This window comes from Epinephelus fuscoguttatus, linkage group LG8, assembly GCF_011397635.1.
Source record: "Epinephelus fuscoguttatus linkage group LG8, E.fuscoguttatus.final_Chr_v1".
NCBI classification, from domain to species: Eukaryota; Metazoa; Chordata; class Actinopteri; order Perciformes; family Serranidae; genus Epinephelus; species Epinephelus fuscoguttatus.
In genome coordinates this window covers 26,605,532-27,054,496 of record NC_064759.1, presented here as the reverse complement: position 1 = coordinate 27,054,496, position 448,965 = coordinate 26,605,532, and the positions used below count along the sequence as shown (strand labels likewise).

At 40.7% G+C, this 448,965-nt stretch overlaps 11 protein-coding genes across 20 annotated transcripts; 6 read left to right on the top strand and 5 right to left on the bottom strand.

Annotated features, from left to right (window-relative positions):
- Positions 1-1,133: 1,133 nt before the first annotated feature.
- colec10 (collectin sub-family member 10 (C-type lectin)) lies at positions 1,134-16,214 on the bottom strand. The gene is made up of 7 exons (XM_049584277.1): positions 15,928-16,214; positions 13,776-13,847; positions 7,734-7,805; positions 5,863-5,916; positions 4,896-4,991; positions 3,594-3,805; positions 1,134-3,362 (listed from the first exon to the last, which is right to left on the bottom strand). Exons 1-7 carry the CDS (start codon positions 16,025-16,027, stop codon positions 3,102-3,104), a joined length of 867 nt encoding a protein of 288 aa, XP_049440234.1. The 5' UTR covers positions 16,028-16,214; the 3' UTR covers positions 1,134-3,101.
- A 74,896-nt stretch (positions 16,215-91,110) lies between these two features.
- LOC125893544 (tumor necrosis factor receptor superfamily member 11B-like) lies at positions 91,111-116,377 on the top strand. The gene is made up of 6 exons (XM_049584275.1): positions 91,111-91,323; positions 101,206-101,433; positions 102,017-102,161; positions 109,424-109,639; positions 114,296-114,520; positions 114,612-116,377. The coding sequence occupies exons 1-6, from the start codon at positions 91,276-91,278 to the stop codon at positions 115,004-115,006; spliced, it is 1,257 nt and encodes a 418-aa protein (XP_049440232.1). The 5' UTR covers positions 91,111-91,275; the 3' UTR covers positions 115,007-116,377.
- A 5,242-nt stretch (positions 116,378-121,619) lies between these two features.
- On the top strand, positions 121,620-124,706 carry LOC125893545 (tumor necrosis factor receptor superfamily member 6B-like). Its single transcript, XM_049584276.1, has 5 exons — positions 121,620-122,220; positions 122,903-123,281; positions 123,586-123,765; positions 123,877-123,958; positions 124,054-124,706. The coding sequence occupies exons 1-5, from the start codon at positions 122,203-122,205 to the stop codon at positions 124,271-124,273; spliced, it is 879 nt and encodes a 292-aa protein (XP_049440233.1). The 5' UTR covers positions 121,620-122,202; the 3' UTR covers positions 124,274-124,706.
- Positions 124,707-133,591: 8,885 nt separating this feature from the next.
- On the top strand, positions 133,592-222,126 carry LOC125893543 (F-actin-uncapping protein LRRC16A-like). 5 transcript variants are annotated; one of them, XR_007449897.1, is made up of 40 exons: positions 133,592-134,046; positions 140,171-140,268; positions 168,535-168,585; positions 177,783-177,842; positions 180,107-180,228; positions 181,770-181,867; positions 182,147-182,217; positions 182,555-182,628; positions 182,898-182,973; positions 190,263-190,351; positions 192,068-192,162; positions 192,692-192,778; positions 194,211-194,314; positions 195,720-195,797; positions 196,472-196,548; positions 197,510-197,614; positions 197,950-198,019; positions 199,667-199,748; positions 200,303-200,402; positions 201,266-201,320; positions 206,676-206,848; positions 207,361-207,429; positions 210,852-210,945; positions 211,092-211,190; positions 212,332-212,460; positions 212,592-212,723; positions 213,159-213,334; positions 213,499-213,586; positions 213,875-214,015; positions 215,440-215,506; positions 216,015-216,241; positions 216,402-216,511; positions 216,621-216,872; positions 216,979-217,189; positions 219,540-219,576; positions 219,678-219,950; positions 220,059-220,196; positions 221,443-221,621; positions 221,718-221,800; positions 221,999-222,126. XR_007449897.1 is itself a non-coding variant. In XM_049584272.1 (39 exons), the coding sequence occupies exons 1-38, from the start codon at positions 134,007-134,009 to the stop codon at positions 221,619-221,621; spliced, it is 4,227 nt and encodes a 1,408-aa protein (XP_049440229.1). In that variant the 5' UTR covers positions 133,592-134,006; the 3' UTR covers positions 221,718-222,126. The 5 variants fall into 5 exon arrangements, 3 of the variants coding, with proteins under 3 accessions (XP_049440229.1, XP_049440231.1, XP_049440228.1); XR_007449896.1 differs by having other exon boundaries at positions 221,443-221,800; XM_049584272.1 differs by having other exon boundaries at positions 221,718-222,126.
- Positions 222,127-226,040: 3,914 nt separating this feature from the next.
- scgn (secretagogin, EF-hand calcium binding protein) lies at positions 226,041-241,346 on the top strand. Its single transcript, XM_049584278.1, has 11 exons — positions 226,041-226,208; positions 226,646-226,716; positions 229,716-229,808; positions 233,012-233,101; positions 235,047-235,103; positions 235,410-235,487; positions 236,298-236,353; positions 236,885-236,930; positions 238,229-238,288; positions 239,412-239,480; positions 240,671-241,346. Exons 1-11 carry the CDS (start codon positions 226,139-226,141, stop codon positions 240,800-240,802), a joined length of 822 nt encoding a protein of 273 aa, XP_049440235.1. The 5' UTR covers positions 226,041-226,138; the 3' UTR covers positions 240,803-241,346.
- Positions 241,347-255,614: 14,268 nt separating this feature from the next.
- LOC125893194 (CCN family member 3-like) lies at positions 255,615-259,001 on the top strand. The gene is made up of 5 exons (XM_049583746.1): positions 255,615-255,808; positions 256,120-256,348; positions 256,485-256,739; positions 257,119-257,348; positions 257,559-259,001. Exons 1-5 carry the CDS (start codon positions 255,761-255,763, stop codon positions 257,850-257,852), a joined length of 1,056 nt encoding a protein of 351 aa, XP_049439703.1. The 5' UTR covers positions 255,615-255,760; the 3' UTR covers positions 257,853-259,001.
- Positions 259,002-264,324: 5,323 nt separating this feature from the next.
- On the bottom strand, positions 264,325-266,584 carry LOC125893185 (E3 ubiquitin/ISG15 ligase TRIM25-like). The gene is made up of 2 exons (XM_049583732.1): positions 266,511-266,584; positions 264,325-266,146 (listed from the first exon to the last, which is right to left on the bottom strand). The coding sequence occupies exon 2, from the start codon at positions 266,142-266,144 to the stop codon at positions 264,918-264,920; it is 1,227 nt and encodes a 408-aa protein (XP_049439689.1). The 5' UTR covers positions 266,145-266,146; positions 266,511-266,584; the 3' UTR covers positions 264,325-264,917.
- A 9,868-nt stretch (positions 266,585-276,452) lies between these two features.
- Positions 276,453-337,587, top strand: sntb1 (syntrophin, basic 1). Its single transcript, XM_049583422.1, has 8 exons — positions 276,453-277,210; positions 296,383-296,635; positions 308,927-309,044; positions 309,197-309,286; positions 312,258-312,394; positions 314,712-314,908; positions 327,801-328,030; positions 333,235-337,587. Exons 1-8 carry the CDS (start codon positions 276,664-276,666, stop codon positions 333,325-333,327), a joined length of 1,665 nt encoding a protein of 554 aa, XP_049439379.1. The 5' UTR covers positions 276,453-276,663; the 3' UTR covers positions 333,328-337,587.
- A 17,149-nt stretch (positions 337,588-354,736) lies between these two features.
- On the bottom strand, positions 354,737-398,280 carry LOC125893850 (MDM2 binding protein). Its single transcript, XM_049584784.1, has 23 exons — positions 398,094-398,280; positions 397,558-397,641; positions 397,390-397,463; positions 395,902-396,050; positions 395,694-395,752; positions 394,651-394,795; positions 393,620-393,734; positions 384,775-384,891; positions 375,768-375,862; positions 375,417-375,483; positions 375,048-375,165; positions 374,302-374,481; positions 371,840-371,953; positions 368,024-368,188; positions 364,511-364,604; positions 364,267-364,425; positions 362,859-362,954; positions 362,422-362,685; positions 362,143-362,261; positions 360,699-360,811; positions 357,822-357,935; positions 355,519-355,584; positions 354,737-355,432 (listed from the first exon to the last, which is right to left on the bottom strand). The coding sequence occupies exons 1-23, from the start codon at positions 398,158-398,160 to the stop codon at positions 355,394-355,396; spliced, it is 2,613 nt and encodes an 870-aa protein (XP_049440741.1). The 5' UTR covers positions 398,161-398,280; the 3' UTR covers positions 354,737-355,393.
- A 1,589-nt stretch (positions 398,281-399,869) lies between these two features.
- On the bottom strand, positions 399,870-414,208 carry LOC125893615 (zinc finger protein ZFAT-like). Of its 5 annotated transcripts, none has more exons than XM_049584374.1 (24): positions 414,046-414,208; positions 412,102-412,260; positions 411,431-411,598; positions 411,154-411,285; positions 410,811-410,924; positions 410,556-410,678; positions 410,395-410,468; positions 409,797-409,885; positions 409,497-409,580; positions 408,971-409,119; positions 407,391-407,482; positions 407,112-407,260; positions 406,150-407,035; positions 405,079-405,205; positions 404,718-404,950; positions 404,444-404,525; positions 404,096-404,215; positions 402,918-403,091; positions 402,693-402,781; positions 401,907-402,045; positions 400,854-400,960; positions 400,569-400,656; positions 400,387-400,484; positions 399,870-400,309 (listed from the first exon to the last, which is right to left on the bottom strand). In XM_049584374.1, exons 1-24 carry the CDS (start codon positions 414,062-414,064, stop codon positions 400,109-400,111), a joined length of 3,696 nt encoding a protein of 1,231 aa, XP_049440331.1. In that variant the 5' UTR covers positions 414,065-414,208; the 3' UTR covers positions 399,870-400,108. The 5 variants fall into 5 exon arrangements, with proteins under 5 accessions (XP_049440331.1, XP_049440333.1, XP_049440332.1 ...); XM_049584376.1 differs by having other exon boundaries at positions 399,870-400,303; XM_049584375.1 differs by having other exon boundaries at positions 409,797-409,882.
- A 14,935-nt stretch (positions 414,209-429,143) lies between these two features.
- Positions 429,144-444,858, bottom strand: LOC125893800 (uncharacterized). 2 transcript variants are annotated; one of them, XM_049584719.1, is made up of 10 exons: positions 444,828-444,858; positions 443,325-443,389; positions 442,826-443,108; positions 442,434-442,597; positions 442,015-442,297; positions 441,624-441,787; positions 441,205-441,487; positions 431,235-431,398; positions 430,816-431,098; positions 429,144-429,594 (listed from the first exon to the last, which is right to left on the bottom strand). In XM_049584719.1, the coding sequence occupies exons 2-10, from the start codon at positions 443,386-443,388 to the stop codon at positions 429,420-429,422; spliced, it is 1,863 nt and encodes a 620-aa protein (XP_049440676.1). In that variant the 5' UTR covers position 443,389; positions 444,828-444,858; the 3' UTR covers positions 429,144-429,419. The 2 variants fall into 2 exon arrangements, with proteins under 2 accessions (XP_049440676.1, XP_049440675.1); XM_049584718.1 differs by lacking the exon at positions 444,828-444,858 and adding an exon at positions 444,734-444,827.
- Between the last annotated feature and the right edge of the window lie 4,107 nt (positions 444,859-448,965).

Below are 448,965 nucleotides of genomic sequence, written 5' to 3'. Positions count from 1 at the left end.
GAGTAACATTGGAAGTACTTTTAAAGTAATTGAGTTACTTTACTCAGGGAGTAATGCAGTAAAGTAACTGGTTACTTTTTAAAAAAGTAACGCAGTAACGTACTTTGATTACTTTTAAAGTAACCCTTACCCAATGCTGGTTATGGGGTGTATTTGCATTTTTTTTTTATTTTTTTTTTTAAATTGTTTAGTTTCTCTGTGTAGTCATTTTGTGTATCTTTTTAGTGCCTTTGCATCTCTTTGTAGTCGTTTTGTGTCTCCTTCAAGTCATTTTGTGTCACTTTGGGGTATATCTGTGGGGTTTTTTAAGTCGTTTGTTGTCTCTTTTGGTCCATCTTTGAAGTCATTTTGTTTCTCTTCGAGGTGTCTTTGTTTCTTTTTTGGTTGTTTTGTTTCTCTTTGTAGTCATTACATCTCTTTGTAGTTCCTTTGCATGTCTTTGTTGTCATTTTGTGCCCCTTCAAAGGTCAATTTGTGTCTCTCAGTTGAGTCCATTTTGCTTGTTTTGTCTCTGTTTGTAGTTCATTTACCTCTCTTTGTAGTTATTTTGAGACTCTTCCTTGTTGATACATGTTGACTTGTGTGACATTTTACAGGTGAAGGCCACTTTAGGTCCCTGGGCCTGTGTCCGGTAGGCCCTTTCAGCAATCCTGCCATGTGTTTAAGACAGAAGCTGCTGGCAACCTAAATGTACCTGGGAGATGTACCTGAAGGTGCCATCATATGGGTCAATGATGTTCATTGTTATAACTTTGTCCAAATACCTTTGCTTGACCACCATAGAAGGCACAAGTAACACAGCGTGATCCCCACAAAATGTTGCCCTTGTCCCAAAATTTTAACATGGTGTGACATCAACTTCTCATTTTATATCAAGACTACATAGGTCAGCAAAATTGCAATTCTTTAAAAATGATTATTTATGAAAATCAGATATTGGCTAATTGGCACAGCGCTGGTAAATTAGAGCAATTTCTTGTCTGCTGCTCTTCAAAGGTGATGTCCGGGGTGAAGCAGCAGTCATATTTGGAGATGTTCAGTTTAAAACAGTTTAAAATCCAACCATAACAGTCTAAAATTAATATGATAAAAAATCACCATTACAGTAAAAAGCAAAAACAGATCACTGACACAAATTCATGATTTCGATTGTCCCAATTTTATCTTTAATTTCACATGTGTAGGTTACAATTTGCCATCACATTTTTTGAGGTGTAATTGTCATTGTGGGTCATTCTTGTTTGCAGGAAAATTATCACATTTTTTCATTTCCATACATGAAGAAGAAAACTTTTTTGCTGATTTTCATTTGTGTAATACCAAAGTCAGATTACACGCACAAAGATGGCATATTAGCCGGGATTTCTTTTGTCTTCTGCTTCTCATTTGAAAATAACATTTATAAAAGTATACATCCATTTGAAAAAACAAAACAGAAATTCTACTTTATCTGTTTTCCATAACAGTTAAACTGTGTTATTTTACAGACACATGTACCACAGTAAAACTTCACCATTCTCAAAACTGCATTTCTTATCACTGACAGACTTATACAGTTGAATTTGGCATTTTCCCATGAGGTTATCTTTGCCATTCAGACCCCCATCTTCATCCCAGACCTCAATCTCCAGGATGTCACTTTGGGCATTCTCGAAGGTAAACCACTGTTGAAACACTGTGGTCTGCTGTGGTCTACAGTTGTCCTCGTCACTTTGCCAATGGTCACCTACATTGAATTTTAAAGTAGATACAAGATGGACACACATATGCATGTGAAACAAACTATTTCACATTCAGTGCTGCACTCATTTCCCCATGATTGTATTTCAAGGTCATTTCTCAAGTTTTTGTTGCAAGAAACTGATCATTTTGAATTGTCAAATCACTTTTTAGACCTTGTAAAATATTAAATATATTATTGCTTTCACTTGGCCATTGTCACCTTTAATTATCACCTGCAATTACAGTACATCTACATACACACTTTCTCACTTATGTAAAGAAATGGTGATGACCTACCTAAATATATGTTTCTGGAGAGGAGAACATATCCCCACCATGTAGAAAGGAGTGGCTCGGATACACATTCACTGATTTCCCTTTGCATCCACCGAATCTATCGGTGGCTTCGGGGTGAGACAGTACCATCAACAGCAACAAAGGAACAAGAGCTGCGCACTTCATCCTCACTCTTCACTTCACCTGTGTGTGGGAGACAGTGAGCAGTAGAGCTGTGCAGACAGGCAGAAGCTCCTGGATGAGATGTGTGACAGACTCCAAATGTCATCTGCCAAAGAGATGGAGGGTTGGAGTACCAGGTTGGACTCCCTTTTTCATTCAGTACTGCCGTAATTCTTCATGGCGTAGATTCAAGAGGTTATTGAAAACATTCTTAAGAGATTTTGCTCCATATTGACATAGTAGTGTCAAAAAGTTGTTGCAGATATGTTGGCTGCACATGGCGGCCATTGGACTACAGTGAACTCAATGTTATGTTCATGAAACCAGTTTGAGAGGATTTGAGCTTTGTGACATAGTGCGTTATCCTGCTGGAAGCAGCCATCAGAAGATGGGTACACAAAGGTCATAGAAAACTGTTGCCTTTCTATCATCCTGAACCAGTCTGGCCATTAACCTCTGACCTCTGGTATCAACAAGGCATTTTCCCCCAGAGAACTGCCCCTCACTGGATCTTTTCTCTTTTTCAGACCATCCTCTGTAAACCCTAGAGATGGTTGTGGGTGAAAATCCCAGTAGATCATCAGTTTCTGAAACACTCAGACCATGCCAAGTTCAAAGCCCTTTAATTCACCTTCTTCCCCATTCTGATGCTCAGTTTGAACTTCAGCAGGTCGTCTTGACCATGTCTACATGCCTAAATGCATTGAATTGCTGCCATGTGATTGACCGATTAGCTATTTGCGTTAATGAGCAGTTGGCCATTACTTCATCCTTTAATAAAAAGCAACCTTATCTGATGATGCAGGCACATTTCTTTTTCATGTCAGTTATTTTTATTATATAAATTGCCAATTCTACAAAACAATATCTCTATGTCTATTAACATCTCTTTGGCATGCAAGTCTGAACATCTGATTGACTCATGATGATGCTGGGGCAGGGGTCCCTCTTGCTCCTGCTCCTCCTCCTCCTCCTCCTCCTCTTCTCCTGCTCTTCGGGAACTCACAGATGAAAAACATGGTGGCTTCACACTCCACATGACTCCATGTCCCAGTGCTGAGCAGCTCCACGCAGCTTGAGTTTGTGGTGGGAGATACACTGGAACTGAGATCATCTTGACTCCAGGCTGCAAACCCCTGCAGAGGGCTGGAGTCTGCATAAACATGACTGCTCGTTCCATCCTGATGACAAAAACACAGAAGAGGAAAAATGAGAAATACAGTAACAACAGGGAGCACTCTCGAAACGTAGTTACTCATTATTTAACCAGCAGGAGAACTTAGCCCCAGACACTCATCCTCCAGTTGACAGTACAGATACTCATCCTTCTTTAGAAAACAGAGGCAAACATGGACAAACAGACCAAAAACTGAAACTCCACTTGCTGCAGTCTGTGTGTCAGGACCACTTACTGTGTCCTTGCTCTGAACCTGCACTCCGATATAAACTCTTGTCAGTCCTGCCTGACTGACATATTCTGCCATTAGACGGTTGGTGTTGCTGGTTTTTGGCATGGCCAGTGTGCCTCCTCTCAGCTTGCAGTTCATTGAAGCCTCTCTGAACCTCTTGGGCTCCTTCACCAGCAGGTAGTACCTCTCTTCTGTTTCCTTCAGCCCTAAGATGACTGCACAGGACAGGGTTTAGAGTTAATTTCATTGACTGTGAGCATGTCTCAGTGACTTTGGGCTGCCTCTAACTCTGCATTCATGTGGTACTGGAACAATTGGAAAAACAATTGACTGGGAAAATTCACATGAATACAATAACTCAGAAATGCAGTAAAAAAAGGTCCTAGGAGGTTAGGTTGCTTTCCATGACGCTCTTCATATAACATAACAAAACATACATATTTTTTGCATCATGTTCAACCACATGACGGTTAGGACACTGACATGGCATTATCAATAAAAAATAAGGCTGTCTTTTATGGCAACCCCTCTATGGATATTAGATCAAAGGTCACAGGAAAAGAGACAAAAAAATGGAGAGAGCAATAGCTTGTGTGTCTTCGTCGAAATTAATCAAATTTCATGCCACGAGTAAGCAAAGCCACGAAGAACCTCAATACTCAAGTCATTTTTATAAATGACCAAAATGCATTTTACATTGAAAATAACATCAACGTCGTAAGGGAGGGTAATATAAAAAACAGGAATTAAGTGACAAAACAAAATAAAGACTAAATTTTAACCAAACCATGGCTTATTAATTCATAAATTCAATATTAACTCCATATATTTTCTCACTCTATATATTATCTTTAGAGATGCATGCCATGATTTTCACACTTTTGAGGATGTTCAGCTGGCTTACTGTCACTTCACTTACTGCAGTGTATGCTAAACCAGTGGTTCCCAACTGGTAGGTAGTGGTCCAACAGTGGGTCATGGGTCCATTCTGAATGGACCGCAAGCGCCTTGCAAACATGCCATTTGTTAAAAAAAAAAAAAAAAAAAAGTGCAGTGGATTTCAAACGCGCAACTTCTATTCTGAAGAGCTGTTTCCTGCTGTTGAGCGAGGGACTAATGGACAGCTACCTAACAGAGACAGCAAACTAGCTCAAAGACTTGGCCAAACTGAAGTATTAAACTGTGTGGACCCTGAACTAAGGACTGCTAAGGACTGAGGAGAACACAGGGAGGACCCTGTGGCTGGACCAGTTGGGAACCAATGTGCTAAACCATAAGTATCATACAGTACTATTCAGCACTCACCATTCTTCACAAACTTGACAGCATTCCTCAGCTTGCCCACATTGATGTCCAGCTGTCCAACCACCTTCCTGTACCTGCCGCAGTCACATGTCGTGCCTGATGGATTAAACAAAGGCCAGCACATGATTTGAGTGTGTACGGGATTTAATAGCACAGAATCACCATCCTGCACTGTGACTGTGACAAACTGTATCACAGTATATGACTGTAAGACCTTACAGCAGAACACCACTGTGCTTTCTTGTGTGATATGAATGCCATTTAAGAGCCAAGTCCTCAGTCACTAGATGAAGACAAGTCCTGCTGCATGGCAAATACCTGTTCCACCCTAGCCTTGGGGTATTTAAATTGATATCTAAGAAAATCAATATTTGCAATGCCACTCCATTGTGCAGGCGTACACACCCAATAAAAACACTGTCCTGATATTATCTGACAGCTGAGTTGTATTTAACGCTGCCCTGCTGTATTCCTGCAGTAGAAACATCCTCAAGAATGTTTAGAGTCATTTTATAGGGACCAGCCACAAATAAAAGTTTGTTTTATTTAATGAACTGAGTGACACCAATATAGTTTGCCCAACTCTATGTTTACCAATTCAAACCCACTTACAAAACTGACTGTTGAAATGTCAGTAGATGTGGTTACATGGATATAACTCACCTGTTTATGAGGCTCATCCTGGTTATGATCATATTTGGGATATGGTGTTTACATAAGCACAGAGAAATCATTCATATACTGTACCTAGCACACATCCCGATTTCTTTCCAGCTCGGGTTTCTCATGAACAGAATATGGTGTTTAAATCAAACACATCAACCAGATACTCCAAAAATTTGATCATAAATGGGATATTTATGTCCACGTAACCACACTCACTAGGCTGTTTATTAGTAAATGAAAATAGCTGTAACATCATGTTGGTCTGAGAGGAGCAGAATGATGGGTATCTTCACATACTCACCTGGTTTCCCTTTTAATCCAGAGGGACCATCCAAACCTGTATCACCTTTGTTACCTGCAGAGGGGTAGAAATTTAATGTGAGACATGTCTTACAATTCCGACATCTGTGATCCTGGCTGTTCACTTTTTAATGTTTTCAATAGCTTTGAATATGAATAAATAATACAGTACTATGACTGACAATCTACGGATAATTCAATATACTGACAGCTTCTTGGGTTATTTGATTGCATTGTGATGTAGTTGCAACATATCACCACCAGATGGCTGTATCATACATGAAACATTTTGAATATGGCCACACACAGATGCAGATATACACAGGTCAAATTCTGACCTTTGTAGCCCAGATTTAATTGTTTCTAATATATGTATACATAACATAACAGGACAAACATTTCTGAACTATAGAGATGTGGGTAAATAGTAAGCTTGTGCGTAAATGTAATCCAGAACATATTCACTTGTATGTGAGCTCCACTGAGGTAACTGACAGTTGCACATTTTGGGGAAGTGGGCTGCAGTACAAACAGCACAATAGGCTGTTTTTGTGTGAGGACATATTGTACCCGTACAATCTGATCAGCCTGAGTAAGTCCTGTGATTAAATACAGTTACAGTTTGAGCACCCTGACGAAATGAAAAGTCAACATTTCCGACTTAAAACTTGTTGTCTTGTTGCCAGTATAGAAGCTCTGTGAGTTATGAGGATAAAAATGCAACTAGATGTGCAGTGCAGTGTCACCCCTGCATGGGAACATATAGTTCAATTCACCCCAAACAGTCCGGCTGTTTAATAGTGTTATAGCTTTAGATAGTTGTTCTTTTGCCCGAGCTAAATGTAAGTCCTGTAAACACTCTAATAATAAGCCGACATATGCACTGAATTATAGCAGAAACAAGGCATACATTCTCATGTATCGTAATAATCTTATCTTGAATGAACTCCAATTTTGTAAACGTAGACATGCAGCTATTTTCTGTGAGTGAGCCTGTAACAGGATCAAACTTCTGTAAAAGAGTAGCTGAATTTTTGCAGATTCCGCTAAAGCCGACACTGCTCTGAAAATGCGTTTTCTTTCCAGGTGTTTTATGAGCTGCAGGCGGTCAGGATCAAGGAAAATCCAAACCTGTGACCTCACTCCTTTTGCCCCAAGATGGCTGATGCACAGCCACTTTCCTGTAAGTGTATTAAACCTAATGAATACTGAGAAAAAAAGAGTGGATGCCTAGAAAGGCACGGGAACATGAATGCTCATAAAAATAAAAATAAAGATAGAAATTGTTTCAGCCACCCTGGCAAAGCGGCCACATGACATCATACTGTAGGATTATGTTTTTTTCTATCTTTGGATGTGATAATTTAAAACATAAAAGAAATAGGAAAAATTTCTCCCTCTGTGTATTAGTCTTGGGACTAATTTAGTTTGCTGATTTGTGTAGAAATGTCCGTTCTACTTATTTTAATGTTTTGAGTCTATGACTATGGAGCTGCAGTCCAAGCCGAGGAGGAGTCCAGGAAACTGTATTTCTTCTTTTAGGCAATTATAAAGTCATTAAAATCATGTAGAAACCTCACAGCTACATTTTTGGCATTTTTGCAGTGTGCTCTGGGCAGGTTAAAAAAGTGGAAGCAAGACAAATTCACACAGAGTTGAGGGTTATAAAGTCCATAATTCTTCCTTTCATTTTTTTTTTGGTGCTCTCTCTTGTTTGATTTATTGTGTACAGCCAGTTTGATTTCCTAATGCTAATGAATCCTCTAGGTATATCTAGTTTGGGGTTAACGATAAAGAAAAAGAGAAAATGATAGAGAAGGAAAAACAAAAGATATGGTTTACATTCGATGAGAAATGACTTATTTGTTGTACCATTATCTCCAATAGGCCCCATCTTCCCTGTGTGTCCCGCCTCTCCCTCAAGCCCCGTCTCTCCTGTCAGTCCTGGGGATGAAAAGAAAGAAAGATTGAGGATGAGAGGAAGGGAGAAAGGAGGAGTTGTTCATGGAGACAATGTAGGGCCTTTGAGACACAGCAAAAGAGCCTCATCATCTCGGCCTGAGATTCTGACTTTCCAGCACAAAATGCACAACACACAGAAAAAGCTAGCATACACAAGCCGCACCAGAACCCCACTTTTGATCTCAAAGTATTACTGCTAACTCGCTTCATCATATTTTTTTCAAAGATCCCTTATTCTGTCGTTCAGGCTTGTCATATTCTTACAATTAAGACTTGGCGTTTCGTGGCTTTCATCATTTTTCTTTTGTTTTTTGATTATTTTGTTGTTCTCGAGCCTAATCAATATAATTGCGTTCTCCCAGAGATTGCCTGCCCTGAGGCTTTTTTCCAACAATCGCTGCATAGCTCGGTTCCTAAATTGATGCTGTTATTGCTATTATTATTTTGCCAGTAAATAAATTAGAGGGGAAAAATGCTGATTTATTTCGGGCACTAACTGGAGGCTGTTTGTGGAGCGAAGTCTGTGAGAAAGTGGCGTGAGGTTGTTTCGACGGGCCCCGGTGCACGCTATATGATGGACTCGAGCACACGCTATTGTGCACGTATTGTCTTGTCACATGATCAAACAGGGACTTGACACTGGACATTAACACATACAGTACCCAGCAATCATCATTAGATATCTGTATATGACAGAAAATTATGAAATGAATTTGATTTAATATTTTTTATTGTTTATTTATAATTTAAGGAGAAGAAGTTTTGTCGAGGGCATATATGGCAAATCACAACATTTTTAATTTAATGAAAGTTCTTCTTTGAACACAGGCATATTTCCAATCGACCATAAGGGCCCATTCTCCACCCAACACGTTGTTGGAGGGCCTACTCTCTATATGAGCCCCCCACCAGTACACTGCACTCTCTATATTTACGCCCCTGCAAAGTATGCATTGTTGCCGGTTTAGCTGATTTAGTCAAAATGGAAGTTCACCTTTAAAATGTAATAAACAAATAAAGTAAATAATAAAGTAAATGCATGTACTTACTATTTATTACCTGCAGAGTGTGTAAAGTTCTGTTACTTACGTCAACTGTCACTTCACAATCATATTAAGGCTGTTACAGTTCGGTGTCAAAGAGATACTGAGAGGGGTGCATGGTTTTGGATGTTACAGTGAAAGTGTAGGACAGAGAATATCAGAGTGTGTGTGTGTGAGAGAGATCGTGTGCATGTGTGTGTGTCCGTGTCCGTGTGTGTGTGTGTGTGTGTGTGTGTGTGTGTGTGTGTGTGTGTGTGTGTATGGGAAAACTACAGAGCAGACTGGAGGCTTTCTGCCAGCATTTGAACGAGTATTTCCTCAGGAAACTATTCAGCTGGAAATTGATGGCGTATGAAATACTAAGTGACACATTAGAGAGGCCTATTGCTTTTAGAGGGATTCGCCACACACACATACATACATACGCACACACGCACACACACACGCACACACACACACACACACACACACATATAGCCAGCTATTCACTACTATTTCCCATTTCCCACTTCCTCATGTTGATTTTCTACTTGATGATTTGTGAGAAGTGTTGGCGGAGGGTGTGAGGTCTTATGGATTGTGTGAGGTCTGGTAGACATCGAAAAGCTGTGGCTTATGGGAAACTGCAGTATTTCACCATGATCTGTGTGCTATTTTTGCATAATTTTCACTATGCATGCCTGAGGGAATACTTTAACGATGCTGTCCTGAGAAGCGATTGTGTCCCGTGATTATAGGTGTTTGTTTTTCGCTATAAGAAGATATTTAATCTGCTGGTCTCTTGTTATTCCTTCTGTGTCTATAAAAGCTGATTAATGTTGTTTTCCCAGTGCTTATGCTTGCCAGTTAAACCGTCTATCTAAACTTCCAGATAACAGTCCTCCCTATCACTGCAGTCGCTCTTTATAATGGCCAACCCCTCCAACTGGTTTAACGTCTGGATTCTCCAGCTGCTGGAGGATAAATGAGGTGAAGGCCACATTTTTCATTCTAATCACAGAGCCTGAGACAACCTTAAGCTATTTCAGAAGGGCTTAACAGACTAGACATTTTTGAGGCTTGATATAACAAAAATACAAGAGATTAAAATGCTAAGCAGGCCTCAGATCAGATCGTTCACTGCACAGTGTTTGCTCACATATAATGAGCAAATATGAATACTGGTATTTCTGCTTTTCAGAGTTCAGTCGACAGAGAAAAGAGAGCTGTGTCACATGAAACAAAGGCCTTCAGCCAGGTTTTCCATTTGCAGTACATATGGTTCATGCAAGCTATCCCAACAGGTTCTTCCCAAAAATTAAAAACCTTATGTAACACCTAACTCCGCAGTCTGTACCACTGACATTTCCCACCTAAACTCCACCAGCAGCTTTACAGTAAATGTCGCACAATTAACAAACACAGAAATCCAGCACAACGGTTTGTTGACATTAATAAGCTTGGAGCAACAAATTGTTTTTGTTGCCCTCCGGAGCATTCACAGTCATGTATTCCCTTTTAACATTCCAAAATTAAGCAACTGCTTCCTGTAAAACGGCCTAACTTAAGACAAGGAATACATGCGTCATCTGTTGAGCTGCTGACATACTGCAGTCATAAATTCATCATAGGAACCTGCGTTCATTCCTACAGCGAGCGTACGCACAGTAAAAACCATAATGATTGGGTTTGCTATTCTGTTGAAAAATATGTGCAAAGTTGAAAAAGGGTTCACATGTATAGATATATATGTATGCTTTGTTTCTCTTAACAGTTTTGGAAAACACTCGGTCAGTCCTGGCATGTGTCTCTCACACGGTCTGATGAGTGAAGTGTGTCTGGTGTTGTGGAGTGTGTGCATGTATGTGCTTGTGTGTGAGGACGTCTGGGTGAATAAAACAAACATCTGTGGGGAGCAAGAGGGCAGCCAGGAACCAGTGCTTTTATACCGTCTGTGTGTATACACAATTATGTATTGTGTGTTTGTACATCCACCTCCTTGTGTCTATATGCTTGCATGCCTTGTGTGCATATAGTATATTGTGTCTGAGTGTGTGTGTGTATGGGGAGACATCTGTATATATCATATGGCTGGTTTGTTGGCCAGCTAGTCTACCAGCCCATTTCAAACACATGGTGAAGCAGGATGCCGCTGCTTTCCTCAGCAGCAATTAACACGTCTGCTTCCGCCACAGAAACACAGTAGTCTTGGTCTGTCTGTCCATATGTCTGTCTGTCTGTCACAGAGCAAAGGAAAGCAGGCTGTACAGAGCAGGAAAAAGCAAAACCTGCTGCCAGGGTGAACTCATGCAGGCTGTCTGGAAACTCACTGTATAGAAACTAAGACATGATAGTTTGTCCATATCACAGCAGCAATGTAAATGATTTGTGTTACAGACGGCTGAAGTCAGACTTTAAGCTTCTGTGCAAACATAAGAGAGACGTGAGGCATTCCCGCCCATTACTTTCGCTGTTTTTATTCCACTTTCAGTTGTCTGTACACATGTACACATGTTGCAACCATGCCAATGAAGACAGAAGAGCAGGATTTTTCAGCAACACCAGGAAAAGCACAGGTGTAAATGATAAAATGCACCACACACTACTACCGCACACTGTCATGGCTTACTGGGACACTGGAATTACACAGAGCCATCGTTAATCGCACGTGCATAGGCTGTATAATGGAATGGACATAATAAAAATGGGCGACATGACAGCTCCCCAAAAGTGAAGCCAAAACATCTTGATCGCCCCCTGGTGGGTGGTGTTCATGGGGTGAGATTATTCCACCACATTTCAATACTAATGATTTTTTTCAGGATTTTTCATTATAAAAAAAAAAGAGTTTAATTTTCTAAATAGAAATGGGGCAACCATTGTTCTAGTCTTCCAAACTTTGCAAAGTATAGTTCAATCATCACCAAGCAATACACAGTGACCTACAACTGGCCTATGTCACTGTTAGTCAACCACATGTTTTCAAGTTCCAGGTTTCTTCTGCTCGAGGGATTTTCAAGTTGATTCTACTGTGACTCATGGAGTAATTTAGCCAGTGTGGGTGCCATTTAAACAGACCAGGAGTCACTGTGATTATGGTAATACTTGTCCACTGCATCATCTTCAACCACAGTCTGATAACAAACCAAAATGTTATTTTATTTGGACTGTAATGCTGGCTTTAAAGGGGAATTTTACAGATCAAAGTCTGTGTAGGGGTCTTGGGGAGTATTACTACATAATATAAAAAGCATTTAGTGGCTCTCTCTGGAGTGATGTCAAGTGTAGCTGCTCATCTCTGCTTGAGGCTAGTGGCTCAAGGCTACATTAGCCGCCACTAGCATATGCACACAGTCCTCCATCTGAGCTGTCTGCAGTTAAGATGCGTTATGGGTAATGTATGCATCAGGTTTTAACAAGGAGGAAGAATGCATGGAATCAACAGGACTAATTGGGCTGTATTCAAAACCTCTTCTCTACTCACAGCATTTACTGATCTGGCCAAAATGTAGGACGTAGTATGCAAACAAAAGCAAATTCTGCAGTATGGCAAAAACACCCGGATGTTGAGTATGCATTGGACCAATCTACCTTATCTACTGTGTCACATAATGCAAAGCACTGGAATGGTCACAGCAGCCGGTCATGGTTAAAATGGCAGTCATTCGCCTTCTGCTATCTTCATTATGTCACATTATGACCATATAACCATGTGCAGATTATGGGACAATGCCCCCCTGGGCACAGATATGCAAAAGGCCCCACCGGCTCTCCAACATAGCGGCAATTCACACTGACCTTTTGGCTGTACCTCTTTTTTGCTGTTGTTTTGCATCTCTTTGTAGATGTTTTGTGTCTCTTTGGGGTCTTTTTGAGTCTCTTCCTGGTTGGTATGTGTTCATTTAAGTGACATTTTACAAATGAAGTATGTCGTAGGAGGTTCTACTGCATTGATTTTATTCTTGGTGCAGTAATAATTTATCAGGGACGTTCCTTGTATTGTTTTGTTCCCATTTCTTCTTTACAATAGCCAGTTAGGGGAGACTGGGGTAAGTTGAGCCAAAGGGTAAGTTGATAGCCTGGTTCCGGACCATAGACCCCGCCCACTCAACTGAGTAGGCTTGCATCTCTGGTCTGGCATACTTCAATGAATTTGCGACATATCTCGTCCAAACGATGGACGGACCAGTGAATGCGGGGGGTCTAGCGATTAGCCAATCAGCGCCACGCTGATGTCAAGCTGTACGCCGGTGGGTAACTGGTGAGGATAGCAACAATGGCGACCGCTACAGATCCTACAGACCACATTAACGATGCTATCGAGGTATTTCGCCACTACTCGCGTTAATGGAGGACCAAATTAAGGAAGCTGCTAAACTGGATTTAACGGCGATGCAGCTGGGCGTGCACGACGACGGAGACATTTTAAACGGGTAATGCTCGCTTGTTTTCGGCACCCCCGAGGCATGGATACTAATGACATCGGATTCTGGGTGAGTCGTTGATCTCTACTGATTGGTTAGGGAAAAAATCAAATTCCCTCCCCCTTGTAAATTGCTTTCAATGGAAGCCATGTCAGACTGAAGGTTCTGGGAGCTAGGGTTAGGGTTAGGGGAGGAGGGAAGAGGGAGATGGCTCAACTTACCCCACTCCTATGCTCAACTTACCCCAGACACGGGGTAAGTTGTGCCACGAGACCACTTTTTTTGGACATGCTATATTATCAAAAACAGTTATGTTTACACTCATTCTGTTTGTTTGTAGGGGTGCACAACATCCTGAAATATATGCACATATATTAGTTAGCAACAAAACTATAATAGCCTTGATGTAGTGATCCTGAATATGAAAAGTGGCTCATCTTACCCCAGTCTCCCCTATGACAAAATAAATACGCTCTTCCCCTCCATATACAGCATATGCTCCATACCTGGAAGTCCTGGTGGTCCATTCTTTCCCAGTTTTCCCTGATCTCCCTCCTCTCCAATCTCACCTTGGTCCCCTGGATTATAAAGGAAAGACAGTAAAGAGGAGTTCAAAAGCATAAGGAGAACTTGTTTCCTGTTATGTTTCATGCACAGTTCAGGTCAGAAGGGGCCTCTCAGAGATCATTTCCAAGGTAGCTTACTTTCCTGTTGAGGCAGGGATTAAATCTGTATATTCCCACTCACTGCTGGCATGGATGAAATATTGAAGCCATCACAGGATGATGATACATTATCAAAACTCAAGGCTGGCCAAGAACTACTACAGCACAGTGCCCGGGACAGTGAGTGTTTGTGTACAGGATTCTGAGCAGGCCCACTTGTGGGTTCGGGTGCAAGTCCTACTGTAAGGTTAAGTTTGAATGAACTTTGGATGTTTATAAAAGTCTTTTGACTCTTCATATTCCATTTTAATCTACACTCATCTGAGCCAATATCATTTTCAAAAGCATTTACTTGTTTTAAGTATTAGTGACACCACATAGTTTGCAGAGTTGAAAGCACAAACGAGATGTAGGAGAAATATCTCTGGTGGGTCCGCTGTTCAAAGAGCTCTTGGCAAGAAATCTTGAGAGGTTTCATCTGAGTGTCTATTAAAGCTGTAATTCTGCCCCAGTTGTTGATGCCAACAGCTCTTTATATCTTGTTAAGTGCTGGGCTTTTGAAATGAAGGACTGTAACAAACCCCCTCCATTAGACTGGAGGAGTACTTAGGAAAATTGATTATTCAGTTCTGCAGGCTGTGTAGACATTTTCAAGTAACCTAAATCACTGTAATTTATAAATGTTTCTGCCTGCATGAAATGATTTCCTTTTGTGCACTACTGAACTGAAACCATGTACAATTACATTACTAACATGCCTCACTTGTGTGATTAAGATGTCAAATCAAAGAGAGGTTTTCTGTGTCAAAAATATTCTGGCACTGATTGAAGCAGCGGGATCCCTTTATGTGACATAAGTGAGTAAATTCAAAGTTTGTCAGCAAACTTTTCTCAAAGAAACCAAAGTGTTTTGACATACTGATGTGTCAATGACAAAATAATATGCCAGTAAATCTACAGCTGAGGTCAAAGTACCCGTAAACGTAATAAAAGCATATTTGTTGGAAAAAGTTAAAATAAATAAGAACAGTTGTGTGGACATTTTTTCGGGGTATGTAACGTTGAAAAATGCACGTCCAGCACCCACTCAAATACGCAGCCATGAGAATACACACTCCCAGAGACCGCCTGTGGTCAGCAGTATCTGAGATGAGTCTTATCCAAATAATCAGTTCAGTTTATTGGCAGCTGTATAAATACACGCTGCCACAATGGGACTTTTTTACCGGTATAGAAGAATCAGTGGAAAGCTGACAAAATGTGCACTCACTTCCGAGCGAAAGTGTACGTGATGTTACTGTTGCCTTTCACTTTCCTGATAAACACCACTTCATAGTTCAGTAACTACTTTGATAAAATATTTGTCCACAAGAATGAAGCTAGTTAACATTTTTCTGTGTTCCAGAACTTAAAGCCAATTTTTTGCAGTAGCCTGAATGGAGCTGAAAAACAGTTGCTTTGCTTAAGTGTGTATTTTATTGGGTCTGTCTGTCTGAATCAGCGGGGGAACAAGCTACTGGATGTCGTAAAATAGAAAGCACACACAGGGAGGCATTCCCTCCAAAAGACTATGGGGTAACAGACTGCTGGCTATAAACTGCAGGACATTACATGCTTGCTACCTTCATCACCAGGTCTATAAACCCTGAAGCACATTAGGGGTGTTTCCCTCAGAATTTTCCATTTGACACCTATAGGTACTAACATTTACATTGTAAGGACATTCAACTAACTCTCCTATACATTTATTGTAAGGTCATAAACTTGTATAGTTTCACCTCCAACAGTGTGAAGAGACAATAAGACTGCAAGCACCCAAGAACCCAAACAGTCTATTTGAGATTTGTTAGTGCTGTTGTTGAATTACTGCATCACACAGATTTGTGTATTCAATAAGACATTTGACTAAAATGTTTAGGTACCATATAGTCAGGTATAAAAACAAACACACCTACACAGGCAAGCTCAAAGCAAATTCTGGGACTTGCATTACCTTTAGCTCCAGGTAGAAGGGTGTTGGTACAGACTTCTGTCGAGGCAGAGATGTAGTTCAACACGGCTGCAAACACACAGAGCACCAACACTCCCATCATCTCCCAGTCATCACTGACCACTGAAGAAGATCCTGATTTTCAGTAAAGTGTCTCATACGCCAGTGTGCACCGAATGATAGTTTTAACCACAAGACCAGAGGATCAGTGCAGCACTAATGAGCAACACGCTGCAGAGAGGGTCAGAACAGAGCTGTGCTGTTTAGAGAGCACACACACACACACACACACACACACACTTGTTTATAGAGTCTTATCAGTTACTTGTCATAATATCAAACAACACTTAACAGATCACTGCATTCCTGTACATCTTGCCCCTTGGAACTGACCCTTTGCTAAGTCCCGCCCCTGGACGCAGACTGGCCAATCATAACGTAGCATCAGGCCGGCTCAGACCAGTGTCTGACATCAACACAGCTGTGCTCCATTGACTCTGATGCAATCGTTTCAGATTTTCTTCATTTTCAGGCTGGTTTAGTGGATTTGGAGCTAAATGTTGTGCCTGGGACACGTCTTGTATTAATGATACTCGTTACCTGGAGAGGTTGGAAAAAGATATACATTTCTTCTCTGTTCCAAAACCAAAATCAAACCCTGAAAAGTGTAGGGTTAGCTAGCTAGCTACTGAAGATATAGCCTACTGAATGTATACACATGCTGCTTTTGCTTTTTAATGATTTTAACAGTGAATAAAGACCGACCCTGCTGTACAGGAACCAGTGAAGGGAAGCAGGGAAACTTTGCTGATATTCAACCAGCTGTGTGTCATCGCAGTGTGCACAGATGAATGTTGTTTGACTTCTCCTAGAGATCTCTGCCCATCCAGGTGCTGGTGTTCATCTGCACACACTGCGATGCCACACAGCTGGTTCAATATCAGCAAAGTTTCCCTTTATATTCATTGTCATCTGTGGCGATCAGCAGTGATGTGATGGTTCACTTTTACACTGTGATCTGTAGCCTATAGTTCGGCTTTAGCTTCTAACTATCTTTGTCTTTTTAACCTGTTGTTGCTGCTGAGTCAGTTTGACATCCTGGATATATCCTTCAAACACAGACAGTAGACCCCTCTGTCTGCTTCTCTCTGGAATCACTGTTTCATTTTTCTAAAAAAAATGATAATATTTCTTCAGGGAGTGCAGTTAGTTACAGTGTGGGCTCCATGCTTACTCTGACAGCTTGTCGGACTACCACAAAGGGGCGGGGCTTAGCGAATGGTCACTTTGACATTGTATTATTACAAATGCAGTTCATAACATAATTTAACACTGAGAGATCAATAGATGAACAACAGTAGCCTTAGGTATAATACGATGTGGTGCAATTATTTCTTTATGTTTACCAACTTTCAAGGTAAACCGTACTATTACGAATCACAGAGGCTGGGTGTGAAACCACTTTCTATTTGCTACCTAGAGCACTTTTTACACCTGTCGCCATTTCATTTAAGTGTGCATCTGATGGATGTTAAATTGACAGTTACGTAACAACACACAGATAACCGACTGTTCCATAGATACATTACAGTGGTGTTTAAAATATAAGGCAACAATATAATGCAATTTATCAACGTGAAAATAAGTAAATAGTGTCAGTTGACAATGAATTAACTGTGATGTGCTGGAAATTTTTGATGAACCATCTGAAATATAATGTAAACATTTAGGCTCCATGGAGAGTGCACAGTGTGTAATGTTAAACATGCCTGAGTCAGAAGCGACTGGAATGTTTTCTTATCAACGACAAGGGAGTAGCACCTCTGGGCCTGCACATTTTTTCCTCTCTTCTCTTCTTCTTTTTACTCTTCCTCCCACCCTTCAGACCACAAACCATTTAGTGGGAGAGGTTTCACGCTTACACACGCACGCACACACATAGAAACAAACACACAGATGTATATTACGAACGCGCACACATATACACGCCCACGAACACAAAGACAAGACAAAAAAAGTGTCCGTGCACAAAAAAAAAAAAAAAAAAAAGCATGCACACACACAGATTCTTGCATAATTGCATCCTCTGGTTTGTCACTATGTGAAGAAAACATACAGGGATTAGAGGGTTTGCAGGCCTCAGAGGGGCAGAAGGAAGGGGGGGTGGTTGGCATAAACAGAGAAAAGAGACAGAGAAGAAATAATGAGAACAAATGAGACATAATTAGAGAAGAGCACACAGAGAGACAAGAGACAGAGCAAAGAACAAAGTAAAGAAGAGAGTGTGGTCAGAGCCACATGTCTTGGCACAAAGCGCAATTTCCTTATTCCAGAGCTATACTTCCTGGGATGTCTTAAGCTCTCCATCACTGAGGCAAGTCATCAGGGGCGTTAGTGCGCTCAGTCCTTTGAAGTTCAGGGAGGGGTTGATCTTATTGAGACTATTAATTGGAAGGAGAAGAAAACAGGCAGATTCATCTTAATCAGACACGGGCTGTTGCTCCCTGAGGGACCGAGCTGGCTCATGATCACTTTGAAAAGCAGCCGAAGAATTGAATGGTTCGCTGCTTGTATTGTTGTTGGCGTCTTATCATGTTATTTGTATTTACATCCTTAGAATACACCCAGTATTGGCTGGGAAATGGCAACACATTTTTCTGCTTACTGTCAAGTTACAACTTATTTCAACTGTTGTTAATGCTGCGCTCTTCAAACAAAATAATATAGGCCTGTTACACAATTGGGCAAGTTGCAGTCATTAATCAAATCTTGCTGCTGATTGTAATGTTTGTTTTGGGTTATCTTTGAAAAACATTTTGAACCACATACACACACACATACAGAGGCTTGAAAATATTTCAGGCCTCACACACTCGATATCAGGGAGTCTGACAAGAGTTTTTTTTGGCTTTTACCACTGTTTGCTCCAAGCTTCGAAGTCTATATCATTTCTGCTGAGGAATTTGTCGATGTTGAGAGCTGTGTATTTTGGTACGAGGGCTCTTTAATGGCTCTGGCATTTGGTGTCGCTGACAAAAACTGGCGAGCTGGCGCGGCTTTTTTAATGACAGTTCAAAAGAAACGACCAATGCCAGCAGCACGCATTTGTGTGGCCAACGTCGTAAAATAGAAGTCATACGTGGCGGCTAACAGTCACAAACAAAGCCATTAACGCTGACATGGGAACAGTTACTGTTTGATTGACCCGTAATGAAATAAAAAGGGTGAGAATGAAATCACTTATCAGCTCCCAGCTGAAGGCATTCCTCTCAGAGCACTGGATTCTAAACCAACATCAAAATATCAGCCCAGTTGCTGGAAAAAAATGTTGGCATGTATGTTTCTGCAAACCACAAATATGTGGCATGTTTCATATGTGACATATCAACGTTTCTAAAGTGATGACATTGTCATCTGAAATTGGAAGGAGTGGTGGATGGCGTGACATCCAGACAAGATGCCTGCCAAGCTGCAGATCACTGTTCGAGACCAAAAAAAAAACCCCCAACAACAACGATGCTTTTTTGGCAGCCCTCTGTAGCATTTCCACTGGTGTATCTTGCACCAAACCTAGTGTCTTTAGCGGCACATTGCAATGTTGCACAGCATCATTTGTGGCACTGCGTTTACAACTGAACCTGGGTGTATTTTAACGGACACATCACAGCATTTCCCAGCAGTGTTTGATCCACAATACATGGATGTTTTACACAGACACATCATGGTTATACAGCTGGTGAGTGTAGTTTGGTAGAAAGAAAATAGTCCCTATGTAAAACTGCAAGTGTATCACTGCGCAGAGACAAACATGCATCCACTCATGGATGAAAGGCTCGTGCTTGTGACAGCACAAGATCATAACATCAATGACATCCTCCTTGGCTGAACTGTAATTTTAGCAAGCTCAGTGATGCGCTAGTAGCAGAAGCACGCTTCCTTGCACGCAATGATCAAGTTGGTGGATGTAGTTTGGCAGAAAGAAAATAGTTCCTACCTGAAGCAGCTCACAACAAGTTATCTTATGTAACTGGGTCACGATTTCTGGAAAAAGACATCCCTGTTGAGTTTTTCAAATGTTCTTTTGTGGCGCTTTGAGCACCACAAGCTGAGTGCCATTTAGTTCCATTATACTTAAGGGAAGGCAGACATCTCTATGGCCGATATCTCCAACTCCCAGCAACTTATATCAAAACAGGGGCGTCGGTGGCTTGGTGATGGAGCGGGCGGCGCATATGCGGGGCTGTTGCCGCAGCAGCCCAGGTTCGGGTCCAGCCTGTGGCCCTTTGCTGCGTGTCATCCCCTCTCTCTCTCCCCCTTTCACACTTGGCTGTCCTGTCCATTGGAGGCAAAAAATGCCCAAAAAATTATCTGTGTAACTTCAACATACTCATTAGTTGTACTCTACCTACTTGTGACTATTTTCACTGAGTCTGTATTGTTTGTTATCTGATATCTTTTTTTTTTTAAATGCATGTCCATTTTTGTAATTTCATTTAACTAGATAATAAAAAACAGCTTATGTGTAGAGTCGTAGATGGTGCAGTGTGTGTGTGTGTGTGTGTGTGTGTGTGTGTGTGTACCATCAGTTATCTATCATTCTTTCAATCTGTGGGGACTTTCTCTGTTACAGTGTTTCAGGTCTGGGAAAGTGCAGCATTCCTACACACACGCACACATACATAGGAACAACCCTACTATCCTGAAGGCTAATTGTTTACATGTGGTTTAGATTGTGTTCTCTAATTAAGAATGTGATTCACACTCCTGGATTGAGGGTTGACTCTGTCGTGGTAACCACACCACAAAACAGCCCTGTTTTCTCTGCTGCTTAAAAACCCATTTACAACACTGGAAGAACCATTCATAGCATAAACTGCTCACATGTGTGTCAGTGACAAATCAGACAACAGCAACTTCAGCATATAAAATGTTTACCTAACCTCGGCTCTGAACCACATTAATTTACTGGTAGAGCGCGAATTTCACTGTTGGCCCAGTTGCCGCTGTGGAAGTGACTGCGCTGCCTGTGTTTCCTGGTAATTATGGGGGAATCGGGCACAGACAAAGACTTTTCTCTGTAAAAGCAGCGAGACGTGCGGCACAGTGTGGTGACAGGCGAAGTCACTCACTGAGTGATCTCTCTTTGTTTTTATGATTTCACTTTTCGGAGGAAGTGAGTCAGATGATTTTCACCATCATTGAATACTCCTCACCAGGAATCAATTAAAGTCATGTTTCAGTCATGTTTGCTTCAGCGCTTAATCTTCTGTGTGCCCTGACGACTTCCCGAGCAGTCAACCATGAACACTGGTGGTCTCTGTAATCAGTAGTGCTGACTCTAAAAAACCTCAAATGAGATGTTTAATTGATCTCAAAACTTTGAAAACACTGACAAGTATATTGACAGCAAAATACTAGGATAATACCAAAAATTAAATTGAGGTTGAAGGGATACTTTGCCGATTTTCAACCAGCTTTGTATCATTACAATGTGGGCAGTATGTGTAAATGAACTGTGGTAAACTTCCCTCCATCTAACCAGCGCCCAGATCTCCCTGCTCATCTCCCAGCTCAAATCTGGCAAATGAAATGTTCTGTCATCCAGCGGATTAGGTTGGCTCTGGGGCTGTTTCTCGAACTACAGATTGTGTTTCTGCATTTTCATATATCCGCCACCAAGGACTTAGAGAGAATAGTAGTGTATTGAGGAGAGATCTGACCCTGTCTTTCTCTCTCTATCAAACTCAGACCTAACTCTGGTCAAACAGTAGCACTAGGCAATGCTAGATGTAAACTAAGGCCCAATCCCAATACCCCCCCTTGTCCACTACCCCTTAGCCCTTGCCCACTACCCCTTGGCCCTCGAAAGGAAGCAACGAGGGGTAGGGGTTGAAACCTTTCCCTAGGAATTGGGACACCGCTCACTATGTCACCGCGACGGTTACATTCACGCATACAAAACTATTTTAAACAGGAAGCCACGACCCGTCTACATTCCCAACCGGCATCTACAATGTAACAGTAACGTTAGCTACTATTATGCTTGCTACTAACGCACCATTAGAGTAATAAGATATGTTCGACAGGAGACTTATGCTAGTTAGCTAGCTAGCTAGCTAGCTAACCAGCTAACATTACGAGGCAGCATAGTTATACTAGCTGGCGTGTTATCGCAATGTGAAAAATCTGACAATTTTGCAGAACAGGACAGATGACAGGCGCCATATAGTGCAAGCTAGCTAGCTAGCAACCTGACGACGGTAAAGCTAGCTGGCTAGCTGTCTGTCAACTCCAATCTAGACATCGTGAATAGCAATAAAAACTTTTTTCCCCGTCTCTTGCTTGGTGGTAGCCATGGCGACGTCTACCCCTTGTTGGCGAGTCAGCATCTGAAATCCCTCACTTCGAAGGGCTAGTTTCATACCCACTACCCCTCGTTATGCCCCCTACCCCTACACGCAAAAAGGAATCGGGACACCCCTACCCCTCGCGGGAACCCGCAAATCTAGGGGTAGGGCCAAGGGGTAGGGCTAAGGGGGGGTACTGGGACAAGCCCTAAGATGATGTTACTGTGTTGCTTATTTCTCACTTAAAATGTTTCCAGAAATGTATTTTAGTGCACTGTTTGAGGTATTGCTGCAGCCACATGCAGCTTGGAGCCTGTACAACACACCCTACAAACTGAGCCCATCATCAGTACAAGACAAACCCACTAACGCAATGGCCCACGAACGGAATGGTTATTTGAACCCTGCAACAACGCAATGTTCTAGCGAATAAATATGAGGTCAAATGGAAATAAGCCACTTCATTAAAATTATTCATTATACATTAAGATATACATGATTCACCTCATAAGTAACGAGATGTAACCCTTACCATTACCATTACCCTAACACTTCATAGCTAGCTAAATGCTGACTTAGCATTTTCTACGGGGCTTTCGTGTCTGGACCAAGGAACGAACGAGCTGATTGTGGACTGACGTGTAGGTATGTGGTGGGTGAGTCACGTAGCTGATGGGTAGGCCACATAGCTGCTGCAGCCACAGCTACACCCATTTGCACTGTTTGGCTGTAATGTGAGAGTTTGTGAAAAGGAAGTGGCTGCCAAAGAGATCAAATGGTAAAACTGGGCAGTGCTGATCATATATGAACCAAGATTCTGTTACTGCATTGCCTATTTCTTGCCTAAAATGTTCTCGAAAAACATTTTTAGCCTACAGTTAAACTGTTACCAGCCGACACCATAACACCAATACAGACGAGCTCACATTATGTCACCCACCAGAGTGTTTATTGGTCCGGGGTGACATAGTCAGTGTTGGGTAAGGGTTACTTTAAAAGTAATCAAATTACGTTACTGGGTTACTTTTTAAAAGAGTAACCAGTTACTTTACTGCATTACACCCTGACTAAAGTAACTCAATTACTTTAAAAGTACTTCCAATGTTACTCCCTGAGAAAAGTAATTCAAGCACTTTTAAAGTACTTTTGAGTATTCTACATTTCCTATTGGACAATGGACCACAGGATGTTTGGTCTCCAAAATTAAAGTTATGGACCACTTGCCCTTCACTGAGATCCAATTCTCCCATCACAGCCGTCACTCTGACCAGTAGAAACACAGAACGATCTGCTGCCGTAGACAACTGTATGACAACAACACCCCAGCATTTTTAATATTTCCTCTAGGGATGTTACCACACAGAGTAAAAGGGGGAAATGATGGTGTGAAACAGCTGAGGCACTTTGTCAACCCGCTGAGTTAACGTTACTGTCATTAGCATCAAGCTAGCAAACAATGGCACATCCTCATGGTCGGACATAAAGTAATAACATTAACAAATAGCGGCGGGGCTTTTACTCACCACAACTGCAGAGGCTCCCAACTTCATTTGAAACAAACTACATTATAGATGGTCCTTTATTTATTAATCCCTCTGTGTATTTATATATTTACTTTTTATCCGCTCCGTTGTCTTTATAAAGTTAACATATCGCACTGTCATTTCAAACTCAAAACTTGTTTCAAATTAAAAGCCCCATATAACCTCGGCTAGAGAATCCCTCCAGTTTCTAAATAGGCTTTTATTCTGAAACATTTGTCAGAACTTCCTGTGGAAGATACAGTAGCTTGATAGTTTACATATGGCGCTTCAAATGCAGCTCCTGCCATCTGCTGACGCTTTTAGGTGACTACAACAACATGTCGGCTGGCACATGAACAGAGAGACAGTTCTGGCAGTGACTCAAATAATAGTGAAAGTAATAAAAATAGGACAAGAATAACCCGATGACATCACACACCCCGTGAAAGACAACCGGGGATAATTGGTGAGTACCAGGTGAGTAGTGTGTACCAGGCATAATGCAAGTCCTGAGTCTGAAATATGTCTGTCAGCGAGTCCTACTCCACCTATTTAGACTCCACCGACAACGGCAGCATTTCTCCGACCACGTAGCGAGCCACAAGCTCCATGGCTTCTTTCAGACTGATAGGTTTAATGTTATCTCCGTTATTAGAACCAAACGACAGCCATTGCTGTTTCGGAGCTGAAGGACCAGCTCCGAAACGGAAGTAACTGATGTCTTGTTTGAAAATGTTCTTAAGTATTTGATTACTCAAACAGCAAACTAACGCGTTAGGTTACTCGTTACTGCAAAAAGTAATCAAAGTACTCTAACGCGTTATACCCAACTCTGGACGTAGTGGATACTGGAAGTTGTAGGTTTTCTATCTCTTGAGCAAAGGCAAATGTTGCAGCTCCTTGTCTCTGTTTTCTCTGGTCATGTAACTTCTTTAACTACAGTTGGAAGTCAGATGAATGCATTTTTCTTAGGGTTTTCCTTGACTCTGAAAATGGCAATTTATTTCCTAACGAGCTGAGGGTGTGCAGGATTTAAAAAGGTGTTGCTACGCTATTATGTTTCTAAGCAGTTTGAAGTTCATCCAGAAATCAACGAGGACCCAGTTTAGCTTGAATCTAGAAAAAGGAAAGTAAGCTAATCTTAGGTTTTGACAGTTGTACAACCGCATTTACAAGAACAGAATCTGTTTCAGTGTATTGACTGATGTAATCAAAGAAGCATTTTTCTCCATATTGGAGTTATACTGTGACATTCTGCTGTTTTCTGCCAAATTTGAGAGGCTATTGCTTCTACGCATCTGAAATAATCACATTCAGAAACTCAGATGTATTGATTCAGATTGAACACAATGGTTAAAGTGTTTAAAGATATCTGCATTCCCATATGGAGGCCTTGAGCCAGCCTGACGCACCACACTCCTCTATTTCACTAACCAATTGTGGAAAGACCCTCTCAGTGTGGTCAGAACAACACATCAGCTTCCCACCTTCCATCTGAAAACTCATCTCTTTGTCTTTTCCCATAAAACATTCCTCCCACCGGATGATTTCCCCTTTTTACTCACTGTGATCACTCTGAAAAACATATTAAAAAAGCCATACTCAAGCATGAAAGTTTGTAATGAAACTCACAGCGTATTTGTTATTGCCGACACTAGCACAATGACATCATGTCTGGCCCGGGTGTAAACCGCATCACTGGATTTGGGTCATTTAGCATGCTTGCTGGGTGGTGCATTAAATCAATGATTAATTAAGGTTTCTTCAGAAGTATAAAAATGCTTACCTTAAGCATAATCCATAATACCATATTTCTTTCATTTTACTGCATTGTTGTACACAACTGCTTATGAGGCCAGTATGGGCCTCCCTAGATCTCGGGTCAGTGCGGCCAAGCTCTTCACAGCCCCTGACTCTCCTCTAGTGGTTAGTGACATAATAGGCAGATGAAGCCTATCCTCGCACACACAGGGCAAGAGGCAGAGTTTACCCTGGAGATTGCTTACTACACAGCCAGAAGAAAAGATAAAGGAGTTCTCTGACGTTCTGGTGACAGAAAGCAGCTGGTTATGCCTCTCAAACTGAAAGCACATGTCTTAAATAACTACTCACGTCAAGCAGAAACATCTAAACGTTCCTCAGAGAGCACCAGTGGGTAACAGTAAGATCAGTCCCACCTTTAAAGTGCAGAAGTCTCAGCTGATTACGTGCACATGGAGCAAAGCAAAGGTGGTCATAAGTATGTGCTTGTGGTGGATCACTTCACATGTTTTGCGCAATCTTAGCCACCAAAAATAAATCTGGGCAGACTGTTGCATACATGATCTTTGCACACACACACATTCCACACTTTTCCACACTATTTTCTGAAAAAAAAGAAAAAAAAAATCATCATGATCAAGACTGGGATTGGAGTCTCTACAACAACTCATTCGCTGACAACTCCATACCACCCACAATGCAACTGTGTAGAGAAAGAGTGTTCTTGATTACAAGAAAGCAGACTGGAAAAAAACTGTCCATGTAATACATGCTTATAAGCGAGTTGCACTCAGCGAGTTGTCACATGTTTGCCATTTTTGCAACCCAATTGCCAGAAATGTTCATATTGTACATTTCTGCAAACCACAGTATGTTACATTTATGTATTTCATATGTTACATTTGTACGGTTCCAATGTAGTGGATATTTTGAAATGTTTTTTTCTTTGTGCTTCAATTTTTGATTTTATGTTGTGACAGTGCTGAGGTTAACGTGTGGTTCAGTTTAAGCACAAAAACCACTTGGTTAGGGTTAGAAAAACATCATATTTTGGCTTAAAATACCCGGTTTTGTAGCAGTAAGCACGAACAGAAATATCCTTTGTGCCATTAAAAATACCCACTTTCGTTGGTTGTCGGTTTCGAACAGTGGCCTGCTGCTATCTGCTGCTATCTGCTGCTAGGCAGCCATCTCGCCGTGGTGTCACACCAGCCACCATCCTCTCCCATCATCCTCTCCTTCCCCAATGAGAAACTCAGCTCGTGTACATGTAATCAGAATTGCGACACTTTAGAAATGTTTAGATGATACGTACGTATGAAAGGTACAAACATATGATATTATGGGTGGCATACGTGTACAGTGCCAACGTTTTATTCTGGTGACTGTGCTGCATTTTTCCTCTTGTATGAACAACATCCAGTTGGTAGATCTGTTGTTTAGAGCAGATGCAGATGTATCAACAGCCACCCTTCAATCTAGAGACGGTGTTGTAGAGAGAAACGCCTTGGAAACTTAGTCTCTACTGTTAGAGGGTTGTTTATTGTGCAGTTAAGATAACTGCAGATGGACCTGTGTACAAGATTCAACCATAAACTAGAAAACAAGTCAGTATATGACAATAGAAAATCTCTTGACGTGCTTCATTATCCCCATTTCACCAAGAACAGAAAAACCTGCCACAGATCAGTAGCTCAAAGACAACTCACAGAGCAAAAAGAAGAGGCCCGAGAAGAACGTAGCTCTATAAGGTCAACAATAAAACCAAAGGAACCGCTGACCTACTGTATGACAGTGTTGGTGTATCCAGTGGTGTAGTGGTAGTTGATGAGGTGAGTGTACTCTTAGGTAGATGGGTAGGTTACTGAGGAGGAAGTGGGTATACTCTCATATATATTCCAGTGACTTTTATACTATACAGGTGGCTGTACTATAGATGGCAGGAAAAAAGAGGTGGTTCTACCCTGTATACCTGCGTAAACGGTTTAGTTATTTGCCAATCTCACGTTAAATATAGAACTACAGTTGAATTGCAGATTGAGCTCTCAAAGACTGAGTTCTTAAAAAATATTTTACTGCTTGAAAAATGGTCTTTTCATAAACAGAAAAAAAGATGAAAATACTTAGGAATTGGTGGTACATGACCAGAGTAAACCAACACATTCTCACTCCAACCTCGTCACATTGACGTTTGGTCACGGACTTTCCACATCCACATACGATGTGAAAGGTACCCTGGGTGCGTTGGTTGTTGACGTTCTGGGACGCCATGTCAAATTCTGCCTGTTACATGCAATGTCTTCTTTCAAAATACATTTATGTTTTTACAGGAAATTTACTGTTTACATACAGTCTCTTTCAAAATAAATGCACTACGTTGGTACAGCACTGCAAATTGATGTTGTTTTTTTTTTCTACAACAGCTAACGCACGTGGTTAGGGTTAGGAAAAAAGAACAGGATTTGGTTTTATAATCTTATGGGATGTGAACACTGCTCTCCTGGGTGAAAGTTGGTATTTCCCACCCACCCTACTCAGACTTTCGCCACCTTAACTTTTGATCATGTTCCGCCACGTTTCCCCTTGTTAAATTATAAGAGCAACCACAAAGGGCAGCTTTTTTCGTCAGTGCCAGATTTTGATGACTGCGGAGTAAGATTGGGCTGGAGGAAACAGAGAAACGGGCTGTAGCATTCACTCTTGATAAGGAGGTAAAAAACCTACAACTACAAGAATGCACACACTGAATCAGTGAATCACACAATGTGAGCTTGGCTGTTTTGATACAGGATACAATATGGAGGCCAGTTGGTTACAAATGATCTCGAATTACAGTGCTATGCTACATGCTATGCTAAAATATGTTTCTAAAAACATTTTAGGTGAGAAAGATGCAGTGCAGTAACAGAATCTTGGTTCATATTCGATCAGCACTGCTTAGTTCAACTGTTTGATCATAGTTTTTCAGCCTCTATTTTTACAATTCACTAAACAGTATGGCACCCACTTCCTGTTTACAAATTCATATATTACAGCCAAACAGTGCACTGAAATATGTTTCTGAAGACATTTTAAGCGAGAAATACAGTAACTGAATATGGGTTTATATTAGATCAGCACTGCCTAGTGTTACAGTTTGATCTGAGTTTGGTCTGAGTTTCAGAGAAAGTGAGAGGGGCCGGTCTCTCGCTTGATCCACTTCTATACTCTTTGTATAAAAACTTAATATGATATAATCTGTAGTTGGAGCAACAGCCCCAAAGCCAACAAAAACCCTGCGAGATAAGCAAGGAGCTCTGGCCTCTGGTTAGATGGAGGTGAGTTTACTACAGTTCATTCACACATACTGCACACATTGCTATGATACAAGGCTGGTTGAAAATCAGCAAAATAACCCTTTAATTGTGGCCTTATTGAAATAAGTGCGTAAATAAAGACAATGCCAGAATAAGCTGCATTCAGTTCTTCTCATTGTTGAGACCAGTTTCACACACAAAAATCCTAGAATTTGATGATTGAGGTTGCGCAGGCAGGCGGCCAAGTTCAACACTTTCAGAGAAAAAAAACTGATATCAAAAACAAATTAAGGTTTTGATTCCGCTAATATATACAGGTAACAACTTTACCGCAGCTGTCTAAAATTTCACTTTGACACCATATTGACACAGGTTTTTGACCAACAGTATGTTGCTCCAGGCTCTCGAATCACATGCAGCATCGATACAGATGAGCCTGGTCCTCGGAAATTTGGAGAAATGATATCTTAGAAAGCAAGTATGTGGTACTGTACCTGCATGAAAGCTGAGAGGCACATTTCTCCATCCCATGAAAAGATGATGTTGCTTCAACAAAATCAGCCATTTGTTTGACATGGAAACAGTATGATGGAAAGTAATGGTGCTGTGGTTGGGGTGATGGATGGGTGTTTACATCTGCCTTAAACTCTGCTGACTTGGATTCAATATCCAGCTCTTCCAGGAAGTATCTTACTGAGAGAAGTTTAACTTTTAGGCAAAAGTTGGTCTTTCTGAACCATGACCAATGGCTTTCCCCAACCTAAAATAAGCTGTTTTGTTGCTAAACCTCAACTTGGATGTCATTGCTTTAACCTAATCCTTACCCTTCACCAAAGTTGTTTTAACTGGTTATTTCACCTGCGTGTGACATCATTACATCATGTTCACAGCTCTCCGAGTTCCACTTTGTGCTCGTGCCATGAAATTTAATGGGACTGTGATGAACAGACCAACTTCACTATATCAAATGTCAGTTTTGTTGTTACAGTAGTAAAATGTTAACCAGCTATTCAAATGACAGCAGAGGGAAAAAAAAGCCAGGAGCTTGTTTTCGCTTACAATATAAAGCACTTACGCCTCTATATGAACCGTTAATGTTCTTTTTTTCAACAACTTGTCCAGTCATTTAAAGGAAAATTTGCCGCAGCCGCAAAACATGCCTTGTTTGCTTAACAAAATGTTTATATTCATCTCGCTGTCTGCAATTCTCTTCAGTATTGCAGCCTGTGGCACTTGATCAAACCCAGTTTCTGGACTCAGTTTTATCCTCTGGACAAAACATTTACCCTCGAGGAAAATTATAAACAGCAGCAGTACCATATTTATGCCTTGTGATGTCCACAGAAATTTTTGTTTGTTTTTGTTTAATCCTATATGAGTCATATGCTTCTTATTCCTTCACCCAACACTATAATGTATATGATTTCCAGATGTACAACTGCAGTAGTTTTGTCACCTCAAATGTTGCCTGGAGATTTTGACCCTTTATATTGTTTGGATGCTTGAAACTGATACTTCTAAGTGCCAGAAACAGTAAAAGTTAAATATACACCTCTCTGTGCGTGCCTGTGTGTGAGTGTCTTGTTAAAATCACTGTAGCATGCGGTACTGATGCAAGGCCTGATTTGCTGTCATTTGCATCGTTTGAGCCGCAGCTTCCCGGAGAAAGTCCCCATGGGGAAGTTTGATCAGCTTCCCTGAACCCTATAAATGGACACTAAGTAATTTTGTTTTCAGAGTTGAAAGACACCACCCAATTTTAAAAGGGAGTGGGAACGCACCACTCTGCATGTAGGAGTTTTTTCTTTATCTGTAAAGAGAAGAGGTTATTATGAGACATATTAACAATGCGTTTTTATGGTAGCTAGCATAGAGTGTATAAAATAATGGATGTAGCCACCATGACGTCATCCATTGGTTCGTATACTCGAGTTCTGCATTCTGGCCTTTGCTATCTGAGGTTTTTGGAGCCAGAAGTGACCATATTTGGAGGGGGGGCAGAGTTGTGGAGCAATAAGGGGTAGATCTGACTCATAGACTGTGCTGATGCCTTGCAACATGTCATTCAAATCATCCCCACCCTTAATTATGCTTTAATATAATATAAAAGGTTGAGTTATATTAAAATTGACCCCCATGCCATTGTCATGAAACCAAAACTGTTTTTTGCACCAGTCTGTAAGCATGTTTATTTCTGCTGTAAAGTTTGGCATTTTAACATGGGGGTCTGGTGCTTGGTAGAAAGCAGTGGTGAAAGAAGTGTTCCCCTCAGACTTATAAATATAATTCAAGGTCCTGCACCGTATCCACTTTAGTAAGGCAAGACTTGCAGAGATCTACCCAAGTGTTGACAACAAATATGACCGCTGCAATAACAGCCCTGCAGATCTGGCTCATATGTTCTATCTTTGTCCCAAACTAAAGAGCTTCTGGGCCTACATTTTTGGAACCTTGTCTGAAATTCTGAAAAGGATTTGCAGCCTTGCACTCTCATAGCGCTGTTTGGGGTCCCAGAGGACCTTACTACTTTGACCGCAGCACAAGCCAATATAGTGGCGTCTCTGTTAGCTTGTTACAGAATTTTGCTAGAATGGAAGTCCCCTAACCCCACATCATCCTCTGTCTGGCTTAAAGATCTGGTATTTTGTCTTAAACTTGAGAAGATAAAAATCACTCTCAGGGACCCTGAAGACAGTTTCAATAAGAAATGGCAATGCTTGATAATTTATTTTAATTGCCTTCAAACACTCCCTCCTAAGCAGGAGAGAACTATTATGTAGGGGTGGGAGGGGATGGTAAAGGGAAAATATTGTTTCAATTGCAGTTCTGTATGATTTGCAATTATCATTCAATAAAGATGTCATTAAAAGAAGAAGAAGAAGAAGAAGAAGAAGAAGAAGAAGTACTCCAATCTTTTACTCAAAGGGCTCTATGCGAAACTCAGAGTTGTTTGGGCACAGCTCTCAACAGGGAGGTAGCTAAGCCGGCGGCTAGCAGCTAACAGCGCTAACTCCACAATCAGTGCTAACAATAGCAAATGTGCTGACAGAACGTGTTAACCTGACAGGGGAACCTGAGGGTGGGTGCTATGCTTCTGTGATGATACCTTAGTCGTAGAGGCAGTTGGATTGAACCACCAACCCAATATGTCGGTATTTGACAACCTGGAAATAAGACTCAACAGTCAACTATCTTTTTCCAGAATTACATACAGCACCTTTAAGTAAAAGTGCAAAAGTACTAGTATGAAAATAGTACCAAAAGAAGGGCCAGAATAATGTTATATTATTGTATTATGATCATTGATAGACTAATGTTAACATGTTGGTAAATGTGGAGCTAATTTCAAATACTTAATACACTGTCAGATAGCTTCATCTATAATAATAATGATAGTTATAGTAATTATAATTATTATAATAGTAATAATACATCATATTTCTTGGTTGAATGACATTTTGTAGTCTGCAAAATAATCTCTACAAAAAGATTTTGCATATGTATGTATGCAGAATCTGTGAGTGACGAGACAAGAATATGGTATCAGAAGTGTTCTGGTATATGCTTGTAGTCCATGTAGTATTGACCAATCATGTTTGGATGATTGCAAACAGCACATGTGAAGATGTGAAGCGTGCTGGCCAAAATGCAATCTCAGAACCCATCGGCTATTGTCTGATGATGAGTTAGCTTTATTTTCTCTTTTTTAAAATGCACCTGCATCCATATGCAAATATCTGTTTATAGTGATAAGCCAAAAAGACCGGCGCACAGGAGAGAAAGTCTTGGCCTGGATATCCGCTGGCTACACCAGATCAGCCCAAATTATTGGCCCTTGCTGCCAGAGGATTTATCATTGTCAGACCTAAGTTTTCAGACAAAGGCTGGTGGGTTCTAAAATTGCCTGCAAAGTAACTAGTAACTAATGTTGTCTGATAAATGTGATGAATAAAAAGGTTTTGTTACTGAATTGTGGTGAAGTATATGTTTATAACACACATACACAAATTACATTCCAGCACTGGTAGATAGACAGACTGGAAAGCAGGCAGACGTTCAGGCAGACAGACGAGTATAAGTCAGAACACGTGCGGTACTGAGTGACAAACCAAACCACCATCATTATCACCTTTGAGCTATCAGACGTGGCACTGAAATCTTTGTTTTCATTGGCCTTACTACAACTAAGTTAAAACAGTCTTTTGGTGAATATGACTGTGATTTAACATCCTCAGTGCTGTGTTTTTGTTGAGAAAAGTCGGCTAGACTGCCTCTAAAACTAGAAATAGCTGTATAATACAAACTATTCCGTAATTGGTTTGAGGAAAATTAATTTTAAAGCCACAGCGAATGAAGACACTGCCAACATAAGACCCTATTCCAGTAACAAATCAAACATATCAGATAATTTTCTCCTCCTTGACAACAAACAGTGTGGCAATGCTGTCTAATAACACACACAGACACCACTCCATTTATCCTCATAAGAAATGCAGAAATCTTTTAATCAAATTCTGATCTCACTGAGATTACAAACCTCCTCGTAATGTAACCTCTCAGGAATTAAGACACTACTTGGAGTGATCGATTGCGCAAACGCCTTTATCTCACTCTCGATGAAACATTGGATTAGGTAGGGAGCTGTAAGCCTCAAATTGTCGTGTGCAAGTAGCTGGCGATATTAAATAATATGAGTCAGATGGGTGTTGAGAAAACCACCTCTAGAGCCCTCACCGTTTCTCACGACTCCACCTTAAGCTTTGGATGTCGCGCTGTTTTCATAGTATAGCTCATCCAGACCTGTGGTTGCACTTAAATATTAAAAATCCTTCCTGTTCTCCATGATTGACTTCAGCTTAAATTCCTCCTGTGTCTGTGTCTGAACTACACCTACAAGTTTGGAAATAACCTCTGCAGAAGAGCAGGTAATAACTGGGGCATCAACTAAAGTTAAACACACATCCTATTGTGCTAAACTGTTTCCTCTAAGTCATCAACACATAGTGTTCAACAGGGCAAACTAAAGCAATTACATCCTGGATTTTATTTATTCATTACTTATCATACAATTACAAAAGAACCATCCTGATTTATTTGAGTTTTCTGAGAAGACTAGTGCCAGAATCAGTTATCAAACAAAAATATAAATGCAACACTTTTGTTTTTGATCCCATTTTTCACAATTTGGGGAAAAAAGATCTAATACTTTTTCTATGCGCATGTATCTATGAATGGATTATGGATTATGGTATTCACTACGACGGCTTTAAACAAACTCATGGCCAAAATTTGAGAGAACTAAGCCTTTTGTGTGCTTGGAAAAAGTATTAGATATTTTATTCCAACTGAAAAATGGGAGCAAAAACAAAAGTGTTGTGTTTATATTCTCATTTAGTGCTTATATCAACAACATCTGCATTGCAACCTGTAGAGTTAATGTTGTTTCTTTAAAAATCATACTTTTTTAACTTTTATAATTGAGTTAAAAATGTGGCTCAGTGTGGGAAAGGAAAATCTGAATTGCGAATGTTTTTGTAGACTCGTAAACCTCTGTGTGCACGAATGTGGACATGGTCTCACTTTTAGGATATTGCTAACCACTGATGTTTACTGAACATTTTGTACTTAAGTATGCACACCAGACAAAGCAGGCTGCCAGAGACACAGACAGATTTGGTGCTAATCGCCTTGTCAGTTGTTGGATAAGGCGATTAAAAGAGCAAACTGTGTCTCTCTTCCTTGTCAGATTGTCTTGTGTGAGCATGTGCTGATTGTCTTTAGGCCCAGTTACTATAGGAACACATTATAAATTTGTATCTTATATATTTATAAAAAACATATAATGAAAGCAAGATCATTTTGCAATATTTGTTTCCACTCCCTAAATCCAATTATTGTTTAGCACATGGAATATCTAATGGTTCTTTTGGTTACTTGATTCAGCCAATTAGTCACATTGCTCATTTTAACAGTCCGTTATGCACAGCCCACTTACAGTTTGATGGAATAAACAGAAAATAAGATGATGGAAAACCTTGAATGGTGCTTTCATGTCACTGTGGACAAGTTAGTCTTTCGGAGAATTCCCCCTCGCTCCCTTGAACGCGTTGTGAAAGTGGTTTGGTTGCAGTTTAAAGCTTCCCGGTCTTCTACATCAGTGTCTTGGCAGCACAACCTGTTTGTCTCACGCTGAGTCTTTGGAGGGTGACTGAATGACTGATTTCAACATCAGTGTCTGACACACACACATTGGAGCAACACATTCACAAACGCATATGTGTAACCACTTCTCACGTTCTAACTGCGAGATGACCTCAGCTCACCTTTGAGTTTACCTCTCGAGTCTGTCTCGTCTTGTAAATAGCAGCAGTGAAGGAGGAATTAAGGTCCCTTAAGTAGTGATATCACCCTCTACAGCACTATAAGTCCTGCCCTTATAGTTTTAATTCAGCAAAAGTACAACAAAATATACTTCTAGTATCAAAAGTGAAAGTTTGATTATTAGAATTCATACATTACTATAAAAGCAACAATCTAATATGCAGGTAATTTTAAGGACAACTTTGGTATTTTTCAGCCTGGGCTCTATTTCCCCATGTGTATGTGTGCGTATGATTCATAGATACCACTCGTTCTAAAACTGGTTCAGTATTGAGCCGCGAAACGAGCTAAAACGGTAATGGGGGCAAATGCGTCCCGTATAAAAGTGCTTTTTTTCGCCACTGACCGGTTCAGATCGCCAGTGCTATCTCTCTAGATAGCATATTGTAGCGGCCCTGGGGCAGAGGTGAGTGTGAATGAGTGGAGTCAGCTGTCAGTCAGTGTTGGAGCAGACAGGCGGAGGGCGTCCCCGCTCGGTGTGAAGTGTGTGTTTTTTCGCCACTGACCGGTTCAGATCGCCAGTGTTATCTCTGTAAATAGCATGCTAACTTAGCCTTTCCCTTACCTCTGGGCTGTGTGATGTCACGAGCTTTGCTCCACTGTGTCTGTAGCTCTCTCTACTCGTGGGACAGCCGTTTTTTTTGTGGAAGAGATGTTTTGGGATTGTATGTCTTCTCTTCTTCGGCTGGCAGTAGTCATCTTGGGAGAAGTGAGCACTGCAGACCCAATGGTCTGCAAGGTGCAGTGTCTGGAGAGGAGTGTTAGCATCCATTTGTAGCACAACTAGCCACAACTTCAGCATCTCGACGTTTATATGTAAATGTACATAATGTTGCTCAACATCCTGTTCTTGCGTTTGGGAAAATGGCCCATTTATTTGAGCACTCCAAAAACTCCGGTAACACTCCAGGGGGTAGCACGTAAAAGACTCCGTCCTCTGACTTTTCTAGCGTAACACACACTTCACACACACATACTCATTTACATTACCAAGCGGGGACGCCATCCGCCTGTCTGCTCCAAGACTGACTGACAGCTGACTCCACTCATTCACACTCACCACTGCTCCAGGGCCGCTACCATATGCTATCTACAGAGATAACACTGGCGATCTGAACCGTTCAGTGGCGAAAAAAACCCACTTTTATACGGGACGCATTTGACCCCATTACCGTTTTAGCTCGTTTGGCGGCTCAATACTGAACCAATTTTAGAACGAGTGGTACCCATGAATCATATGCACATACACATGGGGAAATAGAGCCCAGGTTGAAAAATACCGAAGTTGTCCTTTAACTATTTCATATACTTTCAAGTCATCTAATGTGTGACAGTTCCTCATATTTTATACCTTGAACATCTGTTTTCCAGGCCTGTATGTTAGATATGAATCAGAAAAGTAACTGGTAACTATAGCTGTCAAATAAATGTCGTGAAGCAAATAAGTACAAAGCAGCGGAAAATGGAAATACTAAAGTAAAGTGGATCAAAATTGTACCTAAGTACTCAAGTAAATACTTTCCCCACTGAATTGGAGTGGATGATGTAAGACACATATCTATGTTTTGTAGATATGGCAGTGGATCTTATAGTTGTTGTCATTTTACTTTTAATTTTAACTACTGAACAGAATCATAATTCTCAAATTAAAGCCGCACAAAATGTAAAATGCACCTGCTGTCTGAGCCTAAATTACAAGTGGTTGCAGCAGAGAAAAAGTGTCCTCTCCCCTGTAATTAATTATAGCAATATCGAAGAACCAAATTGTAAAAAAAATGCCTTTAAATAGTTTTACTACCAAAATACAAGGCTTTAAAATGACACGATTCTACTCTGGATGTTCAGTGACTTATGCTGTTCTGCGATTTCTCAGAATAAGAAAATAAAAGTTTTAGAGGAGGCTACTAGACGTCCTTGGACTCAAACAGTGATCTTTATTTTTATGGCTTTTTCTTCACGGCATAAATCACTGACACAGAAAATTTAATTTGTGGTGGATGACTTATGGAATGACAACAGAAGGCTGGAGCGACTTTTGAAGGCTGAGGTTGGAGCCACTAGTGTTGCTTTAGGCACGGCTCGTCCTGTATGCGTGTGTGTTGAAGTGTGTGTGGGTGTGTGTGTCTTTAACATGGATTTGATATCCTGGATTCAAAGTTATGACAGCGGCCATATTCGTTTTTTCATGTATGCAGCACAATTTGGTTCACCTTACAGCAGTGTAATCAACACAAACAGTGTTTTGCCCTCACACTGACGGTTTCAGTTTGCTGAAAATGAACTCCAGAATATCTGGGGCAAGCTGCAGACTGTATTACAGCTTGTACAGTACCATGATGTGTGGGCTGAGCTCATGATATGTGGGTTGAATCTGTGATGTGTGGTTTTAAGCGCTGCTTGAATTATGGGTCCACATTGGTGACAGTTTGCAAAAAAGACCTACTCTGCCCTTTGTGCTCACATTCACCCTATAAATTTTACCAAAGGCTGAATTGTTAAACTGTGACAAGAGAAAGGGTGGAGAGGCAAATTCTTGATGGTGTGTAGCTGAAACGCATCGATTCCAACAGAGGATTGTTAAAAAGAAATTGATACAGTTTCTCAGAGGCACATTAAAACGGTTCATGTTACCAACCTGACTCCTTTAAAAAGAGTAGAGACCAGAGAGGCATTAATTCTTACTGTCATATTGTGACATATTTAGTCACATATGACACAAAAGTGTTCATATGCACCAGGCAGTGCCGGCCTGTGGCATAGGCAGTATAGGCAGATGCTACCATTACTACTATTATTTTGAAATAATACATGCCACGACAACATAACAACATAGCAAAGCCTACGAAATAATAGAGAAGCCTTTTTTTCTGGGTTCCCGCCACCCTAACATTCTCATGATGTGTTCAATGTCATCTTGTAAAATGTATCTTTTGGGAGAGAAACAAGGCTCGCCTAGAGCACCAAATGTGCGAGGGCCACCACTAACACCAGGCTTTCATTTGGCAAATACTGTGGCTCCACAAGATCTATTTCAGCATTACTTAATTCTCACCTGACATCGGTCCCTGTCGGCTTCTCTGTAAAACAAGGTCACCTAAAGTATTCAGTCAATAGAAAAAAAATGGCTTGCAGGGAGAGTCTTTCAGTGTGTGCATGCATGCATTTGTTTATGGTCATGATGTAAAGGTTCAGTGCGTAAGATTTAGGAGGATAAATTACCAGATATGGAACATAACATAATAAGTATGTTTCTTTAGTGTACAGTCACAAAAAATGAAGAATCACTTTGTTTTTGTTGCCTTAGAATGAGCCGCTTATGTCTATATAGGGAGCCAGTCCTTGTCCATGGAGTCTGCCATGTTGCACTGCTATGTTTCTACAGTAGCCCACAATGGACAAACCAAACGCTGGCTCTGAATAGGGCCATTGTCATTTTCTGTGGTTTTGTTTTGGCCACTGTAGTTAGCAGACTCCCCCACAACAAGCCAAATAGCACCGGAAAAACATTGATTTGTAACGTAAAACTGCTTTTTTTGTGTGATTTTACAAGTATAAATTACCAGGCCTGTTTGTTTTGGAGAGGAGGAGACTTCTGCGGATAATTTGGCTCCCCATAAAAACCTCCTGCATAATGAAAACTGAAGGAATCCTAACTGGGAGAAACTTGGCACCAGTAGCGTTAGGTAATTACGATGGGCCCCAGTGCAGGTTATTATGGCAGGCTCTAAGGCTGTAAGGTTACTTGTTATGCTCCTAAGCTAGCTACCGTATAATCTTATTGTCACATGAGCAAATTGAATAGTTTTTATACCTTATTTATAATTTGTGGAGCTAAGTGGAGTAAGCATGTTTTATTTTAGAACATATTTTGTCATGGATTGCTACTGGCTATTTTACACACAAAAAAAAACAAGACAGAAAGAAAAGAAAACCATGATAGAGATGGGTTTGCCTTTTTGAAAGCATATAAAGCACATGGCACCATATTGGAAGGCCCACTCTATATGGGCCCTCTTACCCCATGGGCCCAGCGCAAGTGCCCTGCCTGCACTGTCTATATTTACGCCCCTGCTTTAGTTTCGGCTGGTTGCACTTTGCAATCCTCACAGCTAGATGCCGCTAAATCCTACACACTGCTCCTATAAAAGCTGTTTTAGAGGCTTTTAGCAGAAATATTAGCATTTGTTGTAAACACTGATGTAAATACTTATGTAGAAATACTTTTAAATATCAATTAAATATGCCGAATGGCGAGATAAGATTGATGAACATCAAGGTGGACATATTATGGAAAAGTGGACGTTTGCTTTACCCAAACTCACTTTAAACTTTGAGTAGTCTTAAAGCCTTTTAAAAGAGGGGATTTGTTAAAGTACATTTCTCTACAAGAAAGTGAATTTGTCTTAAACTCACCTGTCAAAAAAGAACCACTTATTGTGTTTTCTTTTGGTTTGCAGGATTTCCTGTGTGTCATGTCTGAGGCTCAGTGAATTTGGTCTGCACTGTGTCCGCTTTTATTCCTGACAACAGAAAGCTGTTACATACACCATCTTTTTTTTAAGATCAGATAACACTAATCTTATTTTACTTATAGCCCCTTTCAGCCGTTGTTTCAAATAATATTTTTTCCTTTGCTTAATACATCTTTAGTTATGTTTTTACTTATTTTCTCTCTCCCTTGTTCCCTCTCTGATTGAGGTGGGAAAACTTTCTCTTGACTGCGGAGAGAAGAAAAGGCATAAATCAGCATTAAGTTGTCCCATGTGTCAGGAAAGAAATCCACCCTCATATGCAGACGCTCATATATGTGAATATGCACACCGAGCTTGTATGTGCGAATGCAAAAAAGCAGGAATCAACTATAGTTGAGTTAAAGGGTACTTGTATTGTTTTATTTTCCCAAATAAATGGGACTATACTGGCGATGTATTCACATTTATGAGATCTACCATCGAAAAACCTTTCCAAAAATGAAACATTTAAACAAGGCTTGCTTTGAAGGAGAGTATGCACTAAAGGAAGTTGACAGAACCAATCAAAGGTAAGACTGTCTACAGACATCATATGATGAGCATCCACTAATTCATCATGTTTTTCCCCCGTCTCTTTCCTCCTCTGTTTCCATGTCTTGATTCCCACTATATGTTTCCTATTACTGGTCTCCTGAAATTTCATTAAATGACTAAAAATTAAGGATTATGTGCAGCCGGCACAACTAACAGCTGTAGTTTGACACTGAAATAGTGCCATGGAAAGTTTAAGTGTGTGCATATAAAGTTGTTTTGAGCTGGGTTCAGTGCTAAACTAATTCTAAGAAGTTCCACTTTACTGTGAATAGATGTTTACTTTTTAGTTTCTCATTTAATCATGACCAAAACCTTCCCCAACCTCAAGGAAAATGTTTTAATTTTGTTAACCTTTTCACATGACAAACAGGTAGAAAAAAAAGCATGTTTCATATTTCTAGGCAGTGACTGTTTTTTTAAAAAAAATTGTTTGCTGAAATGACAACTGTATGACCTTTTCTTATCAGCTGTTATTAACAAGCTAATTAGCTTGCTAATTGTTGTTAGGCTTATTTATCTGTGAATAAAAAAGGTACTGAAGTTTCCTCCCTGCATTGATTGTTTCAATGATGACTTTATTGCCACTGGTTTCCTGATGACTGACACTCTAAACCCTCTACAAGAGAAATCCTGTTTGTTCTGATCTTCAGGTAACTGTTAGTCAGTCTTTTAGTTTTAAGCCAGGTACTGTCACAGAGGTGCACAAAGTCCTAAATTTTTAGACACCTGAAAACCAGAAGGTCCAGATAACCTAAAACAATATTTTTTAAAGTTAGTTGCTCATGTGCTACCATTAACAAATCTTTTAAATCTCAACTTTTGTACACATGCTACAACCACAGCAGCATTAAGGGTAGTGAATGATTTTTTTTTTTTGAATCTTTGGACAACAAGCAACACTGTGCAACCCTTTTTATTGACTTGTCTAAGACTTTTAAAGCTTTCGATCATGCAATAATGAAGCATAGAGTTCTCAGTATTGGACTGTTAGAACAATCTGTCTGTTGGTTTACAAAAATTTTATCAAACAGATCAGAGTGTATCCAGGCTGAAGGCATTGCCTCTTGCTCTCTTAATGTAATAAATGGTGTACCCCAAGGTTTGGTCTTAGAACCACTCTTATATCAACAGTGTCTGTGCGAACAAACAAAATGTGTCTAATGCAAAGTTTCACTTTTATGCAGATGATACTGTTATTTACTGCTCTGCTCCTATACACAGTATCAGGTACTTTGTCAATGACAAGAAGCTTTTGATACTGTACAATACACTTTTCAAGAGTTAAAAATGATTTTCAATCCTGACAAAACAAAACTTTACAAATTCAAAGAAAAAGCAACCAAACCCTCTGTCTGTTATTATGTTCCAGGGCAGTGTGAGTCGAAACAAATGGGGAAAATCCAGAGTCTTGCTGAAGCTGAGAAGCGGAGCAGACAGTGAGGGTAATGGCAGCTTGAGGCGTGACTGAGGCAGGCAAAGGAGTCAGCAGGCAAGGCAGATCTGAAGCAGATGACTTGGCAATGGTTGGCTGGAGACAGAGGTGGTCAGAGTCAGCAAAGGTAACAAAACAGGTAAGTAGAATGCTACACAGAAACTGGGTCTCAAACAGGGAGCCAAGACTTTCACCACAACGGGTTAAGCAATTAACTGCCGACGGCTGGAGAGAAGAGCCGGTCTAAATACAGCTGGAGGTAAGTGCGGAATAAACTGCAGGTGTGTCAACTTGATTGCAGCTCCCTGCCCCACCTGCTCACTCATACACACACACACACACACACACACACACACTGACAGACAGGGAAGACAAACTGGGGACAAACAATAGGAAGGCAAAAACAGAAGGCAAAGGACAGGGAATGAGAAGACCACAGGTGAAAATCCTTACACTAATCATTAGAAAGATACGATAATTCGATTGATACACTATTTAAAGATACAACCACCACAGCAGGTACAATAACCGTCTCCATCAGACAACCAACAAACAGACAAACAGTTATCACTCACCTATCAGCCTCAGTGTGATCAACTGATTGATAATAATCTGCCAAAAATGCTCCTGATACATTTGGAAAAATAATCCAGACAACCCAAACCCAGTAAGATATTTAATCCCAACATGATATTACATCCATAAATATCCATGGACTGCCACTGCATCATTTCAAATGTTGTAATTTCTCAGATGTTGATGATACCCTGGGATCAAACTCTGACCTTTTAAACTCTGACTTGTGTGTTTTTCAATAAGCTTCTAAATAGGCATTTCTGTCATGGTGGATTTGTTTTTCCACTAATTATACATTCACTATATTGTTTTAATCTCAATTTTTGAAACCTCCCTGGACAAAACCTTTGAAAAACATATTGCTATTGTTGTCTAATTTAAATTTTTGACTGATAAGTTTTCATGCTATGGTCCCATTGTGGTTTCACAGCCAGTAAATCCCAGTTGTAGTCATCTGCAGGTATCTGTTCTCAAGAAAATATTGAGGCAGAGATAAAAAAAAGAAAACATCTACTTTGCTGGGTTTAAACTTCTATTACTCAATGCCAGTAGCGCTTACAGTGAGTCTGACTGCTGGGGAAAAAACATCAGAGGGTTACTTTTCAAAAGAGACTATGTATGTGTATGTACTCCACATCATTCAAGAACAGCTTTCAGTTTACTTTGAATATGCCTCGGATAGGCTTTTAGGTGAATTTTACAGGAATGGTCTGTTTTAAGCCCAACGTTCAGTAACTTGTAAAGAAGTTAAAAAGCTGAGGCTTAGCCTTTAATTCAGGAAAAAGTCTTGTTTTTCTTTTGATGTAAAAAGAAGACTTGTTGCTACTTTTATGCCTGTGATTGACTTCAGTGCCATTTTCTATTTGCATGTATATTCTCAATGCCTTCTCTCCTTAGATACTGTATACCATGGAGCTTTGAGGTTCACTCACCATTCCTCCCTGTATGTTAAAGTTGGCTGGTTTGCATCATCCATCTGTAGACTTAATAACTGGCGTATTGACGTATTATTTATAGGCCAGTTCTTAACTAGCTTTTTTTTCATATCTATGTAAACTTATCCATCTGAAAAATGCTGAAAGCTACACTCTGTCACATGTGTCCACAACGCTGATCTTGAAATGGGAAAATGGGCTTTAAATGCACGCTGCCTTTTGTGGCTTGTGATCTGCTGCCGACGTCTGGGGGAGCTGATTTCTTTCACTGTTTTCCAAAATAGATTGGAAGAGTTGGAGGAATGTGCATTAAGTAATAGATGCTTTGATTAGCTATTTGCCTCTAAGTGATCCAGGATAAACTGACCTGATTTCTGATTTATTTATTGTCTGTACCTGTCTGTTGTATGCCTGCAACTTTGTTTAACTGTGCTCCTGCCTGTATGGGCCAGGGTACTCTTGTACAGGAGATTCCTGATTCCAGTGAAGCTTTTTATGGTTAAATAAATTTTAAATGGAATTTACACTTTCTGTTTGCAGGACTTTTTGCATCTTGTTGTGCCCAGCAAACAGAACTGAACTGGTAAAAAAAAGGTTTGGAGGATCTCTGCACCTACTACATAGAACGATCTGCAGAGTGATCCTGAGCTGGTCACTCTGAATGAGCGTAAATGTATGGTGAAATCTGTTGATTTTAACATTATGAATTTTTATGTGCTTTTGTGTTAATTTTATGTTAAGTGTTGAAACTCTGTGTTGCTACTATTTTTAGCCAGGTCTCCCTTGTGAGAGAGATCTTTTATTTTAATTGGATTAACTTGATTATATGATGGCTAAAATGAATAAATAAACAAAATAAAAAGCTGGGTTTTTTGAAAACATGGTCTGGGCCTGGTTGTTTATGCTTCCAGCAAACTCATTTGAATGCAAAGCTTGTTGTTGAGTCTTAAATATGCATTTAACGGCATTAGGCCTATACATGATATTGTGCTAGACTGATAGAAGGGTTGATGCTAATGCTACATGTCTCAGACAAAAAGATGTCCTCAGACAGACAACATTTAAGCTAACAGAATATCAGTTAACAGCATTGTTCTGTTATTGTAATGCAGTGTACAGCTATTTAGTCCTAGTAATACAAGTACAACAAGGACAAAAGTAAAATCAGACTGTTATTTTGCTCTATCCTGACACTCCTTGGGCTTAAAGTAGCCCAATGCTAGGTTATTACTGTAGGTAGTAAGCTAGTTGGCTGGACAGGCTAACAGTGCAGTTCATACTCTAACATACAAACATATTGTTGTAGCCATTCTTTGCCCTGTGGCTGTTGTTTTTTTAGTTTTAGAAGGGCTGAGAAAATACACCACCCTCAAAACTCTTCAAAGGCAGAGTATTACTCGAGCCACATGCACAGCACTTTGGTATGTTGAGAAATCCCAAGCTTGACAGGCTTGCCGTGCCTCTTACAGTTGCTAAGCTATGGCAGTCACAGTTCGGAGGAGGGTTTTTGTTTTTTTTTTCCGCAAATGGGCTTATTAACAATTTATGGTCTAACAGTGATTACTACAATGGCTTTCTTGGCTTTCTTTTACATATGACACTGCAGACTGTCTTTGCTGGCCAAGGTGCCACCACAAGCTCCCTTCATCAGTACTTCAGCTGAGGGTGTCGTCCTTAGTTCCTTTTCCCTGGCTCAGGGTCATAATGGTGAATCAACTTTTCTCCAGAGATTTGATGGGCTTGGTAGGTCATCACAGACAGCTCTGGTAATTATCGTGATGTGCTCATCTCATCTGCACTCTTTGCTGTCTTCTTGCCATCATCCTGCTGGCTCAGATTTCAGATTCCACCTACTGGACTAACTTGTGCTCATCTTTGCCTTCAGTGTTGTCAAAACGTGTGACCGCAACACCAAGTCTTTCCAGAGCCCACAGCCCCCACCCACCAGCACCTAATGCCCCCAAAAATAACTTGTAGAACATCTCTTGTCTCTTCTGCATCTTCACCTTTAAATTACCCTCCATGCAAACACACCTTTCCATCTATCTGTGCATATTTCAGTTTCTGTGCTTTTCTATCCCACCTAAACAGAGGTGACATCTCCCACTATATTTCACTTAATGCTTACTCTTTCTCTCTGCATCTTCTCCCTCCACCCAAATAGTGATGACAGCATGTCGCTTACAGATGAAAGTTTGCGTATATTCTCTTTCCCCAGGGCATATGGTGGAACATATGATACGGCAAATAGCAGGAAGGGAGGGGTAAGGCAGGAAAACGAAAAGCGGATTGGGATGGATGATTGATTTTATGGAACATTGGAGCTGTCATATAAATGTTCATTCATGCTGTCGGCTCTGGGTTTGGGATTATGCTGCTGTCTATTAGGATCCTGGACAATTTTGCTCCCTTGGAATACTAGCTGTTCCCCTTAAAATAATCATTACAAGCAGCATATTCCAGGTCACCAGCTTGCCTTATTTTTCTGGGCACTATTTAAATTGAAATACAGACTTGGGCGGGAGAATCGGGAACGCTCTTGAAATGTGTTTTATTATGTCTATTGTGAATGAGTGTATCTTAATGACTTAATGAAAACTATAAATACGTCTGCAGAGGATAAAAATCTTAACAGTTTTAGTTTCATATCCTCAAATGGATGTGTCATATTTTACACATAGGCGTGTGCTGTTTGACGCAGAAACATCTTGAGGTACTTTTCACCACAACATGTGGTAATGTGATTTTTGCATATAAATCTTTGTCACATGCTGTGCTGAAAGTTCTCACCACCTGTAGAAAATAGGTCCAGCTTAAAAAGCTGGGCCAAGACTGATTTTGGCTCTGTGACTTGAAAATGTTCCACATGACTGATTTTTGTTGAGCTTAAATTTACATTATATCTTTTTGACTGCTTCACAGTGGGCTTCTCTTTGTTCATTGGATGTGTTGAAATTTTGACGAATATTAGTCAAATCATCAGCAGCTGTTTTTTAACGATTCAACCAAATCACCTGAAAAGCTTGGAATCGTAGGTTTCTGCAAAACATGGATACGTTACGTAAACATGTTTAGTAGTGGATAAGTGAACACACTGAAACTTTAAATGTCAACAATGCTGTGGTTAACATGTGGTTAGGTTTAAGCACAAAAAACACTTATGGTTAGGAAAAGATCATGTTTTGTCTTAAAATACCAGATTTTGGGTGCACAATCTCGGTAGAAAAAGTAGGGATGTCTTGGTAAAAACCAACTGCTTTTTGTGCCACTGTTGCTGCCAAGGGATTGCTACAAAATACTTTCATTTGGAGCCTTAAAAACTGATGGAAACACACAGACAGGTCACTACAAAACATCTACATTTAAGCCTAAAAAGCCAATGGAAACAAATGGACAGGTCGCTACAAAACTCCCACTTAACCTAAAAAAACAATGGAAACACACAGACTGGTCACCACAAAACACCCACTATTGAAACCTAAAAGGCAGATTTCCATCTGGTTTTTTCCATCTGCTTTACATATTGATAGGTCACTATGAAACACCCACGTCTGGAGCCTAAAAAGCTGATGGAAACACACAGACAGGTCACTACAAAACACCCACGTTTGGAGCCTAAAGAGCAGATGGAAACACACTGAAAGGTCACTACAAGACACCCACATTTGGAGCCTAAAAAGCAGATGGAAACACACCGATGGGTCACTACAAAATACTTAGTTTTGAGCCTTAAAAGCAGATGGAAACACACTGACAGGTCATGACAAAACACCCACGTCTGGAGCCTAAAAAGCAGATGGAAACACACTGAGAGGTCACTACAAAACACCCACATTTGGAGCCTAAAAAGTGGATGGAAACACACCGACAGGTCACTACAAAACACCCATGTTTAGAGCCTAAAAACCAATGGAAACACACTGACAATTCACTACAGAACACCCATGTTTGAAACCTAACAAGCAGATGGAAACACACTGAGAGAACACTACAAAACTCCCACATTTGGAGCCTAAAAAGCAGATGGAAATACACTGACAGGTCACTACAAAACACTTACATTTGGAGCCTGAAAAGACGCTGGAAACACAGCAGTGACTCGCTAAATTACAACTGGTTTTGTTGTTTGTTGGTCTCCAGCAGTGTTTTGCTGATCTGCTTTACCTGGGTTTAATTTGACCAGATTTGATTGACAGTTGCTAGCAACAGACAGAAACAACCCACTGACTGTCAACACATTTTGAATCAAATATTGTTAAACTCTAATAAGTCCATGGAAGTATGTGACATACTTTTTTTCCCCACCTGTGTCCATTTCCAACCAGTGAGAAGAGCACTGAGAGAAAAACAACAGCATTCTCTTATGTGAAATAGTCACAACTGTGTTAGCTTTGGCAGAACATTTTGTGTTCATGCCTATCACTAAAAATGAGAGGCTGATTGGTTTTCTGGGCCTTAATACAACACATTTAACATATTTTCATTTTATACACTACTGCCTTTTTTCTGCTATCCATTTGCCAGTAGGGTTATTTCTCATCTTAATTTGTTTAGACTCTGACTGGGACCCAGTGACATCATCGCCTTAACAACAGACCCACTCACAGCGGTTGTTCAGCCCATTTGCATTGACAAAAGACCATTTAGCTTCTTTGGAAGTAGACAAATTAGAGCCACGCAAACTTTCTTCCATTCATTCATTCTTTCTCTATCGTTTTAACATCTCCCCGCTTTCTTCCTGAAGCACTTATTTTCATTTTTCCTGCCAGTCAGTCTCTCCTTCTCCTCTTGTCTGATGGGCTAAATCTGTCACTGTCCTGTTAGAGAAAAAAACAGAGCGCCAAAGTAAAAGCAGGAGGACAGAGAGGGACTGTGTCCTCGTCTCACTGGTTCTGATGAGAGGAGCAGACAGAGTGCTGGCAACACTACAGTGAGGTTCTCTGGGAGAATGGGACCGTTAGGAAGAAAACATTACGTCGTCAAAGCAGACCGGAGAGGTCACTCAAGATGCACCCTGGATGTTTCGGGGACAAACACAACCTTGCTCCAGTGAAAAGAAAAAAAAAAGACAGGAGGATTTGGAAGATGAACACAGGAAACCAGGGACAGAAGTTATGCATCTGATTGTCCTCACTTTTTGAGAGGGGAAATATAAACTTTATAATACAACATCTTCTGTGCATTTTTGTCTAAGCTCTCAGCTTCCACCATAAGCCTACAAGGTTAATTAACATAGATTTTCTCTCCATCTTTTTCAACAAGCCCACATATTATAGTGATGTTTATGTACTGTTTAAAGGGATAGTGCACCCAAAAACTTAAAATTCAGCCATTATCTACTCACCCATATGCCGAGGGCTCTGGTGCTCAGCTACAGGCTACAATGAGGCTAAAAACAGAGTTTGAATGACGTTTTTCCAAAACAACTTTTTATGTCAGGGCTTCAGGACACTTGGATCACTACGGATGAGCAGTATGGAGATATTTTGTGTTTTCAATTATGTGTTCTTGGACGTTTTAATCTGGGTCGCCATCAGCCATGAGGTGTGCAGTTGTGCTGCAACCCACTCCCCCCTCGGATCTCCGTAAGTGCTGTGAGGACTCTAAGATTCACCTGAGCCTCCCTCGGTATATGGGTGAGAAGATAATGGCTGAATTTTCATTTTTGGGTGCACTATCCCTTTAAGCCTTCTATCCTTTTACAACATTTAACATGTTGGAGAGTCATAGATGTGTAATAACATCTAAATACTGGATGTCAAGATCCGTCTATCAGTTCAATGGAACTGGTCTCCTGGCGCATACACTGAAAAAATATCTTCTAGCTTCCAGGTTTACGGCCCACTGAATATGCACAGAAGTGTTTCTCCTGCTGGCTCTGCTCCCAAGTTCTCCTTCAGTTTATAGAATTGACATTGTGATGACATCACAGATTTCTAGACTGCTTTTCATGGCTTGGGGAATGTTGTACTAATAAAACCTCCATGGGTCAAAAATTCATAATACAAAGCCAAAGTACTTGTTTTCGGTTTGAGGTGTCCTGTCAACAGTCTTACAGACATCACTTTTACAATGGTGGTCTATGGAGAAAATGCTTTTTGGGTTTTAGGGGATTTTTTGCTGCAATACTGTGATTTGCCACCAAGAAAAATTGGAAGCAGAGTTGCAGAGTTTTAAGGGCTCTGGCAGTGCGCCTCTTTTTCCTCCTCGCACAAAGGAGCAGATAGATACCGGTCCTGCTGCTGAGTTGATGCCCTTCTGTGGCCCTGTCCAGCTCTCCTTGTGTAATGGGCAGTCTCATGGTGTCTCCTCCATGCTCTTGAGACTGTGCTGGGAGACACAGCAAACATTGTGACCGCACGTATGGATGTGCCATCCTGAATGAGCTGGACTTCCTGTGCAACCTGTGTGGGCTGCAGGTATTGCCTCATGCTACCAGTAGTGACAAGGACACTAGCAGAACACAAAACTAGAGAAGAAGCAGGAAGGATAAGGGGAGAGCAATCGTCTGTGGCCACCACACGCAAAAAAAACATTCCCTTTTTGGGGGTTGTCTTGCTTTCTCATACACATATACAGTATATAGTTTGACTAACCATTTTGTCTTTCTCTCTGCTCCTGTAGCTCTCTCTGATTCTCCTCTGACTGTAATTTAGCTCATTTCAGTTCTGCTTCACTGAATACTCTATGTCTTATTATTATAGGTCTCCCTGTGACCTGTATGCATGATAGTGTTTGTTGAAATGGAACACACATTTAGAGCAATGATTGTATATAAAGGACAGCATGGGAGCTCCCCAAAAGTGAAGACAAAACATCTTGAGTATAGGTCATAAACCCCACCCCTCCATGTAATTGTACATGGACAACCTAAAAAAATCAAGTAGACAAGTTTTAATCAGTTATTTGATGCTATAAGAAGGGGGTGTGACGTTATCATTGAAAGCTGTGTGTGACAGTGATTGGGTCAGACAGGTGTAAGGGCAGAAACTTAATACTGTGGCTAAAGAGAAATGACGAAGATGGCAGTGTCCATATCAGGGATATTTTGGCTCCACTTTTGTACACTGTGAGGAAGTAGAAATCTTGTCCATTGCCATATACACACTATGGTTTAGGGCAATAGGTGAACAAGTTGCAGCTCCGCGACAGAAATAAATCTGTTTCCAGTATTCAGGGCATAAAATGATGTTTCAACAAAAAAAACCCTCAGAAGTAAAGGATATGGTTCAGTGACCACTTTCATGTGCTGAACTACTGTAGATTAATGAACTCTGGCCACTCCACTGGAACAAATAAAGTCCTGCAGTGCAACAACTGAACCAGGTTTTGGTCATTAGTGGCAGGATCAAAGCCCACCCTCGCAGATTCATGGTCTTCATTTAGAACAAGGCTCATCGCTTCAGGGCAGAAATCACTGTGGTAATATTTAGCCCCAATACATCATATTTGACTGGGGTTTAAGGGTTTCTGCCAGTCTTAGCCTGTTAATCTGGGTAGCCACAGTAGCTTGGAACCCTGTTGATATTTAGTCATGGTCGCGTGTCTGGAGGTTGAGCAGATTGCCACTTGTCGGTGTGTGTGAGTCACGAAATGGACCAGTGGTTGACGATGTTCTGGGTCAGAAATGATCCATTGCATGACAGGAGCAGGGACGTCTAGCAGGTGAAATAACAAGCTCTGGTGAATCACACACTTCACATGAAATGAGTGTGCATATTGTTGTAGTGCAACATCAGGCTGAGAGCAGGTCGTGTGTGTTGGCTGGATAGTGCAGTGATGAGAGAAAGGATCAGTATTTTGCGGGGGAGAATATTTTGCATTGATGAGAAAGCGAGTGTGCAAATGTTACAGTTGACCACACACACACACACACACACACACACACACACACACACACACACACACACACACACAGGGACATACAGTGACCCATTCATCAGGGTCTGCGGAGTCTGGAAACTCCCCTGTCACAGCCAAACACACGGAGACAGACACACATACAGTATATGCTGAAACACTGTGAGAAACATATAAACAGTTGGCCTGCTCAATCCGTCTGTCACATTTCATATACTTAAAGAAATTTGTAACTTCAATAAATCTGTTGGATTTTTCTTGTCAGACATGCAAAGCTTCATATAATATTATGAGTCTGTTTTCACGCCATCTAAATCACTGAGGCCTGGGATTGCTTTGGCTAATTGTCATGTTGTATGTTTTTGTATTTTTGGCTGAATTTGATTTATTCATGGGTGTGGTGGGCTTTTGCACTTTGCAAAAACTCTGTAAGGGAAAGTTTAGTTCTATTTGAAAGGGCCTAATTCATAAACCAGAGTAGGAAGGTGTAAATCATCAATCATCAAGGACTAAAAAGGTATTGTTTTTGTTTTTAATCATAAATCACTCCTGAAATACAGTGCTCAGAGGTTCTTTCTTGACTACGCCTCAGGAAGTATTCATTTGTATCAGTGGATGGCATATTGCTAAAAGCTGGAGTTTAATGTTGGCCTTTAAAAGTGCTTGGGAAGTTGGAAAGAAAACACTAGTGGCAGTGAGAACATCCAGCCTCTGTGCATATTTCTATTCAGCCCCTAATAAGAAATTGCTTTTTGACCTGCCATCCATCCATTCTGCTGTTCAAAGCTGTAAGAATAACATAAATCAAACACAACATAATGACAGAATAAACACAAATGTGATGGGAATAAATTGTGTTTGTCTTACAGGAAACTGTGCAGAATCATTGTCTCACAAAACCACAGAAATAAGAAGGAAATAAGGACAGACCATTATCATCATCATGCAGTATCATCATCATACAGTATCATCATCATGGTGAATCAAGCTCTCAAATATCAGTTTTTCTGTAGTTTTCTTTCTTTAATTACATCCTTAAAGCAATTTATGGCCGTCGGCCAATAACTGGCCAACACATGCACCTTTGTTTGATTTTATAGCGCTGTCCTTGCAACTACATTAAGGCCAGTCCAAGTACAGTATGAACTTATATTTCCTCCAAATTTCCCGTAACTGTCCTGAGAAAAACAACTCTGCCTCTCTTCCAATTGACCCAATGAAACTGGACCGGTAGTATGATTAGAGCTTTGACTTCAGACGTCTAATTTGGCGGCTCCTTGATGTGATGGCAGAATAAAGACAGTGAGAGGAGAGGAGAAGAAGAGAGGAAAGGAGAGGAGGACTTAAAGTGAAGAGGAGGAAATTGGAACATTGTGTGACCACAGAAAGGCCATAGACGGTTTTAATATGCCCCACTAAAAAGAAGGGGAAAGCCAGAAAAACAAAAGGGGGTTTCGGCAGCGCCTCTTTCGCAAGCGAGCTGGCCAGCTGCTCAGGCAGGGTGCAGGGTGAGTGGGGTGTGTCACACACATGGAGGCTGCAGGAATGTGATTTCCCGCTCACTTCTGCTTTCCTCCTCTCCATCCACTTTCTCTCTCAAATTCTCTGGATCTGTCTGCCCTGTTAAAATATCCTCAGAACTTCTTTTCTGGAATCAAAAGAATGACTGCTGTTGCAATAGAAGTAGAACGACAGCACTGACACTCCCATTCAAATCGATGTAGCAGGATGGTCTTTTTTTGTGTGTGTGTACCACTGCCATTGCAACCCTTGTAGCCATGGACTGCATAAAATAGCGACCATGACGTCACCCATTGGCTTGTGGATTCTCATTTTGAGGCCACGAGTTTGGCATGTCGGCCCTTGCCATCTTAGTTTTTTGGAGCCAGAAGTGACCATGTTTGAGTGAAAAGCTGAAGCTATGATGGATGGAGGGGTGGATCTGACTGAAGAGCCGAGGACAGTATTGACAGACAGCCTGTCACTCAAAGTGGGCCGCTCCAGTCTCACTCCAAAGTCATCGAAATCTGGTGCTTGGGCAGTGACTTGTGTTCCAGACACTGACGAAAAAAGCCATCCTTTAACATCAGCATGATATGTAGCCGTTTGCCATTATAGTTTAATGGAGCTCGGTGGCATCAGGGTGAAACGCAGCGGGACAAGAATGAAAGTTAAGGCAGTGAAAGTCCGAATTGGGTAACGGTAGGGGTCCAACAAACAGGGACTCTCACCCAGGAGGCCGGTGTTCACGTCCCATGAGATTATAAACGTTTTTTCCTAAACCTAACCACGTCACTTGTTGTTGGAGGAAAAAAAAAAAGTCAATTTGCATTTTTTTACTGACGTAGTGTGTTTATTTTGAAAGAGACTGTATGCAAATGTTAGATTTCCTGTGAAAACAGAAGTATATTCTGAAAGAAGACAATGCATGTAACAGGCAGAACTTGACACAGCTTCCCAGAAGGCCAACAACAAACGCACCCTCCGTACATTTGATTTTAGCTATAGAGACCACAACTGTTTTGGCTGTAAACATGTTTATTTCTGCTGTAAAGCTGGGCATTCAAACATGGGTGTCTATGGGGATTGACTGTCTTCTGGAACCAGCCTCAAGCAGCAGTTTTTGGCACTTCTGCATTGGCTTCATTTCAGCTCTGGAGGTTGTCTCTTGGTTATAGCTGGCCAACTTCGATAAACTGAGCAGTGGAGATGTACATTTTTTCAGTGTATCCTCATATAGAGGTTTGTATGATATCCTACAATATAGCATCCCACAAAATACAAAAAATGAACATAATGTTACATTCTCAATGTGAAGTTACTGTGGTTAGGTTTAGGAAAAGAAACATGGTAACGACATACCTTACATTTCTATGATTGTTGCATTTTTTAAAACTATATTGGTAAGACTTGTCTCGTCACAAAATCACACAAAACAGGTAGATCTAATAAACAAAAGTCTACCTAGCCCACATCATCAGCATACAGCAGTAACTTGAGGTTTAAATGCTGTACCATCTAAAGAAAAATTGCTCTGAAAACTGTAAGCTGTGAGAAGGTGGTAACAATAATGTGGTGACTGCCTAATGTGCCCAATTTGTCACACAGCTTCTCGGGTCAACTTACTACCAGGACATTTTAAAAAGAACAGGCATGACTATGACAAGTTAACTACCATGACGGATCAAAAAGCCACATCAACGTCTTAACTTCCGAGAATACACTCAGAAACCAGGGTAAATTAAGAAAATATTTCTGTCTTTCTTTAGCTATTTCAATCATATTACGCTGCCTCTGAGGAATAAAGTTAATTACTAAAACAGAAACTGGGAAAAAAATACCCAGTGGCATGAATCAGGGACATCTAAACCACTTTTTTTTTAAGGAGGGACAGGAATCTACTGCAAAGCAGACACACTGCACAGATACATACACATATGTACATACTCGTAGGAGCCAATGCACAGAAACACACATGGATATCATAATATTTGTAGAAAACCCCAAAGAAATACACATGGCGCTTGCATGACATGAACAAGGGAATTTATATACACACGTGCATATACAGGCGCTGGCAGTGCATGTTCCAAGATGTGTGTCCTACATTTACCAGAAACCGTATTAACAATAAGAACTCTAACAAGATGATTATATGATTGTTACTGTCTTGGCCCAAGAGAGAGTTTAAAATCTACAAGAGGGCAGTGGCGGTCACAAGGAAAATGACATGAAAGACTCCGGGAGGAGTTCTGGCCGGCCTTGAAGGGCTTTCAAATTTTTCTTTAAATTTCAAGGATTTTCTGATCTTTAAAGACAGGAAAGACTGGCCTGACATGAAACGAGACACATGAACACAACCCCGTATCTCTATTTACTGGTAATGTCCCCACAGTAAAACCAGAATGAAACCAGGGCTGTTCTTTTTGCTTAAAGGGTAATATCTTAATACTGTGTGTTCTTGGTGACCTTACACCTCACAACTCTCAGCACACACAATAAATGCCTTTATGTTTCTTCCATGTTTTCTGTAGAGACATCCACCATAACAGAAACTGTTGAAATTGATTGTTTGCATCATAGGTGTGACGTGACGCTCTTGACATAACTCTCCTCAAGGAACAACCTCGCACACTATTGCTCAAATCTTACACTTCTTTGCCTCATTCCAACTTTTTAGTCTTACAGTAATCTCAGAAATTCACATCAAAGGCAATTTTGTCATTGTTTCAATTTCACTGAATCCTGCCGCAGAACACAAGGTTTGATAGATGATTTAAGATCATCATTCACCATTTGAACCAACATCCACACGCAGACCCACTTTCCAGATGTTCATTGATAAACTATGGACCCGATTTGGCCAATCCACTCATGCTGGACCACAATACTCAGCCATATGAATGGGAGCATGACGGAGTGGCCTTCTCCCCAAACCTCACCGCTGCTTTGAACCTCTAGAAGGTTTAGAGAGAGACTTAGGAGCTCAGCTCATAATATGGTTACTGGTTAGCCACCAGCAACCACACTCTGCTCTCTGATGTTGCCTTCAGAGGCTCAGTGCAGCTGGCTGATGGTCGAGGCTTGTAGTGTGGCAGGTTGCAAAAAAGCAGGGAATGCCCCTTCACTGGATTCCTACCCCCTGAAGCTTATTTCTTATCAACAAATGGAAACAATTGAAACTGTAGACAAAGGAAATGTGACTCATTGAGTTGCACTGTTGTCTCAGGACAAGATGGCTCTGCAATGTCAGATGCTCATTAAAGATCTCTTCTGTTGTAGGGGTTGATGGCTGACATGATTAACCCAAACATCCATGCTCTCACCGCCATTTGACTCTGACACCACAGTAATGGTGGGGCTGCCAGAGAGCGCCACACATAATAAATCACCACATAAGTCTATATTTTCCCTATGTTCAAGTCAGGCAGCAACATCTGGGGATGAAAAATGAAGCCAACGTGGTACTTCCAAAAACTGCAGTTCCTCTAATGGCCACTTGAGGCTGGCTCCAAAAGTGAGTCAATCCCCATAGACACCATTTCTAAATGCCCAACTTCACAAGAGACATAAACATGTTTACAGCCTGGTACAAAAGAGGACATGATCTCTATAGCTCATTTCAACATTCAGGACAACTATATGGGGTTTTCAGGTGAGTCAACCACTTATATTTCATTAAGGCTTAACGTTAGGCATAGTTAAAGGCGTGGCTGCTTTGAGTGACAGGCTGTCTACTCAGCGTCACCACAGTCCATGAGTCAGATCCACCCCTCGCTCCTTAACAGCTCCACCCTCTCGTCCAAGTTTGGTCTCCTCTGGTTTCAGAATGCAAGATGGCAGCAGCCAAAATGCCTACCTCGGGGCTTCAAAACAGGAGTCCAAAAACCAATGGGCTATGTCCATCATTTTTATGCAGTCTATGGTTCATGTGGGTTTCTTTCAACTGTCCAGAGGAAGCCGAATTTCACACTTTAAATTGCCTATGGGTGTTAATGTATTTCTCTGTTAATGTAGTGTTAGACTGGGGACCTGTCCAGGGCGTTCTCTTTTTCTCCAACACATTCTGGGAAGGCTCCAGGCCCTTCTCCGACACTCAACAGTAATATGTGAGTTTTCCAAAATGAAAAGATTAAATTGAACGTGCTGAGGTAGTTATGTGATGTAACTATTTCTAGATGAATGACAGTTTATTTATTGGCAGAGGAATTTAGCATCTGCACTGGAATCATCACAGCAACACAAGGGATTCCTGAATGTCACTGCACCAAGCTGGGTTGGCAAGCTTGGTTGCCAAGAAAACTTATGTGTTATAGTTTTCAGTAAAACCACGAGTTTTCAAATATGTACAAATTCACTACCACATGAGGTACCTTGCACGACCCCCCCCCCCCCCCCCCAAAAAAAACAACACACACCCTTACTTCCTGCCATTGAAATTCTAATGTAAAATATGTACAAATTCACCACCACATGAGATACGTTTCTTTTTTGCAAAACAATAACCATTCACAACATCAAAATTTCATAACACTTTACAAAATCACAATAAACAGTTACAATATAGCCTACGTAACACTCATATTACATTCTCGTTTTCCACTTTTATTTAGTAATGGATAGAGAGACAAATTTATATTGCCTGCCTGGAAAGTTATATACAGCAGTCTGGCAACAATGTTGATGGCAACCAGCCTTGGCATTCTGCTACGGCAACTTGGACAAACCACACGCAGAACTTCAGTACTTGAACAACAGTAAAAATAATGGGGACTTGTTATGTTTAGTTATAATTATGATGATTACATTATTTCGGATGGTGGTATGTGGTTGGTTTCAGTTATATATTGGGCGGGGGTGGGGGGGGGGGGCATTTTGGGCATATCTGAACATTGGGGGGGACGTGTCCCCCTCAATGTATATGGTGACTACTGCCCTGGTGTAAATTAATGAGCTGCTGATAGAGGGGTTCCTGATCTTTCCCGACAAGGTGTGGTCAGAGTATGCTAGGCTAAGCTAACCATATAGTTCCATATTTAAGGGTGCAGTGTGTAGGATAAAGGGGGGATATATTGGCAGACAAGGAATATACTATAATAAATACATATTAATATATAAATAAATAATACTAAAGTTTTCTTAGTATGTAATGTCCCTGATCGGACAAACCAAACACTGACTTTAAATAGGGCCATTTGCGTTTTTGTGTTGGCCACCGCAGTTAGCAGTACCTCCACGATGAGCCAAACACCACTGGTAAAACGCAGATTTTTAATATTAAAATGCTATAGTCAGTGTTTTTACAGGTTCAAATCACTGGGTTCATTTGTTTTGGAGAGGAGAAGACCTCTGTGGATAATTTGGCTACTGATAAAAAACTCCTGAATGTCTGGATCTTAAGTTGACCTAGAAAAAAGGTGAGCACACATTAGCAGGTGTTGGGCTACTGGCCCATCTGCAATGAGATGAACAGCGTAGGAAAAACACTGATTTGTTACTTGAAAGTGCTTTATTTAGTGTTTTTTTTTACTGGTTTTAATCAACTTGTTCATTTGTTTTGGAGAAGGACAGACCTCTGTGGGTTGGCTCCCAGTAAGAATCTCCTGAACAATAAACACCTAAGAAATCCTAACCAGTACCAGTTGCTTGGTACACAGGAGAAGTTCCAGCTGATTGCAATGTGCAATTCTCACTGTTAGATGCCACCATATCCTACACACTGCTCCTTTGATGCATAAATGTGACACTATCATAGATCTTCTAATATAACTTGGAAAGAAAGCAAACCAGCATATTTCCAAAAATGCCTAATATTTCTTTAAGTGTGAATGCTACACCTTAAATTGGTGCACCTTAAATTCACCAAAGGTTTTTGGTGAAATCAAACTGATGAGAAAAGTAAAAACAACTGAATCACGTAGATCACAGCTCAGTGGAACCTGCTGCCAATCTGATTTTAGCATCTGGGAAATACAACAGGAACAGGGACCGGTTAACATCACAGTGTGAAAATGCTCAGCCACAGAGAAACCCATGACTCACCCAATAAATATGTGGTGTCTCAGACCAGTCATTCACCAAGGATATCCTGCCTGGTTTGGTGCATTGACAGAATAGATCGAGCACTTTCACATCAGTCTGTTGGTGTCAGTGAATCATGCCACTCGGTTAGCCTGTGCTTTCACACCCTGTGAGAACCACACCCTAACACACATATTGTAGTCTGTCGTAAGCTGTATTAGTATGATCATTTTGGTTTCGGTAGGAAGACGCTGACGTTCCACTCCCTCTCACTTCATGACCTTCATTAAATATTTCACTGGTGACTCGCGTGTTTGTCACAGCAGCAGTGGTCTTGTTAAAGCTTGATGAGATATAAATACAGTTATTGGAGAGTTCACATGCTGATGCCTCCTCATGGGCTACAGTGAAGTGAGAGTTGTCCCACCTCAGTGAAAGCAGACTCCTGCAACTCATTATGTTTCCCTTGGGCTTTAGTCTGGCTGCAGTTCCTGAGGTGATGTGACTTTCAAACAGTGCTTTTCATAATTTTCAGACATAGTAGTTTTAATGAGAAGGTTGATATGTACTGAATCAGTGGGTAAGCACTTAAGCAAAATTGTTGAGGTGATCCTATCAATGAATTAGTAATGTCCTATAAAGTTAAACAACGTCAAAGCAGTTTTAACTGTAAGCTAAACATGTGTCTATTTTCTGTATTTAACTCTGATATTTTGGTTTTGGTGTCATCCGACAGCACTTTAGGTTTTTACCACACAGTGAACAGTTCGTGAAGCACATCATTTTGTCTCACCTTATGAACTGTGCACAGGTTTGCATGTTAAACAAGCACATGATAGCTTTCACACTGAAGCTGTTACAAAGTGAGTTAAAACGTAACACATCCTGGCTACTGACAATCAGACCTAAATGGATGCTTTTAATAATAGCCTACACATAGAAGTACAAACTGCAGCATCTTCCAGTGACCAATTTCCAGTAGCACCAATTAGCTGAGACCTGATTATGTGTGTATGTTGTTGGCATACATGGGTGTGTGCCTGGCTGTACATATGTTTGGTGATACACTCCATCTTGATGCTTTTAAGATGTGCTGAATCTATGTATATGCTACATATACTGTATATAAAATAAATCCAGCACTTTTGAGGAGGCTCTTTTTTTGCTCTGATGGGAATTTAGTTGCCTGACCACAGATTTTTGGTATTACTTGTGTAGTTGTATGTATCACATCTGACAAAACAGAGCTCTCTCTTCATAGGCAAAGCTGTCTTATACAGAGTCTAATACCTTTTTACGTGAAAAAAGATTGGCTTCCAGTAAATACACTGGGTAATGGTGACACAGATACCTTGGAAATGAGATACGTCATGTTACACACCATGTTACGTTAAAATGACTCTTTTTGTTTCACCAGAAGTAGTTTACACTTCAGAGTCATTTCCTGTATCTGTGTCCCATCTTTGTCCCACCCTTTAGGAGAATAGTGGCAGGTTCTTAGTGTATTCAGTCCAGTGAAAGGGTAGACAAATCAGGAGGAAAGTATTTTTGCTCGAGACCTGAAGCAGCCACACTCTCGCAAGACCTGGCTCTTAGGTCATGACAAATATGGGAGACCCACCATTTTAAAGGATGAAGCTAAGTAATATATTGAGCAACAATCACTGAATTTGTGATCAAAATGAAAGAAATACAAAGAGTAGGATGTGAATGTCAGTAGAATCAGTAATGTAGGGAGAGCATATATGATCAATGTAGTGGGATAGTACTTGTTGTAGAATGCACAAAACAAGCAAAAAGGGGAACCAAGGATGAAAAAAAGCTGATATATCACCAAAGAGAGGGCATCTGTCAGGAAGAGAGAGAGAGAGAGACAGAGTGAGTGACAGAGCATATATCTATAATCCAGGAGCACTGGGCTCTGGTGCCACCAGAAAAGCCTGATTACTGGTTGATCCCACACTCAAACCAGTTCAACACATACAGACACTACTGATCAACAGCATGGATTGCAACAGTAATCTTGGGTTGATATCTGATATTAAGCTAGCAGATAAAAACCAGAAAAGTAAGGTGTTATCATTAAATTCATAGTGTATATAGTATTGTGTTGTTTTAAGATGAGGTAATATGAGGTAGAGGGATGGGGCGAGAGGTGACCACACCAGTGAGGTAAAATTTTTATACTATTAATGCAGCTTGTAATGTGTTATCTTTTGCTATAGAGCATCTTTGGTTTCACATGGTTCATAAAAAACAGCCTCCTGGGGCATCGGTGGCTTAGTGGGTAGAGCAGGCGCCCCACGTACAAGGCTGTTGCCACAGCGGTCCGGGTTCAAATCCAGCCTGTGGCCCTCTGCTGCATGTCATCCCCTCTCTCTCTCCCCCTTTCACACTTATCTGTCCTGTGCATTAAAGGCAAAAATGCCCCCCCTCCAAAAAAAAATCTTAAAAGCAGCCTCCTGGGTGAAAGTGCTGTTTATTTGATCCGTCTATCCTAAGCGGACTTAGTTGCGCTTTATGCTACGTCGCCTGACTTCCTCTTTTGCACCCATAATAATTGCTACGACAACTTGAGGTTGCCATCTATCCATTTCATGCCCTTTACCCAGGGCTGAGTCATAGGGGCAGCAGGCCAAGCAAAGCACCCCAGACGTCCCTCTCCCCAGCAATGCTTTCCAGCTCCTCCTGAGGGACCCCAAGTCGTTCCCAGTCCAGATGAGATATGTAGTCCCTCCAGTGTGTCCTGGGTCTGCCTTGGGGCCTCTTGCCAGTGCCCGGAACACCTCTTACAGGAGGCGCCCAGGAGGCATCCTGATCAGATGCCCGAACCACCTCAACTGACCCCTTTTGATGTGAGCGAACGTCTTGAGGTTGCCACCTAACAAAAAAACGGAAATACGGGTTGTAATTTCTGCTTGTAAAAATGACCTATTTTGTCGTCTTTGCGAGGACAGTCTCCAGATTTTGATAATGCATAGGGCTTACAACAAAATTATATTGTAGAATCAGATCTGTCCTCAGTAGTTTTTTGTTGTAGAGGAAAAACCTTGTTTTCAATCCAAGCTAATCCCTCAGATGAACGGCAGCACTGTAATAATGCTGCATCATTTCTGCCTTAGGATTCAGGCAGCAGCACCGTGAGTCAAGCTTCCCTGGGCCGGAGGTGAGCTGTAGAGAGATGATGTGTGACAGCATTCCCCGTCTTCATAAAACTGAGTGAAAACAGCACCCTTGTTTGCTGGAATTAGCATCATAAACACACCTTGCTTGTTAACAAAATTAGGAAAACGCACTTGTTTACAACAAACACCAAGGGAAATGGTTAGTGTTCTTCAACCGTAACAGCATACACAAACTTGGCAGTGATTATGACAAACATGAGAGAAACTGCGTAATAGTGTAAAAAAAAAAATGTCAGTGACTCAGATTGTGGGTATTAAAGAAGAGATGTGTATTAGGAAAATGGGGCTGGGTAAATGGTTGCTGGCCGGGCTTGACCTGGTAGCTGTCAGAGGAACTGCTGAAGGCGTGTCCACTTGAAGTATTGTAGCTCAGCCAGAGCAGGTTATTGCATGCGAGTATGGTGTGATCACAGACTCTTTGAGCCCATTCTGTACACTGAATCATTTAGCAAAGATTTGACAAAAGCCAGATATTACTGCAAGAGGGCAGATATGGCATGCACACTGGGTGTTCTATGGGGCAGCTCTACTTTGTGGGTTTAACTAAAGTACAAATTGCAGTCAAATGACTGTACACATTGGAGCCTGACTTAACCGCTACTGTGTTTTGAGGATGATACATAATGATTAATTCTTGGCTAACTGGCACAAAGTATTATATCCCCCAGCATTGTTTGGGGAATATGTATTTCTGTTGCATGACCTCAAAGACATTAAGAAATTGAGCACAGCCTAGCTGAACTCATTGTGTAACATATAGTCAAACTGCATGCAGAGATATAAAAACAGTGTAGCTTGTAGGCTATCAATCAAGTTGGAAAAGTCACAGAATCCCCTCCAAAAAATATCAAAACATACCCTGGTTTGCAACGTGTCTCTGTTAAGCACAGATTGTATGAGAAAAAAGCAAATCAAAACATTTCCTCATTTGTACTCCTGTCTCTTTCAATCAAATTTAGCAGCTCACTGCCTCTCCTGACACTGCCAATATGAATTAATGCCAGTATTTCATTCAGCCCTCTACGTAACCTTTGCTAGAACTATTTCTCAGTATTCAAATGCTCCACAATTCACATACTACTGTTAGTTACTGCTGGAGGCTTAGGCGTCAAGAACAGTTTGACACTGATTCTTCAGGGAGGCAAGACCCTAGCTAATTTAGCTTTCCCACCCAGATTTTCTAACCTTGTACTGAGATTAGATCTTTTAGCGTTACAGTCACCACCCTTTTAGTTATGCCAAACACTGCTCTACATCTGTTGCATCTGTCCACCATGACTCTGATCTTGCAACCTCAGTTTAATCGAACTGACAGTGGTCTGGAGAACATGCAGAGACAGCATGAGACTTTTGAAATCGTCAGCAGTCCATGACTTGTCTGTGAGTTTGAAAAATACAGCCATAGGAAACAACACTTCAGCTAGTCTCCTGTTAGGGTACAAACTAATCATCTGTGGTAAGTTTATTGGTTTGTAGTGCTGTATAACACACACAGCAGCCATTATGTGATCCAGGCCACACAGCTCTGCCAGCTCTTACAGTAGCAAGCCCTTATTTAATCACCTATTACACGAGCTAACTCTACCACTGCTTTTGTAAGTTACAAGCTATCATGCCAGGTAGTTGCCAACCCTGTGCTTTATGGAGCTAAGCTGGACTGCCTGTTATTGCAGCATTGTTTTATGGCTGCATCGGCACCAGACAGCTACTATATTCCATTGAATAATGAAGTGCTATGTTTGTCTATTTAGAAATGTCTTGCTACAGTGTTTTCTGACATGTGTCAAATTGATTTCTGGGAAGTATAGTGTAGCAAGACGATATTCTGTGAGGCCGTCCCACTGACTGTAACCTATAGAAAGATATTTGTATGCAGTGTATGAGCTTTACTTAGACACACCAGTTTTTAGCAGCATATTTACTGAGGTCAGCATCTTAGAATGTTAGCATGCTAACATTTGCTAATCACTTCTAAATACAAAGTGCAACCAAGGCTGATGGAGACCTTATTAGTTTTGCAGGTAGTTGATCATAAACCAAAGTACTGGCAAAGTGAAATGCGGACCTGCTGATGGTGCCAGATGTAATAAGTGTGGGATCACCACAGTTATTACATGAATGTCTGTACCAAATTTTAAGGCAATTTGTCCAATAGTTGAGATGTTTCAGTCTGGACCAAAGACTGACCTCCCTAGAGCCACACAGCTATGGTGGCTAAATACATACCACAGCATAGACAAGATGTCTACAAAATAGAATTCAAAGGTATTTTCAGCAAGGATATTGTCTCGTATTTACTGTTGGATGTCGTCTCCACAAAGATCATGTTTCCAACGGTGGCTGACAAGGGCAAACGCGCAACAATGGCCCAAAACATTCCATTGGGAGAAACATGCTGCAGCTTCAGAAACAATGCCATTTCAAAAACATTTACCAAAATCTAAAACAAATACAACAATGAAAAAGTGCTGTAAATGAAAAAAACATGCCTCAGAAAGCCAAAACGAAAACATCAGCTTCCAAGCCGCAAATGGAAGCACTGTTTAAAATTATGGAAATAGAGCCCTGAAACAATTAAATTTTCGTACTGGCCTGTAACAACATACAGGCTACTCATTTTTACCTGAGACTCTGGACTCCATGGATGCATTTTTCTTCAGTGATCTGATTGGTTAGAGGTCAGTATGTTGACAGCCTGTGATTCGATACCCTGAAGTTAACCTGCTCCAGAGCAGGTTAGCTGTTCAGCATAAGTTACCATGCTGATTTACCCTGGTAAAAAGAGAGTCAGCTTTGTGGTATTGAAAACCAGAGTTAACCAGAAGTCACCTTGCTAACTACATTTCCTGCTTTTTAGTACAGGCCTCAGGTTGAACACATACCTTAAAGCCTGAGTTCTTACCGCAGCAGCTCAGGTTCAAATCTGGCCAAGGCGCTCTGCTGCATGTCATCCCCTCATTCCTTGCCTTTCTTGTCTTTCTCATGCTATCAAAAATAAAGCAGAAATACATTAAAAAAATTGAAAAAAAAATCCTACAAATGCAACAGAAAAATGCTGTATGTCCAGTTAACGCAACATAAGTTCTCCAGTCCTCTAGGGGGAGCTCTAAGTGGAACAGCTTTATTCTCGACCTGGGAGAGAGCCATAAAAAGAGAGTGATGACTGTTTTTTAAATGGTAAGATAAGTGAAGAAGAGGTGACAGTAAAACCTATGTGGTCTTTTTGACATTTGGCCTTAATTTGTTACAATCTTAAAAGAGCAACAGATTTTTGCAGCTAGCACGAGCGCTTTCTCCCTCAGATCAAAAATCAAGCTGTGTCGTGTCACCCAGAGGCCTCACTGACTTTCATTGTGTTGACTGGATATGCAGCATTTTTCTGTTGCATCTTTTTTCCCCTGCACCATTTTTTTTTTCATGTGCAGCACATTTTTGTATTTGTGTTGGATTTTTGTATGTGTTATTGGATTGGCATCATTTCTGAAATTGTAGCAGTGGAAGTGTCTGCGGCTGTTGTAGCACCTTTGCCCTTGTTGGCCACTGTACATAGTATATGGGTAGTTCTGTCTCTATAGGGATGACAGCCTACTATATAAATGAGATACATTTTTAGATAACTTTTTTATTCTTTTTTGTTGACATCTCATCTTTGCTGTTTTATGGTTTTAGCCACGTAAGCTGTGTATGGCTTTGGGGATATCATATCCATCTGTCTTTGTTCCAGACTGAAATATCGACTGTTTGATGGATGGCACAATTATTCATGTAATAACTATTTAATAGCATTTCAAAGTTGGACATGTTCCATGCTGACCAAATGAGCACACTGCGTAGCCACCAGAAAAGACTTAATAACTGCTTGCTGTGGTTATCCCCTTCTAATTCTAGCATATGTGTGATGCATCGCAGTTAATAAAGGTGATTCTGACTGCCAGAAACTCTGCCAACCATTACAGCAGCAGACCTCACTGTTTATTCACCCCTGACACATAAGTGCTCTCCACCACTCTACCACCCATTGCTTAGTGTTACCAGCAGAGGCACTGGCTGGCCCACACACCAATTCATGACCAGTCTGTTCTCCTGGCTGGCCCACACTGCCTTCCCAGCACCGAGCCACTGTGTGATTCCACTGGGGAACATTCATTTATGTTTCCCGTTGCCTTTGAATGTGGAAATAAATAGTTTCCGACCAGACGGGGATCGCTAAGCTGTTTTTAGAGGCATCACCAGAGCGTTGCTGATTATGGCCTGTAAGGCTGCATTTACACAGAACAAAAAAAAAAAATCAGATTTTTAACTGTTTACAGCTCAGACAAGTTATGTGACAGGATGCCTCACTGTAATGAATTCTGATGGGAGCCTACATTCTTGTTTCTTCATCAGTCCTCTTATGACATCACTTCTGGGGAACAAAGATGAAAACAAAATAGTTTCAGTCGAAGTCCACCCACAAACTCATGCAGTAAATTGATGACAAATGCCAAAATGAATTTCTATAACTAGCTCATATTACACTTACACATAATTCTATGTATTTTCCCAGCATCATTTGTATTTTGTGTGCGGTTCAGGGAGATGACAGGATAGATGGTAAAATAATAATATTACACAGATTTACCACAATAGGAATGCATTGAATAACCTCAAATTGTCCCTGGACTCCATTGAATGACGTGTCCAACCTACTGTACGTTGAGAAAGGATGTTGCGACTGGAGAGGCAAATTAAGGGAAATACCCCGAATAGCTGTCTGTAAATCAAGGCCATTGTATTAATCCAAACCTGGAGAGTGAAAAGAACAGCTGTTCAACTGGTGTGGATGTAGTAATCAGAGAAATATTGAAGAAATTATCTTAAACCATACTCGGAACGTTTACAGGTGATATGCATTTTTACCTGAGAGTTAAATTTCAGACATGCCAGATGTTTTCCATTACAAACAGATGTAATATTATTTTTCTTTCTCAATGGAATTTAAATTAAAACACATCAATATCTTCTGAATATGGAGACTTATTTTAACTTTCACAACTAAGGTCACTGAGGGCAGGAAATTTGCTACCAATTAGACATAATCCAAACACACACATCCTTTGAACACATCTGATGCAACTTAAGATATAAAATCTGGATAAAGTCAAGTGTCTGTGACCACAAGATTTGTGACACTGGAACATTTTGGAACATGTATTTGATTTAGTTTTAGCCTCAGTCTTTTGACACAAAAGAAAGTTTTATTTATTACTCGTAGTCACAGTTTAAACATTTGATTATGTCAGTTTAGTCTAGTGTCAGTCAGCAAAAGCTAAAGACAATTGAATTCTGCTGAAAGCTCTTTATATTTTTGTTGTTGTGTATGCAGGACTGTACTGAGTGTTCTTGACTGTAGCCTTAACTCGATTATGATTAAATGATGAGGCCTTTTCAACAGGAGACATTTTGACTTGTTACAGAGGGGGAAGGACAGGAGTTACTAATAGCACTAATGGTTACCTTATTCTATAGACCACTTCAAACTTGACAGCAGCTGACAGCAGTTGACAGAAGTGAGCTTCTTTGCATACGATGTCAAACATTGGTGTACTGTCCAGATGGAGGACAGGTTACTGGAGGCAAAGACAACCAACGCTTCTCAAATGCCTATGATTTCGGGTGTCTACGGCTGTCCAAATCAATCACATTGGGAGCAAAAAAATACTGAAAGACAGAGGCAAATATTCAGTGTGGAGGAGTGGAGTGTAGAGTAGCATCATTGCCTCACAGCAAGAGGGTTCCTGGGGGTTCGAATCCCAGGGTGGGGGAGCCCCTCTGTGTGGAGTTTGTATGTTCTCCCTGTGTCAGCATGGGTTTTCTCTGGGTACTCTGGCTTCCTCCCACAGTCCAGACATGCAGGTTAATTGGTGACTCTAAATTGGCTGTAGGTGTGAATGTGAGTGTGAAAGGTTATCAGTGTCTGTGTCAGCCATGCAGTGACAGACTCAGGATGTTTGAAGGGCAGGGGCAAAAAGGAAAAAAGGGCACCTACTGCATGACATGGGGACAAGAGGGCAGCCAAAAGGGCACATCTGCTCGTTTTCATCCAATAGGGCACATCGTCTTGTTTTGATCACTCAAGAGGGCAGCCAAAAGGGGTCATTCTCTCGTTTTCACCACTCAAGAGGGCAGCCAAAAGGGCACATCTTCTTGTTTTTGTTCATCAACAGGGCAGCCAAAAGGGGCCATCCTTTCGTTTTCACCACTCGAGGGCAGCCAAAAGGGCACGTCCGCTCGTTTTCATCCAATAGGGCACATCGTCTTGTTTTGATCACTCAAGAGGACAGCCCAAAGGGGCCATCCTCTCGTTTTCACCGCTTGAGGGCAGCCAAAAGGGCACATCCTCTCGTTTTTGTTAATCAACAGGGCAGCCAAAAGGGCACATCCGCTCATTTTCATCATTCAAGAGGGCAGCTGATAGGGCACATCCTCTCATTTTCGCCACTCAAGAGGACACTTTAGCACAACGTTTTCAGGAGCCCCCCTGACCCCCCCTGAGTCCATCAGTGCAGCCATGTGATAGTCTGGCAATCTGTCCAGGGTGCACGTTCATTGCATGAACGTCCTGGTACATTGCACATTGGTACATTGCACATTGCTAAAGTGGCGCTGTGGCGCAGTAGAAAGCCGGTGCACTCATTCATTGCAGGACGAAGAAGGGGTGAAGAAAATTTCAAGACATCCTGAGATAAAATGCATGTTTATTGAACAATAACGGATATACAAACACACAGCAACCCCCGTACACCTTCCTTACATCTGTGCCTATGAGGTGAGTACATTACATGTTTGATTTGAACGTTTATGGGGACATGGATTGGTCTAGACCGGGAACCCCCAAACGAAAAACGGGGTTCGTTAAATCTTTATAAAACATGTCTGTCAGTATTTCTTTACTTTTTTCATGTTCAGCTAATCTGAACACAAACAGCAGGTTTCCAGTAAAAGAATACAATAATAGCGACTGTCCTGTTCATGCTGCACACACCTGGATATCTACTGTGACATATCAAAACATCCTCTGTAAAAAGGCCTATATAATGTATCGTGGAAGGTTGAATCGTTCATATGAAGGACTGAAAATTGAACACAATTTTAAGCTAAGTGATGCCACTAAACACTCTTCGGTTGCTTGAAATGGAAATTACGTATTTATTGGAATGCAAGATACAGTGCTGTAACATTGCATAGTGGCTTCATTTAGTTCAGACATGTGTATTGCATTATTTTTAGTAATAAGCTATGACAAATCATCGGAAACATGTGTCTTAAATGAATAAATTAAAGTAGCCTGTCTGGACGTCTGGAAATATCATAGTTATTACAGCTGTCTCATAACACACTGTCCCAGTCAAAATACAATTTAGCAGACATGTTGTGTGTGCATCTCCAAAGACTTTTTTTATGAAACTAATGATTAAAGACTTTGTATGGTAGCAGTATCAGAGGCTGAAGCTCAGTTTCTCTTAAAGAAAGTCTCACCACCCATAACCTGCTCCAACATTTACCTTTGAGAAATCAAAAGGAATGGGAGGCAATCTAAGTTCATGCAGAGAGAACTGTGAGAGATATGTGTGACATGTTACTCTTCCATGAACAGATCCATCCTAGTCACACAGAAATACATGAAATGACCTTGACCTCTAAACTTTGCATTACATGGTAGTGGCACAGAAACTATGCCAACTGAAATCATCACACAAAATCAGAGTTTTAAACATATGGTCGATGTTGTGAAACAGTTGTTTTGTTAGGTTAGTCACCAAAGCTACTTGGTTATGTTAAGGGGAAAAAATACTTGGTTAGGTTTAGAAAAAGATGTGGTTTTGGTTAACGTAAGGGTGCTATGCCATTGTTCCAACGGCCCATTATAACAAAACCCCAGTAGTCCAAAAAAGGTCCCATTGGACCAAAGGAGCGCATCTGTCTGACAACCTGTTAACCCCAAAACAAACGCCCATTGCTCCAAAAATACACACTCTCCCTGTTGTTAGAAAGATTCCAGGCCTGTAATCAGTTGGCCCTCCTGCAATTTTTTCCGAAGTCATGACCTGGCCTACTTTGCCTCTGATTACCCGGATATTCTTACTCTAATCCTAACCAATCTCACCCCTCATATCTAAACCTTACCAACCCACCCATGCCTTCACTCTGTAGGAAATGTGGGAATGTCTAATGATTTGTGTGGTAGAGTGTCTATTTTGGGGGCAATTGGCCTTTGGAGCAACGGCCATTTGTTTTTGAGACAAGTGGCTGTCAGACAAATGGACTCTTGGTCTTATGGAACATTTTTCATGAGCCATCTGAACAATGGGCAGTCCACAAAATAAGTGAGTTTGTTACAAACAGAACGTCGTAGCTTGATGAAAATATGTAAGATAACATCATGTAATTATGTCACATTATGTGCAGTAGGTGCCCGGTTAAAAGAAGTCAGCGTTGACTTTCGACCTAATGAACAGTGGTCTCCTGGGTGAAAGTCCAGTGTTTGTTTGACCTGTCCACCATCCCGACCCCCTCCCTACGTGGACTTTCTCAGTCTTTACAATACCTGTTGAGTGACCTTTTTGAACCAGGAAATTTGTGTGTTCACCACGACAAACGATCATAACTGACTTTGGTTTCCATGGTGCTGGTACGGAAAGTAAACACATCCCGTGCTACCACCATGCAGTGTGGTGTTTAGAGGTTATTGTCATTTGACGTATTTCTTTGAGACCAGGCTGATTGGACACATGGATGGTAGAGGTGTATCGGCTCACAATGCTACAGCTGGCTTTTTTGAAACAAACATTGGGAGTCGCCAAAGTTAGAAATTTTCAAATGCCTCTCATAGGCTCTAAATATTGTGTCATTGATTTATTATGATGATATCTGCAGTTTCATAACAACCATTGTGTTTTTTATGTGTTGTTTTTTGCGTTGCATTTACACTTCATAAAGAAATCTTGGGTGGAGTGGTGAACATTGAATCATAGGATATTACAGGGTAGAACAAAGTGGACACAGTGGACGTTCATTCATGAAGGTTGGTGTGAGTTGTCTCTTTGTTCTTTCTTCCAAGAGAGCCACTTGGAAACAGGTGGAGTTCACATCTGCTGTCAATTAAAGCTATTAGCAACGCATTCAAAGTAATTAAAGTAAATAACAGCAATCAGACAAACAACTGACAAAATTACAATTGAGAAACATGATCACCTCTCTTCTCTTCCTCTGGCTCTCTTTCACACGTGCACACACAGTGGTGATACTATTCCTGGCAGGCAGCTGTTCTACTGATGATTCCCATCCCATTCTTTTTTTCTAGTGTAAGAGGTCATTTGTCGTGTGTGTGTGTGTGTGTGTGTGTGTGTGTGTAAATGTTTCCTGCCTGCCTGTCCTGCACACATGCTCACAGGTCCTCCTCTTCTTTTAACAGAACAATATGGTATTCCCTCTTCTTATTCATGTGGTCATGATGACGCTTCCAAGAAAGTCGCGCAGCCCAGAGTTTGGCCGCAGCATGACCGTCAGCAGACCACTGCTGTGGTCGGACAAGGGGAGACCTTGCTGAAAAGAAAACCTCCCATGGATGGATGGGGCGCAGCCTAACAAAATTCTCCTCCTGACAACCTCTCTTAAAAAAATACGGCACGGTGTGGTGAAGGCCCAAAGGAACACATTCATTGATATTTATTTATTCCCCTGATCTCTTTTTTCCTTATTTGTCATCTTTGAGTTGAGATCTATATATCAGATTAGTTTTTCTAGTATTTCTTCTCCTCAAATTCCTTTGCTGTCTCTCTTTTTTTCCTCTCTGCCTCTCTTCTTTTTGTGGCATTTTTCCATCAGTGCACCTATCAATTTCTCTCTCCTGAAGGACTCAACGGTTTCCTCTGTGCCGTTTCCAGTCAGTCAGACCCCAGCTCAGACAAATATAGTTTTCAACGCCCTTTTACTGGTAATGAACCCATCAGTGGATTTAGCTCACACTCTTTACTGGCTGGATATTTAACATGTCAAAAAAAAATGAATGAAAGCATGTGTCTGTCTATCTATCTGTCCTGCTGTGCATTTCAGGACAGTCTGGTTGTGTACTGCATTCACATTACAATGGGTCACTGTAAAATTAGCTTGAGCATAAGTGTGTCTCATCAGAAAAGTAAACATGATTGGTTGTAAATGAGGGAGAGAGGCTGACTGGAAGTCCTGTGTCAGCCCCTGGGCCTCCTAAATTTATATATATTGGTAAGAATAAGCAAATGAAATCAGGACGGGTCCCGTAATTTAAGGATTTCTTTTTTTACAACCTGGGTCTTGTTTTCCAAACTGTTGTGCTACTGTTTTACTCACCAACTTAATTGCCGAGATGTGGGGAAGGTGACGACATTGCTAGAAGAGAGTCCAACAAGGCAAGCAGCACAAGCACTCAGAGAATCAAAAAACACTGTTAAAAACCTCCCGTTGCTGTTTGTTTTGGAGAGAAAGCAAAGTCGATTTATCACCTCAAATTGTCCGTTGTAAATGGTCATTAGAATTTGCAGAGCAATCTCCTGGTTCAAATTTGACCCACTAGCATAGTCGCCTGACTGGACTCAATTATTGATCGTCCTGGCACAGGAGGTACTGGAGAACCACAATGAGCCCAAGTCATCCCCCACCGTGTTGGCCTCCCTCGGCTGGCTGGTGGGAGCAGGGCCTGATGTCTTCTGGTCTGTTGCCAAACCGTTCACAGAGCTCAGGATTGGTTTCAGTTCATTAAGGTTCACATATAAATGGAGAGAGAACTTAAACCACAATACTTAAATAATTATTTATTGTCCATCACAGTCTCCACAAAAGTACTTCCTCGCTGTATGTAAAGATAGACTGGCGTCCCGTCAAGGGTGTACCCTGCCTTTTGCCCAATGTCAGCTGGGATGGGCTTCAGTCCTCCTGTGACCCTGAAAAGGATAAGCGATTATAGATAACAGATGGATAGCTGCTATATGTATATCTCGAGTTTCCTTCCCTCACCTCTTTGGCGTCTGCCTCTGACAGACTAATGTTACAAAAGACCCACCTTCTTAATAATAGGCAACCAATGAATAGAACAAATGACAACCTGTGACTATGACATGATGCCACTGAATCTGAACTACTTTCACAATGTGGGCACTTACAGCAGCAATGATAGTTGTGTCATGCTATTGTGTTGGGTGTGAGATAGAGCCCATTTAACCTATACACTCACTGGCCACTTATTAGGTACACCTGTTCAACTGGTTGTCAGTGAAAATAGCAAATCAGTCAATCATGCGGCAGCAACTCAATACATTTAGGCATCTAGACGACCTGCTGAAGTTCAAACCGAGCATCAGAATGGGGGATAAAGATGATTTTAGTGACTTTGAATGTGGCATGGTTGTTTGTGCCAGACAGGCTGGTCTGAGTATTTCAGAAACTGCTGATCTACTGGGATTTTCACACACAACCATCTCTAGGGTTTACAGAGGAAGGTCTGAAAAAGAGAAAATATCCAGTCAGAGGAGAATGGCCAGACTGGTTCAAGATGATAGAAAGGCAACAGGAACTCAAAAATAACCACTTGTTACAACTAAGGTATGCTGAAGACTATCTCTGAATGATCAACACATCAAACCTTGAAGCAGATGGGCTACAGCAGCAGAAGACTACACTGGGTGTCACTCTACAAGGCGCATGGGGACACCAAAATTAGACAATAGAAGATTGGAAAAACATTGCCTGGTCTGATGAGTCTTGAATTTTGCTGTGACATTCAGATTGTGGAGTCAGACTTTGGCATAAACAACATGAAAGCATGGATCCATCCTGCCTTGTATCAACGGTTCAGGCTGGTGGTGGTGGTGTAATGGTGTGGGGGATATTTTCTTGGCACACTTTGGGTCCCTTAGTACCAACTTTGCATGGTTTAAACACCACAGCCTACCTGAGTATTGTTGCTGACCGTGTCCATCCCTTTATGACCACAGTTTATCCATCTTCTGATGGCTGCTTCCAGCAGGATAACGCACCATGTCACAAAGCTCAAATCATCTCAAACTGGTTTCTTGAACATGACAATGAGTTCACTGTATTCCAATGGCCTCCACAGTCACCATGTCTCAATCCAATAGAGCACCTTTGGGATGTGGTGGAACGGGAGATTCGCATCATGGATGTGCAGCAACTGTGTAATGCTATCATGTTAATATGGAGCAAAATCTCTGAGGAATGTTTCCAGCACCTTGTTGAATCTATGCCACAAAGAAATAAGGCAGTTCTGGAGACAAAAGGGGATCCACCCTGGTGCTACCAAGGTGTACCTAATAAAGTGGCCATTGTCTGCTACCCCCCCTTCCATGTATGAACTCTCTTGTCTTTTTACCACTCCCACATGCCCTGCAGTAACCTGCTACATTTTCCCGCCATTCCCTGTCACCTATCCTCCTCCGCCCACCTGCACACCTGGTCCCACTTCCTCATCAGCCCAAGAGCATATACCAGCCCGCCTTCATTCATTTCCAGCCAGATCATCTATTGTGCTTCTGTCTTTGTGGTCCAGTCATTTTCTCTGCCTGCCCTTTGCACTAGATTTATCCTCTGTTGACTAATATTTTTGACTTTTGCCTATTTGTCACCTTTAGTAAAGGGGGGGGGGGGTCCTTAAGTTTGACATCTGTATTTTTGTTTACAGGAAATAAGTACAGTCATTCACTTTGACCAACTTGGGACTTTATTGAGAGTCAGGTGATTCTCATGAGGTCAGCGGGATTACTTGAATGTCATTAAACTTTCCACAGTGTTTTAAGAGGTGTGTGACTCATTTAATGTACTATTATGCTTCTGTTAGAGTCCCTGTTGCAATATCTGACACCTCATTGTTCCATTAAATGTCTCATGTTGTCAGCTCAGAAAAGTCTGACTGCATTGTCAAGGGAACTTTGCTAATTTACAACACAATGCCTACCAGTTTGCAATAGCACTGCACTGGAAATTGCCTACATTTATGTTTTTTATACAAGCAAAATCAACACTTCTTTTTCAAACATATTGTATTTTGGTTGCTTTTCTTGTTACTTCTGGCAAAATCTATTCAACTAAGTATGGCTACTGTTTAACTACCTCCACCCCACCAACCTGCTTCCTGTAATAGTCATAATCGCAGTGATTATAGGAATATTAGGCCTCGGATTGCTTCGGGCATGGCGCAATGTCATTATGTTTATTAATGGATTATAATGGGATGTTGAGGAATGCAGAAATATGGGCTGTCTTCAGACCTGCATGTCAGTTTCTTGTTTGGCAAGAGGTGAAGCTGGCAAGACAAGAAAAGTAAGGGGTCAAAAATGTGGGCCAAAAGTTCAGACATAACCATGCATATGTACACATAAAATGTTCCCTGTTCCCACTCCACACACACTATTAAGTCCACACTGTACAGCACGCGCGCCCACCCACACATTCCCCGACACGCGCTCGCATGCAGACAGGCAGGCAGGCAGGCAGGCAGGCAGGCCATTCCCTAGCAGAGCTACAGTAAGTGCCCGGTGCTGGGAAAGCCTAGTGGCCTGCATGCCAATGGCATCCTGGTGAGAGAGCAGGAAAACATGCTGCTGTTTCAGAGGCTGCTGGCCTGTTTGTCATCTTTTCCAAGGTAACCAGAGACTGCAGGAGATTAACCCAGCGGAAAATACTCACAGAGATAATGATGGAAAAAGACAACAAAGCGAAAATGCACAAGGGAGTGGAAACCCCGTTGTCAAGTCTTGATTATGTCACTTTTGAATAAGCATTCTTCACATTGAATTCAAAATAATGGGCTGATAGTAGGTCTGAGATAGCCAGAAAAAGAAAGCACAGCAAAAGTGGCTACAGTTGCTATGAATTACATAATTGAACTGGAAAAACGTAACAGCATTAACAATGTTTTCAAACTAGTTTTGTTGAATACATCACAGCATGATAGCTCTCCCTTCCTGCTTTAAACAATAGCAATAATGTGACCAATCAAGTTTCCTCAGAGACCTATTGAGGATGCAAAAGAAACAAACAAAATATTCTAGTAATTTCTAGAAGCTTGTTACATCTGGGGTTTGGCTCAAGGCTTTGGCCCAACTGAGGCTCCAGAGCCTTGGAACAGCTGCTGGAAGATCCCAGGTCAGCTGGCTATATGCTGCTTCAGTGCATTTTTAGTGCTACTATCAGGTCAAAATTTCAGTTTCACCAATTACCTGCAAAACTAATGACATTCCCATCAGCTTTAGCTGTACATCCTGTTGGTTGTTAGTCAGCAAATGTTAGCGTGTTAACACGTAAAACTAAAATGTTTTATCCATCCATCCATCTATTTTCATCCACTCTTCCTGGGCTGGGTCTCGGGGGCATCAGACAAAGCAAGGTTTTCCAAGTGTCCTTCTCCCCTGCAATATTTTCCAGCTCCTCCTGGAGGATCCTGAGATGTTTCCAGGCCATTTAGATATATAACCCCCCCAGTGTGTTCTGTGGTCTACCCCAGGGCCTCCTACCAGTTGGACATGCCCAGAAAACCTCTAACAAGGGGCACCCAGGAGGCATCCTGATCAGATGCCCAATCCATCTCATCATACCCGATTTGACATGAAGGAGCTGCGTCTCTACTCCAAGCTCCCTCTGGATATCTGAGCTCTTTATCCTAATTCTAAGGCTGAGCCCAGCCACCCTACAGAGGAAACTAATTTCTGCATTTTGTATCTGCAGTCTCATTCTTTTGGTCACTACCGAAGGTTCATGACCACAAGTGAGATTCGGAACGTAGATGGACTGGTAAATCAAGAGCTTTGCCTTTGGCTCAACTGCCTCCTTACAATGATGGTCCAGTGCAACACCCTCATCACTGCTGACGCTGCATCAAACAGCCTGTCCATCTCACACTCTCACCCTCTTACCCTCACACATAAACAAGACCTCCAGATACTTGAACTTCTTCACCTAGGGCAGTAACTCTCTTACTCAGAGGGGGCAATCCGCCGTTTTCCGGCAGGGAACCATGGCCGCAGACTTGGAGGTACAGACTCATCCTGACTGCTTCACACTTGGTTGCATACTGCCTCTGTGCACGCTTGAGGTCACAGACTGAGGAAGCCAACTACGTTAAGATGTTGAACATGGTAAACATTAAACCTACCAAACATCAGCATGTTAGCAAGGTAACTGTGAGCAAGTAGCATGCTGATGTGCTGTATTTTTGTGATTCTGCAAGGAACAGAAAAACCTGGTCTCACTCTGAGGTCAATCGAAATCTGGCACTTGAGCAGTGATTTACGGTGTCAGACACCGAAGCCAGCCAGTCGGCAAGATACGTGGGTCCAACAAAATTTCACCCGGGAGAGCGGTGTTCACGTCCCGTAAGAATATAAAACCAAACCCTGTTCTTTTGTTGCCTAAACCCAACCACGTGCGTTGGGGAGAAAAAAAACAAACAAAAAAACGTGAATTTGCGGGTGATGTACCGACATAGTACATTTATTTTGAAAAAAGGCTGGGTCTCATTCATGAAACGTGAGCAGAAGGAATTTGTGTGTAAACTGTTTGCAGACAGAAATTTACGTGCATGTCCGCATTCATCAATATTTTAGTAGCTCCGATCTTTTCGTAGCTACTAACAAAATCTACTCCTGCTCCTGACCACTCGTAGTGCTTGTGTAAATTTAGTAAGGCACATAAATATTGCTTGTTACTATTGGAAATTACAATTTTAACTCGTATTGCACTCTGTTATGTACACAATACACAGATGCCTTTGAAACACGTAATCTAAACATGACAAAATATTAAAAATATAACACATGTAGTTACATTAGTTGGCAATTAGCAGGTTTAAGATCCAGATTAGGTTCATGATTGTGAATTATCTATGTAAATCGACTCAATAGATTACACGTTCTTTCTACATGTTGAATGATGATAATAAAAATATCCGTAAGGACAGCCAGATCACAGCCTCTTCGGCCTTGGTGCCTGGGTTCAGTAGGAGCAGCAGGAGGTGGAGCCACGAAGGAGCACGCGCCAGCTGAAAGAATTATTTGAGACAACACGTTTATTTTTTTTGTTTGTTTTTTTGTTTTTTTTTGTGGCTTTTTGATCATTTGAATGAATAAATCTGATTTGAAAAATGTTTCATTACGTTGTATAAAACAGAGCTTTAGGCTATTAAGATTCAAATAATTTGAAGACGATGCATACAAACTGCTGTAGGCTATATGTTATCTGTATCATTTGTTAAAATAAATGTTAAATAGCTCTACATTCCGACAGCCATCACTGATTTAGAGTTTATCCATTATGCACAAAACATCTCTGGTTTCCCATTCCCACTTCATTCAAACCCCACAAATGAATCTTCTGTTTGTTTGGTGACTGATGTATTTTTTTTGTGTGTGTGCTTATGCGTTTCTTTGCCTCAAGTTTCATATCAAACCATTTACGCGACAACATTAACAGCATCTGTTACCTCCCTCCAGGCCTTCACTTTGCCTGTCCCTGTCACACCACTACTAACTGAAGAAAATAAAATGTTTTTTCTTAAGTCCACTTCACCCAAAATTATTTCGATCTCCACTTCGGAAACATTCTTTTTTCTTTCTCTCTCTTTCTTTCTTTGCGCCATGACTGACAGGTCGACAGGATGCACCTACACCTCCTTATATGGTGGTCATTGGCTATTCATGGGCGGGGATTTATGCTAATTGCTGATTACCGGGAGCGCGCTGTCACTTTACGATGGATTGGCATTCATGATCATACACACGTGTTTACGATCAAATCTGAGTTTCCCGCGGCGTTCCTGAATCCGGAGTAGGTTTTTAGTAGCGTAAGCTTTTATGTGCAAATCTACACACAGATTTACTCACTTTTCATGAATGAGACCCACTGTGTGTAAATGGTAAATTTCCTGTGAAAACGGAAGTGTATTTTGAAAGAAGACAATGCATGTAACAGGCAGAACTTGACACAGCTTCCCAGAGCGTCAACAACCAATGCACCCAGGGTACCCTGAACGTGGTCTCTGGACGTGGAATGTCCATGACCAAACGTGTGTGACAAGGTTGGAGTGAGAATGCGTTGCACACATATATAAACTTCCCTGAAATCACAAAAACCCTTTTATTTATGTTTTGCTTGTTTTCCACTTTCATCCTACATTTTTAACATTATAGTGTGGTATAAACCTATATTATATGTTTATATACAGCTGATATTATATAATGTTGATCAGGGGGACTTAACTGTTCAGTAGCTTGTAGCACCATTAAGAAAGGTGCTAAAGTATACCTTCTTGTTACTATTTTACTTATGAGTAGTAAAATTACTTACAGTTTATCATAGCACAGAGGGTTCCAAAAATCCTGTACATGCATAGTCATTTTTTTTGCCATGGGGAATATCTGGTTTGGCTTTGGGGAGTATCAAATACCCCTTAATAAAACAGAATTATTCAAAATTATGTGTCAGATTAGGGGCCAGCAGCCAAAATCTACTTCCTCTTTCTTTATGGTATGTGTTTTATTTTTACTCTGGTTATTTTATGGAGGTGTAAGTGAGGTCGCCAGTGGTGAGGCCTTGTAGTGTACACTGTAAGTACAGTAGTCGCACAGTAAGGCCATCTTTACTTTGGGTCCACGCCACTGTAGATTGTGGCTGGTGAGTAAGAACTTCTTTGCCACGCGCTCGTTTTGGACAGTAAACATTAGGCACAAACACACACATTCAGCGCTGCTCTCATGAGACGAATTAGTCAAACAGGGAAACGGGCTGCTGCCTCTTGTCTGTTGACTTTCCCTGACCGTCACTTTTCCCCTGCTGGCTTTAAAATAATTCAAGCACTGTCAAATACGTCCTTGTAATTCAACTGTTGGTTTATTTGAGATGCATTTTACAGTATCTGGCAATTTCCCAGTGAAGGATTGTTTCTAAAACACCTCGTTCATTCTCAAACATGAATACACTGTAGACCTCCATCTCCTGAAACATCCTATAGTGCACCTGCCTTAATGTACCTCATAAAAATTGCTGCTTTTGACCTGATTCTAAATTCCTACTGGTGCATAGTTCACGGTCTAGTTCACAGCTAAGTTTATAATGGACAGGAGATTCAATATCACATTTCCCATTCAAAACAATACATGTGTTGTTTCAGCAACATCAACTTCAATCTCCTTTAATTACGCAGTCTCTTCCTCTCTGTCTTTTGCCTGATAAGACGTGATTCTGAAACACACTGCTGGCACTCAAATTGTTTAATATATTGCAATTCCATAAAACCCTTATTAGCTTGTCATCCAGTGGCAGTAATGTGAAATATATCTAATTTTGTATAATACAGTTCGGCAGCGCATGCCAGGGAATGTCAAGGTCAACCGGAAACAGGAGGAACACCAAACTGAAGTCCATTCATGTATGGAACGTGCGCAGCATTTAGTGGCAAGCCACTGCGAAAGAGTAGGCGTGTTTTTAACCTGAAAAAAAAAAACAGCAAACAGTCGTAAACAGTTGTCTCCATATTTTTGCCTCTATTGTGTGGGAGTTTTCCTGGTAGCACTTATATAAGTGTGCAGCTGTATGATATAAATAGTCACTACGTCACTATGTGTCTGGTCACAAAAATAGATATATTGTTCTCAAGTTGTAATTTGCAAATCAGACGATTTCAATTCGTGAATTTATCATTACATTTAAAGGGATGTTCACATTATAAGTCTTATATTCTCATGCCATACCTGACTCGGATGTAGTAAATGTGTAAGTCCTGCTCAGCTTTCCAGTCTATTTTTTTTTTTTAACTCAAAAGGTGACAATGAATACATAAATTCAATTCAATTTTATTTATAAAGTAACAAATCACAGTTTGCCTTAGAGGGCTTCACAACAAATGACATCCCCCTGTCCTTGGACCCTCACAGTGGATTAGGAAAAACCCCTTTAACAGTGAAAAAAAAAATGTCGCTTGTGATAATATTATGCGGCAAAGACAAGGAGTTCACATCCATGCTGCTTTGTGAGACGGTACTACACACGAATTTGCATTTCCTAGGGTAGCAAAGGTATAACACTGCCTTACTCAGCCTCACTCTGCCTTTGATTGGCTTATTCTAACATTCTTACCCTGATCTTAACCAAACCCTCTCCTCTTTCCCAAACCCAACCAACAAAGGCAACAAGTGCCAGCCAATCATAAGGAGAGTAGGGCGGGTCATGCTTTCGCTATCCTAGGAAACACAAATTTGTGTACCACAAACCTTTAAGCTAAATGCTAATGTCAGTATGTTAATGTTAACATATTAAAGCTAAGCAGGTGTAATGTTTACCATGTTCACTGTCATTTACTTTAGCATGTTAGGACACATACGTCTGCTAATTAGCACTGAACACAAAGGGCTGGCTGAAGGCTGATTTCCTGTGACCATGCAATTAGTTTTGCAGGTATTTAGTTATAAACCAAATATTAAACAAATAAATATTTTGCCATAAAGACGGTGCAAGGTAAAATGACCAAGGGGACAAATATGCAAACATCGATCCTACATTTGTGAGCTTAGTCTGGACCAAAGCAGTGAACTGTGACTGATATTGCTATAGCTGCTAGCATGACGAAAATGGGCCAATCAGGGTTGCCATTTTCCTGAAATTGAAAAAGAAGGGGGTGGGTGTGGGGGCTGTATGATTATATATCTCCTGATGCATGTTGTATAATGTCAGAAATTCCCCCGTGACTAATGGAGAAAACCTGGTGGTAGATGGTGCGGTTGAACACATTGTCACTCACACATCCCAGCCATTGGTTATCATTCTCCCAATCCCTTATGTATTTCTGTCATCTCTTTTCTTTATTTTCTCTTGTCTTACAACACTTTCACGCATCATGAGTGAGTCATGACCAGTAAGCGCATGGTTTTCCTTCTATCTCATACAAATGGCACTGTTTAAATAGCCAAACTGTAATATTTCTCTCCCATAGATTTGGACTGTATTTATTCTCAAAAATATTGAACATAGTACATCCTGTGTTGCTAAAGTCAGGAGCACATCTTTTAGTTTCCAATTTTGTTATGAGTCCTTATTTAACAGGATGATTGGCAACCTCAGGTTCAATAGAATGCTAATACACAACCACAAAGACGTTGCATTCTGCCTGCTAATAAAACAAAATGTAGATAAATATAAGTGAAATATATTACATTATAGAAATGTATTATGGAATTTCTCCTCTCTAAGAATTTAGTCTTACCTTCCTCTACCTTCATCTGCAGGTACATCTTGGCCCTGACCCATATAGTACTTTAAATGACAGGCCCAAAATAAAAAAATACCACATCATTTTCATGGAGTTATGAATGCATGAAGGATTTTTTTTATTAAACTAAAAGCTAGTCAGTAAATTAACCTGATAAAAACCTACATGATCCTCAAAGTGCTCTGATAATGACACCTCTCCACCAGACGGGCATGCAAACATATCCTGAGTATGAGCCTTGTTGCATACGTCAGTCTCAACACCACGCAGTTCATAAGCCCAGAAGAGTTTCCCCTAAATCATTTTCAGAAACCTCACCAGAGAAAACAAGGTGACCACATCAGCTGCCGTGGAAGTCCAGGGATCCCTCTGCTGTTATTTCTTCTCTCAAGGTCACATGTGACTCACTGCTTTGACTGGCAAAACTTCCAACGCTGGGCACAAGGTCTGCTGAAACCCTCATCCTTTTTTCATGCCTGTCTCTCTCTTTCTCTCTGCTACTGGCTTTTCTCTCACTCTCTTTTCACTTTCTCAAAAAGTATCTCATGGGCCTTCATGAGATACACCACTACATCATTCTCACATTCCTTACCTCTCCACTTCTGTCTAATCTACCGCCCCCCTCCACGCGTCCACATTTCCTCTATAGGTATCTTTACCACACATTGATAATTTCTATATCCTGTTGGGGCTTTTTCATCAGTTAGTAAAATAAAGACTTGTCCACTGTGATTTCCATCTGAGGGGCCCAGGCAGTGAGAGATATAAAATATCCTGAAACAAGAACTCTGGTGGTGGACCGCAGGAAGGCGGAGAGGAGAATATGAGAAGGTCAAGAACCTTAACAAGGCAACATGCTTCTTCTCTGTCTGTACAACAACACAGATTAAAGTGGTGTGGCCTGGGTTTCCTGAAAAACCATTTGCACTAAGGTCACCTTAGCCCACTGACTTTCAACAGAACAAACTGACCTTAAATTCCAAAAAACGTATGAAGTGCAGTTGGATGACTTCTGTTGCGTGTCTAAACACTAATGTTTCATGGTTGCCATGGAAAACCAGCTTCCACCTTCAGATAGGTAACCACAACTTTGTTAGCTTAGTATAATTAAATAATTATTTTATTGTGCAGTTTGTGTGATTGTGTGTGTGTGTGCAAAATTACAGATGAAATCGAAAAGTCTTTTTTTACCATTTCTTAGGGCCAAACCAAGCACCAAAATAAATGTTGGCATTGTATATTTCTGCAAATGTTAAATGTTAAATGTGAAGATTTTATGTGTAGTGGATATGTCAAAACTTTACATTTATTTATGTCTCACTTTTCAATTTTATGTTGTGACAACACTGTGGTTAACATGTGGTTAGGGTTAAGGCACAAAAACACTTGGCTAGGGTTAAAAGAGCCTCGTCACCACAAGCACAGAAATGTCCTGATGTCTTGCTAAAAAGTACCAGGTTTGTCGCCAAAATGCTGCAAATGTCTTGATGTGACATTCAAAAATATCCAGCATGTCGCCAAAGACATGGTTGGCAATGTTGCAGCGCCTCGTTAAAAAGTACCCAGTTTTTGTCACCACAAACACAGCTGGAAATGTCCCTATGTGTCATCAAAAAATACTTGATTTTGTGCCACAAAAACAGTTAAAAATGTCCCAACATCTTCTTAAAAAATACTTGGTTTTGTCACCAAAAAGACAGCTGGAAATGTCCTGACATTTTGTTAAAAAGTACCTAGTTTCTGGGGCGTTGGTGACTTAGTGGTAGAGCAGGTGCCCCATGTACAAGGCTGTTGCCACAGCGGCCCCCGGGTTCGAGTCCAGCCTGTGGCCCTTTGCTGCATGTCATCCCCCCTCTCTCTCCCCCTTTCACACTTAACTTTCCTATCCATTAAAGGCAAAAAATGCCCAAGAAAATATCTTTAAAAAAAAAAGTACCTGGTTTTGTCGCCAAAAACACAGCTGCAAATGTCTTGACGTGTCATTCAAAAATATCCAGTTGTTGCCAAAGACATGGCTGGTACTGTCTCATCATCTGGTTAAACAATACCTGGTTTTGTCACCACAAACACAGTTGGTAGTGTACCAAAGTGTTGTTAAAAATAATCAGTTTTGTCACCAAAAATATGGCTGGAAATGTCTCAACATGTTTGATAATGACTGATTTGTCGTTAAAAAATATCCAGTACTGTTGCCAGGAACTTGGCCGGAAATGTCTGGACATGTCATTAAGATATATCCTGATCTAATCACTACAAATATGGCTAGAAATGTCCCTACATTTAGTTTAAAATTCCTGGTTTTGTCGCCAAATACATTGCCAGAAAGGTCCTGATGTGCCATAAAAATACCCAGTTTGATCCCCACAAACACAGCTGGAAATGTCCCAACACATCGTTTAAAATTACCTGGTTATGTCACCAAAAACATTGCTAGAAATGTCTTGATGTGTCATTAAAAAATTAAAGCTAGAATGTCCTGACATCTCTTTGAAAAATACCCAGTTTTGCCACCACAGACTTGGCTGGGAATGTCACTGGTCTCAAACAATGGTCTGCAGCCTGGCAGCCTACTTTGTAGCACATAAATGTAATTTGAACTATGTCAGAAATGTTGATTTGGTACGTATTGTATTAAACGTACAAATGTAACATATCAGAATAATGCAGACATGCAAACATTTTGTTGTGGCGACTGGGCATTAAAGCATTTGTTAGATAACACCAGTAGATAGACGACAGGAAATATTCCCATTGGGAAGTAGAAAACTAGGATGACATCTGCACATTTGTGCATCATATTCACATAATTTACTCTAGTTATGACGGTTATAGACTCAGTGTGATGCTACAATCATTCAGTGATCGAGCCATGCCGCTGTCACAAGGTTTTGGAAGTTGGTTAATGGCTAAAACCATTATGCTAAGGGCAACAGAAAAATTTTACAATTCAAGTCCAATTTAATGATATGACCCAAAATCATACATTTCTCTCAGAGTGCTGTAAAGTATGTACAACATCTGACACCCTTAATCCTTAAACTCTTTATATGGATATTGTAGTCTGTCAAATTAATCCTCTCTCTGTTTTTGTGGTAAAGGTTTTTGAGTATGGAGGTTTTACATTGGTTAACTTTAATCAAACAATGCAAATGGTTCATGGTACCTGATTAAGAAATAATGGACTGTAAATTGAAGCCTCCATTAGCTAAAAATATGCCCCCTCAAGCATTTTCAACAGTACAGAAATGCGAAATGGAAGGAGAAATCTCGCAGTAACAGTAACCATTAACTGGCCTGTAAAAGATACCACCACAGGCATGTCAGATATGTACAATTCAGTGAGGACCCTAATAAAAATCATGGCCTCAGTCTGCCACATCAGCTTTTGGAGATACACGGTGGGGTAAAGCGTACCTTTGAGTCTCTACCATAACACAGTCGCCCTAAAGAAGTGCTTTGTACAACTGATGTTATCTCTGCTATTAATTTCAGGTTCATTGTGGGTTTGTCAGGTGGATGTTTGGTTCCTCTTCTTTTTCTTCTTCTTCTATCTCCCTCTGAAGTTAAACCTACAAAAATGCTTTATTTGCATGCATGGGTAAAAGCCTATGTTCACATTTCACTCTCGGGTCACCACAACAACAGTTATCAGTTCCCTTTTCCATTCATTCCGTTTATGAGATCTGTTATGGAAATGAGCGGGACTCCAATGGAGACATGCACACACAATCGTGGCTACCACACAGCCAGATAATACTATGCACACATGTACACAGATGTTACCTTGGGTCTGAACAATAATAGACTGTGAGAGACCTGCTATCTGCCTGTAGTATGCAAACAAGATGGCAAAAGCACTACAAAGAGCTAATCTCAACATCAGTTGAATTTTAATTAATTGCAGGAATTATTCATCAGACATGAAAAACTCATGTCTGGACTCACTTTACTAGGACTGGTTTTCTGTTTGATAGACAGACGGCCTTTATTGTTCCCATAGGGGTAATTTTATGTGCATTGTTCATGCCTCAGGAACATAAATACGTACATGTATGGTACATACAGTACACACACGCTATGGTTCAGGGGACAAGACTTAGCCTCAAAAACATTTTGACTGGATATTCAAAATAAATCAAAATGTAGTATTTTTGTTGACAGGCCAAAACCAGCCAACAATTTATGGAGATATGGTGAGTCAGCTTTCTTTTTATTTAAATGTGTGTCTATGTAGCATCTGGTTCACCTCACAACACCCACGTTTTCCCTGCTCGTACGCTACAAATCTCACCGCCAACGAACACGTCAGGAGGGCTCGTCGAGTGTGTGTTAATGTGAGTGTAGCTGTTTATGTGTGTGTGTGTTTGAGAGTCCAGCATTGTTGCGGTGTATCCTGACCTCGGTGCTGAAAGATGTGTGTATTTTTCTGCATTTTTGCATTTGTGCGTGTGTGTGTACGTGTGTTAAGTCATCCTGTGGTGAGCTGTGACCTCACCACTAAGACTGCTCTCACATGCCTCGGAGACTCGTAGGTGGATGAGAGTATGTTTTCTCTGATTACGTTGAAACCTTGTGCTTCTACGTCAGCGGGCGGTGACATTTGGTCATGCCTCTGCATGGAGGGCGGACAATGTGCGGCTACAATGCGACAAATGGATTTGTTTTAGGACCTTTGACATCAGAGGTCCAGTATCACCATCATATGCAGAGATCACAGTGTGGGATGCCCTTTTGGGTTTACTCTGTTAGTTGTCCAGTACACATCATAATCTGACCTCTAAGTGGGAGTTTTTTATTTGGTTGAAACCTTGTACTGTACCACTGTACGGTAACTCCTCTAAATGTTGTTTGGAACTCTTTGTTGAAGATATTAAACAGACGAGTGAAGAGACAGAAAACCAACTCTTGAACAAGTTTCAAACCCAAAATGTCACTGGTAAATGTAACTGGATTGACCCACTGATACTGAATACATCTATCATTCAACTTCAGAATGTTTAAATCAGTGTGTGTGTGTGTGTGTGTGTGTGTGTGTGTGTGTGTGTGTGTGTGTGTGTGTGTGTGTGTGTGTGTGTGTGTGTTGTCTTTCAGAAAATGGAAAATGTTCATTTGACTGAATTGTTTATATCCAGAGTGCACATACTTTTGTTGCTTTGGAAGAATGATATCTGAGAAATTGACTTCACTGGAAACTACAACAAAAATCTGAGATTATTTCCAGGTCTCTCAGTTAATGAGGCATTACATTAACGATAATAACAACCTCGAGTGTAAAAGTTCATTCATGATCTGGGGGAGACAAATAACAAAAAAGCTTAACATGTATTAGCTTTTTCAGGAGCTTTCCACCATATCCAGTGGTCATTAGCGGATAAGATTTGCTGAGTTGTCATAAGGTGACTTGAGTCTCCAATCATGCAATAACAGGTGGTTTTATTATACAGTATAAACTGTACATACTTAGGAGAAATTATAAAGCCTTGCTTTGTTAAGACTTTGAGTTATTATTATATATATATATTTTTTTTTTCAAATTACGAGAATCTTTTGTTTGTCTAGAGACAGAGCGCAACACTTCATGCTCTGAAAACCATGCCCACTGGAGGGGAAAACATTCAGCGCCACAATATGCAATTGAGGGCTAAAACACTAACAAATTGCCTGTAGCTAGCCAAAAACATTTCTGCATGTTCAGGATTATTTCAGAACCCTGTGTCTACCAGAGAGGAAAAGGTATCTTGACAAACTCAGTATTATCCATCTTATCTTAGGATGCTTTCAGACCTAGAGTTGTCTTGCTTTGGTCCAAATCAGGGACTTATTTTATTACAAAGTTGCATAATTGCCTAGAGTTGGTTCATCTTCTCACGGCAGCATTTATAAGCAGACCCGATCAAATGTCTTGTGTGAAGAAGCTGCTCTTGATTGGTCAGAATTTTCATGTAGGGAAAAATCCAGGAAGTAATCAAAACATTGAAGAACAGTACACTTGCAAGGTAAATGCGACACTTTCTAATGTCACAATGGAGGGATAACTACACGGGTTGATGTTAGCACTGGTCATCGTGGACTATATTGCTTGCATTGTTCACTTTGGGCAAATCATACAGTTTGAAAATAAGGCATGGCTCCGACTAAGAAACAATGTTTTGATGCGTTGGGTGTGCCGAATGCACATATTAAGGCAGTACAGGAGGAGGTGCACATTAATAATCCTCAGGGACTGTAACATGCTCATGCTTGTTTAACCCAAACAATGCATAATGCGACTGCAGTGGGTTCGGATCGAGGTTGGAACATGTTCTCACCACAAACAAAGCACACCAGAGTTTGGCTGTAACTGGACCAAGACTATGTCTTCAAGAAGGTATTGGCGTACCCGAGTGAGATTGCTGTGTTCAAACCTGCCCTAATGAACTGCACTTAGAGGGCAAACGAACTTGAGTTTGACTGAACCGAACCAAACAGGACAGGTGTGAAAGCATCCTTAGTGTCCATTCTTCATGCCTTGTCTATCTCTATTACTGTCGGACTATTTCATATAAGCAGGGTAAGGTAGGTCAGAAAGTAATTCAACCTAACAAACATCAGAACCAGGCCTTGCATAGCTCAGTTACCTTCAAGCTCTATGGTTTGACTGAATTAACTTATTTACGTAGTGTCAGCATCCGGCAGTTTTCTAATTCTTCCTACTGATGCCTCACCTCTCTATCCATTTTTGTCTTGTTAAAGGCTCAGTTTTTTAGATCAACAGCTTATAAAAACTTAGTTCTGAGTTCTTTACCCTGTTGGTAGTGCATCCCACCACACAGCAGCTTTAGGCATTTTTCTGTTGTTTGCTTGAAGATGGAAGCGACATTGTGGTACCTTTACGCCATAACCTAAAAAGCCAATGGACAACGATAAATAGGTTTCCCCTCAAGTGTAGGCAGGACTTAACTGTGCTCTGACTGTATACATTGAAAGCAGTTTAAGGAAATGATGTTCATTAAACAAATGTGTGTCTTTCATACAGTGTATTTAGCCACATAAACATTATATCAAAAGTAATAAAATGTAATAAGTGGAATTATACATTCAAATGGCACAATACAGCCTACGACAGTCAGTTATGCCATTAGAGTGTGTTTCAAACATATATATGCACAGGAAGATGTTTCAGTATCAGAGCCTCGAATCAAAGTGAATTTTACTACATGAATCTACTGTACAACACTGTCACAGTGGCCTTAAGATTAAGGTCAAAAGGTTGCTGGTTTAACCCCCGAGGTCAACAGGATACTTCTGGCTAGGGGGTAAGTTCCAGTTGAAAATGTGTGTAAGTGTCTCTACGGAAAGAAATAGCTCGGCTCTCAGTGAAAGTTCCCTAAATAAATAAGGGGCAAAGAAAAATAGCCAGTAAAATAGCTTGTGGGACATGTAACAATAAAGCAAACTGGATTTTTTTTGTGGAAAACCATCTGGAGTCTATGGATCAAAAACCTGAGTGTAGACTTCATGGAAAATGGCCTAAAATGTTTGCAGCATAGTCTTATGACTAAATAAACTCAGTGTAACAGAACCTTTAATGGTTCACAGTTTTAATAAAGACAGTATTTTGGTCTTCGGTTCTCACATCTTGTGGTTCAAGTTTCTCAAACAGTTCGTCTCAGCACATGGACGGTGTTGTCCGGCCTCACTGAGACAACATTTCCAAGCTCCACCAGCGGATGTTCAAATAAGCATAATTCGTTTTACTAAATGATTTTGACTGGTCAAAATAAACAGCTGCCAATCATCGTATTTACATGCTGTCAAACCAAAACTCAAAACATTTATCCTGGAACGGGTTTCTTTATTCACACTGATTAAAGCTACTTTTTTTCTTTCTTACTTTGACACAGTGGGTGTGTTAGGGACTGGTTCTCAAAAACATAAAAGCCACCTCCTTAGGGAAAAACAGTTGCTTTAGAGTTTCACGTAGCCGGTTTAGTTTAGCACATTTATTCAGGAATCAGGAAAATGTCAAACAGATAAGTTATTGGTTTTATTTCTCTCCAAATAAGGAAGACTACAAAAGAAAGACACTTTCATAATTTGTACTGAAGTCATAGTTGTCATGGGTGTATTTTCAACCTTGTGTCGTATTTTTCTACTGTACAATGTTCCTCTACAGCTTGCCACATTGAAGAATATTTATTTGAGATTTGAAGGCCTAAGGGTGTCAGGTAATAATAACTAAAACTTAATTTGTGTAATTATAATAGGGGAGACCAAAAACAAACGAAGACGAAGATCCGCTGGAGACCGGAAGAAGATGTTGCAGCTTGTATACTGCACGAAAATGCCGGCGCTGACAGAAAACTTTACATTTGCGCAAGCTGTGGAGATGTTGATGGACTCAGACTCTGATAATAATTGTTGTAATAAACATTCTGAATCGGATTTGGATGAAGAAGCAAACAAGTTTGGTGGGACAAAACGGGATCTCCATGATGGTGACAGTGACACATGGACAAGACGATCACAAAGGAGAGGGGAGACAACAGAACACTGAATGATCACTGAACATGGCAATGTGTTCTGCTATACCTAAAAGAGAATATTACTTTCATCATTATAGTATTATTATTATTTTTATCTATATAAGTTAAACTGATGTAAGGAAATGAGAAATGAGAATCTGGCAGGGAAAGTGTTAATATAGGAATGACTATTGAAAGCTGTTTTGATGATGAGCATTAGGAGTTAAAAGTGTGACAACCAACCCCGGTCTCCCCTACTAATACAAGCGTACAGTTGACTGTTACGCATATTACTGCTGTATAACTGACCCTGTTACATTTGCGCTGCTTGAAAAGTCGACCTTGTCTGATCCTGAATCCACCACTGAATCCACATCATCTGATGCTCACTGGATGCTGCCCCACTTTCCTTTGTTGTCGCCTACCGTGCCATTCATTTCTTTGCGTAATTGCAACGCAACTCGTGAGGATGCAATCATTTATTTTTAGGATTGAGGGAAGAGAGAGGAACACAAAGGCAGACACAGAGAGAGGGCTGTGCACTGGATAACGAGGTGGGTGGGCACATGCGCTCCCACTCTTTCCCTCCCTCCCTCTCTCTCTCTCTCTGTAGCCTACTGTATAAGTACAGATGATGGAGACCCCTTCACACCGCAGTTCACTTTTACGCAGTGGAGATGAGCGCTCGGATACCGAAATCCAACCCGGCCATGAAACTGATAGTGGTGAGTACACATGAGTTTATTCAGCTTCTTTTTCTGCTTGGTCCGCTGAGTCGATCTGATCCGCTGGAGCACAGGGGGACATTTCTTACTGAAGGAATGACATTGATCTGTTTTGCGAGACATGGATTATTAGTGCGCTACATACGGTTCAGTTTCAGACGCATGGTAATCAGCTGGGTAAGGGCACTCGCCTCAGTCCAGATATATTCTCCCCAAAAAGATAGACATTGGCTCATCACGTGTCGCGCTCCTTCTGTCCAACATGAGTCTGTGCAGGTAGTTTGATGTTAAGCTCATCACGGGGGCCACTAATCAGTCACCTCTGTCCCCTGAAATGCAGTCAGTGTTTTAGATTTGACATTTTAGTGGCAGCTGATTCTATCGAGCTTGTTTGCAGCATCACTGGCACGAACCTTTCTAGGTTTAGACATGACGCATGATGCCCTGTGAGAGCTCATATACTTCATGCTCACTCCTTACACAGTACCTGTTTTACTTCTATTCAAAATGGCATGTGTGTGTGACGCACTTAAATGCGCATTAAGGGAAACTTCATCCACTTTGTTAGTTTCAAATATTTGCATGACATTTTCATTTGGGAAAGATATTTCTGTCTAGGCTTTCTGCTGTGGGAAACCAGCAGGGAATGGAGGGAAATACACCCAGTTTATGCAGAATGTAGACAAAGTAGCACCTGACAGTATAATGCAGTCCCATTTAGCAGCTCTGCAGTATAATCTTGCACAGGTGATATAAAGATTTGTTATAACTGTACTGAGATATTCTACTTTTTGGTGACTCCTGAGGCTTTTGTAGTGGATTATATCATATTGTAAGCTGCTAATACAATGTGTCCAGGTGCATACTACACATGTGTAAGGGCTATACAATAATAGGAGCTTTTCAAGATGAATAAAAGGGAATCACTCCAGTTTTGAGAATAGAATTAAACTATGTTTTATAATGGCAGTTGTTTGCTTTTGATGATTAATGGAGCTCATATTTCTTCCACCTTTTTATCTGCTGCCTTGAATACTCACAACCCACAAAATGGACATACAAACAAGATCTATGATTTCCATCAATGGTTGAGAGTTTACTTTAGTTCACATTTCATTGCTTTTTCTGTGGCACGTTTGAAATGAATGAAACTCAACACTCTCAAAATAGAGACGTAGCGTGTTGCCAGCAGATGGTGTTTACTGTGGGGTTGACGTTACACTAATTTGTTCTACAACGCTTCTCAAGGGATTTTAAATTTATGCCTTCAGGGCTGGAGCAGTTATTTCCTTTGGTGTGCTTTGCATGCTGTGCTGTGTTGGGGCCTTTGCAGATTTTGCATATGTCCATGCACAGATGTGTATCTGGGCAGAAACAGATCATACACTGTAGCAACAAAACACTGGACCCACGATCTGTCCTCGTAGCCTGCGTGTGTTTGTCTCTGTGTGTGCGTGAGAAAGAGAGAGAGACCCTTTGTTGTGAAGAGCATGGTCAATCAGTAATTTTGTTGGTAAGATGTGTTGCTTCTTCGTGTAAAGTAGGTGTATACAAGGCAGTAAAATCCAAATGAATGTGTGTGCGAGTGTGCTTTCTGACACCATTTAATGTGATATTAACCACAGAGTATTTCCTCCACTGCAGCACAGTCTGCACTCTACAATTTACCTAAAATAGGCAGCTATTTTGTTCTCACAATTTATGACGTAGTGTTCTCGTGTTTATCCATCATTCAGTTAGTCGGTCGGACAAGCATCTGTTTAGCCAACTAATGAGTCAGACGTCCAACCACTCAGTCAGTCTCCACTGTCAGCATCCAGGCCAATAAGTCAGTCACCACCACTCTGGATCCCCAGCACCTTTCTGCCTGTTGATCCGCCTGACAGTCAGCCACTTGCTCTGTCTGTTTGTAATTCTACCTTAAAGGGACACTTTGCAATTTTGTCTTCAAAACATTGTTTTGGCTCCGAGGTCCGACAGTAAATGCACCTCTTGCACCTGTGCGCTCTTCCTGTCCTCCTGCATGCTCCTGACTCATGTGGTTGCGTTCTGTCTGCTGCAAACACACACATTTTTGTTTGGGTACTTGCCCAGGGTGATGTCAGTGGAACAGACGTGGAAATTGGACAACATCATGTTACGCTGTCAGTCTTTTTGTGCAGACACATGTTTCAAAGTATAAACCGTAGTGGAGGAGTGAGGCTCAGGGGCAGTAAAATAATGCAGCTGAGATGTGTCCGTCTGATCAGCAGGCGGCCAACCAGCCGTCCAATCAGACAGCTAGCTATAGCCTGCATGTCAACCATCTATCCATACTAGTAATCCAGCCACTAATCTCCATTATCTCCCGCTATTATTATCGCTCATCTGTGCTCTCTTTATCTTTACGCCTCCTCTCCTTCACTCTCTGTTATGGCCGTTGGCATTAGCTGCACCAACTTCCCTAAACCTCACTGCAGGTTCACACGCAGGCAGGAGAAGCTACAGAGAGGTCACTTGGCCAGACTAACTCGGGTTTTTTTCTAGACAAACACTAGAGAAAGGGTGAGGAAGTGAATGTGACAGAGGGGGGAGGGAGACGTACAGAGAGGGTGTGTGAAAGTACAGGATCAACATGTTTTAAACAAACAAGCACAAACGTTTATTCAGAAAGCAACGATTACCTGTGGAAGTTTCTTCCGCACGCTCTACTTCCCCTTTTCCATCAACAGTAGTGCTGATAGCAGAAGCGTGTATGTAAGTGTGTGGGCGTGTTGTGTGTGGTACAGTTGTGATGAACTCATTGATCCAGTGTGTGTGTGTGTGTGTGTGTGTGTGTGTGTGTGTATCACTGAGTGGTTATCACACAAAGAGCTGAAAGACAATAGGCAAAAGAGATAGAGCTGTTAGTGTTATGATCACACTCTGGTCTTCATCTTTCTTTTATCTCGCAAATGGATGAGTCATATTAAAAACAGCAACACTGACCTGAAGCAAATATTTGTAGTGAAGGTTTTTCTGACACAAGGTATTACACAACATGAGGAGAGTTTGATTTAGATCCTATAGTGGGAATATTTTCACTGCTTTACCTTGTTGCAGACAGCCTTTTCCAACAGGGAAGCCCTTAACAGCTCCAGTTTCCCGTCTATGCTCTTGTCAGACTCACCAGACTCCATTGAGAAAAACAGTAATTTTAACTCACTGAACACGGGAGCTGCTGGTCTACCCCTGCCTTGATCAGTTGGTTAGTTTGTTTTGTGTGACTCTGGTGAATCTGAACTAACCCTTTTAAACACCAAAGTCACACAATAATGCAAACTAACTATCATATCAGGACCAGCAGCTCCAGTGTTGCAATGTTAAATTGCTGGTTTTTTTAAAGGAGTCTTGCTTAAATGACAGCAATTAACGGCTTCAGTTACCTACCAGAAATCCCTGTCTGACGGCAAGGTATAGCGGTGAAAATATTCTAAATACAGCATACACTTAAACTTGTATTTAAGTTTTGTAGGTGGGCCTTTTTTAGGGGGCTAAAATACGTTTCATTGCTGACCCTATCCGCAGCACTATGTTGCTAAGCTTCTGTATCTATGAATAAGTACCTTACACTCTACGAACACACTTCAAAGGATCTTAACGATCCCTTTAAAGGAGCAGTGTGTAGGATTAGGGGCATCTGGTGGTGAGGTTGCAAATTGTAGCCCACTGAAAACCCCTCCGCTCACATCTCCCCTTCCAAGTGTGTACACAACCTACGGTGGCCTTCAGGTAACATAAAAATGTGGCAGGCCTACTCTAGAGCCAGTGTTTGGTTTGTCCTTTCTGGGCTACTGTAGAAACATGGAAGTCTCTGCTCATTCTAAGGTAAGGACAACAGTTTCATAGTTTCAAGTTATTATAAGCAAATGAAAACATAGTTATGAATATTATATATCATTTTTGCCATTCGATCTTCCTATCAGCAAAATGTACTTAATATTAAAAGTACTTGTTATACAGCAAAATGAACAAATATATATATGAAATTATTAGATTGTCAGTACCTATGCATTAATGTTTAAGTTGTATGATTTGAGCTAGTTGAGTTTAAACTACTGTATTTTATACACAGTAGTATGAAGTTTAGTGCAGTGGCACCCAACCTATACGGGTTAGGCCACCTTCAAGTGGTTACAATAAAATTTAGGAGGTCATGAAATGATTAAAACCCCTTATACTACACATATTTGAAGTCATGTGCTGGACTTTTCTCTAATCTTGTGCTTTTTTTAGTGAAATGTTGCATATAATTTGACATTTTTGGGCCTTAAACAATCCTCTAAATGAAACCATGTGAGATGCTTCAAGGAAAAATCTTAAGTGCACTCCTTGAATAAATGTACTTAGTTACAGTCTGCTACTGGCTACACATACTGGATAGTTTTTCTCTATTTGTTTCAAATGAGTCATTATTCTGAAATCCCGGACTTCGGGAAGTCAACTAAAAAATCTTTCTGCTTTCACTGATCAACAATAAGGCTGCAGTTAATAATTATTTTCATTATTGATTAATCTGCATTTAATTTACTTAAGTAGTAAATCAATAGTTTGGATTATAAAAGGCCAGAAAATCTATTTTTAAGATGCCCTTCACAATTTCTTAAAGCTCAGCAAAACCAGCAAATATAACATTTGAAAAATTGGAACCAATGGAGTCTTGACATTTTTGCTTTACACAAGTTTAATCAATTAGCAAAAAAGAAGCTGATTTATGCTCTGTTTCTTTATTTATTCACTGAGTAATTGTTTCTGCCCTGGTCAACATGACATGGATGGTTTACAGTACAACAGCAGGCTGACTGGGCTCAATTAATTGACTGTACAGTATTAAATTCTTGGCAGAATTACATATGTCAAACATGTGCTCACACACATACGTAATTCATTTTTATCACAATATTTCCAGCTGCATATTCAAAACTAGAAGCACATTGTGTTTGGGATGATGAGATATGAAGTAAACATAGCGTGCATTATTGAAAATGTCAATATTGAATTTCATCAAAAATGATTATTATTGATTGTGTGATGACTGACTTCATGTGACGCAGCATGGCAGCATATCTGTCTCTGTCTCTGTATGAGTGGAGAACACAAATTCAATATTCACAGGACCCTGCAACACACACACGTGCACACACACACATTTCCAAGAGCTGGAATCCCCCGTCAGACCACCTGCGTTCTACAGTTAACTGAAGCCATGTGCCTGGTGGATAAGCTGGTGTAGTGTGGTTTGGTCCCTTTGTGCCATGGCTCTTCTCCTCATGCCATGAATTTGAAACTGACCTCGGGCTCTACACGAACTCTGATTCTCCTCTTTCTCCGCGTTTCCAGTGTGCTCCACATTTACTGTAACATAAAGCCTGAACCCTGTCCGTTGGAAGATATTTAAATGCTGCAGCTAATTTGTTCTGGAAGCATTTTAATATTTCCACAAACAAGACAAAGAAGGGTCACGTTTACTGTTTCAGAATGTAATTGTGATTGACTGAATTTGGTTAAGTTGCTGTCTGTCTGCATATGCTCGTCTTTGCACTGATTCCTTTTTGCATTTTACATGTTTTATTTTTAAATATTGTAGGCGATATGTCACGATAAAGCTGCCTGACATGCTCTTTTTGGACAGTATTTACTCAATTCACAATTAATGTTATTCATTTATTCAATCGTTTTTTACCCGCCTATTATCTGTAGATGTTACTCTCTTTACAAGCTCATATTGAAAGCATGTGTGATCATTTAAAGGCTATTTCTGTCAGGTGTCTGAGCTCTGTAGTTATGCTGCTACAGCCCATCTGTCATGCAGTTTCACCAAAGAACTCTGTCATCATTACACTTGTCAGTGGATATAATTTTGACAGCAGACAGGTCATAGAAGAACAAAAACCTGGCATCATTTTAGAAATTATGTCATTGAATATAAGAGATATTACAGGTGTGTCCAGCCAACAAAGTGATATATAAACACACTGTGAGCAACCACCAATAACATCAGACTGGATTTTTTACTGTGTCTCGCTTGTGCTGCCTGTTGCAAGAAGTCCGTCTCCGTTTGTGTATCGCCCCACTTTACAGACTGGAATACACTTGTTTGTTTCATTCAAGAGGATAACATCTGTTAAAAAGCACATGTTCTCTGTTAAAGACTTGGTAAAGGTCGTCTCTGCTCCGCATAAACACAAGGTTTCTCTCAACTCACTTCAAATGGGATTTACTGGCATGGATTACATAAGCAAACTGTGTCAGATGAAGCCAGTTTAACCAGTATAAATATGTAGTGTTTTTTTTTTATTTCAACCATTATTTATCCAGCGGAAGGCGACTTGATGCTTTTTCCGACAAGCAGCTTCACACTCCATCAGTCCATCAGTGCAGTAATTTACATAGCAGCTGCCCTGCCTTGCTCAAGGGCGTCCAGCTAAGGGAAGGTAGAACATTATCATTACCTCCGTACCTTCATCCATCCTTTCCTCCTCGGCTGGCCGTGCTCCACGTAGGATATGCTTCTCGCTGAGCTTAGCTCTGATGTTGTTAACAGTATAATTATGGCTGTCAGTGGCCCCTAGCTGCTGTGTAATTTGGGTTTCCAGCGGTCGTCCATGATGTCGTCAGATGGCAGCTTCTAAGGCGACAAGGAGGGTTAAAAGTTCAATATCTCTTTTAGCTGCTGATAGACGGATTCACACACACCACAGGACATCTCTCCAATAAGTTAATCCCTAAAAAGTTGACAGTTTTTCTTTTCCTCGGGAGCAGAACGCCACTGAACTGGTTGTTTGGGAGAAAAAGTGTGGGTTTGTCTGACATTGATTAATTTAAGACATTGAACATGTTTATCTAAAACTGTTTTTTATCCATAACATTTATATGTATAACATGAAAGGTTTGCCTTAGTTTAGTGATTGATTTTAGTATGAACAGCTTTTCTTTCTTGGTTTAAATAGGAAATGATAAAAGAGTTGATAACAGGGAGCAAAGGTATTACACTGGATGTATGATGTACAGTGACTTAGGGTGCAGTATTTCGTGTTTTCGCTTATTTCAAAGTGACTTTTAAATCTGATAAAGCAGAAAAGAAATCTCTCAGCTGTCATTTTATTTATCCTACTGAACATTACTGTCTCTTACTCGCAGTTGCTCTGCACTGTGCTGTATATTATAGCTGGAGTCTAGCCAAACTACTGTGCCGTATGAAGGATGTGAAAAACAATAGGAACCTGATAACTTCCACATGTGCTCGGGCTCACCGGCTCTTGTGACTTGAGATAGTCCCGTCCTGCCAGTAAACTCATCCTGACTCCAACTCAAGATTAAAATCGAAGCGACAAGTGTAACCGTACCTAGATTGCAGAGAAACCCCAGGTGACCCTCTGTCGGTCCTTCAGTTCACTCCACCCTCCTTGTTGTTTCTACACTGACTGGATATAGTCTCACAGCTTAAAGGAGCAGTGTGTAGGGTTTAGATTTAAATATATTTTTATAAGTGTGTAATCTCTGGAAACTACTTGTTGTGTTTTTGTTACCTTATAATGAGCCCTTTTTATCTAGTGATCAGGTCCTTTTCCAAGGAGCCTCTCACGTGCTCTGCCATATTTCTACAGTAGCCCTGAACGGACAAACCAAATGCCAGCTCTAGAGAATTTTTACTGTACCTGAAGGCCACTGTCAGCTCTCTACATGCTTGGAAAGGGAGGGGTATTCGGTTGGTTGCAATCTCCGACCTCACCACTAGATGCCAGTTAACCCTACACACTGCTTCTTTAATATTGTGTATATACACTTCTTAATTTGAGGAGCAAGGCTATGATTATAGGTTTGATTCCCGCTGGGGCCACCCATGCTACAAACAAACAGATGCAGCCATGGTACTGCTCAGTAAGTCGCTGTGGATGAAAGCCTTCCACCAAATGTTGTGCTCAGAGGTCAATAGGTTTTGCCGGGAAAACCGCTGCGCTTGCCATGCTGTTTGAAGCTTAGGTTTCTATTATGGTGTGTAAAACTCATTCATCTATTTTTACTATCTTTTTCAATGACCTCCGTCGCAAAAAGAAACAGAAATAGAAGGTCTTACTCTTTTTTCTTTGCAGCATAGTGCATCATTTTTTACAGTACAGTACAGTGTAATGCAATATTAAAGGGAACACAAATACAGGTACACATTAGCTGTACATGCAGATCAAAGCCGTAACATATGGCAGATGGGGGACATGCAGCTGTACTGCACACACTCATGAACATCAGAACTCTTTTCTGATGAAAAGATTTCTGCAGCTAAATATTTTGTAACATAATAGTGAATGAAAGACGCACATGTGCACACGCACACACACACACACACACACACTGAAAATAACACTCTTTCTCCCTGGTATTCATTTTGTCTCACACACCCGTACACACTGTGATTTGTGGTTGCGAGTTTTAAGGTAAATGGCATAAGTACAAATACACACACGCAGGAAGGAGATCAATGGTGTGTAGCGGGTAAACTGTAGAACAGAGTGGGTGAGTGTTTTGTATTCTGATGGTGAATGGGGAAAGCCCAGTAACCTCCAACAGTTCTCTTTATGAACAGCAGCCAGGAGGGGAGACCGCAGAGCACACAGACCAACACTGAGGAAGAGGATAATTGGACACCGACAAACATGCACATACACACACACATGCAGCAGCACACACATTCCTGCATGTGTGCACTCCTGCACGCACATGCACGGGTTGTGTTGTTTGTTGCATGAATTCATTCATTTTTGAAGATGCACAAACAAACATGGTGGAAAGCAGAAAACCACATAGAAGCATACACACACATACACACAATGCAAGGACGGCCTATTGTTAGTTTGTCCAAGCGGTGAGGATGTATCCCTGCCAACGGGAAAGTCCGCAGAGCCAATGGCTGAGGGACTTCAGGGTGGAAGGAGCCAGATGTGTGACATCTGGTCTGCATGTGGCCTCAACCAGCTGCATGGCTGCATGTCAAACATGCTCACCAACTGATATCTTGGATTTTGGGCCAAAGCTTTTCAGTTCCTGCTCAAGCGATGATACATGGGCTTGTTTTTGAGGCAAAAGCTACATTTGTCCGTCTCTGAGGCCTCGCTAGCAGCCACCCACTTTACAGTGTGTCCATAAGGACGGGTTTTTCTTAGAGGGGGGAGAAGATATATGGGTGTGGTGTGCTCTTGCTGCAGGGCGGTATTAAACCGCTGTAGATCAGCGCTGAATCACGTCAGATGCTTTTCAGCTACAAAGCGGCCTATCTTACAGAGCTGCTGACAGGGGTAGGAGACTGCTGGTGAGGTCAGAGAACACAGGACTCCACAATTATCATCTATAACCCTGTGTCATTCACTTTGTTTTAATTTAATATGTGCAGAACTGAAACATCTGAATTCGTTTTAAAGCTCTGGAAAACCATTAAGACTTTGAGAAACAAAGCCAAAAGTGCAATGAAATAAGTATGATCCTTTAATCAAACTTACAGTGAGAATAAAATCAAGCTCACAGCTTTTAGCATCAGGATTTGAGGCAACACAAAGGGATGACATTACCCTTGTGCAGTAATCCATGAAGCTGCTGCTCAATTTTCTCCTCTAACTCCCCGAACGGCTCTCTATAAAGCAAAGGAAATCACTTTAGGACTGTGTATCCACCAGGAGCTTCAACTTTACAGCTCTGACCTTTCTTTCAACTCGTTCCTTACTGGAAGCTTTGGGTTGGCAAGTGCTCCGAAATATGAAAAAAAAATATTTGAACCTTTAGCCAAAGAGGAGCTGTGCACGAGATGGGTTTCATTAGAGACTTTGTCGCAGCTGTTGACTCAGTGTACTAAAACCCACTTTCTTTCTCCTGCAGCTCTTCACAGCTTCTCTCTCCTGGGCCTTCCAGCAGCAGGACATACCGCCAAAGTACCAGTACCGCGACCCTGTGACATCTGACCTCCTGCTGTGCGACCAGTGTCCTCCTGGCACGGCCGTGAAACGACACTGCACTGCTGACACACCCACAGAGTGCCAAGCCTGTCCAGAGAGGCACTTTGCTGAGAACTGGCACTGGGGGGACACATGCCAATACTGCACCTCGGTATGTCTGAGACCAACAAGTTTCTTTGTTTTTTTCTCTTCAGACGTGTTTCTTTACTCCGTGCATTAAGGAGTGTGACTGTAGTTTTCATGAGAACCGCCAGTTTTTGTAGTGTCTCCTTAAGTGAATCATCCAAAATTGGCTCATATCACAGATGTTGAAATTCAACATCCCTTTAAAGTTTTTATTTGCCCTTCTGTGGTTGTATTTTACTTTCTCATTTGATGCATGACTATACTGTTTGTTTACATCCTGGCAAAGCATCTGTAATTGTTTAAACCAGTGTTTCCAGTTTAGTAATTCTCGCTGAAAAAGAAAGTTTTAATGGCCTCATTGTGGTAGTGTGATCTTCCCCCGCGGTTAAGATTCACACTCTCAATAAATTATGTAATATGTGTTGTTAACATGTCCCTCTTGAGGTGTGTTACATCCCTTTTCTAGTACGCCAGTTATATCACTTTATGTATTTCTGTATGGTAACGACTGCTTTTGAAGCAGCAGCATAACACACACCATGACATAACTAAATGAGTATGCCCTCTGTTCATATGTGCACATGCTGACTGTGGTTTGTCATGCTTAGGTGTGCAAAGAGAGACAGCTTGTGAAGCAGGAGTGTAACAGCACCCACGACCAACTGTGTGAGTGCGCTCCAGGTTTCCACCTAGTGGTGGAGTTCTGCATCACACACAGTACCTGTCCACCTGGCTATGGAGTGGCAGCTTTAGGTAAGACTGAGATTAATATTACATCATTATTATTATTATTGTCATGTTATTGTACAGTGCTGGCAGACTGTTTTTGTTTTAGAGAGGATATTTAATAAAGAATATGATTGGTTATTTTGTGGGTTTTCTGTCTATCCAGTCAGCATGTGAATTAAATTTAAAATCAGATTTTAAAAGAGTTGCCGATTAGAAGTAGGTATCCGTACTAAAACCAGAGATAATTAGGAATGCGGTCAGTACACTGCGTAAGAAGAAGAAGAAGCACTGGCTAAGTTCGGTGAATAAAAGTCCTTTTGCTTCAATGTTATCACTTAAATTGAAAAAAAAGTAAGAAAAGCGCAAAGAAACCCATCACTATGAATTTTATATTTCCTTTAACCTTCTAGTCTCATGCTTGACTCTTTCACCTCATGTCAAATAAGGTCAAGTCCAGATATGCTTTACCAGGAAGTGAACCCTCACGCTGTGTAAGCAGAGACACACATCAGTTACAGATCAGCATTTTCACATTAAGATGTTCTCCTTCTTGTATCACTGAAAGCTTTTCGTCTTCCTCTGATTCTGTGGATCAGATCAGTTCCAGATGCAGATGCCTCTTTTCGCAGAAACAGCTTTTGCCCTTTTTTTTAAAAAAAAAAAAAAAACTGACTGACTCTTTCCAAGAATGCTCACTTTCTCCGTCTTTCACACAAACAGTTTGGTTTGATGCTGGACGGGTCTGTAAAAGTGAAAATATAGAAGAAGAGAAATATGTTATGGCAGCCTAATTTTGGTTCTGAATTGTCTGAGGGGGCGGCACGGTGGTGTGGTGGTTAGCATTGTCACCTCACAGCAAGAGGGTTGCCGGTTCAATCCTGGGCGTGGGAGCCCTTCTGTGCAGAGTTTGCATGTTCTTCCATGTCAGCGTGGGTTCTCTCCGGGCACTCCGGCTTCCTCCCACAGTCCAAAGACATGCAGATTGGGGACTAGGTTAATTGGTAACTCTAAATTGTCCGTAGGTGTGAATGTGAGCGTGAATGGTTGTTTGTCTCTATGTGTCAGCCCTGCGATAGTCTGGCGACCTGTCCAGCGTGTACCCTGCCTCTCGCCCGATGTCAGCTGGGATAGGCTCCAGCCCCCCTGCGACCCTCAAGAGGATGAAGCGGTTAGAATGAATGAATGAATGAATGAATTGTCTGAGGTTCCCTCCTTATACCCGACTCTTTCTAGCAGAGAAATGTCGTATGCATACACGTGCCATATGTGTGTGTGTGGGTGCGTGTGTAAGAGAGAGAGAGAGATCATAAAACACACATTTATGCCTTTTTTTGCACTTCCACACCTGGCCTGCTCTGAGTTGGGGCAGTGTTGCCTGCAACTTGAGTGTTATGAAGTTACAGTCTTAATGCTGCAGCACAGAAAAATGTCATGTCTACATTCTGCTGCTCCACCTGGCTTAACCTTTGCTACGGAGCTGGAGTCATCAATGAGTCCAAAGTGTCCTAATTCTGTACTTTAAAATTACATTTTAGCAACTCTCTCTAATCACACTTAACCAAACAGTCTCAGCACAGGTCTTCTACTTCTTTATCTAATCAGACATTGAACAGTTGTAGCAATGGCTTGTCACTTGAATTAAAAATATCATTAATGAAATAAATTATGATGGTTGGACTGATTGAAAATACCTGACATGATTTACTGATTTACTACTACTACTACTACTAATAATAATAATCTTTATTTGTACAGCACTTTTCAAAACTTTTGAACATGGGCTAAAACCATGTGGCAGCTTTACTGTCAGATTTACTGTAAAAAAAGCAAAAAGAAAACAAAAGCCTGTTTTAGAGTGTTTTAAACGAAGACACTGAGTTTGCTAACCTATGTTCCTCACATAAGCAGATCCACAGCTAACTGAAAATGCCCGGTTTCCTTTTGTAGCGAGGGTCCTAACTGAGGAGCACACGCAGTGGCTAGGCTCATAGGGCATAAGGAAATTTAGAATGTATGTTGGAGTTAAATCCTGTTTTAATGGGCTTGGGTACTTGGAGAAAGTTGTAGTTCAGATGACTGGGAATATGTTGCATACTCTGGAAGGAAATTGCGTATGGAATTTTTTTTCCCATGAACTCCGTTATTTGCAAATACAGTATTTTGTAATTTTTAAAGAGCATAATTTAATTCCATTAAAGACTAACTTCTGTCACTGTCATCACCGTGTGACGAATATCCATCATATTCCATCTTGTCATAGCTTCTCACGCCATGAGAGCATCATTCTGCTGACATCATACAATCAGTTTCATCTGGGTTTGGTTTTAAGCTATACTTCCTCATAATCCTGCATGTACAGAGGTTTATCTGTCAGTTGAATTTTAACTGAGTCAAGTTGGGTTTTATCTGAGTTAATGAAGCTGACTAATTCACATCTGTTTTAAAGGCTGCTTTAAGTCATCTTTAATTACATACTGGTCATGTCAGCGCCATTCACATTCTTGTGTTCTCTCCTCCTAGAAAAGTTCATGTTTAGTCATTATAACAAGAGACTTTAATTAAATAATGACTAAAAGGGAATGAGGACGTTTTTAAAAATATGAGCTTGTATCTCAAATTAATGAGCTGTTATCTCAAAGTGATGACAAACTTAATCAAAATAGTGACTCACTGAATATCTCAAAATACCTTAATGCCTAATGAAAGTCCATTTTAGGTCGTAATTTTTAGATACTAACTCATAATTTTAGCAAAGTTTCTCATTGTGTTGAGATATCAAGTCATTATTGTGAAGTATTAAGTCATTATTTGGAGAAGGTTTCTTATTATATATCTTTTTTTTCCCCAATTAGTTTTATTCTATTTTATTCTATTTTTATCACACTGGCAGAAATGGGCCCCCTGACTCTTGACCACGATACCTGATCATAGTAAAACATATATTGTGGCTTCTACCAGAGATAATACTAAACTGTATGTTCTGCAACAGCGTCATCCTTAAACACATTTAAAATCAATCCTAACTGATAAATCTTGTGGGAAAACACGCCTCATTTTTACAAGTCAAGCTCAGTTTCAATAGCTGTTAATATAACAGTTGTTTATGACTTTATCAATTAAGAAATGCCAAAGGGGTGACTAACTGTCTGTCAATATAGAATGACCTGACATGTCTTACAAAGTGCGTCATCACTTGTTCCTCCTCATACATGAGTATGCATTTTTTGTCATAATCATAAATCATAAATAAAGAGGAAACGTTAAAAACACAGTTTGTTTTGTGTCAATAAAATGGAATAACCTTTCCTCTAGATTCCTGAAGCTGCACTTCCTCTTTGAATTCACTGCAACTCACTGTGGCAGAAACCTAAATATATTGCTCTAATGGATTCACTGTTGCAAGAACAGAAGGGTTCACAACCAAATTACCTTTCAAACACTCACAAAAAAATATTGTAATGGTGGATTTCTACTCTAAATGCACCCATAAATCAAATTAAAAAAAAAAAATCAAATATTTTTGTGATGAAAATCCTTTGTTTTTGTATTCCAGTGGATAAAGAATCTGAATATGAGAAACCATCTAATGATAATAAGTAGTCTAAACAGACCTTTTTTCAACAACAACATTTTTGTGTCATATTTGTCATCACTACTCAGAATATCCTTGATTTCTGAAGTTTCTCCAGAAAACAGTAAGTTCAAAAGCTACTGAGATACATTTAATCTGTATTTAATCAAATTACAAGTTGAGTGTATTATAAGAAAATTGAATCAGATGGCAGTAATTGTAGATCTAGACATCCTAGAAAAGTTAAGTCCACTGGAAGCATCTGAGCGGGTTAAGCTCGTAGACGCCTGCACATTAATTAGACTAGTACTCAAATCTCTGCATGTGTGCATGCAATGTGTTTAAGAAACACTTTTCTGGCTTGAAGAATGAGAACAATTTTACTCAACAGACTAGAATGCCCCTAATGTCTCTGTAAAACTGACCCAACTATTACATTCCCTTTAGCACAGAGTACAATCTTTTTTAGCACATTGCAGCACCAGACGCAGTCTTGGCTAATTATTAAGCCAGATGCAACCAAGGATGTCATTATCACGGTGGATATCTGACCTGATAATTCCTGCAGATTCTCTCCTTGGTGCGTCAGCAGTGATTGTGGGCAGCTTAAAGAGACGTTGATGCTGAATTTCAGCATTCCAGTGAAGAGAATCTGATATTTCTGCTGGAACCACAGAACAAACTGGCACAACACTTCTCATGATCTCATCTTACACACGAGACCAGATTCCAGCCGCTGCTTAGATAAAACAACGTTTTCCGTGGACTCTGGTTATTATCTGACCCCTGCGGCGTTGGCCTTGCTCTGTCGATGACACATCTTTTTCCCAGAAATTCCTCTAACGTGGATCTTTCAGCAGACCTAAAAGTCCATCAATACTCTGCAGACATGAGACAGCATTTCAGGGGATTCCCCTTCCTGAAGGACTTATTATGTAATGCCTTGTGGTTTAGACCTTTCAAACCACAGGATGTTAGAAAACTGACGGTCCCGTCTCCCAACAGTACATGCCTTTTATGTATCACAAAATTTTTTTTCCAAGGAACAACTAATAAATGCACAGATGAAACAAAGTGATGTTTCCTTAATGTAAGGGTTGCAACTGACAATTATTTCCATTATCATTTTGTCTGGTAATTATTTTGTTGACTGATGGATTATTAATATTATTATATCTATGAAATTAAATTAAATCAATAAAAGATCGAGAAAATGCACTGAAAAAAAAAATCTAAGTGGATGTAAATGCAGCATAATTAACTCTGTTTAAAAAGATGATTTTGTATCTGTACATAAATATGTCTATTTTAAAGTTAATCTGCATTTGTTCAATGCACAAGACATTGTGCATTTTATTTCTTGATGCTTTGATCAGCTACAATTCATGCAGCAGGTCATTTTGACACACTGAACTGGGAACCACTGAACCACCGATATAGTGAATACTATAACAGTATCAGTAATGGTCCCAAATATACCGAAGATCGTAATATAAACTGTAAGTGTCATCAATTATCTAATTAACCCTGTAAACAACAAGTAATTACACTATCAGAAAAACAGCTTAAAATCATTGCAAAATACTAGTCTTGCTTGATCTACATAATAAGATTAAGGTTAATTTAATTTTAAATTAATTTCTTAAATACAAAAAGTTATGTAGCTCATACACAGACTCGTCCTGCTTGATCTACATAATAGAATTAAGTTGACTTTGCAAATTTCTTTTTACAAACAAAAGTTATATAGCTCATACACAGAGTAGTCCTGCTTGATCTTCCTAAAAAAATAAGTTGACTTTACTTTGTAAATTTCATTTTTACAGACAAAAAGGTATGTACTTTATACACAGACTAGTCTTGCAAGATCTCCATAATAATCTAATGCAAAAAGTTGTCTTCATTTTTTTAAGAAGCTCAAGCTAGATGTTTTTATGAGCGGGTCAATAAATAACTTGTTTTGAAGAAATCTAATAATTTAAAGATTTGTTTTAGAATTGAACCTTTAATTAGCCTGTTGATGTCCCATTGAGTTTTGAAACCTTTTTTCAGGGGAGACCTGGCCAAGATGGCAGCATTAAAATTTGCAAACAAAACAGATGGGGGAAAAAAGACTTACAAAAGATAGTAATGTTAAAATAAAGGTAAAAGTGGGCTAAGACCTCTCGCAGAGTCATTTAGAGTTTAGAACGATCTTGAATCTCTCCAGGGAGTTGTTATTATTAAGTTCACTTTATCATAGGACAAAGAAAAGGAGCAAGTTCTCACAATTTAGTGGCTGAAACTGAAAGGTTTTAATCATTTTTGCATGAAAAATGATAATAAAAATAGCTGCTAATCAGTTTTTTCCTCAATCGATTAATTGACAAAGCCATTCAGCTCTTCATTGTACATATAAGGATGTTTTTTCTACCATACATTTGCAGCCAATCCTGTCAATTAATTAATTCCTTATATGTAGACAGCTGAGCTAGCAACTCTGCGTTAGTTGACATCTAAACCTATATTTTATGGTAAAGTGCTAACATGCTGATTCTGCGTTCACAGAGGAAATTCTGAGAAAACGAAGATTAATGCCAGCATATTACAATTACGCCGACACATTCTCATGTACTGTACGTGCTTTGTCACCAGCGGTGCAGGAAACATTAACTCTCTGCTGTATGCATATCCGTCAGTGGTTTCATGTTTTATTGCTAAAGTGTGAAACTGTGCCACAACAGAGGAAGACTAATCAAAGGTTAAATCAGATAAGACGATGGCTCGTCCTCCTCCCACGCACTTTCACTTCTACGCTTCAGAGATAAAAAAAATAAAATGCGGATGTGATTACAACACTAGTTCCACTGCATAGAAATCGTCATCGTCATGCATGCTACAGGTCACATACCAGAAGATCTTAGGGTTTACTGTAATGTCATGGTGGTATGATTAGAACTTGTTGAAACATAGTAAACCGTCACTGTAAGTGGAAAAGAAGGTTTCACGTGTGATGAGCTGCTGGGTGAAAAAAAAAGAGGTTACATTGTGACCTTTAATGACATTATGACATCACAATGGCAACTTTTTAAATGATGAATAATCTCACAAATGAATAAATACTATTGAATTCTTATCTAACAATCTCATATAAGTCACTAATGTTGTTACCTGATCTGTTTAAGTAATTTACATACATTATGAAGTCATTCAAATGTTTTAAAGTGATCTGATTATCTCAAACAAACAAACAAACAAAAGCTGATGTTCTAAACTTATTTTTTTTATTGACAGATTTGTAAACATTTTCACTCATGTGAGTCAACCTGAAAAATCAGCTGACAAATCACTTTTTGCGGTTATGTATTTCCCATTCAAAAATAAGATACAGAAACTAAGGAGGCGTTGTAATGAGTAAGCCCGCTATGAGTCATTTCCAGAATCACTCAGTCATCTGTCGTCCTGATGCGTTGTCACATGTCACTGTGGTCATAGTTCCTGGAATCACATCATTTTGATGCTTTGATCAGCTATCAGTTCATGCGGCAGGTCATTTTGAGACGCTGAAACTGCTTAGACGTGTAGCATTTATTTTTTATCATAACCAAGAGAACAATCTGTACGCCTGTTGTTTTTTTTCATAATATAATAAATTGAACTTGAACTGTATAAATTCTGCCACATTCACATTTTCATTCATAAAATCAATACATCATCCTGTGTGTATCCCCTCTAGGTACACCGGTGAGCGACACTGTGTGTGAACGTTGTCCCGCTGGTCATTTCTCCAGCAGCGACTCCTCCACCGAGCCGTGTCAACCCCACAGTAACTGCTCCAATATGGGCTTGAAGACACGGAGCTGGGGGACGTCCACTTCAGACAGCCTCTGTGGCCCTCAGGACAAGACGGCAACACTGGAGTGTTCTCAGCATCACACTTTGTGCCACACTGGTGAGACATACACACTCTGCAGTGGGAGTTAATCACTAATTGGAACCATGTGGGAGGTTTTAGGACTCATGCAGGCTGGAATCAGGGTCAGAGATGCACTGATATGACTTTTTCACTCCTGATACCAAAACCTGGGCTTTGGTTATCTTAGAATTAGACTTAGAAAACTTTCATATCCCCAAAGATGCGATTTGTGGTGAAGCAACATAAATAATAAACATAATGTAAGCACAATTAAAACAGAACAGAACAAGACAATGAAAATCCATGATCACAATCTGTCAATGAATAAGACATACATTGCACATCCCCATATATTCCTCCCAACCCTTACCTTACAGTGCATGTTGCCTCGGCATGGCTTGTTGAGTTGGGTAATTGCCATAGGCATATATGACTTTGTAGCTCAGTTAGCTCTGATCTTAGGATATCTACTGTAAAACTTCAATTAATATCCTGGGCTATTATTTGCTTAAATCACTGAGAAATCACTGAATTTGAGGTAACCAACAACCCGCTTTTATACATCTGAAGAACCTCTAATAAAAAAAAGAAAAAAAAGAATTGGCAACCAGATCAGGGGCCATAGTCACGAAGCTTCCTAGTGCTAAGAGTTGCTCCTAGTGATGAAAACTGACACTTCTGAGGAAGGCGAACGTTTCCGCCGAAACATGTCAAGTTATGTAACATCCTATAACATGAAAAGAAAATTCTTAGAAGTTGTGATGTTTCCTCAGAATAGGTTCTTGTGAAGATAAAAGTTATTCACAAAGCATGCTAGACCTTAAAAGAGCTCCTAAGGTGAAAAACTGTGAGGAGTAGAGAGGAGGACTTTGAAGTGGCTTAAGAGCTTTGTAAGCAGAGGAGAAAATGTTGGAAGGAAGGAGAGGAAGGAGAAATATCCTCCAAACACTGGATGACAGTGAGTAAATGAAATGCTGCAGATTAGATCATGCAGGAATAATATTTGTGGTTGATCTCATCAGAGACATGCACACATTTCCCACCCAATGCAATAATGCCATAACACCAGACATAAAATGATCACAATACTGAGATATTTGGAGAACTGTAAAGATGCAACAGTGCAGCAGTGATGACTCAAGTCTGTCTGACCCTTCCATTAGCAGGGTGATCACATGAGCAATTAACACTTTCATAGTCAGCAGTTCATTTCATTTTTCACTGGGTGTCCACACCTTCAGGCTCACAAAAGGGCATGTCTGTGACAGAATGTTTGTGAATATAGCCTCAGGCGTCTAGTTGAAACAGACCTTTATTTGTCAAAATGTGTAACCACACCAGGCTAATAAAAGGGACTGGGCGTTTAATTGAAACTAGGCTTTTAAATGAAGTGTTACAGTAAATCTGCAACCAGAAGGGAGAGTCTGTGTGTGTCCAGACAGACCTTGACTTACTTTGCTGTCAGCCTGGTCAGGTTCAGGTGGCACAGATTGGCCCGCTGCACCCCATTATCTTCAAACAGGTCTTAACAATTTTTCCTAGTTTGTTTCTGTGACTAATTTTGGAATATCCATACCAATATACAAAACAAAACCAAAGAAGGCTTTGTACAATAGAGAACAAATTTTATGCTCTGTGTGAAGTAGTTCAGTTTTGTAAGAAAATACATGCGCCGTTGGCCCTTTTTAGAAATAGAATTGACACACTGATCCCAGGAAAGCTTGTGGTCAATAGTAAGTCCAAGGTAGTCGATTTCCTCTTCTCTAATCTTACTTAGAGTGGGTGGTGGGGGATTGCGCCTAAAATCAAAGATCAGCTCTTTGGTCTTGGATGTCTTCAGACTGACATGTGGTGCTGATCCATAGTTCTGAGTCTGGCTCTTCTAAAGCCATGCTGAGGACCAATCTGATAACAGTGTCATGTTATTTAATAAGCTGTATGCCTCGCTGTGTGGAAGTGACTGCGGTTAGTCTTTTATGTGTAAGGCAACACCAGGCTTGATTTACTAACTTTGCAAAACAACATGTAATAAATATATATAAAGATATAAATGTACTGTATTGTTGGGCCTGTTCAGTAAATCAGTCAGCAGCAAAATCTTTAAAATTAAGAGGTAGAGATATTGCCTAGTTGATGTACAACTTGTTGGTTTAGCCAACAGGAAATACCTCCAGACAGCTAACATCTTTGTTGTTAGTTCCTCTGGCTATGCGGTCCACCAGGCGCGCTGCTGATGCATGACGCAGTATGTAACATCTAATCAGACGGAAACATATAATGGAATTGAATAGATTGTGACACATTGTCATTGTGACACATTGTCACTGTTACCTGATAGCAGCTCTCTGCGTCAGTATTGGCCTGATATCTGAAATCAGTATCAGATCAGTTCATCCCTTATCAGGGTAGAGGTTGTTTGTACACTGCACACACAGAGAAAATGCACACACACACATGCACGTGATGATGTTTTTGAGCAAACCTCAATTGTCAACAACCTACAATCAGCCAGAGCTGAATTATTTCAGACATTTGGTCATTTTCATTCCTGAAGGCAGGGGATTTCCTCGGTCAGGTTCGTTGTCCAGATTCCATTATTTTTCCAAATTCTTGCGTGTCTGTAAACCAACACAAGAGAGAAAAGCCAAAGCGAGGGGTTGAATGGGATGTTTATGCCACTACTGTCATAATGACCCCATGATGGATCAATTACTCCATTAACTGTCACATCCTCAAACTACAATAACAGAGGAAACTGAGTCAAGCACATAGAGACACAAGGCAAGCTGGTAAGTCTTTGTTACTCACACTTTAAATATGACAGATGCTGACAATTAATTTGAGAGGAGAAGCTTAAAATATGACACTGGATTCCCAAAGCCGGAGAAACCGCAGTCACTGAAGAACACACACATACAGATGTAAAGACCCTGGCACACTCGTGTACACTGTACACTGCACTTAGAAGGAAACACAAAGCTGTTGTCCCTCAGGGAGGGTGATGCTCTCCTCAAACATTCATTCACAAATTGTCTTCCTGCGGACTACACAACCACAGATTGTCTGCAGCAGATCCTGGAACAGTTTAGCAGTTTTTTTAACAGAAAAAAAAAAAATTGAATGCAGTTGGGATTCCCAAAGTTGCTACGTGATTTGAAGAAACCACCAGGACGTCAATGTCAATTACAGAGCCAGCCTCACTTAAATTATCCAGACATCAAACAAACAAGCCTAATATCCTTTTCACATTAAACTCAAAATACTACACCGACATCGGTTAAACTAAACTTTTGTTTTTTCATTTACTGGTGTTCCTCATGTTCTGCAAGGCAATCAGAAAATATTTTCACACAGACGCGAACACAGAAAGGTTTCATAAACGTATTTAAGTTGTAATTTCACGTCGACAGTTTCACATCATCTTCAGCTTTGACTGTTTTTTTGCGTAACATAAAAACCCAGCTCTTCGCAAAATTACACATTTGCCTCAAAGGGAAGACCCACAAGCCCTTGGTTAGGTGTTTGCGTGGTGCAGCGTTTCTCAGCAGCAAAGTGCAGCATGTGTCACCTCCGCTCACATAGGTTTAACATGCAGCTCTGGTGCTGCTCTGCTTCGTGCAGAGCAGCACAGACAGGCCTGGTTTGTCTGACTGATGTCAATGTTGGTTGTGTTCTGTCAACTGAAAGAAAGCAAATCCTTGTTTCTACTGTGGCCAAATTACAAGCCAACAGTCTGAACACACACACAAGCACGCGTAAGCAAATCCAGACATATTATAAGCTAATGGGACTCTGCAGAGACCAAAGCATGTGATTAGAATCTATTCTGAACATCACATGTGCACCCCAAATGAAACCTCAATGAAGAAATTATTTAGATTGACTTGGTCATCTGTCTAATTGTATTATGTTTCCACTGCTATGAAGCTGTTTGTTTTTTGTGTGTTTGCTGCAAGACATATGAGTGAAATAAGCAGCCAACGCTACAGCTGAGCATGTTGGCCTTGGAACAAGGACAGTCTCAAAAATACAGATTCAAACAACCATAATTTGTTACATCACAAATGTACAGAACAAATCCCATCAACTTGTGGGGTGGGGATTTCCATATCATTAGCAGAACGTTATGGGTAACAAGGGGTATCAGAGAAGAAGCTAGGTATAGCTACGTATCAATATTTTGCAAGCTAAGATTTGATTTCATTTCAATTTTGTCAGACCTAGTGATCTGGAACAAGGTTTATCTAACATCAGCAACACATTGTAGTCCAGCCGAAGGCTCATGCTATTTATTATCATTACGTTTCTTATGTCTTATGTTAAGCTGCAGACGAGTGGCTGAGGTGTGAGTGGAGATAGAGGCGATGACTAACTTTCATATTTATTAAGGGCACAGTAAAAATGAGCAAAATTTATACTGGTGAATAATTAACTTTGGTTTACTCAGCCCGCCAAAATCATCGTGGGGTGAGGATAGCTGCGGTCGCTCATGCGTGACTAAGTTCTAAGCGAGGCAAAGGTTTAGAGTTACTTCTGAGTCATTTTAAGGCATGTAAAAACCTCTAAATATGCAACTGTGATGAACGGAGATGTAGGGGTTTGATCGATGCCAGTAGGGGAACTTTAATAAAAATGTTTTAAAGCCCACTCTCCCTGACCGTCTCTCTGTCTGTCTCTTACAATCTCTTCCAGATGTGACCCTGTGTGAGGAGGCTGTCTTCCAGTCTCTCTCCTCCCTGCGACTGTCCTCAGTGCCCCTGGAGCGGCTGTTGGAGAGTCTTCCCGGGCGGAAGGTGGATCGTAAGAGCCTGGAGAGGCTGAAGAAGGCCTGCTCTCCCCAGCAGCAAGTCTTACAGCTGCTGCGGCTGTGGAGGGAGCAGAACAAAGACCAGGACAAGATGTATGGCATCATACAAGGTACAAAAAAAGAGAATCTGCATTTATTTATTTTTAGCCAATCATTCAAGTCCTGCATTTGTGTATTAATGTTCGAACCTCGTCCCTCCAGGTGTGAACCACTGCGAGAGGAAAGTCTCCCGCTGCAACGGCCTAAAAAACCTGACGCTCGACGACCTGCTGAAGGTCACCAACAGCCTGCCGGGGGTCAAAGTTCAGCAGGAGGATGTCCGGGCCGTGGTCTCTACCTGCCTGCCCAGGCAGTACATCCTGCAGCTGCTTCACCTCTGGAAGACAGCAAACTATGACCTAGATCTAGCCAAAGGTCTGTCTCACAGTCTGAGGGTGCTGCGCAGCCAGGGGGCGCCACGCTATCTGCTGAAAGGCCTGAAGAAGATCAGCCGCATCATAGGAACCACCTCTGCGCATAAAATGTACGAGAAGATGTTTGTTAGTATGCTTCACGATGAGTCGTGTTTTAAGGCTCATAAGCCATTAAATGAATAGGGGTTTGGAAGGTACGAACAGGAATACATGCCATCTAAAACAGACACTAATGCATTGTTCAGATAAAGAACACACAAACACAAAACACTTAGTGAGCAGGGGGAGAAATGTATGTGAAAGAGTAACAGACATGGGTAACATGATAACGTCAGGTCTTTAAGATATTGCCAAATGATATCAAGCTATGCATATAGTGCCTAACTGTAACGTAAGATGAGGAGGTAAATTCTTCTTTGTCTTTCTGATTTTCTAGCAAAGCCCGATGCCAAAATAAGGACATTTGGATTAAATGCGTTGCCGAGGAATGCAAATAACTTCACCCTCAGTCTAAAGCATCTGTCTGCCGTGATGAATCTAAAAAGGGGTGACGATAAAGAAACAAAAAACTATCAAGCATCTGTGTACTCCAGGCAGGACAAAAGTAAAAATTTGAAAGAAAGGTTTCCTGGGAACTTTTTGACCGGAGTCTGTGAAAAATAAAAAACTATTTAAGATGTAAATAGCACACTATTTTATGGAAGATAGGCTGGCAGATGTTGTGTTTTTATTATTATTATTGTTGCTTTCTCGCTGATTGAGAGGAAGGATTTGGTTTCATAATGAAATACGTGTATTTTCTACAGTTTTCCTTTGTTTGTTGGTTTGTTCTGGACTGCTGGCAAGTAAAGCTCATCAGATTTCTTTTTTTAAAGTGTCAGCTTTATGAATGTACAAAGGAGTGCAATTGTTTTCTATTTAAAAAAATAATAATTTTACTTTCTGAATATGTAAAGGCTTGTTTTTATTACTTTATCAGAAATACTGGATTCCAAATGCTGCAAGTTCATGAAGTGATATTTGTGTTATATTTTGTTTTATCACTTTTATATTATTAAATGTATGATCTGTATTGTATATATGCCTGACTGGTCCTCTTTAAGCTTGTGTAACTTGTGAACACTAATGTCAAATGATCTGATTAAAATCAGTTTGTTAAACTTGTTTTGTTTCTTCATACATAAGCAACTGGATGTGACCTATGAAATGAGATGATGAAAGATTTTCCAGCTGCTCTTTATTACTCACATGATGAAATGGGCGTATCCAGGGAATGGTCTGAGGTGGCTCTTGGAGTGGCCACCCCATTATCCTCAACTATGTTTGGCTATCTGCCCGGTTAGATGCCGGACCTTAGTTTGAACCATCCATTAGACAAGCAAACCTGACTTTTGTTTGTAGGTGCAATTCAGCCTTCAATGAGCCTGCTAAAAACCCAGAATAAAGCCCCTTCCCCACTGCACAGAAACCAACTTACACCCGCTAACATCTGGCTTTTGTATTTAATGGGAAAGGTTACAATCAGCATTCACTCAACAACAACTGTACAGTAGTCACGGGTATTTATCGGCTCCAGCTTGGTCGGCTTCAATCAGCAGGGATGGAAATACGACACCCGGGTGGACACGCTAATTTTAGCCCCATTCCCGCCACGTGCAATGACAGTACGCCACAAAATACCGTCTGAGCAGTGCTCAAACATTGCTCCAAAATTTAGTCAGCACAGCACAGTTTGAGAGAGAGGCTAAATAAGTAAGAGATATAACCGCTGAAACATTTTTACTGGCCTCCATGCTGCTTTCTAATGTTGCCTTTCTGTTATTCTAACTGAAAGACATATACTCATCTGCCCTGGAACTGTGTACACAGCTCTGGTCTACTGGAAATGGGAAAGTGCTCTGTCGCCTACCTTTAACGGATTTACCAGCATTTAAAAAACCCGCATACATGGCCTTAATTTTGGTGAAAAAGGGTATAAGAGGACAATTTTGGAGTGGAGTGGTCGCCCATGTATGTCGAGAAGACTCTGGAGAGTCCTTGCTGCTTGACTACACCTGATACACATATGGCCACTTGTTTTCTTTTGTATGTAAAATGCTTTTGGAGGTACAATTTTTTTTTGATTAATAAAGTTTGGAAGTTTTATATTACATTTGTATGGTGCCACTCTCTTGTGTTGGGATTAGTAGGTGTATTTAAATTGTAAAACACTGGCATGTAACAAACAGCAAGATACTGTAATGTTAGTAACTAATTATGCAAGAATTATCAGTTATTGTTTGTAAACAGTATCGCCAGTGAAAATGAAGGCCAAGCCCAGGTTTACTCTTTACCCTATTTTTTCTCTTTTCTGTAGTGCTTTTTAGCAGTGGTCCCCACCTTTTTCTAAAGTCCCAACCTCACCAGAGACCTGTACTATGAAGCAGGATTTGAAGTTAGCTTCACTGATAACTGAAGAAAAAAAGTATGCATGGACAAAAGTCTGGAGTGACAGGTAAAAAAAGAGTAGCCTATATATTGTTATAGGTCAGTAGAATCATTTCATTATTCCAGGGATCTATTTCCACTGGTTCTAAAAAGGAGCTTCTAACAAACAGAGAGATTGTTTACAACACTAAACACATGATTTTAGGTGGATTTTAACTTATGAAAAGTTTAGTTTAGTCAGCAGTGATCGCTGACAGTGCTGCTATTTTACACTCTGATTCCATCACTGCACCTCAGAATAACATGGGACACCCATGCGATGAGATCTAGGATAAAACAGATAGTATTTTGTTAGAAAAATAATCCACACACTGTTAATTGGCTCCAGTTATTATAAATACAACATTAACAAGGCTACTTTTTTACCTGTTACTTCTGTAGCAGAAACAGTCTGGCATTACATTACTACTTTAAAGTGTTTTATGTGACATATTCATCATCACCCAACTAAAAAGCAAAAACTACTCTATACTAATGTCACACATAGCGCAGTGATACCTACATGTAACTGAAGTCTCAGGCGATGGTGAATTTTTTGATAGTATTTTCAGTGTTTCTACATTCTCTGTTATGAAAAAACAGTCGATTACATCCCACGCCATTGACATTTTACTGTCCCGCAGTTGCAGACACTTTTGGTATCATTTCAACTCATATGATGTGACGCAGCCTTCATTCATGGCTCTAATGATGTCATGAGCGCGCTTGTGGCTGGATAGGAAAACCCAGAGTTGACTGAGCTAGTTGATGATCAACTTTGTAGTATCGGTTATCCAGACGACCAGTGTTAGGGTTAGTCAGATCAGATAACAAAAAGATATCCTGGGTAAAGTGAACAGGCTTCGCAGGTCTCTGCATATTGTGCCCAGGAACAAGGCACAATAAAAACAAAAACACAGAGGGCAGAGTCTCTGCAGATAAATACACCACCACACACTTCTAGTGGATCATATGTGATGATTGAGAGGGATTACTTTCATGTGAGTCTGTATGTTGTCTTTAGGGAAAATACAGCGTAGTATACCTTCAAAGTAGATGTGATATGATAAATGAATGCTACTGTGGCGCCTTACAGTGGTAAATTTGCCAACATGTAAATGTGTCTTTCATTTACACAAAACACACATGAATCCCAGCAGAATTTAACAGGTCGGACACAAGTGTTTATGTTTAGGTTGAAGCTGTGTTAAGTAAAGGTTTAAGAATGTTCCATCCTCATCGGTCATGTCCAGTATAATTTTCTCTATGGGTGAGGAAAGAAAGAGCTCAAAAGCCAATTTTATGTCATGGATATGGATGGAAGCTCTGGCAAACACTGTAGGCCTGATTTACTCTGAATCCTCCTCAGAGGAAACTTCACATCTTGGATCATCAACATCGTCTGCTGGCCATGAAACACTTTCTTCCACATCACATATTTTCCCACGAGAGTGTTAGCCTGGGGTATTTCGATGGGAATTTGACCTCAGTTCACCACACATGCTACACTCATCAGTAAATATCTTTACATCTAACTACTTACTAATAAACTGATGAAGCTGAGAAGCTTATTTTCTTCATACTTGACCTTTGGGAACAATATCTTTAGCATAATAATCCAAGATCACAGGTCCACTTTGTAAAACCCATCCTTGCAGTCTTCTATAGCAAGCATCCAACCTGATCGCAGGCAAAAATGTTGGCATTGTACATTTCTGCAAACCACAGATACGATACATTTACATTTTTTTATGTAGTGGATACACTCAAACTTAATGCTACAACAATGCTGCAGTTAACGTGTGGATAGGTTTAGGCACAAAAACCACGGATCGTGTTTTGGCTTAAAATACCCCGTTTATGGGGCACTAGTTTCTCCCTTGAGGAAAACACTGACATATATGAGTAAAAATAAATAAATAAAAACAAATAAAAAATGTGCCAAGGAGTTCAGTGGAATAAAGGAATCTATAAATAAATGATAAAAGTTAATAGACTGATTATCAATAAAAAAAACATTTTAAAAAAAACAAAGAAGAATTGCAGAAGGAATAACGGATTTTGAAAAGTGGTTAGTTTTACAAGCTGGTAAAACTATAGGCTGTTAATTGAAGTTTTACAGTGTTTATGGTTTGCATAAACACACAATGCCAACATTTTCCTTTGGTTACTGGGCTGCAGCATCAGTGAGATGCAGTTCATAGCACTTAAAAGCTCGTAAGTAGACCTTTAAACACTTCACAGTACTTCATTGTATCCCGGTTTTAAACAAAAGATCACAAGCATTTTAAGAGAAGGCCAAAAAGTGTGATTTTCTTCAACTCAGCTTGACCCACAACATGTGGGGTGTGTACTCATCCTTATTCATTGTAAACACACCCTATATAGCCCTATTGTTTTCTCATATTCTGTGGAAAGAGGAGGAAATGAGACATCTAGATACTCGTTTGACTCATTGCATCTTTAAACAGTTCATCTCATTCGTTTAATGTTCACATTGTTAAACCGCTCATACCAGTGATCATTCAGTGACTCAGGGATTCAAAAGAAAGAGGTGACTTATTGGCATGTAACGCTGGAGCCTGTTTAAACAACCAGCAAGTGGCAAGTCATCCAAAAACCATCGTTCATGTTTAACTTGCACATCACATGAGGTTCCATGGAAATTGAAGAGGGAGATTTTCTCCAGTTGCATTTCTCTAAAACACCAAGCCCTTAGTCAACAGCTCTACAGCAGCAGTGTTGATTTCTTTAACTAAAGAAATACATGTAATTAAATTCCTGTACAATTAAACAATTAATTTAAAAGTTGTACAAGTTTTCCACTTGTAAAAGCTTAATTCAGACTTGGGGAAATGAATTCAGACTATGTATTAAGTGATATAACAGAGGTATTTTTATTTATTTATTTAAATTTACTTGACCTCATATAATTCCCAGATCATGGTGCAGTATTTGTGAAAACATCTTCCCTCATTAAACAACCTAAAATTCAACCATTTATTTCCAGTTTAATGGAATGTGAGGATTTGTCTTAGCAGATGAAAACACATAATGTGAAATGATTTTCCTTCATTTGACAGTACTTTGTACTTAGCAGAACAGACTACATTGCTCAAAAAAATTAAGGGAAGTATAAACACCAAGTCAGTTAAAGATCAGGGATATCACTCAGTCCAATGAGGAAGTGCTTTGATGCAAATGAAAGTGACAACAGGTGCAATGGAGAGGCAAAAGCAAGACAACCTCCACAATGGGAGTAGTTTTACATGTGGTGGCCACAGACAGTTGCTCTCTCCTTATCCTTCCTGACTGATTCTTCTCTAGGTTTGTGTTCTGCTAGTGTCCTTGTCACTACTGGTAACATGAGGCGGTGCCTGCAGCCCACACAAGTTGCACAGGAAATCCATTTCCTCCAGGATGACACATCCATATGTGCGGTCACCAGAAGGTTTGCTGTGTCTCCCAGCACAGTCTAAAGAGCATGGAGGAGACACCAGGAGAACGGCCGTTACACAAGGAAAGCTGGACAGGGCCGTAGAAGGGCATCAACCCAGCAGCAGGAGTGGTATCTGCTCCTTTGTGCAAGGAGGAGCAGCAGGAGGAGCACTGCCAGAGCCCTACAGAAATCAATCAATCAGAAACCTCCCCTACCCCAAACCTTGTGCAGACCCAAATAAAGGCGATTAAACTGATCTCCCGTGTAAACCCTCATTCGGAATGAATATTTCTCATGCAACTACCTGGAAAAACTTTAATTCCGAATTATTTCATTCAGATTTATTTCATTCTGAATGAGAAGCCATCATGTAACTGTAGCCACTGACTGGCCCTCTCATTCCCCTGACCTAATGCCGCATTCGTTTGGCAATCCAGGCCGGTCATTCCTTGTCAGATTTATGCTGCATTCTATTTTTAGCGGGAACCGGGATTGATACATTTTCCGGTCCAGAAAGGTACAAAAGAACACCCGTTTTACCCGGAGGTCTCGTCATCAAACTCAGGCAAGGTCCAGGTAGACCGAGTCGGTAGAATTGACATCACGACGAAGATGGCTGCGCACATTGTGAATGGTAAACAAAGTTATTTGTCCTCAATGTGTCATCGTATATGCTGTTTAATTAAGCGTTTGTGTTGTAAAAATAATACAAGTACTTTGCAATGGCATTTCTATTTCCACTGTTGATTTGTATTGGAAAAAAAGTCTGTGCAAGCCTGTTGTAGCCTAAAGTCGTTTGAACCAGCAAAGTCGATGCTCAGCAGCCACGCAAACAAAAACAAACTTACGGCGTGCCGCCATGTTTTCCGGATTGTTGCAATGAAACGCTTTCAGATCAGACCTGGTTTCCACTGACTGTTGTTACTTCACTTTGTTCTCAACAAATTATACAATTCACATCAGTGAAAATTTTCAACTTGAATAATTCATTCATCAAGATCTGATGTGTGATTTAATGTTACTTTAATTTTTTTTGAGCAGGGGGAGGGTGTGTGCTGTAAGTCTGCATATCAGACACCTGGGCCAGCAGGATATTTGGGTGTCAAATATGTGAATAAATTCCAGTAAATGAGAAGCTGTATTGGTGGAGTGGAATCATGAGTTTCATCTCATAGATAAGAGAGAACCTGCTTGCATTAGAGCACACAAAAAAAAGTCTCATGTTGGTCTGTTGGTCAGTCACACGAAGCTCTCATTTATTAGTTCCTACAGCATATACTGCCTTCATTTTGCTGCCGTATGCTTAATTCAACGCAAGTCTACGCACGTGGAAGTGGTTTGACCTTTTCAATACTGATTGTACTACTCATCCGCAAACCAAACAAAACGCCCTCGCAATTACAGTGCACTTCCCAAAACACTTTAAAAAGGACACTTATCTTGCTGTCAAACCATCACTGACAGAAGTGTCGACATGCACATCATCAGCATGGTGAGTACTCTCTGTGACGATGTTCTGTGTAAGATGAGGGAGTCAGGATTTTCAGCACTATCTGTTAATTGCCTTATTGATATGGTGGATATTGGACTCTAATCAGGGACTTTATAGAGACATAACAAGTCATGACTCTGAGGAATTACAGGTGATCCTTCAGAGACACAAGCAAGTTAAATCTTGTTTGTGTCCGGGGCTTTGAACACACACCGCACTGACTAAAAAAAAAATAATAATCTGATAGACTTATTGTATGTTAAAAAGAGATGTATGAAAATGTTGCTGCTGCTGCAGGTAGTGTGATAATCAATTACAGTGATCAAAATGTAGGCAATTTCCAAATACATATTAAATCAAAGACACTTTTCCAATTAAGTTATTCCTTATTTGCACCACAATAATGTGATCTATTCCAAAAAAGGTGAAAAATTAACTGAAAAGAGAGTTACAGTATCACTGGACATGATTAATATGCATCAGATAACAACTGATGAGGATGAAAAATGCAACAAAATATCACAACCTCATCTTTTGTTTACTGTATCATTCTAATATCACTGAGATATTACTGTTTTTGTTATCAATGTGTTAAGTAATACACACACACACAAAAAAAATTATATTAAAAAAACAGAGGCTGCAGTAACAGTAACTAACAGTATCATGTTCCTCTCCTCAGCTCCTCTTACCGGTGCTGTTCCTGCTCTTTGGTGTCTCGGCGGTTCAATCCGTCCCCACCTTTCAGCACGATGACCCGGTCACCGGTCGGAGCCTCACCTGTAACCAGTGTCCACCCGGAACTTACATGGCCGCCTACTGCACCGCCACCACACAAACCAAGTGCCTGCCCTGCAAGAGCCAACACTTCACCGAGGTGTGGAACTACCTGCCCAAGTGTCTGTACTGCTACAACTTCTGCTCTGAGAACCAGGAGGTGGAGACGGAGTGCTCAGCGACCACCAACAGGGTCTGTCGGTGCAAAGAGGGTTTCTATATGATCAATGACTTCTGCATGAGACACTCAGAGTGCGGGGTCGGACACGGTGTTAAAACGAAAGGTATTTATGGGGGGGAAAGATGGTTTCTTGTTTTACTTAGAGAATTTTGTCATCGATTCGCTTCCATCACATGGTGTAAGATATTATTAAACCTGGCTGGGTCGTTTTTGCAGCGCATGTGCATCATTATGAGGGAGAATCAGTGTTCTTGTCTACAGAAATAAAGAGACGCAATAATGCCATAAAACGATGCATCAATCACTCAGTGTAGCATTCCGTTGACTAAATAAATCCACTAAGTGCATGGATACAATGGTGTTTTAAACCATTATAATGACCCCAAGTGCATTGTTGTCTTCTTTAGGTACGCCACAAACTAACACAGTTTGTGAAAGCTGTTCCGAGGGCTACTTCTCAACTTCATCTTCCGCGCTGGAGCCATGCGTAAAACACCAGGACTGCGCAAGCGGACAGATTGCGCTCCTCCCCGGCACAGTTAACCAGGACAAAATGTGTGGCTCCTGCGAGGATCTTGCAAACGGAGGTGTGTACTTACAGTTGATTTTAACCGCTCTAGAAGTACTTAAATCAATTCTGGGGACGACAAATGAAAGAAAGTTCGATTTAAAACTCACGCTGTTTGACTTTTTCTCAGGTGAGACGCTCAGGTCTTTCGCCTCAGGATTCTTCAGTATGCACAGGATGCGTGTGTCGAAAATGAAAACGTTTGTTTCCAGGTAAGGCTGCGCCCTCTGTAAACTATGTTTGTTCCTATTGTCGACTCCTTTCACGTCTTAATTCACGTAATGCAACACAATTCTCTCTCCAACAGGTATATTCACAAGTCAGCAGGGGGGGCACTCGCCAAACAGAGAGGTCCTCTGATGGATCAGATCAAATCGTGGCTGGCCCAGGCTCCAGAGTCGCAGCTGAGAAGTCTGCCACAGATGCTGAAGGCTTCACAGCTCCGCTCCATGGCAGAAAAATTAGAGAGTATAGTCAATAGCATTAAGGAGCAGAGCCCAAACTGCACCTTATCATTCGTTGTTTAGATGTAGAGTGACAGTGTCCATGGCACATACAGTAACGTATACCTCTTTCTTATTTGGCAGTTTTGCCCACTTGAAAACAAGTATTTATTTTTTTTTTTTCATTTGCATTTCAATTGAGAGTACATGCACTGCCTTAAAGACTGACCTAATGATATTTCATAAATGTTTTTGTTTCTTTAACTCAGCTAAGACTGTTTACATCAGATTGTTATGAGGGAAGAAGTGACAAACCGTTAAACTTGGGAGAATTATGCATATATTTAACAACACATTGTGAAATTACATGATAGATTGTACATAAATACTTATGTTTGAAAGTGAGTGACAATTAAAATAAATGTTATCATAAACATGTTTGAAGTTCTGTGAAACTGAGTGATAAACTGAAAACGTAACGTGCAGCAGCGAAATAAAGAATACCGATATGATCTAATATGAGTCTGACTGTACTTTGTGCAAATCACCACAAGGTGTCGCTATCTTCTCTCTATCACATTTGAAAATACAGCCCATATAAACTACTACAGTGACTCATTGACTTGGTATGGACTATTATGACCAGTTCGTGGTCCACCAATAGAAATGTTAAAGTGACCAAAAAGGTTATTATGTATTTTGCTGATGAAAGCATTTTTAAAAGGGAAATAATTAAAACGCTGCAAAATATGTGTATATTTTGAATGTCTAGGATCTCTGGTAAAGCATGAATATTTATTTATTTAATATTTTTGTTATATGCAAAGTATACACATCCCAGCTGGCACTGTGATGTGTATTCACACCATGGTTGAATCACTGTTGAATTATGTTTTGATTTTTAAAGATGAATCAATGTTAATTCCGCATTGTTGTTTTAATGTTGTTTCATGAACATCAGACATTTCAAAATTGTTTCAACATTGAAACAGATCTTTCTGAAATTTCAGTGTTGATTCATGAGAATTTTGTTAACCTTTTCACAACCATCAGAATTACACATTGTTTCAATGTTGTTTCAATGTTGACACAACAACTGACATTACACTTGTACCAGTGCCAGTGGTTAACTAAAAGTGTACAAATGCTTGTGGCATTTATTTATTTTAATTATCGCCCACTTTCAAACATAAGTTTCTATGTACAAACTATTATGCAATGTCACAATGTGTTGTTAAATAGAAGCATCATTCTCCCAAGTTTAACAGTTTGTCACTTTTTTACTTCTCAGAAATCTGAAGTAAATAGACTTACCTGAGTTTAAGATACACAAATATCTATGAAATATCACTGTCAGTCTTTGAGGCAATGCATGTTCTCTCAATTGAAATGCAAATGAAAAACATGTTTAAATACCTGTTTTTATATGAGCAAAACTGCCAAATAAGAAAGAAAATATAAGATAAGATAAACTAAGCCCTGCTCTGCCATGGAGACACCGCAGGGCCAGCAGATGAAGAGAGTGGCATAACCACAAGAACAAGAGGTATATGTTACTGTATGTGCCATGTCTCTCTACATCTAAACAATGAATGATAAGGTGCAGTTTGGGCTCTGCTGCTTAATGCTATTGACTATATTCTCTAGTTTTTCTGCCATGGCAGACTTTTCAGCTGTTCCTCTGGAGTCGACAAAAGGTACAAACATGATTTGCAGAGAGCGAAGCCTTACCTGGAAACAAATATCTTCATTTTCGACACACGCATCCTGTGCATACTGAAGAATCCTGAGACGAAGGTCTTGAGCGTCTCACCTGAGAAACAAAGTTGTACAGCGTGAGTTTTAAATCAAACTTTCTTTCAGTTGTTGTCCCAGAAAATGAACTCCTAGAACTTACTTGATACTAGATAAAAATACTAGAATTTAATGCTGAGTGGTTGAAAGTAAGTAAGTACACACCTCTCTCTGCAAGATCCTGGCTGGAGCCACACATTTTGTCCTGGTTAACTGTGCCGGGGAGGAGCGCAATCTGCCAGCTTGCGCATTCCTGGTGTTTTACGCATGGCTCCACCGCAGAAGATGAAGCAATCAATTAACTAAACTCCATAATTGCCTTAAAGACATAAAAACTTGGATGAGCACCAATTTCCTGATGTTAAATTCAGACAAAACTGAAGTTATTGTTCTTGGCCCCAAACAACTCAGAGACTCTTTATCTGATGACATAGTTTCTCTAGATGGCATTGCTCTGGCCCCTGCCACTACCGTAAGAAACCTCGGAGTAACATTTGATCAAGATTTGTCTTTTAATTCTCATTTAAAGCAAACCTCACGGACTGCATTTTTTCATCTGCGTAATATTGCGAAAATTAGGCCTATCCTGACCCGGAAAGATGCAGAAAAATTGGTCCACGCTTTTGTTACCTCAAGGCTGGATTATTGTAACTCTCTATTATCAGGTAGCTCTAGTAAGTCCTTAAAAACTCTCCAGCTAATTCAGAATGCAGCAGCACGTGTACTAACAGGAACTAAGAAACGCGATCATATCTCTCCTGTTTTAGCTTCTCTGCACTGGCTCCCTGTAAAATCCAGAATGGAATTTAAAATCCTACTGTTAACTTATAAAGCTCTAAATGGTCAAGCTCCGTCATATCTTAGAGAGCTCATAGTGCCATATTATCCCACCAGAACACTGCGCTCTGAGAACACAGGGTTACTCGTGGCCTAAAGTCTCCAAAAGTAGATCAGGAGCCAGAGCCTTTAGCTATCAGGCTCCTCTCCTGTGGAATCATCTTCCTGTTACGGTCCGGGAGGCAGACACCGTCTCCACATTTAAGACTAGACTTAAGACTTTCCTCTTTGATAAAGCTTATAGTTAGGGCTGGCTCAGGCTTGTCCTGTACCAGCCCTTAGTTAGGCTGACTTAGGCCTAGTCTGCCGGAGGACCCCTCTATAATACACTGGGCCCCTTCTCTCCTTCTCTCTCTCTCTCTCTCGTATCCTATTACTGCATCTAGCTAACCCGGCCATTCTGGATGTCACTAACTCGGCTTCTTCTCCGGAGCCTTTGTGCTCCACTGTCTCTCAGATTAACTCATATCACAGCGGTGCCTGGACAGCGTGACGTGTGTGGTTGTGCTGCTGCCGTGGTCCCGCCAGATGCCTCCTGCTGCTGCTGCTGCCATCATTAGTCATTAGTCATACTTCTTCTGTTATTATACACATATGATTATTGTCACACATGTATACTGCCAGGTATTAATACATACTTTCAACATATTGTACCGCAGTAACCAGAACTATAACTATAATATTATTACTTCCATTAATGTTGTTGTAAGATACTGTCATTACCTGCATATCTCTCTCTCTCTCTCTCTCTCTCTCTCTCTCTCTCTCTCTCTCTCTCTCTCTCTCTCTCTCTCTCCCTGTGTCATATGGATTACTGTTAATTTATCATGTTGATCTGTTCTGTACGACATCTATTGCACGTCTGTCCGTCCTGGAAGAGGGATCCCTCCTCAGTTGCTCTTCCTGAGGTTTCTACCGTTTTTTTTCCCCCGTTAAAGGGGTTTTTTTGGGGAGTTTTTCCTTATCCGCTGTGAGGGTCTTAAGGACAGAGGGATGTCGTATGCTGTAAAGCCCTGTGAGGCAAATTGTGATTTGTGATATTGGGCTTTATAAATAAAATTGATTGATTGATTGAATTGAAGATGAGAAGCAGCCCTTGGGACAGCTGTCACAAACTGTTTGTGGCGTATCTACAGAAGACATCTTTTAACCTTAAATCTATTCGATTAGGGGATGCTACTCTTGTAAAACAGAGTAACTAATGCATTGTTTTATTGCATTTTTGCATCTCTTTATTTCTGAATAGTTACAAGTGTAGACAAGAACACAGATTCTCCCTCATGATGATGCACATGCACTGCAAAAATGACCAAGCCAGTTTTAATAATATCTCAGAGCATGTAACACTGTGATGGAAGAGAATCTTCTTCTAACCGCTTCATCCTCTTGAGGGTCGCGGGGGGGCTGGAGCCTATCCCAGCTACATCGGGCGAGAGGCAGGGTACACCCTGGACAGGTCGCCAGACTATCGCAGGGCTGACACATAGAGACAAACAACCATTCACGCTCACATTCACACCTACGGACAATTTAGAGTCATCAATTAACCTAGTCCCCAATCTGCATGTCTTTGGGCTGTGGGAGGAAGCCGGAGTGCCCGGAGAGAACCCACGCTGACACGGGGAGAACATGCAAACTCCACACAGAAGGGCTCCCACGCCCGGGATCGAACCGGCAACCCTCTTGCTGTGAGGCGAGAGTGCTAACCACCACACCACCGTGCCGCCCGGAAGAGAATCGATGACAAAAATCTCTAAGTAAGACAAGAAACCATCTTTTCCCTGATCAATACCTTTTGTTTTAACACCGTGTTCAATCCCACACTCTGAGTGTCACAAAGTGATGTTATACTGTATATGTGCACCGTTTTCCTAAGTTTAACTGTCTGTCACTCCTTAGAAATCTTAAATAAATAGTCTTATCTGAATTTAAGATGTACAAACACCTGTGAAATATCACTAGGTCAGTCTTTGAGGCAATGCGAGGCAAAGCAGGGAAGAGGATCTTGGGATGTGAGATGAAGGGATGAGGGGGGTGGGATGGAGGGATGAGGGGATGTAGGGACAGGGAAAGAGAGAAGGTGGGGGAAATGATGGGGGAAATTAGAGTAATGTATATAACGTAATTCACAGTCAGAAACATTTAGTTTTTGTATTTTCATGCCAGTAGAAACATGGATTCCAAGACTTAATCTGTTGATGGAGTCAGATAATTTGAATGGAGGGTTTGGATGCAAGGGGTGGGAAGGTCTGAAGCGAGGGACAAACGTTTAGGCATGGGATGTGGTTCAGCCCCGCAGAGGCCCCCAGAGGCCTGGGACAGGGCTGGACATGGTGCCCCAGAGGATAGTTTTACCAAGAAGTTAATACTGCTGATATAGACTTGTATTGTGGAAGATTTAATTCAAATGAAGGGAATGTAAGGCTGAAGGAGGTGTGGAATGGTTTTAAGCAGTTCCATCTGGTCAGATATGAAGAGAGTGTTTGCTGAGTAAGGCTTTTGAGGATGGCATCTTGCAAAGTGCTGACTAGATGTTCCAGCTGTGGGGTCAGTTGAAGATGATAGCTGAAAACAGTGGGACTGGAGTTGGAATGGGGTTGAAGGCTGGAGCCTATTGCCTGGATTTTTGGAAGGAGAAATGAAACAGTGAATCAGTGATTAAGTTTTTATGACCTGGGATGTGGGAGGCTTGGATGAAGTTGGGCTGGGCTGAAATAAGGGAGAGCCTCCGCATTAACTGCATAATGTCTGGACAATGGGAACGTCCTTTGTTAATGATGTCTACGACAAAGCTGTTGTCAAAGTAGATGGCAATGGTCTTCTTAGACCATTTGTGGCCCCAAAGAATGGCTGCTATGACAACCAGATACATTTGGTAGATTGTGGAGGAAGGAATGGGGGATGAAAATTCAGGAGGCCATTTGGCGGAGAAACACCTGCTGCCATAGTAGCTGGTGAAACCAACAGAAGGGGCTGTGTCGGTGAAGAGTTGGATGTCTTTGGGCCTGGTGATGTAGTCGTCGTAAAAGAAAGCGATGCCATTCCAAGGGCAGAGGAACTGGTGTCACAATTTAAGTTCCATTTTGCATGCTTCATCAAGCGAAACTTGGTCGTGGGGAGATGAAACAAATGTGGTGATGGAAAGGAGGTGTGGCAAGAAGGATCAACCTTATGGGATTATAAGGATAGTGTAGTTGAGATTGTCTAACAGCGAAAGAAGTTGGCGCTTGGTGCATGTGTGGGCCAGAGGGAAACTGGAAATGAGCAGTGAAATCTGTTGGACTTTCTCAGTAGGCAGTGATGCATGGAGTGAGACAGAGTCAAGGGTGATGGCAAGGTATTCCAGGGAGGTGCTTGGACCTTCTGATTTGTCTGGGAGAGAGGCTCTGAGTTTGTGGAATGCAGAGGTCAGAGTGTTGAGGCTGTGTGCTGGGGGTGATGAAGGTGGTGTGACGATAAGGAAGTCATCCAGGAGTTTATTAAGATCCAGCAGAGTTCTTCAGATAAGGAGTCAAAATACTTTGTACAAATGTACTGTGAAGTAGTATGCGCCCTTCCAGAGGATGCCAAAAGATGCCAGTGGTCGGGGTGACCTGAGGTTGGGGAAAGCAGAACAAATGATGTTGCGGTATAGTGAGACTGAAATTCAACCGGTCTGAGTTCTTTGGTGCAGGTAGGAAGTGGCTGTTTGAGTTCAATGGAGCCAATTGCAGTTTGCAGTTCTGTGGGTACATAAGAGTTGCATGTGGATGGATTTAATAACTAAGCAAGATCAATGTAATGACCAGTAGGAATCTGTTGCCTACGTGTGGGTGATGGTCGGGTGGATGCAGCTGGGCAGACCAGGGGTTAAGCGATGGCTAGTGTGAAGCTGTTAGGTGGAGGGGGATATGTGGGGAAAAACACTGGAACTGGCTAGATGTGGAGCTGTGGAGAAAGGGGGTGCATTACAAGTGGAATGGTTAAGAATAGGTACATGTGGGTGACGGGAAAGCGGCAGGGTAAGGAGGGGAGAAGTGAGGGGGAAAAGAAGGAACAGTAGGAATCAGGGAGTTGTGGCTGTTGACACCACTATAGGTTGCAGTTGTTGGAGCGCTCTGTGTGGCTGTGATAGCCAGTATCAATGAGAGGGGAGCTGAGGTGGCTGAAGAAGGTGGGATAGGAAAAGTAGGAGCAAGAGAAGAAGAAAGGATGTTGGGATGGAGGGATGCATATGCTTGGGTATTTTGTGACACTTGAGGAAAAGAAGACGTTGCTGAAACGGAGGAAGCTTGTATGGTAGATACAACCTGGCCATCAGAGTGGGGTGATGTGGAAGGGCGAGCTTCCTCGGCATTGGTGGAATGCGTCGTGATGTCATCCCACGACACTGGGAACCAGGAATTGGTCTTGACTTTGGAGAGGGAGAGTAGCGTTTTGCTAGGAGTCAATGAGCAGTTTGAAAAGTTTGGCTTTCTTGTCAGAGTGGTGGAAATGGATATTTTACTCAGTGAGGGTGTGCTTTAAGCAAGTGACTGTCGATTTGGATATGACTGAGTCCAGGTTGGAGTGGTGGCTTGGTGAATACAGCTTAGGATAGTTTTGCCTGTCGTTCAAGCGCCTATACTGCAAACGGGTAGGTGAGAGGCATCTGGAGGGGAGTACGTCCCTTGGACGCTGAAGACTGGATGTTCCCCCTGAGCTGCTGGAAGACAAGAGACCAACAAAAATGGTCCTGAAAGCTTCTTGCTGACAGCACACAGGCTATACAGTTCTACATTCGTGACATTTACTAAACATTAAATACACTGAAATAACGCCTTCATGTCGACCACATTTCACCCACCTATGCAATATGACTTTGGAGAAACACCTTACACACTAATCAGTATTGTCTTTAGTTTGACCTACAACTGTGAATGAAACAAATTTGTAATTTTGACACGCTGATGCTGTAACTGCATTTTAGCTGGTTGAAAAGATGGTGAAAAGAGGTCTGAGCCGTTCAGACCGAATATCAATCAGTTTTCCCCTAGAACTCAACTTTAAAATCCCAGTTGGTCTTCATTCGGTATTTTCATTTGCATTTCAATTGAGAGGCCTACATTCATTGCCTCAGAGACTGACCTAGTATCATTTCATAGATGTTTGTGTATCATAAGCTAAGATAAGACTATTTACTTAGGATTTCCATGAAGGAAAAAGGGACCAACTGTTAAACTTGGGAGAATGATGCATATATTTAACAACACATTGTGACATTACATGATAGATTATACATAAATACTTATGTTTGAAAGTGAGCGACAATTAAATGTTATTATAAAAATGTTTGAAGTTCTGTGAAACTGAGTGATAAACTGAAAACGTAACGTGCAGCAGCAAAATAAAGAATACCGGTCTGATCTAATATGAGTCTGGCTGTACTTTGTGCAAATCACCACAAAGTGTCGCTATCTTCTCTTTTTATCACATTTGAATATGCAGCCTGTAGAAGCTACTACAATTTGTCCAAACCCTATCAGAGAGTAGTAAGGTAAGTTATTAAAATATATTCAATTAATTTGTTTATTTATATTATTCACAATAAAAAAAACGTGTAGTTTTCTTCAGAATATCATATTGCACTGTCCAAAAAACTAACTGCAACCTCTCACTGACTTGGTATGGACTATTATGACCAGATCACAGTCCACCAAGTGTAATGGTAAAGTGGCTTAAAAGGCCATTATAGATTTTTTTCAATGAAAGCATTTTGAAAAAGGAGAAAAAAAAAATAAAATGCTGCCAATATGTATATATTCTGAATTTCTAAAAATCCCCAGTAAAAGCATGGATATTTATTTGTATAGGCTATTTAATAATATTGTAACCATTTTAATAGAATAAAAGTAGGCCTCTCTGCAGGGACAATATTCTCACCTTTTTTAAAAATTATTATTTTATTTATTTAGTTATAAGAATGTACGGACAATCAATGATACCAGTCCAATTGGCAAAGAAAAAAGGATTTTAAGTATATCACCAAGCAATATACATGATAACAACAATAACAACAATAATGATAATAATGATTATCATTATTATATTACAGAGAGGAGAAGAAGAAATGAGGATAATTTATGTGACAGACTTCACCAAACAAACATTTCTGAGTGAATTATAGCTACTGACATAGATTTCTTATTTGTTACTAATTTAATAGATCCAAAATTTAACCAAAAACAACTTAAAAATTGGGGTTGAATGAAGACATTTAGCTTTATGAGTATGAAATTACCCCAATAAGGTGAAAAAGTTAACAAAGCAAAATAAATCATAACATTGTTTTCTCCTTCAGAATAATTGCATGTGTTGTTTTGCAAAATATACTCTATTATTCTTAAAGTCCTCCCAAAAAGTAGGCTGATACAATATGTGCAGCCATAACACAGATGGATGATACTTTTTTGCACAGTCTTGCAAAAGCACATTATCAGAGGAGTATAATTTTTGTGCAGTATTTTAGAGGTTTAAAGTGCATTTCTAGGCTTCTCGTGGTCGTGATGTCAGAGTGATCTTATTATAGGCTAGTTATAATAAGTCCTGTATTAATCTCCTATGTTAGGGCCAGCTATAGTGCTGCTCCTATGCTGCAGCACAAGCATGGGATAGGGACCCCATGAGACCTCGCCAAGGACCGCTAGAGGTCCCTGGTTCCCAGCTTGGGAACCACTATTGTAGGCTGCTCATTAATATCTGGCTGACACCACCACCACCGCCCCCTCCTGCCACGCCACACCGCCCCGGCATCGCATCGGCTCCCTGGCTGTCGCATCACCGAGCGGGGAGGGGCCCCGGTTCCCACTATTGGCTGGTAGGCTACTGTATTACCGACAGCTTTACGGTAGGGCCACGGCCAGAGCGCGTGAGCGGTGGTCTTTTCATCTCCCTGAAGAAGCGCAGTATCTGCTGGCGTTCAACATGATTTTAAGGCGACTCTAGCAGCTGTTTTTCCCACACTCTTTCTTCATCACACAACCGCGGATACATTGTCCGGACACCGCGAGAGGAGAGGAGCATGTAACCGGGAGAAACACACCGGCGGCGGCGGCGGAGGCACCACCTGACACTTCTCGCTCTCGCGCTCCTTGTTTCCTAGTAATTTGAGGCTTCTCGATGTGTTGACTGGACTCTCCTGGTTGTTTGGGATATTATCTTCAGCAAAATGAGCGAAGAAGTGTCAGAGGTCCCCAAAGAGCTCCTGGGTAAGAGCGTATCATTTGTAGCCATGTGTCCAGACTGGAACAATCACTGATAGTGCCTCTTTCATATTCCTAACTCACAGGGTGCATGTGCTCCTCACTGACTTCTGTAGTGTGTTGAGCAGATACAATGAATTATATTTACTCATACAACACATCCATACTTACTATGGCTCCTATAGTGTTGATAGTATCCAACCCATTTTCCTACAGGGCCACTTTTATTGTGAAATCCTCATTGTGATCATGACTATCCTTTAGAATATACACTGGGATTATTAAAATGTATTTCCTCAGGTGATACAGTCAAAACCAGACATTACTCCAGGCTGTTTATAATCTCCCATCTCCAATGAGGCTGTAAATGCTCTACCTGCAGTAAAGCTTGAAGCTGTGTACACATGGAGCCCTGCTGTTCTTGATGAAGGTGCTTGTGCTGTTGATGTAATGTGGTCTACAGACTATATTTGGAAGAAAAGCAGGATAGTTTAGATGTGAGTGGCCAGCCTGTCAGCCCTCATAACTTACTTACAGGGTTATTTTCCCCACAGTAACCTTGGGTCCACTCTCACATCTCTCGCCTGGAGTTTCGACCAATCCTCCCTCGGTCTGTCCAGTCATGTTTTTTATGATTTATTTGTACTGATTGAGTCCTGCAGCCTGTTTGGCTCAAGCCCATGGTCTCTTTGTTTGGCAAAGTAGCTCAGTTTTTGACACCTCAGTGCAATGTTGGACAAGCATGAGCTCTTTCTTTCTGTCTCTCTGCATCTCTTGCGGACACACACACAAGACTACAATGTTTTTTGGCTGAGTTTAAGAGACTTGCAGTGCAGAATGTAGATGAGGCTTAAAGGAAAATGCTAGGTCATGTAGTCACTTGGTCAGACATGCATTCACTCACTGAGTCACAGAGTGTGTCAGCCACTCAGTCGCTTATATTACTGTTGGTCGAGCTCCTTAAATGAGCTCCTAAAATAGGTGAGAAGGAGCAGACATTAGAAGACAAAACTATGTTCCTTTTTTCAGTTTGATGAGGGGATTTTCACCCTGTTAATGTTAAGTGTGTATAGCATAGTATGTTCTTTAACTGGTTAACATCTAGTATAAACCTCAAGTTGCCCCTTAAGTAGCTTTAAGGTTGTTAAAATCATCTTATTCCACTCTGTCTGACAGTATCACATCTGTGTGTTCTCTATCAGCTTAATCTGGCTCTTCATTGACGTAACAATGTTTACACTAAGTGAAACATTCAAACCAAAGACTCAAGATGTTTTATGGCTGCTCCTTTTCTATCAACTCTAAATATTCTAGCATTCTTGTTCATCATTTGCCCCCAGAATCAGCCTAACAGACTGGGTGCCATCATACATTTGGGATCTGATTTGGAATTTTAGCATGACTGACCAACCAGTGGGTCAAAGTTCTCAATCTGAGTCTTCTGGAAAGTATTTTGGATGTGCATATCTTTTCTTTTTCAAGCTCTGTACAGACCGCAAAGGTAATCCTGAGGTCTAGGGTGCTCAATACTTTTAGTTTCTATAATACAAATTCAAAAAAGATGACTATAGCATGCCAAGATACTGAAAACAAGTTTAAATGGGGCTCATTTGGTGTTTCCCTGAGTGTGGATCGACATTTTTTCCACGACTATTAATGCAGATTTCTTATGGTCCAGCTAAGTGTCAGTAAGTTCTCTATCTTCATCCCCTCACCTCAAGAGCTTTCCTGATTCTAGCTGACTGATTATCCCAGCAGTAGGCACTTAACCTAAGGAAATTAGTTTGTCATGATCATGTTTCACATATCATGTGGTGTTGTCTGGATGACTATATAACCAGCCATTGTCTGAAACATTCACTGGTGCCGGTGATTCAGCAGCATACAAGACAACTCTTGGCAAGGAATTTCAGCATGATGCTGCAGATGGAAGCACCATAGACTGAGTTACAGAAATGTTCAGGAAACTAACATGGAGCAGTGAGGTGAACACATTTAGGAACTGTGTTTGTGTGCCAAGAATATGTTTTACTGATTTGTACTTCAACACGTCATAGAAGGTGAAGAGATGTGATAAGGCAAAGAAATGACTCAGGTTACCCATCAAAGTTCAACAGGCAGTAGAAGCTGTATCTTTGAGCAGTTAATTGCTGAGCATTGAAGAGTTCTCTTGCTATACTAGGGATGTTTATGAGCCTTTCACCTGAGACTCTGTGTGTTTGTTACTACCTGTAAACTAGTTCCTGTTTGTTAGAAACCTTTAAAGTTCCTCCTGGCATTGATTAAACCCCTAAAAAGTCTTCTCTGTACGCTAAAATTCCATATTTAGATGTTTTTTCCATGCAAAAAAAATCCCTTCATGCCTTAAATGGCTTAGATGTAACTCTACACCTTTGCACTATTTAGTATGCATGGATTTATGAATATGCAAATTGGTCCCAACCCCTCAGCCGCTTGCCTGCAGCTTGAGCGTACTGGCTCACCTTCGGCTCTGCTCATCAAAAGGCCCTGACACACCAAGCCAATGGTTGGCCGTCAGTCAAAGTTCAGCGGTTGGTGAGCATCTGCCGCCCTCGTTGGTACGACGTGTCCTGCACCATTGCCCCTCGTCAGCGCTAGTTGACTTTTTTTCTGCTGATTCAGCATGTTGAATCGGCGTTGGCACAGTGGGGCCCATCAGCGAATGAGATCACTCTGATTGGCATTTCAGCTTAGCGCACAAGAAGAGAAAAGGAATTGAGGAATGTAAACAAAGAGCTAAAGTCGAGAGGGAGTGAGGTCGAAAGAAACTTGTTATATGAGAAAGATTCTTTTTCTTTAGCTATTGAGCTCTTAAGCAGAATGTTTTGTGATGGCTTATGTTATTGTTCACTGTTCTTTTAACATTGGATTGTGTTGCTAACATGCTGACTGGCTAACTAGTTTCAAGACGGTCTTCCCATTTCCCTTTTTGAATGACGATTATAGACGACTAGCATCTGCTGGAATGGAGGGGTATGTCCTCTCATATTGGCACAGAACATAGGCGCTTGTTGGCTGTCGCTTTGGTGTATTCTTGTGCAACTTTTTGGTCAAGACATGGCGACAAGAGGGGACGCAGCAGGCAGCTGTCGTTGCCGCTAGTTCTCTGGCATTGGTTTGGTACATCTGGGCCTAAACACACCGAACACCAGTTCCGACAAATAGAATTGAAGATGAAAGTGAAACTCAACTTGCATACCGATACATAACCTGGTTTCTCTGCTGATACCCTGCAAGTTGACAGGATTGGTTGCTTAGGTTTGTGATGTAACTAACCCTTGCTGGATGAATCTGTGCTTTTGAGACTGTCTTTGGTGCACTGCAGTTCTAAGGTGAAAATGCTCCGCCATGGCGCTGACTGCTTATTTCACTTGTAGCACTTAAAAAACACTATATGTACATGTAAACAATGTAAAAACTGTCAAAATTCTCACTCAATTTCTCTGCAAACACACATATAAGTGTTGATAGTTAAGGCCACATAAAAAAACCTTCCGACTATACCTCTTTTTCATAATTAATAAATCATTTTTTGGGTTTATGTGTTAACATTTGTTTTCTACAACTATTCATACTATGTGTGACTTTTATGATCTTAAACACCTTCATAATGTTTGCCATGAGCAGCTCTCAAGAGTGAAAGCTAAAAACCACAGCTCTAATTAGTGACATCATCAACACACCAGTCTGGATCGGTGGGGGGTCAATAAATGGGAGACTGATTTTATGGGCTTGTGAATTGTTTGTTCGAGCTTTTTACAAGGCCATAGGTCCCCATTCCCCACCTCCCACATGAATCCCCACTGAAAGTCATCCCAGTGTGACCGAGTGTACACATGCCTTAACTGCTTTATGTGAACAGGGCAGCTGGCTGGTAAAATGTCCACTCCTGTCACACTTTTAATGAACTGAATAAGTAGCAAAATGATAAATGAGAGTCTGTCAGGAACTTTCTTTGTCTGGGACCAAAAACTGCCCAGGCTCATTAAAACATACTAGGTTTCATTTTGTGTAGAAACCTTCCAGAGACATCTCTGTGACTTATGGGGTGTCTGTGGCTATGGTTTTGGAAATGTTGCAAAAGGAAATGGTGCACAATTTCTGTGAAGTTTGTCCAGAAAGGCTTGCAGATGAACCACTTTGCACTTTGCCTAATTATTAGTCTCTCTTTGATCTGATGATGGTTTGTGGAAGCTTGTAGGCAGGGATGCGCTGCATGCCAGCACAGATGTACACACAGAATCCCTCTCTGTCTCAGACACATGTGCGCCGACTGTATCAGCCGCTGTGTGGTGGGTGAGTGAGGAACGTGGAGAGGCGGCTGACCCAGTTGTACTCTCTAAACCAGTTCTCTGGCAGCGGAGGCTTCCACTGGGCGTGAACTGGGGCTGAACCTTATGGGAAAATAATCTAATTGCATTTTTTTATGCCAACATTGTGGTTCAGTATGCAGTTATTTTTAATGATCCTTTTCTTCTGTATTATTCACAATACATGAGCAATAAATCATTCTATAGTATGACCAACATAACATCACACAGTCAACATGCAGTGTACACCCAGGGGCACACAGTCAGGAGAAGCAAACAAGGCAAATGTCTGGGGGCCCCCAAAAAAATTTGGAAAGGAGGCCCTAGATATTGGCAAATATTGCAATGACAACAATAAAGCCCCTTAAAACTCCCATAAAGGCTGGATACCATTAGTTAGGACAGCCATGTAGCCAGCTGTAACTGTCATACATGTGTTAGGTATAACCATATGCACAACTAACATACCTTTCTAGTTACCAGAAATAAAAGTAAAAACAAGAAGAGGAGGAAAAATGATACCAGGGGGTGTTTGGAGGCCTTAATGAACTTCTCTGTCTGGGCCTCCACCATAGTCTGGGATCGCCACTGTATACACAGCTCTTTCATTTATGTACATGTTATGATAAAATGAGATGAATTGATGCATGAATTGAAATGTGTAACATATTTTTATTTAGTTATTGAATTGTTAAGACCTTTAGTCACAGTAGAATATTAAAGCTTTGACTTTAAATCTGAGAAAAAGAACAACAAGCAACAGCAAGAGGGAACTTGGTTCGAACCCAGGGTGGGGGGGTTTGAACCCAGGGTGTGGGAGCCCTTCTGTGCGGAGTTTGCATGTTCTCCCCGTGTCAGCGTGGGTTTTCTCCGGGTACTCCAGCTTCCTCCCACAATCCAAAGACATGCAGGTTAGGTTCATTGGTGACTCTAAATTGGCTGTAGGTTTGAATGGTTGTCTGTCTCTATGTTTCAACCCTATGATAGTCTGGTGATTTGTCCCGGGTGTTCCCTGCCTCTCACCCAGTGACAGCTGGGATAGGCTCCAGCCAATTCCTGAATGAGAGTTCAGTCCTAGCCATCTCTCAACCCTACAATTTCAATATCAACCTGATCAAATTGAAGAGGGCGGGTCAGCCAGAAGTGAATTATGTCTTACCACACACAGAAGTAAGAGGAAGCCAAATGCTGTCTGACAGCACCATTAGACTTGTTGCTTGATAAATGTCTTGAATGATTAATTTATTTTTTAAATTGTTATGTAATTCATTTTCTGTTGATCTAACTTATCTTTTAAGCATTATTATAGATGGGTATGTGAGGATGTGCACGCAGTTTGTTCACTTTACCAGTTTGACTGACTGTGTATATATGTGTGCGTGTGTATATGAGATCAGAATTACTGACACTTTCACATCTCGCTGCACATGTGCTGAAATCTGACACAGATCAGTCCTCAGGAGAGGGATTCATGATGCGCAAGTTAAATGAAAACTAGGAGAAAGATCATTTTTCCTGTGGTGTGTTAAAATTGGACTTGATACATTTTTCATCGATGCTCTCTTTTAATCAGTGGATCTGGAGAATCATTCCCCCTGCCGCAGAATGATCTGTGCTCTGCTGATTCAGATTGGGTCTGTGTTAAGACTTTGTGGGAAAGAGAATATAAAGACACTCTTTGTAATGCACGATAAACCTCTTGGCAACAGTTTTCTTCTTCTAATTCAATGTACAGATTTTCAAACTCTTCCAAGTGATTCTCTCCTTATTTTATCTCCTCTCTTATCTTCCCCGTGTAGAGAGTGTGAGGGATGCAGTGGGGAGGAAGGTGAAGCTGTCGCTGAGGAGGAGAGTCAAACTGGAGATCAAAGGAGACAAGACGGAGAACAGAGTCTTGGTGAGTCAACTACTGCTGTTTTCAAGCTACTTCTTCATTAAGGGGAGGGAATCTCACAATTTTCTGCTCTTGAAATGTACAGTTTTCACTGAAGAACATCAAAACCTCCTCAGTTTCCCCCCTGCGCATTTGGCACTTGAAAGACATTCATTATTTTAACCGTCACAGTGAGCATCACTTCGCTGCGCTGCCGCTTTGCCTTTTCAAGTTCAATTAATACTTTGATTTTGGGGTAATTTCATGCAAATCAAAGACAGACAGATTGTGTGAAAAGGCACCAACATCACCCTCAACCTCTCCTGTCTCATTCAGTCTGAGGCCTGGACATCTAAAATGGATCAAAAAGGGTCGTTATCTTTCAGTCCCGCTGGTCAAATTCACTTTAAGTGAAACCAGCATCATCTTAGATGCAGAGAGGTTTCTTACAGCACTTGAATCCTTGCTTGTTTATAAGACAGTTTTGTAAATGATTGCCAGTATGCTTTCCAGTATCTGGGTCATGTGATTTTCTCTGCGGGGTATATGTGTGCCAAAGTTTTAAGAGGTCTTCTCAAATTACACGAAGTGTTGCACAAGATCTGAAAGACTAATGATCCATCACAGTTTGATGAATCTGAGTTAAATGTGAAAATGGGCTACGGATGTATTAAGTTCTCCTATGGGCTACAGCTTTAGCTCTTTTTTTTGTGACCATTAAAAGTATGCCGAATTAGCTATGAGCTGTTCTTGATTGCAGTGTACCCATTGGTATGAACATATCTAAGTGTAATTTGGACTTTCTTTGCAATGAACATCAGAAATAATGATATCCTTGGAAAGTTTAAAGGTATACTATGCAAGGTTGTTGTAGTTTTACTGTTACTTGTTGTGAACAGTATTGCCAGCGAAAATAAAAGCCAACCTCAGATTCACTCTGCTTGCTGTTCCTCCTCACTATATTTCTGTTTTTGGGTGCCATGTCTGCGATTTTTGTAGCTTCCTCTTGGATGTGTGCTGCTTATGGTCTGGCACCTAGTGGCAACTTTTTTTATAAAGTCCTGACCTCACCTGTGCATTGTACCCAGGAGTATCTGCAGAAAAATACATTGCCTCACACTTCTAGTGGCTCATAAGTGATGATTGAGAGGGATATACTTTTGCATGAGTCTATACATAACCAATTTCCTGTTGTTTTTATAACACAGCATCACTGAGGAGTCATGCTAAAACAATAAAAGCAGCAGCTAAAGTTAAACCCATGGGCCCAATTCTAAGGTTCGTCCAGTCACACCCCACAACTATGTATCCACACTGGCCCTCAGTGTGTCTATACGGCAGGTGGAAATAGAAGCTCAGACCATTAACTGCTGGCCACGTAGCAGTAAATCCACTCAACACTAAATAATTAATACCTGGTGGATCATTAAAAATGCATATTGGCTCTTTCTGGGCTTAAACCGGATCAAAAGCTGAGGATAGTTAAGACGGAAAAGTTCCCTCAGTAAATCAGAGTCAGAGCAGGGTCCATAAAGTTTGATGGTTGAATCAGAAAGAGTTCAGTCGCTGTGAATGAATCTGCAGGTTTGATATGTAAGGGTCTGCGTGGAAATGGCAGGAGCCTTTTAGTCATACTGCTGTCAGTGGAATGAGAAGCTTTTAGTTGTACAGCTCTGTGTGGAATACACTAAGAAACTGAGTTGCAGAGAAACTTTTAAGAGCTTTGTGAATGGTTAGGTTGTCTGCTTTAGGATTTTATACTGTGTGACATTCACAGAACTATCAGCCACATCCCTGAGCATGATATCACTTACACTGAATATTCTTCAACCAAATATTCAGACATTTGTAGTTACTGAAGCAAATTAAATATGTCATTGAGGGATGTATGGAGGAGAGAAACAGGAGTGATTCGCTTCACCGTCACATCTCTTGTACTTTGCTTAATGATCAGGGAGCACGCTGAGGTGGGAAGCGACAGGAGACAGCCAGTTCCTACACAAGAACATTGCACTTGTTAGTTTATGTAAGGTATCCGCTAATTGGAGACGCATCATTACTGCTGGAGTCCGGAGGCATCAGTGTTTAACCAGCAAGGAACATTGAGATCTACAGCCATATTCTTTGAAGTGATGATTTTTTTCATGTTGAAATACCAACTTCTATGTATCAGTGTTATAGTTTACTCCAGCATAATGTAAAATCTTAAATTAAAGGAAAATTCCAGCTTCTTTACTTATTCTAAATGTCAACTCTGTTTTAGAAATTTGGGACATGTGACTCGAGCAAAACAATCTATATCAGTGGAGGAAGTGTTAGCCACCTAAAGCTTTCTAAAAAAAAAAAAAACGCTAAATATTACATAAACCTTTGTCTCTAAATCCAATCTAAAGTAAATGGAAAGTAGCCCCCTGGATTAGCTATTGAACAGTGTAGCTAATAGGGGTGTACCTCTGGGCATCTTGCTGGTATATCCCTTGTTTACAACTGATAGTCACAATGGCCACAATTGTAAGAATAATGCCAGCCTTGCACGACTTCTCAAGCAGTGTCACAGTCGCATACAAATTTCCAAAGTCGGGATTAAAATCGTGACAGTTATACATCAGTGGTTGCAGGCTCTGGTGTTCTCAATCGTTTGGTGTAGTGTGGCCATAAAATGTAGTCTTTTTCCTGTCTTGACGTTGCAACAAAATCAAACATGTTTAATATTATCATAAGTCTTTAGTCTTGACGCATGCAAATACTTTAGTTCAATGACATGAACATTGTCAACAACCAGGAGCAGTGCAGTAACCAAACAAGAAGCAGTAAACCGGTTAGTCAGTAAACATGGAGTGGCCTCCGGAGAGGTGCAAGAATCAAACAAGTCAGGTCTCTTGTATTGTGGAAAAAGAGGAGAAACTGGTGGAGTTGTGGAGTGAACAAGAGTCTGTGTTTACCAGACTAGCACTTATTTTAGTAAGAAATATTAGATTTTGAAATGGTTTGCTTTTTAACACGGCACGTAAGGAATTATTTTTTCCACCAGGAGCAGGATGGGACATACTCTTAAAAGAAATCTAGTTGTAGTCTTGCAAATAGTTAGCCTGTAAAATCCCCAGTCTTTACAAAATCCTATACTATGCGACTAAAAACTCAGATTGTCTGTAAATGTGAGAGACTTTAGTCTTTGAAAAGTGTTCTCAAAGTCTTCTGGTGTATGGCAGGCATTAGTTAGGGGTTTTTTGTAATGTAGTCCAGCCAAGCGCTCGGTTTGTGGATAACTCTCTTGACGTGGTTATGACAACAATGTCATCATGTGGGAGCTGGAAACAGAGGCCATAGTAGTGCGCACACAAACACACACACTAAACAATGTAAAGAAGTGGGAGTCAGTACTGGGAAGTGAGGAATTCCAGCAGAGTGGCTTTGGTATTTCATCCAGACACAGAGCATGAGAATGACTCGGTGAGTTTGTATCAACGCTCTGCTTGACCGGACTGAACAAATAAACCACTGTTTGTTGGTCTGCAGAAAAACACAGTTTGAGAGAGCGGTTGTACAGGAAGTGGCTCAGAGGGAAAACAAACATGATGGATTTTTAGCCTGTGAGTGTAATCGTATATAAGTCAGACATGATGAAAGAACAACATATTTACAAAGAATTTTGAGATCAGATGTTCTAATCAAGTGTTGGCTGTAAGTGACACACAGTCTCTGGTGTCTCTGAGAAGCGTACAAGCATGATGCAGCAAAACGTTAACTGACCAATAAACTGATTTTTACACAAGAAGGTCACTTCACTTGTCACAGAGATACTACACAAGTCCTTCAACCTTATTGAAGTGCAAGTTTAAATTGCAGAAATGTCCCTTTAAGATTTGAGATTTATATTCTAACATAATAACCTCAGGTTTAGCTTTTGTATATTTTAGCTTAATTCTTTTTTACATTGATCACATATCTAATAAAATGAGAGACATAAAGGTATAAGTAACACTAGCCCAGGTACTTATTTATTGGTTTATTTAGCAGTGACGGTGCCCATTAATAAACATTGCCGTAAATGTTTCAGAAGCTGCTTTTGTCCCTGAACGAATGTTTAATAGTCACTCTAAAAGAAAATTGAAAGTTAAAATCACACATATTTATCGCTTAAAGCATAGTTTCTCAAATAGGGGTTCAGGTACCCCTAGGGGTACTTTGGAGTACTGCAGGGGGTACAGAATTTAAAAACAAAAAAAGTTAATTTAAAGAATATCAGTAATGCATGAGTCCTAAAATAACAATACAATAATACGTTTAATTAAATATGTAAATATAAGTTTGATAAACCACATTTTATATTCAGTATTTTTATTTCCAGTGCAGTCATTAATTGCTGTAAACTGCTGCCACAAACCCAATCACAGTTTAGGCTGGGCAATATGAAGTTATTATATTGTTATCGAGATATGAGACTATATATAGTTTTATATTTTGGATATTGTTGTATCGTGATATGGCATACATGTTTTTTTTTTTTTTTTACCTAATTTTAAAGGCTGCATTATACCAAAGTGATGTAAATGTATCAACTTACCAGCCTTTTCTGTTTGATTTAACGCTTGCTTTAACCCACTTATTTGTTATATCCACATTACTGATGATTATTGTTCAAATATCTCATTGTGTTAGAATTTTCTGGAAAAAACAAACAAACAAAAAAAATGCTATGTTCTATTTTGTCTCCCAGTCCTAGCATTGATGATTTAAAAATATCGAGATATAGCCTAAAAATGCATGGTGATATAATGCTTAGGACATATTGCCCCAGCCCTAATCGCAATTGCATTTACATTTGGTCACTGTGTCTCTACCTAGTGTTCTTCAGGGGGCACTTGGCTGGAAAAAGTATTTCAAAGGTTGGCACATTACTGAAAATTTTCAAGAAACACAGACTTAAAAGACAGTGTACATATTTTTTTGCATGTATGTTCTGCCCTTGAATTGTGTAGTCTATGCCTGTGCAAAACCAGTAAGAAGGAACATAGAAAAACTGTGATAATGCTGGAAATTAAACTGCAGTTGAGTGTGGTGAAAAGCCAGAGTGTTACACAATAAACGTGTGCTTCTACATGTCTGAGAGGAGGAAAAGATAAGGAGGGGAGGGCAATATATGTGCCCAGCTGTATTAACAGATGAAGATGTCCAGCACCTTAAAGCAGTATAAGCAGCTGTGCTGTCTGTTGGAGAGTAATAGAGTCATCTGTGTGACTAACAGGAGACAAATGAGACTTATATAATGGACTGACTAATTCTGCTGCCTGCTTCCTGTGGCTGAGAGTGAAACACACCTGTGGGTGTGACATTTAATGTGTGAAATCCAGACAATATTACTGTATCAACACAACAGGGGTTTCACATTATGTTGTGCTAAATTTTTTTACACGTCTAGCTGCCTGATACATAAGTTGTTTAGTAAGTTGCCGCCCCCATCAGTGTGTGGTGTTTCCGTGTATATATCACCTAAAATGTCAAACACACAACCAATCTATTGCTCATTGTGATTTAAAGTCCAGATTTGATGTTGTTCGTTGACATTTATTGAACTTCCCCGTCAGCTTACTGCAGCCACCTACACCATAGAGTTTGAGTTACCTCAGAAAATGCAGGGCATCTATTCACAGTGTAAACTACACTGATAATGAAGGGAGGAATATGGTTATATCCTCTATCAATTTGCTTGTCTGTCAAATACACACAAGGCTTCCCCCTTTTCTTTTTTTTTTCCCGCGGAGCTTCACTCAGACTGGGAGTGGAGCACTACAGTGCCCTGGGGAAGAGGCGAGGGGAGAGGAGGGAGAATGGGGGTGAAAGGGGCCAGGAGACATAGTGTACAGGGCAGAGGAGATGGAGGGAGGAAAAGAGGAGAATCATAAAGAAAAACAAAACTGTAAAACTTTTGAAGCGTGACAGACGTAAATCAACATTGACACAGTGTAAAGCTGGAAAGACTGGAGACAGCCCAGCAAATATTTGTTATTTAAAAGATTTGAACAGAGCATTGTGTCACAGCGACTATTGCTAATGACGCTGCCCAGTAAAATCATTCAATACAACCTCTATTATAAAAGGAGGACAGCTTGACTCGCATGATTTCATGTTGTTGTCCTGCCTATACTGTAGCAGTGCTACTCATTCACAGATCCCTTGCTCACATTTAAATCCACAACACTGGAGGGCTGGCGTTGTGTCAAACTTCTTGAACTTGATCTCCTGGTGTGAATAAAGGAAAGTGTATGAGTGTGTGTGTTTGTCCTAGCCAGAGACTGTCACCAACAGTTAACTGCTTTATTGCTTCTCATTGTTTGCTTTGTATGTGGGAGTGGCGCTAACACAGCACAAAGCTGCTACACATCAACACAATTAGATCTAGAGTGGCACAGATTTTAATCTAATTTCTGCTTTACTTTCAAGATGATGGGGAGTGTGGAGCCAGTGTCTGACTCCATGGTGTCAGCATTCACACAAATGTGTGCTGAGATGACAGCAGTTTTCTGTTAGATTGACTTTACATTTGTATTACACTGCAGAGGATAATCTGTCATGCAGTTGTTTTGGGCCGCGCAAAATTTCGGCGCAGGGGATTTTCAAGATCACAGTTGCAACATGATAAAACATGAACTAATCCTGTTTAGTCACCTGTTTAAATTAGAAACAGTATGTAGCTTGCTAACTGGAGAAAAGGTGCATCACAGCATCATAGTAGCTCTGTGTTTGTGCTTATTTGTCTTGAAGTGTGGTTTCAACTTTTCAAACCACAGGAAACAGTCTTTTCTTCAGTCCTGCCACAAGTTACACAATGTACTTTACTTCTCTCCCTCAGTTTGTCTTGATTTTGACCTTGGTTGTCTTGACCACACATTTGCAAGCATTAGCCCTCATCATTTCACATATTGGTATCTGTGAAAACTAAATCCACATCCACGCTAATATGTTTTCATTTTTTAAAAAAATGGTGGTGTGGTGGTTAGCACTGTCGCCTCATAGCAAGAGGGTTCCTGGTTCGATCCCGGTGGGGGAGCCCTTCTGTGTGGAGTTTGCATGTTCTCCCCGTGTCAACGTGGGTTTTCTCCGTGTACTCCGGCTTCCTCCCACAGTCCAAAGACATGCAGGTTCATTGGTGACACTAAATTGTCCGTAGGTGTGAATGTGAGCGTGAATGGTTGTCTGTCTCTATGTGTCAGCCCTGCGATAGTCTGGCGACCTGTCCACGGTGTACCCTGCCTCGCGCCCAATGTCAGCTGGAGGATAAGTGGTTAGAAAATGGATGGATGGATGGAAATCAAAAATGTTTCAGCTCTGTTTCAGAATGAATGTCCGTTTATAGGCTAGTATACACAAAGATGGAGTATGAATTTGATACTAACACGCCTGAAAACGAATATCACATGACCGTTCACATACATCAGTCATGTGCCTCCTATGTAAACAGGAAGTAGATTGTCTACTCTGTGGTTTGTTGCTTAATTAATGAAAAAATTATGGAGATGGCAAAACGTGAAACGCAAGATTTCTTTGCTTGGACTGACAATGAGATGAAACTGTTAATAAAAGTAATGCATGAGTATTAGGTGGTCAAGGTGGTGGAAAACAGATTGGGAGACACTACAGAACAAATACAGCACCATATTAGAGTGGTACCAAGAGCATTATCCATCGCCGTATGAAGCAGTGGTGATGGGAAAGGTATACCCACACACGAAGGTTGAAATCTCAAAAGCTATACTGTTTTGGCTTGACACGCTATGAGTGGTAAGACCCAATGACATAATAATAGTATAATAATTCATCATTAATTCATTCATTGCAAATTCATTGCAGAATTTGTTCAAATATTGTGTGTTTGTTAAGAACACTAACCTTACTGTTTCTGGTCACCTCTGTGAGACTGAATGTACTGTAACACAGTCCCAAGGTGGAAAAGAACCTCATGCTTACATGGCAGAACAGAGCAAAGCCTAGGATCTTGTCCAACTTGTCTTTTCCCGCCTCCCCTCTCTCCTTTTCATTAACCCGGAGGTCTGTCATTAGAGGCAGTGAGAAAATGGAAGTGACCCAGTTCTGTACTCCCCGATGATCACCTGTAATGTCCTCTCCTGGGAGCCTGCACCGGTGTCTTTTGTTAGTGGTGCTAAAACCTCTTCCTTGAAGGCTGCAGAGCAAGTATCCTCCACATTTTAAATTCCCTTTGATAGCAGACTGTGGCATCCAGTCTTTGCTGCAGGCTGCTGAAGTTTATTATAGAGTGACTACTTTCTTTACAGAAAAGTTTTAAGAATAGATGTGACTTTATTGCTGCGTTTACATTTTAAGTTTTGTTAGCTCCGGTTGGTTGGTCATTTTTATTTTCCTGTGATCACAGAATGATGACCTAAGAGTGCAGTGCTGGAAAGAACCATTTAAGAGCAAGAGATAGATTAGTTTTTTTATTTATATGATAGTTAATGGTGGAAGATATTCCACTACAGTGGTAAAAAAGGAACAGCAATTTCCATTAGACCTGCAGTAAATAGTAATGTATGTTATGTACAGGGTTGAGAAATACTGCCAGTTGTCATGCAACATCACATGGCCCTTGTGTTTGCACAGTTATGTCACATAAAGTCTGTCAGCATGTAGCACTTAGGATGTTTGTCTACTCTGCTGCAGCACATTTGTTTAGTTTTTTAAGACCTACATCTAAATGTGTTGTTGGTTTTTCTTGTATGTTTTTCTTATCTCTATATATTATCACTCTGTCAATGGAGAGTTAAATACATTAAAGTTCACCAATCTGTGGAGAGCAAGCGTTTTGTTCCTCTGTTCTGTCTTTAAAGTGTCAGGCAACTTCATGGTTAATCTTTCTTTCCCTCCTCTTTTTATTTCTCGGAAGTTATTCAGTGGGTGTTTGTATTTCAGGATTTGTGGTCAGACCAGAGTCTGACAAAACCCAGAGTGACCTCAAAGGGGGCTTCCCTTTTAGTTTTGCTTTCATTTTTGAGGTTGGGAATCGTTTTGTGTGTACAGTATGTATCTGAACCTTGGCTTGGTTGACTGAGCACAGAAATGCCGCTCTTTGTTTTTTAATCGACGGTCAGCTCGAGTTTAAACAGTTATAATGTTGTTTGGCACATAATTATTGTGTCTATTAAATAGTTAATTCTGCTTGGAGGTTCTCTGTATTCCCTACCATCCAATGCTGTGGTGATTATTAACATAATTGGGGTAACATTCAGAGCTAACCAGGCAGAAAAAATGTGTCAAACAGGTCACCATTTTCCTGCTGAGTATATACTGCGGTGACTGTATGGTCCAGTATAGCGTTGTCTTTAATGATTTGTGCTTTGCCAAATGGACTCGATTAGACTCCTGTGATTACACTTAAAAATGCAATTCTGATGTTATGTTTTACTTTGCAATGATGGATAGGTAGAAAATTAATTATTTGTTTTACTCTTATGCTTCAACATTCAAGTTTGCTCAAAACTATTGTGACATGTTAATTTGTCTTGGTTTGTCAGACCAACAGTCCAAAACAGAAATGCTCAATTTACAATGCTATAAAACACGTTTGAGGAGCTGGGATCAGCAAATGTTTTAAAAAATGACTCCAACAATTTATTAATGATCAAAGTAGCTGCTAAATGAATCAAGTCACTGATTTAAAAATGGCCATCTGCCAAAACAAAAGATCCAATACCAGGGGTTTAGGGATCCTTTGGGTGTGATTTTTGGATGACTCATTTAGTAACCCACTTTTGTTTCCATGGCAGTAACACCTATGAATTTAGATTTTCCAATCTCTCCTACTGCAGGCTAAGCATCCTGTGAGGGGAAATACACAAATGCCAACACCGTAAGGTCCCAGCTGGCCGCGGTGAGAACTGAATCCACCTTGTTGCTGGGAGGCGACAGTGTCAAGTATAGTTTAGTCCAGCGGTGAGACATCAGGTTGACTTGTTTCCTCCCTCACACAGATCAAAATAAGGATATATTTAAACATGTAGTGTTCTCAGTCTGAAATAATCCCATTAGGTGCACGTCTTTAATTCTGTTTAGAGCAATGTGTTATCTGCTGATTGCATGAAATAGGATGAAAGAACCTAAAAAAACACTCAGTGATTCCTCTCGACTTGATTTGCTGTGTCATACTGTGACCAGTTCAACCAGAGCTGTCTTTGAGTGTAGGCTGAGTACAGATGCTAGTTTAGGTTAGTCAAGGAGTCTAATTTTAGCACATCGTGCATCCACACCATGCTATCAGACGGTTATTTTCAGCCTCTTTCTGAGTGGTTTGGTTTCTGTAAAGTGCTGGAACAGACTCAGCCGACTGAGCTGCTTTAGGAGGAGTTTTGTGTGGAGTGTGTGGAGTGTGTATGTGCGTGTCTTGTGTAGTGGACAAAGCACATAGTTCCCGGGATGGTCTTTAAGCACTTTATTGCCAAGCAGCAGACATGGCAGCAGCGTAACTTTTCTGCAGTTGTAGGGATCACACCATTCACAGGGTCTCATTTGCATTATCGTTCTTTGTGCCTTGCAGGGGAAAGTCAGGAACAAAAAGAGAGCATAATGCACAGTAATGTTACAGAAAGATTTTAAAAAAAAATTCACAAATTAAATGACTAACCAGACTACATTCTTGTGTACAATATTTGTAACCACAGCCATGCAAACAATGCTCCACATCAGTGGACTGGATGCTGGAAGTTTGATAATATACCTTAAAAAAAGCAGAATTACTGTAGCAAACAGTAACAGTAATTTAAACTTTTTTTAAAATGTAAATGAAAACAGTATTCTTCCTGCAGTGCAGCATATATCAAAAGCCTCTGAGATTGTTACTCAGCCAAAATGCAATTAAGTGCAAGTGAAAAAAAAAACAGCAAAGATACCAAGGAGAATTAATTTTAAAAGTTTCAAATATTAAGAATTGATATCTGGCATTTAGGGTTGCCCCCAACTAAGAATTTTCCCAGCCAACCAATAGTCGTCATTTAGAGCCAATAGTCAACTAGTGGCCTGCATGTTTAGAATATTAATTTAGTTATTAAATGATATATTTTGGGCGGGGCAACAGAGTTCAAGGTGTGAGAAAGAATAGTATCAGTAACATTGTTAACACTGTGCTACATTACAGAGAAATACAAAACCGTACTAATGAACCTTCATTAATATAGGCCTATATTTTATCTACAAGTGCACATCACACGCTGAGCGAGCCGCCTGTTAATGACGCTGTTGGCAAAGTAGTAATGATTGTGCTAAGTGGCTAATGGGCATGTAGCTACTGACATGTTTCAGATGATACGTCATGTTTATAGGCGACAAGTTTACATGTCACCTTGGGTTCGTCGTTCACCTTCTCAAAATGATACCACACTTTGGATTTCCTGCCCGACATGTCATTAACTAGCCCGTATAATAACCGCAGGTACCAGCCCTGTAAATTAACGTGCGTCTTGTCTGACTGCCGAGCATGGCCACTTCCTGTGTCTGTCCTTTCAAATTAAATCCCCACATGGTCCAGTCATACAGGTTTTGATTTATTTTGACAAGGTGCAGCTCCTAATAGAGTTTCACATTTGTTTTGTGTTTTTGTTTTGTTTTTCTGTTACTAAGCGACCAATGAAATCTTGCCAACTAATGACCTTTCTGGTTGACTAACGTGGTCAGCTAGGGAGCAGCCCTAGTATCATTAAACTGATGTTTTTGACAATGTTACTCCACAATAGCCAACATGGTCGCTGGCTCCTTGATACACACATGCCTTTACTAACTTCTTTTATAATTAGCAGATTTTTGTATAAAAGGAACTCAACCTCAACTTGAAAAGTAGACAAAGCAAAGAAGACACATACCTTCCCAGTGAAAGGGGATAACAAAATGTTAACAAGACTTGGACCAGAAGCACTCAGAAGGTAATATTAATGATATAGCACCAAAACACAACACCTGAAGTGTTAGCATGTTCCTTTCAAAATAGAAGTCCTAGCAAAATCAACATTTGGTTCGTCATTTAGCAAAACATTAGCTCCAGTGCATTTGTTCACAATAGAGCGTATTATTATTTCTGTTCTATGTTCATTTTAATGCCCACATGACTTACAGTGGTGTGTATGCATTAGGCAAGCCTTTGTCCACAGTGTGTGAGAAAGAGAATCCATTCCCACTGTGGCCTTCAGAATAAGTCTGAACATGCTCATTAAGTCCTATAGTGTGTTCACTCACTGTAACGTTTTACAGACTGAGGATCTATCAGTCTCACTCTGTGTTGTAGTCTCCACCAAGCTGAACAGGGATTTTTTTATAGCAAGGCTTAGCATGTTTCCAGCCCACAATGCCCTACAAAAGCCTCCCTGGAGAGATATTAACCAGCCGCATAGCCTGGCTCAATGCAAGCCCCGCCCATAGTCATTCATCTTCATTATCTCATAGGTCAGGGTCATTGTCACTCGGTCTGAGTAAAATAATTGAACCTGCTTCAGGTCGTTGGCTTGATAGGTTTGGGTTTTAGAATCTCATAATTCTGATTTCCAATTTCTCTGATTTCTCAAATGAGATTTTCTTTTAATTTCCTGTTTTGATGACAGCAGTTAATGTCTCAGTTTGAGTTTTGTTCTGAATGTGCGCATTTTTGCTCCATGTGAACATGCTGAACTGGTCTGACTGGTCTGATGCCTTGTGAGTCCTGTTTGGTCGTACCGTGGAAAAAGTGCTGTTTGGTGTTATGGTGCAGTGGCCTGGTTGGTTCAGTGTCAGGTCTGCTCTTGTTGGTTGTAATTGAATGGGGTTTGTAGGTCACAGCAACGGTCAGCATTGATTAGACGATAATGACATTTGTGAACTATGTCATAGTAAATAGCTGCAAAAACAATCAGGCCTAATCAGTGTGATGTTTTCTGTCAAAACACTTGAGTGATAAAAATGAGACAACCTGCATAATTAATCTCCTCCAGAGAGGCTTGGCAGCCACGTTGGTTGCCTGTATGATGAGTCTTTAAAGCCATATTTTAATCTTGAGGATTATTCAGACCACGAGTTTTAAACCAGATCAATAAGAGGAGTGTGGAAGCATGCGTATGATACTTGACAGTTTGTGTCTGCTGTCAAGGACTCCGTCACAGACATTTGTTGGCACACATGTACTATTCAATGAGCAGAGCAACTGACTTTATACCAGTGCTTCACTTTTGCTGCATGGTTGGTTTTTATGGTGTCCTTGCAGGTAATGTTGCATTGCCGTTTTTATTGATGCCTTCTGCAAACTGCTAACCTCCTACCCCTTTCTTCCATTCTGTTTGATTTCATTTTATTTCTATAATTTAATTTGTTTTATATTATTTTTGTCAGTATTAAATGCAGTATACTGAGATTATAGTGGGTTCAAATCCCATATAAAAGACATTGTGAAGGAAATACCCTCCCTTGTTGCTGTGTTCTGGGTCTTTGTGCGCAATCATGTGTGTCCATGTTTCCGTGCGTGGGTGTGCTCATCATGAATGCGGATTTTGACACATCAGCAATATGTTGTAGGGCGTATTGATGTTTTATCACCCGACTCTATGAAATATAATTCATTACCTCAACCCTGTTGTGCTGCAGTGGATGAAACACAAAAGCATTGCCTTCCTCTCCTATTTTTGTTTCCCTAAAGTTGCCTTCACGGTGAACAAAGAGTCCAAAAAATGAGAAATTTCTAGATGGACTGGAGGAAACGGACACCGTGTTTAGCAAACCTACAAAATAGCTGCTGTTGTACACTTCCCAAATACAAACACATTCTCACTCCGACTTCGTGACATTGACATTTGGTCATGGACTTTCCACGTCCACATACGACATACTAGGTACCCTAGGTGTGTTGGTTGTTGACATTCTGGGATGGCGTTGCAAGTTCTGCCTGTTACATGCATTGTCTTCTTCCAAAATACACTTCCGTTTTCCCAGGAAATTTACCGTTTACATACAGTCTCAGTCAGAATAAACGCACTACTTTGGTACAGCACCAGTAATTGATGTTTTTTCCCTACAACAACAGACACACGTGGTTGGGTTCAGGAAAAAAGAACAGGGTTTGGCTTTATAATCTTACGGGACAAGGACACCATCATCCCGGGCAAAGGTCAGTGTTTGTTGGACCTGTCCACCACCAATCTTGCCCGCCCCATTCGGACTTTCGCCGCCATAGCTTTCACTCTTGTCCTGCTGTTTTTCCCCCGATACTGCCGAGTGCTGTCTAACTACAACGACAACTGGCCATGTATCATGCCGACGTGAAAGGACAGCTTTGTTCATCAGTGTCTGATGAGTCACTGCCCAAGCACCTGATTTCAATGACTTAGGAGTGAGACCAGGTTGCAATACATGCATTTTTGCTAATACCTTAATATTTAAACACTTCTGGATACAAGTAGTCTGCCTGGGCCAAAGTGTGTGTGTTCTGTAACTCTGCTCATGCAGTCCATTGAGCAAAATTCAAAATCATGCAACACATTTATGTAAAAGTGTATTAAATCGTAAGGTTATAGTAAAAGTGCATATGTTTGGGAAGTGCTGGGCATACGGCTGGATAAATGAGACTTGGATTGTACTGCACAAGCTGCGTGTGAGTTTGTAAAAAGATGTTTTGCTGATGTTAAACATGGTCTCCTATGACTTCAATTCATTAACATTTTTTTTCCGTTTTGGGTTCTTTATTCTTCATGGAGACATGCAAGAAAACAAAGTATTCCTCACAATTTCAACATAACACAGGATGAGTAATTGATATACAAATTATCATTTTGTGGATGAAGTGTTCCTTTAATTTGGGGTAAATACTGTTTTTCTATCCAAAATGATCTGTTTTTCTGTCAAATGATCCACCATATTAAATGTGCTCTCCCCATTCTCAGCTTTTCAGTTTTCTGATTCCCCTGAAATGCAAAGCGTCCTATTAGAGTCCTTACAGGAAACCCAGTGTTAGTTTAACATCAGCTACATCTGCGTTTGATCATTTTTACTTTGATTATGTAAATCAAATCCTGGTAACAGGACGTTTGCTTAACTTTTGGAAAATATCATTCATGATCTAAACCACACTAATTGTGTTTTTATCACTGAAATCAGTGTTCAGCACTGTGTGTGTTTGTGTATGTTATTAGTGCCGACTGATGTTATCTACCCACTCCAGAGGGAAACCGTGGGTAATGCCAACACCAGCCCAGAACGAAATCCCCCACCCTCCTCCCCTCTCCCTGCTCTGCTCTTTGTCTCTGTCATTCCTTTCTTCTTCTTCTCTCACTGTCATACCTGCGTATGTCTCTTTTTGACAAAGCACTGTACTTCACGTTGAGGAGGTTCTCCACTTTGGTTTTCTTTGTTACATGACTTGTAAAAACAATAAACCTTCCACCTCTGCTCTCTGTTTCTTTCTCTTTGGTTTTCTGTGTCTCACTCTTTCATCCCTGTGGTCTACAGCGATATCCTATTTACCCAGAAAACCTTGGCTCACCATCACATAGCTACACACCCACTCTCACCAACACGCACACACATGCACACACAAACCTCCTCCCTATTGTGTCTGGCTGGCATGCTGATGAATGAATGAACCCTTGTGATTATTCCTTATCATTGTAACCTAAACACACACAGGGTTCTTAGAGGACGCCCTGCAGGCTGACACCGTTCTAAGAGGTACCCCCTCCCTATCACTCCCACCAGAGTCCAGTTTCTAAAAACACTGATATCTATCCAGTGTTAGAGGGCGTCTTGCCAACCTGGACTATAATCCTAATCTGAAAGCACAATCATTTAATCCCTGTGCCTGGCCCTTTGAACACTTGGTCAGCCTCAGTTGTGTTGTGCAAGACACATTTGGGAGGTTGACTGAAGCTTAGTGAGGCACTGATACAAAGGCAGCATGCAGAGATAATGTATACAGGAACATGCATTGACCAAATTCAATTGAAAAGCAAGTCGTTTTCATTCAGGAGACAAATTGTCAGTCGGTAGATTTCACTGCCTCAAAACTGTTTCCATATATTTCAATCACTGGCATCTATTTTCTCATTTATTATTCAACACAACGTGCATATTCGCTGACACTTTATGTTCTGGCTGAAGACAAAACAAGCAACAGTAGCAATAAAAAAAATAAATTGGAAGTAAAGCATGAAAAATACATACATAACATAATCAGACAGCACATTTATTCATGCCTGAGCTCGCTGCAGCTGTGGTCTGATGAGAGCAGCCAATCAAACGAGTTCAGGAAGTGCCACTGTCAGCCGCCTTTGTTCCCCGCCACGCTCATCTCCTCAGCAGTAAAACACATAATGATGAGCAGGGCAGTGATAAAAGGAAATTGATGTCTCTCTCTTAATTCTCTCCTTGGCTGCCGTTGTGCAGTGGGGAGGATTTGCACTGCTGAGAATGGTTTGCTCCAAAATGGGATATCCATAATTTGAAAAATAAAAAGTGTCCTGGCAAAATGATTAAGCAGCCTGGTTATCTGGAGACTCTTTCCTAGAAAAATGTCTCATCATTAAATGTTTGTGCAGTGATTTTATTTTTGTAGTGTTCTGTAATGCTCCTACAAATCCCATAAGCCAGTCTATTAATATTTGAGACTAAGGAGATGATTTTGGTTGCCATATAAGGATGCTACACCACACTGTCTGCTGACAGGTGTGTTTGGTAGTGTGATACTGTTTTGCAGAAGGGTCCAGACATTCTTGTCATGATGTTTGTCTTGTCTGAGCGTGCAGAAAGAAGACGAAGATGCTGTACATCACGTTGGCTGCTCTACCACTGAGGGTTGCTGTACTATGAAAGAGTACTACATACTCACATTGTGCTGTGGTTTTGGCGCAGTGCGAGTCTGCAGACATTACAGGACCAGACCTCAGCTGCACTGTCAGCAGCTTGTCTTGGCAGCGGAGAATCAATGTATTGTAAAACAAATGATTTCTCTGCCTGCGTTTAGAGTGGTTCGGAGGCTTTTTTTCTAGAGCCAGATTAAGTTCAAGTTGGCCTCAGAGCAGATCCGACCATCGTGATGTCTCCCGTGTCTGCCGAATTGAGGGTCTTTCTCAGTTTTCTCACTGCATCATCTAAGATAAGTGGTTATCTTTGGCGTCAGGGCCAATTCCCACTGCAGGCCTATGGCAGGAAAAGAGGGGAGCGTGCTTCCTCTGCAGCTGAGGGGATTAACAGTTTTAAATTGTGCTCAGGGTCATTCTTGGGATGTTTTGACAGATTTAATGGCTGTGTTTAGGGTACAGTTCTGAGACTGCTTGAGGTTAGTTGTAGTTATCTTAACATAAATGTATTGATGTTAAAATAACCTGACAGTTCTGATCTCAGGGAAAAAGACTAACCTACATATACAGTTGGGTACTGTTCACATTTGATCCATTATCTATGACATCTAGAATTCTGCACTAGTAACCAGTGGTACCTTTTCTTTGGTACTTTACTCTCTCTGGACGTGATAGACTAAAATGCTATTCTGCTCCTCTGCTCTTTTCTAATCACACATAAAGCCAATCTTGTGTCTCTGTCTGCTTGTGTGTGTGGGTGTGTGTCTGCTCATCTGGCAGTGATACCAGTCTATTACTAAAATAATACAGCAAAGAAAATAAACCAGATGCCCAAACTGTGGTGGCATATTGGTGCTGCAGTGATCGTTTTAGCTCGCTGGGAACCCCACAGAGCAGCCACAGAAATCCTTGGCCAATTTCCTGGCTTTGGGGCATTCACACCTCCTGAAGTTGAACCTGTCTGCTCAGTGGCTGTTACCAAATAGGGATGCACTGATAGGGATTATTTCAACCAATACCGATAACCGATAATTACCTGCTTTTCATGACCAATAACCCATACGATAAACCAATAATTTCACATTTTTGTTTTTTAAAAAGAAGTGTTTAACCTGTGCTTTTTACTTGAGGGTAAGAAAGGCGAAGATGTAAAAGAAAATATGGCTAATTTAATATATCATAGCCCTGACTGAACCAAGTCAAACTGACATCACTATTGCTAACACAACAAAAACAAACAGAAAACAGAACAGTTCTGACCCTGACTCCAGACTGGTTTGGCAGGTAACGCTACAGTAGCATCACATGGCTAGCGGTTATTGATAAGTTTGACAACAGAGTCGACTACTGCTAATTAGCTTGTGCTAACAGTGCTGTGTCTAACCCGTTCGGTGGTCGGAGATCAGACCCTTGGTGCAATCCTGTTGTCTTCCTCTGGAACTGTGAAAGACGTCCACACCGTGACATGTTTTGCCCTCTAGACTGCTGCAGTTGTCTTCTTCTTTTTCTGTGTTTATTGGCAGCTTGCAAACCAAGTTTAAAGGTACATGTACCGCCACACACTCTGTGGGGTGTGTAGATGCTGCCCTTGTTGAGTAAATGAAAGCAGTCAGGCTTTGTGTTATTGGCGCTATTTATTCATCTTCTAACCGCTTCATCCTCTTGAGGGTCGCGGGGGGGCTGGAGCCTATCCCAGCTACATCGGGCGAGAGGCAGGGTACACCCTGGACAGGTTGCCAGACTATCGCAGGGCTGACACATAGAGACAAACAACCATTCACGCTCACATTCACACCTATGGACAATTTAGAGTTATCAATTAACCTAGTCCCCAATCTGCATGTCTTTGGATTGTGGGAGGAAGCCGGAGTGCCCGGAGAGAACCCACGCTGACACGGGGAGAACATGCACGCTATTTATTGGCTATAATTTAATTATTGAAATAATGCATGATTATAAAAATGTCCCATTATCAGCCTGATATATGTGGTGTATCCCTAGTACCAATTTTTGGCACAGATGGATTTAACCTGAATCCGCCCTAAGGAGTCCTGACACAGTTAGGTTGGTACCAAGTTTGGTACCTAGTTCTACTTACAAACAGCACTACTGTATACTAATGTTGTCAAAAATATTGATTAATTAATTTATATAAATTCAAAATACTTGAAACGGTTTCGATTCTCATTTACGGCTGAATTGAAACACTGATACAAGCTCCTCTTTTTTGCTCTCTTCTATTGTTAATGTTAACCACAGTCATTCTGCTAACCAAGAAAAGAAAAGCTGTCCTTGTCATGTTGTACCTTATTTATATTTATCATTTTATAAATATTTAAATGTTTTTGTCCCCAATGTCAATTTTTTTTTCTGTGGTATCAAAAATGGTATTGAATATTGATATTTTTTAAGGTATCATAGGCTATTAAAGTTGGAGATGCCAGCATTGCGACAACACTACTGTATACATAAACATCAGTGGCTTAATACATTCGCAAGAACTGTCTTTAGTTTTATCCCTGCCTTGCAGTAGAGGTCATCATGGCCCCAAAATGTTAGACCCAACTGGAAATGGGCCCAGAGACAGACTTGGAGATGCGATACCAGACTCGTCAAGTATAAATTATTTTTCAAAAGGGAGAGAGACCTGATCTGAAGGAGACCTGAGGACAATTAGACCCCAAACAAGCTGCTGCCAACCTGAACAGAGCACAATGGAGAGAGAGCAGCAACACCGGCACCAGCATAATGTGCTATCAGTTAACAGGCAGCCATGGTCAATGAGAGCGGCATCATAATAAGAATGAATGGACGGTCCCAGAGAAAAGCTCATCAAGGCAGCTGTGTGCTGGGTTTTTTTTTCTTGTGCCAATAAGCTAAAATCTCACCTCAACTCCATGGACTTGTGAAGACCTCGAACTTATGAATGATTCTGCACAATATTCCTGCCCTGTGTAATCACTGTTGTAAGTTTGCCTGTTGAACAGCAGCCTCGAGAGTCTTACTCCTGTGTTACACCATCCCTGATTATTCAAAGATAAAATCGGGCGTGTGTGTGTGTGTGTGTGTTTCTTCTGCTCCATTGTCTCATTGAATACTTTCACCCACGCACCACACGTACAAGCAGATGCAACACATACATATTCATACTGAACGTACTGTATATACAAGTAAACAGGGAGATGGTGCAGGAGGACACAAGACAAGAAGGAAATGGGAGTAAAACTATTTCTGGTTACACTTTACAGTCTGTTATCATGTTGTGTGATGACTATGCCTCATGCACCGCATGCATTTCTTCAAGGTGCAGTCCACCAGGCATCCAATTTGAGATAAGGAAGACTGAGAACAAGAATGCAGGGGGAGAAAAGAAACACTAAGCATTTTTCTTCTATCACAAAATGGATTATCCTGTGCAGTGATGGTTCAATTATCCAATAGTCATACATCCCACAACATAAAGTCTCACATATAGACATAAAAGAAGAGCACCATGGCCCTTTTTTACCACGTGGAGCCTTTTGTAGTCATAGTGTAAGCATGTTTTTAGGTAATTGTTAAACATACAGCGAGAGAGCACTGAGCTAAAGAAGGATGAGGACATTAGGCGATTAGAGTGGGGAGGGAGAAAAAAGGTGCAGCATAAGAGGAGAGAAATCCATTGCATAGGATCCACAGTGAGCTGATTGATTTCAATGTATTAAAAGCTAAGATGGGGTCATCCTAACAGCATCGGTTTTAAACAGAGATGAAACAGCTTTTAAACACTTCCCCTTCATTAAATATCTTCCACTCTGATTGGATTTAAATCTTGGCTCCTTATCAGCAAAACAGCACTTAGAATCTATTCCTTCCCTCACCGTCTCACGCCCTGTCTCTCTGGTGTCCACTCTGCCTGTCTCGATGGCTGATCTCTGTGCCCCTCTCTCTCTCTCTCTCTCTCTCTCTCTCTCTCTCTCTCTCTCTCTCTCTCTCTCTCTTGCTGCATTTCCCACTCTGTTTTTCTGTATAGCTCTAAAAATACTCTCATCCTATTGTGCTGCGTTGACAGTTTCAGTTTGCAGCCAGCACATCATGACTCATTAATGTTACGCACAGATGCACGTGCACATGCAGGACATGCTGGCATTAGTTATGCAATAAAGAGTCTGTGTCAGCAGCGGTGTGAGGATGAATGTAATTATTGCCCTTTTTTTCCCACTGTGCTATTTGTGTAAGTGATGCAACAGATGATTATGTTCCTGCATGATCAGTACATCTCTGATTTTTGGTTATATGTCAGATTTTTTGGTGATTAATCAATACATCACCACCAATTTTCATCCTGTTGGTACAAATTCAAGCTACATCTCTGTTGTTGAGATATATTACAGTGTAAAGGAGGACATTTTAGGAACTGTGTGTCTTCACTTTCTTGCCAGGAATTAGATGAGAAGATGGATACCACTCCCATGTCTGTCCTTTAATTATGAAGCTACAGCCAAGAGATGGTATCTTAGCATAAAGACTGAGAGCAGGGGGAAAATACAAGCTGTGTTGTGTTCAAGGGTAGAGTCCAGCACATAACACCCCATAAAACCACAATTTGTCATTTAACAGTTGTGTTTTGGTTCTAATTAATCAAATAATGTGTGAATTAGTGAGTATTAGAGATACTGCTTGACAGATTTTGTTATCTTTGGGCAGATCCAGCCTTGCTTCTTCTAATCTTTAAGCTAATGTTCCCTTAATTGTGAGTACATGAGTAGACCAAAGGAGTATACCTGATTTATCTTGCAAGGAACTTGCTTATTAATATTTATCCATCCATCCATCCATTTTCATCCGCTTATCTGGAGCCGGGTCACGGGGGCAGCAGGCCGAGCAAAGCACCCCAGACATCCCTCTCCCTGGCTTCACTTCCCAGCTCCTCCTGGGGGACCCCAAGGCGTTCCCAGACCAGATGAGATATGTAATCTCTCCAGCGTGTTCTGGGTCTGCCCCGGGGCCTCCTACCAGTGGGACGTGCCCAGGAGGCATCCTAGTCAGATGCCTGAACCACCTCAACTGACCCCTTTTGACGCGAAGGAGCAGCGGCTCTATTCCGAGCTCCCTCCTGATGTCTGAGCTCCTTACCCTATCTCAAAGGCTGAGCCCAGCCACCCTTCAGAGGAAACTCATTTCAGCCGCTTGTATCCGCAATCTCATTCTTTCAGTCACTACCCAGAGTTCATGACCATAGGTGAGGGTTGGGACGTAGATAGACCAGTAAATCGAAAGCTTTGCTTTCCGGCTCAGCTCCCTCTTCACCATGACGGACCGGCTCAGCGCCTACATCACTGCATAAGCCGCACCGACCCGCCAATCCATCTCACGCTCCATTCTACCCTCACTCGTGAACAAGACCCCGAGATACTTTAACTCCTTCGCTTGAGGCAGTAACTCTCCCCCAACCCGGAGAGGGCAATCCACCGGTTTCGGACAGAGAACCGTGGCCTGCAAATGCCCGAGTGCATGCTGGAGGTCACGGTGTGATGCAGCCAACAGAACTACATCATCTGCGAAAAGGAGAGATGCAATTCTGAGGTCCCCAGACCAGACTCCTTACTCCCCCCGGCTAGCGTCGAAATTTAAATATTAATATTTAAATTTACAGAAAGATGGTCTCACATGTGAAGCATTTTTGTTTATGTTTTTTGTTTCATCTTAAGTTTTACTTTCATTAAACACACTTTTCTCCCCCATACGGAACCCAACTACAGTATTAGATGTGAAACTGTGTGAGTGATCGATATGATAAAGCATGAATGCACCCCAAGACATGATGGATAAATAAAAGCATTTTTTGGTGGGGGTAGATTTCCTGTGGCTGAGTGCTGCCACAGCTGAATGACTGCAGATGAAACACTGCTCTGTGTTGCTTCAGTTCCTACAGAGATTCAGCATAACTGTAGGCCAGCGTGAGTGTTGTTTAGGGAGGGTGAAAACTCATTGACATTCTCAAGCAAGACTTGGCACTGCAGCGTGCTTCTTTTTATGTGTGAGTGAGTGTCTATCACTGTGTGTGTGAGTGTGTGCGTATATGCATTCACAAATGTGTGTGTGTCTGCGGTGTGGGCTAGCTGTTGCCATAGTAACGCAGTGTCTGTGTGTGTGTGTGTGTGTGTGTGTGTGTGTGTGTGTGTGTGTGTGTGGGTGCACATGTGTTGGGTCAATTGGAGGGGGGGTGGGTGGGGTTGACAGTTTGACAGAAAAAAAGATAATCTGGGATGGTAATACCATGAATGGACTGCACAGCCGCATGTGTGTGTGTGTGTGTGTGTGTGTGTGTGTATGTGTGTGGGTGGGTGTGAGAGAGAGTGTGAAGAAGAAATGAGTGTGTGTTGTATTCTGTTAAAGAGTAATTTAAAATGATATTATTTATCAATATAAAAGATGTCTGTCACATTTTCATAATTTAATTTTTTGGCTCAGAAATTCTCTAACAGGGCTCTCTGTCTTTCTGTGTGTGTGTGTGTGTGTGTGTGTGTGTGTGTGTGTGTGTGTGTGTGTGTGTGTGTGTGTGTGTGTGTGTGTGTGTCTGCGTGCTTGTAAGCAGCGCGCCAAGGAGACAAATGGTGCTTTAGAGCCCGTGGCAGTTATCTTGTATGTGAGCTCCCAGTTTGTTTGGGCGTGTGTGTGTGTGTGTGTGTGTGTGTGTAATACAGAGAGAGACAGTAATAGCAGATGCTCTCTCTGGTCTTGTAGACATGCTCCAATGCTGCTGCCATCTGGTTGGCTGAGTGGAGCTGAAGGCGGGATGGTGGTCGCTGTGAAATCATAGGCTGGCGGGAAGGCTCAAGGCTTTAAGTCTGCAATACAGAGCAGAGAGAGAGGTGGATAGGAAGGAGATAGAGAGAGGGAGAGGTTGGAGGGCAGTTACAGAGAGGAGGGGGTCATAAAACAGGAGGGTGTTATGGCTTTGTCCACTCCAAAGGGCAGATGGAGAGAAGCCGGGCAGAGTGCAGAGGGGCAGTCATGCATTGACAGAAGGAAAATCCAACATGAATCAGAGCATGTTTAAAACTGTTGAACAAGTTATAAAGTGCACTGAATTCATTTTGTCAAGTGGTTAATGAACCACTGCATTAAAGGACACTTTTACGACTTCCTATTGAATGATTTGCTACCTCCTGTAGACCGGACAGACCAGATGAAGCCTCGGTGGTCAGTGGGTACCTCCCCTCCACTCAGAGTCAGCAGGTTCTTGGTCATTACTGGTTGTGACTGCAGCTGTAGCTATTCAGCTCCTGGAAAACCCACTGATGTGTAGCAGACCTTTCAGATACAGCCTGGCGCTTTTTACTTTATTGTATTGTAAAGAACTAAAGCCATGACTTTGAGCTGTCAAACACACGCACACACCCCGGGCTCCCTTGAAGGCAAAATAGAACATAAAAAAGGAAGGTTTCTTGTGTTGCATAGCCTAAGATGCCAAACTCTCATTTCCACAAATTGCATTTTACTTTTTTCATGTCTGAGCTCTGGTGTTATGTGCAATACATGACTGGCTGATACGCAATATTGTTATTTTATGTTTTTTTTATGGTGTATGCTTTTTGTTTCTTCTGGACAGTTACTGTAAGGCAGCAATACTTGTCCAGAGTCCAAGACAAATTTCCCTATGGGGACAATAAAGTATAGCGTATTATATTTTATTGCATCACACCATACCATACCGTACTGTACCGTATCGCATTGCATCGCATTGTATTGTATCACATCGCATCATATCACATCGCATTGTATTGTATCGCATCGTATCGTCTCGCATCGTATCGTATCGCATCGCATCGCATCGCATCGCATCGCATCGTATCCTGTCTTATAACGTTGTACTTACTAAGAGGGCAGGTCATGGCCAGTCAGATGATAATACAGCTTATATTATTAGCAATTATTATTATTATTATTATTTACCAATTTATTATCTGTTTATTACATAAACAAACCTGAGTCACAAGAGGCAATGTTGGTCAAACTCTGTGCACCAGAGGTCGAGATATCCTGATTTTTAATCCCCAGTATAGGTCCAGAATAAACCTGAGGACTTCTCCAGGTACAATTTTAACGCATGACCAAACCTGTGAAAACAAGACCTTTGTTTTAACTCATCAAATTTTAATTTTTTCTTTTAAAGTGAAACTAGATGATTTGGCAGCATATCTGCACACACATAGCATGGAAAGGAGAGTTGCTGTACAGAAATGAGACAAAGAGAGAGTTGATACGTAGCAGTGGTGACTGGTGCTCTTTAGGAGAGGTTATCTTTGGCCACACAGTCCTGCCTGTCTGTCTCCATCACATCAAACCACACAGACCCTGCCTGTGGAGCTGAGCCACAGAGGGCTAGGACACACTGTCATCCTTTCTACCCTCATCCCTCTGTTTCTTTCATCACGTCTTTCAAAAAGCTTGTGACACTTTAAAGACTTTCCTCAATCTTGCTTTTTCTCTTTCTGTCTTTTTGGTCTTTCTTTTGCTCCCTGCCCTTAATGCCAGTCTTTGTTTATCTGGGACTTGTTTGTAACAGCGTGCTCTCCCTCTCCCCCTTCTCTCCTTTGTACGACTTTTATTCCCTTTTCTGCTTTCAAAGCTTCTCTCCAGCTTTCTCTCACCTCTGATCAATCTCTCTGCTCCCTCACATCTCCCTTCAGTTTCTCGTTTCCTCTTCTGCCCTTACACATATCATTTAGCATGTTTCATTTACTCTAAACCTGTATTTTTTCTTTCTTCATTTTATCCTCATGTCCCTGTTTCATCCACTGGCATTTTCTCTTCCTTTGTGACCGTTCCCCTTCATTTTCATGTTGCAGCATTGAAAACCAATGGGCATATGTCGCTTATCTTTGGAGCTGTGAGGTGGCGTTCAGGCAGTTTATGACATAACAGTTTTATTCTGGCGTGCTGTCAGTGCAGAATGAAAGGAAAGACTAAGGAGATTTCTTGTTACGAGGGTCATAAGGTTTAAGCTATAATGATGGAGCCATAGAGTGTTTGCCTTTGCTTACCAACCATGGTGTTTTTTGTCAAGAGGGTAGAATACAACATCCTGTTAATTGTTTTAAAGGTCAGCCTGGGTTGTGTGGCAATATTATTTGACAGGAAAATATCTAGTGTCATGGCACATAAAGGTAAAGGCAGCTCTCTGTGCAGCTGGTGTTATTACAGCTAAAATAAAAGCCTTGGCTAGCTTGCACATGACTTCTTTTTAAACATCAGTGTGTATTAGGCGTTGAACTAGTTTTAGTTGAAAAGGTCAAACTTTTCCATTGTGTTGACCTTTGTTCTTCTGTTGGATTATTCCATGAAGCCCAATGATAATCTACCTTCAGGGTCCGTACGGTCATGAAAAGTCATGGAATTTGAAAATAGAAATTTCCAGGCTCGGAGAAGTTTTGGAAAAATAGATGAAGCCATAAAGCTTTGCAAAAAAAGTCATTGATTTATGCCACTTAAATACCTGTATATGGAGTGTATATACAGTATTAATGATTTGGCAGATCAGTCACAATACTTGGTGTTATGTAGTTCTTTGTGTGGATTAACATCAGACTCTGACCTGAGTTGCAGCTTCTATTTAGTCGAGATGTAAAGTAGTGTAAATGCTGGGAAAATGCCATTTTATGAATGTCTGGCTTCACCTGGACAAGAATAAGGCATGGCAAGAGAATGATTAGGGCCCGGGATACACAAAATGTGGACTATGTAGTTATGTAGTTAAGACATCTTGAACTAGGGAGAGGCAGCTAGCCATGATAAAAGACATGAATTTAGGATCAGTGTACTCTTGTACCCACTTTAAACCATGCATGTGGAGGAAATGAAGGAGGTGGGGCGCATGGACTGTAAAAATAATGGACATACCTACCATGATGTCCGCCATTGGTTTGTGGACTCTCGTTTATGAAACCTCCAGTTTGGCATGTTGAAATTGTTACCATAATCTTGATATGTGGATAATGTAATGTCACATAACATAACAGCCATTGTGATTTTCTGTAGTTGTCGGTGTATCGTAGATCTAATGTGCATGAATGTGTGACAACATTTTGTTTACCATTGCGTATGTTTCGTCATTTTCAACCTGGATTTCATCTTTCTGTTCCTGTATGTCCGCTAGCTGAAATTATGTTTGAATAGAGTTTGAATCTGATATGTTTTAAAAATGCAGTGCAGGTGGGGCAAGAAAAAAAATCATTATGGGTCATTGAAAAGTCATTGAAAGGTTTTGAATTTTTTTCCATAAAATGAAACGAAGTGGTTAGCACTCTCGCCTCACAGCAAGAGGGTTGCCGGTTCGATCCCGGGCGTGGGAGCCCTTCTGTGCGGAGTTTGCATGTTCTCCCTGTGTCAGCGTGGGTTCTCTCCGGGCACTCCGGCTTCCTCCCACAGTCCAAAGACATGCAGATTGGGGACTAGGTTAATTGGTAACTCTAAATTGTCCATAGGTGTGAATGTGAGCGTGAATGGTTGTTTGTCTCTATGTGTCAGCCCTGCGATAGTCTGGCGACCTGTCCAGGGTGTACCCTGCCTCTCGCCCGATGTAGCTGGGATAGGCTCCAGCCCCCCCACGACCCTCAAGAGGATGAAGCGGTTAGAAGATGAATGAATGAATGAAAATGAAACGAAACGTATGCCCTTGCTAAGTCATGGGAGAGTTATGGAATTTTATTGGTTAAAAAAAGTGTATGATCCCTACACCAGAATTGTTACCACACAATTTTACATTGTCATGCCAATCTCAACCACAAAGACGGCTTGAATTGTTGAGTGTAAGCACCACTCAGATCCCTGTTGAAATGATGTCTTTCTCTGTGTTAACATATTTTCAATTACATGAATTGTGCAAATGATCTCTGTAACAGTGTTACATTCAGTGGCAGTGATCTGAATAAACCAGTAGAATGACCTTTCAAGGCTGCTCGTCTGGATAGGAATGTCAAGTTTATGCATTCCAGTTTTTGCCTCTTCAAGCCTTGACTTTTCTTTCACAGAGCAGCAACAGAAGCTTCGTCCTCACCATGTGCTCTAATTAACAGCGGCGGTCTGAGCCCAGGTTGCTCAGTAGACAGAAACAACACAAATTAAAAAGACACACTGACCTATAATGACCTCAGTCAGCAGACGGGTTGGTGGACCAATAAAAACGAAGGCGTCTTGGCTACATGTAATAAGCATCTCAGTGGGTTGTGCTGGTAAAAAACGGACACTTCTGTAAATGTCACTGGCTGTTTATATGTTTGTTTTCAAGCAGAGAGGAGTCTTTCTCCTCATTCTCGTGTTTTTTTTCCCCTTGCGTTCCGAACTGACTGACATGTTTAAGAGTCACAAGCCTTTTCATCCTTATGAGTCAACAGGCGAGCTCTCTGTGCTCTTTGTCATTTCCTTGCTCTTGTTGGTCAGAGTGTATATTTACAGCTACATGCTCATTATTCTCTGTTCTCTCTGTCTCTCTCAGGCCCTTGCGTCTCACCGAGCCTACCTCTTGACTGCACGCATTCCTGCCAAGGTAAGAGCAGCAGTGGATTTCAACATGTTTTCCTGCAAGAACAAAGAAAACCAGTATACCACACCAAGAAAATGAAAGATTAGGTTAGCAAACATTGTAAAATAGGTCTGAATGAATGTAAATTTATTGCAAATAACAATATCAGAAAAAACATAAGAATAGTTTTGGGACCTCTTCCTGCAACCTCAACACAAAAAACAGTTTCATTTTATTCTTCAACCATAATTCTTTAAACTCCCTCAGATTTGCTCATAAAAATATGACAGTGTGTAAGTTCCTGATACAGTGCAGGCATCACAAGGTTTCACTCAGTAGCAACAATTTTGTGCCCTCCTCTAGACATATTCCCAACTCAGCACTTTTGCTCTCCCAGTTAGTGTGTGTGTGTGTGTGCACAGTAGAGTGGATTAAGGCTGAAGTTGTAGCTCTTCAATGTGTGCCTGGTTATATTGCAGTTTCACAGCTGGTTGACATGCCTGTTTTTGGAAAAGCGGTGCCATAATGCAGCGCAGATGGCAGCTATTAGCACCATCACCAGCAATGAAACATCTGTCATCATCTCTACCAGCACCATTGTCACCTCTGCCACATGAAAACCAGCAGTCAGTAATACAATGCAGATGTTCAGTAAAACTTAAAGCAGCACCAGAACACAACTAATACCATCTCTACTGCCAGTATTACACTTCACATCTGGCTTCAGCCTCTGTGTTGTGACCCACCAGCCTGGTCGCTGCCTGCTCCCTGCAATCCTGAACTTTATAAGTAGGTATTAAAGTAGGGGGAGTTATTTAAGCATGTGCATAAAGCAGTACCTATTTGTAGGCATCTCTGGACATGTAGGTGCTGTGTCAGAAGCAGTTGACAGAACAGTCTTAACGCCTTGTTTTCATTTATATATATATATATATATATGTACGGAAACGAGTCAACCAGAGGGCCATTCATTCCTATGGGAATCTCTGTGATACCCAGTGTGCCTGCGAAACTCCTCCCCTCTGTAATATTTTGGTCCACAATTCGCCTTGAGTACATTCAAAAAATTTTACTTTTTTTTGCTAGCTTAGCTACCGTAACAGGGTGCTAACTAGCTAATAGGATATTTTCGTCAATTCAGTTGCCTGTTTTGATTGATCACACTGTGAATCTGAGTAATGTTATTCCGCTAAAATATGGTTAGACATTACATTCAGTCAGATTCTGAGTCATTCAGCCGTTCATATGTCTTTTTAATGAAACATTTCACAAAACATGCCACGTACCTGACAGGCCAACATCTCCACTTATTTGTTGCTATGCAAGAATGGTCCTGTTTTTGTTCTGGTAATATTCCAAGTACATATTACAAACAAAAAAGAGCCTCTTCCCCCATGGCTACAGGTAGTTTCTAACAGGTTTCTGTCCATCCGTAAAGAAATGCACTTCCTTGCGTTGGACACTAGAGGCATCGTCAGTATATTTATGGATCTATGGACATGAGTCATACATAAGTTGAAACAAGGCATAAGGCTCTTTTGCGCCTAACATTAGATACGTATACGGACACAGACAGAGCCTTCTTTCTGTTCTCGAGTTCATTTTGTTCGTATTTATGCACGTTTTCTTAAAGCTTTCGGATACGGATGAAACAGAGAAGAACCACTGGTGTCCTTGTCATGACCATAGGACATGACAAGGACATTTGAAAAATGGCAGAGCAGAACGAATCAGTAATGTAGTGAAAAAAATTCACCATCCTCATGTTGCAAATATTTAATGGCCTCACATCCACAACGCTGCCTCCTCCGTTGAAAAGCATTGAAAAGCACATTATGATGACCTCTTCCGCTGTCATTATTTGTTAGAAACTTTTGACTGCCCTCTAGTGCCATCTAGTGCTAAAAGATTAGTTTCATAGTTCTTTTTTTTTTTTAATAAAATTCAAGTTTTACTGATCTTTATAAAAAAAAAATCAAAAACAAAAAAAGACAAAAAAAAAAATAAAAAACAGGTGGGTTAACCACGAAGATTGACATCAGAAAGGCAGTTATTTGGTTACACTAATGATTTGCATTAGCACATGGCAACAGTTAGAGATATACTGTAACAAATCATCAGGTTCTTGTCAAGGTTAGGTTGCTCCCTACAGATACATTATGCACCCACTAAGGATTTTTCCAGTTCAATCTTCACAACTTCTTTTTGCAACAGTTTCCATCAGTTTTCCCCCTCTCATTTTCAGTGTAGGAGTTTGAGACTCCATACTTAAAGTTCATTCTTGAGTTTGCAAATGGCAATAGGCAAAACAGTATCACCTCAGGGTGCGTTCAGTAGATGCTCTGGAGCTTTCAATCATATCACATGATCTCCATCAGCAGATGGAACTTCTAAGCAACAACTTTAAAGCCCACGCTGGCAAGAAGTTCTTAAAATGCTCTGATTAATCTGTGTCTTCAGTAACAGCAGCAGAAAAAATAAAAGAAGCCACAAAACCTCCCATTGTCAGACTCCAAAGCACATGTCCACAACACTGCACTGGGCTGTGATTGTATATGGAAACAGACTGCACACTGTTGTTTCTCCTGCACTATCTATACTGCCGATCCTCCTGGTAGGAAAGAAAGAGTAACACTTCATAGTAGTTTCAAGATAGCATAACATCATCTCTTGTACCAGGTCCAGGAAATACTTAACAATTGCCCTTCAGATTGCTGTATGCCTTCCAGTCAATAAGAGATGCCTCCTGGGACAGTTTAAGTGATTGATTGGTATCTTAAAAACTGATTCATTGGTTTGCTGGAGGTAGAGGAGGCTGTAAAGAACATCCAGGCTGTCCCTGTTTCACATGACGTCATGTGTTTCCACTGTTCTGAGCTGCAGGTTCAGGATCTGTTTATGTAGGTGGCTGTGCATCTGTTTTCTATCTGTGTGCTCTTGTCTGACCTGGAGGGATTAGACACCTGCTTTATGAAGAACTAACCCCCCTCAGCAACAGCCCTCCTCACTTCTGCTGTTTGTCTCAGTCTGCCTCAGTCTCGTTGTTTCCACTCTGTCTTTTTCTGGATCTCATGACACATCTCTGGTGTACTTTCTCTTCCCTACTTTCGATGTTTCTCTTGTTTTAAACATGATAAGACATCTTTCTGCGGGGTGCCGGTGGCTTAGTGGTAGAGCAGGCGCCCCATGTACAAGGCTGTTGCTGCAGCAGCCTGGGTTCGACTCCGGCCCGTGGCCCTTTGCTGCATGTCAATCCCTCTCTTTCTCCCCCCTTAACGCTTGTCTGTCCTATACATTAAAGGCTAAAAAGCCTTATTGAAATCAGAATATGGCCAAGTGCAGTTTCTAAATCGTAGGAGCTGCAATTTTTTTTTTTTTTGTCACTACACGCCATTATAAATGAAGCATTGTGGTGCTGTAGAGATACCCCGGCCCACAAATCATATTCCAGATGTACGAGAACAGGCTAATTAGGTACAGACCCCAGCAAAAAATCACATAATCATTTTTATATATTCATTTTTAGTGAATATCTAATGCAAAAATGACCATTCCCATTAAAATTGTAACACGTAATATCTGTCAAAGTGATTCACAATATGATTTTTTGCATGTCATGCGGCCCTACTGTCTTGGTCTTGTTTTTCCACAATGGAAACAGAATCCCTCCTTTGTTGGCTCTCAGATTTTTCTATTCTTGCAGAAAACCTCTATCCTCTTCTCCTCTGGCTCTGCTTAGCCAGATTACAGCCACAGATCACCTCTGCTCTCCGTCTTTCATTTAAGCCATTCGTTCAACTTTCTCACTCTCATCCTCTCCTTTTCCAGCGATCCAGATTACTTACCTCTCTCTTCATCCCAGTCTCTTGCTCTGTGTCTTCCCTTTATCTGCCTGGTTTTCTTCCCCCCACTCAGCAATGTGCCAAAGGTCAGGAGGGATAACCTACAGTGTCTTAAATCAAACTGGATCTAATAGATTTTATCTTAAAAGTGATTGATTTTTGGTTTTCTCTTAAGGAACTCTCTGCAGCTAGGGATTATTTTCTTTGTCAGTTAATCTGTTGATTATTTCCTCGATAAATCTATTAGTTGTTTTGTCTAAGATTTAAGAAAATGGTGAAAATATACACAGAGAAAAAAAAATTCACATTTAAGGAGCTGGAATCAGAAAATTTTGACGTCTTCTGAAAATGTATTGTTTTTTTAAAAACAACTCCAAAAATTGCTTAAACTGATTCATAGATTATCCAATAGTTGGCAATTAATTTAGTAATGGATTCATCAATTCATCATTGCAGCTCTATTCTCATTATCACTTAATCTGCAGGTATTTTTTTTAATGAAAATGGCCATCAAAAATTTCCAGATCCAAGAAATCTGATTTAAATAGCTTGTATTGTGCATCCAAAAATCCTTAAACTCAAAGATGTTCGTATTATAATAATATATATATGAAGCAGTAAATCCTCACATATGAGAAGCTGGAATTAGTGAATATTTATCATTGCATGATTGATGGTTTAAGGGATGAACTGGTCAGTATAATAGTTGTAAATGGATTTTTTGTCAATGGAAAAATTGTTTGATTGACTGTCTCACTATTTTTCTTATTCATCCTTAAACATGTCAGATGAGTTCAATTCAAGTTTAATATTATTGTTAATTTATCCAGATTTTTTTTTTTTTAAAAAAAAGCTGAATGACATGCTTACTGCTCTCTTGATTGAAACTCTGTTTGACTTTACAGTAATACTAGAAGTGTAAGTGCTGTGTGGGTTTTTGCTGCATACTGCCATTTTTGAAAGATGACGCTTGCCAGCATCCATAAAAAAGGCTGACTGTTAAGAGTATTTGTCCTTGTATTGATTTTTCTGATGTGAAATCTATATTACAGTGGAGATGAGCCAACTGCAAATGAAGATTAGCCTCTGCTCACTGTTCCAAAACATTGAGCTATTGACTCTATACATCCTCTGGAGTTTCAGTTTTCCAGTTTTCTGCTAAAATCTGTTTTTGTTGAATCAAAACTGAGACAGTGTCTGGTGTTGATTTAGGCTTCTGGCCATTTAAATGTATTGTATAGGCTGTGTTTGTCTGTCATATGTTAGATGTAACTCTGCCTGGAATCCCAGTGATGCATCTGAAACACACAGGAGAACAATCAGTGGGTGGGATTTCATCAGCAATGCTCTTCTGAGCCCAAGGCCTTAAAATTAAGTTTATGGCAGTAGCAGTAAACCCTCAGTTAAACTCTTCACTCTGTATCTTTCTTCTCTCAGTAGAAGCTGAAATCCCCCATAGCTCTCTCTCATGCACTTCTCAGTGGGTTTTTCTCTGTCTGTGTCTCCGATTGATGCTATGGTTCTTCTTGAGAAGCTGCAGGGCCTTACAGTCTGTCAGTGTCTCCTCCCAAACATGCACAAAAACACTTTCAGTTATTGCTCCCTCTTTTCTGCCTCCTGTTTTTTCTGGAGCCTTTTATGATCAAACTGAGCAAACCACGTCATAGCTGAAATTTTGAACTGTGTTTAAAATGTTTAAAACTTGCTCACTGCAACAGGATCCTCAAGTCCACACTCTCAAAACCAATCTCTACATCAAACCATCCTCTGCATTAGCACATTAAAAGTTGGGGTTTATGTTAAAATACAACAAAAAGAAAAGTGGAGAAAAGTGGTTAAAATAACAGACGGACAGTAAACGAATGAGTGAACGATGCAATTATTCTGACATTTGGTTCCTCCCCACACCTCCCAGCATGACATCTTGCCATTGGCTAGAGCCCATATTTGTCAGCCTGCTCTCTGATCATTGGCTGGCACTATATTCAGTATGCTATCATGCCACTTTGCTGGCTGTGTGAATATGTGAATGACCTGATTGACCCCTTTCAAGTTAGGGTTAGACACTGTTTACTGCATATTGTAACACAGCCTACAGCAAATTGTTTGCAATACACAAGTCAACACAATACTGCTACTTGTGCTATACTGTACCATAGTATTATAGCCTCTTTGCAAAATAAGTGTTTGCACAGTTAAAAGACACGTGAAAGACATGTATTATAGTTCATTGCCTCCTTCCTCTGAAAATGTCTGATTGCACTTTCATACCATTTTCTAATTCTACAGTAAACATTGAACAAACTACATTTATGGCACAATTGACTCCAAAATATTGCAAAATGTGTGAAAACTTTGCCTAAATTCCCGACGGATTTGACCTGCTCTGTCTGTATTTGTCTTTTATATGATAATTTGGAGTTTTTCGCCTTTAGAGTAATATCTTAGTTTGAGTAAAGGTTCTATGTGCTGTTGATCATAAACAAATTTTGGTGAACAGTGGCCGCTGTGGTAACGTGAGATAATAATGAATGCTAAAAGTCAGAAAATCAGCTAAATGGTTTATTAATGGCAGATATACAGTACTATCTATCTAAAGTTTGCTGTCATTAGCCACCATACTGTAAACTATGGTCATACCAGATAAAGTTGTAACAGCTAAACTCCTGAGTGTGTTGAAAAAGTAACAGTGTGTTTTATTGCAACACAGAAATACATGAAATAGACAAGTTTGGTGACGCTTAGGGACAAAAAACACATGGTTAGGTTAAGAGAACAAAAAAAAAAAGTACTCACTTAAGTTTGGGAAAAGATAGTGGTTTCAGTTACACTAACTACGCACAGGACATAAGTGACATTAATTTAAATACTTTGTGTAGTTGTGTAAAATCACAGAACTTTGTCGACTTTTGGTTTCATATGGGACACAAACAGCTGTCTCCTGGTTAAAAATCCATGTACATTATCTTAACACATTGTGTGCCCACCACTGTGTAATGCATTGTTAAGACTCTGTGTCCATTTCACAAATTTCTGAGATCGAGCTGTTTATTCTCTTAAAGGAACCATGTGTTTTTTTCTTTTAGCAGTTATGTATGTATGCTTAAAAGCAATACAAAATTTTACCTTGTTCTGCCGTTATGTGCCTCCTTGTCTTTGCTAATAGCAAACTGTGTCACTTACCTTTATATGCCTCCGCGCCAGCAAAGGCATTATGTTATCAGGTTGTCCGTCCCATTCTCGTGAACAGGATGTCTCAAGAATGCCTTGAGGAAATGTATTTAAATCTGGCACAAGTATCCACTTTGACTCAAGGAAGAACTTATTAGATTTTGGGGGTCAAAGGTCAAAAGTCAAGTTTGTTGTGACGTCATCTGTCTCATTCTCATGAAATTGCTATCAAGAATGTATTGAAGGATTTTTCTTCAAATCTTGCACATACTTTCTCTCTGACTTATGAATGAATGGGGTAGATGTTAGTGGTCAAAGGTCAAAATTCAAAGTCACTGTGACCTTGCATCCATGTCATTCTTGCGAACGTGCAAGGGAATGGGGGAATTTTCTTCAGATTTAACGGAAACATCCACCTGGACTCAAGAATGTGCTGATTAGAATTCTGTGGTAGAAGCTCAAGGGTCAAGGTCACTGTGACCTCACAAATCATGATTTTAGCCGTAACCCAAGAATTAATTAGCTAATTATGACAACATTTCACACAAACGTCCAATAGGACATAGTGATGAAATGAGGACATTTTGTATCCAAGAGGTCAAAGGTCAACTTCACTGTGACATCATAATGTTCTGGATAAAACACTTCTCTGGCCATTATTCAGCTCCATAACTCAGGAACAGAAGGGGAGACATTTGGTCAGATACTGAACTGGTGACTCTAATCTTTGGTGCCCACCTTGAAACTGTGCTGAGTTTGTAGATCTTCTGTGCTGTCTGGGGGGAAGATGTGTGTAAAGCATCCATGTTTTCACAGACATGGATGTAAACTGTAAGTGTAGTGTAACGTGAGCGGTTCGCAGGGGCATACAACCACAAAGCGCTAATTTTAGTCTCATCTGGCTGAGCTTCAGTTTATTCTTAAAATAACTGTAATTTCCTGTTGAATAATCAGTACGCCCAGTAAGATTATTGAATGGAAATTATGGCATACTGTAAGCGAGTGCATGTTTACATGTGAATTTTTTTAGCTGGTAGACTGAACATGAGTGAGTAACCACAGGCAGTGCTGAAGTAAACATACACTGCATACTGTAGTCAGACAGTAGACAGACTGTCAGTAGACAGACAGTCTGCTTATCCTTTCTCTTCTCTCATCTGTGAGCCAAGCCTCAGGAACACTGAGCCCACCTGGAATAGTCTGGCCTTGCTCCCTGGCCTGCCCTCGGGCACTGTGCTGTATGTCTGTGTTTGAGAAAAAGACAGAGAGATGTGAAGAGAGTGCAGGAAAACCGTGTGCTCCGTATACTGTAGTTGGCATTTGTATTCACAGGTTCCCCCCTCTCACATTAAAGGAGATCTTTTCCTGTCCTTTTTAGGCATGGAAAGGCAGGCTGCTGCTTTTCTTTGTTTTTCTTTGTCCTGAAATTCTCTCTTGAAACAGAAATAGAAAATGTGGATGTAAGAATGTCCTGGTTGTCTTTAAGCAGACTTGTTTTGAAGAGCCTGTTTTAGATGTATATTAATAAATGAGGGGGAGGTCTTTTTTGATTGACTTTTTTTCAATTTAAACAATTCAGGGAGCAAATTGTAAATACTAAAAAGGAAAAATGCATTTGAGTCCTGTATTGTCTTACTTAGGTGTGACCACAAAGCAATTCAGAACAAATGTACCTTGCAAATGAGCCAGAAATTGAGCTGTGCATCCCAGAGTGGTTGCATTTTAAATGAATTCAGCTGGCAGAGATGAAATTCTGGATAGAAGAGATGATTTAGTACAACAATTAAGTGACTGTATCTCATCTTCCAATCTTTGTTTTCATTTCCACCCACAAATGTGTCAAATGCAGCCCAGAAAAGCCATGTAAATGTGTGAGTCAGTCTTTACAGGAGCAAAAAAGAAGACTACATCTCCACCTATTAATTATGGAGCAGACATATACACAACATTCCTCAGACAGACAGTCACTATACTATAATGTTGTTATTATTAGGCAGAGTTTCTCACACAGATACAGTCCTGTGTGCTTTCACACAAGCACATGATGGTGGTAACATTGTTTATGTCCTGTAATAAACATTAGCTCAACTAATCCTAAAATATTGTATAAATATATATTATATTCCTCCGTCCCATTGGATGATACTAGGCCATGCCCAGTGTAAGTATTTTAATGTTGATTTCTGTGCTCTTTATGTTTTTTCTTAGGTGGAACACTCCTTTAATTATCTGGAGATCCAGGGGATTGCTTGCAACAAGCCTACACAGGTACAGTACCTTGCACCAATATAAACAGTGTCCAGCACACAAATATTAAAGGAGTCATTTCACATTTTGGAGAATACATTTGAGTTAGACAACAAGATCTGTGTCACTCTTATCTCTGAGTTAAAGCAGCTACTGGTAACATTTATGAAAATAACTTGTGTTATATTGACTGAAACTGTCACTATATGTTAAAATAAGTACATGAGACAAGATCTGTGGGGGAAAAAAATCATGTCCTGAGCAGTCTCTAACGCAGCTGTGTGACCCAGCCACCATATTGAAATCAGCTGACTGAAATAGGCCAACTTTCTCCTTTTACAGCTAAACAGTACACTGAAATATGTTTTTAAAAACATTTGAGGTAAGGAAAAGGCAATGCGGACACAGATCTTGATTCATATTTCATGAGCGCTGCCGAGTTTGACAGATTGACTGAAGTTCACGTTGGGGATTTACATGATTATCAGCTGTGTTGAACTCCTCAGCTCTGACTGTTTTTTTGTTTTTGTTTTTGTTTTGTTTTTTTTCTCATGTGCAGTAAGGCCATTATAAACTCCATGAAACGATAGAGTAAGCAGTATGATTTGAGCATGAGTTTTCTTACACAGATCATAATAATAATTCTAATAATAGTAATTCTTTGAAAAAGTTACCAACTACAGCTTTAAGTATGGTGCGAAAGCCAAGAGAAAACTAGCTTAGCTTAGCATAAGCCGGGGGAAACAACTAGTTTCTAGGTTTCACAGCTGCCCTGAAATAACAAATTATTATCTTTAGATTAATTTTAGTGTTTGGATTAAAGACACAAAATACAATGTGTTGGCTAGCAATTTTTTGAGCTCTGAAAGGCCCAGGCTAGCCGTTTCTTCCTATTTCTAGTCTTTTACCCAACAGCTTACACCAGCTCCACTCCATAGTTAGTGTATAGACATTAGAGTATCAATCATCTCACCTAACCCTCAGCAAGAAAGAAAATAAGTGTATTTTTCCAGTGTGTCAGACTATGCCTTTAAATTGTACTTAATGAGCTAACCGTGGTTTGTCTGATGTTGTCTGTCTAAAGTGATTATGCTACTGTTACACACCATTCACCTTCATCATAAACAAATTGTATTGAAGTTTTGCATTTCACTTTCCTTTAAGATTTTTTTGTCAGTTAAGTGGGGAAGTTTGTAATGAATTTATTTACAATGACAGAACAGCAGAATAAACAAAAAAGAAAGCATGTGGCTGTATTGTATTGGGGAAGGATTTTCCCTGATACAGAGGGCGGCGTGCTACGTTCACCTGACATCTTCAGATGTGTGTTACACAAGGACCAAAAATACAGCTGCAGGGAAATGTCTTTTATTCATCCCTCCTCTCCAGTGATGTCAAAGATCAGGGTGCTGCTCTGGGCACCTGAACCTAACTTCTGCAGTTTAAGGACAGCACCTCCATTTGCAACAGATACTGGTGGGCAGAAAACAAAATCTGCTGGTATAATCCCCCCCAAAAAATGAGTTATGTATGAGATGCCAAAAAATGATCTGGTCCCAGAAATGTTTCCCATCTGGGAGGAGCTTCCATTTGGCATTTTGACCAGCAGTCAGTCAGCTGGATCTACCTACAAAATATGATAATCTGTCCCTAACCACACTGTCCTGCAGCTGAACCTCTCTCCCATTTATCTCAAGAGATGTCAGTCCTCTTAATATCTTGACTGATGGTCTCCCGTGTTTAATAAGTATCAGCAAGGATTATGTTAATTCTGGCCTATAGGGGAGGCATGTATCGCCTTGCATCAGCATTTGCATAATTGTGGTGAGCGCTGAAGTGGTTAGCCAGTCTTGGTAAATGTCATTAAATCTTTATTTTAACTCAAGACAAAGATGTGGTGTGTAGATGTGGTTGAGTGGGTAGGTGGATGTGTTGGTTTCATTCTTGTGGATTATGTTACTCCTGGGTGGATTCAGTGGAGTAGACCAGCAAAATGTGGAATATCAAATGGAAACCAAGGGAGTCAGCATATACATACATACATACATACATACATACATACATTCATAGACACATAATGCATTCACGTTGAAGCCTTTTACTTTTCGTATATGGTAGACTTTATTTTTTAAACCCAGACTGACTCAGTGGATTTAATAGAATAAAGAAAGACACATGACTAACTCTCTTTTTTTCACCTAAATAAGTACAACTGGGGTTGAAGCAGGTTTATGTGAAACCATGCATGTCGACATGCATGACTATTTAATGATGTGTCCTTTTAGCTGTTCATAGAGTACGAGCGTGGCTCCTTCTCCCTGAAGCTGCTCTCTACAGAGGAGGTCAATGAGGTGGTTGCTCACATAGGAAACTGTCTGCTGAGGATATGTCCCGGTTTGCCACCCAGGTGGGTTTCACCTCTGTGTGTGTGATTGTGTGTATTATAACATTTTATGTGCTATCTCATGGATTTATCTTAAATGTACCAGTCATGTTTACAGATTTGAATCCATCCTAATACAGACACAATCAGTCTCAAAGTATTTCTATTATCAATCTCTGTTTAAGTTTATGTGCATACATGCATTTTGGTTTTGCATTTCATACTGTATGTATTTACTAGGGGTGAGGGAAAAAATCGATACAGCTTGGTATCATTCATTGAATATATAGAAACATTACCTTTATCAGCTGTGGACTCACTGTAAACTGTCTCCACTGACAGCAAATAGTAACATCCAAGTACAATGGTTGAGATATCTTGGTGACAAGAGAGATACAAAATAGGTCATTTTGGGGTTGTTGTTTGGTTTTTTTTCGATCACTGATTTTGTGAGGTGTGTCTTTATATTGATTTTTTTTCTTTTTTTTTGTTTTTTGGAGGGAATAGGTTGTGATATCAATGCTAAATTGAAAAATGTAAAAAAAAAAAAAATTTTTTTTTTTTTATATTTTTCATGTGGCAATATCGTATCATCACACAGGGCCAAGTATCAATTTTTTATTATATAAATTATTAATGTGACAAATGCAAATTAAACATTTGGTAGCCGACTAGATTAATATATTGAGTTTCTTTTTCAGTCCACAAGATACATTTTGCTACTGCAAAAAAATGGCTGAAGTGACATGAACAGACTCAAAACTTTATCTTATTAAATAAAAAAAAGTTGACAAAGTTTTCCTTTGGGGACAAAATTTACATTTGAAAAAAGGTTAAAAAAAAAAAAAAAAGCAATATATATATCGCAATATATTGTATCGCAATACTCAGCACATTGCAACATATATAAAATCACAATAACATTGACTCAAGTATCGTGATAATATCGTGATCCTCTGGTGATGATGCCCTAAAAAATAACAGAAAACGTTTCTAACAACCAGAGTTAAACTGCCTCCACCAGACAGGCACACGCTTTTGACTTGATCTCTAGAAGTTGCTGTGGTTCAGTCACAACTTCAGTATACTGTATTTAATATCCAAAAAATGTCCATATATGTATTGTAATGCGGATGTGAATCTCATAAAATATGTTTAGTTGAGAACAGGAAGCATGAATATGAATGCAGAAATGATCACAGAGGTAAAACTATAAACTTTTATAACCTCGTCTTGCAAACAGGACAAAGTCTTCTACTTGGCAGAGAGGCTGATGTTTTTGTGTTTGAGCCGCAGTTGATTTAATGCACCGCTCGTTTTGTGTTTTTTGTTTTACAATAATTGTGTGGTTTAGTTAAATCTATTTACCACTGGAGTACACAGCAGCACTCAGCAACTTCCTGCTTTCAGAATGTCCATTGACAAGTAAGGCAGCGAGCGAGAAGCCTGGAGCTGCTTGTTGTAGAATCTCTTCGACAGATTAAAGGCTTTGGAGCATTTCATCAGCTACATTTGGGAAATGTAGAAACTGGATGACTAAATTCTGTTTAAATCTCTCTTCTCAGTAAAGTGATGAAGAAGCTCAGCATGGAGCCTCCAGACAGGCTGACCTCTCTGCAGACTCTGTGGGAGAACAACAAGCCTGCGGAGCCTGGACCTTGTGGTAAGAATATGTGACTCTCCAGTAATTGCTCTGTGCTTCTTCGTCCCAGTGCTGACATGGTGTATGGTGTGTGTGCACTGGGTTGGTGCAGTCAGTTATACAGTGAATTTGCATCAACGTTACAGCTGTTTTACACAATGACTTATAGCATATTGTGATGAAATTGATTGTAGTTTCAAATTACATGCGACTTTGCACAATCCATATCCCACAGCTCTTTCGTAAGATGGACTCAAGTTTCCGTGATTATATTTTTTATTGTGTTCCCCCTCTCTCTAGGCGGGTTTTCTCAGATGTACAGATGTGTTTGTGACTGGTTGGGGCTGCCTTACAAAGAAGAGGTGCAGTGGGTCAGTAATATTTGCATTCTTTTGTTGCACAGCACTGACACATCCTGGCTCAACTGTGCGTCAGAGCTGTTGGCTGGGTGACATAAAACTGCATAAAGCCCTTTGATAAATAACAGGATAGCCACAACAGTATTTGAATGTAGCACCAGTTTCCCTCATATCTTCATGCTCTCGCTCCTTCTTTTCCAAAACATAATAACTTTGTGTCTACCATATGTTTTTCTTCTGCTCTGTGCAACTGATGAGGCATATAGAAATCTTTATCGCTAGCAGATGTGTTTTTCTGATAAGAGACATGTTTGTTAACACTCGCTGTGGTTAATTGTTTCCTCTCCAGGATGTGGACACCATCTATTTAACACAAGACACCAGAGAACTCAACCTGCAGGACTTCAGCCATCTGGAGAACAGGTGAGCGCTGGCACAGACAAGTAACAGAAGTATAATATAACCATAGCAAACCAGCATAAGGTGAAGAAATGTAGGGGGAAAAAGGTGCAAGATGAGGCTGTGTGGCTGGAAACATTTGTTAGGATAATAGAAACACAAAAATAAGAGATAAGAGATGTACTGTAGGTGTAACATGATTCATTTTTAATGTAGAAATGTGCTCACTGCTCAAGAGCAATATATAATTGCAGCTATGACCTTTTCTTTCCTCCCTGTCTGCTCCTCCTCAGGGATCTGGTGGCCATAATAGCAGTGCTGGAGTTTAACCAGTGGTTCACCAAGCTCTCCACCAAGGACTACAAACTGGTTAGTAACACCTTTTCTCAGAATTCTCCTCTTGTTTGTTCACTAATCATATCTACTCAGTCTGGGGAAATCAAAAACACAGTTATTGTGTTCATATGATAGCTATCCATTAAGGACAATGAGCTAGATGATCCTCAGTTGTGTTTATGTTATACTCATGGTGTTTCAGTTTTGGAAAGCATGGCAGGGAGTCAGTGCAGGCCATGTGCTCTAAAGTATTTTGTCATGTTTGGAGTCTCTTCTGAGCTCCAGGCTTGGGGCTCGTACTTTTTTCTGGTCATGGTTATTTTGGAGGCAGTGTTTTTAGCATGTCATCCACGCCATTTCCATATCAATAAAGGTTGATTAAATATCACAGAGGCAATAAATAGTTCTACATTAACTCTTAAATTTCCCATCATGATTGTTTCTTTTTGTCTACTTCACTGTATTACTGTACATTATATTTGACAGACAGCATCACAGTGTTAGTTTGCTGCCACAAAACGGCAAAATAATCCAGATATAATCCCATCTCACAGTTAAGTAGTGAGGAGGATCACTGCTTAAGACAAATGCATAGACGCGTCTCTCCCTGTCTCCCTGCCTGTCAGTTTGTTCTCTATTCCTCTCACGTTTGTAAAGGTCCTGCTTCTCACTTCCTTAGTGCACTACTACTGCACTGGTGCAGTTGTTTCAGTTTGGTCTGTTATGGTATTTGTTTGTCTTTTCCCACCTTGCAATAAAAAGTGGGGTGGAGTGGCTTTGAAGAGGCTGTGTCTTTCTGTCCGTCCATCTTTCAAATAACATCCCTCAAATGACAGGTGATCTCAGACACCAGCTTATTTTAACAGAACACTGAGAATCAATAAGTATGTTTACATGCACAAAATATTCAGTTTTTTGCCCTTATTCCAAAAAAGACAATAGTCCTACTAAACTGTTTACATGGCTGATGAATATGAATATTCCACTTATATTCTTGTTATATGCGACCGTGCATACTGGGATTAACATACCCTAACATGTCGGTTATCACTTTGTAATATGGAAAAGCTGCTTGTACCATTTTGCTTCTTTTCCTATCGGTGGTGGACTTGTTGGACTCATCCTCCCTCTTTTATTCTTTCAACCACCTCCCCGAAAAGGTCACTGTTGTGATCCAAGTCTTTCACAATGTTTTAAAGCAGGCGTGTTTCTCCCTCTACCCAGAAATGTGGGCATTTCTTTTGGGTATGCATCTCTACTTATCCTTACAAACTGTTAGCGAGTTGGCTTGTGTACAACGTATCCATGACAGCGCACAGAGCTAGGCCGTGAACAGTCAAATCCCTACTGAGACACATATTCCGTATACATGCCCAAATAATGCTATTAAAACGAGAATAATCGGAAAATGCCACTTTTTAGATAAAGACTTAATTTGAAATATCCCAACAGAATGTTAATTACATGACTCATCAAATTCAGAATATTATCATATGTTATATTCAGAATAGTTTAATATTGGTGTGCATGACAAAGGCTGCTTCAGAAATACAATACAATATAGTGAGTGTGCCATTTTTTGTGCTGTCCAAATGTATCATGAGAATTATCATCCTCTATATAGTGGACTCAAAGTATGTTTTGAGTATGTTTTGTGAAAAGTAGCGTGCAACTGACAGCCACTAACCAAGAACTATATATCATCATGCATTGAGCTGAAGGAAAAATGGCAGACGGATGAGAGGAGAGAGAGCAGTGCAATTGCAACATATTCATGAGCTGTGGCGCCAAAATAATGTAAATGTGGGCAGGGCAGCACATCACAACACAAATGGCCACCAAGCACTTTGTATGTATTCATTTGGGAAATAAAGCCCAGTATAATATCATGTCATGCATGTCAGTCTATATCATGGATGTTCTTTCAGCTGAAATTGGTGTGGCAATTTTTAATTATGCGCCTGTTATGCATTATCTTTTGTTATAGTGGATCTTTAGTACAGTATATTGCTCAGTGCTCACCATGTTCTTTTTCTTAATTTAGCATGTTAGCATGCTAAAATTTGGTAATTAGCAATAAACACAAAGTGGCCTGCAGTTGAGGCTGATGGGAATGTTGTTAGTTTTGGTGGAATTTATTCAAACAATTTACTGGACAAATGTAAGTTTTGAGAGGAAGTGGCAAAGGGATGGACTGACGACCAACCAACCAAGGTTGACATTGCCTTTATAGGGCCATGCTGCCAGCAAGGCTAAAATTTTGATCATTTGAAGCTTCCGTATACGACATTGAGAGCATTAACACAGCAGCAAACAACTATATCTATGTAAACATACTGTATAGTGGAGTAATGGTGTCCAGAGCAGAAAATGAAGTCACACTCCCTCTGTTTGTGTTGCGATCCGAGCTTCTCTGTGGTTTGTTGTGGTAGATGGGCCAGCCACGCATGAGTGAGAGTTAGGGCTGGGCGATCATATGATCTCAATTCGGGATCGCGATAAAATTTTGATCAATCTCAATTATCAGCATGGGATGTTTTGAATCGATATCATATGGCAAAAGTAAGTGCAACAACAGCATATCAGAGTCTGACGGCTACCGTATGCCATGCAGGCAGGACACGCCCACTTCTCATTGTAAGCGTGGCTACAGTTGTGACGGGAGGTAAACAGAGAGAGAAGTTGGAAAAAGGAGAAAAAATGAGTGACACTGAAGTCGAGGACAGCAAAAATAACGCAGAACGTGAAAGCGACATCACTATATCATCCGGAACCGAAGATATTGTTGAAAAAAAGAGATAACGCGACGTCAGTTGTGTGGAAGTGGTTTGGATAACGTTACCTCAAAAGTGACGAGGAGCAGATGAAACCAGCCTGCAAAATATGCCGGCGGTTGGTACCAACCAGGTCGGGAAACACCACAGACGTTTTCAATCACCTGAGATGGCACCATCCCAGTGACTATACAGAGAGTCTATGCAGCCTCAAGTTGCCCTGACTCCACACACACAGTCTAGCAAGACCCCTTCATCTGCTGTTAGCGTCGCTAGCCGCAGCTTAGCAAAACAACAGTCTATCCAGTCGTGTTTTGCAGCCATTACCCCATATGAGAAGCATTCAAAGCGGTAAGTTTATATACAATGTTTCAATAAGTTAAAGCTTTTATTTGACATTGCTTCTTATTCTTTGAGTTTACATATGGCTAAATGGGAAAAAAACAACCGTAAACGGACAGCATGATTAGTGTTGCGTTCAAGGTCCCCCCCAAAAAACGGGAGAAAAAAGGCAGAATATTCAATTTTTTTTTTCCTCAATCGAATCCCGTGCCATCCAACGAAGCTACGAAGCTTCGAAGCTTCGAATTTTTTGGGTCAGCCCTAAATCCCACATGCAAGGGGCTAGCCATAAGGTTGTTGTTTTCAGCAAGTTGGCCTTGAATAGCTGATGCTGAGCTGTAGAGCTGTGTTACTTGGTATGACCTGCCTTTGGTTTAATTTATTCTTTCAAGCTTTATTCCTTCTCATCTGAGTTCTGTTGTGTATTTGTGCCCCATAGATTTAATTGCAAACTACAGCTGTTTACTAAGCTAAAGATGTGTTGCTGCTAATGACAGCCTGAAGTGGGGATGAGGTCTTAAGGTTTTTTTGGAAGGTCTTAAAAAAGTCTTAAAAAGGTATTGAAATTAACCTCAGGATTCCTGCATATACCCTGTAAAAACATTTTGTTCTCAATATTGGAAAAGCATATTATTTAGTGTTTTATGTTATTAAACTTTTATTGTTACATTTCAATGAATCTCTTGTTTCTTCAAGCTCCAATCAGGATGCTCCCCAAGCTGGCAGAATCAGCAAAAACTACATATCGTGATAAAAATCGAGATTGATCAATATGAAAAAATATATTGTGATAACATTTTTTGCCATATTGCCCAGCCCTAGTGAGAGTGTGTGTATTCCACTTGCTAGCCAATTGCTACCACTTATCCCTAATATCTGAACAGCGTCATGGTGGAAGCGCAATGCCCACTGTACGGTTCCCCCTTGGTTAACACTGTTGCTGTCATTAACCCCGTTAGCTAGCAGCTGCTTGCCACTTCAAGGGATTATCAGCCACTTCCACGTCCAAAGCCATGTGCAGACAACCTATGAATCATTGATCGCTCTGAATATCATGCAGAACTTCTTTGAATGAGAGGGTAAATGTATGTATGTATGTAAAAGCAGAAGTTTGAACTTTACCCTGTTAAGGCTGTTAAAACTGGCATGAATTAAAGGTCAACATTTCTCAATCTAGTTTTGATGAAACTTGGTTGGTAAATGGATCCTGTTACAAGTTTGCTGTTTGCTTATTTTTATGCTTATCATCCTCATATATGTTATTACTGCCTCCTCCTATATCATATATTTAGAGTCCACTCTATGTCTGTATTTACTACACTCTCACTCTACCTTTGCCTAAGTATGTATCTGCCCATACCGAACGTTTCCCCCATTGTTTCCTCCACCTTCCCCTCCTGTCTGTTGACTGAGGATCAGTCCAATGTTCTCGTGTGATAAGACTCTTAATCCTAACGAGACAAAGGGGCTCAATGTCTCAGGCTGTTGCCCCCCTGCAGCACTCCATTACTAACTCTCCGTCTCAAGGCTTCGCTCAGTCTCACCAATTACCACACGCAGCTTCCTCGGTCCAAACAATTATCTCACGCCTCCGTCACAGACAATTCCTTTGTATTGAATATTTTAAAATCCTGCCCCTCACTGTGCCATGTGCATATTTAGGCTCAAATACTCACACAGGCACATGTGCACCAACGTGTGTCCTTTCTATCAGAGATTAGTTTGTATTATAATAGACCCTGAGGCTTTTGTGCTGGGAATGTTACAGCGCATGTTTATTCAAATGCATTGTTACTTATTTTGGTGATGTTAGCCACAGATACTGTGTTTCAGACTTTGGTTATGTTGTGTCTATTGTGCAAGGAAGGGACATTTTGTGTAGCCTACCTATTTGGTTTCTGTTTAATGCAACAGAAACTCCTTCGGGTGTTTTTAAGGAAGCTTCCCGCAACTTTCCCATTGTTTTATCTGTGCGTGTTTATACAGTGATAATAGTGAATCAAGGAGTGGAAGGATGTGCTCTGGAGCGCGAGTTGTTTTTGATCCTTTGCCAATGGAAACAGTAACAACTTAGAAAGAAGAATAAGAAGGGGACAGAGGGTGAAAGAGAGAAAGTGATGACAGCAAAAAGAGCAGTGAGACCAAGAGAAAGGCCAGTGGGAGGTCAGTGGACAGAGTGAATGGGTAAAGATGCCAGATAAATGAGGAAATGAGTCAGACAGTCTCAAGAAAGAGAGATAAGATTTAAAGAGTGAAGCCAGAGCAGAAAAGTAAAGAGGAACTAAATATTTCCAGGTCGGGAAACTTGTTTTTACTCTCTAGCAGTCAATCAGTTGATGCTGCTGCCAAATCTATTGGCATGTAAAAGTTTAACTGAAGGTCAACACTGCCCATCAGGCTGAACTATTGTATCAGTGCGACTGTTTACAGTTGCATCAGGAGTATCGGAAAGAAATGTCTGTGGCTTATGAAGCAGGAAGAAAAAGAAAAGAAAAGGCCCGCAGGCTTAAATTATAATCTAACAGTCTCAGTCGAACTGATAAGAAATCTCTCAGTGCAGTGGACTGGATAATGGTCACATGTCCTCACAAACACTCTCTCTCTCACACACACACACATGCGCAGCAGGCTATCACAGTGAGGGATTATGCTGCTCATCCTCAGTTCAATCAGGCTGTTTGTCTCGTGGTCTAATCGAGATGCTGAGCCGAAAATGAGAGAGGAGGAGGAGAAGAGGAGAGGGCAGCGGTGATAAAGAGGACTCGCCCTCTGATTACCTCATGATCGCGCAGCATGCGAGCGTGTACTCGCGTGAAAGTGTGTGATGTATTTCAGCGGGACGTGGGGTCAGAGCAGCGCAGCATGACAAGGCTCTTATTTAATGAGTGGTAAATGGCGCAACGCTCACACTGACAGTGTCGCTGTGCCGTCCCCAACAGTTTTATTGTGAAAATACAGGCTCCTTTGTGTGCTCCCTCTTTCTCTCTGCTACACCACGACAGTCTCCTTGCTTCTTTTTCTCCATTTCATCCCTCACTACCCTCATATCTCCTTTTCCCTATCCTGTGTCATCCCTCGCTGCCTGCTATCATTCCTATTTTTCTTCTCTAATACTCACAGTTTCACAGAGTAAACATGTGAACAACACTCCCTTTCTTCCATCCCTCCCTCTCGTTGTCTTTCCACTACCCCTCTCTCCTTTCCTCCCCTCTTTCTCTCCCCCACACTGTAGATAACAGTGTGGGACAATGTCGCCAGTGTTTTGGCCACACTGAGGCTGCTGGCTGAGAGAAACGGGCCCTTATAGCATGAATGTCAATTACCAAGAATAACAACCGAACAATGGTCTGGCAAAGTTCTGTTCATATAATGGAAAATGTTTGTGTTATGAATCAGTGCAGATAATTAGTGTTGGAATATGAGGTTGCTGCACGGCAGGATGTGTCTCCATGTCTGAGTATGACGCAGCACACAGTGATCTGGGTCAGTGAACATCTAGGTAGGGCACGGATGTCCAACTGTTGAATTTTTAATTTAGTCTAAATATGAATGCCTTCACTCCCCCGGCTCTCTCTCCCGTGGTGTCGAGACCACGGAAGCGAGAAAACTTTTCTCCCCCTAAAGTGTCTCAAGTCTACTGTCCCCAGTCTCTCCTTGTCACGCACAAATGGTCTTTAAGCGAAAGAGACAGACTTCGTGCTGTATGCTTGTTTTTCAGCACAGCTTTAATTAGCATAAATGAACAACTTTTCAGAGTAGTTTGCACAAGAACACTTGAGGGAATCATGTGTGTCCCAAAAGTAAATTTCTGTGTTATTTTTATGACCTTGAATGTTTCAGTCCAAGCTTTGCTGTTCTCGGTAAAAGTGCATATCAACCCTTGGAGCTAGTTGGGTTAATTAGTGTATTTTTTATGTTTTTGATTAACGGATCAGTGAGCTAAGACCTGCGGTGCTGCTGTGAGTGTGAGACTCATAATGTGTAACATTATACCTCCCACTTTTAATATCACCCCGACTATCCACTGTTTTATTAAGCATGAACACACCAACTATAGTAAATTTAGAGATTTTGTTCTCTGTCTTGTTTAAATTATGCTCCCTGCAAAACAATGTATGACAAATTTTTTTCTAACATCTGTGTTGTGTACATGTACCTCTGTGTGTGTGTGTGTGTGTGTGTGTGTGTGTGTGTGTGTGTCTTCAGTCTGCAGATGTGTGTGAGCAGATCCTTCGGGTGGTGTCTCGCTCCAGTCGACTGGAAGAGTTGGTTCTGGACAACGCGGGACTCAAAACGTGAGATTATGCAGATTATGCATTAGGCTCTGCATGAATTTTACATCTAAAGGTCAATAAGCGGCTGGCAGAGCTTTGTCAAGTGTGAGAAAATAACTTGTGTGTAATCACTTGAGTAATCTCAGCTTGAATTTGGAGACTACACAGTTTTGGCAGAAAGCCTGTTTTACACACTCCGGATGTTGAGAAATGTTGCCCTTTACCAGACAGCTTTTTTGAGCTTGAACATAGACTGTATAAAAGAAGAGCATGTAGCCTGCCGGTCTGATAAGTGAAGCCAATGTGGTGGTGTCATAAACCTGCATTCATTTTAATGGCCAGCAGGGGGCGACTCTGCTGGTTGCAAAAAGAAGCCCAACTGTATAGAAGTCTATTAGAAAGCAACTCTAAGTCTTACTTGATTTATTGCCTCAGGAAACATTATCCTGATGAGTTAATAGTCTCAATGGATAGTTTCAAATCTTGTTTAATACAACATGATGTTCATTTGTAAATTATCGTCCCATGTCCTCCTGAGACCCTGTGTCCTCATATGAGGACATCATCATCATGTTTGGTTTCCTCCACCTTATACTTTATTCTACTTAACTTAGACCTGTTGTCCTATTTCATGGACACTTTTTTGCCATCAAGTGGCAGTAAAATCACAATGCATCAATCCATGTACAAACAAGATGGCAGCCATCCCTCATTCAGACTGCAGGCCATTGCATCACAAAAGTGGACAAGATCCAAAACCTGATCACATTTTATGGTTGTTTGTCTATGATTAATAAAGTCTGTACTTTGATATGACAGCAGTTTACCAATTTTAGCAACAGTACCTAGCTAAGATGCTGTTAATTGGGAAGTACTCATTTGAGGACATTGGGACGTCATCATCGTCTTGTATGTGGACATTGGGACTTTGATTTATTTATTATTATAAAAATGCATGCTAAACAATAAACAATAGTTCAGGTCTCAGGAGGATATAGAGTAAAATACAGAATAAAGCAGGGTATGCTTTTCGGGGGTGGCTATCTTGTAATTGACAAATCACTACCATGGTGATTTTCCTGGGTTTTGAATCAGATCCACCTCACACTCCTCCATAGCTCCACCCTGTCATCCAAATGGTCACTTGTGGCTCCCAAAAACCAAGGTGGCATCGGCCAAAATGCCAAACTCAAGGCTTCAAAATGGTAGTCCACAAATTAGTGGGTGATGTCATGGTGGCTTTGATGGAACTTTTTTATACAGTCTATGATCTTGACCCATACTGGCAACTAGAAGTCAGGACATCTCACCCAGTTACATCAATTTTAGCCCTTTTTATGAAGTCAATCACAAGTCTACTAGTTTAAAATGTAAAACTAATCATGTGTGCCTGTAGCTAAAATAAACTAAAATACATTTTTGAAGCTTGTATACATAGAGAGTTAACATACTAGACTCATCATAGTAGTTGAAACAAAGCACAGCACCAGGACACTGAAACTGAAGCCGCTAAATGGAGTTTAGCCATCACTAATTTTATTATTTACTACTGTGCTTTCCCTACCGTGACACGTAAACATGTGTTCTGTGAAAAATATCTGTTCACTGCTCTTCTGCTCTGCTGCTCTGACCTGGCAAGAGGAGGATATTTATGTTGCCAGAGGTTTTCGACAGGTTGCACACGCACAGCACATTGGTCACACACACGTAACGGATACACTCTTTCACCCTCTGCAGTGATTTTGCCCAGAAGCTAGCTGCTGCCCTGGCCCATAACCCCAGCTCAGGACTCACCACCATTAATCTTGCCAACAACCCACTGGAGGACAGAGGTATGATATCTAATGTAATGTGGCCTACTGTATTCATCTCTTCTCTGTCCTGCTCTCCACTGCACTCTGTTCTAAACACCTCTGTTCTACATCAGGTGTGAAAGGTACAGCCATTCAGTGTATACTGTATACACTACATAGAGTGATACAGAGTATTACAGTGTTGACAGTTACGGTTCCTTCGTTGCAGTGCACTGAGTGCAACAAGTTTAATATTTCATCACCTCTATCCTAAGGCCTTTCACTCTATCCAGGACACATGAATTAAAAATACATTCCACCAAATATTCAGGCAGTTGCATGCAAACATACGACAGATTATTTGTTCTCATGTAAAATTTACCACTAGGATGTATTGAATGTGTTCTCATGTAAAAAAGGATACCATATTTTTGTTGCCTTCTGCCATTTTGCTTTGACAGACATTAAACATTGTTGTTCTATCTGTGTTTATAGAATTAATCAATTTTGTCTGTTCACTTGACACTATGAGTAGAGTCATTGGCCAGTTCTGTTTCCCGTGCTGCAGGTATTTCCTCCCTGGGTGCTCAATTTGCCAAACTTCGTATGGGGCTCAAGCATTTAAACTTCTCCAAAACCTCACTATCACCCAAAGGTACGTGCTGTCTTTTGTGTACAGTTCCTAAAACAGATGGATGATAAATGAAGACATTTGCAGTTTTGAATTTGTCTTGTTGGATTAATGAAAATACAAAAAGATAATATAAATATTGAGTTGTTTTCAGCTGGCTTTCCTGTTCGAGTTTCAATTTATGCGCTTTAATATCATCAGATGCAATTCACATTTTCCACTTATCTGATCACATCTACCGCTGGGACGCTAATGATACTTATTTATCGCACTATTAACACAGTGTGTGTGAGAGGCGGAGAAATAAAAGAATATATTTGTAATGTGTGAGTGTGCTGAGACAGTCAGCAAACAGTGTGCATTTACACAGCTTTCATTTCCATAAATGCTGCTTACTAGACCACTTTTCTTCAGTCACTAGAGCCGTAACCTCTCGGCATGATGAGGAAATCCTTCTGCAGTAATGGCCTTTAATGAAATGCTATGAAGGGGCTGATTGCTTTTCTCCTAAAGAAAGCAGGGGATTTGCAGTCGCTCTTGTCGTTATTTCCAGATTAAATGTAGCTGCTATGAACAATCACTTGCAGGTAAAATTTTTTCTTGGTTCTCACCCAAAGTAAACGCCTCAGCGCTGTCTTTAGGGACCCACTGTAAACATGCTCTGCTCTCAGGCAATCAATAAAGAGCTATCATATTTCACAGTGTAGTAAGAGGGCTGCGCTGCTTAAACTGAGCCCTGCTCCTCTAGCTAAAGGCACAATCCATAATTTGTACCCCAGAAGTTCCCAAAGCTCAGTGCAGAAGTAAAGGATTAAGGACATATACGTCTGTAATCAGAAGATCTGTTATCTGATCTTTTGAATTTTGTTTCCGGCATCTGGAATCACAAAGATATAGAGTATTAGAAATGTTGTCTCTCTCTTTCTGTGTACTCTCCATTTCTCCTTTTATCACAGTCTTTCATCTCCTCTCTGCTGTCTAGCTCTGATAAGTCAGTCACTTGACAGTCACGCCTCGACTTACTGCTAGTTCAGTGTGTCAGCCATGTGATAGACGTGACACGGGTCAGTGGTGGTATGCGCAGAATGTCGATATCTTTTGCTCATTGCAAGAGAAATCCATGCATGCAAAGACGTGCATACACACATTTTCTGTCTTAAATACATGCTAGTAATATGAATAATAGCAGCACTTTTCTTGTAGCATTTCAAAAAATGAAAATGACTCATCCTCGACATAGCGTGAAACTGACATAAGTGTAGCATTACATCCATACAACCATGAGAAGGCACGCTCTTTCACTCTCCATGCATTCACTCTACATTCTGATCCGGTTCTCTCCCCGTCTTCACCCACTGCTCATTTCCTCTGCTATTTCCTTCACTGTGCTGTCAAAACCTCAAGTGGAGATTTGAGGGTTGTGATAATGCTGACGCTGTGTGTGTGTGTGTTTCAGGGGTGAACAGCCTTTGCCAGTCACTGAGTGCCAACCCGTCCATCCCCAGCAGCCTGGTCCACCTGGACCTCTCAGGGAATGTCCTCCGAGGAGACGACATGCAGGTACAAACACACACGGTTTCAATCGATCTCCGAGCTGGTAGCAATAACACTTAATTGATTGAAACAGTTCGCTGCTGCAGATGTGTGGAGGCCCTTTCAGACTGTTGCATATCAGCATGTCACTCTGTCCACGAGCATCGACTCTGGAAATTGGACATCTGTTCAGAGCACAGATACAGGGATCTCAGAGACACTCTCTACTATGGTGTTAACAGAGTCACACACGTCACAGCAGATGCATGATATGTGGTAAACATGCAATATGCAGTGATTAAGATGCGATAGATAGTTCTCAGCTCTGCTTCTCTGCTGCTTTAAATATACTGCTGAAATATAACAAATTGCTTGTTGAATGAAAGAAAATATTTTCCATCATTCTTTCATTGAACAAATTGAACTGAACACAAAAGGCACCAGTAAAAAAAACTAAATCCCTGAGTGCATTATCACAGTCATTCAAGATGTGTTTATCACACAAGTTGACATTGCATTGACAAAAAAAAAAATACACAGTCCTGCATCACAATGATGCGCTGTTTTTATATCTGAACAACAAATCATGATATATACAGACACAGAGGTTAACGTCATCTGTGGCCTATAGTGCAGTGACTCAAATTATGATTGTTTTAAAAGAAATAGTTCGACATTTTGGGGAATATGCTTATTCCCTGTCTTGCACAGAGTTAGATGAGGAGACTGACACCACTCTCATACAGCAAATATGAAGCAAGCATCAGCAGCTGGTTAGCTTGGCTTAGCACAAGGACTAAGCTAGATAGCTAGGTTCTAAAGGCATCCCCGCTGGTTGCTTGGTGTCACACACTGGCTCAGTGAATGTGACACACAACCTTAGATTAACTAAAATAGCCATTGGAGTGTGTAGATCAGCAAAGTCACTGATGAAAGCCATGCGTGGATGTGTGTCAGGTGTGATGTGGAGGTGCAAACCAAAAAGGAATGATGCAGGGTGGACGTCTGCTGTAGGAAGGAGAAGAGTGAAAACATAAGGCAGCTTTTATAACCGGAAAAGCCCAGGTGAGCTTAATCAAGACAGCGACTCTTCCATGTCAGCCAGCTGCCTGATGAAGTTGGCCAGAAGCATCCTCCAAGGAAGTCACTGCACTTGGCCAAGAAATAGTCCAGCACATACAGTAACAAGGTTTGAAATCAGAAATGATGGAAAACTATAAAAGAGAGCAGGTATTGAAATTGTAGGAGAGCAAAAGAGAAAACATTAAAGAAAAGACCTTGATGACGTCAAAGTGACACTGATGTAGAAGAAAATATTAGAAAGCATTTCCCTCTCAGGTCGACAACACATTAATCTGTCAACATGTCAGTGTTGATAAGACCTCATCCTCTCCTTTGTAACATTGTGTGTCATGTCTCGCTTTACGTTTAGCATTTCTACCACTTCTTGGGTCAACCTAACAGCCTGGCAACCCTTGACCTCTCCAACACTGACTGCTCATTGGACCAGGTGAGTCAGCAGGCACGCTGATAAGATATCCTATTCAATCTACTATTAAAAGATAATCAGCTAAAGAGATTTAAAATGATGGACACTGGATATTGTTAAGAAAGCAGGCCCCACAGAATGAGAGAAATACTGTCTGCAAACACATAACATGTGATTACAGTTGTCCCACATATGCTGCATTGTTAAACAAAGTGCCCGAACATTATTATCTGTGTTGTTGGGAGTGTAATTCGATTGTATAAACCCACTCAATCTGTGTCGCTGTCCGCTGCTTGTGAAGCGGTCTGAATACCGTATGTGATGTATTGATGTGGGTCTGAGAGCCAAATACAGTTTATTGATTAGTCTGAGATGTAGCCAGCTGTCAGCCTGTCACTGAACATATTGACTAGCTCCTAAATCATACTCTTTCTTTAGCACGTACGGCCAGATATAAATACGCTTACAGTACATGCTTCTAAACACACAAAACAGGCGCAATGCTTTCTTCCTCTCTTTGTCACAGTCATGCACAAAATAGGAAGATGAGTGAGAGTTGGAAGGTGCAACTTTCAAAGCTCATTCATTGTTAAAGCACTTTTCCTAATTAAATTGTTAGAAACTAGCAAATTAAATACTACTTGAGACAGTTTATGCAGCTTAGATGTGAAGCTGATGTATTCTGTGTTCTCCAGGTTTGCTCAGCTCTGCTGCGAGGCTCGGCCCAACACCTCTCTGTTCTTAACGTGTCAAAGAGTGTCTTCCCTCACAGGTAAGAACCCATGAGCGTTGTACTTGCAGTTACCTGACATAAAGGAATAGGAATTAATTTGTTGTTGTAGCTTATTTCTTACAAGGTTGCTTGATCATGAGTGCATTCCCAAATGCAGTCCCAGACATCCTTAATTATCCACATAATAAACACAGATTAAACTCAAATTTGCTCAAACATGTCTGGAATATCTTCTACATTGTCATCCATAATGAGCTCACTGGAAAAGGGGCCGTAGCCGACCCCACTGAGGCTTCTCTTGGATTCCTCTTGCTGCCAACAGCAAAGTGTCTTTTTGTGCTGAAAGGCAGATTTGACCTGAAATGTCAGGCTTGTTACAGTAGCTCCTTCTTGCCCAAAAAATTCTCTGTGTGTTCATGTGTGACACCTGCTGGTGACAAAGTGCCACTACAAGCAATATAAAAGGCAGAATGACAGTGTGTTTGATTAGGTTTGTAAATGTGCACCATACGACTGTGTTTTGAATTTGAGTGCCTGGGTGTGTGTGAGTGTGTGTGTGTGTGTGTGTGTGTGTGTGTGTGTGTGTGGTGCAGAGCTTGTGCGTAACAGATGGGTGGTGGGTGGAGTTGTCTCCCCATTATTATCTCTTTTCCCAGTGTGCCTCGAGGGAGTTGAGGACTTCATCAAGGGGAGCAGGGGAAGGGGGGGGGGGCTGAGAGGGGAGATGAGCAGAGGTGGGAGAGAGGAGGAGGCATTGGGAGTAGGAGAGTGGAGTATATGTAAAGTAGTAAGGAAATGGAGGGGGTGGAGAATCCCCTCTGAAGACTTTGTGGATCTGAAACAGTTTCTTAAAGAGTAGACAAAAACTAAAACAAGCCTTATATGGTGTTGGATCAGAGGAGCTTTAAAAATTTGTCTGAGAAGTTCATGACATGTTGTATTTCAAGTAATCAGTTTATCTGCATTACTTTATTTCCTGCCCTCTGTTTGTTTCTCGTAGGAAAGGCAAAGAGGTGCCTCCGTCATTTAAGCACTTCTTCAGCAGCGCCATGTCTCTCAGCTCCATCAACGTGTCAGGAACCAAGCTGCCGCCAGAGGCCCTTAAGTGAGAGAACGATTCATTCACATTTAATGTGTCTGAGGAGCTTCTGCCCCACATTCTCTCTGACTGTACTTTGTGTTCTTTATCTTTTTTAATTACCTTTATCCCCATTTAAAGCTGTGTGTTGTTAGACTTTGAGGTACAGTGAGAATAAACTTGTTTTGTCAGCGTGTATCAGAGCATAGGTGCTGCAGCTTTATCTTGTCTTTTTACATATAATTACACAATGAAAAGTTTTTTCAAAAGTCAACATAGTATCTCGTAATACCATTGTTTATTTCCTAGTATTTCATTCTTAAGCTATTATTTGTAATTGCATATTTTGTTTGCGTTTTTAGAGCTCTCTTGCTCGGCCTGGCCAGTAACCTTAATCTGAAGGACGTGTCTCTGGACCTGAGTTGCTGCGAGGTAAGACCGACAAAGATACACACTCTGTCAGGCATTTCCCCCTCATGAATCATTTTATTGAAAGTGGAGATACCTTTTACGATTTGTGCATTCGTACCTGGCTTGTGAGGGATAATTTCCTCACGGCTGCACTGAAATCACATCATTATGTGGCAACTGTGGAGCGGAAGCCCCAAACATTCATTAGAGATGGATAAAGTGTTTAAAATTCATGCAGTGACAGCAGTGATTTCTCTCAGAGCAGGTGCAGAGGAGAGTAGACCTAGATCCCGCAGCTGTGGTTAAATTAAATGCACAGCACAGTGATGCTGATGATAATGTAGGTAACATAGTATAAGAATGTAAAATACAGTGAAAGCCTGAGTAATCAAAGGACAGCAACCAGTGGATTTCAGGAGGACGCTGGTTTTGTTGCCTTGATTGTGTTCCTTTATCCGTCCTCTTTCCAGTATTAGTAGCTTTTGTCTAAGTGCCCTTGTCAGCCAAACTTAGGAGAGTGTGGTCTTTAATAGTTTGAGGTAACGCTCATCCAATGCAATCAGCTTTTTAGGATCCACTCCAAAGCCATTTGACAGGCCAGCGACACTGTTAAGAGGCTGTATAATGGAATACTTGGCAGCCAGCAGGCAGCGGTGGAACAGAGGGGCGGGGGTGGGAGGGGGGCTTAGTTTCCGTCCCTAATTGTTTCATCACAACTCTCACCCACACACACACACACACACACACACACACACACCAGCTCCTCGCCTTCATCTCCACCCCTGCTCAAACAGAAAAAAGACAGCTTGCTGCAGATTGAATGGGACTGCTAAAGATAACACATGAATGCAAATTACACAGGAAATGCAATTCCACATTCCCATAGAAATCTTCCCAAACTGAAGCTGCGGGGGAAATGATGCGTTCTGTCCTTTTTCGAGGTCTTAATGAACCGTTTGGTGGTGGCAACCCTAATCTGTGCTATGAGTGGGCTGACAGCATGCAAAATAAGGACTGTGTGTCTGACTCCTGTTGAGTGTGTTTGTGCATGTGTGTGTGTGAGTCGAAGTATGATCATTAAGCATCTGTGTGTTTTGTTGCTGGTAATTGTTGGCGTGGCTCTGACGTGCTGTTCTCTCCCCCTAATGCTTCTGTAAGCTTGGCCATTGTGTAAGTACAAATGTGCTCACTCTTAATAATTAACATCTCATTCCTCCTCATTTCTTGTTTGCACGTCTGTTTTGGCAGATGCTTTATTTTCCTGCTGATCCCATTCTTCTCGGCATCCATATTTACATTCCGGATGATCTGTGTTATTTGAATTTATGTGTCACTTACCATCATTATGTTAGTCATTTAAAACCTCTTGATGAGTCTATCCTGCATGTTTCCATCATTAGTAGTCTGTTAGAACACAAATGCATGTTTCACCTGAGACTCTGACGCAGATGTTTTCATATTGGACCTCTTTCTTTTAAGATTGTCAAAAATAAATTTGTGACTTTGATACGTTTTTGATACCAAATGTTTAAAACGATATGATCTGGACACAAGTGTATATTTTATATACAGTACTTGAGTCTCATATTGTTGCATTTATACAGACATTTGCACAGTGCATGCCTTTGTGTAACTGTGTGTATAAACGTCTCCTTCCTGTGTCTCCAGTTGCGGTCAGGAGGTTCTCAGATCCTTGAAGGTTGTATTGCAGAGATCCCAAACATCTCCAGCCTAGACATCTCTGACAACGGTGAGATATTTACTGAACTTTTCAACCCTAACCTCGTGCTAAAAAAGTCCTTCATAACCTCCACTGCCTCCCCATCCCCCAACGTATCGACTTCAAACTCCGACTCATCGTCTATAGCCCTCAACAACCTGGCTCCCCCCTACCTGTCTGAACTCCTCCACCGGCACCCTCCCTCCTGCACTTTCAGGTCTGCTGATGCAAACCTCCTGCCCCCCTTAAACAAGGCTAACCATTGCACCTGGGGGGACAGAGCTACATCCATTCCTGCTCCTATCCTCTATATCTCACTCCCTAAATACATCAGAGACTCCCCCTCACTCTCCACCTTCAAAAAATCCCTCAAACACACCTCTTTAAAACTGCCAACACCTTTAAAAAACTGTTCTTCTCCCTCTCTGCTTTGTTTCCCTTCCTGTCGATTATTTCATTATTGTTTTTTCTTTTGTTTTGTTGTTCTTGTTCTCTGTAAAGCATCTTTGAGTTTCCAGAAAAGCACCATATAAATCCAACATATTTTTGCTATTATCATGTCTAATGTATTTCTCTATCACCAGGTCTGGACTCGGACCTGTCCACTCTGCTGGTGTGGTTGGCCAAGAACCGATCCATCAGACACCTGTCTCTGGGCAAGAACTTCAACAACATCAAGTCCAAGTAAGTAAGTCCGAGTAACTCAGTGCTCTTCCTCTCTCTTCCTGTACTGTGCACAGCTGATGTGTACGGTACAGGGCGTTTAGAGACATAAGGCTTTTCCACTGGTGCTTTTGGCCACACCAGGTCAAACCATGCCACGTTGATTTGTATTTCCACATCAGTTTAAATACTTCACGTTGTGCCAAGTTAGGCACAAGATGGATCATCTTCAGAGTTGAGTTAAAGCACGCCAAAATGACTCCAAGCTGGTCACGGAGATGTCTGATGGGTGTCATCGTCATTCAGGGACGGTTCAGTGTCAACATTCAGAGAAATTCAGCATCATCCCATTTCTCTTTTTTCAAGCAGATAACGGTAGATGCCAAGAAACTTTGTAACAACAGCCTGAAAATCCATAATGATAAGTAGCTGGCTACTAACAACCGTTGCACAGCACCAAAGACAGTGCTGCTTTTAAACATCACACGTCATCAATTAAAGACTCACCTTCAAGTGGGTAGCCCTGCTGTATGGACATCAAATCCTTGCTGTGTTAAAATGATGCACCGAGTCAAGCCAAGCCAGCCCACGTGTATGGAGAAGGGTTATTAGTGGTTAGGCCTGGGTTGGGTTTGGTTGTGACTAAAAGAGTGCTCAGCCAAAACAAACCCACATCAGATAAACCATAGAGTTGATCTTACAAATGCCACATGGCACTGAAGTCTGACTTGTCAGTGTTGTATTCAAGATGGATTTACACAGAATTATCTAGAAACAATATATTGTCGTTTGTCGGAGGAGAAATATCTGTGCAGTGCAGGTTTCAAACGATTGCTCCCTAAGTGTAATTATATTCACAATGTCTACTTTTCTTCCTGTCTCAGAAACCTTGCTCCAGTGTTGGACAGCCTGGTCCATATGATTCAGGAAGAGGAGTCGGTGAGTATTTAATTTCCTTCTGTCCGGTTTTTGTGAGAAACGGTAGCTAGATGGTGAAAGAGAAAGTCCTCCAAACAGATGCCTCAGTTTGAATTCTGTATCAGCCAGCCAGCACACAGCTGAAGCAAATCAGTAAATCTCCACCAGCTTCCCTACAGCTGACCTCTGACCTGTCCATCAGAGGGTAACATGGATATCATCCCCCTACAGTGATCAATAAAGTATCACATTAAACTGAAACCGTGTGGTTTACGAGAGCACTCAAATATTAATGTTATTTTTAATGACTTAAAGGATCAGGTGCATGAAGCTGGATCACGACCGCACTATAAAGAGAAACATGACAGATGATGATTGCTGATCTCTATTCAGAATTCTAAACTGACCCAGAGATGATAGCTTAGCCAACACACTTCATCCACTGGATTCTGTCAGTGTGTAAATGGGAAGTTATTTAGATATTACAAGATGCCGGGTAAGCCATCATTTTCTGTCTATGCTCAGAAAAGCTGCGGTGTAATAAAAGGATCTTCTCCAGCTTCTAGCTATCTCCCTTCCTCCCTGTCCCTCAATCCATCTCACTCATTTTATCTCTCCCTCCATCATGGGAGCTGTAACAAATTTTGCCCTGGTGCCTGCCCTTTTTTGTCTCCCACAGAGGTGGTAGTGCTAGATTGATGGTCCTATTGAGCTGCTCTGTGCTGGATTGGTCTCTCGGTGCTTGTAGTATGTGTGTGAGTGTGTGTGTGTGTGTCATTATGTGCATGAGAAGATAGTGTAGGTGTATGAGCTGGTTATCTGGCTGTGCAGGTGGGATGCAAACACAGGAGAAAAGGAGAGAGAAACTTAATACACGGGTGCTGAAAAAGTGATATGCAGAGGTTAAAGGTTGTAGGTCAAAGGATTTTAATGAGGGGTGGAGCGTAAGAAATAAATAAAATAGAAGTAGGAAGGCAAGGTGGCAGTGAATGTTGTTTCTGTGGCATAGGACAGCTTATCTCAGAGAAGGGCTTGCTGTTAAAAGCAGCTGTGGTGAATGGATTTCTTTGGACGTGGGATGTAAAGTGTGCACTTGCATGTTGTGTGTGAATGTGTTTTAGAGTATGTGCATGCTATGCTGTCTCGCTGCATCTGTGTTCGAGAGACAAGGGTGTAAGCAGTCTCCTAGGTGCCTCTCTACCACTGCTGTCGTGCAAACACAGATAAGTGAAGGCCTGTTGAGATAATACATTTCAAACAAGTTTAAAATTTTATTCAGGTGCACATTTTTTCCTCTTTCATGTGTGCAGAGAGGAAAAAAACACACACACACTGACGGACAGTGTGTTTGACACAGCTCCAGGCAGCACAGTTACCCTGTTGTGTTTCTGTGTCCTGGCCTGAGTCCAGACAAATAGACCTGGGATACCTCACGGCTGCCAGAGTAAAAACCGATACATAAACTGTTTTTTGTGTTTCAGAGAATATTGATATCACTCTCACATATGTGCAAAAAAAACAAACAAAATGAAGCTCCAGCCAGCAGCTGGTTAGCTTAGCTTTGCATAATGACTGAAAATATGCCCAATGGCACCTAAATCTGTCTCCCGACACCTGAGCTGCATCTGAAATTAGGTATGTAAAACAGTATGTGAGATTTCTAGTATGTATGAAACCAAAGGTACATGAATTTGATACTATTTCTGGTGAAATATTACAATATACAAACACTGGACACTACAGCAGCATAAATATCCCACAGTGAAATGCAATAAATGACAATGTTCATAAGCTACAATGACAAAGACAGCTCTGAAATATCAACAACACTTCAGTTTAAGTGTAAGTGTAAGTTTTGACTTTGCTATACATAATATATATATACATATATACATGTTTAAATTGCCAGCAGAACTGAGGGTTACCATGGTTACACATCAGGAAGTGACATAGTGATTGCAGCTCAGTGCATCCAAAAAGATGCATATCCTACTGGTTTATTCACACAAAAGTGTGTTGGAAGAAAGTACACATGGGTAGGGGTGGGAATCACCAGAGGCTCCACGATACAATATTATTGCGATTTTAAATATGGCGCGATATGCTGAGTATCGCGATAAAATATATTGTGATATATTGTGATTTATTACCTTTTGTCAGCTGTAAATTATGTCCTGAAAGGAAAACTTTTGTCAACATCTGTTTTATCTAATGAGATAAAGTTTTCAGTCTGTTCATCTCACTTGAGGCATTTTTGCAGCAGCAGCAAAATGTACCTAGTAGATTAAAAAAAATCAACTAATTATATATTATACTAGTAGCCTAAAAAATACTTGGCACTGTGTAAAGATATGATATTGCCACCCAAAAATATCACCATACTATGATATTTTTTCCCACCCCTACACATGGTTATGTTATGCATACTATGCAATTTTGGATTTAGTGCTTGATTATTTCCTGGCCGGGGGCAGTAACTTCCTTCTGAGCCGGTTGCCTGGAAACCTTAAGGTGAGGACGTAACTCGAGAACTTCTCCTGGCCAAGAAATAGTCCCCAGGAGAAAAATAAAATGGGAATGTGCAAAACAAATTAAGAAATCTCCTCTTATTGTACTCCTCTTTTAATGTCATATATATAATTGATAAACAAACATGTATATTAGACTCTGTTTGAATCTGCAAATCAGACAACCTAATGTAATTCTAATACATTTATTCATAGTGTACAAACTGCAGCACATGCAAAACAACAGCTCCTTGAAAGTAATTATCTGGAAACGCTTGTAAATATTACGGTGTGTTATGGCAAGAATCAGTGACAGCTTAAATTTCACTGGCCCTAACTAATCAGTACGAGCACCATGTTCCACTCTACCAGGCTATTGCACACTGCAGTGGAGAGATAGCATGTGTAATTGCTGCACACACACTGCAGGATAAATGAGTTTCATCCGAATATTAAACACAGTTCATCATCTGGTAGACATTCATTAAAGAGATCAATTTGTCTCTGGTATAAGGTCACTTTTATTTGCATGTCCTGGGTTACAATTTCCCATTTTCTTGGGTTTATTAGACAGGACGTGTGTGCATACCCGGGGGTAATGATTTCATAATTTTAGTGTTTAATAAGGGCTGAGAATCTGAGCTGCTAAAAGTCGTTTGCTTTATTGGGAGGGACAGGACTTGTAATTAGATGTTGTCATATATTTCTCATTCTCCTCCATTTACTACTCTAGCCAGATGTTTTGGTGTGCTGGTTTTCTGTGCTGCACTACGTTTTTATTTTCATTCTGCTTTAGCTGTTAGAAACCCAGAGATAGGGATCTTGTTTTCTACTTCTTATCACTGGAGAGAGAATTAGCTACCGTGGCTACTGGTCCATGAACGTGTGCCTATTTAAATTTTGCATGTTTAATGTTTCTCCCGCGCCCCTCAGGAGCACGTGTAGGCAGTAACTAATTCTCTGTGCATCCTCAGACAAGACATAAAAAAGTCATTCCCTGCCTTTATAACCAGCCATGTTGACGCTACTCCTCCACACATACATTGCTGCTCAATATTCTGCTATAAAATACTCCTTACTTTATCACCTTCCTTCAAAGACAAAGTCTGCATTAGAGAGAAACTCACTCATATCTCAGACCTCTCTGGGAGTGTCTCTTGCAGTACATGCTTTAGCATCTCTGTGTAATGTTGGAGTCCAACATTAACAGTGTTAATCCTCATGGAGGCAAGACACTCCTACTCGTAATCCTGTTTATATTTTGCCCTGTTGGCGATGGCATGAAGCCATTATTTTCATACTGGATTACGTAACATTTTCAAGTAGCTGCAAATTCACCAATATGACATATAATGTACCAACAATATCAGTTACTAAAATAAATCATCAAACTAATCCCATCCAGTGGATTGAGTGCAGCAGGTATGGAAAGTTAAATAAATGGTACATTGAAAATGGAACAATTAATATTATATATATTTTAAATTTATATTGAAAAATAAATTACTAAAATATTATTATAATATATGTATAAATTAAATTAAATTAAATTAAATTAAAATAATTAATTGAATAAAAATTTAATTCAATTAAAAATTTGATTAAAATAAAAAATAACAGAAAATGAATTTAAAAAAATGTCAGATAAAAAAAAATTAAATGAGAAAATAAATTTAAACAGAAAATGCATTTAAATTGAAATTAAGCAAATGACTCAAGACTGAACTGACTGAAAAGTTTTGCTCTGGTGTAATTGGATTTTTTCTTTGGTGAGTTGAGATGGTGAGCAGGTCTTAGTGACTTTGTAGTCGTCTGCACCGTCACTAACTTCTTGTAAACTTAGGCTCTACTTTTATCATTACAATTCTTTTAAAATTATTCTTAGACCAGGGCCGTAAAATCAGGACAGACATGGCCCTTATATTTAGGAATTCCTCCTAACTCAGCCAGTGAGGAGCTTCTTTTAGCCTCAGCATGTTTTGTGAAGACGGCCTCCAGGAGTCTCCAGCTGTGTAAATGGCATGCATCATAGAGCAGCTCAAATCTGGTGAACAGACGGGCACTGTTGGACATTTGTAAGCCCTCGTATCACGCTCACATCACAAAGAAATCCACCTGATCCAGTGCTGAATTTTTTATTTTGCCCCGTGGAGTGCCCTGTTTTGAATGATAATACCGCTGACATTTTAGAGAAGTCTTCTCTTTCAAGTCTACTTGATCCTGTGATAAATGTTTAATTGGGGTTTGCCCTTTTGGGTCAACAGCCCCTGCGGGAACAGAGAGCTTTAGAATTACTGTTACATTTGCAGAAGATGAAGCTGGAAGACGTGGCAAGATGTGACAAAATCTTGCTATTCATTTTAAAAATCTTAAGAGACTTTGTAATGATGTCACAGTTGCTGTGAGCTCTGACAGCCATGCCTGACTGCATGCTCACACAAGCCACATAGAGGACAAAAGGAAACCAAGCAAACATGGACAGTGAATAAATCCAAGGACACCTAGGCAGGAGAAGGAGCTGGAACTGCATAAAGGACTATTGATGCTCCCCAACATCATGAATTACAATAGCTTTTGTTGAAGTTGGCAGTGATGTACAATGAGGGCCAAGAAAACTCTTTCTATTGAGGCCAAAGCTAAATAAACACAGAGAACTAGAGGGCAGCTCATCAACTCAGACAGCCTGCAGGTGGCAGATAAACTGAAGACTGTCCTGCTTCCCTACAAACACATCAGATATAACAGTCAGTCATAAACAGATTGTATTTAATCCTTTGTTCTCATATTATGTCTCTCAACACCTTTTCTTTTTCTCCTCCTCCTCCCACCCCACACACACTTCCTTCTTCCTCCATTCCTCCCTCCCCAGCCCCTCACCTCTCTGTCTCTAGCAGACTCCAGGCTGAAGAGCGATCTCACCATCGTTCTGAATGCTCTCGGCAGCAACTCCTCGCTCACCAGGTTAGACATCAGCGGGAACGCCATGGGGGACATGGGAGCCAAGATGTTGGCCAAGGCTCTACAGATCAACTCCAAACTCAGGTGAGTACATGTTCAGGGTCAAAAGCTTTGTCACATGATTGTCAATTATAATTATAATTAACAGTAAATAATAAACAATAACGTTACATTACTCGTATTACTCCCTTCTACTGGCTCCTCTGCAGCCCTGGAAATCAACTTCAGCCCTGAATACTGTTTTCAGACATGTTATATTTTATGATGCCACTACTATTAATGGAACTTAGCTAAAAACAACAGACATACTGTACATTTCAAGGCCATACAGGACTTTGATCCACCCTCCTTTTAATAAAGTACAGATTGACAAAAACAAAATTTAACCAGACCAGTTGTGTGGTCACAAAGCTTGTCAGCATGTAGCATAACACAAACACACTTTTGTGACTGTAGCCAATGGAAGTAAGAAATGCTGCACACAACACAGTGTCATATGGCCTTTTAGTTGTCAGTAGATGGCAACTAAAATGTTTTGGATCGTCTCTTTGAAGTCATTAGTTCCAGCTTTGATCTGTGTGTGTTTCTGTGTGCAGGACTGTGATCTGGGATAAGAACAACACCAGCCCTCAGGGTCTTCAGGATGTAGCAGCAGCTCTGGAGAAGTAAGTAGCTCTGTCTGTGTCTGTGGAGTCCGTGTATGTGTATGACTGTATGCAGATGACTGTCTGCTTGAATGCTACAGTACACTTTTACCTTACTTTTTTGTACTTCTACATTTTATTTGTACAGTTTGTGACTTTTACAGAGGTCTGGGCTGTATGGACAAAAATGTTATATGGATAAAAATGTTCCTATCAGTCTATATATAAGAAACCAGAGGGTTAATTGTGGTTTAAACTGTGCTTTGTTGTCGGGACATGACAAACATTTGCCAAACATCAGAACATTTTACAAATCTGAGGTAAATTCAAAACAGTTATAATCAAAAAAATGTTGATAATAAAACAAAAAATATAGAAATCTCCATTCTGGTCAGCATCATGTCAAACTGCGTACAGATTTTTTAGAACATTTTGCAAGTGTTGAAGCTGGCAGTGTTAACTAAGTAAGTAGAAGAGGGTTAGGGTTAGGGTTAGGGTTAACCCTTTCTCGCACCCAAAGAATTTTGGAATGTTGTGGACAAAGTCATATTTTGTCACACAATGTGATTAGTAGTAACATCTCTGTCCACAGAGGCAGCCTTCTGTCAGCAGCAGCAGCTCCTGCAGAACTGAAAAGACAGAGGCTGGCCAAGCTGCCTTCAACAGGCTGACTGACAGCAGACATTAGCTGAGCCAGAAATAATGTTTCATACCAGTGCCATGGGAAGAAATAAATAGTGATTGTATTCATTGATTCAGTTATTTTATTTCCCAGCCCGTCATGGCAAGTGAGGAGCATCTGCTGCTCACAGACAAACTGGGAGCTGATCACTCTATTTAGATCAAGTTAAAGAAATGAAAACACATATACAGTGGGACATTTGTGTGATTTTAAACAGCTGTCTTTGCAGATTATGCTTTGCTAAACATGACAGAAATAGACTCGTGGCTTAAGAAATTTGTGGTTGCCATGAAGATGACTGAAACTTTTCGCTGAAGCCTGACTTGAAACTGCCTTTTTGTAATTTCTGTCGCATGCGCCATTCTTCAAAAGTGTCATAAATTAGGCATTAGTTTGGTGACAGTAAGCATTGGTGGCTGGTTTCTGTCTTCTTCTTCTTCTTCTTCTTCTTCTTCTTCTTCTTCTGTTTAATGGTTTATGGCAACAAGTGTTTAAGGCGCATGTGTGGTTTAATTTCATTAAACATTTATCGAAAATTTGTTACATTTTTTATCATGTTCTATCATGGTTTTATCACCCAGCCCTTCTTTACACCTTTATTCCAACTGTATACATACGCTGATGTGCAACATGAAAGCTCCTGAAGGGATGGATGTGTGGTTAGCTGTTGCAGCCTAAGTGTCATTTGGATATGTGCCGAGCAGGAGGAAACCTTGAGGTGTTTTTAGACGGGAAGAGAAGAGAAGAGGAGAGGATGAGAGGAAGGAACCAGGGAGGGGAGAAAGTGACAGTCGCAGGGACACAGGGAATACAACAACAAAGAAACAACAGCGGGGGAAAAGATGCTGAGGGAGGGAAAGGACGAGGGAGCAGAACAGATTAAGAGACCAAAAGTACAAGTGGGGACCGAATAAATCAGATTTTTGTCTACTGTCTGAGTGTTCCATTTTCTGCATGTGAAATGACATGTGCATCCCACTAAATTTGCTTCTGGGACACATCTGTACATCCACCTCTCTCCCCTCTTTCATCTCCTCTCTCTGTGTTTTTCATATTCTCCCAGCAGCACATCTACCCATTTCCCCTCCGAGTCTCTGTATTGCATTATTGAAATAACAATTCTCTTTTTTTTTCTCCTGCTCCTGTGCTCTAGCAGTGCAGTGGTGTGTGTGTGTGTGTGTATGTACGTGTGTGTGTGTGTTATGCATGTTTGCATCCTTCAGTCAATTTCCTCATGTCTCTTGTGTTCTTTTGTCAGATTTTTTTCATAATGCTTCACGTTATGTTCTTCAGAGGTGACTCCAGACGTTTAGTACCACTAAATAATATGTGCAAGGAGACATTTTCAAGTGAAATGAGAAATTCTAAAGAGTCTCCTATAGTCTATTCAGCATTTAAAGTTATAGTCGGAATCCTTTTCAACCATTACAGACATACTGTGCATTTCAAGGCCATACAGGACCTCAAGTAAAGCTTGAGAATAGAAATAAGATCAAATGATAAGTGCAGTGTAGATGTGATGTGGCAGCATCAAACAGATGATTTTGTCCTACATGTATGCAATGGTGTCAATAGACAACAGAATTTGTATTGTATCTGTATCTGTATTATTTTTTTTAAATAAGATGCCAACTATTTTCAAGTTTAAGCTTCTCTATTGTGATCTTTTACTGCTTTTCTTCATTTTATGTGATAGTAAACTCAATATCTTTCATTTTCAGACTGTTAACTGAAAAAAAACAAAACATGTTATTTTAAATCATAAAGCACACCATAAATCGATGGATTGAAAAAGCAATCAGCAGATTAATCAGTAATAAAATTTACTGTTTGTTGCAGCTGTAACATTCAAGGAGCATTTTTGTTGAATTGAAAGCAATCGTATTTTAGGGTGCTGATGGAGTGAGTAGTTTGTAGGTCATGTTTGCAGCAGATCTGAGAGTTCAAGAGACGAGGGAAGAGAGCAGGCGGGTTCATGCAGAAGTCAAACCTTCATTAGTTGTGGCACGGTGCTGCCTGGCGCGGTGCCCCACTGTGTGCATGTGTTTATCTCGCAGCCAGGCATATCTGAGTACAGATGAATCAGTTCACCTCTGAGGTATTAAACCATCATCTGACTTAGCCTCGTGCCTTCTCTTTTTCCTCCAAACACCTTCATTTTAATCTCTCTCTGCCTCTTGCTTTCCATTCTGCTGTCTTCATTTCTTTCTCCTGTCATTCCTTCTTTTCCGCCATCATAATATGAATATTAATACTGTGTGGTGACCTCTATTTCAGGATCAGTAACCTCTCTAATGGCACCAGTTCATTGCTCTGTAATATACCAATGTGAGAGCAGCTGAGGGGCAGGGCAACATGTAATTCGGTCTCCACCACACACACACAATATGCTGATTGTGCCATGGCATATAATTACCATGTACGTCATGGTTCAGTAAGCTTAATGACAGGAAGTTATCTTTGTAATAAATGAAATATGCAGATATTGACTTCTTACATCATAATTTCATATATAAAGTAATACATCAAGTGTATGCTTTTTATTATATCTTCACAAAACAATTACAAACCCTGAACTGTGCATCTTATTGCATTAGATGATATGTGTGTGTTCAAGTGCATCACTATCCTCTGCGTTTATTGAAATGCCATGTGTGCCCCTTTGTCTGTATATCTCTACACACGTCCCTGTCTCTTTCCCTTCCTCTTTAATGTGAACTAACCGTGGAATAATAACGTCCTCTGGCTGTTTGTCTTTCAGGAACTTCACCATTCGTTTTATGCCCATCCCCATCATCGATGCCTCCCAGGCTCTGAAGGCCAGCCCCGAGAAAACAGAGGATGCCTTGCTGAAGGTATGTTAAGAATTCTCATAGGTTCCTCCAGCTTTCCTGTATTGATGTTACAGGTTTTGTATAGTGTAGAAAACACGCTATGTGAATAACAAAATAACAGACTGTTTGACATCATCATGACAGTGATTTTGTGTTTGCCCCACCAGATTGAGAATTATCTCTACAGGAACCATGAAACCAGAAAATACCTACAGGAGCAGGCCTATCGGCTGCAGCAGGGCATCGTGACCACAACCACACAACAGGTGTGTAAACAGACTCAAACTTAATCTATAATTGTTTATAGAGTGACTAAGACTGTAGAGTACTAAATACAGTAAATAGGACAGAAAAAATAGGTAGTGCTGCATTATGTTAAGGCTCTGTGTAGTTAGTTGTAAAAAAAAAAAAAAAAAAATCAAGTGCTCTTCAAGGATGGGACAAAGAGTCACTTAAAGATAAAAATGACTGGCCAGCTCACTCAGTGTAAAAGTCCATGGTACAGGCAGGCAGTCCAAAAATGCATCTGAGGCACTTTGACTGTGTTAAAAATCCTTTATTGATACATGAATAACCAACGCGTTTCAGCTAGAGAGTCTGCATCAGGGTGTAAAATGCACTGGAAACAGATGTGCAATTTAAGAGCTCATGTGGGGGTCATATGACACAGGTCACATGATGTATTGGTTTTGTCCTACTAGACAAAAAAACACACTGACAGAAATTGCAAATGAAAATGACATAAATGTATACTATAAATAATTAACACATTGATTAACAAGAAAAAGGGTTGAATGCCAAATGAATAGAAAGGAAATAATTATGAAATAAAATAGGAGTTTTTATATATTGTGAGAAACCTGCACATAAAGCAGCAGAAACACCAGAAAAATGTAAGAAATGTATGACTAGTTATTTTGTCATTAGCATTTTGCACCCTGATGCAGACTCTCTAGTTGAAACACGTGTGTTATCCATGTATTAGCAAAGGATTTTTAACTACAGTCTGAGTGCCTCAGATACATTTTTGTACTGCCTTGCCTGCCTGCCTTGTTCTATGGACTTTTACACTGAGTGAACTGGCCAGTCGCTTTTTATCTTTACAGTGAACAGGACATTCAATACAAAGTTGCACTAACTTCACTTTACAGTAACTTTCTATGTAATTGTCAATGGTGTATTTGGTCTAGCCCTGAGAGAAGAGGTAGGTGATTTTTTTCTGGCAAAAATAGAATTTAGCAATACATTTTGCGTTTTTGGGGGGGACCAACATTAAGACGTTATTGCACTTGCTTCGTCCTTTTTTATGTCTGAACTATTACATTTAGAATCTGTGACGATGAAGTTATGGTTCAACGACTTTGACATTTCAAACACAAAGTCTTACATCTTGTTTTTGTCTTCCAGATGATTGACAGGATTTGTGTGAAGGTGCAGGACCACCTGAACTCTCTGAGAAACTCCGAGACAGACGCCATCTTGGAGGACGTCAGGTCAGCAGAGAGCCTCATCAAAGATGCCAGGAACTCTAAAACGGTGAGGAGAGACTCATTTTATACAGGTCTCACTGGTGCATGTGAGTTAAAAGATTTTATCGACATCCTTTCTTTGATTCCTTTCTTTGATCCCTGTATCCATCCTCTGTCCTCCTCTTTGTGTTTCCCCAGCTGCTCCCTCACCTCTACCACTTAGGATCAGCTGCCAGAGAGGAGGTGAACAGCTCGTCAGCGGGACCCATCCAGGAGAAACTGGAGTCTATGGCTGGAGAGGTGACTAATGTCATGGACCAGCAGCTACAGGTAGGCTTTGAACTTTTACCTGCCAGTACCTGCCAAACAGTTATACTCAAAAAATAATTACGTGGTGTTTTCCTTTGGGCCAAGAACTTGAATCTAATTCTAACAAGGGCTCAAAGTATATCATGTGCAGTATTTGTGGTTAACGCAGTTTGTAATAAATGGGAAATAGGCACCACCTACAGGCGATAAACGGAAAACATTAAATCAAAGAAAAAGATTTAAACATGCTTTATTTTATATATTATACAAACAACCTTTATTTATAGGGTATTTTTTTAAAAACTAAGTTACAAGCAAAATAAAATCAACAAAATAAAAAAATGCCAGATTTTATAATAAAATGGGGAAACCCCAATTTCAGAAAAAAAGAAATGCTAAATGTAAGTGTTCTTTTGAAGTTTAAATCCATCCACCTCTTATCTTTACTCCCTCCAGGCTCTGTTGGAGTCGATGATGGACGTAGCAGAGTCTCTGTGTCCCCATGTGATGAAGAGGAGCAGTCTTCGTCCAGAGCTAATGAAGGCCAGCTCAACCAAGATGGTCGTACCCAAAAGTTTTGTCACCAAAACCCTCCTGGAGCAGTCTGGGGTGGATATTATCAACAAGATCAGGTGTGTGTGTGTGTGTGTGTGTGTGTGTGTGTGTGTGTGTGTGTGTGTGTGTGTGTATTAAATTGAAATGTGTATCTGTAAATGTCAGCTATGGATTTCACAGACAAATGACTGAACTCTGTTTGGGTCTGTTGTCTTGCTTTGCTACCTGACCACCATCACAGTGAGGTGAAGCTGAGTTTGGCATCCTTCCTGTCCGATCGCATCGTTGATGAGATTTTGGAGGCTCTTTCCACTTCCCAACTCACTCTGGTAAGATTAAAGTCAGCTAAGCTCTCAGGTGGCTCAGTGATTTATTCACAGTGGCTGTTAATTAGATCTCTGTAAGTTGCAGCAGTGTGTAAATCTCCTTTTCATCCTTTTTTCATCCTCACCTTCCTCTGTCAATTCCTCATTTTATCACTTCTTTTCTCTCTGTTCACCTTTTCTTTCCACTTGCCTGTCCTCAATTATTCTTCTGTCTTCTCCTCTCTGCACCAATATCTTCTTCCTACATCACCTCTGCTGCTGCTTGTTTCTTCTCCTCTCTCCACCTCCCAGGCGGACCATCTGGTGAGGCGAGGTCGCCCCTTGATGCAGCAGGAGTCGGTGGATCTTGACGTCCCAGAGGAGAAGATTCCCAAGCGGGCATCGACAGAGATACTGGAGGCTGAGAGGCTGGAGGATCTGGAGACATGCATGGTAGGTTTAGGTGGAAATGTGTGTTTTAACTGTCCGTTATTTAGTTAATTAATTATAGTTCAGGTGTTCTCATGCAATGAATTTACAAAAAATAATAATTTAATGTAACCTCTTACATTTAGTTGTATTACACAAATCGCTGTAATCATGTGTGAGAGTTGTGATGTACAGTAAACACAGGCTGCAGTCAACAGGAAGCTGCATGTTCTTCTGTCTCTGGTCTTGTCTGTTTCTCTGTTGCCTTACTCCTCTTTCCATCCTACGCCCCTCTCTGTCCTTTTTGTACCTCTACTGTCTCCTGTTTTACGTGAACAGCTCTCTCTTTCATTTTTGTCGTCACTGGGCTTTACTGTGTGTTGTCTTTCTTCCTCTTCAATCTTCTTTTCCTCTGTTCTTCCTTCTCTTTTCACCTTTGCTCCATGGAGATTTTGTGCTGCAGTGTAAGTACTTACAGACTGCCCCTCCACACTCTCCTTTCATCCACTTCTCATCTCGCTGTTCTTTCCCTTTTCTGTCTCTAGTCACTGTGCCAACCTGCTATACAGCTCTCTGTGCTGTAGCTGTCTCTACAGCACACAGAGCCTCATGTATTTAGACATTTGATCCCTGTGATTGACTTTAAAAAGGTGCCCAAAAACTCACTCACTCTTGCAATTACTTTGCATTGCTGAATACAGATATTTGAAAATGTATATTTTTCTTAATGCATCCAGCCACCTTGCACTGCTCCTCTCCACTCAATGCACTACGTCTGTCATAACCACCTTATAAATGTTGATCACAGTACAATATAATATGAAGCAAGTGTTACTGTGTGTACGATCTACTGATGTATGAAGACAGTGCAATAAGTTGTTTTTTCACAGCCACAACCGCTGCCCCAACTCTCTCGCTTTGCATTTTACACACATAATATACATGATTAATAAAAAAATGTATATAATTCACCAGTTTACCTTGTTAATGTTGTTGAAACATAACAAGTCCCTGTCTCTATTTAGATTATGTAGATTAGATTAGATTTAATTTGTGTTACTCTATCTTACACTGCCACCATTGCACCAAGGAAAACATAATACATGAAATGTGGATGTGATTAGGAAACCCTGTGCAGATAATATCTTCTATTTGTTAATATTTATATTAAGAAGTTAATATCTTATTAATTATAATGTTTTGTTTGGTCGTAGTGCAGCCTAACAGACTATGTAATTTAGTGTAGTGCAGAGTTTTGCTTGTTGGTGACAAGTTGTCTGATTTTCCAACATATTGCTTGGTCATTTGTTCGCCTGGGATATTTTATTGTCATAGAATATGGCTTATCATACTTAAACCATTGCCAGTCTTGAATTGTAGAAATTCTAGTTTTGATATTTTGTTAACAATTAGCACACATGTAATCTGATTTATGTGCTCGTTTTCAGATGACTCCTAAATCCAAAAGGAAGAGCATCCACAGCAGAATGCTGCGGCCAGTGTCTCGTGCCTTTGGTGAGCAGTTAATTATATATTTGTTTTTGTTTATATTCTATATGACATTAAGCTGTATTGGAATAACATAACATGGAGGTGAATTCAGACTATTCCTATCAAAGGATTAGTATTTCTCATTGAGGGTCAGGGCATTTTGTAGTGTGCCAACAACATTCACTGGATGTGATGATTCAGTATTGGAGCTTGTATTGTGTGTTTTTGTTTAGATGTGTGTGTGCTTTGTATTGTCGCGTGAAGAATTATGAAGACCCCAGGAAGAATAGCTACTGCTATGCAAAAGCTAATGGGGATCTTAATAAAACAACCAAACAAATAGCACCTATCTTTTTGCTTCATACTATAAAAAGTTGATGGATTAGGGCAGCTGGTTTTAATCATTATGTATTTGGTCTTTTGAATAATTCCTTAATGTTGATGCTAAGTAGACCTGATGACAGGTGAGAGTATGCGTGAATATTCAGTGTGTATCTAATTACAAACCTCCTAATGGCTGTCCAATCTACAGAGATGGAGTTTGACCTGGACAAGGCCCTGGAGGACGTCCCTATCCATGTGGAGGACACTTCAACTTCATCCCAAACTCCACCTACTCCATCTCAGGTCCTGCCAAGACTGGAGCACCGTCCTCCAGGAGCGATAGTGGAGCTGCCATCTGAGGAGGAAAAGAAACTGCAGCACTTCACCAAACTGCGACCCCGCCGGAACAAGAAAACACATTCCAGCAAAATACCTGTGAGTAAAACCAAGCAGCTCTGATTGGAGTTGTCAGTTTCAGTTCGAGACAGTAGTAGCCCTAAAGAGGCTTGACACGAAATGTGTAGACTATAAAGCAAATACTACGTTTGTCAGATGGTCCAGACATGATGTCAGATTCTTCAACTTCCTCTTTCAGCAAATCAACAGTACTCCATCTCAGGATGGGGAGCAGAACGGCCTCATGGGAAGGGTGGATGAAGGTGTGGACGAGTTTTTCTCTACAAAAGTCACCAAGATGGATTCCAAGTAAGAGTTACACTTTATTTTTCTATTTTGTTTATGAAGGACTGTACATTTGAATCTTATTTCTTAAGTTTCTTAAGTATTTTTTTTTTCTCATTCGGTTTCATCTCAGACGTTCCAAGGGTTCTGAATCTCAGGATGGAGAGAAGAAGAAGAAAGGTGGATTCCTTAACCTCATCAAACGTTCCTCCAAATCCGACAAATCGGACAAATCTGATAAATCGGACAAATCAGATAAGTCAGAGAAAAACCAGGCGACCCCTCCAGCCTCAGCCTCTGTAGCTTCGACACCAGCTTCCATCCCTGAGGAGCCCTCCTCTCCAAAGGTGGCACTAAAGAGCCCAGCACCTGAGCCAAAGTCCAGGTATAGTTCAACATCTTTATGCCATAGACCAAAAGATCACCCACTAAATCAGTCTCAGTGTACCAGTCTGCCCCTGATCCCATTATTATTCCTGTCTGTACTGCAGAGACGCCTCCACCCGCTCGCAGCCCACAGACTACAGCAGCAGCTCAGACCGCTCAGAGGAGCTGAGGACGCCAGACTCCATAGACGAGCCCTGGGAGTGTTCAGACGGCAGGGGCAGTCCTCAAGGAGGCAGGCGGTACCCAGGGTTGCAGATGATGGGCAGCGGCCTCCTGGCAGAGATGAAGGCCAAGCAGGAGAGGAGAGCACACAAGGTGAGGAGGAGTGATAACTTATCACTGAATTACAAGAAAGAAGGTAAATTATGGGACAGAGCAATATGTGGCCCAACTTTTGTGCCTGAATCAAGCCTAGACAATGTAACTATGGTGACCCCACATTGAATATAGTATATACTGCACCAAGGCAGTTACAAAGTGAGTTTCTACAGGTCATTTTATTACATGTGAACAGAAGTTTGTGAAAAAAACTCAACTCAGGGTCGACTTGTTTGCTTTTTTGGGAACTTTTACCATATCACATCAATTCATCTACAATTCAGCAACTAAGCAACCTCAATCTTCTGATGACAGCCATGTGATTTGAATAAAAGCTCCAGAACAAATGAGTATTAATATTGTTGTAATATTGAATTAATATTGTTTTGTCAATTACAAAAGGATTTCCTTTTTGCATAGAAAACAACTGCAAAGACTAGCACACATGGCATAAAAGAAGACCCAACAAAAAGAAAGTGACAGTAGTAAACTACAATAAAATGGGGAAAAAAAACTACTGTAATGTGAAAAAAATAAGATTTTAACTCCATTTTTTAAGCTTCAGCCGAGCCACTTGTTGCTTTAATATGGACAGCAGATAACTCCAAATACTTCTGTGAGTAGTAGTTCTGTCAAATTATGCCCACCAATCATATCACTATGCAGAAGGAAGAGTGCATCTACTGTGACAGCCCAAGATGTAAATATTATTAGCATCCTCCTCGGCTGAGCTGTGACGTTAGCTAGCTCTGTGGTGCTAGGTGAGCTAGCAGTAGATGCACTTTGAGCACCACAAGCCAAGTTCCATCTAGTTCCATTTTATTCAAGAGAGGGCAGACATCTCTATGGCAGATATTTCCAACACTGGGCAGCTCACACCAAAGCAATCTAGATTAATAAATAGCACTGCAGGAAAGAGGGTAAATATGTATTTTTGATTTGGGGGTGAACTGTTACTTTAATCTATTTTTAGTTATTATTTAGTTCCACAGTAAGGTCACAGTTGAAGATAAATTACGAAAATGCGGTTTATGGTGGTGCAGCAGTGAGAGATGCTTCTCTAAATAAGGACAACATTAGATTATGTTTTGGGGACAAAGCGCTGTAGGTGTTCAGTCTCCACTTGTCAAGGCTGCTTTGCTAACACTCGCTAACTGTGAAATCCAGCTGGGAGACCTCACAGAATAAGAGGCATCTATGCATAAACACACACACGCGTGCACGTACATAGATGCTGAGACTTGTGTTTATCTTCAGGCTAGTCATTGCGCCTGTCAACATGTCACAAACAACTGTGATGTTCAGCCAGAAAACAAGGTGAAGGAGGAGGAGGGGAGTGCAGAGTGGGAGCGATGAAGGCATGAGCGGCAAATGGACAGAATGAAGACAAGAGAGGAGGCTTATATGCAAATCTCCTATCATGACTCACGGCAGGACGTAAATGTCATGGGAATATTTCACCTATTTAAAATTCCCACATTCACCAAAATGCCTTAAACTACAAGTGCCCCCTTTTTTACAATCACTTATTCATTTCCTCAAAAGCATAAAGGAGTGCTTTTATTTATTTGAAATAGATACTAGAGTGATTCCGAGGGAGCAGAATTAGTGCGATAACACAAATCCTAGTCTAATAGGGACATAATTGTTTTGCACACTATGTATGTATCTGTGTTTTAAATGAGTCGCTGTGAACACCTGTAAGTGTGTTGATTTGATGATAATAGGGCCCTTACAGTGTGTGTGTGTGTGTGCGTGTGTCTGTGTGTCTGTGTGTGTAGTACTGTAAGAGGTTTATGGTGTTTGCGGCATTAGGGTTTTTTCTGACCTTGTATCAGTGGCACTAAAGCTTCTCCTGCCATCTGCTTGTTCTGGCTGGCTTCCAGGTGTGTGTGTGTGTGTGTGTGTGTGTGTGAGAGAGAGTGTGTGTGCATGGGTGCGTGCGTGTACACTTGTCTATGTGTGTCTTTGTGTATGCAGGTAAAATGGAGAGAGCTATTCAGGAAGCAGGTCATTAACACAAAGCCTGGGTGTGTGAGCTGTCTCCTCAGTGTTTTCTAACACAAAGGCGCCCCCTTCTGTTTGAGTGTTACATGTACATTCAACACTTCTCCAATTACTGCCAAAATAAAAGCTTGAAACTAAACATATACCGATTGTAAAATTGACTGCAGTGTGTACAATATGTGAGATTCAAAAAGGTGTTAAGATTGTGTACAATGTTTTATACAATAGTAGTTATTTGTACGTGCATGTCATAGATCTGAGTGATCAGATGAAAATTGTTTTTAATAGTCTGAAGCCACACATGTAATAATCCAAAGTTTTGTCCTTGTGTCTCCTCCAGTCTTCCAGCCCTGACAGGCCTGACAGCAATGCAACAGGTAAATGGTTTCATACCCATAAATTTCATAAAAATCACTGTGTGCATGATTAAAACTTTATTTTTCATGTCTTTTTATATTTATTTTTCCTCATGTGTCAGCAGCCAAGCCCCAGCCCATCATCTCAGAGAGCAGGTCTCCCGGTGGCTCGATGAATAAATCAGAACCTCCAACTGGTTCTCCAGAGAAGACACCTCTTCGTGGTGACACCAAACCCGACCCAGCGCCTCGCATCAGGGCTACCTCCTCCTCAAGTCCCCCTGGGGGACCGATAAGTCCTAAACCACCGGTGCCACAGGGAGCAAAGCCAGCTCTGGCTGCCCGGCCCACCATTCCACTGAAGCCGAGGACCAGCAGTACCAGCAGGAGCATAGGTACAAGTCCGAGCACTAGATCTGATTGCCACACTGTTGCTGCAGCGATTCCATCTTTGTCTTGCTGTAAGAAGTATGATACATGACATAATATTCATTTCCTGACAGATGAGAGCTCAGACTCTCCCAGCAGTGGAGGTCTGTCTCCTAAGGTCACAGTTCTTCCTCCCACGCTGAAGAGGACGATGTCAGAGAAAGACAAAGAGGGCCAGACTGGAGGCTCAGCCATCAAAACCACTCAGGATGGTGGGTCGCAAAATACGACTGTCAAAATCTTTTTAGTATCTCCACGTAGCCAATTTGTGCTGTCGTGTTAATGCTAACAGAAACAGAATTTTAACTTCAGAGAACTGAACAGCTGATCCTAAGTCAAAAATATTATTTTTATTGATGATAATGTATATTAACATGGACATACAAACCCCAACAAAAATCCCTACCCAAAACCCAAAACAAACACATACACACACACATACACATGGAAGAGGGAGCTTGACACCTTAATTCAGCATAGTCAAGAGTTAATACACAAAGCACACAGCAATACATATCGTTCATGTATCATTATCAGACACAGCCAATCACGGATGAGAGTACACAGGTACAAGAAAACTATAAAGGATAATGGGGAAAACATCCAGTCAATATGTACATCCAGATGTGGTCCTCATCCAAATGCACTCATTGAGTCCAGATATTGCAAAAGAGGATCCCAACATTCTTCCCTTTAATATTTGCATTTTGGATGATTAAATCACAGTTTTTCCATGTGAATTACCCGAACAAGTTCACACTGCCAGTTTCTGAAGCATGGTGGATTTGACGTCTTCCAGTCTGTTAAGATGAGTTTTTTGGCTGGTATTATCTATTATGTAACAGGCAGCCTGGTGATTGTTGTCCGGCTGTCTTTGCTCCCTTCCTTCTGTTGTTTTTATATGTTATTTCATCTTCTTTAGCCTTCCTGTCTACTGTCTTCTCTTCATCTCTTCCCTTCTTTTTTTACTGCATGTGATCAGTGACACCCTCTGGTGCCTGTCAGAGGTACACACATCTGATTCATGTTCATGAGCATGATTCTTGCTCTTAGCCACATGAGAATTTTCTTTTGAAACCGTTGGTTTCTTGGTTTTGTTGATCCTCAGTAGAAGTTTAATAAAAGCCATGTTGTTTTTCATATGTATATTAAATTATTCCCATTGCTCACAGGTATCATTGCAGCCTTTTTCCACTGCTGCAGGCTGCAACGGACTTGCTTAATACGGGGCCAAATTGAAAAATGGTTGTTCCCATTAGCCACTTAGACACAAACATGAGAAAATGGGTTCTAAGTTTAAAAAAATACCAAAGTTACCTTTTAATAACAGCTACATGGACCAAAAAAAATCCAACTATATTTAAAAACAACTGATCATTTCCGTAGTTTACTCATTTCTTCCCTTTGCTCTGAGCATTATCAACACTCATTTAAATCTTCTCTTTCTCTTGTTTTCAGTGAGGGCGGGATCTGTGTCAGACTCTGTTCAGCGACCCAGTGCTCTTCGTGCCAACTCTGAGGATCACGGCTCCTTCAAGTCCAAGGACCAATCTCCAAACCCAGACAAAGACAGGGCAGCAGGCAAGAAGTCCTCAGACTCTGGGGAGGAGGCAGACAAAGACTTTATTTTAATTTGAGTAAGACAAATTTACAATTAAAAAAGCCTCAAGTGTTTTCCTTTAGAAAAGCAACTAAGGGAGAATCTAATCGACATGCTTTCATTTATATTCAAGGTTGTACCTGTAGGTCCTGTCTGACCGCAAAGTACAAATCATGTTTGGTTTGCAGGAAGCAGGAAGCCCTGCTGTAGTATCAGGTAATACACACTTTCAAATTAAATTTAGTTTGGTTATCTATGATTAAACCATTGATACTGACACTTTTGGGGGGAATATCCTCAGTAAACTTCTCAGTCACATCATGTCACCTAGTAAACCAAACTGTGCAAAATTCTCCTAAGAGCTTCCTTCTCACAAACAGCCTTTTTTCCTTTTGTCCTGCCCTCTGCTGTCAGGTGAAAATCTCACATCTCTAAAAGAAGAAACTTTTCAGGATTTGAGAAAATGATTCCCAGAGTGAACGAGCGAATACAGCCAATGAAACCTGAATGAAGTTTGTAAACTACTAAGAAAAAAAAAAGATGCTTTCAGGAACCTGCAGATTTTGTGTGCAAAGGACAGATAGAGACTGTGAAACTACATCAAAAATCTCTTCCTTTGACTAATAATCTTAACGTCTCATTGCTATTTGTTGCAGTAGCTCGTCTCCTAGGGACCAAACACATGTAACAATAATACCAGGATCACTGTACTGTACTTGAACTCAAACAATACGACCCGACCAGGACCCAATGGCATTTTCTTCCTTCGGTATATTTGTATAGATTTTTCTATATGCTATTTTCTGCAAGTTACTGAATTCATTATGCAATTCATCTTCTTTTTATTTTTCAGGAATATACAGGTCCAGCTGAGAATCTCAGCCCACTATAAACCACACACACACATTAGATGTAGCTCTCCTGATAGTAGATACTACAGGTCACACAGAGGAGACAACTGGAGTTTTTACTAATAGCTATACACTTTATCTAACATCTCAACTGAGCTCATGTTTGTCTCTGTGTGAGAGAGTTGGAGTGACCATATGAAGTGTTGCTTTGAGAGGACTGTGGTACACTTTAACTTCACTGATAACTAATCAATAAGGCTTCAGCACTGTTAACGAACACTGTTCTCTGTGTTTAGACACTGTGGAAAAAATATCTTATTATAGCCTACCTTTAAACTGCGGATGTCTTTGTTCCGCTGTTCATGGAGGAAAGTGTCTGTCATTAAGTAGCAATACAGAGCACCATTACAAACCATGACAAAAAAAACAGCTTTATTCCTATCTGGTACTATTAAGCATTAAATAAAACTGTGTGGTGCGTGAGTGTTCATCACTGTCCTACACACTCCGAATTGCTCTTAAAGACAGATGGATTCTTACCTCCTGATAACACGCCTGCATTTATTTCCCCGGTGTGCTGATGGTCCAATGAAAGCAAAGAACTTACTCAAGAAGAGGAATGTCTTAGATAGTCCGCTGGAAGGTAAAGTGGAAGCCACCGACGTGTGCTTCCCATTTCAGCAGCTGTTTAGTTTCAGATTTTGACGCCAACCTCTTTGGTCTGATCTTTGTGTGAAAGCAGGACACTGAGGGAACTCCAGCCTTCTAACACTTCAGACTTGACCTGCAGGGCTTTCAAATTCAGTTCACTTTCTCTTCATTCTGAGCAAAGACAATGTTTTGAAATTCAACCTGTAGAGGGGTTTGCCTTTGTTAAAAAAAATAATTGAGAATGCAGTGCCTGAAGTGAAAGTGCACTGGGGGTAGCTGTATTTTGACCACGTGGACCTCTAGGGTATTGTGTATGTAGCAATGTCAAGACCTGAATGCTACACAACAACAACAGCAACAACAAAGGTCTCAGGCTGATTACACTTATCTTTGTCTTTAAAGAGCAAGAAGTGCCCTTTTCACACTGCAAACAGACGACAAACCGATTCTCAGAATGACCTAGGGTCTCTTTATAAAACAGCGCATAGGAGCCATACTAAAAATGTGCGTACAGACAAAAGCCTAAAATGGTGATAATTTCTACAATCAGGCTTCCACCTCACCGTCTGCATTGCCTATTTGGCCATCTCCAAAATGCTTGCTAGCATGGGTCAAAGTTTCTCCCATGAAGTCTGTTTTTATAGATCACCATGCCTCTTTCAGGCCTCGTTTTGTGCGTACGCAGTGTTTATAAATGAGACCACTGGTGTTTAAATGATGGACAAAGTTAAAAATTAAAAAAGGCAGCTGAGATTTTGGAGTAACTCATATATTTATCTTCAGTTTGTTCCCTTAGCATTGGATTTTATTTGATTTAAAACTATGCAGTTCTACTAATATCCATATATGCTCCGTGTAGCTACATGAAACTAGCCTCACATAGCCAGACCTATCTCCACACTTTGATTTAGTGCTATGCATGAAACAGAAATACACACACTGAAACCATTTCACTAAGTTTCATATTAAAAACCACAAGAAATTAGCAGCACTGTGCACTTTCTGTTGGCATGAACATTAAAATGCTTACTGGAGTGTCTCTGTATCTGTAGATGAGGACAGGGGCCAGGAGCATCACTGGATTTGCCTGCTGCAAAACAAAAACCTAGCTGCATGCTGTGCTTGCATCCAGAAGGTTAGCTAACTTTGGTTGATGCTTGACAATACTGTAAGTTTTTCAAAGCCTGGCAATTAAACACAGTTTTAATGATGATTCAGCTGTTGTGATTGGTTTAGAGAAATACAAACAACCCAGTACTTTTTTCCCTTAATTATGATGGGATCAGTCAGACCTTTTTCCAGGGCTGGCACAGAGCTAAACCAAGTGTGGCCTGGCTATGTGAGACTTCAGGAAAATGAACCCACATTTAAAGGATATAGTCCTATACTGTCAATGCAGAATATTTTTAGCTCTTATCCAACCAACTTTACAATCATAAAAATGACAGAAATGCTTGCAGCATTACAAACATCTGTGTGTGAAATCCAACAACTGTATCATTATATCAACATTGACCACTGTGGAGTTTTATTTAAGTTAGACTATCTGGTTGTCGAGTGCCAAACTGTGCTTCAACATTCATCTGAAATGTGCACACGAGCTCGTTCTTTACCGCGCAGTGTGAAAGGGGCACAACTTGTATTTTGTCGTACTGTAAGAATAATTCATGTCAGGGCCAAAGGTCTTACTGGTGCACCTTTTCCTACGGTGTCTATCGATGTCTTTTTGTAGGATTCTAATAAGATTTTCCTTCTTTGTTACTAATCATGGCTCGGAAATAACACTGTTCTTGCTGTATATAGTTAATCTAGTCTCTGATGTCAACACCTGCTTTGATTAACAGTCCCAGTCCCAAAAAACAAACACTATTTTTTGTTTGGAAGGTGTTCCATGACACTGAAAAAAAAATACCACTACTTTGCAATATGTTGAAAGCGAACACGTTGCTGTGTGCTGTGTTCTGTTGACAGTTTCCCGTTGCGAGGAAATCACACGGACACCTTCTTTTGCTTTCTGTTTGGGATTTCAGAAGCAGCTGGCTTTGTTTCTGTTAAGTTGTGTGAAAGACTGATCTGTTCAATCCTGAAAAAACGAGCATCCACTTTTATTTCTGACGGTGAACGGATGGAGTGGAGCAAGTGAAAATAACCAGTAGCAGAGTCTACATGTGTGTGACTGCATGATGTGGCTGTGAGTTGTATTGTATGTATATATGTGCTTTCATACATGTAGGAGTGTGTGTGTGTGTATATATGTATGTGTAATATACGCACGTGTAATATACACACTGTGATACATTCACACGCCTATGTGAACACAGCAAATCCTATATTGTTTTGGTACTAAGTACACTACTATACTAGGGGTTTATTTGTAACTTATTTGGAATAAAAAAAAAAAACAGTGGCCGGTGATGTCTTGAACCTTTGTTTCTCCTCTCACATGTACATTGTGTTCATAAATGTAGAAATTAATTCTTTGTATGTATTAATTTGTTATTACATGTAATCAATGTAATGTTACTTTAATCATGATTCAAAAAAAAAAAAGATGCAAAACAATGACCGTTTTCTTTGAGCTGGAAAAAAAATTGCATACGACATGTGTGCTCATTATCAGTCCCGATACGTTATTTGTTCCATTTCTTCATGGATCAGTATGTTTCACTGAGTCATTCTGCTGTTGTTGGACATTTCCTCATGCAAATATTAACATTGATTAAAAATAATTTTACAGGCTTTACAATCTCTGCGTTGTCTTTATTTTTAAAACTTTTGTTGAAGATCTGCTTTGCAGTGAAACAATACAGCCAGCAGATGGCAAATACAATGCCTCAGTATGCTCTCTCAGTCTCTCTCTCTCTCTCACACACACACACACACACACACACACACTCACTCACACCCAAAGGGGGTGTGGTTTTTAATAAGTCAGAAAGAGCATATGTCAAGAAAGCAGACTGCACAGTGCATCACAGCTCGTCACTTACTGTAAGTCCTGGTTGTCTCTGCATGTTCAGTTGGACGTCTTACTTTGCCTTTCTTCATTAAAATGGACAGTGCTTTTGATAACCTGGATGCAGCTGGTTTCCTGGAGATCTGGCAACACTTCGATGCAGATGGTGAGGACACTTGATGACATGTTTTTATTTTTTTTTCTACAGAATCATGCCTACTTCATCATTTATGTGCTAGACACAAAGTCTGTCCTTTTTTTTTTGGTGACAAAATTGTTGAAGGAAGTAAGTGAAGATCTTATCACGTTAAATATTCTTGTCATTGCAAAATAGGTTAAAAAATGTACAATGTCACGTATATGCTGTATATTCCATGCCTGAGAGGGGCTCGATGCAAAAATAAAAGTACACATCAACAAGAAGCAGAATGACTTCACGCAGGTCAGAACTCAAAATCTAAAAAAATAATAATAATTTGGCAAAGATTGAGTCATTTGGTGACTTCTTCTGAAGTTCTCACTCTGTATTTGAATTTTGAGACTGAGACTGAGACTTGCCTCATCACTTTTACAACCCAGGGACTTGTCTTTTTTATTCAACAGATAATGGCTACATTGAGGACAAAGAGCTGGATGACTTTTTCCGTCACATGATGAAGAGACTGGGTCCACAGGTAAGTCAACTTTGGATGAATTCATCCATAACTTCTGAAAACAGTGGTAACAGCAGTTCAATACAGTGCATGTCAAAAATGGCTCATCAGACACAGACACAGACCTGCACTGGGTCAACCTATAGTGCATGCTACACCAATGACAAAAAAAGGAATAGCAGTGTTCTCAAAATAAGATGACACTGATTTTACTATGAAATTTGTCATTAAATTCAATTTGGCATACAATGGTAATGTTAGAAGCTGCTGGTCAACATCAAATGTTGGATCAGCTTCTAGGCTGGGCTGGGCAACATATCAGTATTGTGATATAAGACTATATATCATTTATTTTATCTTTTCCTGGTTTTAAAGGTTTTTATTACAATAAAGTTATGTAATATTCTGAATGACTGTTCCAGCTGTTTTAATATTTGCCTTTACCCACTTAGTCATTATTCCCACACTGCTGATGATTATTTTTCCAAATCTCACTGTGTAAATATTTTGCAAAATCACCAGTAGTCAACCCTATAATATCGTTGCAGTAATATTGGTATTGTGGTATGGTTATATTTGTTTAACTCCACATCACCCAGCCCCACTTATGCAATACATTTTGGCTTTGGCCACAACACTTGTGATCTCTGCCGTGTGGGCAGCTGAACCTCGATGCAGTTATCTGGATGGGTGGGGTGACTAACGATGTAAGGCGCAACACAATTAAAGAGCTCTGGTCACTGTCAGAGGGAAAGTTCATCGCCAGTTGTAATGGAAAGCCAAATGGGCGGACGCCTATTAGTATAGCTTCGGTGTGTGTTTGCCCGTGTGATTGGACTCCCTCGGATACTAATGGGGTTGTACTAAAGCAAACAGACCACCGACCACATGTCACTTTGTCTCTCTGGTGTTTGCTTTCCATCATAAATGCCCCCAGGATGAGTACTGTTGTGTATTTTTCAAGGCACAGTCAATGTCTATTACATTATATGCAGCCACTGGGTGAAATTAACCCCATGGTGCCTTTCTGTCTTTTTGTCTGTCTATTTCATCTGGTGCAACATATCCAGTAATTTTGCAGATTTTTCATGAGTGAATTAACACATTTTCAAAAATGAATTTGCATGTGATACACTGAGTTGTCAGTAAAACCAAGAGAATACATGAGGTTGCTATGCAGTGTGCATAGTGTACATTGAGTCAGATTTTACTGTATGCTTTTAAAAACTTATGCTTAGGGACTGTTCTGTATTTATCAGAGGAGGGGTGTGGCTGGTGTGTGACTTTATTTATTTTTTTAAATATTGAATCTCCTCGAAGCTACAGATATGTTTTCCTTGAGCCTCCCTGAGTGACTGGGGGAAAATATATGACCCTTCATTTTGGAGCCAATGCAACGAGCAAACAGCACGGGAGTGAGAGTTATCACCGAAACATTCAGCTAGCCTAATTTCTCAAGTAAAATACAAGTGTGCGCGCACATCGCAGAATATGGGTGCATGACAGCCACCATCCTACCATACAAAACAAACTTTGATGCACCAATTTATAGCCTGAACATCGAATTGTTGATTGTCCTCAGCCTATCAGCAAATAAGATGGCATTTGCAGAGGGCAGTGGCCGGTGTTTTTTGTTATGTCACATAAATTTTTCGCCGGCTAAAAACCAGGGCTTGAGCACAAACTTAAATCAACGAGCAGTGCAAGAAGTATACGATGATTGTTTGGCAGATGGGCTCCGTTATCTCACTGTTGTGTGATGAGATCGTTAGTAGCAGCCCATGTCCCAGTGTCCCGGAATCCCAGTGTCTTAGCAACCAGGCATCCCAGCGTCCTCTAAGCCGACCCCCCACTCCCCAAAAGAAACACAAGTCCCTCCTGAGTGCCTAAAAAAATATTTAACATGCTCCCCCACTGCACCCCATCCCCTGCCACCACTACCATCACAGGTAACAGACGGTCCCTTAGCAACAGCACACTACAGGCACCAAACATGAGACAGAAAAGCAATGCTGAAGATAAATAGTTGCTTTTCTGTAATGAGCAAGGACCTGGCACCTGCTAGTCTGCAGCCTGTGTGCTCTCCGCACTACATGAAACGATGATTCAGACGTCAGCACCTCAGATCAACAGGTTTCTATAGCTACAGTACAGCGATGGGGGGGTTTGCAAAGAGACACCGGATGATCAGCTGCTAAATATGTTTTAAAATAACTTCAACAGTTGAAAATATTCTTAGGTTCAGTTGTTTCAAGCTCTTGTCTGAGAAGAAGAAGAAACTGGTCTGCACAGGAAAAGGAAATGTGATTCTTAAGTCAGATAAGCACGCCACACACAATATCTTTGTAGCGTTTTAATCTCCATTTATCCTTAGTTATAATCTGCTACAATATGTCCATATGCTGCACTTCATCACGTTTCATGAGTGATAGTGCTTCCTGACTCATTATCTGTAGCAACGTGGTGTGGACTGATGAAACGATGTCATGCAAGACTTCATATATTCCACTGAGGTGTTTATAGTAAGCTGTTTGCTGCAACCAAAGTTGGTCAAGGCATGGACTAACACACTTTAGATGCATTTAATAAAACACACAATAACAACATTGTGTGCAAGAAAAATTTCATCTCATCTTAGATAAGTGCACTACACTCTCTGTCCTTTGTATTACAAAGACCAAGTAGAGCAAGGACATGTAGAGCGAGCTACATAAATCCTTCACAAGCAGTACACCCTGGGTTGAGAAAGCAAACCTTGAGAGAAAAAAAATCGAAGATCAAAGGAGTATCCATGGTGACATTGCTTAAAATAACTGTGACTCAGCCAGTTAAGTGTTTGTTCTTCAATATCATGTTAAGATTTTCAAAGATATCATTTGGAAAGAAGTGGTATAAAGTACAAGTTAACTGTGTAATATGCCCCATCATATACTGTATCATCATCATATCTGTGTCCATTCTAACGGAGGCTTTAAGTCAAGAAAATCAATGTTGTGTTTTAACCTCTTGTGTCTCTATAGGAGAAAGTGACTGAGGAGAGAGTCCAGAGGCTGAAGCAAAGGTTTATGTCTGCCTATGATGTCACTGCTGATGGGAAACTACAGATTCATGAGGTACTGCACAATTTCTGTGTCTGTGTCTCATTCACTTGCCAATTATGTCCTCTCAGACTAAACACAGGGTACTTTATAGTGATTAAAGTGAAATATCAGTTGATAAAATTCTCCCTAACATCATATCAGTCCAGAGAGTGACTATCATATGAAATTATGCCCGCCTCGTCTCTCTATCTGCACCCTGAAAACCCTCTCATGCCAACTTCCTCGTTATTCTATACCATCTTCCTCTTCTTCGTCCCCTCTCTTTCTCAGACTCATCTATTCCGCCCAACCCCCTGTCTTTCTCTGCAATGCCTCCCTCTTCTTCCTCTGCATAACCTCTTCATCTTTTATTTATGTCATGTCTCCATAACAATGACCCAGCTCGTACAGAAGAATGGAAACTCATTTCCGGGACTGCTGAGGGTCAAGCCATCCTGTAGTGAAGAGACAGCCAGATGAAAGCAGCACTCAAACCATTTACCTAAATTAAATACCTGACAATCTATTGTATATACACACAGTGTGCACTGTGTATGCAATATAAATCTGATCCTAATGGAAAAGAACCTAATTGTCTTTTTGGTATCCCAGCAGGAGTCTTGTTTGTAATTAATGAAGGTTGATTCTCAAATGACTTTTTGATTGAGTCAGTTTATTGAATTAAATCAAACTTGACTGACAATTTAACAGGCTGCGTCTGTTTCCCAGAAATTTAAAGCCATATTTTGATGACATCGCTCTCTCGGTCTCCACTCCTAGTAATTGATGTGGCTCTTGGCACAGCGGCGGTGTTTCATCAGAGCAATGAAGTGCATTTTCTGTTATTCTGGAAAAGAATCTTGTACCCATTCATTACACCAATCGCTTAATGCATTGCACCCACAGACCCCAAATGCTTTGGCTCTTACTCATAACGAGGAAAAAAAAAAAATCAATACATGTCCGCCAATTACACTGATTTGTAGTGGCTGATGCAGGAACGATGTAGTCAAACCTCGTTGTAGCTACACTCCCTGACGACTTAGGAAGCACTTGTTTGGCTTTTTCTTTCTGGATTTGCTACCCATGTTTTCTTTTTTTTCCAAATTTTAAAGTCTGTATACCTCACTGTGAGGAGCTCATTGGAACATTCGGTCTTGAGCAAAGCATTAGTTCAGGTAGGAACTCAGTTCACATCCCAGCTACATCAGCTGATCTCAAGCAGCCAATCAACTGATGAGCAGCTGATCGATAGAAGGGAGTCAGCTAATAGATCACATGATTCCTTTCTCTGCAACCAATTGGCAAATCTCATTCAGGGTTGCCTATTTAAACTGCCTGGCCTGCCTACTGTTGCTGCTTCCTCTTCAAGCTGCTTTGCAACCTGCCTCCACCCCAGCTCCTCCTTTTCTTGTTGTGTGTGACTTATCAGTGTCATTTCTGTTTGTCATTGATGCTGCTCTGTCCTGTTCCTGGGGAGTAGTTGTTCTGCTCTCCCCTTATGCCTTTCATGTAGGCGCATGGAAGGGCAGAGAGGTGTGCTCTCTCCAGCTTAGGCTCTCCATGTAGGCACGTGAAAGAGGCTTTCTGCATAGGCCTAAGGAAAGGCAGAGAGGCCCCAACAGAACCATACAGCCAAATATAATACTGCAACTGGAAGTAAGGTTTTCCTTGACTCAAGTGTTCCTGACTGAAATGTTTTCATGGGACTTACTTGATGTAGCTGAAAGCAGTAGCTAACACTGTCATTCTAAGATACTGACAGAAACTACACTGTACAGTACCATATTTAGTGTGTTGATTGGTCATTGATACCCAGTCTGCCTAATAAGGTCATACTGCATACTACTCCATACTGCCAACAGTAAGAATATAGGCTTATGTATGCTACACATGTCTCTGCTGACCAGTTTTTAACTCCAAAGTAAAGAAAAGAACTTGCCTCATACTTCTGCCTCTGCTCTATAAATAGCTCCAGAAAGGAAGTTAACGAGCCTATCACAAAGTCAGAGTATCCTGTGTGATAGCTGCATGGACTGCTGTTACTCCTCTAGTTCAATACAGTGTGACTGAACCATGGGACACACTGTTCTCTTACTATCACAAAAGGTAAATCCGACAATTATATCAATCTAAAAGCGTAACCTACTCACTTTGCATTGCCTCATTAATGCAGGGTGTGCAACTGTACAACACACCGTGCATATATTGTACAACTGAATTGACATGCTCTTGCAGGGACTGTTTTAATCAAAGATGCTTAGGTGGGTGGACACTTAATGAAATGAGGGTTTCAACCTGTCATCCATCAGTAATCTCCATAAAACTGTATACAGTCTGAATACTAACACTCTGCAGGTGTGTGCCATCCTCTCACATTACACCACAGTAGGTGCTGTGTATAGGCTATTTGTATATTGTTTAAAATGTATCATTTATTGCGAGCAACTGCCAACTGTTCTATGCATGACTATAAACTTCAACCTCCAATCAACAGATAATGAGATAATGAATTAGCGCTACTGTACATCGCTGACACATGTTGGCTGAAAACACCCAGCAATGGCAAGTCTTTTTAAAGTGTGCCGGTCAGCGTTTGTTTCCTGGACGCCTTGCTCCTCTGGCATCACAGCTGGTGCATTGCGCTTGATTTTTCTCAGAGTTCTTCATCTTTGTTACACAAACAGCTGCAGTATCATCTTGTTTTATATAAATACATTGATGGGCCCCAGTTTAATCTGCTAATGGAGGGCTGATACTATTAAAAAGGACACACAAGAGAGGAGCAACATGAACTGGCAAGGAGCCAGGAGGAGCCGGAGTATGGTTGGTCATCCAAATGAGAATAGAACAGAAACTCTTACGTGCCTAGCCATGCAGATTGTTTCAGCTTGCAGAGGTCTGCTGCCACCATAATACAAGGGTGAATGGAAAGAACAAGCATCTTTCCATATCATCAGGATACAGGCCTCACTGTCAGTAGTTTAATTGGATCTGTTTCTTCTGTAGAGAGTACAGTAGTTCTAATAAAAATTGAACCCTGATATGATTAAAATTGCAAGGCCTGAACAGATTATACTGAACTGCTTTGGAGTTTGTATGTATGACTTCTGTAAACTTGGTGGTAACTGTTACTCTCTCCAAGAATAAAACGGACAAGACTTGAAGAGATGGAAAGCCTCATGCCATTATTACTGCTTTCTGCTCTGACCTTTGCTCTCTGTCCTGCTTTCTAGTTGGCCAATATGATCCTTCCCGAGGATGAGAACTTCCTGTTAATTTTCCGCAGAGAAGCTCCTCTGGACAACAGTGTTGACTTCATGAAGGTAAGGTCACAGACCATACCGAATGGATTCTATTTCTTTAACTAGAGATTCACGTGTCCTCCTGAATCTAATGTTGTTTTAAGTCCACATTGATGTGTAGCCATGTCAGCAGTCAGTTTTAATAGTGGAGCAGAGCAAAGTAAAACAAACTGTGATGAAGGGCAATATTAAAAAGACGGGCATTTAGAACACTCGATAGCACCATCTGTCATGTCTACAGTGCTGGCCATTGTTGTTACTACTTCTTGTTGGTTCTGGTGCACTGCTTGATAACAGTGTCATTAGTCCCACCCATGGCACTGATTGGCTAATTCACTCTCCACACGGCGTCATTGGTTGTTGTTTTATTTTAACTGAGAAACCGCTGTCATGTCAATAATAATGTCAGACAGAAATTATTTTACTCAAACTCCATGGTGTGGGCGGATTCAAAGCTCTAGAACCAGGCAAGTGTAAATCACACATTTCATCATGACACAATATTCAATCAATTCTTTGGACAACTATATGATGTTTGATATCATAAAGTCAACCACAATGCGATTTTGATTTGATTCAATTCAGGGGCCAGCAATCGATATGAGATGATATCGGTAAATATCCTCATTGTCTTTTTCTTGGCTGCTTACCGTAGTCTGTCTGGCACTATAGGCCGCTAGCACTGTTTGAATGTTTAGGAAGGCAGTGTGCTTGGATGGAAGTGGTGACACAGATGTGCCGTGGGAATTTCAAAATAAAGGTCTATCTTAACGCTATGTATCGATGTGTTCACTTTGCTTCAATAATATTGTATCGTTGATCCAGAATTGATCCAGGTCAGTGAATCGTTACACCCCTACTACAGAGGTATACTGATAAGCCAAGACAGGAATAAAGTGACTGCAACTGCAAAGTCATCAAAATCAGTCATCAAAATATTGTGCTTGAGCAGTGACTTACTGCGTCGGACACAAATGAAAAAAGCTGTCCTTTAATGTCAGCAATGATACGTGGCCGGTCGCCGTTGTAATTTAAAGGCACCCAACAGTGTTGGGGAAACTCAGCGGAACAAGAAGGAAAGTTAAGGCAGCAACAGTCTAAGTGGGGCAGGGGGGATGGGTGGTGGATGGGTCCAACAAACACCACCTGGTGTTCACTTTAAATAAGATTATAAAGCCAAACCTTGTTCCTTTTTCCTAAACCTTGCCGTGTGTTTTGTTGTCTAAACCCAACCATGTGTGTTAGTTGTTGAAGGAAAAACAATGTCAATTTGCAGTGTTGTACCAACGTAATGCCTTTATTTTGAAAGAGACTGTATGTAAATTGTATATTTCCTGTGAAACCAGAAGTGTATTTTGAAAGAAGTCAATACATGTAACAGGCAGAACTTGACACTGTGTCACAGAACGTCAACAACAAACGCACCCAGGGTACCTTGCACGTCATATCTGGACATGGAGTCCATGACCAAACGTCCACATGTGACAAATGAGAATGTGTTGGCAGCTGACTATTGTTGCTTGTCCTCACCAGTTTAATTATTTTACAGAACTGCTTATTCCCTGGTGTACATAGACACAGGCCAGATACTGGACGGTTGGGACTCATAAACGTGTCACACATGAGTCCACCAGACAGATGAACCAAATTTACATTTTCAAGATAAATAAAGTTTTAATTTGAAGCTGTAATTCAGTTGTTCTTTAATTCTGAGCCTTTAACACAAACTAGGAAAGAGATCAGCTGATCAGTTCTAAGAAAATGATAATGGCAGGTAAGATGCAACACAATGCAAAACAACACAATAAACAGCATATTTCAGCATTACAATAAAACCACCAGCTGTGATGTCACTTTGTATACATGCATACTTTGTTAGCTGTATTCCAACTAGGTCAGATTCACCCATAACCACTGTGCATTGTATATGAGCATTTGCCAAGTTGTCCTTTCTTGCCCACTGCAGATATGGAGGAAGTATGATGTCGACTGCAGCGGCTACATCTCAGCCAGGGAGCTCAAGGTAAAGTTGTCACACAACTGTCACACAGTTGTCAAACCCACAACAGAACCAATGACACATCTCTTTTCTGTGCGAGGAACAACCTTCAGCAGTGGCATTTGTACAGAATGACTGTAACCCACAGTTACCATTTCCTGCTCTGTCATACTGAGACGTTTCTCCTCCTCCTCAGCACACAGTGTGCTCAAATGAAGTGCTACATCCTTCGGTTTGTAGATTGTGCTGGTGTGTTGTGTGTAATTGTGTTTTACCCACTGGCTTGGATTGTTTTGTTGTCTGATTATGAAAGAAACTTTTGTCTCTTAGGCTTTCTTGAAAGACCTGTTCCAACAGCATCACAAGGAAGTGCCATCGGACAAGCTGGACGAGTACACAGACACAATGGTAGTGATACGGTTCATTTACACACAGACAAACACACATTCCAGAGCAAAAGTCCCTACTTTTTCTAGTTTTAAAAGAATTTGTTTGAGCCAGGTGTCCATGCAGTTTCCCTTGCAAAGTGTTGACAGTTAAGTGTATGCTAAACCTTTTACTTTGTTTACCCAGCATGCAGCTTGATTCTGATTGTGAGCAGGAGGCTCTGTAGCATCTACTGTAAGTAGTAGTTGTGTAAAGCTGGTTCAGACCATCAAATCCTACATTTTCCAGGTAGCTTGCAAGTGCTAGTTAGGTTGCTGTCGTTACGTCCGTTATTGTTACACTCTATGGATACTGTACATTCATTATAATGGAAAAACAGTATGCAACAGCTGTTCTTAAAATGTTATTTTTAACATATTTATTTTCACAAAATAACGTTGTGTAAGACTGAAAAGATTTAAGCAGCTCCAGTCAACTATTCTGCCAAAAAAGGCTATTGTTCAGAGGGACTTTTCACTTGTGATATCTTTTCTGGTGTTCTTATGCATATTCCTGCAACTGTCAAAAGACAGTGACAAAGAAAGCAGCTTGTGTTTTTTTTATTGATCTGTCTCCCTGACTTACTTCAGTGGAAACCTAGAGTGTCACAGAGACTATTTCTACTATTCACTAGATTTCAGTTTGAAAGAAATTGGTTCACACTCAGTGTCAGGTCACGTAATGGAGTTAGAGTTACACTTGGTGTAAAGAAATAACAACAGTACAGATGAAGAGATTCACAGTCGCTGAAGTTCTTCTCGTGTTTCTCACTACATCCTCTTTTTCTTGCAGATGAAAATCTTTGACAAAAACAAGGATGGCTGTTTGGATCTGAACGACTTGGCCAGGTGCTTTTCAATCTGTAAATTATAATGCATTACTCAATACATGACAATTGGATAGCCACAAAAGAAAGATTTGATAATTTGTTGCCAAATGCTAACATCTCAAAAATGACTGCGTTGGTTAGCCAGTTTGCATTTTGAGACACAGACACACAAAGAATATGGATAAGACATTTTGATGTTGCTTGATAGATTATTATGCTTGGGTTCCCCCAGACCAGCCTAGTCCCTTCTTTGTGGAGTTTGCATGTTCTCCCCATGTTAGCATGGGTTTTCTCCATGTCAATGCTGAGGTTCGGTTAAGTGTTGACTCTAAATTTCCCGCAGATGTAAATGTAAGTGTGAATGGTTGTCTGTCTCAGTATGCCAGCTCTGATATAATCTGGTGACCTGTCAGTGTTCACTGTTACAGTCATTTCTAAAGTCATACCGTACCTTAAATTTCTTGCAGAAGAAAGAAGGTGTCAATTCAACCATTTTTTTTCTCTTTGATAACTCGAATGCTTTTAAAGTATGTATTTCCTCCTCAACTAGGATCTTGGCTTTAGAGGAGAATTTCCTGCTCCAGTTCAAGATGGATGTAAGTATGCTCTTTATCTATTTCTTTCAAGTAGAGACAGACAACTTTTCAAACTTTAGCATTTCCAAGTGGTATTGCAGCTGTTGCGAAGACAACCAAATCACTTTCGGTTTTCCTCAGAGCCGCGCCTTGCTGTTTTTCTTTTGCCTCTTAGAGTTCCCACAGTTAGTTCAGTTGTTGGCCATTTCCACCACTGGGGATTACAACTGCAAAAGCATTGCATTTATCCTCTTTGGTTGCTGTTAATAGTTACTTATAGCCACTGGGGAAAACGTGAGTGCTAGCCTCTTCCTGTTTTGGTTGCATAATGGCTGATGCAATTCAACTGTGCAACGTATTGAGCTGTATATTTCCCAGGAGATCGTACCCTGTGGCAGGCAGAATTGCAAAGTGAAAGCGAGGCTTATAGGGAACCAATGTAAGCACAGATGGTGTCAGTATTCTATAGCTATAGGGGCGTCGGTAGCTTAGTGGATAGAGCGGGCGCCCCATGTACAAGGCTGTTCCCACAGCGGCCCGGGCTCGACTCCAGCCTGTGGCCCCTTGCTGCATGTCACTCCCTCTCTCTCTCTTCCCCTTTCACGCTTGACTGTCCTATCAGTTAAAGGCTTAAATGCCCCCCCAAAATATTGTGCAATCAGCATCTACTTCAAGATAAAGCAAAAAACTTGCCTATTTCCACTTTGCAACATTTTAATACAACCATGACTAAAAGTTGTCGAAATCCGGGCAGTGACTTGCAGCATCAGACACTGACAAAAAAAGCTGTCCTTTAATGTCAGCATGATCACCATTATAGTTCAATGGTGCTCAGCGGCATCGGGGGAAACGCGGTGGGACACAAACAAAAGATAAGGCGACAAAAGTCCAAGTACGGTGGGTGGGAGGGGTACTGGGAGGAGTGGTGGACGGGTCCAACAAACGTCGACTTTCAGCCATTGTGTACCCTAAGATTATAAAGCCAAAACCTGTTCTTTCTTCCTAAACCTAACCACATGTGCTAGTTGTTAAAGGCAAAAAAAAAAGTCAATTCGCTGTGTTGTACTGATGTAGTGCATTTATTTTGAAAGAGACTGTATGCAAATGGTAAATTTCCTGTGAAAACAGAAGTGTATTTTGAAAGAAGACAACACATGTAACAGGCAGAACTTGACACGGCGTCCCAGAACGTCAACAACCACAGGGTACCTTTCACATCGTATCAGGACGTGGGAAGTCCATGACCAAGAGAATGTGTTGTTTAAGTTACATTATTTTTATCTAATTTCTCTCCAACAACCTTCTCCTCATGTCCCAAGGCCTGCAGCAAAGATGAGAGAAAGAGAGACTTTGAGAAGATCTTTGATCACTATGACGTTGTAAGTACAATAACACACTGGGTGGGACACAGATGAATTCTTCTAATTCGTAATTCCTAGGAAACTATGTGGGAATGTAGACAATTCAAGGAGCAACCTCTGAAGTACGATCTGTTGCAGTTCTGGAATATTTAACAGTACTTTTAGTTTTTTTTTAAGTAATAAGGGTGCTGGCAGCTTTCCAGACAAGGCAGATATAACCTCCACTAAATGATTTCCATCCCCAATTAATCACACTCTCAAATTTACATAATGTGATAGGGCGTCCAGAGGAGGACTTGGTACAGCAACAGTCAGTCCAATTAGCTCCCTTACCCCTGTAATGAAACATAATAAAATAAAGCACCCATTATGTTGTCAAGTCACTCTCTGGGATGATTTAACTCTGTCAGACTCATTCACAGTACAGCTCCAGATAGGAGTCAGAAAGTCCCTACAGGAATCACTAATAAGCTTCCTCTACGCTGTAAAATCATGTTTATGACCTTGTCTGTATGTCAAGTAGTGCATGAACTAATGGCTTGTTTGGAAACCTTTTTATGTTGCCTGCACTTAGTTTGATTTTTCAGAGGAGTTTTGTGAAAAGTTTCCTGTGGTCACTGTTGGCTACCAGTCAGTCATTTTTCACACCAAGGCTGCTTTTTTAAGCCCTTAAATTATCGGCACACCAAGCGGCACCTTTGTCATGTTATTGATTGTAGCATTAAAAGCCTTGGTGTCATGGCAAGAAAGTGATATCTCATTTTGACCCCACTTGAAACTGCTTTTAAGGAAGAGTGTTTGTAGAATTACGGTGAGGGAGGGTCAGGAGCATCATGTTTTCCCTGCTGTGTGCGACACTGTGGCGCTGGTGTACTACTGCTTCTGATCAGACTGTGTAACCTGAAGGTGAACATTTTAAATGAATCTAATTGAGCAGCTATGATTAACAGGCAAACAGTCCAAGGTGCTTACTAAGGATATCACCAATGCATGCTGGGAAGTGTTCCAGCTCCACCAATAAACCAAAAGAAAATGTCCAGAAAAAAAGATTATGAAATAACTGACTGAGTGGGATATAAATTAGATGAAGTAATCCACACTCTTTTTTCTTTCTTATTCTGTCTCTTGCTTTCTTGTTCAGAGTAAGACCGGAGCGCTGGAGGGTCCTGAGGTGGACGGCTTTGTCAAAGACATGATGGGGCTGGTCAGGGTAAGCATGTCACCTTTTCTTTGCAAACATCTGACATTCAGATATTAGTGTTGTTTACCAAAATATAAAGTGTATCTACATATATGCCCCAGTTATTCCTTCTCCATTTCCTGCACACATAGGGCTCAGTATCAAACCTAAATACAGTTTGAGTCAATGACTGTATATAAAGATGGACGACGTGTCTCCACTTCCACTTGCTGTACAAAAATGAAGCCAAAATATCTCCAATATGGGCACTGCCTCTTGTAAGCTGGTCACGCCATTCGGAGCCAGAGTCTGTGCAGTAGCGATCGGGAAATGGAGTATGGAGTTCCAGCCCGTACAAATGTCCGACTAATTGTGTGCTGTGCCACTGATTGCGGGCACACACAGCCGTCAATCATGACATTAGAACCCCTTTTTTATAGCATCAAATACCTAACTAAAACCAAACTTATCAGAAAAAAATGAACACTTAAACAATCAGTGTGATATGAACTACCTAACATGATCTGTGGGAAAAGGTTTTTTGAGGGGTGCTTCGATTTTTTTTGTTTGGCCCATGTCCCAAGATAACATTGAGGGGGCGTGGTCTATGACCAGTGCTGCAGCCAACCACCAGGGGGCAATTGCGATGTTTTGGCTTCACTTTTGGGAGCTATCAGGAGTTTATCATGAGTGCATGCCAAAATAATCACAAATAGGAATGACAGTTAATCATTTCACTTATTTTTTAAGCAAAGACGGATACTCTCTGATATCAATCTATCAGATGTGAGGATGCTTTTCTGTAGATTATATTTCATAGACAACTGTATTTTGGATTGATGGTCCAATATAACCATTCTGAAGATGCTGCTCTGGGCTCTAGAGAACCATAATGAGCATTTTTCATTAAGTCTTTGGCATTTCATATACACAAAGGATTAGTTGATTAATCAACAAATTATCAGTGAACTACTCAACAAACACACAAACACATCAAAGTCAACTCCAATATTTGTGACAGTGATTTGTGATTTGAAAATCAAAGTGAATTCATGTTATTTAAAATCTTTACTTGGTTAAAAGTTGAAGAGATCACAGTTTTTGGAGCAGGTATTACTTGAGTTTGATGGGTGTGGACCCATATAAACACTGGCAGAGTGTCCATTACTAGCTATAAGTATAATGCCTTTCCTGTCTCCTCTCTCCTTTGTCCTCTCCAGCCCAATCTCACCAGTTCTGAGCTGGACAAGCTGCGTCTTGTTCTGCTGCGTCACTGTGATGTCAACAAGGATGGAAAGATCCAGAGAAATGAGCTGGCTCTGTGTCTGGGAGTCAAACCTAAGCTTGGTTAAGAGAGCTGTATTATCTGATTGTATTATGAAACACTGACTCTGTATTCGTCGTGTAGTCAGCACTGGTAGGATGTTGTGTTTTAATCCGGACCAGTCTAATTACTGGGTTATTTAAGGTCAGTCTTAATAAAGACTTATTTGATCATGAAAATGATAGAAACATAATTTGATATTATGTGATGGAAATACATTAAATGACTGTAGATCTTCTATGACTTGAAATGACAGTGTTTCTTGTGCATGTTGTAAGCCAAAAGAAAAGAATGAGTTGTGAAAGATTATTTGGCTGTTATGATTGTGTCTGTGCTGTAAGATTTGCGATATATTAATCAGTTTGATAGTCTGAAAACATGTTTTTGAAAACATAGAATGTTTTTCACTGTAATATAAAGTTTTCTTCTTTTTGTTTGGTGCTGGAGTTTGTTGGCCCTGATTGATGTTTGGTCATTTGCATGTTTCTCTGCTAAAGAAGGCTGAAGTACAGTATGTTGTAATTTTACTAGAATGCGCTGCAGAGGAAATAAAGTGAAAATGAGCATGTTGATTATCCTGTTCTCTTTATTGGCTACTGTAATTTTGAATATAAGAATAAAAGTATCAAACATGTCAGTCAAAATTTAAATTAACGTTAATTTAATTTGTTTTTTATTTATTTACTAACTGTAGGAAGTAACATTTTGACTTGATGATACAATAAAATATACATAAAACAGAGGTTGGTATTAGTGTTATTCCTAAAAATCTTTGATTGTATCTAAGAGTGTTCATCACACTGCACTGTACATCATGACTGGTCGAATGCAAGGAAGTAATTAACATAGTTCCTTAGATTTCTCATTCTTTGTGCAACAACCAAGCAGCAACCTCAAGGGTGAAAAAACTGCAGTTCCTCTAATGACCACTTGAGGCTGTCCCTCACCCATGTTAAAACTTAACAGCAGAAATAAACTTATAATGACTTTAATTGTTCTTTTATCTCAGACATGTGTTAGGATGTTACATACCTTGACATGTTTCGGCGGAAACTCCTATATAATTTATTTTTTATTTTATTTTTTATATAATTTACCCGTTTACATTTTATTAAGGCTTAAAGTTGACAGGTTGTGACAGTGACAGGCATTCTACAGATAGTGTCCTCGGCTTCTCAGTCAGATCAACCCCTTGCTCCTCCCAAATATGGTAACATATGGCTCCAAAAAAAATCCAGGATGGCAACAGACAAAATGCCAAACTTGAGGCTTCAAAATGGGAGTCCACAAGCCAATGGGTAATGTCACAGTAGCTATGCCATTATTTATTATCTATGGCTATAACTCATTAAAAAACACATTGCCATGGCAAGGTGGTGCGGTGAACAGCATTGCCTCCTCACAGCAAAAGGGAACCCAGTTGCACCCAACTGAGCTGCACCCCAAAAAACCCCAATACGGCTAAAATGCCTGAGGCCAAACCTGCCAAACCTGGGGCTTGAACCCCAGGGTGGGAGAGCCCCCCCTGTATGGAGACTGCATCTTCTACTTGCTTTCTCCAGGTACTCCATTCTCCAGGTACTCCAGCTTCCTCCCACAGTCCAAAGACATACAGGTTAATTGGTGACTCTAATTTGCCTGTAGGTGTGAATGTGAGTGTGAATGGTTGTCTGTCTATGTTTTAGCTGTGATAGTCTGGTGATTTGTCCCACCTCTTGCCCAGTGTCAGCTGTGATAGGCTCAAGTCCTCTCACAACCCCCAACAGGATAAGCGGTTACGGAAAATAAATAAATGATAACACATTCATTCATTCATTCATTCATTCATCTTCTCCGCATCAAGCCTTGCCCAATAGGAAATGTAGAAAAGTACTTTTAAAGGGCTTGAGTTACTTTTCTCAGGGAGTAACGTTGGAAGTACTTTTAAAGTAACTGAGTTACTCTACTCAGGAAGTAACACAGTAAAGTAACTGGTTACTTTTTTTTAAAAAAGTAACGCAGTAACGTACTTTGATTACTTTTAAAGTAACCCTTACCCAACACTGAAACTTACAAAAACATTGCATGCAATAGTCCACCTTCCACCTCCTCTTCCCTCTTTCAATCATTTTATCTCACAAACACATGCAGCGGAGCTAAGTCCACCAAAGTCAGGTTGAGTGATTGATTTGCATATATCCTGGTTCTTCAAGAGGGGGTCCGTGACCCCTTTAGGGTCTACAGAGTTACTGCAAGGGGACCAGCAAATTATTGTTACATGTTTTGGGAATATGTGGATAATTATCACCAAAGCTTTGAAGCCACAAAAATAGTGTTTGTAGTACCGCCTTAAATCTAATAGAATATAATATGACTTTGGTGACTGGAAATTACTAAATATGAATCAAAAACTTTCAACATCTCTTACAGAAAAGCAAAGCTCCTGGTTATGTAAGCTTGATATTCTGTGGACCAATATAGCTTCAGGGATGACGAGGTGAACTAAGGCTTTAATATTTGAAGAGCAACTGAGGTCATTGTGACCCTTCTCCTGTGAGATGCAACAAGCTGACAGGGCGAGTCTTGTTTGTTAAGTCAAAGCCACAGAATAAAAACCTTAAGTAGATGGAAACACTTTTGGCCACTAAAAGGGAGCTAATGGTGCGGACCTAAAAGCTTTACTCTCAGACTGCCTGATTGCCCTTCCAGTCACCACAAAGCTGTTGTGTGAGGGCTGATCTTGTCTCTGTCTCTGTCCTTGTGTGTGTCTGCGTATGTGTGTGTGTGTGTGTGTGTGTGTGTGTGTGTGTGTGTGTGTGTGTGTGTGTGTGTGTGTTTTTGTGTTCATCAAACTGAGAGGCAACCCTACAAACAAACTACTAACAAAAAGAGACTACACTGTGTGTTTATGTACAATAAATAGATACACTTGTGTAAGTGTTTGCATGTGTGTATTGTGCTTTAGAGTGAAGGGCTTATGACTGTGTGTATTCGTGTGGGCAGAGCAGCTGCTACACAGCTGCTGCAAAGCAAACAGTTTCCCATTTAGGCTGAAAGCTTCGGTCTCCGCTGTATCACAGGCCTCATTAACACTGGATGGTCACTGTGGTGCAGGGGCAGGAAATTTTAGTGATATAATATCTGATAATGAGGCAAAGTTGAAGCACTCTAATGAAGGCAGAATCAATAACATTTTCTTTCAATTGCCAAACACTTTATTTTTCTGTATATAATCTAAGCAGGAAAAGTGGAAACAAGATGAGCTGCGTTCTCTGATTGTTTTCTGTTCTTGTACATTTCCTGCTGCATTAATGTCCATTTTGGATGAGTAACAGTGCCACAGACTGAATCTGGAAAATGTTATTTGATTTCCTTATCCTTTGTTAGAATTTCCTGATTGTCAGCCTACCAAGAGGATGTCATACACGGACAGTCTTTAGCCCTCCTGAGCCCTGTTGTTAAAGAAAGTCAACCCTTCCCTCCTGAAAAAACAAGTTTTACCCATCCACATTTTTCCTGTTTAAGTAATTTCCAGTCTAGAAAATTGTTTCCATTCATTCAGTAGCGACACAGCCCTTATTGGACAGCCCTGAACCTGCTCTGAGCTTCTAAACAAGTTATCAGGCACTTAGGTGGGACTAAATCTTTAGGTAATGATTTATATCTCTGTGTTCAATTGCTGTCACATTAACATGTGCTTCACCTGAGGCTTTACAGCTATAGCATGTGATCTGTTGTAGGTGAAGCCGGGAACATGACACAAATGATGCAAAACCAAGAAAAATTAATGGGGAAGCTTCAGTCAAAACAAGAGGACACACTGTGTTTAACCTTTTGTAAAGAATTAAATGTGCATTGTGTGCGCATTAACCTTTATTTTGCGCTATGTTTTTGTATTATTTTGTGTGACTCAGATCTTATGTGTATGTATTTAAATGTCAAGTATTCAGTTGTGTAAATTGTGTGTATCAGAGAGAGACAGAGACAGAGAACCCCTCCCTCCAGGCAGAGTATCATTTAAGCCTCACATGGCTCACTGCTGCCCTCTAGTGGTCAAGATGAAGTGTTGCAGTTCTTTTCCCCAATTTGATCTCAAGAGGGCTGGGCCACTGAAACTACTGCATAATAACCTATAAATATCATTCATTCATTCATTCATCTTCTAACCGCTTCATCCTCTTGAGGGTCGCGGGGGGGCTGGAGCCTATCCCAGCTACATCGGGCGAGAGGCAGGGTACACCCTGGACAGGTCGCCAGACTATCGCAGGGCTGACACATAGAGACAGACAACCATTCACGCTCACATTCACACCTATGGACAATTTAGAGTCACCAATTAACCTAGTCCCCAATCTGCATGTCTTTGGACTGTGGGAGGAAGCCGGAGTGCCCGGAGAGAACCCACGCTGACACGGGGAGAACATGCAAACTCCGCACAGGGATCACGCCCGGGATCGAACCGGCAACCCTCTTGCTGTGAGGCGAGAGTGCTAACCACCACACCACCGTGCAGCCCCCTATAAATATCAGTCCCTTCAAATGTTTCTTTCATCCTGAAAATGTTCATCTGTTTACCAAACTGCTGAAGAAGCAGGTTAAGTCACCCCCTCCTTACAATCTGAAGTTTTGTCAGTGCCTCAGCAGCATGGTTCCACTAATATTGTTTTAAGACAGAAGTCTGACATGTTGACAATATTTTGCACAATGTTCAATATCCTTAAATGTGACCATAGAAAGTATGTATTGTTATTTCTGATAACTGTATTCTGGTCAGAATGGGAAAGCCTCTATGGCAGTATTTTACATGAAGTATCTGCTTACTGTTTAAATTGCTCCTGAAACCTCTCAGCCTTCACATTAGGTGTGCAACATCATCTAGAGGACTGGACTGGACCCTTTGGTGGGCCGGCTCTGGCTCCCGGGCCATATGTTTGACACCCCTGATATAGCAGGACTTGACAGTAATGGTTGCCAGGCTGCCAGTAGCAACCATTTTGAGAAATTAGCAACCAATTCTTGCCCTCTGGTTTACATCAGTGGCAACCATGTTTTAGAATATAAAAAATAAGAACAGCAAACAGTCAAACGTGCACCCCCAGATAAATGAAATTTGAACCTTTGTTGCAGTAGTGATATCAGAATTGGAATTAGCTTTATTCGCCAAGTGCGTGTGTACATACAGGGAATTTGACTCCAGTAGACTTGCTCTCAATGAACTAGAATTGACAATAAGAACTCAAATTTAGGCAAGAATATTTAAATAGTGCTGTTAGAGTTAGAAGTGGAACCAGACAAGGCTGTATGTGTGTTAGTGTGTTTATTTGCACACACACAGGCATCTGTTTTAGAGAGTGGCAAAGCAAATAAATTTGCTGAATGCAGGGTGAAATGTTCTACTAACCTGTCAACATCACAAATAAATGTGCAAATTGATTCAACTGACAAAGAGCCACATCATCCTGAATCAAAAATAAAAAGTAAATTTGTGATTTGTGGACGACTTAGGAGGCACATATGTCACACATCAAGTTCACTCATTAACTGATAACTAAGGGGATTTGCATAAAACACACAAGAAAATATGTATGTCCCCACATCTCATTTGTATTGACCGTTAAACTGTTAAATAATAGCTGGCTTGCTGCATGAAGCTGGTATGTGCCTTACTGTGCTAACCTGAGAACAATAAGTAGTTACATTTCTAAAAGGCTGTGGCACCAGGCTCCTTGGAGGGATGGACCACTGACCCCTGGTTCCTTTTTTCACCTCTGTTCTGTCGTCTTCTTCTTTTCTTCTATGCCTCCACAGCATTCTCACTGAGTAAACAACAAATAAGAAAGGTGCTGTAAATTGTAACCCTCTCTGCCCTGGCTTTAACGCTGCGTTTCTGCCCCTCTCCTAGGTGAAACCTAACATTCCCATTCCCAAAATGCCAGCGCTAAATGCAGTTCACGGGACCTATAAGTTGAATTGTAAACATAATTCACAATGTATGGATCTGCCAGGTCACCGTGCCACTGGTTGCCATGGTTTTGGCCGTGCACCTCGACGACCTTTTAAAGAGAAGGTCAGTCGGGGAAAATGTGTTTTGGCACAAGAACTCACTGAAATTTCAATTTCTGTTGTTGTTGCTGTTAGTGAATAACCAATAAATTAGGATACATCACAAGTTGGCAGACATATTCTGCATGTTTCAAATGTTTTGTAGCCGCAAACAATGAATTAGAAAATTACAATCTTACTTTTGTAATACTTCCATTTCTTTATTCTAGACTTTTTTGCATAAATGAGATGCCAGATCTTGCATACACCATATTATACACAATATTACAGTCTGCTCCATGAAAGGAGTAATAACTACAGAGACAGTGAGGGCTACAGGTGTTTACAGCTCCTTTTAAACAGTTTTTCTGTAACTAACATAAAGTGTGTGTACGTCACACAGCACATAGGCACTTACAGCCTCTAAACTGAGTAACAGGGACCTGTATTTGGAATGGTGTTGGGTCAAATATGTGGCCATGGTGTTTTGAGTGTGACGCCCTGAAGTCTCCTAACTTACGTCACTTTCTATACAAACTGGACTTCCTTATGTGGTTGACAAACACTGTAGATTTACAACCATTGCCCTGAACAAACCAGGAGGCAGCAGTGGATCATGTGAGAATGCGACACAGCCTCAGACCATCTGGAGGATGTATTTGAAACAAGCGCTGATCTGAAACGAGCAATAGGCAGCCAATCTTTGATATGACATTTATGGAAAAGTCCGTCTCTAAATGCCTTGTATGAATCAATTAACAGGCCAAGCAAAATTCTGTGATAGTCGTTAATCTCGAAACAAACATTAGACTCCAAAGTTCAAGCTGTGATTTGACCCTCCCTTCCAGGATGAAATATTTGTGTTTCATCTCTCCAGTCAGACCTCCCTGGGATTGTTCTGTTTTCAGTGCTCTCTGTGCACGGCTAAAAATAATGCCTGTAAAAAAAAAAATGTGGCCATAAATTTGAATATTTTTGTTTGTTTTTGTAAGAGATCTCCCCCAAGTGGCAGCCATGTGTTCAGTTCTTCAACCAAGAAGAAGTTCAAACAAACATCAGTGTGGAACAGATTCAGGCCGTCCCGTGACACAAACTCACAGAGGCTGAGAGGAACTTCAGCGACAATAAAGGGAAGATTGTACATTGTTTGTAAGCCTTTAGCCACTGGTACCAATAACCAATAAATGTGAAGAATACTTCGCTATACTTGTTAGATGTTTCCACAGAGAATACAACACAATGTCCTGACTAAACCTAACATCTCATACACACATGGCCCCACTAGATTTTCCATCTTTTGTCCAAACCTGTCACACTTTGAACAATAAATACGACCTCACTTTATGTCAAACACATTTATACATGATTCTGAAACTTTTTTTCCATCTATAAAGTTTTGGGAACATTTTTCCACATCTGTCAAAAGCCTTTAGAGAGTTGTTTGACCGAGCAGCAGTGAAGAAAATGTGGCGTAAGCTGCTGGACACAATCATCTGCAACATGAGGGAGAAGAAAAGGGCAGAGGAGGACAGAGGTAACATTAGCCTATCTAGAAATGCACAATAGCAATGCTCAAGTTTACAGTAGAGTGTAATCTAATCGCTGCACAGTATCATTTCATAACTCTGGTTGCCATGGTACCAAATGCAGGACGCAGGCAGAGAGTGGTGACAGCCAGGAAGGTAACTCCAGTGGAGAGAAGTAAGACAGGAAATGTGTTTTTATATTTTGCCTCGAATTTTCACAATGAATAGGTTACTGTGTGTCACAATTTTTTGTCTTATCACAGAATAGAAAAACAGAAATTGGCGTGGTTGCACAGAGACCTTGAAGGTCCAGTGTGTAAGATTTAGGGAGAAATATTATAGGCAGAAATTAATATATCATAGTAAGAATCTTTTTTCGTGTATAATCACCAGAAAATAAGAATCATAATTTCACTTCCTTACAATTAGCTGTTTACCTTTACCTACATATGGAGTGGATCCCCTTCCACCGTGTTGCACAGCCATGTTTCTACAGTACCCCAGAACAGACAGACCAAACACTGGCTCTTGATAGGGCCATTCTGTGTCGGCCACCGTAGTTCTCCTACACCAGGGGTTGGCAACCCTTACTATTAAAATCCATAGTCCATAGTTAGCCTTGCTAGAGAGACTCCAGGCTAGCCACGCTTCTAAAGTTTGGTAAAATTTAGAGGAAAGGCAGGTCGTAGACATATGACGTTAATGAAACATTAAAACATTTTTTAATTTGATGCTTATATATGTATATACACATTTTTACAGTTGTAGAATGCAATAACCACTTTAGGCCTACAAGAATGACAAATAAAAATCTGAATGTTGAAGAGTAACCATCATTCATTTCCTTATAATTTTATGTCAAAGCCACAGAGAGCCTGTCAGGAGGGTCTAAAGAGCTGCATGTGGCTCCAGAGCTGCAGGTTGCCTACCCCTGTCCTACACGCTTGGCTCACAAGATAGGTTAGGTTGGTTGCAATCTGCAACTTCACCACTAGGTGCCACGAAATCCTTCAAACTGTACCTTTAGTTAAGGTAGGATACCACTCTCCAGAGCAATACAGAGCTGACCACCTTTCACAAGGCCATGCTTGTGATTTTGAAGAAGAGCGCTATTATTGAAAAGCATCTTAGTCCAGAGCCAGTCTGACAACAAGTTGCACTGACACAAGCTGGACAAAAAAAGCTGTAACAGCCTGTAATGCACGCACATAGGACAGACTTCTATTTAGACTTCACAATTCTATAAATCTGTTATTCAAATAGTAGAAAATTTTTAGAAATCTTTATCTGTATGTGGATATCAATCATCAAAACGTATATACAACAAATATATTGGAGCTTCACCAACACTGGATTTTTGGGATGTAAAGCAGCTTCTAGATTTTGCCAAACTGACTTCCTCTCCACCACGTAACCTAGAAAGAGGACAGGCTACACAAACACACAAGAAGCAAAACTGAAGCACCTCATTCACACAGCTAGAAGACTGAAACCAACACATGGAGGGAAGGTTGGAGAGAGACAGAGGAGCTGAATCTCCTGGAGAACGGAGATCCAGGTTCAGTGTGTAATATGAGGTCACGGGACGGCTGTTGGTCCAGCACAGAGAGTGAGGGAATGAGAGGAAGGCACACAGTGGTGCTTCTGGGACACAAACAACAGAGATTTTTGGAGATGAAATGGCTTTGAGAGGGTGGATATTTTTATCGGCAGGACAAACAAGGACTTGAGCTACCAGGCTGAAATTATACTTGAAGGCATGGCATAAACTATAGTGTTCAATCAACACCTGTCTGACAAAGTCTCATGATTCTCTAATAATTCCCACTCACTGTCTGCTCCTCTGTACACAAGGTTTCCATCAGATCTGTGCATCCATTCTGACACAACATGAAGCTTTTGACATCCTTATGAAATAAAACCTGAGATTGTCTCCATAGTACGCGTTTTATTAGTGTAACTTCCACATTGCATCCATCCTCTGCCGCCCACCATAAGACACATCTGCCTCTGTCCCACTGTCTCAGCTCATGTATAGTGGCGTGCAGCAAACAAACCCCGAGTGAGAGATTTGCGGTGGCCTCCCAAGCTGTTTAACCCACTTCCTGACTGCCACTTGGCCAGCAAATTGAAAAAATAAGGAGCACTGAATTTCATCCGTGAATCTGTGGGGGGAAGTAATGTAAACTGATGATGTGCATGGGAGTAAGTAAGGTAAAGAGACGGGTTAGACAGGGAGAAACAGAACAAAAAAAGACCAGCCACGTTCTTTCTCAGAGCATTTCAATTCTTTCTGAACCCAACCAGAGCCTCGTATGAACTCGCAGTCAAACACAAACTGTCTCAAAACAATCCCTGCAGCACCATCTGTGATACTTTAACTCTGGTTGTATATCCCATTAAGCTGACATTTCCATTTTGTGTCTAACAACAGGGACACATCAACAGTGATTAAAATTCCTTTCGGAAGATATCATATGTTCTGTAAGCCAGTGATGGTGTGATGTGGAGTTACGTGCCTAAAGACAAGAAGCCAATGTTTAATGATCTGAAAAAAATAATATTTGGACTAAAGGAAATGCTATTTTAGCCATGTGGAATGATTCAAGCTATTTGTCTGGGTTTCCTTTGGAAGAGCACTGATCAAATTCGCTCCGATCCCTGGTGCAAAACTCTTTGATTTACTTTAGATGTAATTCTGCAACGAACAAAGTGCAGAGGATGAGAAGCACTCAAAACACATCACAGAAGCATGTGAAAGAATTTAATACAACAGAGGGACCCTTTACCCAAACTGAACTCTGTATGTTTAGGAAGATATGATGTCATGCAGGACGTCAGCAGCTTTTCTGCCATGCCATGTATGTAATGATCAGACAGTTATTACAAATAACAATCTGTACTTGTAATTAAATCATTCTCTGTCAGGTAATCCAGTCATTCTGCCAATATTGTGCTGTGCTTAATACTGTTTGGCTCCAAATATGACTCGTCCCAGAGGGTTTTCAGGTGCTGAATGCTGTTGATTTGTACAGAAAGTTATACCACAGACATTAAAATGAAATACTTTGAGGATGAAGATTAGGGAAATAAAGCAAAAGACTTTACAATAAACAATGATAACTAAATGACTTACTGAATTACAAAAACATCTCTTACTCTGAACATTACCTGACACAAGAAGACAAGCTTCTCAGCCAGGATTTTATTTCACCCCAAAATATTTCAACCAAAGCCTTTTCAGCTGTATCAGACTGATGTGATGTTAATTGTCCATCTCCCATTACACCTGCTGAAACATAAATATGTGTAGTTCCTGAAAAAAGCAACTTCTAAAAATGTTTTTGTTTGCATTTGTAATAAATTGAGCTTGTTATCCAAGTTTTAGTCAGCAATCGCTGCAAATATGAGACCTCAGACAACACTGCTTGGCTGCTGAGAATAAATGGATAACTAAACAATCAGTAATATGATTTTGTATCTCTTTTGCCTAAATACTTTTGCTTCCTCTGAGTTTATCTGTTCCTGAACTAATACTGTGTCTTTCAAGCATGGATTCATGAATGAATATGCCTCCAGGCACTGGTACCAACAGAAATAGACTCAATAAGCTTTCTCCCAAAATCCTCAAAAGGAATTTTTCTCTTTCATTCAAATGAATGAATATTAATGCTACAGCACTGCCGTCCCAAACTATAAATGAAAGAAGCAGAACACTGATCAGAAACTATAAAAACAAAGGCAACTTCAGTATCTGCTCATAATGAATGTCAACGGAAATAATAAGACATGCACTATTTTCATTCATTCATTCATTTTCTGTAACCACTTATCCTGTTAGGGGTCGTGGTTGTGCTGCAGCCTATCCCAGCTGACACTGGGCGAGAGGCGGGGCACACCCTGGACAGGTCGCTAGACTATCACAGGGCTGACACATAGAGACAGACAACCATTCACGCTCACATTCACACCTACAGGCAATTTAGTCTCCAATTAACCTGCATGTCTTTGGACTGTGGGAGGAAGCCGGAGTACCTGGAGAAAACCCACGCTGACACAGGGAGAACATGCAAACTCCACACAGAAGGGCTCCCCGACCCTTAGTTCGAACAAGGAATCCTCTTGCTGTGAGGCAACACTGCCAGCCACCACACCACTATGCATCATTTTATGTTTAATATTTCTCTCTTTAAGTTCCTCGCTGTGAATAATAGAAGATGTCATGGTGAAAGGCACAAAGACTCCACCTACTGCGCCACACAGACAGTCCACCACATGTTACTGTAGTTACTGTATGATTTGTCCTAAAAACATTAATGCTGTTGGACAGTCAGTGTAAACTAAGTGCAAATCATGGCAAGCTCTCAGTTGTGGTGTCAAGTGTGTGGCCTGACCACTTGGCCCTACAGCAGAGTCCAACTACAGCTACCAAGCTGCTACACTTACTGTTAGTGAAAGGCTCTTACTGTATAATATGTCTTTGTTTAGAAAAGAGCATGTGAAACCTCAATTTAAAGTGGTACTAAAGGTTTCATGGATGAGGGCTATTCAGGGCATAAACAAAAGATGAGTGTGATAAAAACACAAGGTATACGATCACTCGTGCTGCCACAGACCCCCTCTGGACACACAAACACAGACAAGCAGGGAAAAAAGCAGGCTACAGTGTCATCTGCATGTCAGTTTGCCATCACCTGTCTCCATTTGGGGCCAGCAGCCTCACTTCCTCTCATTCCTCCATCTCTGTCCCCCTGTCTGTCTGTTTTCCATGTTTCTCTCTGGAGTGGAAATATTTCACAGATACCATAAATGTGCGTATGTGGACTTCCCACCTCTGTCCTGGGAGATATCACACATGTCAATACTGTGCCAAGTGGTCACACATTCAATACGCCTATAGTGTTTTGTTTTCCATTGTAGGCCTTTCGCAAATGGTCACGGTTAAATCAACGCTGCCTTTCAGTTCGTCAGTCCAACAGGGATTCTGTGAGAAGTATAGACGCCAAAAAAATGCAAGGTGCAAGTGAGTGACGGGGCCTTACTGAGAGAAAGAGCATCAGATGCTTAACAGTGAAGAAGGCAGAAGAAAGCTGATGAGAGACAGAGGGCAGCATTGTTTTAGGGAATACAATCAAATGATGTACATATTTTAGAATGAAAAACATATGAGGGAAAGACTGCAAAGAACGCAGCTGTGAAAAATGTCTGTGGTGCAGCACCATCTCCTGATTTGTCTCACGTTTCAGCTGGAAACTGGAGGTGGAATTTGCTTGAAAAAGACCCAAGTAGAAGCAGTAAAGCAGCAGAAATCTGCACAGAGTAGGCAAACACAACCATCCTGTGAAATCTGACATTCTGCAACTTCCAGTGGAAAACTGTTTGAACAGCACTGTATCAAAATTTTGGCAGAGTTATCCACGGCTCGCTGGAATCACAAGTCATTTAGAAAGCAGATCTTCACTGTTTTTTCCAACTGGATAATGGGGTCAATAGATGGAAATCCAGAGCAAGAAGTCCTTGAGGTGTTAAAGGTGAGATGCTTTATTCTCATGAAGGAAGAAAGATGGGAGGAATATAAGTTGGAACCTGCATACAAATGTTATCCAAAACAGCCGGCTTGATGTGGTAGTCGTTAACAGTTTCTGGGTCACATATCTTAGATATTTGAATCCGCTGAGAACAAGACATTCCTATGGCAACAGACAACAAATAGTGCAATAAATAAAATGGTAGCAGTGGGTGTGATGAAATGGTGCATGTCGAGCATAAAGAATAGAAAGTGCTGGAAAGTGAACTCCTACAACATGTTAGTTAATCCCAAAAAAGGAATTCCTATGTGAGCCTTTTTTAATAATTTGATCAATTCAAATTTGAAAATTCTCAGGATTTCTAACACCTACCCAACCAACATTTGCATCTGGGGTCTATGTGGGTAGTAAATGGGCATATAATGGGCCGTAAATGATTGTCTGTGGGTTTCATATTAGCCCCAAGCCAATCGCCCATACCAACTTGGTACTTGGGTAGCCCTAGCATAACCCATGTGGGGCCCACCTGTCTAGATCCACCCATATGGGGAATTTGCATAGGGCCAATATGGAGCCCATGGACAATCCCATATAGGGCCCATTTTTCAGCGCATTTACTGACCACATGGGCCCCACATACAAATGTTGGCTGGGCTAATGCTGAAACGTTTTTTTAAAACACAGATATCCTTGCTAAACCCACTTAGATGTCCTTATTTACTTTGGCTAATTGGACCTCTTCTTAGAACTGTGTGGATACATCACCTAAATTCAACCTGAGCAGCCTGAATAACTGTGCAGGGAACTCAACAAGGCTTAAGGCAACTTTATCTCTTGGAAAAATTGCCCCACATTAAAATAAGTAAATTAAATAATGTTATAACACACACTTTTATTGTCTGCTTTTTTAACTTCACGTTCAATTGTTTTGTTACATTTCATGGTATTTTGCTGACAAGTCTTCCTTTAGTAAATGAAAGAGGAAATCCCATAATACCTTTGTATAAAATGTAATGTAACAAAATATCATAGGTTGATGTCCAGAGAACATGAAACGCACTCATTCATACACACCCCAACCCTCTACAAATGACACACATACACATTTAGTCTCTGCCCCCCTTCTGTTCAGGGATTCAGTCAGCTTCACCCCCAGATCCATCCATGTATCTCTGCTTGGATGAAACCATAACACATCTCTGAGCAGATGTGCTGACAACAGTGTCCCCCACTGATCCAAGCTACTGATGAACCAAAGTTTCCACTGTGTAGCTATTTTAGGAAGCAGTAACAATACTACGGGGAATAAGAGGGTTTTTCACTGTGACCTCCCAGGTGGGGTTCAGCGACAGAGGTCACAGGGTCACCACCCACTGTCAGTAAGGGAACCCTCAGGCGCTATTTAATAACATGAACATCCTGGACTGCAAAAGGAAATTCCCAAATCGGATATTTCAATAGGAAGAATTAAAGTGTGCATAGTAAATAATGTATGAATATATAATTTACAATAGTTATAAATGAAATACCGTGTCTGCATTGGAAAACAAGTGTATTTTGCAGAATGTTAAATTGTGAAACCTCTCTGTATGGCTGTGGTTTCCTCTCTGACAGGATCTCACAATAAAATGTGACTCTCTCATCTTCATCCAGCACTCTGGGCGATCTCCCCGACATTCCTTCCTGTTTGTAGTCATGGTGCCAGCAGGACAGCTCCTCTATATAAGGCCCTCCTCTCCAAAGTCCTGAGCCAGAACGACAAAGAGATCACAACCTTCTGCTACACCGCAGCCAGAGAGGAGGGGAAGATTCAGCCCTGAACCAAAGGACTCAAATAATCAGCTCCGATAAAGACAACTTAACACTTTTTAGACTGCAGATTAATTTGATTCTGCTCTACTTAACGAGAAGATGACCAGTCTGTCAGAGAGAGCTCTTTTTATTTTCTTTACAGCACAGGTAGGCATGACAACAGTAACTAAGTGTTTCCTTTAAATAGTGTTTCAGCTCAAAAATCTGAAGTCACTGTCTGCTTCTCTGCGAATGCCACCTTTTTCACAAGATATGTGAAATTAAACTACCCTAGAAATTGTTTACGCACTTTTGCATCCTGTAAAATTTAAGATATTGATGATCTATTTCCACTAAAAACTTATTTTCTATATGATATTTAATCCCAGTTAACAAAAGGTAGTCATGTTGTTTGGTACCGAGAGAAAGAGACTATAAACAAGATGTAAAATATCGATTATTTTTTTTCTCTCACCCAGGTGTTTACACTAGTCTGGTCCCAGGTGTGTCCTCGGAGATGCCAGTGCCCCAAGGAGCCCCCCATGTGTCTCCCTGGGGTGCCTTTGATCCTGGATGACTGCCTCTGCTGCCTGGTGTGTGCCCGTCAGAAAGGGCAGATCTGCTCTGAAATGAACCCCTGTGACACACGGAAAGGGCTGCAGTGTGAATACAGTGCCGATGTCCACAAGAGGACTGGAATCTGCACCGGTAAGTGGGCGATAACCTTCACAAACATTGTATGCAGAATGTTTAGTTAATGTGCAAATGTGGATCCTGTTGCCAGTTTTACTTCTCATGAATGGAAGATTTTTCTCTGACACCTTCCCCTGTCTCTGTCCTCCAGCTCATGGGGGAAATGTGTGTGTTTTGGACGGTTCTGTCTACCAGAACGGCCAGACCTTCTTCCCCAGCTGTAAGTACCAGTGTATGTGCCGCGATGGGCAGATCGGCTGCGTGCCCCGCTGCAACGTGGACGTGATGCTGCCTGGGCCAGACTGCCCCGTGCCACGCAGGGTCCAGGTGCCCGGAGAGTGCTGCGAGAAGTGGGTGTGTGATCCCCAGACTGAGGCCAGTGCACTGGGTGGCTTTGCTATGGCAGGTGAGTACAGTGGGAGTAGGGTAAGATGGGATGAGGAGGACCATATATGCAGACCATATACAGATAGACACATGCAATACCATTCATTTTTGACGTTAGTGTCACTGCAGTGTGAGACGCAAAGTTTAAAGGTTATGTACATTTCTCTGACCTGATCGGGGTAAGGAAGGAGAAGGAGGAAGCGTGGAGGAAAGAGACAGTGTTGTCACTTCAGTCTGAAATGTGAAACAGCAATGTGATACATCACTTTGCAGTCAGCTGAATCCAACCAAGCATCACGTTGCTTATAGGTTTTCTACATTCTCTTATTTGTCGTTGGCTTTCACACTTACGTCTACTTTCTTTCTCTAACCCATTGTCCACCTGTGTCTCCCTTCAGCCTATCGTCAGGAGGAGACAGTGAGCTTTGACGGTTGGGACTCCAGCCTGAACTGCATTGAGCAGACCACAGAGTGGGGCGCCTGCTCTCAAACCTGCGGCATGGGGGTGTCCACCAGGGTCACCAATAAGAACCGTCGCTGTGAGATGGTGAAGCAGAGCCGACTGTGTATGATTAGACCCTGTGACGACCAGTTAGACCGGACACAGCTGACTCAGCTTGCACCAAAGGTACTTTTTAGAACAACCTGGGTGCCATATTCTTTACGTATGAGTATCTGCGTGTTAAATTAGATGCCAGTTCCATGAGGATACATAAGCTACTGAACTTTTTGTTTTGAACCAGCTGGATTTTCCTCACAAAAATCACATAGACTCTTTTTTAGAGAGATATAGAGTAATACACATTCATTCAGTGAGTGTCTCCTTGTCTCCTTGCAGAGAGGCAGTAAATGCCAGAGGATGGTGAGGAGCGACACAACCATCCACCTCTCCTACAAGAACTGCACCAGCGTCCAGGCCTACAAGCCTCGCTACTGTGGCTCCTGCACAGACGGCCGCTGCTGCACCCCACACAGAACCAAGACCGTCGTGGTGGACTTCCAGTGTGCCAACGGTAAAACCACCAGGAAGCCCGTCATGGCGATCCTGACCTGTGCCTGCCACAGCCACTGCCCCAGAGACAACGCCGTGTGGCAGCCATCAGAGCTGGGTTACAGTGGCTATCGCTCATAAAGTCACACTTGAGGGACTGTGGCGTTCTCCTCACTTTAAACAAGAGTTGTGTTGACTCTGAATTTCAGTTTGAAACAAGACTATCCACAGAGACAGTAATGTTATTTTTGCTTTTTATGGTCAGAATCATACTTGTATTCAGAACATGAGAATCGTCTTTTGTGGTTGAGATCATAGAGACCTAAATAGCTCTATATCTCTCTTTTGGAGAGAAGTTTAGTTGTGTAACATCCTGTGGACAAATATGTGTCATCTTCACTACTTTAAAGCAGAATCAAAGCACTTAAATCTTGCGATATATTGATTCTCTGCAGATCCAGACTTTGGTTGGACAGTTTTTGGTAGGTGCTCTTACAGCTTGGAAGAGATTATTGAGGTAAAACAGCCTCTATTAATTAGTATGAAGGTGTGCAGTTGGAGGGTAGTGCAGACATACCAGAATGTCGTGGTTGTCATGGACTGTTTGACTGACAGTTGAATTGGCCAATTGGTAAAAAAAATTATAGTTTTTTTTTTTTTAATAAAGAGCATGAAACCATAGTGTTCACCCCTAATCATGAGGAGGAAAGCTTCAGCAATAGAATGAAATATCTTTAAGCGTGTCCTCTTCCAGAATAAATTAAAACATCTACAGGAATATGACACTCTGACGCATTTCAGGCAAATAAAGAAGAGCAGCAAGAAGGCAGAAGGAATTAAGGGCTATAGCGTGAGCTGTTACTTTTCGGTAGCACTGCTGTGGAATCTTTTCAACTGTGGGACACATTTTTTAAATAACTGGACTGTGTCCTTTGACCTGGTCCAAACCAAGGGCTCAACATATGAAAGACAGGTCACTGTAGTGACTCAGTGTCATTTTTAACATTTCCCTGAAACCATACCCCTGTTGTAAAATGTCTTAAGTCTACGCTTCCATCAATAAATGCAAATGTAGGTTTTAGAAGTTTTTTTGTTATAAGTAGTGCACATAAAAGGCTATTTTTATGATGACAAAAGTTTTGTAAATACTTGCTGCATAGCTTGTCTGACTGAGTGTGTATCAAATACACAGCTTGAATCGGTGACAATGTAAAGATAGATTGTACATATTGGTACATGGTATTGTTTTGCTTACTACTTGAATTGTACTTCACACTGCTTGGTGCTGTATCTGTCTCATCATTTGAAAATAAATTTGTATTTTTTTGTATCAAAGTTTTAATCTCTTTCTTATGTTCAAAACTTAAATCTGTCTTTTCTCAGTGCAATAAATTGAATTTTTAAGGAGATGATTTGTGTGACATGAGAAGCAGCTTTAGGCTGACTTGGTTGGATGAAGTGAATCTTACCTCTAAGATTTTAAAGTGAGGATAATAGAGGGAAGTGGGAAAATATAAATCATAAATGGATAGGAATAACTGAAGAAGTAGTGCTCATGGCCATATGATAAATACACCTGATTTCTCCTACAGCTGTCACCCTATGCTGTTTGATCTGTGGCAGAGAATGCTTCCTCAACATCACACTGCCAAGTTATAAATAGAAAACATAGACGTGTTATGTAGGTTTTGGGTCAGTCAAGTGTATGTCAAGTGTTACCTAATACTAACAATATGTCTGCTCTACATTACTGGAGACACAAGACTATAAAAGTAAAATAATATTAAAGATCAAATACCAAGTTTCCCTCTCATAGCATATATACCATTCTCCCTTTCCCTACAAATGAGCGCACATCTTGAGTTTTCACACATCTGCATCTGGGGTAAACCTTCCACCAGATTTCCAGGATGTTAATTTTATCACATGGGGACCTAAAGTTACCAAACCCCCCTGAAGCCCATGACAGTGGGTGGCGACCCCTTGACCTCTCTCCCCGAACCCCACCTGCAGGGTCGCAGTGGAAAGCCCTGTTATCTCCTGTGGGATTGCTACTGCTTCCTAAAATAGCCCCACATTGGAAACTTTAGCTCATCAGTAGCTCGAGACAGACGGCGGCTGACACATCTGGTGGAGGCTATGTTATGGTTGCAGCTGAGCAGAGGTGTGTGGTCATGTTATGTGTTAGTCATGTTTGTGGATGTAGGACTTTGAGCTTATATTCTGCATTCTCTTTATGTACAGTTACAGTTTACATGTTAGGAATGCAAGCAGATGAAAACATAAATAGACAGACCAAACAGAGGCATTTGCTGTCATTCTGTTTTCATTAGCCATGCTAGTGCCATGGATCTTGGGATGATGTCTGTCTGTTTGTTGGTCCACCAATTTGGTCCAGACTAAAATATCCCAACAGCTATTAGATATAATTGCCATAAAATTCTGGATAAACATTAATGGCCCTTGGAGGATAAATCTTAATGACTCTGGAGATCCCTTGACTTTTCCTCTGGCACCAACATGAGGCCCACATTTGTGGTTCGAGTGAAATGTTTTAACTATTAAACAGATGGTCATTAGATCAGGCACAGACCATAGATTGTACATAAGCATTAGTTTCCCCCTGTGAGAATGAACAACCTTCATCACTACCAAGTCGTCGAAATCCAGCGCTTGGGCAGTGACTGTCACCAACGAAAAAAGCCTTCCGTTAATGTCGGCATGACACGCATCCAGATGCTGTTAACAAACACCAACTTTTACCCGGGAGAGTGGTGTTTGTGTCCCCTAAGATTTAAAGCCAAACCCTGGTGTTTTTTCAGAATCTGAACCATTTGTTTTGTCGCTGAAGGAAAAAAACATCAATTCGTGGTGTTGTACCAACATACTGCATTTATTTTGAAAGAGACTGAGTGTAAACAGTAATTTCCAGTGAAAATGCAAGTGTATTTTGAAAGAAGACAATGCATGTAACAGGCAGAACTTGACACGGTATTCCAGAACATCAACAACCAACACACCCAGTGTACCTTGCATATCATATGTGACAAGGTTGAGTGAGACTGTGTTGAATATTTCAGTTTATGATCAGCTACCTATTCCCAGGACATTTGTGCCAATATGCAAATACTAGCAAAAACTAAGAAGGTTACTTTGAAAAACAGTAAATCTGTTACGCATAAGCATGTTTGTATGCAATAAATCAACGTACTCATAGATTTTATTTTAATATGAAATGAAACAATACTTGCACATTGCCAGTCAAACTGGAATGTTCCTGCAAGTTAAACTTCACATATAGACATCCAAATGTTGTTGTTTTTATTTATTTATTTTTTCAAAAAATGTAATAATTATTTCTTCAGGTTTAAGGGATGTCCATAAAGCTGTTTTTCAACCATCCACCATTTGTTCTAATATACTGCAGCTTTGAATAGCTGCTCCTCCACTTCGCTTGTGCATTGCATTGTGGTAAAGTGGGGTCCATCAACAGCACATTTGAAAACCAGTGTTTTTTTTTAGTGTGAACACACGCAAAACCTGCTTACACTCGGTGTGCAGTATGGCTTTTGGACACAGTTTAAGTCGCTTGTTAAATTACCATACTACTATTGTTACACTCTGTATTTCACTGTAGATAAGAGCATTTTAATAAATCCCTAAAATGCAAATGCACCTATAGGTATCAAAGGGAACCTCAAATTGAAGTGGGATATCTTGGCTTGTCTAATCCTTTGTTCCTTTTTCTATAACTGTCAGATCCCTTACTGATTTTAAGAGGCACAGTATCATAGAAGCTCAATCAAAACAGGCCATATGGTTGTACTAACACTGTGTGAGTGTGCATGTTTTGAGCCGTTTGATACCATTCAACTGGTTCAGTGAGCGGCTGAAAAGTAGATTCTCCGACTGAATGACAGACTGCTGGACTTAGGGCCGTGGTGAATGGTTGACTGACTGAAGGACTGACTGACTGATTGACTGACTGACTGGCCACCTGGCTGGAAAAAGTGAAAATACCAGTCAAGCAGAGCAGCTGCCAAGCTGCAGCTCAAACTTCCTGACTGAAGTGTTTTTAGGCCATGTTTTCTTTGACGCCTCCCTGTCTGAGTTACAGAATGCTGCACATGTACTGTGCAGACCAGACGTGGCAGGTTTCCTGACACATCTCATAACTCACAATCATCATCTACTGGATTATTGCACTGTGATCCAATAGATGTTAAACCTGTTTTTTTTTTTTGTAGGTAGGAGTGGGATTGTGAGATGACTGACAGAGACAACACATGGAGGTTTACCGCTGAGTGGTGGACCTGCCATACCAAAGCCTTAATTCAGTGCTGCTCAAACAGTTTAGTTGTCAAAGAATGAGACAACAGACTGTATATTTTTATTTATTGAAACATTGCCTTTTCTAACAAAGTCTGTCTCTTTCTCTTTTTGCTGCTGCTCTGTGAAGCGAGACGGCTTTTTAGAAATCTGACACTTAAAAATGTTCAACTGACAAACCATTTTTGTTGAAGGGTGGAAATTCTCAACTTGAGGGAAAAAACTGCACTCTACAGGAAAAGACACTGAATTCTTATTTTCCAACATATGTAAAATAAAATTTTTAAAAAATCCCAGAAGACCAGCCCCTAGGTCCCTACGCACTGGTGTCTACACTTTAGCTCAAGCAACCTCCTTTCTCAACAGCCATACTAACAACTTCCCCACCTTATCCCCTTGTTCATAATACTCTTTCAACCTAGTCATTGTGTTCTCCGCCTCCTGTGTAGTAATGATGTTATACTCAGCCTTTTTCACAGTCAGCTGAACTGAAATTGCCTGTGATCGTGTCAGAAAATGTTGCTTTTCGGGAGCTTTAATGTCAGTCTCTAAGGAGATTAAATTGGAGTGATACTGTTTCCAAGAAGAGTACCTAATAATGGCACCTCTTGTTTAAGCTTTTAGAGCATCCCAAATCATGGAAGGTGAGGCAGAGTTTTTGTTTGTTGCTAGAAACCAGTTTGGGGGTTGTATGAGAATCCTTTATCACTGTTTGAAGCAGAAGGAGAACATGATCTGAGTGTGTCTTGGCTAAATATTCACAGGATGAGACTAAATGGTACATAAATAAAGAAGAAGTCAGTTCTAGAATAGCTATTGTGTACATGTGAGTAGGAACTATATTCATGTTGAGACGTATGTCCCTCCCACCATATATCAAGTCAATTTAAATGTGTATTGTTAAAACATACTCTGGTGTCCAGTATTTGCAGCTCAGTAATCCCTTAATTTCCTCCATGTGACCAATAGCCTAATCAATACACAAAGCTTTTTTTAGATTCATAAAGCTGTTATATGGTCAGCTTACTTTTGTGCCAGACAATTTAGAGCACTTATAGGAGTGTACCATTTGATCATTTCTTACTTTAGTGACTCCTAGTGGTAGTTTTTGGAAAGACTCTGGAGCCAATAATAAAAACTAAATGTATGACGCTAACCTGCTCGAGGACATGATGCTGTCATGAATGGGCTGAAAACAGCACACAGCATCAGTATTCACCACTGTTATCTGATTTCTCTACATCCAAAAACATATGCCATAAGCATAATTTGAAAGATGCTGCTTTAAAGATGCTGACATGCAAACACTTTACACTTTACATGTGACCAATTTTGGCATTTTTGTGATGTACACAAAATAGTTGTATAATACAAGACAAAGAGTCTTCAGCCACACCAGCACAATGCCAGACAGATGCTTGACATATATAACATTTACGGGAGCGCATCTATACTTCCATGGTCCTATGTTTCCCAGCTCAGCTCAGTTTCCCTCCTCCTAATATGACATATTAAGTATGCATTTCAAAGGGTTTTATATTCTCAGTAATGTTTTTGGCCTCTGCCAAATGTTCAGTGAACGTTTACCTGGGTTAGTATGTCGAAATCACGACCTACAGCTAATAGCCAACTGATGTCATACTCTCTAAATCTACAATCTACAAATCAAACCTATCTAACCTCTAAAACTTTAAAGTTGTGGGCAAGACATTTTACTAGACTTTCTCCATTGATATGTGGCCAAAAAGTTTTTGTTTTTTTACCATTCAAACTGCATTTGAAATGTCCATCTGCCCTCATTTTTTGTTTGTTGGTTTTTGTTTGCTTGATTTGCTATTTGAACTGTGAATATACCATTTAACAATCTCTTACAATGTTGGTTTATATCAAGAGTCACACATACTCAAAACTCAATACAAGGGCTAGACCAGGCCCTTGGGATAAAGGGGTGACCCCAGTGTTCACCAAATTACAGCTGAGGCTGAAGGGATGTCTGGGTTTGCAGGTATTTAGTCAGACACACACACACACACACACACACACACACACACAAATCCTATGGCACCAGATGAAAACTCAGGAGACCACCACACTTATTACTGTAACAAAGCTATATACATTAGGCATGTAGACAGACCATTCATCGAGCATTGAGACATACACACGACAGAAAGAAAAAACAAGAAAAAGCAAAAACTGACAAAGACTTCAAATGTGGCAACTCCTATATTTCCTTTGTTTAGACTGACATATTTATCTCTAGTTGCACAGGGAGTGTGGGCTCATGTTTGTGTTAAGGGTAAGTAAATTGCTCCCTCTAGTGGTGTATCTGAATAAAGCCCCTGTCACCATTTTCACTATAGTGATCATGAATGTGCAATCCCACTCTATTCAACACCTGAAGTGGAGTAAACATGCTGATACAAAATGTTTACAGTAGTTGATTTGTTTAAGAAATGACTCAGCCATCATGTTTCAAACAGATGCAAACTTTATGTAAAATAATTTTGTATATCAAATTCTGATAATTCAGCACTAAATAAAACAAACATACAAGGTCATGATTACAACATCATTACTGTATATGAACCTTTATACCCTCTGTGCCTCTGCAGGTACTTTCACCACTGTAAGAACACATTTTTTATTATGTCAAGATTTAAAAAAATAAATAAATAAATAAAAATGTATAATTACAAAAATACATATATGGTAAAATACGGTTGAAAAGTAAACATGCAACTTCATCTCTAGGAAGTATCACAAAAGTTTGTAAAGATGTATGCAAAATATCCAGGCAGTGGGCATATGATCAGATTTAACCAGATTCAGTCTTAATCACCATCTGTTTCAACACTGCCCTCATAAAAGATGATGCTATGTTTCACTTTGCAGTATTGAAAACAGAGAAATCACAATACAGACAATGAAAAATGCAACATCTAGAAGTTGTGACCCTACTTTCGTCCTCCTAACCCTCTTTTGCAGCCTCTGTGCCCAGCTGTCATCCTCTGCAGGCCTATAGAATAGGTAAATCATCTCATTGAATTTGCAGTGGGTAAAAGTGAAGGCTGGGAGTGTAGTATCTGCATCGTAGAAGGACACCAATCCTTCATCATAGTCCACAAACACTCTAAATCTCTCAGGTCTCGTTATCAAGAAGAATTGGACAGGGGTGTTTTCAGTAATGCAGCTGGGTCCCAACCTTATGACCCAGTTTCCATTGCTGGGGTTAGGTATGAATGTCCTCGTCCCACGCATCGGCTTTCTGACTGCTCTTAAATCCCATCTCCCTTCGGCCTGAACCTCAACATAGAATCTCCCCTCAGAAAAGTCCCTGTTTGCATTAACACAGCAATTAGTGTTGAATCGATCTGGAATCCACCAAACAGAGGGAGGTTGCATCCCACTGTTTGCCATCGCTTTAACCCTGCCTTTTCTCTTGGTCAGCTGTGTTACTTTTGTTTTCTGAGCCTTCTTCCCACTCTTACGCTTTATCACCTGTACTTCTGCCTTTTTCCTCCCCATGTGAACCGTCTTGTCTACAAACGCATGCTCCAAAGGGACGGTATCATGAGTGCTATGTTCTGTACACAGCACACAAACACACGTCTGGTCAGTCCTGCAGAAGAGCTCCAACATCCTGTTGTGTTTCTCGCATATTTGGTGCTCCAGGTTATGCACAGGATCTGTCAGCTTGTGTCTCTTCAAGGCTGCGACTCTCAGGTGAGGCTCAAGATGTGTCTCACAATAAGAGGTCAAGCACACCAAACAGGTTTTTGAGGCTTGGGACTTGTTGTCATGGCAGCAGTCACATGGCACCTGCCCTGGTTTGACTGGGCAATTATTGGCAGCTTTCGCATGATGTTCCTTGAAATTCTCCACAACCTCCCTGAATCCGGTGTTGACACAAAGTTTGAGGCCTTTGTTGAACTTCTCGTTGCACAGTGGGCACTGACACTGCTCTTTGCCCTCCCAGTGCCTGGCGATACAGGCCTTACAGAAGTTGTGTCCGCATGGAATCGAAACAGGCTCGGTGAAAACATCCAGGCAGATGGAGCAGACGAACAGATCTTCAGACAGCAAACTGGAGGCAGTGGCCATGTCTGTATGAGATGAGAGGTTTGAAAACTAAGAACCATCAATGATAATGTTGGTTTTTATCCTAAGTGCTTATAGTATGAGCCATTTTACAAAACAAACACAGCTGGTTAGATACTTTCTGGTGGCAAAACAATTATAAAGTGACCAGTGTGACCCTCGTAATACTGCAAACTGTTTGCTGCAAAACAGTCCATAAAAATGCCTGAAAAATAGTTACAGTGATTCACCAAATAAACATAATTAACAGCAACATCCCATCTCTGCATCCGGATTTATGAACAACAGGTGCAAATTTCATTACATGCAGTACATAGCTATGAATATGCTACAATATCAGAATATAATATAATCAAATTTGAACTTTACCTGCTTGAAGCTGTGCTGCCCGTCTGTGTTTGCAAATGCAGGAAGGGAACTGTATTTAAGAGTTGTAAAGTTTCATTTCACCATAAATGATGCAATGGTGCTCCTCCTCCCCTGAGTCATGCTCCACCCATGTGCTCTTAGTACAGAAATTAACTCTTTATGACATGAAATGAAACAATAATAAACGTCAATAAAGAACCCTTTATTACTAATTCATGGTGTCACTGGTGTCAGTGTTTTGTGTATGTTTTGTGTGTGTGTGTCACAGTGTAGTCACAAATCCACTCTAATCCACCAAAACAACTCCGACTCAAACCACAATGAGCATCTGTGGCCAACTCAAATACTAAATGGAAATCTGTCTCTGAATTAAGTCAGCTATTGTGAAATTATTTGCAAAGTCTCCATTCTTAAAGGATTAACACGCCTCTGAAATGAAACAACTCACTCCACAAATATTCAGGGAAACTGCAATATACTTTCGGTTTCACTCCGATGGTTTTACCTTTCTGAAAAGTGGAAAGAAGCATAAATGTGCCCACAAGTTTAACACCAAATTTCACTCGATGATCCAGTTACTTTTGGCCATGTGTTGTTTTATATTTTCACTTTAGTGCTAACAGCATGTCCATGATTTGAGATGATGGTGATGTTTGTGCTTTCAATTTTAATGTCAAATGCCAATCAATGCCAAATCTAAAGCAACTTTAAAATGTCTTGTTTGATGATTGCTTGTGTATTTTTTCTACTAATTGTTAATATCGATCCCATGTCACTCCTGTGATCAGATGAATGTGCAGTAGAGCTGTAAAATATTTCAAAATAAAAAGTGTCTACTCTTGCATTTTATTTGTTTTACTTTGACAAGAAAATGTCACGTCAGTATTTTAGTAATAAGGTTATGTCACATTATATTGTAAAGCACAGGGGTGTAAATATAGACAGTGCAGGCAGTGCGATTGCAATGGGGCCCCTGAGGTGGAGGGGCCTGTAAAGTGAGCAGGCCCTTGCAAGTGATTCAGATTCATATAAAAAAGAATATTATTAATTTAAAAATGGTGCCATTTGCTATATATGTCCTTAAAAATGGAAACCCATCTGCATTATGGTTTTCTTTTTCAGTCAGTAGCTATCTAAAACAAAGTTTTATTTTTTAAATGAGCTATAAAATTGTCAGATATGCAATGATGATTGCTGGGTAATATGTATGTTGATGTTGTCCAATGTCAAGTCTCTATTTGTGTCAAGACAATACATGCACGATAGTGGGCACCAGGACCCATCGTAACTTCCTTACACCACTGGTTAAGCGTGAGGCCTGCAAAGGATTTTAAACAAATAGAGTATCCATCCATCCATCCATCCATCCATCCATCCAAGCAAAGTATTCCAGACATCCCTCTCCCCAGCATCATTTTCCAGCTCCACCTAAGGGATCCCAAGGCATTTCCAGGCCAGAGGAGATATGTAGTCCCTCCAGAGTGTTCTGGGTCTACGCCATGGCCTCCCACCAGTCGGATGTGCCCAGGACACCCTTAACAGGAGGTACCCAGGAGGCATCCTGATCAGATGCCCAAACCACCTCAATTGACCCCTTTTGACGCAAAGGAGCAGCGGCTCTACTCCGACTTCCCTCCAGATGTTCAAACTCTTCACCCTGTCTCTAAAGCTGAGGCCAGCAACCCCACAGAGGAAACTCATTTCCACCCACAATCTCATTCATTCGGTCACTACCCAGAGCTCATGACCATAGCTGAGGGTTGGGACGTAAATGGACCAGTAAATAGAGTATGCAAAATGACAATAAAAAAAGAATCTTCTCTCCTGCCCTCAGCCATGAAGCTTCTGCCTAAAGAACCATACCAGTGACTGATCTGCCCTGATGTTTGCGCCAGTCTTTACTCAACGTGGTTACACCATCTGTATGTGTAACCCGCTGTTGGGACAGCAGTGACCAGAGCCTTTCTACGTTCATAGCTTGATCTTAGAAATGGAGTTAACTTCAGGAAGTCTAATGATGCCAGTAACAGCAACAGGAGCCAAAACAAAGAAGCTGCCAAACCAGTGGAGTCCTGAAGTCCTGGTATGTGGCTCCTATCTGTGAGACTCACCAAGAGTCAAAAATCTAACGTGTAGGTATGTCTTCCAGCCTCAAGGAGCAACTACAGCAGAGCTGACATTATGTATTCTCCTGAGTTGTAGATAAACACGAAGGGTCAAAGTTGAAAGAAGAGGTAAGAAATTAGCAAAGGGAAAGATGGGAAGATGAGGGGGTAGAGGAAAGGATAGGCGAGTGGTAAGGAGGAAAGAAAAGGGGATATAAAAGTAAGAAGAGCTGTTCAAGGAGTCTCAGCCAAAGTTTGACTGAAATAGGTTTTAATTGGGACATGATTTAAGTTTTTTTTCCTTCCTCTACAGCTAGTTAATAGACTGATGCTCTGTCATTCAGACTACACACCACTTTGTGCTCTGAGAAAAGATCTAGTCTAGTTTGGCCTTTGAGGAAACCTTTTGATGTTATACTCAGAATTCTCAACAACATGTTTCTCTCTCAAGACCCCATCATGGAAGGCATCATAAAGCACTACCTGTACATTCACTGGAAGACATCCGTCACATCCAGCACCGTTCAGTCTACCCCCTCCAACATTCCCTCAGCTGATAGACTGCAAGTGCTTCACAAACGATTTCTACCACCACAGATGGAAGCATGTGGTGGTTTTGCTTTTGCTTTACAAAGACCTCTTTGAGTGTAAGTGTTTGTTCCACTGATCGACAGGTGGTGGCGGTAAGATACTAAGAAGTGTTGCAATAAAGGCAAGAAAGTGGAAGTAAACATGGATGAAAACAATGCAGAAATAATCAGCTTTGCAAAATATCCTTATGAGGAAGGAAATGTGTGCAATATGTTTATTAGTCCAGTGTATTTGGTGAGAAATACTAAATGTAAACAGAGCTTGTTTTGGTTTGTTTACTTACTCTATAGGGTACCTTTAAATTCTGAAAGAATTAATGATATAGTGGAGAAGAATATTTTTCTAGCTTTATCTCTGAAAACTGACATCTCCTAAATTGGCTGCAGTGCTCTTCAAAAAAGCACTACACTTTCTTAATGACTGCCGGTTCATGGACTGACAATACAAAGCCATGTGTGACTGTGTGTGAGAAACTGTCTGCAACTGCTCCCCGTTGCATTGAAAAACAAAGTGTGCAGTCACCGTGCTATAGGCTGATTAAGGATTTTAAAAAAAGGATTCATTAAGAACCTTTAAATACCATCACCTTTATGAGGATTACATTCACTGTTTGTTTGTTTGTTTGTTTTGAAGGTCATTACCACAACAAAGAATGTTCATTTCCTCTGATGGCTCATTTCCATATAAAAGTAAAAATCAATTGTAGCTTCTACACCTCATTAAGCCAAAGTGTTCTTAGTATTTCTGTTTCAGTCTCTTTCTTAAAATAAATCTCCTCTCTGGTGCAGCTCAGTAGTAATGATCCATTATCGTTTAGAGCGCGCGGAAATGAGGAAGCTTGGCTCCTATTGTACAGCATTGTTATTTCTGTATTAAGACGATTTGATTTATTATGACACCCACACACTGAAATATATAATATTACATCAGAATGTACGATGAATGCCCTTATTTCTCATAACATTATTTAACACAAGTTTTTAACTGTTGTTTGACCTACTTAATCCATGTATATGTATATAATGGTAAGTACCAAATATATATTTTACAAAAAGCCTATCTTAGTATATAAAATAAATCACCAATTATCCATAACATACAAGAATAAACCAGTCCAAATGTATGATGTATATGTTACCACTGTCTTTGCCTTACAAACGTAATTGATAAATAAATATAGATATCAATATTACATATATATCTTCATCAACTTGTCCTGGTGTCTTTTTATATTTAAATGAGTGAACATATGAATTATACAAAGTATGGATATACATTATTCTACCAACATATACTTGTGTGTACATCCACATACCCATAAATGAATTAATACGTATTTACATATTAACATATTGTTAATTAGAAAAATCAGAAAAATAATACATGGTGTTAGCACTGTCGCCTCTCAGCAAGAGGGTCTCTGGTTCGATCCCACAAGAGAGCCCTTCTGTGTGGAGTTTGCATGTTCTGTTTTTCCTGGGTACTCCAGCTTCCTCCCACAGTCCAAAGACATGCAGGTTGGGGATAGGTTAATTGGTAATGATGGGGTCACGGGGTACGAAAATAGATGAATGGATGGATACACATACATAAAGAAACTCGACCACCCTACCCACCCACCCATAAGATTACAGCTTACAGAACACATAAAGGTGAAGGAGTGGAACTAACATTACTATATCAGATAATTGTATTGATTATTCAAACAAATGTACAGAGAAAGGGATGAAAGAAAGAAAAGAGAAAACCAAAAACAAACAAACAAATAGAAACAAACAAATAGAAAAAAAACCCCATCTTTGACCCAATGAGAAAAAGATCAGGGAGCGTGTTGCTTCCAATTTGGGAGGATCAAATGTCTTGCCAGGAGAGCAGTGAAAGCTATGACCATGTAGACTTTGTTAGATGGCATTGCTCCGGCTTCTAGCACTACCGTAAGAAACCTCGGAGTAACATTTGATCAAGATTTGTCTTTTAATTGTCATTTAAAACAAACCTCCCGGACTGCATTTTTTCTTCTGCGTAATATTGCGAAAATTAGGCCTATCCTGACCTGAAAAGATGCAGAAAAATTGGTCCACGCTTTTGTTACCTCAAGGCTGGATTACTGTAACTCTCTATTATCAGGTAGCTCAGAACACTGCGCTCTGAGAACGCAGGGTTACTTGTGGTCCCTAAAGTCTCCAAAAGTAGATCAGGAGCCAGAGCCTTCAGCTATCAGGCTCCTCTTCTGTGGAATCATCTTCCTGTTACGGTCCGGGAGGCAGACACCGTCTTCACATTTAAGACTAGACTTAAGACTTTCCTCTTTGACAAAGCTTATAGTTAGGGCTGGCTCAGGCTTGCCTTGTACCAGCCCCTAGTTAGGCTGACTTAGGCCTAGTCTGCTGGAGGACCCCTCTATAATACACCGGGCACCTTCTCTCTCTCTCTCTCTCTCTCTCTCCCTATCATCCTATTACTGCATCTTGCTAACTCGGCCATTCTGGATGTCACTAACTCGGCTTCTTCTCCGGAGCCTTTGTGCTCAACTGTCTCTCAGGTTAACTTGTATTGCAGTGGTGCCTGGACAGCGTGACGTGTGTGGTTCTGGTGCTGCCGTGGTCCTGCCAGATGCCTCCTGCTGCTGCTGCCATCATTAGTCATTAGTCATACTTCTACTGTTATTATACACATATGATTATTGTCACACATGTATACTGCCAGATATTAACACATACTTTCAACATATTGTACCACAGTAGCCAGAACTATATTATTACTTTCATTAATGTTGTTGTAAGCTACTGTCATTACTGTCCGTCCTGCATCTCTCTCTCTCTCTCTCTCTCTTTCTGTCTCATTGTGTCATATGGTTTACTGTTAATTTATTATGCTGATCTGTTCTGTACGACATCTATTGCACGTCTGTCCGTCCTGGAAGAGGGATCCCTCCTCAGTTGCTCTTCCTGAGGTTTCTACTGTTTTTTCCCCGTTAAAGGGTTTTTTTGGGGAGTTTTTCCTCATCCGCTGTGAGGGTCCTAAGGACAGAGGGATGTTGTATGCTGTAAAGCTCTGTGAGGCAAATTGTGATTTGTGATTGGGCTTTATAAATAAAATTGATTGATTGATTGTTTGATAAGATAGCACCATATTCCTTTGAAGTTAAACCAAAGAGTGCCAGACTGGGTAAGGGTCCAACTGGTTCCAAACGTCACTAAAAGCTTTAAAAATACTTATCCAGAAGGTGGAGACATTTAGACACGACCAGAACGTATGCATCAAGTCTGCTGGCTGGCCCCTACATCAAGGGCAACAATGGTGCAACATTTGGGTAGATCTTTGCCAGTACAACATTAATAAGATCAGCTCTATGTACCACTTTCTGTTGTATTAACTTATGTTTAGCAGATGTGAATGACGCATGTATCAAGTCTAAGATGGAGTCCCATTGGTTGGTCATCTCTTAGAGCTATTCCAATATCAGAGTGTCAGGCCATTTTCATATTTTCAAGGGAGAGTGGATTAATGTCGTTTCACTGAACATCAAATGTTTTGTTTCTTTTTGAACTAAAAAAAGAAGCAAACGATGTTGCATTCGGTGATAATGTGTTTTGCTTGACTACATTTGTATAAAACTTGTCTTTCATTCAAGATCTGGAATACATCCTATGTACATAGTGCTACTGTGTGAAGAGTGTCACATGTTGTCCTGGAGAATGCAAAGATTCAGACCTCCTGCAGGATTTTCTCTCTTAACCTTTGAATTACAAGCCAACCACCTTGTCCCTCAACTACAGCTGACTGTCAGGGGTCATAGTGGCTTTTGACAGGATTAATTATTATTACTTGAGTCAAATATGTTGGATATTTAAGATTTGTCAAAGGAGATTGGAAATTTTAGTATGAGAATTAATAAAGTAGCAGGAGATACCCACCAGCTGCAGGGCCAGGAAGCCAAACCAGCCTCAGAAGCAGAAGGCTGAGAGAGTGAGGTCACAGAACTTAAAGCATTCACAACAATTTAACTGCTGGGGATACAATCCTGAGAAAACATCATACCTTAACCTGCTGGTTTCTGATGTACTGTCAGAGACTTCTGTAAATTGCTTATGGAGTGTGGTACTTGCCCACATGGAGAGTCAAATGTTCAACTTCTCTCTCCAAAGCAAGTGACTTACTCACTACATCACTGCACCATCAGGAAGACATTGCACATCTCCTGACAACTTGAGGTGATGATATCACATGGGAAAATTTCATTTCAGAGGATGTGCTGGAGAAAAAAAAATCAGCTCTGTAGAGACGTCTTGGTGATAGTGCATCAATTTTTTCTTTTAGTTTGGAATGTGAAATGTCTTGAAATGTAGATGTTATTGTAATAAGCCACATCCTCTTTAAGCAATCATTTCCAAATTTTATGCATTGACTGAGTCATAACTGAAGAGGATGCAAACCAAATTCTATATTCATCCCTGTAGCTGACTATGAGATAAAAACTTTTCACATTTGTGACGCCCTCTTGTAGCAGAGTTTCGCAAGACTGGTTAGCGTAGCGTGCACAAAGCATCCACACATGTTCACCAAGTGTGGTTATAATTGCTTTTGCCATTTTTGGTTTATGAGTAAAACTGAACTAAAAGACAAATGTTTGAAAATGCATAACTTAAAGATGGACTGATGTTTCAAAATTTCTTTGATAACCTTAGATCAGCGATTTCTGTAGATGATCCAGCCAAAGGTTTTGGACAATTAGACCAATGGTCTGGGACGAGTTTATGAAAATATGGTTGAGAGAAAATTAAGAAAAAGTTACAAAATTGCTACATTTTACAGTTTTCACCTGCATCCCTGTGTGGTTCCAGAGAAGATGATCCTCATGTCTGGATGGTGGTTTTTGCTGCATGAACACTTTTAGTGGAGAAGAAGAAGAAGAAGAAGAAGAAGAAGAAGAAGAAGAAGAAGAAGAAGAAGAAGAAACTGAGCATTAACAATAAAGCTCCAGCAGCAGTTGCTGCTTGGACTCCTGACGATGCAATTGACAGAGCACAATTGCTAAATGTATGAGAAAATACATTGTTGCTGTTATTATCATTGTTGCTTTATATTACCAGCATGTAGTCATACATTCATATAGTAAAATAAATCAAAGGGCAAACACTGTGTACTATACATACTATACACTGTACTATGCTGTACACAATATACATACAATACTGGTTTGTCATGCCTCTTCCATTTGTAGGACTCAAATAAAGGAGCAGTGTGGCACCTAGTCATGAGGTCGCAGACTGCAACTAACAGAATATCCTCTCCCCCTTTCCAATTTTTTTGGAGAACCTACGGTGGCCTTTAGGTACTGTAAAAACGCCAAAGGCCCTATCCAGAGCCAGTGTTTGGTTTGTTTGTTCTGGGCTACTATAGAAACATAGCGGTGCAACATGGCAGACTCTGCTGAGGCTTGGTCGATACACCAGCATGCCCCCTTTGCCAGAGGAAGGGGACCCTTGAGCACATATTGAGTTGCTGCCCAAAAGCTCTGGGAGAAAGCCAATACCTTTGGCAACATGACTAGGTGCTCAAGACCATTGCAGGGAGCATCTGTAGTGCCATCACCAGCTGTCAAAGGTCAAAACCCATGAAGCAAAAGATCAACTTCATCAGAGCTGGGGAGAGGCCAAGAACAACACCTAGAGCAACATCAGGGCTGCTCAACACTGCACAGGACTGGCAGCTGCCAGTGGATTTGGGCAGTCACCTCAAGTTCCCTCAGCATGTTGTTAAGACCACCCTCAGACATGACATCGTTCTGGTGAGGGTGTCTGACCTCAGGTAACATCACTGATGATGTGCCCTAGCTACGCATCAGAACATGTTTCAACTACAACTGCCAATATATCCAGTAAATCCTACACACTGCTCCTTTAAGAAATGATAGTTGGTTTGTGTTAGTGGATTACAAATTTCACGTTTAAAGACAGGAGATGGGTTACTGCTGTGTTTCTAGAACAGGATAAAATATTCTTTTTCACACCAGCACAGGAAATTGTCTTTGTTTCACCTGTAAGAGAACACCCACTGAAAACTGAATAAAAATGACACATTACAAATCATTGGCAGGATGTTAATATAATGAGTTGATACAACTATATTAAAATCTCCCATCATGACAATATTTTAAGGCAGCCTGGTCACTATTTTGACTGCACTACAGATGACCCTTGGTTTCTTTTTGTTCAGCTGTGGGAGCTTCCCTTTGGCCAGGACAGATTTGAACCCTCATCAGTTTAAAGTGTCACCAGTAGGTGTCGCAGCCCCACTGCTAATAGCTCGGTGAAGCTGAAAGAAGGGTGCCATGCTTCACAGTGACGGCTGATATAAGAAAAAGCATATTTATAGAGCTAAGCGTTGTTACATCCAAAAAGATGTAACTTTTCTGTCCTCACTGAAGTCACAGCAGCTGCTGCTCGTTTGTTCCTCCTCTCATCACATCCTGATGGCTCACTGAAGCTCCATCATGTCTTTTGTCTCCATCTTCTCTCCTGTATCCCTGTCAGTCACTCACAGGACTCAGACCCCTATCACCGTCACACAGCAGTGACACTGGTTGCACCCTCGCGGTCTGAGCTCACTAATCTGAACTCTCACGCGCCTGCAGGATTGACAGGGGTTATGTGGATGTCCTCTGGAGTAATGATAATAGAGATGGAGAGCAAAACCTCGGAGGGGGGTCTTTCCATGTCAGAGCCTCCTAACAAAACGCTCTTTCCCTCTCTCTCGCTTTGAAACATCAAAACAGGCACAGGCGCATTCCTGTACGCGCGTAACCGGTGCGCAGCGTGAACGCGCTCAGCAGAGTGGGTCTCACTGGGAATTTGAAAACTGGAAACTCAGTGACAGACATATTTAAGAATATTTTATTAATTCAAAGACGTTTAAGAATAGTTATCATCGTGTCTGTGTCACTTCTTCAGCTTCATGTTTACAGACTCACAAAACCCAACTATTGTTTTATTCATGAAATAGACATTGATTTCCTTTTCAAACTGGTATATGACAAATATATTTCAACATCAAAGGATATATTATGGTGGTAATATTATCCAGATAGGAGTAAAATGGCTGGATGAATGGATTTGTTGTTTTATTCTTGATTAACTTTGCATCAGCTGTCACGTCTCCAGCGTTGAGGGGAAATGATGAACACATTTTGTGCATGCAGGATCTGGAGATGGGATCGGCTAACGGCGGGGGGAGCAAACTCCACCCAGCAGATAGGATCTCGGGCAGGCGGAGCGGCGAGCTGCCTTGCGCCGAAAGGGCTCAGGCTGGTTGGTCGGGACGCCTGACAAGTCCCGCAGAAAACTTGAGAGGGGCAAAGTCCAGCCTGAGCGCGAGGGGGGAGACGGCGTGGAAGTTAATGAGTGAGAGCGTGCTGGTAACTCAATCACATGTCATTTTAAAGAAATGCTCCAAAGATGGCGGTGGTAATAACGACGGGAGTTTCAGGTGCCTCCGGAGTGCAAAAAAGTGGATTTGTGGAGGTTTGGGTGCGGGAGCGGTGGCACAAAGTTTTGGTCAACTTGAACGAGGAAGCGCTCACGTTGAGCTGCGAGGAGAGCAGCGTTAACGACAGCGTGAACGAAAATGTCAACTCCAACGGCGTTACCAACGGATCTTACCTTGACAACAATAACGCCAACTCCAACAACGGCCCCCAAACTGTGCGCAACGCGTTCACGGACCTCCCGGAGCGAGTGCCCGAGGCGATCGCGAACAGAAAGCGGTGCGTTAAGGTGACCAAGCAGGAGGTCGGGGGACTTGGGATCAGCATCAAAGGAGGGAAGGAGAATAAAATGCCCATCCTCATCAGTAAGATTTTCAAGGGGCTCGCAGCGGACCAGACACAGGCTCTGTACGTCGGGGACGCCATCCTGTCCGTGAACGGCGTGAACCTGCGGGACGCGACCCACGACGAGGCTGTGCAGGCACTGAAACGGGCCGGGAAAGAGGTGACACTGGAAGGTAGGCAGCCTGGGCAGAGTGTGTGTGTGAGGTTGACATAAAAGATGAGGGACCCAGAGGTGAAGGGGAGTGTGTGGGTCGGGGAATCCCAAACTTTTTAATAACACATGCATGCTCCAAATGATCCCACTGGATCTTATTTTAGGGAGCCCCACATGTGTTAGTGAAGGCTTGTGCAGCATACCTGGGGAGATAAGAGTTGAGTTTGGGTGAATTTCAGCTTCATTTTTATGAAGACCCAATATAACCTCTCTCAGAGATCCCTAAGGGAGCTCTGGACCTTAACATGCATGGGCACCTCATCCTTCAGTGAGGCTGAGAGTTTATCATCCCTCATGGCTTTCTATTTCCTGGACTGGTGTTGGGCTGTTTTATGCATATGATCCAGCAGGTCAGTGGCCCCTCAGGCCACAAAATGCTGCAAGTTTCCTATTCTACCTGCCAGTTGATTGCATTCACTTTGCGTCCCAGGCGCAAATCACTCCCTGATTAGAGGAACAGAATGGAAAGCAGCGGGGCTCTGAGTGTTGAAGGAATGAAAACGTCTGCTGCAGGGAGTGATTTACTTTCCATTAAAGAAAGGAGGTTCTGGTTAATAGCGAGACCGAAGAAAGAAAAGATGGTGTTTTTATTGCCGCAGCCTATATTATTCATATCTCATTTCATCAAATCTGTTTTGTTACTCATATACAAAGTCAGAATTTGTTGTGACGAACAGTCTCCCAGGGTGGCAAACTGGAGTGAAACTTTTCTTCTCTGCAAATTTATTTAATTTACAGCAGGAGACAGGAGGATAGTTAATCGTATATGTAGTGCAGCTTTGCAGGACACCCAAGGTTTATTTCATATTTGGGAAACAGGTGACTGAGTGGCTGCCTTTTTGTACAAAAGAACATTTTGGATTTCTAAGGAAATAGTTATTATGCAACCAGAGGTGCCATGGGAGAATCATACAAGGTCAAACTCTTATCGTCTCTTTTCCCCTCATGTTCAAACAAATCCAGCTCTACATCTCAAATGTGTGTGGCTCTCTTTCTCTCTCTCTCTCACACACACACACACACACACACACACACACACACACACACACACTCGTACACACATATGGAAAGGCACGCGGACCCACTTGCTTTCAACTCACTCGCACAAGCAGTGCAGCCAGATTAGCGTTGTGCAGTTGTTTTTAGCCAAAAGTGAAGATGAAAATTAGGCTGATGGAACGCAGATTCCACTCTGAAGGATGAACATCATTTTACCCCCTTAACACACACATACGAGTACACAAACACACACACCGGAAAAATGTTGCACACAAGTGCCCACTTCTGTTTTTTTTTATTTTATTCCTGTTCCTGTGAGGACTTTTGGACCCAAGATAGGAAGAACAAAGTGTCTCTCACTCTTGCACACCCCATATACACATGCACATGCAGGCATGGTGATGAGCCTTCCCAGGGGGACACAGGGGCTATAATACTGCAAAGGAAAAAGCAGGTCCCAGCTGAAAACTTACCAGATAAGAAAGAGTGAGAGAGGGAATGGAGCAGACGAGGAGGAGGATGGAGAGAGGGAGAGAGAGAGACGGGAGGGGGGCAGAGCTGAAATGTGAATTTAATGGGGAAAGTGCTGAGAGGGAGACAGATAGAAAGAGACAGAACAGAAAGAGAGCCAACAAGGGAGGCTAAGAGGCTGATATGAAGACGACAGGGAGGGTTAACTTAAGGCTAACAGAGAGACAGAAGTTCACTTCAGCTGCAGTTTAGCAGAGATCATTCGCATTTGGTAAAGCTGTGAAACAGAGGAATAGTACGAAGCAACAAAGTGCGATTTTAAGGGGTTTTATGGATATTTAGAGGCACAAAGGGTGCTTAACATGTCACCAAGTAGGTTAACTTTCATTTCAAATAAAAAAGACGCCTAAAAATGAGTGATTTATTCCTGTTTTTATTCCTGAGTGTAAGCCACCTTCTAAGATGTGAGAGAGGAAGACTGTGTTACATGGGGAATGAGATCAGGAGGAAACATCAGATTCAACTGTTAGGAGAGCTAGAACATGTCTCATGGGAGAGGAGTGTGCATCTCTCTGCGTGTGTGTGTACAATGCAGTGCATTTTGTGCGAGTGTGTATGCACCAGAGCTTGTACGTTTGTGTTCTGTGTATTTTACTGTAGCACTGACAAGCCATCTTGAAAACTCATTAGGAAGATGGAAAACAAATTCAGCTAGAATAGGCAGCGACCACTCACTCCTGACGCAGGCTGGAAGAGGACAGCGGATTGACCCGTGGTCAAAAAACTCAGAGGACCATGGGTTCAAGCACCCATGTCAGAGAGCATCCGCTTTGTTAAAGCGTCCCCTGAGCGAGACGCCAGCTCTCTGCTGGCTCTGTTCTGTGGCTCAGCGTGTAGTCTGACAGGTCAAAAGTGAATTTCTCTTTGGGGATCAATGAGGGTTGTGCAGCTGTGCCACAGAGCTGCTCGCAACCACAGCCAGTGCTGTTATGGGGGTCCAGCGAGGCATCGGTTATGCACAAATAATGCCTTCAAATTACATCCTGATGGAATGCAATAAATAAAAATTACAACTTTGTAGTTGTGCAGAATATTGCCAGCACTTGTGCAGTGCAACTTGAGAGCTGTTAAATGAGATAACAAAGTCCACCTGGAGGGCTGCCGAAAGCTGGACATACACTCTACAATGCAGCCTGTTGTAGAAATGTTGTTGTTTAATTACAACTCCCACTGTATGAGTAAATCTCAGCAATGTAAAGCCAAAGCTAATGATTCATGTGCTCACACTGTGCGGTCCGATTGTAAAGCCACAACATGAGTCCTCTCACTGTAGCCTACAGTGAATAGACAATGAAATGGTGCGTCTGCCCCTGCGGACTGTTCTGGCTATTGACAATTGTCAATAAAGATTTGTTTGAAATCTCCAGTACTGTGGGCAGGTAAAAGTTTGTTTGCCAGCTGAAGTATGACTTCTGCAAAAATGAGTCAGTCCAAGTTTTGATTCCCTCTCTCACACACACACATCAGCAGGTTAGCAGCTCCAACAAACTAGCTGGGTATCAGCTACCCTGTGCGATTGACTGAGTGCGAAAAGGCTGTGACGCTGGGGGAATGACTCATGGCTCTGCGTCAACTGTGCAAGAGCCTGATGATAATGACTAAAATTTCGGACGCAATTTCAGGAGCAGTTGATAGGGCCATGATTGGTGCTCACTCCCCCCATGTGCATTGCACAGCCAACAATGCCCTACAAATCTGATATTTGGTCTGTCTCTAAAATGTGTCGTGTGTCAAAAAATTGGGCCAGAAACAGGCTCAGATTGTACAGCCTATGTCCAGCTTAATCGGGTCACTTTTACTGGGTCACTTGAATAGAATGGAGCCATCCTTAATGTTAAGTAACACCTGGGCTTTTTCTACTGTGACAAGTTAAAATGTCTGCTGTGAAAAAGGCCTTTGTCACATGCCACTGGTAGGAGGCTGCATGGCAAACTGTCAACACATCCTGGTCCTACAACAGAAGAGCTCCAGGCCACATGGTACCGCAGTATGATTCAAACAAAGTGCTTGCTGAGTTGTCAAACAGTATCTGAACCCCCTCTCCGCACATGTTTCAGACGTAGAGATGGAGTGGGTTGCAGCTGACAATTTTTGCAACTTTTTCGAAACAATCTGACAAGCCCCACACAGTGATTGGCCCCTCTGACAGCAGATATTTTGACTTGTCATAGTAAGAAAAGCACCGGTGTTACTAATAACATTAACAATGGCTCTGCTGTATTCAAGTGTCCCAGTAAGCCTTGACAAGACCCTGAAACTGAAGCAAATGCGAGGAATTCAGCCATTATTGATTTTATTATTTATACCTGTTCCTACTGTGACATGTCAAAATGTCCGTAGTGAAGGAGGCCTAATGGGCAGGTGTGTGGAGAGAGGTGTGTGTGAAAGACTTGAACTTCTCTCTCAAAAAGACATGAAAAAAGGCACAGCGGTCTTAGTCAGCATTTCCTGGCTTCTCTCCTGATATCAGCCCCCTACAGAACCTGTGAGATGCCTCGAATGGCAACATCAGGAGACGTGACCTCCCTTACTTGCCGGTGGTAACAACTTCATAAGTCCCTGGTGCAGTAATGAGAGAACCTTGCAGGTGTCAGTTGTAGCTGCAAGAGACGGTCATACAAGGATAGCAGCTCTGGATGTTCCCAGCTGTTTTCTTTTCCTCCCATTGTTTTTGTTTTTGTGTTGTTGTTTTATGCAATGATGAATTCTGTCCAACCATGGGGGTGTTAAGTTTATTTTTCCCTCAGCACTAACAGCAATTTGATTAAGATAAAAAGAGATGAACACAATTCCTTTGGAGAATTGTGTGGCTCAATCCACTTATGTTTATAATTAAAACTGGATATAGGCCTACTCACATGCAAAAATTATTCCCAAATTTAGATTACAGATGGTTTTAGACTCAGAAGGAGATATAGATGATGTCTACCCACACAAGGAGAGGTCAGATTATTTATTTAGAGTATTTATGTATTTTGCTGATTGGCTGAACAAAGCCTTTCCAAGGTTGGCTTGCTGCTAAAAGGCTAAATTGATTTTTACTGACCTCAGAGTAGTACAGGTTTTCAGTAGCCAGAGGTGTTGAGAATACTCAGTACATTTTTCTTATTTACTGTTATGTGTGAAAGAAAGTTAGTTTTCTGCAGTTTTTCCACACTAGCCTCTAGTGCTGTAGATAGTAGTCTTGGTTGGTATCTATCGTTTGACATGTCAGCAGGATATACGTTTTATGATGGCATTTGTGTATAAAAAAGAAAGCGAAACAAAAAACTAAATAATGCTAAAAGATTTGCTGCTGTTGATAGAAGTCAGTGTAAGATGCACTGTACTGTATAGCCCCTTCTCCACCGAACAGTACGGTATAGTTCAGCTTGGTACCCTTTTTTTCCGTTTCCATTGTGAAAAGTTGATGATGGTACCAATGGAACCGTTCCGTACCATCCCCATTCTTGGTCTCCCCTCTGTTGGGGTACCTACCACACAGATCTGCTACTAAAAGGTGGAGCTGTGATCAGTGGAGCAGTCTGTTGTTTGGCCAATAGCGGACGGTTACTCTGCTCAGGGCTGAGCTCTGGCTGGTTTTGAGGCTCATGTATCACTGTTTATACTATGGAGAGTATGCAGCAGCTGGAGTCTGAGAAAAATAACTTAATTCACTGGTCCGACTGCCAGCAACTTTAAAGGTGGAACATTAACTTGTATTGTTACTCAATGCATGAGCTGACAATGTGAATCCACCTTAAAGACACAGTGACAACTCTGATCATTCCATTAGTTTTTATATGACATACACTTTTAGTAATGAGTGGATCTTCTAGTGGTTATATGTATTACTTTCAACCGGGATGGCATATATCCCAATCTTCACTCAGAGAAAAAAAAGCATTGAGGAGCGTCGTTCCTGTGGGCTCCGGCAACACCAAACCCCTGAGCTTGCCTTAGAAGGACTAAATGCACCAGCCTATTTTTAAATAGTCAATAAAGAGAGAGTCTCACTCTAGCCTGTTCTGTTTTGTTCTGAAAATGCAGGCATGCAACCTCTTTATGTGGATGATAAACGAGGTGCAGAATTCCTTCTGTGTCACCGGTAATGAGGGAATACAGTGAGTGCTGGACGGACACATTTAAGACTACTGTTTGCGGTGGAAACGCTAGGGTCTAGGTACCATGTCTGAAGGGTTATTTCTGGTTCCAAATGTACCATACCGAAAGTGTTTGGTGGAAACAGGGCTTATGTCATAAGGTGTTTTCAGACCAAACAGTTTTAGAGACACTTGACAAAAACTCTCACCCCGAGAACTACTGTTAATACCTTCAAGGGCTTTTTCTGTTTGTATTAACACCACCAACAGGAATGCTGAAGTGATGTGAGCCGATTATCGAAGATTCTTATATTATGCTTTGACAAGTCAAAGTTGCCTTGTATCCATTTTTTTGTTACAAGCTGTTGTTTGTGTTTTGTTTGGTGTTGTCCATTGTTTACACAGCAAACAGGTTTTAAAAAATGCTGGTTGCTGGTTCTGCATTGGCTCACCATACACTTGGGTCACTCACGATCCCTCTTGTGCTTGAAGAGATGCTGAAAGAGGAGCTAAAAGACGTCCCACAAAACATTGTTAGAAGAAGTATCCCTAATTCTTGTGGTGCAGATACTTAAAAAAGGAGATTATTTAACTATGGTCTTAGAACTATAATCACAGTCGCCATCTTTGTTGGCTAAGCTGCCTGTTCCACCAGTAGAGACTGGCCTCTGGTGGCACCAGCTGTACACTACAATACATCACCTGAATACAGCATATCCTTATGAATTTAGTAGAACGAGCAGCATCAGTATTTTTGATGGTATTGTAGTGTTGTCACGATACCAAAATCTTTGTTTCGGTACCAATACCAATATGAATTTCGATACTTTTCTATACTCTCAGGTACTTTTCCTAAGGAAAAGTCCTTTTGGATACAAACCTTTAGAACAATAAATGGTAGGGGTGTAACGGTACCAAAAAATCATGGTTCGGTAAGTACCTCGGTATGGACGTCATGGTTTGGTTGCTCAAATGTTCCACCAAGTTTGTGCTGTCTCGTGTTGTCTCCCTTTGCGATTCAGACTTTCTCTTGCCTTTTTTCACATGCGCCAGCTGCGGATGTTGATACAGGTGTTGTCATACACACCACTTGCACAATCTGTGCTCCAATAGGAACAAGAAAGGTGTTTGTGTGCATAAATGAGTAAAATAAATTAACTAAATTAATGAATTGAATCATTTTCAAAGTACCGGTATTTTCCAAATGCAGTATAGTACCGTTTGGAATACTCTAGTACTGTGGTACTGTTTTAGTACCGGTATACCGTGCAGCACTACGGTATTGAAAATTTTACCTACCAGGTTATCGAGTACCCTGGTATACTGTAATACCATGATATAGCCCAAGCCTAGTAGATACTGTATGTAGGTGTGAAGCGTATAACTGTTTTTGGTAAATAATAGTATGTTTGAGTAATTTGTATGCATTAACAAAGAGTCTTAGTTCCTGTTGTAATATGGTATTTGAGAATCTAAGCCTTCTAGGCAGAAGATGAGGCTAACTTCAGCCTCATCTGCATAAAAAGCAGAGGCTGATGATAGGATTTTATTTCAGAAACAAGTCCTGTTTCTCCTTTGTTGCTAGAAAAGACTGGTTGCTACTACGTTTTTACCTGTTCTGGATTATGGTGATTTGCTGTACATGAAGGCACATGTGCACATTGTTTGCATATGTTAGATACTGCATATCATAGTGCACTGAGATTTGTTACAAATTGTGAAGCCCTCAGTCATCACTGTACGCTTTATTCCAGGGCTGGTTGGCCATCTTTGACCTTTCGTAGGCTCAGTCACTGGTATTTGTTCATTTACAAAGCCATGCTGGGTAAACTCCCTTCGTACATTTGTACCTTGATTGAACAGAGGTCTGGTAGTACCTACAGTCTGAGATCTCAAGACTTAGTTTTGTTGTCTGTTCCTAGTGCACGGACTGAGCTGGGAATGAAAGCTTTCATGTTCTCTGCTTCTCTGACTTGGAATAACATTCAGAAAGAAACTATGTGAATTGATCTCTCTGCCTGATTTTAAAGCTCTCATGTACAAGGAGGAATGAATCGGTTGGTTCTTCTCATTGTGCGCAGTAATGTATATCATTTATGTTTTTATTGTGTGCTTGTTTGGCTGTAACTTTTTTGTATGCTGCTGTCTTAGCCAGGTGTCCATTGTTGATCTCAGTTGATCTCAGCAGGACTTACCTGGTTAAATATGGGTTGGACACAAGTCAAACCCTAGAGTTGAAGAAAGTGACACTTCTGCCCTGCTTTGTTGTTGCTGCACCTGTCAAGCTTTCCGCTCTCACACATGCAATTTAAAGTGTAAGAAGTGGTGGATTTACGATCGAAATTCATTGCCATTTTTGAAACAGTGTGTTCTTGATTTCAGACAGAAGCAGACAAGCGTAAAGAAAAGCCTAAACATGAAAGCAGAAGAAAAGAAGAACTGAAAGTCAGAATACAATAAAGAACATCTGCCACACTTCAGCAGGCAGGAAATGAGTCAGTGTCCTGTAAGCTCCCCTGTTGATCCCCTAACAAGCAGTACCTGTCATCACCTGACATCTGGATGGGTATGTCTGTGAGTGTGTGTATGTGCCGCTGTCAGTAGTGTGATGCAGAGCGTGTGTTTAGGAGCCTGTGTGTATATGTGTGTGTAATCACGTTTAGTCATCAACAATGTAGTCTAGACTGATGCTACAGTCAGTATATGTGATTGAGTGTGCAGAGTGTGTGTGTGTGTGTGCGTGTGTGAGTGTGAGTGTGTGTAAGAGAGAGTCGATGTGTCTACCAGCTGCCTGTTTATGTCATTAGAGAAACTATCATCTCCTCCGTTACTGTTTGTGGAGCCTGACTCAGAGCGGATGATGGCGGTGGTGATGATAATAACAACAACTGTGGCGTTGCAGTAGTGATTGTTGTGGCGGAGATAATAGATTCAATCATTCATTCCCCTGTGAATGTTTATACAGCCAAAACAAAAGCAGAGACAGAGAGTTAAAGCTCATCCTGTTGGCTTTGTTTGAAGCAGACAAAAACTCCTTTCCCCTCCAGGTGTAAGCGCTGTGTTTTTGTACATTCTGTTTGTTTTGTCCCAGTTTTCTTGTGATGGTCAGCATAAAACTAAACCCCACGGTGGCTGAATACTTCACTTTAATGATTGAATTGGGAATTTGAAAAAGATTCAACAGGGTGACCAAAAATGACCCACATTAAGAAGTCTGTTATGCAGCTTCACGGACTTCTGTTGAATCTGTGTCACTGTAGATGAGTCAACAGCCTACTGTAAAAACTACCATCTGTTCACACGTTCTGTGGTTGTGGTTTTCACTGAATATGGTGGTGAATGCTGCCATTTATAGAAATAATGGAACACACAGCTCACTGGTTTGAGGATTGATGTTAATGAAGATTATGTATCACGCCTTTCACTTTTTCCACTTTTCTCAGCTAACATCCTTTTGGCATTAGGAATAGTTGCCACTGCTTATTTTGGTTCTTGTGAGCAAACACTGAGGAATTTCCTTGAAAGACTGGAGACAAGTTTAAACATGGACGACCAGGACAGCAGAATATACATAAGATTTTGGTAGAGAGGATGATGCACTGAGAATGTTTGACTATAGAGCTTCAACGCACTAATAGGTCATCAGCTAACCCTGAACCCCCTAGTAACTGTTGCTGTTAGTTACTGTTGCTACTGTCAAACTTTCCTGTCTCACAGCACATACACTCCACTGAATCTGATCTAATTTTTTACAACACCAAAGCCACACAATAACACAAACTAACTATTTGAAGAAGTGATAGATCAGCAGTGTCCATGTTCAGCGAGGTAAAATAGCTGTTTTTGTCAGTGGAGTCTGGCTTTAAAGAGACCATAGATAAGTTTCACTTTCATTTCAGTTCTAAATACTAAGATTTTAGCGAAAATGTGTGTTTGAGAAGGATTGAGCATACAACTGGATGAATGACTTGGATTATACTGTACGAGTTGTGTTAGAGTTTGTAAAGGGATGTTTTGATATGGTTTTGCTGTAGTTAAATGCGGCCCCCTATGACTTGAGTTCATGAAGAATTTAATCAGTTTTTGGATCCCAGAGCCATGCAAGCAAAAGAAACAATTTTCTTCACGAATCTTACTATATAATGACAAAAACTGTCTGTGGGTGTGTCTGTTCCACGTTTTTCTGAATTGGTCACTCCATGTGAAATTTGGCACAGTGGTAGAGAGTCATGTGAATGATGCAATATTACATCAATTGGCCAAAGGGGGGTGCTATAGCAACCGATTGAAATTGCAAACTTTGAATGGGCATATGTCTATGTCGTAGAGACGTGAAACTTTGCACAGAGATGCCTCTCCTCATGAGGAACAAATTTGTCTCAAGAACCCATAACTTCCGATGATCTAGATTTTCTGCCATTTTTAATTTTTTGAAAAACACTTAAAATCAATCTCTTCCTAGGAAGTTTGACCGATCTGCATGAAACTCGGTGAACATAATCTAGGGACCAATATCTAAAGTTCCCTCTTGGCAAAAGTTGGAAAACTTACTAAACCTGAGCTTCTGTAAGGCAATGAATATTGCGGAGGGCGTGGCTCATCACATAAAGGTGTATAACATCTCAAGGGTTTCACCGATCACCACGCAACTTTGTAGGCACGTGACCACACATGATCTGAGGGGACCCCTCCATTATTGACCCCATCAAACAAAATGGGGGCGCTAGAGAGCTAATTTCTTATCTAGGCCTAACCGCCATGCCATATCGATTTTTACTAAACTTGGTAGATATGTAGAACAGGACGCCTCAAGGTGACTGGAGAAATGTAACTCTAATTGGCAACTGGGTGGCGCTATAACAACAGAAAAATGCTTAGAAATGGCTAACATGCGACCGATCGCTGTGGCTCCCCCTGTGGCCCAATGTTGTTGTTTTTTCTGATTGTTGGTATGACTGAGTCATGGTATGGTATGCTGAAAATAATCATGGAAACTGTCAGTGTGTCATTCTGTCAGTCAGTCAGTCATTCTACCAGTGTGCCCCACTTTAAAGTCAATACAACCTGTAAACACTTCAACTATCTGCCTTTCAACGTGCTACCTCAACTACTAATGTACAGTTTTAGCCCACTAACTATCCCACTATTGGCAAAGGCACTACTGTACTTTCAATAAAGCAATCGTACTATCAAATTCACAAAAACTGATCTGCAATTTCCTAGGACCTGTATCCCAAACACACACCATGTGAAACTGTACGTGGGCAACGTTACTGTGCACTCAATGGTGTGAGTAATTGATATACAAATGGTAATTTGGGGGATGAAGTATTCCTTTAAATATGCACTCCAGGGCTACACATATGATACCATGCTAAAAGACTGAGGTTAAAAACCACACAGTGGGGAAAAAATTGCAAAGATGTGGTTTTAAACGAAACCTGTAACCCCGGAAGTACCATAAGGATAGTTTATTTCTATAGGAAGCTGGCCTGTTAACAGGGCATGCTAATAATTGCATTTCACATTAGAGGAGATAAACACAATGTTTTGTAATGTTTCTGACACACTAGGACGACGGTCAATGTCGGGCTGTCGGTGAGCATCTGTCACCGCAGTGTTTTGGTTGTGTCCCCTACCTTTGGCGCTGATTGGCCCTTGTTGGCTTTTTTTTTGTTTGGCTAATTCAGCATTCTGAATGGCATTGGAGACAGCAGAGTCTGCCAGTGAGAGGAGGCAGTTCAGCCCGGTGTTTAAGAAGAGAAACAAAAGTGAGGAAAGCAAACAAACTACTTAAGTCAAGAGGGAGCGAGATCAAACAACCTAGATATATTAGGTAAGATTATTCTTTTTAGCAGCCATTGTGCTCTTAAGCAGAAACAGTTCGTAATTGTTTGTGTTATTGTTCACTAGCGCACAGTAAATATCATTTGTTGTATCAATATCAGGTTGTGTTATTGATGTGCTGACTGGCTAAGTAGTGTCATGAATCCATCCTATAGGTTTCCCTTTTTGAATGATGAATACAGACTACCACAGCCTGCAGCTATGGAGAGTTATTTCCTGAACGTATGTGCTAGTTGGCCTTTGGCTGTAGTCTTTACGGTGTCTTCAAGTGTAAATGTTTGGCTGAGACACAGGTGACGTGAGGTGACGCAACAGCTGGCCTGCATTGCCACCAGTTATTTGATGTCAATGTGGTGTGTCTGTGCCTTTTCACATTTGGCCGATTGTTTTTAGGTTTTTAACTTTTGAAACGTCTAGTATCTTGCTGCAACAACATGCACACCACCTCAGTATGTGGAGAAATCCAGAGTTTGACAGACCCGAAGTGCGTAGTTATGATTGCAAAGCTATGATTGGACAAGCGCTACACAGGAGAGGGATTTGGGGAACAGTCAAGTGTAATTCACTTTGGACAAAAGCATCTGCTTAAGGGTAAAGGGTGTAATGTAATACAAGATAATGATTTACAGCCCTGACTGCAGTTTAATATGGTAGGGAAATTTTGGACCTTTAATATGCAGGTTATTGTTTAGTTTAATGAAGATGTCACATTTAACATGTCTCTCTGAACACACTGTGGGTGTGACATCTTCTGTATTTGCATCTGCTTATTTGACTTTTGGCAAATAAGCTCTTGAGCACTACTCATGTTTCTGTTTACTCTCTTGGTACAGACTTCAGTACACCTGTATACACACACGGTGACTCAAATTTCCCATCCTCAAGGCCAGAGCAATCTACCCTGATGTTTTCATACAGGAGATGTATGACATTGGCTATTCATTCTCTTTAATCTACGGGCTCGAAAATAATATTTCAGCTCTCTTTTGCTATCTCTTAAATTTCATTTAAAGCATGAAATTTTGCCAAGACTTTTCATCAGATCAGTGTCTTTTCTTAACACATATTTCACGCCTCTTCCTCTCTACATGTTAAAAGTTACAAGCTTGCAGAGTTTGTAACAGTTTGACATCAAGTTCAGAGCCCAGTGAGTAATTCTGCCCATGCACATTTCAAATTTCATTGTCATATTCCTTCTATAAAAAGGTCCTCCACCTTAGTGATTGTTCATTGTTCAGCGAAGGCGATATTTGAACTCTCTGAGATATTGGTCCAAATCTTACAAAAAGATGTCTGGAGGGTGGATTTGTAAAGGCCTTTTGTGCTGCTGTAGTATCCAGCTACCTGCTCAGTGCCGTCAAGGAGTAAAAGCCTTCATTCTGCAATCAGAGGAGCCTTTTTCTTCTTTGCTACCTCTTTGCCCCGCTCTGTTCTCTTTCCAGCTTCCACCAACATTACACCGTCGACTTTCTCTCCCACAGGCTTAATGACAAGAGGTTTCTTTTTTCCTTTGGTACATTTTCTCACCAAATAAAAATCCCCATCTAAAGCATATGGCAGAAAGTCCAATGACTTCAGACCTCATTAAATGCTGTTAAGGACCATTAAGTGAAAAAGACACAATGAGGCTGATATAGTAATTACACCTTGTGGTATAGAGCTTAGAGTATGTGTGTGTGTGTGTGGAAGGGGGTTGGTGCTGCGCAAACACACACGCTGAGGAATGCGACTGAACAAGTGTGTGTGTATACATTGTGCATGTGTGTTTTAGCTCTGAACACTTCTGAAGAGATGAATGGCCTCATTTGGAAAGTAAGTGAATGAGGTTGAGTGCAGTTTCAGAATTAGTGAATGGTTTTTTAAATATCATCAAAGGAAGTGAGCTGAACAGTTGGTCTCTGGTGATGCATCACCATTTAGACATCTGCATCAAGACGACTGAAACAGCAAGCTACTGTCTCTGAATGAAGTGGAGGGTGGCAGTCATAATGAAAAAGATTTAGCTGTGTCTGTGTGTGCGCTTGTCTTAAGCACAGGCCAGAAGAATGGAAACTAAAATCAGACAGATGGGGAAGGACTGCCCCTCATTAGGATCTTTTGGTTTGACTTATGTAACTGTTGCTTTCAAACGAAGGCCTAAGCAAGTCTTCTTCTATCCTCTCCAAGTTCTTATCATGCTATTGAGGTTATTGTGCAGAGCTGGCAGCGTTGGTGCTGTAATGGAATAGAAACACGACCCATGGGAACGCACACACATTTACACACTTCCGCTGTAATGATCACATGGACTCCACCCCATTTATTTTCCCCTCCGCTGGAAACAGTTACAGCTCTATTTCTGGGCACAGTGACGCTGCTGTATGAGTTTACATTTCCTCCCTCTGGACTGTCATTGTAAATGTTCACTGAAAACAAATCACCCACTAAACATTATGTTTGAATCATAGCTGCATTTGAAGTTGATTTTTTTTTTTCTTCTCAAATCAGTCAGTTTAGAAAGTGGAGTGTAATTTTATAATACATGATTGACTTGTTTGGCCACATGACTGTAGTATCATTTTGAAATTCAGTGTGTATAAAATAAAATGTACCCCTAATAATCATTTAAAAACGTGAGAAAAAAAGTGTCCATCACATAATCCCAGGGCCAAAAGTGACCTCCAAACTGCCACTTTAAAGGGTAAGTTTGATAGTTTTCAACCTGGACCATACTTTCCCATGTTTTTGTGTAGCAACCATTTTTGAAGTTGGTCCAGTATTGGCAAGGCAAACCAGGCTAAAATGTAATCTCTGTGGGTAATTAAATACCCTCAATGTACGTCCACTATAGGTGCTTGCTTTTGCCACTGACAGGCTCAGATTGTTATTGTAAGTGTCTGACAATATTATAGAAAGGATCCCTACAGAGATAGACTATTTTTGTTAAATAGTAACATCCTTTTTGTTTAACCAGAAACAGCCTTGAAATCACTTTCGTCACACTCACCAGACTCCATTTAGATAAACACTAAAACACACTTCTCCCAATAGCTGTCTTTCCACTGTTCCCACAATCACCAACTCTGAAACGCTTAGTGAAAATATGCTGTCTGTATACACGCTAACATTGCTGTTTATTTAACCCTTTGAAACATGGATTGACATCAGTTTTCTTGTGTTGCATTCATATGCCTTTCACAAGTATTTAAACCTTTAAAAACCTGAGCAAACAGGTTTTATTTATTTATTTTTTTTAATTTATTAAAAAAATTAAAAAATAAAATTAAAAAAAAAAAAATAGGGAAAAATGTCCAGAAAACCTGGATTGATAATTATGAATGAATGAATGAATGAATGATTGAATGAATGAAAGTGAATGAATGAATGTCCAGAAAACTATATTTATGATTATCATAATTATGTATTCCAACTTATGTTATGGAATACATACTATATGCGTGTATGCTTTTTTTTCAAATTTATTTTTAGCCCTTTTTTACGGGACATTTTCTTGCTAATTGTTGTTTTTTTTTCTTGCTAAATTTTCTTGTAACTTTTTGCTAATTTTCTTGATTTTCTAGTGAAGCTGCTCACTGCCTTCTTCCCATGTTTTTAAAAGAAATCAAGCCAATTTGCTCAGGTTTCAAATGCTTACATGGAGTCTGGTATGTTTGCCGATAGTGATTTTGGGGCTTTCACTGGTTAAATGAAAAGAATCTCAATCCTTAACTCTGTGGGAATACTTTCAATAAGTTGTCAGACACTTCTAATAACAGTCCAAGCCTGTCAGTGGTAAAAGCAAGCACTTTTATGGGAACCTAAACTGATGGCGCTCTGTTGCTTGCGGGGACTACATTGCAGCCTGTTTTACTGCTGCTGGCTGCGGGGGTCTGGACCAATTTGAAAAATCATTGTTCCCATTTGTCATTTAGACATTAAAAAGGGAAAACAGGGGCCAGGTTGGAAAATACTGATGTTACCCTTTAAAGATATTTGATTTACAGTCGTATAAAGCAGAGAAAATCCTTACATTTCACACCCTGAAACCAGAGTATTAAGAATTTTTGCTTGATAAATGACTCAAATAGAAATTAATTGTGATTAATACATCACTTGTTTCAGTGCTACATTCCATTCTGTTTTTCTTTGTCACACTCCTGGGTAAGTGAAGCCTCGTAAAGTCTGAAGCCAGATTTATAGTCGATGCAAGAGGTTAATGGGAGTCCTTGGGAGTCGAAGATTTTGATTTATAATTCAGTGTCAGATTTCTCCCTTTGATTGCGCCCCCGCAACACTAGACGGATGTATTGTGCTGATGATATGGTTGTATCATGCATTAATTATATTCCCAACAGCAACTGTGTTTATACAGTTTCATTAACTATAATGAAGCTAAAGAAATCTGTAGATTCAATATTTTAAGAGGCACAATGTGGTTCACAGACCATGTTGTCATTTTGCTACTGTGCACCACTGTCATAAAATTAAATAATGCATTTGATAACAGGGGTCTAATAAAATGTTTACAAGGGAATGTCTGTCAGACCGTTTCCAAAGTCCATCAATATAACTGGCGGGCACACACACACTTCGGGATATAAGGTATTTGCTTGCTCCTTTGCAGCTGAGACAGAGAGGTAGACAGTGTGTGTATCTTTGTGCATAAATCCATCTCAGATTTTAAAGCCTTGATTCTTCTTCCACTCTGAATTTAAATCCTACATGTGCCTTTGTGGCACTTTAGTCTCATAGATCCACGGCTCCTAATACACAAAACCAGACCAGGTTGTCATCATCCAGCTGCATCAGATTCGATCTTTTCAGCCCATTGAATCCACTCACATTGTGCCTTGTTGTGATGCGTTTTAGCAAATGGATTTTTCAGTCCTTTAATCTGATCCGACTGTGTGGGTTATATTCTGCTGTGCAATTGGATCACGTCGTCACTGAAGGTCCATTGAGGACACTTTCACATCACCCCCGTCTCCTCCTCTGTGTTATGTGTCAGCCTGTCATCACTTCTCTACAGGTTGGCGGTTAGGCTTGTTACACAGTCTCATAGGGGTCCATAGTGCTTCTACCAAGAATAGTTCACTTGCTGGATTACAAATGCCACCAGCCATATGCCAATTATATCCAGCTCGTACAGTGGGATATGCCAATTAAACATCCAGGGCATACCAAGGATTCAGAACATTCAGGACATAGAAAGCGCGCTGAACACCCGCTTTATCTCTGCCTCTCTATTTCTGTCTTTCACTGAGACATGTGTCCTGTCGTCTCTTTTCTTCTCCCGTCTCAAACATGAGGAATTTAAAATAGTTATCAAGCCTCCGGTGATTCAGAGTTTGACATTTACAAGTAAATCTTTCTGTTTAGCGGTTGGAAACCGGGGTTTCTGAGGTATTCGGCAGCATCAGTTGTGACTGTCCTATCAGGAGATGTTGGAAGCTGTGGGGGTAGGTTCAGGGTTTTTCAGGATTGTAACTCTCTTGATGCTGCCTGCCTGTAGCAGCGGAGACAAGGTTTGAATCATCATTTCAGTTAGGATGAATATATTACAGCATGCTTGCATTTTAAGAAATTAACTGACTCTATTTTGGCTATCAGCTCTTTGACATTTGCTGTCGTCATTTCAAAACTGACAGCAGCGATAGACAGCATGCCAGTTCATTGTGATAGGAAGGTCATCATTTGGTCAACAGCTTCCTGCTGTGTGTGCAACAAACAAAGAACTGTTTTATTTTCATTCTAACATGTTGTACACACATTTTTTAAATATGTAATAAAGGTCTGTTTCAAAGGGACAGTTCACCCCCAAATCAAAAATACATATTTTTCCTCCTACCCGTGGAGCTATTTATCAGTCTAGATTGTTTTGGTATGAATTGCCTAGCGTAGGCGATATCGGCTGTAGAGATGTCTGCCTTCTCTCCAATATAATGGAACTAGATGGCACTCAGCTTGTGGTGCATAAAGCACCAAGAAACCAGCCGTGATGTCTTTTTCCAGAATTCATGACCTTGTTATTCAAGGTAGCAGTTTCATATAGGAACTATTTTCACTGTCCCAAACTTCACCTGCCTACTGTTATTACTGCGCAGGAGGAACAGTGCATCTACACATGGACAAGAAGCTCATTCTTGTGGCAGCACAAGAGGTAAACATATCGGATCCTCTTCGGCTGAGCTGTAACGTTAGCTAGCTCAGTGGTGCTAGGTGAGCAAGTAGTTGATGCAGGCTTCCTTCTTTGCAGTGATACAGTTGGCAGCTATAGTTTGGCAGAAATAAAATAGTTCCTACATGAAACTTTTCACACACAGGTCTGTGGATTACCTTGAGTAGACGGGTCATGATTTCTGAAAACAGACATTGCTGTTGAGTTTTTCCAAATGTGGGTGGCTGCGGCTCAGAGGTAGAGAAGGTCATCCACTAATCAGAAGGTCAAGGTTCGATCCCCTGCTCCTCCAGTCTGCATGTCAAAGTGTCCTTGAGCAAGATACTGAACCCTAATTTGCTCCTGGTGGCTGTTCCATCAGTGAGTGTGTTAAAAAACAGATGGCACCAGTGTGTGTGTGAATGGGTGAATATGACTTGTAGTGTAAAAAGTGCTCTGAGTGGTTGGACGACTAGAAAGGCGCCATACATGCACAGGTCCATTTATTTGTGCTCTGAGCACCACAAGCCGAGTGCCACCTAGTTTTAAGAGACATCTCATCACTCATCACTCACACTAAAACAATTTAGCTCAATAAATAGCATTAAAGGTAAGAGGTAAAATATGTATTTCTGATTTTGGGGTGAACTGTCCATTTAAAGACAATCCACTCTTTCTTTAAAACAAAAACTGAACCAGCTTTTGAGCAAACTCATTGTCGAAAAAATGTCAAACCAACAAGTTTCCAGACTACCCACACATCTTGAGTTCAAGCATCATTTATGCACAGTTATGTTGCAGAGAGTTATCTTTCTATCTGCTGCCCCATGACAGTCTGTAATACGTGCCAAATGCCTCTGAGGGGCCCTAATTAAACAGTTTCTATTTCTGCTGTGTATCTAAACATCTCTGGTATCCCCACATCCCTCCTCTGACCTGTTACGGAGACAAACTGCCTTCAAAAGAGTAAACCTCTTGAAACAGCAATTTGTTTATTGCCTCTGATATGGGCTTTGCGTCAAAAGATGGCTATGAGGTCACACACATAGATCCCACTCAGATTTGAACTGGCCTCTTTGGTAAACGATGTTAACACAGTGTCAGATTTCAGTGTTCGGTGAAGTTGAATTAAAAGTAATTTAGGTAGTTGTGTTATACGGGTGCAGAGCCACTTGATGAATGAGTATGAATACATAATTAAGAATACATTTTCCTTTTTGCAAGTTAATTCATTCATTAAGCGTTTAATAAAACAAGGTTTGCAGCATGCTCTTCAGTGAGGAGACATGATTTGCAGTTTTTTTATTAACAATATGAAATTAAATTAATCAGTAATCTGTATATGTTGCTCGCCCAAATGGACCAAGCCCTGTTGCAGGGATCTAGTGAGTGAAGTAGTTTCTATACTTCTATTCTACCAATTAATGCATTTAAGAACATTTAAATCTCTAAATGTGTCAATTCCATGTCCCAGTTCAACCTTCTTTACCATGTCTTACTGTATATTGGAAATCTCTGTCTTCCTTTTCTGCCCAGTGAAGTACATGCGTGAGGCCACACCGTACGTCAAAAAGGGCTCCCCAGTGTCAGAGATCGGCTGGGAAACACCCCCTCCTGAATCTCCCCGTCTCGGCAGCCCTCCAATCACCTCCTCCTCATCCTCCTCTTCACCTGACCCGCCGAGCTCTCCTACCCAGCCGTCCCTGTCTCTGCAGGGCGACAGGAGGTGCATACCACTCAAGATGTGTTGTGTAACCCGAGCCATGACCATACCAGACCCCGAGAACAGGTAGGTGAACACACACACACACACACACACACACACACACATTCTTGAGCTGAAGGCAGTTCTCTGGAAATGCCGCCGTCTCTTTCAGTCTCTCTTAAATAGTATCTGTCTGCTCCTCTTGTGCTTATCATTGACAGACTAATGAATAGCTCATTGATTAACTTCACATAGTTCAGTCAGCCAACTTGCTTGTAATTGTTTTTAAAGATTTACATCTCCACTAGGAACAAATGGGCTTGGAGCTGGAAGCCACAGAGAGGATCGGAAAGTTCTAAAGTTTTGACAGATGGACTAATAGGCTGTTGGTTTTGGTCTTTGTATGGGATGTAAAGTTAAATCTTGAAGAGTCCCATTTAATTTTCTTCTGCGGCACTTATGGCAATAAGTGGTAATTACAGGTGTGTTTTTGGATCTCACTTTCCAGAGATCCAAACAGTGTTGCCTGTGTGACAGCAGTAGCCATCGCTCTTTTCTTTGTTTGTTCAGCCTTTGTAATTGACTGGAAAGCTGCACACATTTTTACCAATCTGGTCTAAATCCTAATTTGTCAATACCAACACTTGGTCAGTGGCCCTCAACATCAGACACCAACACACAGAAGCACCCTTTAGTGGCGGTATGAAACTCACTGGGTGGCGGCATTTTTTGGCGGTCCAGGCAGCTGCTGTAGTACAAAGAGGTGGATGGGTCAAACAAACTCCGGACTTTCACCCGGCAGCCTGCTGTTTGTGTCCTATGTGAAAGCAAAAGCCAGGCGAGCATACTATACTAGTGACGTATGTCATTGCACATTATATTACATTAGTAACAAACATAGTTGTTAGCCAAACCATGGTATTTTTTCTAAGCCTAACCACATGCTTTTGTTGCCTAAACCCAAGGAAGTAAACCAAAAAATGAAGATTTTTACCAGCGTTCTAAGTTTATTTTTTCTACTGTATGCATTAAATGACGAAAAGCTGTACATTTCCTGTAAAACTGAAAGTTTGTTTTGAAAAGACACTGCATGTAACAAGCGTAAATTGACACGCTGTTCCTGAAAGTCCAAAACTGCCATTGGGGGAGGACCTAGAGCATCATAATTCTAATCATGATTTGTAGGGCGACTGACTAACCGTCAGTATTTGACAAGTTGGGAGTGGGAATGTGTTGGCTTCACACACTCACTGCATGCCGCTTTTGTTTTTTCCCTGGGGTGTCGATAATCATCACTGCATGCCTGTATATGACAAAAAATACCAAGGAAAATACAAAATTATTAATTTAATTAATAGTTTTAATAGTCTATTATAGTTTATTTGGAATAAGCATATAATTTTGTTATAGATGCTCTTATCTGTTTTACAAAAACTATCTCTGTGGGCCCCCCACCTCATGAACCACAGTGCAACTGCACTGTCTGCACTATCTATATTTACGCCCCTGCTGCAAATGCAAGGCCTTTCATCAGTGGTATTTATATTTTTATAAATGAAGAATCTTTTATTCAAAGATTTTTTGGGCTTATTTTGGCGTTATTTGACAGGACAGATTAAATGTTAAAGCATGTTCCAGTCTGCAGCAAAGCGCTACAGGCTGTAATTGAACCATATATATATATATATATATATATTTCAGTTCAACTTCAAGTACACTACTATTATGAAAGTGCATTTGCAGTGAGAAAAGTATGCCAACTGAATTTGTAGTGATGACCTCAACTTGACTGCCTGAACTAACTCGGAGGTTTCCAAATGCTCCAAAGTTCAACTTTAAAGCATCCAAAAGATGATTACCTTAATGAACCAAAGGTTAACCCATTCTTCTCCACTCTATTACTCATCAGTGTGACAGAGAGAGAGAATAGAAAAGTCTCCCCCCAGTGTCTGCAGCCTTCTTCTGCTGTCCTGAAGGGATTACCCAGTACTCTTGTCTCAGACTTTTTTTAGTCAGTTTTTCTTAAAGACGGACGTTTGAAGTGGCACTTTGATAATTCTCAGTCAGCAGGGGGGTGGTCTGTTAGGAGGTGTCGTCAAGTTAATTGGTTAGTAATATGACAGTGGCCCTATCAAACAGCATGGGGGCAGAAAGAGATTTAGTGTTTAAACATTTGTGGTGTCAGCCTGTGAATCTGTGAATCTGTCCCAGTTGTCTCTTTCTCTGTTTCTCTACCATGTTGTTTCCCTTCCTGCTTGTCTTTTTGTTTTGCCGTTGCTCTCTCCTGTCTCGGGCTTTTCACTCTTTCCTACTTGTTTGTGTTTATCGGCCCCTGTTTTCTTCCTTCTGTCCCCCACCTTTTATTTTCTTTTATGATCTCTCCCTCTCCATATTCCCAGCTTTCTCTGTTATCTGCCTGAATCACTTCTCTCCTTCTATCTCTCCCTCTTCCCGTTATTGCCTTGCTTTTGATTTATGTCTTTTTTCTTTCTCTCCAGCTCTCACTGTCTCTCTATCACTCTGTCTCTCCATCCATGTGTGTCCCCCTCTGCATATGTATGATTTTAGAAGTGTGAGATAGTTGAACCTCACTAAACTTCAAAGCTTCAGACGACGGAGGCAACATCAAAGTCAAGTCATAATAGTGAGCAGCGACTTCAAAGTTCCCTCTGTCTGTATTGACGTTGTTAGACGGCTCAACGCTGTGACTGTAAAATGTAAATGCTAACACACACAAACAATCAATATAAAAAAAATACTTGTAAACAAAATGAAAAATACGAACAGCACCCACAGACAAAGCAGATGGTTCTCTGTTGGCTGGCTCTCCTGTTTAATGTAACTTTTATTTCCCTCAAAATAAAAACAAAGAAACAAAGATTTGTTCCAGGCTTTGCAGAGTAAGATATTTACAGTAACTGTGTTCATGAGCCATTCTGAGGGCACCGAAAACTGTTAAAAAGCTGACAAGATCTGAGGCCATGTTCACACTAAGTAGATGATTTTTGAGAGAGCTCATTTTGAAGGGCTTAAAGGAACAGTTTTACATTTTAGGAAATTGACTTTATTGCTTTCTTGCCAAGAATTAGGTCAGAAAAATCAAAACCACTCTCGTGTGCTACAGTAAGCATGAAGACAGAGCTGGGAGGCGATTAGCTTAGCATAAAGAGAGGGTTCAAGAAGAAACATCTAGCCTGCCTCTCTCCAAATTTTTAAAACATGTTCCGCTAAAGCTTTGTTTATACTTGCAGGAGACACTGTAGCATTGGGCCATTACTCATTGTGCAAGCACTTTGTTCATTACAATATGCTCCGAAACGCAGTGGTGCTACAAACAAAATATTCTGTGGATAAGCAGGAAGTCAACGAGTGTTACCATAAGAACGTTATCAGAAAAGTAGGCTACATGGCAATTATTATTTATATAAGCTATGCTAATTGTCTCTCAACTCCCCGCACTTCACATACAGACATTTTAGTGTTGAGCTGTAAAATTACAAAGTTGGTCTGGGCATTTGGCGATGCTTGGTACTTTGGTCATATGTTTCCAACATGGCTGCCAGATGATTAACTTTCGCATTTTACAGCTAAACAGTACACTAAAATATGTTTCTGAAAGCATTTGAGGTGAGAAATAGGCAATGCAGTAACAGGATCTTGATTGAAATTTGATCAGCGCTGCCTATTTTGACAGTTTGACCACAGTTCATGAACAGTGATTGACATGATTGACAGCTGCCTTAGATTCCTTTGCTCTGATTGGTTGTTTTCAGTGCGCCACAATCAATTCTTGAGAATGCCATTAGAGGCAATAGGAGCAGGAGATGATGCAGCAAATATAAAGGGTTTTTTTTTGTAAAAGTGACCAGCTGTAGCCGTAAAGGAGCAATATGTAGGATATAGTGACATCTAGTGGTGAACGTACAGATTGCAACCAACTGAAAACCCTCTGCACACCCCTCCCTTTTCAAGCATGTAGGTGAACCTATAGTCACCTTCACTTCAACGTAAAAATGCAGAAGGCCCTCACTTGAGCTAGTGTTTGGTTGGTCCATTCAGGGCCACTGTAGACACGGCAGGCTCCATGGAAGTTCCCTGGAGGTTCCCTGTGTAGATTTGAAGGGCTCATTCTAAGTTAACGAAGACTAAACAAACCTAAGTTTTAAGTGATTATACACTAACAGTATCCTCATACAACAGTTTATATGATTTCCTATGAAAATGTACACACAACAGCTCATATCATATCCTGTGAATTAGCATCCCATGAACGACATTACATTATTCCTTAATGTGAAGTTCTGTACTTAGCATAACATTACAGAAGAAGTTAAAGCAACATGGTGACAACATACCTTAAAATGACCCATAATTCATGTGGTACTGAACAACAGTCGCCTGGGAAAAGTCCTGGAGAAAAGTTCTATGTTTTCTGACTCATCCACCGCCCCAACCTTCCTCCTAACGAGACTGCTCGGGGTGCTTCCTACTTTACTCCTGCCAGCATAGTTGTCACATGACCACACCCTTCGAAAACACGTTGGTTAGCACGAATTACAGGTTCATCATTACGTAGAATAGGTACAAATTTTGGTTTATTACTTTTCAAAGGAAAATATAGAAACGGAAAGAGAGAGCAAATGAGTGCATTCCTCAAAATATCGAGCTGCTTCTTTAAAGCTAGCTTAAAGACACAGTGTCAAGATCAGGACCCATCTTAGGCCCCGTTCAGATGTAGCATCTAAAAGCGTGTGGAATACGCCAGCTGTGCTGTTTCCATCCTTTTATCCTAGGCGCTTCGGAGGTTGCGCTACTGTCCCCCCTGCCGTTACTAAGCAACCAAAACCGCCTGTCACTCACAGGGGGAGTAAAAAAGTTGCAAAGCCATAAAAATAGCGTATCATCATGCTCACCAGTTATCCCAAGCTCCGAGCTGATAATTCTCCAGGTATTGTTCCTTCTGTTGGAGTCAAAGTAGTACGACGAAGACAGGTCATATAACTCCCTGGATATCCCTGGACAAGAATGATCAGTCGCTCCTCCATTGCTTCCTGCCTTTCACACCACCGGATGTTGTGAAGTCCGTTGGACGGAAAGGAAGAAGCAGGTCCGTGGAGCTGACTGGTTAATTCTTATCACATGACATACAGTGTGCTTGCTGCATTCGGAAAAGTTGAGATTTTTCCATCTCTGTGCGCCGTGGATGCGCACAAAAAAACTGGCGCATCACACCGAATGCACACCGTTACAGTGTCGCTTTGGATTGTGAGCGAGCTTGACGCACGTTTACATTGAAACTAATGGATTTGTGCTCGCAAAAGACGCTACATCTGAACGGCCCCTTAAGGGGCTATTGGCTTTATGTAATATTTGCCCAGTTGTTCTTAAATAGTTTTTCCTGAAAATGTAAATAAGTGTCAAACATTTTCCCTTAAACATATGAAACAAATTCAATCCTGCATTTCAGAAGGCACGTAGTCTGTATGGTGAAAATAACAGCTGCACTTGCACAAGTCTTGGTTTAGGTATTAAACATTTTAAGAGCACAAGAAGGTTGAACATTCACTTTGTTGGCCACAACTTGAACTTTATTGTTGAGCCAGTTACATAAGGATTTGGAGTCAATAACTCTCGTGACAATGTGAGCTTTTGCTTTCCACAGATAGCACAGTGGTTTCGTGGTTTGATAAAGCTGGCCAAATTTACCTTGACACGGATGTTTTTTACGAAGGTCCTTCCTTATCCTCACAGCCAGGGCACATTCCCCTTTGACTCATCAGCAAATATTTACTAGCTGTTTAAATAGGAGGAACACCCAAGTTTAAATCCGGTTTGTAATGCTGAAAAGTTGGAGGCTTCTCAGTATCATGGTGTTCATAGGTAGATGTGCTTCAGATAAAGATTGAAAGGCAAGACTACACGTGCTCTTTGTTTTTCTTATTTTGGGGTTGGAGCTGAAATGGTTTTAAGAGGCTTTATGTTAAGTGACAGGAAAGTCTGGCTTATCTTTTTATACAAGACTCAGTGCAATGTTGCATCCCTCTGAGGGTTTCTCCCTTCATTTCAGCAGATGTTGTTTAAACTGTGTGTAAGCCTGAGAGGACAGACAGGAGAGATGGATATGAGGACAGGCAGAGCACGTACAGTGATCAGAAGAGACGGTAATAAAAGAAGAGAAGACTTGATTTATCACTTTTTAAGCTAACTCTGAAGATATTTTTTTCACCTAACTGTAACGGACACACTGTAGATGTCACTTAGAGTCAAACTTTCCTTTGCTTTGGTGACAGATTAAATTAAAAAGAAAATGATAGGATTACACTTTTATCATTTACAGTGAGTATCGAAAATGTTATGAGGAGGTGTGGATAATAGGAAGTGAGGAGGAGTGGAGGAGAAAATTGAGCAAAGATAAGGAAAAGGTGAAGAGAGAAGGAATTAGCTCATAAAATGGATGATGTATTCTTTCATTCAGTATTAATCTGTGTCAATACTTGCAACATACTTGAAAAGCCTGCGGTGTGAATGTCTGACATATCCACTGAAAACATGTTTGGCTACTAAAAGGAGGAGATGACTCCTGGCAGAACCAGCACGGTTCCCTGCAGTATGTCTGTTTTCTACAGTACCTCTCTCTGCCCTTGATACATTATTGAAAGGATGACTTACACTGTCTCTCCAGTTCTCACCTAGGTCAGGTGTATGCCTGTGTGCTTTTATATGATAACCCACATACGAGTGCTGGGAAATGGCCTTTTAACCGGAATGATACAACCTCTTACTTTAGTATCCTACTGAGCCCTTAAATTGTCTCCAGCACTAGCAGTTGAGAGCAAACAACCTGTTTTATATTCCATATCTCATTACATATTTTACCTGAAAAACCTGCAGCTCATGTGGGCAAGAGGAAATCCAACTGTTAGCCCTGCCAATTCACAGTATTTCTCAACACCTTCTCTAATTACTTCTCATGCTGAAATGACGGTTTACAGTTCAGCTATGTGGCAAAGATTTAACGAAAGAAGTGACTAAATCTTCTCAGGTAAACTATGCAGACTATTAAACAAGTGGCTCAATCAAACCTACAGACCTCCATCCTGAATCAGAGCAGTAAGGTTATGGCAAGAGCAGTATTCAACAAGAGCAGATGATCCTTCAAACTACAGCTAAATGTCCAAGAACGCTGCCCATTCCTTACACTGCTAAAATAACAGGCTAGAATGGGATGGATATCCTTTGGGGCTAAACAACATATCATTTTGTTATCATTGCAGTGTCAACTTGTGCAATGCATGCATTGTGTTAGAGTTAAAGAGATTATCAGTAGTAAACTGCACAGTAAATGTAGGCCCAACTATCTTACTTTTTTAGTTGGTGCCTTTTTGTGTTCAGCTCAATGATCAGTTTGTTCACTAAGAATGCTTTGAAATTATTCTCTTTCATTTTTTAAATTCAACAAGCAATTTATTGTATTTTATCAGTATACTAAAAACAGAAGAAAGCAGAACTGAGCACACCTATTGCAAGTAGAATCATTCATTCATTGATTCATTTTCCATTACTGTTTATCCTGTTAGGGGTCGCAGGGGGGCTTGAGCCTATCCCAGCTGACACTGAGCGAGAGGCGGGGTACAACCCAGAGAGGTCACCAGACTAACATAAGGCTGACACATAGAGACAGACAACCATTCACGCTCACATTCACACCTAAGGCTAATTTAGAGTCACCGATTTTGCATGTCTTTGGGCTATGGGAGGAAACCGGAGTACCCGGAGTGAACATGCAAACTCTGCACAGAAGGGATCATTATTGATTGCAATATTCAATAATTTTGCTGCATATTTTCCTAATATTAGGCAGGCCTGATAGCCTTCCCTGCCACTGCCCACACTAATAACCTCAAGTCAGAGCTGTAAAGATGGCTTACGTGGAATTCTTCCATGTAAGTACTTGGACATAAAACTGGTGAGAGCATATGCTGAAAAACCAGCGATCCGATGTATTTAAATGATTATTGTTTCATAATTTGAACCTCAAAGATAGTTTACTTTTGAGAGAAAAAGCACAATCCTGCAAATCCCAGGAATCCTGGAAAAAGAGCATTATACTCCCAGAAATTAATAGTTTTAAATTCCTGGGGAAACCTTTAACTCTACGTGACTACCTAAATATTTGAACTTGAAAGCAAAAACTTTCAAGACAAGTGACAAGATTTGACAGTAAATAAATTAATGACACAGCAACAGGCAGGGCTCACAAGAGCACACAACTTAAAAATCCAAATTATGACCATCATGCATTGAGAGGACTCAGCTATGCAACAATGCTGTAATATGGCTTTAAAAGGGAAGTGTTTAAAAGTCATGTCATTTTAAAAAGTTAGCATTCAGAGACCAAAAAGACCTGCAACTGAGTTGGAATTTGCTTATGAAGAATAGCCCTCAGGGACTTGAAATGTTACTGTACATGTGCTTTGCCAAGACTTAAAAATTATCTTGGACTTGTCCCAAAAAACCTCTGAAAGAGCTCTGAATGAAGTCCACTGTATGTGTGCAGCAACAACTGTTCCATGTTAAGTCATCATTTTGATGAAGGCCAAGGCAGGGTGGGCCAAAACAAACAATTACATGGATTAAATGTGAAATCTGACTATGTTTTCTTGTTCTCTAAGGTCAACTGTGACATACATTCAATATCTGACTTCCAATAGGCTTGCATTTCTTATGTTACATGCGTTTTTGCAATGGATATTTTGCCATTTAAACATTTCTTTCATGCCACTCTTGTGTGCAGACAGAGTTCATTCATGAATATTAACAATAAAGTGACTGCATGAATCATATCTGTATGCTGAAACAGGCCTACCAAGCTTGAATACATATTTGCTATATATATAGTGCTAATCCAGTGAGACCAGCTACGCTTTGATCAAGTGAGAGATTGATCTTCGTTCAGGCAGGACTTATAATTCTATACATTCAAGTTGATCTTCGGGTCATCCAGTCCATGTACTCTATCCTATCTCTTGCGTGCATGACACAATGCATGCAAGAGATAGGGTAATTTAGCCCCAGAGCCACTCCACATCTTGGCCCAGAAAATGGCACATAATGTTTCCTCTAGGTTCAGCATAACTCACAGGAGTCAAGCTGTTGCTAAAACAAACACCATCCTTAAAGAGCCTCCTCTATCAAATGCACATCTGGTCCTGGAGTCTCCCCCTTTCCTCCCCCCTCTGCTCTCCCCCTGGCCTGTCCTTAATCAACGTGACTTTTACAGGCAGTATTTCTATTTTTAACCCAGAGAAACACCTGGAGCTGATCTAGATGGTCTTTCCCACCTCTGAGGGTTTGACGGAAGAGCAGATTCATCACATTCACTGGGGCTTTTCCAGGTCCCCAGCGTGTACTGTATGAATAAAGAAAGCTGCAAAGAAAGCATGTTTGCAGAGTTGAAACCACCCCGGTTTTAGAGTAGTTTCTATTTTCAACCACTGGGAGCACCTGGACAGTGAAGTGCTGCGATCAGAGAGCTAGTGGTAAAGTCATGGCCGAATCTCAGCATGAGGCACACACTGAAGAGTCATTTACCATGTCTTGTCCTCGAAGCCTCTGAGTCAGCCACACTTTATAGTTTGTGTGTCAAAATTAGTTGTGATACCACTCTTACTTTGCATCCTTATTCATGTCTTTCTCAAAAAAAAAAAAAAAGACAACAGACAGTTTAGCTTTGCTTTAGCATCACTGTTCAGAGTATTTTTGCTGCTGGTTTTACTCCACAGAGATGAATACAAACCATATTGATGCTACAGTGTGCAGTGCACTGCTTTATGCTCTGTCAAGGCTGCAATGTGTACCTCTTTAAAATTCATATTGAGCACACAATCAAAGAGCCATTCAATGAGATTGAGAAGCATCCTAACGATGCATCTCTCTCAAGGCCAAAAATACTCCCATATGATATAAAGAGATTAGCTATGGAAATTTAGTGGGAGACAGCACGGTGTCATATGGCCCACTGAGGATGCATGAGAAATGCCTGTTTCGTGTTTTGAAACAACTTGAATAAACTCAAATCTCAATGCACTTCATTTCATTGTTCTGACTAAGTGCCCATTTTCAAGTGGATGAAACAAATTAGCATGTGTCGAAGCTGAGACCTAAATGGATTACATTTGGTTTCTAAAACTGTGAGATGAGATTAAATTGAGTCCATGGACTGTATGAAAGAAGAGGACATAGCCACGGTGACGTCACTCATTGGTTTGTGGAATTCCGTTTTGAAGCCTCAAATTGGCATTTTGGCATCTTTGAGTTTTTGAGCCAGAAGTGCTGAGGAGCGAGGGTGGATGTGGTGGAGAACCCGAGGACACATCAGAGTTTACGCTAGACTTGTGGCAATATGGCCACTAATAATCCAGAGTTCGGCCACATAGAGCAACCACTATATGTTTTAAGTGGCCATATCATACATTTAAACAGCAATAAAACACGCAAAAAAAAATCTTAAAACCTAAAACATGATGACACTCTTTGCATTCCAAGCTCAAAAAATTAAGTAACTTAAAAAATAAGATGCCTAAATGAAGAGGCAGTCTATTGAACAGAGTGACTAATCAGAGAGGATCAGTAGAAAAGGCAAAGTAGGGAAAGGACTCATGGGGCAGGCACCAGGGGTCCATGATAACATCTAAGGAGTCACCAAGCCTGCAATCTGCCGTTTGGCTTGCCATGGTGAAGCCTATCCAATTTGATCCATGAGGAGACCTGCAGTGTGCTAAGAAAACGTGATTTGTGACGCAATCCCCCACATCCAGTATGCTAACTGCCATGGATGTGGTGTATGCTCTGAAGAGGCAGTCCATATGGTTTTGTTGGATAAATAAATATGTTGCTTGTTAAAATCCTAAACTCTGCTCTGCATAGGCCTATTACATGTTCATATTTAAGTTGTCTTGACAACATATATTACAGATCACACAATGCTGGACCATTTAATATGCTATTAATTCATTTATTTGCCATATTTCACAACTGACCTTTTTGCCATTGATATTTTAATCTGTGAGATTAGCAAAAAGCCGGCATCAGCCAGCTAATGTAAACACTGGAAGCTGTGCATGCCCACCTATACCATCAACCTGATTACACCAGGCCTCTAGCAAAGCCAGGGCTCACTCCTAACAAAGTTAGTTTCCATCATTTGAAATGCTAAAGTATCAGCTTGCACTAACTTGGTAGCTTTAGCAAGATGCATTTGTCATTATATTATGTAGGACTTGTCAATTAGAACAGTCCTCTCTTTCATACTGGCACTTACACAGCAAGCTACTGTACTATTAAAGGAATGTTGTAATGAAAAAGCAAGCTATCTGAGCTAACCGCTAGCACCTACCTGTCCTACAGAAAACAGGCCAACTTTGCATTGCCCTCATCCCCGTCCTCTCTTTAGTGATAACCAGTATAAGTGAAAGTGAAAGCCAACCCAACGAGCTTTTCTCACTTGGCCTTTCACCTTGATATATTTGTATTTTTCAGTGCTATAGCTTCTTCTTAGATGTGTGCTGCTACTACCTCATTGCTACCTTTAGCTGGGGGCTACACACCAAGGTTGCAACTTATACATGCCCCAAATATAGCAAAACACAGAGGTGTCTGCAAATAAATGCACTGCCACACACTTCTAGTGTGTCAAAAGTGAGAGAGAATTATATTGGTATTTAGGAAAATCCTGCACAGTATACCTTAAACTGTGGCATTAACTGGAATACTAATTTTGTCTAGCAAAAAAAACAAAACAAACAGGCTTAAAACAAAAATGTGACATAAACAAAATGAATGTTACAGCTAAACACTTAACAAGATATTATTAGGCGACCAAAATGTTACAATTAACATTCATGAACTGACAACACACTGTGAAAGGGTCAAAGTTCTAAGACAATGCATGAACACACCCCAAAACAAGTTGCTATATTCCTCTATCCCTGACAGGACTTGAAACAAGCAGTTGAGCCCACAAACTCATTAGCAAAATGTTTACTGAGGTATTAAATGAAGTGACAAGTATGGTCATTTTCTCATAGACCTGTATACAATCAGACTTTTTTTGCAGCCCGTGGAGTCGCCACCTGCTGGCCATCAGGAAAAACGCAGGTTGAAGGCTTCACTTCTCCAACCGGGAGGCTACATCCACTTCGTCTTCTGAGTCTATGATTGAGGCCAATTGGGTCTGCTGATAAGGCTAGCAATAGATTTTCAATATTCAAAATGGAATTTCTTTGTCGAGGGTTGTGAACCATAAAAGTCTTAGAAGCCGTCCAATGATAACACAGAGGTTAAAGCTGTTTTAACTTTTCTTATCTCCTCCTCCAGACAACTGGAGCTGCACTCCCCGGATGCCAGGCACACTGTGGTGCTGCGGTGCCCAGACCAACCATCTGCCCTGTCCTGGTTCTCTGCCATGCACTCTGTCACATCCTCACTGGCACAGGTCTGTCATTGATTTCATTGATTTAACAGGTTCTCATCAACGTTAGCCGACCATTAGAATGAGATATTGCAGTGATTCCATACTGTGGCCAGGATTCAGCTCCTCAGAGCTGTTTTGAATCTAATATGTCCTGAATGATCATCCCACCACAGCGGGTGCTGGCAGAGGTCATCCAGAACACAGCCAGGACGGGGGTAGCTGGCAGCAAAGAGATACGACACCTGGGATGGCTGGCAGGGAAGGTAGGAGTGTGTGTGTGTGAGAGAGAGAGCGACAGAAAGTGTAAAATGCTTTATAATACCCAACTGTACAATCCTGTGTGTGTGTGACACCCATGCCTCTAGATTTCTCACATTTTTAATGGGATCCCTTCACTCTTATTACCATTTTGTGACGATACTGTGTGGGTGTATATGTGTGCTCTTGTTCCATTTTGTGAGGACCAGTTTGAGTTTTACACCTTAAAAGTGCCGACATTTTTTTTAAAAAAAATTGTGACACACACTCCCATCTTCAGGGTGTTTAAAGGCTCTGTATGTGACATTTAGAGCATTGATATAGCAGCTAACCACTGTACTACAGTAGTAGTAGTAGTAATGCCATCCTGAGCAGAGAATGAAGTTGTGCTCCCTCAGTTCCCCATGGTTAACAACGTCAGCTCTGTCAGCACTGTTGCCATATTTTAGCACTGTGTATGGAGTTAGCACTGTTAGCGTCTAGCCGCCGGATCAGCTACCTCCATGATGAAAACCATGTCCAGACAGCTAAAGCCCCATTTCCACCAAACACTTCTGGTATGGTACCTTTGGAACTAAAAGTAACTCTTCAGACATGGTACCTAGACCCTAGGTCTGCTTAGCATTTCCACTGCAAACAGCACCCTTAAATGTGATTTGGGTCGTTGACACTCACTGCTCCGTCTAGCACTCACTGTACTTCCTCATCACCAGTGGCACAGATGGAAGTCTGCACTATGTTTATCATTCCCAGGCTGGGGTTACATGCCAGTATTTTCAGAGCAAAACAGAACAGACTGCAGTGAGAGTCTTTCCCCATGGGATATTTCAAAAAGTGGGTTTCTGCATTTAGTCCTTCTAAGGCAAGCTCAGGGGTTTAGTGTTGCTGGAGCCCACAGGAATGACGCGAATTGGATGAGGATCGGGATATATGCCGTTCACATAACCCAGTCAAAATTGATATAAATGTTTCAACAGACTACAGTGTTCACAGCTCCACCTTTTAGTACCAGATCTGTGTGCTAGGTACCCCAACAGAGGGGGGACCAAAAATGGGGACGGTACAGAGCGGTTCTATTGGTACCATCCTGAACCATTAGCTGAACTGTACCGTACAGTACTGCTCAGTGGAAAGGGGGCTTAATATGCTCTGAACTTGCTGTGTAACATAATATGATGACAGACATGTGATTCAGGGTTGTGTTTCTGCATGATTTTTTAAAAGGTTTCATACACCTTGTTAGCATAATTATCATCAACATTTTCACGTCTTGTTTTTAGGTGCATCACTTATGATATACCTTTTATTTATTAATTGATCAGTTGCATTTTTTTTTTTTAATTTAGTGATCATTTAATAACAACAGGGTTAAGGTTAGATCAGAGATGCATTAATGCAGTAAAGGTACAGAAATGGAAAGATGCCTGTGAGCTAGTTCAGGCAGTCAACCCGAGCTGCACTGATTCATACACACACGTCATACCTCACTCCATATGTCATCTACAAAACACACCTTTCCAATTCGGTGGTCTATTTAAGCTGCAAAGATTTCCCAGCTTTCCCTCTTCCTTGTCAATGCCGCTGCTGCCCTGCACCAGTATTGCTGCCTGCTCTTTCAGCCCTACCTCCACCCCAGCATTGCCATGCGGGGGGGGGGTATTTAATCATCACTCCCCAATATCTCATGTAAAGAAATCTGCAGGGAGTGATGAGGCTGGAATCTAGACACCAAACTAACTATGTTCTGCTGTTGAAATAGCAATAGTACCTGTGCGGGCACATAGGTCCCTGTGATTCCATGCATCCTTTTGCATTGTGCATATCAACTGTAAACACACATGCATACATCTTTGAAATCCATACAAACACGTGCACAAACTGGTGAAGCTTCACTCTCTTTCATACGAAGACACACACACCTTTGCAAACCTGTCTGCATACACACACCCATATCTGTCTAATTTATTACTCATGAATTTGCCAATATTTGATCCTTCAAATGCGGTGCAATTCTGTTACTTAGCAACATATTCTCATTATGTTAAAAAGCTGACCCTTGACCCTTTAAATCCCACGATATGATTGGCTGAGGCAGAACTTCAAAGAGCAGCTTAGGATTCCATGGCTCGGCTGCAGATAAGCGCTCATAATGAGAATAGTTATGGAGCATTGTAAAATGAAATACAAGGGTGTGTGTGTTAGTGCGTGTGTGTGCTTGTGTGTGTGTATGTGCGCTCAAAGTTAAGAGATTAACTATCTGTGTGGTGAGGGGAAAGCAAGGGGTTGGCTCTTTAGGCGGGATGGGTGGGCGAGAGTGTACAGCAAAGAAAATGCATATAGAATGTACCTGCGCTTGTACACCAGCCACCTTTATTTTAGCTAATACCCGACTGGGTACACATGACAATGTAGTGAATGCACAAATTTATAGTGAAGGACCAAAACAGCTTTGTAAAAGTCCAAATTACAGTATTTTGGGTGCAATATGAAGTAAAATAAGATAGAACGTCAGATGAAAAGAGTTAGGTTGAGAGGTGAAGACTAGTCTACACCCACTGCTGTGTATTTTACGCATTAGAAAACACACCATTCCTCTCTCAGACACAACATTAGTCCCATAAAGCCAGCTCACTGGCAAACAACCATTCATATTACTGATGAAATACCTGCTTTCATCTAAAAACCTGGGAACGATTTCCGTATTTGTGATAAATATAAGAGGGCATAGGTACATCAAATCCTGCTCAAATTCAACATGAGCAGCCTTGTAGAATTGATTAAATTAATATATCATTTTCGGCTCCACGAAGATTAGTTGATATTATTATAAAAATGGATGCCAACAGCTTTTTTGTTTTATGTTTTTGTTTGTTTACATCAGTCCCCCTCGTGGCCTTACGCAGGATGATTGGGTGTAGAAGATGGATAGACAGAAACATCCTTCCCTTTCTCATTGTTTATCTGTTTGTGCTGCAGACAGAGAGTGAGAAGCAGTGCTGGAAGCCGGTTCTGGTGGTGGTGACGGAGAAAGACCTACTGCTGTATGAGAGTCTACCACGAGGCAAGGAGGCCTGGCAGAGCCCTGCACACACATATCCACTTTTAGCAACACGGTAGGTCCACCACCCAATGCACAGACAACACAAACACACACAGTATAAAACATGTGTTGTCACTGTAGTATATGCTTACAATTTTAAAACCAGTATATAATATTTGATATCTGTGTAAAAAAAAAAAAAAAAAAAAAAGTGGTATTCTTAGAATACAATTACAAGAAATAGGCTGAGCTTGTGCTACAACTCAAGTCTATTTTTAGCCACTTTTGACTAATTGGATTTATTGTAATTTAGTTGCAGAGCATGTTAACATGCCGGTGGCTTACAGCTCTTTGAGGCTGTGCTTATCCACAGAGATGCTTTTAGTAAATGCTAATGTCAGCATGTTAACATGTAGATTGGTTGGAAACCAGTTTCACCAAGTTAAGCAAAAAAATTTATTGGTGCCAATAGATGATAATAAAGGTATCACCAAAGTTATTATTAATCAGGCTGGTTTTGTCTCGTCATGGTTAAACCCAGAGAGGGTGGAAAGTGATATATGTTGAGTGTTACATGACTAAGTTAGCACTTCTATGCTACACTTGGTGCTAGGGCTGTCCCCAACTAAGAATTTTTCCTAGTCAACCAACAGCCGTCATTTAGGGCCATTCGTCGACTAGTCACCTGCATATTTACAATATTAATTAAATTACTAAATTATATATTTAGGGCGGGGCAACACAATGGTTTGAGTTCAAGGTGTGAGAAAGAACAGTATCAGACACACTGTTAACACTGTGCTACATTACAGAGAAATACAAAACCGTACTAATGAACCTTCATTAATATAGGCCTATATTTTATCTACAAGTGCATGTCACACACTGAGCGAGCTGCCTGTTAATGACGCTGTTGGCAAAGCAGTAATGATTGTGCTAAGTGGCTAATGGGCATGTAGCTACTGACATGTTTCAGATGATACGTCATGTTTGTAGTCGACGAATGAAGATGAGTTTACATATCACCTTGGGTTCGTCCTTCACCTTCTCAAAATGATACCACACTTTGGATTTCCTAACCGACGTATTATTAACTAGCCTGTGGAATAACCGCAGGTACCAGCCCTGTAAATTAACATGACTCCTGTCTGACTGCTGAGTGTGGCCACTTCCTGTGTCTGTCCTTTCAAATTAAATTCTGACATGGTTCAGTCATATAGGTTTTGATTTATTTTTGACAAGGTGCACACACAGTTTGTTTTTTGTTTTCTGCAACTAAGCGACCAATGAAATCTTGCCGACTGATGACCATTCTGGTAGACCAACGTTTCGTTATAGGGGGCAGCCCTAGTTGGTACTGAAGGTATACTGAATGTATACTCTCTGTGCTGCTTTTGCGGGGCGTGAATAAAGACTACTTTACAGTAACAGTGTTGCTTCTACAGTCATTTGTTGCTCCTTACTTTTATTGTCTTCTATTAATCTCCAGGTGATGTGATAGTTGACTTTTACACTGTGATCTAAAGGCTTTAGCTTCTCTCCTTCTATCATCTTTTTAACCTGTTTTTTCGCTGCTGATTCACTTTAACATCCTGGATATTTCCTTCTGGTGCATACTGTAGATGTTTCTGTCTGCTTCTCTCTAAAATCACTTCTTTGTTTTTTCAAAAGTTAAATAATATTTCTTCAGGGAGTGTTGTTAGTGACATTTGGCACCATGCTATCTCTGACAGCTGGACTGAGTATCCCAAAGAGGGCGGGGCTTAGTGAAGGGTCAACTGAGGGTCTGTCATTCCTGTCGGTCGCCATGAGTTCAACGCCATTTGGCTGTCTTTATATTCCTTTGAAGACAAGTTATATAGATGTGGTTAGCAGCTGATCTCCTTACACAGCCTTTCCTCAAAACAAGCACCCATTTTGTTATCATGTACGTCTTGGCAAACCAGCTAGACATATTTGCGCCACCAACTGGACTGGAAGGTGGAGGAAGAGATTTTGTAACTGGAGCCTGTGTGCTTGCTATGCAGACATGCGGATGCAGAAAGTCTGAAGCAACATTTAGTCTTGTTGCTTTTAAAGTCACTTTTGCACAGCCTTTGATATGTCTTTCGTGTCATGCCTTTGTTGGCTCAGTAAACAACATAGCTGCTCCTTGGTAAAACTTTTGATCACCAGTTTCTATGAAACTGAAAGATGTGATGAACTGGAGTAAAAAAAAAAAAAACTCCACAGTGAGAGCAAAAAAAATCCATAACAACAGAGTGTTTTAATGACATTTTCCTTAACTTTTAATAACAAGGTCTTTGTGATATCATCTTTGTTAAAAAGACAAAAATATGTTATCCCTTCTCTACACTACATGACAGTTTTGTGCGCATGTCTTGTTCCAGTTTGGTCCACTCTGGCCCCGACCGGGGTTCTCCACATTCTGGCACAGAGCTGTTCTTTGCCACACGGACTGGCACACGACTCGGCATCGAGACTCACCTGTTCCGGGCTGAGACCACCAAGGATCTGTCGCTGTGGACCAGACACATCGTCAATGGATGTCACGCCTCAGCTGAGATGATCAAAGAAGTCACGACGAGTGAGTAATACGGATACGTAACACATAAACATTTAGATTTAGTAACCCAAAGTTAACACGTAGACAGTAACACACACAAACATGCAGCTGTGGATAGAGTGGAGTGAACAGCTCAGGTCACTGTGCTGGATTCTGTGATGCATCCTCAGACGTGTTCAGGCGCGCTGCAGCAAAACCTATCCACAGAGACTTAACTGTCTGCAAGGGTAAGTACTGCCTGAGGTGTTGGAAGCCTAAAATATAGTCTAAATCCAGTGCAGAAAGCAAAATCTATACACACACACACACACACACACACACACACACACACACAGACTCCCACATCCACTCGTACACTGAGATAGGAGAGAGTTTGTGATATAATTTGACAGCCATATGGAAGATGTGGACAAAGCACTTGCTATTTATAGAAAGGAATGCTATTCTAGTGTGTGTGTGTGTGTGTGTGTGTGTGTGTGTGTGTGTGTGTGTGTGTGTGCGTGTGCGTGCTTATGCGCTATTTGGCATTGGGTTTAGGCCGTCCAGGGAATTCCAACAGAATACTCTCTTTCGCTCCTTCAAGGCCTCCCCCTCTCTCCAAGCACAAAATGTCCTGGGAACTAAACATGTCCCCTGGGTCCCCCTCCTCTCTCCATCTACTTTATGATAACACCGTGCCAATTTAAGTTTCACTTCAGACTCCACTCATACGAAACAGGGTGCTTCTAGCAGCAGATGATAGCAGCAAACGGTACACAACCACAACACTACATCCTCGTTGTCAGTGTCTCTTAAACTCTCCTAAATCGTGTCTTCGCCCACTGATCCAGGTGTAAATGTGAGGCTGTGATTGGCATAACAAGGCATGCTTGTGGAGCTCAGTTTTAATTTAAAACCCCCAAGATGTTTGATAACAGTCACATTTTGTGTGTCATGGTAGTTAGCAAGGAAATGTGAATGTTAAAAGGACGCCTTATTTAATCCCATAACAAAACGCTGTCTAGACCAAAACAAGCTGCTCAGTATTGATGCGCTGTAGCTGAAGTCAACAGATGAAGTGAAGGGCCCTGCACACCAGTCGTACACCCACACAGGTGATTTCACTTATTTTGGATGATTATAGCTCTTCACAGGAGTGTGTGGGCTGTGCAGACCGCACTTGATTAACATCTTCCTCATTCTCCTGTTGCTTTGTGAATATTACATCTTTACCATTCTTATTGGAGTCCAGTGACCATGTTTAATTCTCTTCCCATATTCAACATGAGCAGAGGTCTGACCAGCTGGGATAAGTTAAAACACCTGTGAGGGTGTGTAGGGCCTTTAAAACCTGCATTAACTGGTTTTGGTTGCTTAGGAGAGCAGATATAGTGCAACATAAGCATTAATTTGGAGTTGTGTGTCTGGCCACCTGATGAATGTAATATGTAATGTTCAATATTCATTCTCATTTAATTCTGTTTTCTGCCCACCAACACCTGAGGGAAATATCTGCAGTTTTAGCTGGTAAATGATGTACTATTATTTGCCGTGACTTCGCATCGCCTTAGCTGTTATACTGCGTTAGCATATAGATGCTAAAGAGCTACACTAACATTTGCTAACTTTTGGTTCTGGGCAGGTAGGGTAAAGCAGGTCTGTAGATCTTTTTGCCAAAAACATCACTTGCTGTGTCAGAAAACATGAATGATGAGAACCAAAAAGTTACACGCTAAACAATAGACCCTTTTAAAGCCAACATCACAATGATGTCAGCTGGAGGCAAAACACGACTTGCCACCACAGGGCTGTAGGCTACATAGGAGTCTTAAAAAGTCATCTTGCTGTGTTAGTAGGTGCCTGAATAGACAGAGTCATGGCTCAAAACCAGCCACCACTGCACTTCAACAAAAACAAAGACAACTAAATGCATTAAAATAAAAGGACTGGACAAAACCAATCATCTAAACTGCTTACATGTGCAGTGCACATTATATCAGGTCAGGGAAAAGGTATTTACTGTTGTAGGTAGGAATAACATTATGTGTATTAAGGGTCATCATGTCCACCTAATCAGCAATTGAGGTATTAAGATATATTGGACATTGATTTCTCCGCAACACTTACTTTTTAGCAAAGTAGGTAACGTTAGCTTACAAATGATATATAAATAATTAGCCGAGACCTCTGTCAGGGGGTACTTTTTTTTAAAAATGCACTTTTGCACCTTATTTCCATTCAAAGTACAAAAAATTTCCTAGGTTGAATCAATTTATTTTTTATTGTTTATTAGAAAATGGTCAGCAGGCCAGCTGGCACCCTATGATCGGCCCCAGCTGTGGCCTGTGGGACACAAGTAAAGTATCACTACCATGAACCCATGAAGGTAACTACAAGTGACACCATTCATATACGTGTAGTCATTTGATCTGGTGGTAATCATAACAGTTGTTAATAATAACAATACTAAGCTGCTAGCAGCTCTGTGAGACTGTACTTAAGCCTGGTGGTGCTTTAAGCTAAATGTTAACACCAGCATATTGCCATGCTGACATGACAGTGCTAACATGCTAATGTTTATTAGCTCTAGGCCTAATGTTTACCATTTTCACCACCTGAGTTTAGGGTGTTAGCACGCTAACATTTGCTCTTTAGCACTAAACACAAAGTGAGGCTGAGGCTGATGGGAACGTCATTAGTTTTGTAGGTATATTGTAATAAACTTAAGTATTGTACCTGTTGAAATTCTGGCTTTTATGACAGTTACAGTAGATAAACAGTTGGGGGTTCACCAAAGTGAATGCAATTCATCCTGATAAAGACGTAGATGTCTGTAATAAACTAAATAGTTATTCATCCTACAGTTGTTCAAACATCACTCGAAACTACAAGACGACCTCATGATGGCACTAGAAGTCAGAACGTATCCTCTGGGGACTATGAATGTCTGCAGGCTACAAAATGTTATGATAATATACTCAATAGCTTTTAAGATTTTTCAGTTTCAGTTTTTCAAAGGGGTGAGCCGAGAGACCGACATCACCATCCCTAATCATACCACTACAATGGCTAACAATATGTGTTTGCTTTGACTATGTACCTAGTGGAATACTGCTTTAGGATACAGGTCTCTGACACAGGCCAAAAGAATGAAGGAAGGATGAGAATGGTTTTGAATCTTTATTACTCACCATTGAATTTCTGTCTGAAATGGATCCCATAACTTTCCTGAAACAGATTGATGTTCGCACCAAGCCCTCGGTTTCTTGTTATGGAAGTAGAAAAGTAATTTACACTTCCCCCGAGAAGGAGTGTGATAATGCATACAAAGTGCATTCACTCATTTTTCAGCAGTTGCCACCTGAGAAGTCGTCGTGCTGACCTTGTCATCTTTTCATCTGTGTTACATTCTGATAAATCATTGTGATGGTTTATTCACTGTCAAGGCTTGTGATAAAGATTTACTCTGAAGATAGATTAACTCTCAATCACTCGACGGGCAGCAGGCCATTCTTAGAGGGACTTTAAAGGGGAAAGTAATTTGTTCAGCTCCGAAATCAAATTTCACAGGCATTTGGCCTGCAGTCATTTCTGTTATTATTATGTCCAAGGTGACTTAAACTTTTCAGAGGTTATATTGACATTTTCAGCAATTAGCAGGATAAGGCACTGCCTATCAGGTAGTCCCAAGGTTTAAACCCTGCTTTTGTCTACGGCATATCTGCCCTCCCTGTTTTCTGTTGCTTGTCTCGCTTCGGTGGAGTCTTAATCAACCTATCAAGAATCAATAATCTGACAAGCCCTGTGCAGTGTTTCATATAAATAGATCTAGCAGATGGAGTTTGCCCAGCTGTGATGGAATTGCAGATTGTAAGTCTTTTGAGCACTTTAAAGAAATGGTTAGAGATTTTTGGAAATACACTTTAATTTGCTTAGATGAGAGTTAGATGAGAGGATGATACCTCCTTGTTTGTGTGCTAAATATAAAGTTACAGCCATCTGTTATTTACATTAGTTTACCTTAGCTTTCCATAAAGACTGGAAAAATGGCAGATCCTTTTAAAATCTAACATAAAGATATCTTCAATGATGTACATATATATCCAAAATGACTGGTAATTTGAAAGTTGACCAATGGCTTTGTAGTACTTTAATTATATGACACCCACATATCATATTATAAATGGTTCGTCGATATGTTGGACATCGCAGAAAAGCAATTGTTGATTTCTGACATGGCAAATAACCATTTTTTTCCTGGAGCGTTTCGCCAAATAATACGGTTTGCTTATGGTGGTCTGAAAGCTGTCAATCTAACCCTGTGAACTGAGACCTCTTGAAAAGGTGGGTCTCTGTGGTGCATTTTATTTGTGGTCTGAAAGCAAACAAACCTGATCTTGAAATCTGTCCGTGATCTTAAAATTGATCTGTACATGTATGTATATAGCCTACATATGTATTTGGTAACCGTGGTAACATGTATGCACATCAGTGAATGTATTTTCCCTGATTGATGATCAAAAGCTGTTAAAACTGCTGCGCTTGTATCCAACTCTGTGTTCTTTGTCAGTTCATTAAAGGTCTAGTGTGTAGGATTTAATGGCATCTAGTGGTAAGTTATTGGAACTGAAACTTCACCCATGTGCCAGGGGTGTAGGAGAACTGCAGTGGTGGACGCAAAAATGTGAATGGCCCTACCTTAAACCAGCGTTTGGTTTGTCTGGTCTAGGCTACTGTTGAAACAACATGGGAGAGGACCCACTTCCTGTGTAGATATACACAGTCCATTCTGAGGTAACAAAAACACAATGAATCTTAAATTTCAGGTGATATACACTAATAAAAACATAGGTATGAATATTATATACCATTTCTACCAACAGATGCCCCTGAATCCTACATACTGGAGCTTTGAGTCCATTAAAAAGTGTGTGTCAGTGATCTGACAGTAGGCTAATAAGTCCTGAATTACATGCACTTGAATTGCAATGTAATAATACTAAGAATATTCATAATCAGTCATTTCCTCGTGAGCTCTTTGTGACACCAAAGAACATACATATACACAATAGAATTGTTGAAGTGCTTCATTAGCTTCTGACAGTCAGTGGAATTTGATTTCCCCATGTGTTCTGATGGTGCAAAATGAAAACTGCCAAAAGTTTCCATTAAACATTTACCTGTCAGTCACTATGACTGTGTGTTTACTCAGGTACAAGAACCGCACCACTAGTAAATGCAAGATTGAATCATTTGTGCCCTCGGTCCGGACACAATGAACCAAAGTACAGGTTTGAAAACATCCTTAAACTAATATTAACTATTCAAAAATTCGATCCTGACATGTTATTTGTCATTTCCACCAGTGAAAACTAAATTGCTACCAGTCAGCCCCTTTGATTAATTGTTAAAAAGCCTTGCCATACTGGAAACAGCTTGCCTGGCTCTGTCCAGATTTAACAAAATCTGCCTTCCATCACCTTTAAAGCTTGCTAATTAACATGGTAAGTCTTTCTTGTTCCATCTGTAAAAATCAAAGCATGAAAACCACTAGTAATTTGTCCCGTCACAGGTGTTGTGTACACAGTAGCAGTCTTTCTGATGAGCTACGGCTGCTCCAAAACCCCAGAACAGCTACTGAATGAACCTTATGTTTTCCCAGCTGCTGTGGCCAAGGTCAAGAAAAAGTTCTCACTTTTCACAGATTCATTACGTCATTTTATGACCAGCTTCAGATTTATCTATTTAAAGTCAGTAATCCCACGTCTCCGTCCTGCTGCACACCCACAGCCTTCTCGTTAATGTTGTTGTCAAAGGTGACAGCTGTAAAATTGTCTTGGAGGGCGACTGGGTCTCCTTAATGAACAGGTAAACAGCTTAATGATTCGGAGCACTTAAAAAAGCACTTTTACCTCAGTGGTTGTGGGAAATTAACCTAGTAACCTGCTGTGACACTCGGACATTCAGCGCAGTGGGATGTAGGTTGAAGATATAAAGTACCGTACCTGCTGTTAATGTCATTGACAAGTTTAAAACTAACGACAGAGATTCTGTACCGTAATAACCTTTTAGCGTTAGCGCTTGTCGTCATGGTAACGGAGTTAGTGTCTCCCTCCGCTCTCGCTGCCTCTCTCTTTCCCTCATTCATTCAGTTCTCCTCTCTGTGTTTGTTATCACTCTGCCCCTCCTTCTGTCTTTTCCACTCACCGTCAGGCAGAAAGAAGGGCTTTTGTTGCAGCCTGAAAAGCCCCTCTGTGTGTGTATATTTGTGTGTGTGTGTGTGTGTGTGTGTGTGTGTGTGTGTGTGTGTGTGTGCGCGCGCGCGCGTGTTGTTGCGTATGTGCGTGTGCATTCTGGTGGGAAACCCTTCGTGCCCCATGGATCAAGGCTCTCAGGTGGAAGAGTAGAATTTCACGTCTAATTTTCACTCCTGAACACGACAATGAGTCGGCTCTCTTTGCCCCATTTACAACTCTGTTATGCCATTAGGGAGACGTTTGTCCTGCCAGATTGTTTATACATCATTAGAATAATATTACACGTTATGAGGCTCATTTTTCATCATGAATGGGATGTCTTCAGGGTTCTGGGGATATTACACCGTATATTTGACTGCATGTGTGCGCCTCGTTTTTCTATTTGATTCACAGTGTCCTCTTTATCGGCATTACTTCTTGATGTTGTAATCAACACACCTCTGTTGTTTTAGTGTGTTTCACAGTTGATAAGGAGGGAGGAAATTACTGTTATTATCCCGCTCCTCTCCTGACACACACAAAAAGAGTCTAAAACCCACACTAACGCTTTCCACTGAAGGTGCCAACAACTCACCTGATTAGTGTCTTTTGGAGCCAACATTGCTTCTGTGGTAATGCTTTCAAAGATTATGTAGAATACTGTCTGTTACATCCAGTGGTGGAATGTAGCTAAATACATTTACTCAAGCACTGTACTAGACCAGCTCTTCACTCTGCCTTGGAGTGTAACAGATACAAGTGCTTTTGATTTCAGACGTGGTAGGACAGCAAGTCAAAACAACCAGCTCTGATCAAGTACACCCCGGCCTTTAATCCCCCCTCAACAAACAGATGCATGGATCACAATTGAAATCACAATCCGGTGTGTTGCCAAGTAGGCTTTCATACACAAGGAATTTGCTTGGGGGTATTGGTGCATAACATAAACATAGTGAGAGAAAATGAAACTAAAAATAAAAGCAAGGGTTGTAAAAAATCAAGAAATATAAATATAGAATAGAATAAAGTTTAAATAAAAAATATCAAATAATATAATTAAAGAATATGCACAATATATCAGAATAAAAATGAAAGAGCTGTGCATCTGGCTTAAAGCCCCGAAGGCAAACTTCTCCCAACAGCCACAAAACATGTATAATGTCATTGACAAAACTATTGCGTTTTGCTAGTGACCCATCCATCCATCCATCCATCCATCCATTTTCAACCACTTATCCAAAGTCCGTTCACGGGGGCAGCAGGCCAAGCAAAGCATTTCAGACATCCCTCTCCCTATTAACGCTTTCCAGCTCTTCCTGGGGGACCCTGAGGTGTTCCCAGGCCCGGCGCGATGTGTAATCTCTCCAGCGTGTTCTGGGTCTGCCCTGGGGCCTCCTAACAGTGGGACATGCCCTGAACATCTCTAACAAGAGGCGCCCAGGAGGCATCCTGATCAGATGCCCGAACCACCTCAACTGACCCCTTTCAACGCAAAGGAGCAGTGGCTCTATTCCGAGCTCCCTCCGGATGTCTGAGCTCCTTACCCTATCTCTAAGGCTGAGCCCAGCCACCCTTCAGAGGAAACTCATTTCGGCCGCTTGTATCCATGACCTCATTCTTTTGGTCTGTACCCAGAGCTCATGACCATAGGTGAGGGTTGGGACGTAGATGGACCAGTAAATGGAATGCTTCGCCTTCTGGCTCAACTCTCTCTTCACCATGATGTTGCTGCACCACTGCAGATGCTGCGCCAAGCTGCCAATCCATCTCATGCTCCATTCTACCATTCTTGAACAAGACCTTAAGATACTTTAACTCCCTCGCTTGGGGCAGTAACTCACTCCCAGCCTGGAGGGTGCAATCCCATTATTAGCTTTAGCATGTTTACACCACAAGAAGTTAGCTGAGTAAGATGCCCAGCCAGGCAGATATGTTGTGTTTTATCTCGTAACAGCATTGTTTATGTGTGGCCTATGCTTTGTCCCGTATTTTCCCTGAAATATTTCCAAACTGCTGATTAGTCCCAAGTAAATAACATCATCCTCATCATCTTTCTCTTGGCTGTTTCCCATCATCCGCCTGGAGCTGTTTGATGGTGATGGAGAACTTCAAAATAAAGGCTTAATCAAACGACGATGATATGGATAGATACTTGCATTTTGCATAGATGATAGTGGATTGTTGATCACTGAATCGATGTATTGATTCAGATCTCCTAGCATGAATATGATTGGATGTTAGTCAGCTGGTAGTCGAGCAGCTGATGACTTCACTGCTCTGCCTGAATTGAAGCTTTGCTCCACTTATTATTTATGCAACTGTCTTCGCCATCAGTTGACATTATGAATAAATCTGCAGTTTAATCAGTGGACCTGTAATTTCGGCTCTGACTCTATGCTGATGGTCTCTTGTTGCTTTGTAAACTTCCATATTAAAGTACTAATTGCACCTTTATTTTACAGCTCGCAGCTGCTGCTAATTAGCAGTCAGACTAATATGACCCACCTTTGTGGCAGTGTTTTTGATTGTGAATGAGTTATTTCAGAGTGACAGTACTTTTAATTATTTTTTGTATAGAAAATTATGTAAGGTTTCCATTTGGGGTTAAAATGTGCTAAACAGGAGATGCCAAACAATCTATACGATAACAGAAAATCAGAATCAATTCAGCGTGCCTTTCTGGGACTTGATTACATTATCGTGCAGTACAGTCCATCCATCTGCTACTCCCGCAGGGTGAATTAAACTCACAAGAATTATTTGCCTTTGACCAATCTGGTGTGTGTATGTGTGTGTTACTGTGTACATATTTGCCAACCTTGGCTTCATAATCGCCTTTCGCTAAAGAGCCGAACGAGGAAGGGATTTAGGTGTGTATAGGATGATTAGTGTGGTTTGACTGACAACGCGGTTAAGTAGTCAGAGGATTGGCCTGTTGACAGTTGGACAAAAGAACCCAACGCAGGCCACAGAGAGCATACATATATGTAAACACACATGCACAGATATTCTACAGCCCTCAGAGAGAAGATACACTCGTATATGCATCTCCTTGTCTCTTTTATATCTGCAAGGCAGAAAATATACTCCTTCTCCTCACTAGCTTAGAGGCATTACACATACGCTTCTATTGTCATATGTAAAAATGTGCAAACACACACGTCCCTCCCTGTACATGCGATACACACACAACCTGCTCAGGCTGTCAGCAAACAATAAGAAAGGAAGGAAAGATAACAACTCTCTTCTCGCTCACCGTCTCATTTTGTAGCACAAACACACCGCTCGATAGATCAGATGTCGTCAAGAGAGAGGAGCTTATTCTGTAAATGAAGTTTTCAGCATGCAGGGGGGGAACTCTGCTGTCAAGGCACTGAAAAATAAGACTAAATGCGGCAAGATCACACTGTGTGGAGACGCGACAGGTTTGTCATTAAAGCAGAAGAAAGTGATGCGTAAATTGGGAGAGCAGATAAAGATAGCACACTCTTTCAGCCGGACGCATGCTGTGTGGAGAAAGGGGAGAGAGTGGGGAAGAAAGCGATGAGAATGTGGAACAGATACATTTAACTGAGCCTTCAGCGGCTCGGTCTCCACGTGAAGGGAGAAGTCTGTCACTGAAATGTGGTAAATTGTGTTGTAAAAGACATGGGACACATGAGTTAGAACGGAGTGGGAATTTGACAACAAGACAGAACTGTACATTTTAATAAGAAGAGCCTGTATCTACACGCAGGTGTCAGTTTATTGAGTTCACCACGCTAAAACTAATGCTGTGCAAGAGGTGTCTCTAATATTTAGTCTCACTGATATAAATGGGGAGGAAGAGATATTAGAAATACCTCTTAGTAAAACAGTAATTTGCCATTGCACATATCACTAAAAAAGTTGAATTAACTTAGTTTAACAACTTTATAAACATTATATCACCAAAACATTATAATGTGAACGTTACATTCTGCATTATTGTAATAAACATTATACCATTTATGAAGAACAGATGTGTTGTTTTATCATTAGTTTTACCTCAGTGAACCTAATAAACTTGCAACTGTGAGAGAAAATTCCTTCTGAGCTGCAGGGACATAAGAGTGTCATCATAATTACAGTAATTTGTAATAAATCGATGATCTAAGTATTTTCTACAGTCGAAGGAAAATGTAGTAAACTTGTAATATGGCTGGCCAGAAATTCATTTAGTTAATTTCTTCAACATTTATTTATTCACTTTCAGTGGAAATGTATCACATTACGTTATTGTTTTTACAGAATTCTGTGTTTTCTGTGCATATACTGTATGTATGTGTACATTATATTATGCAAGGGTTTAGGGTTTTTCAACATGGTGGGAGACACCTATTAAAGCAAAAAAAAACAACCCAACAACAAAAAAACAGCAGAATTTGAAAGTACTTCCTCCCTCTTCCAACAGCAGCGCTGGGTCTGACCTGTGTCTAACCTGTGTCTAACCTGTGTAATTGCAGACACATAAAGTTTGCTGATTTGGCGGGGAGCCGGGCTGTCTGGTCCCCTCTGAGCTGGCGTTTGTGCTGGCTGGACTGGGGTCGCTGCTGCTGCTGACTGTGGGTCAAGCTGCTGCATGCTCTCCTCCCAGTGAGGTGTTCTGTAACGGCGGGGAGCGAGGCAGGGGATACGCTGTGATTGGAGGCTTTAGCTAATATTAGCTACATACTGTGAACTTGAAGTTATGGCTTTAGCTCCGGTTGTCAGACGGGTAGTCTGTTACCAACATTTTCTGTCTATCTCTGAAACGCTTTGCTGATACTGACACATGTATTGTTTCATTTATTGTCAGACATTCCTTTAGACTCTCTTTTTCGGGGTTGCTTTGCTGTGTGCTGGAGTAGCAACTTTCTCGGCAGGATTCTCCAGCATTGGATCAGGCTTTCACCAAAGAGATCTGCATTTGTAGAACAGCCTATAGGAACACCTCTCACTGAAATGATCTGTGATTGGCCATAGTCTCCTATCATGACTTAGATTTTCTAAAGCAGTGGTTCTCAAATGGTCTCAATTCAGATATGCTGTGGGTTTTTGTGATAACCACACATTATTATGGCAATATTCAACTGGGCCTATACAAAAAGCTCTGAATGAATGTTTAATGGACTGTATCAGTATGTTGTGCACTAGGCTTGTCACGATACCAGAATTTCAGTAGTCAATACTGATACCAGTGAATTTCCACAGTTCTCGATACTCATTTGATACCATGATAAAAATCAAAAAACAGAACTCATGTATTTCTAAATTCACTACTTTATTAAAATTGTTTCAAACTTTGAATTTACGGATATGGTGACAGACAATTAGTCCAATAATAATTGCTTAAAACGCAATGTTAAGTAACGTTAAAGCGGTATCGTTAACGTCACATAACGTTAGCCATCTGTTACAGGGTAAGTTATAACGTAAGGTAGCGAATACTAGTAGCTGCCCCTATAAACGTAGTAAGCTGGCTCTCAAACCCAAATAATGTAACGTATATTTCAGGATAAGTATAACATAACACAAGTGATGGTAAACTGAAACTCACTCACCTTCAATTCTTTAAACAAGTCAGGGTGTCTGTCTTTTAAGTGTTTAGCCAGGTTTGAAGTGTTTCCTCCTTTGGTCTGGAAACTTCGGAGGCACCGTTTGCACACTGGTCTTTGCGAGTTTATAATTATTCCGCTTTCATCTGCCTCAAATGCAAAATGTCTCCACACACGACTCCTACTACCTGATTTTTCAACAAGCCGAGGTGTTGTGGCTCCAGTAGCACTTGTAGAAGCCATTGTTTCTAGCAGAGACGATGGAGAACAGGTGTTCTTCTTCTTCTTCTTCTTCAGTGTTTGTCCTCGGCACAGACTGACGTGCGTATACTGCCCCCCTGAGTTCCGTCAGGAATCGACACAGCCCACTGAGGGCAAAGTTGTATCCGGTACTTGCTGTACCAAAAAAAACAAAACAGGTACTGACGTTTTTTTTGCGTGTTGGCATCGACTTGGTACCAAAGTATCAGTTCTCATGACAACCCTATTGTGCACACTCATTTCCTAATGAAGAGGCAAACTCTAGCTAAAACAAATTAATTTAATTGTATACCCCAGCTTTAATGAAGGCATGGCAAAAAGGGGAGGGGTTTAAAGATGTGATTGAGCCAGCCCAGTGTCAGTGGGCCGATCTACCTGTTTTATGGGCCGATCAGACAAAACAACAACAACAACAAAAAAAACGGTCCACCAGGAGAGTGTCTGATCTGCCAGATGGTCAGTCCAGCCCTGCATGTAACATAATGCATTAATCATATTGAGTGACCCTGCCCTTCTAATACAGGCCAGCACTTGGCACTGAAGTCATAAGACATCAGAAAACGTATATCATCCCTAAAAGTAAGGAGTAGAGACGGTTATTAAAGGATATGCATTCATGAAGTCCACAATATGCATTTAAGGTCATACTGCTACTTACATAAAAGTCTGTGATTCAGTCTAATTTTTACCTCATTGTAATGACTTATTACTTATACTTACTTATGCATTAGACGTTTGAAATTCTGATGTGCTCTTTAACTGATATTTTTCTCATCCACTCATTGTTAACACAGGGACAATGAAAAATGGAAGGATTTGTTCATGAGTTTTTTTATTAGCTAACAATTAAGGATTAAAATATTCTATCTATTTATCTTCCAGGTTGTCTATACCAGAATCAGGAGTGCCGGCTGGTGATCCACTATGAACAGGGCTTCTCTGTGCTGGCTGACCCCAGACTGGGAGACGGGGAGAGCTGGGAGGAGAGAGGCGCTCAGACACCCACCAGGCCCCGAGTGCTCCTTTCCTACCCCTACGAAAAACTAAAGATGTCCTCAGACGACGGAGTTCGCATGCTCTTCCTTGACTTTGGAGGGAAGGAGGGGGAGATTGTGAGTGTTTTATTTGTTTTTTTCCGACACAAAGAAATGTGACAAGATGTGCTATGATAGGAACTCTGTTGTCCTTCGTGTTCATGGTCCACTGAAACTCTGTTTTGTTCTGCATATAAATAGTCAAACACACAGCTAGAAAACCATCACAGAAAAGGCTGATTTACCATTTTTTGCCCCAGTAGTTGCTTCAATAGACAAGAATGCAAAGCTGCATTTTGCAAATGTACCAGATTGTTACTTTTAAAAAAATTGAATTCAAACAGTTCTAGACTAACGTAATTTGTTTGAATTTGAACCCATGTAGCCTCATCCAAAACTACTGTAATTAAAACAGACATGTTTCCATCATTCATGGTCTATTTGGCCAAATCCAAAATGCTTCCACACATTACCTGTTAGATGGTTTGGTATGGTCACCCTTTTAGCATGGCTTGCTAGTTTTCTTTATTTGCTTTAGTCTAGTAAGGAGGACAGCCTAATTTACTGACAGAGAAACAGGGTGCAACTGGTCAGACAGATGGTGCATTTAGGGAACAACCCCTGCTGGAGTATAAGGCTTATAGTCTCAGAATTTTTGATTTGAACATATTATTACAGATGAATATTTATTTGTTTGCCCAGCCTGGTCACCAGAACAATGTTCAGGGTGTACATTTCTGCAAATCAGGAATACGTTACATTTGCACGTATCATACCAGCATTTCTAAAGTGATGTAATATGTTTGAGGGGTATGTACTGTATTTTGTCACACCTTCATTGCAATATACAAGATGACTTCATGATATGGAGATGGAGGGGATGGTGGATGGCATGTCTCCCTGGTGAGACACCTGCCAAGCTGCAGACCACTGTCCCAGACAAACAAACAAACAACAACACTGTCATTAATCACGTTTGAGCCACCAAACTTGGGTGTTTTTTGGGGGGGTTTTTTTAGATATTTGGGGGACTATTTGCCTTTATTCTATAGGACAGCTATAGTGTTAGGGGAGAAGAGAGAGGGGGAATGACATGCAACAAAGGGCTGTTTTAAGCCAAACATGATCTTATCCAGCCATAACCAGCTGTTTTTTGCACATATGTAAGTGCACCTTCACCACATTGTTGTTGAGAAACATAAAGCTTCAACATATCTGCTACATAATAACATACATATGTATCTGTGGTTTGCAGAAATGTTCAATGCAAACATTTGTTGTAGTGATTGGGTTTGTTGCAAAATTTATACTTTGAATTTTGAATTAAAAGCTTTTTAATCTTCTCCAACCTACAAGACAAAACATTTTGTACTAATTGTAATAATTATACTCAGTAATATCCCGTTCCAAGTGAAGCTGTGTTAAATGTACTTCTTTAAGCCTAAATATTAATAGTAATAACTGTGCTTTTTAGTTTTTGCTTTTCAAGTCACACTGTTAGAAAAGAAAATGAAACATCAAGCTTACTCTGCTGTGGTCGTGTACAACTCAGTACAATAAATAGAACAAGTTCATACCCACTCTCAGGGGTTTTCAGGAGGCCTTCTGGGAAATGAAGCCAAACACAAACAGGAGCACAAGTACACGAGACAGGCAGAGGGAAAGTGGTACAGCAGAAAGTAAATTACAGCACTTCATCATAAAACAACTCCTGAAATAAAGGGAACTTCACACATATGCAGGTCTTACCAGGTAAGAGCGCTGGAGAGGAGAGTTTTCTTTAAAAATAGCCTGCCACTTACTGTAAGAGTTTTAATCTGTTTACACCGCTCACTCAACAGCTCTCTGTGTGAACGTCCAGGTGTTTAAGGGGCCACTGTCAGAAGTTAGATGTGTGTACCTGAAAACAACCAAGTACTACCAGTCTCACTACCCAGTGTATTTATTACTACTGTTGAAAAGTTTTTAGCTTTTTGGAAGTGATTTGACAATACTGATATGAATATTAATGTTGGTATCAGGAGGATTAGCTCTAGTAGCCCCCTCCCTTAGCACCAACTGTTTTACCCAAAAACACAACACTGATGTTTCATCATTCATAAAGCCACAGCACTGTGAGTTACCATGTGCTGGAAAATAAAGTGACAGTGAAAACTAAAATATTTACTCTCTAGGCTTATGGGAATTACAAATTGGAAACTGAGTGGTTTTGTATCGATGCCTCGTACTCTCTGTACAACAGTCCACGCACAGCTCCGTATAAAACTTCTGTCAGATACACTCGTGTTTCACGGCTCAGATTATGCTGAAGGCAAATAAGCAAAGACTTTAGAGCTTTGATTCAAAACCCTCTGTTGGCTAACTTAGCAGAACAGATTTTAGTGTCTGTAGCATTTCTGAATCCCAACACAGTCATAGACGAGGCTTTATAAAAATCCCAAGGCACTTGTGGATGTGGCTGATGGCTCATTAACTAACATTTGAAAGTGGAATCAGCTGGGCTTTTTTTTTCAAAGTGTTGACTATACTGTCATTAGTTGGCAGGGACTATGTATGTCTAATTTTGTCACAGTAATTGACCGTTCAACTCCCTCGTACAGAAAATGTGTTATAGAGCGGATTGTGGATTTGAAAACATTATATACACGTCCCCACTGTGATTGATCAGCAAGGCAAAAAAAAATAAAAATAAGACTAAGAGTCAGTGCTGTAGCTGAAGCATAGTGGTGTTTGTGCTGGATGCTAACTAAATGCCTGAGTTGGCATGCGTATAATGACAATGCTGCAACATACTGTTGTTTAGCAATTACGGTGTTTACTATTTTCACAATCATAGTTTAGCATGTTGGTATGCTAATATTTGCTCATTACCACTAAATATAAAGTACAGCTGAGGTTGACACTATTGCCATTTTAGCAAGTATTTGGTTGTAAACCAAAGTATGCTGTTGGACGAATTTAAATTTAAAGGATGAAAAGTTGAGAGATCACCAAAGTTCATTCTGAGGGTTTTATTATGGTAATCCACCCAGTAGTTGTCAATACATTTCACTTGATATCTGTTAGGCACTGTACGTTATTTATCAGAGTGGGGTGACCAGTGGTCTTTACCCGGAGCCTCCCTGAGTGACTGAGGGGGGAAGCATGACCCTCCCTTCAACATAAATAACCAGATTTTTGTAACTTCCCACCAAATGTACATATGGAGCTAACCATCAAACAGCACAGAGGGAGTTATCGCCAAAACAAACAGCTAATCACTTAAGCAAAATTCGAATCCTCCTTAAAAATCACATCATCACACAAGCTGTTTGTGCATTTCAACAGAATATGGGTGCAGGATAGCCACACGCAAAACCAACAAAATTTAACAAACCTACACACCCACACAAACACACACACACACACACACATCACACCATGCAGACAGTCAGCAATAGCAACATAATGACCATTTTTCTCAAATAAACTGAAACGTGCGGCAGCAGCAGCTAGAATATCAGTTACTTGGGACGTTGGCTGTTATTTGATTATAAAACTTACCCTGTGAAGATCAGAAGTTAAAAGTTAAAAACGAAATCATGAAGTTGGAAAAATAAGCCTTTTTCATCCATACAGAAGCGCAGAACTTAATTTTTGATACAGGATGTGGTTAGTGCAAATGGTTTGTCTTCATATTTTCAGTGTGACATAGAATGAAGTGATTTGAGCTTCAATTTGATTGCCTTTTTTGATGGAAGTGCTTGTCGCACATTTTGCGTTCAAAGAAATTTACAGGTCTGACAATAATTTTTGTTTTCATCAGGGCTGCCCCCTAATAGTCGACCAAATGTTAGTCAACCAGAAAGGTCATTAGTTGGCGAGATTTCATTGGTCACTTTCTTACAGGAACTATTAGGAATGAATGATGAAACTATTAGGAGCTGTGCCTTGTCAAAATAAATCAAAACCTATATGACTGGACCATGTGGGAATTTAATTTGAAAGGACAGATACAGGAAGTGGCCAGGCTCAGCAGTCACACAGGAGTCACGTTAATTTACAGGGCTGGTACCTGCAGTTATTACACAGGCTAGTTAATAACATGTCGGGCAGGAAAGTGTGGGATCATTTTGAGAAGGTGAAGGACAAACCCAAGGTGATATGTAAATGCTGCAGACAAACATCTGCCTATCATTTGTTGTACTGTTTAAACGCACTTGCAGGGTTTATGGTTCTGAGAGTATTTAAAATAAATACAAAATTTGCCTGTTTAAAGTTGAATGTCCCTCCCTTAAGCCAAATAAAAAACCATAACCTCTCTCCAGTGCTTAAAAAATTATTTGAAGTGCCTCCCCCGCTTGGCACAACCTCCTCCCTTCTCATAAATAACGAACAGTCCCTTTGCTGAACCATAAATTTCAGCCAGCTGGTGGTGTTTTGGAGGAAATGTCAGGAGATCACCAAGCCCAGTACAGTTCATCGTCTCTGAACTATGAACGTTAGTACAAAATCTTGTGCAAATCCATCAAGTAGATATTGAGATATTTCACTAAACAAAAACTTTGACCTGCTGATGATGCTAAATCAAAAGTCAGGGGATCGCAAAGGTCATTAGGATTCATCTTTGGGCCACCATGGACATCTGTACCAAACTTCGAGGCAATCCATCTAATAGTGGGAATACTTCAGTGTCGGACTAACAGACAGAGTGACTGACATTGGCACTACCAAAGCCACACTAAAAAACTTCCAACATCCTGAAAATCCGACTCTGTGGACACCCAAGACTTTTGTGGATCAGCACTGGTGTGTAGGTTTACTCATATTCATTGCACTGGGTTTGCTGGGGATGAGGTAGCCTCTTAAACCTCCTCAGTGTTCAGTATGACCGACTAAACAGTAGTCTAAGTGTGAATTTATAGGTTCAATGTCCCTATAGGCCTAAAGAACAGGATATGAGTCACAGTACCTCTGTTGATTCAGGCTATGAACAGAGCTTTGTTCACAGTGATGATGTTTGTGTGTGCTTAGCTCCAGCTAGGTCTGTCTAATCCTTGCCTCATGGGGAACTGTTGTCTGTGTAGTTAGTTTTGAATCTACCTTTATGATTTCATGTGCTTTACAGACTTTTTCTTTTCCCTCCCTCCCCTGCCTCTTCTCCTTTCTGTCATCCCTCCTGCTTTTATGAATCCTCACATCTTTTAATCATATTCTCTCCTCTTTACCCCTGTCATGTTTTGCATTATTCTGTCTCGTTCAACTTAATTCTGTAGTTTTGACTTTTATGCTTCCTCCTCCAGCAATTGGACCTCCATTCGTGCCCGAAGCCAATCGTCTTCATCCTCCACTCCTTTCTCTCTGCAAAGATCTCCCGCCTGGGTCTGGTGGCCTGACCTCTCTGAAAGGACATTTCATCTCCTTTGAAAACAGAAATCCAGCTTGTTTTTACACTTCTCTGCAGCCCGCATGCAGTAGTACATCACGTCAAACTCCTTTAGTCGGGGACCCAAGCTGAGTGAATGTAGCCTCTATCTGGAAATTGACCTTTTTGGGTCTTCAAGTTAAAGAAACACTGGAGAAACCATTTGAGGTTGGATTTGCTTTGAGTGAAATGACAGATTTTGGGGGACGGGTGGTGATGAACCCTTCCTTTAAGGGCTGCATGGGCTGAAGTGTTGATTGAAGAACCACAGAAGTAAAACAGGACTGGGCTAGAAGCAGAGAGATGACATTCGGACAGAGGAAGACAGATTGGGCATTGCTGTCACATCTGTGATTGGAAGGACTGGACACATGCAGCGTAGATGAGAAGAATTCACTTTTAATTCAATCAAAATGTAATGGCAAACTGCCTTCCATTTACCAATTATATAATTTATTTACCATTAGCTCTGAAAGGACATTCTGAATTTCACTCAGTCATTTTTCTTCACCAAACACTTGACACACTGTGGAAAAACTTCATGCATTTGTCTTTGTTAGCGTCCCCTGAAATGTCTTGTTAGTGGTGTCAGCATTCATCATTGGAACTCTGCAGGCACAATCACCCGCACAATTACCCAAAACATGACAGCTGACTCAAATTCAAAATGTCACAGTATTCTTTTAACAAGTTGCATGCTGTGACCGTGCCGTGGTCAAGGTATTTCAATGTTTGACTGATCTGACAGTGATCTGAAGTCAGTTCTGATGCTTTCAAATATCAAAAAACATTCAGTCACGATGAATTACAATATACTCAAGCATTCAGATTTCATTAATCACTCGTTTAAATTCCTGGTGCTGTTAGTCATTCAAAACCAGAAAAAAACAATATCCAACTCATGAACAACCCGAGCTTAATAGCTTGCAGCTGTGGCAATTTGAGGATCCAGGTGGCATTTACTGTTGTGTTTCTGATACATACAACTTTAGTGTCCACAGAAATACTTGTATTACATATGTACTGAAGTTTATGATAAGGATAAAGATGCATATGATTAATTTATCCCTGAGAGTACCATAACCAAATAATGAAGTAATATTCCGAATACTAAACACATTTTGAGCAGATACATAAAGCTACAGCCAGTAGCCGCTTAGCTTAGCTTAATGACCAACAACACAGGGAAACAGCCAGCTGGTTAAAGAGAAACTTTTTCTAACCATGACCCTATTTTCTGATGTTTTTGTGTCAAAGTGAGTAATGGAGAGAGAAGTTTTTGAAATTGGTTGAGTGTTGAGAGAGACCGCTGCACTGTAATCCCTATGGGCAATTTTATACCATGTCCATTAAAAGTTCTTGTTTTTGCCAGGCTCAGGTTGTTATTTGAAGTGTCTGACAACATTATGGAAAAGACCCTACCGAGAAATGTAATGTTTTTCCTTACATTTCACTGATCTGGTCTGTTTGTTAGTGTGTGTAACCAAGTCTTGCTCAAGGAGAAGTCTCATTCTGAAATCTCACAGACTTTTTCACATCGTCCAGATCAGTGAAATATGATGAATTCTTCCTGGCAGTCCTCTCTTGCTAACGTATCCACCGTTGCTTTTCCTGCAAGAAGTCACCTCTCCTGAGATTTCAGAATGAGACCTCTCCTCGAGCAAGACTTGGTCACAATAACAAACAGACCAGTGAAAGGTAAAGGGCAAAGGTAAAAAAATATTGAAGTTCGCCTTTCATTGAGGAGTTTCAGAAATGCTAGTGGGAAGATTTTGTTACTTGTGGACAGGTTGGCTGTTTCCCATGTTGGGCTAAGCTAACTAGCCTCGGACTATAGCCCCATATTTTTAACAGATAGACATGAAAGTGGTAGCATATATATCTTCTCATCCAACTCTCAGCAAAACAGTGAATGAGCGTACTTCCCCAAACTGTTAAACTGTTCTCCAAAGGGTCTGCAGTCTGATCAGACATGATGATACTGTTCGCTCCCAGTGGAAAAGGAACTGTTCATGATTATAAGCCGGATTTACTAGCTGAAATCCTTTGATACTCTTGTTGGAACTGATCCTGTTTTCCTGGTTATCTGACAACAGCAAACTTCTCTCTTGAGTACTTCTAATATTCACATTTCGAAAACTGAAACTCAATCAAACGGTGCCACAATCACCTCATCAAGTATCATTTGTCTTTCATTAAAGCAAGGTAGCCATGATTGGAGTCTTCAATCCTGCTTTAGTCCCGCAGCAGCCATGGCAGTGCGTGTGTGTCTGTGTGTCTGTGTGTGTTTGAAGGTGCATTGGTGCAGCCTGTATATGGGGACATTTCACTGGTATTGGCACTGACCTTATGAGGACGCCACTGACTTGTGAGGACATTGCCCATGTCCTCACAATTCAAACACTGTAGAAGCACTCGTAAAAAGTCGTAACAAGCGCCCTCACGCTTTTTCTTGGTATGTCCCCATATGTGTGTGTGTACTGCACTGTCTCTGCCATGGCTGGCTGCCAGGTCTTTCCTCGTGCCTTCAGATGACTGAGAAGAAGACATCTGAATTTTGAATGCGACAATGTGACTCCTATTATGGCTACTTTACTTTTGCTTATAAGTGCAGAAACCAGCAGTGATTTTGTCTTTGCTTTCTTCTTCATATCAGTCACACATTTCCTGTGATCATTCACACCAATGATTGTATATATAGATGGACAAAGCATCTCCACTTCCTCCAATATTGCAAAAATGAAGTATGGAGTATGGCTGCTGCTGTCTTGCACTGGTGACATCATTGGAGGCAGAGTCTGCCCAGTAGCGATGTCTGCAATGTTGAGGTCCCACCCACACACCTTTCTGACCAGTCAATCATGACACCACACCCCATGGCACCCCTAGCATGAAGAACTATCTAAAATGACAGAAACCATGTTTAGGAAAAATTAATTTGACATATTTTTAGTTGGGCCCATCTCCATCCGCTAACATGGAAGGGGTGGGGTTTCTGATCTGTAATGCAGCCAGCCAACAGGGAGCAATCGAGGTGTTTTGGCTTCACTTTGGAGGAGCTCGTCCATCTTTATATACAGTCTATGATTCACACACACACACTGTGAAGAGTGATTTACACATTGTAATCCCACCACTCTCTAGAAGAAATATCATCTGTTTTTTTGAAACGTAAAGATAGTGGCAGCATTGTAACACTTTTGTTCAGCCAAGGAGCCAGCACTTACTGATAACCTCAAGTGGAGAGAAGCTCTTTGAGTAAAGGCTGCTTTGATATGTAGAATACTCCGATGCCTTTGGCAGCTACTGTACTGTCACTCAGAATGATAAAGCCTAGTTTTTAACTCAAACGGTGCACATAAATCATGTATTTAACAAAAGCGACACGATGAGTTTGTTTTTTATTGTCTTCACTTGTTGTTTATTCATTTCTCATCAACAGAGGAAGCCCGGAAAAAAAACGTGGGCTTTGGAGAGTTTAAATTTCACTTCAATCATATTAAAATGTAAATTACATCTGCAATTTGTTTGCTAATGATGCTGGTTCTTAGTAGTCGGATATTAGACTATTCCCTTCTTCCATATTCAGAACTGAAATGAACCCTGCTGTAAACTCACATTCTCTGCAGTGCAGTATTTTATCTTGAGGACAGTTAGGATGAGAGGTGGTGTACTAATTTACTGAGTATTAGTGACAGGTTAGTTTGATTTGGGAAGTGTTTTATTGATCAGCTCAGCAGGAAGGATTCATGTGTCTTTAGCCAAAGAGCTTGGAAGTTATTGAGCTGTAGGCAGCACTTAACACAATCGTAACTCTTTGACATTGTTTACTTGGCTCCTAGGTAATGAGCTGGCATCCTTTCTCTTTTCCTCACACACAAACACACACACACACACACACACACACACACACACACACACACACACACACACACACACACAAACAGATGGATGGACACATTCATGTAATTGAGGGTAAAGAGTTTAGACCTCAAGCACAGCCATAACTCTTGACATTGCTGACTAGTTGACATTGTTTACTAGCAGATTCTTCCACCTTTTCCAGACCTCTTTGTATTTATCACCATTTCCCTTCTGCTCGGATCATTATTGGATCAACTCAGACTCTCAGTGGGGCACTAAACGTCTGCAGATAGCGATTGTTGCATCATGTGAAAGAAAAACACAAGAACTCTCTACAGGTCATCTTCCCCACTGAGACAGACAGAAAGATGTGTTTGAGCCAATCTAGGACCTAAAAAACACACACAAAGTGAGAAATTTTAACACACAAGCATGCACACTCACTAAAAGCCTGTGTTCTCATTGTCGAGAGAAAGAGAGTAAGAATGACAGAAGGCCGTATTGACTTAGACTGTCCGCTTTTCATTTTGAGGGGCTGGAACAGAGCCAGATCAATTAGCAATCAGCCATAAACTTTGTGTGTGTGAGAGACAGTGTGTGTGTGTTTGTGCTAATAAATGTCCAGAGTGATGTTCATGTGCACACAGTGGATACTTCAATGAAGTGCAAATACATTCCGCTAAGGTTTTTGTTTGTTTGTTTGTTTGTTTGTTTGTGTGTGAAAAGCAGCTCTGAATGAAAAGCTTTTTTCTTGGCTCAGTCTCTTGTTGCATTCCTCAGCTGTGGCAGGTCCTCACAGGTTCTTAACTGCTTCTGTGTGTGCGTGCGCGCACGTGTGTGTGTGTGTGTTTGTGTGGGTATGACTAAAGACTAGTTAACTGGGACAGCTTGTCTCAAATTGGGTAAACGCTGATTTTTGAGTCAGTGGTTAGGGTCAGGTGTTAGGATTTGGGTTTCAGTTGGGGTGCACTGGCCTGCTGACCTGGTGTGTGACATGGAAGGAGAGAAATGATGATGTGGAAAGGGGGTTCAGTCCCTAAACAAAGTTGTAGACCATCACCACAGAGGAAGAGGCATGTCCAGTTTTATTTTTGAGTGGGTGGTGGCTGTTTGATGGGGTGACTGAAGGGGCGGGGTCCTAGTCGAATCTGTGGTTTTGGTGGGGTTGATATTGGATGGTGATGTTGGGTTATGGTAGGGTTGTGGTGGCCTTCCGTCAAATGGGGAAAAATGCCATGTCTCCATTTGCGAAAAAAGTTGATATTTGGGCTAGTTGTTAGGGAGTTACGTATTCCACCACAGGTTACTGGAGGGTTAGGGTTAATGAGTGAGGTCCCTAAAATATTTGCCTGGGTCCTGACCTTTAAATCTGTCCACTTTAGCGAGTCAGAGTTTACTGATAATCAGTCACTGATTTGTCAGGCATCGTAACATGAATCAGCTGTTTCTCGGTTAAAATAAAAAAACGACTGTCAAGCATTGTTAAGCGTTGCACTGTAAGTGCAGGAGGTGAGGAGTAGCAACAACTATGACAAGATAGATGCTTCTCTAACAAGGCTGTCCTATATCAAAATGTCTTCTCAATATTACCTGACATTGCAGTTTGTTTTACATCACTCTGCTCCACTCTTAAATCCCCATCAAAGGTAAAGTACGCAGGTAAGTACGCATCAGTGTGGACTTACAATAACGTTAGATTCAGGCACATTTGTTCGTCTCTAGTGAACTGGTTGGGGAAAACTGAATCCCTCTCAACTATGGAAGTAAGTTAAAGTGGACACAATGTGAAGAACAGAGTGTAACAAGCTAGCAATTCTGTCTGATATCAGGCAGGTAAAATGTAATTTGTAACGTATTCTATTAGATTACTCAAACTAAGTAATGTAATCTAAATACTTTGGATTACTTGATATATACTTCAAAATCATTTTTGCCAAGCTCATTTGACTGGGTCCTATAATTCCATGCGAAAAACACATTCCTGACAGTGTCCTGGCTGTGCATCTCCTGCTTTTTTTTAATGTTTTTATGAGAAATGCATGGCTAATATGAATTTTACACCATGTCCTAACAGCAAGCAAGTGTCGCTCTCTGTCCACACTGAATCCATCATGGAAACAAACCATGCTAACAGCTGTGTGCATAACAGAAAACACATTTTATTCATTTTATATTGTGATATTCATTGGAAATGACGTAGCCTACAATATAGCCACGAAGGACAATGCCAAAATAAGTCCAACTGAAACTGAACTGGCATTTAACATTTAATGCTAATTTGTTCAAAAGCATCTTCCATTGTCTAGAAGAAAAGTGAGGTCACCCGTTACAAAAATAAGTCTGTTTTGTAAAGGTGAAAGTTGCAAATATTTAATCCTTATTTAAACCTTTTTTGAGTAATTTCAGAAGTCTTGGGATAGATTGAGAGAGAATGTGAGATAAGGACCAAATCATCCAACCGATGTCCCTACTGCACTGAATTCAGAGTTATACTGTGGCACAGTACAAATTGGAAATTAAGTAATTTTTACAAAGCCTCTCAGCTACAGCAGGAGCTCACTGTGCTCCAGATGGCAGGATGCTTGGCCATGGCGATGTGCTTCAGATTGTGGGTGGCTCCTTGTGACATTTCTCTCTCTAAGCAGAGGAAACTAGATTTCAGAGTGCCTGATGCGCAGTGCAGGCGGTCCTCACTGTCATCATCAAGCATTGCACACAAATCCTTGAACTGTACGCACTCATGTGACATGTCTTAATATTTCTCATTCTGACCAAATTAATAAAGGTTTGCTCTAGTTTTCTGTCAAGGTGTCATTGTTTCTCAATGTGATGCACCCCATGAATTTAATAATGCAGTTTATAGTTGCTGCAGTAACACTCTGTGGTGTCCTTTTATCATGACTTGGGGCTGCAGATGTCCATAGCATGTAAATTTACTCAATGAATTCATGAGTCATGCCTAACAAGCTGTCACACTCTGGAATCTAGACAAACATAATTTTCTTGTCTCCATATTTTTCAAAGTTAGTTAAACCACATGTAGCTAGCACTTAATTTAGAAAAGTAGCAGTATTTTATTTATTTATTCATTTATTGTCCACTTGGGGGCAGTACAGTAAACACAAAATATATTGTCACTATTTAGATTATTTGACAAACAAATGCTTTTTTATGTGTTCAGTAAAATCAGAATAGCAGTAGTGGTCATTTGGAGCTGTGTTTTTAACCACCCAACAGCTATATACAAATATTAATTCTTGTTTGCTTTCCACCAACGCCTTGAGGAAATATCCATCTCTTTAGCAGCTAAGTGCTCCATTATGTTCACCAGCTACCGGTTTCTTTGTCTGTGTGCCTGTGCCGGGAAAATGTTATTTAAATCAACACTTTCCACACTTAAGTTAGCCATGTAAAGCTACAGCTTGTTATTTGTATGAAAATAACTGTGTCATATTTTCTAAAACTTTCACTATATTCTGAAAGAAGTACATGAGACAGACAGTCTGTGAAAAAGATTACTGCCCTCCCCCTTCTCCTCCTACTGCTTCTAATGGCATTCGCTAAAATCAGACCGTGGTGGAGCAGAAACAACTGATCAGAGCAAAGAGGAGTCTCTAAGGCAGCTGTTAGTCATGTCAGTCACTTCATAAACTGCAGTCAAAGTGTCAAATTAGGCAGCACTGATCAAATATGGATAAAGATTGTTACTGTGTTGCCTTCTGTCACACTCTCTCTGTGAAATGTGAAAGTTGATCCTGCTGGTGGGCAATACTTCCGTCGACTGTTTCCAACATGGCAGCTGGAGAACAAATGTATTCATTTTATGGCTAAACAGTACACTAACATGTGTTTCTGAAAACATTTGATGAGAGTAATAGGCAATACAATAACAGAATATTGATTCATATTTGATCAGCGCTGCCGAGTTTGGTAGTTTGACAGCAGTTCAGCTGTGTTTGGCCCCGATCACACAGACGGTGTTTTAACAGATGGAGGAGAAACTGGTGGTAACGGTTGCTGGATACCCAGAGCTATACGGCCTGATGATAGACAGCAAGTTGTCAAACTGCCCCAGAGTCATCCTAAAATATGCCTGGAAATGGTCATCATGGAGGCGAAGCTCCTGGATCCAACCTCTTTTTTAGGGTCTTATGTACCCACACAGATCTCCGTTTCCCTTTGCCCAACAAACTATTTGCTGACAGCCTCTCACCCTCAACCAGAGCTACAGCAAGTACCCTCTGCCTGTCCATTTTAGGAACTAGATACTATTTACTGCGGGGGAAAAAAACACAAAAAAATTGTAGATTGGTTACACAGGAAGGTCAAGGTAAAGACGTGATGGGGTGGTTATCTGACAATAATAAAAAGGCATTCACTAGTGGCATTCAGTTTTTTAGAAAAGGCAGCACAGCATGCTTTCTGTGCGATCAAGGCCTTAGCATTCTTGGCTCTTGCAGATAGCAAGTGCTGAATCAAGCTTTGATTCAATAAAACAAAAGAGGTAAGGTTTGAGCCGGAACTGTGAATAACGAGTGAGTCACTCTTTCAGTGTTTTTTAAGTAAAAACACTTTGGAGCTCCAGATATCCACAAACCAGAGGAAGAACGTACTGCTATGCAGAATTAAAATAGATTGTCAGTAATTAACGGTAGTCAACTGCTTTTCCTTAATCTATATTTTGTTCCAGTCAAAGCTCATAGAGAGAGAGTACAGGGTGGAACACTTCTCTTGTTGTCTCATAATTTGTCAAAGTGTAGTTTATATTTACCAACTTACTATTTAAGATGATACTCTTTTTAAAGACAATTCAATAACCTGTTGGTTTTTTGTTTGTTTGCTCCTATTTGAATCTCAGCTTCCTGTGAGAAAATACCTGTTTGTTTTGTTGTTTATTGTCCTTTCAAGAAAGATGACTTGACCACTGTTGTATTTTTTTATTTTTTTTTTTTGATTGTTTCTTGAACCAGCTGGGTCTGGAAGAGAAAAATCCCACAGAGGCTGATGAGAGGCGGGAGTGCATTGAGCTGTTGAAGGCAATGTTCAAATGGGATGAGAAGGAGAGGATTACCCCTAATGGTATTCTCAGTCTCAATCAGACAAGAAGACATTTGATGAGGAGTCCAACAGTGAAGGTGACATGTTGGCATCCAAATCTGAGGACTCCAACGCCATCAACTATGCAGACGACAAAGACAACCGCAAGCCAAGGAAGAAGTAAAGGAAAAAATGCTTTGAACGCTTCTCCTGGATGAAAAGGTCGCTTGCTGTTTCTGCTGCATGGAAGACGTACAGGAGTGAAGATCTCTACCAACGGGCTGTAGCTCTTCTGTCACCAGGAAGTGCAAATTATCATTTGCCTTCCCGAGGTGAAATTCTGTCTTGACAGTTAGTGTTTTCTTTGCTGACTGGAGGTGACATCAACTCCTCTAAATCGTGGAACTGCTCTGGGAACAGACAGGAGAAACTGACAAAAGAGGGGAGATCTCTTGTTTTAAATTGATGGCATAAATTTGCATAACCCCCCTAGGTATTCTGCTGAAGCACCCATGGCGGGCTCTGAATTCTAGACACTCTCTTTTTTTAATGTGTTCCTTGTTTCATCACTACGACAAATCCAGCTGTAGCAAGTATCTCACTATCACTATCCTCATTCATATTTCAAGAAAAGTTATATGGCGTGTCTATTTGCACCCAGGTAAGAATAGTCACACTGCAGTAATTCGACTATTTGCACCTTCCCTACAACACGTTATGCTGTATCCCACTGTGTGCTTTGATTGGCTGGTGCTCGTCACATTGAGGCATCGCGTTTAGAAGCAGTTAGGGCAAAGACATCATGGTTAGGGCTACTACTAGACAATCTTGGATATTCTCTGAGATTTAAGTGGTTAAATCACAAGAAAAAACTCTAAAATATAGCGCCAGAAAGTCAAGGGATGTAGTATAAAGAGTGACAAGGTAGTAAGTCGTGGTGGGTTGTTGAGCACAGGACTTTCACACAAGTGACTGAGCTTTGAGTCACTGTGTGAGTCACTGTTGGCTTATTATTTTTGTCACTGGCTATTTATTTATAGGTTTAAATAGCATTGTTGGCTGTGGACACCTGGGTGCTAATAGCATCTGCCAAAATTACACCAATCAGCCAAAACATTAAAACCACTGGCTGGTGAAGTGTATAACATTGATTATCTTGTTAAAGTGCAATGTTCTGCTGGGAAACCTTGGGTTCTGGCATTCTGGATGCCACCTGACACTTTCCACCCACCTGAACACCGCTGCAGGCCAAGTACCCCCATCATGGCAATGGCACTCCCCAATGGCATCAGCCACTCCAGCAGGACAATGCACCATGCCACACCCACAAACTATTCAGGAATGTCCCAAGGAACATCACGAAGAGCTTAAGGCCTCAAAGTTCCCCAGATCCCAATCTGATTGAGCATCTGTGGGACGTGCCAGCACTTGACCTCACAACTTCCTGGTGTCACACACCACAGGACACCCCCAGAGGTCCTTTGCCCATGCTTCAAGTCCAAGAAGGCCCCACCTTGGATCAGGGATACCGGCATGTCCCATGGATCAGATTGGGATCTGGGGGATTTTGAGGCCAGTTTGATACCATGAGCTCTTTGTCACATTCCTCAGGGCATTCCTGAAAAATTTATGTGGTGTGGTGTCATGCATTGTCTTGCTGGGTTAACCCTGGGCTAACCCTAACCCTAACCCTTGTACAGCTGGAAGTTAAGATAGAAGTACAGAGAGGTGTTTTTATGGACACAACACTCCCTCTCATCTAGTCACACAGATAGAAACTGGCAGGTTTGAGTGTTGCAGACGGGCACATTGCACGTAGTTGCATGTTTCAACTCGTCATGTGGCAAATATTTGTTCTGAACAGGGCTTTTCAGGAGTGTTTATCTTAAATTGAAGCAATATGGACAGTTTTGTTTCCCTTAACGTCTTTAAAATGCCACTTTTTGCTAGTTTTACCAATGTGGCTATGGACTACACTGTCTGTCAAATGTGATATCTGAGCTGATAACTGAGACACATCTGGTCTCTGATGTGTTAAAAGCGAGACCGGGTGAGAACATTCACAATGAATCCGTGAGACAAAAGCACATTGCAGGAGAAATAAACTGGGTCACTTCCTCACTCTGTCCCTGTTATTATCTGTCAATGTACAAGGAGAGGATGAGTAACTGTCTCAGCAACATACACACACTGTACACACACACACAGAGGACGCACCGTCTTACATTAAAGGGTAGAAAGAGACATGTTTGTGGGGTGATATCGCTGCTGTGACCCTCCCACTTAATGAGTGCTGTACCTCAAGCTCAAAAACAACTACCCACACGTAACTTGTACACATACCCAGCCTCAAATCATGAAACTATGTACTCTCACTGACTGTACAAAACCTACCCTTTCACTGTCTTTGGCAGTGAGGGAGAGACACTGTGTCCCCCTCTGCCTCTTTTGCTTCTTCTTCTCTCACACACGCAAATACAGAGTGCCAGTCTCTGGGAACCTGATGATAAAAGAGATGTGGGCTGAGAAAGGGGTGTGTGTGAGAGAGGGAAAGGAATGTTTCGGGATGCCACTGCCAAGTCCCCACAGTACCCCTGAGTGAACCCACATCTCTCTCTCTCTCACACACACACACACACACACACACACATATACACACACTGGGTGTTCTTTGTATCCTCCTCAGTGCCATGAACCTGTGCACAGAAGCACAAGGAAGGATAAATGTGTAATAATGTGCATGTGTGCACTTTGCTTTCTTGCACATGTGAATGGATCCCATGGTTATAGTAAGCTGTCATGATAATAATACCAATGGGAGTTTGAAGCGGTGACTGTTTAGTTTAAAGACCGCAGGAACATGTCATTAAAGATTATCTGATCAGCAGAGCAGGATTTCAACTGAACCTGTGCACTTGTGAGAATGCCTTCTTACTGACGAGCAGGGACCAGGACCGTGCGCAGGGTTCATGTAAAATCCACGGTATTCTCTCAAGTGAACTTCTCGGAGGAGACTTGTTCTGCTCTACTTTGCTCTTTTATGATCAGTATAATAGTCAGAATTTGTATGCAAATGATAAGTGGGAGGGAGGCAGACATCACAAAAGACAAAAGACCTCAGAGAGACGCTGTGATCTCATACAAACAGAGAGAGGAAACTGAAATAGAAGTATGTAAGTATAAAGCAATAAAATAAAATAAAATAACATAAAAATGAGAATGTGCATTAAAAATAAAAATAAAAATGTGCCTTATGCTACAGTGTTTAACACTAGTAATTAAGATATTAAAATCTATAAAAATAAAATGTATATCATCACTGCGCTGAGGCTGTAAGTGTAAAAATGTATCTACAATGTATGCATCAATAGAATAAATAAAAATAGAATAAGAGTAAACATCAGAAACTTGTACAGTTAAGTACAGAATATTGCAGCAGTTGAATTATTGCAACAAGTAGATGATTAAGAATGCAGTAGGTCAATAATGTCCATATGCAGGAGAAACAGGACGAGACATAAGACACTGGGACAACAGGGATGCAATGCAGTAATACTGTAGGTGTAGATTTCTAAGGGGATGCAGAGGACACGTCTCAGTATAACATCTGCATTTGTGCCACCAAATAAAAACATTTAAGTAGAGGGCATTTATTTTGACAAAAGTATATACATTTACACCATAAACTGGTGCAGAAAAATTCACCAGAATGCAGTGAATTAAGTGCTTGTTGATCAAAATTTTCTAGCGTATGACCACCAAACTTCTGTTTGATATGTTTGTCCCCTAATATTTAACAAAACCACACCCCACAAAGTGGGGAACGATCACCACCTCTGCAGCTCCCCTTACTTATACTGAGCATTTTAGCCCCATTTAGCTTATTGTTTTGGTTTTGCAGCTTTGATGTTCTGGCTCCCCCTCAAAGCTCATACGGGTGTAGTTTCTAACCGGCAGACTGCTGTTTACAGTGAAAAACTCTGATGAACCCACTGTACGCCTCCTGCCCGTCACTAAATGGCAGACAGATTAAGTTAGCAACTAGCTAGTGAACATAGTGGAGCATTTAACAGCTGAAGAGACACATATTCCCCTCAGGAGATGGTGAAGACCAAAACACACCTCCTGGAGAGTGATACTGGACCTTCATCATGGGGCCAGAAACACGATTTCAAATAAATGCCAATGTTGCCATATGTGTCTACTTGATGTGTAAGTAGGCCACTGTTTGTTAATACATTTACAATATCAACTTTATAAGGTGGTAATGTCAGTTTTAACAGCTTGTTCCATTTCCTCCCAAATGGCCGATAATATCAACTGATACTGTTTTCAGACATTTTCTAAGTCCTGTTATTACTTTGATTAAGATAGCTACTGTGAGATTAAAGGTATTATTTAAAGGGACAGTTGACCTCAAAATCAAAAACACAAATTTTCCATCCTACTTGTAGTGCTGTTTATCAGTCTAGGTTGTTGTAGAGTGAGTCCCTGACTGTTGAAGATATCGACCATAAAAATGTTTGCCTTCTCTCTAATATAATGGAACCAGATGGCACTCGGCTTGTGGTGCCAAAAGTGCCAAAAAATACATTTGGAAAAAGTCAACAGCATGTCTCTTCTTCAGTAATCATGACCTGGTTTCTCAAGATAATCCACAGACCTGGATTCATGACTCAGGTTCATGTGGAAACTTTTCTTTCTACCAAACTACACTGGTCAACCGTATCACTGTGCAGAAGGAAGCATGCCATCTGCCGTTAGCTTTCTTTTTAGCTGACTCAACATTTTGAATTGATATTGGAGATGGCAGAGCCTGTCTGTGAATGAAATCACTCTGATTGGCAGTTCAGCTCGGCACATGAAAAGAGAAACGGAAGTGAGGAAAAACAACAAACAGCTTAAGTCAAGAGTGAGTGAGATCAAAATGAACTTGATATGTTAGCTACGATTATTTTTTCTTTAGCTATTGAGCTCTTAAGCAGCAACATTTCGTGATGGTTTGTCTTATTGCTCACTGGTGCACAGATGATAGACTATGCTTTGTTCTTTCAGCATGGGATTGTGTTATTGATGTGCTAACTGGCTAACTAGCATCTTGGATCTACCATGACAGTCTTCTAGTTTCCCATTTTGAATGACGAATACCTCTCACCATCTGCTGGTATGGAGAGTTACTGCTTTTCATACATGCTGGTTGACTGTTGGCTGTCTATCTTTGCAGTGTGATCATGTCCAACTGTTTGGCCAAAACACTGGTCACGTGAGGCAACGCAACACTTGGCTTTTGTCGCCAATAATTCTTTGATTTCAGTTTGGTCTGTCTGGACCTTAAGGCTTTAGTAACCTTCTCCTGGCAGCCGTGTCAGCTTCATATTGGGCTGAGAGATTTGAAATGTGTGGTATCAATCTTCTTATCAAATTGGTGGCAATAAAGGAAATTAAATGTCAACCTATTCCACTAAATCAAAATTTAATTTTAAAGCTTCTAAAAACAAGGAAAGTAAGGTCAGAGAGAGAATTTAAGTGTAAATACCTTTCAGATATGTGTCAGAAGTTGATGATATGTTGTCTGCTCACGGTCAGGCCCTATAGTATCATCTGTCAGAGGAAAGTTTTGGCACAGATGGTGTCTGGCTGTGCAGGCAAAATGGCAATCATGACTCTAATTTCATCTTAATGGCTCCTCGTTTTCATCAAGTCTTATAAAACGTTGTTGATGTGTATTTTTGCATAACTGTTTTTGTCACCAAAATGAGCTCCGTCACACACTGATGCACTTGTACAAAAACAGCAACCTATACTGACGTGCACACACATTCACACATGCACACTGGCTGTTGGAGAGACTTCCTATAGTCAGTTCAGAACTAATTACTCTTCTATAAAATGTACAAACGCAGCAATCTGTGTCAGCCTCTTTCTCTTGGGACTTCAGTTTCTTTTAACTTCCAGCTCATTACTCTCCCGGTACAGGTATAGACTATCAAAGATCGCTCTGGAAGTGTTTCTCATATGTGAGGTCAGACATCAACATGGCTGCCTATAAGGAAGCATCAGTGCTGTCCAAGTCTCATACTGTAGCACTCAGTCCATGCAAGTGTTTTACTTGATGTAAGTGAAATTACACTCCATCAAAACAAAACCATATAGGGAGGTAACAGCCACTGAGGACAACATGTGGAGGGTGTAATGATTTGAGAACTAGAGAAAATTTGTAGGCAGAACTTGAAGGAAGGGATTTTGTACATAAGCAGCAGTGTGGAGAGGGCTTTAAGACAGCATTAGGACCATACTGTAGGGAGATCAAATAAGTTGTGAAATTACATTGTGAAGTTTGATTTTGTGTGTGTGAGAAAGAGAGAGGGAGGGAGGTTTTTTTGTTTTGCTCAGACAAAACATGAAGGCAGTGCAACTACATATAAAGTCAATGCAAAGACGCAAGTCATGAGGGCGAATTGAATGAAACGACTGCAGCTCGGAGCAGCCATCACAGCTTTCCATAGTCATTACATGGCATTTTGCTGCAGCTGGCACCAACGGCCAGTTGAAAATGTTTAAGGTGAGTTGTGTTAGGCTAGAGCAATTTGAACTTGTGACCTCAGTGTTTCTAAATCCTGGCATAGGCAGAGATACAGTAAGTTTAGTATGCACAGGGACCAACAAGAACAGTTCCCTGGAAATTATAGATTTATTCTTATATATAAATGGAGCTAAAACAGGATTTTGTCTGAAAAAGATTCACCCAAGGTAACTTTAAGATGTTTTCTTTCTTGTACTATAACTCAAAGCAGACCTCATTATACTTGTGCTTGTTTTGCTGCTTCTAAACTTGAACATTTTCACATCAACAACAAAGTGCTTTGGCGATGGATGGCTTTACTAAAGAGCCACACAACAAGGTGGATAACAATGTAACACTATACTGCAAGACCGCAATCGCCTATTTAATTACCTTTTCAATCAACACCTTCTGCAATGCTAACCCTCCAGGGGGGCAGGAGGGAACTGATGATGAAAGAGAAAAAATACTCCCCCAGGAGAAATTTTTAGAAACTCAACAGCTAACAGACCATTTTAGAGCATTTTGAAACAAAAATCTTTAATCAGGAGTTTTCAAAGTTTTGATGAGTAAGTGCCATTTACAGGAGCACGCATATGATTGAGTGCAGAAGTTTTTATTCCAACAATCACATCATTAAATTCTAAGACGACACTGCAATCTTAGCTCTACTGAAAAATAACTGCAACCCATCTGACCACTTTTTGGAGATTCAGAGGTTTGGAAAATAGTGTAAGGACAACCACCTTGTGTTTAATGTCAGTAAGACAGAAGAGATGGTGTTTGACCCAAGGGCAGTTGGCGACCACATGCCAGTGGCCATCCACAACCAAACCACAACCATGTTGATAGTCACTGTAGCACATTACAAGCATTGCGTACGTCATCTAAGAGTTCATGGTGTTGATCAAAAATGTATGATAATTTTTTATCAAGTAATCGTAGAGAGCCTGATCAGATACAGTATCACAGCTTGGTTTGGTAACCTCTCTGTGCAGTTAAAAAAAAAAACTATCCCAACTGACCCATGCTGCATGGAAAATAATTGGTGTCAAAAAGCACATTTCCATGCAGACTGTTTTTGAACAGGCTCCTCTAAGTCAAGCCAATAAGATCATCAATGACTCATCTCATGTTCTGCATACAGAGTAGAAGCTGCTGCCCTCTGGTAGGAGATTTAGAGCGCCTCGTGGCAGATTGAACAGATTTAAAAATTCATTCATGCTTATGTCTATAAAGCTTTTGCATAATGGCAGATAAAGCCAGAACTGGCACTGGATTATGATGATTTGAGTACTGATACTTGAAGTATAATATTTTAAGTGACATTGATTGGACCCACAGCTGTCGAGTAATGGCTTCTGCTGGGGTATGGCAAGACCACTTGCACAAACTATATGCAGAATTGCAGTTAACCATAATACCAGAAGCATTAGTAATAATATAACTAGTCCATACCTTTGTCACCTTCTACCTTTGTCAATCCAAAATGCCTATGTGCAGTTTCACATAGACTGACCACGTCAGTGAGAAGAAAAACGTGGGACAGACAGAATGACTGACTGACAGAATGACACACTGACAGTTTCCGTGATTATGTACAGCATACCATACCATGACTTAGTCATACCAAAAATGCAAACATTTGTCCACAGGGGGAGCCACAGCGATCAGTCACATTTTAGCCATTTTTAAGCATTCTTCTGTTGTTATAGCGCCACCCAGTTGCCAATTAGAGTTAACTTTCTCCAGTCACCTTGAGGCGTCCTGTTCTACATATCTACCAAGTTTAGTAAAAATCGATATGGCGGTTAGGCCTAGATAAGAAATTAGCTCTCTAGCGACCCCATTTTGTTTGATGGGGTCAATAATGGAGGGGTCCCCTCAGATTATGTGGTCACGTGCCTACAAAGTTGCGTGGTGATCGGTGAAACCCTTGAGATGTTATACACCTTTATGTGATGAGCCACACCCTCCGCAATATTCATTGCCTTATAGAAGCTCAGTTTTAGTAAGTTTTCCAACTTTTGCCAAGAGGGAACTTTAGATATTGGTCCCTAGATTATGTTCACCGAGTTTCATGCAGATCGGTCAAACTTCCTAGGAAGAGATCGATTGTTGTCGAAGTGTTTTTCAAAAAATTCAAAATGGCGGAAAATCTATATAACCGGAAGTTATGGGTTCTTGAGGCAAATTTGTTCCTCATGAGGAGAGGCATCTCTGTGCAAAGTTTCATGTCTCTATGACATACGGAGCATGAGATATGCCCATTCAGAGTTTACGATTTCAATCGGTTGCCATAGCGCCCCCCTTTGGCCAATTGATGTAATATTGCTTCATTCGCATCCTCCCATGACCCTCTACCACTGTGCCAAATTTCACATGCATTGACCAAGTCAGTGAGGAGAAAAACGTGGAACAGAGACACAGACAGAGTTTTCGTCATTATATAGTAAGATGGCAATTTGCGAATGATGATTTAAGATGTTGATGTGTGGTTGCCTGCTGTAGCAGAAGAATGCCCAACCATACTGAGAGAAACTACACTTACACACTGAAGTAGCTGTTTACACGGACTTTGAGTTTGTCTAATTGAACAGGACAGAAAGATTTTTCCTCGTCTCTTCAGTTGTATAAATCTGCTTCATCTTTCATCTTTAGTTTCATTTTCTCATCCCTCCATCAGTCAAAAGACAAACCCAAAGTCCCAGGAACAAGAACATCCAACGGCCATTAATAACATTTATTTTACATGTTGCAACACGCAGCAGCGACAACAGATGGCCAATTCATCTATTCATTGCTGTATTCATTTAATGGGCCCACAGAACATCTCTGTAAATTATTTATGGTCCTGGAATTAAAACCAAGAAACCATGTCTGCTGCAACAACATGATACATTAGATGATGTAACATTTAGTTGTGGATTTGTTGTTTCACAGAAATACTTGAGCTCCGGTTTTGTGTATCTATTTTGATATGAGTATATCTGACATTGTCTTGAGAGTTAAATGTGTAAAAAGTTGTGTTAACACAAGGCCAAATATTTAAAGAAAAGCTTTAGTCTTCATACCAGGAGATTAATCCTGCATTACCCTTATCACCTTATCCCAAGGACTAATGATAAGTGGCACCATTTGTTGCCTTCTCCTCTGCACAGCTGCAGAGTATTCTCCTTTTCTGGTCATTTTCCACCAAGGATTTCGTGTGTGACGCAGAAGTATGAGGTACAATGTAAACTGTTGCTGTCTCTTCTGTTGGTCCACTGTGATACAATAACTTTTATTATCTGCACTCACTCTGACATGCAGCGGAGGATGGATACCACGCTCTGTCCATTCCCACAAAAACGTGCACACTAAAAATGTCAGGTTATGCAGTTTACATGCCCTTTAGTAACCTCAAAGTGAGTATCCCTGTGGTGAAAAACAGACACACTATATTTGGATAGTTTAGTGTTGACCTGAGAGAAGCAGAGGATGTTCAACAAAGTCTTACTTCTGTACATTCTGTCCAGTTACATTATAGTGATAGTAGTGCTGTGCCTTACACTAAATATAGACTGGTTTTCACAGAGCTGTGAGAAGCACTTTGGAGTCAGTCAACTTTTACTGACATGTGACAGCAATGTCAAAGTTAGAGAAATACTTTCCTAAAAATTTTCAAGAGGTTTCTTGGACAGAACTTTGTACTTTGACACTAAATTTTGGAAAGACGGATACAGTTTTTAATGGAGTGCTGCAGACGTGTATCCTAACACTTGGAAATTAATTTGTATTTAAGCCAGTTCCCTCATCAGTGGGTTTTTTGAATGGGTTTTTGGTTAACACAAGCTTAACAGACTTTCACGTTTTGTTCTAACATAAAATAGCCTACGTCAGTAATACCCCACGCAGAAATTTTGAAGCCTTTACATGTCAAAAAGATGGCTGCTAACAAGTGGCTAAATGCGACTACAGCTCTACAGGCTTTACAGCCTTGTTGTAGCAGCGTTATTTAAGTCATGCAACCGTGGTATAGTTTGTTGATAGCCTAATGTTAGATTTTTACTTCTGGCGATTGCATTTAGGCTTCATTAAAACATTGCTGTGCAAAATCATAAACTTTTATTTGCCACAGCTTATTTTCTGCTACATCCAAAATCCCAAAGTTGTTTTTTTTTTTTTGTCAAGGGAACCAGGACAACGCTAATTTCTGTGTTGGCCTACATGGAATAAACATCATCCATGTGACACTCTATTGGTACACTTGGAATTATATTTTTCAAATCCATTACATCTGATCAGGATGCCTCCTGGGTGCCTCCTGCTGGAGGTGTTCCGGGCACATCCAACTGGTAGGAAGCCCTGGGGTAGACCCAGAGCACTCTGGAGGGATTACATATCTCATCTGGCCTGAGAACGCCTTGGGGTCCCCCAGGAGGAGCTGGAAAGCGTTGCTGGGAAGAGGGACATCTGGGCTGCTTTGCTTGGCCTGCTGCCCCCGAGAGCGCGCCCCGGATAAGAGAAAAATGAATGTTGAATATTACGGACAGTGTTTAAGTCAGCTGAACACAAAAAAGAAAATTTGTCCACTAGCAAGCATACAATTGGACAAATATGGAAAATTAGGTTTCTTTATAATAAATTAATATTCACATGGATTTAAAGTGCTGCAAGTAACTCTGGAGAAAGACAACTGATTGTTGAGTGCCATTCGCAGGTCCTCAGATACCAACGGTTTAGGCTGGTGGTTCGGTATGACTACAAACTTAAAACATTGGTGTTTAATGACCTGAGAATGAGTAGGGCTGGGTACAGTGACTCAATACTTTTAAGATATCCACAGAAATAACCCGGCCTGTACCAAGTAATATCTGAACTTTTCCAACCAAGTGATACCTGGATTCAAACCTTGTTGTACCCAGATCTATAAAGAAATGACTGTTTGTATGGTTTGCTGGCAGCCAATGACCGCAAAAGTTCTTTGTTTTAATGTGACATGTGATTGGCCTACTGCAGTAGCTACAAGCCATTCTGTCTGTGGTGTTGAGAAACTGAGTGCAGTGTATTAGTGTGCCACGATGCCACCAAAACATTCAAAAGTATGTGTACACCTCATGCTTGTGACATCTTATACAAGTGAACACTTCCATTCACATGATGGGTATCAAATAAAGTAGGAAATAAAGATAAATTAAATGGCGTGCTCCATTGGTATCTGTATTAGTCTTAGTTTTCTTTAAATGATACCCAGCCTTAGGAATGAGATTCAACAATCAACTCTTTCTCCAGAGTTCCATACAACCCTTTAAATAGAGCAGGAAATTCCTATTTCCCTATAATTATTACTGGACTGCTCCCAAATAACAAAGCAAAGCATGAGTAAGTTATTCCTGTTCATTAAACCATCCACCAGCTGTCCTCGCTGCATTTAGTTCGGCAGAATTTGCTTCTTGTGCATAGTCATAAATCTGTCTTCATATATTCATCTTATTCATGCAGGTAATACAATGCCAAGTCAGAAAAAAACTCTCCACTCCTCTGAAGTTGAAGCTTTTTGTTGTGGAGTTCAGCTTCACAGAAAGAGGATCATTTCATGTTGTCTTGGCATGGAGGAGATTTTTATTTTTGCCAGAAACCTGTAGCCAGTCCCTTTAGAACAGACAATAAGACCCAGCAGGAATCTTAGCAGTGTTCCTCAACAGCCTGAACTGAGGACAAACTAGTACAAAGTCTGACTGTCAGTGATAATCGACGCTGCATAATGTGCCGCGCGACTCGTGGCTTTGTTTTCAGTGTCTGCATAACAGCCACCATCCAGACTGGGCTGTTAGCTGTCAGCACTGATAATGTAATACATATTTCTCAGACACAGCTCACACTGCACACATATTTTATCTTTGTTTTTTTTTTTATTTCAAACACTCTTCCACCCACCGTCTCAGGTTATAATCAGGTAGTAACACTTTGCAAAATATAAGAAAAAACACTTTATTGTGTCACAAACCGTAAAAAGATAAAATATGTACATTGATAAAGCCATGCAGTTATTGTAGTATTTGGAAACAAAATGAACAAGTGGGAAAGGATTTAAAAACATGTTTGGAAAAGCTACAAAGAAAACACATCTACAACCTGAAGCCAACATCTCTAAGCCCTCGTGGCCTCTCACAGCGTGTCGATTTTGTCTCAGTATGTTTCCGTTTTTCTGTTTCAAGACTCTGGAGCAGTGGGAGGATATCAGAATAGATGTGCAACAACAGAAACTCAAAAACTCAAAAACAAACACACACACACACACACACACACACACACACACACACACACACACACACACACACAAAAAAAACAATACATCTGACAAATTATTTGTCACTTAGAGAAAGATAAAAGATAAGATTAAATAAAGGATTAAGGTTATTAAAACAGGCTTAATGTAACCATTTAAAACTTGTCAGAAAGGCTTCAAAAGCAAAACACTCTTTGAAATGTGACAGAAGATGTCATTTTTTTTAAGGTTTAACCCCCTTCTATCCATAAAACAAAATCCCATATAAAATATTTTCCCCTCACTGATTCTTCACAACTGTCGTCACTTCTTTGAGGTCTTCTCCAACACCCAGTCGATGACCTACAACAACAGAAAATAACCTTTAGGAGGTTCAAGTTTAGAAGACCAACACCAAGTGGAAAACATTTGGTGTTTGGTGGTGTTACCTGTTTAACGTTGCTGCTGGCTGCCTTCTTCATCTCGTCATGCAGACCCCGAGACGTCTTCAGATCCTGGAATCAATTATAAGAAAAGGAGATCACTCAAACTGACACAGTGAGGTTAGCTCGTCACAAAGCTGACCACATTTTAATGTGGGTTGAAGAGAAAAAAGAAAAGAGAAAGTTTATGTGACAGTCAATGTCTACACACTTTTCAGACTAAGAGTTTACATACAAAGTATACAATACACGCATACAAAGTCATAATAAATCAAACTATCTGTAGTGGCCATTTGTCTATAATATAAATCAAACACTTGAAACCAACAAGTCACTGATGCACCACAGGAAGTTCAATGCAGGCAAAAGAGATCAATTGTCCATTAAGCAGTGTTTTTCTTGAGTGGGTCTCAGGTGCATGCTGCTCTTATAAACCTGAGGTGCCTGCAGGGCTGCCCAACACTTGCAAAACAAATAAGTAGCAAAGAAAAAATACTATCAAAATAAGGAAATAAATATAGAGAATAAATCAAACACTCAAAAGAAATAAAATACAGCTCCTTCTCATCCAGCTATTACAACAACATATATACGTATTAGGGATGTAACGATTACTGATATTACAGTAAATGTTGGTTAATTTTTACACGTTAAGAATTACTGTTTATGTTTAAATTAATTACATTATCGCAGTGGATTATCAGGATATGTAATCACAGCCTCATTCAAGTCTCGTGATGCAGGCGCTTCGTGAATGCGTAGCATGTGTAAACACAAAATGAAAACATGGCGGAAGGTGGTGATAGCAGCACTCAGGACATCATTTTTGGTCACCCCTCAGTTGGGGTACCTAGCACACAGATATGGTACTACATGTAAAAGGTGGAGCTGCTCATGAAACCACTGTTCATACTATGGAGAGTTTAACTTATATTAGTAGACTGTAACTATAAAATAAAAGGATGTTTTGCTGCCTCTTGCAGCAGCTGGAGTCTGAGAAAAATAATTTAATTGACCATGCCGACTGCTGGCAACTTTTAAGGTGTAATGTTAACTTGTAATGTTACTCAATATATGAGTTGACAACATGAATCCATTAACACACGTGTCACTAATGTGCCAACTTTGACCATTCCATTAGTTTTTATATGACATACACTCTTAGTAATGAGTGGATTTTCAAACATTTATACATATTAATTTCGACCTGGACAGAATATGTCCCAGTCCTCATTCTGAGAATAAAAAAGTGTTGCTAAGCATTGTTCCTCCAGCAACACTAAACCCCTGAGCTTGCCTTAGAAGGACTTAATGCACAAATCCACTATTTTTAAATATACCATTTTATTCAGAAAATGTCGGCATGCAATCTACTGTACTGATTGCGGAGGAAACGCAAGGGTCTAGGTACCATGTCTGAAGGGTTACATTTGGTTCCAATATTGAAAGTGTTTGGTGGAAACGGGCTAAACAAACTACGCAGCGCTGATCAAATATGAATCATGCTTATTTCTTGCATGTTATGTAATATGTGTTCAGAAACATTTTATTTTACTGTTTAGCTGTAAAAAAAAAAACGGAAAGTTTGTGATCCGGCTGCCATGTTGGATACAGTTTATTGAAGTATGAAGCACTACCCATCCGCCAACTTTCTCATTTTACAGCTAAACAGTACACTAAAATATGTTTCTGAGAACTTTTGATGTGAGAAATAGGCAATGCGGTAACAGAATCCTGATTCATATTTAATCAGTACTGCATAGTTTGACAGTTTGACCACAGTTCATGAGCAGTGTTTGACATGATTGACCGGCTCTGACTGGTTGTTTTTGTTGACATGCAGTAAGACCATTAGAAGCGCTACAAAGCAATAGAGTGGGCAAGATTATTAGTGTCATTTGGTGCTGTGTGAATACAGTGAAAGTTTTATCAACTATGACAAAAGTTATTTTGTAAAAAAGTTACCAATGACAGCTATAAGTAAAGGATCTGAGTACTTCTTCCACCACTGCTGGCAAGTTAGGGAGTTTTTCCTCAGTGTTTATATTCTCTCAAACATAAACACCTGATTCCAATTAACAAGGAGGCACAAAAGAAAATAGATGAAAAAGTGAGTTTTGGCAAAAATAGCAGGCATGGCATCTGCAGGCTGTTCCTATTATCATTCTAATTTGTTGGGAGGATCTATAACAAAACACAACATATGGTCAAATTTGCAGAACAAGTCCTGGATGCAAAGAGGCATACAAATAAAGAAACTGTCAGGGAGAGGACAGCGCTGACTGTGTGTGGGCAGTAAAAAGACTAACCTTGAGATAGAATTTCGAGATATCAAACAGTCTTTTGCTGCAGGCCTCAAAGCACTCATGCTCGGCAGTAATCCCGTGGTGTTTGAGCGTTTTAGCCACCACCTCCTGCAGCATCTGAGGACACAAAAGACGGACACACATGCAGTTTTATATTAGCACAATCGTGAAAACATTATATCAAGTTGTGTTTATTCCCGAAACACCTCACGCCAACCCAGTTTAGAGAAACTAATTTTAACACGGCTGCCTTTTTAAAACAAAGGGATGTCAGAATGTCTCGACTTTGGGGGACATCCTCGCACAGAATTGCACGCCTTTACATTCAGCGTGAGGCACAAACATACAAATATTTTCCTGGTAGCGTCGACTGGGAAAATACATTCCTGAAATAAATAGATCTGCCTTTAATCTTGTCAGAGCGACTGTTCTGAGGAAACACCATAAATTATTGTGAGGAATCATCTGTGCCATTCAGTCTCATGAGGAGAAAGGCAGCTTTTAATCTCTGTCCTGAATAAACTGCTATCATTATTTCTGAATAGGGCCAACTGTTCTTTCCTATACTTGGGTTTGGATGATAAGCCTGTTTGCATAGTAATCAGAAATCAGAACAAGTCAAGGTCGAGATGCAGATTGTGAGCTGTACGTGGGACAGAGGAAACGGTGTGAAGGTGTGTGTGTGTGTGTGCGTCCATGTATGTGTGTCTGCCTTTGCCCACACTGTACTGAACAAATCGTAAAAGATGGGAGAGAACAGCGTGTGTGTGTCTGTGGAGGCAGGCAGCAGGTGATATGATAATAGTATAGTTGTTAAAGTACTTCTGCTGTGACATTATAATGCAGCCCACACATTCACAGTGATCACATGCAAAACATAAAACATTAATCTTCACTGGAGCTGTTGCACAACTCTCATCTGTCGAAGAAAGACTCTGAGTGTGTTTTGTGTGTCCGTCTGTCACTGCGTCTGTGTTTTGTGGAGAGTGGGGAAAATACAAATTTGGTTGTTTCCTGATTTAGTTGAAAAAGTAAAAACTGGCTTTCTTATGATAAATTCTTAAACAGGTGAAAACTATAGGATTGGATCATTTATCAAAAATTGAAGGGATGATCAACATTGTTTTTTTTCACTAATATTAAGGTGTTTTTAACTCATTTACTATCAGAACTAAGATGCAATGAAAACAATCTCTAGATTCTGCACCTATTGGGCATTTAAAAATGTTTCTAGTGGAGCTACATGTCCCTCCCTGAGACCAATATCAGCCCAAGTGACAAGTTCATTTTAAATCCTTAATTACAAACAAGTTTCCCCTCTCTTTTCCATGGATCTGATGCCTTATGTCTCCACTCTCTGTATGCCTGCTCACTTAATTGCTCCGCACTCCATAAGAGTAGCTAACGTTATGGATATGACTTGGATTGTTGTATTAAAGATGAAATAATAATGTTAAGCAGAACATGACACTGACATTGTCACACCAAACACAGACACGCAGACTTCTAAACGGGAGTCGCTGTTTGAATAGACGAGGCACTGCTATTAAATTGATTTCATTTACAATGCAGGATTGTCACTTACTATTTGTAAATACACTCACTAGCAAAAAACAAATAAAAGTAGTAGCCCACTTTCGATTGGAGTTTTGCCCATTTTTTATTTTTTTTGCCCTTTTGCCTTTTTGTAAAGCCCCAACCTCACCCGAGCATTGCTGGGGTACACGCCCATAAACATCTCGACCACCGCAAAACAAGAGAAAATAAGAAAACACAGGCAGGGGGATCAGAAGTGATGATTGAAAGGGACTACGTCTGTATGAGCCATTACATGTTTTAGGAAAATTCCACATCTCAAATGTTTAAATACCCACCCCTAATCCCCAAATACAATGTTACTATTTTTTTTTTATCTTCCCACCCCCTCCTACTCCTGCTGCCCCCTGGAGATTGGATCACGTATCAGCGATCTCCAGTAACCATGACCAGACAAAATGAAAACAGAAACAATCATACAACCCAACATTTTATCCAGCAAAGTAACTGCTGAGATCTTGTTTGAGCGAGGCAACATTGCAAAAACTTTACAAGAAGTAGTATCAATGGGGCAAAGAACAATAAGTACGTCATCATGACCACAAATGTGGCAATACACCAGTTTATATATACCGTGGTGAAACCTGCTAATGGTAACAACTTAGCCAGCAAGCTCTGTGACTGTCATTACCATAACTACCATTGTTTTCATGGACACAACACAATGATTCTGCCTTCAGTGTCTGTTTAATGTTTTTAATTGTTTGTATTTTTACCCGTCAAACAGAGGCAGTGTGACCACAGCAGGACAGCAATCTAGGCTTCTCATCTGTTTAGCTCTAGATATTGAGGCGATGCTAACATTAGCTTGTTGACCTACTGGAGCATTAGTAGTCTAAGGGTGCTGAAACAAAATGTTGCGTGTGTGAGAGAGAGAGCATGCATTTTATATGACGTGCTTCACATTCTTCCTTCCAAGTTTGATGTTGGGTCCAACAAATTTGCAACACTGTTCACTTTCCAGTTTGGTATGGTAAAACATCCAAGGCAAACATGGTATGGGGTATTCTTACTATGTTTCAGGTATGTTAATCATGATTTTTTGGGGGCCATAATAATCATAGCACATTCCAACAGCCAGAACTACACAAATAAAACCCATTTTAATGAAACTCATCAACTAGTTGGTGTGAGAGATGTAGTACTGTACCCTCATGGTCAATGCCAGCTGCCTCCATCTTGCCCCCTAGCAAGACACTTACATGAAGAGAAAGCTTTTATGAGGTGGTATGTTTGATTTTTTTTAAAGCATGTAATCCCTTTCAAAATAAGACACACACTCACCCTGTTGTGTTTCTGGGAGCGTGACTCTTTGGAAGGTTTGTCCGCTGTTTGTTCATGATGTGTCTTTGGCTGCTGAGGTTTGGGTTTGTCAGTGGACGGAAGAGTCGCCAAACCTGGGTGATAATGTGAAGAAAAAGAACAATGAGGTACTACCATCATAGCAGTACAAATCCACAGTATGTTTGAGTACAAAATTAATGAAAAACAATTTAAAATGAACACTATGAATAAGCATGTTTATATAATTTAGACAAACTTAAATATGGTCCTGGGATCTCAAAGAGTCAGACTAGGCAATCCATTTATTTGTGAAGAGGTCTTCTGAAGTTTTCACCTAATAAATTTGAGGAGCTTGAAGTAAAATTGGAAATTAGTTTTGAAGAACATGTGCACTTAACCATAAAAGACCGAGTGTTGTTTCTTAGATAGTTTGATTATTAATAACATGCACTGATAATTGGGTTGTAACAGTTACAGTGTGTACTAAACAATCACGAAATGGGGGTCACAATTCGTTGCACACAGCCGCACACAGAATACGAGTCCCGTCCAGACATTTTTAGCTGTAAGCTGAAGCAACAGGTTTCTGAGGTCAACACTACAAATGGACTGGCGTGCGAGTTGGTCTTAATATGGGAAGCACAGATTACAAGTTGTAGCTGGAAGACTCGCCTACAGGTTTCCGGTAAGCTACAACAGCAATGAAGAAAGAGTTGTGTTTAAGTGAGGACAGTGTGTCGGCTTTGCTCCACCATTCTAGGGTCTGTGAATGGAAACACATTCAACATGCTGACGCACATCCAATGGTATTACTCAGATGTGTCGATGACTGGGACGAGGACAAAAACCAACTGAAACCCAACGCCTTATCTCCACTGCCATTAAGCAGCCTTCAGACGCCAAAGCAAATTGGGATAAAACAATTACTGAGGCAACTGGCATTTACGCCTGCAAACCGCCATGGTGGCGCTAATTTTCTCCTATTGTACAAGTTTTATTTTTTGTTATTCTATGTATTTTGGTATTTAGACCTGCTGCCTTTGGGAAAGTGTTTGTTCAGTGTTTGTAAAGTGTAATACAGAGGTGACAGAAAAGTTCTTCATTTTTTATAATGAAAATAGTTTCCAAAAGTTGTCAGTTGGCAAAATGTTACCTCAGTCCCCAGCAAGAGAATTTTGTCTGTCTGTGACACTTACACTACTGTCTGTTCAAAATAAATGAAAACAAACATATCCAGATACATTTGTTCTTTTTCTACTGTGCCGAACTCACACCAAACTGTGATTAATAAACCGTGGTATGAACGAACTGGGTCTTCTGTGTACTGTTACAACCCTAACTGATGACAGCACAGTTTATATTGTCTGTGGAAAATTACGTACCAACTGTAGTCCTAAGACTCACTGTAAAGCTGAATTACTAGTCCCTTCCCATAGTGTTTTACCTGAGGATGTGGACTTGGATCTGCTTGGCTGTTGCCGTAGAGACCTAATGGCAGGGTGTGTCCCACTGCTGCCGCTGCTCTGAGAACAGAGGGAGTCACTGCTCTCTGACTTCACCAGCCTGGATCATTCAGACACACATACAAAGACACAAACATGGCAACATTACTAACACTTACACACACTAACAAGCAACAACAGTCCAGGTACCACAACCACCCCAACTATCGACTCATCAATGAATCCATCTTTCTAGGGATCAACATACACCGTCATCATACCTCTTGCGAGGATAACCTCCAATGATGTCTGTGTCCCAGGACCTCCGCTTCAGTCGCGCAACATCAGCGTTTTGCAGAGTCTCTCCATCAGGCACACTTCCTGGTTCTGATATCACAGCAGGGGAGGGGGCGGGGCTGAGAGCGAAGGGTAGGGCACAGGGCTCCTTTGAGCAGGTGGTTTGGGTTTCGTACCGAATCAGACGGGACTGGAGTTTCACAAAAGCCTGGTCTCGATCTAAGGAGCGCTGGTTGTCCAGGCAGAACCTACAGGAACAAACATATATGTTTTTAATAATAAATAAGGAAGTAATGAAGATTAATGTAGCTAGTTACCTTCCGAGCTTCTGCTGATCATAATACATTTTTCACAGCGGGTTGTACATTAAAATATCGGTAACTGTAGCACAACAGTCGCTGTAGTGTTTGTACACACTTACTCTATGCCATGGTAATGAGAGGCTGAGGCTTTGTTGAAGGGCATCTGGATGATTCGTCTGGGAGAAAGGTCTGGTGACAACTGAAACACATTATTACTGAGGAGACAGAGGATGTGGAGGGAAGAGAGAGTCGGGGAGGGTGATGGAAAAAGAAAGAGAGGAGAAATATAAACAATGTGTCCAGAAAAAAAATATGTGTTTTTCCTCTTCATTAAACCACAAATACAAATGCCACTAATTAAAACACACACGGTTTGGCCTGACAGAATTATTAGCACTAACTGATGACTGCTCTGCTCCACAATAATCATTCTTTAAACCCAACTAAAAAAACGAATCCACAAAGGTTATAAGCTCACTGTAGCAGGCTAATGATCATAATCAAATCCTCATTATGGTCTCATTAACTGTCATTCAAAACCCTCCTAACACAACAAAGGAACAACTTACCTGATTACAGTATGTTTAAGTTCATTTGTAAATCTGTTATTTTTTTCTGTACAGAATCATTTGTCTTGTTTCATGGCCATCTTTGCGTCTGCAACTCTCAGCCTGTGGCCCCGATGCCTGCTTTTAATCTTGTGGCTGCCTCCTCCTACATGTTTGCCCCTTTATGTGTGCCAGTGTGAAGGCCTCGTTACAGTGCATGTATATAAGCTTCAGTCAGTGCTAGGGCTGTCAAAAAAAATTCGAAGTTCGAAATATATTCGAATATACAGTACAGGCCAAAAGTTTGGACACACCTTATATAGGTGGACACACACACACACATACATATATATATATATATATATATATATATATTTTATAAGTTCAAACCTAAATTTGATAATTCGAATATCATTAATAATTAATTAATACTATCAATGATGTTGTATATCAGGGAGGAGTCCGCTGCGCTAACACCACCCACTGCGCTGTCCGTGATGTGTGACCTGTTCGGGGAGACATACAGGCAGAGTGCTGCACCTGCTGCCTCCCTGCCTACCCTTTTTGAAGAAGAGATGAAACGTTACCAGAATGAGACACCATTATGAGCTGACCAGGGTCCACTCTTGTGGTGGAAAACTACGCACTGAAGTATCCAAACATTGCTCAGATAGCGAGGCAGAAGTTGGTCATACCTGGCACTTCAGTGAGGTCAGAACAGGTGTTTTCATCCGAGTGTCATGTTCATACCAGCCAGCAATAAGCATCTTAAATTTTGTGGTTTTTTTGTAAAAAAAAAATAAAAAAAATAAAATAATGAAAAAAAAAAATTAAAAATATTAAATTCGAATATTATTCGAACTCTACTAAATTCATTTGAAAATATTAAAACTCAATTTCATGGTACTTTTGACAGCCCTAGTCAGTGCTCACTTTGGAAAGTCTAACTCATGGAGCCGGAAAAGATGACTGAACCTACCCTCTATTGATAGCCAGTGGTTGTAGCTCCCCAGTAGGCAGACCATCAGATGTGAAGTGTTTGAGAAGTTCTTTGGCGTCCAGTAATGCAGAGGAGCTTTTCTGACTGTCTTTGGGACCAAGGAGACTGTCACCGGAGCTTGGACCTAACAGACCAAATCTAACACACACAAAATTCTCTGTAGATTAAATACAGGTATTTTAAGTACACAAAATTGTCATATGTCTATGTAAATTGTATCTACCTTCTCTTCTGTAGTTTTCTCTGCAGGTTCTCTATGTTGTGGAGGACGCTCCTCTCAGGCCAGTCGGACTGAAGGTAGGAAATGGTTTGAAATTCTATAATGACAAAACAACACGGCTTAGCTGGTCAGAGCAGATGTTATGCTGAATATTTTCATCATTGAGTGAATCTTTTCTGACAGTGATGGAAAAATCTGAAGGTCTTGCATCATTTTGACAGATTAGAACACTGAGGGTGACCTAATGTAACTTGCTGGTGGCATGTGGATATTATATAAAGCTATTGTCTAGTCTTGTTTTATACCTCATGTGCATGTCCTTGTTGTATAGCTAGCTTTAGCCATGGCACTGGTAGGGTGTATAGCTACATACCATTGCAAAATGTCACAACAGCTGCGTGTACATTTTTTTTTCTGCATGGTAGGTATCCCTCTTCATCTTTTTCCTTCATATCCCTATAAACAGGAAGTGCTGTGGGCACACCGTAACAATGCTATGCTACCTTTTTTTTCTCCAAGTGGGGAAATACATTATTCTCAGTTTGCTTACATACATTTTTTAAACACATGAAGATCCAATCATCACTAAAACACGTTATGCAAGAGAGACAATAAAAACAAATGGAATGCACTGAGTTGTCATAGTGACATTTAAGCTGTGTTGATTGATTCACAACGTCAGCTTGTGCACTGAATAACATACAAGAAAACATTCCACCTTAAAAGTTGCAGGTATTCACCCATTCTGTTACTCATGTATTTACCTTTTAATTTTTGTTTCTGCTCTACCCCATGCCATCTCATGTAGCTTGTGCCCCCTACATATATGTCACGTCACTCTCTTGCTTACTGGGCACCTATATACCATTACATGAGCACTGAGGTACCTTAACAAATGGCACCACACTCCTGCTTATAAATGGACTATTCATAAGCTTGTTCTGTATATTACTTGTTAAGAAATTAAAATAATCAATGAAAATCTAAGTGCTATTAAAAACGTCTCATTACCATAAAATAGATTATTAATATGACAAGCGATAACAGATTATGATGGAATTTTTACAACCCTGTCTGTCAAAATGATGAACAATGAGAGTCTAATGCAGTCTCTGGGGCAGAGTTGTCATTCCCACTGGTACATGTGGAAACTCCATTCAAGCAAGAGCCAGCATCTCTCAATGTGGGTCTCATAAAACATCTTTATGTTTTGTTTTTGTTTTCTGCAAAATACGAAAGGTTGAAAAACTGACTTATTGTCTACCTCTTCTTCAAAACCGTATATGTTGATTTCCATTTGAAACAGCAGTCACAGGATGCTTCACACTGTGAAACTATGGATACAAAAGTACACTGTGTCCGTAAATTACCGTACTACTAAATGAGCCTGTAAGTCTGAATAGGAAGATCCTTAATTCTGTATATAAGGCTTTAGCTGTCTGACAGACGCCTAGAAATACAAAGCAATAGCTTCAGATGCTTTAATACCGTTTGGCACTGCTTGAACCAAAAGCTGGAGCTCATAGTAGGTGATGTCATACAAGAGGTGGGTGTTATAAATCATTTTAAAATGCTGATGGATGAGCACATACAGCACCTTTAAAGAAACAGAGTTTAGCCCTGCCGGGAAAAATCTGAAAGATATTATTACAGCAACATTATATTTTAGAACAGTGGAGAAACTACCTGGTACGTAGCCACAGGCAACATGGGCACCATGTGCTGCATGATGGATTACAAGAGTTATCCCAACTTTCACTTGAGCCAGGTCAACAAATTGAACTCTCTGCAGACAGATGAAATTTCAGCATCCAAAATATCATCACTCTGCACTTTTCTTTGGAGCTGAAGGTTGTATGTTAGGTCAAGGAGGACAGAAATGTGATGAAACTGTGTGCAGCAGATTTACCGACAACATGACAGTGTTAAATGCACAGAATTGCCCCGAGGTTGTAAGCGTGTTATATGAAGAGACTGAAGCACTCTGCCAGTGGTATTAAAGCCCACACATAGTCATTCGCACCTTTAGGCAACACTGAAACACTGATGCAAAAGGCATTCCTGATGGATTGCTGTAGCTGTTTGTTGCCGTAAACAACATTCTCATCTCCAGAGCAGAGGGTGGGCAAAGATTAGGGGAAAAAGCTCCTGTTTTGCACCTTAGACTGTACAACTCTGCATGTTTACATCCATCATCACTTGTGTTTTTGAAGCTTTCCAGCTCACCTCTTGCAAAATACAAATATATCCCCTATGTGAGGTCCTGGAGGGATAAATACATGTAAATGGTACAGATGGCTTATTCCACTACAGTGAAACTTGCTGAGGCAATGCCTCAATCTAGTAACATAGATTGAGGCAAGAATTACACAATAAAGATAATGACAGACAACATTGCGCAAAAACTCCAAAAATAATTGGCAAAAATGTCACAACATTTATGACATGAAAACTGCTTGACATGCAGGCCTATTAGCCCCACGGCTACGTTTTTTTAAAGCAGCGCCACCCTCACTGTGCACATTTAGCTCTAGCTGCAGGCTAGGACTTGTTTTATCGCTTACAATTTATTTGCTAATTATTAGCTGGCACTGTGTTTTGTTTTGTTTTTTTTGCGGTGTCATGCTATGAATGGAGATGAAGTGAATACTGATGCACTGCTGCGTAACAATTGATGGGAATATCAGAATACATGTTATGGTAAATGGGTGAACATACATCAGTTTTCTTGATTTTCATGTGTGTAGTACTGTTTGCTATGTGTAAACTTTAAAATGGCTGAACAGTCTGAGGCCAAAATAACATTAGTAAATCCCACCATTTAAGTACAAGGAGCTTTATACATATATATGTATAACTATCATCCGGTTCACAGTATCATACCATCATAGCTCCCTTTAATCTACTCATATTTCTCAGACAAGGGGATGAGTTGAAAAACCTTTGATAGCCGCATCCTACTGAAGTTGTTGGAGAATTCAAGAAATTCTGACAACAACATTTCCATAAAGAAAAAAAGAAGGGTCAACAAAAAGCCACCATTGCTGGCAGCTCCAATAAATAAAATCCTTTCTTAATACATATAGTATTATCAATTCAGCTGTTTTCAAGGGGCCTATACTTTGTATCTAGTTTCACTTTGCTAATTAACCACTCCAAAAGGGTGGCACAACAATGTAAACTAATTTGGGCTATTTAAATACTCTGGAAACAAGGCTAGCAACAAGGGCAGCCATCCTAGAGTAATATAACATCCCACACAAGACGGAGTAATGGAGGTTCTTCCAGTTCTTGTCATTCTACAGGCCTGGTGTGAATGCAGCTTTTTCTAAACCGTCATTAAATTAATGGGGTTTCAAAGTAAAACTGACAGTTTATGGTGTAGGAAAAGGTGGTCTGTGAGTGGTAGATGTTTCACTGTGTCTCCAGACTGACTAAACCTCTGACACATTTCCACTTTGTATACTGTATATTTACTGTAGCTTTGGATGGATGTGAAAATACTTTTTTGTCTACCTGAGTTTTTGGCAGCTTTGCTCTCAGGCTCATCCATCACACAGGTGACTGCAGAGGGCAGAGTGGAGTCAATCATCTTCAGATACTGCTCCCTGGCCAGACTCAGAATGACCTTCAAGTCATTGATGGGTATCGAGGTTGAGGCTGATGCTTCTTCTTTCTGTCCTGGACACACAAACAGAGTCTGGTTTTCACTTTGGCAACATGCCACATTTAGTTTTTTGCTTTGTGTGTGTGTGTGTGTGTGTGTGTCTTTGACTGGTGAAGTGATGGTGGAACATATAAAAGCTTTTGGATTGAACTTTTGCTTGAAACTTTTTGAGAAACAGTTATATAACATTAGCAACGTATATAACCTTAGGACCTCAATGCCTTCTTTGTGACCTATGGGTAGGGAGCGACTTGGTGATTTAAGTTTTGAGGAGAAAATGTCCTGCTAGTGAACTACAACAAACTCCAAAGATCTATGTGAGGAAACAGGAAGAATCTATTACACTGATAAGGTGAGATAAGGCTCCTCTCTGGTGCATCCCCAGTGTGCGGCTCAGGCTTTAAAACAGCTGTATTTTTTTATTTAAATCTTATGCAGGCTTTGCTTTCTCAGTAGAAAAGCAAACACTCTCACACTCTCCCTCTGGACATTTTTAAAAAGGTGGCCAAGGGGCAAATATATGGAGATAAAATGATACAAGGACATTCTTTAGAGTACAGGTTTATCAAGCTTAAAAGATTGTGCAATTGCAATGCTTTGTGAATTTTAACTTGAGTTGTAAAATGTATTAGATCTTAAATATTATTGTCAGTCTTGTGCAGACTGACGCAGGTGTGACAAGGCAATTTAAACAGTTTCACGTTATGGTTAGAAGTTAGAAAACCAGTGAAATTGAAACAGAGAAAAATGCTAAATTATGTCCTTAGCACGCACATGCATTAGTTTGCATACTCATCACACGCATGAGAGACACAGACTGATTACAGCCAATGAGACAACAGAAAGACCTATGATAGTGCGCGCACACACACACATTTCACATAATCAGAAAAACTTCCAGTACTTCCAACTTTTGCCACTTATAAGGACATGCCTTTCCCCAATTTACTGCCAAGTCAGAGTATACTGCAATGAATTTCATTAAGGCCTGTGGTCTGTCAGGACTCTTCATTCTGCTCATGGCCTTTTCAAAGAACAACCCTATTGCTTTTCCTGAAGTCTGAAGAATTTTAGTCCACTTCCTTTAATCTGGCTCCACTCCACTGGTGTTTCACTATCTTCGCCTGCCAAGGGGACATTATGTGTGTCTGTAAAATAATGATATTTCAACAGTCTTTCTATGCAGCAGAAAGACTGCGCTCAGGGCTGAGAGTTCAAACTGACGACGGCTCAGGAAGCTCTCAGTGGCCCCAGATAGTTGATACACGCAAACACAAGCACACACTCTTATAGACTGACATTTATATCTCACTTTAAATAAGAAGTCAACACTGAGGATTGTCTTTTATTTTTCTAGCAGCAGGTGACTTAACAAAGTGAACATGTCCGGTCAGTAACTACACTACACTGTACACGTCTTTACTCATACAATTTTTTTCCAATTACTGGATTGTACAATTCAAATGTGTTACAATGTACATGTAAGAGCTGCAACTAACTGTTGTCATGATTGATTAATATGCCATTCATTTAATTGATTCACTGTTTTGTCAATAAAATGTAAGAAAACAGTAAAAAATGCTCATTGCGATTTCCTTGTTGATTTCCGTTCATTATGACATCAAACAGAAAAAGAAAAGAAGCAAATGTTTAAAATTTTACTTAAAAAAATAACTGAAATGATTGATCAATTAAGAAGCCAGGCTTATTTTTTAATTGACTGGGTCAAGACTTTTGAATCTGCCTGCTCCACTGACTTCAAGTTGCCCAATTCAAAAAGTAACTGCTTGACAAATCTGTCTGATATCAGGAGTTCACTGATTAATTCTTTTAGTCCTTACAACTTTAATCAAATTAGATTAAAGTGTTTTCTAGTTTTTATGGTTTTGAATATAGGAGCCATGAAGCATATGATATGTGTTCTCTCATCAACAACAGTGAAAAATACACAATGGCACATGTAGGGATGAGTATCAATAAGAATTTAACAGGTACTTGAACGTTATTCTTATCGGTTCTTCTTCTTCTTTTTTTAAGAGAAAAAAAAATTAAACAAAATAAGAACATAATTACTATGTCTACATTTTTATCTCTGTCAGCGCAGTACATAAATTAAGATTCTGCTACAGCTTTGTTTAAAATTTAATTTCAATTTTCTTTATGAAGCCCAATATCACAAATCACAATTTGCCTCAGAGGGCTGTACAGCATAGGCATCCCTCTGTCCTTGGATCCTCACAGCAGATAAGGAAATACTCCCCAAAAAAACCCTTTATGAGGGAAAATGACAGAAACCTCAGCAACCTGAATGAATTATTACTATAGACTATGACATAACTGAAGTAGATGTGCTAAAGGGAGATGAACTATGAGCTAGGTGGTCGAAAAAGGTGCATTTCTCTGCCTGTATGTGATGCGCTTTTACTAGATGTTTGGAAAGACTGCTTGTGTTTCTGCCCTTGCATGGAAAGGAACTGTTGAACTTGCGGCAACAAGCAGTGTTGACATCAACTCTTGTGAAGTATGACCATACTTCGGAACATTTTGCACTCTCTGCCATTGTCACTGAGAGCTGGGCCTCTGTGTGTGTGTGTGTGTGTGTGTGTGTGTGTGTGTGTGTGTGTGTGAGACACTGAGTGGCAGACGGTGAGGCTCCGACACAGAGCGCTCTCCTCTGAATTGAATAGCAAAAGTGCATCAGTGATGAATGTCTTAATCTTATTGGTAATTAGAAACGGACAGGCCGTACAGGCCGACATTTGTGTAACCTAAATGAACAAGAAACATAGCAGAACCATTAACGTCGGTGCTTATCAATACTACTGTCTTTCTCAATTCGGCTCCAGAGCCTGTTTAATACCAGGCACATGAGCGGTTGTACCAGCCTGGATAACATGGATAACATGAGGATGACTGAATGCTGAATGGGACAATTTAAAGAGGGTGTGGGCCAGCAGCCATCAGGGTAAGGAAAGAGTTAATGACATAAGACCAACACATCCTTCTCACATAATCCCTGTCATCATGTAAAAATGTTCAACAAAAATAGTTAAACAATGTTTCTGATGAGAAGACAACAGTTTTTAGACAGGGAAAAAATGTTATGTGTGTCTGTTATGTGAAAAATCTGTTCCCTTAAAACTCCCAAATCCATTTTCTCCATTACTGCTCTGTGAGAGGTCGCTTCCCATCCTGCTTGGAGGCACAAAAGTTTGATTGGCGTGTCTTAGCACACTCTTGGTGCTGTTCCGAGGGCTTGTCTTAGCTATTATCATACATTAGTATGCAAGTGATTAATAATACTCATATATATAATTAATGACTACTTGTATTGCGGCTAGATTATATGCTGCTTGTTGTTTTTCTGCACACTTGATAGCAGTGTGAGTGCTGTTTCTATCTTCACTTTCTTTTATATTGTTTTTAATATCAGGAGCGCTGTGTTCTTGTCTTGCACAGTAATATAATAACAATGTAATTTTCTCATCTTATCTTCAAAAGCACAGTGGTACCACTAAAATACAACAAAAATGCTGAGAAAATCTGTTTGACTACAGAGTGTGCAGCAATTTTCTGTCTACATAATGTTCACATTTGTTGCAAGATCTACAGTGTGTTCTGTGATTTGTTTTCCATGTCAGAGGCTCTTTAAATGTACTACTTACTGAGATATTCTTTGAGTACCAGTGTCTGGACCTGGGTCACCTTCTTTTCTCTCTTTAGCAGGTCAGCTCCTTGGAGGCAGGGAAGGGGGCAGAGGATGTTGTCTTCAGCTCCTCCTGGTCATGGAGAGAGAAGCAGTGGATGAAAAAAAGGATAATCATTAGATCAATGGACAGATTAGAAACTTAATTGTGTATTGTTTGGTGAGGAACCCGCAGAACATTTTGAGATTTCCCGTGTGGGATCAGGGGCAACAGAGGGTTCATCGATTTTACACAAAAAGGTCAGAGCAATTGATCTGAGTGAGGAAAAACTATCACTCTTGGGTGGATTTACTCTCTTTTTTTAAATTTACTATTCCCCCGTTGAATGCAACTTAAGGTAAAAAAGTTGGGAACCACAGAATTAGTAAACAAGAACAAAAAGACAAACCTAAGATTGCTGTTTCAACAATATTTGGCTGATTAAAGGAGCTGTTAACGACATTTAGAGCATGTCTATTATTCAGAATCTGAGCTGGGATTGTCTGCACACTGCTCTCAACATGGAGGTACTAACATCGGGGGGACCGGGAGGTGGGCTGGGGGTCGAGGTTGGGACTGTGTTATCAGCAGTAACCGGCGTATGAGTGCAGTCAATTAGCAAGCCAGTGGGACCTAAACAAGGACTAACATGCACCCACACGCACGCGCAGTCGGACTGACCGACCACAAGAGAGGCTTGGATTACAACACACAGACAGAACGTGACTTCATTCTCTGCTCATTAGTCCACTATATCTTAGCAAATAGTTGTTTGCTGCCATATTAAGACGCTAAATATCACATGTGGCTCCTCTAATTAAATTTGTAACCCCTCTCTTGGCGAAGGAGACTTGAAAAATTGCACTAGTACAGGAGGACACAAAGGTATTTTGAGCATTTTCCTGCTTTTTGTTCAGGTGCAACAACCCTCAGGTGTGCATTTTAAGACTTTCATTTTTATTCAAAACTCTGCTGTCATTGCAGCGGTTAGGGCACCTTTTATAGTCTTGCTCTGCATTTAAAAAGTTTTTTTTTTTTTTTTTTTTTTTTTAAAAAAGTCTCTTCCTGAAGGTTGCATAAAATGTTAACAACAGCAGGAACTCTCAGGGGAAACACCACAGTGGGTCTCTTGAATATCATATAAAGCCCAAGAACAATGAAGGTCTTTCATCAGAAAAGAAGCTTTAAGTTTAGAGAACAAAACAAACAACAGTATGAGATTCGCATGTCTGTCCTTCTAGTCAGCTATAACCAGACAAGTGTTTTGTTCAATCATCCATCCAGTTCGTTCTTTGTTCATCTATACACTCCATTCCTCGTCATCACCTTCCATTCTTATTTCGTCAACCCATCGGCCTCTTCAATACCCTTTCTCACTCCTCTCCTCTTTGACTGATTGTTCTTATTTTGGTGGGAAAAAAAGATGAGGAAATCCTTAAAGAGAACAGTCACAACTTTACAGTGCTGTGAGAGAGGAGGGGCGAAGGAGGAGAAACAGTACAGATAATACAGGCTAGCCTAATGAACAGTGACAACCCTTTCATTCTGTTATTCTGTCAATTGAAGCCAGAGGAGTGTCGACTTCAATCAAGCTGAGGAGATGCTTAAAAAAAAAAAAAAAAAAGAACAGACACTTGGAAGGCTGTTCTTTACAATATAGCACAGAGACAAATTACTGCTAAATGTTCCCAAATCAGAGGGAGTGAGGGGTGGGTGAAAGGGTCAAGTGCATGCTGGTGTTCTTAAAAACGGATAGTTAGTTGTAGTTGTTCGCAGATATGGCCAGCTCAGCAACGTGGTCAGCAATTGGAGCTGCAGCAGTGGCGGGGACACACAGTTCAGGGTGGTAATTAAGGCAGTTTAAAACCCTTAGCATCAAAATTTGCACTCCTTTATCTCTGACTCATAACTGAACAAACGGACATGATTCACATTTTTTTTACATTCAGTGAGACTAACACTATCCAAGGACATCATTATCTACGATTATGTTCATTGCAAATAAACGTCCCTAACTCACTTTGAAATCGTAGGAGAAAAACTCCAGAACTTTCTTGAGATTCATCACTTCCAAGTTTTCTTCAGTATCAAAGCCAGTGATAGTCCATCCATGGGCACACTGCAAACAAAGGCTGCTAACAGCTAATTCGGCACATTTTTACTTTTTCATGTTGCACTGTTCACGTTTATTTGACATTACTGACGATGGGTGGGGAATAGTGATTGATTTTATCTGAGGGAGGCCCCACAGTGTCAGACCTCGACAACCCCTGCAGTACAACTACGGGTGAAAAGAAATCTGATCGTGTTAGATGAGGCTGTTTTCGTCTATCTCTGTCTCGGTCCAAGATGCTGTGATACAAAGTTTAAGCCAATGAAGGTGACAGCGACACATTCACAGTAACACACACAGAAATGCACAACATGACAACATAATATACCCGATGATGACAGAGACTTCTCTCTCAGCAACCCCGAGATGGTTGCCATGGCAGCCGCGCCATTGATCTGACTGCCTGAGTGCAACATCCTGACCCGGCAGCCTCCACACCCAACATCATCTGAGCCCTGGACCAGCAGGAGGTAGTGTGCACTCTCACCTTTCAGCTCTACATCAGGCACTGCAGGGTACACACAGAAGAAGAGAGATTACACCAAGAGTTAATCCACCACAGAAGAAGAATTTCACTTAATTAAAATTGTAAAGTTTTAATATCGGGCTCCACTCTCAGTATGATTTTTTTCATCTTACCGTGTCCTATGCTTTGTTGTTCCAGTGACATTTTAAATGTTTTATTTATAAATATTTAATCCATACAATTCTACTTAACATATCTTACCCAAGCGTGGCTAAGCATATTGTATCTCTAATCCCTGCTGTCCAATTCATATTTTTTTTTTTTGTTTACCACTTGCTGCAGCAATCCAATTTCCCAAAGGGTACAGTTGTATCAGTTATATCGTGTCTCATGAATTTTGTTTCTGATTTTTTCAGGCAGTGTTTTCTGATTTGATTCGGTCCCACTTTCGAGTGTGCTTCCCCAACAGAGGACTTTATTATCTATATCAGTGTAGTCGTAGTTACCAATTTATTTCCCTGTGGAAGGTGATATGGCTCCTCTCTATTCTTGCCAAATGGTCATCCATTTAACAAGGCAATGAAAAGGGTTTGAAAAAGCAGTCTTACCGGGTAACGACTTTGGTCTCCTTGCTATAGACTCTCTCCAGCGCTGGGAGCTGAGTTGGCTGGCTGCAGGCTGGACGAGGGGGGTGATTATACAGGACAGGCTGAACAATGCTCCAACCTAGGAGCCAGAAACATAGTTGATAAACATATATAATCACACAGTCCCTTACTCCCATGAATTAAATAAAAGATTAATTTTATATGCATCATATTCTGTATGTGCTATTTACATGTACAGACATTATTAATAATAATAATAATGTGTGTACATGTAATAATAATTTATTTACTTCACTGGAGATGATAAAGTTCCATGGCTGACATTTTTCAATATTTATACAAATAAGAGCAACGTTAAGGGGCTGATACCTTCCCACGCAGTGACCGCAGCTGGTCCAACAGAAGTTGAGCTTTCACTGACTTCCCAGACAGGCTTCTGTTTGTTGGTGGTGAAGAAATAATATAATATTGGGGGGAGGGGGTTACCAATCATGTACTTTCAAGTGTATTCAAATCTGTATGTATGAATAAATAATCAAGGTTGTTTTATTATTGTGTCTCAAACAGTATGCATCTAGATTAGTGGGTCCATTTAAATGTGGACAGAGATATGACAATATATTGTTTTCCAAGAAAAACACACACACACACACACACACACACACACACACACACACACACACACACACACACACACACACACACTTCAGATGAGGATACAATTCAAACTGCGTTGCAGACATCAGGAAGCTGGGCAGGTTCGACAGGTTAACCAGCTGAACCAAATCTAAAACTGGTGCATAGTAATGAAAGACCTGCAAACACAGAACAGACAGACAGACGGACAAAAATGAACAAACGAACGCATGAAAGACACAAAGAAAAACAGAAAAGGATGAATAAAAAACACCAGGGTTATCATACAGGAAAGCATCTGAAAAGAAGAAAAAAAATCCCAGTGGTTTGTGAGGCAGCAGCTTCAGGAGTTGGAGACCATCCAGCAGTTCAAAGACTAACATACAACTGAAGTGTCTTTGAGCAAGATACTGAACTGTAACCAGTTCAGAAGTGATGTTAGATAACTGACCCTGAAATCTGATCTTCCTTGGTTCCAAATCTGGATTTGGACTTCCAATGCAAATGTCAGGAAAACAATATTGAGGTGCAGACAAGTCCAAGTGTGTGTGCAGAAAAGAAGGAGAGGAAGACAAAAAAATAAAACAGAGACACCCACTGAGAACCCACTATATATTCTGAAGAAAATTTCAAACTCAACAATTTTGTTTTTGGTTGCAAATTCGTTAAAATCAGTGTGAGCACTTCTCTTTCCTCAAGTTAATCCGTCCACGTAACAGTTGTGGCAAATCAAGATGCTGATTGAACAGCATCATTACTACACAGCTGTGCCCTGGAATGTATCTTGACCTGACAGCAGTTCGTCATCGTAACCATCTTGCGAGATTGTGAGGCCATTTGGATGAACTGCCAAATTAACGACATAACGTTGGAGATGTCTTATGCTAGTGAAATGAACATTAAGTTCACAGGCAACAGCTCTGGTGGACACTGCAGTCAGCATGCCAATGGCACGCTCCCTCAAAACTTGGGACATCTGTTGCATTTTGTTGTGTGATCAAACTACATATTTAAGAGTCACCTATAACTTTGACCAGCTCAAGGAACACCGTGTAATAATGCTGCTGTTTAATCAGCATCTTGATATGCCACAGCTGTCAGGTGGATGGATCATCTTGACAAAGAAGTCCTCAATTAACACTGATTTAAAAAAAAAAAAAAAAAATGTGGCCAGAATTTGAGAATATATATTTTGGGTGCATAAAAAAGTTTTAGATCTTGAAAAATGGGAGTAAAAACAAGTTTTGCAGTTTAATTTTTGTTCAGTGTAATTACTTAAATGCCAGAGCTCTAACACTTATTTTCATTATCAATTAATGCATTAATTGTTTTCTTTCTTTTGTGAATAATTGTTTGGTTGATGAAATAACATAAAAAAGAGATACAAATGATCACACATTCCAACATCTAAAAAGGTGGCATCTTCAAATGTTTTGTTTTGCCCAAACTACAGAGCAAAATACAAAGATGATCAATTAACAATGATATTATATTAAACAGAAAAAAGAAGCCAAGAGCCAGTAAATTTCTTTTAAAAAGTCATCATTTGTAAGGGGAAAAATGTTGCTAATTAACTCTCTGTTGACCAACTAAATTATTAATGTACTTATCTCTTCAGCGTTACTACACACCATAAACACCAACCACCTAAACACATAGATTATCTTCTGGTTCCTGACAGGAGCCTATCAGGTACTTAACACACTGAAGCTCGCATAAAAAAAAGATCTACATTTCAACAGTCTACAGTTGTCCCATTTATCTAATGAGCTCATTATGTTACGAGGAAATCAATAATATATAAATCATTTGTCACATGGAAAAACAGGCCATCCGCATATACAGAAGACCGAGAATACCAAGGAAAGCCTGAAATCTCAATCTCATAATTTATTAATCTAAAAAGAAAAATGAAGTGCTGACCTATTTCTGATAGACTCTTATAGATTAAGAGTAGATGAAGATTTTAATGAACCCGGGTCAAACTCCCAGTTTTGCCAGCAAGTCGGCAATGTTTATTACTTCCTTGTTGATCTGACAGAAAAGAAATCTCCAATATTTAATTGTCCTTATTACTTGGAATCATCCTTCATAATGGTTTAAAACTGCACATGCCTGTGGTTAAAACGTTTTTGTGATGTCAACATGACTCTTGGTGATTCATCATGTAATCTGCAAAATTACTTTCTTCTGATTGCTGTTGTGAGTTGATTTTGCAAAAAGAATACATATTATCCTCATTCTTATATGCATAGTTTGCTGTAATCTTGTCCCATGTCCTTTCCCTGTGAATAGTTGAGCAGCGTTTAACAGTAACTGCTGTAAGTGCATGAGCAGTCCATTGTTGTGTTACATTTTGTAACAGGTGTGCGGACGCAACACACTGCTTTGAAGGTACAGAAGCCTTTAACGACCAACACTGGCTCTACTTCCAAAAATACAACAGGAATGTTATATATTAACAGTACATGCCTACTTTACATTAGTTGTGTTACACTGTAATGTCAGCCATCAAATAATTAAAATCACAAATTGTGAAAGGCAGAGGAAAGATTAAAAAACTGTCTACAGTGAATCCTCCACACATTACCCATAAACAAGTACCACTGTTGTGATGTTGCTGAGAAAATAACTGATGACATCCCGGTTTTAACCGACTACTGCACAACTTACACTGCATCTTGAGTGGCTTAGGAGTAGACCAATTTGCAACTGCAAATTAATCTGTAAACTCTCAGTTCATTTTTGATTTCCAAAGGGCGTTACCAGCGGCTGTCTGAACCAAACTGGATAGACACACAACCAGTCAGAGCAACAAAACATGGTTTTCTCTGTGCCCCATCTGTTTGGCGACCAGCAGGGCCAGTTGGTTAAACTTTTCCAAACGCTGTCAGAAGTACGCCAAACACGTCTTTCTCATCAACAACCACTTTGAAGTGAAAATTTATGTGCAGTGTGTGCAGACGCAGTGTTTGGATTCCCTCTGTGCTGCCAGCGCCTGGAGCTCAACCCGGGATTCTGAGTGTTGCTTATTTACATGCCCTGCCCAGTGCCCAAACTGTAATGACGCAGAGCTGTTTAAAAAAAATCACCAACGTTTCCATTCAAGTGCAGTTCACGGTTGGATACCCAGCTACGACTACTTTTTAATGGTAACAAGAGAATTACATTGGTATCACTGAGCACCAATTCACAATAAATTAATTACTGCCATATGTAAGTGCCTGAGAGCGCATTTGGGAGAGGGCGCTGGGTTTAGTCAATAGGCGAAAGTGCCATGAAGCACTCCAAAGCATGGAAGCCATTCTCTGAGCTCCGCAAAGTTTAACTTCAGCCAGGAACCCTGCCAGAGAGCTCTGCAGCCCCTGCATCGGCTTCCCAGCGACCCACAAACTATCACTGTAACGCCAATCTGCTGCAAAAGTTTCAGAGACTGGTCTATTTTCTTTTCTATAGTACTTTAGTAATAGACCAGTATCACTGCTAGATGAGCAGACACACATACACACACTCAAACACACAGACAGACAGACAGACAGAGACAGAAGATTAGCTCAATTAGTAAAGAGCTGTGCTTAAGTCTACTATGTTACCCCTGCTGCTTGTTCAAAAATTACATTTTGTTTATACCGAAAAAGTAAAGCATCAAAAAAAAGTATTACTGGGTACCAGTACTAAATTACAGCTACTGGTACTGGTATTGGTTCAAATGTGAACGATAACCAAACATATGTACTTGTTTGTTCTTTGCTAGAGGAAATATACTGTCCAGTTTCTTTTATACTAATACAACAAAACATTCCACATCTGTGGCAGCTATCTTGGTTGTTAACAAAAATGATACTTTGGTCAGTCATCGTATACAACCCGCCCCATATCACAGTTGAGATTGGCCCATAGTGAGCCAGGTCAGCAGAAAATCTGTTTGACCAGTAGAGGGGACCGGAGTGGAGGAAGTGTGAAAGTTTAAAAGTCTGAATGCATATTTTTTTGGCCAGCAGACTATTTTAATCCTAAAAGAAAATGAAATGTAAAGACCTTTCCCTTCTTTGACAAACAGGGTTGAGGCGCTCTTAAAAAGGACACTTGAGAGAGGCTAAATGTCACCGTTTAAATATGCTGTAGGGCAGCTGGTCTATGCAGGGGAACATTCACCACTAATAAAAAGCTTTTCTGAAAAACAGCTCTCTGAAGAATCATATTGGAAGAAGAAAAAGGTTACTGTGACAAGATTCAGAGGAATTTCATCAATATGTTTTGAAAATGTCTCAAATGTGTGTATAGTTACTTTTATAGCAACATTTTTTTTACTGTACATTTTCTTTACCACATATTTTAGCTTTGTAACCATTAGCATCATTGTAAAATAAAGACCTGTAACACAGATATACCTATTCTTTCAGTATCTCTGGTTGTTTTAGGCTACTGTGGGCATTGCTGAAAAATCAATTAGCCGGGCTGTGCCATGGTAATATTGACCTGCAGGATTTTTGCATCAAGTATCCACTACATGAGCTATAAACACTGATTCACATCTCAATATTTTGTCTATAAACAGCATGTTTACTGAATTTATTATATCATCGATATCACAGCATAAAAAATAAACAAACCACGAGTGAACATATTATGCATTAGCCTGCGGGTTATAATTTATAAGTCACATACCAAACACTTCAGGTTTGGTGCTCACACAGCACAGTGTGGCCACCCTGCCCGCTGAGGCTGAGCGTCTGTGTGTGTTAGTAATTATCACGACAGTTACTCCTGACAGTGAGGAGGCCTAATAGATTTTTGTCTCAGCGCAGTTTAGATTTTACAGTCAGTTATCCCAGCAGAGTGGAGATGTGATAGTTTTGTTGTCCTCTGAGAATTTTTTTTTTATTGTGTGCCAAGACAATCACCGCCATCTGCTTCTCTGTACACAGATCTGATGAGATCAGATCACACACACGCGCACGCACACGCACACACACACACACACACACACACACACACACACACACAGACACACACCATCTCACTCTCCATAGACATGTAAATGAGCAGAATGCACAAACATACACACCTTAACTATGGTACTCTGCTGTGTTAACTGAATAATGAGCACACACAACAACAACAAACACATACTATGTGTTGCCAGACACAAACTCACAAAGCCGATAATAGTTAAACACAACACACATATTAAACAATATAAAACTTACAAGAGCTCATAATTCTTTTCAGTATTTATTATGTAGAACAGACATCCTTTCAACCACTTGTCTTTAATGCATTAATACTAATAAAGGCTGTGTGTTAGTGAATGTGTGTGTATGTGTGTGTGTGTGTGTGTGTGTGTGTGTGTGTGTGTGTGTGCACGTGCTAAAGACCCCATATCAGGCCATAACTTCTTGGGCACAGCCTCTGTGTAGTTTTATTGTTATGGATGTTAATCTACATAAGAAAACTCATTACAAAACCTTATACCAACTGTCATAAAAGACCTTGTCTCACACTGAGTGATTTTTTTTATGCAACAGCAGTGCACACAACAGTGCACACAACCACCACCCCCAACACATAAACTCACAACATATTCTCCATAGAAAAGTACTCAGATTCTAGCGTATTACACGATACAACAGTTAGCTGTGGGTTTTATAACTTCTACTAAGGTTTAAAAAAAACAAACAAAAAAAACAACTCTATTTTATGAGTTTGCGGCTGCTGCAGTGGCAAAATAAAAAAAAATGTGTAACTGAGTTATCACCAAGACAAACATTCATCAAATTAAAAAATAAACATCCAACATTATCTGACAACTAACTGTATGTAACAATATTTATAATGTTTACAGCTTAAATGATTAGTTGACTGATGAAGCTCTGGCGAAAGTTCAGTCAGGAAGCCAATACTTTTCATGCTTAGGCTGTAACTTTCTTCCTCACCCTGCTATTCACTCATTGTACACATGCTCACTCTCTATCTCTGGCTGTCAGTGTTTGGGGCTGTCATCAGCTGTTCTATAGCTGATCCACAATCAACCAACAGCACAGCGACACACCTTCTCCGTCAGCCTATCGTCTTACTGCTCCTCATTTTAAATATGGCTTATTTTCTGCCTGCAGTCCTTTCATGCTGCTGCCGTGCTTACCCTCCACCTCCCCATCACCACCTAGCCTTCTCGGATGCAGCCTCATTTCGCCTTTTATTTATCAAAATTTATCAATTTTGATAAATTTAATAAGTGGAACTGTAGCTGCACATTGAACAATATTTAAAGTTTACATGTATTTGAAAAGGTATGACTGTGTGGACTTTACTAAGACCAATATATCTTAAGCATAACAGTCACATGTAGTACCAAGACAAAGTATTTTAGAGTTGTGTGCTCATTGGGATAAACTGAAATTAAGAGAACTGAAACATAAAAGTGTAAAGAAATACATACTGTACGCAGTGACAACGTCTGACAATGCCAAAGTTTTTGAATGAATAAAAGCCTAAAGGATCAGTTTTGACATAAGGTCATATGAAATACTATCAACAGTGCTGATACTTGGGACATTAACTGAGGCTACATTTTGGCTGGATAGAGATATCACAGCAAGCTGACAGTTCACTCTTGTTTCTCAGTACTAGTCTGTTTAATACCACCTCAAGACAAATAATTCTGAACCACTCCATTAAAAAATGTGGCATACAAAATCTGACAAAAAAGGACAAGCTGATAACTGAATAGTGAAAGATGCAACTTGGCAAAAAGTTAATTCCAAATGAGGGTGAGGTTTGCCCTACAAAGTATGAACACTCTGGTGAAAGATGGATGAACAAAAATGGGCACAAAGTATTAGTAAGCAACATATGACTGCAGCAGACAGATTCCCCTCTGTAAACACTTTGGCACTGGCTCTCTGAGATGACAAATCTTTATTCAAATACTTTTTTCTGGCTACAAAGTCACCAGAGGTACAAGAGGTCTGCGCTCATTTGGCAGATAAAATGCATGTGATTTATCTGACTGCTTGTCCTTCAGTCACAGGTTCCTCAATGTGATTAAAGGGCAACCAGGAAGTGACCCTTTTGAACTCATCTCCTTCTAGCCCTCAGAAATCATTAGGAGATGGAACTGTGTGTGGCTCATTCAACGCTTTAGCTTGGAGGTAAGACGTGAGTTGAACTGGGGTTAAAGGAACAGTTCTCCCCTAAATGTAAATTCAGTCATTATCTACTCAACATCCTGTCAATCAAAATCTTCCTTATAGCTTGTAGGAATATGGAAAAATAGACATATACCCTTTTTCCCTGGCTTAGTTTGGTTTGACTTGGCCCGTCAACAGAACACGGCAGGGATTTGCATCTCCATTACAACAGGGCAACCCGCTTGAAGGTGTGTCTTTAATTGACGGCTTGGCTTGAATGATGACATTTAAAAGCAGCAGGTTGATCCACAGCCAAACTCCCCCATTATTTAGGGGGTCGGGTAGTCAGGGGTTGGCTGCTATCGGTGAGACGTCACCGCTACCATCTTAGAGGTAGTCAGGTGTGCTTTTGGCCCTGCTCCAGAGATAGTCCATCTCTGGTGTGGCTCAACATGTCTAAACTGGTAATGGAAAGACAAATCGGCGCGGCATGGTTTGTCTCGGCGCGGCCCAAATAAATGGAAAAAGGGTAATAATGTCATCATAAGCCCTACCCACACAGGACTAGTATTACAAGGGGGCCTCATGTGATCTAGAATTTACCCCCGACGTCTGTGTTTCGTGCAGCCCATTCACGCAAGATAAGTGAAGTCTGTATTTTACTAGAATTAACTCCATTCCACAGAAACCCCACACAGCACAAGCAGTGATGAACAGCATCAACCTCCTTCTTCTCTTTTTCTTTTATTCTAATGTAGTTGAAACAAACAGAACTGATTCTGCCTCACATGGTCACATCATCCATTTTTTTAGGATTTCACTCTTCTAATGGATTTAAACTTCCTCTTTCTATGAATGGGTCTCCATGTCGCATAGCAGGATGAGCTTCCTGCACCAAAAATGCTGTAAAAACTTTCATTTGTAATAGCTGACTTTGCATCAATACTAGAACCAGGGAAGAGGCTTAAATGCAACCCCAAATCACAGGGATGCCAATTTGCACAAGACATATCACATGATCTCTGTGTTTGGCAAAATATGATAGGTAATTTGCAGAGGAGTTTTTTTATTGACAAATTACAGACATGGCAGATTCACACGGGATTAAGATCATAGACAACCTCCACAATAACTACAAATTACTAAAGGTCCCCAGGTAATACTAGCCCCATGCGAACAGGGCTATATTCTTCATTCAAGATACAGTGATTAATAACTTCAAACACATTACATTTCTCTTAACAAGATTTCCTCACTGACAACATTTGGATCGAGTGCAGGACCTACAGCACTCTGGCAGAAGACTGCTTGCTACTGTAGGGTAACTGCTGGCATGCTGGAGATCAAATCTTTCCTCACAGAGGAACAAACAAGAAATAATGATGTGAAAAATTTGACTTTTGGAACCAGAATACAATTGTCTGGCAATAAAACCCATAAATCCTACCTGAGGTACTTGAAAAAGTTGAGATGTAGTTATGACAAAGCCCGATTTCAGACCTCTGAATTGCTGCCCACATCTCTGATTTATTCAATGATTCATATAGGTCTGTTGTTGTGCCCACTGCATTGGAGAAACATTCAACCTAACAGTCATCTTCTTCGTTCATACTGGAGCTAGCTAGCTTCTAAGCTACAAACATGAAAAACGGCAGTGAAAAATGTGGATGAGTTGGATGCAGCTATATGGGTTGTAATAAGTGGACTTCCAGAAATATTAATTCTTTAACCGCCATATTTCTTTGATCATTGTGCAAAATTTCCACAAAGCTACCTTTTAAAGTTTTCTTGTAAACAAAAATTAAAAGGTTTTTTTTTTTTTTACATTCACAGTTTCTTCCCAAAACATATTGTGTGTATCCTTGAGGTCTATGCTATTCCCTTCTCATAATATGTTAAATTTTAATGAATATGTCAAAGGTTGAAAAGTAAAGAGTGGTAATAAGGAGCTTGGCACTCACCTCAGATTGTAGTTTGTGGTCTGTAGTGGTGTAGGGAGCTTGCAAGAGACTAGTCCCAGATATGTGATGCTCTGGAGAGCGCAGAGAAAAGCCATCAAAACGGAGCTCCGACACATACTGAGGAGAAGAGAGAAAAGGTCACACAGGGGTGAGTTATTTCATTCTTTGATAAACACTGTTTATCATGCAGCTGTCACGTGTTTTCTTCACATGGCTGTGTAGTTAACGTACACGTGCACATACACACATATTAGTTGTTATGCTATGTATTACACAGCCATAAAGTGGTGGTGGTTGTTCTGAGACAGGCTTTTATTCCTTTGGGAATTCTCCTTTGTTCCACTGCTCTCCAACTGTGAAGTTCTGACTGCTGGAGCCCACTCACTTCTGAAGGCAGCAACTTAGAAAAGGTCACTTTCATGAAGGAGAAGCTGCATGCTTGCCTCAGCATACTCACAGCTCGGTAGACAGAGCAGAGCAGACTGGAGAAAACTTTTGTCAAGCATACAATGGCCTCCCCAGTTGACTAGGACAAAAATGTAACTGGCCTGCAACTTAACTTAAAATGCTGAGTTTAGTGTGTGTTCTGCTGCTTGCAAATGGACAGAAATATCAATATATAATATTAATACCCTGATTTCAGGGTAGAACACAAAAACACACAAACAGCACTTGATCACTGAACTACAAAAAAATATTTCATTGGGAAATTTCAACCAAGAAATAAGTCCTTGTGGCACATGTAATGTAGCACCCATAGAATTTGTTGTAGTGGAAATTAGGTATTTTAAATTATTTTTAGGACATTTAAACTTATTGATAGCTTTGTGACTCAGACATACTCTTATCTAATGTCAATCACCAGCAGTCCAGCGCTACTGAAACTGGGACAGTCTTACCCCATGTGACAGGCTTACAGATACAGTATGCTTGCAAGATGTCAAAAAGTCAAGCGTCTGAAATAGTTTTAGAGGGGCGTCGGTGGCTTAGTGGATAGAGCAGGCGCCCCATGTACAAGGCTGTTGCCGCAGCGGCCCGGGTTCGACTCCAGCCTGTGGCTCTTTGCTGCATGTCACTCCCTCTCTCTCTCTCTCCCCCCTTCACACTCACCTGTCCTGTCAATTAAAGGCTAAAATGCCCAGAAAAATATCTTTGAAATAGTTTTAGAATTTGAGAAGATAACAGATGGGTGAAAGGAAGCTAGCATATCACAAATCCACAGTGAGCTTGGCAAATCTCCTGAAAACTGTAAGCTGTAACTGTATTCTAGAGATCATGGCTAATGTTACTGCGACCTGCATGCTAACAAAGTGGCTAACAAAGTGGCTAACTGCTTCAATTAAGAATCTTCAATCAATAGGCCTCAACTGATCGCAGATATTTCTTTGATGCCCAAGCACTGACACAAATATCGACAGCACATAAGACATTAAAAATTCAGAAATTTTCAATTTCAAATAGAAAACTCAGATCATATGTGGCCTCTGCTACAGCAATACGTCAGTTTCATGAACCTCTACGACCTTATTTCCACTAAAAAAACATAAAAAATTCTGTGTCAAACAAAAACCCTAGAATTATTATTACAATTTGATGGAAATGTTGCTTCATTGTCAAATCTCTCGGGCCTAAAACCCTTTGAAAACATGGTGGGTTATGTTAAACATGAAATAAAAAATACCAGACCTTGACCTGACGGTGTCAATATGCCTGGCCTCTTTTTTACATTTTTGCAAAAATGCATTAATTAACATAAAGATGGCACTTTTGAGCTGTTTCAAGACACCTCAGTTGTATATTTTCATAGACAATCTGATCAATGTTTGAAATTAGCATAAAGCAGCTAGTGAAAATCTCAAACACCAACAGTATGAGACATTAAGGAAAATGCCACAGTGAAACAGATTGCTTATTCTCCCCAGAGAAACGTGGAAGAATAGCAGAAAATTGGCCAATTCTGCCAATTTTCTGCCAAAAGTACTGCACCTGCCAGACTTTCCGCTTAATGAGAAAGAAATACAAGTGGGCATGAAGTAATCTCCAGAGTAGCAACAAAAAATGCTGTCAACTCACCTCAGCCTATTCACTTTGACACTAAGGGGCCGTGTGAAAAGTTATTAGAGGAAAGCAGAGAATAAAGTGCACTACGTGGTCCAAAGTGTGCAGACATCCAGACATCTCATTCCAAAACAATGGGCATATGCTGCTACAACAGACAAAACTATTCTGGCAGCAATTTGGAGCATGGCTGCAGAAATTCATTCCCATTCAGCCTCAATGGCATAACTGAAGCATTCCAGTTCTTCCCAGGAGTGTTGGAGGGTCAGGGCTCAGTACAGGCCTTTCAAGGCTTTCGGTTTAGTACGCTTTACAAACCGAAGGATAAGCAGAACTCTCCTATGACATGTGGAAAATAAAATATACAGCTGAAACTCTGAAACTGACTTTAATATATTGTTCTCAGAGCCACTGCACTCATTAAGGCAGCCCACACGAAGGACCAGGCAACGTGCAGTCTGCCCCTCTCACCCTCAAACAATAATGCTCTACCCATTCTGCCCACCTGAAAAATCCTGGACACAGAAGTAGGGAAAAACAGTTTAACAGTCTAACTCCACAATTCAGTACTAAACAGTTCCCAGTCATTTCACATGTTTTATATATACTTTTTATCATATGTATTTATGGTATTTAAAGGTATTTATATAAAATGTGTTCAGAAAGAAATCAGTGATTTTGCCTTACCTGGACTTAAACAAGACCATTTTAGCCAGATCACATTTCTGCTTTGTACACACACACACACACACACACACACACACACATATATATATATATATATATACAGTACAGGCCAAAAGTTTGGACACACCTTCTCATTCGATGCGTTTTCTTTATTTTCATGACTATTTACATTGTAGATTCTCACTGAAGGCATCAAAACTATGAATGAACACATGTGGAGTTATGTACTTAACAAAAAAAGGTGAAATAACTGAAAACATGTTTTATATTCTAGTTTCTTCAAAATAGCCACCCTTTGCTCTGATTACTGCTTTGCACACTCTTGGCATTCTCTCCATGAGCTTCAAGAGGTAGTCACCTGAAATGGTTTTCCAACAGTCTTGAAGGAGTTCCCAGAGGTGTTTAGCACTTGTTGGCCCCTTTGCCTTCACTCTGCGGTCCAGCTCACCCCAAACCATCTCGACTGGGTTCAGGTCCGGTGACTGTGGAGGCCAGGTCATCTGCCGCAGCACTCCATCACTCTCCTTCTTGGTCAAATAGCCCTTACACAGCCTGGAGGTGTGTTTGGGGTCATTGTCCTGTTGAAAAATAAATGATCGTCCAACTAAACGCAAACCGGATGGGATGGCATGTCGCTGCAGGATGCTGTGGTAGCCATGCTGGTTCAGTGTGCCTTCAATTTTGAATAAATCCCCAACAGTGTCACCAGCAAAACACCCCCCACACCATCACACCTCCTCCTCCATGCTTCACAGTGGGAACCAGGCATGTGGAATCCATCCGGTCACCTTTTCTGCGTCTCACAAAGACACGGCGGTTGGAACCAAAGATCTCAAATTTGGACTCATCAGACCAAAGCACAGATTTCCACTGGTCTAATGTCCATTCCTTGTGTTTCTTGGCCCAAACAAATCTCTTCTGCTTGTTGCCTCTCCTTAGCAGTGGTTTCCTAGCAGCTATTTGACCATGAAGGCCTGATTCGCGCAGTCTCCTCTTAACAGTTGTTCTAGAGATGGGTCTGCTGCTAGAACTCTGTGTGGCATTCATCTGGTCTCTGATCTGAGCTGCTGTTAACTTGCGATTTCTGAGGCTGGTGACTCGGATGAACTTATCCTCAGAAGCAGAGGTGACTCTTGGTCTTCCTTTCCTTGGTCGGTCCTCATGTGTGCCAGTTTGGTTGTAGCGCTTGATGGTTTTTGCGACTCCACTTGGGGACACATTTAAAGTTTTTGCAATTTTCCGGACTGACTGACCTTCATTTCTTAAAGTAATGATGGCCACTAGTTTTTCTTTAGTTAGCTGATTGGTTCTTGCCATAATATGAATTTTAACAGTTGTCCAATAGGGCTGTCGGCTGTGTATTAACCTGACTTCTGCACAACACAACTGATGGTCCCAACCCCATTGATAAAGCAAGAAATTCCACTAATTAACCCTGATAAGGCACACCTGTGAAGTGGAAACCATTTCAGGTGACTACCTCTTGAAGCTCATGGAGAGAATGCCAAGAGTGTGCAAAGCAGTAATCAGAGCAAAGGGTGGCTATTTTGAAGAAACTAGAATATAAAACATGTTTTCAGTTATTTCACCTTTTTTTGTTAAGTACATAACTCCACGTGTTCATTCATAGTTTTGATGCCTTCAGTGAGAATCTGCAATGTAAATAGTCATGAAAATAAAGAAAACGCATTGAATGAGAAGGTGTGTCCAAACTTTTGGCCTGTACTGTATGTATATATATATATAAAGAATTCAAAAAAATTATGTTTTTTTTTAAAAAAGGCCAAAATTGTTTGCTTTCATACATATAATTTTTAAATCTATCCATCCATCTACCCATCTATCCATCATCTATCCATCTATCTATCTAAGAATCTACCCATCTACCTATCTACCGATCTATCTATCTACCCATCTACCCATCTATCTATATATCCATCTACCCATCTACCTATCTATCTATATATCCATCTACCCATCTATCTATCTACCATCCATCTTTCAACCAATCTACCCATCTATCTATCTACCATCTACCCACCCATCTTTCTAAGAATCTATCCATCTACCTATCTATCTACCTACCATCTATCTATCTACCCATCTATCCATCTATGTACCTATCTACCAATCTACCCATCTATCTATCTATCTATCTATCTATACATACATACATACATATTTTTTTCACAAAGAGAAAAAAAAAAAAGTGATTACTTTATATGTTTAATGAATACTGACACCCAAATCAAGTACTCGAGTACTCATGCCTTTTACACTTTTAGAAAATAAGCGTGCTGTACCTGCACATCAGCCACAGGCCATTCCAATGCTTTCACAACATAATGAGAAGAGCATCCACAAAGTTGGAACCACACTGTTCTCTAAAACAGTGATTTTCAACAACCAGCTGCAAAGATGTTATCCGGACAACTGATCATCCAATTACCAACGGTGCATGTAAATGCACAGTTAATTTGGCGGCCTCTCTTCATTTTTGCTGAGCACTGAGTATCCACCCTCAGGCTATTAGCAGTGAAACCCTTACTGCCCCTCCAGACCACAAACTTCGATATCTCTACTTAATTTCTCCACTCTGTCGGCCACCAACAAAAAGAGATTGAAGAAAACAGAAACAAGTCACACCCTCTTTCTGTTTCTGATATCGATCATTCACACTTGGAAGGATTAGCTGTAAATATGCCCACAATTCTTATTGAGTGGCGAGTTCACACGTCTCTCCTTCTGGCCATATACAGCATGTGCACTCATTCTCTCTGTCTTACTTACTCCAACACTCTCTTTCTCTCTCAATCAATGCTGTTGGTGTAACAGCACAAAAACGCTGAGCTAGCAAAGGGATCAGCTTACTTTTTAGGCAGAATTAAATGAATAAACTAATCTTTAACTTTAACTTACTGTATTGATTTATCTTTTAATTTTGGCTGAATGCGCTTGTTTGTTAGAGTCCACCCACAGTCAGAAATGTTTTTTCTTTTTGTTAATTCACTGTGATATCATCACTGTCCAGAATGATGTGTTAGAGTTTGTTTTCACATTCATCATGTTAAATTTCTGAAAACGTGATGTGGAAACTTCTACATACACTGACAATTGACATCTTGTGCCCAACATATTTGCATAATGAAGAATGTGAACAATGCAGTAAATCCATACATCAGGACAGAACATTTTATTCAAAGCTGATTCTTTTTCTATGTTTGAAAATATGTCTGGAGAGAATTTTTTGAAGTAGAGTCTACTCTAGCCTTCATTCCCACCCACCCCACCGCTCCATGAGGCCACTATGTGCCAGCTTTCGGTACACACATCCAAAGATGCAGAGAATCCCTGGTCTAAAATACCTTTGTATGCTGTAGCATGATGATTTACCTTAATTGGAAGTACAGAGTCCAGCCCAAGTCACATCAAACATAGAGGAAAAGCGTGTGGACACGGGTGGTTTGCCAGCTTTTGGCCATATGGTGTGATATAAAAACTGAATGTAAAAGGCATAGATTACATCACAGGGGCTACCTTCATGTTCTTTAACTAGGGTATGACAATTTTAATAATTGCAGTACTCAAGTGAACCCTTTCAACCTGGGCCCTATTTTCCGATCTACTTGTCTAAATGACTGATAGGATGTTCAATATTTGACATTTCTCCAGTATGAAGCTAGGGCTGACCTGCGTGCAGCCCGTGAGCGCGCACTATATTAAATACTAGGGCATCCAGACAGCGTCAAACAACATCAAAATACGTCCACTGAAAGTGCATTTTTTCACACAGATAGGCTCGGATTGTTAGTATAATTATCCGACAACATAACAGAAAGGAGAAATGAACGTCTATGTTTACCTTGAGCTGGATTCGGACATGGTCATATTGAACATCCTATCACCCATTAAGACAACAGTAGATCGGACAACAGGGCCCAGGTTGGAAAAAAACATTAGTTCCCCTTTAACTTTACATAGCTTTCATGTGACAATCATGTATTGTGTCAATAGACTTCCAAATGTTACTCTTTTATGCCTGGTCACTATTCTGCCTACTACGTTAGATCAAGTAATGTCTGACTGGAAGCACTGGCTGCAGATCTATCAGTCTTACTAAACAGGTCTGTGCTGATACTCACAGACAGCAGTTACATCCCCCATAAAGTGCAATCGGTTAATTAACCACAGAAAAATTAATGCAGATTAATCGCGTTCCATGGTGCCCTTTAACCAGGTGCATCACTGAAGGCCACGACATGATGGAGGCACACAAGGCGACACGGCTTGGCCCTGTGAATGGAACGTTTACCTTTAAAAAACGGGCCAGATGGAGCTGTAGATAGGAGCGCAATTTCTGCAGTGAGGAATTTTTGTACCATCGCAGTACTGTAAGCCTGTAATATCACCTCAACACAAAGCATTTAACAGTGAACCCAGAGGTCAGAGCTAGCACAGCCTCTGATGCTAGCGCTAGCAGCCTCAGCGAGCCACAATTGACCAGGCATTCAGAAACAAACTGAGTAAGTCTACCTGAGAGCGACTAGCTAACTCCCTTGCACAATGGATTGCAATGTACTGTAGGCTAGTTTCAGCGGTAGAGGACAGGAGAACAATCCTGTCCAAAATCCAGCAGCTTTACTGTGACACATCTGCAAAAAATCATTTACATTCAAGTTTTTAAAAACTTTAACAGCAAAAATTAATATATGTGATTAATTTAGATTAACTAATCACAGAGCATGTAATTAATTTGATTTTTTAATTGCTTGACAGCCCTAATATGTTTTCTTTTATGTGTTTTGAATGAATACTGACATCTACCAACTCGAGTACTTGAGTACTCGTGCCCATCCCTAACTTTTACATTAAACTCCTAAGAAAATAAGAGGAGCACTGTAACTGCATGTTAATTACACCTGCACTATCAATAACAGACAGAACCTGCCCAGAGGCGTTCTCCAACACTTGTCCTTACCTAAGTCCTAAATAATCAATTGCAGCCGACCCCTTGGGGAGCAAGGTCGACTCAGAGCGAGGCCGGGCCAGGCTGGGTCTGCTTTGCCAGGGCAATGCCAGCAAGGCACAGCTACGTTATTTCCCATGACCCCTCAGTGACCTCCGATAATACCTCGAGATTCATTCAGCAGCTGAGAAGGACCTATGCCCCACTGACTCAAAAATTCACACAATTCAAAAGAAAATATGTGAAAATTTACCCTCTGGCCTTCTGTGCACTGCATGAGTAATTTCATATGAAAAAGATAAAGGAGCAAGTACTGAGGCATGAATCAGGTCTCCGAACCATGATTAGCCCCGGTGCAGAAGCTTCTTAAGGAGATGCTGTTTTCTCTGCTGTCTCTCGCTGAGCCCGGCTAACTGTGTGCTCCAGCCTACAGAGAACACTGCCCATAATAAAAAGCCCTGTGCAAGCAAGCAGGTAAGTTCAAAAGGACACTGCTTTTTCTCATGCCCTCTACAGTACTTGTCCAGAAACAGACAAAAAGTTGGTAAAACAAGTTCTTTATCGCAACAGGTAGTACCACACACACACATTTTTCTTTCACTGGGGCTTTTAAATGATCAATCACACCTACAGTGCTTCACAAGTGTATATGGATTCATACAAGTAAATGCAAAGATTTACAGATAAATCTTTACTTTTTCTCTTCAGCATGTAAAACAGCTGTCACCTACATACACATTTTGCTAAAAGTCTTAACCTTCTTCATGACAAACGGCTTCATCAAACTGCTGAGTCATGCACAGTGAGCACACACAGACACACAACCATCTTCGAAATCTTTCTCTTTCCTCACTCTAATAAACCGGCATCTTCAGCCCCCAGAGCCCTGTGTCATCATTACCCTCTCTTCTATGTTTGTAACCATTAAAATGTGTTTCCAACAAAAAATACTGCCTGGCTGCTCTCTTGGTATACACTGTATAGGTTCAGCTGAGTTAATGTTTTCTCCATCTCCTCCTCCATCCTTCTGCATTAAGTTAAGACGACAAAAGTGAAATAAATTGCACAAAAAGAGCTGTATCTTGAATGTTTCTTCCACACAGACAAATACACTCAATTTTCTGAGGTCCTTACCTTCTTCTCTCTGATAACTATGCCCCCCCTCCACAGTTCTCTATGGTTCATACAGCTGTGTATGTCAGCAGGCTCCACCAGAGCGGCACTCAGGTAGGACGCTGCTTTTTGCCACCTGGGAAAGAAAAAAGGATCAATCAACGACCAGCACAGGGGAACTTTAGAAACTAGTATCCTTGATTCATGTAAATTAAGAATAAAAGCCCTGATTCATATTCAGATCTCCTATTCAAGCAAGTCTGCCATGTATAGTGAATCTTATTTATATAACCAAATCACAAATTTGCCTCCAGGGTGTTTATAATCTGTACAGCATACAAAAAACACTTAAATAGGGAAAAAAATATAAGAAAAATCAGGAAGTGCAACTGAAGAGGGACCCCTGGTTGGACAGACATGCAAACTATGTTGTGTTTACAGAGTATCCAACATAGTAAAATTACAGTGAAGACGGGAGGATGTCAAGCAACTTCCTGGTGTCACAAATCAAATAGAGCCTGAGCCACACAGCCTCCTCTTCACTGTGTAACCTGGAAAAGGTACAGGCTACACAAACAATAGCAATATATTGCTATTAATTCAATGCTGCTGTTTTGCCATAAACTTAAGTGAGTACTTCTGTAGAAATGTTGCTCAGATTACTCGAGCATTACTGTAAAATTGATATTTGCTCATATTTACTCTTCTAACCCCCCCTAGTGGTGAACTGAGAGAAATTCACAGGTAATGGTATTTGAAAATTCACGCAATGCTTCTCCATGTCCTGCATATGAAGCCGTCTTTAAAATTTCTCATCTGATTTTCATGCTTGGGAATGAATTGATAGTTGAATAGCTGATGTGTGTGTGTGTGTGTGTACTGGCAAATGACTTTCGAGCCCAGGGAATGTACAGGAACCTTGTTAATACAATGACTTCAGGGAGGTTCTCTTGTTAGCATGGTTGCATATTAAGATAAGTTTTAAAGTGTATTCATCGTTTGTTTTGTTCAACTCAAGAAATGTTATGCATGTGATTTATTCATCTCCTCACCCAGTGGTGTGCTGTGTGACTACAGTGATCTTAGCAGCATGCCAACAGGACATATGTTTGAGAGCTCCCAGCAGAGGCAGCAGGTCTTTAACAGGAGGGGACTGCTCTGCAGAGCCCAACACCAGCACATCCAGCAAGGCTTTACCTGAGGGGTGGAAATAGAAAAAAACAAAGAGGAATTTATTAAACATTTCTCTCATTTTTTTTTCTTTCTACATGTCTCTATAGAATTTCATGAGGGGTCAGTGAGCCCAGCTGGTTGCTCCACTGACACCATCTTCTTAACAAGTCGGCAGAGTTGCCCATTTGCAATTCGAAATATCAAGAAGAGTTAGAAACCCATAGTGACTTCAGCCCCTCAGGGCAGCTATCAACGCTGTGTGACTGTTCCTAAACTCCTGTGGAGGTGGTGTGCTAAGAAATGCTCTTTAAGAAAGTGAAATATCACTTCAGAAGACAGACTTGCTAAGATGTAGTCAAAGCAGAAGCAACCCATATTCCCAGTGGTGAGTGCATATTCATGAAGCACAGTAGGCCACCTTTTCTACGAGGCTGCCTGCAGCAGGCACAGTTTCAACAACTAATTGCTTGAAATTGGACTGGATCATTGTCACACAGCTGAGAAGTCTGGCTTGAGTAAAGAGGTTTTAATTCCTCATCATCTGAAGCTTTTGGCAAAGACAAAACTCTCACTTGAGACATTGTTTTGTGCAGTAAACCAACTTTGTGCACTGTTGCCCTATCAGTAAACTAGATGACTGTTGTTATCCTCATTAAATAAACAGTGCTGCACAGACAATCACAACACCCAGTATCATTTGAGAAAAAGTGTGTGGAAACATTTTGGATTAAATACCAAAAACTGTGCCTTCGAAAAAATTTGAATAAATTGGCATGTTGGTTGTCATTCAGTCTAACTTTATATTTTAAAAAATTGACAGTCCAACTGAGCTCAGAGTTAATATCCTCACAAATGACAGCTTCAAAATTATGCAATTACTCACAGCAGCTATAAGTGAGTGCTATGGAGTGGTCAACAGTACCTGGAGGTGGAAGCTTGTCTGACAGTAGATGCAGTCCTTCTGCAGCCTCTTCTAACAGCCTGTTCAATAAACACATTCAGATCTGATCAGGAAGACTTATTATGATCTCACATTGGATGTATTAACTAGGCAAATACCTGCAATACCGAGCAGAAAACAAAACAAGCATATTTTATATAAAGAAGATAAATTATCATCTGTTGCTCACTCTGTCAGCGCTGGCTGGTGAGCCTTTTGGTCCATTGCCCGCTGATTACTCAGAAAACTGAGACATGACTCCACAGCAGTGGGCTTCTCCTCGTCACTGTCAGTTTTCTGATGACCTGTCCCCAGCTCCTCCCAGTCTGAGCTGCAAAACTACAACACAAGTAATATATGTAGATTCAAGTATAAATGCCCCTTTTCCTTTATCATTGTATCAGTAGTTTAAATGATATAAAACGTAATACATTTTGAAGGAACACTTCTATTGGCGTATTTCATTAGATCAAGTGGTCAGCATACACATGGATTAAACATTTTATCGATAAAATAAACAGTGACACCACCAACCATAAAACAACACATACATGTGATGAAGTGCAGTATGATGACATGTTGCGAGATCACTATAAAGTTAATTAATTTTCCATAACTGCTTATCCTGTTGGGGGTTGGAGCCTATCCCAGCTGATGCTGGGGGAGAGCCAGGGTATAACCTGGATGGGTTTCATAGGGCTGACACACAGAGACAGGCAACCATTCACACTCACATTCACACCTACAACCAATTAAGAGTCACCAGTTAACCTAACCTTCCTCCCACCTAACCTTCGTAGGAGGAAGCCAAAGAGAACCCCCACTGACACAGGAAGAACATGCTTACTCCACACAGGGGGGGCTCCCCCACCCCGGGTCCTAACCTGGAACCCTCTCGCTGTGAAGCAACAATGCTAACCTGTGTTTGTAATTTGCCAACAATATGTGGTGTATTGTGGCTTTGGCAACTTTAATGAAAAACATTTTGTATCAATACCTTGCCACAGAATTTTGTTTACATGTTGTATTATGGAATCATTGAAGACACCAACCCAACAACACAACAGCAGCAACAACACCAGTGGTATATACTGGAATTAGACTTCCTTCTGTAAACTCGATAAGGTTATAAAAGTTCAGCACTTCTCCATATTTACCTCCTGTTTGACTTTTCTATGAGGAATTTATTTTTTAACATTTTGTTGTGAAAGTCTAGCAGTAGGGGGATTCATACAGTTGGTTTAAATGTATGACACTAAACTTTTTCTGGCAGGAACTCTCCATATGATTAGGACCATGAAATGACTATCAAAACTTAATTTGTTATTTGAACATAATCTTCTGAGCCAGCCATGTTATTGACTATATTGACCGTGTGTGTGTTTATATGTGGGGGTGGGAGGGGTGGGTTTTCAATATGTATGTAATATTTTTGTTGTATGTTTTTATTCTGTGAAGCACTTTGTGCTGCATTTTTAAAGCATGAAAAGTGCTATACAAATAAAGTTTGATTTGATTTGATTCTGATCTATGAATACTCCTTATCCATACACAGAGGCATTAATTGCTTCACAAAGTGAAAAAGGCTGTAGGCACATGTATGGGCACTCATGTCAAGTTCCTTCCAACATAAACCATATTTCTAGCAAAGCTTTGTTTACTCTTCTATATGTCTCACCTGTGTAATTCCTTGGCAAGCCTGAACAGCAAAGTACCACCTCTGGACTGATGGGCTGCCACTGAGAGAGCAAGCTGGGAAAACATGCAGAAGGAGAACAGAGGTGAGGAAAGATGTAATTAACTACAGCTTCTGTGTGAAGGTCTTATAGTGCCTAGGATACTGTACCTGGAAACACAGAGACACCCCTCTCGGATTCCTGAGTTGAGATGTGCACAAGTTTGTCATATACCTGCTTTACTGGCTCCAAACCTGTGAACAATAACAGCTCAGTGGTTACCAACAGATGACTGGTTTATTTACCATTACAACATACAGTAAAGGCTAGCACCTCCTTTGTTAGCATGGGTTGCCCTTCATGAATTTAGATTATGAAATCTAATGGGGAAACACTGCTTGCTGCTAACATATTATATCATTCATATTCCCGTCAGTTACCAACAGTTACCAACTAATGTTAATGGCAATCTCTTCTTACCACAGTGGTTTGACTGGGCATCGTTAACTGGATTGTTTAACGCTATGAGACAAATGTAGCTCATGTGGCTCAACTCTCTTGAAACAAACACCGTCAACAATGTAACAAGTAGACAGTTAACCTATGTGTGAATATGAATATCGTCCGTTAAGTGTAGCACACTTGTCAGCCACTGGCTAACTTCACTTGGTTTAGCAGCGTTGACATTAGCAAAAGATAAACTTACCTGTATACTCCTCCGCCACGCCGTCGTCAGTTTGGCAAAAGGATATAACCAATATGTAGCGGTCCATGTCGTGTAAGCATTAGTATTTTTACGAATGATGTTTGTAAAGAGTGAAATATCGGTCATTCGTCAACAACAATCTTTCGCGCACTGTCAAATTTCCCACCAGTTCTTCTTCTTCTGTAATTTGTCGGTACAATGTACCGGCTGGTTGGCCACCAAGCGTGCTACTGCCACCTGCTGGACTGAGACTGAACTACCATAAAGACCTGTTAATGCTATTAGGAAATCCAAGGAGTCTGCCTCGCATCAGATGGTGTTACAAATGACCTGGTTTTTATTGAGAACTGGACATATGTCTCAAACTTCATGAATGACTGAAGACAAAGATAACTATGTTAGACCTGACTTTGTCTGAAAAAGTCCTAGAAACGCTTTGTGGTGTGATTAGTAGCCCCAAACTGTCTCTACAAGTATGTCTTGATTCAACATCCTGGATAGCACAGTCTATTTATTTATTTACTCTCTGTCCTTATTTAATGGTATCATTTTTATTTATGTTAATACTCATACAACTTTATTTCAAGAAAAACTAGTTTTAATTGATCTGAATTGATTCACCCTACATCCGTATGTCTGTCTCTTTCCTTACCATACAATACACTCTGCATTAATATATACTGTCTTAGCAGCAATCTTAGTAGATCTTAGTATGTCATTCATAGTTCACTTAAAAACACCTTGTTTATATGAATCTCTAGTAATGGTAGATCATATAGCTATCTAGATGACCTGTCTTGGAAAAAAAAAATAACAAAACTTTGTGATATAATGCAAAACGTCTGTTGTTTCATCTCTTCTTATATTGTCACACATCAAGTGTTGTAAATTTTGAAATTTCGTGATTTTTTTGGTAATGAAATGAGTTTCATGACAAACATTTTTAGCAACAACTAAATTCAAATCAACAACTTAAGAGATTTTTCATATATTGAATAAAAATGTTCCTTTTTTCAGTTCATTATCCATTTATTCTTAATGTCTCCAGTTGCAAATACTAATGGTGCCTTTACATCAATGCAAGGTTTTGCACAAGTCTTTTCTGTTAGCTTACAAACTGATGCGGAGCGCATGATGTGACATGACATCATCAAGATAGGCCTACTTGTTCGTCTTTTGATCCATAAACTAGATGGCGTTCACCAAGAGGTGCCTTTGGTAAAGATTTTTCGGATTTCCACTGACTTTAAGGATGGACACTGTGAGGTTGTGAGGACTGGCACAACCTTCACAAATTAGCTCCAGAGGATTGTTTGCAGAGTGAGGGTAAGCCAGATAGCAGTCGAGAAGAATTACTGCATGTGGTTTTGGAGATTTCAAGCAGAGTTCGAGGTACACTGGCTTGCCAAGGAGCTCTCACAAGGGCTGATGGTGTAGCTTGAATATGCCTGATCTTTAGCAATTCTCAGCTGAACATCATTTAAGCCAATACAAATGCAGTTGCAATTCAGGGTCTTGACCATGAAGCCAACACCGGCCAATGACTGCTGAGCGGTGCCCCCCGATTTTCTGTAGCGGCATTCAACCATGACCCTGAGTGAATCACTTCTTATAATTACACCATACTTGAGGTTCAGGGCTTTGACAACACTCCGAACTTCAGCCAGGTAAACTGTTGCCTCGCCAACTTCAAAAGCACAAGCTCCAAATTCTGGAATCTTTGGAGATTATTTTTTTAGCAAATGAAACCACTCTAGTGCACTGAGCAGAGCAGGTCAGGGATTTTATTTAAATATTCTTTGTAAGTACAAAATATATCTCATAATCACAATATTGCACTTAATGTTTTAGAAGTTACCAATAGTGACTGAGAAATAAATACGGTGAAGGAAATTCTGGAACATTCATGATATCCTGATTTTATTGCTTATTGGTAAATTGTATGTTACTTCACTTTTGTAAACTGATACTGATCCCCTCAATACTGATAAGCCAAAAGCTATTCAAATGTATTACTAGTTGATTTCTACTGTGTGTTCCTGGACGTAGACGATATAGTGGTGAGCGTTTTCTCCCTGAGTGAGGACTGTCAGAGCCTCCAGGCCGTGTGCGTCCTCCACCACCATCACCTGGTTACCGGTCAGACCCCCTTCTGCGTTCACCACCATCAGCTGGTTGCTGCAGTTACCGACTTCCTGCTCATCAGCCACCTGCAACTTCAGCCACAAGTCAACATCAACATTTTGCTGTAACCACTCATGGTTTCCTGAGTATGTAATGTGATGTTGTTTACCTGTTGTACGACGGTAACAGTGCCTGGAGCCATGGCGACCATAGAGGCGACGGCGTCGTGAGTCTCTGAACTTAACTCGGTGATCTGCTGGATATTAACTGAGCACAAAAGACACACACTTACTTAGAGTTTTGTCTTTTGGGTTGTATCTACTGTATGTTCAGCACTGTTACTGTTGTTACCGTTGTCCTGCAGGGCTGCTACAGGTACTTCAGTCAGCTGTTCTTCATGCTCCACAGGCACGTACTGGGCCTCTACTGCCTCCTCCACCTGCATAATCACACATATGTATTACCAGATAGTAGTATCCTAAAAGTACTGGCTTTGAGGAATAAAAACAATATTTATACAACATGCTTTCATGACCTGAGATATTTCAGTCTCCACAGCCACATCACCATAATAGCTAAAAATAACCCAATGCCTTATTTTAGTGTATCCTGTCTGTGTATGTGGATACTGTTTACCTCCCAGGTGCATTCCACAACTTTCAGGCTGTGCTTGCTCTTCAGGTGACGGTTCAACTCCCACTTGGTGCCATAAACAAATTCACATTCAGGACACTTCATGCCACCTAAACAAAGGACGCCAAAAGCTATGTTGGGTTATGATAAAAGCACCACAGGCCCAAAGTAATATTAAATGATTTTTGTCGTAGCATCAAATAGATTCTCACAGAGGTGGGACCAAGCCATTGTTTTGCAAGGCACAAGTCCCAAAACTTTGAGTTTCAGGTCCTACATGAGTCATAATGCGCTCTTCACGAAATGTAACACCATTTTTACAACAGAGTAAAACTTAATTAAATTTATAAAAATCACAAATGCTTTTTAAAATGTGTCTTAATTTGTTAAAAGATACTTTGCTGTTGAGATAATGTTAGCTAAGCATTAGCTCTGTCACTGTTAATATTAGCCTTGACTTATCGTTCTTTGTGCAGCTTCAAATGTCAAACAAAGTTGGAAACTGTTGCATCTCTGTCTGTTATTTTCCACCCACACGTTTTGCATACTGCAATTTGTTTGCGTAGTTTTTGTACGCAAACAAGATAATCTTTGGTATCATTTTTTCAAACTGACACATAATAATGCATCATCCTTTATGGTTCTCTCCTGCACCTTGATGCTGTTGGATCGGTTCAAACAAAGTGGATCTGGAGAATTAAGCGTAGAACTGCTGGGAACGAATGAATAAAGGGAAATTAATTGATTTGTGGTACACTTTTAATCAATATACTTTTTAATATTTGGGCTTGGATGAAGGGATCAAGTATTTTCAAGTCGAAAGGTTCAAGTCCAAGTGAGGTCATGAGTCACTGGTGTTAAAGTTTAGTTGCCAGTCTTTTTTGCTTTTGCCAAATCAAGTCTAAAGTTATCAGATTTGTAACATGAGTCTGACTCAAGGCATGTGACTTGAGTCCACACCTCTGGATTGCCAACCTGAAGGATCTTTACACAATACAAATATCCCACTGTAGTAAAATATTACTTTAACAAACATGATGAGTCTAAAGAAAAGACCTTGCTGTTTCAGAGCATCAGGGTTCGGCTGTCCAGGTCCAGCATTCTGATACTTCTGATCTGGGTGTTTCATGTTGTAGTGTCGCTTCAGGGGACCAGCAATGTTGCAGGAGTAGTGGCAGTGGGCACAGCGAAATGGCTACAAAGATAGACAAAAATACACACACATATTAAAGGGTTACTTTATTTTCAACCTGGACACTATTTCTCCACATTTTTGTGTCTAAGTGACTAATGGGAACAACAAATTTTAAAAATTAGTCCAGTAGTAAGCTGTTACATTTCCCACAGCTGACAGCAGCAAACGTCTGCGTTTTAGCAGATATAGAGCCAGCATATGTTCACATCGAACTGGGTGAATTAAGGGTTTAAAGTTGGTGTGATTGTTTGAACAGTGAAAAGACAATCCAAGACATCTTTGGTGAGTTTTACTTAGTTTCTGTTGACTTTGAATGAAGTGTGCTTCATGATGATAAAATTACTGTTTATTTTAATAGTCTGGTGGGTGTGGTGGGGCTGTCTCTGGTAAAACAATAAGTAGGAATTTCTTTCATAATGTTCCTGGCTGCAGTGCTCTCACTCAATATTGGACCAATTATAAAAATTGTTGTTCCCATTAATCACTTAGACACAGAAACGTGGGAAAATAGGGTCCAGGTTTACAAATACAGAAGTTACGCTTTAATGCAAAAATGTTAAATGATTTTCACACAGTCATTTTGTCAAAACAATGACTAGACATTGTGAGTGAAGTTTGTGTGTGTCTGCCTGTGTGTTCATTCTGACCTTAAACTCAGCGTGTTGCTCCATGTGTCGGAGCAAGGACGGTTTGGAGACCGAGGTGAAGTCACACTCGGAACACTGAAACCGTTTCCCTGAACAAACAAAAAAATATTTCCCATTAAATTATCATCGCTTTGCACTCAAATTTCTGCTTGTGAGGCAGAATACTTGTGACGTACAATTATCAGTTACAACACAGATAATAATACACAGACAAGTGATGCGTACCTTCGTCAGTGTGGCTCAGTCTGTGGCTTTTGAGCGTGACTTTAGATTTGAACTTTTTACCGCACAGGTCACAGAGGTGGCGTCTCTCTGTGTTGTGTCGGTTCATGTGGGTCTTCAGGTTACTCCTGCTGCGGCCTGCGTAGTCACACACAGTGCAGACGTATGGCTTCAAACCTGCACACACAAACACACGGAAACAAAAGAATAACCACATGAGACAGCAACACAATACTAAAAAAAACCAAAAACTTTTATGGAGTTAAGAAATGTAAATGTGTAAAGAAATGAGATGATATTTGGTGAATTAAGGTACTTGAGGTTACTATGCAGGTGAGTGATGTGTGTGCAGCCAGCAGTGAGCCAGAAAGCGTAGCATAATCTTAAGTAACAAGGACAGTGGCAGAAAACTACAAAAAAAGCAAAGCCAGATAAAGCTGCAGAAAATCTTAATGAGCAGATGCATTGCAGGGTTTTTCTGGCAAATTGGCCGTGCTCACTGAGACCTTCATCAACACCTGCGCTGGATTTATGTCTGCCAGCTCCCTCAGCCTTAGGACAGATGTAACTTCAAGGTAAACAGCTTATCAAGGTAAAGAAGTGTTTAAGCAGGGACTGAGGGGAACGGGAGTAGACTACAATATACTTGCTAAAACACTGTGCATTACAGCTACTGTAGACATGCTTCATGTGTTACACAACTTCAGCTGAACAACCACACATTCATTAGAGGTGATTTTAGATCAGATTCCTCATTTGGCATTATAGGAAAAATTGCACATGTTGACCAAGAGATCATTGGAAGAGAACAGTCCTTAAAACTGGAAAACAGCATGTCTCATAACTTTGGTGTAACTTCTGCCAGTCTTCATTGCCAGATTTCGATTTTTTTTTCTTCTTTGGGATGATGCCAGCAGCAGACAAGTAGACAATTTTGATTGATTGTGTTCTCATTATTTCACAAGTAATTTCACCAACAGTCCAATTTCCCTCTTGCAGCGTCTGCTGTTTTTAGTCTAGTCCATTCTCCTGGATGGTAGCCAGCAGGAAGAGAGACAAATGGAGGCTCAGACCACAAAGCAATCAAGCAGTGAAATACTGTCCATGGTCACTCATGGGCCCAGATGTGTTTCTTCACACTTGTGATGCATGGTTGTGTTAGAGGTAGAGGAATATCTCACCTTCGTGGGCCCAGATGTGCTGCTGAAAGTCACTGCTGTTCTTTAGGAAGTAGGAGTCACAGTAGGGGCACTTCTCTGCGCGCTGTACCATTAGTCCTTTACCCTGCACAGGTAGTGTGTCTGTCCGAAACATACATGTAAACACAATACACAAAGTCAGATCACAACCTTGGAAATCTTCTTGAACTTGGCTATGTGACTGGCTATTTATTTCAGTCAGGTGATATACTGGTGCTGTCACAATACTGGTATTTTCTAAGTTCGATACAATATCCTGAAAAACATCAATATCTATACCATGGTAGTGTGCTGTGTCTATGTGTGTAAATATATTTCTGTGTTCTTTACCGGGGTGGGATGTTTTGATGTGGTGTTTCAGTTTGTGCTCTGGATAGCTTTGCTGGCAGACAGGACAGGTCACACTCTTCCCCTGTGAACAACAGCAAGACAAAAACATGAAGATGACTGACAAATCTCACAAAGAGAAATCAAGTTCAATGTTTGCATCCCTCACAAAAAACAATGGGTGCAACAGTGACGGTTTTCACCTAGTTAAAGCTCAGATACAGTTTTGCTAGGGCTGCATAATGAATGATACTTCTCATGAACTTCTCCTGTTTACCTGCTCCTGGTGCGTCCTCAGATGGGCCTGAAGTTTGTACTTGTCAGGTGTGGTGTATTTACAGCCAGGATTTGAACATGGCAGCAGCAAGCCGCTGTGCTTCTGAATCTGGTGACGCTTCAGAGAGCTTTTGGTGATGGACGAGTAGCTACACTTTGTACAATAATGCGAGTGCTCCTTGGTGTGAGTGCGTACGTGGACATTATAGTGGACTTTGTACCAGAACAGTTTACCTGTCCAGAAAAAAAGACACTATTTAATTCTCACAGCAGTAATAAATAATAACATGTAATATAACGCAAAATTAAACAAAAATAACACGACAAAACTAAACCAGCTCAGAGGGGTTTCATCATCTCACCACAGTATTGACATTCCAGGTCTCCGTAAATTTTCCTGAGCCGTTGGAACGACTCCATGTTGAGTCGAATCTTCTGAAGAGATGAGAACACCTGCTGAAACGCACTCTGATGGAGAACCTCCGACACCTGCCGGCAGAAAACAAACAAGTCAAAATGCTGGGAGAAAAGCTGACAAGGAGAAAGTCTGCCTGAGAAGAATATTAAAACATGATTGAAAGCAGAATTCCTCTAAAAAAAAAAATTGTATTTCAGACATAAAATTAATTACTAAATGATATGGTGTCTGATTAAACAATTATACATTTAGACTTCATTGCACTGTAAGTGTAAAGTAAAAAAAAGTAGTGCAAAGTAAAAACACTGATACATATTTTCATCTTTAAGACACACCTCTATTTTGAAATTCCCACATTGCAGCTGTTTTACCATTTCCTTTCCGAGCGCACCTCCATCCTAAACAGTTCTAGTGACCTAGCGCCTGACATTAGTGATAAGCAGCCAAGAAAAAGACAACCAGGATATTTACTGATTCGGTCTCATATGGATCGTTCCCAGGCCGCTAAATCAAATCAAATTTAAATTGTATTGTGGCAGACTTTGAGATATTAGCAAATATCAAAGCATTGTCCAAAGAATAGAAAGAAACTCTGGTATCATAATGAAACTTGTGATTTATACCCTTAATGGTCACTTAGATATAGATGACATAATTCAGAAATATCTGTCTGCTGATGGCAAATTAAGTCTTGTAATATAAAAGATCAAAGAAGAAATAATTACTGGATTTTTAGTGCTAGTATTTAGTTGATTAATTGATCAATAGGAAATTAATAAGCAACTATTTTGATAATTGATTAATCATTACAATTTTTTTTTTAAAAATAAAACATCTCAATGTTCTTTTGTTTGAGCTTCTCTAATGTCCGATTCTTTGTTTAAACATTACATTTAATTGAATATCTTTGGGTTTTGGATTGTTGATTGGACAAAATAAGGCCAATCGACTGATCAACAAAATATCGGGCAGATTAATTGGTTCTGAAAATAACTGCTACCTGTAATTAATTTACCTTTTCTGAATGTGGAGTTTGTCCATCTTCCCCTGGAGAAACTGCGTGTGTGTTTTCAGCTGCATGTGTGCTCCCATCAGTTGGGTGTGTGTCTTCTCGAGCCCTGTCCTCCAGCAGAGCGGTGTGACTGCTGTCTGGTGATAAAAAAGTCTGTGTATTGTCTTCAGCTGCAGCAGTGCATGTGTTGGCTGTGTTGTCCTGTGATTTCTTCCCAGCTGTTGCTTCCTCCTGTCTGTCAGAGGGAGCTGTGGTTTCTGTAGGATTAGCTTGATGGAGCAGTTCTTGGGAACCTCCACTTTCTAATCCTCCGTCTTTGCCCTGCACTTCTTCTGCACTTTCACCCTGAGATTTAGCTTGTTCTCCTTCTTTTTCTTCACTCACTGCTACTTCCAGCTGCTCCCCTTCCCCATCTCGACACTGTTCCCCTTCTACACCGTTACTTCTACCTTCCTCTCTTGTCCTTTCATCCTCACCCTCCTGCTCTAACCGTAGCCCTTCCTTCATCCCTTTCTCTGTACCTTCCTGCTCCTCGTAGCCCCACATGGCTCCTCCAGGCTGTATCAGATAGTAGCTGTTGTTGATACAGTCGGTGAAGGCCTGCCCCTGGTCCAGCTCCAGGTGAGACTCACTCAAGTGACTCTTCAGCCTCTGAGAGCTGACAAACTTCCCGTCACACACACAGCACACGTACAGGAAAAGGTGCTTCCTGACATGAGCAGCGAGGGTGGCCATCTTGGTTGCAGCATGGTCACAGAGGAGGCAGGCGAAGGGACGCTGGGGCCCGTGGACCAACAGGTGGCGCTCCCGCTCCAGCTGGTTCTTGAAGCGCCGGTTACAGGTGGGACAGTGGTAGAGGAGCTGCCTGAGGCCTTGACGAGTCTTTAACCTGGACGAGATGAAACAGATTAGAAGGGCAGGCGTGTCAGACAGCAGATAGGAGGATAAAATAATGTGGAACAAACCTGAGCAGTTGGTAGCTCTGGTAGACAGCAGGATCCTCTAGGTTATGTCGTTTCTCCATGTGTTGCAGCAAGTTCTTTACATCCGAGTATTTCTTCTCACAGAAGCTGCAGTGCTGCTTCACCTTCAGATGGACTCGCTCTATGTGGACCTGTATTACCAGAAACACAAGAATTACTCCTGCATCCAGAATCACAAAGAGTTCACATTGTGTCTCACAGCATGCATGTGAACCAATGCTACTAATGATATCAATGACAGTAATAAAGTAATAACAACACCTTGAGGTGTCCTGGGCTGAGGCAGTTGAAAGGACAGTGCTGACAGCTGAACTTCTCTCCTGTGTGCTTCCTCAGGTGAACATTCAGGTTGGCTTTGAAGGGAAAATCAATAAATAAAACTACACACTCAACTCACGATAGACCTTGAAGACTGGGTGCTATATCCTTAATGTAACTGATAAAGTAAAGACTAGAACAGCACTCAAATTTAACTTTTTAATATTGCTACAGGGATGTTTTGGGCAAGACGCCCTTCTTCAGCGTGTATGCTGGCAATGTCACGAACAATACAACAATACATAGAGGTGGGATGTTAGGGGAGTTATAGATGACCACAATCAGCACAACAAGATTTAGAATCCTTCACAACAAAGGTCAAGGACCGCACCCACTCTTAAGTAAATATGTATATGTATGTATGTGTACTTTAGTATGTGTATTGAGGTATGCATATACTGTAGTTGTATGTCAATTGTTGTAATGTATTCTGTGTGTATTGTGGTTGTATGATGTTTTAAGCTGCATATTTTTTTAATAACACTGTAGGTCTACATGTAAAAGCCCAACTAGGGACTAGAGTTGAAAATTAGCAATAGCTATAAACTCTGTGCAACACATCAGCCAAAAACTCTGTATTGGAACTATGTTAAGTTGCATCGTCCCTATCAAATAAAATAAATAAATAATAAGTATATCCATAACTTTGAAGTTTTATCATTTTGTAATTTTAATGTTGCTGTGGTCTGCTATATGTTTCGCAAATACTTATGCTTCCGGCAATTTGGTGTTGCTTGTTTTTAACTATTGATATTTTGTAAGTTTCCTCAAGGTGAGAATTTAAGACTTACCCCGTCTTATTAACTTTAATAATTACAGGCAGCAATTGCAAAGTCACCTGATTATATACTCAAAGCTGAAATAGACATATCTTTTGCTTTAACTTATCGTTATAAAGTAAATGATTGCACAGTGTAATGGTTTCAGAATAATAACATCATCTGTGTTTAGATTGGTTCCCTATAAGCCACCAGGTACAATTTCCCGGGAAAATAAAGGCTCAATTTACAGCACAAAGGAAGTGCATTAACCATTGTGCAGCCAACTGCTTTCCAGGTAGCCATCGCTAGCTATCCCCAGTTACCAAAGAGTATCAATGAAAGTTCATTGCAGTCACTATCTCCAGTAGTGGAACAACTGAAGTAACTGTGGAAATTAACATGCAGTGTGTCCTGTGTTGCTGGTAGTTGCTCGGCTCTGAGGAAAACAGAAATTTGTCTCTGGGACAGCGACGGCAACAATATACCACTTGTAAACACTTAAGGAGGAAAAGTTAAAGTTGTCTGTTTCCACTTTAAAGGAGAAGTTAAGAGAAAAGATTTCTACAGCCCCCTTCTACCAATAATCCAACAAGAAACACTAAAATTAATGTGCCTCACTTCCCCCATGTTTCCTCTCTGCTCAAAAAGGCAATTTCAAAAACAAAATCTGACACGATTCAGTCTCACTTTGGATAATAAAGCTGAATTTTCAGTGTGGCCTCTAAAACAGTTTCTCCTGTGTGCCAGTGAGCTAGGAAGTACCTTTGATGGCTGATGCATAGTCACAGTGTGGACACTGGAACGGTTTCTCCTGGGTGTGTGTCCTGAGGTGGGCGACCAGTGAGTGTCTGAATTTAAAGATCTTGTTACAGAACTCACAGGCAAAGATCTTCAGCTGGCTCTGAAGTAAACTGGGAGACAGAGAGGACATATTACATATTACGTTTACCAGCTGACAGATGTCACTGTAGTGCTATTGTGGTGGTGGAGATTGTTGATGTTGCTCATAAAACTGAACTTGTTCAAATGGCTTTACGCTGTACAGATAATATTTCCAATAGGGGAAGAAACTAAATAACAATTTACTCCTTATAAAAACAGTAAAAACAAAGTCAAACATATTTTTCTGTTAGATTGTCAGGCAAGAAACAGTTTGATTTACAGTGGTGTGCAGCTTGAGGTTTACACAGAAGCATTCAGCTACACTTAACGTCCAAATAAAGCTACAACTACAATAAAATAAAATCAATGTTAACACATTTAATAAAAAAACATATTCATACGGTACTTGGGAGCATCTTGCTTGATAGAATATTCCTGGAAGCCTCTGCCGGCTGCTGTTGTTGTTGAAGTTGTGGAGGTTGAGTCAGAGCTACGGGTAGAAAACAAGGGAATCAGCCTGCTGACAGGAGAAAACACTGACAGACCGCTATAACCACACACTATCAGGACTTTAACAACATTATTTATGCATGCAGTTCACAAATCACTGTCAGATTTACATATCAAGCTCACCGACAATATGTTATTATGACCATTAATTATGTATTACATTCATATTATTATAGGAGAGATCCCATTATATTACCTTGGCTCCTGATCTGTTTTAGGGTTACCCTCACAGGCAGCGGCTTCACTTGGAAGGTCTTGTGACTGACTCTGGAAGACTGCAGACTGCTGGTCATCGAGACAAATTCAATAAATAAAACACATATAATACTGGGATTCTAAGTTCAGTTCAAATCAAATAATTCTATAATAATAATAAAAAGAAAAGACATGGAAAAACACACCATCACAGAATCATGACATTTAAAGTTCAGCTGAAATAACAGTTAAATCACTTCTGAGCTGGTCAATAGGACCACGACACAACAGGCTGTTGACAGTTTTATAGAGTTTATTTTTGCTAACAAAAAATATGTTTCTTAGAAACTGCTCACAATAATGTCTGTGCACTATCTTGAGTAACTGGGACACTGTCCCTGGAAAAGAAAAAATGTAATTGCTGTTGTGGGCAACACAAGCAAAATTCTCTACAGTGTTATTATATTGGGATGGAGGCATAAATCTCTGAGATATCTCAAAACCCAGACAAATAAAACCAAAATAATATGTCAGGCTAGATTCTATAAGGGGTAAATGAGAAATACATTTCACATTTGGGGTGAATGTTCCTCTCCTACCTGAGGTTGAGTTTGGACGGCTGCAGGCTCTGTTTCTGCTGAACTGTCCTCTACTGGAACCATTTTAGAAACACCTGTTGAATTAAAAGGTAACTGTAAATAAATCCTCTGCAGCAGTCAAAACAGTTGTTAGCCAAATGCAAAAGCTTCTTCAGACAAACCTGGAAGTGTTTCATCTTGTGTCAGAAAAACACTGATGACTGACTTTTTGTTTCCCGTTGCAAGGCCTCCTTCTTTGGAGGTGCGGTTTCGGTTGGTTCTTGGGGGTCTGGAGTTGCCCATGTCTAAAAGTAGAGACCGAGAAAGGGTCAGACCAATAGGATCATAAATCAGTCACAGTACATCACAAATCATATTTTGTAGTGACTTTAAAGGGGCAATTAGGTGTCCCTCCTGGTGAGAATTAGTTTGAACACCTTTTTCTCTCAAGAGTCCTGGTCTTGCTGGGTTTTGTTGCGTCTGATTTGGATCTCCTCCTCCAGGATCCATACTCCCAGAGCCCTCAACTCCTGCTCCACCAGAGATGCTCCCTGAAAATGATTATTATGTCTGTAAATCAGAATCATACCAATGGCTAAGTGAAGAAAATGTATGTAAATAATTTTCTTCTGTTGTTGACACAGAGGCATTTAATAATAATCTATAATTATAGTAAGAATAATTCCAAAAATGCTCTTCTCAAGTCACTCACACTCAACTTTCAGTGCCTGTTTACCACACACTGACCTTTTTCTATTGCTGACTTGTTTTAATCCTTACCATTCTCCTCTTCGTCCTCCTCCTCCTCCTCCTCTTCTTTCAGGCAGATGTGTTTGAGGATCTGTCGTCTGTTGCTGAACGAGCGGTGGCAGTCTCTACATTCCAGCCCCAAAATCCCATCATGGCTTTCGCCTAGCAGGGGGAAAAAAAACATTAAAAAAACATAAGATTCAGAATGACGATTTGTCAGGTTTATTTATATAAAATTTATGAAATTGTCTGTAAACTAAGCATCTTCTCTGTGCAGAGGGTTACACATAAATGGCAACAATACTACCTTGTATTATGTTACATTGTCTGTCTCCCTCCTCCTTATTCCCTTCTTCTCCTATTTGAACATTATCCTCAGGAGGATGGGTAGAGTTGGCCTTTCCCTCTGTCAAATCTATGCGTGTCTTCTTCGTAGAACCTTTAGGTCGTCCTCGCTTTCGCTTCACTGGGCTCTCTGTGGGCCAACAACACAGAAGAACAGATAAGAAGAAAACAATGGAGTTGTTTTTTTTTTTTTTTCAGTTAACAAATCCCACTAAGAGATAAAAACAAACAATGAGTTTATCCTATAAACACTTGTTTTCTGTGAAGCCAAAGTCTAAAATACAGTTATTGTATATGCCTTATGTCATAGAACTCCATAGTTATCTGCCAGATGCAATGAAAAACAGATTAGAGTTTTTGTCCTGCACTGAGTGACATATTCTTGTGTAGTATAGTGTATATTTTTCTTCCTTCTTTATACATTTGATTTGTATTCTCATTTTCTAATCAACTTTGACTTATCAGTTCAACAACATTATTAATACTGTATTTGACATCGCTATCAAAAGCATTACACTAAGTCCAATTCATCCCCACATAAGTGGACACAGAGATAAGTATTATGAAAAAGAATTGGGATTTTTTAAACATGATTTCATGATAGTAATTTTGGCGATGACCTGCTAATCTGACCTGCCAGGGTCTCCACAGGCTCTCCTACAAGGGGCTGCAGAGCAATGATGATGTCATCAGGTGGCTCCTGCTGGGGGTGCTGCTGGGAGCAATGGGCCAGCAGCTGAGAGTGACTGGGAGAGAAGAGGTTGCACAGCCGACACATGAACACAGAACCAGCTGGGAAGACATGGAGAAGAGAGGTGGAAGAGGGAAACAAACAGAATAATTTTAAAAGAGAGTGAGAGAGATCAACGTACTCTGCCTGCTTTCAAAGAATAAAGCAAATTTTGTTATTATGAGTTATTGCACTGCGTTTCCTCATCTTGATTCTCCCATCTGCAACATTTAATGGACATAAGTCTTTCTTTAACATGAGTTTTATTTATCTCAGCTGCCAAACAGACAAATCAATGAAAACTGTTTCAATTTGTGTCACAGCAGTGCATTATAAACTTAATTTCAGGTGTTACATTATCTACAAAATATTGCATCATGTTGTTCTTAGTTTGTTTCTGTGTAAGTCAGTGTAGAGCATGCTCACTTTCTTCCATTTGTTTAAATTTGATTTCTATATTGTTCATGCAACAGGAGTTTAAAGAAGGGAGAAAATAAGGGAAATGGGAGGGAAGGAGGGCGCCACATTTTGTAACTTAAATGCAGTTTAATAATAAGTAATGGAGGATGGCATATGGGTTTGCTGGGAAAACCAATGATAAGAAATCTTTAACGTTGTTCATTTTCAACTATTGCTTTCTGTTTCTGTTGCTTTCTATTCCACATCTGAATAGAGCAGGCTGTTGGGCTCAGTGCCTTCTACTTAATTTCTTATTTCTTTTGGTGTAAGTGTCCCCTGGACTTATCTAACCTAAGGAAATTTTCAAAACTGTTCTGCTAAAAAGTTAGTTTTCCTTATCATATCTTATATTTTGGCATATAGGACTACTGTTTTCTTTATATTTTATTACATTTTATGAAAAAACAATAGTCCCATGTGCCCAATGTATTATGCTAATGCGTGCGATCAAATATTTGCCATTTATGAACTCATTACAAGTTTTTTATTTTATGAAAGATATGCACACTTAAGCAATGGAAAATCCTTACTTTGACTATTGATAACAGTCTGATTTTTAATGTGATCTAAATAGATAGATCTAGATACTTTCCCTACGTAAGTCCGGATCAGATTTCAAGACTTCAGACTGATCAAATCAAATGTGGCATTTTTCATTCTCATACTAAATCTAGTCTTTGGGCACTAATGGGTTAAAGAAACTGTATTCGCCACAGCTGCTGTTGGCTAAGTTAGTCTTGTTCCCACCCAGACACAGTAAACGAAGCTCAGACCCATAATTGGATATTGAATTATCAGCATTTCTTTTGCTGATAAAGTGGATGTAATTTATATGGTTGTTAAGTCATAACACGGGGACGTTTCTGAAACATTGTTATCGGCTAGAATTAACAGCATCTGTTAGAAAAATCCACAATAGTAACGGTCTTCAGTCCATTATCTTGAGCTTATACGGTGTGGTGCTTTTGTTTTCTGTGAAATTGACCACAATATTAAAAATGAGCGAGCAGTAATTTTCAGTCCTGATGCATTCACACATTTTCCTTTAAAATAAGGCCGATAACCTGTCTTTGTCCACACCATTTGATGCTGTATGAAACCTGTAATGGTGACAGCCTCATCACCGAGCTTCAGGGCTAACGTTAGTTAACGGACACTTTCAGTAGCTGGCGACAGTGACACACGACTCCCTGCAGACTACTTACACCTTCACTACAGTACAAAAGTCTGTAAATGACGTCTACGGTGTGAATTAAAAAAATAAAAGACCCTGAGACCTAGTACAGGCACACGTTTTGAGCTAAACACGTTTGTTTATTTTGATTTGGCCCAAAGTGACATGAAGACCCGACAAACATATTCGAGTTGACGCTAGCCAAAATTCTTACCTGCTTTTTGTCCATCCATTTCTCCAGCGTCTAAACAACAAAAGAATACTAATTTATCGATGGATCTGAGGCATCATATGACTAAATATAATCGCTAAATTTGGATTTAGAGCCTAATTTTACATTACGCACATTGAAATTTCTGTCGAATCTGCCACACAAGTCCTCCAACCGGCGGAAGTGGACGGTGATACTGTCGTAGCAGCGCCCTCTGTGGCGGGAGGACTGTACTGCGGCTGAAAAAGGGACTACAGCTTCGACTAGTTAAAATGTTAATTTAAAAGGTACTTGTAAAATAATTTTGACGTGTAACGAACTTGTTTTCACTGACAGAAATCACATTTTGACAAGCCAAAACTGATTTAAAGGTATCTTTAATTTAATGAGAGATATCAGTAATTTCGCACTAGCAGGATTAAGGATTACAAACATCTAAAAATGAATTTCCACATGTTGAAAAAGGAAATAGCTAATAATGCATTTAAATACCTGTTAAATTCTTTAAAATATATATATTGGCAGAGATATAGTAGACTGCTGGACAGTCATCAGGTTGCTGCTTATAGCATGCACTCCAATTTATAAGGACCTACAAAGTCTGTAATGAAGCCATGGAAAGACTTTAGTATGCTTTTAAGGTGTTCCATTAAAAAAACAACAAAAAAGTCATTGTCTATTTAAGTAGTATCCTGTGAGGAGATGCTAAAACAAAAGATAACATGTATGGTTTATTCATGTTACAACAGCAAAAATCCTTTTTTTGTATTCTGAATTTGCATGTGACAGTGACCATCGATGGATTGGGATGAGAAGTTCAAACAACAGATGATTAAAAGAAGTAAATCCACTGTGGTGTGCGCCAACACAATAGAAGACTATGTATAGCAACGAAATATTCAAATGAAGCTAGGAAATAACATGGCAATTTGAACATGCTGAGGGCCAAAGAATGTCTTAACAACACATTAGAGATTTCACTAATGATAGTGGTAGATGCGAAGCACTAAACATTAACACACATTTTCATTTTCTTTGAAATGCCTTACAGATCTATTACTAAAAAGACGTTGTGAAAGAGAGGATGCAGGAGTCAGGAAATTAAGCTTGCATGAGTACACACACGCACATTTTCACTAGCAGGCGTAATGGACCAGTTGGACAGGACAGCTTGCTTATGCTCAGAAAAGAACTTGTCAAAAAATGAAAGGAGCAAATGCAAGCACAAACATACATGCACCACACAATCCTTTACATACACAGATGTATAAACATATGTGTGTACAGTATGCGTGTGTCTCTTACACATTTGCATACAGTGCATAAACATGTGAGCGCACAGTTTGTGGGGTAGGTATCATTTAAAAGACTATTCCCCCTGTACACTTGAGTCCATATCTGACTAACAGTGTGGAACCAGCCAAATGTGGTAGCCAACTGTTCCCCATCCTCAGGCTATCCCTGGACTTGGCCCGAGTACAACAAATTGTATCATTGTGGTGTGCATGTGTGTGTGTTTCTCTGTGTGTGTACACTGGAGAGGGATGCAGAGAACAGTGGGTTTGTGAAATAAAGTAACCTCATAGAGTAATGCAGTTAGTTATGCATGAGTATGTAGAGAGATGACATGGCACCTACTCTCTTCATGTCTTTAGACTTGAGGATGCTAGTGGATCAGTGTTAGGTCTCACTATCAATGCCGAAATGATTAATGTGTTAATCAGTTCGCCAATGAAATGCTAACATTTGATGAATAGCTATTTGCTAAAATAATTTATGAAGCAATAAAAAACCTGAAATCAATCAATTTGAGGATTTTCTGATTTTTTCTGTTTAATGCTTTTTTTTAAAAAAAAATTATATAGGGCGCTGGGAAATTGTGAAATGTGTGTTTTTTTAATATATTTTTTCCAATATTTTAGTTCTACAGACTGGTTGCAGCTTTAGAATAACAGTAGGTGTTCTCCTCCATGATACTGGGTACAAGAGTAATGCGCCAAGACATCTTGCTTATGAATGCTCAAATGCTTTTTGTGAGATATTTATATTGTTACTTAAGTGTTAGTTAGAAATGCTTTGGTGGCTTGTAAGGGTTGTGTCAGGCAGCAGTTTCCCCCTCCACTCTGTCTACTAAACAAACAATGTCATAGCAACCATCAAGACTTGATGTATTTTCTGTCTCACTTCTTTCTTTCTTACTTTCTCTGTCCAGGTGTGCATGTGTGTCTGTAAATCTATGAGATTTCTTATGTGGAATTGTGTGTGTGTGTGTGTGTGTGTGTGTGTGTGTGTGTGTGTGTGTGCTTGTTCTGCAGACGTCTAACTGTGCATTTGACAGAGATTAATAAGCAGTAACCCCATTTTGGGACTACCATGGGGCTGTAACCCTATATTTTACTAAACCCCACATAAATAAAACCACAGGGTGCCATTTGCTAGTAAAGACAAAAGGTTCTTTACACACCTTTGGCTAACTGGAAATTAAGCAATGGTAAAGAGGTAACAGGAATAGAGAGAGGAAAATCGAAAGGCGGAAGTTTTTTTTTTTTTTCATTTCACTGGGGTCACTTTGAGGACCGAATTCTTCCAGATGGTGTTTTATAAATTTTTATTTATTTCTAGGGAGTGATGTAGTTAGATGACATGGCTGATGAGAATATTTCTATGATGCGCCCTGGGACAAATGAAACACTTTAAAGAGTACAAGGTTAAAGAGCCTATTACACAATCTGCTTAGATCACAGTAAGCACTGCAAGTCATAACAAAATGCCCTTCTCAAAGTCCTTTAAGGAATTCTCATTTTGGGAAATAGATGAGATCAACATCAGTTTCATTTCTGTGCGTTAAGTTGAGGGACTGGTCCGAGGCCTGGCTCAGTGCAAAACATCTAGCCAACATCAAAGATGCCCTATAACAACCTTAAAGCTGTTGCAGTTTTCAACATGTTTAAAAAGTGTATCTACAACCTGAATATGAGGAAAACAACAAGACGCATTATTATTTTTTTCAGTTATTTGCCCCAACACTAAAGCTTTGTGCACTTTTCAGCCATTGAGTTGATAATAGAAATACATTGACATGATGTGCATAAACTTTAAATGGGCACCCCAATTCCCAGAAGAAGTGTAGGCACTGTGTGTTTCCGCAAACCATGGATACGTTACATTCGCACTACATTGGTGCCATGCTGCATTTAATGTTGGATTTAGAAGAGATCATGTTTTGGCCTTAAAGGAACTATATGTAAGAAATCTAAAGCAAATAGTTGTAAAATCCTCCTAATATGTCACAGAGACTAAGGAATAATGTTCATATAACATACTGATCTCACCAACAACAATAGTACGGCCAGAATATTCACATTTAAAAAAATATTTTACAGTCCGCAAATCATGTTTATGTTTTGAATTTGTGTTTTGGCCTGTTGCGCCACCCACCGCCATCTACCAGTCACACAGTCAGTAGAGTCTCAGCATCAGTTACAGTTACGACTGAGCTACAGCAACACGGCAAGCAGCATTAGCAGTGTCCCGGTACATGGCATTATCAGCTGGCTCCTCCTCAGCTGTATCCCGGCAGCAGCGTTAGCAGCAGAGAAGCTGGACTTGCTCCAACGGTCCGCTGGAAAACTGAAGATCAAGGACGCGGCGACGCGGCCCTGCCACAGCAGGCGCCCGTGGGCAAAGAAATCAGTCTCCAGCGTGCCGCTATCCAGCAACCTCGAATCTGTAGGGGAGGCGGGGCGGACACGACTAATGGCAGTATTTTGAATTTGAGTGTAGTAACCGTTTTGGCCACATTCTTACATACAGCGCCTTTAAATACCCTGTTTTGGGAGTGCAATCCTAGCAGTAAAAGCAGTGATGTCTCAGTAAAACAAAACTTTTCGTGTCCAGGCAGGAAATGCAAAAAAGTCCTGGTAAAAAAAGACCACTTTTTGTGGCACTACACCTGAAAACACCTACGTTTGGAGTCTAAAAAGTTACTGGAGAAATGTAGACAGGTGGTGACAGAACAACCGTGTTTGGGGCCAAAAAAGCAAATGGAAACATACCAACTGGTTGCTTTAAAATATCCATGGTTGGAGCCTAAATAGCCATTGGAAAACTGCAGATTTCGAGCCCAATAAGCTGATATAAATACACTGACGGGCCGCTACAAACACTCAAGTCCATGACTTGTTTTGTTATATTTGTTCGTCTAAAACAGCAGATTGTAGCCTGGCAGGTGTCTCACCTAGGTGACCCACATCCACCATCTCCTCCAGAAACTTTGTCACGGGGAAGTATTATATATTTAATATCTAATTATAATACGTCTTTAGAAACATGGATATGATAACTGTGAAATGGGAAATGTTGTATTTGTGGTTTGAAGAAAAGTTCAATGCCAACATTTTCTTCTGGCGTCTGGGCTGAAATTGAAAACTTTCCTGAGATTGATGTGAAGCAGTCAGTTGTTTCTCTTGAGCAGAGTTGCCATTCTTGTTTGCAGCCAAGTTTCATTTTAGCCATTACAGAATTAACATTAATACACAGATGTTATAATTTGCTGCCAGTGGTGTTTGCCATAGTTTCCTACATTGGTCTTTGCTTTATGCCAACCTGAAGCTGAATCCCACATGTACCCAGTTATGAGAACCCAACTTCACCAATATCTAATCTAAATCCAGATAGATAAGAAACTTGATGATGCATTTCCCAAAATATGGAGTATTTATTTTCCAGATAGTCAGTGTTTGTAGATAAGTACGGTCCACTGGCACACTGTAATATTTGTTATGACTACGAGATCGAAGGCATTCTGACCAAAATTATAAAAGGCCAGTCAAGTTCAACATTTTTAAATCAGCCAGTTTGCTCACTGCAATTGTCTTAGAATAGTGCATAGTTTTCTATAATATCCAGGTCTTTATAGATTTTATAAAGTCTATTATGCATGTGTAACCCGGTGAAATCCTAAGACAGAGAGATCGAAAGTATATGTAGGTGTTAGCAAGAGAGAGGAGGGAGTAATTAAAGAACACACTTGTATTATATTCATTCATCCACCAGGGAAGTCTAGCAACACAATGCTTTGGCACACAGAGACAAAATGCCACATCTCCAGGTGTAATTTATTAAGGAGTGACGGTAGATAATATGGATGCCCTGGCTCACACAGGAAACAATGTGTTATCCAGTTACCATTACACACAGCTAGCACGGCAAGGGGCTTAGATTAATGATGCACCCGTTTGGTCTATATGGAGTACACATTACAAGCCAATGGCTTGCATGTATTAGACCTTATTAAGAGACCTGAGATGGAGAGAAGGAGAGGTGGTTAGTGGGAGAGAAATTAAAAGATACAATAAGAGGACATGAGAGAGAAAACAAGGAAATGAAAAACATAAGTGAAAGGAGAGAAAAGGGAAAGACAGTAGGAGGAGGAAATAGATGAAAGACACAAAATGGGAAAGGAGAGACGGATTGGGATAAAGTGAATTGTTGATTAACAGTGGAAAATACCCCAGTGCTCCCAGAAAGCACACTAAATAAATCAGATACATGTACATAGATGCCACAATGCGTATATTATTATTATTATCCCAGAGACCTTGTGTTGGCTTTACTATAAATTAATGTCCATTACAGATCAGGGTTCACAATATAGACAATAAAGAAGCATAATCAGGGGACGAATTTATCTCTCATAATGACAAGAGGTCATTACAACCATTGCCATTAACAGGGACAGTAGTTTCCCTTATTAACTAGTGGTAGTTCTTACATAAATGTAACAAGATTCGAAGTGAGCGAGAGTTTTTACTGCTGCTCTTTTTTGCAATGAACAGCTGTTTATCATAAGAGCATAAATATCATCTTGAAGAAATAGAGTTTTCAGTAAAAAATATATCCAAAGTAAGAAACATGGGAACGTAGGAGTTATTGAATATCATGTGAGAGGACCTCAAATGACTGTTCAGCAACAACGTTGTCATAAATCCAGGCGCAAGGTGTGTTTGATTTCCGGTACTGTAAAGCAAATTATAAATTTGCTATAATGGTAAATTGCCCATATTAATATTCAAATATGCAAAAGAAGCAGAAACAAGCAAAGATCAGCTTCAAAATTACGTGTACATGAAAAGGCGGAATCATTTCAGACTCAGTTACACACATATTCAGTGGCATCATCTGATTCTGTCCCGGTGACTTCCACCTCACACAGTGTCAGATACTCTGGTCCTCCAGGAATCACAATGTTCACATACTGGCCCTGCATTCCATTACACATAAAATTTTTGGAGGTCCCAGCTGGGATAGACTGGATAACAGCACACCTGAAGAAAATGAACATGAAACAGAATTATGTGTAAAACTGTGTTACCAGATAATAAACTATGCATAGTTCTCAGCAGTAGTTTTATTTGAATAGTGATGATGCATTTGCTGTGAAAACTATGGCTTTCTATGGGGAATATATGTAGATATCCAGTGCACTGATTTCCTGTGGCATATACAATCAATGTAAGATGTTCAAACCAAATATAAGATAGAAAGTGCTGTTACCTGGGATTAGCATTGCCATTGTCATTGAGAGAGTTTCCAATGCGGATCTCAGCACCATTAAGCCGATCGTGGCAACAATCTCCTCTGTTGGTGATGGTGACAGTGTTAATCTTATATGTTCTCAGGAGGTCCAGTCTCCACCATGGTTTTCTTTGTCCTTGTGTGTGGGTGCAGGATCCTTGTCCATAGATGCTTGCCTGATTTCCATCAATTGCCTTTTCAGGGGGGCCATCCCACACCACGGAGGACTGAGTTGCTTTTCCATGTCTAGCAATATTAGTACCTGGACAAAGTTACAGCATTTGTTATTGAAGACAGTTTGAGGAAAGCAAGTCACAGATGATTCGACCAAAGGTATTAAAGAAACGGTTGTCATTACTTGATTAAACTCTCACTGTGATCCCTGGACATAGAACTTCAGACTGCTCTTTTACAGTAGTAAAATGCTAAAAATCATTATCATTAATTTCATTGAACCAATTTAAAGAATAATCTCACCAGAATGGCCACTGGTCTGTCCTAAAACAGACAACCAGACAAAGACCACAGCTCGAGTCATCATTCTGTGAAACAAGTTGACACTCAAATAATCTTATTGAACCTTTATTTTAAAGCCTCTACATATATTTCTACACATGCATATACATTCATATACATAATGTACGCATATGTTCTTAAAGGTATAGTGCACCCAAAAATGAAAATGCAGCCATTATCTACTCACCCATATGCCGATGGAGGCCCTGGTGAAGTTTTAGAGTCCTCACATCCTTTGCGGAGATTGGCGGGGGAGCGGCTAGCACACCTAATAGCAGACGGCGCCCCAGACTAACGTCCAAGAACACAAAATTGAATCCACAAAATATCTCCAACATGTCCATCTGTAGTGATCCATGTGTCCTCAATGATATGAACGGTGTGGACAAAATCATAGAAACGCCTGTCTTCAAAAGGATCATGTTGAATCAACACCTGTCTAAAACACTTTCAACAAAACCTGAACATAGGTTGCATGGAGGTATCGCAGAACTGTTGTATTAGACTGCATTAGTTTTAGTCATAGCTGTAGCTAATAGAACGGCAACTGAGCGTATGTGTCCATTGGTTGTATGTTCTATATTTGTGGTGTGTTTCATTATTTTGCACGTAAGCTGTGAAACTGATGATGTTTTCTTCATTTCGATGTCTTTTTGTCTATTTGCATGTGTCGGGGCCACACCTTAGTTTTAGTGTCCTGGGCCTGTATTCACAAAGAATCCTAAGACCAAAAGTAGCTCTTAGTGACGTCACGTTTTCTCCACAAAGACCGCCTCATATCGTTAGGATAAATGTCAGAGAACATATAGAAAATGACATGTAAACGTGTTGTCTTACCTTACCGGTGTGGTGCCATGTTTGATGTTTACCATTTAGCTAAGGCTGCAACCGGTCCCATTCCTTGCGACAGAGGTATCCCTCTTCTTCAGTTTCACGAAGCTCTTCGTCAGTGTATTCTGGCTCAAATAAATAAGGGATCGCCTCTCGATGTGGAAAGCCTATATACTAACATTCCACATTTAGGTGGTCTTCAGAGTTGTTGTCTTACCTTACGGTGTGTTTACCATTTACATCTGCTTCCCAAAGCGCAGCCGAAATATCGCGAGAACAAGCAGCGATCTCATACGGTGCCTGCCAAGCCACAGCAGCTGCAAGGCAGAACCGGACAGTAGCCTGAAAGGTTCATTAATTTATTTTATGAAAGATTTATAGAATAATGGCTGACTTTTTGCCAGACTTCGACTTTGTGGAGGAGGAATTTGATTTTGCAGATTTTTATGGCCGCCCTTATTTATTTGAGCCAGAATACACTGACGAAGAGCTTCGTGAAATTGAAGAACGGAGGAAGAGAGAGAGAGAGAGGCACAACAGGTGGAGGACGACAGCGGAGGAATGGCTGCTGGAAGGCTTTAGCTCTGGAGATTGGTGGTGTAACGTTACCTGTGAATGCTGTGCCCCAATGCCCACAGAAGAGGAATACCTCTGTTGCAAGGAATGGGACCGGTTGCAGCCTTAGCTAAATGGTAAACAACAAACATGGCACCACACGTTTACATGTCGTTTTCTATATGTTCTCTGACATTTATCCTAACGATATGAGGCGGTCTTTGTGGAGAAAAAGCTTGTTTAGTGGACTAACTTTGCACTTGAAAGGATGCCCGTTCAATTACGTTTTAACAGGTCTGACGTTACAGCTGTATCTAGGCTAACGGCTAACATGCTAACTATTATTTCTATGTCACTAGTCACTTGAAACAAATTTAGGACGATAGGAGACAGGTTGAAATAAACCAAAATTTCCCTTTAAGAGGAGAGACAGAAAGTAAAGAGAGAGAGGAAGGAGAGATATTCTCCGTATATTGAACGACAGTGATTTAATAAGACGCTACCGGCGTGATAGTGCAGGGATAATGTTTGTGGTTGACCTCATCAGGGATGAGCTTACTTTTCCCACCTGATGCTATAACACCAGAAATAAAATGATCACAATATTTGGAAAACTGAAAAAAAAGAATCAGTGCAGCAGCAATCTGGAAATCCATCGTTTTTTTTTTTCTTCCTTTACCTCTGGAGGCACTGCCCGTAGTTTTTCGACTAACGGAAGTGCAGGGGCCTCGAGAATCGCTCAACCCCTTCACTTCCGGCGGTGCCCCAGGGAATCGCCTTGTTGTTTACAAATACTTCCAGGTAGAAAACCAGCAGAGTTTAAGTATACATACATACATACATACACACATACATGTGTATGTATATCACATTTTTCACGTCACTATATCACCGTTTAGACAAATCTGATGTTTGTAAAGTCTATAAACACAATGACTGAACAAACATTACTATTTCTGTGTGCACATTTTGTAATTAATAAGAGAACTTTTCTGAATCACTGCTAAGCTAGGACTCCTCACTAAAAGTCTTAAGGCTATGTTAGGAGCTCTCTGAGAGGATTCTAATGGTACATTCACACCAAAAGCGACCTGAGCGCCAGCGGTCGCTCAGGTCGCTGGCATCGCGCTGCTTGGCAGCAGCTCCAGCAGGCGCTTGCAGCGGCCAAAGGGGCGGGGCCGGCTGCTGCAGATGTGTCCATCAAGGCTGACACGGCTGTTCACTTTACAAGGATGAACAAATATATCATATATGTCTTCACTTTGTATTATCCATGACTTTCATTACACAATTAAAATAACGCTAATAAACACAGTCAATATAGAGTCCTTTATAATTATGATTTTACTCTCCTGTTGGCACGTAGGACCACTGAGAAATGTAATTGGTGGTAAATAAGTGGGAGCTCTTTAATCGCACTTTCGGAAGCCTGCTTTGTACTGCATCGGCGTATTTGCTGAGGAAACACAGGGACCGGAGCCGTCGGGCCGTCTGGGTCCACAGAGTCCTGCAAACCCGGCAACTCCACGGTGAATTTCACCGGCTCGTACAGCTCCGGGAGAGCCCAGACCTCCGTACCCGAATCCCGGTCTGCAATTGGCTGCTGCTTCGGCAGCGGCGCTGCTCATAAAGTTCAGCTTCTCTCAACTTCTACTTGACGCTCTGGTCGCTGGCATCGCGCCGCTCGCTGCAGCCGACGCCCCTGACGCCCTTTGTAGCAAGCGTACATTGAAAATGAATGGCTGCCGGCCGCTTATGACGCTCATGACGCTTTTGGTGTGAATGCACAGTTAGAATTTTTGTGAATACAGCCCCAGAGGCGTAGCAATCATTTTAGAGATGAGGGGACAGATTGTTCATAAGTAAAATTTTTTTTTTTTTTTTTTTGTGATGATGATGATATCTTGAAATATTCTCTCCCATTCAACTATGCTTCTCCTAAGCGGCTAACAAACCAAACCAAATAACCAAAAACACCTGGGGCCATAAACCAACCAGGATAATACAATGAACTCAAATCCAAAATCCAAACAGAACCTACTTCAAGTCCCTTTTTCAAGGCAACCATTTGGAGAACAGAAGGAAATAATTATTAGAGGAACACCTACACTTAAACTGGTTGAGCTTATCAAGGTAAGTTTTGTGTAGTCATTCACCCAGAGCAACTACAACCACCTTGAGTGGCTTACAGTTAGCACAGAGTGGAAAAAGCTATTTTGCTGGATCTGTTTACTTTTTAATACTAATGAGGATGCCTGGAAAAGCACTACTTTAGCAGCCTCAACAGCTTCACCAAGGCAGCCATCAAACATCAGGCCTCAGTGCGTCAAGATGTTTGGTGAGTCCAGGGTGAATTTAAAACTTGATGAGCAGCGGAGATGGGAGACAAGCCTGCACAACCAGTACTGAAGCGCCTTATTGATTGTGTCATCTTTTTGGGATAGCAAGAAATATCTCCATCTCTGTTCTGATGCTTAAAGATGTCATCAAAAAAAGAGTTTGTGGCAGTTATGGTCGATGAGAATACCGACCCCAGCAATACCGTTCAGCTGTCAATTGTCATCAAGTACGTTACTGAAATGGGAGTGAAAGAGAGATTTTTAAAGTCTGAGGATGTAACAGATAAAAACTGAGCCCAACTGGCTGCTTTAGCGCTCAAAGTGTTGGACAGCTACGATTGCAAAACAAGGTTAGTAGCTTGGAGCTGCTGTAATGGCATCAGGACTGGATGGAGTACAGGCTTGTGTTAAAGAATCGATCCCCCAGGCTCTTTTTATGCACTGTTATGCACATACATTAAATCTTGTGATGTTCCAGAGAACATCAAAAATTAAAACTTCAAGTTTTTTTTTTTCAAATCTTGGAGGATTGTATGCGTATTTTACATGTTTTTACATGTGCACCAAATTACTGGATGAGTTTTGCGAGAGAAGGCTGCCACGAGTCTCTCAGGTGAGGTGGAACTTTAACTCCAGGCTGGTGTTTGCGGTCCATGACAAAAGAGTCAGTACACTGTGCATCAGGACACTTATCACATTTGAGAAGCTTTGACGTCTTCTTTTTTTTTTCTTTTTGCCTTCATTGGTATTTTTGACTGATGTGCTCTCTGGAATCTTACACAATAAGATCTTAGATGTACAGTTCAGTCAGCATCAAGGTTACGATCACAAAAGGCTGCTGTTTGTTGCATTGCTAGATTCTCAACTGTTCCCACAATTCAAGCAGACATTTCTGAAGCAGAGCTCAGGAGCCTGGACGAGAGCTATGGAGCGCAGTTTGACCCTGCCTTGATGTATAACATGGCAAAGTTTCAGGGGAAGAGCCCAAGAAACCAGGGCTCTTCCGCTCTTCTTCCAGAGGGAAGATCTCCGGGGTTTGCCTACAGACTCTACATTCACTGAATGTAGAGTCTGTATGTAGAGACTAGGTGCCCAGTAGCTGCGAATGCTGCCCTCACATTTATGGCCAGTGACCGACATGATCTCCCTGCTCTCCAGGCCAGCTTGGGAGAGCTGTGTGGATTAACGTTAACTGATTTTGATGCTCCTCAGTCTAAGGCCGTTGCTATGCCGTCCCTAGCAATGGAGCAGCAGAGCAGTGGTGATATCTCAAGAAATAAACACCCCAGAATTTTGTTGATTGACCAATCAGAATCAAGTATTTAAGAGTGCCATGTTCTAAAGTGGAATTATACCAATATGCACCAATATGTAAACAGTCCCAATTCTAGAATAAACGGTACCGTATGGAAACGATGCGGCTGGTTGGAGCTCAAATTGAATAGGAAACAGAGTTAAGTGTTCACTTAGCTGGGCGTAACTTAGCTGGGCGATGTCAGTCGATAGCTGCCACCGTGAGAAGAGAACAGAAGGGAGGGGGATATCACTGTCCAAGGGCTGCCGTAGAATGGCAACGAGGATGTCAGCCGACCAACACTCGCTAACCGGTCCCTGGTTGCGGCAATTTGCGATGCTGGCCAGCTACGAGTTAACTAGCAGCCAGGACAGTACAGTCCTCTCTCGTCTCGGACATGGGTTTTGAAGCCTCTTTGGTCACGGAGCTCCCTCCATCTCTTGACCGCCTGACTGAGGTTTACTCTTGTTTTTCCTCTTCTTTTATCACTCTCCTTTTTGCTCTTCTTTGCCTCCTCAGACAGAGGAGCTTGTTTTCTTTTGCTAGGCCGTTTTTCACTTGTCTCCAAACTTTGTCCGTCTGCCATTGTGCTTGTGACTCAACTATCTTATGCCCAACTCCTCATAAGGACCAGCTCCAGTCCCTGATTGGCTGACTGACCAGTTTTGCAATACATGACGTGTTTCCTGCCGTAAAGCAGATTTTTTCCGCGAAACTTCTGCACCGGTGGCAGAAGCTTATTACAAAGATTGCAAAGCCACTAAGCCTAACCTATGTAAACGCTGATAGTCGGATTTTACTGTGGCCACTACCCTGTGCAACCCACATTATTTTCATATATATTTAGCAAAAGATGCTGTCTGTTGCCTCTTTAAATTTTGTCTTTTTAATCAAAAAGCCAGTCTTTAATGTCCTTGACTGTCATTTTGTGCCTTATTTATATTTTTAAGTATTGGTTCAGGCACTATTAAGGCACCTATACCATTTGTTTTGGCACCTGGTATTGGAACAAACCCAAATAAAACCAAACCCTAGTAATTAGACAGGCAGCATTTCGTGTTTTGCTGTCACACTTACTTAATACACTTTGACTGCTTTCTTTAAACACAGTTACATCTGAATGATAATTACTGAGTAACAAGATTTCAAAACAACACAGTGCAAACATTCAATAACAGCAAATTAGCATGGCTGGTAAGCACTAAAGCACTGAATAAAAAGAGCACTTCTCAACATAAATATTGGTCCCCGGTGGGTCTAGAGACCCTCAAGTATTAGAAAAGAAAATAGCTTTTGTACCAACAAGCTAGTCAGACTTGCAGCACTTGCAGCACTTATATATATGTCCTGTGGAGTTCACAGAAACGGTGAACCCACTCCAGTTAGGTGACTATCTCTGCCCATAGAGTGGGCCTACCAAGTAAATTAATTTACCATGTGTTATTTTCTATATTGTGGATATGGCAACATGGTATGAGGAAAGCACACTACTTGTTCTGTTGTCAGATGCAAGAACCAACAGACAGGTTTCCCTATATTTCCATCATCTGAGGATGTGAAGATTTAATTTAATTTTCACTAAAATGTGTCCGCAACAATTGGAAAACTATTTCTTAACTAGGACCAGTACGGAGCAGGATTCCCTTCAAAACTGAACTTTAAGAATGATTCAATACAGACTGTTCATGACCTAACTTCAAACTTGGAAGCTGTAAATGCTGCCATGTTATTTTACTGTTCGTTTTGCAGGTAAATCTGCTAAATTGAGCATTAGCATGTTGCATGGCTAATGTGGCTAGCCTTGATTGTAGACCCACATGGTGGAGCAATGTAATGGAGTATGTTATACTGAGAGAAACCATGTGAATATTAAAGTTAAATAGCAAGAGCAGTAGCTTGGATTTGGGTAACAGTTTTTTCCCTTTTGCTCAGTGATCCTTGCCACAATATATGTGCGTGTGTTGCTGTGACGTTGTTTGTATGTAGATTTATTCGAAAGAGATTCTTTGTTGAGCTGAGCAATATATTAATGGATAGTGATTTGAGACTAGATATTGTCTTAGATTCTGGACATCATAATACCATAGGTGTTATGTTTTCCTGGTTTCAAAGGCTGCATTACAGTAAAGTCATGTAATTTTCTAAACTTGCTACACTTTTTCAAGATGTTCTGTCCTTTGCCTTTTACAACTTTTTACCTCTTTATCAAAAATTTTACGGTGTAAATCTTTTGTGAACGCACCAATAATCAACCCTACAATAGTGCTGCAATATTGACATTGAGGAATTTGGCCAAAAATATTGTGATATTTGATTTTCTCCATATCACCATTCCCTAATGCTCCGAAGGTACCCATATGAAAAACAAATAGTCAAACTGTAAGAAATTTTGGAAATGATAATGTTGATCAATGTTAGCACCCAGTTGCTAACTTGCTCAGACCTGAAGGCTGTAGTGGCCAGCTGGACAGTGTTTGTGGTGTTATGCCAAAGCCAATACAATCTTAATGTTTCACAGATAAAGTGTACTGGAATACTAGCATTAGTGACACATTATTGTAGCTCTGTTACAGTTCCAGAGTAACATAGGCCTGTAGGAATACTGTCAACAGCCTTAGGGCAATAAGGAGAAGGTTGTATGTGCCTTTTTAAGGCAATTGGCCAGCACAAATAATATAAAAAGAGTAGGTTTCACACACACACACACACACACACACACACACACACACACACACACACACACACACACACGCACACACACACACACAGGCCCAAGACACAAACCTGATTGGCTGGGGTCAGGTAGTTTAATACTAGCTGATAGGCTAAAGGTAGGTAACATCTGGACAGTGTCAGGCTCACTGTTTGCCTCTGCTTACAGCCCTTGTGCTAAATTAGCCAGCTACTGATAGCAGTTTCATATGTATCATAAAAATATGAGATGGTTATCAGTTTTATTAAAGTACACACAAACAATAAACCCAGGAAACTTCTATACAGAAGAGTTTATTCATATCATATTAGAGGACCTCAAACAACTGTTCATCAATGCTGCTGTAAATTGAGTGCAAGTTATGTTAAATTCCTTGTACTGTGAAGCAACAAAATCTCTTGCAGAAAGTGTCTTAACAATGTGATAAATTGACTATCAAACTTTGTTTTAATAGTCACTGACCCTAAGTACAAATATTCTATTAAAGGAGAAGAAGCATGGAAAGATTAGCTTTAAAAATAAGTGGACATGACTATGACGAATTAGATCAGACTCAGCCATAAGGATGTTCAAAGGAATCATCTGATTCTATCCCAGTGACTTCAACCTCACACAGTGTCAAGTATTCTTTTCTTCCAGGAATCACAATGTTCACATATTGGCCTTCTATGAGATCACATGCAAAGGTTTTGGAGGTCCCAGCTGCGATAGATGAGATGATGGCACATCTGAAGAAAAAAAAAGAAAGAAAAACTGAATTATGAGTGAAATTATGTCTCCTGACAAAAACTATCCATAGAACCCACCAGTATAACTATTTAGATACTGGTGATGCTTTTACTGTGAAAAATATAGGTTTTTGTGTGAAAATTATGTACGCTGATCAGCCAAAACATTAAAACCACTGACAGGTGATGTGAACAACATTGATCATCTTGTTACAATGCAATGTTCTGTTGGCAAACTTTGGGTTCTGACATTCATGTGGTTGTCACCAGACATGCTCCACCCATCTAAACACCAGTGCAGACCAGGTACCCCACCCTTATGGCAGCGGCACTCCCCAGCAGCATTGGCCCCCCAGCAGGACAATGCACCATGCCACAAAAACTGCTCAGGAGTGGCCCGAGGAACATGACAGAGACCTCAAGGCATTGACCTGGCATCCAAATTCCCCAAATCCCAGTCTGATTAAACATTTGCGGGACGTGGGGTGTCGGTGGCTTAGTGGTAGAGCAGGCGCCCCATGTACAAGGCTGTTGCCGCAGCAGCCCGGGTTCAAGTCCAGCCTGTGGCCCTTTGCTGCATGTCTCTGTGTCTCCCCCCTTCACACTTCACTGTCCTGTCAATTAAAGGCAAAAAAATGCCCAAAAAAAAAATCTTAAAAAAAAAAAAAAAAAAACATCTGTGGGACGTGTTGTTACCCCACCTCACAACCCACAGGACCCAAAAGATCTGAAGCCAACGCGTTGGTGCCAGATACTATTGGACATACCCCCTGAGGTCCTGTGTTCACGCCTTGACAGGTCAGAGCCAAGTCTGGTCCAAGGAGGACCCACCGTGGATGGGGGGATACCTCTGGGGTACCAGCATGTCCCTCAAGTGTGCGGTCAGATTGGGATTTGGGGGATTTGGAGGCAAGGTCAACACCTTGAGCTCTTTGTCCCATTCCTCGGGTCATTCCTGAGCAGTTTTTGTGGTGTGGCATGGTGAATTATCCTGCTGGGGAGGCAATGCCATCAACAACTGCCACTGTCATAAGGAGGTTTACTTGGTTTGCAACAGTGGTTGGGTGGGTGGAGCCACCAGGACCCAAGGTTTTCTATGAAATATTGCACTGTTTTAATGTTTTGGCTGATTGGTGTAAATATCCAGTACACTGATTTCCTCTAACTTCCACAACCAGTGTAAAATATTCAAACCTAGCATATGACAGAAAGTGCTGTTACCTGGGATTAGCATTGCCATTGTCATTGAGGGAGTTTCCAATGCGGATCTCAGCACCATTAAGCCGATCGTGGCAACAATCTCCTCTGTTGGTGATGGTGACAGTGTTAATCTTATATGTTCTCAGGAGGTCCAGTCTCCACCATGGTCTGCTTTCGTGGTTTGTGTGGGTGCAGGACCCTTGATTCCAGTTGCTTGCCTGATCTCCATCAATGGCCCTTTCAGCGACCCCACCACTCACCACGGAGGACTGAGTCACTCTTCCACCTCTAGCAATATTAGCACCTGGACAAAGTTACAGCATTTGTTATTAAAGATAGTTTCAAGAAGGCACAGATGTCTTGCATGTTTTGATCTGACCAAAGCCATTAAAGAACAGGCAGTTAGCAAGTTATTGGAGAATTTGAGTGGTACAAATCACCAGTTGGATCAGTGTTTCCTGAAGGCTGACCAGTGACTTCCACCTCACACAGTGTCAGATATTCTGTTCTTCCAGGAATCACAATGTTCACATACCGGCCCTCCATTTCATTACACACAAAAGTTTGTGAGGTTCCAGCTGGGATAGAATGGATAACAGCACACCTGAAGAAAAAGAAAATGAAACAGAATTGGGTGTAAAACTATGTTACCGGGGCGGCACGGTGGAGTGGTGGTTAGCACTCTCGTCTCACAGCAAGAGGGTTGCCGGTTCGATCCCGGGCGTGGAAGCCCTTCTGTGTGGAGTTTGCATGTTCTCCCCGTGTCAGCGTGGGTTCTCTCCGGGCACTCCGGCTTCCTCCCACAGTCCAAAGACATGCAGATTGGGGACTAGGTTAATTGATAACTCTAAATTGTCCGTAGGTGTGAATGTGAGTGTGAATGGTTGTTTGTCTCTATGTGTCAGCCCTGTGATAGTCTGGCGACCTGTCCAGGGTGTACCCTGCCTCTCGCCCGATGTCAGCTGGGATAGGCTCCAGCCCCCCCGCGACCCTCAAGAGGATGAAGCGGTTAGAAGATGAATGAATGAATGAACTATGTTACCAGATAAAAACTATGCATAGTAACTATGCATGCCTACACAACCAATGAAAAATGTTCAAACCAAATATAAGATAGAAAGTGCTGTTACCTGCGGATCTCAGCACCATTAAGCCTACCGTGGCAACAATCTTTTCTGTTGGTGATGGTGACAGTGTTAATCTTATATGCCCTCAGGAGGTCCAGTCTCCACCATGGTTTTCTTTGTCCTTGTGTGTGGGTGCAGGATCCTTGTCCATAGATGCTTGCCTGATTTCCATCAATTGCCTTTTCAGGGGGGCCATCCCACACCACGGAGGACTGAGTTGCTTTTCCATGTCTAGCAATATTAGTACCTAGACAAAGTTACAGCATTTGTTATTGAAGACAGTTTGAGGAAAGCAAGTCACAGATGATTCGACCAAAGGTATTAAAGAAACGGTTGTCATTACTTGATTAAACTCTCACTGTGATCCCTGGACATAGAACTTCAGACTGCTCTTTTACAGTAGTAAAATGCTAAAAATCATTATCATTAATTTCACTGAACCAATTTAAAGAATAATCTCACCAGAATGGCCACTGGTCTGTCCTAAAACAGCCAACCAGACAAAGACCACAGCTCGAGTCATCATTCTGTGAAGCAAGTTGACACTCAAATAATCTCACTGAACCTTTATTTTAAAGCCTCTACATATAGTTCTACACATGCATATACATTCATATACATAATGTACGCATATGTTCTTAAAGGAATAGTGCACCCAAAAATGAAAATGCGGCCATTATCTACTCACCCATATGCCGATGGAGGCCCTGGTGAAGTTTTAGAGTCCTCACATCCTTTGCGGAGATCGGCGGGGGAGCGGCTAGCACACCTAATAGCAGACGGCGCCCCAGACTAACGTCCAAGAACACAAAATTGAATCCACAAAATATCTCCAACATGTCCATCTGTAGTGATCCATGTGTCCTCAATGATATGAACGGTGTGGACAAAATCATAGAAACGCCTGTCTTCAAAAGGATCATGTTGAATCAACACCTGTCTAAAACACTTTCAACAAAACCTGAACATAGGTTGCATGGAGGTATCGCAGAACTGTTGTATTAGACTGCATTAGTTTTAGTCATAGCTGTAGCTAATAGAACGGCAACTGAGCGTATGTGTCCATTGGTTGTATGTTCTATATTTGTGGTGTGTTTCATTATTTTTACGTAAGCTGTGAAACTGATGATGTTTTCTTCATTTCGATGTCTTTTTGTCTATTTGCATGTGTCGGGGCCACACCTTAGTTTTAGTGTCCTGGGCCTGTATTCACAAAGAATCCTAAGACCAAAAGTAGCTCTTAGTGACGTCACGTTTTCTCCACAAAGACCGCCTCATATCATTAGGATAAATGTCAGAGAACATATAGAAAATGACATGTAAACGTGTTGTCTTACCTTACCGGTGTGGTGCCATGTTTGATGTTTACCATTTAGCTAAGGCTGCAACCGGTCCCATTCCTTGCGACAGAGGTATCCCTCTTCTTCAGTTTCACGAAGCTCTTCGTCAGTGTATTCTGGCTCAAATAAATAAGGGCGGCCATCGCCTCTCGATGTGGAAAGCCTATATACTAACATTCCACATTTAGGTGGTCTTCAGAGTTGTTGTCTTACCTTACGGTGTGTTTACCATTTACCTCTGCTTCCCAAAGCGCAGCCGAAATCTCGCGAGAACAAGCCACAGCAACTGCAAGGCAGAACCGGACAGTAGCCTGAAAGGTTCATTAATTTATTTTATGAAAGATTTATAGAATAATGGCTGACTTTTTGCCAGACTTCGACTTTGTGGAGGAGGAATTTGATTTTGCAGATTTTTATGGCCGCCCTTATTTATTTGAGCCAGAATACACTGACGAAGAGCTTCATGAAATTGAAGAACGGAGGAGGAGAGAGAGAGGCACAACAGGTAGAGGACGACAGAGGAGGAATGGCTGCTGGAAGGCTTTAGCTCTGGAGATTGGTGGTGTAACGTTACCTGTGAATGCTGTGCCCCAATGCCCACAGAAGAGGAATACCTCTGTTGCAAGGAATGGGACCGGTTGCAGCCTTAGCTAAATGGTAAACAACAAACATGGCACCACACGTTTACATGTCGTTTTCTATATGTTCTCTGACATTTATCCTAACGATATGAGGCGGTCTTTGTGGAGAAAAAGCTTGTTTAGTGGACTAACTTTGCACTTGAAAGGATGCCCGTTCAATTACGTTTTAACAGGTCTGACGCTACGGCTGTATCTAGGCTAACGGCTAACATGCTAACTATTATTTCTATGTCACTAGTGACTTGAAACAAATTTAGGACGATAGGAGACAGGTTGAAATAAACCAAAATTTCCCTTTAAGAGGAGAGACAGAAAGTAAAGAGAGAGAGGAAGGAGAGATATTCTCCGTATATTGAACGACAGTGATTTAATAAGACGCTACCGCAGGGATAATGTTTGTGGTTGACCTCATCAGGGATGAGCTTACTTTTCCCACCTGATGCTATAACACCAGAAATAAAATGATCACAATATTTGGAAAACTGAAAAAAATGAATCAGTGCAGCAGCAATCTGGAAATCCATCGGTTTTTTTTTCTTCCTTTACCTCTGGAGGCACTGCCCGTAGTTTTTCGACTAACGGAAGTGCAGGGGCCTCGAGAATCGCTCAACCCCTTCACTTCCGGCGGTGCCCCAGGGAATCGCCTTGTTGTTTACAAATACTTCCAGGTAGAAAACCAGCAGAGTTTAACTATATATATATATATATATATATATATATATATACACACATACATGTGTATGTATATCACATTTTTCACGTCACTATATCACCGTTTAGACAAATCTGATGTTTGTAAAGTCTATAAACTCAATGACTGAACAAACATTACTATTTCTGTGTGCACATTTTGTAATTAATAAGAGAACTTTTCTGAATCACTGCTAAGCTAGGACTCCTCACTAAAAGTCTTAAGGCTATGTTAGGAGCTCTCTGAGAGGATTCTTAGAATTTTTGTGAATACAGCCCCAGAGGTGTAGCAATCATTTTAGAGATGAGGGGACAGATTGTTCATAAGTAAATTTTTTTTTTTTTTTTTTTTTTTTGATGATGATGATATCTTGAAATATTCTCTCCCATTCAACTATGCTTCTCCTAAGCGGCTAACAAACCAAACCAAATAACCAAAAACACCTGGGGCCATAAACCAACCAGGATAATACAATGAACTCAAATCCAAAATCCAAACAGAACCTACTTCAAGTCCCTTTTTCAAGGCAACCATTTGGAGAACAGAAGGAAATAATTACTAGAGGAACACCTACACTTAAACTGGTTGAGCTTATCAAGGTAAGTTTTGTGTAGTCGTTCACCCAGAGCAACTACAACCGCCTTGAGTGGCTTACAGTTAGCACAGAGTGGAAAAAGCTATTTTGCTGGATCTGTTTACTTTTTAATACTAATGAGGGTACCTGGAAAAGCACTAGTTTAGCAGCCTCAACAGCTTCACCAAGGCAGCCATCAAACATCAGGCCTCAGTGCGTCAAGATGTTTGGTGAGTCCAGGGTGAATTTAAAACTTGATGAGCAGCGGAGATGGGAGACAAGCCTGCACAACCAGTACTGAAGCGCCTTATTGATTGTGTCATCTTTTTGGGATAGCAAGAAATATCTCCATCTCTGTTCTGATGCTTAAAGATGTCATCAAAAAAAGAGTTTGTGGCAGTTATAGTTGATGAGAATACCAACCCCAGCAATACCGTTCAGCTGTCAATTGTCATCAAGTACGTTACTGAAATGGGTGTGAAAGAGAGATTTTTAAAGTCTGAGGATGTAACAGATAAAAACTGAGCCCAACTGGCTGCTTTAGTGCTCAAAGTGTTGGACAGCTACGATTGCAAAACAAGGTTAGTAGCTTGGAGCTGCTGTAATGGCATCAGGACTGGATGAGTTTTGTGAGAGAAGGCTGCCACGAGTCTCTCAGGTGAGGTGGAACTTTAACTCCAGGCTGGTGTTTGCGGTCCATGACAAAAGAGTCAGTACACTGTGCATCAGGACACTTATCACATTTGAGAAGCTTTGACGTCTTCTTTTTTTTTTCTTTTTGCCTTCATTGGTATTTTTGACTGATGTGCTCTCCGGAATCTTACACAATAAGATCTTAGATGTACAGTTCAGTCAGCATCAAGGTTACGATCACAAAAGGCTGCTGTTTGTTGCATTGCCAGATTCTCAACTGTTCCCACAATTCAAGCAGACATTTCTGAAGCAGAGCTCAGGAGCCTGGATGAGAGCTATGGAGCACAGTTTGACCCTGCCTTGATGTATAACATGGCAAAGTTTCAGAGGAAGAGCCCAAGAAACCAGGGCTCTTCCACTCTTCTTCCAGAGGGAAGATCTCCGGGGTTTGCCTACAGACTCTACATTCACTAAATGTAGAGTCTGTATGTAGAGACTAGGTGCCCAATAGCTGCGAATGCTGCCCTCACATTTATGGCCAGTGACCGACATGATCTCCCTGCTCTCCAGGCCAGCTTGGGAGAGCTGTGTGGATTAACGTTAACTGATTTTGATGCTCCTCAGTCTAAGGCCGTTGCTATGCCGTCCCTAGCAATGGAGCAGCAGAGCAGCGGTGATATCTCAAGAAATAAACACCCCAGAATTTTGTTGATTAACCAATCAGAATCAAGTATTTAAGAGTGCCATGTTCTAAAGTGGAATTATACCAATATGCACCAATACGTAAACAGTCCCAATTCTAGAATAAACGGTACCGTATGGAAACGATGCGGCCAGTTGGAGCTCAAATTGAATAGGAAACAGAGTTAAGTGTTCACTTAGCTGGGCGTAACTTAGCTGGGCGATGTCAGTCGATAGCTGCCACCGTGAGAAGAGAACAGAAGGGAGGGAGATATCACTGTCCAAGGGCTGCCGTAGAATGGCAACGAGGATGTCAGCCGACCAACACTCACTACCCGGTCCCTGGTTGCGGCAATTTGCGATGCTGGCCAGCTAGGAGTTAACTAGCAGCCAGGACAGTACAGTCCTTTCTCGTCTAGCTAACATTTAGCCATGTTACTTACTGATCCATTAGAAAGAAAGCTAGCTGGACATGGGTTTTGAAGCCTCTTTGGTCACGGAGCTCCCTCCATCTCTTGACCGCCTGACTGAGGTTTACTCTTGTTTTTCCTCTTCTTTTATCACTCTCCTTTTTGCTCTTCTTTGCCTCCTCAGACAGAGGAGCTTGTTTTCTTTTGCTAGGCCGTTTTTCACTTGTCTCCAAACTTTGTCCGTCTGCCATTGTGCTTGTGACTCAACTATCTTATGCCCAACTCCTCATAAGGACCAGCTCCAGTCCCTGATTGGCTGACTGACCAGTTTTGCAATACATGACGTGTTTCCTGCCGTAAAGCAGATTTTTTCCGCGAAACTTCTGCACCGGTGGCAGAAGCTTATTGCAAAGCCACTAAGCCTAACCTATGTAAACGCTGATAGTCGGATTTTACTGTGGCCACTACCCTGTGCAACCCACATTATTTTCATATATATTTAGCAAAAGATGCTGTCTGTTGCCTCTTTAAATTTTGTCTTTTTAATCAAAAGCCAGTCTTTAATGTCCTTGACTGTCATTTTGTGCCTTATTTATATTTTTAAGTATTGGTTCAGGCACTATTAAGGCACCTATACCATTTGTTTTGGCACCTGGTATTGGAACAAACCCAAATAAAACCAAACCCTAGTAATTAGACAGGCAGCATTTCGTGTTTTGCTGTCACACTTACTAAATACACTTTGACTGCTTTCTTTAAACACAGTTACATCTGAATGATAATTACTGAGTAACAAGATTTCAAAACAACACAGTGCAAACATTCAATAACAGCAAATTAGCACGGCTGGTAAGCACTAAAGCACTGAATAAAAAGAGCACTTCTCAACATAAATATTGGTCCCCGGTGGGTCTAGAGACCCTCAAGTATTAGAAAAGAAAATAGCTTTTGTATCAACAAGCTAGTCAGACTTGCAGCACTTGCAGCACTTATATATATGTCCTGTGGAGTTCACAGAAACAGTGAACCCACTCCAGTTAGGTGACTATCTCTGCCCATAGAGTGGGCCTACCAAGTAAATTTACCATGTGTTATTTTCTATATTGTGGATATGGCAACATGGTATGAGGAAAGCACACTACTTGTTCTGTTGTCAGATGCAAGAACCAACAGACAGGTTTCCTATATTTCCATCATCTGAGGATGTGAAGATTTAATTTAATTTTCACTAAAATGTGTCCGCAACAATTGGAAAACTATTTCTTAACTAGGACCAGTGAGCAGGATTCCCTTCAAAACTGAACTTTAAGAATGATTCAATACAGACTGTTCATGACCTAACTTCAAACTTGGAAGCTGTAAATGCTGCCATGTTATTTTACTGTTCGTTTTGCAGGTAAATCTGCTAAATTGAGCATTAGCATGTTGCATGGCTAATGTGGCTAGCCTTGATTGTAGACCCACATGGTGGAGCAATGTAATGGAGTATGTTATACTGAGAGAAACCATGTGAATATTAAAGTTAAATAGCAAGAGCAGTAGCTTGGATTTGGGTAACAGTTTTTTTCCTTTTGCTCAGTGATCCTTGCCACAATATATGTGCGTGTGTTGCTGTGACGTTGTTTGTATGTAGATTTATTCGAAAGAGATTCTTTGTTGAGCTGAGCAATATATTAATGGATAGTGATTTGAGACTAGATATTGTCTTAGATTCTGGACATCATAATACCATAGGTGTTATGTTTTCCTGGTTTCAAAGGCTGCATTACAGTAAAGTCATGTAATTTTCTAAACTTGCTACACTTTTTCAAGATGTTCTGTCCTTTGCCTTTTACAACTTTTTACCTCTTTATCAAAAATTTTACGGTGTAAATCTTTTATGAACGCACCAATAATCAACCCTACAATAGTGCTGCAATATTGACATTGAGGAATTTGGCCAAAAATATTGTGATATTTGATTTTCTCCATATCACCATTCCCTAATGCTCCGAAGGTACCCATATGAAAAACAAATAGTCAAACTGTAAGAAATTTTGGAAATGATAATGTTGATCAATGTTAGCACCCAGTTGCTAACTTGCTCAGACCTGAAGGCTGTAGTGGCCAGCTGGACAGTGTTTGTGGTGTTATGCCAAAGCCAATACAATCTTAATGTTTCACAGATAAAGTGTACTGGAATACTAGCATTAGTGACACATTATTGTAGCTCTGTTACAGTTCCAGAGTAACATAGGCCTGTAGGAATACTGTCAACAGCCTTAGGGCAATAAGGAGAAGGTTGTATGTGCCTTTTTAAGGCAATTGGCCAGCACAAATAATATAAAAAGAGTAGGTTTCACACACACACACACACACACACACACACACACACACACACACACACACACACACACACACACACACACACACACACACACACACACAGGCCCAAGACACAAACCTGATTGGCTGGGGTCAGGTAGTTTAATACTAGCTGATAGGCTAAAGGTAGGTAACATCTGGACAGTATCAGGCTCACTGTTTGCCTCTGCTTACAGCCCTTGTGCTAAATTAGCCAGCTACTGATAGCAGTTTCATATGTATCATAAAAATATGAGATGGTTATCAGTTTTTATTAAAGTACACACAAACAATAAACCCAGGAAACTTCTATACAGAAGAGTTTATTCATATCATATTAGAGGACCTCAAACAACTGTTCATCAATGCTGCTGTAAATTGAGTGCAAGTTATGTTAAATTCCTTGTACTGTGAAGCAACAAAATCTCTTGCAGAAAGTGTCTTAACAATGTGATAAATTGACTATCAAACTTTGTTTTAATAGTCACTGACCCTAAGTACAAATATTCTATTAAAGGAGAAGAAGCATGGAAAGATTAGCTTTAAAAATAAGTGGACATGACTATGACGAATTAGATCAGACTCAGCCATAAGGATGTTCAAAGGAATCATCTGATTCTATCCCAGTGACTTCAACCTCACACAGTGTCAAGTATTCTTTTCTTCCAGGAATCACAATGTTCACATATTGGCCTTCTATGAGATCACATGCAAAGGTTTTGGAGGTCCCAGCTGCGATAGAAGAGATGATGGCACATCTGAAGAAAAAAAAAGAAAGAAAAACTGAATTATGAGTGAAATTATGTCTCCTGACAAAAACTATCCATAGAACCCACCAGTATAACTATTTAGATACTGGTGATGCTTTTACTGTGAAAAATATAGGTTTTTGTGTGAAAATTACGTACGCTGATCAGCCAAAACATTAAAACCACTGACAGGTGATGTGAACAACATTGATCATCTTGTTACAATGCGATGTTCTGTTGGCAAACTTTGGGTTCTGACATTCATGTGGTTGTCACCAGACATGCTCCACCCACCTAAACACCAGTGCACATACCCCACCCTTATGGCAGCGGCACTCCCCAGCAGCATTGGCCCCCCAGCAGGACAATGCACCATGCCACAAAAACTGCTCAGGAGTGGCCCGAGGAACATGACAGAGACCTCAAGGCATTGACCTGGCATCCAAATTCCCCAAATCCCAGTCTGATTAAACATTTGTGGGACGTGGGGCGTCGGTGGCTCAGTGGTAGAGCAGGCGCCCCATGTACAAGGCTGTTGCCGCAGCGGCCCGGGTTCAAGTCCAGCCTGTGGCCCTTTGCTGCATGTCTCTGTGTCTCCCCCCTTCACACTTCACTGTCCTGTCAATTAAAGGCAAAAAAATGCCCAAAAAAAATATCTTAAAAAAAAAAAAAACATCTGTGGGACGTGTTGTTACCCCACCTCACAACCCACAGGACCCAAAAGATCTGAAACCAATGCGTTGGTGCCAGATACTATTGGACATACCCCCTGAGGTCCTGTGTTCACGCCTTGACAGGTCAGAGCCAAGTCTGGTCCAAGGAGGACCCACCGTGGATGGGGGGGATACCTCTGGGGTACCAGCATGTCCCTCAAGTGTGCGGTCAGATTGGGATTTGGGGGATTTGGAGGCAAGGTCAACACCTTGAGCTCTTTGTCCCATTCCTCGGGTCATTCCTGAGCAGTTTTTGTGGTGTGGCATGGTGAATTATCCTGCTGGGGAGGCAATGCCATCAACAATTGCCACTGTCATAAGGAGGTTTACTTAGTTTGCAACAGTGGTTGGGTGGGTGGAGCCACCAGGACCCAAGGTTTTCTATGAAATATTGCACTGTTTTAATGTTTTGGCTGATTGGTGTAAATATCCAGTACACTGATTTCCTCTAACTTCCACAACCAGTGTAAAATATTCAAACCTAGCATATGACAGAAAGTGCTGTTACCTGGGATTAGCATTGCCATTGTCATTGAGGGAGTTTCCAATGCGGATCTCAGCACCATTAAGCCGATCATGGCAACAATCTCCTCTGTTGGTGATGGTGACAGTGTTAATCTTATATGTTCTCAGGAGGTCCAGTCTCCACCATGGTCTGCTTTCGTGGTTTGTGTGGGTGCAGGACCCTTGATTCCAGTTGCTTGCCTGATCTCCATCAATGGCCCTTTCAGCGACCCCACCACTCACCACGGAGGACTGAGTCACTCTTCCACCTCTAGCAATATTAGCACCTGGACAAAGTTACAGCATTTGTTATTAAAGATAGTTTCAAGAAGGCACAGATGTCTTACATGATTTGATCTGACCAAAGCCATTAAAGAACAGGCAGTTAGCAAGTTATTGGAGAATTTGAGTGGTACAAATCACCAGTTGGATCAGTGTTTCCTGAAGGCTGACCAGTGACTTCCACCTCACACAGTGTCAGATATTCTGTTCTTCCAGGAATCACAATGTTCACATACTGGCCCTCCATTTCATTACACACAAAAGCTTGTGAGGTCCCGGCTGGGATAGTATTAATAGAGGCACACCTGAAGAAAAGGAAAATGAAACAGAATTGGGTGTAAAACTATGTTACCAGATAAAAACTATGCATAGTGCTCACCAGCAGTAGTGTTTGGATAGTGATGATGCTTTTGCTGTGAAAACTATAGGTTTCAGTCAGAAAATCAGTGTGATATACAGTGCACTGATTTCCTGTAACATACACACTAATGAAAAATGTTCAAACCAAATATAAGATAGAAAGTGCTGTTACCTGGGATTAGCATTGCCATTGTCATTGAGGGAGTTTCCAATGCGGATCTCAGCACCATTGAGCCGATCATGGCAACAATCTCCTCTGTTGGTGATGGTGACGGTGTTAATCTTATATGTCGTCAGGAGGTCCAGTCTCCACCATGGTCTGCTTTCGTGGTTTGTGTGGGTGCAGGACCCTTGATTCCAGTTGCTTGCCTGATCTCCATCAATGGCCCTTTCAGGGACCCCACCACTCACCACGGAGGACTGAGTCACTCTTCCACCTCTAGCAATATTAGCACCTGGACAAAGTTACAGCATTTGTTATTAAAGATAGTTTCAAGAAGGCACAGATGTCTTACATGTTTTGATCTGACCAAAGCCATTAAAGAACAGGCAGTTAGCAAGTTATTGGAGAATTTGAGTGGTACAAATCACCAGTTGGAGCAGTGTTTCCTGAAGGCTGACCAGTGACTTCCACCTCACACAGTGTCAGATATTCTGTTCTTCCAGGAATCACAATGTTCACATACCGGCCCTCCATTTCATTACACACAAAAGCTTGTGAGGTCCCAGCTGGGATAGAATTAATAGAGGCACACCTGAAGAAAAGGAAAATGAAACAGGATTGGGTGTAAAACTATGTTACCAGATAAAAACTATGCATAGTGCTCACCAGCAGTAGTATTTGGATAGTGATGATGCTTTTGCTGTGAAAACTATAGGTTTCAGTCAGAAAATCAGTGAGATATCCAGTGCACTGATTTCCTGTAACATACACAACCAGTGAAAAATGTTCAAACCAAATATAAGATAGAAAGTGCTGTTACCTGGGATTAGCATTGCCATTGTCATTGAGAGAGTTTCCAATGCGGATCTCAGCACCATTAAGCCGATTGTGGCAACAATCTCCTCTGTTGGTGATGGTGACAGTGTTAATCTTATATGTTCTCAGGAGGTCCAGTCTCCACCATGGATTTGTTTGTCCTTGTGTGTGGGTACAGGATCCTTGTCCATAGATGCTTGCCCGATTTCCATCAATTGCCTTTTCAGGGGGGCCATCCCACACCACGGAGGACTGAGTTGCTTTTCCATGTCTAGCAATATTAGTACCTGGACAAAGTTACAGCATTTGTTATTGAAGACAGTTTGAGGAAAGCAAGTCACAGATGATTCGACCAAAGGTATTAAAGAAACGGTTGTCATTACTTGATTAAACTCTCACTGTGATCCCTGGACATAGAACTTCAGAATTGCTCTTTTACAGTAGTAAAATGCTAAAAATCATTATCATTAATTTCATTGAACCAATTCAAAGAATAATCTCACCAGAATGGCCACTGGTCTGTCCTAAAACAGCCAACCAGACAAAGACCACAGCTCGAGTCATCATTCTGTGAAGCAAGTTGACACTCAAATAATCTTATTGAACCTTTGTTTTAAAGCCTCTACATATATTTCTACACATGCATATACATAATGTGCACATACATTCTTAACACAAACTAACCTGATCAGGAAAAAAGCCACACCTGACCGCTACATTTACATTATCATTTCCATCCTTTTTCATATATGTCCAAATAAACCTGATTTCTTTCTGGCACCTCACATCTTCCCCTTCCATGAAACAACGAGGGGTCCAGACATCAGGTGTCTGCTCTCTAGTTTCCGACTAGAGGTGTAAGGCAAAGCTACCTTGTTTATTTGTGTTTGTGTCAAAGGAATATCCCTATTCATGTTTGAGGTATACTGAAGGTGCATCAGATTTTTAGTTCTCATACATTTATCTTTTCTGCAAACTAAATAAAGTAATATTTTAGCCATGCACCTTAATTAAACAAATAATAAAAGAGAATTTGTTTTTGAACCTCACCTTCAACCGAAGAAAAGTAAGTCTAAACAAAATATACATTTAAAGAATAAGAAAGCTATTGAAAAACTTGAAAACTTGCCCTGGTCCGATGGCATTCAAACATGAGACAGTCCCTAACTTCAGCTTGTCAAGTTAGGCACTGTGACAATTTTTAATATGGGAGGTGTGATGTAAAAATAACACCTGTGGAACATAAGTCCCACACTTAATAACTAACCCAGTAAACCCTGATAAAAAAAGCACTGAGGATGTGACTATGTGTTTAAATATGACTATGTGTTTCAGAGTTATGACTCTGAAAAGAAATGGTGTTTGGTTTGTGGTAAATTGTGTGGAATCGATGGGAAGACTGGAAGTGTTGGTGGAGCAGGAACATTACTGCAAAAATTCTCATGTTTTTTTTTATATCTGTTCAGAGCACATCATCTATGCATATACAAATAACGTATAATTAAAGCCCTAGCCTGGACTCTTTTTAAATGGCTTAACGTCAGAACCAAGAACAACAGAGTTCTTCCTACTACCCTTCTTCTAAATCCTCAATAATTCATAATCAAAGTAATGCTTGTCTATATGCTATCTATATGCCAAATGATGCAGGGTCTTTTTCTCTCCAAAATAAACTCCCTCCCACCTAGAGCATTTTCAGACAAAACATTCAACTGACACAAAGTAGATTTAACCTGTCCTTATAGACATCACGATCAACACATCAAGGTCCCAAATATGAATAAACATTGAAAAGAAAAATAGGAAGAACAAAAACTGGACTAAAATTAACATGATTATTAACATCAGTATCACTTGATTATCAGTGTATGTTGGTCCCATTATATTTATATATTGTTATTTTAACACTTACCAAGCTGTAATGTAAAGTGGTACCTGATTTCCTTTTTTAGTGAAATTATTAGAGAATAAAAGACGAACGATCAGTAATTCCACCAAGGACCTACCTGGAAGCTCTCTGACTCCCTAGAAGCAGCTGCGATCTATATGCGTGCCTGGAGAGCAATTACTTTTATGTCACTGTGCAGGTGGCAGGCATGACAGGCAACTCTTTATCACTCTAATTGTCAGTCTATTCAAACAAGTGTTGTTTTTGTATCCGCTTAAATGCCCAATGTGCCTGTCTCATCATATGATACTGTTGTCCATGGTGTCTTTTTCCAGAGGGCACACCCTTTGCTCAAATAATGGTTGACATATGTGCTAGGTAGTTGAGACAATGCACAACTAAATATAGTGCATGAACTCTGGCGCAAGGAGTTTGAGAAGAGATACGTATATGTGACAAAACAAACGTAAGATTGATAAATACTACAACTCTGAATTAGTTTAAGGATAAATGAGCAATTACTGACTGGATGTTGTTCTGTCTGCATTTGAAAATCAAACTGCAAATATTGATCCCATTACAGGATGTAGTTTATGGTGGTGTTTAACTGTAGTGAACTGTAGGGACGGATGTTTGCTTTATTTGGCCCACCCTCAATGATATGAACGGTGTGGACAAAATCATAGAAACGCCTGTCTTCAAAAGGATCATGTTGAATCAACACCCATCTAAAACACTTTCAACAAAACCTGAACACTGGAGGTATCGCAGAACTGTTGTATTAGACTGCGTTAGTTTTAGTCATAGCTGTAGCTAATAGAACGGCAACTGAGCGTATGTGTCCATTGGTTGTATGTTCTATATTTGTGGTGTGTTTCATTATTTTGCACGTAAGTTGTGAAACTGATGATGTTTTTTTCATTTCGATGTCTTTTTGTCTATTTGCATGTGTCGGGGCCACACCTTAGTTTTAGTGTCCTGGGCCCGTATTCACAAAGAATCCTAAGACTAAAAGTAGCTCTTAGTGACGTCATTCTAAGAAAAATCTTAGAATTCCTCAAGATTTTTCTTAGAATTTTCCCTTGGTAAGATAAAAGTTATTCACAAAGCATCTTAGGCCTTAAGAGAGCTCCTAAGGTGAAAAAGTGTTAAAGGGAAATTTCCGTTTATTTCAACCCGTCTCCTATTGTCCTAAATTTGTTTCAAGTCACTAGTGACATAGAAATAATAGTTAGCATGTTAGCCGTTAGCCTAGATACAGCTGTAGTGTCAGACCTGTTAAAACGTAAGTGAACGGGCATCCTTTCAAGTGCAAAGTTAGTCCACTAAACAAGCTTTTTCTCCACAAAGACCACCTCATATCATTAGGATAAATGTCAGAGAACATATAGAAAATGACATGTAAACGTGTTGTCTTACCTTACCGGTATGGTGCCATGTTTGTTGTTTACCATTTAGCTACATGAGAGAGAGTGATGTTATACTCGTATATCGTCACGGCTGTGATTCAGTCATAGGCACGAGGCCGACTGAATCACAGTCGTGTTGCTTTTATACAACAGTTCAACAGTTAAATAAGCAAGGCTGATTAAGAAATGTTGAAAAATGAGGACAAAATAGATAATTTAAGCATTTTATTTGTCTTCCGCCAACAAAAATAGTTCCCTCAGGACCCTGCTGTCACTGTTGCTATGTAACGCTAACATGGTGCGCCAGGCACTTACTCTTTATACACATTTATCTGCACATTTCCATTAAATGTGCAGCCGGTGAAATAAGTCTCTGGTGACTGCATGGTGGACTTTCGCTTCACAGGCACAGCCGACTCTGCCTTCTGATCGGACAGTATGTTGCTCCATCGTTTTCTGCTCTCCATGGATGGCTTCCAGTAGCTTTTTAACGAGCTCTCAGACCTGCAAGACAAAAGTTATATTTTAGGGCCCGACTCCTAATTAGAAGACTAACTTTACACATAGGCTACGTTAAAACAACATCATACCTGTGCCCACTCACTGTCATGATCTCCCTAGCTTCAAGACCCGCATCTGACAGCTTCTGTATGGCAGTCGCCCTGAGGCTGTGATTGGTGTAGATGGCTGTTGTCCCCGCCTCTTTACACATTTTCGGCAGCATCTGTGCGAGTGAGTTTATTCCCAGCGGATCTTTAGTGTACCAGATATTGTCTGTGTGAGCTGCTGTCATCCTGGGCTTCAGATAAAGGGCATTTGCATCTGGTGGAAGTTTGTTTAAATACTTTTCCAGGGATGCAACACAACTGCTGACCTAACTGACACTAACCGTCAGTTTTGATTTGATTGTTGATTGCAATCAGCTGTGAGGCGGAGTGATACATACACAGTGAAATAACCATAATGTTGTACTCCAATATCGTCACGGTTTTACTGTCTCTCGACCAATCAGATTGCAGGGCCGGAACTAACTGTTGTATAATGCAAGTTTAATTTGAAATGGTCCCCAGACTATATGAAATATTTGGGTATATACATTCCCAGCAATATAGAAAATGTTTATCAACTTAATTACTTGGGCGGCACGGTGGAGTGGTGGTTAGCACTCTCGCCTCACAGCAAGAGGGTTGCCGGTTCGATCCCGGGCGTGGGAGCCCTTCTGTGCGGAGTTTGCATGTTCTCCCCGTGTCAGCGTGGGTTCTCTCCGGGCACTCCAGCTTCCTCCCACAGTCCAAAGACATGCAGATTGGGGACTAGGTTAATTGATAACTCTAAATTGTCCATAGGTGTGAATGTGAGCATGAATGGTTGTCTGTCTCTATGTGTCAGCCCTGCGATAGTCTGGCGACCTGTCCAGGGTGTACCCTGCCTCTCGCCCGATGTCAGCTGGGATAGGCTCCAGCCCCCCCGCGACCCTCAAGAGGATGAAGCGGTTAGAAGATGAATGAATGAACTTAATTACTTCCCACTCATTGATAAGGTTACAAATGACTTGAAAAGAATGAACTTACTTCCTATCTCCTTTATGGGTAAAACTAATATAATTAAGATGTCTATATTACCCAAATTTTATTTTAAAACCTTCCATATTCCCCGCCATCTTTTTTTTTTTTTTTTTTTTTCAAATGCAGAGCATCTTTTCCTTTTTTATGTGGGAGAACAAATTATCAAGGATTAGCTGGCTGGTTTTACAGCTCCCATACAGTATAATGCTGGTGGTTTAAACTTTTTAACTTAAAATTTTACTTTCTTTCAACACAGCTTGCCCAGATTAAACAATGGTTCCTCAGTCCAGTAAGTGCAGGGGCAAGAGTGGAGTCCTATGATGTTCGCCCTTATGAACTGAAATACTTACCTTACATAGGTTTACAAGAGGTTAAGAAAATTACTAAGAACCCGAATATCATTAATAGTTTACAAATATGGAAGAGTGCCCATAAACTTATTAGTTATAATGAGCGTCTCTCCCCCCATACTCCCATATGGAGAAACCCACATTTTGCACCCTGTTTTGATGATACATTTAGATCATGGTACAACAAGGGGATAAGGGAAATAACAAATCTTTTTGATAATGGTATATTTGTCTCTTTTTCTCAGTTACAATCAAAATATAATTTACCTTCTACTCATTTACTTAGGTTTTTCTAAATTCATAACATAATACAGACAAGTCAAAACACTCAAGGAACCTACACCCTCCAAAATAGAAGACATCATTTATAAGGACGGAAGAACTCTTAAATGTACCTCTGAAGTATACAAATCTCTATTAGAAAGCTCGTCTACAAGCACAGAGGTTACTAGATGTAAATGGGAGAAGGATTTAGAGATCAATATAAGTAAAGAGGACTGGTCTTTTTTTGTTCTAACGTTCATAAATGTTATTATAATATGAGGCACAAACTTTCTTTATTAAAAAGATTTTAAAAGAGAAAAAAACAAAAACAAAACTTGGGTATAGGCTACTTGTAAAATGCATAACTTTACTGGGAAGCATCTTTGCGTATGATGCTACAAATGCTCAATAAAAAATATTATAAACAAAAAAGAAAAGAAGTGACCACCTCTGACATGTCTTCACTTGTATATTAAAAAGATTTTATTACAAAAAAGAAGAAGAAGAAAATAAAAAGTTCCTCCTATACGTGCTTGCTACAGCACAACCCTTAACAATGCAGCAAATTTATGGAGTGTGAGAGCGAAAACCTGTCAGGCAGCCATCTTAAAATTTCAATCTAGACAGGAAATTCTCTCACGGCCCCTCTGCCTTAGGCAACCACATAT

What these genes read in the sequence shown, in the direction of transcription:
- LOC125893545 (XM_049584276.1), top strand. An exon ending in ACACGGTGTTAAAACGAAAG is followed by an intron (nt 123,282 to 123,585) that starts GTATTTATGGGG and finishes TGTCTTCTTTAG; the next exon opens with GTACGCCACAAACTAACACA. An exon ending in ATGAAAACGTTTGTTTCCAG is followed by an intron (nt 123,959 to 124,053) that starts GTAAGGCTGCGC and finishes TCTCTCCAACAG; the next exon opens with GTATATTCACAAGTCAGCAG.
- LOC125893194 (XM_049583746.1), top strand. Translation starts at nt 255,761, where the DNA reads ATGACCAGTCTGTCAGAGAGAGCTCTTTTTATTTTCTTTACAGCACAG. An exon ending in GAGGACTGGAATCTGCACCG is followed by an intron (nt 256,349 to 256,484) that starts GTAAGTGGGCGA and finishes TCTGTCCTCCAG; the next exon opens with CTCATGGGGGAAATGTGTGT. An exon ending in GGGTGGCTTTGCTATGGCAG is followed by an intron (nt 256,740 to 257,118) that starts GTGAGTACAGTG and finishes GTCTCCCTTCAG; the next exon opens with CCTATCGTCAGGAGGAGACA.
- LOC125893543 (XM_049584272.1), top strand. Translation starts at nt 134,007, where the DNA reads ATGAGCGAAGAAGTGTCAGAGGTCCCCAAAGAGCTCCTGG. An exon ending in GTAGCAGCAGCTCTGGAGAA is followed by an intron (nt 207,430 to 210,851) that starts GTAAGTAGCTCT and finishes TTTGTCTTTCAG; the next exon opens with GAACTTCACCATTCGTTTTA. An exon ending in GCACCTGAGCCAAAGTCCAG is followed by an intron (nt 216,873 to 216,978) that starts GTATAGTTCAAC and finishes TCTGTACTGCAG; the next exon opens with AGACGCCTCCACCCGCTCGC.
- LOC125893185 (XM_049583732.1), bottom strand. Translation starts at nt 266,144, where the DNA reads ATGGCCACTGCCTCCAGTTTGCTGTCTGAAGATCTGTTCGTCTGCTCC.
- LOC125893850 (XM_049584784.1), bottom strand. Translation starts at nt 398,160, where the DNA reads ATGGACCGCTACATATTGGTTATATCCTTTTGCCAAACTGACGACGGC. An exon ending in TCTGCAACGCAGTTTGAATT is followed by an intron (nt 375,484 to 375,767) that starts GTATCCTCATCT and finishes ACCAACAAACAG; the next exon opens with AAGCCTGTCTGGGAAGTCAG. An exon ending in CCACTGGCTATCAATAGAGG is followed by an intron (nt 362,955 to 364,266) that starts GTAGGTTCAGTC and finishes CTGTCTCCTCAG; the next exon opens with TAATAATGTGTTTCAGTTGT.
- scgn (XM_049584278.1), top strand. Translation starts at nt 226,139, where the DNA reads ATGGACAGTGCTTTTGATAACCTGGATGCAGCTGGTTTCCTGGAGATC. An exon ending in TCTCAGCCAGGGAGCTCAAG is followed by an intron (nt 235,104 to 235,409) that starts GTAAAGTTGTCA and finishes TTTGTCTCTTAG; the next exon opens with GCTTTCTTGAAAGACCTGTT. An exon ending in TCTTTGATCACTATGACGTT is followed by an intron (nt 238,289 to 239,411) that starts GTAAGTACAATA and finishes TTTCTTGTTCAG; the next exon opens with AGTAAGACCGGAGCGCTGGA.
- sntb1 (XM_049583422.1), top strand. Translation starts at nt 276,664, where the DNA reads ATGGCGGTGGTAATAACGACGGGAGTTTCAGGTGCCTCCGGAGTGCAA. An exon ending in GAAAGAGGTGACACTGGAAG is followed by an intron (nt 277,211 to 296,382) that starts GTAGGCAGCCTG and finishes TTTTCTGCCCAG; the next exon opens with TGAAGTACATGCGTGAGGCC. An exon ending in TGGGATGGCTGGCAGGGAAG is followed by an intron (nt 309,287 to 312,257) that starts GTAGGAGTGTGT and finishes TTTGTGCTGCAG; the next exon opens with ACAGAGAGTGAGAAGCAGTG.
- LOC125893544 (XM_049584275.1), top strand. Translation starts at nt 91,276, where the DNA reads ATGAGCGCTCGGATACCGAAATCCAACCCGGCCATGAAACTGATAGTG. An exon ending in CATGCCAATACTGCACCTCG is followed by an intron (nt 101,434 to 102,016) that starts GTATGTCTGAGA and finishes TGTCATGCTTAG; the next exon opens with GTGTGCAAAGAGAGACAGCT. An exon ending in TCACACTTTGTGCCACACTG is followed by an intron (nt 109,640 to 114,295) that starts GTGAGACATACA and finishes AATCTCTTCCAG; the next exon opens with ATGTGACCCTGTGTGAGGAG.
- colec10 (XM_049584277.1), bottom strand. Translation starts at nt 16,027, where the DNA reads ATGATGGGAGTGTTGGTGCTCTGTGTGTTTGCAGCCGTGTTGAACTAC. An exon ending in TGGACCACCAGGACTTCCAG is followed by an intron (nt 7,806 to 13,775) that starts GTATGGAGCATA and finishes TTTCATCCCCAG; the next exon opens with GACTGACAGGAGAGACGGGG. An exon ending in GGGGCCTATTGGAGATAATG is followed by an intron (nt 5,917 to 7,733) that starts GTACAACAAATA and finishes ACCCCTCTGCAG; the next exon opens with GTAACAAAGGTGATACAGGT.
- LOC125893800 (XM_049584719.1), bottom strand. Translation starts at nt 443,388, where the DNA reads ATGATGACTCGAGCTGTGGTCTTTGTCTGGTTGGCTGTTTTAGGACAG. An exon ending in ACAGACCAGTGGCCATTCTG is followed by an intron (nt 443,109 to 443,324) that starts GTGAGATTATTC and finishes AACTTTGTCCAG; the next exon opens with GTACTAATATTGCTAGACAT. An exon ending in AATGGCAATGCTAATCCCAG is followed by an intron (nt 431,399 to 441,204) that starts GTAACAGCACTT and finishes CTTTTTCTTCAG; the next exon opens with GTGTGCTGTTATCCATTCTA.
- LOC125893615 (XM_049584374.1), bottom strand. An exon ending in TGAGGACGCACCAGGAGCAG is followed by an intron (nt 404,526 to 404,717) that starts GTAAACAGGAGA and finishes TGTTGTTCACAG; the next exon opens with GGGAAGAGTGTGACCTGTCC. An exon ending in AGCAACACGCTGAGTTTAAG is followed by an intron (nt 402,046 to 402,692) that starts GTCAGAATGAAC and finishes CTATCTTTGTAG; the next exon opens with CCATTTCGCTGTGCCCACTG.